The sequence below is a fragment of the Canis aureus genome, chromosome 32 (genome assembly GCF_053574225.1).
Source record: "Canis aureus isolate CA01 chromosome 32, VMU_Caureus_v.1.0, whole genome shotgun sequence".
Classification (NCBI taxonomy): Eukaryota; Metazoa; Chordata; class Mammalia; order Carnivora; family Canidae; genus Canis; species Canis aureus.
This window is the reverse complement of record NC_135642.1, coordinates 32778722-33355437: the sequence shown is the minus strand read 5'-3', so window position 1 is coordinate 33355437 and position 576716 is coordinate 32778722. Positions and strand designations below refer to the sequence as shown.

The 576716-nt window shown below is 41.7% G+C and overlaps 4 protein-coding genes, 4 long non-coding RNA genes and 1 other non-coding gene across 30 annotated transcripts; 5 read left to right on the top strand and 4 right to left on the bottom strand.

Moving 5' to 3' along the window:
* Positions 1 to 12314: 12314 nt before the first annotated feature.
* DAPK2 (death associated protein kinase 2) lies at positions 12315 to 137592 on the top strand. 6 transcript variants are annotated; one of them, XM_077881402.1, is made up of 12 exons: positions 12559 to 12592; positions 19407 to 19504; positions 83818 to 84039; positions 93447 to 93585; positions 110834 to 110963; positions 116573 to 116621; positions 117415 to 117441; positions 120329 to 120481; positions 121525 to 121570; positions 133622 to 133711; positions 133822 to 133905; positions 136968 to 137592. In XM_077881402.1, the coding sequence occupies exons 1-12, from the start codon at positions 12578 to 12580 to the stop codon at positions 137046 to 137048; spliced, it is 1134 nt and encodes a 377-aa protein (XP_077737528.1). In that variant the 5' UTR covers positions 12559 to 12577; the 3' UTR covers positions 137049 to 137592. The 6 variants fall into 6 exon arrangements, with proteins under 6 accessions (XP_077737525.1, XP_077737523.1, XP_077737528.1 ...); XM_077881399.1 differs by lacking the exons at positions 12559 to 12592; positions 133822 to 133905; positions 136968 to 137592 and adding exons at positions 12315 to 12447; positions 123036 to 123657; XM_077881397.1 differs by lacking the exons at positions 133822 to 133905; positions 136968 to 137592 and adding an exon at positions 123036 to 123657 and having other exon boundaries at positions 12541 to 12592.
* LOC144303684 (U6 spliceosomal RNA) lies at positions 63830 to 63934 on the top strand. The gene has a single exon (XR_013370664.1). It is a non-coding gene; the product is annotated as a U6 spliceosomal RNA (small nuclear RNA).
* Positions 137593 to 198356: 60764 nt separating the features above from the next.
* On the top strand, positions 198357 to 382370 carry HERC1 (HECT and RLD domain containing E3 ubiquitin protein ligase family member 1). Of its 9 annotated transcripts, none has more exons than XM_077881396.1 (78): positions 198357 to 198513; positions 241047 to 242002; positions 246622 to 246717; positions 251555 to 251749; positions 252541 to 252852; positions 255186 to 255282; positions 255830 to 255973; positions 257140 to 257267; positions 260318 to 260462; positions 260553 to 260724; positions 262211 to 262345; positions 262678 to 262843; positions 267263 to 267388; positions 268271 to 268492; positions 271813 to 271965; positions 272091 to 272223; positions 274080 to 274271; positions 276641 to 276862; positions 278801 to 278974; positions 282428 to 282542; positions 282631 to 282751; positions 284953 to 285124; positions 287779 to 288091; positions 288557 to 288677; positions 293759 to 293810; positions 300918 to 301186; positions 302875 to 303090; positions 303749 to 303869; positions 304099 to 304336; positions 304489 to 304682; positions 308107 to 308262; positions 309976 to 310082; positions 310809 to 310919; positions 313824 to 314000; positions 318965 to 319204; positions 319580 to 319663; positions 321825 to 322345; positions 324219 to 324994; positions 326528 to 326726; positions 328982 to 329142; positions 335470 to 335586; positions 335788 to 336019; positions 337101 to 337225; positions 338395 to 338615; positions 339555 to 339827; positions 340580 to 340628; positions 341317 to 341517; positions 342362 to 342536; positions 344634 to 344904; positions 345041 to 345254; positions 346046 to 346251; positions 347333 to 347460; positions 348436 to 348563; positions 349601 to 349801; positions 351152 to 351282; positions 352051 to 352250; positions 352642 to 352747; positions 354601 to 354747; positions 355342 to 355443; positions 356482 to 356655; positions 357948 to 358241; positions 359657 to 359722; positions 359874 to 359999; positions 360962 to 361100; positions 362169 to 362350; positions 363254 to 363409; positions 364189 to 364311; positions 365259 to 365361; positions 367540 to 367709; positions 369079 to 369217; positions 371152 to 371321; positions 372772 to 372941; positions 373246 to 373411; positions 374219 to 374295; positions 375075 to 375327; positions 376220 to 376372; positions 378846 to 379151; positions 381738 to 382370. In XM_077881396.1, exons 2-78 carry the CDS (start codon positions 241073 to 241075, stop codon positions 381921 to 381923), a joined length of 14586 nt encoding a protein of 4861 aa, XP_077737522.1. In that variant the 5' UTR covers positions 198357 to 198513; positions 241047 to 241072; the 3' UTR covers positions 381924 to 382370. The 9 variants fall into 9 exon arrangements, with proteins under 9 accessions (XP_077737522.1, XP_077737520.1, XP_077737515.1 ...); XM_077881394.1 differs by having other exon boundaries at positions 345995 to 346251; XM_077881389.1 differs by having other exon boundaries at positions 287752 to 288091; positions 313827 to 314000; positions 345995 to 346251.
* LOC144303354 (uncharacterized) lies at positions 284582 to 324270 on the bottom strand. 3 transcript variants are annotated; one of them, XR_013370431.1, is made up of 5 exons: positions 324161 to 324266; positions 322146 to 322305; positions 321871 to 321967; positions 310769 to 310878; positions 284582 to 285183 (listed from the first exon to the last, which is right to left on the bottom strand). It is a non-coding gene; the product is annotated as an uncharacterized LOC144303354 (long non-coding RNA). The 3 variants fall into 3 exon arrangements; XR_013370430.1 differs by having other exon boundaries at positions 284583 to 285183; positions 322146 to 322308; positions 324161 to 324269; XR_013370432.1 differs by lacking the exon at positions 284582 to 285183 and adding an exon at positions 301605 to 301724 and having other exon boundaries at positions 322146 to 322308; positions 324161 to 324270.
* Positions 382371 to 383373: 1003 nt separating the features above from the next.
* On the bottom strand, positions 383374 to 386310 carry LOC144303355 (uncharacterized). The gene is made up of 2 exons (XR_013370433.1): positions 384428 to 386310; positions 383374 to 383716 (listed from the first exon to the last, which is right to left on the bottom strand). It is a non-coding gene; the product is annotated as an uncharacterized LOC144303355 (long non-coding RNA).
* Positions 386311 to 386369: 59 nt separating this feature from the next.
* FBXL22 (F-box and leucine rich repeat protein 22) lies at positions 386370 to 390313 on the bottom strand. Its single transcript, XM_077881386.1, has 2 exons — positions 389836 to 390313; positions 386370 to 387033 (listed from the first exon to the last, which is right to left on the bottom strand). Exons 1-2 carry the CDS (start codon positions 390168 to 390170, stop codon positions 386697 to 386699), a joined length of 672 nt encoding a protein of 223 aa, XP_077737512.1. The 5' UTR covers positions 390171 to 390313; the 3' UTR covers positions 386370 to 386696.
* Positions 386388 to 419564, top strand: LOC144303352 (uncharacterized). Of its 2 annotated transcripts, XR_013370428.1 has the most exons (4): positions 386388 to 386542; positions 411672 to 411708; positions 416347 to 416460; positions 419384 to 419564. It is a non-coding gene; the product is annotated as an uncharacterized LOC144303352 (long non-coding RNA). The 2 variants fall into 2 exon arrangements; XR_013370429.1 differs by lacking the exons at positions 416347 to 416460; positions 419384 to 419564 and adding an exon at positions 411858 to 413740.
* On the bottom strand, positions 392985 to 504956 carry USP3 (ubiquitin specific peptidase 3). Of its 5 annotated transcripts, none has more exons than XM_077881380.1 (16): positions 504662 to 504956; positions 473612 to 473672; positions 469493 to 469624; positions 449380 to 449463; positions 445874 to 445955; positions 444362 to 444444; positions 442726 to 442839; positions 439567 to 439680; positions 431677 to 431823; positions 430988 to 431032; positions 428241 to 428347; positions 428002 to 428082; positions 400020 to 400138; positions 398894 to 399007; positions 398687 to 398754; positions 392985 to 396486 (listed from the first exon to the last, which is right to left on the bottom strand). In XM_077881380.1, the coding sequence occupies exons 1-16, from the start codon at positions 504750 to 504752 to the stop codon at positions 396321 to 396323; spliced, it is 1608 nt and encodes a 535-aa protein (XP_077737506.1). In that variant the 5' UTR covers positions 504753 to 504956; the 3' UTR covers positions 392985 to 396320. The 5 variants fall into 5 exon arrangements, with proteins under 5 accessions (XP_077737506.1, XP_077737508.1, XP_077737509.1 ...); XM_077881382.1 differs by lacking the exon at positions 504662 to 504956 and adding an exon at positions 504524 to 504601; XM_077881383.1 differs by lacking the exon at positions 504662 to 504956 and adding an exon at positions 502741 to 502874.
* A 131-nt stretch (positions 504957 to 505087) lies between these two features.
* Positions 505088 to 509149, top strand: LOC144303351 (uncharacterized). Of its 2 annotated transcripts, XR_013370427.1 has the most exons (3): positions 505112 to 507857; positions 508011 to 508230; positions 508683 to 509149. It is a non-coding gene; the product is annotated as an uncharacterized LOC144303351 (long non-coding RNA). The 2 variants fall into 2 exon arrangements; XR_013370426.1 differs by having other exon boundaries at positions 505088 to 508230.
* Positions 509150 to 576716: the final 67567 nt, after the last annotated feature.

Genomic DNA, 576716 nt, shown 5'->3' with positions numbered 1-576716 from the left:
TCCTCCCCAGCTGTGTGCAATTACCTGAGGAACACTAGGTGGCAGCAAAGCATGATTCCTTAGTGCCAGCTTTCAGGTTTTCAGCTGGTCAGCCCGATGACTGCTGAGGGTCTCCTGCCCCAGGTGTTCTCAGCACCTGCGAGAGCACCTGCTGAGGGACTCCCCAGAGCACCCTCACCACCACTCTAACCCAGCTACACTAAATGCCACCCCACACTGTGTGCTTTGCCTTTGTTCTGACTGGGGTCATTATCCTGACTTTCTTAGATGTGGAATTACTTTGATAAAGGTTATGAATAATTTTAAGGTTTTTGATATATTTTGCTGAATTGCTCTCTGAAGAAATTGTACTGATTGACATCCTACCAAGAATGGGAGTTTGTGTCTCTGACCCATACTAATACTGGGTATTGTTACTTCATTTATTTTGGGCAGGATATTATTATTTAAAAAAAAAAAAATCTTTGCCCTAGGCGGAAGATTTTAAAATGCTACCTTAAAAAAATAAAAAATAAAAAATAAAAAATAAAAATAAAATGCTACCTTTTTTTTTCCATTCACATTATTTGCTAAGATTAAACATTGGAAAATATTTCTATTGGGATTTTAAAAAATCACCTGTTTATATGCCTTCACTTAAAAAAAAAAGATTTTATTTATTCATGAGAGACACAGAGAGAGAGAGAGAGAGGCAGAGACACAGGCAGAGGGAGAAGCAGGCTCCACGCAGGGAGCCCAATGTGGGGCTCGATCCCGGGTCCCCAGGATCACACCCTGGGCTGAAGGCGGTGCTAAACTGCTGAGCCTCCCAGGATGCCCACCTTCACTTTCTATTTATTTTTATTCTTAAAGATTTTATTTATTTGAGAGAGAGAGAGATAGGGCAGGAGCAGGGAGAGAAACTGACTCCCCACAGAGCAGGGAGCCCATTGTGGGGCTTGATTCCAGGACCCTGAGATCATGACCTGAGCCAAAGGCAGATGCTTAACCAAATGAGCCACCCAGGTGCCCCGAGATGCTCACTTTATATGTATACAGTATGGGTTTTAGCATTTTCTGCATATATACTTCAAATATATTTTCCAATTTTTTGGTTGCAGAGGCATGTTTAATTAATGTCTACTAACTAATGTAAACTAAGTTAACATGTTAATAAATAACATGAATTATTCAATTTTTGAATGAGTAATACCTTCAGGTGGTTTAAACATCAGAAAAGCATAGTATAAAGTATACAATGAAGAGATTCCTTCCCAACCCTGTCTACCCGGTTTTCACCCTTCCCCAACAGGTTTCATGATTAATAATTTTGTATAGCTCCAGAGAGTTTTTATGCCTGTAACAGCCAATATACAAATATCTATGCCATTTTTGGCACAATTTTTAGCATATGTTGTGCCAGGCCATGCTGTTCTATGCCTTGCTTTATTTTTTTCCTATTTAACAGTGTATCTTTGATATATTCCCATAACAATCTTTGAAGAACTTCCTCATTTTTTCCATGTTACAGTGTTCCATTGTATGTATCCTATTTTATTTAACAAGCCTCCTATTGATAAACATTTGGATTATTTCTGTTATTTTTCTATTACAGACCAGGCTATAATAAGCAACCTCATCTCAAAACAAACATTTACAAGTGGATCTTCAGAATAAATTTTTGAAAATGGGATTGTTGGATAAAGGATCCATTTACACTATATAGATACTGACAAATTGCCCTCGGTAGCGATTATGCCAATTTGCACTCCTATCATCAATGGATGGATGTGCCCATTGCATTGCAGCCAAATAGGGCATAATCAAACTTTTAGATTTTTGTTAAGCTGCTAGGTGAAAAACTTTATTTCAGTGGAAGATTAATTAGTATTTTCCTCAGCACAAGTGAGGTTAAACATCATTTTTTTTAAACATCATTTTTACATGAGTTAGAGATGTATATTTTCTTTAATTTGAACCATTTATATAATTTGTCCATTTTTCTGGCTAGTCTTTTTCTTTTTTTCTTTTTTTGGTTAGTCTTTTTCTTAATGATTTGTAGGATATCTTTATATATAAGAGAGTCATAGTGATATGTGTTGCAAGTTTTTTTCCAGTTTGTCACTTAGTTTTTTATTTTTCTCATTTTTTATTGCCATAAATATTTTTCTTTTTTTTAATGTTTTCTTTGTGTGTGTGTGTGTGTGTTTTTTGTTTTGTTGTTATGTGATTGAATTTATCAATCTTTAATTTTATGTATCCTGGATTTTTTGTCATAATTAGAAATATTGTCTCCTCTCCAAGGTTATAAAACATTTATCATATGTTCGTTTTTAACACTTTAATGATTTTATTTTTAATATTTCAATCTTTGAGCCATTTGGAATTTTTTTAATATATATTTTTTTAAATTTTTATTTATTTATGATAGTCACAGAGAGAGAGAGAGAGAGAGGCAGAGACACAGGCAGAGGGAGAAGCAGGCTCCATGCACCGGGAGCCCGATGTGGGATTCGATCCCGGGTCTCCAGGATCGCGCCCTGGGCCAAAGGCAGGCACCAAACCGCTGCGCCACCCAGGGATCACCCCCATTTGGAATTTATACTGCTATACACGAGGAATAGACCCAACTCTGTTTTTACCCATATGGCTAATTATTGTCTTGATACCCTTTGTTGAATGGTCCATCTTATCCATGGCCATTATTTTCAGATCTTACTTTATGAATCAAATGGACACATTATTTTTTTTTAAGATTTTATCTATTTATTTGATAGAAAGAGATTCAGATCATGAACCGGGATGGGGCAGAGGGAGAGGGTGCAGGGAGCCTGATGTGGAGCTTGATGTGGGGCTTGATCCCAGCACCCTGGAATCATGACCTGAGCAGAAGGCAAATGCTTAACCGATTGAATCACTCAGGCACCCTGGTCACATTATTTTTTATAATGAAAAATGTAAAACCTAAAGTCTAACAAAAGATAAAGTGTTAAATAATTAATACTACATTCATTTAATGGACTCAATGTTTTCAAAGACTCATTAATTCCATGGGAGAATTCTCAAGAGATAAAAGCAAAATATAAAATAATTTATGCCAAACTATCCCAATTAAAAACGAAAGTGCATTACATATAAAAGTGGCTAGCAGCAAATATATTAAAAATTTAAGAGTAGTTATCTCTGCTTTATTTATTTATTTTTAAAATATTTATTTATTTATTCTTGAGAATAAATAGGGGGCAGAGACACAGGCAGAGGGAGAGGCAGAGAGAGAAGCAGAGAGAGAAGCAGGCTCCATTCAGGGAGCCTGACATGGGACTTGATCCCTGGTCTCTAGGATCACACCCTGGGCTGCAGGCGGCGCTAAACTACTGCGCCACTGGGGCTGCCCCTTATCTCTGCTTTAGAAAAAGTTTATTTGCAATGAATATGTTTTCTATGATAACCCCTAACAAATGTTACTAAACACGCAGGCAGACATCTTATGGCACATGTCTCCTTCATAAAGCCATCGTATAAAGTAGATATTTCAGGTGGGAGATAACTAAAGTAAAATGTTATTTCCCCCCTTGTGGAAGTTTCCTTTGATTCTATCCAAACTCCTGGGGCTAGTATTGTATCACACTGCTCAGATTCTTGGTTATCTTGAGTTGGTTTTTTATTTCCCATCTTCTTAGGTGCTCCCTAATTCGCCCCACAGCTCATGGTACAGTGTTTTCTTGGTGAATTACTTCAAGCTCGCCTTGGTTAAAATGAAGCGATTCAGCTTTACACAGGGCTTCAGCCTTTGGCATTTCATATAAGGAATGTCCACTAGATGATGGGTCAGACCTGACCTTTAATCCTGGCTCTGCCCAAACAAGTACGAACTTGAGTAAAAGTCAATTCCCTTGCTTTGGGTTTCCTTCTTCCTTCTATAAAATGAAGGTGTTAGATAATCTCTAAGGTTCCTTCCAATTTCAAATTTCTGCCTATTAGAAGCTACAATGGATTCTGGCTTTCCTGGGCTTCCAAGGATCCATTAACATCATTAATGCCACAAGAGTGATAATATTGAGCCTGGGCCACGGTTTGTTAATCTGTTGATTTATGCAGAATTTAGAAGAATTTATTACCCAGTGGCAAAGCTTATTAGTTGTTGCTGTTTTTTAAGTAATGTATGCTTCATAGATGGTGATGGTGGTTGATGATGTTATTGCTGTTTGAAGTAAGTTAATTAAGCTAAACTGGGTCACATCAGCTGAGTTTCTTGGTTACTGGATTCCTGGGGGCTGTCCTATCAGTGTTCTGTGGCTACATTAAGGTGAGGTCCATTCAGATGAGTCAGAATATAAAATGAATACATATGCCAAGCCCAAGGTTGGCTTGCAGGGTGAAACTTAGCAAGTCACAGAGTATTGTTGGATCTTCATTTCCCCAAGTGAAACACAAGGCTACCATCGGGGACCATGGTGGCTGATTTTATGTTAATCTAATCCTACATGATTTTATAGGTAATAAAATGGTGGACAGATGTTGAGTGACCTGTCTACATTCACCCAGCATGGAAAAATCAGAACCAAGACTATCGGGTTACGTTATATGGAAAGAGGTCTGGATTCCAATGGAGCATTTGCTAATAATCAGCATGATTCAGGCAAATCATTTCTCTGAGCTGATTAAAGTGAATTAAAAGAGTAAAATATGAAACTTTCCAGATTATTTAATTATTTTGTAGACCGACAAAAAACAGTAAATTGACAAAGAACCCCATGGTGGGAAAAAACAAAACAAAACAAACAGGACATAATAGGACATAAAAATCAAGACATGATTCTACTCAGTCTGTCCTTTTCATCAATTTCTGGAGATATTTACATTTAAAAAATATTTTATTTACTTATTTGAGAGAGCACAAATGGGGAGATGGGCAGGGGGAAAGGGAGAAGCAGGCTTCCTGCTGAGCAGGAAGCCCAATCCCAGGACCCCAGGATCATGACCTAAGCTGCAGGCAGATGCTTAACCACAGGGCCTGAGCCACCCAGGATATTTATATCTTGATGGGTCTTCACATTTGTGATATTCAATGTTCTTAGCAGTACTTTTTCCTCTTAGCAAGGTTTAGTAAAGAATGCAAACCCTTTAACGAGTTGTTGTTGAGCAGAAACGAGGCTGAGGAAGCCAGACTGAGTTCTAAGAACATTAATGAGTGCACATTAATAAGTCTATAAGCTTGATGAGCATTAATGGGCACTAAACATGATATTTATTAATTCTTTTCTGGAATGAAGAGGCCTCCATGGATATAAGCTTACATCTTCAGAGCAACCTCTATTGTATATATTTTATTAATTAATTACTAGTTTTCTTTAATCACAAGAGTAATATAGAAGCACAATCTATTGCTTTCCTACTGTGAAAGATGAGGGTTTATTTTTTAAAATATTTAAATTCAATTTGCCAACATATAGTATAAAAAGAAAGATGAGAGTTAAATGCTCATACTTTTTCCCCATTCTCCAACCTCCTCTCTAATGAGAGAAGATAAATATTTACCATTCACATTGTTATGACATGTAAATATTATTCACAGCTCAAAGCTGAGCTGTAGTGTATTGTGAACACTTCCTCCCTTATACACCTTTTTGTTATTTTTTGGAATTAATTATCACTTTGTAATTTTTTAAAAAAGATTTTATTTATTTATTCATGAGAGACACAGAGAGAGAGAGAGGGAGCAGAGACACAGGCAGAGGGAGAAGCAGGCTCCATGTGGGGAGCCCGATGCAGGACTCGATTCCAGGACTCTGGGATCACTCCCTGAATCAAAGGCAGGTGCTCCACTGCTGAGCCACCCAGGCATCCCACTTCATCATTTCTATTCATGTAATTTTTTGTGTACCTATAATAAATGCAAGCCCAAACTTTCCTCTCAAAGGGCACCCCTTCAACAGGTTAAAACACATTGCCTGATGTATCACTTTCACTTCTTTCTTGGGACCATCACTTCTGGAACCCTCGCTCCCTGCAGATTCCTCCATTCCAGTCTCAAATGGTTGTCCCCTAGGCCTGCTGCACGCTGTCAACGCTCCCCTTCAAGGTCATCCTGGGAACTCCAGCCACTTCTCTCTTGTGCTGGAAGTTCTGGGCTGGAGTAGAAGAAGGTGTCTTCATTTGGTTCCTGGCCCTTCACATTCCTGTCTCTCCCAGTACTAGTCAGTTTGTTGCCAACTCAGCACAAAGGGATTTGCTGGAAGGCTAGAGAGTCTCAGAATCAATGAGAGGCTGGACTAGAAGGAACCAAAGAGGCTCTAGAGCTAGAACAATCCACCCAGCATGTCCTGCTGCTGCCGCTGCCCACTGTGAACATCTTGGCAGTACTTACTTGAGATTCAAAGTGCTGAGCAGAAGCATGTGATGGGCCAGGCCTGCTCTCACCAGAGAAGGATTGGAGGAGGGAGGATTTTCTCCCTGCTGCCTGGGGCAAGGTGGTGCATCGCCTCTGCCTCTGCTTACACTCTAACCATCATCATTGTCGTTTCCTCTCAAATAAGACGGAGGCATTGGCCGCTGGACAGCCAAAACACATGTGGATGTCCGCTACGTTCTTTGAGTTTCAGTTTCCCCATCTGCATAATAAAAATAGTATTAGTCAATAGAAGTATTCACCTTGGAGTTTACATGAAATAATAGGAAAATGCTTAGTACAGTACCTGGCTCATAATAGATTCTCTATAAATGTTTGTTTGATCTGAGTAGAAGATGAACGTATTCTATGTGGATGCAGTGACAGAAACCAAGACTGAGAGGCTGGAAGACCTACAAGGAAAGAGCTGGGAGAGGGGAGTGGCCTGGGGATCCCTTACTGAGGAGAGCAGTTCTGGCGAGGAAGGAGGCCCAGTTGTGTTTGGGGCAGAGCCACTGTAGATAGCTGGACTTGGCCTTTTGTGCCTTTGTTTTTCCCAGATGCAGCTGCTTATAAATGGATTGGCAACCTGGCCTCAGCTGAGAGGGAGATACAGACCAGGGAGGCCAGGGCAGGAGCCCTGAGTTGGAGGGCTAGCCACAGAGGTCAGGGATCAGCTAGGGGTGTGGAAGGAGTAGCTGCAGACTGACCAATTCTGGCCCTGAAATTTCTTTGGTGGAGGATTAGGAAGAAATGCTGTCATCCCCATCTTTCCTTCACAGATCCACTAAAGGCCTCTGATGGGTCTAACCACACCACCAGCAAAGTGTGGGAAGGATGGCAGGAGTGACTCAAAGGACCCATTGACAAAAAGGGGAAGGTGCAATCTTATCTTCAGCTCAGCACATATGATTGTGACATCGAGGAAGAGCTCTCTCCTCAAAAGAGCCTTCTTGCCACTGCCCACGGCACTCAGGGACCATCCCTCCCACCTCTGGGCTTTTCTGGGTCTCTGCCCAGCTTCTGGCCTGGCCCCAGAGCATGGGGCTCTGGATCTTTGTCCCCAGGATTGCTTCTCCATTTGGCTTGGAGCTCCTGAAGAGCAGAGCCTGTGTCTCATTTCTCTCGGTGTCCAGCCTAGGGTCTGGCCCATGAGGGGCACCAGGCAATGTCTGAAAAGTAAACAAGGCTAGAATTGAGCTGAGTCTTGGATAAAAGAAGGTGAAAGGAAGAAAGTATTTCAGGGACAGTCATAATAACAACATGGTTGGAGAGATACGGCACAAATGACAGACCATCTTGAGAGAGGGACACATCAGTTTTGTGAGGGAAGGTGGCATTCATACCAGTGCTTTCTCAAATATTGTGTCCAGTCCTCACATCAACCCTGAGGGAAAGACGTAATATTCCCATTTTACAGATGAGGCTACTGAGGCTCAGGAAAGGAAAAGTGACTTCCCGAAAAATTGGCTGGACAGGAGTATAAATAGGCCTACCCGACTGCTCAATCTAGAGACGTAGGTAGGGGAAATTGGTAGCTCTAAAGGTAGGCATCGTTTGGGGGCCCTCTCTAAGAACTCCGTGCCTGTGACACCAACCTTTGTCCCAAACCGAAGGTGATGGCAAATGCCTGGGTCATGATCCTACGGTGTGACATGATCCCCATGCTGGCTCAGGTAGGAGTTGGGGCAGTAAATGGCAGGTGGTTTCATCCCCAGTCCATGGTGCACACGGCTGCTCCCACCTAATGTGCTTTTCTCCCTGCCACCTCCCTACTCACCAAATCCTCTTCTTTCAAGTTTGAATCAAGCCTCTCCTTCCCCTCATGCCCCTCATAATGCCTGCTGGAGTAGGCTTGACACTTCTGGACATTGAGTCTATACTTGTCCCTAACAGCACCCAGTCCCGGGAGGTGTCCTTGAATGTTTGCAGACTGAGTGGGTGTGCATACATGCCCAGGAAATACCCATCCTTCAGGCTTCCAGGAAAAGGCAAGGCCTTCCATGTCCCAGCCCCTTTCTTGGTGGGGTCAAAGGCTTGCTGAGTCCAGCAAGGCTTGAGGTTGAAGCAGCCACCTCTGGCTGTAGGATCCAATGGACCTCCTGAGGGAGGAAACAGGAAGGCTTCCAGGACCGCTCCACACCCCCAGGGCCTCCCTGGCTGGGTGTGGGAGAACAGAGGGCACAGGGCAGGGTGGGCAGGGCTGGGAAGGGCTGAGAAGCCAGGTCACCAGGCCACCTTGGGGAGGAGGAGGCTTCCTGCCTGCCTGACAAGCCAGCCAGGGAGGAACCACCTGTGCCCTCTCCTGGCCTGCTCTGATAGCCTGAAAAAGAGTCAGTGCTGGGCCCATTGTCAAGAAGCCTGTGTTCCAGATTTCATTTGACACTTGCTAAGAACCTGCTCTGGGCCAGACTGGCGGTGGGTGGGGTGCAAAAAATGGCTAAGATCCATTTCATCTTCTAGGGAAACTCACACCAGACATTTAAGGAAAAATTAAAAGAGCTAATACTCATTGAGCACTTTGCCATGTGCCAGAGACTGATCTAAGTCCTTCACGTGTATCCACAATGAATTGAACATTCACAACAAACTATGAGACAAACGCTATTCTTAGCTCCACTTGACCATTGGGGATAATGAGGCACAGAGAGATCAAGAAGCTTGCCCTAGATTACACAGTAAGTAAACTGCATGCAGGCATCTGGCATTATTTGTCCTCACACTATGCAGCCTCTATGCGACCCCAGGGCCAGCTGCCCCAGCCAACACATGCAGCTTCTTAATCCCTGCCCTGTCTCCTTGCCAGCAGCTTGTTAGGCTCTGTACACTTGCCAGGCACCAAAGAGTGCTTTACAATATCACCACTTTCATTGCTCTTTGCTGCCTGCCACAGTTACCTCTTTCCCCGTGGGCTTGCTCCCTGTGGAAGCTCCAAGCTCCCGTGACAGCCCCCCCGCATCTCATGGTCTCTTGGAGTGTCTTGCACAAAGCAGGTGTTCAGATGTGTTTGCAGTTTGGTGGGTTGTGGAGGCTACTTTCATTTCCCCAGGTCTCTGTGACATGAACAAAGTGGCTCTCAACTTGCACACTGGAATCACTTGGGGGTGTTTTAACTACTACTGATGCCCAGACACCGCTCCCAGAGGTTGCGATGTCATTGTTGAGGGGTGTAGTCTGAACATGGGGATCATTAAACACTCTCAGGAAGTTCATATGTGCAGCCAGGGCTGAGAACCCCTGTATTGACAACATTTTAGAATACTTGGAAATTTCCATTGAGGGCAGACAGTGTGTGGAAGGGGCAGGGGAGCAGAAAGAGCCTGGACTTCGGAGATGGGTAGGTCAGATTCACAGCGTAGCTCAGCCACTTACAAGTTGGGTGAGTTTGGACAAGTCAACTTTCCCAAACCTCAGCTACCTCATCTGTAAGAAGGGATAATTGCATCCACCTTGAGTAAAGTTCCTGGCACTGAGAAGGCACACGTTGAAAGAACTGCAATACATAGCAGCTATTAAAGTGGGTTTTACATCTCTTCATCCAACATACAATTACTAAGTGCCAGGTACATCGGTATCCTTGGGGGACAATCAAAACAAGACAGTTGCAGTCTTGTGCCATTTATATTCTAGCAACCCAACTTAACAAACTTGATTGGGTTTCGGATATCAGGCATCACCTGGGTGCACAGATGAACAAGACTTAGTCCTTGCCCTAAAGGAAAAGAGAAGTGGGCACTAATGACAACTAAAACAGGGGAAGGAAAAAAAAATAAAACAGCGGAAGGAGAATGTCTTTTATGTATTTTATTTTTTAAAGATTTTATTCATTCATTCATGAGAATACACAGAAGAGAGAAAGAGGCAGAGACACAAACAGGCAGAGGGAGAAGCAGGCTCCATGCAGGAAGCCCGACGTGGGACTCGATTCAGGGTCTCCAGGATCAGGCTCTGGGCTGAAGGTGGCGCTAAACCGCTGAGCCACTGGGCTGCCTTTTTTTTTTTTTTTTTTTTTTTAAAGATTTTATTCAAGAGAATGCCTTTTAGATACAAATCAAGAGCGGCAGGGTTCAGTGGAGAAAGCCATCTGGAGGGAAGATCATATCCATGGAAGATACCTGACAGGGCCCTTGAGAATGGATATGATTTTGTAGGATGGGATTGGGGATGGGGGTGGAGTGGCTTAAAAGCATGGAGGCAGGAACTAGCCAATAATCCAACCTGCCAAAAGAGCTGGCTGTGCATACACAAGAGGGGAGAGGTTGCGTGTGTGGGCCTGGGAAATGCAGGCTGAAGCCTTTGCTGCCAGACTGAGGCATTTGTACTCTTTTGCCAGGTGCGGGAAGCATGCAGGAGCTGGAGCAGAACTGCTTGATTCTTAGCTCTTCATACCTGGCCCTTCCTCTGGTTTCATTCTGAAATAGGTACCCTTGCTGCCACAGGTGAGGGTCTGATCAACTTCCTCAACCTTAAGCATAAAATGCATTTCCAGATGGTACCTCCCTAGGCAATTGCATTTGGCAAGTGCAGTGCAAGGAGCACCAAACAGAATCTGGACAGGCCTGGTTCCAATCCTAGCTCTGCCTCTCATCCCTGTGTGACCTCAGGCAAGTCACTTTTTCTTTTCTGAGCCTCTGTTTCCTCATCTGAAGAATCACAGGCTGGATGGCATGATTGACAACAACTCTTCCAGCTGTGATGTTCTTTGAGTAATTTGCCGAGTATCAAACCTAAGAATGTCTGTTTTGCCTCATGCAAGGGATGCTGTTGTTGCAAGTTAGGTGTTCAGCATGAGGCTCATAGGGGAAGGGATGGAGAGGCAACATATAGGAGTTCTGGCAGTGTCAGCTAAGTCCAGCTTGGATTCATCATAGCCCAGGCTATGACGTGAATGAAGAAGCCTCCAGAATATTCCAACTCCCAGCCTTTCAAATCATTCCAACCACTCGGTTCTTCCCATTTGAAGCCCTGGACATTGTGGAGCAGAGATAAGCCATCCTGTGCACCATCTGAATTCCTGACCCTCAGGATTTGTAAGCCTGACAAGATCGCTGTTTCAAGCCACCAAGGCTGAGGTGGCTTGTTCCAAAGCAATAGATACTGGAATTGGGGAGGTATGTGTTTTGAGGGTCGTCTGAGGATGAAGGGTCTCCCTACACTGGTGAAACCCCAGTGACTGTCCTCCTCTGTCACTGATTTTGGAAGATATCTCTGGTCTTGGGTGTTACTCTAGGTAGCATGGTGCTTTTGGGAAGGAGGCTCAGAGCCTGCACTGTCCTGGGATGTAATAAAGTTTATAAACAAGGAAGCTCTTTGGTCTTTCTCCTGGCTGTCCAGGCAGTGGTCAGCTGGCGGTAGGGGTGGGGTGGAGAGCGGGGCTTATCTGTACTTGTCAGCACCCCAGTCTGTGTGGGGGAAGTTGCTCACACTGGTGGAGGTCGTCCGGGTGCATCTTCCATGTGCTTTCATTTCAGCCCCATAATAGCTCCGTTAGACACATGAAGGAGCAGCTCAGGTGCCATGCCCAAGACTATACATGGGAAATGGCAGAGCAGGGCTTTGAACCAAAGGGCAAAACTCTGCATCTAACACCTTTTCCTCCCTTGAGGCGCCCTGTGGCTGACTTAGGGATGGGCAACTCTGGGAGGGGGCCTCCATTTCCTTGCGCTTAAACAGTCTCTTCTCTTCAAGTAAGTTCTATCTTGGCGGTGATTCTGTTGCTGCTTCCTTCTTCCCATCACCCTCTCCACTCTCATTCCTTTTTTTCTTCCTCCTGGGATTTTTGGCAGAAGGAAAAGAGGAGGAATCCACTGCCAAGTCCTTTATTAAGGAAGGCTTGATGGTGATGTGGGCCTTCACTCACCAACCTTGCAGAGGCTGGGGGGAGGGGGCAAAGAGGGCAAACGAGGTTAAACCACTCCCAAGCTGGGGGTTGGGGACGGCGAGGGGAGTGTCCCTCTGCATCTCAGCCTCCACCCAGCTGTGAGACGTCGGTGGTGAGGTTCCCAGAAGAATCCATCAGGGAGCATCCTGGCTGGGAGGGAGGAAACGGCCTGTTCCCTGGTGGGACTTCCTCTCTCACGGTGTGTGCGCTGGGGGTGGCGTGGGGGTTGTGTGTGTGTGGGGGGGAGGAGGGCAAGGAAATACCCTTTTCCGAGCGATTGTGCCAGGCTCTATCACATTATCGTCGGCTCATTCACATCAGTTTCGCAGATGAGGCTTGGCGAGGTCAGTGGACTTGCCCAGGGCCGCTCGGCCTGTGCGCACAGGAGCCCGTACGGACGCCAGGGGGGTCCGGCCTCGGGCTCTCGCCGCGACTGCAGGAGGCTCTCGGGCCTCCCCTCGGGGCCGCGCACAGGGGGCCCCAGCAGGGGGCGCCGCGAGCCCCGGGCCCGGGCCGCCGGGCGCGCCTCCAGCCGGCGCCTGGGACGGGGCCGGCCGCTCCGCCCCCTCGGCTCCTCGGCGGCTCGGCGGGCGGGCGGGCTGCGGGCGGGGAGGAGAGCAGAGCCGAGCGCCGCGCACCCCGCCGTGGCCGCCGCGCACCCCGCCGCGCCCGCCCAGCGCAGCCTCCCGCCGTGAGTAGCGCCCGCGTGCGGGCCGGACGGGCGGGCCAGGGCGCGCGGGGCCGGGGCCGGGGCCGGCGGGGCAGGTGGCTCCCCCGCGCCCTGTCGCGGCCCCCTGGCCCGCAGCCCCGGTCCCTGACGCCACCTCCCGGGGTTTGGGCCGCCCCGGACCTGCCCACCGCGCCCCGGGGGCGCGCCCCGAAGCCCGGCACTTTGACCCGAAGACCCGGGTGGGGGCGGCGGGCCCAGGCCTGGCACCCCGGGAGGAGATAGGAAACAGACTTTCATCAACTTAGCGCCCCGGGATGGTTAGGGCACTACAGGTTCCTGGGGGGGGGGGGGGCTGCAGCCGCCTCGCGCACCTCCTCTTCTCACCATCAGCCGCCTGGCCTCGCGCACCTCCTCTCCCGCTCGGCGAGGACGCGATTCCAGAAGGCTGCCCCGCTCACAGTCAGCCTGCTTGTGGCCCAATGAAGCGGTGGTCCCCGCCGTCAGGGGCCGGGCCGGGGCCAGAGCTGGGGTGGGAATGTGGGAATGTGGGTGGCCCGGAGGTCTGCAGCAGGCTGGGGTGGGTAGGAAGGGTTGTCAGCAGTTGACCCTGACTCTGGGCCGGGCATTGTGGATGTCTCAGGGCATGTGTGCGTCTGGCTAGTCCTCACTGCAGCTTTGCGAGGTGGAAGGTCGTATCCTCACTCTAGGGAGGAGAAAGTGAGTCCCAGCGAGGTGGGCGTTGAGGCCATGCAGGTAGTGCATGATTAGGGGTGCACCCTGGAAGACAGGGAGTCCTCGTTGGTTGCCTCAGAAGCAGGTGGGTAGGTCCCTGGAGGCTGGTGGAGAGAACACAGCCTCTGACACCTTGTATTCTAGAATCCAGTGGAGGGCAGCTGGGGGCTGCCTCTATGGTTTCTGACTCTGTTGCCCAGCTGCCTCCATGTAAGGTGTTTCTGGGACAGTCCTGGTGACTAAGGGGATCTGGTGCTTGGGTCTCTTCAGAAATACTTTCAGAGTCCTGTTCTTCCTCAAACCACCCATCTCCTAAGATGTGTTTTTAACATGTAAAGTGGCCCTACTGATGATTCAGCTGCTTTGAGAGAGGCTGGGGCGGGGGGTACAGGGGTGTGTTGAATGAAGGTGGGGGTGTGCTGGCCTAGAGCAAGTTTCCGGTTAACGGGAATGAGACCTGAACTGATCCTGACCATCTCCCCAGGGTTTCCCTCCTTATTGGATGTGAGAGCGAACAGGAACAAGCAGGCTGTCCAGTGGAGCTGGACCTTCACTAGAAAAATGGGGTTTTCTTGTGTCAATTTAGGCAAATTGCTGATCTCTGAGCCTGAACTTCCTCATCAGAGGTAGCCTCTCTGAGCCTGGTCAAAGGCTCGAATGCATGGAGGGGCTCTGTGGACAGTCTCCTCAGAGCCTGAGTGTGATGATTCCTAATATGGGGGGAGGTATAAGAGGACAATCATGCCTGCCTCCTTGCAGTGGTCCCATTTTGCTGGCTGACACTGGGTGAGGATCTCTGAATGTCCCACAGAGTGAGCCGGGGCCAGTGAGTGAGAGGACTTCGTAGGGTTGAGGGTTTCCTGTGGGGGTGATCCTGTAGTCCTGGAGGGCTTCTCCCAAGTTATCCCTCAGGAGGCCAGTGATTTCCCCAACCCTGGTGCTACATTGGAGGGTTGAGGATGCTGTTATCAGAAGCCCAGGCCAGAACAGCTGTACTGGGCTAGCTGGGTGACTTTCAAGCCCTGTTTGGACCTCAGTTTCCTTCTTTTGTCAGACAAGTGGGTTAAACCAGACAGCAGTGGGTTTTTAAACTTGGCCGCTCACAATGAATTCTTACACAGAACCCCAACCTATGGTATAGATAAAGTGGAAATGCTCTGGCTCCTCTTCCTCATGCTGGTGGCTCCTGAAGCAGAGTCTGGAAATCCCCTGGGTGATCTTTGAGGTCCTTTTTTGTGAGCTTCCAGGAAATCTGTTAAACCTCAGAAGGGTTGCCTACTATGAGCGTTGAGGGCTGGAGTGTGAGTCCTAATGATTCCATTAAGAGAAATGTAAGCATTAAGGTGGGCTTCGTCCTTGGAATGTCTGGAGCAGATATCTTGTGCCTCTGACCAAAAATTGTAGCTGTATCCTTCCCCTCTGCTGTGTGGTTTCATCTTTTCAAGGCCAGAAAGGTACCTGTGCCCTGTGGCCTTCTCTGGACCCTCACTGGTAACTATAATTCCACCTCAGAATTTTTTCCCTTTAGTTTTATGTCTCTAAATTGATAAAAATTGATAAAATGCAAATTCCTCTTGGGGAGAGATATTAGGAAAAGACTTTTAAGTTATTACTGGTTGTTTTTATCTGATGAGGCAGCTGAGCAGCAACCTTGAGAAGGGAAACAGGGCTACTACATTTAAGTCAGCAGAACATTTAGGGAGTGCCTGTTGTATACCAGCTGCTACAAGGGGACAGATGTGAGATTGTCACAACCACTGTCCTCATGGGGCTCCAAGACAGTAGGTAGGAGAGAAGGAATTCACATTTGTTGGAACCTTCCAAACACTACATAAGTCATTTTACCTATGTTTATCTCATCTGTCAAAAAGCAGATCTTAGTCTCATTTTTATTATGTAAAATTTTGAGTGGATACAAAATAAGTGTACATATCACATATCCATGTAACCATTACCCAGAGCAAGAAGCAGCATTGCCAGCACCCAGAAACTTCCCTTGTGTCCCAGACATAACCCCCTATCCAGGGGTAACCACTATTCTGACTTTTAGTACCATCGATGAGTTTTGCCTAAGTGGAATCACATGGTATGTGATCTTTTGCGTCTGGCTTCTTTCATTCAACATTATGCTTATGAGTTTTATCTCTGGGGTTGCACATAGCAATAGTTTATTTTTATTGTGTATAATTCCATTGTATGGGTGTAACTCAATTTACTTATCTGTTCTTCTACTGATAGCCCTTTGGTTGTTTCTGATTTTTAATTATCACTATAGCTGTTGTGAACATTCTAACATGGGCCACTTTGGAAAACATCTACTCTACTCAGGCCACTTCTCTTAGGTATGTCCGTAGAAACTGCCCAACAGATTTCCAAAGTGGTAGTCCCAGAGTATACTTCTCCTTGAGGGTGTTTGAGAGTTCTGATTGCTCCATGTAGTCACCAACACTAGGCATTGTCCAGACTCATTTTCTTTGTAAGTAATTTGAAGCTCAGAAAAGTTGTACCATGTTCAGTGTGTGCCGAGGTAATAGAGTTGGGGTTCCAGCTCAGTCCTGTGTGACTGTAGAATCTGTGCTTCCTCCTTCTATGTTAGACATAGACAGTTATGAGCCAAAATATGAAAAGCCCTAACCCTAAAAATGTATGAAGAGACTTCTCTGGGAATTTAAGGGGGGAGGGGGATTTTAAGCTGTTTTGAAAAAGAGTCATGGAGCCTCACAGAGTTGGTGGCATTTGAGTCAGGCCTTATGGGAAGGGAGTGGTTTTGTTAGGAGGGCTCTCCAGGTGGGCCTTCCATGGAAAGGGCACAGCTTGAGCTGAGGAATGGCAAGGGTGAAAGTTTGGGGGGAATGGGAAAGGTCTACTTCGGCTATAATATAGGATATGTAGGGGGAGAGGGCTAAGGCCGGAGAGTTTAGTTGGGGCCAGACTGACGGTCCTAGTTTGTCCTTGGGGAGGCTTCCTTGCCCCCTACCCCCTGGCTACTTCTGGAGCTCAAGGTAGGGACTCATCATTTTGCTAGGGAGCTGGGGCTGCTTCAAATCCAGTTCAGCTCCTGATTAGCAAATGAAGCTGGCCTGTTGCCAAATGGAGGATCTTAGCTGTTTTAGGGACTACTCTCAACAGAATTTTTAAAAGTTTTCTGCTTCCCTCTAGGTGTGTGAAGTGAGTAACCTCTCAGGATGCCTCAGGACTTACCTGATCCAAAAGAAGATGGTAGATAGCAGTCCTAACACCCTCTGGGCTAGTCTCAGGAAATTCGCCAGGATAGGGGTTGGGGGATGCTGATGAATGAGGAGTTCTAGCTTCTGATTTTGGTCAAGCCAAACTTTCCAGGAGGATCCCAAAACCTTTTCCCTAGAAGGGAATTCCTGTAGGAAGCAGAAACACAAATAGTGGCCTGCAATAAGCCAGATATTAACAGTAATAATCACCTTTCTTATTTGCCTAAGAGTTTATGCCCTTATCACAAATGGATCCCCACATGGCTGTGTGAAGTAGATGATAGAGATGTCATCCATCAACCTTGTTTACAGAGGAGGGGACTGAAGCCCAGAGGGTGCCAACCTGTGTGGGATACACAGCTAATACACACCCAGGCCAGTCTAGAACTGGGGCTCCTGGGCGCCTGCTCTTTTTCATATTCCATGCTTGCTGGGCTCAGGTCAAGCACAGGGTGAAGACTGGGCAGGGAGAAGGATGCGTGATGGACCATGTGCATCAACAGGCAGGAGTTCAGCAAGTGATCATGAGAGTATGGCTCAGGATCCAGGCTAGCCTTACCTGGGGGACCTCAAGAATGTGTGTCCCATGGAAGGGAGAGAGGCAGGCGGCATCTTGGTAACAGAGCAAGGGACAGCGTTGGAGGAAAGAGGGTGAAATGTGTGTGTGTGTGTGTCTATATATATATATATATATATATATATATATATATATATATATATATTCTTTGAGAGTTGTAACAGCTCCAGCCACTTGGCATTGATGAGACACACCCTTATGTAATGGAGCCTCCACCCAGTCTGGTGAAAACAGTCTTTTGGGGCTCATGGGGCCCCAGGCGTAGTTGATATCTGATCGGCAGTCAGGAGCAAAGTTGTCAATGCTAGCCAAAATGAGCTCTGAGAAGCCTTTGCTAATGACTCTTGAGAGACACATCCCCAGGCAACTGGTTTATCTTTGTCATTTGCAGACTGTGCCCTGGGTCCGGCCCTTGGGGTGCTGTCCAGGGTGGCATGTGGTTGTCCCAGGAATGGGTGAGCTTCTTGGGGCAGGGAGATCCCAGGTAGGATGTAAACAGTCTTCTTCTGGTGGAGTGGTAAACACTCCCCATGGCTCAGAGTTGCCCTCTGGCTCTCACTGAGGTGCTCTGGGCAGGCAGTTAGGTCCATTTTATAGGTGAGGCATCTGAGGCTCCTCTGACAAGAGATGAGGTCACAGAGCTAGTTGTGGCAAAGTTGGCAACAGAACCTCCAGCTCCTAACTCCTGGTGCCTACTGTAATTTGTCACACCACTCCTGTCCCTCTTTCCCTTGAGGTGATGAGTGAAAGGGTTTACAAATCAGTTCAGACTTGCAGTTGGGTGGTATAAGCCCCCAAGGAAGCTGAGGTCATGGTAATCTCTTACCTTTCCTTTTTTTTTTTTTTTAGATTTATTTATTTATTCATGAGAATACACAGAGAGGAGAGAGAGAGAGGCAGAGACACAGGCAGAGGGAGAAGCAGGCTCCATGCAGGGAGCCTGATGTGGGACTCAATCCCGGGTCTCCAGGATCATGCCCTGGGCCGAAGGCAGCGCCAAACCGCTGAGCCACCTGAGCCACCCAATCCCTTACCTTTCCACTGCATTTTATTTTTTTTTAGTTTTTACTTTTTTAAAAACTTATTTTTATTTATTTATGATAGACATAGAGAGAGGCAGAGACACAGGCAGAGGGAGAAGCAGGCTCCATGTACCGGGAGCCCGATGTGGGATTCGATCCCGGGTCTCCAGGATCGCGCCCTGGGCCAAAGGCAGGCGCTAAACCGCTGCACCACCCAGGGATCCCTCCACTGCATTTTATAATTTACAAAATAATTTCATGATTTGCAGTGGTTTTACAGTATTAACCTCTTTAGCAGATGGGGAAGCTAAGTCTGGCAGTTTAAATGACTTGCCCAGGCAAGTGGGACTTGAACCCAGAACTTCCGACTCAAAGATGGATGCTTTTCCCTGCTTCACGGCAGCCTCTTTTTCACAGTAGATCTGAATTTCATGAGAACAAATGGCCAAAGTTGGCCATGGTGCTGTTTCTCTGAACTTGTTCAGAGCAGATCTGAAGAAGTGATGAGGACTCCTTTTCTGTCTCCTTAACAGGTTCAAATTGATATAAATCAAATAAAAACCAGACATCATCAGTCACTAGTGAGAATAGGCTTGAGGAGGGTAGTTCTTGAGGGACTAGGGCTGTGGATTATCGTTAAATTATAAACTCCAAATAGGGACGGCCTGGGTGGCTCAGCGGTTGAGTGTCTGCCTTCAACTCTGGGAATGATCCCGGGGTCCTGGGATTGAGTCTCGCATCAGGCTCCCTGCAAGGAGCCTACTTCCCCTCTGTCTCTGTCTCTGTCTCTCTGTGCCTCTCATGAATAAACAAATGAAATCTTTAAAAAAAAAAAAAAAAACTCCCATGCAGCTGATAACTTTTAAGCCTGGACTCAGGCTTGCACCAGTGTTCCTGGCTGGCCTGACCTTGGGTTTCTTTTGGTTTCAGGGCTGTATGCTCCAGGCCTCAATGAGGAGCTCAAACATGGAGACATTCAAGCAACAGAAGGTGGAGGACTTTTACGACATTGGAGAGGAGCTGGGGAGGTAAGAGCCTGGGAGAGGTGGAGGGGGCGCCTCTCCTGGTGTGCTTATTGCTTGATCATGTAGGCATGAGCTTGTCACGGGACTCGTGGGAAGCCTTAAAAACAATCCTGAGGAATTCATCTTCATGTGTGGCTCCACAAGTAGTCATTTCTGTGGAAATAACGACCTGCCGGGGAAGGGACTAGAGTTCTTGAGCCCTGTCTTTTCAGTATAGCCTGTCTGACAGTTATGGGGAGTCTAAATGATTCTTGTTTCATTTTCTCACAAAGCCCTCCCCAGACTCTGGCCTGAGACCTGGCCTGTTGGTTTTCTTCTCTGAGCCCCACTTGGGATTCTCCATGGCTCCCAGGATTTTGTTTCATAAGCTCAGCGCCTAAATGGGAGGTGAAGTAATCCTCCTGAAAATGGATTTGCATTGGGTAACAGGCCACAGGAGCCCAGTCATGAAGGTTCCTAGGATCTGAGCGATTGGGTGCATTTTCGGGTTTGCTAAATCCAGAATGTAGCCAGGGATGAATTCTGAGATCTGAAAGTAGTTATTGTTTGGAAAGGAATGAAGATTTTTTTCCTGAAGTTCTCTTCTTGCCTTCCATTTCTAGAATCTGCTAATATTTAGATGGTTTTTCAGTGATTACAGAACACCAGCCCAAGGGTTTGATTTTCACCATGATGCCTGAGATGGAAATTCATTTCACTCACATTTTTCATGTGAGGAAACTGGTCCAAATAGATTAGGCAAGTTGCTCGAAGTTGCTTAACCAGAGAGCGATGTAGCCAAGGTCTGGCCAGTCCAGTTTATACCTGCACACCTGTCATTCCTTTTCCAATAAGTACAGCACTTGCACACTTACCTGTGCTTATCAGTACAGCCTCACCCCTTCACACCCCCAAGAGTAAAAACTTGGGGGTTTAAGGCTTTTGCTATATCCAGGATGCAAGACAGGAGGTCTTTCCCCTTTTTATAGAGCTCCTGGGTTCAGGCCTAATTCTCTTACTTCAATTTTATTTTTAATTTTATTATTTTTAAAATATTTATTTATTTGAGAGAGAGAGAGAAAGAGAGAATACGAGTGGGGGAAGGGGCCGAGGGAGAGGGAGAGAGAATCCTTAGGCACACTCCCCCTGAGTGTAGAGCCTGATGCAAGGCTTGATCCCAGGACCCTGAGATCATGACCTGAGCTGAAATCAAAAGTTGGATGCTCAACCAACTGAGCCACCCAGGCACCTCCATCTCCCCCCCCCCTTTTTTTTTTTTTTAAAAAAAAAGACAAAATAGAAAGAGCTTCAAAGCCAGAAGAGCCTTATTTCAAGAAGAAGGTGCAATTATTTCAAGTCCAGGAAGTGCTTGTCCTTCCTGACTGGCTGGCTGGGTGGGGGAGCAAAAGACTGCAGAAACCCAGGGGGAACATGAGTCCTCAGCCTTAAGTCTGAGCTGACTGCCACTGGCAACCCAGGGACTAGGGGAAGGGGTGGGAAGAAGATGGAGGGCCAGAGGCTAGATGGTGGTCAGTTGGAGTCTGCCTCTGAATGGGTAGCCAGGGGATTCTCTTGAGGTGATGATACCAAGAGGAAAGTGGAAAGTTCAGCAGCAGGCCCTGGCAGGCCCTGTCAATGGCATCTGATTCGGTAGCCTCATCTTAGTCACATCTTAGCTGTAGGGGTCTGTGCTAAGTCCTCCAGGCATAGAGATGAGCAAGACATGGACAGTTTCTGCCCTCCTGGATCCAGCTCTTACCTGGCTGTGGAGCAGCCACGCACCTGCCAAGGGCAGAGTTGGAAGGGACCTTGTCGGGGTGGGGGGCTCTGCAGAAGAAAGTAGAGCCAGATTCCTGGGGAATTCATCTATTATTCCTTTTTAGTCCTGTCTCTCTTCAACTTCATGCATCAGGGCTATTAGAGCTGGAAGAAGCCTCTTGTTCTTTGGTCCTCATAGACTGGGAACCTTGGATCACCCACCCCCTTACATTTCTAAAGTGCTAACTGGACATAGGGTGGGTAAGAGGCTGCAGAGTCCTGAGGCCTTTGGAATATCTTGACCTCCTGTGGTTTGTGGTCTAGAGTCCAGATGAGCTCGAAGGCCTTTAGAGATCCTTTCTTCCATACTCTTCATCTGAAAACTGAGGAGACTGAGGCTTGTGGTGGGGTGGTCTTGCCGGGGGCCATAAACAGGCTAGAGCTAGAGCTTCTGCAGACGAGTGTTCAGATTCAGAAGAGGCAGTCTTATTTTTTTCTCCCTTCTCCTCCTTTTCTTCACTGGCTGTTGAGGAGCTATCGTGTACCAGCCACTGCCCAAGGGACACACTCCTGTCCCTTTGCAGCTTCTGATACATTGGTGGAGAAAGGTACTAAGCCCATGAACAGGAGAACCCAAAGGATAATTCCTTATGACATTGTGTTAAGGGCTGTGCAAGGAGAGACCAGGATGTGTTGAGAGAGAATAAGGTGCACAGTTGAGACCAACTGATCAGGGAATGCTGCTCTGAGGAAGTGACTCTTCATTTAAAAACTGAGGGTAAATATGTAGGTGAAGGCAAGAGCAGGGACACAGGCCCAGCACGGGGTAGAGCCTGAGGACTGAGCTGCTGAAATGTGGGTAAGCAGCACTAGAATTGGTTGGAGACATAGGTGGGGGCCAGAGCCAGCCAGTGAGCTCCCTGTCAACACAGAGTAGTGGAGAGATTCGGCCCTAGGAGTCAACACAGATTAGAATTTGTGTCCCCTTCCTAGCTGTGCAACCTTAGGACAACTTATTCAACCTCTCTGGGCCTCTGTTCTCTTACCCATAAGATAGGAATAATAACAATACCTAGCTCATAGTTGCGGGGATTAAGTGAGATGCTGAGTCTATGGTACCCTTCCCAGAGCCAGGCACAAGGTAAATGTTCAGTGAACAAGGGCTTCCAACTTTTGAAGTAAGTTTGGGGTACCAAGGCCCTGTCTCCCACCTCTGGAGCCACCTAGGAGGGACTCTGCAGGAAGAACAGGGTTGGGTCATTCTTTTTTTTATTTTTTTTATTTTTTATTTATTTATTTATTTTTTAATTTTTATTTATTCATGATAGGCACACAGTGAGAGAGAGAGGCAGAGACACAGGCAGAGGGAGAAGCAGGCTCCATGCACCGGGAGCCTGACGTGGGATTCGATCCCGGGTCTCCAGGATCACGCCCTGGGCCAAAGGCAGGCGCCAAACCGCTGCGCCACCCAGGGATCCCGTGGGTCATTCTTATTTTGGGGAGAGCTACATGTAAACCTGGCTTCCTCTGCTGTCAGTGAGCACCCTAGGTTAGACTCAGGGAATGTTTTCCTGATTTTAGCTCCTTGTTAAATCCTTACTATACAAAAATGAAAATGAGTAGTACTGTTTTTCATTTTAAAACATATTTTATTTATTTATTCATGAGAGACAGAGAGAGGCAGAGACATAGGCAGAGGGAGAAGCAGGCTCCCTGCGGGGAACCCAGTGCAGGACTCTTTATCAGGACCCTGAGATCACGCCCCGAGCCAAAGGCAGACGCTCAACCACTGAACCACCCAGGCACCCCAGTTTTTCATTTTTACCTATGCTGCTAGATGAAGCTCACAAACATAACACTGAGCAAAGGAAGCCAGACTCAAATGAGTCCATACTGTATAATTCCATTTGTGTGGCGTTCCAAACAGGCAAAATGAATCAGTGGTGCTAAAAGCCAGAATAGTGGTTATTCTTGAAGAACTAGGGACTGGAAGGGGCACGAGGGAGGTGCCTGGGAGATGGGTATTGTTCTGTTTCTTGATCTAGGTTCTTGTTTCACGGATGCATTCTTTTCATGAAAATATATCAAGCCATACATGTTTATGTACATCTTCGGTAGGCATGTTATACCTTAACTAAAACTGTACATTGACAAACAGGGACTCTCTCACTCTCGTCCTGGTCTGGCCCCCAAAACACATGTTTTTGATTCCTTTGGAGGCCTTCTATGTCTTTATCCTATAAGTGAGAGGACATCTGTGAGAAAAGCTGCAGGATCCACCTTTGCATCAGGACAGCATGCCCTGGCTAGGGGGTCCTCGGCTGTGACCCTGTGCATCTTGCCTGATTTCTGGCTCCCAGCATCGAGTACAGGCGCTTGGCTGTGCTCCCATTTTGGCACCAGCCTGCTGGGGATGCTGGAGATTGTCTTTTTCTGGGAATGGAGAAATGCTGGCCTGTCGATTCTGGCTTCTCTCAGCCTTGGTAGCTGGGGCTGGGTAGAGCAGGGGACTATCAGAGCAGGACTTATAAAGAAAAACCTGGGATCCCTGGGTGGCGCAGCGGTTTGGCGCCTGCCTTTGGCCCAGGGCACGATCCTGGAGACCCAGGATCGAATCCCACGTCGGGCTCCTGGTGCATGGAGCCTGCTTCTCCCTCTGCCTGTGTCTCTGCCTCTCTCTCTCTCTCTGTGTGACTATCATAAAAAAAAAAAAAAAGGAAAAACCTATCTAGGGCAGCCCAGGTGGCTCAGCGGTTTAGTGCTGCCTTCAGCCCAGGGCCTGATCTTGGAGACCCGGGATCGAGTCCCACGTCAGGCTTCCTGCATGGAGCCTGCTTCTCCCTCTGCTTGTGTCTCTGCCTCTTTCTCTCTCTGTCTCTCATGAATAAATAAAATCTTAATAAAAATAAAAACCTATCCAACTCCTCCTTTTTAGACAAGACCAGAATCAGAAAGAGGAAGTAACTTGTCTGAGGTCACTCAGGGGTAGGGACTGGTGGTCTGACTCTTAGTCTAGAGCTCTGGCTATCACACCATCAGAACTCATGAAGCACAAATTCATTTTTGCTCTCATTCGAATGTTTCTGAGGAGTTGGGGAAAATATGTGGCAGGGTGGTTTTTTCCCTTTGACCTTGAGATTAGGGTAGCAACTCTGAGAGTCAGAATCAGGAGTGTGAGCATTTGGGAAGGAGTGATGTTCCCCAGAGGGATGTACGCCCAAAAATATGAGGTAATTTAATGTATATGATCTATATCATATAATGATCAGCGCTTTCTCCTTTTCCTTTACTTAGATTATTGCATTAACAGGAAGTGATAAAATGTTATGCCAAACCAATCTCAACAAGAAGCTAAAGTCTTGATTTTTTTAAAGGTTTTTTTTAAATTTTTATTTATTTATGATAGTCACAAACAGAGAGAGAGAGAGAGAGAGAGAGAGAGACAGGCAGAGACACAGGCAGAGGGAGAGAGAAGCAGGCTCCATGCATCAGGAGCCCGACGTGGGATTCGATCCCGGGTCTCGGATCGCGCCCTGGGCCAAAGGCAGGCGCTAAACTGCTGCACCACCCGGGGATCCCAAGTCTTGATTTTATAGACAAGGAAAGGGAGGCTGAGGGAGGGCAAGTGATTTGTCCAAGGTTGCAGAATAAGCAATACAGAAAGTGAAACTCAAAGAAGCTTTTGAACCACACTGTGTTGGTTTAAACCGACAGATAAATGTTTATCTGTATGTTCATTCACCTTTTATCTACAGCTCTGGCTCTGCCGAGGAGCCTACCTCATCATGACCCCACACATGCCCTCTCTCCCTCCCCTCTCCCCTGGTGGAGACACCAGCCGAATGCCCTGCCACTTAAAGGAGGCGCTGTGTACAAGGCACCCTGCTAAGCATGACACCTGCAAAATCCCCTTCTGTAAGGGCAGGAGCCTTGGGCCAGGGAAGGAGCCACTGTTCTTGAACCTCACCCTTCCTAAACAGAACTGAGGAATTCCCTGCGACATCCATATTGATAGGGCTGCCTGCCAGACCTGAGTCACCCTATGGGGTCCTCTGTGGTTAAGATTACACACTCAGCTTAGTCAGGGCAACCTCTTTTGGGGATAGAAACAAAACCTTCAGGAATGTGTAGAGCTCAGATTTACCTAGGCTGGGTTCTACAGCCCAGTCTAGCCACAAAGCACTATAGAGAAAACTGCAACAGCAGGTGTTTGGATTGCCCCATCTCAGTCCTTGGGAAAAGAGTTTCCAAGGTGAACTCTAAAGCAAAGGGGCTTTTATTCTTTTTAAATTCTTTTTTTAAAAATTTTATTTATTTATTCATGACAGACATACACACAGAGAGAGAGAGAGAGGCAGAGACACAGGCAGAGGGAGAAGCAGGCCCACTGCAGGGAACCCGATGTGGGACTCGATCCCGGGCCTCCAGGATCACATCCCGGGCCAAAGGCAGTGCCAAACCGCTGGGCCATCGGGGCTGCCTGCTTTTATTCTTTTTAAATTAGAAACTTTTTTGGGAGGGAATCACCTTGGTGGCTCAGGATGTGATCCCGGGGTCCTGAGATGGAGTCCCACATTGGGTTCCCCACAGAGAGCCTGCTTCTCCCTCTGCCTAAGTCTCTGCCTCTCTCTGTGTGTCTCTCATGAATAAATACATAAAATCTTTAAAAAGAAAACACTTTTTAAAAAAAGTTGTAGAAGTAATGCATGGCAAATGTCATAAAGCTCTGAAGAGTTCAAGTAAAAAGTCAACTCCCTCCACCTTGTCTCATGCCCACAGCTGGACTTTGGTGATACTTTTCTTGTGTCACCTTTCAGAAGTTTTAAGTAAAGCAGGTGTGTGTATGGGGATCACATAACCATAAAAACCTACAACTTTTTTCACTTAATGAAATACATTGAATATCTTTTTACAGCAATATATAAAGATCTGTGAGTCTTATTTTGGATGAAATTTTTTTTTTCTTAAATAAAAAACTTAAGAAGGGAAGTTAAGCCAATGAGAGATTAACAGCCTTAACTCAGCAACTATTTTTATTTCTCAGTCCTACCTTCTCATTTTTCCAGGGCTATTTCTCACACCCACACATGCCCTCCTCTTTTGTGTTTGCTTGAGGCACATATGCTCAGAGTTAACATTCCTCCCAAGTCCTGTGCTACTGGAGCAGTGCTTATGGCTCTGGGATCACCCAGTGATGAAATGAGGCCTATCTCAAGTTCGTTTGTACCAGGCTGTCAGCCCTTCGAAGGCAGGTTCTCTTATTTTGTTTGTTTGTTTAAGTTTTTATTTAAATTCCAGTTAGTTAACAGTGTAATATTAGTTTCAGGTGTACAGTACAGTGACTCAGCACTTCCATGCAGCACCAGTGCTCATCACAACAAATGTACTCCTCAATCCCCATCATCTATCTCCCTCTCTCCCCACTCCTCCCCTCCCACTTTTCTACCCCCTCCCCTAGGTCCTTTTTTTTTTTTTTTTAAGATTTTATCTATTTATTTGAGAGAGAGAGAGAGAGAGCACGAGCAGGGGGGAAGGGCAGAAGGAGAAGCAGACTCCCCGCTGAGCAGAGAGCCCTGTGTAGGCACTTGATCCCAGGACTCCGGGATCATGACCTGAGCCACCCGAGCACCCATCCCCCTAGGTTCTTATTTTGAGCATCACTATAGAACTGAGACAAAAGCCAGAAGTCCTAACAACCTCTTTGATTTCTCCTTGCTCTTGCTGTTTTCCCTTACTCTTGGAAAAATGAAACTTTTCCTTCAAGGTCCAGGTCAAATGCTGTCTCCCTGGCAAAGCCTGACCTACCTTACCTATTCCACCCCATTCCGTGTGTTTAAATACCTCTTATTCTAGACGCATATCCATATTAAGTGCTCAGGTCATCATACTTCATGTTACCTGAAAGGGTTCACCTGGTCATCTCTGCACGAAGATTCCTCCAAGCTGGGCTCCCTTCTGTAGGGTCCAGAGCAGGCCTTTTACACTTGATAAGTGCTCAGCCCCCACAGATACCCATCAGTAAACCGCAGCGCTGTCTGGAACCCACCTTGGCTTAAATCTGAGGCAGAAAACCTCAGCCAAGCCCCCAGCACGCCTCAAAGTCCATGATCGGCCAGGACTTTACAAACACAAAGTGGGAAACAAAATGCAGTAATTACCTTCATTTTCTGGGCACACATTATTATATTTAATCCTTGTAATATCCCAGGAAGCATTTATCACTCCCACTTCACAGATGAAGAAATTCAGTCTTCAAAATGGTAGGCAGCTGGCTCAAGAAATTCAGATTTCCTTTATCAAGGAGAAGCCAACTGGGAATTTCCACCTCTGTGCCACACAGCCAATCCCAGAGAAAGTCAGAAATAAAAGCCAGAAACTTTACTGGACAAAGCACTGCCTGCTGCCCTGGCCTGGGATTTTTGTGCCTCTTTGATCACATACATGCTTATATTTCCTGTTGCTGGGAAGGTGAATGTGGCTGACATGTGTTAAGAATCTTCTGTGCTGGGATGCTGGGTGGTTCAGTGGTTGAGCATCTGCCTTTGGCTCAGGGCATGATCCTGGGGTCCTGGGATCAAGTCCCGTATTAGGCTCCCCACAGGGAGACTGCATCTCCTTATGCCTATGTCTCTGGCTCTCTCTCTGTGTCTCTTATGAATGAATGGATAAAATATTTATTAAAAACAAAAAAAAAAGAATCTTGTGCATTCACATCAGTGTCTGTACCAAGTACTTCCCATCCTTCCAGAATAATATGAGCTGGGTCATATTCCTACTTCACAGATGAGGAAACTGAGACTCAGAGAAGTTTTACAGTGTACTCTTGTCCCTCGTACCAAAAGGCTTCCTTGCCATTAACACTAAGCTTGTCTTCTTCAGGCCCAGGAAGCTCTCAGCTTGGTGTTAGTGGCAAGGTAGCTTTTGGGCCATACTGTGCCCTGGGCAAGCCAGTGGTTTCTGAAAGATGAGTGGTATGTATGCGGATGCCTATGTTCACGTCTATACTCTAGGTCATTATCACATGTCAAATGATCCTTCCTAGGCACCCACTGTACAATGGGCACTATGATGGATGTAAGACATTTAGGGCTTGGGCCTGGCCCCAGAAGCACTTAAGATCGTTTAGGGCACAGGAGTGCTCTCCTCAAATGAAATGAGATGGAACAGATCACAATCTAATAGGGGGACACCAAAAACATGTGCCAGCTGTTCAGAGGAGGAACTCCTCACCCTGGGTAGGACAGCACCTCACAGTCTAATGCAGGAGATGGCAGGTAACCACCCCAAGGTTAGGGCTCTGCCAGGAATTGAGGAACAGCAGGCCTAGGCTTGGGCAAGAGAACACATGGTGGGGGTTGAAGGGATGGGGCTGGCAGGAGGACAGGCGACCGCCAAGGGCCCTGGATGATAGAGGCAATGGAAGAAGGAGGGAGGCGCTTTCATCACTCATTGTTAGGAAAACAAAGCACAAAGCCACTCAAACAAAGTGGCTGCATTGCCCACGCTTCCGTCAGAAGCTGGCACACGGGGCAAATCGTTTGCCCTGAGGGGTATGTCTTACTGAGCTCTGTTTGCATTATGAAAACTCTAAGAGTAGGAGGGAGGCACTTAGGTGTGGTGGTGGGTCACTGAAATAATTAGATACCTATATCTATAGTGTACACTCTCTTTTCTACTTCATCACCAGTATCTATGTCTGTGTTGTGTTGTTTTCGACTTGACATTGTTTTATTTATACCGTTCCATGTATCCTGAATCCATATGACTTAAACATTTTTTGTTTCAATATAATTTCAAATTTAATTTAAAAAGTTTTCAGAATAACAGAACTCCCATATAGCCTTTATTTTTTAAAAATTTTATTTATTTATTAAGAGAGAGAGAGAGAGAGAGAGCAGATACCAAGCAGGCAGAGCGGCAGGCCGAGGGAGAGGGAGAAGCAGGCTCCTTGCTCAGCAGGGAGCTTGACGTGAGACTCAATTCCAGGACCCTGGGATCATGACCTGAGCTGAAGGCAGACACTCAACCAGCTGAGCCACCCAGGTGCCCCTCATAGATCCTTTATTCAAATACACCAATTTTGAATATTTTTTTTAACCTTCTCTCTCTTTCCCTCCCCTCTTTCCTCCTCCTCCCCCTGCCCCTCTCCCTTCTTTCTCCTTCCTTTCTGTCTGTCTGTCTGACTGTCTCTTATTGCTTCTGAACCATTTGAAAATAGGTTGCAGACATTATGCTTCTTTATCCCTTAATACTTGATTATGCATCTCTGAAGAGCTTGACTATTCTCTTTCACATCTAGAGAACAGTTTTCAACTTCAGGACATCTAACTCTGATAAAATATTTTTATCAATGCTATCACCCTCATTGCAATTTCGTCAATAGTTTTTTTTTTTTTTAAAGATTATATTTATTTATTCATGAGAGACAGAGAGAGAGAGAGAGAGAGAGAGAGGCAGAGACATAGAGGGGAGAAACAAGCTCCCTGTGGGGAGCCTGATGCGAGACTTGATCCCAGGACCCCAGGATCACGACCTGAGCCAAAGGCAGACACTCAACCACTGAGCCACCCAAGTGCCCCTCCATGAGTCTTCTTTTTTTTTTTTTTTTTAAGATTGTATTTATTTATTCATGAGAGACACACAGAGGCAGAGACACAGGCAGAGGGAGAAGCAGGTTCCATGCAGGGAGCCCCATGTGGGACTCCATCCCAGGACCCCAGGATCAGAGTCTGCCATACAGACATTGCCGGTTTACTTAAGCTCCCCCTGTTGTTTCTCACTACTAAAAATAAATGTTTCTGTGGACATATTTGTTTAATTTCCTCTCTGCGTTATTTCTGCTGGGCGTATTCACCGAGGTGGAATACTGGGTCGAAGGTCATGACTGATTTGTGTCATAGTTGAAACTGGAGACCGAATGGGTTTACTGGGTCACCAGTAGATGCTCATTTCCATGTGGCTTTGCCGAAACGCTTTCATCGATCTTGTGTGTTTTGGGGACTTTGAGAGTTTTGTAAAGATGCCTTCCAGTTTTCACGGCGGGAACGTTTAAAGCGGTCGAGTTCTTCTGTGCTTCTCCCTTTGTTCCAACCTTTTTTCCTTTCTCTGACTTTGCCCTCTTTCGTGGTGTTTACATGTCATGACATTTTCAATCATTGGATAATTTGAAGTTTTGAAAGCAAGACAAGGTGGGTAAGGCAAATGTAATCACTCCCATTTTATAAATGATGCAGATGAGGTTCGGGATATGTCTGTGACCCAGCCGTGCCAGGACCAGAGGCAGAGATGGGGTGGCCTCCCTCCCCTCAGAGGCGGAGGGGATCCAAGGTCTGTAGGAGACCACAGAACTCCAGCAGAAGCTTCTGCTTCTTTGTCCGTACTTTTAGAAGCTGGCTGGAAGGGGTCTCCAGGTTTTTGAGAGCTCTGGGGGAAGGGCTGCCTGGGGAAGGGCCTGCTTCTGAGGGCAAAGGAGAGAACATGGTTACCCTGTACTTCTTGCTGAGGAAATCCACATGAGGGGTAAGAGCTGAGGCTAGTGGTAGGAGTTTGGGCCTTAGGTACCCATCACTTTAGTGGCAGTCAAGCAGCTCAGGCTCTGGCCATGCAGGTAGGAGGTTGGAGGAGACCTTGATGCTTCCAGTCTTCCCACAGAGGTGATGGCTGTGGCTTTCAGTGTCCCTCTGGGATATTGGCCCAGACTCAAAGCAGCCTTCACCAGGCTTTAGAGCCCAAGAACTTTAATCTGCAAGGAGTCCTACCCTACCCTGTCTAGTCTTGGGGGTAGAAACCTATAACCCCCCACATCTGTTCTGCCACTTGTCTGAGTGGCCCTGGGGCTATGAACAGATTTTAGAGATGAACAGTTCCAACGGATTTGATGATAGGGAACACTGACTTTGGACCCCGGTTAAGCAAAATGTTATCCCTCTCCCACCAAAAATGTTCTATTCTTCTCATTGGAAGATCTGTATTACAAAAACAAAAACAAACAAAAATAAAATAAAACTCCGTATTATATTTTGAATTTCATCAACTAAATATTTATGGAGATTTTGTTTTCTTCTTCCTTATATAGATTACCTTGATTTTGCTTCTTGGTCCACAATGCAGAAATTATTTACTATCTGGCTCTTTGTGGAAAAAGGTGACTACTCCTGATTTCCTTCAGTAGAGTTTGTTACTTAAGCAATAAAACTTTCAAAAGGGGATTATTATGGGCTGGGGGACAGGATATAAAGCGATCAAAGTGAAGGTGCCATTATAGAAAAGGCAAAAGAAGGGATGAGCAGAGGTCTACCTGGCTCTCTTCCTTGCCCTCCCTCTCGTAGTCTGCAAGGAACCTCCAAGAAGGCGGTTTCAGAGCCACTGTCTACCTAGGTTGATCCTGTCCTCTCAGGATGCCTGGGTGGCTCAGTGGTTGAGCATCTGCCTTTGGCTCAGGACGTGATCTCGGGGTTCCAGGATTAAATTCCCACATCAGGCTTTACAAAGGGAGCCTGCTTCTCCCTCTGCCTATGTTTCTGCCTCTCTCTCTGTATCTCTCATGAATAAATAAATAAAATCTAAAAAAAAAAAAAAAAAATCCTGTCCTCTTCAGAGAGTGCTGGGCTAAGAAGAAGGGAAAGGAGCGCTGGGTGTTAGGGATTGGGTGTCTTCTCTAAATCTGGTCCTGCACTAGCCACAGGAGTTCATTACCTGGTTTAATCCTCGTGCAGCCTATGTGATGATAGGTCTTTCTCCCATTTTGCAGATGAAGCTGGAGTTTAGTTAGCTTGGCTGACTTGCCATAGTAGGTGTCAGTGAGGATTTAAGCCCATGACTCTGACTCCTAGTCCAGCACTTCCTTGGAGATACCCAGATGTCCTGAATTTTCTTTTTGCCTCAGACCTTCAGGTTTCCTCCAGAGAACAAAGAAGGAGGTTGATACAATTGTTTCCTGCTCTTGGTGGGCTTTTTTTTTTTTAATATTTTATTTATTTATTCATGAGAAACACAGGGAGAGAAGGCAGAGACACAGGCAGAGAGAGAAGCAGGCTCCATGCAGGGAGCCTGATGTAGGACTTGATTCCAGGACTCCAAGATCACACCCTGGGCCAAAGGCAGGCGCTAAACTGCTGAGCCACCCAGGGATCCCCCTGGTAGGCTATTGAAGGAGGTCTGGTGAGAGCCTAGTTGTCCTGAATCTGGTGTACCTCCAAGGCTGGCTCCCTGCTCACCCTTTGCCCTTGGTGGCCAGCATCTAATCCTGAGGCCTCAGGACCCTAATCTTGAATTCTGAGCTGCTGGCCCCCTGGCGTCCTGGCCACCAGGCCTGGGGGAGGATGAAATAAGCTTCCCTCCTTGGGGTGAGGTTAATTTGGCACCCTGGGGAAGGACCTCTAAGCTAACGGGGGTAAGTTAGCTGAAGGGTGGTTCTGGGAGGGAAAAAAAGCATTCCTACCAGGCTTAGGGAGGAGAGCCTTGCTTCTCTCTCCTCTGTCCTCCCTTCCCAGCTGAGAAGACAGGGCAGAGGGGAAAAGAGCAGCTGAGGGACTCAGGGCAGGAGACTGACGAGCCCTAGCCTGGCAGTGACTATTCTGGGTGCAGGAGCCACAAGGCCCGGTTTTGATTTTGACTCTGCTCCTGGGAGCTTTTAGACCTCCGGCAGCTTCACTCTCACAGGCTCTGTTTCTTCATCCTAAGATGGTCCCCATCTCACAGGATTGTTGAAATACCACATGTGGAATCTGAGTCTCTTCATGTTTTCCAGCCTTCTGGGGTCCCATTCTTTAATGTCCAAATAAGAATAACGAGCATTCCATTCCAGGGCAACAGGAAGTCCTCTTCCTAATCCAGCCTTTCTGGCTCTCCCTGGGGAGTACTCATATCCTTCTCTGAGTCTCAAGGCCTTGGGCTTGGGGGCTTCTTCCTCCTGTGAGACAAAGCTGGGCTCCCTCTGTGACCTTGGCTCAGGCATGGACTCAGGCCCATTTCTGAGTGCCTTCTCTCACCACCAAGACTGGTTGCAGGGTATGCTGAGTTTCTCCTAAAGCTTGAGGGTAATGAAAGGAATTTCTGCACAGAGATGGCTTAAAGTATGGTAGCAGAACCCTCTGCTCCTTTGACTCCTGACCTGTGTCATGATGCTGGGGCTTCCAGGACCCCACCCAAGGCCCCAAATCTGCTACCATTCTTTATACTTACTACCCAGGGGAGACCCCCTATCCTTCAGATAGCACCAGGTTAGCTCCTTGTTGCAACCTGTCCCTGAATGGACCCTGAATCAAAGGCCCTTTAATATTTTTCCCAAAGAGGGCAGCCTGGGTGGCTCGGCAGTTTAGCGCTGCCTTCAGCCCAGGGTGTGATCCTGGAGACCAGGGATTGAGTCCCACATTGGGCTCCCTGCATGGAGCCTGCTTCTCCCTCTGCCTGTGTCTCTGCCTCTCTGTCTCTGTCTCTCTCTGTGTCTCTCATGAATAAATAAACTCTTAAAAATTTTTTTTTCCCAAACAAAAGCCATCTTTGACCTATACCCACTTTGCCCCCATGATGGAGTCTTCTGTCTCCCTTAGTACATGGTAACAGCTCTCAGCAACTTTCAAAATGCCACTTTTGGGATCCCTGGGTGGCGCAGCGGTTTGGCGCCTGCATTTGGCCCAGGGCGCGATCCTGGAGACCCAGGATCGGATCCCACGTCGGGCTCCCAGTGCATGGAGCCTGCTTCTTTCTCTGCCTGTGTCTCTGTCTCTCTCTATCTCTCTGTGTGACTATCATAAATAATTAAAAAAAAAATGCCACTTTTCCCATTCCTGCCATAGATGTGAGGGGCATAGCCAGGCATCCACCTACCAAATGGTTACAGATATGGACATCATTGTGCTGAAAGCCTGGCTGTCAGTTGTTCTGGAGAGCTTATGGAGAGGAGCTGGGTTGGGCAGCTTCTCTGTTACCTCATTTGATGGGGAGACTCCTGATTAGCGTAAGCAAACAGGTGGGAAGTCACTGTCCCCATTTTACAGATTAGAAAACAGAGGCACAAGATCCAGTCCCTACCCTGGAGAGCAGAAGGGCCAGACTGAGTGGAGTTAAGGCTGTGTGTCCACAGAGGTTTATAAACACAGGTCCATGTAGCAATCTTGAAAATATTTCTTAGAGAAAGAGATTTTATAAAGCACTCTCAGAGCTAGCTAACTCTGTAGCATTTTTAGAGATTGGGGTCTTGAAATTCTTTCTGATGTCTCATCAGAGCAATTCTGATGTAGGATCATTCCTGGAGGCCACACACGTCTGAGAAGATGTTAGATCCCTGCTGGTCAGGGAGCGCTGCCAGGTGCTGGCTAGGCTGGCTGGTTCCACTCCCACCTCTCCACATCCTGTGGTTCCCAGTGCTGCTATCTTTCAGGAAGGTCTGTGGCTGGGCTGCTCTAATGGGACAGCTGAACCACTCCTCTTCAGGACACAGCCAAGAATGTGTCCCTCAGAGTTGGGGGTCAAACTTATAAAAAACCGACTACTACTGACTGCCTGTATGACTGTGACCTTGAGCAAGTTACTTCACCTCTCTGAGCCTTGGTTTTCTCATCTGTGAAATGGGAGACATACCATGTGCCTTATCAAGCCAGGATGTGAATCGATAGCTCTCTTGATTCTAGAGAATTGAAAGAGATTAAGACAGAAACATGTAGGAGTGCCTGGGTGGCTCAGTTGGTTAGCGTCTGGCTCTTGGCTTCAGCTCAGGTCTTGATCTCAGGGTTATGAGTTCAAGCCCCATGTTGGGCTACTTAAAAAAAGAGTGAAACATGCACCACCATGGTTGTGATCCTAGGCAGTACATCTGAATCACACAGGAGGTTTAAAACCTAGAAAGAAACCTGGGGCACCTGCTGACTCAGTTGATAGAGCATGTGACTCTTAAATCTTGAAGGTGTAGCTTCAAGCCCCACATTGGGTAGAGAGATTATTTAAAAATAAAATCTTATAAACAAACATGCCTACATGCCAGGGAATTGAGCTCTAGAAGGCCTGGTGTGGGGCTCTGTATTTTTGTAAGTTGTCCCAATTTGTGTAGAATATACAACTGGATCTGAGATCACTTCTTCAAAATAGCTCTTGAGACACACCACCTAGCAGGCTCTCAGAGATATCGGTTTCTTCCTTTCTTCCCCTGATGGAGCAAGTCTCTGTATTATCCTCTGTTAATTTTACCTCTTTGTCTTTGCTCACAGCCACCCCTGCTGAGATGCCACCCTCCCTGCCTCCTCTGCCCTCCCCGGCAATCCCCTGCTTTTGCATGGTGTCTACTATCCTCAACATTCCTTTCTTGCTAGAACTATTCTCTTCCCACTCGCCTACCCTAGTAGAGTGGGGCTGGGCTGGTTCTTGTGCAGGGGGAGCCCCTGATTGACCTCAAAGTGACCCATTCATTGGCTAGCTGATATCCTATGAGATGGCTGAGCTAAAACAGCTCTGCCCACTAGGAGCTATGATACTTAGCTAAAAGCCAATTAACCGGCTTCTCTCTGAGACTTGACTCAGAGTGTGAGGAGGGCATGGAGCAGCCACTGATTCTACAATCTGATTCCTTTATGGCCTCTAGGTTCACTTCCCATTCCTGCATGTTTCTCCCAGTGACTACCGTTCCCTTAAAGAGCTCGAATAGCAGGCTTCTCCAGTGTTCTCTACTCTCACCCATGCATGGAGCCATGCATGGCTGCTTCCTCCTGGAAGCCTGCCAAACTAATGCAGGCATGTTGACTGCAGGCTGGGTTGGGAGTGTCTACAGTCCTACAATATATGTGGATACCCCTGTCATTATTTGCTCATGAGTCTGCTTTCACTGTGTTTTACACTGCCTCTTGACAAACAGCTGCCCTAAATCAGCTCACAGTCCAGCAAGTTTTCTGATCACAGGATCTGGAGGCCATTCTGTTTTATTTCCTAGTGCCTTACGTAGTGATCGGCATATGGTGGGTACATAATAAATGTTCAGATGAGTTCTGGTTTCAGTTGGCTCCATTCTGTAGTCTCTATTCTGGCTTTGCACCATGACCTCAGTCATGTTTCTCCTCTTCTCTGGTCCTCAGTCCTTCTTTTCCAGTTTAGAATATGGCCACCTCCATGGCGTGGCACAGCTGGAGAAGGCTTTGGGAGATAGGAGCTAAGTGGGGCACTGAGGAGTGGTTGGAATTGAGACCTGAGGCTGCGTTGGGGAGGGTGGGCATTCCAGATATACCTGAGCCTCCCAAATGAGCAGGAACATGCAAGGTATGTTTGCAGGGGGTGGGTCCCTTGGAAACTAGGTGACCAACTCTGGTCAGAGAGCAGTGGGCAAGCCCAGAGTAGCAAACAGGAGATGGACAAAAATCTTAGCTAGCCGTTAAAGATTTAATGGTATTGGTTACAGGGGTGGGTGGGGCAGAGATGGAGGGGAAGGTAGGACTAGGGATGATTTAACAGTTGTTTTTTTTTTTTTTAAGATTTTATTTATTTATTCATGAGAGACACACAGAGAGAGGCAGAGACACAGGCAGAGGGAGAAGCAGGCTTTCTGCGGGGAGCCCGTTGTGGGACTTGATCCCAGGACTCTGGGATCATGACCTGAGCCAAAGGCAGATGCTCAACTACTGAGCCACACAGGCACCCAACGGTTTTTTATTTATACTTCTCTGTATCTTCTAAAAAACATTTAATATATATTTATGTTATAGAGAACATACTACTTTTTAAGTATCTCATGCTTGAAGTTTTGGACTTTTTGTTGGTTTTAAGCTGGAGGAAAGGTTAATGGGACCGCATGCAGAAAGGGACATGGGAGTCAGGCTAAAGAGGAGTGAACTGCTTTAGAGAATATGAGGTGATGAGGATCTGGAAGGTCCTCAGGGGAGGGATATGGCTTTACTGCCTTATGTCCTTGACAAGGAAAAGATTCGGTAAACACTTGCTGAAGGATTAGTGAGTCAGTACGGCAGCAGCTACCAGGGAAGGTAACGAAGTGGTGACAGATCCATCCTGGTACCTACTATGAGTCTCCTGGCTCTCTCATCAGAAAAATTCTGGCAGATACATCAGGGGGTTTGGAAAGAGTCATTTGTCATCACACCATCAGAATTTAGCCCAGAAGGGCCCCAGATACCATATGTCTAACCCCTTCAATGTACCATAAGCTCTTTAGAGTAATTTTTATTTAATATATTTTTTAAAAAAGATTTATTTATTCTTGAGAGACACAGAGAGAGAAGCAGGGACACAGGCAGAAGGAGAAGCAGGCTCCCTGTGGGGAGCCTGATGTGGGACTTGATCCCAGGACCCCAGGATCACCACCTGAGCTGAAGGCAAGACATTGAACTACTGAGACACCCAGGCACCCCTAGAGTAATTTAAAAATTTTAAGTAGTCTGCTCTTCATAGAAGTGTTCACCATGCACAAGACTTTCTTCTGTGAGTATTAAAAAAAAAAAAGTGACTTCACTCTCAAAAAGTTCACTCTTTGGGATCTTGTCTGTTAGGTGAAGTGCCACGTATTTTTATATACTCTAGCTCAAGTCCTAATTCCAGTGAAGCTGGCTTTAGGAAGCTGTTCCTAAATGAGAGCTTCCCAAAATAAGCCTGGAAAGCCTTTGCCTAGGACTTTGAACATGACCATTAACTGAGAATAGAACTTAAACTGTTAATAGCAACAGGTGCCCGTTTAGTGATGACAGTATTGTGCATTTCCTGCTGTCTCTGTGAGATTGCCGGATAGCCAGAGATTACCTGGCACTGGCGTGGCTAGTCGTGTACAGCTGCACTCTATGCCCACAGGTATATGGCTCTGACTTATCTGCCTTAGTTTCCTCTTTGCAGGGAGGGTGATTCAGGACCATGTCGAAGCCACATCTTCCCTATATTTTGTCAAACACAGAGTCAGAAAAACAAACAAACAAACAAACAACACAGAGTCAGGAAGAAGTGACTGGCTGATTAAACTGAGGGACGTGGCTGACTTACTTAGCTCTATTGTTTTGCTTACTTTACTTACCTCTCCGTACTTCCCAGACTTTCTCTACCCTAGCTGCTATGCCCCTCTGTCCAAGTCTTATATTTTTAGATTTTTAAAAAGTTTTAATTCCAGTTATTTAACATACAGTGTTATATTGGTTTCAGGTGTACAGTATTGTGGTTCAGCAATTCCATACATCGCCCAGTGCTCATCGCAACAAGTTCCGTCCTTAATCCCCATCACCTATTTCACCCACTTCCCTACCGGCCTCCTCTCTGGTATCCATCAGTGTGTTCTCTATAAATAAGAGCCTATTTCTTTATTTCTCTCTCTCTCTTTTCCCCTTTGCTTGTTTTGTTTTTTATTTTTATTTTTTTATTTTTTTTAAAGATTTTTATTTATTTATTCATGATAGGGAGAGAGAGAGATTGAGAAAGGGGCAGACACACAGGCAGAGGGAGAAGCAGGCTCCATGTAGGAAGCCTGATGTGGGACTCGATCCCGGGACTCCAGCATCACACCCTGGGCCGAAGGCAAGCACTAAGCCACTGAGCCACCCAGGGATCCCATTTTGTTTTTTAATTCCACATGAGTGAAATCATATGGTATTTGTCTTTGTCTGATAGACTTATTTCACTTAGCATTATATTCTTTAGCTCCATCCATGTCCTTGCAAATGGCAAGATTTCATTCTTTTTTTAATGGATGAAAAATGCTCCATTGTGTGTGGAGTATTTTCTCCTTTTCTATTCATCAATCGATGTACATTTGGACTGCTTCCATATCTTGGCTATTGTAGATTATGCTGCTATAAGCATCGGGATGTATGTATCCCTTTGAATTAGTGTTTTTGTATTTTGGGGGGTAAATATCCAGGACTGTGATTGGTGGATCCTAGGGTAATTCTATTTTTAACTTTTTGAGGAACCTCTGTACTGTTTTCCAGGGTGGCTGCACCAGTTTGCACTCCCACCAAGAGTGCATGAAGGTTCCTTTTTCTCCACATCCTTGCCAACACTTGTTGTTTCTTGGGTCCAAGCCTTTTTTTTTTTTAATTTTAAAAAAATTTTAAGAATTGATTTATTTTAGGGAGAGAAAGAAAACAGGGGGAGGGCCAGAGAGAGAATCTCAAGCCAACTCTACTGAGCATGGAACCTGACTCCAGGCTCAATCCTATGACCCTGAGATCACAAGCTAAGCCGAAACCAAGAGTTGGATGCTTAACCGACTGAGCCACTGAGGTACCCCTCTCGTGTCCAAGCCTTTTAATGAGATGTTCTTTTTTGCCTTTGGAGGCCCTTCTCTTTTTTTTTTAAATCTTTTTATTTATTTTTTTTATTTTACGATAGTCACACAGAGAGAGAGAGAGAGAGAGGCAGAGACACAGGCAGAGGGAGAAGCAGGCTCCATGCACCGGGAGCCCGACGTGGGATTCGATCCCGGGTCTCCAGGATCTCGCCCTGGGCCAAAGGCAGGCGCCAAACCGCTGCGCCACCCAGGGATCCCTGGAGGCCCTTCTCTCTCATCTCTCTTCCTCTCCTCCTCTAGTGTTCCTCAGTCCTCGAGTTCATTGAAAATACCTCCTATTCCTCTGCAGCCTTCCCTGGGACTTGCCCTGGCTTCATCCATCTCTCCAGCTTCGAGGAGCCATAGAGCCCTTAGAGTCTGTGTCTCAGACGTAATTGCTCTGAGGTAGAAGGCTTCGTGGAGGTTCATTCTGCTTCCTGTGCCAGACTGGGAACCCCTGGAGCACAGGGGCCGGGATTTATCTTCCTTAGTGTTGCCGCCACCTCTGGCATGGGGCTGGCCCACAGCAGGCAGTCAGCAGATGCCAGGGCTGGTGCGACCATAACCCGTGCTCAGCTAGCGCTGAGCCCCAAGGGCTTGAGTTTGTGTTGACCAGCCCAGAAGAAGGTAGAAATGCAGCATCATTTTCCTCACAGCCCTGCTCACACGACCTTCTTTGTTTTCTTGCCTGAAGGGGGGTGGAGCCGGGAACAGGCCAAGTGTGCAGAGCCCTTTGACATCTCAGCAGCTGGACAGAATGCCCGCTTGTTCTCCCTCTCGTGTGCCACAACTGCCCCACCTCACAGCTTCTTCCTCCCTTGGGGTTAGCCTGGTAGCCTCCTGGTGGCCTTCCTGCTCCTGCATCTCCGGAAGTGGCTGAGCCTGGTTCTGTGAACCCAAGCGGAGTGACTAAGTCCAGGGAGCTCTTCACCCTGTGCACAGGTACCAATCTCAGATGAGAAGATGAAGAGGAGTCCTATTGCCCTAGAAGGTCCAGATCAGGGTTGTGGCATTCTTGGGGTTGCCTGAGGATAAGAGACATAGAAAACCTTGTTTGGGGCATCCAGGCCAATAGTCCACACGTGGACTTTGGAGTAAAGAACCTGATTCAGTGGGATCTCTGGGTGGCTCAGCAGTTTAATGCCTACCTTCAGCCCAGGGCGTGATCCTGGAGTCCCGGGATCGAGTCCCACATCGGGCTCCCTGCATGGAGCCTGCTTCTCCCTCTGCCTATGTCTCTGACCGCCCCCCTCCCTGTGTCTTTCATGAATAAATAAAATAAAAATCTTAAAAAAAAAAAAAGGAACCTGATTCAAGTTCCACTTTGGCCACTAATATGTTGTGCCTTGGGCAAGGCACTATTCCCCGCTGGGCCATGTAGCATTTTGGTGGTGTGACAGGAACCTGAATGCAGGTCTCTTCACTCCAGGTCCTTGGCTCTTTATACTGTTGCACAGAAACACATATTCCTTTCAGTACCTGAGGTGATTTTAGGAATAGGGGCTTTCTTCCACAGGTGTGCTGTCAAGGGTCTACCCCCAAACCACAATTCTCCCACATTTCCTTCCTATAGGTATTTATTTTTTTAATTTATTTATTCATGAGAGACACAGAGAGAGAGAGGCAGAGACATAGGCAGAGGGAGAAGCAGGCTCCCCACAGGGGAGCCTGATGTGGAACTTGATCCCAGGACTCCAGGATCATGCCCTGAGGCAAAGGCAGCCGCTCAACCACTGAGCCACCCAGACGCCCCTCTATAGGCATTTCTCTTTAAGCCTCAGACTCCCTTGGGGGCTACCAGACAGTCTGTCTCCTTCGACAGCTGCAGGGAGATCCTCCCCAGAGGAGGAGGGTAAAGTGGAAATGCTTGAGTGCAGCAAGCGATGCCCTCCCACAGCTGGGCTCAATAACTGTTTGTCATATGAACGGATGAACGAATGCAGCAATGAATGAATAACAACAAGAAACAGGAGAATTGATGATGCCACGATATTACCTTAATCATCACTGTAAGAGATCAGGCCACTCTTGGGAAGACCACCCTGTGAAATGGACCATCTCAGAGCAGCACCTGCCCACTTGGCAATGAAAGGCCTGATAAAATGTGACCTGTGCCCACCTGCCATCTCTCCTCTTTCTCTGTGTCCAGGCATTCAATGAGAGGGCAGTGAGAGAGAGTGCTGATGTGGGGTGGGCAGTGGCAGGGTGTGTGTGTGTGTGTGTGTGTGTGTGTGTGTGTGTGTGTGTCCAGGCTTTGGTTCTGGAGCTGCATGTGCTTAGGCAAGTCCTTTCCCCCATAAGGCCTCAATTTTCCCATCTCTAATATATATTTTTAAAGATTTGTTTATTTATTTGAGAGAGAGTGAGAGTGCACAAGGTGAGAGGCAGAGAGATAGGGAAGGAGCATAGAGTGTAGAGCCCAATGAGGGGCTCAATCCCATGACCCTGAGATCATGACCTGAGCCAAAACCAAGAGTCAGACACTCAATCCACTATGCTACCCAGGCCACCCTCCCACACACTATCTCTAATATTTAAGTGTCTCCTGTACTTGATGATTATATGAAGCATCCTTGCCAGGCTGGAGGCCACCTGCTTAGTTAGGGCAGGAGTCACTCACCTGATGCTGTGGCCTGTGGCACAGGAAAGCACCCAGTGCCACTGGGACTGCTGCTGCTGAGATTAGACAGGGACATTTGGCACTGAGTCCATGCCCAGAGCCTGTTTTAGCAACACAGCTAGTAAATATTGACCCTGTGACATGAAAGTGGAAAGCAGAGATGACTATGTTAACTCACTCAGAGGTAAGAGTTCACCAAGTGCTGATAAGCTGAGATGTAGTTTTGCAATGTGGGAGTATGTCACTAACAAGTTGTTTAGGGTTGGGGAGAATGGAAAACAGGACAAGGAAGCCTTCGTGGACAATCAATTGCTGCTTTCTTGTAGACACTGGCTGGCCTGTGTATTCATCTGTTCACTTTTAAATGAGTGGATACTTGCATCCTTGAGGCATATAGAGAAAAGAATGCAAGGAAATACACCAAAACATCCTCCACAATATTCTCTAAAGATGGTGAAATTGTCACTCATTTGGATTTTTCATATACTTTTCCTACTTTCCATAGTGTCTGCAATGATCACATATTACTTTTATAATTACAAAAGGGTGATGTGTTAGAAATGACATATTTTTCTTTGAAGAGTCTGAAGGAAATTTCCGAATCTCCCAAGTACCTCAGACCTTTGTGTTTTGCCTACTGAATAATATCCTGTGACAGATTTTTGGTCAAGTTGTTTCTATTAAAAAGTACTGATTTTAAAAACTAATAACTTAGAACTGACACACACCCACACACACACACACACACACACACACAAAGAAACAAATGGTCCACAAAACATTCTCCTTTCCTTCTGAAGGTTTTACGATGCATTGTTATCATTAACCAGTCTTTTACTATTAAACTTAAATGGCCAATTGAAACAAACAGTTCTGAGATGGTTCTTCCACCACTGATTAAGAGTGGGGAGGGGTGGCAGGTATTGCGGATAATATTCATTTAGCCTTCTGAGCCTTCTTCTGGGCAGACTTGGAGACCTGGCCAGCTCCAGCTGCCTTCTTGTCCACTGCTTTGATGACACCCACAGCAACCATCTGTCTCATGCCACGAACAGCAAAATGGCCCAGAGGTGGATAGTCAGAGAAGCTCTCAACACACATAGCTTTGCCAGGAACCATATCAACAATGGCAGCGTCCTCAGATTTCAAGAACTTGGGACCATCTTCCAGCTTTTTTCCAGAACGACGATCTATCTTCTCCTTCAGCTCAGCAAATTTGCAAGCAATGTGAGCTGTGTGATGATCCAGCACAGGTGCATATCCAGCACTGATTTGGCCTTGATGGCTCAGGATAATCACCTGAGCTGTGAAGCTAGCTGCTTCCATTGGTGGGTCATTTTTGCTGTCACCAGCCACATTGCCATGACGAACATCTTTGACAGATACATTATTGACATTGAAGCCCACATTGTCCCCAGGAAGAGCCTCACTCAGAGCTTCATGGTGCATTTCAACAGACTTGACTTCAGTTGTAACATTGACCGGAGCAGAGGTGACCACCATGCCAGGCTTAGGAATATCAGTCTCCACTTGGCCCCCTGGGATAGAACCAATATGACCAATTTTGTAGATGTCCTGGAGAGGCAGATGCAAGGGCTTTATCAGTTGGATGAGTTGGTGGCAATCCAGAGCTTCAAGCAGTGTGGTTCCACTGGCATTTCCATCTTTACCAGTGACCTTCCATCCCTTGAACCAAGGCATGTTAAGCACTTGGCTCCAGCATGTTGTCACCATTCCAACCAGAAATAGGCACAAATGCTACTGTGTCGGGGTTGTAGCCAATTTTCTTAATGTAGATGTTGACTTGTTAACAATTTCCTCATATCTCTTTCTGGCTGTAGGGTGGCTCAGTGGAATCCATTTTATTAATACCAACAATTAGTTGTTTTACACCCAGTGTGTAAGCCAGAAGGGCATGCTCACGGGTCTGCCCATTCCTGGAGATACCTGCTTTAAATTCACCAACACCAGCAGCAACAATGAGGACAGCACAGTCAGCCTGAGATGTGCCTGTAATCATGTTTTTGATAAAGACTGTGTCCTGGGGCATCAATGATGGTCACATAATACTTGCTGGCCTCGAATTTCCACAGGGAGATATCAGTGGTGATACCATGTTCACATTCAGCTTTCAGTTTATCCAAGACCCGGCATATTTGAAGGAGCCTTTTCCCATTTCATCAGCCTCCTTCGCAAATTTTTCGATAGTTCTTTTGTCGATTCCACCACTTTTGTAGATCAGATGGCCAGTAGTGGTAGACTTGCCCAAATCTTAAATAAGTGGATACTTGCATCCTTGAGGCATATATCCAATGACGATGATGTGAGTCTTTTCCTTTCCCATTTTGGTTTAGGTTTAGTGGTGGTTTTCATGACACCTGTGTTCTGGTGGCAAACCTGTTGTGAAATAACAGGATATTTTTTTCCTAAGTAAACAAACACTGCTTTGAATGCTTTCTGTTTGCCAGCTCTATACACCCCAGTGGTGAGGCCTGGGTTGGCCCAGAACTGGCAGGTCTAAGAACAGGACACTCTGATGAGTGGTTATATGGGAGCTGAAGGTGACAGGAGCCAGGTATGGAGGGACTAGGCCTTAGAGTTTGGAGCATTGGGGTGGCAGTGCCATTATTATAATAACTATTGCTAATTAAGCACCAACCATATAATAGGAGCCTTCCATGTATTATTACTAATTCTTACAAAACTGTGTGATAGGAATTAGTTACTTCTTAGGGATGAGGAAACCAGGGCCAGGACAGTCACCTTTCCAAAGCTCCAGAGCCAGTCAGCAGCAGGCCTGGAGTCAAACCCACGTCTGCCTGACTGCATAACATGTGTTCTTCCCACAATGCCAGGCTGCCTATCAAGTGATTTAGGGTCTAGCACTAGAGAACAGAAACTTCCAAAGAGAGCATGAGCTAAGAAACAAGGTGCATGCAGCCTTCACCCAGGACTGAGGGTCTTTGGAGAAAGAGGCAGCCCCAAGTGTAAAACATGGGTGAATAGCTACAGGGAGGATCCTTGTGAGTCAGCCCTGATCCCAGGACTGGGTGTGTCTGCCTCCTTGGCCCCGGGGTGACCCAAAGGAGCTGGTAGAGCCAAGAGAACCATGAGATAGGTAGACCTCCTTTGAGGATAGTTCTGGCCAGTCCAGAGGGCCTTTTATCTGCTAACTGCTTATGAGATTGGTGGGGAGGGGAGGGGGGATGCATTTGCTGAGGAGAAAGGAATTGGAGCTTGAGGTATTGGCATCAAGGCCTATGAGTGAGGAGAAAGTGGTCTCTGGACCTTCTTTATGCCTGGTGAATGAAAACAACCACTAAAGGAATCTTATGGTTGTTTAGCTCTTTAACTGGATTAGTAGCTTTAATTTCTGAATCTGAGGCAGCGATTGCCTCTTTGGGCTCCTAGATCCAGTCCTCACAGCCCTTGGGACTGGTGCCCCACTTCCTCGCCCACTTCCCCTGGAAATCTCTCTGCCTGAGCACTGTAACTGGAGAATGCTCTGTATGCCCCCTCATCCAGGAAGGCCTGCCTTCCAAGAATGAATATCTCAGAGTTGGACTTAATCTGTTAAAGTTGGTTTCCTTTTTTTTTTTTTTTTTTTTAGTTTTCTTAGGAGAAAAGATATGTGTTCTAGAGGAGTGGCTGAATTGTGGTATGTGGTGTTTTTTTAAAAAACTATTTCTTTTTGTCCCAAGCAGCCGAGTTGTTTGAAGCCCAGCAGCACCCATTATAGAAATGGCTTATCTTGTGGTTCTCCAGAGTTGTGGGTAGAATATTTTTGGTTTCCTGGCAAAGCCATAGAGAACTTTGAAATTTGATGGAGAAGGGTTCAAAGCTGCCCAGATTGAAAGGAGCAGGGGTATTTGTGCTTTCCTCTCTCTGGCCTAGGAGTCTTTGTTCCTCTGAGGTTCACACCAGTGTTGAGTACCTGTTTTTGACATGATAATCATGGTAATTTCCTATGTTTGTATAGAGCTTTACAGTTTGCAAAGCATACTCACATATACCGCGTTTAGTTCTCATAGCTATATTTCTAGATCAGCAAAAGCAATGAGCTCTCTCTTTTACAGAAAACTGAGGCTCAGGCTGGGTTAAGTGACCTGGTCACATAGCTAGGAAGAGGCAGTGTCAGAAGTCGAGTCAAGGTTTCCTGACTCCAGACCAGGGGAGGCAGGGAGGTTTGTACCCAGTTAAGATGTGGACCTGCCATTGTCCTGAAATAGGCCCAGCACAGCCAATCTCCTTAGGCCTTGAGGTACAGTTTGGGGCTTTGCCTCTATGGCTTCTGTGGCTACTGTCTCTGTTGGGTCTTCACATTCACCCTGTGAGGCAGCAGAATAGGTAGATGCTATTAGTCCCATTTTGCAGATGCGAAAAACAATGTTTTAAGAGGTGGGTGACTCAGTCGGTGTCACTTTTTTTTTTTTTTTTTTTTTTTAGTTATTCATAAAACGAGTGTGTGTTGGGTGTCTCTTGGAGCTACATTGGGGGCTGTGGTCACAGCCAGTGCCTGGGGAAGGAGGGACTAAACAGAAGGAACACAGTAGATGCTCAGCAACTCTCTGCTCAGTGAGAGCCCTTGAGGGCAGCCCCCGGGTTGAGGCTGTCTTTGTATTCACCACAGCAATGAGAACAAGGTGGGCTCAGGCCAGTGTTCCACTTCATTATTCATGTGAATAATGGTGATAATTGTTACCACCTATTGCACTCCTGTTATCAAGCAGACCATGGGCTGGGCGGTTTACCGGTGCTATTTCTAATGGCCAGAGTAGCTCTGTGAGGTAGCAGATGCTTGCCCCACTTTACAGATGAGAAAACTGAGGCTCAGAGAGGTCAGTCACTCTAATCCCAACTCATCCTGGGATTAAACCCAGGTCTGTTTGGGGCACCTGGCTGGCTCACTCGGAAAAGCACACAACTCTTGATCTTGGGGTTGTGAGTTTGAGCCCACATTGGGTGTAGAGATTACTAAAAATAATTATAATAAAAAAACACAAAACCCAAGTGTGTTTGACTCCAAAGCCAGAATACTTTCCACTGAACCACACTGCCGATGATAATGGACTCTGAAAAAATCACTGGATGCTGCCACTTACTTTTGGGGGACTCACTGATAAAGAGAATCCATTGTGGAGGGCCTGGGCTGGATGGACAAGACCACAGCACTGGACAGAGAACCAAGAGGCAGGGAGCCCCACTGTCATAGCCATACCTGATGGGAACACGCAAGCTCCTGTTCATGGCCCCTGTATCCAGCTGGCCTGAAGTCCTCAGGAGCCAGAGGCTGCCTTGTCTTGTGACCTCTGTTACACAAACACGAGTGACATTATCTCCTAGAACTCCCGAGACTCCCCAGCCTGTTTCCCCACCCCCTGCCCTGCTGTATTAGTTTTCTGGAGCCACCATAACAAATTGCCACAAACTAGGTGGTTTAAAACAACAGGTATTTATTTTCTCACAGTTATGGAGACCAGAAGTCCAAAATCAAAGTGCTGATAGGGTTGCTTCCTTCTGGAGGTTCTCAGGGAGAATGGCTTCCGTGCCCCTCACCTAGCTTCTGGCGGCTGTCAGTAAGCCTTGGCATTCCTTGCCTTGTGGCTGCATCTCCCTGCCTCTGTCTTCACATGGCCTTCTCCCCTGTGTGCCTCCATGTGTCCTCCTCTTTTGTCTGGTCTCCCTCTGCCTCATTCTTATCAGGACAACTGTCATTGGATTTAGGACCCACCCTGGTAACCCAGGGTGATCTCATCTCAAGATCCTTAAATTCATTACATCCTCAAAGACCTTCTTTCCAAATAGGGCCACAATCATATATTTTGGAAGTTAGGACATAGAATATCTTTTTAGGGACTACTATTAAACTCACTATACCTGCTACCCCCTTTTCCTCTTGGAGTTGCCTGAGACCTTTGGGGTCAATGCTCTCATTGCAGGCTGGGCCTTGTGCTCATGCATTGCCTCTTCTCCCCAAGCAGCCCCTTGAAGCAATGGTCGAGTGGGTCTTGGCCCCCAAAGACTGGCAATGGGAGGCTTTTGTATAAAATGCACATAGAGCACTGGCATTAGTTGCTTTTGAATTTCAGAGCAGTAATTCCCACCTGGAACATGCTGTCCTCCTGGTGTATGGCATAGGAAGGAGAGGGGATATTCTTGGCATGGCAGGGCCCCAGGGGTCACCATGCAGTGCCCTCTCCTGCCGCCTCACCCTGACTGACTACCCTGCAAAGATCTGCTCTCCTTCTCTGGCTAGATCTCCTTATACTTTCTGGCTGCCTCTTCTTGGGATTTTTCCTTATTCCATGCCTCTTGCTTGTCTGGTAATTTCTTTTTCCTCCCCTACTGGTGGTGAGTCATGTTTTTATTTAATGGCGTTAACTTTTCTGGGGAATCAGGTCTATTTTTTCCATTAGATGTACGCTCCCATTATACTTTGCATGCAGTGTCTGATAAATAACTGTTGGTGGCCCATTAGCTGCTCATCTGGCATCGGAAGATGTGGACTGTGGGTTTCATCTAGGACCTGAGGTCTCTCCTTCAGAGACCTGAGGGCTGTAGGGAGAAATGAAAGCCCAGGAATTGGATGATTTATTCGTAAATATTGGGTGGCTGTGAACAAGTCACTCACTTCCTCAGTCCTCCTTCTTCCTGTGGAAAACCAGAGTGTTGAGCTGTTAGATATTCTGTAAGGTCCTCTTCAGGTTGAACATTGTATGATATCCCAACAGCCCTCAGGTCTCTGAAGGATCACGTCTGATAATGGCAGGCTCTGGCCAACATGAAAGTTCTCCTTGTGCCTGAGGTAGGTCAGAGACACCCAGTCCTCCACCGCCACCCACAGCAGGGCTTCTCCTCAGGGAACCAAACGGCAGGTGGGGCCATGCATGCTTTTCTCTGTAAGGAGTCTTTGAGAGAACCCCACTTCCCTAGGGTCATGTTCTCTGGGACCCGGGAAGGCTATCATGGAGCCCAGTTAGAGGAAAATGAGGTGAATAAACACACTTGACTTGTGTCACTGCCACGTCACAAGGACTTAGGCCACAGAGCCGCCCAGCCCAGAACCCTACCTGGAAGGTGTTTCTTTCTGGTGAAGCTGCCAGCCACACCCAAAGGAGGTTGGGATTTACTAAGTGAAATGACTAATTAGTCCAGAAGCAGGAGATTTCTATCTGGAACATGCATGCTTGCAATGGCATCATGATTTATTCATGTGAGGCTGGAACTCTTGTAAGGGATTGGGCCCTTGCTTCCTGTGGTTTCCATGTGATGTGCAGCCAACTGTATTTTTCCAGAAGGGATAATTTCTCTAATCTAGCCTGCTTTCCCAGTCGCTGCCAGGAAGCCTCAATTGGTCACTTAATAACACCCTCTTTCCTGGGTCTGCACTTATTTTAGAAGGAATGCATTCTTATCTGGGGCTCAGTCCTTTTCTGGCAATGTAGGGGTTGGGCTAGATAGTATCTCAGGGCCTTCCACCCCTTAGGTTCTTTGCTTTTAAATTCTTGCCCCTTCCTGAAGCGAACACTTCTGTTTTCCTGAGGTATTTGTGTCCATAGGGCTATTGAAGGTAATCAGAGACCTCTCAGCGGCTTGGAAACCTTGTGCCTGCCTTCATTTTTTTTTTTTTTTTCTAATTACTAAATCTCAAAGGCACCTAGTGGAATTTAAGCTGCTAGTTTCTGGTCTTTTAAGATTGCACAGATTCACTTTAGGTCCTCCAGCTTGCAGCTTCCAGCCCAAAATATCTCAGTAACAAAGAACAAAGTCTCAGCCCGTGGGGAGAGTTAAATCAGGCTTACTCCACCTCCATATTCCCTCAGAGTGAGGGAGCTGGACCTGGTCTCACTTTTCAGGACATTTGCAGTGTTACTATGATTGCCTCCTGTGCTCTGGCTGTGGAAATGAGAGGCTCCTTAATGATTTGGTTGCCACCTTGTGGATTGGCTCAGGGTGAGGATGGCAGGGGCCTCAGGTCTTCAGGGACTAGACTGTCAGGGGCTGTGTCAGGGTTTTGCATCTGTACGTTGTTCTTTTTTTGTCTATTTCACGGTATGATCACACCGAAGGTACAATTTATATCCCATTTTCCCCAGTTGCATTACAATGTAAACATTTTTTTTGTCATTCCCTCAGTTATATATATAGGCCCACGTGACATTCCAGATATAATTTCTAACATGATCATGTTTAACTTTTATAGTTGAAAAAAAGAAAACTAGTCAATAAAAAAGAAAATCAAATAATGCATTGGATATTTCCTGCCCCATCCTCCTGAACCTCTCTGGCCTCTCCTTAGAGGTGACCATTGTTAAGTTTCTATGTATCCTTCCAGAAATGATCTATGCATATACAACCATATATATGCATAATCTGTAGTTTTTAGAATGTAGGTGGGATGAGAGGGACATATAGATGGGATCAGAATGTTGTTCTGCAATTTGATTTTTAAATTTTGTGCTTTTCCCCAGATCTGTGTGTATGTGTGAGATAGAAAGGTTCTTTTTCACAGCTACTTGTACCACCTGTTATAGATGGACCATAATGAATTTAATTAGTGCCCTTGTTGGTAGACATTTGAATTGTTACCGCAATGAGCATCCTTGTACATCTGCGTATCTGCATGTAGCATTTACTCACCTTCTAACTACCAAGCATGATTTCAGGCACTGTGGATTCTGCAGTAAATAAGACAAACTCTTGTGCCATGTTTGTACTGGTATAATTGTAAGATAAATTCAAAGCAGAATTTTTGGCAGATTGATTTATTACATTTATTGAATGCATCTAAGCCACATAGAATATAGGCATACCTCATTTTATCCTGCTTTGCTTTATTACGTTTTGTTTTTACAAATTGAAGGTCTGTAGCAACCCTGCACTGAACAAGTCTTTTGGCACCATTTTTCTAACACCATTTGATCATTTTGTGGCTCTGTCACATTTTGGTAACTCTTGCATTATTTCAAACTTTTTCATTATTATATTTGTTATGGTGATCTATGTGGTCAGTGATTATGACTCACTGAAAGGTCAAGTGGTGGTTAGCAGTTTTTAGCAATTAAGCATTTTTCATTGAGGTATATATATATATATATATATATATATATATATATATATACTTTAAAGATTTTATTTATTCATTCATGATAGACATAGAGAGAGCAAGAAAGGCAGAGACACAGGCAGAGGGAGAAGCAGGCTCCATGCAGGGAGCCTGACGTGGGACTCGATCCCAGGACTCCAGGATCATGCCCAAGGCCAAAGGCAGGCGCTAAACCGCTAAGCCACCCAGGGATCCCCTATATATTGTTTTTTAAGGTATAATGGTATTGCATAGTTAATAGACTACAGTATATTATAAACATAACTTAAAAAAAGATTTTATTTATTTATTTATTTGATAGAGTGAGAGTGCATGTGTGAGAACGAGAGAGAGAGAGAGAGAGAGAGAGAGAGAGAGAAAGAGAGAGCAGGCTCCTCAGCAGGGAGCCTGATGCAGGACTTGATCTTAGGACCCTGAGATAATGACCAGAGCCAAAGGCAGAAGCTAAACTGACTGAGCCGCCCAGGCGTCCCTGGTGTGAACATAACTTTTATACGCATTGGGAAATTGAAAAATTCATTTGATTTGCCTTATTGTGATATTTGCTTTACTGCAGTGGTTTTAGAATTGAATCTGCAATATCCCTGAGGTGTGCCTGTATTTTGTTGAATGATAAATCAGTGGCAGCCTGAAACTTTCTCCACCTGCCCTTGCTCCTGGCCACATTATCATCATCCTCTCCCCAGCTCTGAGTGGCTAAAGGGCCATTTAGTGAGGCTTCAGAAAGGTCATTAACAGCATTCATGTGGGGTGTGAGTGGTGACTATAATGTGTTTGTTAGTACTTTTAAGGTTCCTTAGGGTACAGCTTTGCAGTGTGTCCTCACAACTATGTAGGAAAGTCAGAGTGACAGGTGTGCACTTTACAGAAGGAACTGGGGCACAGAGAGATAAGGTGGAGCTAAAGTTGGTGATGGGGCTCTTGGCTCCCCACGAAGCTGGCTGGGAACAAGGCTGGGATGAGGACCCAGGAATAGGGGCTCTGCATCCTGGGCCTCTTAAGGGGTCCTGAGTTTCTGCTCTTTAAAGCATGTTAGGGGTACCTGGCAGGCTTAGTCAGTGGACCCCATGACTCTTGATCTTGGGGTTGTGAGTTCGAATCCCAAGTTGGGTGTAGAAATTACTTGAAAATAAAATACTTTAAAAAAATCAATTAAATCATTTTAAAACTGGAAGATTAAGTTAGTTTTTACTTTTCATTTACTATGTGGAGATAGGGTTTTAAACGACTTGCATTTCATGAATTTACTTAGAGCTGTGCTGTTACAGTGCAGTAGCCAGCAGCCATGTGTGACTATTTAAATTCAAATGTAAAGTAATTAAAATTAAATAAAATTACAAACAAATTCCTCAGGCATAGTGGCCACATTTCAGGTGCTCAGTAGGCCCGTGTGGCTAGGAGCTACCACGTTGGACAGCGCACTTACAGAACATTTCCATCATCCGCAGCCCTGGCATAGAGTGTCAGTAAGGCTGGAGCATCATTTTTCTTTTGAACACTTGGCTGTTTGTGGGAGTTTTTGAGATCATCTTCACTTTCCAGCTGTATAGGGAAAAGGAGACTCACAGATGGGAAGCAATTAGCTACCCACAGTCACACTGCTGGGGGTGCAAAGCTACTGATTGAGCCAGCCCTCCTCCTGTGTTTCCTCCTCTCCAATATGCTCCATTTTTACTGAGGACCCCTTCACTTTATGGCTTCATATTTTCCCTTGCCCTGATTACTTGCTGAGCCTAAGGGCCCAGATCAGGTGCCCTCTGCCAAGTAGCCCTGGGTATCTGTTCTCGCTCTGTTCCCAAGACCAGGAGACCACAGAGCAAGTCAGCCACCTCTACAAGGTGATGCTATGCCTTGTATATTCTTCCCCAAAACTGCAGTCTCCTCTTGAACCCTCTTCTGATGGATGGGGTCAGGACAAGCATCCACAGTTTATGAACAAGATTGCAGGAAGCTGGGATGCTGCTGTGCACACAACCCCATGCCTCCCAGTGATCTGCCCTTGGACAGGTGCTGAAGAATGAGAGCATGTAAAGCTTGTCTTCATGGATGGAATATAACTGGAGATGCCAGGAGACTGACCCAGTGTTTTCAGAGGTGGGGGCGGGTATCCAAAGTAGAGACCACAGCCTTTGGTAGGGGCTTAGAATGATTCAAGTGCAAACTGCAAATCAAGATGATTGAGAAGGCAGCTAGTGTAGCCTTTGTCTCCAGTTGTCCTCTGGAGTTAGGGAATGATGAGAAATCACTGGTCAAAACTGAGAAGCTGGGGTACCTGGGTGGTACAGCCATTTAGGTGTTGGACTCTTAGTTTTGGCTCAGGTCATGATCTCAGGGTCGTGGGATGGAGCCCTGTATTGAGCTCTGCGCTCAGAGTGGAGTCTGCTTCGGATTTTCTCTTCCTCTCCCTCTCACTCTCTCTCAAATAAATAAATAAATAAAATCTTTAAAAAGGAAACAAAACAAAAAAACCCACCTGAGAGACAAATGGGGAACATGGTCACCCTGGAAGGGTCATGAATGCATATACCCAGTGCCTCATAAATTTTATTCTCTACTACTGCTCCTGGAAACTACCGTTTAGTTGGGAAAATTGGCAGAGAGTACTGAGAAGCTGATAATTGTTATTGCTGGTACTAGTAGCAAGTAGTAGTACTGCTGTTACTACTAGGGCTGGGTATTAGTACTAACTATTAATAATAGTTATTATTAATAGCTCAGTACTCTCTGCTAATTTTCCCAACTGCAGTTTTCAATTTTAGTGGCAGTAGAGATAATAGGAAACAGGAAGATAGGAGCTAAAAATCACATCCATACACAGTTTTTAGAGACAGGAGGAAGTGCTCTTTCAGATATACCAGGATATTCCTCTTAAGTGTTTGCACTAGTGGTTCTCAAACGTTGGTGGATGTTGGAATCCCCTGGGGGGCTTGTTAAACCACAGATGCTAGGCCTGACTCCCAGAATTCCTGATTCAGGAGGTCTGGGGTAGGGCTTGAGAATTTGCATTTCTAACAAATTTCTAGGTGGTGCGGAAGCTACTGGGCACCATCAGGAGCTAGAGAGGACTCTGCTGTTTTAATGGTATAGATTTAAGTTTCTAAGCCCCTTTTGAGAAATCCTCCTACTCATGCTCCAGTTGTGCAGCTGCCTAGAACCAGTCTCTGTACCACCCGGAAAACAAAACAAAACAAACAAACAACCAAACAAAAAAACCTATTTTCATTACTAACCACAGCTATATTGCAGATTTTGAGATGTAACCACCAATATGGTTTGCAGATGTATTGCGCTTCTACAATGTGCCTGTCTTAACAGTGGGTGTGGTGGGTCACACTGATGAAGTGTAACCCTGCCCTGCCCTTAAGAAGATTAATCTAGTTTGAGAGTGGGAAAAAGACAAACACGGAAAGAAAGGGGTACAAAAAGATTATTAGGTATACTCAGCTTTGGAGCTGACACATCCAGAGGCGAGGATCCCTGGGGGTGGGCATGGTCAGGAAGGCCTCAGGAGGAGTTGGAACTTGATTTTAAACAAAGGTGGGAGTTGAGTAGGTAGGAGATATCTCAGGATAGGCAAACAGGGCTAGTTGGAGCCTGGAGGTGGGAATGAGTGTGTTGGGCTGTGCCTGCTGGGAAGCTAGAGGATAATTGGGTGGGTCGAATGGGGCCAGGTGATGAAAGGGCCCTGGGGCCTGGCCAAGGCATTCAGGCTTGATGGGAAGGGGTAAACAGGTAGAGCAGAGGAGAATGAAATGATATCAGCATTTCAGGAAGATGGACATGGAGGGTGTGTGGGTGGAGGATTGTGGGCAGGAATGCTGATCAGGAGGTGGCACAAAGTGTATCTGTGTGCAACAGTCTCGCTCAAGATAGTGGCAGGTATGAAGAGAGATTAGTCAATTCCATTCAGAAAACATGTACCTACTGTGTGTCCAGCACTGTATCGGGTGCCTGTGGATACAAGGATGAGTGATTCCTGGCTCTGCCTGAGGACTTCAGTCTCCTGAGGAAGAAGAATATATAAAAAGAGAATTCCAGTAAAATGTGCTGAATGCCATGAGAGGGACACAAGGAACATTTTGAAGGAAAGATCAGTAGTGACTGAATAAATTCTGGCTGACTCTCCTGTGCCCCTTTTGATCTTATGTTTGCAGACTACAAACGGGGTCCTGCCTTTTCCCCTTGTTGCCTGTAAGGCTGTTGGTGACCTTGCGGCTCAGTGGCCTGTGCTGATTCCCCAGGGAATTCACCCCTGACTGGATAATTATAGTGCTCTGCTGTGCTGCTTGGTGGGGGGTGTTCATTCAAGTGTTTAGTTTCTCTCTTTCTCTCCCTCCCTCTCTCTCTCTCTCTCTCTCTTTTTTTTTTACTGTTAAAACAACACAGGAAATTTTTAAAGGAAAGTTTTCATTTGGCTATTCATCATCCCAGCACATTTTTGCACCCATGTTCTCTACTATGTTTTGGTCACACAAGTGTATTTAAAACAAAACAAAAACGGAAATCAAACTGTACATACCATTTGCACATGTTTACTTAACATTTTTATAATACGCGGTGATCCTATTTATCACATTCATGTTGCTGTACTCTACGGCAGTTCCTTAGCTGAAGATGTTTTATTTCCAGCTTTTCCTTGTGTATGGAGTTGTTTCTTCTTTTGAAGTCTCTCCATAGGTCATTCCCAAAGGGCACTGTACTTGGACTCAGATCATCTGATTTTGGGTTCCAGGTCTGTGGCTAGTTAGCTATCTCTTTAAGCTTCAACTTCCTGGTCTATAAAAAGGGAGATAATAGTGACTGTACAGGATTTTGAGATGAGACCCAGGATGGATGTACGTGGAAGGGTTTTATACCTCTTTAGGCACAGTTGACATCACTCAGTAAAAGGATGTGAGTATTTTTATATTTCCTTCTTTTTTTATTTTATTTTATTTTTTTTATTTCCTTCTTTTTTTAAAAAAAAATCTCTTTAAGTAAAATAATTCACCTACCCTTTATAGTTACACAATTTAATGGCTTTTAGTATATTCAGATTTGCACATCATCATTACAATCAATTTTAGAACATTTTATCACCCTGAAATAGAAACCTTATACCCGTTAACAGTCATTCCCCATGTCCCCCAATCCCTCTAGCCCTATACAACCATGAATCTAATTTTATCTCTGTGGATTTGCCTATGCTGGTCATTTTATATAAGTGGAATCATACAATATGTGGTGTTTATGACTGGTTTCTTTCACTTATCATAATGTTTTTTACGACTCATCCATGTTCAGCATGCATCAAAAACTTCATTCCTTTTAATTGCCAAATAATATTCCTTTGTATGGATATAGCAAATTTTCACTTATCCATGTGTCAGTTGATGGTCATTTAGATTGTATCATTCTTGATATGATAGCACTGTAGTGCTAAATGGCATTTATCAAACACTGCTGTGTGTCCCAAGCTGTTTGATGTGCTAGAAAGGAGGTCTCTTGGTCTTACTCTTGGGTACTTTTCCAACATAAGAGTTAAACCACTGGGTGTTATTCTGTTTGTTGACAAATTGAACACCAATAAAAAATAAATTTATTATTAAAAAAAAAACATAAGAGTTAAACCACAGAAATTAGTAGACCCATCAGAGAACTGTCCCAGTGAGTTAGGAAGAATCCCAGGGCAGAGTAAGCACATGCCTTCTAGGAGGATGCCTCTGCCTTCCTTCTTAGCACTAACTGTTCAGGGCTGGGAGATCAGAGGGAGGACTTCAGGAGGCAAAGAAGGCTATCTGGAGGAGGGGCCTTCCAACTAGCTCTTCAAGGATAGAAAGCTCTGGCTGGAGCTAAGAGGAGGTGGACATCTTGGACAGGTGTGAGCAGAAGACAGGTTGCCGTGATAGGAGAGCAGAGGGAAAATTGGGGGGCACTGGGTTGGCTAGATTATGAGCTGAGGGGATCTTATGCCTTCCCATCATTTGGGGGTACATGAGAAAGGGTTGTGTGATGATGAGCGTGATGAAGTGAGGATGGGCCCACCCCTGTCTTTGAGCTTTCCTTGCATTATCAGTGGCTACTTGGAGCTGGGCCACTTGTTGGAGCCAGGCTACCTGTGGGTGGGAAGGAAGAGTAGTCTCCACTTCCTGCTTGGCTCCCTGTGAGACTGATGTAATCTGGACTTGGCCTCCTCCTCCCCTAGCTGCCAGGCCTTCCCCTTAGGCGCCAGGTCTAAGCTGTCTGAAACTTGAGGCACACTGGAGAGGAGAGGAGAGAGAACTGGGCTGCCCGTCAGGAGACCTGTCTGGTCCTGGATTTGTTGCTGCCTGGGAGAACAGGGAACTTGGGCAGGGCCATTCCCTTTGCTGGGTCTCTGTTGTCTCATCTAGGAAGTGAGGGTGATGGTGAGAAGTTCCCTTTATTTCCATGGTTCTATGAGGTTTGCCAAGTTTTATTGTGCACTGGGAGATCTCAGACAACTTTCCTTGTTTGGCTCTGTCCTGCTTTGGCAATTTGTGGGGAGTTTGTTTCTTGAGGGTCCTGACATAAGACCCTTCTGTACATCCTTAGATGGGGAGTGTCAGGAGCCAATATGTATCATATAAACCAGAACATAATATGAGGAGAGAAGTTACTTTAGTGTCTCCTGCTTCTGATCGGTCACCCTGAAGCCTGTGGCCTCTGATGCTAAGAGCTGATTCTCTGACTCTGGCCTTTTTTTGGTAAACTGGCAAAAGCTATATGTGTCTGATTCAGGTTGGTATAGACCTTGGTGGTAGGTGTTGCTATGGTACCAGAGGGGTCAGGGCTGGCATGGGGGAGCCAGGTGGACCGGTATGGTGGGCTGGAACCATTTGGTGTTGGTTGGTGCTGAAGCCCTCTTGTTGGGGTGCCAGGAGATGGCATAGGCAGAGCAATGCTGGGCAGGTTGGTTTTGCCCATGTTGCAGAGATTTATGTGGGATGGGTCTGGTTCTACTCCTGGATCCAGTCCTTGTGTTCACTTTCCCTCCTTTGTGGGCAACATGGTTTCTTGTTTCTTCCCCACTCCCGCCTCCACCTTGGCCATCTGTCTCCCAGTGTTGGCTGTTGGCCTCAAGCATGAGGGACTCTAGGCAGATTGGTACAAGCCCATTCCCATCTTGGGAGGGTACATGGCTGTCCTCCCACCTCCTGGGCTGTTTTGGGCATCCTTTTCTATGTCTTCTCCAGCACCTGCACATCTTTCCTGAGCTGCATGTGGTATTTCTGGACTGGCAGCTGGGATTTAGGTCAAGGGAGGATAATGTTTCTGTTCTGTTTCCAATATGTATGGTGACTGTTTACTAAATCCCTGATCAAAACACATGGCATCACACACAGCCTGAGAGTAGAACAGAATGCTTAAAATTGCTGCTTTTGTGGAAAATCTAGGCAGGATAATTTGCTACAAGCTGACTGGAACCTGTCTTGCTGAGAGCTTCTTAGCTCCTCCAATATCACAGGTAGGAAGATTCCTCAGGGGAAGGTATTGGACTTACAAGACAGTCTTTGTCTTCGTATAGGCAAGATCTGAAGCATAGGCCTTAGGCCAGAGCAGGAGAGCAAGTAGTCCAGCTGAGCTCTTTGGGCTCAGTTTCCCTGCCTGGGGAGTGGAGCTCTCTGCTAGTCACCTTCCCTACTCACTTAAGTGCTGGGAGGATTAGGTAAGAGAGTGTTTTTGAAAGCTCTTGAAACCCTCACCTGAAAGGAGTTATAGAATAGAAGGAATTAATGTTGCAAAGGAAAGAAAGAGAAGTCGTCACTATTTTGGCCCTGAAGCCAAGAATGTTAGGTCAAAAAACAACTTGTGGCTGCTGAAAGGGAGGGTGTGGCTTTTAGAGTTATGTCTTGGGTTGTGTCTTGGCTGATGTAGGAGGCAGTTCTGCCCATGCCCAGTGCATTTGTGAGAGCCCATGAAAAAGAGCCTGTGTGCATCCCAGAGCCTGTGCCAAACCCTGGGGCCTACCATGTGATTGCTTTGATCAAAGCTGAGGGGAAGGCCCCACCAAACCAATCAGTAGAGACCCCCACTTCCACACCATGCCAACGGGGCAGTAACAACTTTGAAAGTCTGCATCCTGCTAAGGAGCTCCAAACCCTCAGGACATTCTACTGGTCTAAAAGAAGCTGTCCCTTCCAAGTAAAGGTATCAGCATGGGGCAAGTCATGGGATGATGATAATGATTTTTTTTGAGGGGGGAGGGGCCGAAGGAGAGGGAGAAAGAATCTTAAGCAGGTTCCATGCCCAGCACAGAGCCCAACATGGGGCTCGATCTCACAACCCTGAGATCTTGACCTGAGCTGAAATCAAGAGTCAGACTCTTAACCAACTGAGCCACCTAGGTGCCCCAGTGATGATGATTTTTACTCCCATCCCCCACATTGAATGAATTACTCTAGATACTGATCATCAAAAGCTGCTAATATTACAGAGACAGCTGTGTATGCTCCTAATGAAGCACCTATGGAGTTCTATCAGAAACTCAAACTTCAATCTGATCAAACTTCTAGACCCAATTTCTAATCCATAGGAAATACAGGGGACAGAGAAACATGTTCAACAACACAATGGGTCAGCCAGAACTGGAAAAGAAAACTGCAGGGCAAAAGACTGAGTATTTTCACCAAATGAATTTTAAGAAAAAGAGAGAGATGGAAAGAGGGAAAGAGAGAAAGAGAAAAGAGAGTGAGGGAAGAGAAAAAAGCAGGGAAAAGAGAAGAGAGGGGAGAAGGAGATCTGTAGATTAAAAGAGACTTAAGAAAAAAAAAAGAGAGACTTAAGAGACATTCTCAATCAGTTACAACAGAGGGACCTTAATAGGATTTTGATTCGATGAAACAAACTGTGAAAAACCTTTATGACACCATAGGGGAAATATTGGCACCAACAGGGTATTGATATTAAGGAATTATTTTTATTTTTAGAAGTATGATAGGTACTGTGGCTATAGTTTTTAAAAAGGAGCTCTTACCTTTGAGACACACATCCTTAAATATTTACAGATGACATACTATTGTGTCTGGGATTTGCTTTAAGATAATCAAGCAGAGTGGGGAGTCAGTAGGCAGACGAAATGAGAAGGCTAGGAACTGATAATTGTGGAAGTTGAAAAAAATTGTTTTTAATGAGATTGGACAAAAACTTTTATGGGACTGCGTGACCTCCAAGTTGATTCAGAAACCTTATTCAGAAGACATGTACCAAGTCTCGGTGTCACAAGCATCACTGAAATATTTGCGGACCATATGAACTCCAGTACAATAGAACATGAAATAGAATAGGATGATTTTCTATTTTCTGGGTTGGCACAAAGTAGTAGTAATAATAAGAGTAATTAATATCTATAGAAAATCTACTGTGCATTGGATGCTGTTCTTTGCTCTTTGTATCCATTTGATCATCACAACTCTGTAAGGTAGATACTATTATTTTGGAATTTTTCAGATGTGCAGGATTATTTGAGATTTACAGAAAAGTTACAAAGATAAGCACACAGAGTTCCTGGATACCCCTTACCCAAGTCCATCTAATTCTAATGACATCTTACATACCCATATTTTTCAGAACTAAGAAACCAGCATTAGTACATTACTGTTAACTATACTCCAGACTCTCTCTGGCTCTCACCAGTCTTGACATTAATGTCCTTTTTTCCATTCCAGGAATGGAATGGAATGTCCTTTTTTCCATCTCATCTAGGATACCACCTTGTATTTAGTTGTCATGTCTCCTTAGGCACGGAATCACCTATAGAGTTTTGTCAGAAATTCAAACCTGAATCTGAGCAAACCTCTAGGTCCAAGTACTAATGTGCAGGAAATACAGGGGACAAAGGAACTCTGGTCTGTGACTATTTCTGTCTTTCTTTGTTTTTCACGATCTTGAGGAGTTTGAGGAGTCCTGATCAGGTATTTGTAGAACGTCCCTCTGTTTCGGTTCGTCTGATGTTTTCCTCATGAGATTCTGAACTTGGGGCAAGAATACCACCAAGGTGAAGTACCCTTCTCATTCCCTGCTAGGAGGGGGTAGCTGACATCAACATGACTCATTACTGGTGATGTTAATGTTGATGACTTGATTAAGGTGTCAACCAGGTTTCTTCACTGGAAGGTTACTGTTTTTCCCTTTCCATGCTCTATTAGTGAGTCACTGAGTCTGGCCCACACTCAAGGGGAGAGGAACTCAGCTCTGCCTCATGGAGAGGGGGGTATAATTTTATATATATATATATATTTGGAGTTCTTCTGTAAGGAAGATTTAATAACCTCATCTTAAATATGGCAAACGAATTCAGTCAAGGGATGAATTCTCCATGGGCAGCTGCAAGCTGTGTCTGCTTAACTTTGTGAATCCCCCCCAACTCCAAGCTTGGCCAATTTCCCGTGTAGCCTGGTTGCTGGACTTGGCTGTAAGAATCACTTTGGCTCCCAGTTCACCTTGACATTCATCACCAGCTCCCAGAATGAACCATGGAGTCCCATCAGCTAGAGATAGACGGGAACATAGAGTCCATCTGACCTCGTGATATTCAAGCTGTGTTCCTTGGAGCCACAGCCCCCGCTCTGGGGGCCAACACAGGAGAAAGGGGAATGGGGATTGAGCATGTGGCTTCTCCATCCCTGCATTTCTCTTTTCATTTGTTTTACATGTTGGGCTTTTCTAGTTAAGAAGTTTGAAGACTGGATTACATCAGTCATCTCATTTAAAATGAGGCAACTAGGGACATCTGGGTGGTTCAGTCAGTTAATCATCTGACTCTTAATTTTGGCTTAGGTCATGATCTCAGGGTCATGGGATCAAGCCCCACCTCGGGCTCTGTGCTCAGCAGGGAGTCTGTTCAAAATTGTCTCTCTCTCCCTCTGCCCCTCCCACCTGTGCTTATTCTTTCTTACTCTCCCTCTCAAATTAATCAATCAATCTTTTTTTTTTTTAAATGATTTTGTTTATTTATTTGAGGAGAGAGTGAGTAGAGCAAGAGAGAGAGCATGAGCAGAGGAATCTGACTCAAGGCTCGATCCCAGGACCCTGAGATGAAAGCAGATCCTTAACTGACTGAGCCACTCAGGCACCCCAACAAGTAAATCTTTTTTTTAAAAAATGAGGCAACTAAGGGATGCCTGAGTGGCTCAGCGGTTGAGCATCTCCCTTTGGCTCAGGGTATGATCTTGGGGCCCCAGGATCGAGTCCCATTTCGGGCTCCCTGCAGAGAGCCTGCCTCTCCCTCTGCCTATGTCTCTGCCTCTCTCTCTCTCTCTCTCTGTCTCTCATGAATAAATAAATAAATAAAAATATTTCCCCCAAAATGAGGCAACTAAGGTCCAGATAGGGTGACTGATTTACTCTCCATCACGTGGCAGATTAAACCTGGGTTGTTGAACTTTATTAGGGATAAGTAAAGAAACAAGAATCCTGGTGATGCTGGAAGCATTAGATACCCCGTAAGGACCTTATCTTGCAGTCTACAGCATGTGTCTAGGTCTCTGCCAGCAATGGGACTGGCTATGATGAAGCACGGTCACTAAATCTTCCCATGAATATAGGTCAGTTTCACACCCTAGGCTGTGTTGGCCTTCTGGGTTCTGACTTTTTCAGTCACTGAAGAGGGATGGGATCTGGATATGTGGCCTGCAGGGAGCAGAGAAGAGCCAAAGCAGGCAGGCCCTGTCCTTGCTCCCAAGGTCAGTTCCTCCCCTCCTCACCTCCCTGCATCCCGCCCCTGCCCTCTTCAGCCTCCCAGCCTAGGGCCCATTCCTACTCATTCCTGCTTTGAATGAGTTGATAAAGGATTTGCCCACAACCCTACCCCCCCACCTCCAGCAACACACACACACACACACACACACACACACACACACACTCTCTCTCTCTCTCTCTCTCTCTCTGTTGCCAGTTTCATTAGCTTGATGATTCTCTGTTAAAAAGCTCCAGTACTATAAGGAATACTACTTTAAAGAAACGTGGTATGGGGTCAGAGGCCCCCCAGATCTTACCAGTAGCTGCCCACTGTGTCTGTGCATGAGACCCATGAAGCTTGTCCATGTGTTTGTGTGACCTTCTGCAGTTTACAAAGTGTGCTCACTTCCATTGTCATGGGTGGGCCTCACAGCAGCCTTCCATAGGCAGGGAGTACCCTCATTTTATAGAAGAGTAGGAAGAGGCTGAGAGACTTTATGACTTACCCAAGTATGAAGCTCTCTCGAGGAAGCTGGTACCAGATCCCAGGCCACCTGAGTCCTGGGATCACCTATCGCATCTGTAGACAAGTGGCTGTAGGTTCTGAGGATGGGTGCTCTGCCTCTGCAGGCCTATCCTAAAAGTCTACAATTACTTGTGACTGAGGTAGAAAGGAACATTCGGGTTCAGGGGTCAGTTGGTGATTTTTGTTTCGGTCAGAACTTGATTGGTGAGATGCGTAGGTGGCTTAGTGGTTGAGTGTCTGCCTTGGGCTCAGGTCATGATCCTGGGGTTCTGGGATTGGGTCCCACATCAGGCTCCTCACAGGGAGCCTGCTTCTCCCTCTGCCAATGTCTCTGCCTGTGTCTCTCATGAATAAATAATCTTAAAAAAAAACAGAACTTGATTGTAGAAACTTGGATTGATTGTAGAAACTTGAATTGAGTGCTCGCTTCAGCAGCACATATACTAAAATTGGAACGATACAGAGAAGATTAGCATGGCCCCTGCGCAAGGATGACACGAAACTTGAATTGATTGCTCTCTCATGGCCAAGTTCCCAACACATTCTGGTGATGTTCAAGGATGGATCAAACTCGGTCCTGCTTGGCTGTCAAAGTGATCTGAATCCTGACCTCCTTTCTCATTGTCTCTCCCCAGGCTGCTGAGTCTGTTTTTTACCAATTTCCCATCAACTCTAGATGAGCCAAGCAAGGTCAGGAGTAAGGCTCTGGAGCCAGTTCTTTTGGGTTTAGATTCCAGCTTTGCCCCTTCCTAGCTGTGTGATTGGGGAAAATTACTCACCCTCTCTGAGCTCCAGGAGCCTCATCTGTAAATGGGGCAATCAGGATACCTCTCTTATCAGATCACTAAGAGGACCAAGTGAGTTAATACATTCTAAAATGGTGCCTAGAATATAACAAGAAATAAATGGTAGCTCTCATTTTTAAAAACGAGTAAAAAGTCTTCGTAAAATAGAGCAAGATATAACTACAAAATAATGAGTGATCAGTTGTTGTTGTTTTTAAATAAACTGGAGAACCTTCCAAGGATGCTGTCAATTCTGAAAATAGTCCTGAAATTCTTTCCTGGGAATTGCCTTCTGTGCCAGATTGCAAACCATATGAGACAATCAGACACATTATGGTCTCATTCTATGAAACTTCAGTTAACTATAATCCTCTGCCAAATGGAATTGTGTGCATGTGTATATGTGTGACCCTTTAAATAGGCAGATCAAAAGAAAACAAGATGGTATCAGGAATCTAGTTTATATTTTAGGGGTAAGGCCCCAGTTTCTCACACCCATAGCTCAGTTTACAGCCCTCTCCAATGACAGATGAAAAGATATGTTCTGACAAATTTGCCACATCCATCTATCAGTTCATTCATTCATTCAAAAATATTTATTGACAGTTACATGCAAATTACCATAATAGATGCTATGGAAGACTTGATAAGAGGAGCACTTGAAGACATTTCAAGATCTGTTAATCTTCAAAGCCATATTTGATCAAAGCACATATATAGAATCTTATTCATTACTAAGGCAGGTAAAGCTGATTCATGTTCCCAACAAGAACACCCAAATAAGGAAGGAATTTCTGATGAACTTTGTTACTAAAACATTTTTTAGAATCAGGTCACCCTTTCCTCCAAACTCTATGAATGGTTAATCCGTGTTGAGCTGCTACATTTCCACCAGCTGTGGCTCCCAGGTGCCACCTTTAAGGCTGTTTATGCCATTCTCTTCAAGACCCCCACGCTTGGCTCCTCCTCTGTAATGGGAATTGGTAAAAATACCTGTCCCCAAGGGCTTCCTAGGGATTTGGTAAATATGAAATAAGAGAGCTCACATAAAACCACTTTGTTTTTTGTTTTGTTTTGTTTTTTTATAAAACCACTTTGTAAATCATAATGCTACCTTGTAAGAGTCAATTATTATTATTATTATTATTATTATTATTCAAGAGAGGAATCGTTCAACAGATATTTATTAATATGTGTTTGCTCATTATTCTGTCCTTTACCAAAGTATGTAAACAGTCTCATAGGTCCAGATTTCCAGCAAGAAGTGCCAGAACCAAAGAGAATGTGGAGTGAATTTTTGGATACTCAGAGTTCTATTAAGTAGTAGATTGGGGGCTTGATATAAGTTTTTTTAACAAAGTGCTTCTCAAACTTTAATATGTACATGACTCACATGGGGGTCACGGTAACATGCAGATTCTGATTCAGTAGTGCTAGCATGGGGTCTGAAATTCTGCTTTACTAACCACTCCCCAGGTGAAGTCAATGCCACTGGTGCAAATATATCACTTTGAGGAATGATCTTCTTGGGGGTGCAATGTTCAGTGGTGAGGAAAGGAGAGGAAGTGCAGCCCAGGGCCCTGGGAGGGAGATTTCCAGGAAGATCGTGGTGGGAGCTGTGATTGGAATTCTTTGCCCCTACTTCCTTCCCATCCTCATCTGAAAGAGGCTGTTATCTTCCTGGACTGTGTCTTTGCTCTGCATTTTAGTTTTTTTTTTTTTTTAGATTTATTTATTCATTTGACAGAGAGAGAGAGAGAGCAAGCACAAGCAGGGAGAGCGGCAGGCAGAGGGAATTGGGAGAAGCAGAGTCCCTGCTGAGCCAGGAGCCTGATGTGGGACTTGTTCCCAGGATTCTGGGGATCATGACTGGAGCCGAAGGCAGATGCTTAAAAGACAGAACCACCCAGGCACCCCTTTGCTCTGCATTTTGGAGGAAGAAAAGCACATTGTGAGAGCTTAGGGGAAGGAGGAGGAAGGAAGGAGATTGCACCATCATGTATGGTAACCGTCCTATCTAGGTGACAAGCTGCATTTCCTCATGGCTGGACAGTGATCTAGAGAGAGCAGAATGAGCCAGTTCCTGCCTTCAGCATCCAGTGGGCAGCACAGCTGAATCCAGTGCAGACCAGAACTCTTTTCTTTGTCAGTACTGGAGGTGGCTGAAGAATGTTGACTTCAAGTGTTTTGCAAAAGGGAACGGCTGAGGAATAAGCAATTGAGGTGCTCCCACCCTTTCTTTTTGCATCCTTCTGACACATTTTATCACCTTCTCGTCCCAGTTTCCAACTCTGGGTGCCCTCATGCTGACCTCTAGCACCCCCAAAGACCTCCGCTGCAGGGCCCATCTTTCTCTGCTTTCTCCTAGGTGCCTCAGTGCTCCCCACTTCCAACTTATCCCTTCTCCTTTTGCATCAAAATTTCCTTTCTCTTCTGCAGCATAGCTGAATTATGCCAATTGGTAGGAAAGTAATCGGATTCAACTAATTTAGGCCTGCATGACGCTAATCTAAGTAGCTGTTAGTTATTTATGTTGTTACGAGCTGTGACACAGGTGGGTTCCTCCCTACTGCTGTCTCATCAGAGCCCGAGCCACAGGAAAGCCTGGTGCTTTGTAGAGGTCTCTTTTGTTACAGATGGTGATACCTCAGGAGTCTGGGTATGGCAGGAGCTGTGGGGATAAAATGCAGGTAGACCTGGTTGCGGGGGTGTCTGTGCAGGGAGCAAGGTTTCCTCTGCCTCCATAGCAGGCACCAAGTAAAAGCAGGAGGCTGTGATGTAAGGGGACATTTGTTATAGTGGTTTCACACTGAGTCTTCTGGTGCAGACTTAGGGGCTTTCCTCTGTGTGTGATTCCACTCTACCGCCTTCTGTGCAATTTCATTTTTATTTAGCCACGGTCATGGGCATTACTTTGCTAAAAATTTAAGAAAGAAAAAGTGAAAAGAGAAAGAGCTCTGCTACCAGAAAAAGTTTGGAAATCCTTGCCATCCTAGAAAGACATGGAATAGGGGCGCCTGGGTGCCTCAGTGGTTGAGTATCTGCCATTGGCTCAGGTTGTGATCCCGGGGTCCTGGGATAGGGAGCCTGCTTCTCCCTCTGCCTGTGTCTATGCCTTTCTCTCTGTGTCTCTCATGAATAAATAAAATCTTAAGAGAAAGAAAAGAAAAAGAGAGAAGGAAAGAAAGAAGAAAGAAAGAAAGAAAGAAAGAAAGAAAGAAAGAAAGAAAGAAGGAAGGAAGGAAGGAAGGAAGGAAGGAAGGAAGGAAGGAAGGAAGAAAGAAAGAAAGAAAGAAAGAAAGAAAGAAAGAAAGAAAGAAAGAAGAAGGAAAGAAAGAAGAAAGACACAGAACAGGTGCTGAGAGACCTGGGATCTCAGGCTGCCCAGCTGTGAATTGCTCTGTGACCTTGGGCAAGCCCTGAGTGTTTCCTCAACTGTCAGAGGGGTCCTTCCTCTCCCCTGTGGTTTTACCCTACAGTTCCGTGACAAGCAGCTGTTGGCAGCTGTGGGAGCAGGACTGTCCCTCCCACTCCCCTGGCTGTGCCCTGGACAGACTTGGCTCTCACACCTGGCCTGTGGACCATTCTCACTCTCAATCCCAGCCTGGTCAGATAATTCCTCAGCTGGAAAGGAAGGGGAACTTTGACCAAATAACTTTGCATCTTCCTCTCCACTGGGATCATGAGAAAGTTCCTTGCAAAACAGAGAGGGACTGGGCGGGTGGCCAGCGGAGTATACATGTGGTGCTTCTGAGCTGAGTTTAGTCTGTGTCAAAGAGGCACCTACTGTGTACCCTGTGTGAGCTTAGGTGTCCTAGAGGTAAAGTGAAGTTCCACAGAACAGTGCTGCCTTCAGAGAGCGTGAGAAAGAAAACACGCAGAATGTTTAGTTCAGAGAAGACATTGGCAAACGTACCTTCTTCAAATCCTTGGTGATTCATATATGAATGAGGAACTTCATTTGTTCATCTTTGTGTCTCCAGTGGCTGCACTCAAGACTCATTTATACAACTCACAGGCCCTGAGCCCTGATAAATGCCAAAAGCACAATAGTGAACAAGACAGCACTGTCCCTGCCTTATAGGAGTTTTTAGCTCTGCAGGATGGGAGGAAGGCATGGCTGTGGGATTCAGGCAAGTAGACAATCAGAATAGCTCAGGGCAGTAAGAATTGTGATGAATGCTGAGTTGTATACACAGGGCATCTGTCGCCCTGGTCCTGACAATCTCAGCCCTCCTACCTGTGCTTTCTGGCAATTTCCCAGGGTCTGGCCCTGGGAGTGGGCCCACCCAAAAGAGACCCAGAGACCCAGGTAAAGAGCTCTGATTATCTGGGGACCCTTTTCTGTGTGTAAATGAAGCTCACCAGCCAGACCCAGTGTCTGGCAGGGGATCCTGCAGAGTCCTTGACCTGCAGGAAATGGTATAGTGGCAGGAGATCCAAGGGAGATAGTCTGTCCCCTGGCTGTCCTGAGCCTTGATCTGTCGAGATGTGGCTCAGCTTCTCATTCAGCTCTGAAGGGAAAGCTGGAACCTGCCAGCTCTCAAGATAAGGCAAGAATGTGCCTGTCCGGCCAGTCTGGGGCCCATGTGGGGCCCATGTGGGAGCCGGTGACTGCTCTCTTGGCCTGTTTGTCTAAGGGTAGAAGTGATTTTCTGAGATATTGAGGAGAAGGAAAGAGCAGCCTGCAACCTTGGGTGAAAACATCTCCTCTGAATCAGGATATTCATTGTCTCATTTATTTATCTTTCACATTTAGAAACCATTCACTGAGCAGGGAGGATATGCCAGGCTCTGTGCTAAGTGTCCTTGTATTTCTCTAATTAAAATTCCCTAACATTCCTGCGAGTTTAAGTGTATTATTTCCATTTTACAGGCATGGAAACTGAACCCCAGAGAGCTAGAACTAAGATCATACTTACAAGTGTTTATCATATGGCACATTCTGTTCTGAGCCCTTAGATCTGTCAATACATTTAAATCCCATCACAGCCTATGAGGTGGTTGTCATCCTCATCTTACTGATGAAGAAACAGAGGCAAAGAAAAGTTAAGAAACTCACTCAAGTTTCCAGAGCCAGCTAGTAATGGAACTGGACTGGGTTATCCTAGGGTCCTTCCCAGATCAGAGCTCCCTATGCCCTCAGAGTGCGGCTGGTTAATTTCTACCCTTCTGTGACTCTTACATGGGTCATGTGTGCAAGGACAGGGGCACACTGAGGCAGCTAGTGAGGAAGGCCCTGTGAGTGGGTTTCTAGAGCAAAGAGGCCATGGGCTGGGTCTATTCTAGATTGCAATTTGGGTAGACAGAGGAAAAAATAAATCACATTGGATGTGACACATACCCTTCCTGCATTCTGACAATTAGGCTCAAAGGCAACATGCCAGGCAGTGGCAAATCCTGTAATGACTTAGAGCAGCAGAGTTAGAGGAATTGGGGAGTGGCAGCCCCAAGAGTGCCTGGTAGCTTCTAATTGGGGGTGGTGATGAGAGAGGAGGTGGCAAAGCTGCAACTCTGAGCCACTTGCCCAACAGAGTTTCTGGCTTCTGGGAGCAGGGGAGGGATGGGAGGAGGCTTTGGACAGGAATCTGATTCCAAGAAGACTTGGACCTGTTCCCTTCCACCCACCCCACCTCCAGGCTTGTGGGAGACTGGGTGTGGATCTGAAGTCAAATCCCTCTGAGGGTGGGGATGAAGGGATGGGCCACCTGTGAGCTGGGGAGGGGGATGGGGTGTCATCATTTTAATTCTATGGGAAATGCCTTCTGCTCTGAGATCAATCACCTTTTGGGATCAAGTGAGTATTTGGGTGGTTCTGTCTTGGATCTTTTATGGTTTGGAGGCTTCTTCAGCCGTCTGTGAAATAGGCCGAGTTCTGTCTTTGCAGGTGTGCTCCGCAGCTGTCTTTCTCTGTGCTACGGTGATGGGAACACAGAACCACTTATAGTTAGTTCTTCCTATTTATGTGTGTTGAGGATTGGAGACAACATAGAATAAGAAGCACATAGAATTGGAAAATAAAAGTAGAAGATCAAAAGCCACGTGCCCTCCAAAGAGTATGATTTATCAAATAGGTGGCAAGGCCTGGAATCTGCATTTTAAAGATCTTATGTATGTATTTTTAGAGAGAGAGAGAGCGAACAGGGGGAGGAGCAGAGACAGAAGGAGAGAGAGAGAATCCCAGGCAGGCTCCATGCTGAGCACAGAGACCCACATGGGGCTCAATTCTCATAACCTAGGAGATCATGACCTGACCCAGAACCAAGAGTTGGGCACTCAACTGACTATGCCATCCAGGCACTCCATTTTTAAAAAGATATTGTTAACTTATTCTGAGACAGAGAGAACATGAGTGGGCATCTATTTTAATGAAGTTCCCCCAGATGATTCCAAAATACCCCAAAGTTTGAGAACCACTGGCATGAAGGAAGGAGGAAGAAAATATACCCAGGATCTAGGCCATCATAGTTGCTACTGACCACCAAGATAACAAAAAAGAAATAAGATAGATTATGTCATTTTCATTTTCTGAAATGAGGAAGAGTATCAGTTTTTCAGGGTAGACAGACTTCTTCGTGGTGCTGATTTCTGAAAGAAAACCATCATGTGTATCCTGTTACAAAGGACACTAAACAATATAATGGATAATCCAGGGGCAAGAGAGATGTTTTTCATCCCTCAAGGGTCTGTTGAGCTGATCACCCCATGCAGCTGCAGCCCCTTCAGGGGTCACCAGGCCCCCTCTGCAGCAGGACTTGCGCACCCTCAGATGCCATCCCTTCCTGCTATCAACCAGGAGGAGGGACATCACCAGGAGGAAAAGTGAGGTTACTTTGAGGAAGGGAGCAGGTGTGGAGGATGAGAAATGGCGGTGGTTCTCCTGGGCCTATGCAGTAAGTTTGAAGGTATATAACCTGATTTGAGTGCCTAGGTGACCAACCAAGTCAAGAGTTTCACCCCAAGCCACAAGTTACCTCCCTCACTGTGCTTCAAGCACAGCATCTGGGTGATTGAAGCGACAGGAAGGAGTAGAGAGAGATAAAGGGGAAAAACTGGTTAACACCATCTGCTACTAAGAGGACCCGAAGCTCCTTTATAGACAATACAATCAGGTGGGTAAAATATTTGCACATATGTGACAAATAGATAATATTACAAATATATAAAGAGCTGTCATAAATACTAACAAAAAGGCAAACACCCCGATAGAAAAATTAGCAAAGCAGATATGAGTATGCAGTTCAAATCACCCATAAACATAGGAAAAGTTGTTCATTCTCACTAATAATCTATGACAAGTCAATTACCTCTTTTTTACAAGTTAATTAATTTAATTCAAGTTAAAACAATAATGAGATATCATCTTTTGAATATCAAAATAGTAAAGCTGAAAAAAGTAATGAGCCAGTATTTGGCAAGATGCATATAGAGTAGGGAATATAGGGGCTGACAATATTTATGGCAGTTAGGAGTACTAATAGGACAGTCTCTCTGGAGGATAATTTGTCAGCATAAAAAACCTTAAGAAATATATATACCCTTTGGCTAAGGATTCCATTTTCTGGACTTTATCTTAAGGAAAGAGAATAAAAAATAAATAAATAAATAAATAAATAAATAAATAAATAAATAAATAAATAAATGGAAAGAGAATCATAGGGCGTGTATACAAAGATATATAAATAAATATATATATAGTTATTTCTAACAGCGTTATTAATTATATTAAAAATTGGGGGTGGGGCAGCCCCAGTGGCTCAGCGGTTTAGCGCCGCCTTTGGGCCAGGGCGTGATCCTGGAGACCCAGGATCGAGTCCCATATCAGGCTCCCTGCATAGAGCCTGCTTCTCCCTCTGCCTGTGTCTTCGCCTCTCTCTCTCTCTCTCTCTGTGTCTCCCATGAATAAATAAATAAAATCTTTAAAAAAAAAATTGGAGGTGATGTCAAAGTAAAATGTCAAAATGTCAAAATTAAGAATTTTCTTTTAAAACCATGGTTTAGGGCAGCCCTGGTGGCCCAGGGGTTTGGCGCTGCCTTTGGCCCAGGGCCTGATCCTGGAGACCCAGGATCGAGTCCCACATTGGGCTCCCTGCATGGAGCCTGCTTCTCCCTCTGCCTGTGTCTCTGCCTCTCTCTCTCTCTGTGTCTGTTGTGAATAAATAAATAAAATCTTTAAAAATAAAATAAAATAAAACCATGGTTTATTTGTACGATGGGATATTATGTAGCCATTTAAAATCAGGCAGTAAAAGAATGTCTAATTATTTAGGAAAATGTGAAGTGGATATATTGTTAAGTGGAGCAAAAAAACAATTTCCAAAACAGTACTTATGGTGTCATTCCAGTTACATTTATTTTTTTATTTTTTATTTTTTATTATTTTTTATTGGGTAGTTACATTTTTAAAAAAATTAAGAAACAAATAGAAAAGACTATATTATGCGCTGAAAAAAATCCAAGAGAGCAGACCAAATGATAACAATGCTTATCTCAGAAAGTGTGATTAAGGACAATTTTTAGCCTCCTCCTTGTGCTTTTCTGTGTTTCCTTTTTCTCTTAGATAATGAACATGCTGCTTTTGTAATTAAAAAAAAACTACAAGGAACCTATTCCTTTTTAAGTGAATCTGCCAGTAAGAGCTCCTGCTGCATTGAGGCTGGCTGTGGGTGATCCTTTTCACCATTCTTTCTGCTGCCTCAGTTTAAATCTTCTTTTCTCCAATCTCTGCATCCTTGCCAGATCTGTTGTTTCCTGAGTGGTTAATTTTAACCATTCTGACCTGTGTGAGGTGGCATATCATTGTGGTTTTGGTTTATATTTCCCTGATGCCAAGTGATGTTGAACTTTTTTTCATGTGTCTGTTAACCATGTGGATGCGGAGAAAAGGGAACCCTCTTACACTGTTGGTAGGAATGCAAGCTGGTGCAGCCACTCTGGAAAACAGTATGGAGCGTCCTCAAAAAGTTAAAGATAGAACTACCCTATGACCCAGTAATTGCACTACTAGGTATTTATCCAAAGGATACAAACACAGTGATTTGAAGGGGCATATGCACCCCAATGTTTATAGCAGCAATGTCCACAATAGCCAAAATAAGGAAGGAGCCTAGATGTCTGTTGACAGATGAACAGAAAAAGAAGATGGGGTATATTTCTACCAGGGAATATTACTCAGCCATCAAAAATAGTGATTTGCAATGATGTGGATGGAACTAGAGGGTATTTCACTTATGCTAAGTGAAATGAGTCAATCAGAGAAAGACAAATACCATATGATTTTACTCCTTTGTGGAATTTAAGAAACAAAACAGATGAGCAAAGGGGAAGGGAAGGAAAAATAAAATCAGATAAAAACAGAGGAGAGGCAAACCTAAGAATCTTAACTATAGGAACAAACCTGGTTGCTAGAGGGGAGGTGGATGGAAGATGGGCTAAATGAGTGATGGGCATTAAAGAGGGCATTTGATATTTTTAGCACTGGGTGTTATATACAACTGATAAATCACCAAGTTCTACCCCAAAAGCTAATAACACCGTTTATATTAACTAAATAGAATTTAAGTAAAAAAAGTTTTTAAAAGAGAAGAAATTTTGCTGTCTGCAAGCACTGGCTGCCTCCCTGCTGTGTGCTCAGTGCTGAGTGGGGTCTGTGAGAGTTCTTACTCTCCAGGCTCTTTGGGGCTGGTTAGTGGTAAAGGGCTAAGGTAAATGCCCAGGTCATTTGTTATAGAAATAACCTTTGGCCTTTGGTGTGTTCAGCATTTTGCTGGATATAAAGATGGTCTACGGGTATCTTGCTGAGAGTGCCTGAGATCTGCTTTCCTGCCAGAAGCCCCTAATCCCCCTCCTTGTTTGGAAATGTAGTTGGTTAACATGTGACTGATAAGTCTAAGTAGCCTCACCCTATAGCTGGGCCTTGTGCAGTGGAAAACCCAGAAGTCACCCTCTGTATCTCAAACTGATAGATAGTGACATACTGGCCTGCATCAGACAATCCTAAGGGGTTGAGCTGGGATGTGAATAAGACATCTGGTCCAACCCTTAATTTTTCAGATGAAGAAACTGAGGCCCCAAGAGAGAAGAGAAGTTGGTAGTTGGTGACAGAGCCAGGATTCCTAACCTTGTGATCTCCCCACATTCACAGCTGAGTGTTTGAGAGATGTCATCTGGGACACCGTCAAGTAATGGCAAGGAAGCAAACTTTGAGATGAAAAATTCACAAAAATTCTGATAAACAGAGGATGGCAAACAACTGAGTGTATCAATGAAGAAGTTGCAACAAGAATTCCTAGGATATTAAGATCTAGGGATACAGAAGAAAATCAAGAAGAAATAATTGGTCATGACTTGTTCATATACTCACATTTACATACAGAGACATACATAGTCTGTTCTCTGCAGAGCCACCTATTTGATGTGAATTTTAGGAAAGTGGAGAGACCATTTTATCTCCAAAGAATTTCTCAGCTTGCCCGGTATGGGCCTCAATTTGCCACCTTGAAGCCCCTCTTGGCCAAGGATGCTATTAAAATGTGAATATGTTGCTTTGGCGTGAGGTCAGGTGAATCCTTTGGAATCCTTTGTCACTTTACGTGAGTTCTAGAAAGGATCCCAGAGCAATGGGGGCCACAAGGAGGTAAAAGTTGACAGGAAATAGCCTGTGCTGGAGGGGAGGGGGTCGGGCAAGTTGGGAGGGAGGGATTATAGAAGATAAACTGCTCATCTCACCATTTCCTGAGGATGGCCCTGTACCCCCAGAGGAATAGCAGAACCTCAACCATCATGGACTGTTCTGTTTTCCTTTGCAGTTCTGTCTTGCTCTGCACCATGAGCTCATGTTTAAGATCTCATCTGGTTTTTTTTAAAAATATTTTTATTTACTCATGAGACACACACACACACACACACACAGAGGGAGAGAGAGAGGCAGAGACATAGGCAGAGAGAAAAGCTGGCTCCATGCAGGGAGCCTGATGCGGGACTCGATTCCGGGACTCTGGGATCACGCCCTGGCCGAAGGCAGGCGCTCAACCACTGAGCCACCCAGGCTGAGGTTTCTAGGCTCGAGCTAGGTAGTTCTGTTGAAGTTCTTCCACTGATCAAATGTACATCTGATTGCTAGGAACTAGATAGTGAGAAGAGGGGCCCACCCCAACAGAACATTACTGTGGGCTAACCACTTGCTCCCCCCATCCCACTGCCCCCACAAAAAGGAGAGGAAGGGGCAAGTGTAGCTTTCTGATGTATTTTCTTGAGAAAGTGGCCACTTGTCAGCAAGGAAGTGAGGTAGAGAGGTGGTAATGGGGGCCTCTGCTGAATAAAGTATTCGTATATAACTCTCTGCTTCTCTTTATTGAGCTGTTTCCCTTTTGCCTGTCTGAATCCAGCTTTTTCTTCCAGGCCTGGTTCAAATTCCACCAGCTCCATGAGGCTTCCACTGACCTCCCCCCCTGCCCCCGTCAGCTTGTACTTGTCTTTCTCTGCTAACTTGCTGCAGCATTGTCTGTTTGCCCATTCACCTGACCCTGAGCCAAATATCTCTTACATGCCCATGTACTCTTTCTTTTCCCATTAGTGTGTGTCTCCTCTCCCCATTTGATGGTGAGCCCTTCAAGTTGTGGGGTGCGTCATGCTCACAGCACTTAGGACACAGATCAATAAACGAGGAATGGAGGAATGAATTAGTGAATGGATGGATTGGTGAACAGGCACGTAGGTGGATGGTGGAGGGAGTGGGTGGGTGGGGAGAGAGGCAGGTTGAGTGGGTGGAAGGCGCCATGCCCAACACTATATTATGTAACCTGTATCATGTCGATGTCTAGGATCCAGACTCTAGACTTAAGGATACACCAGAAGACACTGAGCTGTATTTTCAGCAAAAACCATTCTCTATAGAGCCAAGTCCAGCTTAAATCAGGCCTAACTTATTCAGGTCTTGGACGTGTGGGCTCATGTTCACTTGACAGCAGCATCAAAATGTGCTTATGCTTAAAAATAGAATCCAAAAGTAATCATACCTCAGCCCAACTTAGCTATGCTCAACAATTCCTTCCTTTCTATGCTTTAGGAGTTTTTTCTGACGAAAGAAGAAAAAAAGGTCAGAGGAAGGAAGTTATTTTGCAGGGGCAGAGAATCAAGTGAGCTAACCTGTGAGTGCAACTGCCATAGGCCAGCAGGAGCAGACACCTGTGACTCTGTGGATGGGGCCATTCATAGGTCAGGGTTCAGCTCCCTGGAGACTGGTAGTCCCTGATTCTTGTCCTCCATGTATTCCTTACTGTTGACTCTGAGCTTGGCTTACTGGGGGTGACTTCTTAAAAGGCTAGATAATAATTTTTTTAAGATTTTATTTGAGAGGGAGAGGGGAGAGCACAAGCACAAGCTAGGGGAACAGTAGATGGAGGAGGAGAAGCAGACTCACCCACTGAGCAGGGAGCCTGATGTGGGGCTCAATCCCAGGATCTGGAGATCATGACCTGAGTCAAAGGCAGATGCTTAGCCGACTCAACCACCCAGGCGCCCCATTAATTTGGAGAAGCATAGGTGTTCTCTCTCTGTCTCTCTCTCTCTTTCCATTTACAGTTTGAAACTATTTTGGGGATCAGCAAAGAGCATGTTGCCACATTGTACAGTGTACTTCTCAAATTGTCTTTCCTGGAGCTCTTGGAGTACCATGAAGCCTATTAGCCATCAGGGGGTGGGCTCTGAGTGGGTGGGTTCCCAGGGCCCCTCCGCTAAAAGAAGCACTGCTTTTTATCTTTTGTCAATATTGGGCTTCTGTGCAAGATTTATGGGAGAGAGGGTTCCACACCTCAAATTTAAAAACCGACATGAGAAGACTATGAAGTTATTGGCAACATGGTCAGGGAGGAGAAACGGGTTCATTGGACAGCAGGTCTGGCTCAGTAGCTGGGAGAAAAGGCCATATGAACGGCTGTGGGCACTCTTGTGTTACAGGTCTGGTGCTGATGTTTCTGTCTGCTTCTGAGTCTCTACTCACCTCAGGCTGGCGTGGATGCTGCTCCTGTGTGCCTCGCACTCCTTGCTTGCCCACCTAGCTCCTGATGTGCTGCCTGCCTGGCTTTTGGTAAATTCTTGCTCCTTACCCTTATCTCTGTGGCCTGGAATTCTGACCTGCTTTCTGCTCTGACTTCTGGTAACTTTCTATTTCTTCACCCTATTTTGACTTCCTGGCTATCTGATTTCTTGCCTTGTCCTTGAGAAACTGTGTCCTAGGTGTCCTCTGCCTTCCTGGATCCTGGCATCAAACGGGGACCTGCTTGTCATCTACTGTGGTCCTCCCCAGCACTATCTGGTTTTAAGCTGAGCTCTGGGGATACGGTTCATTGGCAGCTGAATCGAGTTCAATAATATGCTGGGACTGGAAAATGGGGACCAGGATCCGGATGTGGCGACCTACTAGATGGAAAGAAAAAATAATTTACATCCACGGTGAAGTTATACTTCACGTAGTACTTTCATACATGTGTCTCATTTCATTCTCATTACAATCTAGTGAGATTGCGATGTTTTTATGTCTCTCTTACACACAAGGGATATGATTTACTGAAGGTAGAACTGGAAGTAGAACCTGGGTCTTTTGACTCTTAAGTCCTGGACTGGGGTGTAGGAGATAAGAACAGGCTCAGTGCTAAGGCAATGAAGAGAAGGATCTTGTTCATGGGAATTAGGAATGGCCTGACTAGGGCTTGGATGTATTGGTCATGGGAGGGAGATAAGAGGCAGGGTCAGCCACAGAGGCTCCATAGTCAAAGGTGGGCTGGCAGAGGGGTGAGGAGGGGGCTCCATGGCACCATCCCCAGATAGGCTGTTGCCATGGAATCAGGAGTGAGTCCTGTGGGATCAGGCTGGTCTGGTTCCTACAGACTATAGATTTGAAATGTTCCTGGCCCATGTCTTTTAATTTTTATTTTTTAAGATTCTATTTCTTTATTTTGAGAGAGGGAGAAAGAGAGAGAGTGTGTGCACTGGGGGAAGGGCAGTGGGAGAGAGAGAATCTCAAGCAGATTTCACAAGCAGACTGTATGCTGAGCACAGTGCCTGACTCAGGGCTCAGTCTAACAACACTGAGATCATGACCTGAGCCAAACTCAAGAGTTGGAAGCTTAACCAAAGTCCCCATGGCCCATGCATTTGAGACATGTTAGCTGAAGGGCCCATTCCTCGACCTGGTGGGCTGCATTTGAGATGGCCTTGATTGGAAGCATCTAAGTATTTTCCCTGCCCTGTGGCCATGAAAACTTGCAGGGTAATTCCAGAGGACTCGTGGCTCATTGTTCTGCAGTGTAGAAAGAGGAACGACAGTGACCGTGTGGGGCAAACAGGAGGAGGAACCTGGTCTCCACATCCCTGTGCCTTGGAACACTTCCCATTTGCTATCACTTGGTTCACATGGCATCTCATCCCTGGGTTTGCTTGATCTTTACCTTTATTAACGGGTGGCTTTGGGTTGGGTTACTAAAGTCACGGACACTTTAAAGTTGATTGAGAAAGGAAATGAGTTAGGTCTGCTCTATTCCTAAACCTTACAGAACACCTTTAGCAGCCCACCCCTGGTGGTTGTCAGAGCAAGTCTGGTTGGCTGCTGCTTACCATGGAAGATAGGATTTGGTCGCCTCCATGCAGGCCATGATGGGTGCATTTTCTTTTGAAAATTAGCACCAGCAACAAAATCAAGTAAAAATAAGTCTGCCTTTTATTTTCACTGTCCATATGCAATTCTAAATAATATTAATGATAAAATACTCCTCTTTTCTAGGGTGGGCTCCTCTCCCCACTGTTTGGTACTCTACTGAATCTAGAATCAGTAGATGTGGTTTTGTGTCCTAGCCCTGACCTCAGGGCCGGCTAACTGGACCAACTACCAAGTCACCTCCTTAGGCCTCTGTTTTCTTTTCTGTGAAATGGAACTATGAAGGATACCTGCAAATATTAAAAAAGAGAATAAATAGACAATTAGCTTATAAAGAGAAAAGCTGGATATCAGTGTTGTAGTATCCCAGTGCTATACAAAATCTAAATGGTGTGAGATCTGGTTTATGTTCGGGTTATTCTTTTTTGGCAGTGAAAAACCACCTCCTTTTTTGGAGGTGACTGAGCCAGGCTCTTCCATAGAGTTGAGGAGCTGGTGTTGGAGACATAACACCGTTTTTGGCACCAAGAAACCTTTCTAGGTTTACACCTTTTTATTTGATTCCTGGGCAGACAATAGGACACCCTCATGGGGTGCCACCTTGGGCACTACTGAGTTTCTGAATGAGGCCCATCTGCCTCACTCTGTGCAGGCTGCTCCATCTTCCTGGGGTTTGGGGTGAGTGAGGAGCTGAGCCTTGTGCCTGAGAAGAGGGGTGTGCTCTTGACTTCATCTCAGGAGAGTGTGCTGGCGGAAGTAGGGAGGCTTACTTGTGTCTAGGGATTGCCCATCTGTCACTAAACCATGCTACGTGACTTTTGCAAGACACCCTCAGGAGCAGAGTTCCACCCCGCCCCTCCATGCCTCCTTCCCTTCTATAGCGCTAGATGGGAAAACCCTTTCTCAGGCATCATTTATGATTTCCCCTGTCATGGGGCCAGGCCAGGTGTTCTCACCTCTGTTTGACAGGGAAGGAGATTGAAGCCCAAGGATTTGAACAGGCTGCTCCAGGTCAAGGTGGGGCTCTGCCTAGAACCCACATGGAGAATGAAGGGAAAGCCCTTATGTCTGTTCAGTTTGTCACCAGCTTTTTGAAGCTTTCTGACAGAAGCTTTCTGAGGTGAGACCTCAGGTGGCAGGTGGAGAAACACAAACCAGAAAGGCAGGGCCTTGCGCCAGCCCGTGAGGCTCTGATGGCAGGACCAAGAATTGGGCCTCCTGACCGCCAGCCAGTCCTTTGTAGTAGACCATGGGTTGGGTATTGACTGTTTGCAATGTGGGGAGGTAGGGAGGGAGGATTGGAATATGCATGCTTTGCACATGTGCGTCAGTGTTTCAGCATTCCCATAATTTAGATTTAGTATTGGCAATGACTTTCATTAGAGATTGGGTGGGTCCTCTCTGTTCCCTCTCTGGATGGCACTCTGGGTGGCTCTTTCCTAACCTAGAGGGGCCCTCACTGCCTACCCTTTGTCCCCACAGCCTAGCTGGGCAGCTTCTGCACTGTGTGACCTGAACCCCGGGCTTTGGAGCATCCTAATGGGCAGATGAGAGCACATCACCATCACTGCTTTTACCTGCCCATCTATGGATCAACAGTGCATAATAGAGAGTCATCTCAGCTCTGATTTTTTTTCTACTTCAGCTCTCATTTTTGCATTCACTGTGGGCACAGTGACCAGAGCATGCCTGAATGTAAACTTCCCCTCTTGTTACCCCCAAAGCCTAGGGTAATCTTCAGTCTTGATTTGACACACTTCAATGGCAGTTCAGTATATGAATGCTGAAAAGGACAAGGAATAAAGTGAGTAACAGAAGTATAGTTTCTTCATCTCTAAAATGGAGAGAATCAGAGGACAGTTGTAAGTTGGTATTTCTCAGCCCTGGCTGTACATCAGTCACCTGGGAAGTTTTTGAATATTTCAGTTCCCAGACTGCAGCCCACCCAGACTCAGGAGGTTGGAATCTCTGGGGATGAGACCCAGGCAGCCAGATTTTAAATTGCCTGGGTGATTATGATGCACAGCCAGTTGAGAACCACTGCTCCAAGGGCTAAGTTGGCTAAGTGCTTACAACAATGTTATTCCTATATCTGGCTGAGCACTAGAATCATCAGGAGGACTTTTAAAATGACACTGATTCCCCGGCCATATATTGTACACCATTTAAATCAGTGACTTCTGTGGTGCCTCTTGCTTGGCCTTCATATGAGCAATAAACTAGTAACAGAATAGCTATCATTCATTAGAGCTGACCATGGCCCAGCACAGTAGATATTCCAGTCATCACGATTCCCTAGTAGGGAGTCATGATTCCCATTCTATGGATGAGAAAACTGATGCTCAGAGTAGGCAGCCACTTGCCCCAGGTGACAGTGTGAGTTCCCTGAGTCCTGGCCTGCTTTTCCTGGAAGGCTGCTTTTGCTCCTAAAGTCTCATGGCCTGGGCCCTGCCCTCATGGAACATCTTCTCCCCTTTTCTCAGTAATGGCCCAACAAGAGGGGCAAACCCATAAGTAGCTTACACTCTCCTTGGGCTCCCATTAGGCTCCTTGGGGCAGGTTGGGCAGGGATCCTTCCTCTAGGAAGAGAGGGGAGAGGAGTGGTGTGGCTTGATATTTGGCTCCATTATTCACCCACTCTCAAAATACCTCTTTTTGGTAGGAGGAAGTCACCTGCATATTAGGACTGACTCTTAGTGACTTCGCATTGCTAAAGGTGCTTTCAGAGGAGAAAACTCAACCAGGAAAAAGCAAACACTCATTTACTTTTTTGAGACTTTGAGGAATTTTTAAGTCATGTGATAAAAAAATGTCTCCGTTTCCCTCATAAGACAAGGTGGGGAGAGGGGTAGTGTATCTCAAGGTGACTTAAAATACTTCTCTCTGCTTTATAAAAACCCTGCACCTTCACATCTGTGTTCTATAAGCTTAAACAAAAAGCTTAAAATCCTTAAGCTTTGGTTTCCCTATCAGTCAGCTAGAAAGAGTGTGAGCCCTGTGTGCCCCTAGGCCTCCTGATGCCAGGCCCCTAAGATGTCAGAGAAAAGAAAAAACTGGCCATCCTGACATTAAGACTCACAATTGCCTGGGACTGGAAGCTATGTCAGGTGTTTGCTGACACTCACTAAGGGACCCAATGTCTCTGAGGCCCAAAGTAGTTCCAAGGGACCAGCTATGTTAGAGATCTCACTGAATGTATTCACTCTGGCTTTGGGAGGCCTGGCTTCACTCCACCTGTGTCAGCCCCTGGTGTGTAGACAGCCAGGAGCCTATATTCAGGGCATAAATAGCTGAAACTTTAGAGTAGGTAGGCAATGTAGTATAAGTTTGGTTCCACAAAACCATCTCTGTCCATCCTAACCCAGTCCCCAGGACCTTATCATTTCCCAGCGCTCCCTCTGTACCTGTTGGCAGCACTGAGTGAATGGAGGATGAGAGCATGGAGAGATACAGAAATATGTGTCGGGTGACATCTCTAAGGTGGTTGCCATAGAATGCTATTTAAGTATTGGCATATCTATCCATTGCTTCCTCTACTTGACTTTTTTTTTTCCACTTAGGTTTATTTTGAAGGCTGTCTCACTGAGGATTATTCTAGGAATGGAGTGGTTCAGATGTGATGCTATTTTCTGAGGTTGAGGCAAATATCTGGAGAATTTCATTGTGTGTAACTCTTACCCCAGAGCCACTAAGAGAGTACATCCTGTGTGTGGGGTGTGCTGCTCCCTTATTAAGCTGGACCTGAAAATTTTCGGTGATCTGTCTTAAGCAGTGGGTATTGTGGGTGAGAAAACGTGGGGCAGTTGTGGAAAATGATGGAAGAAGAGTGGGAGGACCCCAAAAAGGGGCAGTCTCCAGAGACCTAGAGCTGCTCACCCACCCTGCCCACCTAAACTGAGATCGTGAACAGAAGGCTACTGCCCTTCCCTGTAGATTGGGCTATCCTTGGAGCACTCAGAGCAGCTGGCTCAGGGACACCTGTCACTGGCATGGACGCCATTTCATGGTGGTTGTATTGGTCCCCAGTGAAGCATTTCCAGACCCAGACCTGAAGGGCACTAAGCAGAGTCTTGACTTCTATAACTACTTAGTGGCTTTGTGGACAGGGCTGGGCACCTGGCTTGGCCATTAACTCTGTGATGACTTCACACTTGTCACTTGACCTCCTCTATGCCTCAGTTTTCTAACACTTTACAACTCTGTGGTCCCATCAGCCCTCTCACCATGACGAACTCCCACTTAGGGTTATTAACAGTGTTAGGCTACCTTTACCCACCCTGCCTCTGCCAGTATCCCACCAACCCAGCCAGCATATCCTCTGGCCTTGTCTTTACATTAAATGCATCACCCTCATATTTGCTCTGTTACCCAACTGAGGACCTGCTTTGCTCAGGTCATTAAGATTTTATTTGTTGGGAGGAGGTTAGGAGCAAAGGTACCAACATAAGAATATAGAGATATTATAATTATAAATGGATGAATTCATGCTTGTATCCAGATAAGGCACACCCAAACAAGTAACTGTTAGTATTTTGACCATGCCAATCTGATCTTTGTGTTTTTCCTTTTTAGTCTTTACATTATATAGTATAAGCCTTTGGACATTGTGATTTTATCTAGTGGATACTGAACTTGGGTTCTAATCTAACAGATTTAGGAATGATGAGGCTGTATTATCCTGATCAAATCAATAACCTTTCAGGGCCTCAGTGGTCACATCTGTACACTGGGAATGACAATACTAACATTCGTTCCTAGTAAAGGAAAGGGTTCATATGAACAAAAGGGAAGCTCAGTACCTGCCCCATCTCAGCCACTGGTTAATGGGCAGGTGAGGATGCTGGCTGGTGGCATGACTTGTCCTACCCGCAGAATGACTCTAAATTAGTGTGGCCTGGGGGCTGATAACTGGGTCACTTCCTCCATGGACACAGTAACACCCCGACTGTGCCGGTCTGTGTCCCCACAGCGGCCAGTTTGCCATTGTGAAGAAGTGCCGAGAGAAGAGCACGGGGCTGGAGTACGCGGCCAAGTTCATCAAAAAGCGTCAGAGTCGGGCCAGCCGGCGGGGCGTGTGCCGGGAGGAGATCGAGCGGGAGGTGAGCATCCTGCGGCAGGTGCTTCACCCGAACGTCATCACACTGCACGATGTCTTCGAGAACCGCACCGACGTGGTGCTCATCCTTGAACTGTGAGTGGGTGCCCGGGACCCATGGTGGGCATGAGGACAGGTAGGGTGGTGGGTGCTCCAGCCACGGGCCCCAGAGGGCAGCAGCAAGCAGTCCTAAGTTCTGTCCAGAGGAGGTGAAGTCAGCGGTGGGTGGTTTCCCGTGGTTATCCCCACCCCCTCTTTCTGAACCTGGGTCAAAGGTCAGTGGGTTTGCTGAGCAACAGGGACAAAGGACTAGGTCTACGTCTGGCTTTTATTGGACCCTGGGAATTAAAAGGGAAGCAGTGCTGGCTCTGGGGTCATTTCCTGGCTGGAGAGCACCTGGGAGGATGGTGGGGGGCGGGGTGTAAGAAGGTGGTAGGAGAGAAGGAAAGCCTGTCCAGGAACGGTCTTCTCTATGAGGAGGAGAGGGACAAACATCTTCCAGGCTCTGCAAAGCCCTTCTCCAGCCCTTTCGTGGGAACCCCCAACCCCAACCTCCCCACATTTATGCTGTTTGATGCCTTCATTATCGTAATAATAGCCATTATTTAGAAAGCCCTACTGTAAGCCAATCATTTGTCAGATGCTTCGTGTTTGCTATCTTGTTCAGTCCTCCCAAAGACTATCGAGGGAAGTGTCCTACTAGCATGGAGGGGCTACTCTGTGTTCACTGTACTGAGCACTTCTATTACCTTACTTAATCTTCCTAACATTCTCACAGAGACTCTTATTCTGCTCATTTTGCAGACAAGAACACTGAGAGGCCAGGTCACTTATAGACCCTATAGCCAGGAAGAGGTGGGGCCAGAACTTGAATCTATAGCAATGAGCATGAGCTGGGAGGGCCTTATGCTGGCTTAGCTGGGGAAGATGTCACAGTCTGGTGATACCAAGGCTCCGGGGACTGGCAACCTGGTGTCCCTCCTGGAGGTGTCTCCATGGAATGCGGAGATGGGGCTCTGGCAGGCAACAGAGTTTGAGTTGGACTGTGGCACAAGTCACAATGGCTGTGTTCAGTCAAGCAGCAAGACTGGTGTTGGGGTGTGGTGCCTGGGTGGCTCAGTCAGTTAAGCATCTGCCTTTGGCTCAGGTCATGATCTTGGGGTCCTGGGACGGAGTCCTGCATGGGGCCTCCCTGCTCAGAGGGGAGTCTGCTTCTCCTTCCCCCCTCCTCATGCTCTCTCTCACCTCCCCCTCTCTCAAATAAATGAACAAAATCTTAAAAATATAAAAAAAAGAGACTGGTGTTGGGAATGTTCTGAGCCTCATAGACATGTATGCATCTGCCAGTTAACAGAGGACTGGTGGAATTTGCTTTGGTAATCCCTGACTTTGTGACCTCGGGCAAGTCCCCTCCCTCCTTTGAGCTTCAGCTCTCATCTATAAATGTGGCAGCTATCCTTAACCTGCCTACAGGTTGGGTGGACCACCTGACTTTTGAAAGAATTCTAATTTGAGAGCTAAGCCCTTGTATTACCAGGATATAGATTTATGTAGCAGATGGCCATTTGCATACTCTTGCATTTGATGCTTAAATTATCCATCTCACTGTTTAAATTCATAGGGTTGCCTGTGCTATTCCTTTCTTACTCCAGCATCCTTCATGTCTCTCCCATGAACCTCCCAGCCAGTTGGACTAGTTGGCGTATGCTGCTGCCTGACTCAGCAAGCCTGGGGGCGTCCCACAGGTGTGTTCAGGCACGTGGACAGCCCAAGGTGTGGCATGCGGCAGGGCTCAGGGAACCATGCACTCTGGTTCCCAGCAGAGTGACAAGCCCACCTCCACTGGGAAGGTGAGGCCACTGCTTTAAAAAACTTCCCAGCAACTGAAAAGAAATTACATTCATAATCCTACCACCCAAACATAGCTATTTATGTTTTTCTGTGGTTCCTCTCAGTCTTTATCTATTTGTATACAATCATTGTACTTGTACAATTTCTTGCTCTATTTTTTCCCTCAGCATAATATCACCAAAAATTTTTTTTCTTTTAACTGAGGATGTCATGTTTCATTGAATTGCGTACTCATATATCCCTATTGTTGGGCATTTGGGTTTTTTTCCCAGCTTTTAAACCATTACAAATTTATTGCCATAAAACAAATTTCTTCCCATAATATCCCACTTTCTTTTGAATTGATCCTTTCAGATCAATTCCCAGGAAGGGGATGACTAGGCTGACATTTGTAGGTATCTTCTTGACAGCCTCACTTTCATGGGACGGTGTTAATCAACCAGTATGACCTATAACATAGGAACATTCCTATTTGCCTGTAGTGTTGTCAGCCCTGGGTCATTTTTTTTTTTTTTTAAGATTTGATTTATTTATTCATGAGAGACACAAAGAGAGGGGCAGAGACATAGACAGAGGGAAAAGCGGGCTCCCTGTGGGGAGCCTGATGCAGGACTTAATCCCAGGACCCCAGGATCACAACCTGAGCTGAAGGCAGATGCTCAACCACTGAGCCACCCAGGCGTCCCTCTGGGTCATTTGTTTTAAAGTAAGATTCAGTATTTATTGACCTTTATAGTCATAAAATGATTCTTTGTTGTCATTTTTATTTTGATAAAATTAAAGAATTTTGTTCTTTAATTGCTGGGGAAATTGCCTGCTTCTCCCTGTTTGTAAACCCTAGGGGTCAGGATCTGGGATGGTCTTGAGATGTTCCTGTTCCTCCCGGCAAGGCCCATGGTCAGCAACAGTTACGTGCCCTCTACTAGTGAGCTGTCACCATCCATGCCACCAGTGTGACTTGCATGAGCTGCCATGCTTGTTCGGTTCTATCTATTCATAGTTTCTTTGTCTCCTTTTCTTTAAAGCTGTCTCATTGCTCTCAAGGTGCTTGTCTATGCAATACTAGTGACTGCTAAGGCTGTACTGAAGCCATATGTGCCAGGAGGGTCCTCCCCAAGAGGGAGGACTCCTGAGAGAGAAGGGCTTTTCATGGGTTTCTGTGTTTGAACTTGGTGATCCCTATTAGGCTGATCAGCAGCCTTTGGGCCCCCAGTTTTCATGGTGCCCTAATAGGTTAATGGGTCTGCCCAATGCTTAAGCATGAGTATTGGTGCCTGCCTATTCAGTTGAAATTGCAGGTTTTGTGGATGGGTTCACCCCAATCCCACTGCTCCTCTCAGCAACTGTTGTCTGGTGCAGGGCATGCTCTTGCTTAAGCCCCCTTTAGCTATTGTTACTCCATCCATGACCTTAGTGGCAGCTGCCTCTGGTCAGGGCTGTTGAAGGCAAGGATGGAAAGGATTTGGTTTTTCCATATAAGTTGACTTCTGTATAGCATAAAGAATATTTTCAAAGTCTCAGTACATCAACTCATGTCATATGTGGAGCTTGCTCTGAAAAATGTTAAGTTAGCCCCGGAAGGGTTGGACAGGCCTCCCATCCAGGCTCCTGATGGCCCTGGGGCCTCCTGGACTCCAGGATAATGGGAAGCAATCCCCAGGCAATTGCATATACCACAGAATGGCCTGGCAGGATGCCCCAAGGGATCAGCAGGGCTTCCTAGCACCCCAGATTGAGTGCAGCTCCCTGGGCCCGAGCAGCTCCAGCAGGATCCTTCCCAAATCACTGCCTACGCAGATCGTTTCAGTATGGGTGCACAGTGAGTCTGAAAAGCGTTTCCAGCAGGCAGAGCAACCGGGGAGGAGGAAGATCAGCTTAGCAGGAAGGGGACTGGTCCTGGGGATGCTGAGAGGAGAGCAGAAGAGGCTCCAACTCTTAGAATTTGCTTTTGACCTTTAAGCTGAAGAGGTTTGGGATATGAGAGGAGAGAAATTTGGGAGGAAACAGGGTGCTCCAGGGAAGAGGCTTTGGGGCTGAGAAATCCTGGGGAAAAACTATGGGGGAGAAAAATGAACAAAACCTTGAGGAGAGCTATGTGGGTGTCCCCAGCCTGGATGTCCAGACTTGGACATTTACCCTTGTGGGCCCATCAGCCTCCCCCCTTTCCAGGGCTCTGGGGGAGATTCTGAGGACCACTGTAGCTATTATTCCCTTCTTTATCCAGAGGAGACCATGTCTTACCCACTCTCCTGCCCAGATCACGCCTTCAAACAGAGTGGCTGATTATTGCCTCCCAAAGTCCTCACCCAGCCTGGGCCTTCATGTCAGTGTCTTTGAGTGACAGGACACATCCAGATGTATTAGAATCTCATGAGATTCTTTAATACTTATGTAGCCTTCTATTTAAGGTAGGAAGGGTAGGATGTGCCTGAGGCCACAACCTAACAGGACCCAGCAGGAAGTACAGGAAACAAGGGCCAGGCAGGGTTCTGTGTTGCAGAGGGGGCGGGGTGGGGAGGTGGGGGTGGGGATTTAAACATTTGCACCAGACTCCAGACAGTTCCCTTGCAGATGCCAAGGCGTCATTTCTCTATGATACAGACTATTCTATATTATGCTGATATTTTTAATGCTTTTCTCCCTTTGTTCCTTTATCCGCCTACCTTCTATTGAATGCCTTTGTTACACAAGGTGCTGTGGAAGCAAAGATAACCTAGCTAGGGAGAGAGAAGGACAGGTAACAATAGTGTGGTGTGATGAGGGCTTGAATGTGGCTGAACAGGGATGTCAGAGGACTGCGCAATGCTCGGGGTGGCTTTGAGCTTTTCCTTTTCACACCAACTTGGCCTTTATAATGTGGACACAGCGGGGAGAAATACACATGGTGGATGGGGGCTGAGAAGATCTGGCTCCAAATCCTGGTTCTATGACTTACTGTGTGACCTTGGGCAAGTCACTTGCTCTCTAGGGGGCCTCAGTTTCTCATCTGGAAAATCAGAACAGAAGTTCCATCCACCCACTGGGGTAGATAGGAGTCTTGAGTGAGAGAATGCTTGGGGAAGCACAGTGCACAGGTGACAAATGTAGAATAAACTTGGAATCGAATGCCCTTCTAGCACTGTCACGCCTAACAATGATATGGTGTGTGACATTTACTTCCAGGACTTTATCAAGGGTCTCCTAGCACTTGTCCAAATCTACAGCAAGAACCGCCCCCCCACCTTCCCAGGGGGCAATAGGCTCGGTTTTCTCCTCATTCCTATTTTTTTTAAACTCTTTTTTAAAAAAAGATGTGTTTAGTTATTTGAGAGAAAGAAAGAGCACGCATGAGCAGGGGGAGGGACAGAGGGAGAGAGAGAAGCAGGCTCCCTGCTGAGTTCAGAGCCCAATGCAGGGTTCAATCCTACCACCCCGAGATCCTGACCTGAGGAGAAATCAAGCTGGACACTTAACCAACTGAGCCACTGAGGTTCCCCATCCTCATTCCTGTTTTGCAAGAAGAAAAGCCAGGTCCTGGAACTCTCACGTGCAGCGCCCCAAGGGGAAGTTTGGGTCTGTGTCAGGGAAGGATTGGGACCACCACCGTCTGGCCCTTTGATCAAGGCCCACAGAGCAAACTCAGGGTTACTCCTTCAGCAGCTGAGAGGGGGCTCTAGTTTCTAGCACCTGCTCAGGGGGAAGATGACTTCACCCATGAGACACATGGAAAAGTAGTGCCCCAGCCTCATCTCAAACACCAAGGCAGCCACTGCAGGCTGCACCCAGCTGACTGAGTAGGGGACAGCGAGGCGCTAACGGATGGCATGTTCACAGGCGCCACCTCACTTCGCTCTCTCTTCACCCATTTGCCACGTCCCCCACCTTCTCTAAATAGTTACTCAGCGTCTATTATGTGGTAGACACTAGACATAAAGATGAGGACCTGATTCATGGCTCCTGCCCTTGAGAAACTCACACCCCAGCGGGAACAGAGGCTTCTGACATGCATCTGTCTGCCACAGGTAGACATTTTTAACCTATTTGGCAGATGACTGATGACTGAGGTGGAGAGTGTTGCGCTAGTCAGTGACAGAACCAGCATGCTGGCAGGTGTGCACCTCAGCCCTGAGGCCGGCCACCGCACAGGGACTTACTGCCACAGACACACCTTGTGCTCCTCCTCATCCCTGTGCCTTTGCTGGCGCTGTTTTCCTTGCTGCCTCCATCCAGACCCTCCCCAAGCCTCACTGCATTCCCAGCACCTTCTCCCACTGTGTCAGCCCACACTAACCACATGTGACAAACAATAACATCATGGCAGGAGCCCCTGCTGGTGGAGTGCTGGCCTGTGCTGGGTCACTGGGCTGAGTGCCTTCCTTATTGCACCGACTCATTTGCTCTTCGGAACGAGGTGAGCACGTAGACATTCTCATGACCCCCAGTCCCTGACAGAGTTAGTGCAGCTCATCTCCAGTCTACACATTCACCTGAGAAGACAATGTTGGACTGTGACCAGGGCCTGGACATGTCCTTCACTGCACACCCCCCTACTCGGAGATCTTGCATGGCCACTTCCCCTCCTGTGGGCCTTGGTTTCCTCATCTGTTATGGAAGAACTGCCAGGTGATGATGGTCATTATGAGGGAGGGCGGCTGAGGGAGATTGTGGAGTCTCCCCCTGCCCCCATGGAAATTTACTGGTAATTTCTTATTATGATGGAATATATACAGAAGTAGAAAGAATAACATAAGGAACCCTCATATGCCCATCACCCAGCTTCAAATGATTACCATTTTGCCAGTCTTGTTTTATGTAAAATTCCTATGCCCACACCTGCCCCCACTCCAACTGTTTGTTTGCTGGAATATTTTAGAGCAAATCTCAGATATCCTGTCACTTTACACATAAATACTGTAGTGTGCATCTCTAACTGATGACAGTTTTTAAAAACATGCCCATTGTGTATGTATTACACCTGGCGGAAATATCCAGCCAAGGCCTCGGGACCACCGAGGGTGTGTCCACTCCAGTCCATATGTTTTTCTGATAGACCCAGAGATACCTTCTTATGGTTGTTTTATTTGAATTAGCTTCCAAATGAGGTCTACATACTGCATCTGGTTCTTTGGCCTCTTCTATCTCATTTCCTATAGCAGTTCTCCTTCCCCTTCTTCTTTGGTGCCATTGATTTGTTGGAAAAACTAGGTCATTTGTTCCATTGATTGTCTCACAGCCTGGATTTGGCTTATTCCTTCCTCATGCTTGTTAGTTAACTTGTTCCTCTATGTCTCTTATTTCCTCTAAACTAATAGATCTAAATGAGATACTCTCCATATTGGCTCTGTTCAATAGAAATATAATATGAACCACATATGTGATTTTACATTTTCTAGTAGCCACAGTGAATAAGAAGTAAAAAGAAAGAGGTAAATCAATTTTGTAATATTTTTTATTTAATCCAATATATACAAAATATTATCATTTTAACATGTAATCGATAAAAAATCATTAATGAGACATTTTACATTCTTTTTTCCATATTCCATCTTCAAAGCCCAGTGTGCATTTTTTAAAGATTTTGTTTATTTATTCATGAGAGACACACAGAGAGGCAGAGACATAGGCAGAGGGAGAAGCAGAGGGAGAAACAGGCTCCCTGTGGGGAGCCTGATGTGGGACTTGATCCCAGGACCCCAAGATCATGACCTGAGCCAAAGGCAGACACTCAACCACTGAGCCACCCAGGTGTCCTGCCCAGTGTGTATTTTACACTTACAGCACATTGACTTCATTCTCAATGTAATGGTTAGCATGAAATACAATCCTATCAAAACAATAAAGTTGTGTTTACAGGAAAACTTTTTACACCACTTCAGTTTTTGAACTAAAATGACTTCAAATGAAATAAAAATTTAAATTCAGTTCCTGGGTTGCATTAGCCATATTTCAGATGCTTAGTAGCCATGTGTGACTATTGACTACTATATTGGAGAATGTTCCTAGCGGACATTTCCATCACTACAGAAAATTCTGTTGGATAGCACTGAAGAGGCTTCAGCAGATGTAGGTATGAAATACCTCATAGGTGTTGCTGTATATTTTCCTGTTGTATCCCATCATGTCCAGTTGTTGTGTTTTTCATGGTGCTGGGATTGATTAGTGGGTCCATGGGTGCTTTTGGATATTTTTAAAGAAAGGAGAAAAGGAAATTTCAGTGCTCTTTGTTTAGAATGAACTAGGTGGCAGGGAATGAGTGATTCCCCAAACTGGGACAGAAGCCATTCTGGCCATATAAAGAATCATCTGAGGACACTCAGTCTGATATAGTGGTTGAAAGTCATTCTGCCTGGATTTGAATCCTGACTGCCACTTACTAGCTCCATGACCTTGGGCAAGTCAGTTAACCTCACTGAGCCTCTGGGTTGTCTTTTTTTTTCTTTTTCTCTTCTCTTCTCTTCTCTTCTCTTCTCTTCTCTTCTCTTCTCTTCTCTTCTCTTCCTTCTCTTCTCTTCTCTTTCTTTCTTTCTTTCTTTCTTTCTTTCTCTTTCTTTCTCTTTTTTTCTTTCTTTCTTATTCATTTATTTATTCATGAGAGATAGGCAGAGACATAAGCAGAGGGAAGAGCAGGTCTCCTGCAGGGAACCCAATGTGAGAGTCAGTCCCCAAACCCCAGGATCACGTGAGCCAAAGGCAAACACTCAACCACTGAGCCACCTAGGTGTCCGTGAGCCTCTGTTTTTTCAACTGTGAGATAGGAAAATGCTAGTACTTAGCTTATAAGGTATTGCAATGGTTAAATGAGATAATGTGCCTAAGGCACACATAATGCACAGAGTAAATATTCAATGGTATGAATTACTAGTATTATGTTATTGTTGTAAAATTATAGGTTCCAAGGTTTGGGGGTTAGAGAATCTAATTGGTTAGGGTCTGTGGTAGGACCTGGGATCTGCATTTTAAACAAGTTCTCCAGGTGATCCTAAGTTCTTGGAACCTCCTGGCCCACATCCCTTCCCAATGTCTTTCCCTGGGATGACCCTTGGCTCTATCTCAGCCCCAAAGAAGCACATCCTGGCGGGATACCCTAGTGTCCATCAGAGGACAAACAAGCCCAGTAAGGTTGCCAGATTCAGCAAATAAAAATCCCCTATTTTATCTGGCAATCCCAGATCCCTAATTCAGTTACAAATGTAAACTAGTATTTACAGGGGAGGTGGTTTTTTGCTCTGTGGGCCTCTATTCCTGCCATATCTACCATAAGGTTTAAGTGTGAAGTGTGAGGACAAAAGTAGCATTTTCAGGTTTTTTAGATGGGTCTAGAATCCATGCCTAGATTCTCTTGAGCTTGGAAGGCCATCTTTTGTAAAATGAAAGGGCTTTAGGAGCCATTTTACTCAATCTGTTCATTTTGCAGGTAGGGAAACTAAGATCTGCCTGGGAACGGGGGTGGGGTGAGGGGGGGAGTTGGGGAGTGAGTTGTCCGAGATCAGTGGCAAAGTCGGTTCCTGGTGCTGACTGGACAGGGGCCCCCAGAGATGGGGAAGGATATCCTGCCATATGCCCAGATGGTGGGGGATCAGGTTCAGGAGCTGCCACCCATGACCTGGCCTCCTGGCCTCCTAACACACGGAGCTGACGGTGCCTGGCCCCCACCCCACACTGGTGTCTTGCAGGGTGTCAGGAGGAGAGCTCTTCGACTTCCTGGCCCAGAAGGAGTCTCTGAGTGAGGAGGAGGCCACCAGCTTCATCAAGCAGATCCTGGACGGGGTGAACTACCTTCATGCCAAGAAAATTGCTCACTTTGATCTCAAGGTCAGTGAAGGAATGAGGGAGAAGAATCATTTTAGGAAGACTGGACCAATCCCTTCTGACATCGCTGCCAGGAAGGGCTCGGTGCCCATTTGGCCGTCTTCCCTTGTCTTGCCATGGAAAACTCTGAGCTCCTGGGAAAGAAATGAGGCCACAGAAAGCATCCCTCTCCTCAGTTTCATTTCACACATCAGGCTTTCTTCACACAGGAGCTGACTGCAAGAAGCTTCTCACTCAGACCACAGATACCTTATCTCTTTCAGGCAGCAGGTGGGGTGTAATTTTTAAATAGTAGACCAGTGACAGGAAACTTGAAACCAAACACATTTCACAAGACTGGACTCTTCAGTAACCAAGAACTAACTTGTCAGGGGGCAGAAGTGGAAGTGTTGGGGTGAGGACTGCTGAGGTTGGCTGGCTCTCCAGGCCCCACACAGCCTCTGGCACCCCTGGCCCAGAGGTCATCAGTCTTGGATCGCAGGAACCGCTGGCTGTCCTCTCTGTTCCCATCCCCTACTGTGGCCACAAAACTGCTTCTAAGGGCCACTGATCATTTGTGGTAACTGGTATTCAGTGTCAAGAAAGTTCACTGTGACCACGTAGGACCTCATAAAGCAAGAGTGTGGTCAAAGTGGAAGGATAAGTTCCCATGGTAACTGAGCTCAGTTTAGTAGACTGATGAGCCTTTCCAGATACCCGAAGTATAAAGATCCTCTAACTGGTGATCGGAGGGACCTATTTATTGGGGTGAAGACCCACACATTTTTCTATCTAGAAATTCCTGTTGTGTTTCAAGCATTGTGCCAGGTATCACTACAGATACAAAAATCAACTGAGGCTCTGTCTGGGCTCAGTTCCTCTTTTCTAGGAAACCTAACACAGGGGACAGAAAAGAATGATCAACAACTCTAAGTGCTGCAGTAGAAGGAAGTATAGGGGAGCTGGGGAGCTCAGAGGAGGGGGCATCTAAGTCAGACTGCAGTATCTGAGAGGGCTTCCTGGAAGAGATGATCTTTGAGTTGAGTTTCAAACGACTGGTAGAAGTTATCAAAGGGGAAGGATCTTCTAAGGGACAGAGGCTAGCAGTGTACATGGTCCCAAAATTGCACAATGTATTCAGGGAAGTACAGGCAAAGTGGCAATGTTCTGAATGGCTGGAGAGCAAGCCAGGAGGAGAGCAGAAGGCAGATACAAGGGCGTGAGAGCTAAACCAAAGAGGTTGAACTTTACCCTAAGGGATAAGGGCTGGGTGTGTGTGTTGGGGGGGGGGGCATGTCAAGTGATCAGGGAGGTGAGGCAAGCAGATGTGTGTTTCAGAAGGATCCTTCTGGCTGGAAGGATGGATAGAGCGGGGACACCTGGAGGCTGGGGCCCAGCTGGGAGGCCAGTGCAGTAATGAGGATGAGACATGGAAAGTGCCAAACTAAAGAGGGGACAGATTGAGGATCTACTACAGGGTTGATCTGAGGTTTTGATTAGGTGCCTAATTAGTGGTGAAGGATGAGGAAGAGGGCAGAGTCCAAGATGACAGCCAAGTTATGACTTGGGGGCACCAGCCCAGAGAGGGCATGGCATGCCCGTGGTCTTACAGCAAAGGCATCAGGCAGTGGGCTCAGTTCTTTTTTTAAAAAAATATTTTATTTATTTATTGATGAGAGACAGAGAGAGAGGCAGAGACATAGGCAGAGGGAGAAACAGAGGGAGAAGCAGGCTCCCTGTGGGGAGCCTGATGTGAGATTTGATCCTGGGACTCCAGGATCACGCCCTGAGCCAAAGGCAGACGCACAACCACTGAGCCACCCAGGCATCCCAATGTAGGCTCAGTTCTTGCCATGGACCCCGCCCCAGCTCTTACTCTGCCCCATGGGGTGACTTGCTGTGATTCCCCTCAGAGAGGTCCTTCCTCCTTATGCTGATTGTCACAGTATTTTGAATTCCTCCAACAGAAGACACCTTGTAGCATTTCACACAGGAATCAGGGGTAAAACTTGGGAGTCATTGAGGAGGAGGTGGCCTGAGCTGACCTTTGGACCTCGGAGTGGTAGTGCACCAAGCAGAAAGTGGTCTACCTGGATTGCACTTGTGTCTCCTTCCTGACAGTACAATTGAAAGTTAACTTGTCATTTTCTGTGTCTTTACTGGCTCCAGGAGACTGGCTTCAAAATAGTCTCCTTTGTCTTTTCTCTACGAAGTCTGGTAGAGGTAGGAGGAGTTGTAATCCCATAGATGCTATGATGGCAGCAGGTTCATGCTGTTTAGTTTGCTTGTATGGCCACTGTGGTTGTGGGGAATGCTGGCTTGGAGGTGGCCACGTCGAGGTTTGATCTTCATCCTGCTATATCCCAGGATACAAATGAACCTCAGCCTTTCAACTTTAATGCAAATAATAATAGCTACTTGGTTAAAGAGAAGCAGCATTACATGCCAAATACCAGATAGTGCTCTGTGATAGTACCTGCTATTGTTATTTCCCCTCCCAGAATAGAGGAAAAGCAAACACAACTCTTGTTACAGTATTTTGGGCCCATTAGACTAGGATAACAGTCCTGCTAGTGCAGTTCTCAGTTGCCCAGCAGAGAGCTGAGATTGCTTGCTGCTGGGGCATGTCCGGCTCCTGGGCTCAGTCTGGTTGCTTTCCACGACCTGGAGATAGTCTGGGTTTTCCCCAGATGTGTGTAGGGGGAGGATGCTGCTAACCCCCATCTTGTCCTCCTATCCTTAGAGTTGTGCAGACTCTGAGCCTTCTGACCTCTGCCTGCCCACCCATCTGTGGTCTCTTGGCCCAGGCCCTGCTGAGCAACTTCAGGAAGTGATGAGTAGCTGCATTACCTCATGATTGGGTAGATACTTCCTGGAGCCAGAATGTGGATATGCATGCCCCTGGCTGGAACTTTCCACCAGCTGGAGGGGATGATATAGAAAGTCCAGCTGGTAGCTTGGGGTGGGAGGAGTTCTTGGTTCCATGTTTCCCACCATATAAAAATCATTTTACATGAATATATTTTTTCTTCCCGATTTTCATTCTCTATGAGGTGCCTCTGCTTTCCTCAATTCTTGTATTCTGCTACCCATCACCAAGTGAGTCAGGCTAGCCTTGCTGTCCCAGGGACACAGCCACCCTGTTGTCTCCATGCCCCTACCTGTTCTCCATGCTCATCTTCCAGCTTGAAGGAGCAGGTGATGGAGGAGGGGCAGCGCTCACCTGCCTCTGAATATGAACGACTTCTCCTGGGACACTACCTGTTAAGCTCTTCCTATGTTCAGTCACTCTGCTAGAGAGGTGAGGCCCTGTCCCTGCTTTTTTTTTTTTTTTTTTTTAAGATTTTATTCATTTATTTGACAGAGAGAGAGAGCAAGAGTGAGAGCACACAGCAGGCAGAGGAGAGGGAGAAGCAGGCCCCCAGCTGAGCAGGGAGCCAATGCAGGGCTCCACCCCAGGACCCCAGGATCATGACCCGAGCCAAAGGCAGACACTTCACCAACTGAGCCACCCATGTGCCCCCCCCATCCCTGCCTTTGACATGCTCCTAGCTTGTGGCATAGGGCAGATAAATGGACAAATTAATGTATAATAAGCAATCTTGGTAAAACAGATCGTGGTATGCTGCAGCCCAGATATCTAGGATGGGTCCTTGTCATCTGTAGGATAAACGAACCCATTGTCAGCATGGCGTTCAGGCTTTTCATACACTACCTTAGCCCTGATTCTGACCTCATCCACCTTTCCCCACTCCAAAATGCTAGCTCCAGGCAATCAGATGACAGATACATGTTCTGGCGTCTTTCCTCTTCTGTTCATGCTATTCCCATCCAGGAAACTGCTGTTCTTCCCTTTCTCTGTCCAGGGGTTCCTTCTCGCCCCTCCTTCTAGGCCCAGCAGAAACACCATTTCCTCTGGGAAGCCTTTCCTATCCCTGCTACCTCCCAAAGCATAACTAAGAATGAACCTGCCTTTCTGCTTATGTTGCTCTTTGTACAGTCTTCTGCTGAGAATATCTATCACCATCAATCACTTTTTTTTCTAAGATGTTATGTATTTATTCATGAGAGACACACAGAGAGAGGCAGAGACATAGGCAGAGGGAGAAGCAGGGTCCCTGAGAGGAGTCTGATGTGAGATTTGATCCCAGGACCCCAGGATCAAGACCTGAGCCGAAAGCAGAGGCTCAATTGAATGAATGAGTAAATGAATGAATGAATGCTTTGGTAAGACCAAATGCGTGCATGGATGGCAAAGCCCTTTCATGTCATCTGGTAAATGCAAGAGGTTACAGGCAGGTTTCCATCCTGTGATGTGAACATTTATTGAGGGACTCTTGTATGCCCAGAAGTAGAGTGTCAAATATCAGTGTGATATGGTACTGGCTTCCAAGGGCCCACTGTCTACTAGGAGATGGCCATGGTAAGACGCGGTAGGGAGGCCACCTGAAATGAAACTGAAAATGAAATGAAAGCGAAGCATGACCCTCACCAACAAATGCTCACTTCCAGGGAGTAAGCCTTCTCCCTCAGCAGAGGGAATACCATGCCAGTGTGTTGTAAATACATCACAGAAAGGCCATTGATGTGGGTAGATGATGTTGCTGCATATTACATGGATGGAAGGAACACTGGGGCTGACTGCCTCTCCGTACTAGGTAGCACCCAATGTGGGCTTCAGTACCACCCAGGGACCACACCCTGGTATGCCATCCCAACACACAAATAAAGGCCTTGTAGAGGGCGGTTTTGTGTTTATTTTGCATTTGAGAATTTCCCTTCTGAGTATTATTTCTGAGCTGCAATTTGAGAAATCAAAAATGGAAGGTCATCCTCAGGTCTGACTGGTATTTTCAGCAAAGAGAACAAGCCATGAAGATTGAAATTATATGCAAGCTAGGAACCCAGAACTCTCATGAGGTTTTTTGGTTTATATAAATAGTATTACAAAGTGAATTTCTGAACAAAGTACCTCGAAAATCCAAATTCCTCTATGCCCTGATCATCCTTTCAATTATTTTTATGTTCATGACATGATGGGGTCTGTTTGTCAAGCTTTCATAGGAATAATGCCCTTATACTTTAAATGTTTATGGCACTTTTTGTAATACAGCATGCTTATACAGTTGTTGTCTCATTTGATCCTTATGGTCACCCATTGAGGTATAAGATATTGTCCTTTTTCTTGCACACAAGGCAACTGAGATTCAGAGAGGTTAAATGACTTGTCCAAGATCACACAGGTATTAAATGACAGAGCTGGGCCTTCAACTTAGCCAATGAGGAAACACAAAGTCAAGTTGTGTGCTACCAGCTTTTCTTTCCCCAGGTTCTGACAGTGTAGATTTCTTACTTCCTTGGGCCGTGCCTCTGACACATAGTTAATCCAAAGATCTGTGCTGTGCCATGCACGTCTCCTTCACACAGTTAATTTCTCATCTGGTTACATTGTTTTTTCTTTCTCATAAGTTATTTCTTATTTTTTTTAATGTATATTTAATCGGTTGCTATAAAATGTGCATGTATTTGAAAGTAGAATTTATAAGAATAAGACTGTTTCCAGACTAAAACCTGGCAGCATGAAGCAAAGGTAAGACAGGGGAGAGATTTAACTGCCAGGATAGGATGGGGTGAGATTGTGAAGGTCCAGGGCAGACCAAAGAGTCTGCATAGGTAGTCACAACCATGGAAGACTTTTCCCCTCAAAATTATTTATTATGAAAACATTTCAGAACATTTAAAGAAATTGGAGGAATACAATGGACTCCATTAGACCTTCTGCCTAGATTCAACATGTAAGCTCATTGCTTTACCTCTTTCTCTCTTTAAAAAAGAAAAAAATATATTTATATTTCTATAAAAGTATTTTTATATACATATATACCTATGCATTGAAAGAAAATTGTAGCCTCCTGACACTTCACTCTCAGCACTTCTGTAGGCATCTCCCAAGATTAAGGTCAGTCTCCTACCGACCTACCACCATTATCACACTTAAGGAAATTAACAATAATTGGTGGAAGACCTTTAATAAATGAATACACATGATTCCATTTCTGACTTTGAAAGAAAATTCTGGTAGGCAGAGATGATAGATAGGAGAGAGTAGAATAGTTGGAGGAAATGATAAGAACATGGGAAAGAGATGACCCAATGGCTCCCCTTAGCATTTTTTAAAAAGATTTTTATTTATTTATTCATGAGAGACACAGAAAGAGGGAGAGAAGCAGAAACACAGGCAGAAGGAGAAGCAGGCTTCATGCAAGGAGTCCGATATGGGACTCGATCCTGGGACTCCAGGATCACCCCCTGGGCCGAAGGCAGGCACTAAACTGCTGAGCCACCCACGGATCCCTCCCCTTAGCATTTTTTAAGTGAGGATAGTCTTTTATGCTATTATAAAAAGTAATAACCTGCTTGCCTGAGGTTCTGTGCAGTAGTATTCTGGTAACAGCCAGATCGCCAGGAAACAAGTGTATGTACACACACACACACACACACACACACACACACACAAATTTACCATGAATTTTATGATATAAAGATTTGTAACACAACTTATAAACAATAAAAAAACAAAAAAAACTGTTATCCTTTTTATTGTAAATTCCAGAGAGCCAATTGTTTCTCATACAACATTTTCTTTGGTTTTTGCCAAACCCTTGTATCAATAGCCAACCTATGGATGTGGTTGACACCTGACTGTAGTTCTGACAAAAATATTGGTTGATATTTTTGTCTACATTAACAAGTAAGGTGAAAATGATACAATGAAGACGTGTGTTAGAACTTTGCTCATTTGTCAATGACAGAATGACTTCTTTGCTGAGTTGGATAATAGTTTCTGTATACTGAAAAAATATGTCCTTCATTTCTGTGCTAATCACACAACAATGGCTACATATACAGCACCCTTTTACATTTAATCTGCATTATTAAGTGATCTTCTCCAGCACTTTTCAAGTCTAGAATCAAGAAGATAATAAATCAGGTCCCGATCTGTAGCATCTGCCAGTTTCCATGGTGTCAATACAGCCACCATGGCCAATTTCAAGGTACCAACATGCCACTGACCAGAGTTTAGAAGAGGAGTGCAGGGATCCCTGGGTGGCGCAGTGGTTTGGCGCCTGCCTTTGGCCCAGGGCGTGATCCTGGAGACCCGGGAGGCTCCCTGCATGGAGCCTGCTTCTCCCTCTGCCTGTGTCTCTGCCTCTCTCTCTCTGTGACTATCATAAATAAATAAAAAATAAAAATAAAAAAAAAGAAGAGGAGTGCAGTAGCACACCATTATTTAATATTTCTCCAATACAGAGATAAGGGGCAGAAATCACCTCAAGAGTATAAAATATGATTTAATAAATGAGGAAGCAATGAGTTTTATTTTATTTATTTGTTTTTTTTTAAGATTTTATTTATTTATTCATGAGAGACACAGAAAGAGAGAGAGGGAGAGACACACAGGCAGAGGGAGAAGTAGGCTCCATGCAGGGAGCCCAATGTGGGACTCGATCCCAGAACTCCAGGATCAGGCCCTGTGCTGAAGGCAGGCGCTAAACTGCTGAGCCACCCAGGCGTCCCAGCAATGAGTTTTAAGGATTGTTTTTAATATAACTTATTTCAATATCAGTTTATATAATTTAATATTAATATTAATATTAAAATAATATAATTATGTAGCTCCCTTAAAAACCAGCTCACAAAATTCCTGGTCTGTCATGAACCAGTAGGCACCAAGCTCCAGTACCTCCCTGGCTCTCAGAGACTTTGCACACAAAACAAGAGCGTTTTGTAACCAGGATAGTGTTATATGCAGGCTGCTGTCAACAGTGTAGTAATAAGGGATCCCTGGGTGGCGCAGCGGTTTAGCGCCTGCCTTTGGCCCAGGGCGCGATCCTGGAGACCCGGGATCGAGTCCCGCGTCAGGCTCTCGGTGCATGGAGCCTGCTTCTCCCCTCTGCCTATGTCTCTGCCTCTCTCTCTCTCTCTCTCTCTCTCTCTGTGACTATCATAAATAAATAAAAAATTAAAAAAAAAAGTGTAGTTATAAAATGGCAGCCAACGGTTATTGAGCACCTCTTAAGCGAGCAGGCTCTTGTCTCAATGCTGTATGTATGTTTACCCATTTAATACATGCAACCACCCTGTGAGGGAAGTTCTGCGGTCATACCCATTTTATAGAAAGAGGAGGTTACTTGAGGGCTCCTAGGGCTTCATTGTGTCTCCTCAGAACCCCTTACCGTACTAATATTGCCATTTTGTGGATGAGGGGCCAAGGCTCAGAGAGGTGAGTCACTTGCCAAGAGCCACACAGCTAGTGCAGGGCAGAGTGGATTCAAACCTGTGTCTGTCAGATGCCTGAGAGGATCCTCTTCAGCACTGGTTTCCCAAATATGGCCCAGTGTGCTTCTGACTTCCTTGGAGAGTTTGCTTTACAAAAGCAATACTGGAGCCTCACTCCTGGTGAGTTGATTCTGTCAGTTTGGTATTTTTTTTAAAGATTATTTATTTATTTATGTATTTGAGAGAGAGAGAGAGAACATACAAGCGAGGATAGGAGCAGAGGGAGAAGCAGACTCCCTGCTGAACATGAAGCCCAATGCGGGGCTCAATCCCAGGACTCTTAGACCATGACCTGAGCCAAAGGCAGACTCTTAACTGACTGAGCCACCTAGGTGCCCCCAGTTTGGCATTTTTAACAGTCCCCAGGGGATTCCAGTGGGCAACTAGCTCAGAAACGAACCCCTAAAGCATAGCTTGGGGACTCAGAATGTCTTGACTCAGGCCCAGGTTCCTCACTGGTTAGGTGGGGGCACCAACCCATCCACAGCTTAGTGGCTCTGAGGATCTAATGAGATGATAAGTGGGGAAAGCCCACCACAAGTGCTAGTTTAACACAGACCATAGAGCCAATGTTGCTGATTGGCCCAAGGCTGAAAGCCAGTGGTCCTGGATGTCCTTAAAAGTGAATTTTTATTTCTCTCCATGCCACAGGAGCCTAGAGACAGAGTAGGTAGGTAGAGTAGGTTTTCCCTTCTGCTTTACCATACAGGACAATGGGAGGTCAGAACCATGGAGCAGCCTTCCCCGGTGGAGGAGGCCATGAGTGAGTGGCCAGTAGCTGTAGTTTAACAAATCCAAATGCACCGAGTTAGGGCCCTCCCCTAAGCCACAGCTGTGGGTTTTCTGGGAAAAACATGGAGCTGGGGCAGGAAGCTGCAGAGGCATCAGAGTCGAGATGGACACCCCCACTTTGCCAGCAGGCAAGGGCAACCCCAGCAGGCACCCTTGCATCAACTAGAGGAGACAGGGGAGAGAGGAGAGCACACAGGATTTGGAGTCAGCCAGAGCTTGAACCTTATCTGCCCTACTTATTACTGAGACACCCTGGGCAAGTGCTTAACTTCTCTGAGCCTCAGTTTCTTCATCTGTAAAATGGGGGTGATGATGGTGCCTGCCTCAGAGAATGAGAATTACATGAATATGGATGCTTTGTAAACTCAATGCTATAGATTGTGCTATACTGAATCCCCAGGGTGAGTGATTTTAGAAACACAGAAAGAGCATGAGAAGTAGCCTGCTCTTTGCAAGTGTGCAATCTGTTTAGGGAGGCAGGACTAACACTCAGGGCTCTCGGTGGTGGTTGAGGCTGCGGGGTGAGGCTGCTCACAAGTGTGGAGCTGGGAGAAGGAAGGAGAGCTGGACTGGGTGTTTAGATGATACTTCCTGGGGGAGAAAGAGTTTTGGCTGGGCCTGGAAGGATGGGTAGGAGTTCAGTAGGCAGATGATAAAGACTCTCATTCTGGGAAGGAGACACATGATCAAGGAAATAATCTCAGAGGTGATGCTGACAGCTACAGGTCACTTTATAAGCCCCGTTTGATCTTCTTGATAACCCTCGTGAGACAGGTTTGATCATCATTACTAATTTCTAGGTGAGAAACCTGCAGCTGACAGGCCAAGTGACTTGCTCAGTGTTGGACTGGTAAATGGCAAAACTGGGGATTGGAACCCAGGCTCTAAGGCGCTTAGCCATTATCTGTCTTGATTCCCTGAGAGCAGAATATGCAAGAGATGCGTATGTGACTGCACTGGTGGTTCATTTGTCCAGGAAACAATTCCTGAGCACCTGGGAATTGCAATGCCATCCACCCGTGGGTGCTAGGGGTGGAAATGAGCAGCAGGGCCCCTGTCCTCCTCCCAGAGCTTCAGGAGAATGGGGAGAGGACACATATGGAATGAGAGTGCAGTTAATGCTCTGGCAGAAGCATGTCGAGGTACCATGCGGGCCCTGGGGGAAACACCTAGCTGCATATGTTGGAGGGGAAGGGGTTACAGAACATGTTCCGGCATGAATGTGTTGGAGCTGTGGGGGATGGTGGAGAAGAAGCTTATGAGGAAGGCCATTCCAGCGGAGTTAACTGCAGGTTGGGGTAAGGGTGATAAGGAGGTCGGTTGGGATGTAGCAGAGGGGTGTGTGTCCAGAGGTAGCAGGGCCCTGAATGCCACATAGACAAGGACCTTGGGCATGACCACACTGGTGGTGGGGAAGTGACTGCCTATGGTCTCATCTATGGTGTGCTGGGGGGAGTGTTTGCTGCAGCACTGTGGAAAGCTGCCCATAGGGGCCTGGCAGCAGGCAGTGTTGCTTTCTCAGGTTGCCAGCACTTCCTGAATAATCTGGGGCTGTGGTCGATATTTGCAGTGAAGGTTCGTAAGAGCTTCCTTGTCACCATAGCACAGACTGGCTGGGCCCCTGCTCTGCTGAGTGAAGCAGCCTTGCCCAGTGATAGGCTACACGGGCCCCTGGAGAGGACACTGGGCAGAGGGTTAGCAGACGTGGGCTCCACTCCTTGCTCAGTGACCTTGGCAGTTTCTTGACCTCTTGGAGCTGCTCTTCAAAATGAAGGGACTAAATGATCTCTGAGGTCCCCTGCAGCCTCAACTCTGTGAGCACTGTAGGAGTGACATGGGGGTGAGGATGAGTGGGAAAGGAGGCAGGCAGGTCAGGGAAAGGGCATGCTCTGTAGTTGTGCACAGGTGATTCAGCAGGGATTCAGTAAGGTTCCCAGGGATGACTATAGTCATTGCTACTCTCAGAGAGGAACGGACAGACATAGCCACCACTATTTGAAACCTTGCTGGGCATTGATCCTTCCATGGACCATCTCCATCTCTCTGGATCTTCAGAACAACCCTATGCCATGGTAGGTGTTGTCCCATTTTACAGATGGGAAACCAAGGCTGCAAGAGGTCCAATGACTTTGGCCAGGTTTTGCTGTGAGTGACAGCACTGGGATTTGACCTGCCTGCCTCTAAGCTCAAGCCTTTTGTACCTTACTATATAGCCCCCCACCCCCACCCTCACCGCAAGGCTGCCTTCATCCTGCAGACGCTCTTGGACATGCTGTACTGAACTGATGGGGATCACCCACTGACATGGGTCCTGCCCAGAGGACCAGCTTCTGGTTTAGCACCAAAGCAGGTATCTCTGACCAAATCCCCTGGGACACGGTGGGGCATGTTGGCCTCTCCCGCAGGGGCCTGCCTCATGGGCTGAAATGGATAGATTTGTTTAGACAGGTGAGGACAGTTTCACCTCCTGGTAGCAACTCCACAAGCCCTCTGCTGGGCAGTGGTGGCATCTATGGGAATGTGATCCCTCCTTTTAGCCGTGCTTTGGAGGTGAGGTCAAGTATGTGGATAGAATTTGTCGAAGTAAATAAAGCTAGAGGAGGACAGATGGATAGGCTCATGCTACCCCAGAGGGCAGCCTGGCTTGGGCCCAGCACTCTGTGGTCACAGTGGCCTATTCTTCTTTCCTGATGGGAGCCAGGAGACCTGAGCCTTTTGTATGTCTCGCCTTGGGCCCCAGAAGGGGAGAATTTGCCCAACCAGCTTGGAAGGTTGTTATGCCATCTTGCAGTTGCAGTTGCAGAGGCTAGAGCTCGAAGGGGCTCTGGGTCTAATCCAGTATCTATTTTAGAGTTGGGGGTGCTCATGCCCAGGGAGAGGAAATGGCAGGCTTCAGTTCCCATGGCCTTGTATGGTGGAGGTGAAACTGCAATTTCCCTGTACTTGGCCTGGAACTTTTCTAGTGCCCTATGCTAGTGCCTGGGATGGGGGAAGCAAAGAAGTTGAGAAAGAGCCCTTGGGGGAACTGCTGCTTTGCTGGCCCTCAGGCTGCCCTTGGGGATCCTCCCTCAGATTTCTCCTCCTGACCTAGCCCTACAGCAGCCCTGTGGGGAGGAGTGCACAAGGCGCCCCCCTCGGGCTGGTGGAGGACCTCCACAGGGCAGAAGGGGAAGGACCACCAACTCCCAGTTCTTTCAGTTCATGTCAGCATATTTCAATGGCATGTGCAGGATGCAAGACATCATCAGGGAGGCCAGGAAACTTAGCACTGATCTGAGTTTCCCAGGGAGGCCACCACCCAGGAGAGCAGTGTCACAATATGGGAGACAGCCTGTAGCTTAGGACCACTTGCTCATAAGCATCATCAGCCCTGAGGGGGTTATACACGAGGTCAGGGACCACTTCATTGAAAAGTGAGATGGGAGAAGGAGGCAGGCATGCGGCATGGTCTCTGAAAGATGAAGTAGGGAAGGCATTCTAAGTAAGGGGGACAGCTGGAGCTTGGGAGCGGTGTCGTTCTGGGTGTGGGAAATAGCCACCTTGAAGGGATATGGGCAGGTACAAGCAAGTGATGGGCAGTGAGGCTAGGAAGGTAGCATGGGGCCTGTTGGAGCAGAGCCTCCACGCCTCAAGTATCATGCAGGGCATTTGAGCTTTCTCTCATGGTCAGTGGGACCACTGAAGATATTTAACCAAACTGGGTGATGTGGTGAGTAGGAGCCAGACTACCCGGAAAACCCCCCTGACTCTGCCATTATGAGCTGTTGGACCTTGGGCCAATGACCTTTGCTCTCTGAGCCTCTGTTTTCTCAGCTGTGAAGTGGGGGTAATAACAGCACCTACTCCTCAGAGTGATTGCAAGGATGACCTAGAGCACGAGTGAGCTGCTTGCCTTGCTAAATGTTCAGAAAATCTCAGCCCCCACCTTGCTTCCTGGGTAACATCAGACTGGGTTAGTGGAGGCTGGGCTAGCCAGAAGGAAGCCCTTCTGAAAGCAAGAGGAACTGTAGATATAGGGACTGTTTTCCTGTTTTATTATATTCTGGTTCACTCCCAGTTAGGGCAGGTCTGAGCCTGAAGGTCCATTTGGTCCAAAGGCCCAGTGTGTGAGTGGTGAGGGCAGGACAAGAATCTGAGGCCTGCCCACCCAGCAGAACATTCCTGCTGTGCCAGGGTGCAAGCCTGCCCTAGGTTGCCAGGCCCAAGCAGCATCTCCACTTCTCCCTGGAGTAGATTCCCAGGATGCTTGAGCCACAGGGAAGGGAGATCATTTACTCTAGTTGTTAGGAGCATAAGCTCTGGAGTCCAACAGATAAAAGTTGAAAGCCCTGTGTCCACAAACCAGTATTTCAATCTTGATTTCTCTTTCTGAAACAGAGGAATGATAACATCCACTGCATAAGATAGGAGGGTTCAGTGAGGTATAAGGTTTGTCACATGCTTGGTTAGCACAGTGCAGCTAAATGGCAGCATGTGTGTGTGTGTGCGCTCACGCGCATGCACGTGTAGGCCTTCTGGAGGAGATACTATTTTTACTGAAATGTGAATAGGAAATTAGCCAGCTTTGTGATAGGGGCCGTGCAGGAAGAATGTTCCAAGTGGGGGAGAAGTCACCTGCTGTGTGTGTTAGGTTCTTGGGGTGGACAAGATCTTGTGCAGACAGGCAGTACTGGGTAAGAAAACGTGGCCTGGCCCTGAGGTTTTCCTAAGCCAGTGGAGAGGCTACTGCTCCTGGACGGTGGGACACAGAGGTGAGGGGGTGTGCGGCCAGGATGCTTCTCACCTCTCAGAGCAGTGCTGCCAGATCCAGCCTCCCATCATTCTTCCTTCTTTTCTGATGTTCCCTACCCAGCTCCTACTGCCCCATAACCCTGGGAGTCACCAGGTCCGATGTGACTGCTTTTGTCCATGGAGGCTCCCATCCCCCTTCAGCATGTGCTGTGCTCTGAGCACACTGGTCATCGGGAAGCCCTGGGCCCTGACCCTGAGCTCCAGAGACAAGCTTCAGGACCAGTCCCCAGAGGAGAGGGGAAGGTCCCAATAAGGTGACTCAATTCCAATGTGGTGGAATAGAGGAGAAGCCCCACCCTCACCCCACCCCACTGGGGAGATGGTGCACAGCTTCCTGCATGGGGTGCCAGGATACTTGGGGTCTGTGGGCAGCCACTGGAGGGCTGGACTGGGGGTACTGCAGCGGGGCCATCTGTCTGGGTCCCATTTCCTGACCTCCCCTGTCCCTACTCTCCTTTCTGCAGGGCCTAAGACTCTGCTTTGCCTTGGGAGAGGACTTTGACACATTTTAAAAATAAAGTTGAGAGAAATCTCCAGAGGGGAAGAAGGATAAACAAGCATAAAAAATTGCAAAAGGAAATGTCTTATTTATTTATTTTTGAAGCCGGGGGAAGGCCTCAGCTGGCCGGCTCACTCAAGTGAAAGTTTCCAGCCACTCTGACATGAGGTCACAGAGACTTCAGGGAGCCAGGAAGTTTGGGATACGGCACCTGGAGTGTCCTCAGGCCAGATTCAGGAGCGGTTCAGCTAACTGATCCTTAGGGCCCCCCTCAGCCTACCAGCCTCTGTGCTCTGCACTATGGGGGTGGACATGCAAAGACCTCAATCCTCCCTCCAGCTGAGGGTCCGGTAGAGGAGTGAGGACAGAGCCAGCAAGGACTGTTGGGCAAGGGAGAGTGTGACAAATGTCATAACATAATGGTTCAAATAATCACCACGGGGACTGAGGGGTAGGATTCATTTGTGGTGTGTGGGGGGTACTCAGGGAGGAAAGCTTTCAAGGACTAGCTGAGTTGAGGTAGACTTTGAAGCCCAGCTAGGATTTTATTTTTTTTTATTTTTATTTTTTTAAGATTTTATTTATTTATTCATGAGAGACAGAGAGAGAGAGGCAGAGACACAGGCAAAGGGAGAAGCAGGCTCCACGCAGGGAGCCAGATGTGGGACTCGATCCAGGGTCTCCAGGATCATGCCCTGAGCTGAAGGCAGCGCTAAACCACTGAGCCACCGGGGCTGCCCCCAGCTAGGATTTTAATGGGCAGATAAAGCAGAAGGTTTTCTAGGTAGAACAAATAATTCGAGCAAAGGTACAAGGTGGGAAATTCTTCAGGACTTTGAAAATAGGGATGTTTGATTTTCTTAAACACGTATTTATCTTTATTTAAAACTGCTTTCTTGAGATAATAAGTCACCTACTATACAGGTCACCCATTTCAAGTGTACAGTTTGCAAAGTTGTGCAACTGACCCCACAATCAATTGTAAAAAATCTTTGTCACTCCAAACAATAAAGCCCGGTACCCATTAACAGTCACTCCCCATTCCCCCAGTCCTGGGCAACTACTAATCTACTTTCTGTTTCTCTGGATTCACTTCTTCGGATAGTTCGTATAAATGGAATCCTATAATGCGTGGTCTTTTGGGACTGATTCTGTCACTTGGCATAATATTTTCTTTCTCTTTTTTTATAAAGATTTTATTGGGGCACCTGAGTGGATCAGTCGGTTAAGCATCTGCCTTTGGCTCAGGTCATGATCCTGGAGTTCCAGGATCAAGCCCCACATCGGGCTTCCTGCCCAGCGAGGAGTCTGCTTCTCGCTCTGCCTCTACCCCTGCTTATGCTGTCTCTCTCCCCCTCCCTCTCTCTCTCTCTCAAATAAATAAATAAAATCCTTTTTAAAATATTTATTTATTTGAGAGGGAGAGAGCATAAGCAGGGGGAGGGGCAGAAGGAGGAGAAGCAGGCTCCCTGCTGGATTGCACAATCCTGGGATCATGATCTAAGCCAAAGGCAGATGCTTAACCAACTGAGCCACCCAGGTATGTTTTCAAGGTTCATCCATGCTGAAATATCAGTATTTCATTCCTTTTTATTTTTCTTTGCCTTCTTTCCTCTTAATGGCTGAATAGTATTCTACTACATGGTTATACCATATTCACCACTTGATAGAAATTTGTCTTGTTTTCACTTTGAGACTATTATGAATATGCAGCTGTGACATTTGATGTTTTTATGTGGATGATATTTTCAGGACATTCCACTTTGAATGGAGTCTGGGTTTGTCATGGTAGAGAGTGGGAAGGGACAGGGTGAAGCAGAGCAACATGCTCACCCACTGTGAACTATGAGCGGTTGGGTGGGAGTGAGAAGGGTAGGCTCCTGTTCTGGCCTCACTAACAGCCTGTGGATTATGAGGCCAGGGCAGGGCCGTCCTGCCACCCACACACACCTGCACAGTTGTGTCAGATCTGGCAGCTATTTGCAGCACTGGAGGATAGCCTGGGCAGCTGGTATTTTCCCTGGAAATCAGGTGCATTTTTTCCTGGTCCTGCTGAGGCCAAAATTAGTGTAAACTACACAGTTAGTCCAGGAGAGGGGAGTTTGTCAACAGGAAGCTGGCCAGCTAGGGGAAGGAGGTGGTCAGGAAGACGATTGTTTTTTTTTTGTTTGTTTTTGTTTTTTTTTTTAGATTTTATTTATTTTTTCATGAGAGACAGAGAGAGAGAGAGAAAGGCAGAGACACAGGCAGAGGGAGAAGCAGGCTCTATGCAGAGAGCCCGATGCGGGACTCAATCCCAGGACTCCCGGATCACACCCTGGGCCGAAGGCAGGCGCTAAACTGCTGAGCCACCCAGGGGTCCCCAGGAAGAAGATTGTTAATAAACCATGTGTAAACCGAAGCTAGGCTGCTAGGCTCCCACCCCTCCCATGCTCACTCAGAGGGCAGGGGTTTTGTTTACAGGAAATGCTGCCAGTTTCTCAATGGCCCCATTTAACAGATCTGGAAATAGAGGCAGTGCATTAAAGGGATCTGCCATTCAGAGACAGAAAGGGAGCTAAAGCTAAGGTCTCCCCAGTTCTGCTGTGAGCAGCAGGTTTGGAAAACATGGACCTTGCCCTCAGCGCTGTGCCTGTTTTTGAGTTCACAGGAGAAGACAGGACACAAAAACCAGAAAGAATTTTAGTCTCTTAAAAAAGAATACCAAACTCCACCCTAACCCCAAAGTGAAAATACAAAACAGGGCTTTAATTACCATCTTTTCTTCTTTTCCTTCTTTACTTACTTTCTCTTTCTGTTTTTTATAGTTGTTGTTTTTTTGTTGTTGTTGTTTTGTTTTTTGTTCTCCAGCCAGAAAACATTATGTTGTTAGACAAGAATATTCCCATTCCACACATCAAGCTGATTGACTTTGGCCTGGCTCATGAAATAGAAGATGGAGTTGAATTTAAGAACATTTTTGGGACTCCAGAATTTGTTGGTAAGTTTTAGGCCTGTTTCTTTCCCACCTAAGCATCTGGGATCAAAAGATAGAGAAGTTCTGGAAACAAACCCTGTGTCTGGGGCTGTGGCCTCTGGGCCAAGATGGTACCTTGGAGACACCCCCCCCCACCTTAGAAATCTAATGAGTGGGTAGAAAATGTCCTGCTGGTCTTCTGGGTAAGGGTCCAGGTGCTGGCTGAGCACCCAGTAGGACAAAAGTAAATTCCCCAGGTGAGGCTTACAGACTTTTGCAGAGTCAAACCCTCCCAGAGCTGGCCCCACCCCTTGCTGAATTTATTGTGAAGATGTAAAATTACCCCACCCTCTGGCATTCCCATAAACTCACGTTTCTCTGGAGCAGCTTCTGATTTCCTGAAAAGGAAAAGGGAAATCATCTGCTAGATGCCAGATCCACCCACTCACCTCGCCTGTGTGCCTGGCCTTTATTCATGCACAGGGGGCCCTGCTGGTGCGGGGCCCTGGCAGTTCTCTCTTCCCTCTGCTTCCCTCAGCCTTGGCTCAGGCCCCAGAAGCCCCCACATGGTACTGGGGCTACAGGTTTGGGGGTCTTAGAGTTAGAGCTTTGCAGAGGGGAGAGGAATGAGAATTGAGTGAGGACTACCGTCTCTCAGCTTTGGGGGTTGGAGTAGTCTTAGAAATGGAGGGAGGGCGAGATCTACCCAAAACCTGGAGGCAGAAACTTCTGACCACAGTCAAAAGGAAAATAGAATGTGTAAGATCATCCGTTCTGATGGATTTTTCAGGTCGCACATACCAGCTCCACAGCTGTTACGGAATGGTGATGTCAAGGCCCCACAGACCCCAGGTGGGGCACCTTGCTGTATGCCAGGCACTATGAGGGTACTCCACAGGCATGTCAGTTAATCTTCAAACAACCTCATAAAGGAGATTTAATTATATTTCTCTGTCAAGTGCTTTATTCAAGGCAAAACAACCAGTAGGTGGTAGAGCTAAGATTCAAATGTAGATACATCCAGCATCAAAGCCTGTGTTCTTGTGGTTACACTGGATTGTCTCTTAAAAAAGACCTTGGCCCCAGGGGACTTACAATTTAGTTGTGGAAATGAGACATCAAACACCAAGGAAGAGTGCTAGAAGGATCTTTTTAGGTCTCCGGGTCTAGTTTAACAAATGTGGAATTGGAAGGCTAGGGGATTTTAGTTAAGGTCAACCAATGGTTATTCTTCATCTACTGTATGACAGATATTAGAGAGGTACTGGGGACACAGTGATGGGAAGAAGCCACACTCAGAATGACATATTCAAGGTCACATAATTAATTGGTGACAGAACCACCTTGAACCTAGGACACAAGACATCTATTCTTGAACTTTGTCCAAGATAGCAGTTGCTGTCCACTATTCATATACATGGTAAAATGCATATATTTATTTAGTCAGTTAAGTTCATACCAAGTGTTAATCAACAGCAAATGGTTCAGCCGGAAATTCAGGGCAATAGTGGAAGAAGTGTCACAACACAGCATATGATTAATTATACATGCATGATAAAGATATCTCTGAAAGACTGTGCATTTTTTAAAAAAAATTATTTAAATTCAGTTTGCCAACATATAACATCTAGTGCTCATCCTTAATGCCCACCACCCAGTTACCCTATGCCCCTACCAACCTCCCCTTCTGCAGTCCTTAGTTTGTTTCCCAGAGTTTAGAGTCTCTCATGATTTGTCTTCCTCTCTAATTTTTCCCCACTCAGTTCCCCCCTTCCCTTATGGTCCCTTTCACTATCTGAAAGACTGTTCAAACAAAATGTCCACTCTGGCAAAGTCAATGGGACCAGTCATGCCCTTGAGTCAATCAGAGACAAAGGGCTGGTGTCGTGGGTGGGAGAAGTGTCTGAAGAGGGATGGGGACAGAGCCAGGGTAGAGGAGTAGCACATCCAGGTTCAATCATTTATAGCAGGGGGTAAGGACAGAATTAGTGAATTTACTGGGACTGGACTGAGCAGAGAGTTCCCATCAGACAGGCCATGTGAGTGAGATATTGATGAGTAGACCAGACTGTAGAAGTTTTTTTTCTGGTGGTATGGTATTAAATGTCTAACAACTGGGGCTAAAAACAAAACAAAACACAACCCTAATTTATAGCATTTGTCAATTTTAAGCTACCAACTTGCCACTGAATTCAGAGTTGGGAAGAGATGCACATAGTTGACTCTTGTGAGCCAGTTTGACCTAACTCCAGCCCAGAACTGGTTTTGTTTGCACCTTACATGTATATAAGGTGACTTCTCTAGGCCTCTGCCCAAATTATGATGACTTTCTTTACCTAGGACTCCTGAGAAACAGTGTTATAATCACTTGTCCTACTCCCACCATTCCTTTGAAATTTGAACCTGAGGCACAGTGTTGAAAACTTACTACTGTCAGCTTCTAGGAGTGTGGTAGACCCGGTCTTCCAAAAGCCCTCCTGCTACAAAACTGGATTCTTGAGAAAAATACTGTTTTTAAAAATAATTTTATTTATTCATGAGAGGCACACACACACACACAGAGAGGCAGAGACGTAGGCAGAGGGAGAAGCAGGCTCCCCCTGGGAAGCCCGATGTGGGACTCGATCCTAGGATCCTGGGATCATGCCCTGAGCTGAAGGCAGACACTCAATCTCTGAGCTGCCCTGGTGTTCTGAGAAAAATATGCTTTTTAATGAAATGAAATGAAATTTTTAATGGAAATTCTGGACTCATAGGAAAAAAGAGAAATCTTTAAGGGTAGTAACTCCTTCAGCATCACCGGCTCCACCACCAAAGCCAGTGAAATGAACTTAGAGCTTCGGCTACGAGCAGCAAAAGAATTCAGTAGGAGGATCTCTCCCAAAGACAAGGGTATGTATCAGCATTTCAGTGAGAGACCAGTAAAACTTAGACATCCGAGGACATAAGATAATGAAATTTTCAGATGTTAACTATAAAATAAATGGAGTGTATATAGAAAAAAAGGTAGAAACACAAGAATTAGCAAGCAACTAGACGCTGTCAAAAATGACCAGGCAAAAGAAAAAAAAAAAGAAAAAAAAAAAGACCAAGCTTGGGCAGCCCTGGTGGCCCAGTGGTTTAGTGCCGCCTTCAGTCCCGGGCTGTGATCCTGGAGACCTGGGATCGAGTCCCACGTCGGGCTCCCTGCCTACTTCTCCCTCTGCCTGTGTCTCTCTCTCTCTGTCATGAATAAATAAATAAATATTTTTTTAAGAAATGACCAGGCAATTCTAGAAAGAACCAGATAGAATTTTGAGAGATTAAATATATACTCCTAGAAATTTAAAATTCAGTGAATGAGTTAAACAGCAGGTTTTACACACTGAAGAGAAAATTGAAGAATTAAAAGGCAGAGCTGAAAAAAAAAATAGAATACCACAGAAGGACAAAGACACAGGAATATGAAATAGAGGACGAGTGGAAGAGGGTAAAAATTGAAAACTTACCCTAGGTCTGTTTGGAATCCCAGAGGAAGGATTGGAGATAATAGAGGAACAACGTTTGAGGAAAATGGCTGGGAATTTTCAGAACTGTTGTAAAAATGTGCATCCCCAGGGGCACCTGGGTAGCTCAGTGCTGCACACTGAGGAATATTTATATTTTAAGAATGAGGGTAAACAATTCAGACAAAACAAAGCAAAAAAAAAAGTCAGAAATGAACAACAAAAAAGATAAACACCAACAAACATTTGTTAATAGGACTTCCAAAGATTTGCTTCTGGATTAAATGACTTTTGAGGGGAGGTCTCAATGCAAGAAGTAACAGGAGCAAAGAAATCAGTAAACATTAGGCAAATGTAAACGTTTTCTGTTTAAAATAACGATGATGATGTTTTAATTGCAGGGTTAAAAAATGAACTAAAAATTGAAGAAAATAATGTTAGGTAGAACAAAGTGCTTGAAATGAGTGTTCTAAGGTGCCTGTATTGTTAGACGAGAGTCAAAACATTGCTTTATATTAGAATAACCATCCTAAAGTCTCAAGGGTGGCCATTACAAAAATGTAAGTGGGGGGGGGGCAGATAATAAGAACAAGAATTTTTTTAAAAAACTATCCAAACAACAACAAAACAAAACAAGAGATAAGAAGAAAAGCACAGAAGAAAATGGACAAGCAAAAGCACACAGAGGACAGAAGTGATTGTTTATGTGTATTAAGCAGATAAGCCTGGAAAATGAGTTGTGCTTTTCAAACTCTCTGTGGTGAAAGACTTTAAAATTTTTTTTCTTCAATCTGCCCTGGACTGCTTCTTTAGGAAGATACGAGAAAAATAAATCCCTAGAAAAATTATCACAACTTGAATGTCATGGCAATGTCAAGTTGTCTGGACCAGTGATTATTTGTCTTCAAGACCACACTTTGCATCACTGTCCTAGGGAAAGTCATGTTTGTGTGTTTGTGAGGAGACGTGTGCAAAAAAGTTCATAGCAGTGTCATTCCAGTAAGAAAAGAAGTGGAAACCATCCAAATGATAACTGAGAGGACCATAACTAAAATATGCTATCTGTTAGTGCAGTGGACTATTAAATAGCAGTGAGAAGGAAAGACCATGCATGAACACTGAATGAACCCCAGAAGTATAATGTTAAGGTGGGGGAGGGAGGATCAAGTGACCACATCATACCACTGTGACATCATTTTTATGAAGCTAAAAAATAATCAAAACCAGAAAAGTGGTTCCTTGTGTCGAAGCAGGTGGGATGGTGGCCATACCAGTGGTTTTGATATTGTTCTTGATGAACAAGCATAGTCTTCCCCGTTCTCTCCCTTTTCCTGTTGTGATCACACGGGCTCAGCCCTTCTCTCTTCTCTGGCTACTCACCTCTCTTTCTCCATTTCATGGTCAAGCTTTTTTATGGCATCATCTACACTCATATCTCTACTTCTCTACTTCCCACAGGCAGGGCACTCTCTGGACATTACTTACTTTCTAAGAGCTTGCCTGCTTGATCTTTGGGCAGCGTTTGGTCCTCTTCTGTCCTGGGTAGAATCTTCTTTCCTAGACTCTGCACTCACTCCTGTTCACCACATCATCCACACAGCTTCTGTTGCTACCTGTACGATGACTCCAGATTTGACGGCTCTGACTCAACTCGCCCATTCCCAGGACATCTTTGCCTGGATGCACCTCAGGCACCTCAGGCTCATCATCTGCCCCAGAATGGGGCCCCTCTTCCAGACAGACTCAGGAGTGTGCATTCCCTCTCTGCCTTCCTTTCTTCGTTATTACCTTCCAGTGCTGACTTGACTGGTTTCCACCAGAAAGTTCTCAAGTAGGCTTGTTGTGTTAGGCCCCATTTCTCCTTCTTACATCTTCCCTGTTGCACTCTCTTCTTCCTCTTCCAAGTGTTCCTCTGTACTTTCCCTCTTCCTCACTCTCAAGGCCTCTCTGTAAAAGGTTTCTACCAAAATAACAGGCAACTTCATTTCTCAAAATTCTTAGGCCCAGATTATCTCCATCTGTTGCTCTGATTTTTCCTTAGTGAGGAATCAGGAGGGGGACATTTGTCACCAAATGCTCTAAAATTCCCTATAGCCATGTCTTCTCATTTTCATTCTCCTGCTGATTCTTCAATACGGCTTCTTTCAGCTCCAGAAATTGTGAACTACGAGCCCCTGGGACTGGAGGCTGACATGTGGTAAGTTGTATAGGCCACCAAGGTGACCTAGGGAATCCTTTCAAGGGCAGAAGGCCTCAGACTCTGGCTCCAGCTGACATTCCCCTGACCATGAAAACCCCTCTTCAGAGCCTCTGGCTGCTCCAGGTGTGCTGGACCCAAGGCCCGGGCAGCTGGAGGCAGCCAGGCCTGGACTTGAGGCCAGTTAGAACATGGCCAAGGCAGAGACAAGAGAGGCAAGGCTGCAGGTGCAGGCTCAACCCTCAGGCCTGCCACAGCCGTGATGAAGAAACAGTAACAACAGCTTGTTCAGTTAATCAACCAAGTGATCACTGAGAGCCTCTTAGGCTCTAAGTGCTGTGTGGGGCCCCAGGGATACTTTAGTGATTGATTTTCTACACAGACAGGACTCATTTCATTTGAACAATGCTTTAGAGTTGGCTGAGTACCTTGATTGCCTGGTTTTCTAAAATGCTCCCAGCAGCTTTGTTAGGTAGTTATCATTAACTTCATTTTATGCGGAGAACGGGGCTCAGAGATCATAAGGGACTGGGCCCCAGTCCCGGCCTGCAAGTGTGGGAGTCTGATCTTGAACTCGGCTCTTCCGATTGACTATCCAGAGCTCAATGACTCAGACACATCCCCGACTGCTGCTGAAGGGTGTAGGACAGAGAGGGCCGTGGACTTGAGATGGCATCTTTAGGCTGCTGTGGGGGGCCAAGTGACCACATCCCTGGAGGACCGTGCAGGGAGTCCCTTGCAGGGCTGGGATCGGAGCCAGGTGGCTCTGACTGGCCTGTTTTTTGTTTTGCAGGAGCATAGGCGTCATCACCTACATTCTGTGAGTATCCCTGATGCCGGGGCGCCCCCCTAGCTTGAACGGAGGGGACCTGGGAGAAATGAAAGAGGGCCAGGCAAACGGGCAGACTGAATTTACTGATTTTACTCATTTACTCATTCACCACGAGCCAGATGTGTTTGACCAACATAGCACACCTGAGGGTCTGTTCTCTGAGCTCCGTTTCGGATGTTTGGCCCCAGGGGGGAGGTTGAGGCTTGTCCGCATCCCTGTGACCAGGCATCCACCGCTCAGCTTCACCCAGGCTGCATGTCCTGGGAGAAAGTCAGCTTTCACCCAGAAGCCTGGGGACAGCCCTCAGGCCACCACAACTTCCCTGATCCACATCTTTCTGTCCCCTTGCCCCCTTCCTCAGCTCTCACAGGCTCTGTTGTCTTTCCCCAGAGTCTCTTTCCCATTCTTGTAGTATTAGGTCGCTTAAGCAGATGTTTCCTGTGTAGCTCCATGTGCAGTGGATCTGTCACTTTCGATCTCTGTGGCCTTGGGCAGATACTTAACCTCTGGGCCTGTTTTCCTCATCAGGAGAATAAGAATCACTAACTTCCAGCCGCGGGTATGTTTTGTGGGTCACATAAGCTACCGTGTACAGACTTCCCAGCGCTGCTCTGGTGCATAATAGGTGGTTGATTAGTGCATGTTAATTCCAACAGTGCTTCCCAACTGTTGTCTCCTCTCTGTACACCTGGTGCGTGCTATTTCTAGGGTACACTGGGTAAGAATCAGAGCCAGAGGCGACATGGAGGCTCTGGTGTGTCATACCCGGTCTCTGACTCTTCCAACAGCCCATCGACCCGAGCTCTGTACGGTGTGGTGGACCCCCCTGAGCTGCAGCGGAGGGTCTCCATCCTGGCTGTGCGTTAGACCTTTTAATACCTACCACTGCCCAGGCCCACTGCAGATATATTACATCGGAATTGCTAGGGATGGAATCTGGGCATCAGTATTTTTTAATCAGTTTTTTAAAAAAGATTTATGTATTTATTTTTATAAAGAGAGCAGGAGTGGAGGGAGGAGCAGAGAGAGAAGGGAGAGAGAGTCCTCAAGCAGACTCTGTGCTGAGCACGGAGTCCAATGTAGGCCTTGATCCCAGGACCCTGATCATGACCTGAGCCGAAATCAAGAGTCAGACATTTAACTGACTGAGCCATCCAGGTACACCTGGGCATCAGCATTTTTTAAAAGCCCCAGAGGAATTGGATGCACAGAAAGAATTTGATGCATTGCTTGATGGTTCCAAATTCTGTGTTGGCTCTTGAAACCTTGATTTTTTTTCAGAACTCTAATTTCCATACTGAAATATTAAGGGATTTCAGTGTGTACAAGGCACATAGTCTTCTTGAAGCTCATTTGAGTGCCACACAGTTTACTAAGTGCCTGCTCCATGGTGGGCACCGGGCCAGGCACTCAGGATGCTGACATGAAGGATGTCTGCCCTGCTTGCCTGGAGTTCCCTGTGTCGGGGGGAGACCCCACACAGCTAAGTCTCACACAGTGGGACCAAGGTTATGCTGGATATATGAACACACCTTCCTGGGAGAGGCACTGGTTTGCTGGGCTGAGGAAGATTTGACGAGAGAGAGATTGATGTTAATCTGAATTGGGCTGTACAGAATGAGATTAATTCTCCAGGTAAAAAGGGAGGGAAGGACTGTCTGATGAGGAGGGAAACGGTGAGCCGATTAAGTGTGGTGAAATGTGCTGTGGAAGTGGTAGGGACTAACTTGTGATGTCTTGCTCAGGAGTTTAGAGGTGACCCTATAGAAAATGGAAGCCATAGAAGGTTCTTTGTGTTCAAAGACAAAAATAATGGCCACCCATTCCAGAGCTCTTAGCCTGGGCAAGATTTCATAGAGCATTGAAAATGTATTTATTCTTTGTGACAATCTTGTGAGGTGGAGACTTTTATTTTCTTCATTTTATAGAGAAGGAAACAACAGCTCAGAGGTTGAGTAACTTACCTAGGTTTGCACAGCTTTTGAGTAGCAGAGCTGGTATTCAAATACAGGACTAAACTATAAAAATTTCCCAGTGTGCCATACTGCCACTATGCTAAGAAAGTGGCAGTGGGGTTGGAGATGAATGTCAAGAGATTTAGTAAATAAAACCAACAAGAGTTTTGGGCCGGTTAGATGTGATGAGGGAATGGATGGAAGAGTCAGAGGCAGCCCCTTTGTTCTAGCTTGGGTGCATTTGTGAAGTGACATCATTAATCAAGGCAAGGAGCTTATAGAGGGAGGTTAGGGCACAGTGTCAATGGCACATATAGGGACACATGTCCCATCAGCTGGAATATGAGTCAGAAAACAGTAGATTTGGGAGTCATTATTTGAATACATATTCTTGACAAACCCTGCGGGGGAACCTCACATCCCCTTCCAGGCCCTAATGGCCCATCTATTTCCACACCTCTCAGGCTCAAACTGCTCCCTTAATCTAGAAGACCTTTCATCTCCTCTGACTGCTGACAACTTTTTCATTCTTCAAGACGCAACTGATACAAATGTCAGCTCTCCCATGGAGAGCACTGGGTCTCCCCACCGTCATGTGTTCCCCCAGTCCTTTGTCTGGTCATCCATTATATTCTGCTTGGGATTATGAAGAACCATGTCTCTGTGTTTCCACCTGTCCTCTGTCAAGTCCCTTGAAGACAGTTTCTCCCTATCAGGTACTTAGTAGGAGTTCCACAAAGTAGATTGAATTGGACTCAGTTAGTCGAAAAGGCTGCTGACTGGCTGCCCAGAGGGGGCAGAGGGTGTTGCTGGGAGCCTCCCATCCCCCATGCAACAGTATGAATCAGGGTTCCCTGACTCCATCACCCCCAACTCCATCTACTTTCCTATAGTCACATGTTCCCTCTCTGTGTGCTCAGCCTAAGTGGAGCATCCCCTTTCCTGGGAGACACGAAGCAGGAAACGCTAGCAAATATCACAGCAGTGAGTTACGACTTTGATGAAGAATTCTTCAGCCAGACCAGTGAGCTGGCCAAGGACTTTATTCGGAAGCTTCTGGTTAAAGAGACTCGGTAAGATGACAGAGAAAGGCATGGGCCTCTGAGGTACTGACCTTCTCCTGTTCCCTCTACCAACAGACGTATCAGTCTGTCCCTACTTTGCCATGCACTGCCATCTGCACCATTGTGGTCTAATCTGGGCAGGTGCTGAGATGTGTGGATTAGCTGAGACTTGGCATTTGTCTTGTTTGCTCAAGTCTTTCTGCTTTCTTTCCTGCCAACATATAAATAACTGTGTGTATGTGTGTGTGTGCACTTGTGCGCATGCTTGGAAGTCAGCCTGGGTTTCTCTAGGGCACATTATCTTTTCCAGCCTGTCCCAAAGGCATCCAGAACTAGGATTTGAAGAGGAAAGTGGCAGAGTTTATCAAACCAATTCAGGTGGGGGGGTTGGGGAGAGGTGGACTCAGAGGTGTCAAGCAAGTGGAAGAATAGGACACATGCTAATCCTACCCCTTCCTCAGGCCCACGGTGAGCCCCATAGCTATAAAGTCAAAGCAGGAGATTTTAAGCAGGGAATTGTAAGGTGCTGGGTGCCCAGAGCATGGACTAGATGGAACAGGAATGAGATCCACAGATTCTAGAAGGCCATATCCTCTTGATCCCACAGACTTCAGAGAAAGCCAAAGTAGGGTCCTCTAAAGTATAGGGACCTGGCTTCCCCATCTAAGGGCAGTGCTAAGTCAGATCTGTACTGGAGCAGGGACAGGCAGAGAAGTGATCTGGGAAGCAAAAGAAAAACACAGACCAAAGGTTTAGTTGTGGAGAGCTAAAGCTCACAAGAGCACTTAGGACTCTCGTAGAGTATAGCACAAGGCCCTTCAACGTTGGTACCAAAGATGAGGGTTTATGTGATGTCACTCTGCCTGGACCACTTTCCCTGGAGTGCAGGCAGTTCAGTCAGTTCCCATCCATCTCTGCATCCCCCATTGTTCTGGTGTGATGGCAGTGGTCAAAGAATGCCAAAATGCAGGTCTGACAAGAGTAAGAATGGGGACTGTTGTTCTCAGCTTCTGTCCTCATGGATCATCACTGTTTTCTGATCCTCGTTGCAGGAAACGGCTCACAATCCAAGAGGCTCTCAGACACCCCTGGATCACGGTAAGGGCATGGTGTTGAGTGCCAGTGAGTAAGCACATCCCTGATCTGTCGCCAGGGCTGTGTGCAGCGGGCAGATGCAGAGGGCCCATGGAGAGGCCTTTGCTAGAAATACCCACTCTTGGGCACAGATGAAAGCCAGGCAGGGATGCTAAGTGCCAAGTGGTCTGGGTTTGTTCAAAGAGGTTTATAGGTTTAAGATTATATTTCATGGGCTCAGGTGAATTATGAAATGAAACCCTCACAAACCTCCATTGAAGTCCTTTATCTTTGGGGCCATCTTACAAAGTATACTTTGTCAGAGGACATGTCACTCTCATTCTCAAAGCAGAAATCAACTCCTGAGTTGTAGAGAGAAAGCAATGACAATTAAAAACCTCAACTCTGTAACCAAGGCTCCTTCTTTCTGACTTTTGGGGCTCTGAGAAAGGATGACACTGTCCAGTCAGCTAGCTTCCTCAGGCACCTTGAGACCTCAGGGAACAGGGTTTGGAGATGGAAGCCTCTTTCCTCAGGGCAATGCTGTTCCCTCTGGGGAGGTAGAGGCACAAAGCTGAACTCTCTGCCTAACTTGCTTTGTAATTGGGCTTCCAGCTGCTGCTTTGGGAAGGGTCTTGCTGTCTAGTCACAACTTAGAAGCACTTTGGCCAGGGATGTCTTACTGACTCTTTGGGGCTGGGAGTTCAAGCTTTCAAGCCCCACATAGGGCACAGGGATTACTTGAAGAAAACAAAACAGAACAAAACACTTTGGTGGGATAGAAACCAGGAGATGGGGATTCTGGCCCTACTTCTGCTGACTAATGAGATGTGTACTCCCCAGGCATCACCAGATTTCCCATGCACCTGGATCATTAAAGAAGAGGCTAGGGTGATCTGAGTATGCAGATGAGCAAGGGTAGGGCTTATGAAGGATGGAGAGCCAGGAGGGCTGGAATGCTTTGGAAAAGGTCAGGTTCATCTGCTCGTTAAAGGATGGGGAAGGCCAAGGGCCCCCTAGGTTTGGAGCAGGCCCAGATCACAGAGCTAGGGAGCTAGGGAGGCTCTTGGGCTTACTGTGCTGAGTTGCCAAGACCCAGGATGCCAACTAGCCCTAAAGGAGAGAAGCCCCTCAGCCTCCTTCTGTCAGCCATGGCCTTGCCTGCTCCTGCCTTTGAGTGGATGCCTGCAGAGTCCTGGCTATGGCCTGCTTGCCTGTGTGAGCCCCCTAAATGCTATGCATGTGGAGACCTCTAATGGCCATGGACCCTGCCCCCCTACCCTTAAGTGAGCATGCAGGCAACACCCCTGTACTCTTTGATCTTTTTCATCATCTGTGGAAATGTTCATCCCATCATGGTCCTCCCCATGGCCTGATGCATGCAGTGAATGCCTAAGAGGCTGCTTATGTGCCTTCTGACTGCACTTCGAACTGCCCTTTGGATCAGAACTCAGCTTAATCCTGGCTGTTCTATCTAAATACCCACCAGTCCAAAGGAGAAGTCAGAGCCCCAGAACAGCAGAAGACAGAGCCTGCCCAGCTGAAGACCAAGCGCCTGAGAGAATACACCCTCAAATGCCACTCAAGCATGCCCCCCAATAACACCTACGTCAACTTTGAACGTTTTGCCCGTGTAGTAGAGGATGTAGCTCGGGTAGACCAGGGATGCCGTGCCCTGGCAGGGACCCATGACACCATCCAGGATGACGTGGAGACCCTGATCTCCATATACAATGAGAAAGAAGCGTGGTACCGAGAAGAGAATGAGAGCGCCCGGCATGACCTATCTCAGCTCAAGTATGAATTCCGCAAAGTGGAGTCCTTGAAGAAGGTCCTGCGAGAAGATATCCAGGCCACAGGGTCCAGCCTCGGAAGCATGGGCAGGAAATTGGAGCATCTGCAGGCACAGTTTGAAGCTTTAAGGCAGGAGCTCTCAGCAGACCTACAGTGGATCCAGGAACTGGTGGGCAGCTTCCAGCAGGAGAGTAGGAACACAGATGGCCTAGGCTCTGTGTTCCACAGGGATGCCAGGGAGTCCCTGGTGGAGCTGCTCGACACATCATCCAGCAAGGAAGTCTTGGCCGGCTTGAAGCTCTGAGTACCAGAATCCAGTCAGTACTGCATCCTGGATGATTTGCAGAAGCATGATTCTAAGTGCCCTGCCTGGGCATCAGCTAGAATTATCCTGCAGGGTCTATATCTGTAGCAGAATCCAGAATCAGGAAGGTGCTAGCTACTTATTCATTCTGCACCTCCTCTCACCAACCTGGTTTTCTGGGAGGCTGACTGGCAGGGTAGCCAGGCTGTTAAAACAATTGCAAATGAATACCCTTCCTCTTACCCTTCTCCAGAGGGAGGATGGCTGGCCCGGGGGAGATGCTCAATAATTGATTCATGATAATGGGTTTGTTCACATCTCACTTCCCACCTCTATGCCTTATGGGATGCAGATCTTGGGTAATCTTTGAGTTAACTAGGGATGACAATAAGCCAGTGTGGTGCTTTCCTGCTACAGAAGGAGGATTTAAAAATGCATGGAGAAAATATTATCTTTCATTTGCACTCATGTCTTCCGTCTTTAAAAGAACTCTGTGAGCTGGAAGGTGGGTGGTATTATTATTGTTACTATTATTTCCATGTAACTGTTGAGGAAATTGACGCAGAGCTGAAAAATGACTTACTCAAGTCTTTGGTCGCTGGCTGAAACAGAAAGGCAAGAAGCCCGAGCCTCAGCTGAGGTCTATGGGAAGAAATATTGAGACTTTGCTCTAAATATCCACCTTCACATTAAAGTTCAGCTCCAGAGGTAAAGTTAGCAACTTCACGTAGTTCTGTGTTCTGCCAAGTATTGGTAGAATGCCTCATACCTTTAGACGATTGTCCTGAGAAGTGGGTCCTGAGGGGGTGCCGTTCACTGTTCTCTCCAGCCCTGTCTCCATGTGAAGATCAGCCTACAGGCAGGAGGCAAGGGGCAGCATCTTCCCCTTCCCCCCTTTCTGGCTAAAGGCCCCAACCTTGTGTTAGAAATGAAGACCAAAAGGAACTCGATAAGAAGGTCCCTTTTCTTATGAACCTAGGGCATTGGGCCCTGAAAGTTGAGAAACTACATGAGAGCTTAAAATTGGGAAGCACAGGCTCAGTGGTCCCCTCTTGACACCTCCCTAAGGACTGCATGAGGTCATGTCCCTGGAGGGGCCAGTCAGCCAGCTCATATGGGCAAAGCGTGGTGGAGTGTGGGCCTGGCACTGTGCTAGAAGCTTGGAGGTGGGGAACCAGATTGTATCATTTCAAAGTGACTTCACAGACTCACATAACACCCTTGTCAGATAGGCAGGGTGTGTGTTATTCCCAATCTGGAGATGAGGAAATGGAGAGGATGTGATTTGCCCAAAGCCACAGTAGTGGGAAAAGTGAAAGTCTTCTGATGATACGTCTGTTGCTCTTTCTGCTTCCTCTAACTGCCCCCCGGCTCTCTGCTTAGAGGGCAGTGATACTCAGAGTCAGCCATCCATCTATTGACAAATAATTTTTGAGCGCCTGCCAACTGCCAGGTGCTCAGGTTGACACTGGGGATACAGTGTTGAGTGAAAACAGGCACATTTCCTGCCTTCATGGAGTTCATAGTCAGGTAAAGAATTCCAACATTAGTCAAGAACATTCTATAAGTATAGAACTGCAGGTGGATCACATGCTAAGAAAGAGAAGTGTGTAGTACTGCACTAGCAGCCATGCGCATTTGATCTAATCAGGGAAGGCCTCCCTGAGGTGGTGATGCTGGAGGTGAGGTCAGCTGAGCAAATCAAGGAGAAAGAAGTGTTCCTGACAGAGTTGTCATGCCAGGGCTCTGTGGTAGATGGGGCATGGAAGCTGAAACTACATGGACGGAAAGAATGCTAGAAGGGAGAGGATAAGGTGTGTGTATGGTGTAGATGTGGCTGGAGAGGAAGCATGCCTAGTGGTACTTTGCCATATTAAAGAGCTTTTATCCCAAGAGTCATGGGGAGCCATGATGAGTGCCAAACTGGTTAACGGCCTGAGGTCCTGGGTGGTGTGGGGTGGGGGAATGGCCAGGGAGCAGCACAGATGGCAAATGGTTTAAGACAAGACATGAGATTTTGCCCCCATGCAACCATTTCTTCAGAGTCCTGTCTGCCTCTTTTTCCATGATCATGCTAGATCATTCCAAATATTATATATAATATTTGTGACAGAAACTTTTTCCATCAGATGTAAGAAACCATATTTTCATCAGACATAAGATGCATTGTTATTTTATGTACCAAAAATAAGAAAGAAAAAGCCAAGTGCCATAGGAGACTGCCTCCCCTCCCCCCAAAGCTGGGACACTCTCACTGAGATGGCAAATGAGAAATCAAGCCGTCATGCAAAAGGAGAAAGCAAGGAAACATGAGTGTTTCATCCTTAATGCTAGACGGAGGGGTGAAAACTCATGCAGGGTTGCTTTCTGAATTTGCACAATCAGTGGGATCCAAGAGAACCTGAGGCAGAGAATCTAACATCACACAGTCTGAGGTTGAGTGCCTCCCAATGTCTAATAGAAGCAGTGTGGCCATCTCCTGGGACACCCACCTTCTCTTCAAACCGACAATAATGATATGATGCCATTAATTAGGTAAGTCCTGATTTCAGAGATCCAAAAATGTGCATTTGGAGTCAGTGGAAGATAGCAAAGCCCTGTCTCCTGTGCCCTGCCTGGGAGACTGGGTACAAGACTCTCCAAGAACTTACTTGTCCTGTCGTGAGATGTGATGTACTCATCTGGCTTAAGACACTGCAAGTATCAAAGGTCCCTCTCGCCATGTCAGTAGATCTTTACCTCATTTAGCCAGATTTCCTAAGGAAAGGAAGCCCCCAGTTGAGTGACTCCGGTTAGACTTTCTTGTGAAGGTTGAAATAAAATGCATTAAAGGAGTAAGAGGTTGATGATGATTTGAATTAAGGAGACTGGGAACAGGGAGGGAAAAGCAGTTAGTTTAGAATTGTGGCATCAGCCACTCATTGTTCGTGTGGGGAGCTACTGAGAGGGGAGCCACCAGACACCCTTGTTTTACAGCATTTGACAGGACAAGACCTGTCTGAAGTCACCCCACTGGTCATCCCCAGAGTTGGGGTTAGAACCGTAAGTGGTTTTCCTCACAGTCATGGAATCATCCTCTCTGTGTTCATGTCTGATCATGGATAACTATTGATTACTGAGATGTTTTATGAGCAGACCCTTTTCTGTACCTAAGAACTTCTGAGCACAAATTGAAATGAACTGACAAATGCCCCCCCCCCCAGTCTTTCAAGGAAATTAGAGGAGACTGTGACCTTCCTTTGTTACCTGGCTGGTCCAACTCCTATCACCCTTTGGCATGAGAACCTGATGCCAAAGGGGAGAGCCCCAGGAGGCCCATGGAATGCCCCGCCGGAGGATTTGTCGGATTCCCCGCCATGTGCCCATAGCTGGCATTTTATTTTTTAAAGATTTTGTTTATTCATGACAGACGCAGAGAGAGAGAGAGGCAGAGACACAGGCAGAGGGAGAAGCAGGCTCCATGCAGGGAGCCCGACGTGGGACTCGATCCCGGGTCCCCAGGATCACACCCTGGGCTGAAGGCAGAGCCAAACCACTAGGCTGCCCATAGCTGGAATTTTAACAGTGGAGTCGAGGGCGGGGCAGGGCTGACAGTGGCCGGATGGGGTGTTGGGAGGGGACTGTTTCACTAGTACCTAGAAGGGGGAAGGTCTGGTGGGGCCGGGGTGGGGGCTGCTCGGCCATATTAGCCATAAAAGAAGAGTTTTCATTCACCAGGCAGTGAGAGGTTGGCCTCTGTGCTCTGTGCAAATGCCACCCTGGGCTGTTGGGGAGAGGAGGCTCAGTGTTGTCACATCTTCCCAGTTACAGATTCCCCAGGAAGCTGGAGAGTGGGCACCTGGGGAAGGCAGCAGCCTGTCCCCGCTCTGATGCAGATGCACATGGTACATGATAGCTCAGCTTTGCGTTGGGAAAGGTGATTCTCCGGCAGGCAGGAGGCTGCCAGTGAGGGCGCGGGGCAGTGATAATGACAGGAGAAGCCGGTCTCCCCCTCCAGCCCTCTCCCCGCGCCGCCCACCCTCCCCCTCAGGTGATTATGGAGATGGCCGCTTCCCACCTCACTGTGACACGCAGCACAGTGGGCCCGTGTGGGAGGTGGCTGCATGCCCCCGGCTACCAGCCCTCACTGTCAGCCTCTGTAAATGTCTGTGGAACTGAATGGCCTCTTCTCCTTTGTCTGTGAAACTCTTGGCCTGTGGAGAAGATTCTTTGCCCTGTAGAGGAGACCCAGCAGCGGGCATATTTTGAGGAGCCGAAGGGACCAGTTCATTTGGACAAACACTGATTGTGCTCTGGCTCTGGAGGGAGGTGACAGAGAAGGACAAGACAATCCTTGAATAAAAGACTCAGTGTCTGGGACAGATGGGGAGCCCCCCCCCCCAACTGGGAGTTGGGAAAGGCCATGCTGAGTGAAAAAGTAGAGGTACCCAATATTCCAGAAAACAGGAGAGAGATGAATTTGGACTGAGAAAGGGTAAGAGGGGCGGCAGGGGGCGAAACATTTTCAGGGTGAGTCCCGCTTCCAACACCTCCTTCCCAACCTGTAGCCTATGGAGAAGGTGCGGTGTGGAACTTGGAGGAGTGGGGATGAGCCCAGATTGGGGTCAGGACCCTGAACCTGTTGAATGGAGATTAAAGAGGAGATTTAGAGATTTAACAGGAGGGGAGTTTTTGTTTTGAACTTTGTGATATGGGAAATCTTCACACAAGTATCCAAAATGGTAGAGTGAATTCCACATACTATTTCCCAGCTTCAAGAGTGAGCAAGTCACGGCCAGTGCTCTTCCATTCAAATGCACCACTGCTTTTTCTGGAGTATTTTAAAGCAAACTTTAACCTATTTATTTTTATTTATTTATTTATTTATTTATTTATTTATTTATTTTACTTTAACCTATTTAACTCATACATTCTTCGGCATTAATTACTAAGCACCTTCTCTTTCCTGTGACTACTGTCATTATCACACCTGACAAAACCAAGAATAATTCCTTAATATCATGTGGATACATAGTCCATACTCCCCCATCCCCACTTTTCCCAAGGATGTCCTGTGGTTGGTGTGTTCAAATCAGGATCTAAACATTTGGTGGTTTGGCAACCTGGCATTTGGTTGTTAACATCTCTCAGGTCCCCCATCTCCTGTAACCATACCGGAGGGAGAGCTCTTGAGGCATTTCCTGGGGACCGAAAAATTGCTCAGAAGACTGAAGGTCCTGGGAAGAGGATTAAAAGTGCTGAGAGACCTAGCTCAAAAAAGTGAGACCACAAAAAAAAAAAAAAAAGAAAGAAAGAAAAAGAAAAATAAAAAAAGAAAAAAAAATGAGACCAGGTCAGGCAAGGAAAGGGGCATTCCCACTTCTTTCCATTAGCTTCTAGAAGAATCTATGTACAGGACAACCTGTATGCAGTCTTGCCACAGTTCTCCCCACCCTTCTTTTTTTCTTTTTATGATAGTCACACAGAGAGAGAGAGAGAGGCAGAGACACAGGCAGACGGAGAAACAGGCTCCATGCACCGGGAGCCTGACGTGGGATTCGATCCTGGGTCTCCAGGATCGCGCCCTGGGCCAAAGGCAGGCGCCAAACCACTGCGCCACCCAGGGATCCCTCCCCACCCTTTTATAAGGAGGGAGACACTCAGGGCCCCATAAGTCTCCTGTGCTCCTTCCCTGGGAAGACTGGGAGATGAGGCCCCAGGGCCCAGGCTCCAGCCAGCAAAACGGAGGATTGGAGATGCCACCTACAGAGAGACTCAATTAATGGAGATTAGTGGAGTTGGAGACATTCGGACCTAGGCTGGAGAGGGCAGTGGGTACTCAGGTGTCCCTGACTCTCAGTGGAGGATGGGGCTGGAGAAGTGGCACAGATGGAAGTTTGGAAAGTTGCAATCTGTTTGCAGTTTCTGGGGGAGGCCGGGTAGTGAGAGAAAATCAGAGTGCCTCTTCTGGAAAGCCAGAGTTCTCTTTTTGTGCCCAGGGGGCTAGACACTTGCTGTTCTGTCTCCCTGCTCTGTGGACGACGGTGCTGACCTAGCACACCCTGCTGGACTTTTTCAAAGCCATTTGCATCTCCATAAACAAAACTAGACTTCAGCCACAGCCTTCTGTCTTCTTGCCTTCCCTCCTGACATTTTTCCAAGATGCTAAACGTGCTCCTAGGAGCCTTGTTTGTAATTGCGCTTACTCTCTGGCCAAGGGACCATAAGCCAGAAGGTGGGTACTATCTGTTCACAGAGAGGGGAGGGCCAGGAGAAGGCAGGGCACAGCCCCATCCCCCGGACACCCCTATTTAATCAAAAGTCTTGGTGCCACATTCCTTCTGGGAACAGATTTCACTGCAGAATTTATAGGTCTCTGACTTTCAAGAATTGCATGGTAGTGTCGGCATGTGGTGAACCTCTTAGCAACCAAGGAGACCCATTGATTAGGAAAGGCCAGCCTGACAGATTTATGCCTGGGTGGCCTCCTTCTCAGTTTATGCTGAGAGTTCATGCTCTTCTGTGTAGCACATAGACAGAGCCCTAGAAGCAATTGCATCACCTCCCATTAATGGCCCCTGGGAATGGCTCTCCCTCGTATTTTAGCTGGGCTCTCTGCTCCGTGGCTGGTAGTGCTGGACCAGTTGGAAGGTAGGATTCTTACTAATGGGATGCCCCTAATTTCATGTTGACCTTCCAGCCATGGGGTTCAACATCTCTTTTCTGGCAAGAGCGCCAATCAGTAAGTGAATAAAAAGAGGCCCCTTCCCTCCCAAGTCTACTGATCCCACTTCATCAGACTTTTCCAAGTACAGTGCAAACATCCCCTACAAGGGTTAGGCTCAAAAGTGAATGCAGACATTAGTGAAGTTAGAGGTAGAAATATTCTGTGGGCTGGGGAGGGAGGAAATCACCCTGGGAGGTGCAGGGGAGGGTGCAGAGTACCAAAAAAACAAATAAATACAGAATAAAATGTCAAGTAGTAACACATGCTAGGAGGAAGTAGGGTGCAGGCCCAGTGAATTGTATGGGGCAATTGGGGTGCTATTTTATATAGAGTCATCAGGGAAGGCCTCCCTGAGGAGGTTACATTTGAGCAAAGACTGAACAAAGTGACGAAGTGAATATATGAAGGAGCAAGGACAAAGACCCTGAGATTTTGGGTTCCTGGGCCAGAAAGCAGACTATGTGATGGGAACCACAGTGACAGGAGAGACGGAGGAAATTGGGTTAGAGAAGGATCCAGATAGTACAGGCCTTGGGGGTCTTGGTGAGCTTGTTGGGTTCCATCAATAGTGCCAGGAAGCTGTTGGAAGGCTGATACCAAGAAAAGTCAAGCTATGTGCTCTTTGTGTCTCCCCTCGAGTGAGACCTAGACCTGGGGCTGAGCTTGCAGGTGCAGCAGAGAAGGTAAGAGGCAGTTAAGGAAAGAGCTGGGGGAGCTTAGCCTGATGGTCCCCTCAGCAACCTCACCCTCTTCTCTTCCCTTTCTGTCTTACTTCTCCCCTCACGCCCCCTCATTCTTTGGCCCAAAGAGTGTTTTAGTTTGAGAGGGTGAACAGCCCCTGGCTCTCTCATCCCCCCTCCATGTCAAGGGTGTGCGTACTTTCCAACCTGCTCCCTGCCCCCCCCCCCCCCCCCCCAGAGCTCTGTTGACTCCCAGGCAGAGCTGCAGGGAGTCACAGTGTCATGGCTGCTGATCCGGGTGCCTGGGCCTCTCACTGGCAAGAGTGAGCAGGTCCTGGGTCCTAGGAATTCATGCCAGGGTGTCTCTTCAGCAACTCGAGGAAACTAACTATGCAACTATTACGCACCCACTGGTGTATGCTCTGGGTAGGGAGGAGGTAGGGCAGAGAACATTGACAAAACCATGAAGAAAATTCCTTCTGTTCCCTCAAGTAGTTTTTCACTAGTGCTAAGGTTGGTGAGAAAAACTGAGAGAGCTCACCTGTGTTTCAGTCATGGCAGGGAGGGAGACATTGCTTTTCAGAAGCTGCCTTGGAGGTCACGCTTGAACCGGGCTTTGAAACACGCAGAGGCCTTCCCAGAGCACGGGGCGTTGGGTGGACATGGAAAGTGTGCCTCCCGCCAGAAGATTTTAAGTCTTGAGCAGTGTGGGCCAGCCCCATGCACTGGTTTCCCTGGTGCCCAGTGCCATGATGAAAAATAGACAAGACAGGAGGAGTGTGCACCAAGCGTGGATGGGAGACAAGACAAGCACTCAGGAACCCACGAGCTCTGTCACTCAGCATTCACTGAGGAGCCACGTGAGGCATTGCTGTGAGGAGGCTGTCAGAGCAGAGAGAAAAATCGAGCTGGATAAGACCATATGGATTCTCCTGGGCGGCTCATTTCCTTGAGATCACAGAGGTCTCTGAGAATGGATGAAATCTATCAACTCTCCTTGGAAGAAATGTGTATCTATACACACCCATTGAATTAAATTTTTTTATTGAGATGTTATTCACATGCCATAAAAGTGACCATTTAAAAGAATATAATTCAGTAGTCTTTAGTATTCTCCCAAGGTTGTACAACAATCACCACCCTCTAACTCCAGGACACTTTTGTCACTCTAAAAAGAAACCTCCTACCCTCTCAAAGTCATCTTCCACCCTCCCGTCTCTCCAGCCCTGGCAAATACCAGTCTAATTTCTGTCCCTATCAATTTGCCTGTTCTGGGCATTTTATGTAAATAGAATCATACAACATGTGGCCTTTTGTGTCTGGCTTCCTTGACTCAATATAATATTTTCAAGGTTCATCCACATCGTAGCACACGTTGGTACGGTGGACCCGTGAACAACCTAGGTTTGAACTGCATATGTGGATGTATGTGGATTTTTTTTATATGTAGAATATTTTTTTACAAATACAGAACAGCACTGTAAATGTATTTTCTCATCCTTACAATTTTTGTAACACTTCCTTTTCTCTAGCTTACTTTATTGTAAGAATACAGTATGTAAAACAGTTAACATGCAAAATATGTGTCAATCAACTGTGAATATTATCAGTAAGTCTTCTGATCGACAATAGGCTATTAGTAGTTAAGTTTTTGGGAAGTCAAAAGTTTTGGCTGTGTAGGGGTTCAGTGCCCTAACCCCTGCATCGTTCAAGGGTCAATTGTATTATGAATAATATTTCTGAATTATATTCCATTGTATGGAATTCTATTTATTCACTTATCAGGCAATATACTTTTCAGCTGTTTCTATTTCTTGGCTATGAGAATAATGCTGCTCGAGCATTCATAGACAAGTTCATACACCAAAATTTGCCAACCATTTCCGGAGGTTCATTGAACCTCTGAAACCCATCTCTTGATCTAGTAAAACCTTGTTTTACAGAAAGGGAGGAATTCAAGAAGCAATGAACCCATCAAATTATTTACATTAAATATGTCCAGTTTTTTATACATCAACTATATCTTAATAAAGCTATTATCCCCATAATACAGATGAGAAAACTGAGGCTTAGAGAAGCCAGGCCAGGCTTGGTGGAGAAGTCAGGCTTTATGCTGAGCTTTGGCTGCCAGGCTGTGAAAAGCAACTTTACATCTAAATTCCTCTTCACTTCATCTGAATCCCCGATTTCCTTCAATTTCCTCTTGAACAGAGTCCTAATGTTCTATTTGCCATCTGTTTTGCTAAGCCCCAGAACCAGCCCAGCACACAGTGGGCGTCCTAGACTGCTGTCCCTGACCCTTCCCCAAAGTGAGCCAGGACTGAAGGCCCCACCTCCATTCTTCCCACGATTCTCCAGCCCAGCCAGAGTGTGTCTGGCTGTAGGCACAGGAGCTCAGGGGAACCAGGGGCATCTTCTCAACAGCTGAGCCATCGGTAACCACTGCCCTCAATGCGATGTCCCTCTGCGTATGCCCTGCCCTCTGAGGAGGTGCCAGATTCGGGCTAAGGACGGCATGCGGTGGGGGGCTTGGGGGGGTGGCTGCCGACCCAAGCCCACTGTCAGCCACCACGCTCTGCTTTGTCTCCCAGCCGGTGGACAACCAGCAAGCCCTGGTCCGCAGGGAGTCTGTGGTCAACCTGGAGAATTTCAAGAAGCAGTATGTCCGCAGGCGATGGAAGGTGTGTCGGGGTGGAGGGACGGGGAAGCAGGGGGCCCTGGCGGGTTCCTAGTTCCCTCCAGGGTTGCTGTGCACCTTCTCACCTGGCAGCCCATTTGCTCTCTCCCCCAGCTCTCCTTCAGCATCGTCTCCTTGTGTAACCACCTCACCCGCTCCCTGATGAAGAAGGTGCACCTGAGGCCAGATGGGGACCTGGTAGGTACATGCAGTGCTCGCTTCTTGGGCAGCATTCTGGGGTGGCCTGGAGCCCGGGGATGGAGGGGAGCAGGTGGGTCCTAACTATTTCCCGCTGTTCTGCTCGTCCTGTTCTCCTCTGTGCCATGCGATCAGCAGAGGCTGCTTGTTCAGGGGGACACCTGGGGTGGTGCCAGGAGGGGAGCAGTCCAATGGGGCAGCATGGGCTTCTGGAGGATCCTGAATCCATTCCTGGAGGGCCTTCAGAGGGACCGCTGCTGCCGCTTCACTGCCCCAGTCCCTGAGGACTTGTAGCCTGCCTTGAAGACTCTGAGTAACGAGACCACCACAATCCATCCAAAATGTATTCCTGACAATCCAAAGATCTACTGTAGAATCAGAGCGTAATATTCGTTTTTCAGTTTTTCCATTTGCTTTGCTTTCGATTGCCATCAATAACAACAACAATAATAATACTTAGATGATATTTGACTAGCTTGTTAATGTTTATGTACATTTATTTTTTTAAAGATTTTACTTATTTATTCATGAGAAACACCGAGAGAGGCAGAGATATGGACAGAGGGAGAAGCAGGCTCCCTGTGGAAAGCCTGATGTGGGACTCAATCCTAGGACCCTCGGATCACAAGCTGAGCCAAAGGCAGATGCTCAACAACTGAGCCACCCAGGTGTTCCAAAAGTTTTTTTTTTTTAAAGATTTTATTTATTTATTCATGAGAGACCCAGAGAGAGGCAGAGACATAGAGGAAGAAGCAGGCTCTATGCAAGGAGCCCAGTGAAAGACTTGATCCCAGGACCACAGGATCACCCCCTGAGCCAAAGGCAGACACTCAACCACTGAGCCACCCAGGTGCCCCATATATACATTTAAAATGAGGAACTCACACTGGTCAAGAGAGTGGACTCTGGAACCAGATTTTCAGAATTCATATCAGCCACTTGCTAGTTATGTGACCTTGAGGAAATTACTTCACTTCTCTGTGCCAAAATGCTATCATGTATAAAATGGGGTTAACAACAGGTCCTATCTCATAGGGTAGATATGAGGATTAAATGACATATTCTTAGAGCCTGACATTTTAAGTGCTCACTGTGTAATATCAGTTATTATTGTGTAAAATCTCCTTGTAGACTTTAAAATGCAGTGCCAGTGCTTCAGAATGCAGCGTTAGTATTTCGGCTCATAGAGGTGCCCCGGATAGATGCTCCCCGCCACTCATCAAATGTGGTGAGGCCCCAGAAGTGTATGGGATGGCAGAGGTAGGGACAGAAGTGACTCCTGTTCAAGAAGGGCAGCTACCTGAGACGGATGGGATAGTCAACCCAGAACAATCTCAGGACACCCAGCGCTCGGGCTGCATTCCAGGACCTGGCACAGCTCCTCTCTCGCCCCCACATCCTGGGATCCTCTTTCTTCAGCAGAAGTTCTTGTTGATTCTTGCTCTTGTTTTGAGGATTTATGGCTCCAGAGGCCCAAACCAACTGTGTGGCTTTGGCAAAGCCATGTCCCTTCTTTGACTGCTCTCATCTGCTATTCAAGGGGACTGGACTTTCCCTCTGAAAATCCCTGTTAATGACAGGCAGACTTTCCCCCAGCTTACTTTTTCATTGTTTGGCTCTGACTCATGCTAAAAAGTTGCTATTCAGCAGAGCCTGAGTTATTTTTATTGTGATAGCCGGGCTTGGTCCAGGATGTATTTGGCTAAAGTTAATCTTGACCTTGGATTTCCAACAGGCTCAGAACAGGGGAAGGAGAGAGAGAGAGAGAAGGCTCTGGGAGGGTACATGGCACATAAGTTGCTCTGATAGAATGGAGGCCGTGGGGAGACAGGACCAGAGAATAATTAGAAAGAATATAAATTTCTTTCTTAATTTTTGTCCTTGTGCAAACATTTAAAATTAGTCCTCTTTTTACTTAAACACTCAGTGCCATCAGCTCAGTGGCTCATTCTACAAGTGGAAAAGGAAAGCTTGGGTCCCAGACATCTATTATATAGTTTTCCTAAAGGGAATTTCCTTTCAATAATAATGATGATATTGTTATTGTTGTTAATAGTAATAATAGGTCCTTTTGTTCAGGCAGCCTTAAAACTGAACATCCAAAAACAGATTTTTTATGACACACAGGAGTCTTTCTGAATTAGTACCTTTTTAAATAAATTTTAATAGTGTGATTAGACTGATGTGGTTTGAATAAAAAAGGGCCTATGAAAAAAAAATAATTAAAAAAAAAAAAAAAGGGCCTATGACCTCCCTGACAGCTGCCTTGACCCTGGTTTAGCCATGGAATGCACTTTACTCTTCCTTTTTCATAAAGATGGAGCACAGGAGCCATGTCCCTGGAAAACTGACAAGGCTTGCCAGAGATACAGCCTAAGCCAGTCAGAGCAGAGGGGGTGTGGCACAGTGGCCGTCAGAGCCTGGGGAGGACCCTGTGGCTCACCCCTGTCTCCCATTCTCTCTCTAGGCTGAGTTCAGGAGACCTGTCAACCCAGAGAGCACTTATCTAAGTGGTCTTGGTTATGTGACAGCTACAAAGAACACCACCTGTCATCTTCACTATTATTACAATTTGGTTTCTCCCGGGGTCTGGTTTCTCCTAGATGCACTGCCTACTTTCCTTCCTCCTGGGAAAGAGGCCTCAAGGCAGTTGGTCTGGCCCCATTTTGGGTCCCTTCCCACCCCCACCCAATCCACTCCCAGATTCTGGACAGAACAACACGCTTTGCCTCAACATCCACCTCCCTGGCTTTTTTTCTGTTGTTTTAAAGATTTTATTTATTTATTCATGAGTGACACAGAGAGAGAGGCAGAGACACAGGCAGAAGGAGAAGCAGGCTCCCTGAGGGGAGCCTGATGCAGGACTCCATCCCAGGACTCCAGGATCATGCCCTGAGCTGAAGGCAGACTCTCAACCACTGAGCCACCCAGGCATCTCTCCACCCCCCTGGCTTGCAGGCCCCTGACCCAGGCGTATCAGCCAGGCTGCCCAGCACAACCCCATCCCTGGCTACTCATGACCCTCTTGCCCTGGGCCTCTTTTTCCTTTTTTTTTTTTCCAGAGGAATTGTGAGAGTGACACAGAGGAGGACATTGCCAAGAGGAAAGCTCTCCACTCCCGGAGGAGGAGCAGTACCTCCTAGTGGGCCTGGATCTCTCTGTGAAGACTCCAGGTCCCCACTCATCACCAGCACCCAGGCATTTCTGCATCCCTGAACACTTTGCAAGACAGATGGGCCTGTAGGATTCAGAAGAATTTACAGAGGAGCAAAGAGCCCCCGGGAGCTCTGGTCATCTCCTATGGAGGAGGCCTCTACCTTCCCAAAGCTCTTATTCTCCATAAAACGGGCTTTCACCTGTCTGCCAACCTCAGAACCTGCAGTGGAGGTGCGGACTTGAGAAAACAATGTAAATGAACATTATCATCATGGGGGAAGGCCAGACTTGGGCAGGTTACCTCACAGGATGAGGGAGTTCGGACCTAGCGTGGTCAAAGACAGAAGCCTCCCATGTGGGAACAAGAAGAATGAATGAAGTGAATCTTAGAATGTGAGGGATCAATTCTGTGACCTCCCAGAACTCACATGCAGTCTGCATGTTGGGCTGACCAACACAGTAGACCTTCTAAAAGCAGCTCACTGTATTGTAATTTTTTTTCATTTTTTATTAAACTTCTGATTTACCTGATGTGTGGCTTCTTTTAGGGTTATCCCCATCTGGTTTTCTTTAGCTCGGGTGCCTTTGACTCAGGAGGAGCACCCAGGGTTGGGGTGCTGAGTGGACAGGGCCTCAGAAGGTCACAGTGAACCATCCCCTCTGGACTTTAGGGTACCTGCATTCTAGGTCCTTCCCTAAGGGTTTTCAGCCCCTTCACATCAGCACAGATGTGGTATTAAATGCCTGTGCCCCCTCCACTACTACTACCCTCACCATTGGTAGCAGGGGCTCAGTTGTGTCTCTCAACCCCCAGTACCACAGAATATGACTATATTTGGAGATAGGGTCTTTAAAGAGGTAATTAAATTAAAATGAGGTCATTGGGGGTGGGCCCCAACCCAATGTGCTGGTGTCCTTTCAAGAAGGGGAGATAGGACACTGAAGAAAGACCGTGTGAAGACACAGGGAGAAGGAAGCCATCTACAGAGTAAAGAGAGAGGCCTCAGAGAAATAAACCCTGACAATATCTAGACTGATGGCTTCTAGAGCTGTGAGAAAATTAAATTCTTGTTGTTTAAGCCACTCATCTGTGCAGCTTTGTTAGAGTGGCCCTAGAAAATGAATACACCTGCCAACTGTGACCAAGATAGGGGCAAAGGACTTCTTTTTTTTTTTTAAGATTTTATTTATTTATTTGAGAGAAGAGAGAGCACAAGGGGTTCTTGTGACCGGGCTGAGGGAGGGAGGAGAAGCAGACTCCCAGCTGAGCAGGGAGCCTGACATGAGGCTCAATCCCAGGACCCTGGGATCATGACCTGGGCCAAAGGCAGATGCTTAACTGACTAAATCACCCAGGTGCTCAGGGCAGGGGACTTTTGAAAGATGTGGATGGAGAAGGGCAAAGAAGGACCCACAGGGAGGGGCATCTGGGTGGCTGAGTGTCTGCCTTTGGCTTAGGTTGTGATCCCAAGGTTCTGGGATCAAGTCCTACATCAGGCTCCCCACAGGGAGCTTGCTTCTCCCTCTGCCTGTGTCTCTGCCTCTCTGTGTGTGTCTCTCATGAATAAATAAAATATTTAAAGAAAGAGAGACCCACAAGGAGAAAAGAGAGGAAAAAGAGATGGGTTTCATGGACCCTGGAAGGAATATGGTAAGGAAACCTTAATGATGTAGAAATCTGGGCCCTGCTTTCCAGGCCAAAAGAATGATGACACTGACCAGAAACCCAAGAGCAGATCTTTAGAAGCCAGAGATCAGGGTGAGTCATTGAGACTGAGAAAGTACGTGGGAAGAGGTGGGAAGAAAGGGAAAACTTTGGAAGGTGAGTGAGGGAAACGTGAGCCAGAAAGAAGAGAGAGCAAGGAGAATGGGCAGAAAAGAAAGGGCCTGGGGAGGAAGGGAGGTACTTTTGTCAGCAGCAGGTTTGAAGCACATGGTGCAAAGGAGTGGGCCACACTGCCCTCAGCCAGTGCGTGGCTCCAGAGCAAAATGGCCCCACAGGAACAAAAAGGCAACCCAGTTCCAGAGAAGCTCCCAGGAAGAATGGGAGTGGGCCTATCAGGGTGTTGGGGATGCTCTGTAGCTGACCTGTAGGTCCTGCGTGACCCCAGCTCTTAGGCAGAACCAGCTCCATGCCTCACTGCAGCCTCTGGAGGACAACTGAGGCTGGGAACCAGGTCCAGGGCCTGTGAGGGGCTCTCAGTGGTGGCTGGGCACATCAGTCAGCAGAGAATGTTCTGGAACGGGCTAAGCGGGAGCTCCTTGGAAGTACAGTATGGTAGAGCGTGGGGGGTCTGCCTTCCTGCTGGGAAGCAGAGCAGTGACTGGTGTTGACAAGCCCAGCCGTGAGTTTCCAATCATGACCATAGAGTTAGCCCTTCGGAATCTGTGCAGCCCAGCCACTGCCCTTCATTGAAGAGGAAACTGAAGCCTGGACAGGACGTGACCAGTCCTATATCACACAACAGATTTGTGAAAATGTCTGATGAAAGCCCAGACTTCCTGACTCCTGGCACCGTGCTTGTTCCTTCAGTTTGGTGAACTGTGTCAACCTTTAGTGAAACGTATGGATGGACATTTTACTTTGCCTCATTTTAAACAAGTTCTCATCAGGCCTTTCCTGTGCCCTGCCTTGTACTTCACTCCTGGAAATGGATGACGTCGTGACACTTGTTCCTGTCCATCTTTTCACAGTAAAGGATACTGCTGCCCAGCGGGGACATCAGTCAACCTCCATGGGCTGTGAGTCAGTCAATGAACTAGTATGTACCTGGCAGTGTTCTAGATTCTGGGGTTTGGAGAGTGAACAGGACAGACATGGTACCTGCCCTGAAAGGGTCCACATTCTTCTGTAAGTCCTGGGAATCCAGGACTCCCACCTGCCCAGACTGCTCCTCCTCCAGACTGCTCTTCTCATCCAGGCTCCTATCAATCAAGCCCTGCTGACTGAGTCCCCTCAGCCCAGCTCTCTGGGGTTCTAATGGCACCCATTTGGTTTCCCAGATCCCTTGGGAACACAGGGCCAGGCAGAGAACAGAGGGGGGCCTTTGAGGGCCAGCAGCCAGAAGAAGCCAGGTGCCCATGCCACTCCCATACAGAGGCTCAGTCCCTGCGGCCTCTGTTCCGGCAGATGGCTGGTGCCCTCCAGGTGTGAAGATGAAGGGAGCAGCTGGCAATGGGAACCAAGTATTTAGGCTTGGCTCTGAAAAAGGATGTGCTGGCCAGCTGACACTTCAAGACTGAAAGACACCACAGTGTACTCTGAGGTGAATGGAATATTCCAGTGATAAAAGCTGTGCTCAGTTAAAAGGCAACTAACTCTTCAAAGAGATCTAAGGGAGCCCTGCCCCGGAGTGTCTGCCTGTGTGTTTGCAGGATGCCGCATTAATATTTCACAAATGCACACATAAATATTTTAGAATACTGTGTTTTAATGTCAATCTCACCAGCCTTCCTGACTCCAGATCTTAGATTGCATTTGCCTTTTCCACTCACATATTTATTTGGTGAAAACCTTATTTTGGAGGTGAGCCACAAAATCTCTGTGAAAGAAAAGTCAAGCCCTATGCTCTACAGACACCAAAGTAGGTAAATGTGAAAACTAAACTGAGGACTGAGGTATAGCAAGGAATTTTATCTGGCGCCGGCTTGTAGAACTTTCTTTCCACCTGGTTCCCAGCAACATGTCATCCCAACATTGTTCTGTTCGCTGTAGCTGGACCCCAAAGAATAATGCCTTCTTGGGTAGTCTGCTAAGAGGATCCCACTCTAAGCAAACGTTGATGGGCTTAAGGATGGGAGCAATTGCAGGGTAGTGAACATTGACATTTCAAAAAGCAGAAACACAGTCAGTGACCTTACACTCATAGTTTCTCTCTTCCTGTTTTTCCATTTCTCCCACTAGTTCTCTTTTTCTCTACCACTCCATCCATTCACAAGTCATAATATATAGCTGAAGTACCTGTTTTAGTAGTGTCTTCACTTACTGAATAAAATTCATGTTCTCAGTTCTTAATCTAGGAAACAGTTGATTGTATTATCTAGGGGGGAAATAATTTTGTAAGGATTTTCCCCCACGGTGGATCAGTGATCTCCACCCGTGAGCTAGAAGAAAGCCAAGGGGAAAAGAAAACAACAGAAGGTCACAGTAATTTTTAAAAACCTGTTCTGCAAGAGGAACACTTCATAGATAGGCTTTATACCCTCTTCATAACCTTATAAGGGGAATAAGAGCCTCATTGATACAGATGAGGAAGCTGAGACTTGACAAGAGTTAAGAAATTTGCATGCAATCACACAGCTTGAGCACTTGAGATTTAGATTCTGCCCGGTTTTGCCTACCGGCCAATCCACATTCTTCTCTACCATTCCTGGAGACAACAGTGTGGAGTGAAAAAAAAAGTATCCCAGAGAAGCACGTATCAGTATACTATGTTTATAAAGCTCAAAAACTATACCGTGCATCGTTTAGGAATACAGGCAAATATGATAAAACTACATGTTAAAAGCAAGGCAATGACCTCGCTCAAAATTCAAGGCCAAGCTTACCTCTGGATGGCTGAGGTGAGGAGGCACACAAAGCTGAGCGCTAGGCTGTTGGAGCCTTCTAGCCAACACTGAGTTCATGGTGGGCTCACGGGAGTTCATCATTGTGCTTTCTTACTTATATATATTAGTTATCGACTCTTTTGCATCTATCAGATATTACATTACAATAATAAAGAAAGAGGAAATGGGGTGAAAAAAGTAGATCCTAATGGTCATCAGGTCATCAGATGCCAGAGTGGACAGGACATGCGGCCGCATGGTGACTATCCCTGAATGTGCCTTGCCCGTTGAAACTCACTGACAGGCTTTTCTCTGTTCTTTTACTGGCACCTTGATCAGAGCTCGTCCTGCTACCCTGTGAGAGTACCTGGGCTGGATTAATATTCCTATTTTAGTTTTTAGAGAGAGCAGGAGAACACAAGTGAGGCAGGGAGGGACCGAGGGAGAAGGAGAGAGACTTCTAAGCAGGCTTCACTCCCAGCACAGAGCCTGACGTGGGGCTTGATCTCACGACCCTGAGACCATGACTTGAGCCAAAATTAAAAGTCAGATGCATAACCAACTGAGCCACTCAGGTGCCCCATTAATACTTCCATTTTAAAGAAAAGGGGCAGAAAATACCTCCTGCCCCTCCCAGCACCACCTCCCCAGTCATCACCTCCCCCTTGAAGTTTACCTAAGGACTCTCGTCTGAGGACGTCTTCTGAGCCCAAGTAGATTGAGCTTGCCAGCTCTTGCTCTGGGTGTCTTCATATCCCTTTGAGTTTAAATGCAGAAGCCAGACGGGATTTGAAAAGCCATCTGGGCCATTCCCCTGTTCTTGGGCAGGGCTGCACTTGGGTTTCTTCATCTCATTTTGAATTGAGAGAAGGTGATCCTATGCCTTTCATCAATTCCCTTTTCTGGTTCTTTTTTTTTTTTTTAAGATTTTATTTATTTATTCATGAGAGACACAGAGAGAGAGAGAGAGAGAGAGAGAGAGAGAGAGAGAGGCAGAGACACAGGCAGAGGGAGAAGCAGGATCCATGCAGGGAGCCCGATGTGGGACTCGATCCCGGTACTCCAGTATCACACCTGGGCCGAAGGCAGGCACTAAACCGCTGAGCCACCCAGGGATCCCCCCTTTTCTGGTTCTTATCAGTCCTAATTATATCTTACCACACTCAGAGCCAGAAAGCCTGGGCAAAGTCCTGCCATTTTTCAGCTGTTGCATCTTAATCTTGCCATTCAGCTTTTGTGAACCTTGATTTTTTTTTTTTTTTATTTAAGTAATCTCATCACCCAATGTGGGGCTCGAACTCATGACCCCAGGATCAAGAGTCACATGCTCTACTGACTGAGCCAGCCAGGTGTCCCAAAACCTCAATTTTTTTTATCTGTGAAATGGTGATAATAATTTCATTGTTACTTGTCATGTGTGCCTGATTGAGACCTCAGCTTAAATGACACTTCCTGTGACCCTCCCCTACTTCCAGAAGAGTTTAGGTCCCCCTTCTGTAACTTCTCATTCCACCTTCATGATACTGATTAATTTTAATTAAATATTGTATGCATTTATTACAGTTGCCATAATAAAGTACCACAGACTGGTGGGCTTTAAACAACTGTCTTTATTTTCTCACAATTCTAGAGGCTAGAAGTCTAAGGTCAAGGTGTCAGCGGGGTTGGTTTCCTCTGAGACCTCTCTCATTGGCCTTCTCCCTGCAGCTCTGTGTCCTAACCTCCTAACACCAGTCATATTGGATTAGGAACCCCCATATGACCTCATTTTACCTTAATTACCTCTTTAAAGGGGTGTTATACCTCCAAATAAGGCACAGTCAAAAATATTGGAGGTTAGGACTTTAACATAGGAATTTCAGGGGAAGGGAGGGAGGCACAATTCAGCATATAACAAATACTTCAAGAATTACTTGAGGTTTTGATGTCTGTCTCCTGTGGTAGGACATACACTTCACAGGAGCAGGGCTGAATCTCTCCATTTCCTGTTTTCTGTATAGTGGAGGCTCAGTAAGTATTTATTGAAGGAATTAACAAAAGAGTTATCTTTCCTTGGTTGACCCAATGGCAAGTGTAGCTGCAGGACCTTGGCAAGAAGCCAAAACAGAGCCCTCAGCACCAGGCAATGGGCAGCCACCCTTTCCCGGTAGGGCCATCCCTCATGGACTCATCAGGTTCAGTGCACATTGGTCCTGCAGGCCTACCATGCATCAGACTTTCATCTGGCCTTAAGGGATGGATAACCTTCTGGTAAGAGAGGAGGAAAAGAAGGTATGGGTTGGTGTTCTGATTTCTTGCCCTTATGCTTTTTCATGATTGGACTTTGGAAACTTATCAAATAAATGAAAGAGCAAAACTTCTTTTCCAGGTGCTGAATTAGTAGTGTGATGAATTACCCCTCTCTAGTCACTATGACCCTGTTTCTAGGTCAGAGACCCAGGGGCCCCAGCCAAAAAGCTGGTAGCCACCTGTTAGGGTTGGAAGAAGTGTTCAAGGTTAAGCATGGAGGACAGATCTGACTCTGACCGAGTTGTTTAGAAGAGTGTGTGTGTGTGTATGTGTGTGTGTGTGTTTCTGGGTGTTCCCAGGTATCTGTATGTGTGCATGTCTCTGTGTGGGTATATTTGGATGTGTGTGTGTACATATATCACTGGATGTATCTGAATTTTCTACGTGTGTCTGTCTTTGCTTCTGTGTGTATGTATCTGACTGTGTGACTAGGTGTGTCTGGGTGTATGTGGATGTCTGGGTGTTGTCCAAAAGGACTCATGGGGAAAGTGCCTCTAAGCCCAGGCTTTACAGCATCTGTTCTAATACTGTCAGACCTCTGAGGCTGGTCTAGTTGACATTCCAGGCGACAGGGTTGAGGACAGCCACATCTGCTGAGTCATAAGGATGTGGGCTGCATGTGTTCACAGTTGGGCATATCTCCTTTCACACACACGGGGAGGGGAGATTTCAGATGGGCTGGCTGACCCCGTATTCTTTCAGAAGGTCATGACCTCAACCAGCTCCAGAAAGGAGCGGAAATGAGAATGTTCATGAGACCTAGAGGTTGGCAGAAGGCAAGCTGAGACCTGGGTGTTCTCCACCTGGATCCCCTGGGTCATGGATTTCTCAGGCCATTCCAATAACCAAGCTGCCAGCTTTGAAACTGACTGATGGGCACTTCCTGGCAAGGGAGGAAGCCAGGGCAGGTCGTCTTGAATGTTATAAACAGCAGACCTCACCGAACTCTTAGAATCAGAGCTGCTCCTGGAACACCCCACCAAGCCATGAGTCTAGACTCCAGAAAATCCTTTTCTTCCTTCTTTAAACCAACTGATAAACAAACAAAGAAACAAAAAGCACTGCAATGGTACACTTAGCCAAAATGCAATCAAGTGAGTCTTTCAAGCTTGTCTGATTCCAACAGTAAAATTCACCCCCCCACCAACCAGGGATGGCAGGGGTAGGAAGCCTCGGTCACAGGCTCCTTGATTGGAATGGATTTGATAGGATCTTTCCCAAGAGCAGATGGGAAGGGGCAAGAGGACATGTGGCCACTGGTATATACCTGGTAGGGCATCACAGGTGGGGAAAGTGTTTGAGCAGAGCATGGGAGATACACCTACATGTACTGAGCATTCTCATGTGCCTGGTGTGGTCCTAGGTGCTATTCCCAAGGATCCCAGGTGGGGACAAACCTAGAGATATTCAGCTTACTCTGAGATAAGCTGCTTCCCCTAGCCTGTGAAGCTGGAGGCACAGGTGTGGGTGAGGTGAGGGAAGTGGGTACAGGTGCATCAGGAAGGGTTAATCCTTCTGAGGAGGCCTAATCAGAGGAGGGAGCCCTCACCACCAGTCATATCTTATATTCCAGTAAGGCCATGGACAAAAACTCATGCTTGCCTACCATCACTCTCCTCGGATAAGGTCCAGCCAGCCTAGGAGCCTTGGGGGGGGGGGGGGGGCGGTAGGTTCTAGAACGTAGGGCCAGCTTTCCTGGGGAGAGCAGGGCCTGAGAAGGAGGTTGGAGTTGTCAATACCTGCCTAACTGGGGACTTCGGCAACTTTGTAGGTGCTCATCCAACCTCACTGAGGGTGCCCAGAGGTAACAGGGGGCTCACACTCTCCTGGTAGGACCCTCAAGAGCTGGTGTCCAACTGTTCACTTTATTCCAAGTCCTTTCTCAGGTTGAGACCAAACTGGTTTTCCTGAAGATCCATTCATCGTTCTGGTTCTGTCTTCTGGGGTCACATGCATTTAACAAATATATGTAGACAAAAGTCCACATCCTTAGGAAGTCCACAGACCAGTGACAAGGACGGCTGTTGCAGAGGGCAGGATGAAATAGGAGCTAAGCTGTGCGCAGAGGGGGGAGTCTTTTGTCCTGAAGGATGGAAGCCCTGGGGGCATCTGGAGGGGGAAGCAGTATAGACAGGCATTTTTTTTTTAAGATTTATTTATTTATTTGAGAGAGAGAGAGACAGAGAGCAGGGGGAGGGGCAGAGGGAGAGGGGAAGGCGACTCCCCATTGAATGCAAAGTCCTACATGGGGCTCCATCTCCTGACCAAGAGATCATGACCTGAACTGAAATCAAGAGTCAGAGGCTCAACAGACTAAGTCACACAGGCGCCCCACAGACAGGCTTCTTTAAGGAGATTTGTGTTTGTGGAGGGGCTGTGGGGGCCAGGCCAGGAACAGCTGGAGCAAAGACAGAGCCTCAAGGGCAGAGCAGCTGCTGAGCCCATGGAGGAGCCTGGCACGGTGAGGGCCTGGTGTGGAGGGGAGCTGTGTAGGCCATGGAGACTGGGGCATAGAGGCCTTGAACCCGGACCTGGACCTTTATTCAGTGAGCGATGGGGAGGTCCAGAGGTTTTGTGAGACTTTCTCAAAGCTGTGATTTACATCAGATCTTCTCTAAGTGTGGTCCCTGATCTGTAGCTTCAGCATCCCGGTGCGGGGAGGGGGTTCCTGTTAAAAACGCAGGTTCTCAGGCCCCACCCCAGACCTTCTGAATCACAAACTCTGGGAGGGTGGGACCAAATGATCTGCTTTAAGGGGCCCTCCAGGTGATTCTGATGCAGACTTTGGAAAAACAAAAAACAGAGGGCTGAGGGAGGGCTGCGGGGGAGGGGTCTGGAGAAGGGAGAGCGGTCAGGGCTCCTGGACTGACCAGCACTGGCAGGAAGCAGGCCTGGCCTGGCCATGGGGCAGGAAGCATTTGGGTTCCAGTGGCAGCTCCTCACCTTCTAGCTGCGTGAACCTGGGCAAGACTTGCATTTTCCTGGGCCTCATTTTCTGCATCTTTAAAAAGGAGTCCCAGCTGCAGGACGGTAGGAGATCTCACCCCAATCCTCTCGGGTTGCCCAGGACCTGAGGGGTTTCATGGGACATGGGACTTTGAGCGTTGAACTCAGGAGTGTCCAGGGCAAACCAGGGCAGTGAGTCACCCACCCCCTGTGCAGAGCCCAGAGAGAAACACTTCTCACAATGTGTATGGAGAGGATGGGTGGAGAGTGGGGTTCCTCAAGTGCCCAAGCCCACTCTCAAGTTGGCAGTCCCTATTGCCACCTGTTTCCGGTGCCCAGTGGGGCTGGCCGGAGCCCCTCCCACAGGCCTCTGCCCTGCTCTGGCTCTGGAAACCAGCAGAAAGGGAGATGGGGCCTGGGCCTAAGGCAAGGACGAAAGGTTGGCTCCCCATGGCCATGTCACTGGCCCAGTGCCTGGGTCACATGAAATACAATATGGCTGACGTCTCTCATACTCTGCTGATGCTGCTGGAGGCTGAAAATACCCAGTGCCCTGGCCTGGGCGCCTGGCTGACTCTTCTGGGCCAGGAGTGGGGGTGAGTGGCTGTGGTGTCTGTTTACCCTACTGCTCTGGTCTCAGCTGGGTTCTTGCCACTTTAGCCAGGGCCTGGGGGCTGGTGTGGTGGTTTTACAGGCCTTCCACCTCTCTCCTACATGGTGAGTTTTTTCTTTCCACAGGAAACTGAGGTGTAAATACCAGATAGAAAAGTTACCTATGGGTATTTCAGTGAAGTGGGGCGGCTTCTTTCTGAAGACCCCATGGAACCTCTCCAGGTGTTTTTGCTGGGGACTGGGGATGGATTGGGGTGATTTGTTTAGGCCTGAGACCCAGAGCCATAGAGCCTGTTTCCTCCAAACCTAATAGAGGGAACTGAAGTCACTACGAAGAGAAAGGAGACAGATGTCAGGAGGGACCTAATATCTCCCTCATTCTCTTCCCCTTTCCTGCTGGGTGGTACTATTTACCTCATTCTGCTGCTGGGATGCCTTCCACTCCTTCAGGGTTGTCTCATGAGAAAACTCTCTGGGGTTCAAATGAGGCTCCTGACTCCCAGCCTGTACCCTCTCCTGCAGGGGAGTCAGGCCTCCAAAACCTGCAGGCCCTGCCCATATCTACCCCTCTTCCCTGGAAGGAACCATCAAACCCAGGCAGGAAGTGCGAGTCTCAGGTGTGCAAACGCTGGATTTGAGGTCAGGCCAGGCCTCCAGGTTTGAATCTCAGTTCTGGCACCTTCTGGGCCAGGTGACTTTCAGCAAGAAATCGAACCTCAGGTCTTCCCTCTCGTAAATGGGGATGACAATATGTTCCTTGTGGGGCTGAAGTGAGGTTTATAAGAAATGAACTAATGTGTGTAAGATAATATCATAAGTGCCTAAGTCCATTGCACTCAAGACGTGGTTCTTGCTGCTACAACAGTCTTTCTTGCTGATGTCATACAGAAAAAGAATAAGTACATAAATGAGGAAAGTGGACAGAAGGGAGAGGAGGACACTCCTTGTAGTATTTCTGCCCCTGGCAACTGCTCTGGTGACTGCAAAGCATACAGTTGGCAGGTGTCTTAATGTGAATAAGCGGCCATACCTCTCACTCTTATTAAGAGGCCATGCCTCCTCCTCGGCTTCCCCACACTGTGGGCTGGGTGCATGGTCCCCATCGTCTACATGCAAGGCAGGGTTAGTTAGGTCTCACGGGCCAGCCGTGAGGCACATTCTGCTTTCCACACATCTGTGCCCCCTCCCCACCAACCAGAGCCCCACACTCCCATTGTGACCACCACCACGTGCAAAGCTGACTTACTGCCCAGCTGGCCCTCTTCCTACCTACCTGTGCCAGGAGCAGTTTGGATAGAAAAAGCAATGACAACAATGACTACGTGCCAGGTGACTTGCATATATTATCTTGAGTCTTTACAACCATCCCAAGGAAGAGCAATTGTCTATCTTACAGGGGAGGAATACCAAGGCTCAGATAGGTGGATGACCTTTTTAAGACTGTATAGCCAGGGAAGAATGAACAGGAGAGTCCAGGTTCAAATTCGGTTCTATGTGGCTCCAGAGCTCAAGTGCTTTGCAGCACACGATGGGGAGAAGACTCAAGGTGCAAGTCAAGATCATCTACCTGGGACTGGGGCAAGCACCTCCTCTTGCTGGTCCTCAGTGTCCTCACCTGTGAATGAGGTGATGCCTAAGGTTAAGATTTTTTTTTTAAGATTTTATTTATTCATGAGAGACACACAGAGAGAGAGGCAGAGATGCAGGCAGAGGGAAAAGCAGGCCCCTGGCCAGAAGCCTGATGTGGGACTCAATCCCAGGACCCTGGGATCATGACCTGAGCCAAAGGCAGATGCTCAACCACTGAGCTACTCAGGTGCCCGTACTTAGGATTCTTTTCTAGTGGTATCCAACCTCTTGAAGGTCCTCTGCCACCACAGGTACAGGGAGCAACCAGGTCAGAATCGTGACACAGGTGACCTTGGGATTTCCCACTTTCCTCTGCTGAGGCTCTTCCCCTGGCTATTCCCCACTGTCAGGTGGCCTGGAACCAGTGTTCCCCCCATCTGCCCTGTTCTCTGCACATTTCTGCCCACAGCCTCAAAAAACATTTTTTCAGTCTAGTGTCTCATCTCCCTGAGTTCTGGCATCTTTGAGAAGTCCTGGGAGGGAAGCTAAAATACTAATCTGAATTAAGGGTTAAGGGGCTAGTGGGCTTTTGAGTTGGATGCTGTCAGAAGCCTCTAGAAGCAGTGTCTTAACCCAAAAGAGCAAGTGACCAACTGAATAATTTCATCAAGGCCCTCTGGGTTTCTTCACCCTCCTGCACATTCACTGTGATTTTTGCTCTATTTGGCACTCTCCTTGGGCTACGTGCTCCCTGAGGGCAGGGTCTGGGTCTTGCCCCCTGGCCAGAGGAAGTGCTTAATGCAGCACCCAGGCCTCCTGGGAGAATGACTGGAACTGGATGAGACCTGCCTATGAGATCTGCAGCCACCTCCTGAGTTCAATCCCCTTATCAGCCAGGCCAGAATTTACTCCCTGGTAGATAAAGGTGGAAGGAGGGAGGGAGGGTGTTTAGCAAGACCAGAAGCATACAGATTTCTTTTTCTGCAGTCTTTCTGATCCTGAATCTTCCTGGCAATGTGGCCACAGTAGCTTCCAGGAGCCAGGCTACCCTCTTTTGGGCAAGGGAGTGAATTTATGAAGAAGTAACAAAAGGGAAGAGAATGAACATTTATCAAATTCCTGCTATGTGCGGGCATTTTTCTAGGTTTGTGTGCAGACTTTATCTGAGGTATACCTGTATCCATTTGGCAGAAGAGAAAACTGAGGGCCTAGAGAGTTAAGCCATATGAGATAGCAAGGCTAGTAGATGGTGGCATCAGGGTTTGAACTCAGGTCTAACTTTAAAGTGCATGTGCTGCGTGCTCTTGCAGGCTACCTCTGGGTGGCTCCTTGGGACACAGGGGTTGTAGGACGCTGGGAAGCTGTGTCTCATTCCAATTAAGACCTAGACACAAAGCCCTAGGGTCTGTGTGCCCGCTGGAGCCACTTACCCAGCCTGTGGGCACAATGCCATGTTGCCCTCCCTCTTCTGTATCTGCTGAGCGTTCTCATAGGTTTTTCAGAGAGATGCTTGGAATCTTGTCCAAGGCCACCAGGTGGCGTAGCATAAACCATGAGACCTTGACTCCTAGATCTAAAGGCTCTGTGGATCCTTAGGGATCTTCTCCAACAGGCCAGGATTCCTCTAAGTGGGTCCTGATTAACCCAAAACTACAAATCCAATCCCTGTGAGTCTGGTTTGGTATTCTGAATTGGGTTCCAAGTATCTGCCACTATTTATACATTGCATTTTTAAATTGGCAAAGTAACATTCATATGGTTCAAAAATTTTAAAGTATGGAGAGATATTATAGAGAAAAATCTCCATTCACTCTCCAGCATGTTTTCACTATTATTAGTTACTTGTGAATCTTTTTAGAGATTATACATATGTATACAATATTATATATGGTCATCTATATAAAAAGTCTTATATAGGAGCACATATATAATAACATATAAGGCTATTCTTCCCCTCCCCGCCTTTTTAAGATCTTATTTATTTATTCATGAGAGACACACACAGAGAGGTAGAGACATAGGCAGAGGGAGAAGCAGGTTCCATGCAGGGAGCCTAATGTGGGACTCGATCCTGAGTCTCCGGGATCACCCCCTGAGCCGAAGGCAGACATACAACCACTGAGCCACCCTGGTGTCCCTCTTTCCCCTTTTTTTATACAAATGGTTGCACATCTTTTTACTGCATGCTTATTGTTTTATTCAATTTCTTTTTTTTTATTTTTTTTAATTTTTATTTATTTATGATAGTCACAGAGAGAGAGAGAGGCGCAGAGACACAGGCAGAGGGAGAAGCAGGCTCCATGCACCGGGAGCCCGACGTGGGATTCGATCCCGGGTCTCCAGGATCGCGCCCTGGGCCAAAGGCAGGCGCCAAACCGCTGCGCCACCCAGGGATCCCTGTTTTATTCAATTTCAAAATAGATATTTAACCACAAGTTTTATAAGAAGGAGAAGGTATATTACAGTTCTCCATTAAATAAGACTAAGTTGCCATTTAAAGCAATAAAGTGACTGATCTGAGCCATATTTTATGTGGTTACGTACAAATATGAAATATATACATCCAACAAAAGAATAGATTTTAATTATAGTAACAAAATAGTATATTCTTTTGCTATCTAGCAAAACATAGGTTATCATAAGTAAAAATATTAACAAGCAGGAGCTCTTGATTAGGTAGAAATAAGAATATCTCAGCCATGATTCCTATTATAAAAATTCATTTGATTTCTTTTTTTATTGGCTAATCTCAAATTGTGGTTTTAGGACTGGTCTGGGTCACTAGGTTTGTAATCTTTTTTTTTTTTTAAAGATTTTATTTATTTATTCATGAGAGACACAGAGAGGCAGAGACAGAGGCAGAGGGAGAAGCAAGCTCCATGCAGGGAGCCCGATGTGGGACTCAATCCCTGGTCTCCAGGATCACGCCCTGAGCCAAAGGCAGACGCTCAACCACTGAGCCACCCAGGTGTCCCTGTAATCCTTACTTATTTTGTCTCTCTTGAGGGATACTTGATTCCCACTCTCACAAACTGTCAAAAACCTTTGGTCATTATGCTTCTTCTACTTAACTCTCAAGTGATCCCACTCATTTGACGTGATGGAAGCCAAAATAGTTTCCAAAATGCATCAAAGCTTCTGATCGATGTGTCTGACTCTTTCCAGATGTCACTCAGTTTTGGGAAGGTTTGGTTCTCATGATCACCACTTTGGGAGCAGGGTCCTTAACCTCTTGCTATACGATGATGCCAAACAAATGGCTGTATATTTTTCGAGTACCCTCAGGATAGGGTGGTACACTCCCGGTCCCCAACCACAGTGATCTGTGGGATCTGCTTCCATGATGTGGTGGTCTGTTTCCCTCTTGGGGCAAGAGTGTTGTATATTAACATGCACACCTTGCATTGTTTTTCACTTAACAATATAAATATTCTTTTTTCATAAGAGTTCATTAAAAAAAAGTCTTCCTTATTCTTTGTTACAGTTGTATGGTAGCCCACTGAATGAATGAAACATATTTTTACCAGCTCCCTAATGATGGATATTGAGGTGGTTTCTTTTGCTGTTACAAATAAGGCTATCATGAAAACCCTTGTATGTCTTTTTATATATGTGTGATATCTGAGGGTGAATTCCTACAAGTAGAATTGTTAGATCAAATGGTATTGCATTTTTAATTTTTACAAATATGCAAAATTACCCTTGATAAAGGTTATACCAATTTATACCTCTACTGGGAAAGTATGAGAGTGCTTGTGTCCATCAACTTCATCATTGTGATGTGTTATCAATATAAGGATTTTTGCTAATCTGATAATGTTAAAAAATGATATCTCAGCATTTATTTTCTTATGAGACAACTTGTGGGATGTTTTCATATTTTAAACATCCATTTCTGTTCTCTTTTCCATGTTTTGTCTGAGGAATCTGTCATTTATAAAATGCTCCTCACTTACAACATTAGGCAGGATACAAAAAAACACAGGCAGGATACAAAAAAAGGTTATATTTAACTACATTCAAATCATAAACTTCTATATAATAAACAATATACTGAAAAAAATTTTTTAAGATTTTATTCATGAGAGACACAGAGAGAAGGCAGAAACACAGGCAAAGGGAGAAGCAGGCTCCTCCCATGGAGCCCGATGTAGGACTCGATCCCAGAACTCCTGGGTCATGCCCTGAGCTGAAGGCAGATGCTCAGCCACCGCTGAGCCACCCAGGCATCCCTGAAAAAGTTTTTATTTTTATTTTGTTTCTGAAAAATGTTTTAAAAACCAACAGGAAAAAAATATTTGCAATATATATTCCCAATATAACTTGCAGAACTTTCAAAAGAAGGGAAAAGGCCAGAATTCGGACTACCAACCCTCATCATCTTAATAGCTTGTGAGGAAAGTGTTCATACCACATGACTCCTCAAAAAAACCTACTGAGGTGGGTGCTGTCATTTCATAGTTGAAGACTGTAAGCTCAGAGATTAAGTGACCTGCCCAAAGTCACACAGCTGGGGGAAGGAAATGAGATGTTGTATCTACTACACACAGCTCCCTGAACCATGTGGAGACCTGGGCTCCTGCTCCGGCTAGGCCACGACTTCTAAGCAACTTTTGGGAGGTCTCTCCTCCTTCCACCTGTCTTCTTGTTTATAAAATAACTGAATTTAAAAAAATAACTGAATTTTTAAGATCCTTGTTAGCTCTAGACTCTGTGTATGGTGGGGAGGGTAGGAGTAAAGTGTGGGGTGGGATGTATGAGGCTGAGGAAGTATGCCCATGACAGGGTGGTGGTAAGTATAAGTGTGTTCATGGTGTGTGTATAGTAAGGGCATTTCTGCAGGCAGAGAGCCCCTTCCAGGGAGTTCATGGGCTCTTACCAGAAGGCGCTTATATCCAGAGCTGCCTCTGACCCATTCCCATCAGCAAACTAGGCCACCACCCACTTTTGTCTTCAGGGCCCTCTTGCTATGCCTCTTCCCATTTTCCAGCAAGTTCTTCCTCAGGCTCTACCTTCCTGAGTTTGAAAGAAAGGAAAAGCATTAAGCTCACTCCTTGAGAAGTGCAATCTAAGAGGCCCTATAAGGAGAGAACAATGTTCAACCCTAAAGACAGACAACAAAAGGCAATAGCTGCAGATGAGGCCGATATTCTTATGGATACCCAAGTAGGGACTCTCATCCCATAGATACTAATCCAGGAGGCCTGCCCTGTAGACAGTCACCTTTCTACCCCGTCAGCCCTGGGGACAATCCAGATAATTAACCTTAGGACAGACTTGAGGGCAGTGAACTATGGTGGGAGCTGTGAGATCTAGCCACACAGCCTGCTGCACAGATGACCCAGGGCCAGCTGGGGCAGGGGTGGGACTGGAGGGAATGTCAACCCTACCTCCACCCTCCCCATGTGGCTCTGTAACAGGGGCCTAGTTTGCCCCTTGTGGGTATATACTTTTCATACTTTATGAAAATTCTCTTCAAGAAAGGGAGGAAGAAAGGAAGGAAGGGGGAAAAGCAGTAGATAAATTTTGGAAGTTAAAATCTAAAACAAAATATGATAAAATAAAGATGATATCTATAAATACAACATTCCAGAGTTTCAAGCAGGCTTAAAAGCAGGTTGTTGGCATTTGTCGTGGGTTCTGTGCCTGTATGTGTTTGCCTGGGGCTCCCTGGAGGGTCTGCATCTCCTGGGGCATCATGCAGACAAGGACTAGGTCCAAGGAAGGCTTGTGGGGAACTTTCCCAGGCCCTGTGGCTTTCTGGGTGATAAGAGCTGACCCTGGAACAGGACCTGGCCCTAGGTCTGCCTGGAGATCTTATTTCCCCCACCCCCACGCCCTCCCATGCTCACACCAACCTCAAAGCAGAATGCCCCAGGCTTGCTTGGCCCAAGTCTCACAGAAGAGCAGCTGAGGGCAGCTTTCCCAGGCTTCCTGCCCAGGGCCTGGCCCTCGGAGGAGGTGCTGACAGAAGGTCAGTGAGGCCTGGCCCAGAGGGGAGGAAATCCTCCAAAGGAAGGAAGTGGAGCAGGGGTCAGAAAGAGAGAGGGAAACAGGAATGCATCCTTTGGGAAACCAAGCAGCCGGGGTGGGTGAGCTGGCCTTACCACTGAATAAAGACTTGTTTTTCTCAGCATGGGGTCGGGGCCCAGAAAATTCACCAGCAATCCTGGACCTCTGCCTTCTCGGGACACTTGAATCCTGTGAGGGTAAGAAGAAAAATAAGGCTCTGTCTGATTTTGCCTCCTGGAGGCCCCGGGACAGCCTGTGTCAAGGAGAGGTTCAGAAAAGTGAGGCAGAGCAGGGAGAGATGGGGGAGGCACCTTAAAAATGAGGGTAACATAGTGCAAGATCCCATTTACATAAAGTAGAGAACAGTCAGCCCTCATCCGTGGGGTCGGATCAGGAGTCCTGCTTGGTCGGAGAGGTGCTGGTGGTGACTAGCAGGGACACCAGGGGACTACGGGGAGCTCGACTGGGTACACAGGTGTGTTCTGAAAGTTAATTGAGCCCTACTGAAGGATTGCCCAATGAGCCTCCCCAGAACGTGCACTTTGGCACGTGGATTATTTTGAGCTGAAGACAATCAAGGCCCAAAAGACTCAGGAAGAGCTTTTTGCTTGCACCTTCTCTGCCTGTAAGAATTCAGAGGGGCGGCCTGGGCTGGGAAGAGAGCTCCCACCTGGAGAGCAGAGGCTTGGTGAGGTGTGGCAAGGCGGTGCTCACAGGGCCTGTGAGCTCAAATTCCCGTCTGTGTTCCATCATCTCCAGTGGCATGACACACATTTCTTTACCACTTGATACGTGTGTCTCTAACTCATTGATTTTAATTGCTATATAGTACTCCATTACCTGAACCTACCCACAGCCAGTCTTTTTTCCGTTGAGGGAGATTTTTTGTTTTTTTTTTTTAAGATTTTATTTATTTATGAGAGACACAGAGAGAAAGGCAGAGACACAGGCAGAGGGAGAAGCAGGCTCCAATGCAGGGAGCCCAATGTGGGACTCGATCCTGGGACTCCAGGATCACACCCGGGCTGAAGGTGGTGCTAAACCGCTGAGCCACCCAGGGATCCCCTGTTTTTCGATTTTTACAAATGTTATCACACTGAACATTTGGTTTCAAGTCTCCCTGTGCCCATCGGAGAAAGTTTCTCCTGTGTATACCTCAGAAGTGCGATCCACAGGCCCGAGGGTGTGAACACCTTCAACTTACTAGATATTTCTCAATTGCTCTCCCAGACAATTCAATCAATTTAAGCTCCCATCAGGCAGTGTTGAACATGATACGAACACCCTCGGGAAAAGCTGTGCAATCAGGAAACGTAAATCACGTTCCTTGGGTCCTGCCAGTTGGGAGCTGAGCAATTTTATTTGACCCTGAACTACTTGACTGCAGTTGCATCTCACAGGACCGCGTTGTGAGCAACACACAGGGACCCTGCCACTGGTGCCCATCCTACCGTCTCCCTATCACACCCTGAGCCAAATAGCAGCTTAGTAGTTTTTTTGTACTCATTTCCGTTTGAGTTCAACAAACATTGTTGAGCACCTGCTGTGTGCTGGCTCACTCAATGCCAAACAAGACCCAGGTCTGGGCCTCAAGGGGATTACAGGCTAGTGGGTGAGAGGGACCCAAGGATGCAAACCGGTATTCAAACCACATGAAATTGTCCATGACTTACAAACAAGGCTCTGTGGTGCATCACAGCAGAAGTAAGCTTTTGTTTTATTTATTTTCTTAGGATTTTACTTATTTGAGAGAGAGAGAGAAAGAGAGAAAGAGAAAGAGCATGGGTGCCAGAGAGAGCAAGCATTAGTGGGGAGGAGCAGAGGGAGAGGGAGAAGCAGGCTCCCTGCTAAGCAGGGAGCCCAATGCCAGGCTCCATCCCAGTATCCTGAGCCAAACGTAGTCACTTAACTGACCGAGCCACCCAGGCACCCCATAAGTCTTTACTTTAAATGATGATTTTTGTTTTGATTCTATCATTGAAGAGTCTTTTTGAAAAGAGAATATTGGCCATCTTCACACCCAGAGACAAGAGTTTTATTCTCTGTTCATGCTTGGGTGACTTGTTCTGAATGGGGAATGTGGTCAGGAGGTGACTCATGAAGTAAGTGTGAGGAAGAGTAAGTGTGAGGAAGAGGAAGAGTGTACAGCAGGAGCCATTCAGGGTCCTCATTGCCTAAAGTCTGCCACCCTTAAGACGACAGCCCCACCCTTCCTGGAGTGGAAATTACAACATACGGGGAGTGGAGACACCTATGTTGAAGTCCTGGTTCATGAAGTCAAGCCAGTCCTGCCACCTCTGGGGGCCTCAGTTTCTCCATCTTTAGAATGATGAGTTCAAGGTTTTTTCTGGGTTTTCCACTTGGACAGTCTGGCCAGCAGCTGGCACACTGGATTTATTTGTTCAAAGACTATCTTGTGTTGTTTTCTTTAATAACAAATGAAGGCAAGCAAAGCCAAATCCCTGTCCCTCTCGGACAACAGCTCCTATGCTCCCCACCTTCCTGTCCCTACCAGCTCTGGGGCAGCCCTCCACCATGGGAAGTGCCATGCTGGAGCTGTGTTCCACAGTCCTGGTCCTGAAACTGGAGGTCTGTCTGCTTCCAAGGACCCACAGAAAATGCCAGGCAAGTGCTGAATGAGCCTGGCATGCAATCTATGCCCAGTAATGGTTATTATGATCGCCCTGCCAATGCTCCCGGCCCCAGTAGGAAATTCCCCACATGCCAGGCTGCCTTCTGAGGCCTAGGGACTGTGACCACTACTGCCCTCTGCCTTTTCCTCACTCCCAGGGACCTCATTGGCCCCCCCCAAAAGGGTCTGTAGTAGCCTCAGAGGGGACTAAGTTACCCAAGGGGTAAAGCTGGGCAAAACCCCTGGGATTCTAGATCCCTGGCTGTCCCCGGGGGGTAAGCAAGGCCTATCCCCTCGGCCCTGCCCTGCACTGGCCTCTCCTCACCTGACTTTGTGAAGATAATTCTGCTGATGTCAACGTTCATGTCAGATCCAGGTATTCAGAGCACTTCCACCCACAGGCCACAGTCCAGGCCAGTCCCAGATAACCCACTTAGAGCCCTACTCCAGGCTCCAGCTTCGTTCTCAGCCAGGTCGGTCACTCAGAGCCTCTCCATGCACTGGGGCTACTCTGACTTCGTCCTGGAACAGCTATGAGGTGGGCGGCCCTCCTCCACCTGAGGCCCTGTGAAGAAGGCAGCCACATAGGCAGACACAATGCTTAAGCACATCTTCACTCAGGTGTCTCCATGCTTGGTCTCGACAACCTGGGACTTGTTACTTCCCCACTTTTGGGATGGAGAAAGGGGGTGGGGGTGGTTATTAGCCCCAATTCACTCAGCAAGTAGAAGAACCCAGGTTTGCATCTGCATTCTGAGTCTCCCAGATTGGGACCTACTTACCATAAGACCTTGGGGCTTAAACTCTTTCTTCAGCTTTTGGGAAAATGCATTGAACCCATTTGCACTACAATGAAAATGGCTGAAATAGGTCACTAGTATCCTCTCTCCAGCCTGGTGTGCGGGCTCCAAGATATGGGCCCAAGTGTGACCCCCTCAATCATGTGGCGGGGAATGGCCCTGGGTCACAGAAAGTTGATTGAACTATTTCTCTTGGGAATTTCCCCTCAAGCTAAGGCATTTCCCTCTAGGTGTCACTGGAAAGTTCCCAAGAACCTTCCTCCCTACCCTCTCTGCCTGGTTGGCCCCAAGCCAGACAAGAGGTCAAGACAAGGATGTGGTGGCTCTGGGGCTTGTCCTGCCCTTCCTATTCCCAGTTGGCCTGGAGGCTCTGCACAGATTCCAGATCCTTCCACATAGGGGAGGGGCAGCTGATGAGGGTGGGGATAGGGGATGGGGAGGCCTTTTGCCCACCTCATGGTGAAGAGCAGGACTTAAGGGTATCTGATTCCGTATGCCTGGGTGGCTCAGCAGTTGACTGTCTGCCTTTGGCTCATGTCGTGATCCCGGGGTCCTGAGATTGAGTCCTGCATCAGGCTACCTGCAGGAAGCCTGCTTCTCCCTCTGCCTCTCTCTCTTCTCTCATGAGTGGATAGATAAAATCTTTAAAAATAATAATAATAAAGGTATCTGATTCTCAGGGTTGGCCTGTTATCAGTTGAGTGTCCTGGGAATGGCAGCCAAGAGTCCCGCAAAAGCACTGTGGAGCTCCCAGGGGCCGCTGCAATGTCCTTCTTGAGGTCTCTGGGCTTGAGGAGAGAGAGGGTGTTCAGGCTATGAATTCCAATTGACTGGATTTGAATCCTGGCTCTGGCACTTCACACTGAGTGCTTTGGGGGATGTGACTTAAACATTCTGAGCCTTGACTTACTCATCATAAAATGGGGACCTACCTTAGCAATGGGCTGCTGTGATGACTGAAGAGGCAATGAATTGAAAGAGTCTAGCAACTTAGGTGGCAACTGGCAGTGGCTGCCCAGGGTGCTGTGTGGACAGGCAGTAAGAGTGCTGGGGTCCACCAGCAATGTCTGCACCAGAGTGACCTGCTAGCCATCTCCAGCCTGGTGTGCGGGGAACATGTTAAATAACTAGGAACTCCCTTTCCCCCTCTGGGAAGTCACCTTCCCTCACTTGTCACTCCATGTGCCTGGATGTCACCTGTCCTTTTCTGCCCCCCTTTCCCCCTTCACCCACAGCCACAAACCCACTGAGCCTCTCAGGGTCTGAGGTTAGCATCCCAAAGGAGCCTGGATTCCTAATTGCAGAAATCTCCCTTCCTCCTGTTTTTGCCTTGGGAGGCAATCAGTAAGAGCCTCGGGTGGCTGACAGAATTCACTTCAGACTGGGGAATGTGTCTAGATGTCCAATTTTGAACAAAGTTTATATTTAGCAAATGACTCCCAGTCTACATGTTGAAATATGAACAGTGGCATTATATACATATGCATACGGAACTACATTTCCTTTTTATACATTAATGTGTTCCCAGGGAACATGCATTATAGTTCTAATGAGAACAAAGTCATGGTGAACAATACATTTTCCCATGTATAATTGTTATCTATGTTGCTTTTTCTTTAAAGTACTGAAATCTATATTGGCAGGTGAACCAAGGTAGAGATTGAGGCACTCGAAAGTCTTACAACTTCTCCTTAACTCATTTTGGTCCTGAGAATTCTGAAGTACCTTTGAAGACCCCCCTGAGATTCCAATTCTGTTTCTCACCCCTCAACTCAACACCATGTATCCGGCTTGCTGAACACCCTGTATCCGGCTCTGTGCCAGGAGCTGAGGGATTCTGCTAAAGATGGAGTGATCTCCATCCCCAGGTGGCTGGGCAAACAAAGGAATGTCTTTTGGTGGCTGGCATTTAGAGATGAAAGAATTATATGCAGGAGGGAAAGAGGTAGAAGGTGGCTTCTCACCTGGGCAGTGGGTCACAACAGCTGCAACTTGAGTGTCCCAGTGCCCTCTCAAGCTTTGCTAAGGCATGGGGGCCCCAGGTATGCTGTGGAGCTCTCTGATGAGGACCCCTCTTCCCTGCTTATCAATCAGAGCAGAGCTGTCAAGATCTGGGTTCCTGGGGCAGGTGTTCTGGGGAGCAGCCACTAGGCCAGTTTCCTGTTGGCATTTCCTGGGGCCTGGTGAGAGTGCTGACTCCAGAGAACCCACTCCTGCCGGTGGAGGGCTGCCTTCTAGCCTAGACGAAGAGTGAATCTGTTGTCCTCAGGCCTCAGAGAGAGATGGCCTTGATGACCTGAATCCTTAAGGGAGGGAGGTTGTACCTGGCAGGTCCCCAGGAGGCTCACTCTGTAGCTGTCCTCACTGCCTGGGTTAGAGCCCCAGCTGCTCCCTGCTATCAACGAGTTGAGAGAAGCAGAGCCAGGGTGTGGAATTCAAAGACCTGGGCTCTAGTCCTGGCCCTGCCATTAATTCTCTGGGGACATTTGGTGATACTTGTTGCCTAGGAGGTGCCAGACACTATGTGAGATACCTTACATTTTTAGAAATGTGTTTTCTCTCTTTTACAGGTGAGGGCACCAAGTCTTGGAGAGGCTCTGTAAACTGCACAAGGTCACACAAGTAGAATTGCAATTCCATTGTCTCTGGCTCCAGGGCTAGTGCTATCTTTCCCCTGCAGGACAGGTCTCTGCTCTCCCACCTCTTCTTTCTCCTTTAAAGAGGTTGGACTTAACTTGATGAAAGGAGGCAGGAAGGAAGCCCTTAGCTAAACAAGCCACTTAAGGGCTTACTGTTAGTCCCTTCAGAGCCACTGGGCCTGGAGGGGAGAGGCTGTCCCCACCGTTGTTTGAGTTTGCACCAAGGTTTCTGGTTTCTCAGGAGTTGGGCCCAGAGTGGTCCCACCCACCTACATTGGCCCCAGTCTACCCAGTGGGCTGATTTCATTCCTCCTTTTCTTTCCTTCCTTCTCTTTCACCAGCTAGGGTCAGAAAATTAACTTAAGAAGGAAAATACAAATAAAGGGCTTTGTCCAATTAGAGCCCTGATCACAGGAAAAGCTGTGACTGGAACTTTCTGCAAACTTTCGAGGATTCTGTAGATTCTACTGTTCTCTACCTGAAGCTCCCCAAATCCAGGCTCTTTCTTTTTCTGTCACCCTTGGGAGAGTGAAGGCCAGCATGCCTCATCTTCTCTGCCCCTCAGGGTTCTGGGAATCGACTTCCATGGTTCCAGAGCCCTATCCCACTCCTCACTGTACCACCCTCACAGCAGCCCTGCTTTGTTGGAGCAGAAGAAAGGGGTCAATGGGCACATGGTTCCATGACCATTTGAGAGATGAGAAAACTGAGGCCATACAACTAGGAGGCAGGTCTCCCATCTCTGAGTGCTGGTCCTTTGCTTAGGTGAGTGACTGTGGTTCCTGACCTGGTCGCTCTGGGCCCCTCCTTCTATCCTTCATGGAGTTTTCTAGCTGACACTGTCCATAATCTGGAATGCAGCCTGTCTCCCTGGGTTTCCCAGGTTTGTGCCAGCAGCTCCTAGGCTGGCTCTTCTACAGGAATTGGAGCTACCCTCCGCTCCATTCCTGCTGACTAGAACACCCAAGAACTTTGTTTCTCCCCCACACGAAATTGGAAACCTATTGGCCTGCCAAAGGCTCCATCGAAAAATACTTCCCAGCCATTTGCCCTTGTCTCCTTCCACCCCAGGGAGGAAACAACAATCCCCCAGGACATGTGCGTTGTCACAGCCCTTGGGATTGTGTGAGTCGGGGAACCAAACACTCGTGTTCTCCTTCCAGATAAGATAAAGTTTCATTTTGTTCTTGTTGGGGAAAGAACTGACCTTGCCAGCTGCCAGGAATGTTAATTAGGCCCCAAGAGGCAACCTGCCTGGTGGAAAGACACTGAATTGAAAGTCACATAGGGCTCTGATGATTCCCAGAGGTGTGACTTAGGGCAACTCAGGTTGCCTGTCTGAGCCTGCCTTGCAGGGGGTTGTGAAGACAATGGGACAACACTACAATGTTTATGGATTTTGGAAAGATGCTTGGTATGAGAAAACAGGTTACAAAAAGTTGTGTACAATAGATCCTCATTAATGTGGAATATAGACAAATAGCTGATAGCCATATACCATAATGTTAATAGTGTTTATTCTGGATGATAGACTCATAGATGTCTTATATTTCTTCCTTTTTACTTATCTATGTTTTCTCGTTTTTTTCTATGGTGAGCATGTATTGTATATTTCTCAGCTATTTCCACAGTAATGCTGCAGGACAAGCCAGCCCCCAAACCAGTGGCTTATATCACAAGGATTTATTCTTATGCTCATGGTCTGCAGATCAACTCCAATTTGACTGATGTGGTATGGCCTTGACAGAGCGCTGCTCTGTATCAGGTGGTGGGTCGACTGGGCCCAGCTCCTTACAGCAGGTTTGGGTTCAGGTCTATTCCATGGGTCTTCATTTTGGGACTCTGGCTGAAGAGACAGCAGCTATCGAGGACTTGCTTCTCTTTCCAGGTCTAAAGAGCCCAAGACACAAGCCAAAGTGTATAAGTACATAGAAAGCCTCTGTTTACGTCATTTCAATAATGTGTCATTGACTAAAGCAAGTCACATGTTAGCCAAGCCCAACATGAATGGAGCAGGGAAGTAAATGCCACCACAATAAGAATAGGAAGGAAGTGAATATATGCTGAGTAATAATCTAAATTTATTAGTTATGATTTGCATAACAAAATGAGCATGATGTACTTCCTGAGATGCATTCATGTTGTCCACTAGGGAGAATCCTATAAGGCTTTCCAAGAATAAGATAGAGAGTCATTATATAATCTTGTTAGAGGATAGAACAAATGTTCAGGGGATAGGCTGACCCCCTCTTCCTTGATCCTTCCTTCATGTCCCTTTAAGTCAACCAGACACTACCATTCATGGCACCTGCAGTCCCGCAAAAGGAGGTGGAAAACATAGGCTTATGGGCAATTATGGCTAAAGGCCAGACAGTTGCTAGTTTCTATTCACATCTGTCTGAATCTACTTCCTGGTGATTTCCTCTCTTTTGGCTTCTCTCAGTTCATTTAGTCATTCACTCAAGATCAGTTTATTGAGCACCTACTATGTGATGGCACTATTGTAGCCATGAGTGGGATTATGTTGGTGAACAAGGTAAGTGTCAATGAACACGAAAATCTCTCTAGGGTATACATTCTAGTGGGGAGATGAAGTGGGTGCTGGGTGTGGTGGGAAATGGTAATGATGCCAATAATGCCAAGTAATGTGGATGCTAAGAATTAAATAAAATAGGGCAGTTAGTGTACCTGAGAATGATAGGGCATGGCAGGGCTACTTTCGTAGACCCCTGAGCAAGTGTTGTTGAGAGTTATTGGAGATGCCTCTTGGAACCTGGTATTTGTATCTGGGCTCTCCAGACTTGACTCTGAGTCCCACTCAGGAACTTGGCTTGGATTTTTCCTACCAGCTCACTCCCTACTTTGGCCTGTTTTAGGGAGCTCTCCTTTCCTAGTGTCTTTCAGAACCCAATCCAGCTTCCCCGTGGCTGGCTAGCACCAATCAGCTTAGATCTCATCAAAGAAGAGACCCAGGGCACCTTGCTGAGTATTGATCTCAGGGTCAGTGGGTTCAAGCCTCACTGGGCATAGAGCTTATTTAAAAAAAAAAAAAGAAGAAAGAAAGAAAAGAAAAAGAAAGAAAGAAAAAAAGAAAGAAAGAAAAAAAAGAAAGAGAAGAAAGAGAAGAGGAAGGGAAAGAAAAGAAAAAAAAGAAAAAAGAAAAGAAAAGAAAAAGAAAGAAGGGCACCTGTGTGGCTCAGTCAGTTAACCATCTGCCGTCGGCTCAGGTCTTGATCCCAGGGTCCTGGGATTGAGCCCTGCATTGGGCTCCCTGCTCAGCAGGGAGTCATCTTCTTCCTCTCCCTTTGTTCTCCCCACCCCATTCGGCTTTCTCACTTTCTCTCAAATAAATAAATAAAATCTTTTTAAAGAGAGAGAGAGAGAGAGAGAGATCCTAAAAAATCTATTAAGTCAAGCCAACCATTTATCAAACTCCTATTGTGTACCAAACTAGCAGGCATTTTTTGGAGCACCTTCTATAAACTAAACCAATAGATGTTTATTAAGCATCTATTGGATACCAAATCAACATTTATTTATTGAGTGCTTACTGTGTATGCAAGCCAATGAGTATTTATATTTGGCCCCCAACTTACAATTTTCAACTTAGGATTTTTCTATTTTATGATGGTACAAAAGTGTAATACACATTCAATAGAAACTACAAATGATAAATTTTGATCTTTTCCTCGGCTAGCTCTCTGCATACAATTCTCTATCATGATGCTGGGTGGTGGAGGTGAACTGCAGCTCTCAAGTAGCCACGTGATCACGATGGTAAACAACTGATATGGGGATCCCTGGGTGGCGCAGCGGTTTGGCGCCTGCCTTTGGCCCAGGGCGCGATCCTGGAGACCCAGGATTGAATCCCACTTCGGGCTCCTGGTGCATGGAGCCTGCTTCTCCCTCTGCCTGTGTCTCTGCCTCTCTCTCTCTCTCTGTGTGACTATCATAAATAAATAAAAATTATTAAAAAAAAAACAACTGATACAATCATTCTGTTTTTTACTTTCAGCACAGTATTCAGTAAGTTATATGACATATCCAACATTTTATTTTAAAATAGGCTGTATGTTAGTTGATTTTGAGTGTTCTGAGCACATTTAGGGTAGTCTAGGTTAGGATCATGTTCGGTAAGTTAGGTGTATTAAATACACTTTTGACTTAACAATATTTTCAACTTAAAAAATGGGCTAATTGGGTGTAACTCTACCATAAGTCAAAGAAGATCTATATTTACTGTGTGTCTGGAATTGAGGAGAACATAAAAGTCCTGGCTTTTTCTAAGAACTCACAACTGAGTCTTGGAGCCAAATGTTAAATGACCATGGCTATAAAAGGAAGAGCTTAGACAAGAAAGGCTGTGTTGGACAGAATAGCCTCTAAGCCCTTTGAGGCTCTAGAGATGAATGTGGAAAGAGGTGGCCACAGGAGGCTTCAGGAAGGAGGTGAAACCTGGGCTGGGCTTTAAAAGATAGATAGGACTTAGATAGAAGAGTAGGGACTGAGGGAGCGTGGCTGGCCTGGGGCGAAGGTGTTTTAGAACCCTAGGATATAATTCTGAGCATTCATTATTTGAGTCTGGTGTCCTCTCCTCTCTGGTTTTCCGGCATTCTTGTGACAGCTAGTTCTTCCATGACCCTGAGTGTCCTAGGCCACAGCTGATTCCTTGGCAGTCTATAATGATTTGCCTGGGTGATCAAGGCCTGATGTCATCTGGCTAATGTCACAATAGGCAGCCCTGGGAAAAGATGTTTCTGATACTTTCAGTAGATAAGGGCAGAGAACCTATAAATATTGCCTTGAGCATATCCAAGTACAGCGTATTTCTAGTCTAGGTGTCCTCCCACCTCCTACCACAGAAGTCCTTAAAAAATAATGTTGTGGGGATCCCTGGGTGGCTCAGCGGTTTAGCGCCTGCCTTCAGCCCACAGTGTAATCCTGAAGTCCTGGGATCGAGTCCCACATCAGGCTCCCTGCATGCAGCCTGCTTCTCTCTGTGTATCTCTCCTGAATGGATAGGTAAAATCTTTAAAAATATAATAATAATTTTGTGGGGGCACCCGGATGGCTCAGTCATTTAAGCATCTGCCTTCAGCTTAGGTCATGATCCTGGAGTCCTGAGATCAAGCCTGCATCGGGCTTCCTGCTCAGTGGAGAATATGTTTCTCCTTCTCCCTCTGCCCCTCCCTCCACTCATGCTTTCTGTCTGTCTGTCTCTCTCAAATAAATAAAATCCTTAAAAAAAAACAATAAAAATAATTATGTTCATTTCCTCTTCCTGGAGCCTTGAGATAGCAACCAGGCTGTTTAGAATTTATTAGATATGAGGGATGGGCTCAGTGATCTCTTATTATATTTCTGGAAGCAGTAAGAATGGCATATTATCATTTTATTACTCTGGTGGCTAATAATATAGTTTACTTTCCTGGAATCAGTCATGAGAATTGTCTCACCTCGGATGCCTGCTCAGCAGTTGAGTGTCCGCTTTTGGCTCAGGGCGTGATCCTGGAGTCCTTGGATCGAATTCTACATCAGGCTCCCCAAAGGGAGCTTGCTTCTCCCTCTGCCCATGTCTCTGCCTGTGTGTGTGTGTGTGTGTGTGTGTGTGTGTCTCATGAAGAAATAAAAATTTTTAAAAATTCTCTCACCTCTCAGTTTGTTTCCTCAACTGCAAAATGCGGGCTAGAGAATTAAATAAAACACATATTTACAGTGTTGGGAGTGGAGACAAGTGCCCAGTATATGTTCAGGGAACACAGATTCCCTTCATTCCCTTGTTATACCCCACCTAGTGGCAAGTTCAACGCAGCAACATGACCCCCTCTGCTCAGCCCCTCATCAACCATCCTTCCTCCCTCAACACCCCTGCCTCCAGCCATCCACAGGGGAAAGCCAGGCAGGCCCTTGAGCCTCTATCACTATGGGGCTGCAGCCCATGACTCAACCCTGAGATGGGGAAGGAGGAGACCCCAGCAGGATCATTGTCATTCTTATTGAAGGAAAATTACAGCACAGTGAGCCATGCCCTCTCTGGAACACCCTCAGGGAAGATTCTCAGGCTCTGCTACCAAGTACTCTGAGCTGGGGTACAGACCATCTGCTACCTCCACACTACCGGATATCTTCCCTCAGAGGGAGCCTTTGGGGACAGCTGTGTGAGGCAGTCCCCAGCCTCTACTTGCCCAGAACATTGACTTTACCCTCATGATCCCATCATGTTCTTTGTCTATGTCCCCCTTCACAACTCTCCTCCCATCCAGTAAATCCACACCTTGCCTGCTGGTTCCTCTACCTATAGCATCCTTACACTTCCTTCACCCTCCTAGTCAACGTCTTCTTCTCCAGTCCAGCTCAGATGTCTCCTCTTCTGGGCAGCCTTCTCTGACCCACCCCTCTTGCTACATCCAGTCCCCTAGACATGTCTCTGTGCCTTGGTTTCTATATCTGGAAAATGGGGCTGATGATGCCAGTATTACCAAAGCTAATCACATGGTAGTGGTAAAAATTAAATGAGATACTAGTAAAAAGCACCTTGTAAAGGGCTGTATAAGTGAACACCATTGTCAACAATAGGCATGTGTCCAACAGACACTGGCCTAAGAGCGGGTAATACTGTATGGTGGGGGATGAGAGCCCACAGTGTAGCACTGTGGAGGGAGTGCTGGACTCAGAGGTAGAAAACCTGCTGCTGTCTGCTCCTGGGCTAAGTATCCCTGAGCCAACTCTTGTCCTCTAAAAGTCTCAGTTCCCCCCCTCTGCATATGGATGTGGCCTCCATGGGCCCTCCAGCTACATTCCCTTGGCTCAGAGGTTCTGGGTTCTGGGCCATGTGGGTGTTGCCTGAGCTCCAAGACCCTTCGCTGATCTCAGGCTGGACAGCTCCTGTGGTATTTCAGGGGGCGGGGAAGGCTCCCAGCTCTCAGCATCTGGACAGCACCACAGGCTGGTTGGATAGAGAACTCAGCTGATGTTAGACCTGGGCTGCCAGGTAGGGTGTGGGAGAGCCGGGAGTTCCCTCCTAGAGCAAAAGGGTAGGGACCAGCAGTGGTAAGGAGTTCCAAGGCCTCGAAGATCTAGGCCAACGCTAGCCCCTTAGCGGAAGAACTAAGAGACTGCAGCTTTTGGGCCAAGATCACCAAGATCATTTAGACCCTGATATCTTGATTAGCCCTATTCCAGATATAAGATATAGGGTTCTCACTTGATGCTATGAAGAAGAAAAATTTTCCACTTTGATTATTCAGAATCTTATTAAGCAATAAAGGGCACTGTCCCACACACAGCGACTCTGTCATATCTGAGACTATGGGAATTTTTTAAAAGTCCTTTGGTGTGTCTTTGATGCTGGATCCAGTAATTGGCTGTTAGATTTTAAAGGCTTGGCATTTCCACTGTGAGTCATAACTGTTCATTGACACACCTCGTTTATTGCTTAATGCCATTTATAGCTCCAAAAGATAAAATGCATTGCATGAAAAAATTTAAAACTGCACTTCTTTAAATAGACTCTGTATTGTATACTTTTTTCTAGGTCTTTCATCCATTTATTTACCCGTCAAATGTTTATCTTGTGTCTCCTGTGTACTGGCAACTTCTCTCATCTTCACACCCTCACACCCATCATGTTACTTAATTATGACGACCACCCCAGGAGCCCGAGTTGTTATTCTCTTTTCACAAGTGAGGAAAATGCAACTCAGAGAGGTTAAGTTACTTACCCAAGGCCACAGAGTAAATGACTGGACCAGGATTTCAACTTAGGACCTTGAAACTCTAATTGTATCATATTTGCCTCTTCTCACCTCCATAGTCCTCATGCCCTGCCCCCTACTATTTTGAAGCAGAGAACACTGAGGAGAGTTATAGCTGGGTAGATGGAACACATCTACCCAATGGTGGGTAGGTGGAACACAAAAAGGTATTAATTCGGGATCCCTGGGTGGCGCAGCGGTTTGGCGCCTGCCTTCGGCCCAGGGCGTGATCCTGGAGACCCGGGATCGAATCCCACGTCGGGCTCCCGGTGCATGGAGCCTGCTTCTCCCTCTGCCTATGTCTCTGCCCCTCTCTCTCTCTCTCTCATAAATAAATAAAAATTTTTAAAAAAGGTATTAATTCTTTCAACACAGATCAGTGAGAACTGGCTAAACAGGAACACTTGGTCTTAGACCAGAAACCTAAAGATCATGGTCATCTATTACATGCCAGGACCCACGGGGGCTAAATGGCACCTTACTATTACAAATACCTGGATAATGAGAAGAAATCTAAAAGGGGCACAGATAGGGATGCCTGGGTGGCTCAGTGGTTGATCATCTGCCTTCAGCTCAGGGCATGATTCTGGAGTCCTGGGATCGAGTCCCACATCAGGCTTCCCTCAGGGTGCCTGCTTCTCCCTTTGCCTATGTCTCTGCCTCTCTCTGTCTCTAATGAATAAATAAATAAAATCTTAAAAAAATAAAAGAGGCACAGATAACTAGGACTCAAGGTAGCTAGTCCTGCAGAAGAGGATCTAAAGGAGGAATAAATTCTACCAATTAGAAATCAAGTCTGAACTTGAGATAAGAAAAGAGGAAAAAAGTCATCCTTTCAAAAAACCCTCTGATATGAGATCTAATCTCACAACATTAGATTAAGATGCTTTACATAGTGGCAAGATAGGGTATGAGACTACCTCCTTGGGAAGGAGGTGTTGTGAGGTGGGGCAATAGTGGCACTGCTTTGGCACCATCAGATCCTGGGCATTTGCTCGGGCAAGCAACTTGATCGCTTCTGGCCTTGTTTCTTTATCTGAAAAAGGGAGATTTTTCCCATCTCTTGGAATATTACCAGTAGATTAAATGAGATAAGATGTGCAAAGCCCTCAGTGCAGTTCCTGGAGTGTGGCAGCTGCTTGAAAATGGTTATTTCAATTCCATGAGTTATATTGAAGTAGTTGGTCCAGATTAGAGGGGACCCAAAGTTGGGGCCAAAAGAGGGGCCAAAGTTGGGGCCAAAAGAGGTCCCCTGTGATCTACAGGTTAACACAGCATAGGCATGAATCTTTGCAAAGAGACTCTTTTTTCCAATGTGCTGATGAGACCCCTACATCCATAACAGAGTTGGTCTAAATGGAAGTGAAGTGAGTTCTAATTTGAGAACTGTAATGGAATGTTCATGCACCAATGGCAAATACTAATGATGATTGCAAACAAAGACCTATATAAATGAAAGGTCTTCTTCATTCTCTGGAGGAAAAGAAATATTTGAGACTGCTGGTTAGGTGCTTTAGACTGAAGAAGGCCAATACAACATGGGAGACAACATGGTGGAGAGAAGTCTGGACTTCCAGCAAGAGGACCAAATCCCAGCTCTACCCTCCAACAAGCTTTGACACTGTAGGCAAGTCACCAAGTGTCTTGCCTTATTGGTGGGAATAGTTGTCTTATCTCTGTCATAAAATTATTGTTACAGCAAAAAACCGTTGTGACAATTCCTTTAAAAATTAAGTATGGAATTACCATATGATCCAGCAATTTCACTTCTAGGTATATACCCAAAAGATTGAAAGTAGAGACTCAAACAGATATTTGTACACCCATGTTCACAGCATTATTATTCACAATAGCCCAAAGGTGGAAATAACTCAAATATCCATCAACAGATGAATGAATTTTTTAAAATGTCTCTACAGACAACAGAATATTACTTATCCTAAACAAGAAGTGAAATTCTAATACATGCTATAACATTGATGAACCTTGAATACATTATACTAAATAAAATAAGCTAGACACAAAGGGGCAAATATTGTATAATTCCATTTATATGAGGTACCTACAATAGTCAAATTCATAGAGAAAAACATTAGAATAGTGGTTACCAGGAACTAGGGGATAGGAGAATGGGAGTTATTGTTTAAGGGGTACAGAGTTTCAGCATGGGATGATAAAAAAAGATTTGAAGATGGATGGCGGTGATAGCTGCAGAACAATACGGATGAACTTAATGCCACTGAACTGTACACTCAAAAATGCTTAAAATGGTATATTTTACATTATGTATATTTTACCACAATTTTAAAAATGATAATTTTTTTAAAGAAATGGTGTAACTTAGAAGGAAATGCTTTGCGATCTGTGGAGCAATACAAACCAATTAGCTGTGGTAAAGAGGTTAGGATATAGTGTTTACATTTATGTTAGAGCAACCATCAAAATTGGGGCCCCCACCTAGAACTTCCTACAGCTGTTTTCTCATCTGTACAGTATCAGGAAGATGTAGGTACAAAAAAGAAATAGCACAACATCAGGAAGATGTAGATATGAAAAAGAAATAGAAAAGAGTTGAACATGAGGCTTCCTCTGGGAAGTATAAAACAGGAGTGGGAGGACTGCTGTTTTTCCTAACGCACTTTGAGCAATTGGGCCCGTTATTTTTTATAATTTTTTAGAATTTTTAATTTTTTATTTATTAGAGCGAGAGAGAGAACAAGAGAGAAAGCACATAGGGAGAAGAAGAGACAGGCTCCCCACTGACCAGGGAGCCCAACACAGGGCTTGATCCCAGGACCCTGGGGATGATGACCTGAACTGAAGGCAGACACTCAACCAACTGAGTCACCTATAGGCACCTGCATTTGGACTCTTTAAGCTATGCAGATAATGGGGGTGCCTGGCTGGTTCAGTTGGTGGAGTGTGTGACTCTGGATCTGGGGGTTATGAGTTCAAGCCTCATGTTGGGTGTAGAGATTACTTAAAAAAATAAAATAAAATCTTAATAAAAACCAATAAACTTAAAAAAAAAAAAAACCTGTGCAGATGCAGGCAACTCACAAAAACAAACATATCTTTGGCTTTATTGGAGGCCAAATTAGAGAAAAGAAAAAATATCAAATATTTCTAATTCATTAGTTTTTTTTTTAATGCTTCTCTTTTCCTATCTGTTCTATGTCACTGACTTCCATCCCACAATAAAATGAACCAGGTCAATGACAACTGGGTGTGATTGTCAGAAGGAGGTACTGATGAACACGGAGCTCCCTGTCTTGTTCCCTCTCTGCTTGCTAGGCCCCCCACGAGGGGATGGCCCTGCCCCAGGACTCTCCGTGTGAGCCCATTGCTAAATGAATCAACTGGCTCTCCTATTTATTAATCAGTCTCTCAGGAATCTGGAGCCCAGGCCTAGATGCTCCAGAGCTTGGTTTCCTTATGTGAACTTTGCAGATGGAGTCTGACAACCTTCAAAACCAGGACCAAACTCAGGTTCCGAGGGACCTGTCAAGGTGTTCTTTGAAGTTCTTCCTCCCAGGCCTGAGTCCTTTTAATTACAACACTTAGAGTAAAAATCCAACAATAAACTCTGTGCATAAAGGGTAGTATATACCAATAAATAAAAATGAACTTTGGCAGTAGGTTGGCACAATTTCTAAATAGCACTTTGCAGGTACTAACTCAATTTTGCCCGTTAATGTTTTTTTTTTACTATCTTTTTTGAGATGTAATTCACATATACAACCCACTCATTTAAAGTGCACACTTTAACGCTTTTTTTTTAAAGATTTAGTTATTTATTCATGAGAGATACAGAAAGAGAGGCAGAAACATAGGCAGAGGGAGAAGCAGGTTCCTCGAGGGGAGCCCCATGTGGGACTCGATCTGGGGACTCCAGGATCATGACCTGACCTGAAGGTAGACGCTCAACTACTGAGCCACCTAGGCATCCCTAATGGTTTTTGGTATATTACATTATAAATCTTTTTAAATTGTAGCAAAATATATATACAGATAACATAAAATTGATCATTTTAACCATTTTTAAGTGGACAATTCAGAGGCATTCATTACATTCCCAATGTTTCATTCAATATCTGTGAGGACTACCATTTTATAGATGGGAAACTGAGTCTGAGTATGGCTAACAAATTCACCCACTGTTACTCAGTGAGGAAGTGGCCAGGTAGAGTCGTGCAAATCTAGATCTGCCAACCCTGAAAGCTGAGCTCTTCCCAGCATGTTGTGTTGCCTTCTCCTGAGGCAGAGAGGTCCCTCAGAGGGAAGCAATCCAGAGTGGCTGGAAGGCGGGCTGGTTGGTGCCCACAGTGGTCAGGGAGGGGAAACTACAGAGTACCTTCTGGTCCCTGGTGGCTCCTCACCCGCCCTTCCTACTCAACTTTGAACCAGTCTCTCCTTTGTGCCTATTACAGGTTCTCCTTTGAGGACATGAATAAGCCACCCTTCTGGCCAAACTTCGGGAAAGAAGGATCCACCACTGTCTCTGCTTCCTCATTCCTTGTTATTCCTCAACCTACTGAGATCCCATTGCTCCTCTGATGCGACCCCAATTGCAGGTGGTGTCACTGAGTGACCAAATGCAATGGCTGCCTCTCTTGGCAACTGTGCTGGCTTTTCCTAGGCTCCCATGGCATCCTACTCTCACAATCCTCCCAGCTCTGACCTTTCCTCTACCTCCTTCACTCTGCCCTGCCTTTAGAGGCTGGTGTACCTCAGAGTTTGGTCCCAAGCCCTCTGCCACTGTTCCTGCTTGCCCTGGACAGCCTCGTGTGCCAGTGCCAAAACTACACCTCCTGCTGGACCTCTCATCTGAGCTCCAACCTCAACTCCCACGTGGCTACCCTTGCTGGTCATCCCACAGGGGTCTCAAGTCAACCGTGTCTAATATGGAACTCATCATCCTCTCCAGCTCCAAACCAGCTCCCCTCCCCTTGTCCTCAAGCCCCAGGCACCAGAGGCAGAAACCTGGAGTCATTCCCTCAAATGTGAACTCTACCAGGACAGAGACCTTGTTCCCTTACTTATTTTTAACCCTATATTTTAAGCACCTGGGACCATTTCTGGCTATAGGTATGCCTAATAAGTATTTGCTGAATAAATGCCTGCCCTGCCCTACATACACAAACCATCTCCAAGACCTGTCTATTCTGCATCCTAACACATCCTCCCATATACCTCTGCTCCTCCAGTGGCTCTACTGCTACCCTAGTCTAACCTTTCCTCATCTCTTGCCTGGACAAATACAACAACCTCTTCACTGTTACTTGTGCTCTCTACTCCTGATCTCCCCATTTCCAGACCACTCCCCAGGTCCCCAGCCAGTGGATTCTTAGAAAAACCCAAATGTACAAACAAAAACAAAAACCAGTTTTTGCCCTTACCTGCTAAAAATCCTGCAGAGTCCCTGTCGTGATCAGGATAATTTTCTTGGCATTAAGGGAGGTCTGGAATGGTTTTGAATAAGCATTTCTCTGCTCTCTGTAGCAGACTAAGGGCCAGAGCCCTTGGCCCACCCAGCTCAAAACTTTCTTCCTGGGGGTGGTGGCAGAGCTCTCTAACCTCAGAGACCTCTGGCAGCTCCCCGCCAACATGCTGGTCTGTGTTAGGGCCATCTGGGGCTCCCATTCCACATTCTCTCCCCTGTTTCTCCCACCCACTCTGGAGTCCATTCAGGAAACGTGACTTGGAAGTTGTGCCCAGCAATTCTGCAGAACTGGGGAAAAGAAGAGAGAGGGACAGAGGCAGAACTGCCAGGGTGATTCATCCCTCTCCTTTCCTAGGATCCCTCTTTCCTGCCTTCCTGAGCCTGCATCCTGATCTGCCTGTGGCCACCCCTGAGGATCCCCAAGTAGGGACCCTAGACTGCCAGTGAGAGGACAGAGGCCATTGTCAAGGTATCAGCATGAAGAGAGACTCAGCTTCCCCCCTTTATTCAAGAAAAAGACTCCTGGCTTCAGCTGCTGTCATGGGCTTGGGTTTTGGTAACTTAGAGCCTGAGGGGTGAGCCTGGAGTAATAGAGATTGGGGGTACAATGAACCCTGGAAATCAGGCCACAGAGTTAGGAGTTCTAGGCATAGGACATAGAGGGATTCTGGCTGTCAGGATTTTTTTCTGGAATGCTTTGGAATCAGGCCACAGGAACCCTTGAGAAATCTTAGAATCCAGGCTCTGAGGACATCCTAGTGGTAGCATTGAGTTGAGTCTGTGGGATCTTTTTGGGAAATGTACTCCATTCAGGCTACAAAGCTCTGCAGGGACTCACAGATTCAGGAAGGGGGCTTCTGGGCAGATGTGTTGAGTGCTGACTCTGACTGTCAGGATGTCCAAGGGAGGGTACTGAGCTCAGGGCCAACAGGACGTTCTTGGGGACTATATTGAACTCAAGTCATGGAGGCTTATTGGAGGGATCAATGAACTGAGTTTAAGTACGCTTCTTAGGAATCTCACTGAACTCATGCTGCAAGCCTAGAGCTTTGCCTACAGATTCAAAGTCCATGTGGCTTCCCTTTGCATCACAAACCTGGAGTTACTTGACCTAGAGACAGGCAGGACACAGACTGCAGTCACCCACAGGGTCATTCAGTCTCTCAATCTCTCTCTGTCTCTCTCTGTCTCTATCTCTGTCTCTCTCTCTCTCTCTCTCTCTCACACACACACACACACACACACACACACCCTTCCCAGCCCCTTCTCTTACTTCTTTCACATTTTCCTGACCTCTAAACAGGGGTTCTCAGCACTCAGTCCTCAGACCTCCCATCTTGTTGGCACTCACTCCCCCAGGTAATCCCACCCAGTCTGATGACATTAAGCACCACGAGCTCTCTGATGACTCCCCTTTTCCAACCTAGACCCTTCCCATCAATTCCAGACTCACTTATATCCAATTGTCTGTTTGACACACACACCTGGATGGCTGACGGGCACCTCAAACTCAACATGTCCAAAAACAGAGAGACTTTTTTTTTTTTTTAAGATTTTAAAAATCGATTCATTTGAGAGAAAGAGAGAGAATGAGTGGGAGGAGGAGAGGAACAGAAAAAGAGGGAGAAGTAGACTCCTCGCTGAGCAGGGAGCCCAATGGGGGCTTGATCCCAAGAACCCAAGATCATGATCTGAACCAAAAGCAGATGTTTAACTGACTGAGCCACCCAGGAGCCCCTGAGCAGTCAGACTTACTTCTGACCTTCCTTCCCACACTCCTTCCTCCCGCAGTCTTCCTTATCTTAATAAATGGCAACTGCATTCTCTCAGGTTCCCACGTCTAAAAACAGAGTAGCCTATGATCCCATCTTTCATATTCTATATCAGCAAATCCTGTTGATTCTACCTGTAAAATATGTTCAGAGTCCAACCTCATATGACCATCTCTACCACGTCCACCCTGGTTGACACCATCATTAGCTCTCCCTGGGTCATTTTTCTAGCCTCCCGGTTTTCTGCATAGGTCTCCTTGCCTCCATCCTTGCCCTCATCTCATCTATTTGCAATGTTGCAGTCCTTTCAAAAATGCAAGCCAGAGCACATCACTCAGTTGTTCACAACCCACCAATGGTCCCCATCTCAGAGCAAAAGCCAGCATTCTTACATTGATCTTCTTTGCTTCACCTGATTCTTCCTCCCCACTCCTCTCTCTCTTCTCTCATCCCCGTCACCCTTTCTCCTGTTCACTCCACTCCAATCCTCCTAGGAACTCCCCACCCCTTTGCTCAGTTTTGTATTTTCTCTGTAACTCTTATCACCATCTGATATACTATAGATTTATTTGCTTCTTTGTTCATGGTCTCCCTTCACTAGAATCTAGACTCCACGAAGGCAAAGATTTTGTCCCGGGGCCTTCCTAGGGATATAGCAGTGCCTGGAAAATAATGAGTATTCAATAAATATTTGTTGAATGAATGAATGAATGCTGAGAACCAAGGAGATTTTTGTTGGAATGAATGAAACTGGATCCCACTCTTGCCCTTTGCAGGGCTCGCAGGCTTATATCTTCCTTTTCAGAGATTTGAGGAAACAAAAAGGAATTTTCTAAATCAGCTACCAAGGCTGTTACATGAAAATCAATACTTAGACTAAAAGGAGAGAAGGACGCCTGGGTGGCTCAGTAGTTGAGCATCTGCCTTTGGCTTAGGTCATGATCCCGGGGTCCTGGGATGGAGTCCCACATCAGGCTCCCTGTAGGGAGCCTCCTTCTCCCTCTATCTATTATGTCTCTACCTCTCTCTGTGTGTCTCTCATGAATAAATAAATAAAATCTTTTAAAAAATAATAAAGGGAGGGAGTTTAGGACTTGTACACCAGTATGGTTTGCTTGAAACATGACAGCTTAAAGGGTAACAAAACAGATATGGGATAATGTCTCACCTGGAAACAAAAACCACTGAGTATTTTTTTAAAGATTTAAAAAAAAATTTACTCATGAGAGACACGCAGAGAGAGACAGAGACATAATAGGTAGAGGGAGAAGCAGGATCCCTGTGGGGAGCCCGATGTGGGACTCAATCCCAGGACCCCAGGATCACGCCCTGAGCCAAAGGCAGATGCTCAATCATTGAGCCACCCAGGTCCCTCTTGAGTATTTACTTTAAAACATAGATGTTCATAAAGAGAACTGGCTACAAAAGTGATGGAAGAACAAGAGTGGGGGGAACATAATACAGCTCAGAGGTGAGAAGCAGCTAGAAGCCACTTGTAACCCTAGGTTGGGAGGTTCCCGGGAAGAGCTTCTAGGGCACAGGAGCCAGGGACACCAACAGAAGCTGGAACCACAGAACAAATGTAGAGATGCAGTCAGAGGCACCGGTTGGGAAGAAATAGCCTGGCCCTTCCCCAGTACCTCCCTCCAGGGCCTCCCATTGGCCAAAGCTGATCCAGGAGCCTGGAAAATGCAGCCTGTAATACAGACCAGAGCAGGGAAAGAAGAGGACTGGCAAGGAGGGCAAATGGCACAGGCCCAGGAGAGGCACAGTGGTTCTTCCACAGGTAGAAGAGGTGAGAGAGACAAGGGGGAGAGGCAGAGGCAGCAGCAGAGCCCATGAGTGTGAGCAGGAAGGAAAAATCAGGCCTGAAGTGTACTTTCAGTTTGGGCTAAAGCCGTAGGAGGTGCTGTCCCGCATCACCCTATATAATTTTTATCACTTGCTTCTAGTCTCTCATTTCTGGCAGCTGCTTTAAAGAGAGGAATCTGGGGCTCCCGGATCTGGGGCTTCCAAACCTGCTTCAGCCCTTCTCTCTCAAGGTTGAACCAGCTCTGCTATTTGAGAGCAGTCCAGAGCACAGCCTCTGTGAGCCCTTTACTGTGTGGGAGGCACCAGCCTGGGGTTGTCCATGGCCACATGGGTCTCTGATAGCCCCCAGAGTATCCACTATCTCCTGCTGCAGCACTGGAGGATGACAGAAAGCACCCCAGGTGCAACTGGTGCCTTCAATGGAGCAGAAGCACCCTTCAGATTCTTCACTGCTCTTGAAGGCCTCACCTCCAGAAGAAGGAGAGTGTTTGTTCGGCCTCAGTTAGAGCCAAGACCACTGGGCACTATTCTGAAGAGGAAGGCTTAAGTTAAGGAATAAGTTTTAACAACTGGAGTGGCCAGCAATGGAACTGGCCATCTTGTAAAGGAATGAGGTTCCCATTCCAGGAGGTGTTCTAGCAAAGGTCTATCCAAAACATGTAGTAGAAGCCTGCTGTGGTCAAATGCATGGAATATATTCTCCATTGCCTTTTACTCCATCCAGCTCTGGATTCTGTGGGTAACCACATCTCTCCTTTCATTCTGACCCTGTTCCTGACACATCCCTCTGCAGACCAACACCAAGTTCAAATTCCATGACCCTGGCGAGGAAGCCTCTGAGGGGAGGGGCAGGTGTGTGCCACTCGCTCAATGGGACTTTCTCTTCCTGCCTGCCTTTGGGTTGTGGAAACTGGCCTTTGGTGGGTGTGGTAGACCGAATAATGGTGCCCTAAAGATGTTCACATCTTAATCTCTGAACCTGTGAATAGGTTACCTCATAGCAAAAGGTACCTTGCAAATGTGATTAAGTTAAAGATCTTGAAACGGGAAAATATGCCTGGATCGTTTAGGTGGGCCCAAAGTAATCAAGGGTCAGAGAAAAAGATGTGACAACAAAGGCAGAGTTTGGAGTGATTGTTCTTTGAAGATGGAAGAAGGGGCCATGAGCCAAAGGATACAGGTGCCTCCAGAAGCTAGAAATGGATTCTCCCCAAAGCCTTGAGGAATACTCTTGATTTCAGCTCTGTGAGACCCATTCTAGGCTTTGACCTCCAACACTGTAAGACAATAAATTCTTGTTTTAGGCCACTGAACTTGTGGCAATTTATCAAAACAGAAAACTAACACAGAAGGGCTGTGACCAAATCCCAAGACAACTAGCACATGGCCTGGTGACCAGTAGAAAACTCATCTCTCATCAAAAGGAAATAACAAAGCAATTAAGAGCCTGTGCCTTAGAGGCAGATAGACCTGGATTTGAATCCCAGCTCTGCTACATTACACAGTATCTCAGAGCCCCAACTCCTCATCCATAAAGTGGAAGCATCAATACCTCCCTCACTCAGGGAGGTCATGAAGATGAAATAAAATAATGCAGGTAGGGGCACCTGGTGGCTCAGTGGTTGAGCATCTGCCTTTAGCTCCAGTAATGATCCTGGGATCCTGGGATCGAGTCCTACATCAGGTTCCCAGCAGGGTGCCTGCTTCTCCCTCTGCCTGTATCTCTGTCTCTCTGTGTGTGTCTCTCATGAGTAAATACATACATACATACATACATACATACATACATAAAATCTTTAAAAAATAATAATGCAGGTGAAGTACTCAGCATAGTGCCACGATACATAATAATAGAAAGTATTCTCATTCCTACCATGGTCACCACCACCACCACTGCCACGGTTTCTACTACCACTACTGTGACTGCCTCTGCTCCTGCTACTCCTACCACTACCAGCAAGAGCTGAAGAGCAGAGCAGGAGCCACAAGAGAGACAGTGGTAAGGAAGAGGGAGGTTGGGGATTAGGAAGGGTTGGAGGGTGGAAGTCACAACTGCAAACTGCTCATTGAGATTGACTTTGGCCTGAGGGCTCTTGAGGCCGAGGAGGTCAACATCTGCCTGCCCCCAGATAGGTGCTAGATGTCTGTTTCTGGGTGTGCAGCCTCCTAGCTCAGAGACCTTGACTCAGAATCACCAGCCAAGGCCTTCTGTCTGAGTTTCTGTCTGGCCCAGTACCCTCTGGAACACCAGAGAAATGCAGAAACATGAAAGAGGCCAGAATTCAAGTCTGATCTTCTCCCCTGGAAGACAAACCAGGATCCTGAACCCAAGTACACATTCATTTCTTCATGAGTATTTTCCAATTGAGAAAACAGGTCAGATAGCAGAATGTGCAGCAAGGTACAAACGCCTCCTCATTATCTCTGTAATTCTTTCCCAACACCCTGTTTAGGGGCCTTCCATGCTTCTTTTCTTTGAATGTACAGAAAGGCACCAGGTGGCTTTTCCCTGAGACACTGGTTGGATGAGCAACCCACTAAGACAATATGTTGTACCTAATTTTAGCAAGCCACACTACCACCTAATGTGGTGGTTAAGAATCTTCCTCTGGAGTGAGATAAAATCTACCCTCACACTCCAGCTTTGTCACTTTTTAACTGTGTGGCCTTGGACAAGTTCCATAACTTCTCCAAGCCTCAAGTTCCTTAACTTTAAAAACCATTGTAATAGCAGATACCTAGAGCTCTTGTATGGAGAAAGGAGATGATCTATATATGGTACTCAGCCCACTGCCTGGCCTTCAGCAATTACTGAGGAGATAGTGATGATTATTGTTGTTAGTATCATTGTTGTGTTATTATCATTTTCAGAAAAAGCTTTAACTCTGGACCAGAGGCAGCCACAAGGCTAGGTACCAACTTAGCTTTACTTCTCCATGTTGTCACAGCAGCCTGAGACCACATACTTGGCAAGCACTGCGAGGTCAGGCAGCCTGAGGATCTCCCTGGTGGGTTCAGCTAGGCACAGCTGTAAGAGACAAGGAAGAGATGTGGACAGGTTCCAGATATGCTCCACAGCTGTCGTAGTGGGGATTGATGCTGTCTCTCCCATGAAACCATAAAAAACAACAGCAGATGTGTCTAACTTCATGTGTCTTTGGACAAAAGGGTTGAGATAGTGAACAGACTAACTCAGTCATAACTGATGAAAACACACCTGAGAAAGCATGATGCCTCAGGTTTATCTCAAATGTGGTGACTGGGAGCAAATTTTCCCAGGTTACAAACAGGAAATAGGGAATGAGTCAAATGACATTTGGCAACAGCTCTGAACTCATGGCCCTGGAGCAACAAAAAAGTGATGGGAAGCAGTGAGGCAAGCAATCTCCTTCATCACTGGTGCCAGTGATCACTATAACCGTTGAGAATGTCATTTGGCTATTGATGTCAAAGGTTTGTTGTTTTTTTTTTTTTTCCTTAGACTTGGTAAATCTATCTCTGAGAATCTATTCTAAACAAATAATCCACAAATTTAGAGCTATGTGCCTGTGGTTTTCATTGTGTCTTTGCATTTAAGAGTTAAAAGATGGAAAATAAAAAGAGTTAAAAGATGGAACCATCCTGGATGCCTGGGTGGCTCAGTGGTTGAGTGTCTGCCTTTGGCTCAGGTCGAGTCCCAGGACTGAGTCCTGCATCAGGCTCCCTGTGGGGAGCCTGCCTTTGCCTATGTATCTGCCTCTCTCTGTGTGTCTCTCATGAATAAATAAATAAAATCTTAAAAAAAAAAAAAAGATGGAACCATCCTAAACATCAACGTAAGGGCCTAACAGTAGAGGGCTGGTTAAATAAACCACAGCATATTTATTTGGCAGAATATTATAGAGCTGTTGCTACTGAGTATCACAAAGACCACCCAGGAGCACAGGAAAAGGCTTATAATATATATCAAGTGAAAAAGTCAGACACAAGGGACACCTGGATGGCTCAGTGGTTGAGCTTCTGCCTTTGGCCCAGGGCATGATCCTGGAGTCCTGGGAGGGAGCCTGCTTCTCCCTCTGCCTCTGTCTCTGCCTCTCTCTGTGCCTCTTATGACTAAATAAAATCTTTATTAAAAAAAAAAAAAAAGACACGATGGTAAAGCATAACTGTGTGAAAGACTGAATAGGAAAATAGATTGGAAAGAGTTACAGAAATATTATTGGCAATAATATTAGGATGATGGAGGAATAGTGGGTAACTTTTTGGTACATACTCCAAGTTTTAAATTTTATAGTTATATAACTTGTTATGGTAGGCAGAATGACCACCCCTCGAAGGCTCCCCCAGAGCCTCCAGAAGGAATACGACCCTGCCAACACCTTACTTTTAGCCCAGTGAGACCTATTTTGCACTTCTGACCCCCAAAATTATGAGATAGGAAGTGTGTTTTTTTAGACCACTACATTTGTGGTGATAGGAAATGAGTGTAATATATCTGATAAAATTGGGGCCACCTGGTTGCGTGTCTGCCTTTGGCTCAGGTCATGATCCCAGGCTCCTGAGATCAAGTCGCATATCTGGCTCCCCACAGCCTGCTTCTCCCTCTGCCTGTGTCTCTGCCTTTCTCTGTATGTCATGAATAAATAAAATCTTTTAAAAAGTTATATAATAAAATTGAAATGACTAATGTATATAACAAAAACTGATATCCTAAACTGCCAGTTATTACAACAGTATGTCATCAAATACAGTGGAATCATTATATATTTTCTTTTCACTGATGACATTCCTTTAAATGAGAAAGAAGATTGATTTGTAGCATTGGCTTTGGAGAATGCAGACTGGAATTTACATCTCAGCCCCTCAGCTGTGTGACCTTGGGTCATAATTTCCTAGAAGCCTTTTCTGATCTCCTAACCTAGCTAGGTGTGTGGACCCTAAAATATGATCATTTTTAACTGCAGTGGGCCCTGAGAGGGTAGACTGCTTTTCTTTCTTAAATCATTTTTCCTAATTTCTTCACTTTAACACCATAATTCGTCTGTGCATTTTCTTCCGATCTTCTTTTCTTCTTCTTCTTCTTTTTTTTTTTTAAGATTTTATTTATTCATGAGAGACACAGAGAGAGAGACAGAGACACAGGCAGAGAGAGGAGAAGCAGGCTCCATGCAAGGAGCCTGATGTGGGACTCGATCTGGGGAATCCAGGACCACACCCTGAGCCAAAGGCAAATGCTCAACCGCTGAGCCACCCAGGGGTCCCTCCAATCTTCTTTTCAAATGTGCATTCTGTTAGTCAAGACTCAGTTTCAAGTAACCAATACCCAACTCAAAGTAGCTCAAGTTAAAAACAGGAAATTTGTTGGTTCAATAACTGGGAAGCACACTGGCTTTTGGAATAGCCAGATCCATGTGCTCAAACGATGTTAGGGTTCTCTGTCTCTCCAGGCATTGGCTCTGCTTTCATCTGTGTGGCTTCAATATTGGGGGGGGGGGAGGGGGCTCTCTTTTCATAGGGGGTGAAGGATGGTTAATCGCATAAGGAGGCTTCTGTGGGCCTTATAGCTCTTCATCCCAAAGGAAAATAAAGTAGCCACATACCGAATATCATGCTGAGACTCTGGTTGGCCTGCCATTAGTCTTATGCCCTTGGACACTTGGACAAACCAGTGTAGGTAGGGGCCCATTGTCTGGGCCTGCATCACATACCCACTCCTGCAGGCAGGGATTAGAAGGAACGGGGTGATTTCCATACAGCCAGGGAGAAGGGCATTTCTTTTAACGGATAGGACACGTTCAGGCATGCAAAAAACAGGAGCTGTTCTCTATCCATAGTTTATAACATGAATAATTTGTATTTCATTCCAAAGTCTTTTTTTTTTTAAAGATATTTATTTATTTATTTATTTATTTATTTATTTATTTATTTATTTTTAAAGATTTTATTTATTCATGAGAGACACACAGAGAGAGAGAGAGGCAGAGACACAGGCAGAGGGAGAAGCAGGCTCTATGCAGGGAGCCTGATGTAGGACTCGATCCCAGGTCTCCAGGATCACACCCTGGGCTGCAGGCAGTGCTAAACCACTGAGCCACCAGGGCTGCCTTAAGATTTTATTTTTAAGTAATCTTTACACCCAATGTGGGACTCAAACTCACAACACTGAGATCAAGAGCCGTATACTCTCCCGATTGAGCCAACCACGTGCCCCTATTCTAAGTCTCTATACCTATCATTTTAATGGATTTTGGTTTGCAACATACCATATTTTGCCTAACCTTTTCTTAAATATTGTTGGATATTTGGACTGTTATAAAAATTCTCCCATTGTAAATAATGCTGTGATAAACATTTTTGTGCAAATGTTTAACTCTGAAGTCTAGATTATTTCTGTAAGACAGATTCCCAAAAGAGGGTTTCCAGGGTTAAAGGTGGCAAAATTGGTTTCCAGGTGGGCTACACAAATGTACAGGAAATGGTGCAGCTGCTTTGACTGAGAGGTAGAGCAGGGCTCCCTTCCAGGCCTTGCAAACAGAAGTGAGTTAAAAGGATACCACAGACTACTGTGCCCCAAGGCCATGACCAAAGCAATAAACAGGAAGTACACTTACCCTGCTTAAAACCAAGAAAAAAAATGCGAACTCACTGGTAATTAGGGAACTGCATAGTAGAGCTGTCTTTCATCCATCAGTCTGGTAAAACTTAGAAACACGGATAACCTGCAGTGTTTGTAAGACTGGGGGAAGAGGCACCCTCACCAATTGCTGATAGAGATGGCAATTAGGACCGCTTTTTGGGAAGTAATCAGGCCACACGGATTAAAACTGATCTGAGAACACCTCCACTGCATCACATAACTACCATTTCTTTGGCAGTGAGAACATTTAAGATCTGTTGTCTTCATAACTTTCAAGAATAGAGTACAGTATTATCAGGGGTACCTGATTGGTTGGCTCAGCTGGTTAAGCATGGGACTCTTAATTTCAGCTCAGGTCATGATCTCATGGGTCATGAGATGGAGCCCCATATGGGGCTCCGTACTGAGGGAGGAGTCTACTTGAGATTATCCCTCTCCCTTTGCCTCCCTCACTTGCTCTCTCTCTCTCTCAAAATAAATAAATAAATAAATCTTTAAAAAAAGAATATACTACAGTATTATTAACTACAGTTACTGTGCTGTCCATTAGATTTCTGGAATTTACTCATCTTCTAACTAGAAGTTTGTACCCTTTGACCAACATCTCTCATATTCCCCACCCCCAACCCCCACCCCCTGGTAACCACTTTCTCTTTCTGTTTCCAGGAGGCTTTTTTAGATTCCACATATAAGTGATATACCATATCTGTCTTCCTTCCTTCCTTTCATTTTCTTTTTTAAAGTAAGCTCTGCCCCTAACTCACAACCCCCCAAGATTAGGAGTCACATGCTCTACGACTGACCCAGCCAGGCGTCCCCAACCCCCCTTATTTGTCTTTCTATGTCCAGTTTATTTCACTTGGCATAATGCCTTCAAGGTCCAACTATATCGTTGCAAATGGCAGCATCTACTTCTTTCTCACGAGTGAATAATATTGTAATATTTAAGTATATCAAATCAACGTAAACTTATACAACATTATATGTCAATTATATTTCAATAAAGCTGGAAAAAATTGACCTGAGAGCCTCATGTTTGTGAATCTATTCAATAAAAGCAAGGTACTGGGTCTGTTTCCTGATGGTGTCAGTTTCTCTTTCTTCACAAGTCATAGCTCCCTGCATGAGCTAGATCTAGCATGTGTCTTTGGCCTTAGAGACTGCCATACCCATCGTGGTCTTAAACAGCTAAGCATTTGATGTGGACTGTGGCAGAGGCACCTAATTATCTCCAGTGGCTATTTTCCTTTCTTGCTTTTAGTAATAGATCCCACGGAGCTTGTGACCATCCAGTGAGAGAACACACAGCCCTGCCTCCCTCACTGCTTGGTGTGGCCCTTTGAATAAATGCTGGCCAAGACATGAGTGGAAGAGAAGTCTGCAAACACCAAAGATGGGACAATCAGATTTGTTAATCTGGAAACTTAGGCCTCTAAGAAATACCAGTGAATATTTGCTGGTCTCTCGAACTGAGAAGAAAGAGAATTGGGAGCCACAGGATGGCTGCTTTCTGCTATGACAACAGAGAACCAAGGAGGGGGGTTTTGCAAAGAAAAGAGAATGGAGTAAATGTACAACAAGAGGCAGGATGAGGACATTGTGAGGTCTGAGGGGATTCAGAGCAGCTGTCCCAGTCCTGCTGCTCACTCCTCATGAGTGAGGCCACGCCACTCCTGTGCTTGGATCCTTTTAATGGATTCCCCCATTTTCCTTCAGCTAATTTGAATAATTTTTCCATTATTTGCGAAAAGGGAGGGCTTCATAAAGTTAGAGCCCTCCAGAATAACCCTTTCTTTGGCATATGATAGCCAAGAAGGTGTGGCAGGAAAGTGTACTTAGATGATGCTTTTGCAGTTATAGAAGAATTAGAAAGAAACAGCCATTTGTTTATTTATTCTTGGGATTTCCCTGTTCTGAGAAGGTAGACAGGCTTTGGGTTTCCTGTCTCAGAGGAACTTTGAGCTACAGGGGTGTGAGAAGTTACCTAAGGCAGCCTGCTGTCATAGGTTTGGTTCCCCTAAGTTTGAGTTCTCTGGGAAGACTATTCAGGAAGAATGGAGAGAGGTTCTAGGTGGGGAGAGTGAAGGGAGAGTTGTTGAGATAGGAGAGGAATACGAGTCTGTAAATTCTGCGACTTTTGGGAATTTGTAACCTAAAATGGCTAGTCTCAGGGAGATTCCAGAACCCGAGAGGGGACCAGAAGCCTGGTGCATCCAGAGAGATTGGATCCTGGTTTTCTATGTCTGACTGTCACTTCCTGGCCATAACATTTTATTTATAAAAACTGGGGAAGTTTGGACAGATTTAGCCCACATAACAAGGGTTTGCTAACCCTTGAATCAGAATATCTTCATTTAACAGCCCTTGGTGAGTTAATAGATATGGGCTTTCTCATCAGTGGATTTTAACATCATAAAAAGTGAGACAACCAGACATTGTGTGCCTTTCATAGTCTTGCCAAACACTCCTTATAGTCTTGCCAAAGGACCAAACCTGAGTCTAATTCTGTCTTTGGATGCAGCTACATATTTGCAGGAAATATAGGGCACAGAGAAACATGTTGAAATGTACCAAGAGTATGCAATCAGCAAAATCTGGACTGTGGGAAGCTGTGTAAGTCAAAAGGATTCTTCAACAGATTGGGTAAAGCAAAAGGATAGAGGTTGGAGATACCAGTTGAAAGAGATTTAGAGTTGTATTGTTTTTGAGAAGAATGGGCAGGACCCAACTCCAGTTTAGGGATATATGTATCACAGGATGAGTATTATAAAAATCAGGGTCTGGAGAGGGTTGTAATTGGGAAGGGGCTCCAAGCATAGGGTTTCTGGAGTAGAGCTGCTGGTGGTGAAAAGAATGTTCAGCTTAAATTGAACTATGCTTTTGATTTGTGTTTTGTTTGTTTGGTATACCTATGTTTTATTTTGCAGTTAAAAAAAAATAAAGAGTTCTAAGGACAACATAAGCCTGGAGCTGTTCGTCTTCTGTATGCAGAGAGGGAATGAAGTCATGCCCAGAGGAACACAGGACCTAGAGACAGAATGTGAGACATTAAGTTGTTAAAAAACAAAATCCAACTGAATAAATTTGAAGATCTAGTTGGCTTTATTAAGGTATTCATGAACTGGGCAGCATCCATGTAGTAGGTATAGAGATACTTCGCGGAGTTGTATAAAACGGAAGGTTTTCATAGGCAGGAGGCGGGGACAAGAAGTTATTAGCAAAAGAAAGGATTGTTTCAGGCCCGAACGTTTGGGTTGGGGTGTTGGGTTGGGTGGTTTGTTTTGTTTTGTTTTTTTGTTCTTTTATCATGCAGGTCACCTTATAGTGTTGATTTGGAAATTTCAGGCTGACTTTTAAAAGATCCCAATCTTGATGCCTGGGTGGCTCAGCAGTTGAGCATTTGCCTTGCACTCAGGGGCATGATCCCGAGGTCGAGGTCTAGGATCAAGTCCCACATCGGGCTCCCTGCGAGGAGCCTTGTTCTCCCTCTGTCTATATCTGTGCCTCTCTCTCAGTGTCTCTCATGAATAAATAAAATCTTCTTCTTTTTCTTTTCTCCTCCTCCTCCTCCTCCTCCTCCTCCTCCTCCTCCTTCTTCTTCAAGATCCCAGTCCTGGGACTGTAATTAAATCTTGGTTTGCTGTCATGGTGGGGGTAAACAACTCCATTTGGGGCGTTTTTTTTTTTTTTTTGGACAAAGTCCATGATGATCTTGTTTGATTACTTGCATCCAGGCATTTCTGAAGCTTGATATATCCATGGAATTTTCATTTATATGAACCAAGAAAGTCCCTTTATTTATACTGCTTTGGTTTGTAACCGCGTATCTATAGACTCTCAAAGAGCTGGTAAATGTTTCTCAAGAAACTGTTGGTTTTGTTGGATTTTTGGTGATTGCTTCAAGTATCTGCGGTAACTCACGTTCACTGCCACACATAGGCAAATCTGTCCTTCATTCTCCCCAATGGTCTTAAAAGCTTTATTCCATGTTTTATAATGGTGGATGGACTCCATTGTCATTCACTAAGGCATGGTTCATTCTGACCTTGTTTGAAAGTTGGCAGAGCTCACAGAAGGAGGGAATGGAAGGGATGTTCTATCAAAAGGGAATAAAAAATCCCATCACCTGCAACGGTTGGCACATTTGTTGGGGTAATCTGAAGCCTGGGGGAAGTAGTGGGCAGTCCTGTGTTTCAGGTATCATTCATTCATCTATTCATCGTTTTATTTTTATTTTTTATTTTTTATTTTTTTTTAAGATTTTATTTATTTGAGAAACAGAGAGAGAGGCAGAGACACAGGCAGAGGGAGAAGCAGGCTCCATGCAGGGAGCCCAATGTGGGACTCGATCCCGGGTCCCCAGGATCACACCCTGGGCTGAAGGCGGCGCTAAACGGCTGAGCCACCTGGGCTGCCCTATTCATCGTTTAAAAAAAAAAAAAAAAAAGCCCCAATGGAGTCATTTACCCCCACCATGACATTCATCCATTCATTGTATATATATCAATTTTCAGGGATTGAATATGACAGCCCCAGGCTCAGCGCTCAGGAAACTCACACTCCGGAAACAAACTTCACACCAGGCAGAGTGAAGAACTATGTGGTGCAACCAGGGGAGCTCTTGGTTAATCTCTGGTTTGATTCATCCCAGATTCTAGCTTTTGAAATTTCCATCATATGAATTTTTCTTAATATTGTTGTAGTACTCCCAGGAAGTCCCATTTAGAATGCAAAAATGTATTTAAAATGTGTTAACTAAGGCAGCCCTGGTGGCTCAGCGGTTTAGCACCGCCTTTAGCCCAGGGCCTGATACTGGAGACCCGGAATCGAGTCCCACGTCGGGCTCCCTGCATGAAGCCTGCTTCTCCCTCTGCCTGTGTCTCTGCCTCCCTCTCTCTCTCTCACTCTCTGTATCTCTCATTAATAAATAATTTTTAAAAAAATCTTAAAAAAAATGTGTTAACTTGAGGGATGAGCCACTTTAGAACCTGTTATTTCTATGGTGAAGAGTAGGAGAGGATACTTTTCTTCTTTTTAAAGTAAGCTCTACACCCATGGTGGGGCTTGAACTCACCATGCCAAGATCAAGAGTCAGATGCTGTACAGACTAAGCCAGCCAGGTGCCCCAGGACAGATACATTTTGATAAGAGGACAGTCTTTGGAAAGAATCTGTAGCCCTGGGCAGTCAGGAGGTGTTGTCTAAGGTAAGGGAGGGGGATGACCACAGGAGAGAGGGTAGGTAAAAGAGGAGTTGGGAAACTCCTACTATTTCACCAATTTTCTCAGGTTCTGGTAGTACTCATGCCTTGAATATCTCTCCCTGGTAAGGAAGTGGGACTATTTTATATTCAAATCTTTGAAGTCAGACAGGTCTGTGTTTGAATCCCAGCCTTGCTACTTAACTAAAAAGTACCAAATTACTTCTAAACTCAGCCTCAGTTTCTTTATCCGTATAACAGAGAAAATATTGACAGATGGGGAGGGGGAATAAAAGATACTAATGTATTTAAAGAGCTCAGTCCAGAGCCCAAACACATTGTTTTTTTCTCAGTGAATGTTAGTTCCTGTCCTTGGCTGAATAATCCCAGTTATTTGACAGCATTTAGGTCAAAAGACAAGAAATTTCAAATGGCTCTTTAATCAGTTTTACGGGAGGACTTTGGGGGCAAATGGGCTCTGTTTCTTACATGGTTTCTTTTTCTTTCTTTCTTTCTTTCTTTCTTTCTTTCTTTCTTTCTTTCTCTCTCTCTCTCTTTCTTTCTTTCTTTTTTAAAAATATTTTATTTATTTACTCATGAGACACACACACACACACACACACACACACACACACACACACAGATAGACAGGCAGAGGGAGAAGCAGGCTCCATGCAAGGAGCCCAACATGGGATTCGATTCCCGGTCTCCAAGATCTCACCCTGGACTGAAGGCGGCGCTAAACCACTGAGCCACCTGGCTGCCCTCTTACATGGTTTCTTTAATGTTTATAACAACTGAGTGAACAGGAATTATTATCTCAGATTTATAGAGCTCTATCAGGTTGTTTTAAAGTTTAAATGAAATAATGTTTGAAAAGTCCTTAGAATATCTAGATTCAACAGACACTAGCTGTCATGATTACTATTACTTTTCAGTGGGGGAAACTGAGGCTCCATTAGTTAAGATATCCACCTAAAGTCAGCCAGCTAGAAGGCTGAAGAAGGATCCCAGGTGTCATTGTCCTTAAAGTCAATGTGAGAGATCCACTCTGTTTCACATCTTGACTGAAATGACAAAATATTCATCAGTTTGAACAGTAACAAAATTTTCAACCCAATTTTAACCTCATAGTCCAGCGAATATTCATCATAATTTTGGGCCAACACATCCCCACCACTCTCCCACACCCCCTGGTTAAAAAGCTCCCTTTACAGATGCCAAATTCAATTCTTACCAACTCTAAGAGTACAGCCTTACAATTCTGCCTTTCCAGACCCATCTCTCACTTTTTCTCAGATGGTTAGTGGGTACTGTAGTGTACATCTACCATGTGCCCTTCCCTTTCTCTTGAGCCCTGGGATTGTTCTAGGAATGAGCACTTTTTACCTTCTGGGATTTCTCAAATTCAAATTAAGAACGTTAGTCCCTTTCTAGTGGTAGAAATAGTCAGACGCAAAATTTGGGAGTGCCATATTTCCAGATATATGAAGAAAGTCAGTTTGGGGGCACATGGCTGGCTTAGTTTGAAGAGCATGTGCCTCTTGCTCTCAGGGTTGTGAGTTCAAGTCCCATATTGTGTGTAAAGGTTATTAAAATACATAAATAAATAAAATAAACTTAAAAAAAAACCAGTTTAGAGAGAAACTGAAGTCAATACATCAAGGGAAGCAAGGAAAGAGCAAGAGAGTTCTGGTGATGCTGAAGTTTTTGGTTCTGAAATTTCCTGCAGCCTTGGTTCATTGCTCTCCCAACCTCCCACCTTTGGTTTCACTGTTCACTCTTTTTCGGATTCCTTGAGCTAATTCTTTTTCATTTTCGCCCAAGCAAGATCATGTTGGGTTTCTGTCCCTTGCAACCAACAACTCTGGATAGCACATGTTTCATATCACTACAACAAGACTGGACTGCCTACTGATCCTGAGCACACTTTTGCTCGTGCTGTTCTTTGTGCCTAGAATGTTCCATTGTCTCACATGTCCAAAACTAACCACCGGTCTTTAAGGCCTCATTTCTCATGCACTATCTCCGATTCAACCTGCAGGAATTAACCTATCTCTCCTGGAAGCCCCTCAATCCTTTAAAAGAAGAGAAAAGTTACCTTATTGTACTCAGAACTTCCTAACTTGCATTATAATTATTTATATATACACCCTCTCTACTATTTTCTTTCCAGAACAAAGATTTGCCTTGTTCATCTTATTCCCACCATACTACCACAATGTCTGGCATGGATAGCATGGTATAAATGCTAGTTCCCTTCTCCTCTCCCTTCTCCTCATTGTAGGCACTCTTCCTGTAGCTTCACTTTCCCCAGCACCAAAATTCCATTTCCTGCTGCTGAGTGAGAAAATGTACATCTGTGTCTGCCCCAGGCAGTTGTGTTTTGATTAGGTAACACTAACAAACTGTTGTAAAAAGAATTTATCTAAAAATGGTTGGTTATTGCTTTGTAAGCTTAATGAACTGGTGGGGGAAGTTGTGACTGATGCTTAGATGGTGGGTTGTCCTGGTCTATGTGATATTTCATTTAGTATATGAATTTCAAGTGGGAACCCTATAAGGCTTGCATTCAGCAAGAAGGGACTCCATTTCCCAAAGGATCACCTGCCAATCTCATGGTTCTGTTTTTAGTATCTCAGCTTCCCTTCAAACCTCTTTGGCAAATCAATTATTTGTTAGCATTAGGGAGAAAAGAGGTAATGAGTGTGTTTTCATATAAAGATACATTTAAAAATTCTAGGCAACTTTTGTAGCTTGGAGGTTGGTGTTTTGAAAATACAGGGACACCTGGGTAGCTCAGTGGTTAAGCGTCTGCCTTCCTAAGGGCACAATCCTGGAGTTCCAGAATCAAGTCCCACATTGGGCTTCCTGCATGGAGCCTGCTTCTCCCTCTACCTGTGTCTCTGCCTCTGTGTGTGTGTGTGTGTGTGTGTGTGTGTGTGTGTGTGTGTCATGAATAAATAAATAAAATCTATTTAAAAAAGAAAATACATTATTATCAGGATACGTGACTTTTTTATATTTAGCTGTCAACTCCCCTCTCAAATTCTATCACCTGGGTGAAGTTCTCTCTGTCCCCAAATCTATATTCTCTTTTCTGAGTTCTGAGAATATTTTTTTTGTACTTTCTTTTAGTTTGCATCATACTGCTTTTTACTGATGTCTGTTATTTTGTGCAGGTTTTTGTCTTCTAGAATAAATTTAATTGGTTTTGGGGTTTGGCTGATTTTGAATCTTACCTGTACTCAGAGAAAATTATAATGGTTACACTCTGTTTAAAGGATGATGTATTCCAGACGACCTATTAAAATACCTATCACACATCTATAAATATCAAGTTACAATAAACATCTTGCCCTTCCTATGTAACCTGCTTCTTTGGAGGAACAATAGAGTAAACAAGTTTCAGAATTGGGCACTCAACTTTACAATTTTGCTCATTCAAACAATAAAAAATATACAGGAATAGAATCCACGTTATGGTAGTTATTTAGCTATCTTTTTATGGATATTTATTTCCACCTTTCATTTTCAGAACCCTAGAAGGCATGGACCTACTTTGTCCAGCCTACAGTTCTAACATGTCTTATATAAAGTAGGCACTAATAAATGTGAGAAATGATTGAATGACATATATACTCTTTCAGAGTTTTTTTGCAGGGTAACATGATTGAGAATAAAGTGCTAATAATCATCTCAAAGTCTTTTTGTAAAGAAGTGGAGAATAATAAAGACATTATTACCACAGTTTGGAAATGCCTCTTGGCCTCCCATCTGCAATATTACCCAGATCAGAAAGACTGGCTGAAAGGAACAATTGGGGACTAAGTATGTGAAGTAGAATGCATTCTTTTTTAATAGTATTTAAACACAAGAACAAAATGTTTCTAATTCAGATACCACTGATTTTTTCCTCCATTAATTCCATTTTTCTTTCAAGTTAATGGGTGTATATAATGAATTCACATCAAAGACTGTTTTCTAATGGTTTAAGAGATGTGAGTTTTATTAGAACAAAGCAGAATTCGCAAGCCACAACACAGACCTTGTCGAAGTTACTTTGGAGTTGATTTATAAATCATTCTTCATGAACTGTGCTGGCTCTTCATTATGTGTGCTGTCCTTCCAAACCTTCTCCAAGAATGTTTCAGCTCTTTGCCTTTCTCTTGCTCAATCCTCCCCCTGCCCATACTCTTGTCACTGGCATTCTTCTAACATCGTATTATAATGATCTATTTTCTTCCTACTACCTCCTATTAGACTAGGAGCTCTTTGAGGGAAGGTATTAAAGCTCCTTCAACTTAATATAAACAATATATTTGTTATATATATATTTATATATAAATTTATATATATTTATATATATAAAACAAAAATATATATTATATATAAAATATATATATAAAACAAATATATTGTTTTAAACAATAATATATTTGATGCCTTGCAAAAGTGCCTGAACTGTTAAAAGAATGAATGATAACAAAGCCTCACATTTTTATGGAAATTTAGACTTATAAAGCACTTTCTTATGTTATTTGACTCTATGATATTCTGAGACAGGCAGGAATCTCATTATCAACCCTATTTACAGATCTGAGAAGAGGTTCAGAAAGGCTGTATGATCTAAGGGCAAATAGGCTGCACTTTCAGGAGACACCAGGACTCATGACTGGATCTTTAGAGTGCTTTTCTCAACACTGGAACTGTTGTTTTCTGAGCCATGTGGCAAAAGCAAAACAAACTTATTTGTTGAGTCCTCTTAGTTTTCTGCCTCCACACTGTACTCCTCTCTTGGGTCTTTTCACTTCTGACTTAGCCCTACTGAGATAGGAAGCCTGAAGTATTCCATAAAAATTTGCGTTTTGCTCCTTTTCCTGCTTCCACTCTTTTACACGTATATTTAAACTTTCTTTATTTTTAAGTTGGCTCCATACCAGACTTGCTGCTTGAACTCAGAACCCCAAGATCAAGAGTCACATGCTTCACCGATTGAGCCAGCTGGGTGTCCCTCCTGCTTCTATTCTTACTAGGACCTGCACCCCGACTTTACACTTCATAATGCAAGCAATGTGTGTCCTCCTTGTAAGGGACAAGAAGTTAATGATTTCTTTAGAATAGATTATATCTAAGGAAGGGCCAGGTGAGAATGACCATAAGAGGGACACCTGGGTGGCTCAGTGGTTGAACGTCTGCTTTTGGCTCAGGGCATGATCCCGGGGTCTGGGATCGAGTTCCGCATTGGGCTCCTTGTGGGGAGCCTGCTTCTCCCTCTGCCTGTGTCTCTGCCTCTCTCTCTCTCTCTCGCTTTGTGTCTCTCACGAATAAATAAATAAATAAAATCTTAGAAAAAAAAAGAGAGAGAGAGAATGACCAGAAGAAGCATTCATCTGCACACTCTAGACCAGTGGTGCTAGACATCTTAATGCCGAGACCCCCTGGCTCCAAGGAATAACACCTGGGCCCTTGCCTTTGTTCTAATGGGTTCTTGGACACATGTACACCAGACTACAATCTTCAATAAAAACCCCAGATCCTGAACAAAGATAATATTCTTTCCCTCTTAAGTCTCCCAGACACTATCTGTACCTGCCCTCTATACCTTCAATAAACTCTGCTTTTACCTCCTGCTGATTCACATTTGATTTCTATCCTGCACACAGGCAGGGACTCTCTCAGCTGGTTCTGTGGGACCCTCTATGGGCCCTTAGTCCATCACTACTTTTTATTTTGGAGCCACATATTTCCTATATGCAGTTGAAAGATGAGAAATATACATTCCTTTTATTTTTTAAAAGAATTTATTTATTTATTCATGAGAGACACACAGAGAGAGAAAGGCATAAACACAGGCAGAGGGAGAAGCAGGCTCCATGCAGGGAGCCTGATGTGCGACTCCATCCTGGGACTCCAGGATCATGCCCTGAGCCAAACGCAGATGCTTAACTGCTGAGCCACCCAGGCATCCCTGAAAAATATATATTCTTCTGTTGATTCTCCAGTTCCTCTGCCTGGGATTGTGGAATATGTGGCATGAGAAGGGGGTGATGTGTATGTGTGGGGAAAGTTGTAGCTAATTGGTGTGGCCACACTGTGGCCACAGTGCTCAGAGGACTTTCAGGGCAAGGGCCAGCCATGCTGAGGCCTTGATTTGGAGTTCCTTCTATCACCTCCTCCAACTTCAACATTTTTCTCTAGGGAAAATCTAGATAAAATGAACTGGTAGAGTTGGGAGAATGATACTGACAATAAGACTTCAGTAGATGTTGATTTAAATACTAAAGAGTGTTGGGGCACCTGGGTGGCTCAGTCATTAAGCCTCCCACTCTGGGTTTTGGCTCAGGTCACTATCTCAGTCACTATCTCAGGGTTGTGAGATCTAACCCCTTGTCTGGCTCCACACTCAGCATGGAGTCTACTTGAGATTCTTTCCCTCTGTCTCCATCTCCTCACTCATGCACATGTGCTCTCTTTCCCTCTCTCTCTAAAATAAATACAATCTTAAAAAAATATTAAAGAGTGTTTAGAAAAAGACTGTTTAGAATAGTGTTAGAAAAGAATGGTCAAGGCGAGGGTGCAAAGTCAGGGCTTATTTGCTGACATAACTGTATTTAGTAATTGTGTGCAATTGAACTCCATCGTCCAACTGTTCAATTCTCCTTTGCACATGGCTCTGAGGGTGGAAGCTAAAGAAAGGGAAAGAAAGGATTCTCTTAAATGGCCTTTAAAATAAGCAGAGTCTTTTTGTTGAAAAAAAAAAGTGGGTAGAAGCAGTAGTTTTAGAAATCCAAGATAAATGGAATGTCATGGGATGCTTGAGTGGCACAGATGCCTACATCAGCAGCAAGTTAAAATAAGAATGACAAGGGAACTTGTTGGCCTTGTCTCAGCTTCACAGGCACTATCCAGACCATAAAGCACTAGCACCAATGACATAACTCCACCTGTACCCACTTCCTCACAACTAGCTTACTAGAAACAGATAATGCAGCTTATGTGTAGAAACTTAAAAGCTAGATAGTGAGGCTTACCATTTAATGAATAATTAGTGCGTGCCAGGAGCTTTACATATATTTTACTCCTCACAGGAACCCTGTGATAATAAGAACATTATAGGTTGACAGATAAAGACAGAGGTTTAGGAAGGTCAAGTATCTTGCCCCAGGTCATACACCAGGTAAGTGGAACATCAGAATTCCCACCTATGTCTGATAGTGGGCTTGGGCTGAATTGCGTCATATATATCCAATTTAACCCCTGGGAAGCACTCCCTCTTGTTACATCCATGGCCCTTCTTTTTTCCATTTATGTTTTGATTCCAAATTTTCAGATATTTAAGTGTGTTAAAATTTTCAGTCCTCAAGGGCATCCAAACATGCACACATTTCAGGAATGCTCTACAAACTGCTATGCAGTCAGTGTGGAGTTCCTCGCGGCTCTTGTAAAAACCCATAAATTCTCTGTCTTCGGGGCTCTTGAGCCACATGTTGTTGACTTTTATGGCTTAAATGGCTGAATGCACCTCACCTTTGTATTTTTATCTTTGATCTTTCTCCAATTATGTATTTCTCATGATGTACAAGAGTATCATTAAATGAATAACAAGTAAAAAAAAAAATCCTTTTTTTTTTTTTTTTTTTTTTTTTTTTTTACATGAGTGACACACACACGGCTTGTGTGTTGGGTACTCCTCTTATGTCCCTAATTAGACTGTGAGCTTGTGGAGGGCAGAGATTGGCTCCAGAACCTCACTCAGCCACACAGTAACTCAGTAGCATACATTTAACGATGGACACCCAGGAAGATGGCTAGAAATGTAGGAGTCCAGAAGTAAGAAGAGATGGAGGAGGGAGGAGACAGGTGTATTCTTTCAATAATTGAATGAGCTCCTGGACTGGTGTTAGGTGCTGGGTGGACAGCGGTGACCAAGCCTGTCCGGGGCTCGGTGGAGGTAGGATGTAAGTCACCCAGAGGACAATTTACCTTGGTGTTCCCGAGGGATGGGGGGGGGGGGGCAGGCCCCAGATCTGCAGGGTTCTAGCAATCCTACAGCGCAAGGGCATGAATGAGATAGAGGTGTGTCTCCAGTGAAACGCTTTCATATGCTTGAGCTGCACCTGCCAGGGGCTGGGGCCGGGTGCGCAGCGAGATAGGAGCGCAGAGCCCCGCCGCGCGGCCGAGATAAAGGGGTGTGGCCGCCCCGCCCCGCCCCGCTGCCTGCTTCTCCACGCGTCGCTCGGTTCCGCATCATGAGGACTGCGGGCGGTGGGGTCTCCTCGCCCCCTACGAGGAACACCGGGAGCCCCGGTCGGCCCGGCCCGTAACCCCTCACCCCCCTTTGTGAAACGTCTCCAATTGTGCCCCATAAGCGGAGTCCTGCCCCAGCGGGCGGACTGCGCTGTTGTACTCCGCAGGGGCTGCAAGGCGAGGACAGCGTGGCCCAGAACCTAAGTCAACACCTCCCCCGCCCCCCGCCCCCCCCATCAAATCTCCTTCGCTCTTGCCCTCCTCCCGCTACTCCGCTCCACGCTCCTCCCCCAGCTCCTGCCTCCCGCGCAGGACCTGGGGAGGAGGAGGGGGCGGGGGGAGGGGGCGGAGGGGGCGGGGCGAGCGGGCAAGACTGCGCGAGAGTTCCTCCCAAATCCTGCGAGATCTGCCTGCCGCCGCCGCCGCCGCCTCTTACGTCTTTCCCTTTGACAAGTCGCCGCTGCTGCAGCAAAAATAAAGGACGCGGCCGCCGCAGCCGCTGCCGAGCCGGGCTCGGGTCGCCGGAGCCGCGCCCCACCCCTGCCAGCTCCGGAGCCGCGTACGGTAACGCTTCTTCTTCCCCCTCCTGGCCACACCTGTGCGTGTGCCCCGCGGGTCGCGCAAGGCCGGCCGGGGCCGTTCCCGGGCCGCGGCCGAGCGGGGGGCGCCGGGGTCCCGGGTGGGCGGCGGGCGGAGGCCTCAGGGACCCCTCCCGGCGTCGTGCGGGGCCCCCGGCCTCAGGGGCCTGCCGCCCGGGCGCTTGCAGAGCCGCCTTAGGAGCAGAGCCGCTCTCCCCAAGGGGCAGGGGGACCCGCCCCTCCGGCGGCTCTCGCTGTACTTGCCCCTCGACCCGCGGGGGTCGGGCCTCCGACCTTCTCCCCCACCCCTTTATCCGCCGAGGGCCCCTCCGCAGGCCGGGGCTAGGGCGGGGGGGGGGCAGCGGCCTGACTCTCTTTAGGGAGAGCCGCGACGCCGGGGTCCCCCTCCCCCCCACCCCCCACCCCAGCCTTTTGAGGGGTGGAGGTTGGGACGACGTGTCTTCCTCCTTTCCTCTGCTTTGGGCGGAGGGGAGGGGGGCAGCTCATCCCCTAGTAAATCTTTCTCCTAATCTCCCACCTCTGTAACATAACAGTTTATAAAAGCCTGTGCTTCCAGGAGGATAGACGAGCCGCATTGTTCAGTCTGTGGGTAAGATGAGGATGATGATGACAAGAGCTGTCCCGGGGAACCTGGTGAAGCCTTTTCTGTGATGGGGGTAGGTGCTTGGGAGACAGGAGCGCCGGAACTGGTTGGTACCACCTTGCCCAGGAGGTTATATAAAAAGCCATGCTGTCCAACCCAGAGAGCTGTGAGCAGAGACAGAGCTTGCTTGATTTTGGAATAATGTCTACAGTACTGGAGGAGATACGGGTAGTCAGAATTGCAGTTACACCAGATTGGGACTAACTTGCCCTTGTAATTCCATTTCCAGAGATAGCATTTCATGGTTACCATTTTGGTGTTGCTTCCTACCAGACACCTACCTACCAGACACCTGACTTTTTTTTTTTTTTTTTTTTTTTTTTCCAGCTAGTACTTGGCTCATCATTACTTGGGACTTCCCCATCCTCTGTGTTTCAAGATGATTTGTCCCTTTGCCCCGCTTGATTAAAACTGGTTGCTTGTTCATGATCACTGGCTCTACTCTGTCATTACAGTCTCTTTCATTGGCTCTGCCGAGATGATTGTTTAAATGGTTTTAAAAATCAAGAGTTAAAAGAGTATCATCTCCTTGGATCTAGTACATACGTGCTTTTTCCACCCCGTGGTGGGCGCTGAAAAGGAGCGGTATTTGTGGAAATCAAACTATGATTATTCACAGTGGGAAGAAACCTCAAGATTTTATAACATTGATTTCAGTTGGTTATTTTTAGGCCAAAATCGTTATGTGATTCTGTTTGTTATAATGCCTTTGTGATTGAGGTGGGATGGATATGTACCTTTGATTATATAGGTTTCTGTGGTGTGAGTTTTTATAAGCAAAACTGAGTGTTCTAGGTCTGGATGTATGTACACACACATGTAATGCACCTGTAGTTGAGTATATCTTGGAAGTGAGTTAAAATGTATTATTTGAGAAAAGAAAGCATTAGATTGGACAAAGCATAGTCTTATAATATTTCTCCCAAATTATATGACAGGATTATATGGCAGGATGAAACAACCAGGGAGGTTGGAAATCTGGCAACTTTAAAAAATAGGATAGTGTCATTTGTCATCTTTTAAAAATCTTTTTGTCATTTGTCTGAGGTTGTCATTGGAATGGATTAAATGGCCTATTAAGGCATTTTGTAATTCTGAACTTTTATGAATTTTGCTTTCCCTACGGTTTTCTAATCACTTTACTTCTTAAATTCCTAGTCATGCTGTTTACATGTGACACTTACCATTCATTTGCTGGTCATGTATCCCACTCCCAATGCAGGCATCCTGGTGGTGCATGGAGGGGACAGCAAATGTAAACGTTTGGGTTACTTAGTCTATTAATGTAAACATCTTCTGCAAATCCTGTTTGATTAAAGGAGTTTCAAAGACTGTGTTGTTGATTGGGCTGGATTGGTTAGTAGAGGATGTAAATAATAAATAGCAATTGAATTCTAATTTCCCAAGCATTTTTTTTCCCAAAAAAGATGAAATTACTCCTTCTTAAAAAAAAAAAAAGATACATTGAACAGTTGATCTTTTAAAATTCAGATTTTCAGTACAATAACAATAATAAAGACTTTGTGGTTTGGGATATGGAGAGAATTTTGTTAGGCTAAAAGCAAATTGATTTGTGAAACAGTCTAAATTTTATAGTTGGACAACTGTGTAATAAAGTAAAAAAATTACTATAACCTGCAAAAGATAATTTTTTATATACATAAAATTTTGGCTTTACAGACAAATGAAATGCATTGTAATGGCCATATACAGCAGATTATCATGATCTTGAAAACAACAAATTGGTCACATCACTTAAAAGGAAATTTGCAAAGCCAGTAAAGTCACAACAGCTAGCAAATTTTTTTGACTAAAAAAAAAAGTATAAGGGAACATAAAGTAGCTCATTTACTTTTTAGATGCCAGATATGATTTCTATGATTTTAGTTTTTTCTGCTGTCATTTAATGGGCCCTCTAAATTAATCGGAATATTAAATTATAGGTGAGATCCTTGAGCAAAGAAATATGACAGTTGGGTAAGTTGATCAATTGATGGATTTTATTTACTTTTAACTGTTTATTTTGAAGTAATGTTAGACTTACATAGATGTTGCAAATATAGTAAAGAAAATCCCTATAAAATATTCTTCATATACCATCTCCTGATGTTGACAATTTACTTAACTATAGCACAGTGACAAAAACTAGGAGATTAGCTTTGGTATAATACTATTAATTAACTACAGACTTTCTTGCAATTTCACTGGTTTTACCCCTAATGGTTTTTTTTTGTTCCACAACCTAATTCATTGCGTTTAGTTATCTTCCTCTTCTCCAATCTGTAACAGTTCCTCAGTTTTTCCTTGTCTTTCATGATCTTGACACTTTTGATGAGTACTGTCAATTTGTAGAATTTTTCTCACTTTGGATTTGTCTGATGTTTTTCTCATGATTAGATTGAAGTTATGTATGTTTGCAAGGAAACCACAGAAGTGATGTGTCTTCAGTGCATCATTTTAGAGGGGTGGTGGTGTTGAGATGTCTTATTGCTAGTGATATTTTAACATTGATTACTTTGTTAAGGTGGCCTCTGTTTTCTACTGTAAAGTTACTATTCTACCTTTTGATACATATCTTGGAGGAGATACTTTGAGACTATGCAGATATACTGTTTCTCTTCAAAACTTATTCATACTGATTTTAGCATGTGTTGGTAGATACTGTCTGCAGCAGTTACTGTGGTGTTTACCTAATGGTGATTTTTTTTTTATAATACATATTACTGTAATTCTTCTGTTAGGAAGAGGTATTTCTTTCTCATTTGTTTATTCAGTTATTTATTTATGTAATTATAATCTCATGGGTATTTGTTTTATTCTACATGTTATAACCCAATAGTATTTTCTTATTGCTCAGATTGTTTCAGCTTTGGCCATTCATTAAGAGCCTTTTCAGGTTGGCTTTCACTTTTTTTCAAGCACTTCCTTTTATTCTGGCATCATAGGCTATTTCTTTTTCTTTTTTTTTTTTCCATAGGCTATTTCTCACTCACGTTGTGTATTTCTCTGAACCAGTCCTGGAATCAATAACTTGTCTAAGGAACTCTGATTCTTTTTATTGGAGAATACAATTTAAATCAAGATCTGGATGCTAGGTGTGCTCACTGGGGTGTCAATGCCCCTAGGCCCTCAGAGGGCCTCAGAGGACAGAGCTAGGAAATATAGGTGTATATACTAATCCTCCCACACATAACAAGTGAGTGCACACATATGCATTTATTTCTATATTTATATTCTATATATATTAAAAACCATGAGCTCATATTGATAGCTTCTGATCTAGTCCAACACCACAAGGTTCATTCTAACCTCTACTCCTTTCTTATTTGTAACTTTTTTTCTGATAAGAAAAACCTGGCTCTCCTTATCTGTAGACAATAGGTCATATAGATACTAGATCATATCCCACTTGTTCACTTTTATAATGCTCATCAAGTAGTTACTGATTGCTAACCCATTACATTTATGAGAAACGTATTTGCTAATTAGAGTACAGGTTTTTTGTTTTTTGTCTTTATTCTCACAGTATCTAGTCAAAGTATTATTTTCTGAAGTTTTATTTAGGTTCTCCACTCTTTTAGTGTAGTTATGTTATTCATCTGTAATGCAGTTTGGTTCTTTTCTTACTCTTTGTATTCCATTTTGGGTTACCCCCTCAGTCCTGGTTGATTTTGATTATTTATCTAGGTCTCTGAAACATGACTGTTACTAAACATTACTATATAAAAAGATATAATCAGAGAAATGTCACTCATTCCTATTACCTGATTCCCACCTCCACCCCCTTTCCCCAGTCTGTTTTCCTAGCCCCTAGTCTCTTCAGTTTTTTTTGTTTATCCTATTATGCCTTTTACACAAATGAATAGATTGTATATGTTTTGTTATGGTCCTTTCTTTTTTTCTCATACAATTTTATTTATTTATTTTTAAATATTTTATTTATTTGAAAGAGAAAAAGCATGAGCTGGGGGAGGGGCAGAGGCAGAAGCAGATTCTGCAGAGTGGGGAGTCTGATGTGCAGCTTGATCCTAGGACCCTGGGATTATGACCTGAGCTGAAAGCAGATGCTTAACTGACTGACCCACCAGGCATCCCTCTCATACAATTTTGAGATACAATTCACATATCACAAAAATTACCGTTTTAAAGTGTACAACTCAATGGTTTTTCATATATTCACAAAGTTGTGCAGCCCTCACCATGATCTAATTCAAGAATGTATTCGCCACTCCAAAAGGAAACTCTGTATCCATTAGCAGTCATTTCCCATTCCACCTTCCTTAGCCACTTTTAACCACTATTTTGCTTCCTGTTTATATGAGTTTGTCTCTTCTGGACATTCATGTAAATGGAATCATATAATATGTTGACTTTTGTGCCTGGCTTCTTTCACTTAGCATGATTTTTTCAAGGTTCATCCGTGTAGCATATATCAGTACTCCATTCCTTTTCATGGCTGAGTGATAATTATATGAGCATATCATATTTTATTCATCTATGCCTCATTTGATGGACATTTGGTTTTCCATTTTTTGGTCATTGTGAATATTGCTGTGAACATTCATGTACAAGTTTTTGTGTGAATGTATATTTTCAGTTCCTTTGGATATATACCTAGGCATGGAATTGCTGGGTTGTGTGAGAACTCGGTGTTTAGCTTTTTGAGGAACTGCCCAACTGTTTCCTTTTCCTTTCTTATGTGAAGAGTAGCGTGTTATAGATACTCTTTTGCACTTTACTTTTTTTACTTATTGGAAATCACTGGATATCCTGGAAATCACTCCAAATCCATTCATTCTTTTTATTTTTAATTTTTATTTTTTTAAAAAAGATTTTATTTATTTATTCGTGAGAGATCCACAGGAGAGAGACAGAGGCAGAGGGAGAAGCAGGCCCCGTGCAAGGAGCCTGATGTGGGACTCGATCCTGGATCGTGGGATCATGCCCTGAGCCAAAGGCAGACGCTTAACCACTGAGCCACCCAGACGTCCCTCTATTCATTCTTTTTAATAGATATTGTTCATTCTTTTTTACAGCTGTACAGCACTCCACTCTGTGGGTATATTCTAATATACTCATTCTATGGGTATACATTTAGGTAGTTTCCTATATTTTGTAATTACAAACATTTATTACAGTAATTGACCTGTGCATGGATATTTTTGTATTATTAGAGGTGTATCTTCAAGGTAGATTTCTGTAAGTGGAATTGCTGGGTTAAAAGTTTAGTGCATCTAGTAGTCCCTCTTATGTCTACAGTTTCTCTTTCCATGGTTCCACTTATTGGTGGTGAACAGTGGTCTAGAAGCAGATGATCCACCAGAAAGGTCAGTAGTAGCCTAATGCTACCTCACAGTGCCTAAGTGATTCATCTTACTTCATCTCATCATGTAGGCATTTTATCATCTCACATCATAAGATTGAGTACAATACAATAAAATATTTTGAGAGACCATATTTATATACCTTTTTTTTTTTTAAAGTAGGCTCTACATCCAAAGTGGGGCTTGAACTCATGACCATGAGATCAAGAGTTGTGTGCTCTACTGACTGAGCCAGCCAGGCACCCCTCACATAACTTTTATTACAGTATGCAGTTGACCTTTGAACAACATAGGTTTGAACTGCCTAGGTCCACACTACTGTAAACCTATTTTCTCTCCATTATGATTCTCTTAATATTTTCTTTACTTGAGCTTACTTTATTATAAGAATATAGTATATAATGCATATAGTATCCATAATATGTATTAATTGACTTCATATTATTGGTAAAGCTTCTGGTCAACAGTAGGCTTTTAGTAGTTGAATTTTTGGAGAGTCAAAAGTTATATGTAGATTTACAACTGCATGAGGTATTGATGCCCCTAACCTCTGCATTGTTCAGGGGTCAGTTGTATTGTTATAATTATCCTATTTTATTATTATTGTTGTTAATCTCTTACTCTGCTTAATTTACAAGTTAAACCTTATTGTGGGTACGTATGTAGAGGAAAAAACACTGTATAATAGATGATACTATCTGCGGTTTCGGGCATCTCCTGGATAAGGGGGGGGAGCCTACTGTATGTAGTTGTGTTAGATATTACAGAAGTGTTGTACTTATTTGCATTCCCACTGATATTGTATGAGAACACTTGTTTTCCCCATAACTTCACAGGGAACGTGTCATGGTATTTATATTTATTTTTATTTTTGCAAGAGATGACTGACTTTTATTTATTTATTTTTGAGATGACTGACTTTTAAAAATGCTCTATAGTCATTTCCATGACCCTAACCTATTGTGTAGGGGCACTAACCTGTCATTGGTAGGTTCTGATAGCTTGAATATGAAATACATTGTCCACTAATATTGCACTGATACATGCAGGTTATTATGTGCAGGTGAAATCAGTTGGAATGCATTTTCTGGTCTAGTCAGGATTGTTCATTGAAACCTTTTGCATTTAATAGGAGTTATTGCATTGATTCATAATACCCATGCTCTGAAATACTTCTGGAGTTTAACAAAGGATAACTGAAATTGTAAAGAGAATGTTCTTTTCTCCAGAGTATATATGTTATAGTAGTTTTGGTTCACATTGTATGCTAGTTATTTTGAATAGTAGACACAGTACATGTTGAAGTCATGGTATGGTAGTTATTTGACCAATAATGGCTGTATCTGGAAACTTTTCTTTTATATTTCCATAAGAAAGAAGGTTACTCTTAAGGAAGACGAAATGAGAGTGTACAGTTCTGGATTAGGATAATCTTACCAGATTTTAGTGGAACCAAGATACTAAGGCAAAATGAAAAACATCCCCATCTTACAAGGAAACAAATGTTGCCCAGCTGGAAACTTAGGTTCTTTCCCAGAAAGAATACTCTTCCAAGTGCTGGGGACACATTAGTGAAAAGATAAAGATTGTTTTTTTAAAAACATTTTATTAAGTATGGTTGACACACAGTGTTACATTAGTTTCAGGTGTACAACAGAGTGATTTGATTTGACAAGTCTATACAAAAAACAAAAGTTTTTCACCAGAGGAGCTTACATTCTAGTAGTTTTCTGATGAACTGGTGTTCTCAAGAAAAGATGCTGAATGCTGATTGTGAATGGAACCAGCAGAGGTTTGTGTAAATCTTAAAATGATTTTTTGTTGCTATAAAAACTTCAAATGACACTTGATTTTACTGGTTACAAAGAGAAGCCCATGAAAAGTCATAGGAAGGTAACTTATATTGTTCACCAATCTCTCATTTTAAAGGATTCCTAAGAGTAGAATAATAATAATAATAATAATAATAATAATAATAGGATAATAGTATAGTAGAGTTTTTTTCTCAGCTAGGGTTCTGTGAGAGAACTAAATGCTCTAGGACATTTGGACAGTCACTGTATGTAAAGAATTAAGTTCTTTCCAGTGCATCTAGAATGGCACTAGATATGTACTATTCTTTGGAGGATTGAGAAGATATTTACTCCAGTGTTCGCTTCACGGTCTCTGGTTTAGATGATGAACTTCAGTTGAGAAAGGTCATGGACATTGTAGTCAGATCTGTTTTACTGTTTTTTGGTTTTTGGTTTTTTTCCCCTAACTCTGTCACTTGCTAGCAGAGTGATGTTGGACAAATCTTAACTCTTAAATTCAGTTTCCTGATCTGTAAAAATGAGAATAATAATAGTTTCTTCTTTCCAGTCTGCATTTATCCATTTCTGTGGCTTTAAAAACTTTCTATGCTGATTGACTTCCAAACTTTTATCTTCAGCCCAGACCCCTTCCCTGAGATGCAGTGTTATAGTTTATCTTATTCCACATTTCATTGACTGTCTAATGAGCATCTCAAACTAAATTTGTGCAATAAAGAAGGTGTGATTCCTGTCCTCATCATTTCCTCCGAATCAGCTTTTAGTAAATGGGGACCATTCATCTAGTTACTGGGGCAAAAAGCCTAGGTGTCAGTTGTAATTTTTCTCTTTTCTTCATACCATATAATAAGCCCATCAGGCAAAACCTCTTGACTCTGTCTTTTGAATATATTTCCAATCTGATCATTTATCTTTATCTCTACCTTAAATTACTTTGGTCTAAGCTACCATCTTTTCCTGCTTGGGTAATTACAGTCTCTTAACTGTTTTCTCTGTTTTCTCACTAGATCTCTGAAAGTCTATTCTCCACTTGTAGCTAGAATGATTTTTTTAACTGTCAGCCAGATAGGTGACTCCTCTATTTAATACTTTACAGTAACTTCCTTTTACAATTAAAGTAACAGCCAGGGCAGCCCCGGTGGCGCAGCGGTTTAGCGCCGCCTGCAGCCTGGGGTGTGATCCTGGAGACCAGGGATTGAGTCCCATGTCGGGCTCCCTGCATGGAGCCTGCTTCTCTCTCTGCCTGTGTCTCTGCCTCTCTTTCGCTCTCTCTGAATAAATAAAAAAAAATAATAATAATAAAGTAACAGCCAAATTCCTGGTGTTGGCTTATAAGGCACTACATGCTGTGTTTAATCCCTGTCTACCTCTCTCTGTTCACTGTGCTACACTGTGCTCCCTATATTCTTTGTTCATGACAGGTACGTTCCCAGGGCTCAGTATTTGTTCTTGCTCAGCTCAGAGTGCTCTTTCCTCAGGTCTTTGAACTGCGTCCTCCTTCCCATCATTGAAAAGTTTGCTTAAAGAAGAGTTCTCAGAGTTTACTTCTTTAGAGAGATTATCAGTCATCATACTATAGAAAATAGTGATCATTTCCCCTCCACTCTTGTCTTTTTTTTTTTTTTAAAGATTTTATTTATTTATTCATGAGATACACAGAAAGAGAGAGAGAGAGAGAAGCAGGCTCCATGCAGGGAGCCTGATGTGGGATTCAATCCCGGGACTCCAGGATCACGACCTGGGCCAAAGGCAGGCACTAAATCGCTGAGCCACCCAGGGATCCCCTCCTTGTCTCTTTTGCTTCATTTTTTTGCAGTTGTGCTTCCTGAAATTTAATGAGTCACTTGTCTACTTGTTTATTTGCCTTCCTCTCTAGAATGTAAACTCCATGAGAGCATGAATCTCTATGTCTTATGCATTCCAGCACTTCTAAAAGTCCCTGGTACATAGTGAGCCAGGAATGCAGCTCTAGGAACTTGACCATGGAGTAAAGTTGTCTCTAAATTAAATAATTCTACCTTTTAAATGTTTTATGCCAATGGAGAACTATTTTTTTAAAGGTATTAAACTATTTTATTTATTTATTTTAGAAAGAATGAACACAAGTGGGAAGGGTAGAGGGAGAGGTAAGAGAGAATCCTAAATAAGTTCCATGCCCAGTACAGAGTCTCTGACTCGGGGCTCCATTTCTTAACCCTGAGATCATGACCTGAGCGGAAATAAAAAAGTGTGATGCTCAGTGGACTGAGCCACCTAGGTGTCCCAGTGAGATAGGATTTTAGATCAGCCAAAATCATCGCAGTGAGGCTTGCCATTTCCATACCCTTCCCCACCTGCCAACTCCTCCCTTTGTTACAGAATTCTGATCCGCACTCGCAGCACCTACTAAACTATGTGATCTTGGGCAAGTTACTTAAACTCTCTGTGCTTCAATTTCCTTATCTGTGAAATAAGTGAGTTAAATGTAGTTCAAATAATTAACAACTCAATCAGATTTAACCATGGTTTAAATAATAGGTAAAAGTACTTAGAATAATGCCTAGTGCACAGTAAATGTTCAAGTGTTACCTAGTAGTATTCCTTTATATGTGTATCTGTCTATACCATACCCTTCACTAAATTACATAAGTATCATTCTCCTTCGTTCCTTCTTTTTAAAAGAATAAACAATGGTGAGAAAACAGGAACTATGACCATATTATTGACAAAATTTCATTATATATGATTGGATACTTGGTTGTATAAGAAAATTTAGTGATACTTTCTATAAAAGATACTTTTGTTTTTCAATTGTATTAACACATAGATAATATAATCTTTCTAGTTTTCTAGATAGTATTAGAAATAGAGGATAACCTAATGATATTAAGGAGCAAGTTTATTCTGTAAATTGTCTAGAGTGCAATCAAGTAGTAAAATAATAATGACTTACATTTGTGTTTGTACATATGTATACACACATATTTGTACTGTGTATTGGCTTCTAGTTGCAAAGTACTTTGGTAACAATTTTCTCATTTGATCTTCATAACAACTCTGTGGATATGGCAGATATTCTGGTATTTGACAAGCTTCCACAGAGGAGAGAGGTGGCTTTGAGGAATGAGCCCTTGAGTAACCTCTAGTTGCTAGACCTTTTATTAGGTTCTTTATTCATAAAGGAAGTGTTGCCATTTCTTCGGAAGATTGCCAGACTGTGAGAGTTAACTTCTGCATTGTATGGTGTTATGGACTTGATCTCTTAAATAGGTGATTAGAAATTACTTAATCTGGAAAAAGGAGATAACTTGGCATGATGAATGGGCAAAGATGGCCTGTTGAAATTGGCATGTTCTTAATTTTATATTGAAAGCCTAGCTATTTTTAAGAAATACAATTTAGATTAAAACTAATTCTAAAAAAAACCTGTAATTCTAATTGCAACACTGTTATAATGTTTTTTAAACTAGTATTTTAATTAAAACCTAGCTGTTAGGCTGCAGTAATATTGATGCTTTTTTTGATTGTATTATAGATTAGGATAGAGGTAGAGTGTTTTACTTTTAGGAAGTAAAAAAAAAAAAACTTTGGTAGCTTCTGAAAAGGCTGATGTGAATGTATAGAAGTAGTGAAATGCTGATAAAAGTTTAGTAAGGTCCCCTCTTTCCCTTATTTATTTTGGAAATAGTTTAAATTGTTTTGGTTAACTTAAATTGGTCTGAGATATTAAGAGGGGCTTACAAAACTCTTAAATGTACACTGTATAAAGGAATATAGTCAGATGCAAACTCAGAGAATCACTTTACTTTTTGTTTTTTAAGATTTTATTTATTCATAAGAGACACAGAGAGAGACAGAGACACAGGCAGAGGGAGAAGCAGGCGCCATGCAGGGAGCCTGATGTGGGACTCGATCCCGGGACCCCAGGATCACGCCCCGGGCTGAAGGCGGCGCTAAACTGCTGAGCCACCAGGGCTGCCCAGAATCACTTTACTTTAATTTTTTTTTTAAATTTATGATAGAGAGAGAGAGAGAGAGAGAGAGAGAGGGGCAGAGACACAGGCAGAGGGAGAAGCAGGCTCCATGCACTGGGAGCCCGACGTGGGATTCGATCCCGGGTCTCCAAGATTGCACCCTGGGCCAAAGGCAGGCGCTAAACCACTGCACCACCCAGGATCCCTGAATCACTTTAAAGTAGTTCCTGATTGACAAAATGTGACTTTGTTTTGCAAAGATCTAAGGAATTGCTGAATATTTTGTATTCTTAAATTCTCTTTCAGTTCTCAGTGTTATTTTCTTATTCCCTGGTGCTCTCATAACTGCCTCCTTATCACCACCCCCTCCCTCTTGGTCTGCCATCTGTTGGTTTGGCTCTTTATTTCAGAGTAGGAAGGCAGGAAAGGGTGTTCATACACGAGATAAAACTAGTTCTTCTGGAGCTCAGTGAGCTGGAGCACTTATGCAATAAGTCTGCTAATGATAAATTCCAGAAGTACCATAGCCTCATAGGACTAGAAACATAGTGATGACTCTGCAATATTGTCTGCAAGTTTTTGTGATTGTTGCTTTATTTAATACATAAAAACTAAAAAAGTATACTGAAACACTATATTTTTTTCATAGAAAGCCATAAATTGGTTAGATACAAACAGGCTTGCAAATAACAGTAATTATATAAGAGAGTTTAGCATGTTGAGTGTTAGTGAAATTCATGTCAAATGATTTCTAATATTACCTTATAAATATAATTTGATCATGGTAAATTGACATTCAATTATGCCTGACTGTGGCTTAATCTATTGTGGGAATAAGTAGAGACTGCTTGCGGTCCTAGGCAGGTAATTTAATTCCCAGACAGCATTTAAAAAAAAAACACAACAACTTTTTATTACAAAGTATTTTAAAGATGTTAATATAAAACAGAATAGTATAAAGAGCTCCCTCCCATGTACTCATAATTGAGCTTCAAGAATTATAGGCAGTCTTGTTTCCTCTCTATTTCTACCCCCACCCCCAATCCCTGGACTCTTTTGAACCAAATCCTAGACATAGACATATTTAATTTGTAATTTCAGATATTTCAGTTTTGATTTCTAAAAGAGTCTCTCTCTTTTCATAAAATAAAATACCATATCATACCAAAATAAATTTATAGCAAGTTCTTAATATCACACCAAATACGTAATCAGGTTTCATATTTCTCTGATTGTTTTATACATATATATATATATATACACATATATAGTTTTTTTTTTTTTTGCTTGAAGTGGGACCACAATAAAGTCACATGTTACAATTGTCACGCTTTTTAAATCACTTAATCTTTTAGACTCTTCCTCCATGTTTTTTTTCCTTTCTTAAAGCTTTTTGTTAAAAGAGACTCAGTTGTTTGCTCTGAGAAGCTTCCCATATTTTCGTTTTTCTGATTGCATTTCTGTAATGTCATTTAACATGTCATTCTGTTTGCTGAATTTCCTGTAAATTGATAAATTTGTCATATTTTCTTATTGTAGGAGTACTTGATAGGAGTGGTTTGTATTTCAGGAAGTGCATAAGGTCTTGTTATCTCTGGATGTTAGCAGCTATTGATGATCATTGTTTAGATTTATTAATTCATCAGGGATTGCAAAATAATGAAATTGTATTGTTTCTTCTTCATATATTAAGCGATGTTCTTTTGGCTAGTTCTTCCACAATGTAGATTGTATATTTAGGGCATTGTATTTATGCCTGAACTGGTTCTGGGATGATTGACAAGGTTCAATGTTGGGATTCCTTTAAGAGAAGAGTGCAAGTCCTTATTATTGAAAATTCAGAGGCTACTTAGGAATATTGAATAATTAGACTTTGTTTAAAGGATGTTTGGCCAATAAATAAGTTAACATGCCATCATGAGATAGTATCTTGTGACTTAGCATGTGTAGCTAGCTGGCCATTGGTGTTTGTTTTTTTTAGAGGTCAATGTTCATATTCAGAAATTTCAAAAGTGATTTGTGCAGGACAGCAATTACTGTTTCTTGAGCCAGATTTCTCAGCAGGAATTTGGGAACAGGCCTTATGTTTGAATTAGATTTTAAATATGTTGAGTTTACATAATAGAATATTTTATATTAAAGGTTATAAAGAACTAGAGCAGCAGCATTTCCTAATGCGGCTCCTTGATAAAAGTGTTTTGGGACCAAATAAACTTGGTGAACATTGTGCACTTTATTATGCGGTTTTGGAATGTAATAGTTCATATTAATATGTAAAAGAAACCTGTTTAATATTAACACAGCCTTTTGCAAATTTATCTCATCACTGAACCTTTTTTTCTGCCTCATAACATCTTGAAGACCCAGTGAAACAAATTTTCTTAAAGGAAACATTTTGGGAAATGTTGGCCTAGAGGATTTGAACAAAGAATAAAGAAAAATGGCTGATGATGATGAGTATGTATGACTTCGCTACAGTTGGTGGAGACATTTTGATAGGTAAATAAGACGTTTTTCAGTGAGAAAAAAGCAAGAGACATATGTTGGTTGCTTGTTTCATCTTAGCTTATAAGAATTATACTGTTAGAGAAGTAGTATTAGAAAAGGACTTAAGTCATATATAATATTTACTATAAGTCAGGCACTGTTTTTTATAGTTGTTTACAACTTTATGTACAGGTGTACATAAAGAGGCACAGGGAGATTAAATAAGTCGTTCAAGGTTACATTACAGAGTTGGTGACACAGCAGAGCCTCGTTCTGAACCTAGGCAGTCTGGCTTCAGAGTCCATGTGCCTAGCTACTACTCTACATTGCATCATACGGCAGATCATAAAATATAAGTAAGATTAAAAGGAGATTTTAACATCTGTTTGGAGGGATCAGACATATTTTCTTTCACTTTCAGGCAATCAGGGCCATAAGAAAAGAATGTGGAATGTGGAGAGCTGGCTCTGTCCTAGTGAAGATAAAACATGGAAACCTGGGAATGATTATCCATAAAAAGATATACCTCCTGAAGAGGTAGAGTAGTTGCAGGTTAGAAAGTTGAGTTAAGAGGATACTGTTAATACTAGAAGGGAATTGGAACTCCCCCCCCCCTTTTTTAAAGATTTTATTTATTTATTTATTCATGAGAGACACACAGAGAGAGGCAGAAACACAGGCAGAGGGAGAAGCAGGCTCCATGAAGGGAGCCCAGTGTGGGACTTGATCCCCGATCCCCGGACTCCAGGATCACATTCTGGGCCGAAAGCAGGCGCTAAACCACTGAGCCACCCAGGGATCCCCCTGGAACTTCCTTAATAAGACCATCTTTATATATGAAATCTGAGTTTAGGGGCACATGGGTAGCTCAGTGGTTGAGTGTCTGACTTTGACTCAGGTCATGGTCCTGGGGTTCTGGGATCGAGTCCTGCATCAGACTCCTCGCAGGGAGCCTACTTCTCCCTCTGCCTTTGTGTCTGCCTTTCTCTCTGTGTGTCTCATGAATAAATAAAATCTTAAAAAAAAAAAGAAATGTGAGTTTGCATAGTTTTTTCATGTGCTTATAGGAATAATCATATATTAGTATATTGTATTAAAATACTTTCACACGGATTCTCATTTGATTCTCTGAACAAATCTGAAAGCTGGGTAGGTACTATATTTTCCACAGCAAGACTGGTTCTCGAATTTAGATTTTCTGCATCATAAAAGCCAAAATGTTCTACACTGTGTATGTAAAACATATATAATATATATTTATATAAACATATAATACATATATTTATATATGTGTGTGCATGTGTGCTTACATACGTACATATATATATCACATTGCCTCAGTTCTTGATAAATAAAATATATTGATGAATAGAGTGTGCTTTTGAATTTTTTTTTTTATTATTATTTATGATAGTCACACAGAGAGAGAGAGAGAGAGAGAGAGAGGCAGAGACACAGGCAGAGGGAGAAGCAGGCTCCATGCACTGGGAGCCTGACGTGGGATTCGATCCCGGGTCTCCAGGATTGTGCCCTGGGCCAAAGGCAGGTGCCAAACCGCTGCGCCACCCAGGGATCCCTAGAGTGTGCTTTTGAAATGAGATGAGGATTTGGATCAGAAAGAAAGATACATTTTAGCAAGTGAAAATTATTCCCTTCTTGAGGTCCCTGGGTGGCTCAGTGGTTTAGTGCCTGCCTTCATCCCAGGGCGTGATCCTGGAGTCCCGGGATTGAGTCCCACATTGGACTCCCTGCATGGAGCCTGCTTCTCCCTCTGCCTGTGTCTCTGCCTCTCTCTCCTATGAATAAATAAAATCTTTAAAAAAAAATGATTCCCTTCTGAGTGTGAAAGGTAATACATAGATGCTATTGTAAAAAATAGTGATATTTTTTAGATAGTATAAGGAAATATAAAGTGAAAGGTAAAACCTGTTCAACTATGCAGATTAACCACTGTTAAAAACTAATGTGTAATTCTCCAGATGTTTTTCTAGATCTATTTGTATGTATAGGGAGTTTTTTTTCAAAATTCTATACATATTGTTTTATAATCTGAAATACTATATTCTTAAAAGAGACTATCCATAGGTACTTGGTCTTTTGCCTCTACCATAGTAAAAGGGTACATGCAGGATGACTGGCATAAAATGGGAATATCTTTGGCAAACTGGGATGTACAGTTACACCACACATATACTTTAATAGCTGACCTGTTAGTAAAGGCAAGGTGAATCCCTGTGTGGGAGTAGGTTAATTTATGGAGGCAATAAATAGTATAAAGCTTCATTTTATTGTAGACTTTTGGAAAAAAACTTATTTTCACATTACTAGATCAAAAGATAAGTAACTCAGACCTTAATGTTTAGATAGACATTAAGAATAAAGTATGGGGGGATCCCCCGGTGGCTCAGTGTTTTAGCGCGCCTGCCTTCAGCCCAGGGTGTGATTCTGAAGTCCCGGGATGGAGTCCCACATCAGGCTCCTTGCATGGAGCCTGCTTCTCTCTCTGCCTGTGTCTCTGTCTCTGTCTCTCTCTCTCTCTCTCTGGGTGTCTCTCATGAATTAAAAAAAAAAAAAAGAATAAAGTATGGCTAGGGACACCTGGGTGCTTCAGTGGTTGAGCATCTGCCTTCGGCTCAAGGTGTGATCCCTCTGCCTGTGTTTCTGCCTCTTTCTCTCTCTGTGTCTCTCATAAATAAATTAGTAAAATCATAAAAAAGAATAAAGTATGGCTCTTTTGGAACATTGTATTATATGAACTCTTTAAGTGTGTATGAGTGGAAATGTCTATAAACCATCTCTGATTATCTGTACTTTTGGAATGGTAGGGAGAGGAAAGGAACTTGGTTGTGGTATAGATTTTTGTACCTTTTTTATTTTTTAAAGATTTTATTTATTTATTCATGAGAGATAGATGGAGAGAGAGAGGCAAAGACACAGGCAGAGGGAGAAGCAGGCTCCATGCCGGAAGCCCGACGTGGGACTCGATCCTGAGTCTCTAGGATCACGCCCTGGGCCGAAGGTGGTGCTAAACCGCTGAGCCACCCGGGCTGCCCAGATTTTTGTACTTGAAGTCAATTCTTCAGCATTCTTGCTTTCTGTTTTATTGACTGTATCTAGTAATTTGCTTTGTCCAAGCAGACAAGGCAAATTTTGCCCAAGCAGATTTTGAGAGTGGTCTTATTTTAAAGATATTTTTCTTTCTGAGGATTGGGTTGGTTATATTTTGTTTACATGTCTCAGAATTTTCTTGTTGGTTCTAAGTTGATGGTAAGGCTTACAATTTTAGCCATGCTAGAACTTTTTCCTTTCTATATAAATTTTAAAATCAACTTGTCTAGAGGTGGCTGGCTGACTCAGTCGGTAGAGCATGAGACTCTTGATCTTGGGTTGTGAGTTCATGCCCACATTGAGGGTAGAGATTACATAAAAAAATTAAAAAGTAAAATCTAAAAAAAAAACTAAGTTTATCTACAGTATTGCATTAAATCTGCAGATCAATTTGGAGAACGATTTTTTTTTTAATATAGCCTACCAATCTAGAAACATAGCATGTCTCTCCATTTATTTAGATCTTGTTTGATTTTTTTCATGTGTCTTATAATTTTCAGCATGTAGGTCATTTACATGTTTCATTACTTGAGCCTAGGTATTTCATTAAAATTTTTTCCCCTTTAGAAATGTTTTAAAAACTTTTAATCAGGGCAGACCGGGTGGCTCAGTGGTTTAGCGCCACCTTCAGCCCGAGGTGTGATCCTGGACACCAGGGATCGAGTCCCACGTCGGGCTCCCTACATGGAGCCTGCTTCTCCCTCTGTCTGTGTCTCTGCCCCCGCCCCCCAATCTCTCATGAATAAATAAATAAAATCTTTAAAAAACTTTTAATCAAAATATAATATAAATTCAAAGTGTACATATAATAAGCATACAGCTAGATTAGTTCCACAGTGATGGATTTATTTTCAAATTCTATTTTCTGTCAACCTGAGAGATTTTTAGGAAGGAGGGAGGATTTAAGATGAGCAAACAAGACAAAGCTTCCCATTTCCCTCTGAGTCAGGTCTTCATAGTGTGACTTCATTGTTCATAAGTGAATTCTCAAGACAGAGCACATATTCAGATAGCTAAATTAATTTCCTTTTTTTTAAGATTTTATTTATTTATTCGTGAGACACACAGACACACACACAGACACACACACACACACACACAGAGGTAGAGACACAGGCATAGGGAGAAGCAGGCCCACTGCAGGGAGCCTGATATAGGACTCCATCCCAGGACCCCCCAGGATCACACCCTGGGCCAAAGGCAGGCGCTAAACCACTGAGCCACCCAGGGATCCCTCGCTAAATTAATTTCTAAATCAGTTTTGTTACGTGGATTTTCCTTGCTGTAATTTACATCCAATCGCGTTGTAATAGAGATTTGCCTAGATGTTTTCTGATACAGGAATTAATACTGTTTTAAAACCATGAAGATGTGGTTTGAAGATTTAAGAGATGGAAAGTTCTGCCTTCTTTTTTTTTTGAACCCAAGCTATTCCCTGCCTTTTAGCTTCCTTTTGTGTGGTTTGTATAAAGCACACACTGAAGTAAACTTGTCATCTTCTGTCTGGCTTTTATTTTCCTTGCAGGAAAAATAGGCAACTTAGTGTTGATATTTATGGGATTTTTTTTTCTGCTTTTTGAGTAAGATTTACAAATCTAACTCTTGAATTTATAGAGATGATATCACTGTAATTACTTAAAGGAAAATGATTTATGTAGCAAGGTGATTAAAAATGAGATTTGTTTACTACAGATATTCTTGGAAATAAATGAGTTTATTACGTATACTCCATTAGGAAGGACATGGTTAATTATGGAGAAATATCATTTAACTCTTACATATATTTTTATTGTAAAAGATAATCTTTTTTTTCTTCTTTACATTGCTGGGGCTCAGCTGTTCCTGATTCATTCCTCCCCAAACTTTTATTTTGAAAATTTCTTAAATCTATTGAAAAGTTAAAGAATAGTATAATAAACACCTTATGCTTTTCACCTCATTTCAAAAATTGTACCAATTTGCTGCAGTTGCTTTTTTTCTTTTCTTTAAACACAGGTGTACATATACTTTGCTTTATTTATTTTTTTTAAAGATTTGTTTATTTATGATAGACATAGAGAGAGAGAAAGGCAGAGACACAGGAGGAGGGAGAAGCAGGCTCCATGCCGGGAGCCTGATGTGGGACTCGATCCCGGGACTCCAGGATCGCGCCCTGGGCCAAAGGCAGGTGCTAAACCGCTGAGCCACCCAGGGATCCCCTATACTTTGCTTTAAGAGAGAATAAATTGTAATCACCAGATACTTCCCCTTTATATACTTCAAGTGTATGTCTCCTAAAAATAAGGACATTTTTCAACACAGCTTCATACCTTTGTCACTCCTAAGGAAAATAACATGAATTCATTATCATCTGATATGCAGTGTCTATATTTAAAGTTTTCTAGTTGTTTCCATCATATCTTTTATAACTTTTTTTTTTTCTGATTTCAGATCCAATCACATTGATATATTGCTTTCGGGTTTTATTTCTCTTTAGTCTCTTTTAATCTAGAACAATCCTATGCCCCCCCACCTTTTAAGTGACATTAACTTTATTGAAGAATCTAGGCCATTTGTCTATATGTGTCCTGCAATCTGAATTTGCTGATTTTTTTCTTTAAGATTGTATATTCAGGTTAAACATTTATTGTACAAACACTGTATAGGTACTGTGTACTTTTTATATCACCTTAGGAGGCACTTACTGCCATTTTAGGTGATACTAAATTTGATTACTTATCTTAAGGTGGTAACTATTACTAGATCACTTCATTGTAAATGCACATTTTTTCTTTCCCCTTTGTAACTAGTAAGTAATCTAGGGGTGGTATTTTGAGATTGCGTGAAAATCTTTTCTCCCATAACCTTTTCCAGTGGTCTTGGCATCTATGGGAAGATTATCCTTCCATAGATAATTCTTTTATTTTTTTAAGTAAATTCTTATATATACACATAGTAAGAAACTCACATGGTACAAAGGAGGTCACAGCAGAATGCTTATCTCCCATTTCCACTTTCCAATTTTTTTCTGGAACTGTTGCCAGTTTCTTTGTGTATCTTTTCAGAAGTTCTAAACAGCTCCAGTCATGCATTCATTTATATTCCCTGATTTTTATTTCTTTTTACACAAATGGTAGATACTACATAGTGTTCTACATCTTTTTTTATTATAGTAAAATAATATCTTTATCATTTAAACCATTTGTGAAGTGTACAGTTCACTGGCATTAAATGTGTTTACAATGTTTGTAACCATCACTACTATCTATATCCAAAACTTTTTATCATCCCCAATAAAAACTCTGTACCATTAAATAATAATTCCTTCTTCCTCTCCCCCACAGCCTCTGTACCCTCTTTGGTACTTTCTCTATTAATTTCCCTATCTTTGGTGCCTCCTTTTTTTTTTTTTTTTTAAGATTTTTTTATTCATTCATGAGACACACACACACACACACACACACACACAGCAAGAGAGAGAGAGAGAGGGGCAGAGACACAGGCAGAGGGAGAAGCAGGCTCCCTGCAGGGAGCCTGATGTGGGACTCGATCCCAGGTCTCCAGGATCACGCCCTGGGCTGAAGGCGGCATTAAACCGCTAAGCCACTTGGGCTGCCCTCCTTGGTACCTCCTAAAAGGGAATCATAGATTTGTTCTTCTGTGTCTGGCTTATTTCACTAAATATAGTACTTTCAGGGTCCACTCATGTTGTAACATACATCAAAATTTCATTTTTTTTTATGACTGGGTAATATTCCGTTGTGTGTGTGTGTGTGTGTGTGTACACACACGCACACACACAAACATGTTTTGTTTATCTGTTCATGTATTGATGGACATTTGGGTTGTTTCTGCCTTTGGGCTACTGTGAATAATGCTGCTATGAATATGAGTATACAAATTACCTATTTGAGCCCCTGCTTTCAGTTTCTTTGAAGACATACCTAGGAGTGGATTTGCTTGGTCTACATATTAATGTATTTTTTAACAATGTATCATAGTTATTCCAATTTAACACATTCCAGATAATTATAGATCTTCCTCATTCATTTTAATGATTACCTTGGATCCTAGTATTTGTATATAATTCATTTAACCAGTTTCTTATTGGTGGACTTCAGGTTGTTTCCCTTTTTCGTTTTTTTACTTTTTTTTTTCTTTTTGCTCTTCTGAACAAGGCTGCAATGAATAGGATATCCTTAATTTAGGCAATGCCTTATTTTTTAATTAAAACTGCAATGTGAAAATGTTGACTGAGCCTAGTCTCAGTATCCTAAAATTAATCTTTTCATAAGCCTGATACCTAATTGCTCTTTTATTTTAGGCTCTCATGTCTCAACTCAACTTTTAGGGTGTCTGTTGTGTCCTGGCTACTCCTTCCTTCTCTTCATTCCCTTAGTATTATCCATAGCTCCTGCTGGGTAATTTTGTCATGCAGTGTTGTCATGTTGTACTGTAATTCTTTACGTATCCTTCTTTATTCTCTTTTGGGTTCTGAGTCCTTTAGGAGCCCTGTGCTTTGTATGTAATGGACCTTCCAACTATGGAGAAATTTGCACATTTTGTCAAGTTCCTAGTAGTAATAAATTGAAACACCTTTGTTAAAATTAGCATATAGTTACAGAGGTTTTTTTATTTTTTAATGTGCTGATAGAATTGACCTTAGTCCAATGGTAAAGGTACTAGGAGTACATCTCTTTCTTTGTTTTCTTTTTGGATGAAGAGATAGAAAAATTACTTTGAAGCCTTCTAGCATTTGGTACTACTAAGTCTCCCCCCCCCAATATCTTTTGATACCATTAGAGCTTTCATATAGTCTTTTAAGTTTTTTTCTCCTCAAAATCATATTCACATATTCTGAGATTATATGAGGAGCTAGCCATAGTACCTTTTTCTTGCATTTTAGCTATGTCTCCATTTTTTATTTTAGGGAGCCTCATAACGAGTTTTGTTTTTTTTTAAGATTTTATTTATTTATTCATGAGAGACAGAGAGAGAGAGAGAGAGAGGCAGAGATACAGGTAGAGGGAGAAGCAGGCTACCCCAGGGAGCCCGATGTGGGACTCGATCCCGGGACCCCAGGATCAGGGCCTGAGCCTGAGCCGAAGGCAGATGCTCAACCACTGAGCCATCCAGGCATTCCAAGAATGAGTTCTTTAAGTTTAAATTGGATATGTCATTGGGAATTCAGTGAGGATGAATTTACCAAAAGATGGTATGATTGACATGACTTAGTCTTTAGATGCCAGCAAATTGATGGCTCTAAAGAAGGGGGAAACTTTTTTCTACAAACAATATATGATGAAGACCATTGGCCTTCATGCCTCTCAAAAATCTATTATCGTTGAAGTGTATTGTCTGGTTCATGGCCACTAATAAGCAACAAATTAAGGTATCCTGCGTGTGCTGATTTGTCTTTGTATTTCTGGACTAATTTTATCTATTTGTACAACAGCTTGTTGAACTTGGCCAATGGCATAACTTGCTTTTGATCCTTTTTCTTATTTATTTATTTATTTAAAAATTTTTATTTATTTATTCATGAGAGACAGAGAGAGAGAGGCAGAGACACAGGCAGAGGGAGAAGCAGGCTCCATTTGGGGAGCCCGATGTGAGACTCGATTCTGGGACTGGGATCACACCATGAGGCACAGGCAGACGTTAAACCTCTGAGCCACCCAGGCTTTTTCATATAAAAGTGCATTGATCTTCTAAAAACTACCCAAGGTCGCTAGCAGCCATAGTTTAAAATCATTACATTGAAAGCAGAATCATTAAATACATAGTTAATTTGCTTATAGCTAGTTATCCAAACTTTTTGTACTAGAGCATTGTAGTGATGTATTTTTATTTTGTTTTTTTTTAAATTTTTTTTAAAGATTTATTTATTTATTGATGAGAGACACAGAGAGATAGAGGCAGAGACGTAGAGGGAGAAGCAGGCTCCTCACAGGGACTCGATCTCAGATCCTGGGATCATGCCCTGAGCCGAAGGCAGACCCTCAACTGCTGAGCCACCCAGGCGTCCCTGTATTTTTGTTTATTGCATTTTGTCAATGAGAATTACTATATTTCTAATGTTATACTGCCATGATGGAATACAAAAGAAGGAACTTAAAATAGTTCAAATTATTTACCTTTGGTGAAAATGTGGTGGACAACTAGAGACTATGCGATGCAATACTTACCATTTATTTTTACAGTTTTCAAAGTACTTTTATGTAAAAGACATGGAAATTCCAACATGGAAAAGAGAGTGTTAGATTAAGGTTGTTAGAACAGGTTTAATTGTGTGTGGAGGGGTGTGGTGGTGTTAGGATCTGAATTAGTACCTGAGGGAAGTATAGGATTCGTTAGGTAGAGAGAAAGGGTGGGGATTCTACAGGGCAGCAACATGAGTAAGGGAGCAGAGGTAGAGATGAATACATTCCAACTTAGTGATGGTAAGGATTGGGAGGGTTGCCTGCCTGAGTAGAACAGAGGGCTTCTGTGGAGCACAGGATGGTTAAGATTTGATAGCTCGGAGGGAACAGTAGATTTTAAGTCTTGGGAAGCAGAGTCAGGAATTTTAAGCCAGGGACCTGTATCACTCAGGACTCTGGCAGGAAATAGACTAGTTATAGATGTTTGGGCAAGGGATTGTGAAGCTCCCAAGAACCAACATTATCTGGAAGCCAATACTTTTAAGCCAATGGGGCCAAGAAGAGGAAGACTGAAGCCTGATAAGAGTTGAAACAATGAAAGCCAAGTCAGTGGATAGCACCTGTGGCCATAGAGGAAAGGGTTCTGAGGTGGGAAAGGAGCCAGGGAAATACGGACTACTCTTTATTTTTCTTCTCATTCTCTGATTTCCTTGTAGTGCCTCTAATTGGCCTAACCCACCTAGAAATCAGGGGAGCTTAGACAGTGTAATCTTAGAGGTCAGCCTCGAAAGGCATAAAGCAGATCGTAGAGGGATAGAGATTAAGGAGACTGGAATCAAACAGAATGCCTAGCCCAGAACCCATTTTAAATTACTGTACATGTATAAGCAGAGAATGTTATGCTGAAAATGCTCTTGTAGGAAGATTTTGTTTAGTGGATTTTTAGGGTCTTCTTAAAAAAAAATCTCTCTCGAGGCAAAGTTTCAATTTAAAAAAAGACAGAATGCAATCTCTTACATGGTTTATTTGTATAGTCCCCAATGAACTGTGTACTTTATTTTTTTATTTTTTATTTTTTTGTGAACTGTGTACTTAAAAATAATTTTTGGTAGACTTATTTATTTATTTTAAATTTTTTATTATTATTATTTTTTAGACTTATTAGATCAGAATTCATCTATTACAGAGAGTTCCCGAGTCTCTGCAACAAGAAAGGTAGGATGCCAGTGGCTTAAACGGACAAAAGAGGGACAATACAGAATACCAGTTTTGAAGAGCTTAAATCTGGTTCTAGAATGAATGTGTCAGTGGTAATGAAGACAAGTGCACAAAAAATAAATCAGGTAGAGGGTGACAGGTGTTGTAATAAGTGTAAGCAAAGTGTTATGAGAGTTTAGAGGAGGAAGTGATGAATTCTTTGTGAATAAAGTAATTAAAACATGAAAGTCTTCATAGAGCAAGTGACCTTTGAGATAGACCTTTGAAGGAGAAGTATGGATCGTGATGGGTAAAGATTAGATAGGTAAGGAGTAGCAGTTACAGTTACAAGGAGTAGCATAAACAAAAGCACAGAAGTTGGAAGCGTTTAGCTTTTTCAGGATTGGAATGTATTTAGGGAAGTTGTGGAAGATGAAATTGCAAGGCAAACTTGGCTCCCTCTGGATGGACTGAAGCACATAATAATGGTTTGTATCCAATTTCATAGGAAATGGTAGAGCCATTGACTTCTTCTTCTTCTTCTTCTTCTTCTTCTTCTTCTTCTTCTTTTTTTTAAGATTTATTTATGTATTTATGATAGACATAGAGAGAGAGAGAGGCAGAGACACAGGAGGAGGGAGAAGCAGGCTCCATGCCGGGAGCCCAAAGTGGGACTCGATCCTGGGACTCCAGGATCGTGCCCTGGGCCAACGGCAGGTGCCAAACTGCTGAGCCACCCAGGGATCTCAGAGCCATTGACTTCTTTATGGACAATGATGAATTGGTTAGAACTGAGCTTTAAGATTAATCTAGCAAAAGTAGATAGATGCAATAGAATAGGGAGACTCCTTGGGAGTCCATTGCATTTCCTAGGGCAGATTATAAAGGCAGGATGGGGCCAGTGGGAATGTTAGAAGAGACTGGAGAGTAAGGGAAAACCCTGAGTCAAAGATTACATGACAGTTTTGACTCTGGGTACTTGAGTGAAGTATCAAAAGGAGCTAGTTTTGTAAGATTTTATAGGGGAGGAAGAGGGAAGCATGAGGAGTTAGGGAAGCTGGACGAGATGGTGAAGTTAATTTTGGATATAGTGAATTGAGGGTGGGAAGCATGGACATTGTAATATGCACCAGACATGTGGAAACAGACTGGAGTTCCACAGAGGTGCTGGCCAGAGGCATGGATTTGGGAGGTATCTGTATAGTGATGATGAATTAAGTTTTAGCCATGAAAGAAATGATTGATGTTAAAAAAAAAAAAAAAGAAGAAATATTGCAAAGAAAAAGAGGTTTTAGAACTTTGGAGTAGTAAGTGGACAAGAGAAGGCAAAAGTATGTAAATTACTATTATTTCTCTGTCTTTTCATCAGTTGATGGACATTTGAAGTTCTCATTTTTGGCTACTACGAATAAAGCTGCTTTGGATTTTGAGGTATAAGTTTTTATGTGATCCTGAGTTTTCATTTTTCTGGGCAAACTCCTAAGGAGTTGAATTGCTGCATATATAGTAAGTAAATTATGTTTAATTTAATTTTTCTTTTAAGATTATTTATTTATTCAGAGAGAGAGAGAGAGAGAGAGGCAGAGACACAGGCAGGGGAGAAGCAGGCTCCATGCAGGGAGCCCGATGTGGGATGTGATCCCGGATCTCCAGGATCACACCCCAGGCTGCAGGCGGCACTAAACCACTGAGCCACTGGCTACCTGTTTAATTTAATTTAATTTAATTTAATTTAATTTAATTTAATTTTTAAAAAGACTTTATTTATTTATTCATGAGAGACACAGGCAGAGACACAGGCAGAGGGAGAAGCAGGCCCCCCGCAGGAAGCCCGATGTGGGACTCAATCCTGGGACCCCCGGGATCATGCCCTGAGCTGAAGGCAAGATGCTCAACCGCTGAGCCACGCAAGTGTCCCAATTATGTTTAATTTTATAATAAACTACCAAACAGTTTTCCGTTTTACATTACCACCAGCAATTTATGAGAGTTTTAGTTGTACATCCTCATCCATACATGATTGATATTGTCTGTTGCTTTAAATTTAGCCACTTTAGTGCATTGGTCATAGTATCACTATAGTTTTAATTTGTATTTTTCTAATGAAAAATGTTGGACATCCTTTTTTGTGCTTATTTAGCCACTTACTTATCTTTGGTGAAATATCTGTTCAGATATTTTGTCTATTTAAAAATATGTTTTTGTATTAATGTGTTTTAAGAGTTCTTTTTAGGTATTCTGTATATAAATATGTTTTGCAAATAATTTCTTTCAGAATGGAGTTTGCCTTTTCATTTTCGTAACAGTGCTTTTTGAAGAGCAAAACTTTTTAATTTTGACGGAGTCTAATGTATTGATTTTTTTTGAGTCCTATTTAAGAAGTATTTGCCTAATCCAGGGTTGCTAAGATTTTTTTCCTGTGTTTTCTTCTTGAGATCCCCGCCCCCTGCCTGTGCTTGCTCAGAGATAGACTGCACACTTGTGTGTGAGAGCAGGGGGGAGGGAGAGAGAGAACTTTAAGCAGGTTCCATGCCCAGCACAGAGCCTGACACGAGGCTCAGTCTCAGGACCACGAGATCATGACCTGAGCTGAAATCAAGAGTCAGTCACTTAACTGACTAAGCCACCCAGGTGCTCTTCTTTTAGAGATTTTTATGGTTTTAGCTCTTACATTTAGGTCTATGAATCAGTTTGAGTTGATTTTTGTATATGGTGTGAAATTAGGGGTGAGGTTCATTTTTTTTCCCCACATGTATATCCAGTTGTTCTGGGACCCTTTGTGGAAAGTTACCCTTTCCCCATAAACTGCCTTGGCACTTTAGTTAGAATTTAATTGGCTACATATGTGTGGGGCTGTTTCTGGACTTTCATTTCTGTTCTGTTGATCTCTCTTTTGCCAATACACATGGCTTGATTACTGGAGCTTTATAATAATCCTTACAGTCACATAATGGAAATTCCTCAGTTTTGTTCTCTTTCAAAATTGTTTTGCTATTCTCAGTCCTTTGCATTTCTATTATGCAAATTTCTGATGAGGACTTTGAAAATTATTTTGTTGTTATTACCCAATTGGGATTTAATGACTTAGTGATCTTGAGAGATAGCTAGGAGGAATGGTTTTTATCATAGCAACAGGACAGAAAATGAACTGAATTGGCAACTGATAGATTCAAACCTTCTGAGGTTGTTAATTTTTTTTTTTAAAGAGAGACAGAGAATGAGAGAGGCAGAGACACAGGCAGAGGGAGAAGCAGGCTCCACCCAGGGAGCCTGACATGGGACTCGATCCTGGATCTCCAGGATCACACCCCGGACTGAAGGCGGTGCTAAACCACTGAGCCACCAGGGCTGCCCCTGAGGTTGTTAATTTTTTAAAGCTGAGAGTGACTGGGATCCTGGGTGGCTCAGCGGTTGAGCATCTGCCTTTGGCTCAGGTTGTGATCCCGGAGTTCTGGGATCAAGTTCCACATTGGGTTCCTGCAAGGAGCCTGCTTCTCCCTCTGCCTATGTCTCTGCCTCTCTCTCTGTGTCTTTCATGAAGAAATAAATAAGTAAATCTTAAAAAAAAAATTTTTTAGAGTGATCTAGAATAAGTGATAATGATAAGAAGCAGCATGATTTGGTGGTTAAATGGTTGGGGATCAGACTGCTCTGGCTTGAATCCTTACTCTGTCAGTTATTGTCAGGGTGACCTTGGGCAAACTATATTTCGCTTTTCTGTGTTTCCTTTTCCTTTCCTGGCAAATAAGAATAATAAGAGTACTTATTTCATAGAATTGTTCTGAGATTGAAGAAGGTAATACATGTAAAGGGTTTAGCACAGTGCTGTGTGCTCAGTGAATGTTAGCTCCTGTTACTGCTCTGTTCCCTGGAGAGTGTTCTAAAGCTTCACAATTTGACAAATTCACTTGTAGGTACTATTTAGTCTATCCCTGTGTTCAAATCCTTCAGCTTGCTTCATTTATTTCAGTTTAGAAAGATTGTGATAGTGTTATTTGGTTTCTTTTCCAGTCCTTTGGTCACTTTTCCAGCCCCACTTTTCAGTGGTGAATTTGGTAATTTATGTGTATAATTAAATTTGGATTTGTGCATTTTCCACCATGAGTGGAAAAAAGAACAATTGGCTTTTAGTGGTATAAATCATTACTGTAAATTAAACAAAACAAAACAAGACAACAGCAGTTTTTCTTTGCCAGTGTTTAGCTAGTTCATCAGGATTGTGAATTGGTGGTTCTTGAATACAAGCTAAAATCCATTAGTTTGATTTGATTTTGTCTATAGTGCTTTACTTGCTGAATAAGCCGGTCTGCTTCCTGGTTTATTTGACTAGTTCTCATTATTGATGTAGCAAAACAATTTGCCAGCAAACTCAGCAAGTCTCTTCCTTTTCTAAGTGTACTCACTTTCTAAACAGGGATAATAACAAAAAAAAAAAAAAAGCTTTTTCCTTTTTATCAGCTGTTTAATTTTGTGCAACCGAACATTGAAAATTTGTATGGTTTAATGAGAGCCCAAATCAGTCAGCCTCATGAAGCCCTCTAGAACAGAATCACTTGGGGCAGAGTGGGGAAAGCTGGATCACAGTATGCACTTAATTTTCAGTTGCAGAACTTTCCAGTTGAGCTATCCTTCTTGCACTTCCTTGATTAATGCTCTTGATAAGTATTGATGTCTGTCTTTTATGAATCTCTAAATTCATCAGTTTAGAGCCTTATAAATTTATTTATGGGTGTGGATGTGGCAGAGGGGTGGTGGTGGTGAAAAACAAGTTCAGTTTTTAGCATGTTGAATTTAAGATTCCTTTGGAACATCTTGGTGTATCATGTTAGCAGTGGATATTCAGGTTTGGAGCTCAGGAGAAAGAATTTGGACTAGACTTATTAGCATATGAAGGGTAGATGAAAGCCTTGGAAGTAGCTGGAATTATGTACAGTGAGAAGAGGAGACAGAAATGGACTGAAGATGGAATTCATGTGGTCTGTCTGTGGTACTGTACTTCCACACTTGGAATCAGTTCTTTGAAGTGCTTCCATTATCTGTCAGCTCAGAATAAGATAATATCTGGGTTTAAATTAGATTCCATGTAAATAATGAACTACATAGATGCAAATTGCTCAGTACAGTTCAGCAAGTACTTATTGAGATCCCTCTATGTGCTTTACCTTTGCTGAGTGCTGGGGCTATCTTTGCCCACATGACTTTATCAACTAGTATGAGAAGACACTAAACATATAAGCACACAAATAGTACATAATTGCAAACTGAAAAATGCTGAGATGGTTAGTTTTGGGTACTGTGTGAACATTTTAGAAGAGGGACCTGATCTCATATGGGTTCAGTCAGGGGTGGCTTCCCTGAGTAAGTCACACTTAATTCAACTAGCAGTTACTGAGTACCCAGTATATCTCTGTATTGCTGTTAAAACTGAGATCTTATCTTGTGACTAGATAATAGCTTGGTGAAAGAAGATGGAATGGAGAAGGCAGGCTCTAAGTAGAGGGAACTTCATGTGCAAAGGTCCTGCAATGGAAAGGAAGGAGCATTATTCCTTCCAGGAGTTAAACATCTCAGTTATAGTTTATAGAAGGGAGAGAGGGGGAGACAGGTCAGTTCTTGACCTTTGCAACCTTGGAGAGATTTTGTTCTTTAGAATAAAACTATTGAAAAGCTTCTGAAAAAAATTTAACATTTTAACCCTTTTATTTTTTATTTTCTTTTTTAAAGATTTATTTATTTATTCATGAAAGACACACAGAGAGAGGCAGAGACATAGGCAGAGGGAGAAGCAGGCTCCCCTCAGGGAGCCTAATGTTGGACTTGATCCGGGATTCCAGGATCATGCCCTGAGCCAAAGGCAGACACTCAAGTGCTGAGCCACCCAGGCGTCCCGTTTTTACCCTTTTAAACAGACTTTATGAACTTTTTATTTAAAAAATATTAAACAGGGATCCCTGGGTGGCGCAGCGGTTTGGCGCCTGCCTTTGGCCCAGGGCGCGATCCTGGAGACCCGGGATCGAATCCCACATCAGGCTCCCGGTGCATGGAGCCTGCTTCTCCCTCTGCCTGTGTCTCTGCCTCTCTCTCTCTCTCTCTGTGACTATCATGAATAAATAAAAAAAAAAAAATATTAAACCTATACATTAGTGTAAAGAATATTTCCTAACATTCATTTTTTTTCAGGAGTGTTATGTAGTTTTCATTGTGCAAATTTTTCATCTCCTTGGTTGTTAATTTCTCAGTATTTTATTCTTTTTGATACTATTATAATTGAAATTGTTTTCATAATTTTGTTTTCAGATTGTTCATTGTTAGTTATAGAAATGCAACTGATTTGTGTGTGTATGCTGACTTTGTGTCCTGATACTTTGCTGAATTTATGAATTCTAATAGTTTTTTTGGTGGACTTCTTAGGGTTTTCTGCATGTAAGGTATTTGTGAACAGAGATGACTTTACTTCTACTTTGGATGCCTTTTATTTTTCATGCCTAATTACTGTGATTAGAACTTCTAGTACTGTGTTGAATTAAAGTGGCAAAAGTAGACATCTTTGCCTTGTTACTGATCTTAGAGGAGAAGATTTCACCATTGAGTATGATGTTTGCTGTGGGTTTTCATATATGGCTTTTATTACGTTGAAGTAGTTTCCTTCTGTTCCTAGTTTCTTGTTTTTCCCATGAAAAGGTATTTAATTTCATCAAATGCTTTTTCTGGATCAATTGAGATGAACTTGGGGTTTGTTTTCCTTTCATTTGGTTTCAATGAATCTTGAGCCAGGCTTAGGAATAGCTCCTGGTACTTGCTCTCAGAAATTCTCTGACCTCTTCTTGCTTCTCTGCATTTTTAGTCTTGTTTGCAGCTATCTTTGTTAATGTAAGTACTTACTTTCATTTTGTAGTATTTTATTACATCTCCTGTTTTCTCTCAAATTCTCTATTTTTTGTTTTCAAAGTCCTTAGTTTCTCATAACTCTGATCTCCACTGCTACCTCATGGAGATTGTAATAACTTCTAAGGATTTTCTGGATCATTGCCTCCTTTGGATACTTATGGCAAGGAACAATATTATAATTCGGACCCACTTGAGTTCTACATTATTAGTAGTTCTGCACTTCTAGACTTTAGTTCTATACTTTTACACTTGAGGTTAGAGGTTGGGTATAGATATTATATGAATGATAACTCTATCTGTGGTTGTGGATAATAATAATAATGGTAATGATAATAGCTACCATAACACTGATGTATCAGAACTGAACTGAGGAAAAAGGTTTGTAGAAGAGGTTGTCTCTGTTGAATTACAGTTTATAATTTAGTTGGACAACTCCTAAATTGAGTTTTAGTCAATCATTGACTGACTTGAAGTTAACTTGTCTGAAAGTTACTCTTTCAGTAGCTAATATTATTTAAATGTAGACATTATTTGTAATTAATTAATTAATTTAACAAACACTGTCGTGTTTTAGGCTGCATGCTAAGGGAATTAAAGTTGAATAAGATGGAGTCTCCATCCAAGGAAGTGCATTATCTATTAGGGTTAGAGTGAAAAAACTATAATTACAGTTCAGAGTGAGAAGTGTTCTCTTAGTTCAGAGTGAGAGTTAGAAACCCTAGTTTGCAAGTTCTAAAAGGTCTTGCTTGCATGGAAGAGGGTGGAAGAAGATCAACTGGAAAGTACCTAAATTCCTGATTGTAAGGAGGAGGTTGCTGGTGTAAAGCAATTGGCCTTTACATGGTATGCCATAGCCTTTTGAGGCTTGAAACAAGAGCATAACAGATAGAAAGACAGAGGATGGACAGGAGTTGGGGAGAACCTGGTGTCAGGGAGTTGAGTAAGGAAGCTACTGTAATGGGTCAGCATAGAGAGAATTTTCGATTAGATACATTTCTGACTCCAGTTCCACTTTTGCTGTGTGGGTTTTATACAAAATCAGGCAATTCTTGGTTGGTAAGACAACCATCTGGTTGTCTTGCAATTCAACTCACTATGACACTGTTTACTTAGAGATAGTGTCAGGTCCCACAGGTTAAGGGTTCAGTCCTTGAAGACTGCCACCACTCCCCCCTAATGCCAATCACAAGTACAAGTTGTCATCTGTACTCCTGACCAGCTGGCTGTAGATCGGAGGTTCCAGTGACTTTTCTTTGGGTTTGATTAATTTGCTAGAATGGCTCTCAGAACTCAGAGAAACATTTTACTTCCTAGATTACCAATTTATTATGAAAGGATATAACTCAGGAACAGCCAGATGGGAAGAGATGCATAGGGCAAGGTATAGAGGAAAGAGAGTATGGAGCTTCCACACCCATTTGGAGCATGATGCTCTCCCTGAGTCTCCATGTATGCACCAACCTGGAAGCTTTCCATACCCCTTTTTAAAAAGATTTTATTTTAAAGTAATTTGTTTGCCCATCCTGGGACCTGAAATCACAACCCAAAGATCAGGAGTTGCATACCCCACTGACTGAGCCAGCTAGGCCCCGCCCCCCTTTTATGAAGGTTCATTACAAAGGCACAATTGATTAAATCATTGACCATTGGTGGTTGAAGTCAGTCTTCAGTTCCTCACCCCTCCTCAGAGGTCAGGGGACGGGACTCATAGTTCCTACCCTCCAGTCACAATAGTTGGCTCCACTGGCAACTAGCCCTGTTCTCAGATACTTTCCAAAAGTCAATTAATGTAACAAAAGATACCTTTATTACTCTCATCACATGAAATTCCAAGGGTTTTAGAAGCTTTCTGCTAGGAATGGGGACATAGACCAAGCATATATGTATATCTTATCATAAATCAGTGTCACAGCTATCATCCTTAGGTACTGATTACAAAGGTGAAGATGAGGGGTGACAATATTACACTTCTCCAAAAGAAATTCTTCGGTGGAGTAGGTTGGGGTTGGGGAACTGGGCATGTGTATTTGACATGTTCTCACCTTTAATTCTTAACATCCACCCTGCATTTAGAATTAATTTTTCCAGGGAGTGATGCTGTGGGGCTGTGGAAATAGTGCTGGACTTTAGACTCATCATACACTAACACTAACTTTTTATGTGTACTTGAATCTGCTTCTGGATGCTCGTTTCTTCTCTATTGATATTTTCTAATGTAATATGTTCATATGTCAGAACTCTATTTGATTATTCTAGCATTATAATTTTTAATATCTGGTGGACTGAGAGACCTTTCCCAGTTTCTAATTTTTTCCAGAGGGCTATCTTTTTCTTTCTCTCTCTCTTTCTTCTCTCTCTCTCTCTCTTTTTTCCAATTCCTATGTATTTACTTTTACAGATAATTTTAAACATTTCATCAAGTTTTAGAAAATCCAGGGTGATTTTGGTTGATACAGAATTATTTTTATACGTTAACTGAAGAATTGACCACCTAAAATGCTGATTCTTCCTAATTAGAGCATTGTTTAAGCTCTCCATTATTAAAAGAATTTCTTTTGCTCTCCAGTAGAACTTTATGTATTTATTAATAAAAATTTTGGACATTTCTTGTTCAATTTATTACTAGGTATATTATTTTTTATTTTTTACAACTCTACAACTTTTTCCCTCATATATTTTATAATATACAATTCCTGGTTATTGTTATTAAAGATACCTTTGACTTTTCTTGCCTTGTAACTGCTTTTAATACAATTTAGTCACACGTATAGTGGTGTGTGTGTGTGTGTGTGTGTGTGCATGATGTTTAAGACTAGTTAGTAATTTAGGCTTATCTTGAGTTTTCTTTTAAAATTTAGAATAGGGAACTAGTCATGAGTTAACAAAGAATATTTTCTGGATGAGGGCACCTGAGTGGTTCAGTTGGTTAAACGTGGACTCTTGATTTTGGCTCAGGTCATGATTTTGGGATTGTGAGATTGAGCCCCACTTTAAGATTCTTTGTTTCAATTTGTCCCTCCACACCCCATTTGTGCGTGCTCCCTCCCTCTCACTCTCTCTCAAAATTTTTTTTTTCTGGGATCCCTGGGTGGCGCAGCGGTTTGGCGCCTGCCTTTGGCCCAGGGCGCGATCCTGGAGACCCGGGATCGAATCCCACATTGGGCTCCCGGTGCATGGAGCCTGCTTCTCCCTCTGCCTATGTCTCTGCCCCCCTCTCTCTCTCTCTGTGACTATCATAAATAAATAAAAATTAAAAAAAATTTTTTTTCTGAATGATATATTGGCTGTAAAATCAGAAGGTACACTGATATCAATTCTGTAAGTAGCAAATATGATTATAACTTATTTAAGCCTGTTGGTTTATATTTTTAAAGAATACCCTTGTTTCCTTAAAATTAAGTACTATGAATAGTTTTTTAATGCCTGTTGTGGAAATAATATACCTAGTCCAACCTCTTCGGGGCTAGGGAATGAGTTTATGTAACCATCCATTAGAGTCTGATTTAGAGTAAAAATCAAATTGAGTTACAAAAAGTTACAGTTACAGGCAGCATGAATAGTTCCTCAGATAATACAACTTCCAAACCTCTCATTATCCAAGTTACCCTCAGTTTTGCTTTCACTTACATATACCATTATTTTAAGGACCACAAAATTTAAAAGTTTGCCCAAATTCTGAGTCACAGTTTGTATAATGCTATATGATAGTAGCTTTGGGATTTGATATGATAAAGTCCCTTTCGTTACAAATATGTTCTTCATTTGGGTCAAGGTGAGGTAAAAGGCCAAGAATAAGATTCTCACATAGAGTCTTGAGTTTTGAAGTCTCTAGATGAATGTGTATATGCATGCTGCAATACGCTGCTGCTCAGCACATTCCCAGAAATCCTTATTGAGGATCCTGAGAGCACAGTGCTAGCTCCAAGATGATTTGTTAAACATTGATTCTGCTTTAGTAATTTTTTTCTCTTTGTCCAGTTCTGCCAAGATTGCAACTTCTATTTTTGTTTTGAAAACTTTGTTGTGAGGAGTTTGCAGCCATCTCCCTATTTTCTGTTTCAACTATGTTCAGGGGCAGTTGGTGAGCAGGGTCATGAGAGTGTGGGACCACCGTATAGTTGGATCATGACTCTCAAAAGGGGATGTGACCACTTAGAGCTAGATACTTCTGAGTTTGATTTTTATTTATTCTGTAATCAACTACCTCACTGTGATAGCAATTTCTAGAACACTGACTTTTTTTTTCAATTACATTATTGATAATGATGAAAGTGGGCAGTTGTCTTGAATTTGACTCTAGGAATTAGTTTTGCTACTGTTTTTCTTCTATTTTTTTAAAAAAGATTTTATTTATTCATGAGAGACACAGAGAGAGCAGAGATACAGGCAGAGGGAGAAGCAGGCTCCCTTAGGGAAGCCCGATGTGGGACTCGATCCCTGGACCCCCGGAATCACAACCTGAGCCAGAGGCAGAGACTCAACCACTGAGCCACCCAGGAATCTCTCTTCTATTCTGTGATACGAAATTTTTAATAATTCAAAGAAGGAAACCTTGATCCTTGCCCTATTAGATTTTTTTTAGGAGTAGGTATCGCATTTTGTCAGATGCTTTTTTAACATCTCGCAATGTAACATGGTTTTTGTAATGTTAATAGATTTTCTTTTTTCTTTTTTTTTTTTGTTAATAGATTTTCTATGTTGCTCTATCATTATATTCCTTTTTAAAAAAAAAAGATTGATGTGAGAGAGAGTAAGAGCCAAGAGCGATAGATCATGAGCATGGCAGGACGGGGTAGAGGGAGATCCCCAGTGAACAGGGAGCCCATTGTGGGGCTTGATCTCAGGACCCTGGGATCATGACCTGAGCGGAAGGCAGATGTCACCCAGATACCCACCATCATTATATTCCTCAAATAAACCCCACACACATCTCATGTGTTAACCTTTTAATATACTATTCCACTTTGCTTGCTAATATTTTAGTTGTGGATTTTTACAGCTACCTTTATAGGGCAGGATTATAATTGTATTTTTGTGCTTTGTTGAGTTTTTTTTTTAAGATTTATTTATTTATTCATTCAGAGAGAGCAAGAGAGAGGCAGAGACACAGGCAGAGGGAGAAGCAGGCTCCATGCAGGAAGCCCAATGTGGGACTTGATCCCAGGTCTCCAGGATCACACCCCGGGCTGCAGGCGGCGCTAAACCGCTGCGCCACCGGGGCTGCCCTGCTTTGTTGAGTTTTGATATTACTTTATTGCCTACTTAAGAAGAGTGAAGACTCTTTCCTCAATTCCCTGAGACATTTAAAGTAGTGTGTTTCCTGAAGGCATAAAGTGATTTCTTTTTTAAAACACTCAGAGCTTGATTTTTGTTGTTAGTTTCTTTGAATCTCATTACTGATTTTTTCAGTAGTATCCTAACTATTCCAGCTCTCTGATTCATTGTGAATTACTAGCTGGTTGGTTTTCTTCAAATGCATCCTTCATTGAGGACATATGAAATACCAGACTGTGCTAAGTGCATTGTATAATTTTTATCTCCCAAATTATCAGTTTTGACTCATTATAGATTATAGAACTAAAAGGAAAGTCATTGACTCATTACATTTTTTTCCTCACATTCTAAACTCAGGTTTGTTTTCTTAGGATCTTGTATGAACATGTTTATGCTTTCTGGCTATTCCAGTCCATTTCTATTCTTCAAATACTCTTGACTTTCTTTCCTTTGAATTCACAATTCGATGAACCTGAAATGGCATCTTGTAATTTTTTTTTGACCCATCAAAGTCATTCTTGTTGTATATTTGTTTGTATATTTCTTGTGTATCTGAGCACTGTTGATTCTGTCTTCTTTTGGTAACATATCCAAGTTCATTTTGGGGAAGCACTTCCTACCATACTCATTTTCTTTTTTTAAGTAATTTATTGAGTTGAAATTCACATAACACATAATTAACCACTTTACCACTTTAAAGTGAATAATTCATTTGTACCTAGTGCATTCACAATATTGTGCAACCACCATCTCTGTCTAGTTCTAAAACATTTTCATTACTCTAAAGTAAAACCCCTTCTACGTTAAGTATTAAGCAATTTCTCCCTGATGTGGGACTTGATCGCTAGCCTCTGACAACTACTAACTTTTTTTTTTTTTTTTTTTAATCTCTGTGCATTTGCCAGTTCTGGATGTTTGAAGTAAATAAAATCATACGACATGTGGCCTTTTATGCCTGGTTTCTTCACATAGGGTGCATCAAATCATTATGTTTGTAGCCTTTGGGTAAATACCCAGTAGTGTAATTGCTCTATTTTGTCAAAGTCTTCAATCAGTGTGGTTCTATTTCATTGCATCCCCTGTTTGTGTTTTTGCTTTTGTTTTACAAAAGCTGTTACTGTACTATTTGTGTTTTAATGATGCGGTGCTAGTCTAATTCTTTTGTCTTTTATTTTTATTTTTTTTAAAGATTGTATTTATTCATTCATGAGAGACACAGAGAGAGACATAGGCAGAGGGAGAAGCAGGCTCTATCCAGGGAGCCCAATGCCAGGACTTAATCCCAGAATCCTGGGATCACCCCCTGAGCCAAAGGCAGACCCTCAACCACTGAGCCACCCAGGTGCCCCTCTTTTGCCTTTAAAATTATTGGATCTTTTTGCCTGGAGGTCTTTTTTTAAAAAAATATTTTATTTATTTATTCATGAGAGACACAGAGAGAGGGAGGCAGAGACACAGGCAGAGAGAGAAGCAGGCTCCACGCAGGGAGCCCAACACCGGACTTGATCCCGGGATCCCAGGACCACTCCCTGGGCCGAAGGCAGGCACTAAACCGCTGAGCCATCCAGGGATTCCCTTGCCTGGAAGTCTTAAGGATTTTATCTTTATCTTTGAAATCTAGTAGTTTTACTAGGTTAATATTTTGGAGCTGATTGTTCTGGGTTAATTTTCCCAGGCTCCTTGTGAGCCGTTACTGTGTTGATTTAGATTTTTTTCTATTTTTGGCAAAATTTCTTAGCTTGTAACTTTAAAACCAGAGCGCTCATGCTCTCGCTCGCTCGCTCTCTCTCCCTCTCAAAAACTTCTTCAGGTAATCAGTAGTATATAAAGCCCTTTACCTGTCTTCTGTTTCTGCTAATTTCTCTCCAATTCTTGATTTTCATAATGTCATTTTAATTTTCATAGTTGTTTCTGTGCTTTTTTCTTTTTTACTTGCCATTACTTTTTATTCGAGTCTACTCTTCCTTAGCACTTTGCAATTCATTCTTCATTTCTGGGAATTTTGTCTTTTTCTGCCATTTCTTTTTTGAATAGAGTCAACTTTTCTCCTTTCTTTCCCTCCTTTCTCTTCTTTTCTCTTTTTTGGTCTTTTTTTTTTTTTTTTTTTTTTTTGATGGTTTGTTTCTGCTTACTTTTTAATTTCCATCTCAAAGTTTTTTGTATCTTCAAATGATTCAGTGTGTTTAGTTTTGTCTAGATTATTAACTTTCATTTTCTTCTGTTTTGTTGTTATATGGAAGATTTCTTTCAGCTATATGTGAAATTTTCTCTCCTGATTTTCTACAGTAGCTCTGTATGGACTTTTCTCTTGTTCATTTTCATGGCATTGGGTGTTTTATAATATTCTTAATTTAATGGCACTCTTCTGTCAACATAGCAAAGTCAAAGTACTTTAGAGGGGTTTTAGTTTAATTTTTTCATGAAGTGTTGCTAATGTTTCCAATTTTATGGTTCTCTTTTGCCTCTCAGAATCCTAAACATTTCCTCTTTTTTCTTTCACTACCCCGTTGCCAAAAGATGCTTCTCTCTTCCTGTTTGTTTTTTTTTTCCCCTCCTGTCTGCATTTCCAGTAGTGCTTACTTAATTACCCCGTCTTTGTATTTTATTATTATTTTTTGCTTTTTAAAAGATTTTATTTATTAGAGAGCGCGCATGAGAGAGAGCATGAGCAGTGGCGAAGGGGAGGGGGAGGGGGAGAAGCAGATTCTCTCTTGAGCAGGGAGCTGGATGCAGGACCTGATCTCAGGATGCTTGGATCACAATCTGAGACGAAGACAGACACTTAACCGACTGAGTCACCCAGGCACCCGTATTTTTTTTTTAAGTAGGCTCCATATCCAGTATGGGGTTTGAACTCACAACCCTGAGATCAAGACCTGAGCTAATATCAAGAGTTGGACTCTTAACTAACTGAGCTACTCAGGCACCCCTCCCTCCTCTACACAGTGTTTAATAAATAATTACTAAATGAAGAGGGAAGAGGCTTATGTGTTCTTTTCTCCTTCCCAAGTATATACTTTCTGAGTATCTAATGAAGATAATTAAGCATAGTAATCAAAATCTTAGAAGGGAAGTGTAATCAGATTTTATATTTAGCATTAAAATTTTTTTTTTATGATAGTCACACACACACACACAGAGAGAGAGAGAGAGAGGCAGAGACACAGGCAGAGGGAGAAGCAGGCTCCATGCACCGGGAGCCCGACGTGGGATTTGATCCCGGGTCTCCAGGATCGCGCCCTGGGCCAAAGGCAGGTGCCAAACCGCTGCGCCACCCAGGGATCCCTATATTTAGAATTTAATAGGGCATACTGAGAAATAGGAAACTCCTTTTAATTAGTTTAGGATTACTATCACTTGAATTCTTTCTTAAAGATTGCCTATATCATGAGAATAAAGTGTCCTTCAGTATTTGAGGATATTTTTCTAGTAGCATTTGTTAAGACTTCTTTCTTCAAACTAAGTCCCCACCTCCCCTGCAATAATTTATGTTGAAAATTTTAAACATATGGCAAAGTTGAAAGATCCTCAAATAACAGACATACTTACCACTGAGATTCTACCATTAATCTTTTAATATTTTTGTTTTATCACATACCTATTGATATATATATGGGTATATATAAAGATATATTACATATCAATGCAACTTATTTTTTGTTGTATTTCAAAATAAACTACAGACATCAGTATACTTACCTCTCCCCCAAATTTATTTCAATATGCATATCAACTAGAGTTCAGTATTTATTGAGGTAAAATTCACATTCAGTGAGATGTAAAAATCTTAAATGTATGTTTACTGAATATGATTAATGCATGTACCTGGGTAATTCAATAATAAACACCTCAGGAAGTTCCTTCATGCTCCTTCCTAGTTTAATCATGCTCTCACCTCTGGGGCAACCGTATTTTTATTTAAGCCTTTTAATGGACAAATGTTTTCTTTTGGGTAATAAACCCCTAGGAAAAAGATTGTTGGGTCATTGAGTAGAGATTAGTTTTAGTTTCATAAGAAAACTATTAGTTTAGTTTTATAAGAAACATTCAGTCATTGTTCCTTTTAGAGAGTTTTGGCTCCTTTACATACTTGCTAACATTTGGTACTGTTAGCCTTAAACAAATTTTACCCATGCTTCTGGAATTGTAATCGTATCTCTTTGTGTTTTTAATGTGTGTTTTCTGATTAATAGTGATTTTGAGCACTTGTGCTTATTGGCCATTCATATATCTTTGGTGAAGTTTTGTTCAGTCTTTTGACTATTTTAAAAATTAAATTGTCTTTTTATTATTGAGTTGTAGGAGTTCTTTATGTATCTTGGATGCCAGTCTTTTGTGGGTTATATGTTTTGTGAATATTTTATCCCATAGAACTTAATTTTTAAATAATTAAAAAAACACAAATACTTATGGATTATTTGCTATAAGTACTTATGGATTATTTGCTATATGTTGGAAGACAGCAGTAAACAAAATAGACAAAAATATTTCTCCCCTTTTGGAGTCACTTTGGTTCCTCCATACAGCTAGGGAGACTGGTAAGAAGGCTTCTTCAGTGATCCAAGAGATGATGATGATGGCTTGAGGCAGGGTTTTAGCAATGAAGGGAGTGAGAACTGTTTAGATTCTGGATGTATTTGAAAATAGTACTGACTGATTTGGAGTGTAAGAGAGGGAGGAGTCAATGGTGACTCCCAAGGTTTTTGGCCAGAGGAGCTAGAAGAATAGAGTTGCCATTTAATTTTTTTTTTTTTTTTTTTTGGTCAACACCTTTTATTTATTTATGGTTGTTCAAGTATAGTTGACAATGTTTCATTAATTTCAGTGATTCAATAACTCTATACATTATGCAGTGCTCACCACAAATGGAGCTACCACCTGTCACCATACAATGCCATTATAGTACCATTCACTATATTCCCTATGCTGTGCCATTTATTGAGATGAGGAAATCTACAGGAGGAACAGGTTTGAGTGGGCGTGGTAGTAGTGATGGATTAGGAATTCAGTTTTGAATATGTTGAGATGCCTGTTGGGTATCTGTATGGATATCTATATGGGTAGGTCAGGTGGGCAATTGTATATATGAGTTTGGAGTTCAGAGAAAAGATTGGAGTTGGAACTATGAATTTGGGGTCATCAGCATGTACTGAAGATAAAAGGTACACAAATCAGGATGCCTGGGTGGCTCAGCAGTTGAGCATCTGCCTTTGGCCCAGGGCATGATCCTGGGATTCAGAATCAGTCGCACCTCAGGCTCCTTGCTGGGAGCCAGCTTCTCCCTCAGCCTGTGTCTCTGCCTGCCTCTCTCTCAATCTTTCTCTCTCTCTCTCACTGTGTCTCTCATGAATAAATAAATAAAAATCTTTTTTAAAAAAGTACACATCACAAATTTTTAAAATAAACTTTATTTGGGGGGTACTTTTATATTTACGCAAAAGTTACAAAGATTGTTCATAGTTCCCATATGCGTCCTTCACCCATTTTTCCTTAATATTAGCATTATATAACTATAGGACATTTATCAAAGTTAAACTACTAATGTTGGTTACATTTCTGTTAATTGCAGTTCAGACTTTGTTTCACCAGTTTGAAATCGCTAATTGTAAATGTAAGATAGAAGTTCAGAAACATTTTGCAAATCATCTGCATAAGTTTTTGACTGCTTTTTCATCTTCCTTTATAGAACTAATGGCTGAAGAGTAAACCGACATGGCAACTATGGTTCCACCAGTGAAACTGAAATGGCTTGAACACCTCAACAGCTCCTGGATTACAGAGGACAGTGAATCTATTGCTACAAGAGAGGGAGTTGCTGTTTTGTATTCTAAACTGGTCAGCAATAAAGAAGTAGTACCTTTGCCCCAACAAGTTTTGTGCCTCAAAGGACCACAGTTGCCAGACTTTGAACGTGAGTCTCTTTCAAGTGATGAGCAGGACCACTATTTGGATGCCCTTCTTAGCAGCCAGCTAGCACTAGCGAAGATGGTATGTTCAGATTCCCCATTTGCTGGGGCGCTTCGGAAAAGACTGCTTGTGCTCCAGCGTGTCTTTTATGCACTTTCTAATAAATACCATGACAAAGGCAAAGTGAAACAGCAGCAGCATTCTCCAGAGAGCAGCTCTGGTTCAGCAGATGTCCATTCTGTTAGTGAACGTCCCCGGTCAAGCACTGATGCACTTATAGAAATGGGTGTTCGAACTGGTCTAAGTTTATTATTTGCACTTCTAAGACAAAGTTGGATGATGCCTGTGTCAGGACCTGGTCTTAGTCTTTGCAACGACGTTATTCATACTGCAATTGAAGTTGTCAGCTCTTTGCCGCCATTATCTTTAGCAAATGAAAGCAAGATTCCTCCGATGGGTTTGGACTGCTTATCACAAGTGACAACCTTTCTTAAAGGAGTAACTATTCCTAATTCTGGGGCAGACACTTTAGGTCGTAGATTAGCTTCTGAGTTGCTACTTGGTTTAGCAGCTCAGCGAGGCTCTTTGCGGTATCTTCTTGAATGGATAGAAATGGCTTTGGGGGCTTCAGCGGTTGTAAATTCCATGGAGAAAAGCAAACTACTATCAAGCCAGGAAGGAATGATCAGCTTTGACTGCTTTATGACTATATTAATGCAGATGAGGCGTTCTTTGGTATGTACTATAAATTTGTATTTTAATCTGTAATAAACCATCTCATTCTTCTTTCAACTTCTTTTATTTACTGCTCCCTAATACCAGGAATTAGGGAAGAAGAGAGTTTTAACTTTTGTTGAGTACTTACTACTGACCAGATGCTTTTTATGCACTGTCTGGTTCAATTACCATGTTACTGTGTGAGGTAGATATTATTTATCCTTATCTTAAGGATGAAGAAACTGTAGTAGTTATCCTAAATTTACATATCTATTTGGCAAACGAATTGGAAGTTAAATACATACCAAGTAAGCACTTATGAGGCAGATGCTATGTTAACTAATTCTGACAACCCCAAGTCTGTCTGCAAAGCCTATGTTTTTTCTGACTACCGTGTGGCTTTAGTTATCATTTATGTTAAATTGATTCATTTTTGGGATGCCTGGGTGGCCCAGTGGTTGAGTATCTGCCTTTGGCTCAAGGTGTGATCCTGCTGTTCCGGAATCAAGTCCCACATCGGGCTCCCTGCATGGAGCCTGGTTCTCCCTCTGCCTCTGTCTCTGCCTCTCTCTCTGTTTCTCATGAATAAATAAATAAAATCTTTTAAAAAAAATAGTAAGTAGATTCATTTTTTCCCCATGAAGGCCTACCTTAAATAAATATATTTATAAATAAATAGGTAAACTATAATAAAGTGGTAAAATATAATAAGTTTATATTATCGTTGTATTTCTAGTTTCCTCTCCACATTGCCTCTTTCATTCCAGGACAAATACACCTTGTCAAAAGGGCTCTCCCTCCAGAGCCTCCATAGTGTACATGGTTAGACCCTATAATATAGTTCCTTATTGTGATAAGGGCACCCTGGAAAACTAGATTGCTTTCCACAGAATTCTGGATCTACTCTGGGGAAGAATCTTGTATATTTAATTTAGTTTGGGTCTCCTAAAGTCACCACAGGCCTATATTAGATTGAATTTACTTAAATCTCAGATTGACTTTAGGGGAAAGAGATGGTTATTAATTTAATTTTATGTTTATTGTTCCTAATTGCAGTAAGTGATAGAGTCTGATGCTCTTGGTCTCCAGAACCCACATTTCTTTTATTTCACAGTGTTATCTGAGAATTCAGAAAATAGGTATATCCTCTCCTGGTACGCTGAACTCTAACTTGACCTGATCTTCCCCGCCTTAAGTTTCTCTACCATTGAACAACTGGGATAAAACTTACCCCCAAGCTAGAAGTTAAAGAGGGGAGACACATAACCATCAACATAATACATAAGGCCTAGCGAAAATGAGTTCAATCCTTAATTTTTGTTTACTTGTATGATTCCTAGCCTTCACTAATGATACACAATACACAGTAATTGTGTTTGAATGGGAGTTTACAAGATTCTCATTGACTGATATTTAAATAAAAAGGTAGGAAATAATGTCAATGTGTATCTCTGAATTCTAAAAGAATAAACAACAGTAAAAACACCTTTGGTCGTTGATACCAGTAGGTGTTTGTTTACCACCGTGTGCCAAGTACAGTTAGGCACTGAGTTTAAAAGGTAAATGAACTTCATAGCATCCATGCTCTCAGCCAGCTCACAGTTTAAGGAAAGAGAGATGCACAAGCATTTCAAATTAATGATAATGTGCTATAGTAGAGGTGTCCACAGGGAGGAGGTGATGGAACACAGGAGAACTGGAGGGAAAGGGCAGAAAATGCCTGTGGAGGAAGGATCCCTGAGCTTAGTTGAAAAGTAGGAAGAGTTTGCCTGCAAACATGATGTGTTTGCACACAACATGTGAGTGTGGGGAGCTGGAGAGGTTTTCAGAGGAGAGGACCAGAGTTTACAAAGTAGCCAAGGTGTAGGAAACCAAGCCCCTGGATGTATGGAGTGGAATGGGATGAGGGGAAGCTGCCAAGTAGGCAAGGTCTTATATCTTGTGCTATGGGGTGTTGAGACTGGTTCCTGTGGGCAGTGGGGAGTCATTGAACCAATTTTAAGTAGAAAAACCATATAGCAAGAATATATGGAAATGTACTCTATTCAGTCTTATGTCTTTGTCAGAATATCTTAAAAAGACAAATACGAAAAAAATAAAAAGTGTAACATTATTTTTGATGGTAATTGCTTAAGAGGGAGGTAATTAGATGAAGACCTATAAAACCATGAATTTATGTTATTTGAATTTCCACTTATCTTTAGACTATCAAAATTCCTATGGTAACAGTGTATAAAGTTATACATTTAATGTACTATATTTTCCAAAATTTAGTTTCTTTAAAAATGCCTAGGTATATTTATTGTTATCTTATTTTCATTAAGAATTCTGTACAGAATGGGTTTTAGAGATATCTTTAATCCTTACTGACTGGGTATAGAGTAGTCTCACCCTTAATTACATTATCCCCCCTTACTCTTGGGGATTATATTCCAAGACCCCCCAATAGAAGCCTGAAACAGCAGATAGTACCAAACCTTCTATGTACTATGGTTTTTCTTATACATACGTACCCTATGATAAAGTTTAAGTTAGGCACAATAAGAGATTAACAACAACAGTAATAGAATAGAACAATATAACAATATACTGTAATACAAGTTATTTAAATGTGGTTTCTCTTTCAAAATATCTTATTGTACTGCACTACCGTCTTGTGATGATGTGAGATGATAAAATACTGATGAGATAAAGATGAAATGAGGTGAATGAATAGATATTGTGACTTAATGTTAAGTCAATTGACCTTCTGACTATATGTCAGAAAGAGGAACATCTGCTTCTGGACTGCTATTGACCTTGGGTAGCTGCAACCACACAAAGTGGAACTGTGGATGGGGGGATGGGGGAGTACAATATTGCCTATATTGGGAAGAATAGAAATCAGTGACAGTATTTGAAGGATGTGTTATTCATTTGGTATTTTAAAATTTAGCAAGAATTTATAGATTTCTTGTTTTTTCTTCCTCAGGGTACATGATGCAAATTAATAATTGCTGCTACTAGTTTTGAGTTCTTACTGTATATTAGAAACTGCGCTAAGCATGTTTTATCCATAACTCTAATTTTCCCAACAGCCCTAAGTAATATCAGCATTATTCCTGCCTAAGGATAAGGAGACTTATCCTTCACTCACATATCCAGTAAGTGATGGAGCCTGGATTTAAACTCAGATCAGTCTGTCACTGAAAACTTCATGTACTTTTCAACACTTTCCTCCATACTGTAGAAAGGCATAAAGAAGGGGATTATGATGGCTCTGGTACCAGCTCCTAGGAAAATACTACAGGCTGTTGTTCCTCATCTATTTTTGATTTGGTGATTACTAGAGATGGCCTTTACAATTGGGTTTTTCTCAGAAGTACTGTGCAGCTAATTATGGAATTGATAAGAGTTTGTACCCCTGAGTATTTGCTGGTATGTGGCAACACCTTGTATGTCTAGGTACTAGTTAATTTTGAACACTCACCTTCTGGTATGACCTGCAAGTAGCCTTACTACTCAAAAAGTGAGCCTCAGCAGCATTGGTATATCCTGGGTGTTTGTTAGAATTGCAGAACCTTAGGCCATGTCTTTATTTACTGAATTGGAATCTGTATTTTAAGTCTCTAAATAATTTATGTCCATATTAAAATTTGAGAAGCACCACGTTAAATAAAAAGAAAAATTGATATGGCAGCAGAGATTAGTACCTGATAAACTGGCCATACATTAAATAGCTACCATTTTCATTTGTTTTATTTCTTAGGAATCATGTTAATTAAAATAGTTTGAGTTGATGAAATCATATAATCTTAGATGGGATCTTATGGGGCATCTAGGCCAACTTCCCTTCCATAGTAGATATGCTTTTCTGTGGTATATCTGCCAGTTTATCATCTAGAATATAAGTATTTTTACAGTATAGTATCCATTGAAATTAAGCCATGGATGAAAATATCACAATTAGAAGGTTGCTAAATCAAAGGAGGAACTTGACATTTGTAATCTAAAGATTTAAGGATTTAGGAATTTGAAGGATCAGTGAGATCAAATTCACTTTCTGGTTTGTCATTTTTTGGTGACAGAATGATTTCTGATCACAGCCTTGGGCTCTACTCTGGAGAGTCCCAGAGAGGTGCTCTGATTCCTTAGCTGTAACAAGTAAAAGATGTATTATTTCTAGCATAGTCAGGTGGCTACATGAACTGATTTGTGGACTTTAGTTTTGCTGAAACTAAGAATGGAGGAACAGACTTTCTGCTGCTCTGGCAAAGGTCATCACTCAAGCTGGCTATGTTCTACTTCCTTGTATCCTCATGGACAGGTGGGCAAGGAAGCCCGGAGAGTAGAATATTTCCTGGGGCCTCACTTACTGGATATTGGCCACCCAAAGAATATGTAATTGACAAAATTCTGCCTCTGTGTTTGTTTCTGGGTCAAGCCCACTATTGAATAAACAATCATTAAAGAATTAACACTTAATGTACTGTATCATTCAATGGCTCCATCTTTGTAATGTTTCTGTGTAAAAGTTGGTTTCATGACCTAATGTTAGGATTTGATCTTAGCATAATCATATAAACAATTCCTCAGATATTTTTATGGAATATTTAAGTGATTTTAATACATGTGTTTCTCTCCTTCTGAAACCGTAGGGTTCATCTGCTGATCGGACTCAGTGGAGGGAACCAACCAGAACATCTGATGGCTTGTGCTCACTCTATGAGGCAGCTTTGTGTCTCTTTGAAGAGGTATGTAAATAATCATGGCTTTTACATGAAAAGCTACTTTGTCTTAAAGTGCTATAGCTTGTATTTATCCCTTAAAAATAATTATTCAGTGTTTGGAAAGGTTGCAGAAAAAAGCATCAGTGGTTTTCTCTAAAAATGGAGCTAGGGTGTCTGTTACAAGGAATGGGAAGGAGACGTACTTTTTAATGTATACCCTTTTATTCATTTTGAACTTTGTATCATGTGCAGGTAACTTTAAAAATTTATTAAATAAAAACAGATACAGAGAGACATACAAACAAACATCAGGCTTAACGAGTTATTACAAAATAAATATTCTCTTAATCTGTATCCAGGGAAAGAAGAGATAAAACTACCACCCACTCTAAATGGTCTTTTCATGTCCTAGTTTAACCTGTGTCTTCCTCCCCTAAGCAGCCATTCTCCTGACTTTTAGAGTAATCCCTTCCTTGCATTTATTGTTCTGTCACCCAAGTGTGTATCCCTAGACACTATAGTGCAGTCTTGCCTATTTAAAAAAACAAAAAACAAAACCCAGATGTCTTTCAAATCTCTCAATCCAGAGATACCCCTCCATTTTTTTCTTTATCTTCAGTGTTTTCGGGAACCTGGGCTTTTTGCTGATTGATTACTCATAATGCAGTTCACTATGTCCTATTTATTTCCTGCAAATTGACAGGTGGATTCAGAGGCTTGACCTGAGGATTGATGGGTCCTAGGTTTGATCACTTTGGCAAGACCATACATGATGTTGTGGTATTAGCAACTCTTGATGCTTAATGACTACATTTATTAATTCATTGGTGGTTGGTTGTAAATTGTGATAGTTTAATTGTATCATTTCTCTTTCATTTATTCATTAGAATTTTTTTTAAAAGATATTATTCATTCATGAGAGAGACAGAGTGAGGCAGAGACATAGGCAGAGGGAGAAGCAGGCTCCCTGCGGGGAGTTTGATGGTGGAACTCGATCCCAGGACCCTGGGATCATGACCTGAGCCAAAGGCAGATGCTCAACCACTGAGGCACCTTAGTGCCCTTCATTGGATTGTTTTTATAAAGATGATTCCCGTACCAACTATTTGGTTACTCTGTTTCAGTTCATATAAGAAAGGCTGAATAAATGGTTGACTGTGTCTGTATCCAGGTTTTAAAAGTTTTAACACTGATTTTATATATTAATGTTCAGTTTAATAAATTGATCTGTTGTCTTCCAAAGTAGACCAGTTAATTTCAGTTGAAAAATATCATTATGAACCCATAGACTTAAATGTGTTTGAGTTTTAACCCATTAAATAACTATCTGTAGTGGAGCTCATACTGTTTCATTTTTGGCCAATAGTCTTTTAAGATAGTAGTCTCTTCAGGGTAGTTCCTAAGTTTTTTTTGTTGTTGTTGTTTTGTTTTGTTTTTTAATATGTATTATTTGAGAAAAGGTGTGTGCAAGCAGGGGCAGAAGGAGGGGAGAGAGAGAATCTTAAGCAAACTCCCTGCTGAGTGCGGAGTCCTACCCAGGTCTCAATCCCACAACCCTGAGATCATTACCTGAGCTGAAACCATGAGTTGGATACTTAATTGGCTGAGCCATCCAGGCACCCTCTTAAGTTCTTTTGATATAGGCCTAATAATCTTTCATAGCTTTCTTGCTTTTTGACATGTCACATTATTCCAGATTCATCTTGTACATTTCTTGCTTTAGATCTAGAACCAGCTAGCTGTGTCTTCAAAAAGCTTTGGTTACTTTTATTTATTTTTTTATTTTTTTAAATTTTTATTTATTTATGATAGTCACAGAGAGAGAGAGAGAGAGAGAGAGGCAGAGACACAGGCAGAGGGAAAAGCAGACTCCATGCACCGGGAGCCCAACGTGGGATTTGATCCCGGGTCTCCAGGATCGCGCCCTGGGCCAAAGGCAGGCGCCAAACCGCTGCGCCACCCAGGGATCCCTCTGGTTACTTTTAGCAGGAAATAGTATTTCAGAATCATAATCAGGGTGCTAAATAGGTTCATCGCTACTATTTTGTTTGTAGGCTTTTGTCATGGGCAGAGCTAGGGTATATGTGTGTGTGTGTTTAAAGCTAAAATACCTCATGATTTGATACTAGTACTTTCAGATTCAGGGCCATAGAATTTTTACTTAATGTTTTCTGTATTACGTTTCTCTCTCTCTCTCTCTTTCTTCTTCTTCGTCTTCGTCTTCGTCTTCTTCTTCGTCTTCTTCTAAGATTTTATTTGTTTTGAGGAGAGAGAGAGGGCTCACAAGCAGTGAGGAGAGGAAGAAGGAGAGCAGGCTTCCCCACTGAGCAGGGGGCCTGATTCGGGGCTCTATACCAGAACCCCAGGATCATGACCTGAGCTGAAGACAGATGTTTAAAAAAAAAAAAAAAAAAGACAGATGTTTAACCGACCGAGCCACCCAGGTGCCCACTTTTCTCTCTTCTTTCTTCTAAACTAAGGATACTTATTCTCAAGGATACAAGCATGGTAGAATTAGAATACCCCATAATTACTTACTTGTTTTAATCACTTACTACATATACACACAAACAGCAGTCCTAAAATAAAGCAAATACTATCACTGTATGATTACTGAAACATTACATTTTTAATATGTTCTCCTTGTTTTTTATATTTATATTAAACGTACATAGAGCATCATATTCACTTCCTTTTAACCCTCATTTAGTTTTATAAGTAACTACATATTAATGCTCATAGTCCATCTCTCTATTGATGTCTTTTTCTTCTTTTTGATTGTTTGAAGCTCTCATTTTCTAGTACTTTCCTCTGTAAAGGCCATTGCAACAAGACTCTCTTAATTCTCATGTGTTAATAATTGCTTTCTCTTTATACTTGGCTCACATGTTCTTTTCTTCTGCTGTTAATCCATTTTTGTTAATCCATGTCCTCTGACATGAACTTTTGCTGTCAAAGTCTGAAGATAATCTGATTTTATTTCCCATAGGAATTATGTGCTTGTGTCTTTTTGCTGATCTTTCTTTAAACATCAGTAGTTTGCTTGAATATATCTAGACATAATTCGTTCTGGTTTGATATTATCAGAGATGTGAGAATTTCAGTGTATTGTTTCAAATCTTTTTTATCTCAGGAAAATTTCCATAAATTATAGTTTTTAGTATTTAAAAAATTTTAAAAATTAAATTGGTTTTAATTTAAACCAATTAAAAATGCATTAAGCCCTAGTAAATAAATGAGCAGAAGTTAGTGGTAAAAAAATGGAAAACCTTTAGTTTGTTGATAATGAAATGTGAAGATAATGCATCCGCTTTTATCCCATTTAAGTTTATAAAAAATTAGAAGCGTAATACTTATTATTGGTATGGCTATAGTGAGACTGGTACTCTACTATAAATGTATTCCTTGATTAGGGTAACTGGGATGGCCACCCTGGGTCCTATCCTTTGTCAGGGTTGTGGGGGCAGCAGGTCAAGAAGTGTGAGTTTTTAAAAAGCGTTATGAATGGCAGTAGGCTTTACCATTATATTTAGTACAGATGGCAAATGAGCGATGATTTTTACTTTATTTATACATAAAATATACTGCTGGTGATATGTAGTAGAACCATTTTGGAAAGCAGTTTTTTTTTTTAAAGATTTACTTATTTATTTATGAGAGACACAGAGAGAGGCAAAGACCACAGGCAAAGCCTGATGTGGGACTTGGTCCCAGGACCCCGGGATCATGTCCTGAGCTAAAGGAAGGCCTATGCTTAACCACTGATCCACCCAGGCATCCCTGGAAAGCAGTTTTTTATAGTTTAAGAATCGTAAGATTATTGTCTTTTGGGGGTATAGTAGCCCATTTCTGAGCCTCTCTATACTTAAGTAACAGAATGTAGTGACAACTATGTTCTTAAAAATGGCTTATATAACAAAAAGAGTTTAAATGTCCTACTTAAAAGAAAAGGGTTAAGTAAATTGGGGTTTTTATATTAGGTGGAAAATTATCGTTCATTCATGAAGATTAGGTAGCCATGGAAAATTTATTTATTTATTTATTTATTTATTTATTTATTTATTTATTTATTTATTTATTTTTGCCATGGAAAATTTTGCATGACTTTTGTTTCATCACTTTTATATATCCACGGTGATAACTATGTTAAAGAACATATATATGCAAAATTCTGAAAGAATGTACATAAAAAATAACATTCATTGTACTAAGGTGATAGGATTATCAGTGGGTTTTTTTTTTCCCCTCTACTTCTTCTTTTTTTTAAAAAAAAATTTTTTTTTAATTTTTATTTATTTATGATAGTCACAGAGAGAGAGAGAGAGAGAGGCAGAGACACAGGCAGAGGGAGAAGCAGGCTCCATGCACCGGGAGCCTGACGTGGGATTCGATCCCGGGTCTCCAGGATCGCGCCCTGGGCCAAAGGCAGGTGCTAAACCACTGCGCCACCCAGGGATCCCTACTTCTTCTTTTTTTAAGTAAGCTCTACCCAAATGTGGGACTTGAACTCACAACTCTAAGATCAAGAACTACATGCTTTTCCAACTGAGCCAGCCAGGCACCCCTTCTAAATTGTTTTTTAAGCTTTTTCTTTCTGTAATGCTGTTTGTGCGATAATTATTAGTTTAAAAAGTCTTGATCGTGTGTCTCCTCCTCCCCATTTTACCACCTTAATTAGTATCTTTTGCAGAAGTAGTAGTCTAGTCATCTGTTAAAATTGGGTGTATTGTTCTTAGGTTATTTGACCAGTTGAGAGTTTTAGAAGGAAAATAAACAATAATTTCAGCAATATTTATAAAAATATCTCCATTAAGAACAACTTGCCTACTTACTGCATGTTTTTAAATTTAAAACCTATTAGGTTTGCAGAATGGCGTCTGATTACTCAAGAACGTGTGCTAGCCCAGATAGCATTCAGACTGGTGATGCTCCCATTGTCTCAGAAACCTGTGAGGTTTATGTTTGGGGGAGCAACAGCAGCCATCAGTTGGTGGAAGGCACACAGGAGAAAATATTACAGCCCAAACTGGCTCTCAGTTTCTCTGATGCTCAGACGGTGAGTTCTCTGCATATTTTACAAACTGGTAGATGACAGGGTTTGTTATAAGTAGTGTTAAGAGTCTTTTTTAAGTGAGTGAAGATCTTTGTTTCTTGTCTAGATTGTTTCTATATACCATGCTGTATTGTTTTTTTCATTTTAATAGGAAAAAAACCATTTTTAGTCCATTTCCCTAACATAGTTCCAAGTTTCAAAAAATTAAATTAGGAGCTGGATTTTTAAAAAGGATCATGAATGACAGCAGACTTACCATTATATTCAATACAAATGGTAAATAGGACTTAAGTAAAAGCTAGAATTTTCCCTTTGCCAGATTGGCATTTTATTATCTTATTATCACTTTTTTACATTTGTAGCTATTCAGCCAAGCTAGAACTTTCTATTTTATTATTATTTTTATTAAAACTTAGGTCTTTTTCAAATGAGTGGAAAATATATTTTATATGGTCCTTGCCATAATGGAGTCTAAGGAATTTATAGGATAATTTTATTTCTTGCCCTTCACCCACCAATTATAAGAAGAGGCTAAAACATTTTACTTTGTTTTATTGAATCATGACTGGGTAGATACCCTGAAGAGATAAAATATACATTAATTTGACAATAAAGTCAACATGAAAAGCCCATTAATAATAGTTTTCTTAATTTTCTGTTTAGTCTCTCTGGAGAATCGTGCCGTATTCTGCTTTTAAAGACTTCCTTTTGAACCTCTTTGATAAAACTAGTATTAAATATCATATTTTGATTCTCACAGAAGCATTTTATTTTACTGTTCTGTTTGCTTATAGATTGAAGCTGGACAATACTGCACTTTTGTTATTTCTACGGATGGCTCTGTCAGAGCTTGTGGTAAAGGCAGCTATGGGAGACTGGGCCTTGGAGATTCTAATAATCAGTCCACTTTAAAAAAGCTAACATTTGAACCTCACAGGTCCATTAAAAAGGTTTCATCTTCTAAAGGATCTGATGGTCACACTTTAGCTTTCACCACAGAAGGAGAAGTCTTCAGTTGGGGAGATGGTGATTATGGGAAACTGGGACATGGAAATAGTTCAACACAGAAATATCCCAAGCTTATTCAGGGGCCTCTGCAGGGAAAGGTATGTGCTTTTTTTATTTTTTTTTTATTTTTTTATTTTTTGGATTTAAAAATAATTAGATGCACTCTGCTATAAATTATGATATATTTCAGATTTTGATGTATCCTTTCTGAAGTTCCCCCACCCCCAAATCCTTTTTATCTTTTGCATATTTCCTTTATCGCTTACAGAACACTTTCACATACATTACTTAATTTTAATTCTTATGACAACTTTTTTTTTTTTTAAGATTTATTTATTTATTTATGATAGACATAGAGAGAGAGAGAGAGGCAGAGACACAGGCAGAGGGAGAAGCAGGCTCCATGCCAGGAGCCCGATGCGGGACTCGATCCCGGGACTCCAGGATATTGCACCCTGGGCCAAAGGCAGGCACCAAACTGCTGAGCCACCCAGGGATCCCCGACAACTTTGTTAAAGTAGTTATTATTCTCATTTCACATAAGGAAACAGAATCATCCACTTCACAAATACTTGTTCAGTATCTTCCAAGTGCCACACAATGTTTTAGGCATTAGACATGCAGCAGTGAACAAAACAGACATGGTCCTTGCTCTCATGCAGCTTCTAATCTGTGGATAGAGATAAGTAAGCACACAAAATGATTTCAAATAATAGTAAGAGAAAAAATTGAGTAATGTAGTAGATACTAATTTGGGTGAGGTGTGGTATTATATAATGAGGTCATAAAATTGGAGGAGGTGGCATTTTAATAGAAATGAGGCATTTAAAGTGGTTAAATGTCACACACAATTAATTAGCACCATTACAAACTGAGCCTAGATCTTTTCTTATTTCTATTTTACCCTTCTTTAAAAGAAATGAAGGTATTTTCTTGAACTTTATGCAGTTATACAGGTTCTTCCATTTTAAGATTACAGTCTTTCCACAAAAGTTTTTTTGTGTAAGACCCCTTCAAAGTTTAAATTTTTATATTATGCCACAATTGCAAGTGGGACACTTTTCCTTCATGAGAGGTTGTCTTAAGATTGGCTATCAAATGAGTTTTACTTTATTATAACTTACAGTATTTTAACTTAGACATCAATCCCAAAGCAGTGAGCCTTAGAATGTTCCACTTGACAGGATCATGGGGTACTTGATGAGTTGCTGAATGTGGGGCTCTAAAGATATTTTCAGATAAATACTATTTGAAGTTGTATTTTCCTAGTCTTTCTAGCACCTTCTTTCTTCCTTAATTCCAATTCTTTAAAAATTCTTTTATATTCCTTTTAATGTCCTATTTTTAATGGAAACATTGCCAATTAAGTATAACTTAGTATGAATGTCATAAAGGAAAAATGTTCCAGAAAGTAAATTAATACTTTACAGATAAAAATTTCTGAAGTTGTTAGCATATTATCTAGAATGTATTAGGTGCTCAGTGTTTTTCTTAAAGATTTTATTTATTATTCATTTGAGAGAGAGAGATATTGTACATGAGTAGGGGGAAGGGCAGAGGGAGAAGCAGACTCCCCACTGAGCAGGGAGCCTGATATGGGGGTGACTCATGGCTCAATCCCAGGACCCTGAGATCATGACCTGAGCCAAAGGCAGATGTTTAACTATATGGTGCTCAGTATTTTTAATTGAATCTAAATTTTGAATTTTTTTTTAATTTTGAATTTTTTAAAGTGAGTTTTAATTTTGGGGGATTGTAAAGATGCAGAGTAATTAGTATAGACTTTTTTTTTTTTTAACTGTTATGATCTCCCGGTTATATATTGTAAACTCTTACTCCCCTGATTCTACTCATCAACTATATAGCTAAATGAGGGTAAAGAGATACTGCTAAGAGTTTAATTAATGTAAGCTTACATACTGCTTAGATCTTTCCACATTGGTAATAGTCACTATGTTTTTGAGAATTACCCTTATTATGTAATGAATTTTTCTTGATTAGCCAGGATTATAGATTTTATATTAACATTGTATTTAAAATTTTTTCGTTGTTCCATGAGTGTTTAGCCCCTGCCACCTCTTGGAGTAAAAAGGCTTGATTGGTATTATAATATTCTTGCAAAGTGATTATTAGATTGATGTGTTCCTACTAACCTTTGCGGTGCCTTTGCATGAATTAAAGAAAGCTATTATCTTCTCTGGGTGGAAGCCAGGCTTCATAGCTTGGCAAACAGAGCAGAGATTGTATTTCAGCACTTTCATAACCCCAGGCACCCTTGTCCTGGGCGTAGACTCTACAACTGTACATGGCAACTTCTGGATAAATTGTAAATATCAGTATCTCTGAAGTCTCTGTGCAAAAGATCAAATATGAACCATATGTTTTAACGTATTCATGTTTTTCATCTTGGTGTGCTTTGTGTTCAATGCAGGTAGTTGTTTGTGTGTCTGCTGGGTACAGACATAGTGCTGCTGTGACAGAGGATGGTGAATTGTATACATGGGGTGAAGGAGACTTTGGAAGATTAGGTAAGCTTTTTAAAAATTGAAGTTACAATCACAGAACAATAGAAATGATGGTTACTAGATTTAATAGGCCAAAAATATTGCTTATTTTGTTAGTTTTAGCTCAGAGAAGACAGTTTTATACAACAAATACCTGGATTCTAGTGCTGAAATTTAAGCTCCAATTAAATCTAGCAAGTATTTACTGAGTACCTATTATGAGCAGATACTGAAGGATTTCATGGACAAGAAAGATACCGTCATGATCTGAAGTGTGTGAAAACAAATTTACATGAGCATGATACTAGATAGTATTAGATAAGTACTATGAGAGAAGCATATATAGATTATTCTAATGATTCACTGAAGGGACAGAGTGTCTCAGTTTGAGAGTAGCCTAAAAGATAGGATGAGAAGATAAATACTAGAAATGATTCTGTCTTTCATATTTAATTGCACTTTAAAAATACCTCATTTCTGTCCTTAACTCAGAATGTTTATTACAACTGTGAAGTAATGGCCTAAAGAAAAAGAGTTAACATTATTCTTTCTTGTGTGTGTTTTATCCAAGGTCACGGAGACAGTAATAGCCGTAACATTCCAACATTAGTAAAAGACATTAGCAATGTAGGAGAGGTTTCTTGTGGCAGTTCACATACTATTGCTTTGTCTAAAGATGGGAGAACTGTGTGGTCTTTTGGAGGAGGAGATAATGGTATGTAAAAAATTATTTGATAGCTTTGGGCTTGTTTTGTTGAGATTTCAAAAAAAATTTACTTTCTGTTCTACATAGTTATTGTAGGAAAACTCTATAAAGATGAGTAGAAATTTAAAAAATTTAAATGAACTGTTTCAGCAAATGTTGCTATAGCCATTGTTAAAACTTTCATAGACCTCTAAATATATATTTATATAAATATGTACATATATTTCCATATATATCTTTTTTGAAAACCAAAGCAGACCTATATATATATATATAAAAGATATCTTAGATATCTTAGATATTTTTGAAACCAAAGCAGACATATATATATATATATGTATATATATGTCTAAGATATTAGATATCTTAGATATCTTAGATATTTTATAACCTACTGGTTTTTATCTATTGGCATTTTAAAATATCTTTCTATGTCAACAAATAGGGCTCTATGTTTTTCTTTTAAGTAGTTCAATGTTTTCCTTTATGTGATTATAATACAACTTAAAAAAAAATCAGTTTATTATTGAGTACCTAGATGGTTTCCAAATATTTTTCTGTACCAAAAAGAACCCGATGAATGACTAAATGATAGTTGTGACTGTTTACTTATTCACAAGTACCAGCAGTATGAGATTGCTTATTTCCCCATATCTTCCATTAACAACACTGGGTATTAAGATTATTTAAAAATAATTTCAGTAGTGAAAATGGTATCATTTAATTAATATTTCCTTGATTCTTAGTGAGGTTGAATTTATATGTTGTTGGCCATTTGTTTTTCTTCTTTAGTGATTTGCCAGGTTTTCTATTTTAATAATGATTGTGTTTGTTCAAAGATTAAAAATAATTAGATATATACGCACTCCTTGTGTATAATCTATTTATTACATCAGCAAATTTGAAATTAGAAAATGACCATTAAATGTAGATAAAGAAAAACAATTTTCCATATCTCCTTTAAAGTGACTTTATTTGCTTGAAATTAAGATTCAGAAGCCTGTTGGTTGTTTATTTCTTGTAACAAAAACATTTGTTTGTTAACCTCCTCTGCTGTCAGAGTTTTGCACATCTGTCAGGTTAGTGATAAAAAGATACATAAATACTTAGGTAAAGAATAGAGGTTCTTTAAAACAAGTAAATTACTTAAATTGAATGTGCTTTTTTTTTGGTAGGCAAACTTGGCCATGGAGATACTAACAGAGTTTATAAACCTAAAGTTGTTGAAGCTTTACAAGGAATGTTCATTCGTAAAGTTTGTGCCGGGAGTCAGTCTTCACTTGCTTTAACATCAACAGGACAGGTAGGAATAATGGATGAGGTTAAAGGATTAAATTATTTCAGAGGAGTAGGTGACTAAAAAGTAGTAATCATAATTAAACTTTAAAAGTTAAAAAAATACATTTTACTTTTTAAGATTTATTTATTTGAGGGAGGTGGGGAGAGAGAGAGAGAGTCTTAAGCAGACTCCATGCTGAGTGTGGAGGCCCATGTGGAGTTTAGGCCCCTCCTTAAATAATAACTTTTTTTTTTTTTTTAAATAATAACATTTTAAAGGCAGTCTACTGAAATGAAGTATTTTCTTCTGAAGAGGTAGAGTATTTGCAAAAGAACCAGATTTTCTCACCTGGCCTGTGTGACCCAGATAAACTCGCCCTCAGCCCCATTCTTTGTATTAAGAGGTTTTGTAAAACCTTTTTAGCACCCAGCACCTCTTAATTTTTTTCCTAAAAATTATGGATAGTGGGAGAAAGTAGAAATAGATCTTGTTGGAATTAGTGATAGGAAATAAGAAGGCAAAAAGGTGATCAAAAAAGAGGGTAAGTAGAAACCCATAGTGAAAATTCACAAGGCAGATGAACAGTAAAGCTGAAATTAGCAAATAGTTTAATTATTTTAGAGCAACTAGAATGTCTTGTGTCTTAAAAAATCCAACTCAAACTATTCATTACCCTATGTTTTGTTACATTAGCCTTTTGTTACAATGCTGAATGCTGCCTTAAAACCTGGAACTTCTCTTTTACATCTTTTCCCTATAGGTTTTCTGGTAAGAATCTGAATTAAAGCCGGAGGATGCTAATTTTTTTTAGTGTATAGATCTCCCTTGATCATCATGTGGTTCTTTTGTATGAGAGGGGGTAATGATTTCTGCTTTGCTTAAAAATGATCATATATTAGTGCATGATCATAATGAAATACATGAATTGAAAGTTTCTATAAATTACCAAGTATTATTCAACTTAGTTGCTAATAATGATAGTACATTTATTACATTGAATTCCAAAGGAACTTGTGAGTTAGTTGCTATATAGGGCAGTTGTATTATTAGTACGCTAAGTTATGTGAAATCAAATATATATACTTAGAAAAAATAAAATGAGAGAGAGATACTTCTAAATGGCAAGAATAGTTCTGTTTACCATTATCTTTGCTGAGCATGAGATGATCAACATCTGTTTTTCCCTCAATCCTCTCAGGCCACTTCACTGCTGACTTCCCATCATATTAAGTGTGATTCTTTTTTTTTTTTTTTTTAAGATTTTATTTATGTATTCATGAAAGACACACAGAGAGAAAGGCAGAGACATAGGCAGAGGGAGAAAGAAGCAGGCTCCAGGCAGGGAGCCTGATGTGGGACTCGATCCTGAAACTGCGGATCACGCCCTGAGCCAGGGGCACGTGCTCAACTGCTAAGCCACCCAGGCATCCCTTGTGTGATTCTTAATGTTGAAAAATACAGTATATGTATTTTACACAATAGGATCCCTAAATACAAGCCAAATATTTCTTCATGTGGTGTTCAACCAGAGGAACACTGCAAGAGCAGACTCTAGCTATATGGCTCTTATTGAGTGACAATACTGTATTGTACCTGATGAATGATTTAGGAGATTTCAAATGACTTTGACTATATATTTTTTCACCTTACTTGTCTTTAGTTCTTAACCCCTTCTAACATACACCTTTACTGTACTGGAATTTTGTCCTATTTTTTGTCTTAGGTGTTTCTCTAGCAACTGGTACAAGTATTTATTTGCTGCTCTTTTTTGTTTGTTTGTTTAAAAGGTTTAACCTCTCAGTAGTCTTTATTGAAAGAATTGTAAGACAAAAAAAAAAAATTCCCAAATCCAGTGGCATAAGGGTAATAGTCTATATGGTATTTTGAGAACCCATCAAAGGAAAAAGTCACTCAGTTTGCTAATTGTTTTGATTTTGGGCTGCCAAATTGACGGTCATTCACCCTTTTATATTCCTTTTCAACTCACCTTTCCCCTAAGCTTCTTAAATCAGTCAGTGGTTGTTATAGCATTAATTAGCCAAAAATGAAAAAAAAATTAGCCAAAAATGAAGATGTTCTGAGAGAGCTGTGTGACTGCTGCTTCACATGGCTATCTTTGTAAGTGATCATTAAAACTGTTACAACAACGAGGTGATGTGGTTTTTAACTGAATCATAAACATCAGTTTTTCGATTTATATAATTCATTTTATATATTCACACTTTGGTCTAATTAATCAGGAAATATTTGTTGAGACCTACAGAGTGGGAAACATATAAAGGAGAAATTGTAAGATAGCATGCAACAGTATTCCTAAGCTTGTAAGATTCCTCTAAGATCCTTCCATTTTTTTCTATGATCAGTTATTTTTGTTTTTGTTTTGTTTTGTTTTTTTTGCTTTTTGATCAGTTATTTTTCTTTAAAGATCAGCTGCTTGTCTGCCTGTATGGTGAACATTTAAAAACAGCAAAATAAATAACTATGAAAATTTTTAACAATCAAAACAGTAGATATTATTTTTAGAAACAGAAAGTTATCATTATTATTTTTTAAGATTTTATTTATTTGAGACAGAGTGAGAGAGAGCACAAGGAGGGGGAGAGGAAGAGGGAGAAGCAGACTCCATGCTGGGCAGGGATTCTGACACAAGGTTCAATCCCAGGACTCTGGGGTGGTGATCTGAGCAGATGCTTAATCAACTAAGCCACCCAAGCGCACCGAAAAGTTATTATTTAGTATCAAACCACACTCTTATTTAATAGATATTTTTTATTATTTAAAATATTTTATGTATTTATTATTGAGAGGGAGGGAGAGGGTGTGCACATGAGTTTGGCAGAAAGGCAGAGAACAAGGGAAAGAGGGAATCCCAGGCAGGCCCCAGACTCAGTGCAGAGCCTGATGCAGGGCTTCATCTCATGACCCTGAGATCATGACTGGAGCCAAAACCAGGAGTTGGATGCTTAACCAACTATGCCACCCAGGGACCCTAGATGATATTTATTTTTAAACAACATAAGTCTTCAACCTAATACCTCAGGATATAACATGTAGTGCTTTTCCATTTGTTTTAGGTCTATGCTTGGGGCTGTGGAGCTTGTCTAGGTTGTGGTTCTTCAGAAGCTACTGCTTTGAGACCCAAGCTAATTGAAGAACTGGCTGCCACAAGAATAGTTGATATTTCTATTGGAGATAGTCATTGTTTGGCTCTTTCTCATGGTAACGACATTTGTTTTTAAAAGAAATAGTATTAACTATTACCTTCTATAAATGTATTGCATTTGAATTTGGATTTTATTTTATTTTTAGATAATGAAGTTTATGCCTGGGGCAATAACTCAATGGGGCAGTGTGGCCAAGGAAATTCCACAGGTCCTATTACTAAACCAAAGAAAGTGAGTGGCTTAGATGGCATAGCTATTCAGCAGATCTCTGCTGGAACATCACATAGTCTGGCATGGACTGCTCTTCCTAGGGATAGGTAAGAATGCCACGTTTAAAAATTCTTGTGTTCTAATAACAACAGAAACATCAATTAAAACAAAAATAATTGTACTTTGTTCACAAAATGCCCTTCTGAACATTTCTAGTATTGATTTTTTTTACTGTTGCAGAAATGACATCTAGAGTTCTTTGGATTTGAATATTGAGGTTAGATATTTAAGCAAGCAGTCATACCCTGTATTTAAGATATTTTCTTCATTTAAGTGTTTTTTAAACATTTTGGATTCCTTCTCTCTGCCTTGGTCTGAGTTTAAAATTAAATGTCTTCATATTAAGAGGAAGTTACATTAAAATAAAGCCAGAACTAGGTTTTTATTAAACAATTGATTAAAAAAAAAAAAAAAAAACAATTGATTAGTCTCAGTGGCTTTTATCTGATTAATTTTTTTGAAAAGAAGCAGTGGCTATACTTTTAAATAAAGGAATTTTACTTTTGCAGAAATTTAGCTTTTTCCTAAAGGGATAACCATTTCTTTTTAGAAGATCAGGTAGATGATTTTTAGCCAATATTAGGAGTGTGAATTTTAAGGAATTTTAGGGTTGTCTCAGATATTTAGATGCATGTAAGCTAATTTAAACTTGGCATGTATTATATTTGCATTCCAGACTTCTGGTTCAGATTGATTTATTATGACATTCTAACCAATAAAAAACATTTATAGGTAATTGCCCTCCATCATAACAAAAGCAAAAATTATAATAAATTGATCATAAATAATTGGCTATTCATATAAATTTGCAGCTTTTCACTTCATATGCAGATAGTTGGTTCCTAAGATCTTGACAGTCTTAATAAAAGTCTTTAGGAGTTGTTCTTTTTCTTTTTTTTTTTTTTTAACGATTTATTTATTTGAGAGAGAGCATGCACATACCTAGGGGCGGGGTTGCGGCAGAGGGAGAGACTCTCTGGCAAACACAAGCAAACTTCCATTGAGTGTGGAGTCTGATGTGGGGCTCGATCTCATGACCCATGAGATTATGACTTGAGCCGAAATCAAGAGGCAGATACTTAACTGACTGAGCCACCCAGGTGCCCCAGGAGTTGTTCTTTTAATAGATTTCAGTTTACCATTCTATAGAGTCAGGCTGTTTTTTTTTTTAAATATATAAAATTCTATATACATTTTATAGACCCTTAGAATGAGAAGATTATAGTAGATCCTGTGGCTCAGCTCTCTGCCTTTAAGTGAATGAATATCCAACCTTCCAAAGCAGGTTGTGGCTATATGTTTTCTTCTTAAAGAACTCTAGGAAAAAAAAAAAAAAAAAAAGAACTCTAGGATGGCAAATTCTTGGTTTTCCTTGGTTGCTAAAATGAAAGGTTTTAACTTTTATAATCAAGATGGTCTTCTGTATATGTTGTTAAAATCTTGTGGCTTTAGTAATGATTTAAGTTTTGTTTTTGATCCTGTGTGAAAATTCCTGTTAAGGCTATTACATGATTTTCTTATGCTTTCTTCTAGACAAGTTGTAGCATGGCACCGACCTTATTGTGTAGATCTTGAAGAAAGTACCTTCTCACACCTGCGTTCTTTTCTTGAGAGATACTGTGATAAAATAAACAGTGAGATTCCCCCACTCCCTTTCCCTTCCTCAAGGTATGTTATATATATGTATATTGGTGTGTGTACGTGTATGTCTATTACTCACTTTGAATTTGACTTACTATTCTTTTTTATTTTGTTTTCCCCTCAATTATATTAAACTTCTTTAGAATCTAAAAAAAAAAAAAAAAAAAAAAACCCTAAACTTAGATACTTATTAATAAAAACCTTTAGGAGAAGTTACCCATAATTTCATGAATCACGTTTTAAAAACCACTATTGGTCATAATCTGACAACATTTTTAAAGAGAAAAAAATGTTATCCAAGCTGGATAGCACATGCTCTTTTATGTTCCAGAAGTTCATAGCCATTTGTTTGGTTTCAGGGAACACCACAATTTCCTCAAGCTGTGCCTGAAGCTGCTTTCAAATCACCTTGCTCTTGCACTTGCGGGAGGGGTAGCTACCAGCATTCTTGGGAGACAGGCAGGTCCACTTCGAAATTTGCTTTTCAGACTGATGGATTCAACTGTCCCAGATGAAATTCAAGAGGTAAGCAAATAGGACTTGGAATCTGTATCTCAAGCTACATCTTTCCCTAAAGTTGTAGCTCATAAATTCAACTTCAATTGGAAAACTTCAACTGGATATTCTTTCTTTTACTCCTGTTTTCTTGGTGGAAGTAAATGTTTTTGGTTAACTCATCCTTTAAGACAAAGGTCAAATGTCATCTTTGGGACACCTTTCATTCTCTGCTCTCCTGCCAGATTAGGCTTCTCTTGTATGTGTTCTCATTGCATCACGTTGTATTGTAGTTGTGGGTTCACAAACATGTCTGTCTTTTCCACCAGAGAATAAATTTATTTTTTATTATAGTGAAATACATATAACATAAAATTTATTGTTTTAACCACCGTTTTTTTGAGAGAGGGAGAGAGAGAAAGTGGGGAGGGACTGTAACTATTTTTAAATATAGTTTAGTGGTATTAAATACATCCATAATGTACAACCATCACCACTACTAGCCATCTTCATAATTCTTTTCATCTTTTAAAATTGAAATTCTGTACCCATCAAGCAAAACTCTCCATTCTCCCCCTCTCTAGCTTCTGGAAACCACCATTCTACTTTCTGTCTCTTTGATTTTGACACTCTAAATATGTCATAGATGTGGAATTATTAACTGTTTATCTTTTTGTGACTGGCTGATTTCACTTAGCATAATGTCCTCAAGGTTCATCCATGTTCATCATTTGTCAGAATTTCCTTCCTTTTTAAGGCTTAATGATCTTCTGTTATACATATATAGCACATTTTGCTTATCCACTTGTCCATCATCTTTATGACCTTGGATTAGGCAGTAGTTTCTTAGATATGACACTGAAAGCACAAGCAACCAAAAAAAGAGAGAGAAATTGGACTTCATCAAAATGGAAAACATTTATTCCTCAAAGGACATTATCAAGAAAATGAACATACAACTCATAGAATGGGAGTAATATTTATAAATCATATGTCTGATAATAATCTAGTTTCCATGAGCACCCAGGTGGCTCATTTGGTTAAGTGTCTGCCTTTGGCTCAGGTCATGATCCTAGGGTCCCGGGATCAAGTTGGGCTCCTGGCTCAGCGGGCAGTCTGCTTCTCCTTCTGCCTCTTGTCCTGTCCCCTGTTCATGCTCTCTATCTCACTTACTCATTCTTAAATAAATAAATAAAACCTTAAAAAAAATTCTAGTTTCCTGAATATATAAAAGATCCTTACAACTCAACAACAAAAATATTAATAACCCAATTTTAAAAATGAGCAGAGAATTTTGAGTGGACATATTTCCAGAGAAAATAGGCATATGGCCACTAAGAACATGAAAAAATGCTCAACAGCATTAGTCATTAGGAAAATGCAAACCAAAATTGCAATGAAATACTGCTTCACACCCACTGAGTGGCTAAAATTAAAAAAAACCCGAGGATTGTGTTGGTGAGGATGTAGAGAAATTGGAACTCTCGATATATTGCTAGAGGTAATGTAAAATGATATAGCTGCTTTTGAAAGTAGGTAGTTCCTTAAATAGTTAAACATTAAGTTACCATATAATGTAGTATTTCCACATCTAGGTCTGTACCGAAGAGAATTTTCACTCAAAAACTTGTACAGGAGTGTTCATAGCAATATTATTCATAATAACCAAAAAGTGAGAATAAACAAATGTCAGTTGATGAATGGATGAGCTAAATGTGGTATCTTATTTAGGAATGATAATCTTATTTAGGAATAAAAAGAAAGGAGATTCTGATAACATGCTACAATATGACTGAACCTTGTAAGCATTTTGCTAAGTGAAAGAAGCCAGTCACAAAAGACCACATATTATATGATTACATGTATATGAAATGTACAGAGTAGGCAAATCCATAAAGAAAGTAAATCAGAAAAAAAAAAAAAGTAAATCGGTTGTTAGAAGTTAGGGGAGAAGGAGGGGATTGACTACTAATAAACACAATTTCCTTTTGGTGATGAAAATGTTCTAAAATTAGAATGGGGTGATGCTTGCACCATTCTGCAAATGTACTAAACCACTGAATTTTATATTTACAAGAGATAAATTTTATGACATGTGAATTACATGTCAGTAAAAAAACCAAAAAAAAAACAAAAAAGAGAACTGATTTTTCAAATAGACATATCCCTGGCATGTGAGTAAAAAAAAATAATTAACCTGGTGGTGACTGGGAACTTTGACATTTCAATATTTATCAGGAATGAGGTAGTGTAGTATTTTTAAAAGGTCAGAAAGTACTGGAATGAACTAAGGAAAATAAACTTTAAAAAATTATCTTTAGAAATTGTTTATTCTTTGAATGTTGTTGATAGCTACTCCATTAGGAGAGTCTTTTGGAGATGAATTCTCAGGATGTGTATAGAGCTGTTTCTGTTCCTTATCTCTGAAACTTCTAGTAATTTAATCTGTTTGTAGCAGTCACCATTGCTCTTCTTTTTTGTTTCTTTTTAAATGCTTTATTTTGAGTTGCTTGTAGACTTAAGGAAAAATTGCATAAAAAATAGTTTTCTCACTCAGCTTCCCCAATGCTAATGTTATACATAATCACAATACAATGATCAAAACCAAGAAATTAACATTAGCTTAATACTGTTCATTACACTAAACAGTGTATTAGAAATTTGATCAGTTTTCCAGTAATGTGCTTATTCTTTTGAGGAATCCTATTCAGTATTCCATATTACAGTTAATTGTTGTTTCTGCTTAGTCTCCTACAGTCTGTCACAATTCCTAATTTTTTCTTGTCTTTCATAACCTAGATGATTTGTGAGTACTGTTCAGTTATTTTATTGAATATCTCGTTTTCTCATGATTAGACTGAGGTTATACATTTTTGGCAAGAATGCCACAGAAATTATGCTGTGTCCTCAGCACACCACATGATGGGGTTCATGGGACTGATGTGTCTCATTACTGGAGATATTGACTATGATCACTTGGTTAAGGTGGAGTCTGCTGGGTTTCTACATCCATCAGTATCTTCTGAGAGAGGGTAGATAGGAAAAATATTCTTTGAAAATATACTCGCAATGAAGTAGTTTGTGAATTGAATATCTTCATGAAGAGTTGAGGGCATAGAATTCTAATCTAAATTACTTTCTTGTAAGAATTCATTCTACTCTCAAAAGTCATTGTCTTCTAGCTTTCAGGAGAAAATTTTTTCTTTTTTTTACTCGGAAAATCAGTGCTCTTCAATTTTTATCCTTTGTATGGAAATCTGCTTTTCTCTCTGGGTTCTATAGCAAGTTCTATTTGTCCTTTGTGTTCTCAATTTCAAAATAATGTGAACTGATGTGGGTCTGTTGTTGACCATTGTGGTTTATACTTGAGTGGATCCTTTTAATTTTGAAACTCACAGCCTTCAGTTTTAAGAAGTTAGCTTGAAGTATATTGTATATTGATTTCTTCTACATTGTTTCCTGTGTTCTCTCTCTCTGGAACTCCTTATTATTGGGATACTAGTCCTCCTGATGAGTCCTCATAATTGTTCTTTCCTGTTTTCCATTCCCCCCCTCTACTTTGTGAGAAATTTAATTTTATATTCTAACCTTCCATTGAGGTTTTTACAATTTCTTCTGTTGTGTTTTGAATTTATAAGAGCGCTTCATCATCTAGTGTTTCTTTTTTCTAGTCTAACACTCATTTTACTAATAAAGAAGCTGTGACCCTGAGAAAGTATGAGGCCTAAGATAATGCAGCTGTTTTTTTTTTTTAAGATTTTATTTATTTATTCATGAGAGAGAGAGGCAGAGACATAGGCAGAAGGAGAAGCAGGCTCCATGCTGGGAGCCAAATGCGGAACTCGATCCTGGCTCCCCAGGATCACACCTGGGGCACTAAACCGCTGAGCCCCCTGGGGTGCCCGCAGCTGTTCTTTATAGCTACCTGGATGTTTGTTGGTCTAAGTCCTTGTTTTAAAATTCTAAATCTAAATGCCCAGTCCTCAGGGAGACCTTCTATAAGCCCATAGGCCATGTTAGTTACCTGTGTGTTTGTTCAAGTTTGTACTTCCTTTTACTTTCCCTATATGTGACTCCTTTCACACTTATAATTAGTAGCTTAGGGTCCCTTTCCCACTAGACTAGATGCTTATGAAAGCAGGACATTTGTCTTATTCATTTCTGCATCTGCAGTACTTTGCAGAGTCTTAACCAGCCTAATATTAGAGTCCATACTAAATGTTTGTTGGGTGATGAATAGCTATTAGTGGCAAATTCAAAATATGTATTCAGGTCTACTTAAAGACGTCTAAAGGACTTGCATGCTTTCTTTTTTCATGTCACTTGCTTAAGATTTCTGTAATCTACTTTCTTCAGACTTCCATGATCCTATTAGTGCATTCATTTTTCATGTGTTTCTATTGAAAAGATGAATAGGCCAGTAAATACCCTTTTCTCTTTTGATGTTAGGTGGTAATTGAAACTCTGTCAGTGGGAGCAACCATGCTGTTACCTCCATTACGAGAACGAATGGAATTGCTTCATTCTCTTTTACCCCAAGGACCTGATAGATGGGAAAGCTTATCTAAAGGACAGGTGAGCCTTTGCATGGTATCTAAGTAAACCAGTAATATCACACACACTAAGATAGACTGAGAGGGAAATAAAACTAATCAGTTACCATGTGTTTGTGCAATAATACTTTATGGGTTTAGTAAATCCTACTATTTAATGTTTTCTTCTGGAAGAGTTCTCAGAATTCTAATGAAGGTGAAGCGGATGATAATCCATTAAATGATTTGGGACTAATTATTAAAATTTAATAATTTGTTGCTTATACTCTCAAACCAGAGACAATTTATAGTGTGCTGAGTTGAAATCAAGGTCATGTGCTACTGTTGGTTCTATGCCCACAACATTGTTTGATACTGCTTTTATAAAAAATAAAAGATGACTGTTAGGAAAATGTATTGGAGGATATGAATGTGCTTATTCTTTCCATTTTTAATCTCATGTACATTAACAGTACATTTTGCTCAACCAAGTAGAACTATCAATTGTAGAGTTACAGATTCAGGGAAAAAGTAGTACCCACTGGCAATATAATATCCGCAGATGCCTCCAGTGAGTAGTTTTCATAGTTTAGATTTCAGGTGACTTATTTTAAATATTAGAATAAATAGTTACATTGTAATTCTGTAGAAGAATAGTATAATTTATCTGTTGACATTTCCTACTCTTATAGGGCTAAAATCATTATGCAGAGAATACCATTTTGCATAGAGTTTTGGTTATTATAGTAAAAGAAGGAATAAAACACTATAAGTTACATTTTTCCAAATGGTATTAATGGAATAGTTTTTCTTTTAATTATATACTTCAAAAATATCAGTATTAAGTGAGATCCTTTTTTTAAAGTGCATTTTAAGCTAATTATTTATTTGTACCTATTTCATTAATGAAAATATTTTTCTTTAGAGAATGCAACTGGATATCATTCTGACCAGTTTGCAAGATCATACCCACGTAGCTTCCTTACTTGGCTATAGCTCACCCTCTGATGCTGCTGACCTCTCTTCTGTGTGTACTGGCTATGGAAACCTGGCAGATCAACCTTATGGCACTCAGAGCTGCCATCCAGACACCCATCTGGCTGAAATTTTGATGAAGACTCTCTTAAGAAATTTAGGATTTTATACAGTAAGTTGCTCTTTTTCTTTGTAGTAAAAAAAAGAATAAAGCTTGGATTTTTGTGTGTGTGTGTGTGTTTTTTTTTTTTTTTTAGGGGATAGGGATGGTTTCAGATTAAGGTAGTTTGACATTTAAATACGTATGGGGACACCTGGGTGGCTTAGTGGTTGAATGTCTGCTTTTGGCTCAGGTCATGATCCCAGGATTCTGGGATTGAGTCCCACATCAGGCTCCCTGCAGGGAGTCTACTTCTCCCTCTGCTTATGGCTCTGCCCCTTTCTCTGTGTCTCTCATGAATAAATAAATAAAATCTTTACAAATACATAGATACATACATATGAAATAAAACTCTAGACTCCACTCCTCTAGTGACCAAAAATGTGTCAGATCTTCTGAAATGTAAGAGCCAAATGACTTGTAATTGAGAATTCCAAAAAGATTTATTTTAGAATTTTACCAAGCTTTTCTTATGTTAATGTATAAGAATATAAAAATAGTCATCAACATTTTGCAAGAGAAGAATAGGGAAGAAGGTATTAACCCTACCAGATACAGTCCTGTAATTACAGTGTGGTTGGAACTTACTAAGAATAGGTGGGTCAGTAGGAGAGAAGACAGTGGACACTATCGCTTTCCCTGTGTTAAAATGCTCTTGATTCTTAAGTGTTTCTTAGATCCATCTCTCTCTTTTTTTCCCCCCTCTTTCAATGGGTTCTAATCCACAACATCATGACCTAATGCTAATAACAGTATTGGAGTTATTGTCACTATTGCTAGTCTCTTCACTGCATCTTACTGTTGGAATAAGCTCATTGTATTAAAACCCCTTCAGACTCTTCATCATTTGGCATATGCACCACTCATCTGAGCTCTTGGACCTGGCATACCTGTTTCCAACTTACTCTACTAATCTATGACTTCTTCAGAGAAGCCTTACCAAATAACCCTATTTAACCATGTAATTATAACTTGCTATAACTTTAGAAATTTTTAGAGTCAGAGTGTACTTTGTGACTTTGAATGGTTTGTGTATCCTTTCATATTGCCTCCTACACCTCTTCAGGGTCAGGTTTGTATCTTCTGTGCAAGTCTTAGTTTTCTATTCTGTCCACATTAAAAGGTTGCTAAGTCCGAATGACAGTTGGGCCTATATCATTATTTTCTTTTAGATTTAAGAATGTAAAGTTTGATCTGATGTTTGACTGCACATGGAATGGGAACATGTCATAGTATATTCATTTGTTATTGACAGAATATTTTTTTTCCAAAGTTGTAAGGAATATTTATGTGGCATGAAAGTAGTGCCTTTCTCTTAAAAGTAGCCTGGCTATCACTGTCAAGTGTGAAGCCCATGGGATTCTTAACACCACAAATATAGTTTGATGCACTTGTCTTTTTGAAGAAAACACTCTCTAATTACTATGATTTGATAGTTTTGCCTTCAGTTCTAGAAGCTGCTGCCAGGTAATTAGTGATACATCCTTAGCATCCTTAAGGCACCTCTTCCATGGCTGCAACATGTACTTTAAGCAAATTTCTAGCCTTCTTGAGTCAGGGCTTTCTTAACACTTTTATTTGTCCCTCTTACAAGGGAAGATACAATCTTGTATTTATATAGTTAAAAGTGGCATGTGCACAATGATGTGAACTTACTTGGTACTGTTGAACTGCTCATTCAAAAATTGCTAAGATGATAAATTTGATATTATATGTGTTTTACTACAATTAAAAATTAAGTGAAAAAAAATAGTGCCTTTCTAATGTCATTGGGGCTGGTGAGGACGTGTATGTTATATGGAAATAAAATATTAACTCTTTGGGGGCTAAAACCATAAATTATTTTTCCTTTCTGAAGTGATTTAAACCAAATTTGTCATGTTCTTTTACTTTTTTTTTTTTTTTAAAGAGAGAGCGAGTGTGACGGAGAAGTGGGGGAGGTAGGGGAGAGAAAGGGGGAAGGTGAGAATCTCAGGCAGACTCCATGCCCAATGCAGAAGCTGATATAGGTAGGGCTTTATCTCATGATCCTAAGATTGTGACCTGAGCTGAAATCAAGAGTCAGGTGCTTAACTGACTAAGCCACCCAGGGGCCCCTGTCATGTTCTAAGATTTTACAGTGATGGTGCTTGTCTTAGTCTCTGTGAGCTGCTATAAACAGAATAGCATAGACTGAGGGGCTTTTATTTTTTTTAAAGATTTTATCTATTTATTTGAGAGAGAGAGCAGAAGTGGGGTGAGGGACAGAGGCAGAAGCAGACTTCCTGCTGTGCAGGGAGCTCTATTTGGGGCTTGATCCTGGGACCCTGAGATCATGACCTTAGCTGAAGGCAGATGCTTAACTGAGCCACCCAGGTACCCAGGTGGCTTTTTTTTTTTTAAGATTTTATTTATTTATTCATGATAGACACACAGAGAAAGAGGCAGAGCACAAGCAGGCTCCATGCTGGGAGCCCGACGCGGGACTTGATCCCAGGACTCCAGGATCACACCCTGGGCCAAAGGCAGGCCTAAACCACTGAGCCACCCAGGGATCCCAACTTGAAATAATTTAAAACTTACTTAGAGTTTAGAGAATCCAAGAACTCTCTTCTTCCCTTCAACCAAATTAGCTTTACCTATCTCTGTCTGGCTATTATTTTAAATAATTTGAGAGTAGTTACAGATGCCACACTGTCTATTCCTAAGTGCTTAAGCATGTATTTTTTTTAAGCATGTATTTCTTAAGAAAGGCATTCTCTTACATAACAATAGAATAATTATTCAAAAAATTTAACATTGATACAATTTAATATATAAACCATATTCAGATTTCTATAATTGTCTTAATAATATGCTCTATAGCTATCCCCTCACCAAATTCAGGATCACACACTGTATTTAGTTGTCGTGTCTTTAGTCCATTTCTTTTTTCCCCTGTCTTTTAATTTAAGTATAGTTGACATCACTTATTTCTTTTATAATCAGAAAGTACTTTAATTTCTAAGAATTGAGTTCAGATGTTCAATTGTGTCCTTTCACAACGATGTGAAAACAAAACCTTTACGCAAGAAGTATGGGAAGCAATTGTGTTAAAATGTTGAAGTATATTGTCTGCATGTATTGTACTGTTTTCTCTATATTCAAAGTTCTGTAGTGAAACGTATTTTTTTAAATGGTAAAACAAAATCAAACTGCTTGACATATTTTGTTAATAGCTAGTAACAGTAATACAAAGATTTAAAGACTGATCATGAGAAAAAGGAGACACTGGCTTCTTAAAGCCAAAAATCATTTATGGTAGGACTTGACTTTTCAAGTATTTCAAATATCTTATTTATATATCCTTTTAGGATCAAGCCTTTGGAGAGCTAGAAAAGAATAGTGATAAATTTCTACTTGGAACATCATCTTCAGAAAACAGCCAGCCTGCTCATCTTCATGAGCTCCTGTGTTCACTCCAGAAACAGCTGCTGGCATTTTGCCATATCAATAACATTAGTGAGGTATGTGGTCCTTTGCCTTTTATGATGATCTCCCAGGGACCTTGAAACTCAGATATTTGGGTAAGCATGATATTTCTGTACCTTGAATCTTTCACAGTAGTAATGTAGGAACTTTTTCCCCCCAGAACTCAAGCAGTGTGGCATTGCTTCATAAACATCTTCAGCTCTTGTTGCCTCATGCCACAGATATTTATTCACGTTCTGCAAATTTGCTCAAAGAAAGTCCTTGGAATGGCAGCGTTGGAGAAAAATTAAGAGGTGTGTTTGGTACTGGATTTGACATTTAATCAGTGGTTAAAGCAAGAATTCTTAGCCTTCCCAGTCTTAAGAGACCTGAAACTTCTGAGTGGAATAGGAATGATCTTGAATCTCTTTCCTATTGAAGATCATTTTGATTTTGGTTTGGTGGTGATGGTAACAGGGATTAATATGACTAATCTGAAAAGATGCCAACTGACATGAAAGAGCCCTAATTTTTTAAAAAAAGATTTATTAATTTTATTCAGAGAGAGAGAGAGACTGAGAGACAGAGACACAGGCAGAAGTAGGCTCCATGCAGGGAGCCCGTATATGGGACTCGATCCCAGGTCCCCAGTATCACACCCCAGGCTGCAGGCAGTGCCAAACCACTGCGCCACTGGGGCTGCCCAAGAGCCCTAATTTTTTAAAGGTGTTGGATGATACTCAAAAAAGATTAATTTTAAATGACATAAAGTCAATTTTTGTCTGCCGTTTCTTTACCTTTCTTCAACATTTCCCAGTGTTCTATTTTCCCTCTTGAAATGCCTTCTTCTCTCTGGGATTCTGTAGTCACAATCCTGTTTTGGCTCATATCGCTCTGATAACTTTTTTTCAGCTGATTCCTATAAGCTGTTTTTCCTTGTACATGCCCTTTAATGTTTAAGATCCTCTGAATTTTGCCTTCAACTCTTTTTTTTTCCCTGAATGATCTGATCTGGTTCCATTTCCTTTGACCACCGCGTGTCTGTTGATTTCTATATATGCATCTGGCTGAGAATTCCTTTTTCACAGCAGAGTCTTTTCTAGTTTACCTAGTGGGTGTCTTTTAATGGTTGTCTCAAAGACAACAAAAATTCAGTATGTTTCTCTAAAACCACCTCATCTCTGAAGTTCCCCAACTGAATAAAGAAAGAAAGAAACTGAGAAACTGAAACCATTGCTTACTAGACTCCTCCATTTTATTGTTCCACAGGTATTTAAAATTTAATCTCTTCAAATGGAGCTCATCTCTGATGGTCCTCCCTGCCCCCAAATACAATGAAATATTGAAATAAAATTAATTTAAAACCAGTAGAGATTAAAAAAACCAGATGCTTTGAGTATCTTAATTTTTTTAAAAAAGTAAATTTGGTTTAAAAAACATAGTATGTAGGGGGTGCCTGGGTGGCTCAGTCTGTTAAGCATCTGCCTTTGGCTCACGTCATGATCCTGCATCTCCCTCTCCCCCCTGCTTGTGCTCTCTCGCTATCTCTGTCTCTCAAATAAATAAATAAAAATATTAAAAAAAAAAAACATAGTATGTAAAGATTATGAGGGTAGAAGTTTTTTAGCTCTTTGTTCATGGCTGTTTCCCTTTCACTTAGACCAGTGTCTGGTTTGTTGTACTCAATAACTATTTCTTAGTAAAACTGAAATGAGGCTAAATTTGTGAATGAGAATTTCATAATGAATTTTAAGGGAGGCAGCTGTAATCCTATGAATTTATTGACTTGGGGATTTATATGCTTTCCCACAAAGTGTCTGTTGGTGATACTTTCTGAAAGTGTTTAAATACTAACACCCAAGACCCCTGAGTGGCTCAGCAGTTGGACACCTGCTTTTGGCCCAGGGCATGATCCTGGAGTCCCGAGATCGAGTCCTACATCGGGCTCCCTGCATGGAGCTGTCTGTCTCTGCCTCTCTGTGTCTCTCATGAATAAATAAATAAAATCTTAAAAAAAATACTAATACCCTGTCAGCTCTAGGTACATGTTCAACAAAGAGTTATCAAATTAGTAGACTCTAATTCCAGGCTGAAATAGTATTTTTTAGGTTTTTTTCTTTTTTGTTTGTTTGAAACAATTGATCCATGTTGAATTTCTTACCTTTCATAGATGTGATATACGTCTCAGCTGCAGGCAGTATGCTTTGCCAGATTGTTAACTCTCTGCTGTTACTGCCTGTGTCAGTGGCACGGCCTCTGTTGAGTTACCTCCTCGACTTGTTGCCGCCTCTTGATTGCCTTAATAGACTCCTGCCAGCTGCCGCTCTTTTAGAAGACCAAGAGTTACAGTGGCCTCTTCATGGTAAGTAAAGATAGTAAAACAACAAATAAGGCTTTTGGGAAAAGTTGTTCCTCTTGCATGCATCAGGTAGGTCATATCTGACACTTGGATGTTTTACGTAATCAAAATGTAAGATTGTTATGGTCTAAGTTTAAAGGGCAGCTGAGAGATGGGAAGACGTAAGAAAGTTGCTCATCTCTAACAGTGTTATAAACAGGGTCTTCAGATGGTCACCAGGTTTGAGTAGTATATTTCATTGATTCTGAGGCACAGTTTTTTCAAATTTTGACATTGTTGCAATTAGGAAACATTTAACATTGGATAATAGGAAAGCATTCTTTCATAGTTCAGTCAGCAGCATAGTGACACATTTTACAATCAATGGATTGTTTGATTAAAAAGTTTTATTTCGTAAATTAGAAAATCTTTAGTTTTAAATCTCTATTTGACAGTAAAATATTTAGTATTTTGGTTGGGATATATAGGTAACTGTAGAGGATGGAAATTGAGAATCTCTTTGCAAGTTTTTTTTTTTTTTTTTTTTTTTTAAGGACTTTACCGGAAATAGTATTCTGATTTTAGGCATGACACTTGAATTCACTCCTAGTTTATAAAATGTTGATGATTTTTGTATTCAGTTGGATATAGCTTAAACAATATGTCTAGAAAACATTAGTGTGTTTTTCCATTGAAGTCTATCATAAGGCTATCAAAGGAGTTTGATTACTAAGTTTTAAAAACCTTTTGGGATGCCTGGGTGGCTCAGCGGTTGAGCGTCTGCCTTTGGGTCAGGACGTGATCCCGGAGTACCGGGATCAAGTCCCACATCAGGCTCCCTGGATGGAGCCTGCTTCTCCCTCTGCCTGTCTTTGCCTCTCTCTGTCTCTCATAAATAAATAAATAAAATCTTTAAAAAAAAATAAGAACGTTTCAAGTGAGGCCACATGTTTTATTAGTAATCCTGGACTAAGGCGTAAAGCTAGTGACTTACCTCTATGATCTTGTGCAAATGCTAATAATTTCTTAAGCCTTGGTTTCTTCTGGAAGGATTGGAATTGGACAAGATGACGGTGAGGCCCTGGCTTATTTTATATGGTTCTGTGACAACTGGATTTAGGTGAAGTCAAGTGTCAAGGTTATGACTGTAGCAGGATATCAATTAAGCTTTATATGGAGCCATTCCAGGTTTACTCTTGTTTTTCTGAAGTATCTCAGGACTTGTTAAGATTCTTTTTGTATTAGGTAAGGTAGGTATCGTCTTATTTTGGATTTTTGCATCTATTTTCTCATAACTGATATTTTCCTGTAATTTCCCATTTTTGTGTTATCCTTGGGTCATGTTTACTACTACAGTTAAACTAACCTCATGGCATCAGTTTGGAGCCTTCCCATTTTCCCCTTTTCTTTGAAATAATTTGTGTATGATAGAGGTTATCTCTTTTTAAAGGTTTAGAAGATTTTATCTATAAAACCACCTGGCCCTGTCATTTAGATAGACTTTGGTTATTAATTTTCTTACCTTAGAGGTTATTCTCTTGTAGCTTTTTGTTTCTTGTCAAATCCATTTTGGAAGTTGATATTTTTCCAGAAAATGTCATTTTGTTGTTTTTCAAATTTATTGGCATGAAATTGTTCATAGTACTCATTAATGGTCTTTAAAAAGTCTCTAGTGTAACTATGGTTGCATCCTCTTTTTTTATTCCTAATTTTTGAAGTTATGCCATCTTTTTTTTCCTGGATTACTTTTATTAGAGATTTGTCCATTTTATCAGTCTTTTTAAACAGTTTTTGGAAAAAAAAAACAGTTTTTGGATTTGTTGATCTTTGTTTTTCTTTGTTGATTTCATTGACATCCATTCCTGTATTTATGGCTAAGTATAGTTTTTCTTATTTAAGTGAAGAACCTTTAAAAGCAGATGTACAGAAAACATGGGTCTGGATTTCAGTACAAGATAGTTCTAAATTTGAGCCTTAAAAACATTAAAAAATAATAAATCGTTTTGCTAGATTGTTGTTTTGATTTTGGAAGGATGAGCTATCTCAAGTACTCACTGTTTTGATGAAATTTGATCTGCATAATGAAAAGCAGGAGTAGAATTTCATGGGATATTTCTGTCATATACTGTTTTAATGTTTATCTTAAAATTAGGAACTCCAAAAGGGAAATTTTTATTTGATAGCAAACTTATTTGAATGTATTTTAAGTTAGCCTAGTAAAGAGAGTATATACAGAAAGTGTTCTAAGTTTTCTTTTTTTTTTTTTTTTGTGTTCTAAGTTTTCAATGTAAACTTAGTTTGCTTCATTATCATATTGCAGTGCAATAGAAATGAGAAAGATTCAAACCCTTGAATACGAAGATAGACACAATTACTAATGATTTTATCTTTAGGAGGGCCAGAACTGATTGATCCTGCTGGCATGCCATTACCTCAGCCAGCCCAGTCCTGGGTGTGGCTTGTGGATCTGGAAAGAACGATTGCTCTCCTTATTGGGCGGTGTCTTGGTGGTATGCTTCTGGGCTCCCCTGTGTCTCCAGAGGAACAGGACACTGCATATTGGATGAAAACACCACTTTTTAGTGATGGTGTAGAAATGGACATCCCTCAGTTAGGTAATGTGCTTCTTTACAATATTTAAAATACATGCTTGTGTTTGTACCTCCATTGAAGATTTCTCTTATTCTGGGTTTGCTGAATAGAGAACTGATAGCAAACAAGTGAAACATTAGCTGGATGGGGGAATCTGAAACATGACTTGTAGCCCTTTGAAGAAGTGAATCCTACAGCATTGTATAGTTAAAAGAGCCTCCAAACCCCAAAAGGGTAATGTAGATCTGGTCCCACCTTGTCATTATTTATCACTCATTTTAGGCAAGTCATTTGACTCATAAAAATGGGCATATGTTTGGTTACTTGTTTTCTGGGGCTTGAAAGTTATAAAACCACTTCAAAGAATGTAAAGCTCTGTAAGGTTACCATGACTTGCCAGTGTTCAGTTTTTAAGCACCTCCCAGATGTGAGTGACAGACCGTACCTCTCCTCCCAGCCTATCTTACTTTCATGCAGATGTTACCTGGTATATTATCACATTTTTTCTTCCCCATTTATGGTGACTTTGGGGTTTCTCTTTCCTGCCTCATATCCCATTTGTCTTCTCTGCTGGTAGCCCAGCTTCTCAGACTGTCTGAACATGAAGATTTTTCCAGTTCCTGAAGAGATGATCTAGTTGTTTTATTTAGGATTGGTTCTTTAATCTCTCTGGGCCTCTATTGATTCATAAAATAAGGAACTAATTAGATAGCCTATGTGGTCTTATTGACCTAAAATTCATTGTTCCTCTGATGAAAGAAAGAGAGACTCAGAGAGTGCCCAAGAAGGAACGTCTAAGAGAAATCCTAATTTTAGATTTTGTTTCCCTCAATAGAGAGGAAAAACAAAAAATAGAAGCCAAGACAAAAATCACATGCTCTGCTTTGTGTTTGGAAGGTTGGGGAGTGGGAGTGAGAAGAGCTGCTGAAGATTTTCTTCCTTTTCTACATAGAGAGTATATATTCATCATTTTGTTTATGAACCAGACAGTGATTCTGGCTATGATTGATGAATGCTAGACTGATACTTAAGATACTGTTCTATCAAGAAAAGTAAAATCATGGTTTAACATTGTAAACATGGCTCCAGTGCTATCAGTGTTTAGTTCTGTATAGTCACAAATGTCTTTCTGAGGAAAAGTAACTTTATCTCTACCTTCCTCATATTTTTATTATATTTATATTAGTCAATTAACTGGCCTTTATATGAATAAAATCAATTTCAGTTTTAATGTATCTTTCAGTTTTTAAAATTATAAGATCATGAAGCTATTTATTTTATGTTTAAATACCTCTGTAAAATTGTAGATATAGGATGATTCAATTATATTATGGGATAAGTTGACTTTTGGTATTAGCCTCCAAACCTGTTATTTAGATTTTTTTTTTGTAATGGAAAATGAGTAAATGGAATGGAATGGAATGAATGGAAAGGAATGAATGGAAAATGAATTCTGAATGCCAAAATATTGAAAAGTTAGGAACCACTTGAACAAATGTAAATATCAATAGAGAAACTGTTCATGGGATCTTTGCTCTCTCTTGAGTCATACTTACCTGATTATTTTCCCTTAAGTCTAGAAAAAAGAAAAAATTCTTGTCTAGTTTCTTTCTTAGTGGTCCCATGTTTCTCAGTGAGGACATCATTCCATTTTGAACAAAAGAGTTCTCCAGAACCGTGCTCACACATAGGACATGTAGCTTCTTTGGCTCCTGCCTGCCAAAATGCCAGAGCTCCTCCCTGGGTGTTAGGTTTTGTCACACATCTGTCTGGAGGGAATTAAAGGGGTGGTATTACTGCTGATTGAGAAATGTTAAAGAACTTTACCTTTGTAGCATCTACTTAAAATAGTTGGAAATGTGTTATTTCATATGGATTAAATAATAGTGGTAAGATTTTTTTTTTTATTTGTAGCACCAAAATTACTCAGGTTTAAAATTGGTAAACTTGAATATTTTTAGATAAATGTATGAGTTGCCTGTTAGAAGTAGCTCTTTCGGGCAATGAAGAACAGAAGCCTTTTGATTACAAGCTGCGGCCTGAAATTGCTGTCTATGTAGACTTGGCATTGGGTTGTACAAAAGAGCCTGCACGAAGCCTTTGGATCAGTATGCAGGATTATGCTGTGAGTAAAGGTAAGATGAAGAAGATAAAGTCGATAAATATGGAAATAGCTTATAATTCTAATATATATGTAATATATATATAAATAGAAAATCAGGGCAGCCCGGGTGGCTCAGTGGTTTAGCGCCACCTTCAGCCCAGGATGTGATCCTGGAGACCAGGGATTGAGTCCCATGTTGGGCTTCCTGCGTGGAGCCTGCTTTTCCCTCTGCCTGTGTCTCTGTGCCTCTCTCTCTCTCTGTGTCTCACATGAATAAATAAATAAAATCTTAAAAAAAAAAAAAAAAGGAAAAGAAAATCACAGGGATCACCTTATTTTTTATAGAAAAAAGTATTTTACAAAAAATATTAAACATAAGTTTCTTTTTCTTCATTGTAGAAAATATGCTAAGTATGTATTCTACTTTAAGTAAACCTGCTGTGGGAAAACTGAGATTTATATAAAAGATAAATCCAGAGGCAAACATTTTAATAAAGGATTCTCTGCAGTATAAATGGGTCTAGTTTAAGAGTCTGTTTAATGAAGCTCTTCCCTTCATAAGCTCTGGGATAAGAACTAAAGGGATGCATTTGTACAAGTCTAAGCTCTAGGCCTGCTCATTCTCTTTTGCTGTAAAGCACTTGTGTACCACAGAGTTCTGGTAAAAACACCAATTTGAAATAAGATGAAGTACAGTACTAAAGTGCTATGTAAGTATGTAGTGTTATTTCAATTTCTGATATTATTTGATTAATAAAGTTAATTTTATGTACAAATTTTCAGAAGATAAACCTGGTTTCCTTTTAGTTCCCATGTTTTTATTTTTAATGGTGACCTTGATTGTTCAGACTCTCATATCCCGAGTTGTCTTTCTCCATTGTATTTTTTTCTTGTCATAATTTTAGTTTCACCCTATTTGAATTGTCTTTCTCCTGTGATAAAAATGGTAAAAGTAAATACATTTTTACCTTTTATTGTCTTTTATTTTGTGTAACAAAAATGAAATGAGGTTACATATTGCTCAGATCTTTAAAATAACATTGTGATATGATATCTTTGAAAGTTTAATTTCATCCAGTTTATCATTCATTTATCATTCATGCATTCTATATTGTGTTGACTTCAAGCAGAAGTAGAAAGGTATGGTAATGGAAGAGAAAAAAATATACTTTTTAAGTTGTATTCTTTGATATTCTCTCATATTTGCATAATTTGTACAGAACATGCAGTTAGGTTTTCTTTTATATCATCACTTGTTAATTGCAGTTAGAACTTTAAAAAAATAGATATAAACATAAGATGAATAAAAACTCATTGTAGGGCTCCATTTGCTAAGTTGCTTATATACTGTAGCTTTAGACTATACTTGAATAATGGAAACATTCCGTAGTGCTTAATATGAAATGACCTTAACTTTAATGAAGAAAAGAACCCATTACTTTAAAAATTGTATAGAAATATAGTCTCTATCAAAGTGGAAACACAGCAGGGGGGATCTGTAGTTTGCATTTTAAATTGAGTATTAGCTTCCTTGAAATGGGTCATGTTTGATTTTAAATCATAGCAGCTGTCAGAACAACAAGCATTCCCTTGAACAGATGATTTCTCATGAACCTAATATGGAAAAATTTTTTATGTAATAGTCTATCATTTTAAGGTTTTCTGTGGCCTGTAAGATTTTCTTAAAATCGGGCATGTTTTTTTTTTTTTATTTTTATTTATTTATGATAGTCACAGAGAGAGAGGGAGAGGCGCAGAGACACAAGCAGAGGGAGAAGCAGGCTCCATGCACCGGGAGCCCGATGTGGGATTCGATCCTGGGTCTCCAGGATCGTGCCCTGGGCCAAAGGCAGGCGCCAAACCGCTGCGCCACCCAGGGATCCCAAAATCGGGCATGTTTAAAAAAAATCAGGCATGTTTGTATCGTCAGGTTTGTTTTTTTTTAACCTGTGTAATAGGTAGGTCTAAATTTAGTTTTTTCCCTAAGCATACAGAAATGACTAGAAAACTGAGATGGAAGATTTTTATCTCTTGAGATAGGAGTTTTAAGAAGGGATTAAGAACTAATAAACTTGGGGCTTGATATTTTCCATGGATGTTTTTTGTTTGTTTGGTTTTATTTTTAAGTAGCATGGTAAATCTGTCAAATTAACAGAGTTTAGCAGACAATAAACCTCCCACTCTCATTTGGAATCTAATGAGTGTACTACATTTTGAAAGTACAGTACTAGTATGCTAGCATGGAATTAAAGAATTAAAGTTCTTATCATCTAATGTTGTGTTTTGGTTTTCTATTCCATATACTCATCTGTGTCCAAATGTTGTTTTCTTAACCACCTCATTTCATTTTATTATGGTATTCACAATATCTACTTCATGGCTTCAAATACCAGATATATTCTCTCATTAGTCTACTCTCTTGATTAGTATCTCCACAAGGATATATAACAGACAGTACTCAAAATGATACTCCTGATTGTAGCTCCTTGTTTTCCAGAAGTGTTCTTCCTGTGTCAGTAAATGCCAGCCACATTCTAAGTACATCTCTAGTCAACTTTGACTTCTCTCATATTGGCACATCTGATCAATCAACAAATCCTGTCAATTCTACTTTTAAAACACATTGGGAATCTGAACACTTCTCACTACCTCTACTGCTACTGCTTTAGTGTGAGCCACTGTCATTTCTCATCTGAATTATTGCAGTACAGCTGTTGCTGTCCCTATCTAGTTCACCGCTCAGCAGTCACAGTCAGCCTTTTATTTATTTTTTATTTTTATTTATTTATTTTTTTACAGTCAGCCTTTTGAAACACAAGTCAGATCATATTGTATCTCTGTTCAAAGCCTTCTTATGGTGCTATTTCCCCTCAGAGTAAAATCTGAAGGACTTGCAGTGGCCTGAAAGGCCCTATACGATCTGGTCTCCAGCCAACTTTCTAATGTCTCCTACCACTTGTGCATGCACAGTTTGCTCCACTCATAGTGGCCTTCTTGAACCCTCAGGGCTTCTACACTAGTTTTTTTCCTGAGGGGACACTATTTCTGTATGGCACCTTCCCTGACTTTGTCTACATCTCTGCTCACCTGTACCTTGTCCGAGACCTTTGCAAACCAGCCTATGTAAAATAGTAATCTCACACAGTATGGTACTCCCTGTTTTCTTTACCCTGCTTTATTTTTCTGTATAGCACTTTTCTATCATATTAATGTTTATATTTATTGGTGCTCCCCACACCAGCTAGAAAATAAATTCTCTGAGATCAGGGACTTAGTTTTGTTAACGGCTATATCCCTAGCACACAGAACAGTGTCTGGTTTCTAGTAGGTACATTTGTTAAACAATGTTTAGGAAAATGGTAACATTCAGATGTTGGATTACTAAAGCTATTAACATTCAGATGTTGGATTACTAAAGCTATTAAATTACTCTGAACTGTTTTCTGAGCCCTTTTAAATGTCAGCGCATCATTTTTGTTTTCAGATTGGGACAGTGCAACTTTAAGTAATGAGTCACTTTTGGACACCGTGTCTAGATTTGTTCTTGCAGCTCTTCTGAAACACACAAATTTACTTAGCCAAGCATGTGGAGAAAGCCGGCAAGTAACTTAAAACTATCCTCAGACAAATATTTGCTCTCATGATGTTAGAAATTAGGTAACTTTTCTATTTTGGTTCTTTATTTAGATATCAACCTGGTAAAAGCTTATCAGAAGTGTACCGTTGTGTGTACAAAGTTCGAAGTCGTTTACTTGCTTGCAAGAACCTTGAACTTATTCAGACCAGGTCATCATCACGAGACAGATGGGTAAAGTTGGAAATCAGTTAATTTCTGTTTTTTCTGCAAGCTGTGAGAGATAGCTCCATATTGATTTATGTGAGGGGGAAAATGTGCCTTGATTATTGCAGATGTTCAATAAATATTGAGTACATACTTCTTTATATGGTGAAAAAATTGGGTGAGTAAAAGATTTCAGGTTTATTTAACCCTATATTTATCAAACGATATGGCTGCTATGAGAGTTTGTATATTCATAGGCTGTGTAAATACTAACAAATTGGGCTGTGCACATCATATGAAGTATTCCTTTATTTTATGCTGATCAGACTATATTTGAATTATCCTGTTTAATTTGGGGTGTTATAATTTATGAGGGACATTAACAAGAGCTACCTTGGATTTTTGAAAGGTCTGAAAGTCATCTTATATAAGAACTGGAAGTGTCAAAAATGTTTAGCCTAGGGAAATGAAAAAGGGAGTCACATGATAGCTGCCTTAAAAATAAAGCTTCCCTGTAGGAGAGGAAATAAGTGTTTCTTGTTCCAGAGGGCATAAGTAACACCAAAGGAGAAAAATTGAATGGAGAGGGATCCCTGGGTGGCTCAGTGCTTTAGCATCTGCCTTCCGCCCAGGGCATGATCCTGGAGACCCAGGATCAAGTCCTATATCAGGCTACCTGCATGGAGCCTGCTTCTCCCTCTGCCTGTGTCTCTGCCTCTCTCTCTCTCTATATATATATATAGATATATATAGATATATATACACACACACACATATATATGTCTCTCATGAATAAATAAATCTTTTTTAAAAATTGAATGAAGAATCATTGTTAGCTGAATATAAGGAGAAGAGCCTTCTTAGAGTTGTCCACCACTGGTGTTTAAGATTGAAACCTCTTATTAAGAATGCTCCAAAAGTGAGATGCCTGGTGGGTCAGTCAGTTAAGTGTCTAACTCTTGATATCAGTATAGGTCCTGATCTCAGTCAGGGTTATGATATCAGGGTTGTGAGACTGAACCCCTTGTGTAGGACTCCATACTGGCTTGGAGCCTGCTTGAGATTCTGTCTCTCTCTCTGTCCCTCACCCTGCTTGCACTCTCATGCACGATCTATCTCTCTTAAAAAAAAAAAAAATGCTCCAAAGCTACTCTTCCAACAAAAATAGGTGATTTCTAAAGTGCTTGGTAATTCTGATAACATGATCCTGTAATTATAAAATTGGATAATACGTTGCCTTCAGAAATGCTTACTTTAAAGCTTTATACATTAGATGCTTTGTATTCTTGTTATTAAGATTTAGATTTTAAAAACCAGACTCTATCTCTGCATTTGAATTATAGTATTCTTTTGGCCTGCACTGATTTAATATTTGTGGATCTATTTGTTAGTGACCTTGAAAGTCCCTGAAATGTATTAATTTGCCATTTTGTTGAGTTTTAGAGTTGAAACTTCACATTATAGGGATAAGTGACTTACACAATCACAAAATAACTTATATTATGCATTAAATAAAATATTTCACTTGTACTTTATACTAAAATTTGTGAGGGAGATGATATATACTATTACAGTATTTGTGACACTCTTAACATCTGTTACAAGGACTCTATCCTCCAGGAGACTGCTAGGTAGCTTAACTACTATAGGAAAGAAAAGTAATATCATCCTTATCAGATTTCTAATTTTTGGTTTCTTCAGGGGAAAACAAAATAAAGAAAAAAACCGGTACTATTTGTATATTTGAAATTGCTAAGAGAGTAGAGCTTAAATATTCTCACCAAAAAAAGTAAAAAAATACTGTTTTAAATTAGAATTGTTAAACATTTATACAGAGTGATAATAACATATACAGCTTGAGGGAGACTGAATGGTATAAAAATTCGTGTTCTTAAATTACCTTTTATGCTTGGTTTTACACTCATCTTTACGTTGCAGCTCTAGGAATTTATAGCTGAATAGCAATATAAATTTGAGTCAATTTATAACATGACATTCTAATCTAGATACTGAAGATAGGAGGGCGTAGGGGTAGTCTCTATACATATCTTGTGTATGTATATTCTTTCTAATCTTTTCAGATTTATCCAGTGTATCTTTAGGGTAGTTGGAGTAAAAATTCATGTGTTACTAATATTAGCAGTATTTTCCATGATAAAAATCAAGGTCTTTAATAAAGTTTTCCAAGTTTTTGAAAAATATATTCAGTATAGTATTATTTCTTTAAGATCTCAGAAAACCAGGACTCTGCAGATGTTGACCCTCAGGAGCATTCATTTACTCGGACCATTGATGAAGAAGCTGAAATGGAAGAACAGGCTGAGCGAGACAGGGAAGAGGGGCATCCTGAGCCGGAGGATGAAGAAGAAGAACGGGAACATGAAGTGATGACAGCTGGCAGTGAGTACACCCTTCTTCCTTCACAGATACACATTGTGGCATTCTTTCTGTTAGGGAAACTGGAGAAGAGAAAGGCAAAAATTTCTCTCCGTTTTTTCAAAAAGGATTTAATATTGTACTGGTGATCAGAATTTACATCACCTAATGAATGTTTCAGCTCTTAAAACTGTGCTAGTTCCATTTTGAACTATTGGATTGCCTATTTTGTGCTGAAAAGTTCTGAAAGCAGGCTTTTAGAAACAGTAATTGTTCCACTGAGTCTTATGCATGAAATGATGCCCGTGAGTGACTGGATAAGGTCATTCACAGTTTGTTTTGGAGGGTGCCAATTTGTCCATTGGCCTGACCGGCCTCTGTGTGGTGAGGAAGAGAGATCCTTTCTGCGCTTACTAGGAGAACCTTGTTATTTTTTGTATGTTTACACTTTTAAGATTATAAATTTCATCCACTGACTGTACTGCCATTGTCAATAGAGAACAAGAATATACATGAGAATACTGTTGGCTGGGTGAATAATACTTCTCATACTTGTATATTCCAAGTCAACAGATAATTTTTAAAGATAATAATTTAGATGTTTAAAAGGAAATAGCAATACTGTTAATCACTTGTTAGTATCTTTTGAGTGATTTGGCTATTTCAGGTTAAAATGTGTATTCACTCTGTAGACTAGAACATTATGACTAGCTTGGTATTGGGATTGTCAGTATCTATCAATCAATTTGATTGACACTTTACTATCAATTTCTTTGTGTTCTTTTAGGGAGATGGTCCTAAACCAAAACCCATTAAAAAAACAAGAGGGAAAAGGGAATTGGAGATGGGGAAGGAGAATAATTATATTTTAAAAACCTAGGCTGAGGGAACCTTTGCAGTTAAACTTAAGATTTTTTTTTTTTTTAATTTTTATTTATTTATGATAGTCACACAGAGAGAGAGAGAGGCAGAGACACAGGCAGAGAGAGAAGCAGGCTCCATGCACCGGGAGCCTGACGTGGGATTCGATCCCTGTTCTCCAGGATCGCGCCCTGGGCCAAAGGCAGGCGCCAAACCGCTGCGCCACCCAGGGATCCCTAAACTTAAAACTTAGTTTAGAAATTCTGGAAAGCAAAGTCCAAAGGGGAAAACACAGTAACAAAATATAACCCTCAATTATAGTAAAAGAAAGTGTAATAGTCATCCAGGGAGCAGTAATTCTTAAAGCAGCTATGGTTTTTGAGCACTTATATTACCTGCTGGACACTGGGTCAAATGCTTCTCCTAGATAAGCTGATAATCCTCACAATAGTCTAATGAGATGCACTCTAGTACTTAACCTATGTTAAAGATGGGCAAACTGAGGTTTAAGGAGGCAAAATTATGTGCTAGGGCCACTCTAATAGTAGCTGGAATTAGAGTGAAATCTGCCCAAAACTCTAGTGACCATTCTCTTAATTACTTTAACTGATTTTCAGCTTTGTACTCTGTTTGTTGCTGTGATTTTTACAGAAGTAAGAGACTTTAAGCAGCATATGAAAATATTGTCATAATAATTCTATAAAATACACATATAAAATCCATTTTTAAAGTTTGTACTTCATTATCAACAGATGAATCTAGTAATTTACCAATGTTTCTGCTTGAATTCCCAATAAGAATAGTGTCTTCATTTCAAATTTGAGCAAAAAATTATTTTCCTATTGTGAAGTATTTACCACTGCATCAGAACCTTATTAAAACCTAGTGACTTTTTATACTTGTGAATTGGGAAAGGTTGGTATCAGATAAGACATTCTTGATGATGCCACTTGACTCTGGAGGCAATCTTGGCTGTATAGTATAACCATATTATGTTTCAGCAAAGAACATTAGTGGCTGTGCTTTTTAGATGTGTTTGAGATATAGCAAAGTGTAGCTGTCAGGAATTATATATATAGACTTTAATACAACTTAGATTTTATGTTTCTTTTGTAATCTGATATTTTCATACTGAGGTCATGAACATTTCAGAAATATGCAATTATTTTTTTTAAAGATTATTTATTTAGGAGCGAGAGAGAGAGGCAGAGACACAGGCAGAGGGAGAAGCAGGCCCCATGTAGGGAGCCTGATGTGGGACTCGATCCCGGGACTTCAGGATCACGCCCTGGGCCAAAGGCAGGCGCTAAACCACTGAGCCACCCAGGGATCCCAATATGCAATTATTTTTATCTAACCCAGTAGTTTTGAAACTTTAGTGGAGCTCAAAATCAGCTGGAGGGCCTGCTAAAACAGAGATTGCCGGCCCCATGCCTTCAGTTTCTGATCAGAAGGTCTGAGATGGGCCCAGTAATTTGCATTTCTAACAAGTACCCAGATAATGATGCTTCTGGTCTGGGGCCACACTTTGGAAAGCAGTGATCTAACTCATTAATAAGAGTAGAAATAGAATAAATCAAATCTAAATTCTGTAAAGGCATAGGTACTTCCTGTTGTAATTTTTGTGAAAAGTTAATTATTTTACATGTGTTTAATATAGTTTTAACTTAGTTACTATCTGCATTTAATGTCTAAAAATAATTTTTCCCTCTTTCAGTAAGTTTTTGATCCAAACTTTATGACTATTTTTATTGTTATTTTTCTTTGCTCTTCTCTCCCCATGTGTTAAGACCTTGTTTTTGTGTTGCATGTTACAGAAATCTTTCAGTGTTTCCTCTCAGCCCGTGAAGTAGCTCGTAGTCGAGATCGAGATAGAATGAACAGTGGGGCAGGGTCTGGGACTCGAGCTGATGATCCACCTCCTCAGTCTCAGCAAGAGCGAAGGGTCAGCACAGACCTTCCTGAGGGTCAGGATGTATACACTGCTGCCTGCAACTCTGTGATCCATCGGTGTGCCCTGTTAATATTAGGAGTAAGTCCTGTGATTGATGAGCTTCAGAAGCGAAAGGAAGAAGGACAGTTGCAGCAGCCTTCAACAAGTGCTTCTGAAGGGGGTGGACTTATGACCAGGTGGGACTGACTAGAAACTTAAAATATTACTTGACTTTGTTACTTTATGCACTGAAATACTTGATTCTCAAAGTTGTAGTGGTCTTCTGAAATTAATACAGACATGGGGGAGGAAATACAAATTGACTAGGGTGAAATAACATATTAATGTAATGAAGTAATATAAAGAGCGATATTGACTCAGCCTGGAATATAAATTTCTGATGAAACGAGGCATAATTTTTCATACATATAAACAATAGCAGTTGACAAACAGGAAGTTATTTGCATCTCTGTAATTTAGGGCATGCAAGTTAATTTAATATAACTATAAAGGGTTTTGTGCATATATGAGTCAGGATTTCCCACTGACAGATATGATTACTTATCATTGTGTGTGTATTATCTCTGTGCTGCTAGTTCCATTCAATTTTATGTTCACTAACCATCCAAATTGAAAAACTTTTCTTTGTGCGTGTGAGACAGGAGTGAAAGTCTTACTGCAGAGAGCCGGCTAGTCCACACAAGTCCAAATTATAGACTGATCAAATCGAGGAGTGAATCTGATTTGTCTCAGCCTGAATCAGATGAAGAGGGTTATGCACTGGTAGGTATACCCAGATTCAGTAAAGAGGGATTTTTATTTTCAGGATATAGATACGTAAGACTTTGGTTACAGTAATATATGTTTGGATTAGAAATATAAGAGCTTTTTAAAAAAGAACTTTTAAGAGAAATGATAGCTGTACTGCACAGATATTTACCATCTATATGTTAATTATTCTCAGATTTCTGTCTTTAACTCTGACTTCTTCTTAAACTTCAAATTCATATATCTGACTTCTTGATGGACATTCCACCTGAAAATGAGGTTATCCCAGTCTTAACCTATCCAAAAATAAATTCATCTTTCTCTCAAATCTTGTCTTATATTTCCTATATTAGTAGGTGATATTCTTAACTACCCAGGATTCATCTTTTGATGAAAATGATTTCATCATTTTCCTCATCTTTGTAAATTCCCATACTCCCTGCAGTTCAGTTAGTCAAGTCTTGAAAATTTTACCCTTAATTTGTTTCTAATATGTCCTTTCCCTTTTGCCACTGTTCTGTTTCAAACTCTCCTTCTCTTTTGCTTAGACTAATCCAGAAGGCTCAAACCTCATATTTTGTGCCCATCTTCTACATTTCACAAGTCTGTTTATAGCTCTATTTGAAATCGTTCAATAGCTCTTAGTTACCTACCCAAAAAACCCAGGACTTGGACTGCAGGTGAGATGATGATTTACCTAAGAAGCAGGAAGTAAAATATGCTATAGTGGGACAGGTAAATTATAGTGTGAAACCTGTCTAAGATATTGCTTCTATTTGAGTAGCTTTGAACTTAGAGTTCATAGCTATTCATTTTGGCTGTTTCTCTGTCTTGTACATGAATAATCTATATTTATTAGTTGACTTCTTTGGACCCTTAGTGTCCCAGAGAATTGTGTGATGGGAGGACATTAGTGCCTGTTGTGTTTATGGCAATATGTGAGACTTGGCATCTGGCTTTGATTCTACTTCTGAACAGCTGTGAGACTGGTCATGTCACATGACAGTTCAAATAGAAACTGGTTTTTTGGACTGAGTCGTCTCTAAGCTCCATTTTTAGCTATGAAATTTCTCTGTTTTATGAATTGAGATGATGGATGTGAAAATATTTTTGAAAGGTATAAAGTGGTACATGAACAGAAAGCTGTTATGTAAAAACATAAAAGATTCCTCCTCTAAAGAAGGCTTAACTGTGTCTTTAAGCAGGTTTCATTTTATCATGATGTTTTGTTTTTCTTCCTTTTATTCTTCATTACCATTTGTATCTTGTGCTCCCAGTTCACTTCCCAGTCTTACAGTTTCTGAGATTTCTCTGTTTATATTTCCATTCTGATCAGTCTCATTATCTAGTTTCCCCACCCTGTTGTAATCTTAAAACACAAATCATGTCACTTCTTTACTCAAAACCTCCAGTGACTTCACTTTTTCTCAGTGTAGAAAACTTAGAAGGGCCTATAAGACTCTATGTTTGCTGGCCCCACTATCACTCTGATCTCTTCTACTACTGTCCTTAATTGATGACTCTCCTTCTATAACACTGGCATCTTGGCCTTTTTGTGACCATACCACACAACTTCTCCTTATCATCTTTACCTGACCCTTTCTTCCCCCTAGAATACTGTTGTCTGCCTGGCTAATTCCCTCACTTCAACTTTTCATTCTGATGCTACTTTTTCAATGAGGCCTGCCTTGACTCCTCTATTTAAAATTGCAGTTTGCCCTCCTTTCCTCATATTCACTCCTTGTCCACTTTGCTTTACTGGTCCCCCCACCACCACCACCCTGCACCTAACATAATCTACTTATTATTTTTGTTTATCAATAAGTTTCTGTTGTCCAACATTAGAATATAAGCTCCTTGAGGGCAGGAATTTTTGCTGCTTCATTTATTGCTATATTGCAAGCACCTATAGGCAGTCACTAAATTGTTTATTTTTTTTAAAGATTTTATTTATTTATTTATTCATGAGAGACACAGAGAGAGAGAGAAGCAGGCAGAGACACAGGCAGAGGGAGAAGCAGGCTCCATGCAGGGAGCTGGACGTGGGACTCAATCCCGGGTCTCCAGGATCACGCCCTGGGCTAATGGTGGCGACAAACTGCTGAGCCACCCGGGCTGCCCCTAAATTATTTTTTAAATGACTGAATTGCTGTTTAATCTATTTTGGTCAAATTTTGGTGCCCATTCTGTGCTTTCTACACTTTAATTCAGGTCTTTGGGGCAGCCCCAGTGGCTCAGCAGTTTAGCACCACCTTTAATAATATGTAAAGCATACTGTAAAAGATTGATAACTCATTTTTATTGAAAAGATAAAAGATGAGGATAGATGTAGTTAAAGCAACATACTTTTATTTTTATTACTATTTTTTTTAAGGATTTTATTTATTCATGAGAGACACAGAGAGAGGCAGAGATATAGGCAGAGGGAGAAGCAGGCTCCCTGTGGGGAGCTGATAGGGACTCAATCCCAGAACCCCGGAATCATGACCACTGAACCACCCAGGCATCCCAAAAGCGACATACTTTTAGAAAACAAACAATGAAATCTGACTTAATCACAGTAAGTTTAAGATTTACAGTTGATTTTGACCTGGGGCAAGAAGCTTAACTTTTCTGAGCCCTTGCCTCATTATCTTTGAAATGGGGAATAAAACTACTTGTTGTACTGGCTTCAACTGGGTTCTTGTGCAGAACAAGTTTGGTAATATAATTTAAAACGTTTAGAAATTATGTTTTCAAAAAAAAATATGTTTTCAAAACATAACGGAAAGATCAGTAGAGGTGTGTTGCCCCTGAGATTTAATTGCCAAAATTGTTCATTTAGATTCTATACAATTTTTAAAAGATGAGGAAGCTCATTTTTGAAAAAGATTTGCTCTTGATCATCTTTCCTCATGGAATGTTTAGAAAGATAGTGTTGTGAAAGGTAGGAAAGTCTAGAATCAGAGCAGATTTTTTTGCAGATGAAAGGAGACCTGGGTTAAGCCTTCAGTTTAGAGACCTTGGTATAAGTGAAGGGGAACAAGCAGTGGGGGCAGTTTGGGTTAATCCAACTAAAATATATTATTCTTCTGTTTGAGGTTATTCAGGATTACCATTCATATCCTTGATATCTAGTAGTAGTTCATTTATCCTGAATTATGAGTGGATGAAATGCTTTCTTAAAATAACTAAATTTAACCAGTTAATACTAAGTCTTTATCTTTTTTTTTCCTTATTTTTTTTAAAGATTATTTTATTTAAGAGAGAGAGAGCACAAACATGAGTGGGTGGGGCAGAATAGGAGGGGCAGATTTCTCCTCTTCTCCAGAAGAGGAGGGAATATCAAGAGGACTCTGCATTCATTGTGGAGGTGGATGCAGGGTTCGACCTCATGACCCTGAGATTATGACCTCAGCCAAAACCACGAAATGCTTAACCAACTGAACCACCCAAGTGTTCCATCTTTATCTTTCTTTTATAAAGAGTGTTACATGAGGGGCACCTGGATGGCTCAGTCGGTTAAGCATCTGCCTTCAGCTCGAGTCATGAGGCCCTATAATCAAGCCCCTGTGTCAGGCTCCCTGCTCAGCGGGGAACCTGCTTCTCCCTCTGTCTCCTCCTAACCCTGCTCATGCTCACTCACACACACACTCTCTCTTTCTCTCAAATAAATAAAATCTTTTTTTAAAAAGAGTGTTACATAATATACTATATGCTTCTTTTAATAAACAGAAAAACCTCAACAAAGTTAATTAAACCTAAGTTTAACTATTTGTTAGTTGTCATACCAACATTTTGTACTATAATATCTATTCCTTCTCCCCCTTATTTCTCAGAGGATTTGATTTAGTATTTAAAAATAAATAATTTATAAAAGCCTAAATTAGATGAGTGATTTAGGGCTGAAAGAAGATGAGAATTAAAGCTCTCAGAAGTATACACCTCAGCACATATCATGTGATGTCCTGCTAAAAGTGGATCACCAAATAGGAAGAGCAAATAATGACTTACATGATTCAGTGTCTAAAAGATAGAAGCAAACCAGTTGTTCAAGGGAAACACAGAAAGTTCTGGTTCTGAGGCCTGAGATAAAATTCTTCCATGAACCCTCATGATGAAGGTACTGTGTGATAGAAATGTTCTATTGCATGATGTCTTCAGGAGCTGTTGTGACATTTGGTATTTTGTCCAGCACCAAATGATCTGACACTATACTTATTTTTGGTGTGTGTGTGTGTGTGTGTGTGTGTAAGACAAAATGTGTTTATCCACAGTGTAGGTACATGTGTCTGTGTGTGACCAAGTTACAATTTTCTATAATGGCATTTCCTAAATCAATCTATTTTGTCATTTCTTCAGCCTTTCTTTTTGCCACAATTTTTTTTTATTGTGTGATAGAATACAAATGAAATTCCTAAGACGATAATGTCAAGTCCGTGCAAAAATAAGCTGTCTATGGGTTGTCTTTGGTTGGCTGCATAAGCAAAGTAGATAGTTGTCTATACCCCCGCCCCAATGGAAATATACTTCTTCTTGAAAGCCTTCATTGTTTTATAACAGTCTGCAGTTTCACCAATTTGAGATTTCTATATTTAACAGGCTTTTAAAAACATTTTAAAATCTTTTAAAATACTGCTAGAAGGTTTAGGACTGTTATTTTTCTGTTAGTATGGATTCATCAGATTCTCTTCCTCTAAACACCTAGCGAAGACTAGTGAGGCTTTTGAAAAGAATGTAAGTTGAGAATAGGGCAAGTAATAATTTTTGAGAATGGGACTTTACTAGTGGGAGCTTTAGACATCTAGAGGGTATTAATAAGATCATAGTGTATTTGGAAAATAAAAGACAAAGGTTCCAAAGAAGAAAACATGACAACAAAGAAAAACTTCTGCTACTTTTAATGTTTGTTAGTGTATACCTTGACTTTGTATTTTAGTATCTGAGAGTTACATACTTGGACTTTCTTAGAGCTGTTTTCAGTGGGTTTTTAAGGACTTTGTATGTTAGTCTGATTTGAGTAGTAAGTAGCACATTGCTATAATTATATATATTTTTATTCTAATATTAAAACATATAAAACAACTAAATTTTATTGTTTATTTTTAACTTAATAGAGTGGAAGACGAAATGTTGATTTGGACTTGGCATCATCTCATAAAAAGAGAGGTAGGTATTAAGAAATTGAAAATCTGGTTAAATAAAGTAGCTGTTTTTATATCTGATGATTTAGATATGATTGTCATTGAAGCATTATTGCAGAAACAAATTTAGAAACATCTTGAAAGACTTAAAAGGAAGATCATTCTCTTTAAAATATATACTCTTTTAAAATATAGAAGTGTCTAGGATTAATAATCAGTTCTGTTTCTCATTTGTCATGTGTTTTGACTTTGTAAAAAGTCCTATGGAACTCCAGAAGCAGTGCTTTACGTTACGGGGGTTATGTACATGATTTGCCATGTTTTAGTTCACTGGTATAATTGCCATAGTTGAAAAGGTGTTTCAGGGAGAACTCTCCTCCATTCACCCTCCTACATATGCATGCACACTTTAGAAAGTTTCCACTTTTTTCCTCTGTTCTGCTTAATATAAAGCATGTAAAGCATGAACTTAGGATTTCTAGGCAGAAATTTTCCCATGAGGAACAGTTTTAGAGTGCTATCAGGCATTAATTAAGCTTGTTTGTTAGAAGCTCTATCTTAGTGAATAATATACTTAAACTCTTGGTTCTATATACAAATATATGGAAAGGACAGCAGTTTCAGAGAATCTAAATTAAGGATAACTGAAAACTGTCCCAAATATTATTCTCTATTAATTGATACTTTTATTAAACCCATTTATACTGCAGTTGTGAAAATGAGATGTCTAAAATTGGCACTAGTGGCAATTTTTTAAAAGCCTGTGGCAAAATATCTTTCCTATGATATTAAATCTTCTGTACTTCAAAAGGAAACCCTTAAAAAAAAAAAAAAAAAAGGGAAACCCTTCTCTTCATAGCTTCCTTGGCAGGATGTTAGGTTCCCGCCATAGGAGAAAAACTGAGAAATGAGGGAAAACTAAGGAATAAGGGGAAGAAATGCACACAGTTTTTTCGTTTTTGTGTTTATAACTTAGAAGAAGAAATGTTGGTACTTCTATAGAATAAAATATGACAATATTTTGTCTTTTAATTAGAATTAAAATACAGAGAATAATTTTTCAGAAATATTAGGAATAATCACTAGAAATTTCTTTCTTGGAAAGTCTTTGGAGAGTATGACATAGCTGTTGGGTTTCTAAAAAATTTTAAGGTATTTGTGATATGAAGAAAATTAAATAATGTTTAATGTGTAATATGTACTTTATTATTTTCTAATTCTTTGAAAATTGGCAGTTCATGTGCCATGATTAGCGAGAGAATCCTTTTCCTTAACCCACCTGACTTAAGAATTAAATTTTTGGTTAATTCAGGTGAACCTTGTTGTTAAAATTTCTATTAATGAATGCATATCATTTGGTGCTAGAGAGAAGATGATTCCAGACTTAAGTAGCATAAGGGATCCAGTCTGTAGTTAAAGAGCCGCCTACTATACTAATTATATTTAAATATGATAGTCCATTAGCTAAAATTGTTCTTTTCTCTCAGATCCTTATCTTGTTTATGGAAATACAAATGTGAGATTTAGTCTATATTAGCAGTGACAGCATGTGGCAAAGTAATGTGTAGAATAAAATAGAAAATGGTATATTTATCTTTGAATTAAGCATAGCCTGGAATTCGAGTGTAAATTCCTTAGGAGAAATTATGATTAACACTTAAGAATTATTTTCTTAGAGTTGCTACCTGTTCAAGTTTTCAAATAATTATCTTATATGTAGATGTGGAGTTTCTGTAGTTTTAGATCTAAGTAAATACAAATGAATTAAACTGTTAATCTAAGTTTTGTTTGTGGATAAACCACCTTTTCCAAAAAGCTCAAGGTAGTACTGAAATCTATTTACCTGTTAGAATTTATTTTGTTTAAAACATAGGACCTCATGGGAAAAGTTTTTTTTTTTTTAATTACCCACTTAGGAAATTATGATAAGGAGGCAAACTAGTTATATAAATTTTTATGATATCACTTAATATGGTGCCAGTTTAGTAATCATTACATTTTAATGTTCTCAGAGAAGAATCTGCTGATGGCTTTGTTCCTAGGAATAGGTGACTAGAAAGTAGAAATACTATTTTAGGAAGGACAGTGAAAATAAGTAGTTTTCAATCTAATGAATCCTAGAGCTTGTGAATTAAACAATGAAAATGTACACTTGCTAGTTTTATTATGGATTTCTTTCTTTAAAGAAATAGACATTGAAAATACATTTAGGAGAATGTATTTTGAAAGGAATTTTTTTTAAAGATCATGTATGTTTAATGACTACCTTCTAACCACAGTGGTTTTTAAATTTTGTTTTGCTCTTAAATAATGGTAAAACAAGCTACCCTATTTTTTCATTATTTATTGCCAATATGGACCAGATGCTATAAGCCTTTAGTATGCCTATCTTCAGTAGGGCAAATGAACCTACCATGTCTGAGAATTGTTTAGGGCCATTTAGGTGTTGTGATTCTAACTTGAGCAATGGAGGAAAAGTAATGTCCAGCCAAGTGAGAATTCTTCTACACACTTGTTAATCCCTTTCTAATATTTTAAGGAGGAAATGTAAACTTTCCCCCTTATATAGCTTTTATAATAATTATTCTTGGTGGTCCTGAGTTATTAAAACCTAATAAAAAATTAGCTATAACAGCAGTTAATTATGTCCCATTTACTGAAGTTAAATAGTTATATCAGTAAAAATTACTGGTTGTATACAGTTTTTAGTTGCTCTTATTGTACTTCCAGAAACTGCTCCTTGGGAGTGACTTGTGCCTATCATTTCAGTATTTGGCATTGGAAATAACTAGGATTTGGACAGCCCGGGTGGCTCAGCGGTTTAGCGCCGCCTTCACCCCAGTGTGATCCTGGAGACCCGGGATTGAGTCCCATGTCAGGCTCCCTGCATGGAGCCTGTTTCTTCCTCTGCCTGTGTTTTTGCCTCTCTCTCTTTGTCTCTCATGAAAAAAATAAATCTTTAAAAAAAAAAAAAAAAAAGGAAATACTAGGATTCATGCTGTTGAACCAGGATTGCTTCTTCTGCCCTCACTCCCGTTAATGTTTCATAGTTGGTTCAAGCAAGCACATATAGTAGGAAGGGGTAGAGCAAAGTGAGCAAATAAATTTAGTTCAGTCAACTTGTTCAGCTCTATGGAGGCATAGAAGCTAAATTCTAAAGCCAAAAGGTCATAAATTACTTTAAAAAAGAGATAGGTGGGCAGCCCCAGTGGCACGGCGGTTTAGCGCTGCCTTCAGCCCAGGGCATGACCCTGGTGACCTGGGATCAAGTCCCACGTCGCCTCCCTGCATGGATCCTGCTTCTCCCTCTGCCTGTGTCTCTCTGCCTCTCTCTCTCTGTGTCTCTCATGAATAAATAAATAAAAATCTTTAAATATTAAAAAAAAAGAGATAGGTGAAATATATTTCTGTTTAGTATATTAGAGATAGTATGACATTTGCGTTCTTTAAACACCTATAAACTGCTTATCTATGCCAGTCATCATCATTCTGATCGCTTAAAACATACTAACAAATTTAATTCTTATGGCAGCTTGTCAGATTTTTTTGGCAAAGCCTGTTAAATGTGTTGGTATTTTGGTACTTTGAAAAATACTTAAAGACTTGTTGTAGTTGTGTTAAACTGAGCTCATCCTTCACTGAAAGATACCTTTTTGCAGTTACTTAACTGTAGTTTTCATACTTAAGCTGAAGCTGATTGCAGTGAAAAATGGTGGGAGGGATACCAAAGCAACATCAGCAGTCTTCTTAGTTAAAATATTACATGGTTTGATTTTTTTACTCCCTAAGTCTTTAAAGTGTTAGGGTTTTACAGCTATAGTAATACTGGAAACATTTATCAGCATGTGTGTTTTGTGGTTTAACATGTATGGGTGAAATGCTATTGTAACTATGCATTTCAAATTAGATTATATGAAGAAGAGCAAATGTAAATGTTGTCTCCTGTATCAAATTTCTCCTTTTGTCTTCTGATTCTTGTGTGGTAGTGTATTTACTCCTTTTTGGCCAGTTGAGCCCCAGAAAAAAGAAGAGCTTCAAGCAAGTACATGATGGCATGTTTAATTTTTTTCCCCTTTTAGCTTGCCTACATATTTTATGGTTTATAAAGTATGTATTGCAGCTCTGCCATGTTCATTTTGAAAATTCCATTTAAGAACCAAAGTTGTAAGGACAAGTAAACAACCTCAAAAATTTCTTGTTAGACTATATTTTCTTTTTATAGTTAGATGAGTGAATTAATACTAAGTAAGAACTGGACTTAGTCACCATTACTCTACAGAAGCTTTTGTTGTACTTTTCAGACACAGTATTTCCTATATTCAAATGAAACAATTTGAATAAACCAAAGATACCAGGTTGTTAAAAAATTTTTTTAAGACTAAGAGTTTTTTCATTTCTCATTTCCATAATGTAAGTTTTTGTTTTAAAGTATTTTTTAAGTCAGCCTAAATATTTATTCTATTTATTTATCCTAATGCTTTCATATAATGTTTTTCTTGTTTTTTCTTTTAGTCATACAAAGTTATGTTTGAGTCATATATCTAATAAGTTGCATTTCTTACATTGGGGTCAGCAAACTATGCCTAGTGAGCCAAGTCTGGCCTGTTACCTTTTTTTGTAAATAAGGTTTTTTTTTGGAACATAGCCAACACTCATTTGTTTATATATTGTCTATGACTGCTTTCCTACTACAGCAACAGAGTTGAGTGGTTGTAGTACATACCTTTATGACCCACAAAAACCTAAAATGTTTACTTTCTGACACTATACAAAAAGTTTAACCCCGGCTTTAATTTATAAAGAGGATTTTAATTGGTTGTCCACTCATTCCTAGAACATTTTGAGGTATGTTAAGGCAATTACTTCTTTATATATTCTTCACAGTTGAACCTTTGTGCAAGCAGGCAATTGACATTTCCATGGACTAGTGACTCATGACTTTGATTAATAACAGGAGTATGTAAGATCACTTCCCTCCCATAAAATTAAGGAATTCACATTATTAATTTAACAGATCGATTTTTTGAGTCTCTTTTTCCTCAGTTGGAAATTGAGTTCTACATAATTTTCAAGGTCTCTCCTACTTCTGTGGTTCTAACACTAGCTTGTTGCACATATCTTTTTGATTTTGAAAAGTAATTTGTAAGTATTGGAAAACAGAACTTTTTATTCTGAAATGTTATTATCGAACAAAGAAGTTCAGTGCAAAGAGCCAAAAACTATCATTTGTAACTTAAGGCTATTTCCAGATTCTGAATTTGGGGTGCCTAAAGAATGGAAAATGATTATTTCTTTTTTTAAAATTACCTTCTGCTTTATTCTTTAAATGTCATTTTTAATTTAATACATTATCCATCCTTGACATTATTCTTTGGATTTCTTTATTCTTTTCTAACTTACATGAAAAAATACTTAGCTATACAGTTTGGGAAGTTTTTCAGATTATTTTTCATGCTTAGTAAGACTGAAAATTCAGCATTTTTTAATCTTAAGAATTCTTGCTGAAACATGGAAGGCAGATAAACCATATATTTGTTGCCATTCTAAATTATTCTAGTAGAATGCTTATAAATTATTTTAGTTACTTTATAATAGCTGAATTTCTACATCTGATTTTGAAGTCCTGGGTTTTACTCACACCAGAATACTAAGTCAGAAATAAGTCAATATTGTCTTAATTTGTTTTCTCTGTGGGCATTAGTGTTTTAAGTAGTTCTCTTCCCAAGTCTTTTTCATCTAGTAATGCAACAAATATAATCTTTGGAATGCATATTTTATTGGGTACAGTAAGATGCATTCCTAATAGAAACATTTGGTATAGTTACATGATAGGACATTATACAGCACTCGTACAAATGAACTGTGGCTACATGCAATAACGTGAGTGCATATTAACAGTATTATATTGATGGAAGAGAGTATGCCCGAAAAGATGACACAAAATGATATTTTTTTTATAAAGTCAAAACTCACTAAAACTAAACATATTTGTCTTAGGACTACATATAAGATAAAACAATATTTAGCATTAATAAAAGCAGAAGAATGATAAACCCAGATTAGGGATAATGACAGCCTTAAATAGGAGGAGATAGGGAGAGATAGGTTGGATAGGTAGATATAAGTTAATACCAATTTTCTAGTTCTTGTGTTCACAGTTATTATAAATAAACACAGAAGCAGGCAACGTGTGGACCAATGATGAGAGTATATCATGAGCCGAGGATTATGATTAATCTAATTCATGTACCTGAGATGAATTAAATTTAAAAAGACAAAGCTTGTAAGAATTGAACCATTTATATTGGCATGTGACTTGGACAATTGTTGAGTTCAAACATATTAACATATTTGTTGTCTTACGTTTTACTCTATTAGTCTACAAAATGCCCACTGGCAAAACTAATGGTATTCTATCTAGCAACTGTTGTGGCATCAGTTGGTAATTTTAAATAGATACCATTTTACAGTAAATCTCATATATTCTTGTCTGTGAAACTTTGCTTCTTCTATATAGGAGTTTCACAACCTGCAATAAATATGCATATGACACAGTGAAAGTATTCCTTATATTAATGAAACCCAAAGGGTGATGTTTGTGTCTCCTTTTTTGTGTAAGTTTACTTGCCCTTCTATATTCATTTTTTGGTAATGTTTCATTGTAGATATGTAGACACTTTGCTCAGTTTTAACGTCCTCTTTGCAAAAATAATGTTAAATCAGATGAAGCCCTATTACTGTTAGGTCTTACTAGCAGTGTTCCAAGTGTCTAGTACTTTTTTGTTCATAAATGATGGCCTGGTTTAATACTGCAGAGCATTTTAAGCTAAGCATTTTGAGAGCAGCTTCTGCCTTTCTTTTTCTTGTGGCAGCGTGTTGCTAAAGCGCTTACAGAGACACTGATACATCAAACAGGGCTTTCCCTTTATTTTCTTACATTGCTCTAGTTTTTGTTTGTTTGTTGTTTTTTACCAAAGCATTTTGCTCAGATTCACGTAATGCATGCATGTTTTCAAACATGAGTGTCCATTTCTCACCAGTTGGTATGGTAGCAGCACTCAGCCCTCGTCTAGTTTCAGAATGTATGCTCTACCTGTTGTCACTGATACACGTTTGTTCTGTTTGTATGTAGGTCCTCTGCATAGTCAGTTGGAATCCCTGAGTGACTCTTGGGCTCGCCTGAAACATAGCAGAGACTGGTTATGCAACTCTTCTTACTCCTTTGAGTCTGATTTTGATCTGACCAAGTCTTTGGGAGTTCATACTTTGATTGAAAATGTTGTAAGTTTTGTGAGTGGAGATGTGGGGAATGCCCCAGGTTTTAAGGAACCGGAAGAAAGTATGTCTACAAGTCCCCAGGCCTCCATCATTGCAATGGAACAGCAGCAATTAAGGGCAGAAGTAAGTGTTGATACTTACTCCTCATGAGGCACTGTGGAAACTTAAATCACTGAATGTACAATAGTAGGAAAAACTTCCTTTTCTTCTACTTCCTTTTCCCTTTCCTCCTTCTGAACTTTTTGATGTCACTATCATAACTAAAACAGTATAGTATTTTGTTTGAAGTGGACAAAAATACATTTTTAATTGCCATCTCTTAGCAAGAGCCAGATACTTTAATCATGTCTTTCCTTGTCTCCTAGAAACTAGAGTGAGACTGGCTGGTGAGCATAAATATTGGCTTTTTAAAGCCCCCAGTTTTGACCCATTTGTCTCTACTTAAAAGGGGCTAGATTAGAACACCACAGTAATAATGATGAATACTAAAATTAGTGAGCAAAACTGTAAGGAGGCATAAGATGTCTGTATAGCTTATCTTCCTCAAGATATTTATTAATTATTCTGGTTTTAACCTGTACACAAATTCTTTAATACTCTTCCTTTCAGGAGCTTCATTCCACCTTTCTTTTCCAAGGAGGCTGGATTTAGTAGCTCAGGGCTTACAGAGTATTAAAAAAGGGAAAAAATTAGTAATCTTACATTGCAGAAACCCAGCAGACGTTACCTTAACCAAGTGATCAAGATTAACATCATCATTTATAAGTTATGATAATATCATGCATATCTGAAAATAATGTAATGAAAAGAAGACTTTATGATATTTTCCCCCAAATCCATAACTCTAGTCCAGTCATGAGAAAATATCAGGTAAACCCAAACTGAGGGACATTCTATAAAATACATAAATGGCTCTTCCAAAGGAAAGATGGAAACTGTCACAGATTAAAGGAACCTAAGGAAACATGACAGTTAAATATAACAGGCCATCTGGGATTGGATTTTGGAACAAAAAAGGGACATTATGGGTAAACTGGTAAAATCCAAATAAAGCCTGTGGCTTAGTTACAGTGTTGTAGCAGTGTTCATTTCTCAGTTTTGATACATAGTTACCTGAGGTGATGACCTTAGTGGAAAGTAGGGGGAGGCATACAGGAAACATCTGTACCATCTTTCAACTTTTCTGTACAGTTATTAGATGTATAATTATTTCAAAATAAAAGGCTTTTTTTTTTTTTAAAGGGTAGACTGATTGGCCACAGAGGTTGGTGGGTATTCCTAGGGAAGGTAGAGCCAGATGTTCAAGAGAACCACAGAGAAATCTTTCAGAAAAACCTTTTCTAATTCTTGATTAAATAGTAGTCATTCTATATAACTCTATATAACTCTATTATAAGTGAAGGAAGCAATAATCATAGTACCTTATGGTTTTGAAACCTTCACCTATGTATCCTCATGAGCATCACAATAACTATGAGTAGGTTAAAGTATTACAGTAATAGCCTCATTTGACACATGACAAAACTGAGATTCAGGAAGTCAAATGAGTTTCCCAAGGCCACATAGGTCTCTTACACCCAAATCTATTTTACTCGTTGTCCTGTGTAGCCTCTTTTATACTGACATATGCTTATAGAGGTCTTAGAAATATTTTTATTTTAAAAGTCATAATAATAAAATGTTTAAGAGAATAGATTTCTAAGAAATGTCAGAGTTTTCTGTGTGCTAAGTAATACATGATCTATGTTGGAATTCCTTTGGGTCTCAATTCAGGAAGGACTCTAAAATATATTTATTTTACTTTTCTCAAGCTTCGTCTAGAAGCACTTCACCAGATCCTCGTTCTGTTGTCTGGGATGGAAGAAAAAGGTAGCATCTCTCTGGCAGGAAGCAGGTCAAGTGCAGGCTTCCAGTCATCCACACTGCTCACATCTGTGAGGCTGCAGTTTCTAGCAGGTTGTTTTGGTTTAGGCACTGTGGGACATGCAGGAGCCAAAGGAGAGAGTGGCCGATTGCATCACTATCAGGTGGGTGGTGGATCTGTTGTCGTGAGGATGACACCTTGCAGTACATTCAGATTATAATTTTATTTTATTTTATTTTATTTTTTTACAAAATCAGTTTAATAATGCTGAATGTTCTGGTGTTTAAGATTGAGGTTTAAAGGTAAAAAGACTTTTAAATGACTCAAAGATATCTCATTGGTTTAGTTTCCTGAGTAATAGTATAGTTGGGATCAGGTGAGCATCTTTACTGTTGTTCTTATAGATTCTTTGCTGGCTCAGTTTTCTTAACCCTTAGCCAAATTGGAGAGAGATAGATCTAATTTGGGATAGAGATTAGTGTTTGGGAGGATGGATTTCAAGAATTTGCATTTGCATTTAATCACTTTACCTAGTTTCTCTGGTGGCTTGAAAAAAAATTCTTTAAGTGTTCTCTTTATGTCTTCCCTATTTAGAGAAGAAAAATTGCTTTGTGGGAAAGGAGAAAGATTATATAGAATGAAGAACTGTCAAGCATTTAAATATAAATTTATTATAAAGCTTTTACATACTAAAATATACTGAATAATTAAAAACTACCATAGGACTTTATCACAGAATGATATAAAATGCCATTACTTTTATTTGGGTAGGAGGTATTATTGTTACTAATACAAAAAGTAAATCTTTATGTATAATTCAGGATGGGATCAGAGCAGCTAAAAGAAATATTCAGATTGAAATCCAGGTGGCCGTGCATAAAATTTATCAACAATTGTCTGCTACCCTAGAGAGAGCTCTGCAAGCAAACAAGCATCACATTGGTGAGTAACTGCCTTCACAAATATAAGTTACATTTTATGCTAGATACTTAAGGTGTTCTACATTTTGTTTTAACATTAGTAGGTCAATTTACGGTAGAGAATAAATATTTGAAAATGTAATAGTGTTCTACATTACTATTTATATTTTGGAATATGATTTATTTTAGTAAATGCTTTGTTTACTTCAAAAAAGATTCTCAGTTCTCTTTCTTTTTTCTTTCTTTTGTAGAAGCCCAGCAACGTCTCCTTTTGGTTACAGTTTTTGCTCTGAGTGTTCACTATCAACCAGTGGATGTTTCTTTAGCAATTTCCACTGGGCTACTAAATGTATTGTCACAGTTGTGTGGCACAGACACCATGCTAGGACAGCCTCTGCAGTTGTTGCCAAAGACTGGTGTTTCCCAACTTAGCACAGCTTTAAAAGTGGCTAGTACAAGATTGCTCCAGATCCTAGCCATCACTACAGGGTGAGCATTATAGATGTCTCGGTGGAACTATGGTGGGACTTGGTCTTTTCACATTTTAGTAATTTCCATTTCCCCCTAGTCTCCTTAATATATTTAAGCACAATTGCCCGGCTGTGTTATTACCACTGATTTTTTCCTGTTACTTCATGTAGGACATATGCTGATAAATTGAGCCCCAAAGTAGTTCAGTCCTTGTTGGATCTACTCTGTAGTCAGTTGAAGAATTTGTTGTCCCAAGCTGGTGTACTACTTATGGCCTCTTTTGGAGAAGGGGAAGGAGAAGAGGGTGAAGAAGAAGAGAAAAAAGTTGACTCCAGTGGAGAAACTGAGAAGAAAGATTTCAGAGGTAGCATAAACCCTTTTCTGTGTCATTGTTCACAAGTGTTTAAAGAGTCCTTGTGTGAATATCATTAGAATGTAGACTTCTTTTTGTTGTGAGGCATGAAGGAATTTTTTTGAAAGAAATTTTATGTGTTCATTTATAAACCCCTTTTCTCTCTAAATATGTATGATTTAGCTGAGCTTCTGAGTGAAACTTCTATTCCTAGAGTATGTTAGCCCTGAGGCAGTGACCATACTGCTCCCTCTCTAGGTTCAGCTTCTCCTTGGGTGTCCTGGCTCTAGAGAATCTACAGGTTCTAGGTGACTGATTCTCCCAGGTTATGTTTCCTAAGCATTTGATCTTGACTGCCCATCTTTAACTATAGTCTTTGCTTAAGTGCCCCTCTAGGACCAAGGGTTTTCATATTTGGGAACAAGGTTAGAATTGTAATAGCCAAACTTCTTGCTAGGCTGTTATGTTTCCTATCACCTTGTTGTATACTTCATTGCTATAATATGACCATCTGCTTATAGCTTTAAAAAACTATAGTGAATATTGTGTTTTGGTAGACTTTAAACCCTTAACAGCAAAAATACTACCTTTGTCTGCTATATGATTAAGGAATAAAGATTTAAAAATAGTCATTTATTTAAAAGATTTTTGCAAAACTACAATGTCTTATTACCATAATAAACTCTGGGAGCCACTAAAATCCTCTCTGGACCAGATAGCTAGCTAGCTAGCCAGATAAATGAATGATAGAGAGAGGGCAAGTTACTTAACTATTCTGTGCCCCCAATTCCCTCATCTATAAAATAAGTATAATAGAGCCAACCTCCCAAGAGTGTTTGACGATTAATTAAATACACGTAAAGCACTTAGAGCAGTGTCTGGCACATAGTAAGAGCTATGAGTGTGGATGTCAGTATTGGAATATTACAATAATATTAAAATTAGATAAAGTAATATTTAAATAATATTGTATAGATATGCAAGTGAATAGAGGAAATACCCTGTGGATACAAAAATGATAAAATATTGTCTCTACTCTCAGGAACCTTCTAGGGTAATGAGAGAGGCAGACATGCCAACAAATAATAACAGTGTAATACAAGAAGCTCAGAAGAAATAGCTGAATCTTTTAAGTTAGCATCTAGGAGGATGTATAAGTCTGATTAAGTACCAGCTTTTGATTTCAGAAGCTGAACCTGTGGCAAATTTCTTCTCCCTGTTCATATAGAGAGTGTGGTACTTACACAAAGAGCGTGGGCAGACTCACAAGGCATGGTAAAATAAACACAAGCGTTTAATGCCACCTCCTATTTTCCCGAGTTCCAGTGAGGAATATAAGGTGGTTAAGGTAATAGTTTCTCACCATTTTGTACTTAATACAGCACATGGTAGACAGTAGAGAAGACACAATAGAGTTACTTCTCAATCTATAGGTCCCCAGGAAAACTGGGCCTTTCCATATCCAGTAAAGAAAGGAACAGTTTGAGGGGCCTGGGTGGCTCAGTCAGTTAAGTGTCTGCCTTTGGCTCAGGTCATGATCCCAGGGTACTGGGATTGACTCCCATGTCTGTCTCCCTGCTCAAGGAGGAGTATGCTCCTCTCTTTCCCTCTTCCTCTCCCTTGGCTTGTCCTCTCTCTCACTCATACTCTCTTTCTCAAGTAAATAAAATCTTAAAGAAAAGGAAGGAGGGAGGGAGAGAAGGAGGGAGGAGGAAGGAAGGAAAGAAGGAAAAAGAAAAGGAAGAAAAAGAAAGAGGCAGTTCTTCCATGAATGAATCTTGGCAGGTATAACAGCAGACTGAATCCATATCCTATTCCTCTCAGGTCATCTTAGAGAGAATGCCATTGTAATCTTTGTTCATGAGGATGGCTGGGAGTGAGGCTGATTCTCGTCAGCAGTGGCCAGTTATTAATAACCCCACAAACCCTCTAAAATACTTAACTGAAAGTAAAGTGTACCTTTCACTTCAAACATGCTATTGCTACTGAAACCATCTGAATTACCAAGATATATCAACCAGCTTTATATATTTAAGGTCTCCAAATTTCAGTTAGTTTAATAATTTAGTATCTTGTTAGAGATACTTGTTGGGAATAAGGATAGAGAGTAGAATGGAGGCCTCATACAAGAGATTTTCCCAAGGAACTCCACCCAGAGAGAAGGCCTCATAGAAGAGAGGTAGCTTTTGAACTGGATTTTGAAGGATTGTATACAAACAAGGTTGGAATGATATGCGGGTATCCAGGGCAGAATAATAATTCTATATTCTTTAAACTGATATAAAAATATTTGCTCATTAGCATTTAAGTAAAGAAGAGTTAGAGTACCATGTAGAGGAAACATAGCAAAGGAGTACAATTGTCCCTAATTATTGCCAGTGTTCTAATTCTGTCATAGACATGCACACTCATCTCAGCAGAACAGAAGTCCTCCAGTTAAGATGAGATGTCTTTGAAGATAGATTCCTGGCCATCTAAGTGTGGCCCGTGGTGCTGAGGTCTCCTCTTAGTGACTTGTCTTTGTATTCCTTAATTTGACATGCCAGGATCTCCCTGAAAGGAGTGCTACATATTCCTGCTTCCAAATTGTTATGATTTTATATGTTTTAGTGCCCCTAGAGACTGACATTCTGGGCAACTGCCTCATTGGCATCCTTCTTCCCCTTGACTCTGAGTAGGACTTTGCCAAGCTGACATGGTATGAAAGGTGTTAGATGTTGGTAGAACATGGTGTATTATAGGAAGAGCAGATAGTTCTCTGGCCTCAAAATGCGCAGGGTGGAGAGGAGACTATGAGGGGTGACAAGAGAGAGTCTGGTATTGATGCTGGTGAAAGAACTGGAAAGATTGGTCAGGGCAGGTTTGTATGAAAGATCTTTACACATCGAGCTGGTGCTCAGGCAGATCAGACTCAGGCCTAGAAATTTGTTTCTTTGTAGAACCTGAAAACACAAAGTTTTTTAAAGGTGTGATTCTTAATCTGATTGGGCTGGGGGAGACCATGGGCTTTTTGAAAATGTGATCCAGGTTGTGAACTCTTACTAATCAAATACACAATTTTCATAGAATTTTAGGGTGTTTGCAGACAATTTCCTTCAATTCTACTGTAGAACTTGAGACTTGGATAGAGAACTGTTGCTTTTCATAATAGCAGTAAAAAAAAAAATGCACAAAACCAAATATACGTACTTTATTCTAGCAACCTTACTATTACTGTATACAAATGTTAAAAATGTTTTTTTTTTTTTCAAGTTTGGCATTATTTTCTGACCTTTCCCCATTCTGTTCTTTAAATTTAAAAAATTCAACAGCTAATTGACAACTTAAATTTTGAATTAAGTTTGAGTTTTCTGCAATCTAAATGCAAGTTATTTAATATAAGACATTTTCCTGTTGATTTTTGGTTGTAATTTAAACTTGTCTCTTCACTCTTTAGCTGCTCTTAGGAAACAACATGCAGCCGAACTGCATCTGGGGGATTTTTTAGTTTTTCTTCGCAGAGTTGTATCTTCAAAAGCAATTCAATCAAAGATGGCTTCCCCCAAATGGACAGAAGTGCTTCTAAATATAGCATCTCAGAAGTGTTCTTCAGGTATATGACTTTTGCCTTGTTTTAGAGTATTTTTATACATCACATGTATTTTATTCATATAATGTTGGACTTGAATAACATTGGATATTGGACCTTGATTTCAAGACTTTTATTTTCTGAATGCTTGATAAAAAAAAATCTAATTTCAGAGGTAAAAATTAGTAAGCATTAGTAGGAAATAGCATGGGACTAGATTATGGTTTTAATCTAAAGAATTTGACGCTATTTGTTTGGATTACTATAATAAAAATAAGCAGAGAACATTCTGTTTAATATGATAATTTGGTGCAAGTTTTGACATCACTTCTTGGATTATCAAAATGCAGATCTGATTTGTCCATTCTCTGTCATCATAATATGATTTCTGTTGTCTTGATTGTAACTTCTGATTGTGTGCTAGCTGTGAGCGTTCTGTGTAGTAAGCTTAACTCCCAGATCTAGCCTAAAAGTCTGGTCTTTTTGCATAGAGTCTGTCAATCCTTTCCTAGTCTTTGTTTAAATTATGGTAAAATGTACATAAAATTTACAGTTACATAAAATATAAGAAAATTTACAGTTTTAATTATTTAAGTGTAAATAGTGACAGTACATTCATAGTGTTGTTCAGCCATCCCTACTCTCCATTTCCGGAACTTTTTATCATCCCTAGTCTTTTTAAAATATGCTAAAACATCATTTAACTTTCCATGATACATGTTATTTTATGTGTATATATTCTCAATACACTTTGCTAGTTTTTCTTAACTAGTAACTTGTAACAGCTTTTTTTCTCATTTAATAAGATGAAGCCTATATTAAAGTCTTAGCATAAAAAAATCAGATATTCATTTACTTTTAACTGATTTTGTAGTGGTAGGTAGTAAGGTATTAAAAAAAAAGAGCATCATTATTCTGCCTCTACCTTTGCTTACTTTAGAAAAGTACAAACTGTTAACTTCCCGTTAATCCTAACAATCCCTGGGAGGCAGTCAGTGCATGGATGGAGAAAAAGCCATGAAAAAGTATAATAAGCCTGAGCTTTAGAGATTAGCAGACCTATTTAAAATTCTACCTTTGCTGAGCTATGGTCACCTTACTTCACTTCTCTTAGCCTTGATTATCTCATCAGTAAAATAGGGATATGATGTAGGGTTTGTGAAGATCAAAAAGTTAATGTGTATGAAGTACATAGCATAGTCTTTGGCACAGTAGTTATTATAGTGCTAGTCTCTTTATACATACATAAAAATTGGCCTCCTCTATGCGTGCTCTCTCTCTCTCTCACTCTATTTCTTGAAAATAAATAGATAGATATTAAAAAAAAAATAAAGGGGCACTTGGGTGGTGCTGTTGCTGGTTAAGTGTCCAGCTCTTGGTTTTGGTTCAGGTTGTGATCTCAGGATCATGAGATTGAGCCCCTCTTTGGGCTCTGCACTCAGCAGAGGATCTACTTAAGATTGTCTCTTTCCTTCTCTCTCTCTGCCTCTCCCCCTGCTCTCTTTCTTTCTCTCTCTAATAAATAAATCTTATGTATATACATAAAAACTGAGAAATCAACATGAATATTTATGTACATTAGTGGGTATAGAATGAGTCCAGAATTCTTGTGATAATTGTGTAGTCCATTCCACCCATAAATGCTTAGGAGCCTCAGATATTTTTATTCGAGGAGTTCATTTACGCTTTGAATGTAAGTTACACTGATAATAAGAAAATGTCTTTTCTCCCCTCCAGGTATTCCTCTAGTTGGTAACCTAAGAACAAGGCTCCTTGCACTTCATGTCCTTGAAGCTGTGCTACCAGCTTGTGAATCTGGAGTAGAAGATGATCAAATGGCTCAGGTTTCTATTTTTTAAAGTTATTAGAAGATATTTTTTAAGGCTGCCTGGGTGGCTCAGTGGTTGAGCATCTGCCTTTGGCTCAGGTCGTGATCCTGGGATCCTGGGTTCAAGTCCTGAATCAGGTTCCCTGCAGGAGAGCCTGTTTCTCCCTCTGCCTATGTCTCTGCCTCTCTCTCTCTCTCTCTGTGTGTGTCTCTCATGAATAAATAAATAAAATCTTTAAAAAAAAAAAAGAAATTTTCACATCTGTAACATAATTTACCCAAAATCTAAATTATAGTCTCTTCAGTTGTAAATGTGTTATTTATCAGTAGCAAAACTTCTGCTTCTGATATTGTTTTATTATTTCATTTCCAAGCAAGGAGAAGGAGAAATTAAGTTATGGGTGTGTGGAGTTAGGGGGATAATGAATACTTGGAAGGTCAGAAGGAAAGGAAAATCTGTGGAATTTCTTACCCTAGTTGGGCCTCTAGAAGAGCAGTGTATGAGGTTGCACGGCCTCTTTAGAGGTCTGTTTAGTGAGGAAACATGAGAGCAATGGAACCCATTAGAAAGTGGGTTAATGATCCTTCTAAAACAGGACATTTAACTTACAACCACCCAGAGTAGCTGTTGGACATTCATATAATCAAATTTTACATTTGACTTAATAGTACAATTACGTGACTTACTTTTTCTAAAATTACCTTTTACAAATTTTATCATTCTTTTTCCTTCAATAAATAGGTTGTTGAACGCCTCTTTTCCCTTCTGTCGGACTGTATGTGGGAAACACCTATTGCTCAGGCCAAACATGCTATTCAGATAAAGGAAAAAGAACAAGAAATAAAGTCACAGGTAAGCAATTCTTCTACAAAACAGTATTTTTAGATAGCACAGGTGACTATCCAGTCTCCTGTCTCTGGACTACTTCTCCTATGAGGGACTTTGTTCTATCAGTTATTGTATATTCTCTTTGCACTTTCTCCTCCACTGGTTCCTTCTTCTCAGCTTATAAACATTTCTCATCCCCACCTTCCCCAAACCGCCTTTTTTATTCCAGAAGCCTCCCATGTCTTTTCACTTGTCCTTCATTGCTAAGCTTCTCAGAAGAGTAATTTTATGCATGTTGTAGCCACTCCTTAGTTCTCATTATCTCTTTACCTCAATTATTGATCTTCCATCAAAGCACCAAAATTAAATGACAAAAGTGCTAAGTGCTAAATACAGGATGCCCTTTTTTTGTCTACATCTTACTTGATCTCAGGAAACTCTAGCCTTCTGTTTTCAAAACACTACCTTCTCCTACGCCTCCATTCCTCTGCCAATCCTTGGTTCCCTCCAGAGGTATCTCTTCTTTGGTGACATGATTTCCTTCCCTGCATCCCAAACACTGCAGTCCCTCAGAGTTCCAGTCTTAGCTTTTCCAGCAGTCTTGGATAAACTTGGGACCATTTTCATTCATCTAAATGCAGTGCCTTCCAAACTTAAATGCCAGCCCAGGTATCTCTCCATCAAGGTTTTTTACTTTTCTCTCTGTCCCATTTTTTTAATTGGTAATACTACCATTCACATAACGTTCCAAACCTGTATTGGGAATTTTGACTCCCCTAATGCCTCCCCATCCGTGTAGCCTCTACGCCTCATTGATTTTACTTCTTAAACAGCTCTTAAATCCATTCATGTTGCTCCCTTGATCTTTCTCTTGGTTTTCATGAGTCCACAATTTTTCTTTTTTCTTTTTTCTGATTTTCCTTCTATTTCAGTACAATGGCCTTTACTCATTCTCTTTTATTAGTTCTTCCTCATCTGTTTAAGTATTGGAGTATCCCAAATCTTGGTCCCAGGACCCCTTCTTTTTCAGCCATCACTGCATTCCCTTTCCTGCACCCAACAAAGCCTTATTCAGACTCATATGCCATTGCTTCCCAAATTTTTAGTTCCATTTCTAACATTTTCCCTGAATTCTGGGCTTAATACCTACCTTCTGCTTGCCTTATCACATGTCTAGTGGGCATCTCATATTTAATAGCATTTTTAGTTCTGTCAGATCCTGTTCCTTCCCCAGCTTTCCCATCTTTCTGGTTAGAGACTTAGCTGAAAAGCCTGGGAATCACCCTTGATTCTCCTCTTTCTGTCACTACTCCCCCTCCCCCATTTTCTCTATCTGTATAATCTCCAAGTCCTGTTGTTTCCTCTATAAAATAGAACTTGAATTTGCCCATTTCCTCATTTCCTCTACCATCACTCTGTTCCAAGCCACTTTATCTCTGGCTTGAACTAGTCAGTAGTCTCCTAAATGGTCTTTCTGAACTTGAATTTGCTCATCTCCTCATTTCCTCTACCATCACCCTGTTCCAAGCCACTATTATCTCTGGCTTGAACTAGTCAGTAGTCTTCCTAAATGGTCTTTCTGTTTTCATTGTTAATTCCCTCTAGTCTGTTCTCTGCATGGGATTCAGAGTGATCTTTTAAATTATAAATCATACCATGTTGTCCCGTGCTTAAAACCCTCCAATGGTTTCTTATCATTTTTGTGATAAATTCTAGAACTACTTGTTCTTTCCCCTTTGCTCACTACGCTTAGAACAACTTGTCTTCTTCCTGTTTCTTGAATTACACTGAGCTTGTTCCTTCTTTCATGCTTTGCATTGGCTATTCTTTCTACCTAGAAGACTTCCTTCAGATAGGTTTTTTCAGACATCAACTTCTTAACTGTTCAGATCTCAACTTAATTATCACTTCTTCAGAATGCCCTTTCCTGATCCTCAATCTACAGTTAGTTGTCACAAACTCTGTTACATCATTTGCTTTAATTTCAACATAGCACATACCTGATATTTTTTTTATGTATCTTCTGTCTCTACCTTCTAAAATATTAAGTTCTAAGTTCTACATGTATGTGTGTGTGTGTGTGTGTGTGTATAGATATATATATAGAACAATTCTATGAGAGCAGAGACCTTATCTAATACACTGCTGAATATATATAGCTGCCTGGCACATAGTAGATGCTTAATACTCATTGAATGAATTGATAAATTTAAGTCCTCACTGGTTTTTACCCAAAATCTTGTAGTAATCTTCCGATTGATCTCTCTGCCTTCATCCTACATACCCCTAGTAAAACAATGTTTATAAAACACAGATCTGGTTAGAGAAAACCTTTATATAAATTTGTATAGGCACTTCCTGTTGTCTATGGAGTAAAGTTCAGACTTTAAATGGCATTCAGAGCTTTCCATGATTTTGTTCCTTTTTCTCTTTCTAGCCTCCTTTTCTGTCAGTCACATCATCCAAACATTCCACACTACTTGCAGTTTTTATAAATCACCGAACTATGCTGTACCTCCATGCTTTGGCACAATGTTTTACATACTGCCCTAAGTGCCTTTTTCTTCTTTGACCAGCTGCTGGATGCTTTCTCATTATTTAGGACTCAGCTCAGAAGTCATCTTCTTTTGAATACTTTCCTTATCTTTCCCAAGCATGTTTAGACACCTTTTTGTTTCTGATATATTAGTTATGTAACTTCTGTTATTCTTTCACAGTACTTGTGTTATGTCTCTGCCCCTAATTGGACTGTACACTTTATGCAGAGACCATGCTGTATTTATCATTGTGTTCCCATTGCCTGCACAGTACCTGGTACATAGTAGATATTTAATAAATATTTGTGGACTCAAACCAAGGAGTCTTAAGATATATGTTAACTGAGATCTGGATTATCCCAAAGTACTGACCCAGTTTCCTTTTTGGTAGAAGCAGGGAGAGTTGGAGGAAGAAGATGAGAATCTTCCTATACAAGAAGTATCATTTGACCCAGAGAAAGCTCAGTGTTGCCTAGTGGAGAATGGACAGATTTTAACTCATGGCAGTGGAGGAAAAGGATATGGATTGGCATCAACTGGAGTAACTTCTGGATGCTATCAGTGGAAGGTATGTAGAATTCCAAGTAGTTTTTTTAGCATTTTGTCTTTTAGTCCTTTTCCCCCCAGGTTCTTATAAAAAAATATATCAAAGACTTTTTGAAAATCATAGGTAGGGGCCCTTGGTTATCTCAGTCAGTAGAGCATATGACTTTTTTTTTTAAGATTTTATTTATTTATTCATGAGAGACACACAGAGAGAGAGAGGCAGAGACACAGGCAGAGGGAGAAGCAGGCTCCATGCAGGAAGCCCAATGTGGGACTTGATCCTGGTACTCTGCGATCACTCCCTGAGCCAAAGGCAGATGCTCAACTGCTGAGCCACCCAGGCGTCCCAGAGCATAGGACTCTTGATCTCAGGGTCATGAGTTCAGTCCCCATATTGGGCATGGAGATTACTTTAAAAAAAAAAAATTGTATGTAAATATTTTATCACTATGTAAGATGTTAATATAAATGGAAACTGAACGAAGGTATACAAGAACTCTATTATTTTGTAACTCCTATAAATTCTTCTCAGGTTATCTCAGAGTTTTTTTTTAAATGAACAGTAAAAAAATTATGATGATGTCTCTTATGAGGAGTCACACAGATCTTACCCAGCCATGAAAATACAGTAATTTCTGTGATGTTTCTGTTTGGGAAAGCCCATTGGAGACTCAGTGCCCAAGATTTTTATTGGGTGCTGGTCACATACCCTCTGCCATATACTAAAATTTTAGATTCCCAGAGGCAAAGCAGGTGTTTATGCTAAATGATATTGCTATACAAAAGAGTCTAGACACAATGAGCCAGCCTATAATTATCCTTTATCAGTTAGGATAAAGTTTTTATCAGTGGAGGGAACTATTTACCAGTCTAGTTCCAAATCTTAGCCAGGGGTCAGCAATGGAAGCAGGACTTTCTAAGGATGGCAGTCTCTGTTATTTTAACTCCTCTTTTTTTGGCAGAGTCTACCCTGCTGCTCTTGGCCACAGTATTTTTACAGTAATAATATTATCAGTAGGACCATAAGCAGCGGGGTGAGAACAGCCTGTATTATTGACTTCACTTATGCTTCCTAGGGGATCCTAGACTTAGCTAGTTAAAACAAATCCCATTAATGTAAAGGTCTGTCATAAAAAGCCATGTGGATTTGTCCTTAAGTTTTTTTTTTTTTTAATTTTTTTTAAAATTTTTTTTATTTATTTATGATAGTCACACACAGAGAGAGAGAGGCAGAGACATAGGCAGAGGGAGAAGCAGGCTCCATGCACCGGGAGCCCGATGTGGGATTCAATCCCGGGTCTCCAGGATCGCGCCCCGGGCCAAAGGCAGGCGCCAAACCGCTGCACCACCCAGGGATCCCTGTCCTTAAGTTTTTATATTAACTGGCTTAGACATCAGTTCAGCACAACACAACTCTGGCCAGTCCAGGGCTCAGGTAGTGTTCATGATAGGGTGCACACACAGAAAAATACAATTCTAGAAGGCGTATGTGCTATACCTGGAAACAAAGAGTTTGTAATTCTTAGGATACCCCTAATCAGGATGTATAGTAGTTAAACAGGACAAGTTAACAGGGCTCCAAAGTGACCTTCCACCAAGGGTACCTCCTATCCTCTGTTCCCAGTATAGTTGGAATAATTTAGAATCAGTGGGACTGCATAAAAGCAGTTAAATGGTTTTACTTGTCTATGATACTAGTTTATCTGCCTCAAGAGCATAATGACATCTAGAGGTGTGCTATGGAATGTGCAGGTGCTAGGGCCACTCCCTATTTCTGATAATCTATCAATTGTGAGAGGAGGCTCAGCATTCAGGTTGAATTTGAAGTACTCACAGCAGCCTTCAAGGCAAAGTGAAATTTTTTCCCCTGAGAGAAAGAGTTCTGAAAAACAAAGATCATTAATGCTCTCCCCACTCCTCACACTTCCCAAGGGTCTGGGATCTTTGGATTTTTTTCTCCCTTATTCTAAAATCATTATGTCCCCTTTGGTAATTAAAACTTCAGATTTTTTCTGGTCATTTTTTAACCTTCATTTAGACCTTTTGTCCAGAGGGGTTGGGTACAAGGACAAAAGAATTTTCACAGGAAAACATTTTCATACAACTTAACTAGAACAGTTAGTCAGGTAATTGGTTAGGATAAAATCCCAGTTAAAAATTTTTTTTTTAAAAATAGGTTTTAAAACCTCTTAACTGTTTTATCCTAATCATTTATCCAGTGGGCATCCTAGAAAAGATCAATCTCTTTCTAGAAGAACTTCTTTTAATAAAAAGCCTTACTAAGATGTATGTATCAGAAGAAAGATGAATAGAATCAGTCTGTTGCAAACTGCAAGTAATCCAAAAAGCTGAACATATTAAGTCAACAGCAGTGGGATGTCCCCAAGAAGAGGTTGAAAGTCCAGTTGATTAAGAATGGATGGCGAGGTCCTACTCCCTGTGATACACCTTCCTCCTACTACAGCTTTTAGCAGGAATCGCAAGTTAGGAGTTTAATCCATTTCTGTGTCAGAAATGTGGAGCCAATTAGCTCAAATTCAGATGGTTCCATCAAAGAATAAGCCCAGGGGCATCTGCAAGACCTGGATACTCCAGCCAGAATCTATGATGTTTTCATAGTTTGTGGCTCCATAGAGGAGTCCTAAATCGGTAACAGTCCCAGAATTTTAGTTTTGTTCTTTGGGCCGGTTCCTGCTTTTAAGGAACATGTTACATGAACACAGCTCATGTTTGTCGAAACAGTCCATGGCAGACAGTATCATGTTTTAGCTTAGAGTCAGGTCCAGACAATTAGAATCTATAAACTCAGGGGCACCTGGGTGGCTCAGTTAAGTGTCTGCCTCTGCTCAGGTCATGATCCCAGGGTCCTGGGAGGGAGCCCCACATCGGGCTTTCTGCTCAGCATGGAGCCTGCTTCTCCCCCACTTCTCTACCCACTTGTGCGCGCACTCTCTTCCCCCCCCAAATAAATTAATAAAATATTTTTTTAAAAATCTGTAAATTCAGGATTCTAAAAAGCTAATAACTTTTTTGGCAGCAGTTGAAGCCTAGAGGCTGTCAGACCAAAATGATGTGTTTCAGGTCCAAGTGACAAGCAAGGCTTTTCTAGGCTCTTTATGCCTTGTGTCAGTCCTTGAGTCCAAATTTAGCCAGTCAGAACTATGCACTTTAGGCTAGAAAATCATTAGCCTCTAGGATCAGACATCAGATTTTACTGATGAACTCAATTGCAAGTGAAGACTGCTTTCTAAAACTTTGAAAACATACCTGGGTATCTCTATCGGGAAATTATTACCCTTCATATGTTGTCTCCCTTTTTCCAGAGGCTCCAATAAGCAAAAATCATAGCAAAAAATCATCAGTTATAGAAACTACACTTCCAATATTTTTGGTCTAACTCAGAACTCACCTTTAGGGAAATTTGAACTCTTTGCTCTCCTACCCAGAGGAGAAACAATTGCAAATTGATTTTTATTCTTTGGCCCAAACAAAGCCCATTTATAGGGATGTTCGGGGTCCTTTGTCTTTCCACCCACAAGAGAAAAATTTGTGAAAATTTTACCGTTTTTTTTTTTTTTTTCTCTCACTTCGATTAACAAAGCCAAAAGCAGTCATGGGACGAGTGAGCTAACTCTTCTGTGGTTGAATCTATTATTTTGAGTTCCATAGGTAACTTTCATCTCTCCCAACAGATAGCAGTTCACTTGCCATTTCATAATACATGTAACTCCATAGCTACCAGACACCAAAGTTTTGTCTTTTCCCACTTCTCTCTCTCCCTTTTCTTTAAATAACACTGTAACTATATTTTAATGAGTCAGTACTAATGAATATTCTTGTTGCCATCACCGTGTTGAGGGTTCCCAAGATTACTCCTATATTGAAAGATTTAGTAGAACAACTCATAGGATGTAGTATATAGTTGTACTTATGACTAAGATTTTATTGTGACCATCCAGGAAGGACTTAAAGCTGCATAAGAGGGGAAAAGACCAGGTGGAATCTGAAGGAATCCATATACATGCTTCTTTATGTTTTCTCCCTCTCATGAAGGCTCACATGGAACATATACTTTTCCCAGCAACAAAGTGAAGCAGCATGTGTGCAATGTGTTAGGGAAGCCCATTAGAGACTTAGCACCTAAGATTTTTACTGAAGGTTTGTCATGAGGGTATGCTCTGCCTCACATGTACCAGAATTCCAGACTCCCAAGAGGAAAGCAGGTACTCAGCATAAATCATATTGTTCAAACACTGTATACCTGGTAGCTATCCTTATCACTTAGGAAAAGTTTTGTATCCATGTAGGAAACTGTTTACATACTAGCCAAGGGCCAGTGTGTATTACAAGCAGGGCTTTTTAAAGATAGCAGTCTTAGGGCACCTGGGTGGCTCAGTCAGTTAAGAGTCCAACTCTTGATTTCAGCTCAGGTCATGATCTCGGGGTTGTGAGATCAAGCCCCATGTTGGGCTCCATGCTGGGTGTGGAGCCTGCTTAAGATTCTTTCTCATTTTTTCTCTACCTTTCCCTCTGCCCTCCCCATGCCCCTCTCCCTCTCAAAGAAAAAAACATGGATAGCAGTTTCAGGCCTGCTATATTAACTCTTTTCTGCACATAAATATACATAAAGGAGTAGTTAGAAAATTTGTGTGTAAAGAACTGAAGCTTTCCATTCATGATTATCTGGACTGGACATAATTTCTTCAGCTTTATAATTGAAATATAAGCTAAAATTGTTGAAGTAAGTACACAAAGGTTACTCTAAATATTCTACAGGTAAAGATTAAATTTGTTTTAAAATTGTTATAAAATGATGAAATTGTTTCTTTTGTATGTTATTTTCACTTAGGCTGAAAGTAAACTTAACCATATTCTCATAAATGCATCAGTGTTATTTATGAGCATAGTCCCAAGTGTTGCTTTATGCAGTTAATAGTGTATAAACTGGTTTTTGGATATTAGTGAACATTACCACTTTCATTTTAGTTTTACATTGTGAAGGAAAACAGAGGTAATGAAGGCACGTGTGTTGGAGTTTCTCGCTGGCCAGTACATGACTTTAACCACCGTACTACCTCGGACATGTGGCTCTACCGGGCCTACAGTGGTAACCTCTATCACAATGGAGAACAGACTCTGACGTTGTCCAGCTTTACTCAAGGAGATTTCATTACCTGTGTTCTAGACATGGAAGCCAGGACCATTTCCTTTGGGAAAAATGGAGAGGTACTGAAACTCATTCACAAGCATTGCATGTTTTCTTTTTGTTTATACTCAACTCAGTAATTTAAATGCCAGTTACTCAGTTTATAGATTATCCACTCTTCTCTCCTCTTCTCTCCTTTTTACTCTAATATCTTTTAGTTCTTTTAATATTTGCCAGCACCAATCAAATGACAGAAAGATGGTAAAATCCCAGTAACAGATGAACAAATCAGGATCATTTGTTATATGTGGAATTTTCTGGTTAGCAGTGTTATTTAAGGTTTGTTCTTGTAAATTGTGTTCTGTCTCATAAGAGCTTTGAATCTTAATGTGATTAGATATTATACATTTTAAAAACCTGTTTTGCTTTTTTTTATCATCTCCACCACTCTATAGGAACCCAAATTAGCTTTTGAAGATGTGGATGCAGCAGAGTTGTACCCATGCGTGATGTTCTATAGTAGCAACCCAGGGGAAAAGGTAATGAAACCTCAAACCTTTATACTTAAGTGTAAAGAATATTTGCCCTTTTTAAATTAATATTTGCTAGGATCTGATAGAGTTTATAAGTAGAATAAGCTATTTCTACCATTAAAGTATCTGCTTAGGTAATTTACTCTCCTAGAAAGTTAAATTACTTTTAGAAATTGCCTTTACTCTTCATTAAGGCACTATTTGATATTCTGGCAACTTGAATGTAATAATTCCTTTCAATTACAGGAATTATAGGAACTAGTTTAGGAGTAATCTGGTTCATTGGCAGTTGTGCATACATATAAGAGATCTAGAAATAATTTTAAACGTAATCAGATACTATTAGTTGAATAATGGAAGTTCCAGTTGTGATGGGGAACCCAAGGGTAATTCAGCTGAGGGAGTTTCTTACACATTATAAATAGGGTAAATTTGAACCCTAAACTTTCAGGAGGACAAAATTATAGAGATACCTCTCACTAAAAACTGTTTTTTTTTAAAGAGTTTATTTATTTATTCATGAGAGACACAGAGAGAGAGGCAGAGACACAGGCCCAGAGAGAAGGAGGCTCCTCGCAGGGAACCTGATGTGGGACTTGATCCTGGGAATTTGGGATCACCCCCTGAGCCGAAGGCAGATGCTCAAGCGCTGAGCCACCCAGGTGTCCCTTTTTTGGTCCTCATCTAACACTCAGGCAGGGACAGGTTTCTTTGTGGTCTCCCTGTGCTGATGAGTGGAAATGTTTTCTACCATATCCTTTAATTTGAGGATCTAGTACAGCCTAGCTCAGGTCTCCAGAATTTCTAGTTATTTTGTAGTAGAAAGTTTTCATGCTGTCGTATTTCTATAATGGAAGTGCTGGACTTGATCAGTCCTAACCATGAAAGTTACCTTTTATTCTGTGCTTTTAAATATGTTTTTTAAAATTGCCAAGGTGGTATAATTTTAAGCTAGCAATTCATGAGAGAGGGAAACTGCCTCTTGAACAAGAGTCAGCAAAACTGGAGATGCAGTAGAGGCAATCCAGTCCTGTAGTCATCCCTTCCCCCAGTGATATTGTTGCAGCCCAAACTAGGCAGTATGTTCTACTTGGAATGGTGGCCTGTTGCTCCCCAAAATCTAAATCTTGAAGGAATTAATTCAACCGTAGATTATTTATCAACCAATTTGTTCTGCCCAGAAGCCTTTTCTGATAAGTTTCAATCACTGTTAAAAACCATATTAATGGTAATTAACATCTTTTTGAACATTTACTGATATCTTGCATTGTAGTAATAAGCACTTAATGTGCAAAGTCTCATTTAATTTTTAAAATAACTATAAGAGACAGATATTATTAGTGCAGCTTTTTTCAGATAAAAAAATCTGGGATCCCTGGGTGGCGCAGCGGTTTGGCGCCTGCCTTTGGCCCAGGGCACGATCCTGGAGACCCGGGATCAAATCCCACGTCGGGCTCCCGGTGCATGGAGCCTGCTTTTCCCTCTGCCTGTGTCTCTGCCTCTCTCTCTCTCTCCTCTCTCTCTGTGACTATCATAAATAAATAAAAATTTAAAAAAAAATCTGAAGCTATTTAGTGAAATTAAGTAATTTCCTAAGATTATGCAGAGTTAAAATTTGAACCCAAGTCTTGCTCTTCTTTTAACCTCAGTGTCTTATTTGAAATGTATGTAGATTGGAAATATCCCAATTCTCTATACTTACAATGTTATCTTTGTGCCCACTGAACAGTAAAGATAGTTTCAGGTCTTAAGGATGAGCATGAATAGATTCTCAACACATTTTTGGAGTAAATGAAGTCAATCACATATATCTTGGTCTATACCCATCTTTTGGGTAGCCATAAGAGCTCTGATACAGGCTGTGAGAAGGAAATTTAAATGACAGGGCCACTTGTTTCAGAGGATTATATTGCTACTAACCAAATAAATTTGTAATATTTGCTTACTCCTTAGCAGCAGCCAAGGTATAATATATATTGTATATATACGTATACATATACTATATATATATATATATATATACATATATAGTATATATATGGTATCATATATATTAGGAGACCAAACACTAGTTCAACATGGGATTACATGTGCTAGAATTTTTAGTGACTAATAGTTTAGGAGCACCATTAATATCACACATGTGCTGGCTTCTTTTTTCTTCTAGGTGAAAATTTGTGATATGCAAATGCGTGGCACACCACGAGACTTACTTCCAGGAGACCCTATTTGCAGTCCAGTAGCAGCAGTGCTGGCGGAGGCCACTATTCAGCTTATCCGTATCCTTCACCGAACAGACCGTTGGACTTACTGCATTAATAAAAAAATGATGGAAAGGCTGCATAAAATTAAGATATGTATTAAAGAGTCAGGTCAGAAGCTAAAGAAAAGCCGCTCGGTTCAAAGCCGAGAGGAAAATGAAATGAGAGAGGAGAAGGAGAGCAAAGAGGAAGAGAAAGGTAAACATAATAGACATGGCCTTGCTGACCTCTCAGAGCCGCAGCTGAGGACCCTTTGCATAGAGGTGTGGCCTGTGCTGGCAGTGATAGGAGGAGTTGATGCTGGTCTTAGAGTTGGAGGTCGGTGTGTTCACAAGCAAACTGGGCGCCATGCCACGCTGCTGGGAGTGGTCAAAGAGGGCAGCACGTCTGCTAAGGTCCAATGGGATGAAGCAGAAATTACCATCAGGTATGATCTGTTGAGTTACACTTTTAGCAAACGACTATTTAATGGTGAAATGGGCCATTGCCTATGGACAGTGAGTAACTATGTATTTTAGGTGAGCTGCCAGTTTTTAAAACAATTTTTTTTCATACAGCTGGATATGAGTACTGTCATTTCATAAGCTGGGTATGAGTACTGTCATTTCATAAAGGATTCTATCTTAAGCTCATGTTCCCTGGAATACTGATGGTTTATAAAATGTATGGGTTTTTGTTTTATTTTGTGAAGAAATGGTAAGCTCATTAATTTAGATTTAACTGGGATCTGTCTATTTTTCATTTGGCTGCTCGCTTTTTGATCATTTCCATTACATACTGGGATAGAGAAAAGCCAGCCAGCAGATTTGTCAATTACGTTTTGTGTAGGTGGGCTTTGAATGTAGGCAGGAACATTTGAGTGACTAAAATTAAGTTTTGGATTAACTGTGATGTTAAATACTCTTGCCCTTTTTTTAAGCACATATTTCAGTCCCTTCAGTGTGCAGTATTTTGAGTAGATAGGAAAATTATATTTATTTGACACAAACGGTACACTTGAAAGCATTTAGAAGTGTTTGCAATCACATAGGATTTGTGTGAGATAGAAACTTCATGTTTTAAAGGAAATACATCAAATGTCTTCACTGATAAGGAGATTCACTTACCTAATGATTCTACATAATTGCATCACTTGAAAATGTAGATTTATAAATGATAATATAAATCTTAGGCATTATACTGTCTAAAGTGATTGCTCTATAGTGTTAATATGACATGGGACAATATCTAAAACAGTGGTTTTAAGTATTCTTTGGAGACAGTACTGTTTTAGAATCTAATAATAGCTGTGTAGCTTCTCTCAACTGAAGAATAACACTTGCATGTTTTTACACAATTTCAGGGATTAAAGCACTCTACATTCCCCCCACTCTACCAAGCTAAGAAACCAGTGAAAATTTTACAATGTTACATGAAAAGTATCTACCTTTTCTTTTATTCTTTGCCTTGTTTCAGAAAGGGTTTATGATGCCTTATTAAAATGTAACTATAATATAGTAAAATAAATAAAAATAAAGCAAATAAGAAAATGAAGAAAAGGGAAAATAGGATTAAGAAGGTTAAGCTAGAAGCAAGATTTAGTTTAATATGACAGATTTATGCTGCTAAATTTTATGTACTTGCTAAAGCTGTTAAAATTTTGTGTACTTAAAACATTTTTAAACTTCAGTAAATTCTTGCCAAATATTGGGAAATATGTGGTCATATTTTTAAGCTACAAATTGGAAGCATTAATTAAAGACTACAAGGTATTTTTTAAAAACGAAAACAGTCTTAGAACCTCTAGAATAGGTTATAGTCATTACCCACCTAATAAATGAGATTTGTTATACAGACTTTCCAAATCTTACATCAGGAATAGGCAAACTACATCTGGCCCACCTCTTGTTTTTGTAAATAATGTTACATGGCCACACTCATTCACTTAGGTTTTCAGTGGCTGCTTTCACACTATGATGGTAGGGTTGAAAGGTTGCCGTAGAGACTATGTGGCCTGCAAGGTCTAAAATATTTACTATTTGTCTCTTTTTAGAAATTTTGCTAATTCCTACATTATAATATAGTGAATATTTTGTTTTGAAAATACATGCACATTTCATTGCTTTGCATTTAACATCACATCTCCCCATTTTCTCATAAAAGATTCATTTTTTCTCTCTGTAATGATTTCTCTAGTTTGTGTAAATTATTCTTTGTACTATGTACATGATGCATCTTATTTTGTTTACATTATTTTCTGTACCTTCCTCTTGTCTATCCCTCACTTGCTTCTTCCTGTGTCATTCTGATCTTTATTAAAGCTTCCCAACTTTTTGGTCGCCTAGTGATACTCCATTGTATAATCTGGAACCCTGTGAACCACTGCCTTTTGATGTGGCGCGATTCCGAGGCCTGACGGCTTCTGTGTTGCTGGACCTCACATATCTGACTGGTATTCATGAAGACATGGGCAAACAGAGCACCAAGCGACATGAAAAGAAACACCGACATGAGTCTGAGGAGAAAGGGGATGTTGAGCAAAAAACCGAGAGTGAGTCTGCATTAGATATGCGAGCAGGCTTAACATCTGATGATGTCAAAAGTCAGGGTACCACAGCCTCCAAATCAGAAAACGAAATAGCTTCATTTTCTTTAGATCCAGCACTGCCAAGTGTGGAATCCCAACATCAGATAACAGAAGGAAAAAGAAAAAATCATGAACACGTATCCAAAAACCATGACATAGCCCAGTCGGAAATCCGAGCAGTCCAGCTGTCCTATCTCTACCTTGGTGCTATGAAATCACTTAGTGCTCTTCTTGGCTGTAGTAAATATGCTGAGCTGTTGCTGATACCAAAAGTTCTGGCTGAAAATGGCCATAACTCAGACTGTGCAAGCTCTCCAGTTGTTCATGAAGATGTGGAGATGCGTGCAGCCTTGCAGTTCTTGATGCGACACATGGTGAAGCGAGCAGTCATGCGGTCACCTATAAAGAGAGCATTGGGATTAGCTGATCTGGAACGAGCTCAAGCCATGATCTATAAATTAGTGGTCCATGGGCTTTTGGAAGACCAGTTTGGAGGCAAAATTAAGCAAGGTATGTTATCTTTTTTTTTCTTTTATGTTGTATTTATTTATAATGTTAGATGTGATATATTCTGTAAGTGATGTATAAAAAACTTTTTTGGCCAAAGCAGTTTTCACATTGTTTTCCCTTTGTGAGGCAAACAGTTCTTTTTTGAATTTTTTATATTAATAATTATCTGTCTACTTATCTGTCTGTATCTTAAACCTATACAAGCATAGAACTTAATAATTATTAATACATTTTGTAAAACTTAACTCATGCCACAAAAGGTACTCAAATGTTTATTGATCTGATTCAAAATATATATTATTCTGATAACTTCTCAAAGACATTTTAAAGTATTACTTTCATAGATTCTGTATTGTAGGAAAAAAAAACCCTTATTTTATCCTTTATCTTCACCTTTGGGGATAATATGAATTATGAGATAAAAATGAGATATATTTAGTAAGTGTTTATTAAGTGTCTGTTATGTACCAGGTACTCTTCTTATTTCTGGGGAGCTAGGACTGAACAAAACAAAATCCTTTGCCTTTGTGGAACTTCGGTTCTTTTTTTTCTTTCTTCCCTTCCTCTGCCTCCTTCCTTCCCTTTTCCCCTGCTCCCTTTCTTCCATTTATAGCTTAGACAGTAAATATGCAGAGAGAAGTGTATGTTGTATATAAATAGGAGTATTAAGATCATGATTAGGAAGGTATGTGGCCATTTAGCAACTCTAATAGATTTAGTTATCTTTGTGGCAACTGCTATCTTTTTTTTTTTAAGATTTTATTATGGAGAAAGGAGAGTAAGTGGGGGTGGAAGGGTAGTGGGGAGGCAGAGGGAGAGGGGAAGCCAACTCCCTGCTGAGCAAGGAGCATGATGGGGGGCAGGGGGGCTTGATCTCACTAAGATCATGACCCTGAGCCAAAGTCAAGAGTTGAACACTGAACTGACTGAGCCACCCAGGCGCCCCACTGCTGTCTTGATATTATGTTTATTTGTAAGCTTCCTTACCAGATAAGAAAAATTTATAAATACTTTGTTAGCTCTTAGACATTTTAATTACTTTTTTTAAACTCTTGGAAGTAGTTTGTTTTGTGAGGCATTGCCCTGTTTAGAGCATGGGGTTTCTGTCTAGATTTTTTTGTATTTACTTGTATTATTTGTATTTACATGTCTTTATCTTTGCATGTTTAAAGACTAAAGATAGGTATCAAAATCAAAGTGCTAAGGAAACACAGTTTTAATGATTAAATATCTTTAGAGAAGCTCTAGTCAAAATCTTACAAGCAAAAGAGAATTTTTTTAAGAGAACCTTCTCTAAAAAATGAATAATTATGAAAGTTTGTTACCTTATTATCTTTAGAGTCGATAATAATGGCTACAGTAGTGAATACAAGAATGTATGTATGTATGAATATTAAAATATTTCATAGAAATTGGTGCTTATGAAATATATTTAGAAACTTTCCAACTTAAAAGTTAAGAGTTTTCCATTCACATGTCACTTGTGAAGCAACAAATCCTTACTGCTTTTTAAATATTTATTGTGGTTTATAGAGATTGATCAACAAGCTGAAGAAAATGACCAAGCCCAGCAGGCACAGACGCCAGTTACCACTAGCCCATCAGCCTCAAGCACAACTTCCTTTATGAGCAGCTCATTGGAGGACACCACAACTGCGACCACTCCAGTCACTGACACAGAAACAGTACCTGCATCTGAATCCCCAGGAGTGATGCCACTTAGTCTTCTCAGGTAGGGAAGTTGACCTTTAACACCTGCCATATTGATGCCTGTGGTTCTGAACACATGATCACTCTCTTATGAATAGTGTGCCCGTCTAAAAGCATTCTAGAGCTAGAGCTAGAAGGAACTTAAGAGATCATAGAGTCAAACCCATTTTGCTGAAGTTGGGAATGTCCCTCAGAAATTTAATAACTTGCCCAAAGTCTCACGACCAGTTTAGTGGTGGTCCCAGATCTATTGCCCATGCTGCTGACAATCAGAGACTCTAGCAGTCTATCTCCTTATAATAATCTTTTTTTTTCTCCTGGCTAGGCTTTTGATTATTTTTTTCCTCAAAAAGTAAATGCTTGTATTTAATATTAGAGCCTTGAGATAGAGCTCACTTCCATGAAAATCATTTTCTCAGGTTAATTCCCTTTTAAGAATAATTTCTTAATTATATTTTTATTCTTATTGTAAGATAAGTCTACTCAAATGAAAGAACATGTCTTTGATACTCCTTCAACCAACTTTATTTTAGTAGGTTTGTATATTCCAAATGATGTTTAAGTTTCTTTTTGCTTCAGTTTGCCAGGTATATACACAAAATGAACATTTTTGAGAGAAAAATCATTAGGAAGAGACTGTTTTGTGAGCTCCCTTAACTAGGGCTTAAGTGAAATAAAGGGCAGTAGAATAGTTAGTCTCCCTTTTTCTTCTTTATTTCCCCCATTCCCTTAATTTTTTTCCCCCCATTCCCTTAATTGACAGATATTATTATTCCCAGTGTGTATACTGACAGTAGAAGAGAGAGGGGGGCTATTAGCATAATGCTTCTCATGTTTTGGTGTTCACAGGAGCCACCTGGGAGGCTTTTTAAAGCTCTGGCTGTATCACCCTGTAGTCTCATTCAGTAGGTCTGGTGGGGCACACGGTTTGCATTTGAATTAAGGGTCCCCAGTGATTCTGATGCAGTTGTCCTTAGCCCACACACTGAGAGTTACTGCTCTGGTCTTGGGCAGGAGTACTCATCCTGACAACTACCATTGCCTAGTCCTCATACATTGTAGCTCTCTCACTTGAGTAACAGTCCAGGAGGCTTCTGTTCAAGAAAGGAGGAAAAGAGGAATAATAGGATATTCTAATATGGTTTTTAATCCTTGTTACCTTCTAAGCTGTGCAGTGTAAGGGTGGGATTCACCAGTAAAATAACATTCCCTTGTTCTCACAGGCCTTCACAGACCTTGTGACTCCTCGTTTCCTCTTAGTCTTTATTTACCTGCTGTTGGCTGGGACCATATTAGAGCTGCAGTTGTCTCTTCTTGGCTAAACATCATTTAACATTAGAAAAATCAAGGAACAATTGCCCCCTCTGTGAATATCGTTGTATCAGTTATTCAACTGGGTAGACAGTACTTTTTTTTTTTAAGATTTTATTTATTTATTCATTATATACAGAGAGAGAGAGAGAGAGAGAGAGAGAGAGATACAAGCAGAGGGAGAAGCAGGCTCCATGCAGGGAGCCCGACATGGGACTCGATCCCTGGTGTTCAGGATCAGGCCCTCGGCTGAAGGTGGCGCTAAACCACTGAGCCACTGGAGCTGCCCTAGACAGTGCTTTTTTGATGCTTAAAAACTTATTAGTTTTATTGGACAAATCTCAAGAGTAAATAGTGAAGATCTTCTTGGACCTTATTTTTTAGTCATGTCTGCCTTCTCAACATGAGAGGGCTGCCTCTCTTTTGCCTTTCCCCTCTCGACAGCTGGCATTACCATTCATATGCTGTTTTTCAGTTGTGTTGGGTGCCTGGGCAGTTATCTTTCCATAATTTACCTATAGACTATTGCTTTATTCATGGGAATAATTTCATGGCTAGCTAGTAAATTTATATTTGAAGTAAGTGTAAGTTAGCTATTTTAAAGTGTTTATTCTCTAACTACTGTATACCTACCAAAATACTATTGTCATCTTGGTATTATAGTAGAAGGAAAGCTCCATGAAGGCAGGGATTTGTTAAAATCATTTTGCTAATTGCTGTATTCCCCCCACCTGCTATGTTGCTGGTATTTTGCTGAACAAATAATACGGTATTACTACTTTTATAGTAAAAAGTATCCTATTAGATAATGATTATTAAAATTGTTGGGAGTCTTTCTTCCCTCTCCATTAAACTATAGCTAACTTAGATAGTTTTCCAGGTTGAATATTCTTCTGTAAGAGGACTCTGATGTATATATTATTTTCTAATTGGATTTTAATGTTAACCATTGTTGTTTTCTTAAAGGCAAATGTTTTCCAGTTACCCAACAACCACTGTACTTCCCACACGTCGTGCACAGACTCCTCCAATATCATCGTTGCCAACTTCTCCTTCTGATGAAGTAGGAAGGAGGCAAAGCTTAACTTCTCCTGATTCCCAGTCCGCAAGGCCAGCAAACCGCACAGGTGTGTGTGCTGTCATGCACTATGACACCTAAACCTCTTAGCATTCCTGATATGTGGAACTTGGTAACTTGGACATTGTATTTTGTCTTATTGAAGGAAAAAGCAGTGATTTTAATTAAGGAGGGATTTGTCTTATCAAACTAAACCGTCTTCTCTGTTTTGAAGCTGTAGATTGAATTTTGGCTACTTGGGAGAGAAATAGTGTACTCTATCTACATCAGTCATATCAGAACCTTCTTATTTTCTAACATAGGCATTTTTAGTACTGTGAATTTCCCTTAAGCATTGCTTTTTTTTTTTTTTAAAGATTTTATTTATTTATTCATGAAAGACAGAGAGAGAGAGAAGCAGAGACATAGGCAGAGGGAGAAGCAGGCTTGCCAAGGGGAGCCTGATGTAGGACTTGATCCCAGAACCCTGGGATCATGCCCTGAGCCGAAGGCAGATGCTCAACCACTGAGCCATCCAGGCGTCCCTTAAACATTGCTTTTGATGCAACCCACACATTTTGAGATACTATGTTTTCATTTTCATTCAGTTTAAAGTACTTTCTCATTTACCATGGATATCTTCTTTGACAATTTGGATCATTTGGAAGTGTTATCTTGTTTCTAAATATTTAGGAATTTTCCAGATGTCTCTCTTACTGATTTCTATTTTAATTTCATTGTTTATCAGAGAACATACCTTGTATAATTTGAATTCTTTTAAATTTGTTGAGACTTATTTTATGGCCCAGAATATGGTCTGTTTTGATAAATATTCCATGTGTACTTGGAAAAAATGTATATTATGCTGTTGTTGAGTGGAGTGTTCTGTAAATTTTTGATTAGGTCAAGGTAGTTGATTACTTTGTCCAGGTCTTCTTTGTCTTTACTGATATTTGATCTACTTACTCTAACAATTATTAATAGAGTAGTATTGAAATCTCTGACTGTAATTGTGGATTTGTTTCTTTCCCCTTTCATTTATTAGTTTTTGTTTCATGAATTTTAAAACTCTCTTTAGGTACATAAATATTTAAGATTCTTATTTCTTCTTAATGAATTGATATCTTTATCATTATGAAATGACTCTCTTTATCCCTAGTAATATTCTTTGCCCTTAAATATGCTTTATCTGATATAAATATAGCCACTTCTTATTTTTTCAAATTATTGTTCGGATGATATGTCTTCTCCCATCATTTTACCTTTAACCATTTTGTGTCTTTATATTTAAAATAGGTTTCTTAAAAGTAGCCTATTGTTGGGTCTTGCTTTTTGGGGAAGGTAGGGATCATGCTTTTTAATCCACCCTGATATCCTATGCCTTTTAATTGGTATGTTTAGACCACATTTAATGTGATAATTGGTGGTTGTGTTTAAATTTGTCATCTGTCTCTTTGTGACATCCACTTTTTTGTTCTTTTTTTCCTCTGATTCTACCTTCTTTGATTAAATTAATATTTTTATTATTTCATTTTATCTCCTTTGTTGGCTTGTTAGCTATACTTTATATGGCATTTTTAGAGTTTACTTTCAAATGTATATTATATATGTTTAATTATCATAGGCTACCTTCAAGTAATGTTATACCACTTCATGTGTATTTTTAAAAAAACCACAAAACTGACAGTGGTATGCTTTTATTTCCTTTCCTTTCTCAGTCTTTGAACTTTAATACATTGTTGTTATTTTTTTAAAGATTTATTTATTTATTTTTAGAGGCTGGGTCAGGGAAGAGGGAGAGGGACAGAGGGAATCTCAAGCAGATTCCCCACTGAGCTTGGAGTCTGATGCAGGGCTTGATCTCACAACCCTGAGATCATGACCTGAGTTAAAATCAAGAATCAGACACCTAACTGACTGAGCCACCCAGCACCACTACATTGTTATTATTTTTACTGTAAATAGCCAGTCATCTCTTCAAGAGGTTTGAAAACTAAAGTATTTTATATTTACCCACATAATTACAAGTTCTGAGAGACTTTATTACTTTATGTAGATCCAGATTTTCATGTGGTATCACTTCTTTCTGCTTTCCCTTTAATATTTCTTGTAATGGTCTGCTAGTGATGGATTCTTTTGGCTCTTAAATATCTGAAAGAGTTTATTTTACCTTCATTTTTAAAAAATATTTTCACTGGGTACAGAATTCTAGATTGACAGTGTTTTCCTTTCAGTACTTTAAGATCCTCTACCATCTTGCATTGTTTCCAATGATAAGTTTTCTATCATTCAAATCTTGACATAATGTGCCTTTTTCTCTGGGTGCCTTAAATTTTTGTTTTGTTTTGTTTTGTTTTGTTTTATCACTGGGCTTAAGCAATTTGATTGTGACCTGCCCTGATGTAGCTTTCTTCAGTTTTCTTATGCTTGGAGTTTGTCCCACAAACTGGAGATTGTCCCACAGATCACTGATGCTTTTATTTTGTAATGTCTTTTTTCTGTATGTTTCCATTTTTTGTAGTTTTTGTTGTGTCTTCTGGTCATTAATCTTTTCTTTCTTTTTTTTTTTTCATTAATCTTTTCTTTTGCAGTGTCTAATTTGCTCATAATCCCATCCAGTGTATTTTTCCATTCAGACATTGTTGTTTTCATAACAAGCAGTTCAGTGTAGGTTTTTTTTTTTTAAATCTTTGTTTTTTTAACCTGCTTCATCTTTTCTCTGCCGTATCAAATACATGGAATAACAGTTCTCATTGTTTGAATAGATGGTCTATAAAGTATATGAACACTGAACTAGTGAAAACTGAACCATTGCTCCTAAGGAAAATACAGGGCTAGGTTTCTGTGAACTTCTGGTCACAATTTGTCAAGTGATATATAACCTTGTTTTATTTGTGTTTCTACTTAAAGACATTATATTTAATATATATTGTTGATTCATTAACATTGAACTCATGACCAAGAGCACCATAACTCATGCCTGAATGAAATTTATATGACACATATATTTTCTATGTAAGGCATATTCCATACAGCCTTCTTGGACATAGAAATAAATACTAGACAGTATTTCAGCACTATGCTTGGAGGCCATTTTAAACAGTGAAATCACCAACAAAAGGCGCAAGTATATAACATGGAACACTAGGGATCCCTGGGTGGCGCAGCGGTTTGGCGCCTGCCTTTGGCCCAGGGCGCGATCCTGGAGACCCGGGATCGAATCCCACATCGGGCTCCCGGTGCATGGAGCCTGCTTCTCCCTCTGCCTGTGTCTCTGCCTCTCTCTCTCTGTAACTATCATAAATAAATAAAAATTAAAAAAAAAAATAACATGGAACACTAAATAGACTATGAAAAAGAGACTTGTTTACAGTCTCTGTAAAACAAAAATGTAGAGCATCACCTGTTCTGTCTCAGCTGGGAACAAATGTATTAGGAAACGGAAATGTTTTTGTCACTGTGTGCATGTAAATGACACTGGAAGTATCATGAGTATTGATTTTGGATTTAAAAATGAACTTTAATGAGTAGATGAACTTTCAAATATGGAGCCCAGAAATAATGACCAGCAACATTACACCTGTTTTCGTATCCTTTTCTACTTATCATTTATCTAATTTCTAGGTCTGTTTCTATTGACTAGTTTTTCTACTCATTTTGAATTGTATTTTCTTGTTTTTTTTTTATGTTTGGTGATTTTTTATTAGACACTAGACATTGTGAATTTTACCTTATTGGGGGCTGGATAGCTTGTAATTATTTAAATATATTTTAGCTTTGTTAGGATAGGATACAGTTAAATTACTTGGAAATAATTTGAATCTCTCAAGGCTTCTTTTTTAAGCTTTGTTAGGAAAGACCGGACAGCCTTTAGCTTGGCTGAATTTTTCCCCACCACTGAATCAATACCTTACTTAGTATTTTATCCAGTGACACATGTATTACTGAAGTTTTTCTTTCCAGCTTGTGGTAACAAATTCTTCCAACCTTGTGTGAGCTCCAGGGATTGTTCTGCCTGCTATTTCTGGGTGATTCTTTCCCTAGCTCTGGATAGCTGCTGCATTAGCATCAGCTGAAGACTTGAAGGAAAGAAAAAGTAAGACCCTCTGCACATTTCTGGAGTTTGCTTTCAGTGCAGCTTTCTTCTTTCCATACAGCTCTCTGCTTTCTGGTATTCTACCCTGTGAATACTAGCAACCTTGAATTCTCTACTTTTGTCTCCTCAATTCAAAGAGACTACTGAATTTAGCTTGAACTTGCCCTTCCTGAACTGCAGCTTGGAAATTCTCTCCAGGAAACAGGCTGAGTCAGTCTTACACATTGCCTAATTTGATTTCCATCTCTCAGGATCACTGTCCTATACAGCCTGTTGTCCAGTGTCTACAGACCATCATTTGATATATTTCATCTCTTCTTTTAGTTGTTAAGGTGAAGATAAATCCAGTCTGTCTTAATCCATCATGGCTAGAAGTAGAAGTCCATCAGATGTATCAGGACTAAAACCACTGTAGCAGTAGTGACTTTTTTTTTAAGATTTTATTTATTTATTCATGAGAGAGACACACACACACACAGAGAGGCAGAGACATGGGCAGAGGAGGATCAGGCTCCCTGTGCTGGGAACCTAATGTGAGACTCAATGTCAGGACCCCGGGATCACAACCTGAGCCAAAGGCAGATGCTCAACCACTGAGCCACCCAGGTGCCCCAGTAGTAACATGTTTTAAGCAAAACTGATAATTGTCACTCTCCCTGCTTCCTTCTTCTTTCCTTCCTAATTCAATTCAAAAACATTAAGGGAGCCAAGGTAGGTAGGCTTTCATGCCAACAGGATAGTGGTCCAGATTGGGAGTATCAGTCAGACTGGAGTGAAGGAAACTTTTGTCTGTGGGAGTGGCCTGGCTTAGGGTATTGGAGTCCACATAGCTCAGCACCAAGGATCAGGGCCATCCAGGGTACAGAGGGCTTCTATCAGCACTGTCCACTGAGGGGGCCCAGGAACAGTGATGCTTTAGTAGCAGTAAGCACACCAAGTGCCAAGATCCTGTATTCTTTTTACCATTCTCTACTAAAAGGGAACTCTGGTCTCCTGGCAGAAATGGTTGATTTAAGGGTTAAGTATGAGATGAACTTGGAATAGCTCGTGCCAGAAAATGATAAAGTACTCAGAATGATGGGCACATGCCTCAAGGATATAGAAACCAGATTGAAGGGACTTCCAGAAGCCAAATCTGGAATGTTTGGAGCATCAAAATTGTCATAATTATAGAAACATATAATAACCCATGAATACAATGAGAATCTGTAACCCTATACTAATGGAGAAAGGAGACTGATATACCTGAAAGCAATGATAGAATTAGAAAAAAATCCTCATTTGTCAGCCATCATCATAACAATAATTAATTCAGCCAGTAAACAGTAATGGATGCTACTGAGTCTAACTTTGGTGAGGAATGGGATATTTATATATTCTCATAGTTCCTCCCAACAAATATTTATTACAAGGGGTAAGAATACTTTTATACTGCAGAAACCTGGCAGATACCACATTAACTCAAGTGATCAAAGTTAGCATCACCAGTAATGTAACAAATTAAAATCATGTACCATCTAATAAAATGCAGTGAGTAGAAGGCAACATTGCTTTTGTGGTACCTCTGCCAAAAAGCACAACCTGGATCTAATCATGAAGAGACATCAGACAAATCCAAATTGAGAGACTTCCTATCATACAACTGGTCTGTAATCTTCAAAGTATCAAAATGATTGAAGGAGACTGAAGAGATATGAAAACTAAGTGCAAGGATGATCCTGGATTGGATCCTTTGCTGTAAATAACATTATCAAGACTTCCGATAAAACTAGAATGGGATGATCTGGTTTAGATGTTGACATTGTTAATTTCCTGACTTTGATGGTGTGTTATGCAGAACAGTGTCCTTATTTGTAGGAGTTAATATGTTGGAGTATAAGGGAAGTTGGAGCATCATGTCTCCTACTTACTTACTTTTTAGTGGTTCAGTGGTAAAAGAATTCTTTTGTACTATGCTTGCAAATTTCTGTTGTTTGAAATTTTTTAAGTAAGAAAGTATTTCAAAATAAATATTTAACATTTTTAGCAGTTTTATTTTGTTAGCTTTATGAAAAACCTTAAAAAGTTGTAACATAATCATATTAGCTCTAACTTAATCACAGGTTAATCATGGCCTGAACAGAAATCAACAGTTGGACACTTAACTGACTAAGCCACCCAAATACCCAACAAATTTTTAATAGGAAAAAAATTTCATTAAATTTGGACAGTATTAAGAAATTGGGGACTTACATAAGTATAAGGACACTTTTTACTCATGATATGTAGTGATACAGGCTTTTATTCTCTCTTTTGTCTCAGCCTTGTCAGACCCCAGCAGTAGACTTTCAACTTCTCCACCTCCTCCAGCAATTGCAGTACCCTTGCTGGAAATGGGGTTCTCCCTCCGGCAGATTGCCAAAGCCATGGAAGCTACAGGTAGGATAAGTTTTTACATATCAGTATATGTGGATGTGAGAAGCCTGATATTATTGAGGGTGATAATATTTTTTAAGAGATCATAAAACTTTTTAGCAGCAGATTCAGTTACAGGGACATCATAGCAGACACTGTTAAAGTGATACCATGAATAACTAATTATGTTGCTTCAAATCATACTTTGGTCTTTCTCCTGTTCAGGTGCTCGAGGAGAGGCTGATGCCCAGAACATCACTGTCCTTGCCATGTGGATGATAGAGCACCCTGGGCATGAGGATGAGGAGGAGCCCCAGTCAGGTAGCACAGCAGACTCAAGGCACGGAGCAGCAGTCCTAGGCAGTGGTGGGAAGTCAAATGAGCCCTGTTATTTGCAGTCACCAGGAGACATACCATCAGCTGATGCTGCTGAAATGGAAGAAGGCTTTAGTGAAAGGTGAGATTCCAATTTCTGTATTTCTGTTTTATGTGGTATAAATGGTGCTTCCAAAGGTCCCATTTTTTCCCCTTCATAGATGCTTCTAATGGTGTGTAAAGTTGATAACTAGACATAAATGTAAAGATGGATGTTTGAAGGGTGCCCAAGTGGCTCATTTGGTTAAACATCTGCCTTCAGTTCAGGTCATGATCCCAGGGTACTGGGATCAGGCTCCTTGATTAACGTGTTAAGGGACCTGCTTCTCCCTCTCCCTCTGTCTGCCACTCCCCCAATTGGACATTGGTTTAATGCAGTCTGTAGAAATAGACTTTTAAATCTTTTCTTAATTTAGATTTATATTTTCATCTCTTATTTATTAGTCTTTAATATCCAGTACAATACACTATTTTTTAAATTGTAAATAGAATTCTGTGATAATGCATAGCCTAAGATGAGATGTACTAAAATACAGTTTTTAACTAAAATCTTTCCCCTTTAGTACTTCTTACAACTTTGTCTTCATTCTTCATTGTAGCCCATAAAGTCATTGGTTAACAAGCCTTGTATCTTCTGTAATAGGCAGTCTTTTTCTGACAGACTCAGGGGATATTTGCATAAGTTATTTTGAAATATGTTTCTCGGAGGCAGGAATTCTCAATCATTTCAAATTTTAAATATTTGATCATTTAGAATTTAGTTAAGACTATTGATTTTTATTTGGATTTGAACATACAGTAGGCATCATTTCCTTGTCGGCATAATTTAAAATCAAATAGGGGCGCCTGGCTGGCTCAATCAGTGGAGCATATAACTCTTGATCTTGGGGTCATGAGTTCAAGTTTTATATTGGGCATACAGCCTATTTAAAAAAATTTTAAAAAGTTTAAAAAATAGATAAAATTACTGCTTAGGGCAATATGACATTTATATTTTAGGAGCTTTACCAAGGACAAATATGTTTCAGTTTTTTTGTAAATATATTCTATTCTTGGTAATATTTGGAGGACAAAGCAATACCATAAGCCAGCTTGTGCCTGTGCTTTCCATTTATATTTATAGTACTTACAAATTTGTGTTGCTTTCTAATTTGCACTTGTAGCCCTGATAATCTGGACCATACAGAGAATGCAGCTTCTGGAAGTGGACCGCCAGCTAGGGGTCGCTCAGCTGTAACAAGAAGGCACAAGTTTGATTTAGCTGCTCGCACATTGCTAGCAAGAGCAGGTAATTAATGTTTCACATCCTTCTGTTGCTAGAAGTCATATAGTTTGTCTTTTAAGGTCAGTGTGAAAGCAACATTAAAGAAGTTATAAACTAATCCTACTAAGCACTCAATTCCTCCACAATAACAGAGCAACTTTTTGCATTTTTCTACCTATTTACATAATTTTGCAAAGAAATCACAGCATATGTTTATAGATTTATTTTTAAGCTTCCTCTGGGTACAAAAGTCTATACTGGTTACTTGTAAATACTGAGATTTTTTGTAAATACTCTCTTTGCCGTCAAGCAATTTATACTTTAAAAAGTGAAGATGCATGTTTAAAATTTAACATTAATAGTGAGAAGGAACTGAAAAGGACACTGTGCCAAAGTAGGCACGGGATTTTCTGATGTGCTCAGGGCCTTAGGGCTAGTCTACTAGGTAAGGCCCTCAATAAGCAAAAAGAAATTCCATTGTTACTTTAGTAAAATACTTCCAGGATTATGCTCTAGATGTATGAAGTGTAATTTATAGGGAACATATTTTCCAAAATAATTTTTCAATTATTTATGGCAACAGAGGAGTTGAGACTGAGCTAGAAAATATAGAATCTACAGTTAATATATAATGAAAGGGACTAATTTAAAAAAAAAAAAAAAAAAACCTAAAAGAATAATAAACAGGGATCCCTGGGTGGCGCAGCGGTTTAGCGCCTGCCTTTGGCCCAGGGCGCGATCCTGGAGACCAGGATCGAATCCCACGTCGGGCTCCTGGTGCATGGAGCCTGCTTCTCCCTCTGCCTGTGTCTCTGCCTCTCTCTCTCTCTCTCTCTGTGACTATCATAAATAAATAAAAATTAAAAAAAAGAATAATAAACAGCCCATATTTATGAGTGTTTTTCTGTATTACATTATAAAGAATTTTACATGGATTATTTTATTTAAACCTATTAACAGCCCTTTGAGGTATGAGTGCTCTTACCCATTTTACAGAAGAGGAAACACATGTGATAGGTAAAATTTTATGTTTATGGTTGGAGTCCAGTAAATCAGCTGAGCTAGGCTCTTACCTGCGTGTATGGCAGTTAAGAACTGGCAAAATAAAAAAAAAAAAAAAAAAAAAGAACTGGCGGAATATTCAGAATTACTTTATACATGCAAATAAAATGCCTTTTTTGTTTTGTTCTGAGCGGGGTTATACCGCTCTGTGCAGGCCCACAGGAATCAAAGTCGGAGAGAAGGAATATCTTTGCAGCAAGACCCAGGGGCGTTGTATGACTTTAATTTAGATGAGGAATTGGAAATTGATCTTGATGATGAAGCGATGGAAGCTATGTTTGGACAAGACCTGACCAGTGACAATGATATTCTGGGAATGTGGATCCCAGAGGTACTGGATTGGCCTACCTGGGTGTGTGTGATTGCAGCGGGGGCTGCTCTGACTTATTTTCCTGCCCTCCTGTTCATACAGCTTATTAACAATAGCCTTGCCTAGAGTTGTTACACTCTGAAAAGTCTTACATCTCATCTAAAGTTTGGGGCTCTAACACTTGAAGTTACTTTGATATCTACAAACTACTAAGAAAAAAATCTCTCTTGCTTTCTCTGTGCGATTTTATTGCTTCTCTCCCCAGACTAGATGGATAGAGCCATATTATGGTAATATTTGATTTTAATATCAGAAGTACATTACACCAGGTCCTAGTCAGCTCTGCTGGGTATAGAACATGGCTGCTGTGCTCGACTTGCTATGTGAATGCATGCTCTTCTCCTTCATAGGTTCCATTTAATCACTATAATGCCTCATTCTAAGAACCAGTACCACCTAGGTTTTATAACTTACCTCCCTCCAGGGGCAGGGTACATGGTGGGTTTGTATGTTTTCATTGTTTAGCATTATGCTTTGGTAGCAGGGAGACTGAAAACGTCATGAATCTAGGTCTTACAGAAAGGAGCACCTACTATATTAAGTTAATAAGATAAATGAATCCAAATCCCTTCTTAGAAATTCAGGTAATAGATATGCATGTTATGACCAGATGAAAGGTAGTTTTACTAGAAGGATTTTTTTAAAAGTCATTTGAGATAGGGCTAAATGTCATTTTTATTAACTCTTCTTCGTAGGATAGTGAGTTACCTTTATTATAACTTATTAGATTGAGAAAGGGCAAAGAATACCTTCAGATCATGAGATCTAAATTCTGATTTGCAAGGAATTTGTTGTGTAACATTAATGAACATCCTGCAAAAATTCCAGCATATGTAAACAAAAGTCATTGCTATATATATATTTTCCTCTTCTTAATTTTATGTTAAATTGACTAATAATTTGATATGAAATTTTGTGCAGCATGTTTGTGAGTCTGAAGACAGGGAAGAAGTGGTGGTGTGTGAACTATGTGAATGCAGCGTCGTCAGCTTCAATCAGCACATGAAGAGAAACCACCCTGGCTGTGGGCGCAGTGCAAACCGCCAGGGCTATCGCAGCAATGGCTCCTACGTGGATGGCTGGTTTGGTGGTGAATGTGGGAGTGGAAATCCATACTACCTGCTCTGTGGCAGCTGCAGGGAAAAGTACTTAGCCCTGAAGACCAAATCTAAGACAACAAGTTCTGAAAGGTACCTTGAAATTGTATAGCTATTGAAGCCCTCTATATGAAGAGTATAAACTATCTCTCATTAAGACATGGAAATCACAGCTTTTTTAATGTGAGGAGTTACGCTTAACCTTTCCTAAATCCCATGATTACTGAACCCAGGATGGGAAGGGTAGAAGAGGTTTAGGAATTCATGTTTTGTCAGAATTGGGAGTCTGTAGCCTAGCAGCAGTTGCTGGGAACAGATTCTTCACTGGAGTTTGCTTCTGTTAATCTTTGACTTGTTGGGAAGCTCTGGGCAGAGTCTTTGCCTTAACCTTCAGGAGCTTCTTGTCAGCTTTTCTCATTGGTGTTTTTTACCCTGTTTTTGACCTCTTAATTAAAATCTTTTTATTGATGAAAAAATAGTTTAGATTAAATGAGCTTCCATGAAAATATTACTTCTTTATATCCTTGAATAGCAAGTAATATATAGTGAGTAGGGTTTTTGCCCTTATTGTCAACTCTTAAAATCTTTAAGGCGTTCTGGAATAGGTTTTGATTAAGAGTTGTTGTAGGTGACCCAGAAACCTCCTCAGAAATTTGGTAAAATAGTCCTTGGTTTTTGTAAGCATGTGTGTACCTACCAGTAGTTTTCATTAGCTCCTAACATGAAACACTTTTATTTTGTGTTGCTTTATTAATGACCTTTTAAAATGTTCTAATGCTTTAATTTGCATTTTTGGGTACTAACTGTTTTGTATAAAAATACAATGTTCTTCATGTTTGGTGCAGGTACAAGGGACAAGCTCCAGATCTAATTGGCAAGCAGGACAGTGTGTATGAAGGTAGTTGTTTTGAGAGCGTCTTTATTTTACATGTATTTTTATATATACCTTCTGCTTTAACATCTGTTACTAAAATTTACCTTTATGTGTGTTTATATTTAGGTACATGTTAACTTAAAGTTTTCTCTAAAAAGCTCAAGGGTAGTTTGAAAGCAATAGCCCTAGTTCTAAAAACTAAAGGAAAATACTAGGTTCAAACACTAGCTTGACCACAGAATGTTAATTTCCGCATGGCATTTTATTTTTCGAAGTTGGAGAAGTATGTAGTACATTTTGAATTTCCATCATAATTAAAGAAAGTAAAAGATAAAAAGTTGAAAGCAGCATGAATTTATCTGGAGCATTCATTTACTTGAAATAACTAATTCTCTAATGATTATAGACAGGATTAAGAACTCTTTGTTGGCCCCATAACGACAGCTTTTATTAGTTGAAATCTCCATTACCAGCTATAACATTTGCTGTTGCTTTAAGTGGGTTTGATTGCTCTGACTCCCTTTCCCTTAGACTCTCACTATGCCTCAGGAGTGCAGTTTAGTTGGGTCATGAGGAGACAGTGCCATAGTTTATTTTGTGGGCACTGGGCTTTCCATCCATCTGCATTTTAGACATATGTCAGTAACCATTGCCAGCAGAGTTATGTCATGTTTATATTCACACACCATACATTTATTTATTTAAATTCCAGAAGACTGGGACATGTTGGATGTTGATGAGGATGAAAAGCTAACAGGTGAAGAAGAATTTGAATTACTTGCTGGACCACTTGGTTTAAATGATCGGCGCATTGTACCAGAACCAGTTCAGTTCCCTGACAGTGATCCTTTGGGAGCATCAGTAGCGATGGTAACAGCTACCAACAGTATGGAAGAGACTCTCATGCAGATAGGTAAACTGAAATGCTAATTGGCATGGATTTTATACAGTCTGTATTAATTTGTTTCTTAGACTAGGTAAATAACCACATTGTTCCACCCCAACAAGTATCTTGGCCAGTTGTTTTAACATTTTGAAGGTATAATGTATTTTTTTATTTTTTTGTTTTTATGAAATACTGAAGTGATAGAAAACTTATAAAGTATATGAATATAATTCTTTTTTTGACTTTGTGATGAGGGAATCCTAGAGCTGACAAAAAACAATTTTTCAGTCTTTTGTGTGTGTGTGTGTGAGAGAGAGAAAGAGAGAGAGTGTATGGGAAACTTTTGCTATTGGGAATATAAAATAATTAGTTTTGGTGACTCAGCCCTTTCTGTTATACTCAAAGCATATTTTATTTTTATTTATCTTTTTTAAACAAATTTTATTTTATTTTTATTTTTTTTAAAGATTTTATTTATTTATTCATGAGACACAGAGAGACAGAGACACAGGCAGAGGGAGAAGCAGGCTCCGTGCAGGGAACCCGATGTGGGACTTGATCCCGGGACTCCAGGATCACACCCTGGGCTGAAGGCGGCGCTAAACCGCTGAGCCACCTGGGCTGCCCTAAAAGCATATTTTAAAAACTACGTATTTCGGTATTTGTTAGTATCAGTAGAAATGAAACAGCAAAAAATAAATAAAACCAAAAAGATCCCCCACGTATGTAATAGATTGTTGTCTTAGAAATATCTATTTCTCCCAAGGACTTTTCTATGTAACAAAGTCCAGATGAGCAAAATGCATTGGTTTGCAGCCTGGAACTTCGATAGAATGGAAAATTTTTTCAGTAGTCGGGATATGTTTTTCAGGTTGCCATGGCTCTGTAGAAAAGAGTTCCTCTGGAAGAATAACACTGGGTGAGCAGGCAGCTGCCTTAGCAAACCCTCATGACCGGGTGGTGGCTTTAAGGAGAGTGACTGCTGCTGCTCAGGTTCTTCTGGCAAGAACCATGGTAATGAGAGCACTGTCTCTTCTCTCCGTCAGGTGAGTATTATTTAGTGTCAAATGATGCTGTTAGTTTCTAGAGTCTGGAATTATTTAGGAGGATGAGATAGAATTTTTAGAACCTTGAATATCTACTGTTGAATGAAAGAAGCTAGACATAGTTATCATTGTTATTCATCCAGTCCATCAATAAATAACTTAGCTCTTTTTGGTAGAAAATAACAGTACTATAATAGCTGAGTAAACTGCAAACATTTTTTATTATCTGAAATGGGAAACTAAGCCTGTCAGTGCATTTGGTGCAAGATAAAATAAAAGGTTGAGTACATTTTTCTGCAAAATTGACCAACTAGGTAGCTACTTCAACCTGCAGATTCCATCATGGAGATTCCTTCCATGTTCATGCCATGGTATGTTGTATTTAAAAAGGAAGGAAGTCAAGAATACCTAAAAGGCATCTATTTAAGAAGTGGTTAAGCACTTCTTATAGGTATAAAACAGTAAATCAGTGAAGAGAGAAGAACCCTAAAGAAAGACTCAAAATAAAATTTGGATGGGTCTCTGGTATTGGCTCAAGAATAGGTAGTTTAGACAGTGGAAGAGAACAGAATTTAGAAACTGACCCACATATATAGATAAGCACATGATTTACAATTGGATTTATGACAGTGTTTTTTTTGCAGAACAATGAGGAAAAGATGTCTACAATGACTTGGACTAGGTCAGATGGTTTATTCACATAGTAAAAAGTGAGCCTTGGCCTCAACCTCACACTAGATAAAACAAATGTTTCCAAGTGGCTCTTAGACCTAAATGTGAAAGAGAACTCGTAATGTTTCTATAAGGTAGAAAGAATTTATTCTTGGTCTTGGGATAGGCAGCGTTTTCTTAAGCAAGTCACAAAAAGCATGCATCATAAAGAAAAAGAGTGATAAATTGGACTACATTGAAAAAGAACTTCTGTTCGGCAAAAGTCATTAAGAAAATAAAAAGTCAGAAAGTAAACAAACCACTGAATGGGAGAAAAATTAACATTGTGTAACCAATAGAATATGTAAGGAATTCCTATTAATCCATAAGAAAAAGAGACAACCCAAAAGAAAAATGGAGAAAATGCAAAATAATATGAAATGATCTCCAAATGGCCAGTGAACATGAAAAATTGGGTGTTCAACCTCATTAGTCTTCAGAGAAATGAAAATGAAAACCCAGTGAGATATTAACACACACCCATCAGAATGGCTAAAATTTAAGGGGGGAGGGGATGTGAGCAGGAGGATGTGGAACACCTAGAACCACCATACACTGCCAGTGAGAAAATCATACAGCTACTTTGGAAAACTCTTTAATAGTATCAACTAAAGGGGTATATTAACATACTCTGTGACCTAGAAAGCTACTCCTAGGTATATATATATTCAACAGAAATCCTTATATATGTGCACCCAAAGACATAGGCAAGAACATTCTCATGGCAGTGCTGTTCAGAATAACTAGTCCCATGCTGGAAACCACCTAATTGTCATCTGTATGGAAAAATGAATGGTGGTAGATTTTATTAATATGTCAGTGAAAATGAGTATCTGCTACTATAATGCAACAACGCGGATGAGTCTTACAAGCATAGTGCTGAACAAAAGAAGCCAGACACAAAAGAATACAGACTTTATTGTTATATAAAGTTCAAAACAGGCAAAACTGATTTATGACTTTATAAGTCAGTGATACTGGTTACTTTTAAGGGGCTAGTGACTGAGAAAGGCCCAAGCAGTCAGGCTTCTGAGGTGTTGGTAATGTTCTGTTTCTTGATCTGGGTGGGAAATGATTACATGAGATTGCCCAGTTTGTGAAATTCATCATTTGTGAACTTTCCTGTACATTATACTTTGGTAATTCAGTTATACTTCAATATATTAAATCAAAATAAAATATTAAAATTTAAAAAGTTTCAGTAATAGTTTCCAGCTTAAAATTTTTCAACTTCATATATATATGAAGTTCATATATATAACTAGTGAAATTGCAACTTACCTTTTATTTTGGTTGCTTGTACTTTGGATGATATGTGGGGCTCCACATGGTCCCGTCAGAAATCTGTTTTCTTTATCCATCTGAAGTGTGTTTCTTTCCTGGCAGTGGTTCCAGTTGTAGCCTGGCTGCTGGTCTTGAGTCTCTGGGGCTTACAGATATCCGAACACTGGTTCGGTTAATGTGCTTGGCCGCCGCAGGGAGAGCTGGCCTCTCTACCAGCCCTTCTGCCATGGCAAGCACCTCAGAACGCTCACGAGGTGGGCATAGCAAGGCCAGTAAGCCCATCTCTTGCCTGGCTTATCTGAGCACAGCAGTGGGATGTCTGGCATCAAACACTCCTAGTGCTGCAAAACTCCTGGTGCAGTTGTGTACACAGGTAAGCTAGTTTTTGGTGCTTTTCTTGTTGAGTGGTTTATTTCCAACCAATTCTTAAACAGCCTTTTGGAGTGAAATCATTCTGTTCCAAAATTATATGTAAAAATTAAATATGTTTGTTCTAATTGCCTCTTCAGAACTTGATTTCTGCTGCAACAGGTGTAAATCTAACCACGGTCGATGATCCAATTCAGCGAAAGTTTCTACCCAGCTTTCTCCGAGGAATTGCTGAAGAGAATAAGCTTGTGACCTCCCCAAACTTTGTAGTAACTCAGGCCCTTGTGGCATTACTAGCAGACAAGGGGGCCAAACTGAGACCTAACTATGATAAGTCAGAAGTTGAAAAAAAAGGTAAGCTTCATACCATTTACCATTTAAATTTATAGTCTTGTAACCAATTTGATTCATACATTTTAAAACTGTCTTAGAGTTGTTGTAAGTGATGAATTACATAGCATTGTGTATACTTCTTAAGTTCAGATCATAAAAGAAGTGCATGATCCTTTTTCATTGTGTATGGAAACAAATATTAGAAAATGTACCAAATTTGTCTGGTTTGATTAGATTATTCTATTAGACTATGGTTTGAGTCACTAATAGATAATAATCCTGTTTAGTTTCCTTAGTAAAACCTAGATAAAGTTAGTGCTATATTTCTATTTGTCATAAAATGGTTATGGTTTGAAGGGACTCTTTAATCACTATTGTCTACCCTTCTCTTCATCAGGACCATTTGGCCAAGATAGATGGGCTTTTGGATCTATTAGCTCAGGCCCTTGACTGGTTGTTATGATCACTTTTGAGCAGCAAAAGCCAAACTTTTACTTTTTAGGGTATGCTGCCTCTGCCCTGGCCTTAAGATTATTTCTGCTGCATTCTCAGTCTGTGTGTCCTTAGAGATATGTATTTTCAGTGAATCAGATTTACTATAGAATGTTATATAAGATAAATGCTTATACTTTGTTATGTATATTTTAGTAAATGATTGCTTGCAAAAGTGCTAATTCTTAAAAGATATGGGTTAACCCATTTTTTTTGTTTACCACTACCAGCTCTTACCTGGGCATCATTTCATTGTTTTGTTTAAGCAGGTTTAACTGCCCAATTGTATGCCCATCCTTCCTATGATCCTTCTGCTGTAGGCCCTCTGGAGCTGGCTAATGCCCTGGCAGCCTGCTGCCTCTCCTCCAGGCTGTCCTCACAGCATAGGCAATGGGCTGCTCAACAGCTTGTGCGCACTCTTGCTGCGCATGACCGCGACAATCAAACTACTCCCCAAACACTCGCCGATATGGGAGGAGATCTCAGAAAATGCTCCTTTATCAAGTTGGAGGCTCATCAGAACAGAGTATGTATTTTGAGCCCTTGAAATCTGTTAATCACTTTATGTAAGATAAAATAGTTTCTGCTCTTCTTAAAGAGCTCACAATTCAGATCTTAGCCTTTCTCTCTGTGTCTGTCTCTCACAGACACACACACACTCTTATCAATACTTGTCTAGTAGCTACCAGCTCTCCTTTCTCTATGTTGGGTTGACATAATAGTATACAAATAGAAAAACCAGATAAGGGATGAGAAAAAACCAAGGGAATTGCCTCACAAAAGATGAAGGCTTATACATGCAAAGTGGAAAAGAAATTGTCCGCACTATTTTAATCTAACTCACTAGACTCCTGAGCATTGACAAGGGCAATTTAGGAAATGAAGACTGACCTCCATTATTTACCAATTAAAAGTCACCTCTTAGTCTGTTATGTTTATTTGGTAGAACACTTAAATACATTGAAGTATTTATACTTTATTGATTTAAATAAATATGTTTAGTAAAGATTCTAACAGTATCTTCAGTAACTCAAATGAGTTTGGGCGTAGTACTTTAAAGCCATACAAATAGATGTATGTTTACATGCCAATTAGAGAAGAGTGAGATCATGTATATTAGGTTATAACATGAATGTTCTTCTTTTACAATTTCCTCAGATTTTTAAAAAATTTGATAGAGGATGACAATCATTTAAATAAAAACTTAAAATTGTTGGACTTTTTCAGAACGAAATCTTGCCATTTGCAACAACATGGATGGAGCTAGAGAGTATAATGCTAAGCGAAATAAATAGTGAAAGACAAATACCATGATTTCACTCATTTGTGGAATTTTAGAAACAAATGAACAAAGGGATAAGGAAGAGACAGGCCAAAAAAACAGGCTCCTAGCTACAGAAAACAAACAGAGGGTTCCAGAAGAGAGGTGAATAGAGTATAAGTGAAATAGGTAATAGGGATTAACTTATGATGTTGGGCACTGAGTAATGTGCATAATTGTTACATCACTATATTGTACATCTCAAACTAATATAACACTATATAGTAACTATCCTGGAATTAAAAACTTAATTAAAAAAATTGTTGGACTTTTTAAACTTTTACAGGTAATGACTTGTGTTTGGTGTAATAAAAAAGGACTCTTGGCAACAAGTGGGAATGATGGTACCATCCGAGTGTGGAATGTTACTAAGAAGCAATATTCACTGCAACAAACCTGTGTGTTCAATAGATTGTGAGTACTAACATCTGCTCTTCTGGTATAATGTTTAAAATAAGAGAATCCTGGGATCCCTGGGTGGCGCAGCGGTTTAGCGCCTGCCTTTGGCCCAGGGTGCGATCCTGGAGACCGAGGATCGAATCCACGTCAGGCTCCTAGTGCATGAAGCCTTCTTCTCCCTCTGCCTATGTCTCTGCCTCTCTCTCTCTCTCTGTGTGACTATCATAAATAAATAAATAAATAAATAAATAAATAAATAAATAAATAAATAAAATTAAAAAAAAAAGAATTTGCTTTAAAATAAGAGAATCCTGACGTGCTTCATTTTGGTCATGTTAACATAATCAAATTGTTACTAAAAATTTTTTACCATTTTTCTTATACAATAGTCTTACTATATATCTTCAATGTATGTTTTTAAATTTCCAGGATAGTAATTAAGAAAATAAAAAATTTAACTATCAATATCTGGACTTAGAATTAAATCAAGGTCTACTGTGCTAGCATAATAAATGTTAAGCTCTACAAACAATAGCCTAATTTTCCATTATTCTTTAAGGATTATTTAGGAATTAAATTAATATTTCCTCTGTAGCAGAGTATAACAGTTTTTATAGTTTTATAGCTAGCTGTAGGTATTTCTTTTCTGAGAACTTTCCTAGGGATTAGGCAAACAAGAGTCAGTGTGTTCTGAATAATACCCAGATACACAACCCATGCAAAATCAGAATGTCTTTGTTGACAAAATAGGTACTACATTAAATGTGAAGCCTAAGCATCACTCCTTTTATAAATCTACATTTTTCACATCATGACAAATATGAACGAATATGTGATTGTCAAATTGCTGCTCGCCAAGCCTTCAAAATGAAAGAATCTGTATCATATACTCTAGTCCATCAGAAACCTTTATTTTATTTTAAGATTTGGGGTTTAGTATATTTTTGGATGATGAGGATTAGAATTCCATACATGTCTCTTATATTTTAGAGAAGGAGATGCTGAGGAAAGCCTGGGGTCACCCAGTGATCCAAGTTTCTCACCTGTTTCCTGGAGTATCAGTGGCAAATACCTAGCTGGGGCCTTGGAAAAGATGGTGAATATTTGGCAAGTTAATGGTAAGTGCCCTGCCAATACTAGCAAACTACTGAAGGTACTTTTTAAGCCTTTTTCTTAGCTTTCTGAGTCCAAACACTGGCTTCCTTTCATCCTGAAACTTACAATCTATTCATCAGCTTTGTAGATCTACACATATTATGGTTTAAATTAAAGAGGATGTTGGGGATGCCTACGTAGCTCAGTCGGTTAAGTATCTGCCTTTGGCTCAGGTCATGATTCCAAGGTCCTAGGATTGAGCCTCATGAGTGAGCTCTCTGCTCAGTGAAGAGTCTGCTTCTCCTTCTCCCTCTCCTTTCTCTGCTCCCCCCCACCCCCCGCTCATGCTCTCTCTCTCTCTCTCTCTCTCAAATAAAATCTTTAAATTAATTAATTAGTTAATTAAAGAGGATGTGCTCGTTTCCTGACTCCTTTCTTGGAGTTTTGACTAATCTGGTATCTGTAAACTAAAAGTTCTCTTCACGTACTACTGTACGTGAGGATTTGAGTATTTAGTGTTCATAATAGGATTTGAGCTATGAGTTTTCAGTGATAGAAATCACTTGAAATACTTCTATTAAAATTGTCCATTTCACCAGTACAAACTCATGTCAATTTTTTATACTGTGTCTCTAAAAAGTAAAGATTATTGTAATCTCAGGCCTATCCATATTTTTTAATTTTTGCATATTTAGAGAATAGCTGTTCTGTTTCATATATTTGAAGGAACAGCTGGCCTTAACTATAGGGAAATTTCTTATGTTTAATTTTCAGTAATTATTAGGAAAAGAGCATGTGACATTTCTACACTGAGTATTTTCCTTTACTCCCTCTGTAATAAGGCTATCATTTTTATCCCATTAGTAATCACAGAAAAGCCTATGAATTTGATAATCATGTATAGTATATAAATGAAGGATCCTGCCTTGTAGTTGTAGTCATTATTAGGCTATTTTGAAATTGGGGACTGCCTTGAGTGTACTATTAAAATTGAGTAGTATTTATTTTTTATTATTGTTTATGAAAATTAAGTAACAACAACAACTTTTTCCCTCTTTAGGAGGAAAAGGATTAGTAGATATTCAGCCTCATTGGGTATCTGCCCTGGCTTGGCCAGAGGAGGGTCCAGCTACAGCGTGGTCAGGAGAGTCTCCAGAATTATTGTTGGTGGGACGGATGGATGGATCTCTAGGACTGATTGAAGTTGTTGATGTGTCCACCATGCACCGTCGAGAATTGGAACATTGCTATCGAAAGGATGGTAAATGACTGGACTTGTGTCTAATTGAGAAATTATTCTCCCAATCAAAAAACTTAATTTTTTGGCACTTTTAAAAGTGTTGAGTGAATATTACTTTTGGCTTTGTTCTCTAAATTGTCCGGTTGATATTTCATTTTAATTAGTTACTAAGTTGAAGGATATTTCTCTTCCAACATCTACAATACATCTCTGCCAAAATGAAATCTAATAGTATTTTATTAGTCATTCATTCTTTGTATAAGTGTCTGAACTCTTGGAGTAGGGCTCCAAGTCTCCCTTGAAAGTTAGAAATGTCCAAGAGAAAAAAATTACAATTATTGGTAGAAATGAAATTGTTAACAAATGAATAAAATTGAGGAAATAGGAAGAGGAGGAGAGAAGTTTCTGGTGTGACAAGAGTTAGTAGGAAGTATATTTTCATTTATTTTCTTACTGTGTTCCCTTTGGATGCATAGGCATTTTACTACATAGTTGTTTTGGGGGGGTGGAGCATTTCACAGATTACAGTCTCAGCTTACATGGTATTCTATTAACAATAGAACAAGGATTTTTATTATTATTATTATTTAGTTTTTTTAAATAGATAATGCCTTCATGGGGTTGAAAAATTTTAAAGTTTAAAAAGATAAACAGTGAAAAGTCTTTTTCCCATCTACTCAGTTCCTGTGTCTCCATTATACTCTCATAGATAAACTCTGTTTTTTACCTCTCTTATAGCTTTCCAAGGTTATTTGTACTTAAAGAAGCAAATATGAATGTAGATTGTTAGAAATAGGACGTATTTGGTAGAATATGGCAACACACTGAGTAGGGAATTTTAAGCAAAAAAAGAGACAGGTAATTTTCTTTCTATGACTTGGGTTATTTTATTTCTCAGTTTCATGGTAGATTCTGGGCCAAAAGGAAAGAAACCAGTACATTGAATTGGAATCAGCAAGGGAATTTAATTTTTCAATAATTACCTGAAAAGAAATTAAAGATTAAAAATGATTGGGCACGGGATGTAATGAGCGCTTGGTGTTATGGAAGACTGATGAATCACTGACCTCTACCTCTGAAACCAATAATATATTATATGTTAATTAATTGGATTTAAATAAAACAAATCTAAAAAAAAAAACAAAAAAATGAAGGTAATCCTTGTCACTTATAAATAACACTTCTAAAGTGGGTTACACAGAATCTCTGCTTTTAGCCTACATTTGGTATAATAAATCTATCAGTTTTGGAAAATTACCTGCAGTGGTTGCAGTACCATATATTTGTTGTAAAGTCTGTCTTTAAGTTAGACAATGACAAAGGAATCGCTTATATTTTCTTTCTTTTTGAAATTTGTTTTTATCATGTTAGTGTCTGTAACTTGCATTGCTTGGTTCAGTGAAGACAGACCATTTGCAGTGGGATATTTTGATGGAAAGTTGTTACTGGGAACAAAAGAACCACTTGAGAAAGGAGGCATTGTTCTAATTGATGCACATAAGGTAAAGCATCTTTACCAGATGGTTATTTTTCTTATTACATAGTATTGCCTGATACCAGTTTTTTAAAACTTTTTACATCAGTCATTTACAATTGAGTATTTTATTGTTAACAAAGTCTTTGGGCCATGTATATACATGGGAAAATCTGTGTAAGAAAGCCATCAAGCCAAGAAAGAAGTAAAACCAAAACAGTGAAATGGAACACCCTTGGAACACCCCCTGTCAAATGCTAGAAATTCCACCTATGAAGAATGATTCCTTTACCTCAAAAAGAGGTTGCTAATTTTGATGTTTACAGGGCTCTCTAGGCAAGTGGTATAAGTGCATGAAGCCAGGAGTTGGAAGGTGTTGAAGAAGTGTCAGAAGAATACAATGATGACAGCCATATAAACACAAATATATCTTAGATTCTCATAATATTCACTATTTTGTTATGAGGAGTGCTGCTTTTTTTAAAGTTTCTTCTTTTTTATATTTTAATGGTTATAAGTAAAAAAAAAACTTAAAATGCTAGTGAAAGATGAATATTCCTTCTAAATCAGAATTTCATTATTCAACTAGCATTTACTGAACTTTGACTACAGCAAATAAATACATATAATGCAGTCTAGGTCTAGTTATTGGGAATGATATGACAGTATCTTATTTTCATAAAACGTTGATTTCAAAATAATTGAGTAATAGAAGTACAGGTCATAAATTACTAAGTTTAAAGTATTTGTGAAGGAAGCATTACCATGATTTTTTTTCTCTCCCTACCATTTTAAGGATACTCTTGTTAGTATGAAGTGGGACCCAACAGGTCATATTCTTATGACATGTGCCAAAGAAGAAAATGTGAAACTCTGGGGGCCTATATCAGGATGCTGGCGTTGTCTACATTCACTCTGCCATCCATCTATTGTAAATGGCATTGCTTGGTGCAGCCTCCCAGGGAAAGGATCCAAATTGCATTTGCTGATGGCTACGTATGTTATAAATTTGTGTGTGTGTGTGTGTGTGTATCTTAATTTTTATATTAGTATAGACTGTTACTTGCATTAAACATGGCTTCTCAGTAGTCTTAAACAGTTTATTGCATATTGCAATTCTCATAATGTGTAATACTGTGAGATCATCTTAGACAAAAAAAGAATAATTTTCCAATGTGGACCTTGGTGTGCAATCTCCTTAACTGGGTGTGATGTTGTTAGAATATTAATTCTATTTGTATTTCTTGTAAAAGATTATAGCATACCCATTATAAATGTAAAAAATAATACTGTTTTAGTTTTATCAGGTCTTAATTGCTTTTCAAAAATATATTTACTTCTGCATATTGACATGTCTTGGTTTTATGTGATCAATTTTTTTTTTAAGTGGCTGTCAGAGTGGCTTAGTATGTGTTTGGCGTATTTCACAAGATATCACGCAGACCAGTGCAGCTGGTTCAGAAGGATGGTGGGACCAGGAGTCCAGTTGCCAGGTAAATGTTCTGGTGCTTTTGAAGACCTTATCTGAAACCATAGATGGTATATGTTATCAAAGTAATCCTCCCTTGATTACTGAGATACTCAATACTTAGTATCCAAAAGGGCAAGATCCATTAGGGAAGCCTGAATAATTTTCATGCTTTGTGTGTTTTCTGAATTAGCTTTATTTTTATAAGTCAGGACAACATGTTTGCTTGTTAAAGTGAGTTATTCAAGAAATATTGAGGTGTGATCATTTATGGGACTGGATATATTCAACACTACAGATAGAGAAGTCCTAAGTTTTAAGTCTTCGGTGTGGTGAAATAGGAGCACCCTTGTCCAAAGTACCTCCTTTTGATACCAAAATTCTCCCTATGAAGAATAATTCCTTTACCTTAAACAGGGGTTACAAATTCAGATAAATGCTTACAGGGCATCTAGGAAGCTAGGAGTTGGAGGCATGGAGAGGGTAAAAACAAGCAAAAAACTTAGAAGCATATATCTTTCCTATAAAGGACACAGCTGCCATAGAGTTGTCACCCTCCAGAAATGAGGCTATTGTTACTAGATTATCTCAGTTTTTTCTGATAGAAGCAAAAAATCCAGTGTTTTGGGATGCCTGGGTGGCTCAGCGGTTAAGCATCTGCCTTCGGTGCAGGGCATGATCCTGGGGTCCTGGGATTGAGTCCCACATTGGGCTCCCTGCATGGAGCCTACCTCTCCCTCTGCCTATGTCTCTGCCTCTCTCTGTCTCTCATGAATAAATAAATAAAATCTTTTAAAAAAAAATCCAGTGTTTTAAGTAAAATCTCCCAGTGTTAAACATTGGCACCTGAATTAAAATTCTTTAAAACACTGGGTGGTCAAATGACATCCCTGAGCTAACAGTTTGTACCTTCTGTTGCTCTCTCTTTTGCTCGAGATATAAATACCCCTGGAAGAAATATGCCTTAGGTCATCTTTGGGTAAATAAGTACATCTAGTATTATACTCTGTCATAATTAGAAGGAAGAGAGAGCTTAATGGCAGGGAGAGAGGGGTGAAGAGGGAGAGGTAAATAACTCACTAATGGGAGGAAAATATCACAGAAGTGGAAGTGGAAGCACTAAAGATAAATTTTATTTGCTGTTTGTGCTAGAGAGTGGCCCTTTGGACAGGTCTTATCTGTCTCGCTTTTAAAACCTGCACAGTAAACATGAAAATAGACACCAAGTAGCAGACAAAAAACCACTGGCCAGCAAAAAGAAGTACTTGCTTAATATAAAACCAACATGTACAATGCATGAATTTTAGGGGCTAAAAATGAAAATTCCATAAAGCTAAATTTAAAAATACTCATTAAAAAGCAGAAGTTAGAATTTTTCTGTGTCTAAGAGATAATTGGAACTTTAGAAATGTTATTTCTGCCAGTTTGAAGAATAGGAAATTCACTTTGAAGTGTGTCAAAAAAAGATGAAACTCAGCCTCAAAGCAAAGGAGGGGCAGCCCTGGTGGCTTAGTGGTTTAGCACCGCCTTCAGCCCGGGGTGTGATCTTGGAGACCCAGGATGGAGTCCCACATCAGGCTCCCTTGCATGGAGCCTGCTTCTCCCTCTTCCTGTGTCTCTGCCTCTCTCTCTCTTTGTGTCTCTCATGAATAAATAAATAAAATCTTAAAAAAAAACACACACACACTCACAAAGGAACAAAGGAGAACAAGATTGATACTTTATTATTCTCTCAAGCTAAACCTTTTGAGAGAGGTGTCCTTCTCTCCTCCCCAATTTTATGCCACATTATAAAATACAAAATTTTCAAGAGTGAATTCTAAATATTGAATCTATAAATTTGTTTTAATTTCAATATGTATTAAAAATGAATTGCAGGATGGATATAGGAAATCAGCCGGAGCCAAGTGTGTTTATCAGCTACGAGGACACATCACCCCTGTCCGGACTGTTGCCTTTAGTTCTGATGGGTTGGCCCTCGTGTCTGGTGGACTGGGTGGGCTCATGAACATTTGGTCTTTAAGGGTAAGAATATAGATTTTTTTTTTTAAGGGTAAGAATATAGATGTTATTTTTATCTTAAGTGCTTATTATTAATTTATATATGATAAAATTTAACCCAACCAATCTTAGGAATATTTTGTGTTCTAAGATCTTAGATAACTGAAGAAACTCCTTTCAAAATTATTTCTTAGTTTTTCTTTTTGATATAGTTTTAAAGTCATCTAGAAAAGGCCCCAGAAAATTGGATGGTAGCTATGTAATTGGACATTGCTAAATTTAGCCGGTGTAGATTTTAGACTATGTTTTTGTGAATGTGAAGCATAAATTTAAAAATGTAAATAAAGAGTGGGGCAGTCAGCTAAGCATCTGACTTGGTTTTGGCCCGGATCATGATCTCGGAGTCATAGGATTGAGCCCCAGATCGGGCTCTCTGCTCAGTGGGGAGTCTGTTTGGGATTCTCTCCCGCTGCTTGTGCCTCTCCCATGCCCCCACTCTTGTGCATGCATGTTCGTTCTTTCTCTGTCTCTCTCTCTCAAAATAAGTAAATAAATCTTAAAAAAAAATAAAGACTAAGGTTAAGTGATGTGCACTGATATAAATACATCTCATTTTAGGATGGCTCTGTCTTGCAAACTGTTGTAATAGGCTCTGGAGCTATTCAGACTACAGTATGGATTCCAGATGTTGGGGTAGCTGCTTGCTCAAATAGATCAAAGGTAATTTTGCTATTATGTTAAATTCTAGAGTAGAAGTCGATAAGGTACCTTAGAATCATAGTCTAAGCAGCTCTATTTATGTAAAAGAGGAGAACTTTCACATAAAATTCTAATAATACAACTATCTAGTGACAGAAGGAAAACCAGAACCCAGGCCTCCTGATTTATAATCTAGTATTCTTTCTACTATACCCTAGACTTTGATGAAAATGTTTAATTATTGAACAACTTAATTTCCACTGTTATAAAGTAGATTTTCACTTTCTGCCATGATTTTTTGAGATAGCAGTAAACTCTTAAAAGAATTTTCTCTTAAAAAAAAAAAAAAAGAATTTTCTCTAAAAAGGAGGACCAAAGACCTTTAACTCAAATATACAAAATGTATCTTGGCTTTCAAATGTAATATTCTAGTTAAAAAAAAAAAATTAGCCCCTGTTCTAAAGTAATTCTGATACGACATTATCTCCTGCAGTCTTGCTCTTTATACCCTTCATAAATAGAACCAATGTACTACTTTAATTTACATTTTATTAGTTAAAAGATTTTTAAAATGGGCTGTAAACCTTCATGAACAGTCCATAATATAGAATCAGAGCCAAGGCAATGGTGGCCTATGTAGAATAAATCCTAGAGCCAGTTAGAGCAGTGCTGCTTCTCTTGCAGATGTGTCCCTCAGCAGACAAAGTACTCTTGCCTCTAGTACTCGCGTGGTCATGTCTGGCTTTTGAAATATACTGGCTACCTTGTCCTACAAGTCCTATGAAATAGTAAAGAATTAACGTTGTCTCCTTAAGGAGAATCAGCAAATCCAAGATAGCTCACAAATTTTATGGTTATTTCTTATTAATCTGTTTTTACTTAAAATTCAGGATGTTTTGAAGTTATAGGCATTAAAGGTACGGTGTAAATTGTCCAAAAAGCAAAAGTGTTTAATGCAATAACTGGAAGGAATTTCAGATATGAATGGTAATAGAATTTTCTCTCTTTTATCTTTTATTTAAACAAATCTATCACGTGGCATGATTTATTTTCTGTCAGGATGTTTTGGTCGTGAATTGTACAGCAGAATGGGCTGCTGCCAATCATGTTTTAGCAACCTGTAGGACAGCGCTGAAACAGCAGGGTGTTCTGGGATTAAACATGGCTCCCTGCATGAGAGCGTTTCTGGAGCGACTACCCGTGATGCTTCAGGAGCAGTATGCCTATGAAAAGGTAACTTGACACTCACTGATAGAGTTACAGATCAGAGCAGTTCCTGCTCTGGAATTTGAATTGCAGCTTTGAATTTATTCCATGAGAGCATAAGATCTGAGGAAAAAATGAGTGGGGGCTCTTTGGCAGAATCAAATAAAGTTAAATCATGCCTAAAACAGTTGTTCAGTAATCCTCAGCCTGCTTTTACTTTATTTTAGTGGCAGTAAAATTTTAAAGTAACCCCCAAATTTGTATATGTTTGTATAATTTTTTTTCAGATTACATATCCGCTTCAAAACTTCTTACAGTAGTTATGCTGTAGAACATAACTTTCCCTTTCTGGACCCATAAATCTATTTTTATGTGGTTTTGCCGTCCTCCACTTGGGAGGTGTGGGGGTGCATATGGATATCAGAATGAACATTCTCTCTGTTTATCAGGGGAATCCCTGTGGAAAGTTTAGTGGAAGAGCTAAGGCTGAACTGAGTAGGGTCCTTAAATCTAGAATGAGAAATAAGGGAATTTGGACCTGTAGCCCAGGCTGTGATCCTGTGTAGTTGGCTTTCCAGCCCTTGGTAGTCACAGTGTACTGCCTCTAGGCAGTGCTCTTTGGTTTTTTTTTTTTTTTTTTCCTTCTTTTTTGACCAACCTACATTAATACAATCAGCTGTTACTGTATCTGGTTAACTTCACTGATGCATTTGCCCAGGTTTTCTTTTGCGAGTGGCTTAGCGTCTCACAGAGTTGCTCTGCCACAGTTAGGGAGGGCCATGGAGGAGGGATCTCCCTTGATGGCTCCCAGGATTTTCTTATAAAGGAGAAAATGTGAAACAGGAGCAGGTTGCCATGGTTTGGTTACCTGCTTTTTATTAATGAAAAACTATAGTGGAACTGTACAGCTAAATGCAGTGTGACGTCCTGGATTGGATCCTGGAGCAAAAAAAGGGGCATCAGTGGGAAAGCCAAATAAAATTCTGTGGTTTAGTTAGTATTGTGGCCAATATTAATTTCTTGGTTTATAAGATATTAACATTAGAGGAAGTTAAGGATTTACAGGAATTCTCTGTGCTATCTCTAACTCTGTGTATCTAAAATTATTTCAAAGTAAAAATCTTAAACAGCTTTTTATTTATTTTTATTTTTTTAAGTTTTTGTTTAAATTCCACTTTGTTAACATTTTAGTTTCAGATGTAAAAAAAAAAAATCCAGTAAACTTAAAAAATACAATTACAGGTTTTCAGAATACAATAGGTTAATTTATAATATTTGGTATAAGCTCTTCAATTTAACATTCTTGTATTTCCTCTTAGCCTCATGTGGTTTGTGGTGATCAGCTTGTTCATAGCCCCTACATGCAATGTCTGGCTTCCCTCGCTGTGGGACTGCATCTGGATCAGCTGTTATGTAACCCTCCAGTGCCACCACACCACCAGAACTGCCTCCCTGACCCAGCATCCTGGAATCCAAATGAGTGGGCCTGGTTAGAATGTTTCTCAACCACCATAAAAGCTGCTGAAGCCCTGACCAATGGAGCACAGTTTCCAGAATCTTTTACTGTTCCTGATCTAGAGCCTGTTCCAGAGGATGAACTTATATTCCTAATGGTAAGCATAATATGAACTGCTACTATATATAGCTCAGATTGTTTCACGAGTGTTTAGCAAGTAAAAGACCTTCAGTAAGTATTTCCTAGCTGGGATAGCCGGAAGGATGCCCTTAGATAAACTTAAAATATTTTGCTCTCAGATAGTCACTTTCAGTCTTATGGCAACCCTCTATGGTGACAAAGATGGTTTACATGAGAATCGGAGGCTCCTGTAAGCTTGTTAACTTTCAGTGACATAGTCCCCTATTTTCTCATTTTTTGTCCATTCATAGGTTCCTTGTTTTGTACCTTATTTATACATATTTTAGCATCTTTGCTTGGATCACCTTGTGGATTTATTCCACATATAGATTCTCAATTATTTGATACCTTAAACATGTTTTAATCACCATAAAATGAGAATATAGAAGAGCATTCCAGTTGTCCTTTCTTTGATTGTATTTGGGAATGTCTGGATGTAGAAACTATGCTGTAAATGAAATGCCTGCATAGATAGAGCAGACCAGTGCTTGACCTAACAACCTATTTAGTTATGATTTATATATATACAAATGTTTGAATACAAAATATATAGATATAATATAAAATAAATGTGAATTGAGGGAAATTATCTAGATATAAAATATAATTTAATTAAGACGTATCTTTCTGCAGCACCTGGGTGGCTCAGTCAGTTGTTAAGTGTCTGCCTTTGGCTAAGGCCACGATCCCAGGGTCCTGGGATTGAGCCCCACATAAGGCTCCCTGCTCAGCGGGGACTCTGCTTCTCCCTCTCCCTCTGCCCCCTCACTGTTTATATGCTCTCATGCACTCTTTCTCATATAAATAAATAAAACTTAAAAAAACAAAAAGCATCCTTCTAAGCCTTTTTGCCCCAAATCTGTCATTTTGTAGATGAGGAAATTGAAGCCTAGAAAGATGAAGTGACCTGCCTGCTGCTGTACAGCAAGTTCATGGGGGTGGTGACTCCTGCACATGACCTTGTGCCCATTGGTGCTCAGAAAACATAAATGGTTAATTTTGAATCACCAGTGTGGTAGTGATGGTGACAGTTGATCATAAAGTGTTTATGATAAAGGGAAATATTAACCATGCATAGTCAAGTTTGACATGATTATAAAACTGTTCTTAATTTCTTATACCATTAGAAAATTTTTCTTATAGTATTACTAAACTTTTTTATGGAAAGAAGACTTAGTTGTTAATAACAGATAAATCTTGAAGTACATAGGTAGTTTGGTCAATTAAGCATATAGCTCTTGATCTCAGCTCAGGTCTTAATCTAAGGGTCCTGAGTTCAGGCCTCATGTTGGGGGTGAGGGAAGCTTTTTTTTTTTTCCAAAAAAAAAAAAAAAAAAAAAAGATAAGTCTTGTTTAAGCAAGATTGATCCTGATGTTTTCTGTGTCCTGTAGGATAACAGTAAATGGATTAATGGCATGGATGAACAAATTATGTCTTGGGCAACTTCCAGACCTGAGGTCAGTGAAGATAACTATGTGGGCGATTCTCAGTAAATCTTCTGGTTCTAAATGCTTGTTTGTTTGTAACCTGGTATCTCTTATAGAGGCTGGCACATGTTTGTTTGAATGTATGGTTGAACCTAATTTTGAGATGATTGTGGTTTTTTAGGACTGGCACCTGGGAGGTAAATGTGATGTCTACCTGTGGGGTGCTGGCAGGCATGGACAGTTGGCAGAAGCTGGAAGGAATGTAATGGTACCTGCAGCAGCTCCCTCATTCTCACAGGCCCAACAGGTGACTAATAGGGCAAAGAAGTGGAGAAGAAACTTGGGAACTCTTAACATTTCTGATTCCCTTACTATGAGATAAAGTTTACCCATTGTGTAATCTGTTGTGAGGAATAACTAAATAACTTTCTAAATTTTTCTTGCTTTCAAATGTGATGAATTAACATGCATTAGGCCTGTGTAGTATGTATTTATAGATGTTAACAAACTCCTAATTATTGATTCTGTATTGTGGTCATTAACTTACAGAGATCTTTAGCTAGATTTTATTGACACCCCTCTAATAATCATGGTAGTCTATTTCCAAGCCCTTTCTCAAGCTGCTACTTTCTCTTCCATTCTTCTCCATGTTACTAAGTCCCAGGATGCACTCCTCTTTCTTGTGTATATCCCCTCAGCTTTCCACTTCTTGATAATCTCCAGCCAGTGTTTAATATTTCCCCACCACCCTTTCCTCTTTCTGTTTTGTTATTAATATTATTTAAACTGCACAATTGGGGCACCTGAGTGGCTCAGTCAGTTAAGTGTCGGCTTGGGTCATGGTCTCAGGGTCATGACATTGAACCCTGTGTCGGGCTCTGTGCTCAGTGCAGAGTCTGCTCCAGATTATCTCCTTCTCTGTCTCTGCAACCCTTCCCCCTGCTTGCACATGTACACACACACTCTCTCTCTCAAATAAATAAAATCTTTAAAATAAATAAACTGTGCACAATTGGCTGAAATCCCTGTAGATCACATAGTTCTAAATGATTTTAAATAGTCCAATGAACCTCATACAAGGCTCATTGGACTCAAGCAAGCAGTTTTTTTAATAATCAAGAGCTTATAGGAACCCCATAGTTATATCAACCCGTCCTCTTTAGTGAAAGGATAAAAGAATTAATAAAGATATCCTAGGTATACATAGAATCATTTTAAGTGTTAAAGCTATATAATAAAGGATAATATATGTGTGTGTTTTTATACTAGGTCATATGTGGTCAGAATTGTACCTTCGTCATCCAGGCCAATGGCACAGTGTTGGCTTGTGGGGAAGGAAGTTATGGAAGATTGGGACAAGGAAATTCAGATGACCTTCATGTGCTGACAGTTATTTCAGCCCTACAAGGTAAAACTATGCTCAGTTAAAAGGTGGTCAGAAACTATGGCCTAACTGTAGGAATGTTAGCTTATGTTGGAACTCATCTCAAACCTTTGCTAGATAAAGTCATAGAGGGTCACTGATTTAGATTCTCATTTAGGATGTACAGCCTAATTTTCATTTTTTAAGCTATGTTATTTTGCAAGCTATTTATCATGGCAGTGCTAGAATTCAATGATATAAAAACTATTTTAAGACTCACTGAAGATTGTAAACAAATTCTTTAAAATTGCAAAACTGTAATTAGGCAACTATTAATAGTTATTAATTAATAACTATTAATGTGTTTCCTAAAAAGTAAAAATCAGTTGATATGGAAATGTGCAGATGTTCTAAAGACTTTAAAGGGTACCTCTGTCAGAGTTCTCTGACTTGGGAAAAAAAAAATACTTCTGGAAAAACCACTGCAGGAGCTCCTGGCTTGTTTCTTAAGTCAACTTTTACGGACTCCAGAGCCTACAAAGAGAGCAAAGAGGATTTTTTAAGTAAAAGCATACAAGTAACAATGAGTTCAGAACCAATTCTGAAATAGTGCTAAGTTGTCTTCCTTGAGGTCTCTTCCTCCCAGAGCACAGCAGTGGAGATGGGAGGGTGGGGTTTGTATCCAGTACTATTGCATCCTGTCTCTAGGACTTTGCACAAGCCAGACTAGACCTTTTTGTGACTCAGTTAACCCATTTGTAAAAGTGGTGATGATAATATCTGCCTCATACGTTCTTTGTGAAAATAGAAAAGGAGGTAACCCAGGTAAAGCATTTCTAGGAGTGGCTAGAACATAGGCCTTGATGACTATAACTATTCCCATCACCTTCCTTTTCTTCTTTGTCATCATCATTTATTTAAATCATTTATTTAAATTTAAATTGCTCCCAATTTACTTGGTTATGGCTTCAAATTTGATTTAAAATGAAAGACATTGTTTATATTTGTGCAGTACAGTTATGTTGATTTTCCATGCTGAGAGTATTCTGTAGTAGCTGCAAATAAAGAGTTTTAACGTCCAGTGATTCTTACTGGCTTTCTGCTCTGTTTCAGGATTTGTGGTGACCCAGCTGGTGACTTCTTGTGGTTCTGATGGGCACTCAATGGCCCTGACTGAGAGTGGTGAGGTCTTTAGCTGGGGAGATGGTGATTATGGCAAACTCGGCCATGGGAACAGTGACAGGCAGCGGCGCCCCAGGCAGATCGAGGCCTTACAAGGAGAAGAAGTGGTGCAGGTCAGGCAGGATGTGGATAAGTTTGCCTTTGAATGTGAACATACTAGTTGTTGAATAGTGCTCTCAAATTTAGGTAGCAGGAAATGATAGTATAAATATATTTTAAGATTTTTTTTAAAAAAATTATTCATGATAGAGAGAGAGAGAGAGGCAGAGACACAGGCAGAGGGAGAAGCAGGCTCCATGCAGGGAGCCCGATGCGGGACTCGATCCTGGGACCCCAGGATCACACCCTGGGCCAAAGGCAGGCGCCAAACTGCTAAGCCACTCAGGGATCCCCAGTATAAATATATTTTAAGTCCTTACAAGAGTTACACTATTTTTGGTTGTTCGTTCTTGAGCTTATTAGAAGTTTGAATGGACTTTGGTGTTAGAATGGGACTCCTTTCTCCTGAGACAGCTGGTTGGCCCAGGCTGGGATATTTCAGGTGCTTGGAAGAAACACAGTGGGGTTTAGTGCCTGCCCCATAATTTTTGGTACAGTAATAAGTTGAATGTAGAGTTTTCCTTTTATCATTATTGTTACAAATGTTGAATTCATATACATACTCTAGAAAATCAACTAGTGATCTAATACTGTAAAATTGCATGGCACCATAGAGTTTACAAATAATTTCCCCACATACTATCACATGTGGTCTAGGTCATCTGTACATAGCATAAAGCATAGCAACAATTCTTCCAAGGTGTAGGCTGTTTAGCTTGGTCTTCCTGAGGATGCTGAGATCATTCAGCCTGGGGGGAGCAGGAGGGCCCACTTGGGCAGGTAGGACATACTGGTCTTTAAAGATCCTAAGTTAGTTGTCAGTGAAAGTTTATTACTATATTAATAACCAAAAATGATTTTGTTCTTTCTTAGTTTACCCTCTTAAAGTTTTTTTTTATCTTTGGTTTTGTCTGTAGATGTCTTGTGGCTTCAAGCACTCAGCAGTGGTAACTTCAGATGGCAAACTGTTCACTTTCGGTAATGGTGACTACGGTCGTCTGGGTCTTGGAAACACCTCTAACAAAAAACTTCCAGAGAGAGTGACTGCACTGGAGGGATATCAGATTGGACAGGCACGAAATAAGTCAATAATATGTTCTATCTGGTCATATTTCCATATAATTTGTTCTATCTGGTTATTTCTTCTGTGTGCACTGAGACACTGTCCTTTAAAGAAGACTAGAGTCATCAGTTTTACTTAACATCACGTACGTTTAGTTTGGCTGACTTGATAATTTTTCATGATTTTTTTTCCCTGATTTGAAAATTCACATTTTAAGCTATATTTGACAAACAAATGACAGCATTAATTCAGGATGTATATGTTTTAAAACCCAAAATCCATAATACAACTTGATATAAAACCTTTAAACCATACACATTTTTGTGACTGCCCTCTGGTAGTTTGGAAGTAGATAGTTGAATTGCAGCACCATTGGGACTACTGCTTTCCTTGTCCTGTACACATTGAGATTACCTCTTAAGTAGGAGATATTTTTATCTTTTTTTGTATGCTTCCTTAGACTGTCTCTGGTGTGTTTTTGACTCATATGTACCTTTCCTCTTTTATGCTCTCTGATTCTGAGTTAGCCACAGATATTTGAAGGCTTTCTTTCACCTTGAAGAAAAACCTATTTTTTCATTTGTGGACATTAGGAATTTTTTCTTATTGATACATTTTGTTAACATATGTAGAAGGCCCTGAATTTAAATAAAAATATATGTAGCCAAAATATATATATATATATGTAGCCAAGTTTTTCACTGAAGTGGAGAAAAAGAATCCCAGAAACAGGTATATATGGTTTAGTGCTATGATTTTGCCTTACTGAATACCCTTTTATTTCTTTAGGTGGCTTGTGGCTTAAACCACACTTTGGCAGTATCAGCAGATGGCTCCATGGTGTGGGCTTTTGGAGATGGGGACTATGGAAAACTAGGCTTAGGAAATTCCACTGCAAAATCTTCCCCTCAGGTCAGTATTGTCTTTACTCCAGAATTTCAGTGCAGTTTTAGTGTATGTCAAGTGCCTCTTTATAGTTGGAAATAATTTACCTTTAACATTTTAGTAATTCATAATGAAGTTTAGAAGCTTTTATTGCTTACTGTTAAATGTCCAGCATTCTAGATCTTGATTTTAAATAAGCCATTAATCACTAAACTGAATGTAAAAATGTGCAAGGATAAGCCTCTGTCTCCATAGGGTGAGCAATGTAGGACTATCTCCCATGTAGAGAAGACATAATTATAGATATATATTATCCAGAGTGTCTTAGGAAGGGAACCTTGAAGAATCTTTTGTATCCTTCTGCTTGCAGCTACCATTTTAGCTGATTATTACCCCTGATTTATACAGGTATGCACCTCCTTTTAAAAAATAATAAAAAGGAAACCTAGGGAATAATAAATACATTAGAAGCTAATATTCACATTACAGAAGGTTTCTTGGCTCTGTAGAAGAACTGTGCAGTTTCTTTTAGGAGTTTTCTTAACACTTTTAACAAGCAGCATGATTTACAAATACTTAATGTATATTCAACTGTAGATGTCCTATCATATGTAATTTGTAATAAAAAGCCTAACTGGAGCAGCCCATGGTTTTACATGGTCTCCCAACATTATTTAAAAAGCTACAGGATTCTCTTTGGTCTCTGGTGCCCAGAGGAATGATTCTGCTTCACGTGGGGTCCTTGGAATTTTAGTCAAATGCCCCTGCCTCCATACTCCCTCCCACAAATTCAGCTAATTTGTAGAGCAGTATGAGAAAATAACATTTAAGAATGTGGATTTGGGTGGAAACAGGTAGATGACAATTAGTATTTTTATAAGAAGTTAGTCCTTGAGTTTATACATGCTAATAGGCAAATTCAAAAGTGTTTTTATTTTCTTTTAAAGTATGTGCCTTACACTTATATTTTGCAGAAAGTTGATGTTCTTTGTGGAATTGGCATTAAAAAAGTTGCTTGTGGAACTCAGTTTTCTGTTGCACTGACTAAAGATGGTCATGTGTATACCTTTGGTCAAGGTAAGGCATTTTCCAGGCATTAAAATGGCTTATTTTGCATGTACATTATAGAAACATTCGCCTTCCAGTTTTATAGAAAGTGCTCTAAATTGTGTAATTTTTTGTTTTGGATGTTGAATGGCCACTATGACCTTCATTCACGAGCTACTTTTCTGCTCCTTTTTCCTAAACTTTGTCATAAGAGTAAACTCTCTTCCCCATTGATGGCTTCTTATGCCAGAGCCTTTGCTCTTGCTAGAAAAGTCCCTGCCAAAAGTCCCTTCCCATCCTCCTTTCTGCTGCCTACACTGTGCCACCATAAATACTTCTTGACCACCAGAGTTCCTCTGGATCCTCTCTAATTTCCTAGCCCTTCCAGGAAGCCCTTCCAGGAAGCCCTTCCAGGTTCAGGTCTTAGGAACCTGAGAACCTGAGGTTCAGTCATTCAGGGTTCAGTCATTCAGCATTCAGATCTTGATTGGATTCTTAATCCAAGCATCCATAGTGGGATTCTCTGGCAATATATTCATCATCTTAAGCAGAACTTTTTGGTAAGTTGTAGTGACTGAGAAGTGTGTAAGGCAGATGTGAGGAAGAGGAGGAAATGTCATGAATGAAGTTTCTAGTCTTAGAGGAATGATGTCCCTAACTGAGGATAGGGAGCTGGTTTCAGGGAACTAGATAAGGAACTTAGTCTTGGTCATATTGAACTGGGGCCATATACTCTAGGTATATGTATGGAGATGTCTAACAAGTCATTGGTGATTTGTTTGGATCTAGAACTCCAAAGAGATTGGTTATAGAGATGTAGATTTGCATAATGATGGTATTTAAAACCATGTTAATAGGCTCTAAGAAACCCAAGAAGGGACACCTAAGTGGCTCAGTGGTTGAACGTCTGCCTTTGGCTCAGGTCATGATCCCAGGGTCCTGGGATCGAATCCTGAATCAGGCTCCCTGCAGGGAACCTGCTTCTTCTCCCTCTGCCTATGTCTGTGCCTCTCTCTGTGTCTCTCATGAATAAATAAATAAAATCTTAAAAAAAAATAAAAGACACTCGAGGAGAAAGTATAGAGTAAAAGAAGAAGTACATAGAACTCTTGAGGAATATGAAGAAAGGGCAGCTGAACACAGAAAGAGGACTCAGGAGAGTTGGCTTTGAAAGAAGTGAAGAGAGAGGTAGCGTTTGAGCCAAGATAGTACAGAATCTCTGTGGGATAGAAGTTGCTGAGGCCAGGTCAGCAGAAGGTTATGTGGGGCTCTGAGGGTGGAGCCTGAGAAGAGGCTGCTGCCATAGGCAGTTAGGAATTACTTGTGGCTTTTAAGTGTATAGCTTCAGTGCAGTAGTGAGAGTGAAAGGTAGGCTGCAGAAGGTGGCCATACCAAATGGTTCTAGAGGACATGAGACAACAGGGGCTGGCACTTTCTAGAAGTTAAGGTAAAGGGAGAGGTTGGCTGGAAGTTTGAGGACAAGGCAAGTTGAGTGATGTCTTTTCTTAGAATGCAAGAACTGTCGGGCCTTTTTTTTTTTAAGATTTTATTTATTTATTCATGAGAGACAGAGAGAGAGAGGGGGGCAAAGACAGGCAGAGGGAGAAGCAGGCTCCATGCAGGGAGCCTGACGTGGGACTCGATCCTGGGGCCCCAGAATCAGGCCCTGGACTGAAGGCGGCGCTAAACCGCTGAGCCACCCGGACTGCCCCAGGCCTTTCTTAACTATGTGCTAGTCCTCTCAAATAGGAAGATACTGGAAGTACCTCTTGGGTTGAAATAAGCTGCTAGAGATGCCTGGGTGGCTCAGTGGTTGGGTGTCTGCCTTCAGCTCAAGGAGTGATCCCAGGGTCCTGGGATCAAGTCCCACATTGGGCTTCCTGTGAGGAGCCTGCTTCTCCCTCTACTTGTGTCTCTGCCTCTCTCTCTGTGTTTCATGAATAAATAAATAAAATATTTTTTAAAAGAAATAAGCTACTAATTTTAGACTTATTTATTTTATGAATAAGGAGTCTGTGACATTTTGCAAAGGAATTGTTTCAAACTTCATTTACTCAGAATCCAGTATAACTTAACCAGCATGGCAGCTTTTGCCATAATAAGTTAAATTTATCATTGCTATTCCACCAGAAAAGTTAAATGACTCATTAGAAAACATAAAAGGACTGTTGTATCCCATCCATAAATTTCCTCTTACTATTTTTCTAGATCGCTTGATAGGCTTGCCAGAGGGGCGTGCTCGCAATCACAATCGACCACAGCAGATCCCTGTCCTGGCTGGCGTGGTCATCGAAGATGTGGCAGTTGGAGCTGAGCACACACTTGCCTTGGCATCAACTGGAGATGTATATGCCTGGGGGAGCAATTCAGAAGGGCAGGTAAATATTTATCTTGCTTGTCCTCTCATATTCTAGAATTCGACAATGTTCCTCATTTGGGAAAGGGATAAGCTAGGAAACATTTGAGATCTACAGTGCCTCACACACATCCCTTTGCCACGGGACAGATTGTGAGCCAATGGGCATGTCTCTCTCTTGAATGTGGTCAAATAAATATTTATACCATGGTTTTAAAAAAATCTGATGGTATAGCAAAGCGATTAAAGGGATTAACTGAGTATATGTGTGTCTGCACTCATTAAGGGCCTGGCACATAATAAGCAGTACTTTATAGGTTTTTGCTACTATCATCCTCATCATTTTTACTGTGGTAATATGTGAGATTAGGTCCTGGGAGCATCATTTGATCTAGAAAATGGAAGAATGAAATAACAGTACTTTTATATTTTGTAATAGGACATAGTACTATACCTAGTGTGGTATACATAGTATATTTGTGTTTGTGCAGGAAGTCTTGTCATCCCCATTCTACAGAGTATAAAGTAAATGAGCCTTTGAGAGGTTGAGAGAAGATTCAAGAAATTGATGTGTTTTCAGCCTACCCTGTATATGAAGGAGGGAAAGATTTGGATGGGAGATGTCTGGAATGCCTGCTGCTACAGTGGCTTTCAGCCCTGCATGCAGAGTCATATCCCCTTCCTCCATAAATCCTCTCTGGGTCTGTCTGCCCTCAGAGCCAGGGGCCCTCAACATCAAGGTCTCTATTGTTATCCACAGTAGCTTCATTTGATTCTGGTCACCTCATCACTATGTTAACAGATGAGGAGGCTGCTCATCATTATCACTGCACATTGTTTGAATGAAAAGAGAGTTGATGTTGAAGACACCTTACGGAGGTCACTGGCAGGGGGTTGACATGATCCTCCTTAATAATGTTGAGGTGCTTAGCCGCTGAAAACACTGGGTGTCCCACTCACACACTAAGAATAGAGATATGGAAATGAGGATCTACTTCTGTTTATGTTTTTATAATTGTTTATTGTTAACCAGATAGTCCATGTTAAAAGGAAATTAAATAAATAATTTAAATAAAAGCTCCATAGATCATTTTGTTATTTTTTTAACTTCCCAAGAATTTATTTCCTCTATAGAAGTGAAATCCACAGATATGTTCAGTCATTAAGACCCACCTGCTAGATTTGGAATGGCCTTGTTGTAGCTAAGTTGTTAGGAGACAGTCTGAGCTGTGAGGACTATTCTGATACAGAAAATCAGAATTTCATTATTTTGATGCTGTTGCTTGGTATAGATGTTTATTTTATCTGCTACCATCTAAGGCAGATTTCATCATCTTGTCTTCCTCTTTTCCTCTTTCTAATTGACTCTGTGTTTTGTAATTTATTCCCAGCTTGGCTTAGGCCACACCAACCACGTTCGAGAACCAACTCTGGTAACAGTTTTGCAAGGGAAAAATATTCGGCAGATCTCAGCTGGCCGCTGTCACAGTGCTGCCTGGACAGCACCACCTGTTCCACCAAGAGCACCGGGTAAGGGATGAAATATCCATGCTCCTACAGCTTCTCTTTCAGTGGTCCCCAGCTACTCTGTCTGCTTGCCGGCTATGGACTGCTTTCAGGCATCGTGCTGAAACCACAAGGACCAAAGCACTCTTTATGCTCCCAGCACTATACGTACTTTCATAGCAGATGATTCTCCTGTGGACTTCATCACACAGCATTTCCTCTATGCACCCCCAAAAGAAGAAAAATTGTCACTTAGGCGAGCAAAAATGTATAATTTTAGAGCAGCAACTAAGTATTTTTTCATATATAAAAGAAATGATGAACCATAGCTTTCTAAGGCCTGCTATTAGGAATAAAGATTAAAGGGTCTGAGACCATTTGTCATATTCTTTACCTCACTCAGTTAACCATTTGAAATGTAATATTGTCTGTGCATTGGCACAGCAAAAAAAAAAAAAAAAATCGCCATTTTACTCCCATCATGTAACAGGACTAATAGGCAGTTTTTACCTTTTTGTTTATTATACAATCCTTGTAGAGCTACAAAAAGATACGAAGAAAACAAAATGTACTTCACATTCTATTGAGTACTCTCCGGATTTGATCCATCTTCTGTTCCTCACAGGTGTGGGGCATTTATCATTCTTATGTGTTTCTTTACATTTGGGCTATTTCTCTCCCAGGCCCTTAAGCCCTTTCTTTATACTATTCTGTGGTGTGTCAGGGACTAGAGTTTCCTTGAAGCAACTTGCGCCTGGGAACTCAGCATTCTCTTCTCTTTTTTGCTGACCTGTACTTCTGAGTCCTTGGGGAAGACTTGCTATAAAGATTTTTTTTTCTTTTAGATACCCTAAGAGAACAAATTAGGACTGCCAAGTAGGTTCCAAACAAATAAGAGATGGTTTCTGATTAGCAGAGTCCACAATTTCAGGTATTCAGGTTATCTTCATCTTACAGAGAGATCTCACTCCCACTTCAAGAGAGAGACTCTGCAGTGTGATGGTTAAAGGTCCAGACTCTGGAGCCACATTGCCTGGGTCCAACCTTAGCTCCTCCACTTAAAAGCTGAGTGATCAAAAAAAAAAAAAACAAAAAACAAAAAACAAACAAACAAAAAAAGCTGAGTGATCTTAAGACTCCGTCTCCTTGTCTGTAAAATGAGGATGATAATAGCCCCTGTTGTAAAGAGTTATAGGACTAAATGAAATAATTTGTGTGGAGTTCTTAGAATAATGCCCAGCATGTAGAAGATGAATGTTAGCTTTTATTATAGTATTAATGAAATAAATTGGGAATAAGAATAAACTGGGAATTGAGCTGTGCAAATCTTTATTTACGTGAAACTCAAATAAATAGAGTGTTGTAGGTTTACTCTAAGTTTTTAATAAGAGGGCAACCATGAATACAGTCTTTGCTTCTGGTCTTTGCTTCCACAGAGCTCTTACTCTTGCATACAAAGCTTTTATGAACCGTGCATGCATAGCTTTCTTTCGGTCATACCCCTAGTGAGGGTGAGAGGGCACTGCTGAGTTGCCCATTTCCATTTTCCAGAATTGCCTACCTAGTCCTGGCTTACATCTTATGTTTTGTGAAGATAGCTATCAAATATGAAAGGAGGAATTTGGGCTTTTTTTGTTCTTTTGTGAAGGAACTGTTTAAGTCCCATAGTTAAATGGGAAACTAGATTAAAGGAGAGAAAAAGTTTCTGTAATGATAAATAAAAAAGGTGTCTTAAAAACCAATACATGTGCATCAAAACATTAAGATAAATTAACAAAAAGAGGAATTGATAAATATGCGATGAAGCAAATATAGGCCAATATTAATTCTAGAATTTAGGTGGTAGGAGTGGGTGTTCATTGTATACTCAACTTTTCTGTGTGTTTGAAAATTTTCTAAGTACTGAAAATGAAAGCCGTGCATTTTCCGTCATAAGTGTCCATTTGCTCTCTGGGCAGGTGTGTCTGTACCTTTGCAGCTGGGCCTGCCTGATGCAGTGCCTCCGCAGTATGGGGCCCTAAGGGAGGTGAGCATTCACACCGCGAGGGCCAGGCTCCGGCTGCTTTACCACTTCTCTGACCTCATGTACTCGTCCTGGAGGCTACTAAACCTCAGCCCTAACAACCAGGTAAGATGTTGGCTTGGGAAGCACTGCCCATGACATGCTCACCAGGTCCCAGGAACATTCTTCCATGGCTAATACTTTTTACTCTCGGCTCCCAAGAGATGTAGAAAAGGCAACAGTTCTGTTTCCATTTTATTGCTGGTTTAGGGATAGTCCAGATACTGGTAACTGTACTGCTGGACACAGAGTGGTCCTCCTTTATGTTTTGGTTTATCCAGAGCTCAAGGATGGCTATGCATGTATATGAATGGCTAAGCATATATTTCTATAAGGTCTAATATATGATTTTAAAACTTGAGCACACACAGGTGTGTTATTACCACTGTCACAGTGGTTCTGTAAATGAGTCTGAGACCCTGGGAAGACTTCCTGATCTCCTCACAAGTGAGCATTCCGGGTCCTGTGGGCAAGAGAAAGGAAATTGGGCTGATTTGGCTGTCTTTACAGAACAGTCTAGTACTTTAGGAATAAAGCAAGCTGGCTGTGTTTGTTTGTTTGTGTAACATGTCAGTATGCCTGCCAAAATGTGCATCAGTTTGTAAAAACTGTTAGTCAGAAATCCTTGGGTAACCTGTCATGGGGCATATGAGAGAGTTGACCGATCATTGGTAGAAATAGGTAGTCAGCCAGGCAGCAGAATACTGTGCAGCACTGAACAGAATGTTAGAAAACTGTGTGTAATTAGCAGGAGAAATGCTTATGATAAAAAGTTAAGCAAGGAAAGCAGCAGAAAATCATAGTGTGTTCTTAACAATGTGAGAAATGTTTGCACACTTGGAAGGAAACCGGAGGGAGACAGATGAGAGTGATCATAGAGGTAGTTATGGAGGATTCAGTGTGTGCACGTATACGTGTCCTTTCCTATATTTTCCATGTTTTTAAAAAATAATCATATATTTTATCAGAAGAAAATATTTTTAAGAAGTTATTAATAGTTACTGCTATCTAGGTTTATGCTTTTTTAAAAAATATTTTATTTATTTATTCATGAAAGACACACAGAGGGAGAGAGGCAGAGACACAGGCAGAGGGAGAAGCAAGCTCCATGCAGGGAGCCCGATGTGGGACTCGATCCCAGGGCTCCAGGACCACGCCCTGGGCTGAAGGCAGGCACCAAACCACTGAGCCACCCAGGTGTCCCTGAGTTTATGTTTTTAAATCAAAAAGAATTGAGTTCCTGGGTTCCCTGGGTGGCTCAGCGGTTTAGCACCTGCCTTTGGCCCAGGGCGTGATCCTGGGGTCCTGGGATTGAGTCCCATGTCAGACTCCTTGCATGGAGCCTGCTCCTCCCTCTGCCTCTGCCTCTGCCTCTCTCTCTCTCTCTCTGTGTGTCTCATGAATAAATAAATAAAAAATCTTAAAAAAAAAAAGAATTACGTTCTAAAAGTGAGAAGTGTTATTTCTTGTAAGCCTTAGATTGTACCATCTCTGATAAGCTCCCTTTCTGTTACAGAGCAGTACATCTCATTATAATGCTGGCACGTGGGGCATCGTGCAAGGGCAGCTTCGGCCTTTGTTAGCACCAAGAGTCTACACCCTCCCAATGGTGCGCTCCATAGGAAAAACCATGGTTCAAGGCAAAAACTATGGACCTCAAATCACTGTAAAGAGGATATCCACCAGGTTAGCATGTGTGTGTGTGTGTGTGTGTGTGTGTGTGTGTGTGTGTGTGCACTAGCTAGCATTTTTTAGATGATTGGGACTACTAACTAATCTCTGTGAGCTTTAGCTTCCTCGGTGGTAAACCAGGAGAGTAAAAGTGTTTACCTTAGTACCCGGTGTGGTGATTACAGTGGGCCTCACACATTGTTTGGCTGTTAAGCTGACTTGTTTGCTCACTGATGGAAAGATCTTCAAGTGACCTTCGTGGTGGTTTGGGGAAGTTAGTAATGAAACAATTTCATTCTGTTTTCTCTTTCTTTTGAAGAGGACGGAAGTGTAAGCCTATCTTTGTCCAAATAGCGAGACAAGTAGTTAAACTGAATGCATCAGACCTCCGCCTGCCCTCACGAGCATGGAAAGTTAAGCTGGTTGGAGAAGGGGCTGATGACGCTGGGGGCGTGTTTGATGACACCATCACAGAAATGTGCCAGGTATATTCATGCAGTGTCCCCTGCTGAGTCATCTATTCAGGCGGTGGCTGTTTTACCATTTCCAGTAACTGCTCCATCTGACACATTTTTATAAATGGACCAAGGATGCATTTGGGAGCCTTACATAAAAATCATGCTGTTAATGATGTAAAGTGAATTATAGCAAGGGTTTGTGACATTATGTGTGAAGATATCTTACTGAATAAATATCAGTGCCTGACTCTCTACCAGTGACTCTCTATCACACTCTAATATTGGCAGAGGAAACAATGACATGTATTTACATTTATGTAATGGACAAATCTAGGACCTCCCATATGCTCTGATTAATTTTGGTGCTTTTAGAATAAAGAACTGCCAGGTTCTAGTTGAATTAGAAAAACAAATACTAAGAGTTTGGACCAGTTCTTATTTTGAGATCTAAAGTAGCAGCTTTGCTTGCAGATCAACTCTAACCCTTTCAGCTTTGCCCAGTAGCAGGATTTTTCTAATAAGTCTCGTAACTAAATTAACTTTTGGTTATCATTTGTTGGGTCTCTTTGAATACCACTGTACCCTGCTCACAGATACCCCAATTTCTGCTCTGGATTGACTTTCTTATCTTAGTTCTGCATACTACAGGATATTTTCTACATGGGAGATGTTTCTAATTTCATTTTAAATTAAGGCCACAAAAATTATAGATAGCTGGTTGTCACAAAACATCATAAATTCCTCAGAATATTCTCTTTTCAGTATGATCTTTAACTTGTTCTCTTGATGCATTTGATTGTCATTTTTTCAAAAAACTGTTCTTTTCTTTTACAGGAACTTGAAACTGGTATTGTTGACCTTCTCATACCCTCCCCCAATGCTACTGCAGAAGTAGGCTACAATAGGGATAGGTAAGGCAGTCCTCAAGTGTTTTTGACTATCTACAGTAATAATGATAGCTCATTTACTGAGTGCTTATTGAGTGCCAAGCACTTTACATAAATTATCCCATTGAATCCTCATTAGAACCCAAAGGAACGGGAGCTATTATTACTCTTTTCACAGGTAAGGAAACTGAGACATTTCCATCCTGACTTTATTATGAGACCAACTCAACAAACATATTGAAGGGTAGAGAAAACCCAGACTTGATAATGAAACCTGACTTACTTTGTGTTTCTGAAGGCCCGCATGGCCTCCCCTTAAAGAATTTTCCGTATCAGAATTCATCAGGAAGATCTGATATGCTGCCAAGTTACAGCACTTAGTATTAGTAATTACATATTATACTTGTATTTGTCAAACCTTGAATTTTTGATCCTGCTTCAAGGACTTGTAAATAATAAATGAAATGATTTTAGGAGATAGGGCACCCTGAAGCAGGTAGCCCAGGGACTAATTGACCATTCAGTTTCTCTTTTATGGTTCTTCTAAAAATAATTCAAAATATGGTCCCTGTGCTGTTTAGAAGAGTAGCCACATGTCCACATGCTGTTGGACACTCGAAATGTGGTTAGAACTGCATTAAATGTATGAAGAACTGCATTAAATTTTACTTAATTGAATAGCCACATATGGCAAATGAGTACAGTATTGATCAGCAGAGGTCTGGACTAATGTCATAGCTGTTTGATAACTTCTAATAGAAATGAGGATGGTTTTATTTTAAATAATTCCTTTAATTTTGCAGGTTCCTTTTTAATCCCTCTGCCTGCCTTGATGAACACTTAATGCAGTTTAAGTTCTTGGGAATTTTAATGGGGGTTGCCATTCGCACAAAGAAGCCTCTGGACCTCCACTTGGCCCCTCTGGTGTGGAAGCAGCTATGCTGTGTCCCACTCACCTTGGAAGACCTGGAGGAGGTGGATCTGCTGTACGTGCAGACCCTCAACAGCATTCTTCACATTGAAGACAGTGGGATTACTGAGGAAAGTTTCCATGAGGTAAATCATGGCCAGTCCATGTTCTGTTATTGACTAGAATTTTCTGTCTAAAACTCAGATACGGTCTTCCACTTACTGTCTCATTGACTTATAGCATGTCACATTGCTGCCTAGCAGCTCAGCCCTAGAGATTTAAATAGCTGCTCATGGGTAGAGTTGGCACCAGCACCCAGCTTCTGCTCCTTCCTCTTCGATCTGCTCTCTGCTAGAATGTACAAACAAGGGAACCCAGTTGGAGAGGGAGGTGTGAGGTAACCAGGGATCATCAAGCCTGGTTTGAAGACAAAGAAATTTTTTTTTTAAAGATTTAATTTATTTATGAGAGAGAGAGAGAGAGAGAGGCACAGATACAGGCAGAGGGAGAAGCAGGCTCCATTCAAGGAGCCCGATGTGGACTCGATCCCGGGTCTCCAGGATCACGCCCTGGGCTGAAGACAGTGCTAAACTGCTGAGCCACCCGGGCTGCCCCGACAAAGAAATTTTTAATTGCAGCCAGAGGAGTCATATGTTCCCTTCTGATCAAGTAGCGTGATTAGCTATCTTGATTCCTTGTTTTTATCCTTAAAATTCTTTTTTTTTTTAAGATTTATTTATTTATAAGGGAGAGACAGAGGGAGAGAGCGTGCACAAGCATGAGTAAGAGGGGCAGAGGGAGAGAGATAATAATCCCAAGCAGAGTCTGCCCTGAGTGTGGAGCCCAATCCAGGGCCTGATCCTAGGGCTCTGAGATCAGGACCTGAGCCAAAACCAAGAGTCTGATGCTTAATTCACAGCACCACCCAGGCGCCTCATCATCCCTAAAATTCTTAATGTTGTCACTGTTTTGCTATATTTGTGTGTAATATACTTTTTTTTTTTTTTAGTAAAAAAAAATATTGTTTTCTCTTCTTAGATGATTCCTCTTGATTCTTTTATTGGCCAGAGTGCTGATGGCAAAATGGTTCCCATTATCCCTGGTGGAAATAGTATCCCACTGACATTTTCCAACAGGAAGGAGTATGTGGAGAGGGCCATTGAATACCGACTTCATGAGATGGACCGACAGGTGAGCTGAAACGGGACGCTCATGTAAATATTTGCAGTTGTCCTCAAGCTAGAGCTAACTGGTTACTACTGAGTTTTGGTGTGTGAAACATATGTGTCAGTTAATTTGTATCTGTATTTCAGCCCCTGCTCAGAGACTTTCAGGCCTTACCTCTGGGTTTCCTGGGCTCAAAGTCTTAGACACCTGTAAATTGGTCACTGGTTGGGTTGAGGCCAAGCTCTCACCCAGGCCTGTAGACCCTGCCTTCTCACTCATCTCAGTCTTGTTTGTCTTTATCTCTTAATGTCCCCAATCCAGTGTCCCCACTCCAGTTGGGTTGGTCAGCACCCATGGAAACAAACCCCTAAACATTGGTCTTATAATCCCACATGAGTGCCTTCTTCCCCTCCTGCTGCGGCCCTTCAAGCCCCAGCTGCACATGCATCTCCTTCACAGACCAGCTTACCTCCAGGTCCATAGCCTGTAGAAATCTGTTTCGTTACTTAAAAATTTCTCAGGATACTGCAGTACTTCTGTGTTGTGGTCTGAGGAGTAGGCCACAGAGTTTGGATCTAATTTCTTCAATTAGTTTGTAAGACTTTGAGTGAGGAATGCATTATATATAGTGTGTGTGTGAGTCTATGTATCTCCTAAATATCCTTGTTCTGTGCTGACGTGTGGTAAGTATTTAATAATAAATGATGAGAGTGTGAAGCGTGACCATAGAAATGAACATTTTGTCCCAAAATGGGTTTTTGGTTATATAGTCCTACATAGCCACTTTAGTAATACTTTTATTTGCAGAATGTGTTGGGGTCTTCTTGAGAGCTAGACTGAGGCTCGAAGGCTGTGTAATAACTTGAAGTGTCTATGTTCTACACCCTTCCCTCCTGGTTCCTTCTTTTACTCTTGCTTTGGACCAAGTCCAGTCAGAAAACTTATCCCTTAGTGAGGCCAGGTCCTGTGAGCAATGCTGTTTACACAGCCATGGCTTAGAGTTTATCTCCAGTTCTTCAGAATTTTAATCCTCAGGGTGAATAACTAAAAATATATTGATCACCTCCTGCATGCTAGGAGTGGGGCCAGGCAGCCTCATGTGCAGTTTTCCTATGGGGACTCTGTGAGATAGATTACTATCACCATTTTGCAGATGAAAACACTGAGTCCAGAGGAATGAAGTGATATGCCCAAGGCAAATCAGAGGTTCCCAAACCAGGCTTAGTTGTGGGGGCCTTCTGTTGGCCTTTGATCTGAGGGTCAGATTGACTGCTCTCTGCCAGCTGCGCTCCACCACGGCTTTGCTCCTTTCCCAGCAATCAGGCCATCTTCCTCGTCTCATATAGCCCAGCGTTCTTCCCATCACTGTCCACATTTGTTCTCTGCCAAGCAGCCAGCCCCATACCTCTGCCTCTCTTTTTTCCAGAGAGTTTTTGGTTTGTTTCCTATCTGACATGACAGCTTATATTTGAGCAAATTTTGGTGGGGCTCTTCCCTTTAATACCAGTACAGACTGCCCTCCCTGTCAGTCCTGTTCCTTAGCCCCGGTCACGACACCCTTGTACCAGTCCAACCCAGGGCTTTCCCCATGGTGTGGCTCCTGCTTGCATCCTCAGGTATTTGCCTTTTGCTTTTTATCATTGACAATTCTGAGTTGGCCAAGGGGGAAGGAGAAGTATTTATGAACAGATCTTGAACAGCGATGAGTCTATGTGTAGGGTACGCACTGCTGTGCAACCTTGGGGTGTTTTTTAAATAGACTGTTGACAGCCTCTGGCACCTTCCCCTCAGCATTCCCCAGCTGACCTGTTCTCAACACCATGCTAGGAGAAAAGAAGCAATAGGTCACACAGACTTGCGTTGGAAATTCTCATCATAGTCACATGAGCAGCAATTATTTGCCTCATTTCTCAGATGAGAAGATTGAAAGAAGAGGTGAAGCTGAGATTCAGACCCCAAGTCTCCTGATTCAATTCTCTGTCCTTCCTACTGCCTTCCTAGGAGGTCTTGCTAGTATCTTCTTTGTACTTTTTTTTTTTTTTTTTTTTTTTTACTATGAGCACAAATAAGTTTTACAAAAAGGAGTATAACTATTTTCAAAAGAAAAATATGAATGACAAAAACAGTAGAAGCTAAACACCCCCTCTCGGGGCTTCTTACCCTGATAGAAGAGATCAAACAGCCCACGTAGCCCAGTGTAATGGTGCTCAGCCACGTGTGGTTAGGAAAATGAGTGAGTGGGGTTGGCACTGACGGGGGCCCTGGCAGGCTGAGTTTTGTGAGGGCAGAAGGCAGGTTCCTAAATTGACTTGACCTGAGACCAGAAGGAGTGTACAGGTCCCACAGGCAGGGAGAAGCATGAACAAAGGGTCAGCGGCAGGGGTAGTGGGCCATGTACGCCTAGAGTTCTGGGGGACAAGTAGAGGGTCTGGGGAACAGATGAGCAGCTGGGAGCAGTCCACACACACAGTTAATGAACAACCTCTCCTGGGAGCAGGTGGCTGCAGTCCGAGAGGGGATGTCCTGGATCGTGCCTGTGCCGCTACTGTCCCTCCTCACAGCAAAGCAGCTGGAGCAGATGGTGTGCGGGATGCCCGAGATCTCTGTGGAAGTCTTAAAGAAAGTGGTGCGGTACCGGGAGGTGGATGAGCAGCACCAGCTGGTGCAGTGGTTCTGGCACACGCTGGAGGAGTTCTCCAATGAGGAGCGTGTGCTTTTCATGAGGTTTGTGTCTGGAAGATCTCGACTGCCAGCCAACACTGCTGACATTTCTCAGAGATTTCAGATCATGAAGGTTGATAGGGTAAGTAAACTATTCTTCCTTCCGTGTAACGTCTGCCCCACTGCTGCTTTGGCTGCTTGCATGTTGGGAAAACCAAACTGTGACCTCCGAATAGGCCTACCAGTTCAGGCTTAATGTTTGGAATTTCCAGATTTTAAAAAAATCAGGCAGAAAAGACTGTTCATTTTTTGAGTGAAAAAAAAAGCCCTAAATGGACGTAGAAAGCACACTACAACCAGCAACCTTCAATAAACTGTCCAGTGCCTTCCTGAGTGAAAGCCAAGCTTGGCAGACGGCTCCTCATGCTGCCCTGCCTCTTACTTCCTGCACCTTTTCATTGTGAGACTTGTGCGCTCAGATGTGGTCTTGTTTATTTGTGGTCTTGTTTATTTGCTTTCACAGAGATATGAACATGCTCCAGAAGGGACGTGAAGGCCCAGGGAGCAGTATCGTGCAGTGTGTCTCGGAGCAGGCAGTGCAGCTTTTCTGCGGCCTGATGAAAAGCCTGGCTGTAGAGACCCAGCCCAGCTGCCATTTTGACAGATGGCTTTGGGATAAAAGGCCTTAGAACCTGAGATGCACGCTGCTGCCCCGGTTCCCTTTCTCCCGCACCCATCTGACCATGTTGCTCTTCGCCCTCAGACCGCTAGGGGGCCCCCTACCTTGACTCCAGGATAAATGCCAACTGCCTTAGTGGCCTTAAATACCTCCACAGTCAGGCCTCTGCCCCAGCTTTCCGATAGCACCTCTTAACACCTCTGTGTTCTGGCAAGAATAGACCGCTTGCCTTTTTTTCCTGACACACCACGCTGTTACCGAACTTCTGTGCTTTAGTGTAGGCTGTTCCCTCTGCTTTAGTAAGTTCTCCCTCACACCCCTTCCTTCCTAGCCTGGCAAGCACTTATTCATCCTTTAGTCCCAACACCAATGTCATCTCCAGGAAACCCTGTTGGATGCGTTCCTGCTGCCCTTGACCATTCCTGAGGGCCGACTTAGATCTCCTTCTGTCCACCTCCTGGACACTCGGTGCATCCCTTGAGCCCAGGATTAAGTTAGAAGTCTGTGTTCTCTCTCTTTCCCTCTCCAGCCCCTCAAGAGCCAGGCAGTCCTTGGGGCAGGGTCCATCATGTTTATTCCGGAAACAGTAAGGAAAATAGGGCCTCTTCACACAAGGGCCCTTCCTGCCAGTTTCAGTGTCTGCCTTTCTGGTGTTTTTCCAGTAACTATTCCTGGAGGTTGCTGTAGCAGAGCCATCCCTCCCCCACCACCCCCTGAAGCTGCCCGCCTGGGCTCCACTCCTGGGTTAGGCTGCCGGAGAGGCCACGCACAGGAAGGGCAATGAAAAGAGCCTTTCCATAAATTTTCTACATGACTTGCCAGAAACTATAAGTTGTAAATCTGTTTTGTTGCTTCAGAGAGAGATGGGTGGAGGAAACGGTTTGCTTCTATTCAGCTCTGGAAAAAAAACCTTGCCTTCTCTCTGTCCCAGGCTACCCCTGCCATCCCGGGAGTTAATCCACCACTAATCCCCTGCCTGAAGCTTTTCAGCCTCAGAGAACTGACCCCTTGGGTCCCTCCTCTGTGACTTTTAGTCCTTTGCTCCACCTCCCAAATCAGACGCACCTGTTGACATTACCCTTTGGTGTCTTGGCCGATTGTGGTTTTTCTGCATTTGAGCTTTGTGTCCTCACTGGCTCTGGCCCAGTTAGGCTACCAGACCCTCTGTCTCCCGCCTCTCTGCAATGCACTCACCAGGTGTAGGGCTCCAAGGAGGAGGTGGAGTGCCAGTGTCAAGGAGTTGAGCAAGAAAGAAAGGACAATCCCTTTCCAGAAACTGTTTTAAAATCTCATAAAAATGTCCTATCGTTACCATCATTACAGAGTTTGGAAGATCACTATTTGCAGGGAGGTTCCAGGGAGCATGTGTCCCCCGCCGGGCCCGCTCCAGTAGCAGCCCCTTCCACCTCTGTGCATGCCCGATTGGCCTCGAGCTCTCGCGCTCTCGTGCACTGGGTTCAGCTCAGTCTGTCCCTAGCACTTTTCGGTTTTTCTGCTATCATCACAATCATCATTTTTCATGACTGCATCGCTGTCAGTTTAATGGATGGACTAGGATTTAATTCACTGCTCCTTCCTCGTGTGAGCAGTGTGTCAGACATAGTGCCTGCTAGGAGGGACGGGGAGGGGCAGTGGGGAGAGCAGGTGTTCTTCTGTTTCACCAGCTTCCGGGGCATCCATTCAGCGGCTCCGGGTCTGCACCCTCCTGGTGAAAGGGAGCGAGCTGTGTTGCACAGCCCCTCGTGGTGGGCACGTTGCAAAGCGGGTTCTCTCACAGAGTCCTGCCAGTCAGGGCTGGCTCCCACTTCACACACGGGACCACGGGGGCAGTGAGGAGAGGAAGGGAGCATGTTTGCCAGAAGCCTCATGGCCATGGGACACCAGAGCCCATGTTCCTTCTACCACGGCCCAGTGTGTCCTTTTCTGGAGTCAGCTCTGCACTCATGTCTTGAAGGCGGGGAGAAGTGCTTTCCTGATTTTGGGGTGGGGGTGGTGTCACGGGTGCCACCCCAGTGCTGCAGTCACCACTCTGGGTCTCTCTCTCCACAGCCTTACGACAGTCTGCCTACCTCACAGACCTGCTTCTTCCAGCTTCGGCTGCCCCCCTACTCTAGCCAGCTGGTCATGGCTGAGCGCCTGCGCTACGCCATCAACAACTGCCGCTCGATCGACATGGACAACTACATGCTCTCGAGGAATGTGGACAACGCCGAGGGCTCGGACACTGACTACTGACCGCGGGGGCCACCGCCCCCACTTTCTCAGTAATGCTCACTTCCAATTTCATGTGGACACACTTTTATGGTAACTACATAGATGTTTAGGAACATAAACCAACATTATAAACAGTGGCCACATTTAGTTACTCTAAATGTAACAAAGAAATTAGATGTTTTTATTTTTCTGTGATTGTACAAAAAAAAAGACAAAGTGCTCTCAGTCAGGTTTTTCCCTCCACATTTTTGGTCACTTTTGATAAGTTTGCATGGAACCATTTTGGTGCATTTTTAGTTGGGAATGGTACATTTTTGTAAACCCACCCAGTGAACATGAAATTGTACATTGTGTATAATTGTTCATTAGAAAGGACAGTTTTACATGAATATTCATATATTTATTTTGTTTTAATTTGAATTGCCTGTGCAGGGTTCCTTATGCAGAGAAATAAAGCTGATTCAGGAACCAGAGTGTGGGCTTTTGTTGCCTCCAGCGGAGCTTTCAGGCTAGTGTCACTCTGACGGCACCTTGACCCCTCGGAAACTCCTTCACGCGACAGTGAGCTTTGCTCAGAGACGACAGAGCAGCTTCTGGGGGTGGGAAGCCCCTACTTTCATCTCTTTTGCCATCCTGGTGTCCTGTTTGTTCCCTCACCCCAAGGCCCCAAATCACCCTTGGCCCATCCTCTCAGCAACCCCTTCCTCCTCCTCTAAAGCTGGTTTGAGTGTCTCATGCTAATAAGAGCCTTTCCTGAGTAGCCCCAGGGTACCTAGTATGGGGTGCAGCTCTACCAGGCAAGGAGGAAGCTAAGCAGAGTAGCAGGAACCTAGCACTGCCTGGGAGGAGGCCACGGCGGGCTTGAAGAGCAGGGCGCTGTATGGCAGCATGTCTCTGCTGGGAGGGTGCCAGCGTACAGACCCGACCTCCAGCCATTTAGTAGGCGCTCAGCAAGTACGAACGAATGACCACGACAGTGAGTAGGTGAATGTGCAAATTAATATGAGAGCCAGTGAGCAGCTTTCTTATCCTCCAATGGTGGATGGGGAGGAGTTGTTCAAGGGGCTGGGGAAGGGGCTACGCTCTTAGTGCCTGAACCTAGCCCTTGAGGGCCCTGGGCAATGTGCACATTGGTTCAGGTGTGACAGTGTGTGTGTGGTTCTGGGAGGAAAGGCCGTCTTGAGAGCAGCTGTGATGGCTCTGGCTGCTGGGGGTGGGAAGATGAGGGCAAGGCCTTTGGGTGGTTTGTCTTCATCTACAGCGAGTTCATGCCACAGGCTGCTCCCAGTGTACCTCACGGGTGGCTCAGGCTGACAGCCTGCTCAAGTGAGGTGCCAGGTGGAGAGCTTTGCAGACAGTTGTTTTTCACAAGGAAGATAGAAAACAACTTTTCAAAGAGAAGTGGGAAGAAGGATACCGTTTTGTGGTACATAGATCTTTCCCAGTAAGAATGCAATAAGTATTACTATACTTTGATGGAAAAAGGCTTTGTTTTATTGAAAAGAGGTTTATGTAGGGATTGGGTCTTGGAGGAACTACAGCTTCTGGGGGGCCACGGGGGCTCTGGACAAAGATGAACTTTTCATACTTGACATAACAGCTCAGTCAGGAGGAGTGGTGAGGGGCCGTGGCCTCTGGGTGGGAGGGCACACTGCCCAGGCCTCTGGGCCAGGAGGGAACTGGGAGGAGAGAGGCCTCGGTGTGCTGCTGAGACCCTGGACAGTGCCGAGAGGGCTCCTCTAGAGCCTCTGGACTGGTTCCCGGTAACAAGTTGGCTCTTCCCTCTTCCTGGGCTGGGCTGAGGGTGTGTTGAGCTGAAGAATACAACCCGCAGTCTCAGAAATTATTTTAAATAAGAGTAACACAAGAGTAACACCTCAACCTTTGAGAGGCTCTGGCCTCTGCTGCCACATTTGGCTTTGGACTGAGGGACAGAGGTGCCCCAGCAGGTTGGTGCTTATGGCTCCAGGCCCCACCTGTCAGGCCTCACAGACGGCTTCTTGGGAGGTCTGACATGCAATGAAAATCAACACAGGCACCTTGATTTTAAAACAGATGCCATTCCTTACTGGAAAGCTGTCCTTTTTTTTTTTTTTCATTCTCTTTTAGGAGCCCTGGGAGACCGAGGGCGGTGTGAGTCTCTGGTCTGAGGGGCTGAAAGGGCCTGGCACAGGTAGTTCATCTTCCCTGGTTCGTTGTCAGCCCCTCTGTGGAGACTTGGGCAGGTTTTTTGTTTGCTGGATCATTCAGTTAAATATTTGTAGTTTTTATGATCCATAAATAGCCCCCAGAGAACTTGGACCCCTGGACCCCGGCCTTTACAACGTAAGATCTCCCCGGGGCCCTGCCGAGCACAGCTGTGTTCTGGGCCTCCCAGCTTTGGGGCCTTTGCCCAGCACTGCCTGTCAGATGAAATCTGTATCTCGTGAACTTAAGTTTTTAGCAAAAAGCAAGTCCCAGGCACGGAATCTTAGAGTGGAGGAATCCTAGAGCTAAGAGGTCAGGTGATCTTGCCCTCTACAGACCCTGAACCTGAAGTCAGGAGAGGGAACAGTCTGGATCACAGATGTGTCCAGCCAGAGCCCTGGCTTCCGGTCCGCATGCCCGCCGACCAGTGGACCCGAGAGAGCTGCGTCCCCCTCTGACGTCCAGCCTGTGCGGAAGGGCCAGTGTGTCCCTGTAAGGCTCGCCTCCACCGGTAGACACTCCCTGAGGACCGCTGGCACCAGCCTTCCAGGGGGAGCCCCGTCCTGCCCGGCGGAGGCTCTGCACCCTCCCTGGCTGTCCCTCTAGGTGGCCATTGGCTGCCTCGGCCACAACAGAGGGACAGGAGCATCCGGGCGCCAGGGCAGGTTTGTAGTCTGTTCTGACAGAGGCTGTGAGGACGCAGGTGACCTCCGGCCGTTTCCACGCGGCTTGGAACACCGGCTCCATCTCCCCGCACCGCCCGCGACAGCACCCTCCCCGCTGGCCCTGTGGGAGCTGGGCCCGGTCCTCAGGCTCGGCTCCGAGTCCTCCACCGGGCGCTCCTGGATCACCCCCGGACGCACCCAGCTTGCTCCGTCCCGGGACCTCGGCCCACGGATGTGAGGACGCCCGCCTTTCCCTACCGCGGCCTTCCAGGCCCTGCGCACTCAGACATCACCTCACCGAGTGTCCCGGGGAGGGCACCGGTCCCGTCTCAGAAACGAAGGGTCGAGAGGGCATGACCTGCCGGGTCCGGAGGGCCCGCTCCGCCCGCGAAGGCAACGGCACGCGCTAGGCGGTGGCGAGGAGGCCGCGGCCGCATCAGCCCGCCCTCGGCTCCGGGCTTCGAAAGGGCTCTCGCGGGGCAGGGCCGGGCGCCTGGGCTTACCCTGCGGGCTGAGCTCGCGGCGGCCGCGGGGAACAGTCCCACCGGCGGGGCCCCCGCAGGCCCGGAGCCCGGGGCCCCGAGGCACACCTCACCTGGGGCCGGCGCGCCGCGGGGAACTCGGGCCGGTCCGAACCAAGGAAAGCAAAGCCCCGGGGTTACAGCAAACATGCGACCCCCGGAAGCGGGGCTTTCTCCCAACGACGCCGCAGGCGGCCGGGGCTGGCCCTCCGCACACGGGGCCGAGCGCCGCGCCCCACCTCCGCCCTTGCTCCCCCGGCCTTCACCCGGACGCCCCCGCGCGGGCGCTGAGCAGCCGGACAGGCGCCCGCGTCCCCGGTTCCCAGCCTTCCCGCCGCTCCGCCGCACGGCTCGCCCCTCCGTCACCAGCCACGCGGGGGCGCTCCCTCACCCGAGGTTCCTCCCGCCCCTCCTCCCCCAGCAGCCGCCGCCTCGCCGCCGCCTCGCCCCCGCCCGGTGCGCCCGGCCCCGCCGCAGCCCCTCTTCCTGCCGGGCATCCGCCGGCCCCTTGCCGGAGGGGAAGCTCCGGGACACCGGGCTCCTCCTTTTCCCTGCTCATCCGGGGAGTACAGGGTCGCGACGCCCTTTCCCGGGGAAAGACCACCTGGCCCGAGGCGAGCGAGGGCCCGGGGCTCCCCGCCGTCCTCGCTCGGGTGCTCGCCGTGTCCCTGGGACCAGCGGCCGCCGGGCCCGAGCCCTGCGCTCCGGCGGCGCGTCAGCGACCAGGCCTGAAAGGGACGTCCGGGCGCGCGCCCACGGAAGGCCGCTCCGGCGGGCAGGACCGATCGCGCCTCGCGGTCTCCCCACCAAGGGGCTTGACGGGGCTGCTGCTTTGGTCTTCAAATCTTCACTCGGGCTTTTTCAAAGGATCTCTTCTGCCTCCGCGACGGGAGAACGGTCGAAGAGCGTAACCGTGAGGTTTACGTAAGAATCCCTGGGCCGGCGAACACTCCGGAGGCCGCGGGAGCGAGCGGTCACCGCGGGGCACCGGGCGGCGGCTCGCCCCGCCCCCGGGCAGCCCCGCCCCCGGGCAGCCCCGCCCCCGGGCAGCCCCGCCCCCGGGCAGCCCCGCCCCCGGGCAGCCCCGCCCCCGGGCCCTCCCGACGGCCCCGCCCCCCGGTGGGGCGCTCGGCCCCCGCGGCGGGTGCCGTCCCCGGGGCAGAAGGGCGTCGGGACAGGTGCTGGTGCTTAGCGAGAGCTGGTCGAGTGCTCTCCCGGCACCCGGCTACCTCATCCCGCAGTCCCGTGCGCAAAACCAAAACGTGAGGTAGGCATTAGTGTCGCCATTTCGCAGACAGGAAAACGGAGGTTCAGAGGCGTGGCGACAGTCTGGGAGGTGGAGGGGCCGGGGCCGGGGCCGGCACCCAGGTCGCCCCTTCCCCGCGGCCCTCGGCTGGCTCTCGCGCCCCGGCGCGGCGGGCCTAGCGCGGCAGCAGCTTGCGGAGCGCCGTGGCGGGCACGCCCGGGAGCTGGTCGGGGATCATGGCCGCGCTGTGCTCGGCCCGCAGCGCCAGGCGCGGGCACGCGGCACGCAGGCGGCGCAGGCCGGCCGCGCTCACGTTGCGGCAGAAGTCCACGTGCAGCGTCTGCAGCGCGCGCCCGTGCGCCGCCACGGCCGCCAGCGTGCGGTTAGTGACGCGCGCGCAGTTCTCCAGGCGCAGCGCGCGCAGGCGCGGGCAGCAGCGCAGCAGGCGCGCCAGGCAGTCGTCGGTGACGTGGCCGCAGCCCGAAAGCGTGACGGAAGCCAAGTTGGGGCACCTGCGGAGAGACGGTGGTGACGCCGGGTCGGGGCCGCCGGCGGGCCGCTGGCGTCCGCCCCGCCCCGCCCCCCCCCCCCGCGGCCCCGCCGGCGGCCGCCTGACAGCCCGTGCGCGCGGCGCGACTGCGCCCACTGGGCGAGGGGCCGGGGACACGGGCTCAGCGGCTTTGCGGACCGAGCGTGCGGTGGCGCGGCCCGGAGCTGCCGGGGTCCCCGTGCCCTGTCGCCTGCTCCCCGCCTCTCCTTCCCCCCGCCCCGAGTCTGCGCGCTCCGCCTCCTGGGCCGCCCTGGGCCCGCCGTGGGCCGCGAGGACGCCGCCGCGTTCTTTGCTTTTCTCGGGCTTGTGGCGTGGGGGTGGGGGTAGGTGGGGGAAGAGACGCGTGGCGACCACTGCGGGCAGCGGGGCTCGGGGTTCCCGTGGGGGTTCGTGTGGGGGTTCCCGTGGGGCGGCCTAAGGACAGGCAGGGTCCAGCCCGTGAGCTGGGGGCCGGGCCGCGCGCTAGAGCCCTTTCTGCCCCGCCGACCGGCACAGTTAGGCGCGCCCCTGGGATGCGAGCCCGGAGGTCGGGAAGCCGCGTGGCCAGGACCGGGTCTGAGGTGGGCGCAGGCAGGGCCGCCCGCGCGGGAAGCCGGAGGCCGCTTTGCCCCACCTTCCTAGCACCCGCTGCGGAAGAAGCTCTCAAGCAAAGGTAGATCTGGCTGCTTTGCGCGGGTGTGACCTCGCGAATCCCCCCTGGGCGTGTGGGCAGGGAGGGGATAGGGCCCAGCAGGGGCTTGTGGTGGGGAGAGCGCCTGCACGGGGCCTCCTGTAGGCACCTGTAACCCGCTTCTCCAGGGGCACCCAGACCGAGGGCTTGCGGTCGAGGGCCTGTGGCCAGAGGGAGCTGGGTCTAGACTGGGCTGCCCCTTTGCACATCAGCTGCCCCACCACCTCGACCTCACGAGCCTGGGCAAAGGGGTGAGGAACTAACACCGTTAGTTGCACACGGTGAGCCCGTCCCATCTCCCCAAGTTCACGTGGCTTCTTCCATCTTCACCTCAAACCCTCCGCACCCTGTTTTGCGAATCAGGAAACTGGCCTCGGGGGCTCCGGTAACTTGCCTGTGACCCTGCTCTCTGACGCAGGACAAATGCCTGAACTGGGCTAGTCCTCTTTTGTCAAGTGGGGGAGATTGTTAGCTCTAGGGTGGTTATGACCATACGGTGTTTAAGCCCCAAAGGTGTTGAGTGGTCCCTTTTGCTCTAAGAACCTTTAGAATAATCCTGATGTAAAGACACACCAGAGAGGGCAGCAGCTCCTTCCCTGCCATCCTTTGCTGTCTCCCGTCTGTCCCTGCCCAGAGCTGATTGCTGGAAGAACCCAATTCAAGGGATATTGTCAGTATGTATTGTGGGTCAGTGCCACCGGGTCATTTAATCTGTTATTAGCCTGTGACATAGGTGATTTATCCCATTTTACAGGTGAAGAAATGAGGTTAAGAGTTTAACTATCAGATCCAGGGTCCCATGGTTGGAGAGGAGAACTGGGGGACTCAGCATAGAACCTCACCACCAAGCCCTTTGCTGCACCCAGAGGGTGACATGAGAGGACCGCTCCACACCTTGCTGGTTTGGGAAATTAAGTTCTCTAGCAGCAAGGATGCGACAACTTCGGAGCAGGCTTGCCCCTCCCATACAAATCACTCCACTTGATTTCTGGGCCTTGCTAAGCCCATCGAAGTGGCCTCGTCCCAGCATGGCCCAACCCAGTCCATCTTGTTTTCTTCTGACTGCCTTAAAAAAAAAAAAAGGCAAGGCGGGGCCACCGCTCTGTTTCCTTCCACTCCTGTCACACTGCCAGCAAACGGCAGCTATTAAACCTGGGCGGCAGCAAACTGGCTGAGCCTAGTTTGAAAGCACTGAGAGGTGCTTTTCCTCAAAGGCAGGACAGGACTGGTCAACCTGGGCTCAGCGAGAGGCTGGCAGCGGAAGTCTGTGCTGAGCGTGGGCTGCCTTAGGCAGGAGGCTGGGACCGTGGAGGGTCGCCTGTGGCTTAGTCTCTGCCCGTGGTAGAGTTGACCAGTCACGTACAGGAGGCATTTGGGACATACTTAGACCAAAAAAATTATTTCATCTATTCAAAATTCAAATTTGAGTGTCTTGAATTTTTATTTTTTAAAATCCGGCAATCCTAGACTGTGGGCAAATCACATGACCTCCTTGAGCTTTGATTTGCTCATTTCAAAAATTAGGCTAAAACCCTCCCTTAAGGGTACGGTGAGGTTAGTAATATTCTAATGAGGAAGCCATTCTTCAGTATCACCACCCCTCCTCCTGGAGTCTGGCTTGGTTCAGCTAACCCAGAGCACCCTAACTCCTTCCTGAGCTGGGTTCCCCGCGCCTATGGAGTTTGTTTGCTAGGGGAAGAGTAGAGGGGAAGCTGATTGCTGAATCCAGGACCTTTCCCCAGGGCCTGACCTTGAAAATCCAGGCCCAGCCGGACCCCCTGAGCTCTTAATGGCTGCCAGGAAGGACAGCGACAGCCGGAGGCCAGTCTTCCTGTTTGCCCCAGAAGCAGCTCCAGGGCCTGTGAGGCTGAGGGGCAGCCCCCACGCGCACCCCCAGCACCACTGTGGACTTCTCTGGGTCTGTGCCGGGGGTGGGCCTAGACCGACTGTCTTGGGCCTAGTCTGAGGCTCCCAACATGGAGCCGTCTTGGTCTGTAATTAGCTCTTCCCTGCCCCCACCCCACCCCCCAGAAGCCTCCTAGAGCTCTAGGAGCCGGACCGTGCAGAGCCCGTGCTGCTCAGGAGGTGGCCTACCTGTCGCACACCTGGGAGAGGAAATCATTGACTAGGCTCTCATGGCGGCTGCAGATGCTCCTCTGGAAGGCGCTCTTGAGCCAGTCCTCAATGCTGCACACCTGCACGCGGCTGGAGTACCAGCAGATGGAGAGGTTCTTGAGGGCCGGGCTCAGGAGGAAGTTGTCCTTCTTGAGTTCTATGAGGGAACGAAAGTGCAGCAGGGGCCAGAGTGTGGGGTCCTCGAACACGTCCTGGAGCTGGGGGCAGGTCCGGGCCAGGTTCTTCCTGCTGTCCTTGTCCAGGAAGGAGAAGAGGTGCAGCAGGCACTCCCGGTTGAGCTGGGTGATGTGCATGGTGTGTAGCAGCCACGCTGCCTGTGGCTGGAGCCTGGGGACCTGACCTGCCGCCGCCTCCTCCCCAGCTCTGGGCTGGTGGACATATATGGTTGAGGAATGGTGTTTATTTTTGGCTAACAACTGGTGCTGAAGCTCGGAGAACGGGGCCGGGGGGGCGGGGGGTGGTTAGCCAGGATCCAGACATACGTGCAGCAGTCTGTGGCTCGGCTTATGTTCAGAGGAATTGAAAATCCTGGCAGAAAAGCAGCCTATTGAAGTTAAATAGCTTCCTTAAAAGGGATTTCTTTCCTTTTAGCTGACAGTGGTGCTTAGCAGAGAGCGCTTTTGCCTTTTCCCGAGGCATTTCCATTGAAGGTGGCTGGCCAGAGCACCTGTCTGGGCCTGCAGTCTCCGCTCCCTGGGAGGGACCCGGATTATAAATTGGATCTGTCTTCACTCTCTGGTGTATCACCGGAGCCTCTGCTCCACTCCTGTGGGAGTCGTTGTCTGTGAAGAGCTAAGGGTGACAGCTGCACGTGCAGAGCTGGGCTGAAGCCATGGGTGATGCCCCTTTCCCTGTGCTCTGCGCGGTGCTGATGGTTTGAGGGCTGGGCTGACCTACCTTCGGACCCTGCTGCCCTCTGCCAGGCAAAGGGATTTCCTCGGCCTCCCCGCTGGCTCTGTTTCTACCCTGAGTTGTTTCACAAAGATCTGTCGTAAGTAGCTTACGTCTCCGAGGCCCTTCTGGGTGTCCGCGCATAACATTTTAAGCTTAAGTTTCCTTGGCTTTACATCTTAACATTTTCCCAGTTACGTGCCATGCTGGAGCTTGTGTTTCCCAAATGTCAGGATGGGTGAGGGAGCTCTTAGTACAAGACTGCTCGAAACGATTTTTTTTAGGTTTTTTTTCTTTTTAAAGATTTATTTATTCATGAGAGACACAGAGAGGCAGAGACACAGGCAGAGGGAGAAGCAGGCTAGGCTCCTTGCGGGGAGCCCGATGCGGGACTCGATCTCTAGACCCGGGATCATGCCCTGAGCCAAAGGCAGGCGCTCAACCACTAAGCCACCCGGGCGTCCCTGCTCGAAACAATTTTAGGCTGAAGTGTTTTAGGATCAGCGGGCCCTATAAGCCCGCCACACACCACTGTTTTGTGCGGGCCTGCAGTGCCGGCCGGAGCTGGGCAGGCTGCCTGGAGGGCTCATCCCGAGTCCTGTCTCCTGCAGTCACGGCTTCCTCAGCGTCGGTTCTGTGATACTGCTCCACTCCAGGCCCACCCCAGAGCCTCCTGTAACTCTGCGGCTGTGAACTACGAGCTCTGCGTGCCGCCCGTCCTGTCGTTGGGGGTGCGGAGGGGAAAGGCTGTGTGGTCTCTGGCACTGAGGGAACACCCCCAAGTGGTTACGTTTGTTCGTTCTCCCGTCTGATTGGAGTTGGAAGGAAGGGAACACTGTCCAGTTGTGTGAAGTAAGGCAGAGCAAGCGGCTGTGTTGGACCCTCTTCTAGAACTAAGGCCTGGTCGTTCCTGGCGCAGCTTGGCCTCTAAAAGCACAACGCAGCTAAGGAAACAGGAGCCATTCTCACCAGCTCCATCTGAGACACCCCTCTCTGCGGCCCCGTGAGCTTGGTCACCCCAACTGCCAAGGGGAAGAAGGGGCGGCTTTTCTTAAAAACCGCCTAAACAGGGGGATCCCCGGGTGGCTCAGCGGTTTAGCGCCGCCTTCGGCCCAGGGCGTGGTCCTGGAGAACCTGGATCCAGTCCCACGTCGGGCTCCCTGCGTGGAGCCTGCTTCTCCCTCTGCCTGTGTCCTGCCTCTCTGTGTCTTTCATGAATAAATAAAATCTTTAAAAAACAAAAACAAAAACCGCCTAAGCCAAGAAACAGCTGCAGGAAGCACTTAAGGGCAGGGTAACTGGCTACTGCTAATACCGCAGACCCCTCGCTAATGGTCCCACCACGGCTGACAGCCAGCGCCCTCCGGCTCCTACCTACGCCGTCGGGAGGTCCGCGCGGCACCTCGGGCTTTCACAGGAAGCCCGATTCTCCCCACTTCTCCTCCCTAATCCTTTCCAAACCAGGACTTTCTAGTGTGCTGACCTCTGGAAATAGGCCGTTCTCTCAGCTTCTTGTAAGGCCGGCCCCTGGGAAGTCCCGGTGGAAGCCCCTGATGGAAGCCGCCAGACTGGCAGGGCTGCCCCCCGAGCCTGGCCTGCGCACTGCCGCCCGGGGCCGGGGGGGGCACCCGGAATGCAGGGAGTGTCTGCGCCGCCAGGGTGGCGTCGTCGAGCCGTGCTGCATGGGACTTGGAGGCCAAACGAGTAGCCTGTGTCCGAAGACTGGTAGGAGCAGGCAAGGAAGAGAGACCAGTGAAGGGTGTGGACAGAGCGTGGTTGTTTGTTTGTAGGTCCCGCCGGGGCCAGAAAGGTCATATGTGGGAACTACTGAAAAGCAGTAATGTTAATTTTTAACAGTGGCACTTACTTGTCTGTCTTTAGAGGGTGACCAGTAGCCTTTGCTCAGAGCCCAAAAGTGGGTTCCTCCGGGTGGGGGCTAGCGGTGAAGGAGGCAGTGGATCTCATTTTATACAGCGAGCTGTCCTCGGTTCTGCTCACGGGTCACTCCCCCAGCGGCCCCCTACAGCATTAGGGCACCCCTTCCTGCCCCCACCCGCCCCTACAGGCTTCCTCAGCCCAGGCTCTGTACACCCGCAGCCCTGGAGGGTGAGGGTTCTGGAAGAACTCAGTACTGCGAACTGACCGGGCCTGTCGCCTGAGCAAAACCATCACCTACTTGACTTCCCTGAAAGGAGTTCAGAAATAATAGTCAAGAGGAAAGAGACCAGAACTTTAATGATACTTTCATCCATAGAAGAGTTCAGGTTGGTGAAGCAGAAAAGGGATGTGATTACAACGTAAATGACATCAGTCACTTGCAGTTAAGCCTCTCGCATCATACAGACTAGGCTTCCATGGGAATGATGTCAGCCACAGCCAGCAGTGGGGGGCAGGGGGGCTGGAGCCCGTCGGGTCCGCACCCGAGAGACCCGTCACAGCACTGAAGGGCTGCGGGGACATCACTCTACCGCACAACCCCCCCGCGTGCACAGTCCCAAGGCTGCACCCTGGCCACCCGGACCCGGGCCCTGGCGGCAGGAACAGACTGCTCCTGAGCCTTTTCCGGGCCCGACTGAAGAGGCCACTTCAGCAACAGAGTATGTGAGGGAGTTCAGGGACAGTGGGGATGAAGGTGGATGAAGTATGTCTAAATAAACGTATGTACATGAAACCAATGAAAGAGCAGTTTGGCTTTTAAGAAATAAATATGTCCCCAACCCCAGAAACCAAGCTGCTGAGCAGGTTCCCCAGGTGAGATACACATTTAACACTTAACCAGGGCCTGTACACTTTACTTGTTTAATTCTATTACATATGTCATCACTAGACACTGAGTAGAATACAGTGGATAAGCAAAGGTTTCTCCACCATGGAGAGAGATTTGTGTTGCCACAAACTGTTTCTATCACCCACGTGTGTGGGAGGACTTCTGAGGAAGTTTCCTTGTTCCAGGGAGCCATGTGGCAGAGTGAGGCACTGCCTCCGCGTAAGGTCTCCATGCGAGAAGCCACACACACAGAGACGACATGGCATGAGGGGAAAGCCCTGAAGAGCACACAAAGATCAGCTTTTTAAAATAGGTGTGATAAGGCTACACAGTTAAATTTTTTAAATACAAATAGGCACATTTACATCACTGGTGTTCAAATGCACAATTCAAATGGATCCAATCACTTTTCCCAAGAGCCTTCATAATGTCTTTCAAACATTTCAGCTTAAGTAAAATCGAGCAATAAAAACGCTCCAGAAACTCAAAGGGGAGATGCGTCCATCTCTTAAGCCAGCAGTGCTGCCTGTCTGAGGACCACTCTCCCCAACAAAGTAGTCTGGCTGTTGCCGAGTTCCTTTTGGTATCAAAAGACCATTTTTCTCCACCAACATCAGCACTGTCCAAGGCTATATTATATTGCCGAAGTCCTCCAGGCTGCCCATTCAGAGAGATGGAGTAAGTGCAAATGTTAGAAGTCACAGCTGTTTACCTTCTAAGTCAGAGAGGCTGGATTCCCGGAGATACTGAGCAGATCAAAGAAGTGCACATTCCAAGTTCAACTGCATGTGGTGTTAATGTATTAATAGATTAGGTCAAACTAATCTTTCACTTTTGTAGATCAAAAGGTTAAACACAATTTCATATGGTTCAACCTAATGTATTTAGCATTAACTATTGTAAATATGTTTCCCTCTTAATTTCCTTCTAGACTCTAAGTTGTAAAGCCCAAACACCAAAGCTTTTCTCTCTGTCCCAAGAGAACTCTACATGCTGATGGAGCTGCCCTACCCCTAAGCGGTCCTATGCCACGGGTGGCTGCTGAGCACTTGAAATGTAGCTAGTGTGACTGAAGAACTGAGTTTTAAACTTAATTTTAATTAGAATGTTAATAACCACATGTGACTAGCGACTGCCATACTGGATGGTACAAGTTTAGATGCAACTGCAGTTTGGTCCTGGTCATGTTAAAGTGTTCAGCAGCTGATTTCTGCTCTAAGAAAACACGAAATTTATCTAATGAATATTAGAATGGAAATGGAGCCATCTCTGCTCCTGCAGCTTCAAATATCTGACCCACAAGGACAGCCAGACTATTAATATACTTTTAAATTTTTTTTTCTTTTAATAGAAAAGACAGGATTACCAAAAAGTCTGGTTGGCCAGCTTAATCTGAATGACATTCTGCCTCTCACACAACTTGTAGAGAAGTGAGAAGAAAATACCTGACTAGAACAAGAGATGCGCTGAAAATGGTGCACGGTACTACGCCACGGCCCTACTTGGAAGTGCGTTCTCCCTATAAATAAGTACTGCCACCACCCACTGCCTGCCCACCAAATCAATAGACTGGCCTGAAATTTTGCAAATTCACAGTTACCTTCCTTACATGGAATTCTGGTTCCAAATTTCAATTTAAGTTAAATCTTAATAGTGTTTGTACCTATTTTTCTTGAAAACAATTATAAAACAAAGACTCTTAAAAGCTCAAGAATACAAACTCTTCAAAATGAGAATGAGAGTTTGCTCTGCTCTCAGGATAGGCCGGTGAGTGTTGTAAAGGTAGCAAAGACTCCAATTTCCTTCTGTAGAAGCAGACCCCATAGTGTTACCTGAAGTGTAGGTGAAAGTCAGAATCCACTCTGGAGGTCAGCATCTCCATCTCGGATGACCAAGCAAGAAATAAGACAAAAGTGGGCATGTAGTTATTCCCCGCACTAGCCAGTGGGGGAACTAGATGCTGGTTTGAAAGGTAAATAAGCTATGGTTTTCTCTCACTGGGCACCATCTAGACCATGGGGAGGAGTCAGAGATTTTTAAACCATAAATGTGTTTGGTCTTATTTGGACTTTTCTATACTCCTATCTCCACGAACACGCACACAAGCAAAAAATATCCCCCAAACAAACAAACTCAAAAAGAGTAATTCTTGAGTTTGCAGGACTGGTCCAACTGAACCAACCAATTTATTTAGTTTGTGCTGATAAACAGCAGCCTTGAGATACCAAGAGCAGCGATTACCTGGTCTACTTAAGGATGCCCTCCCAGTTCTCTTTTACAATCAAAAAGAACGATTACTGAGTAGTCACTGAAATCTTGTGGGCCACAAGTTACGTGCACACATGATCCTGGATTTAAGTCAACCTGATCTGTTACAGCTGTGAAAGGCAGCAGGCAGTTATGTTGCTCTTCACTATCAGGAACACATCTTGCTTTCAGCATGTGAGAGTAACAAAGCATTGATGTAAATGTGCCTCAAAGTGAGAACTGAAAACATTAATATAAAAAAGTCAAACAGAACTAAGTTCTTGAAACTACATATAAAAACTGAATTATTACAACTAAAGCAGCAAATCAAAGTATCTGCTGAGGTTTTCTGGTAGAACTAAAAAAACAAATTAGTTGGTGCCCATGTTCAATATGTCACTACCATTGACAAAATAAAACTAAACCCAAAATAGGAAATTGAAAAGTGCATAATGAAATTAAATCTTGGATCAAGTATTTACGGAAAATTGGAAATGTTTGTCCGGTATAGTTGACAAATAATGATTTGAAGGAGGTATTAAAGTTTATCTGATCCAGCTTTGGCCTGGCGTTCCACATAGAAAAGGATGTAGGCCTTTGCTTTCACGACGGTGTCCTCATCAGTCAGTGTCACAGTACTGTCATTGAAATGGAACCAGCGACCTTCGTGAGTTGCATATGCTGTGTAATGTCCAGAACCAACCCTGTAAGGGAAAGTAAAAAAATGAAAAGGGCTACAGAAATAACAGGATCTGTGCAATCATGTAATTTGTTAGGTATACGGTAAGTTCTAAGTGCCATAATAAAGAATACACCCTAGAGGCTTGTTTAAGATGGCTGATCGAGCTCATGTATTCATGTTCCTCAAAATCCATGGAAATGACAAGAAATATACTGACCTTGGAAATATAGGAAAGAGTGTCATCGGATGACCAGAAATTGAAAGATTTTCTACAACACATAAAGCAGTGTTCACAGGGCACTGAGTTAATGAAGAAACCAATGGGCTAACTAAGCACTCTCACCTGAACAAGTAGAGGTCAAGGCCTATGGAAACCTGGAACATGTTTCCATCACAGCCTTGGAAAAAAACCTGAGCTTGAGAAAGTAACCTGCCTCCAGGGAAGTACCTTCCTTGTTCTATGGCCCACAAGAACTTCTCTGTCAGCACGACTCACCCACAGAGCCCACCAGGAAAGAGTCCTCAGAACAAACACCCCGTAACTGCTAGAAGAACCCTTACCATTTACCAATAATGATCAATCTCATCATTTACTATGACTGAGTAAACAGCCCCAAATCATCAACCCTTGGCAGGTGTGGATAGTATGAAAGAGAAGCGCTGGGAAGAACAAGTAAAGCAATTAACCACCAACAAATTTAATGTAAAAAACCAAAGAGCTTTAAAAATCCTGGGATCCCTGGGTGGCGCAGCGGTTTGGCGCCTGCCTTTGGCCCAGGGCACGATCCTGGAGACCCGGGATCGAGTCCTGCATCGGGCTCCCGGTGCATGGAGCCTGCTTCTCCCTCTGCCTGTGTCTCTGCCTCTCTCTCATCTCTCTCTGTGTGACTATCATAAATAAATAAATTAAAAAAAAATTCTAATACCAGTGGTTTCAAAAAGATACTGCAACCATAAAACAAGAACATTCCTCTTATGAAAGAGAGTTATCAGAAAAATGGGATTGCCACAGTATTAAAAATTTCACAGAGGAGCTTATCTTCAGTTTGGATACAAATGAAATCCAAATTGGTGATTTGGAAAAATAGGTCATGGCAGTCTTAAGAAACAGAGATGGAAACCACTGAACAATAGTTTAAATGTGTGAACCAGAAAATTCACCATTTCCCCACCCCACCCCCACCTTTATCCACGGCTTCGTTTTCCAGTTTAGTTACCCACAGTCAGCTGCAGTCCAGAAGATGATCCTCCTCATCAAAAGGTCAACAGAAGCTAACACTATCACAATTATAATGAATTAATATTAAATTATAATTGTTCATGTATAAGAAAAAACAGAACATATATATAGGGTTTGGTCCTATCTGCGGTTTTAGCCATCCACTGGGGGTCTTAGAACGTATCTGCACAGATGGGATGGGGGCTGCTGTGTATGTTATTAAATATAAGGGTTCCAGAAGAAAGAGTAGAGAAGGCAGTAGAACAAATACTATTTCCATGAGCTGAAGAGTATCTCTATCAACTGCCAAGCCAGGAATACATTTACTGTAATTTCTGAAATCCAAAGAGCGGATCCTACAACGTTCCAATGAAGAAAAAAGTTGCCTACCAAGGAATGAGAGTCAGACTTGTAGTGGACTTGGCCCTTATAACTATGAATGATAAAGTCAAAGGAGCAATGTCATAAAGTTCTGAGGGAAAAGGGTTTTCAACATGGTCAGGGGTTCTCCACATCTGAAGGTAAAATAGCCATTCTCAAGAAATCAGAAGGTATAAACTAATACAACTGTTCAGAAAAAAATAAAAAATAAAAAGATTCAACAAAAAAAATGAATCTTTAAAAGAGAGGACATGAAGTAAGGTCCAAATAATTTCCCATTTTCCCCCCACTTTAAATGTCAACTGGCAAAGGAAATAAACAACTTTGGAGTAAAGACTACTCAGGGTTTTGTGAACAAATAGCTTAGGTTCTGAATGCTGAGCTCAAATGAAGCTTTCTCCATTTTACCTTGATGTGCCTTCTTCCTTCACAACATCCTTTCAAGAATATTCTTTCACACCAAGATGGAAGGAAACTTCTATCTACTTCGCCCACTTTAATGTATCTGAATCCATTTTTGAGGGAGTTAAGGGAGAATTATCAAGAGTGGTGCATGACTGCTGGTCTTCACTGTGCTCTTCCCAACCACGAGAAGCCACTGACACATGTATGACACACTTACCCGGAACCATGGTGCACCACCACAGCAGCAAGGTCGTACAGGCAGTGCTCTGGGCCACTGTTCTCAGGCTACGGAACAAGGGAGAAGACATCCCAGGACTCAGTTAGGAGCAGTGGTCAATGACACCCTATCTCCTACCTCAAAGTGAAGATTTGATTTTACTGAAGAGCCATTTTTCCACCATCTAACAAAGGTATCTGATCTTACCTCTAGCAAGTAGCATTTCATGTCCAGGCCTCTCAGGGGAAATTCTACATAGGTATCAACTTTGTTTCTTAAATATGCAGTCCAATGAAACCGTTTCAAATGTAAGCATAGCACCTGGATGAGAGGCACATCAGACAAAAATTATAAACAATTTACATTTCAATAAAATTTACTTGGTACTAATGTCTCAATAACGTATTTATAATAATGTCTCAATACAGTTTTTCTTCTTTCACATACTTTATTGTGATGTTGAGATTTATAATACACATGTGAAATTAATATTACACGGTATGTTCAGGAACTGAAATTAAACTATATATAATATTTACAAATAAGTAGGTCTTTATCCCCTTTCCTTACAGAGCTACTAAACCCTTAGAAATTCCTAAGTGATAGCCATAAAGGTATCTTTGTTATGTTAATGAGGTGACTTTCTGACTGCACCTAAGGATGGGGCTGGTTGCCAGGGGACCCAACCATGTGATCAGAGGGTTAGACCTTTGTTTCCCCCCACACAACTCCAGAGAAGGGAAAGGGGCTAGAAGTTGAACAACCGCCAAGAGCCAGTGAGTTAATCAGCCGTGCCTATGTAATGAAGCCTCCATAAAATCCAAAAGGAGGGGTTTGGAGAGCTTCCAGATGGGAAACCAGAACAGTTCAAAGTGCCTGTGCCAGGCCCCAAACCCCACAGGGACAGAAGCTTCTCTGTTCACCGCTCGGCCCTGTGTATCTCCTCATACATCTCTGTAGTTTGTTGGTCAGAAGCACAAAGTAGCAAGCTGGACTCGTGTCCGACTTCTGAAGCTGAGGCAGCCTGTGGGACTGAGACCCGAACCCAGAATCAGACTGCCAACTCCGGGGAGGTTGTGTCAGAGTTGCCCTGGGTTGTAGGACACCCAGGTGGTTGCTTAAGTGGTGGTGTGCTGGGAAACCACCCCTCTGCACACTGGAAACTGTGATCAGGATACATTAGTTCTGCATTCTCAAAGGGTTTATTTACCTTCACTGACAATTCTAGAGACCACTACAGAACAGATCTTATAGGCTAAAGTCATAAAAACGATTTCTTTTCATAAACATTTTTCCCTCAAAATTGCATTATTACTTGAAACTCAATGCTTACCTTGGGTAGTTTCTGAATCCAAAACTTTTTAGTGGACTTTTGTTTCTTTTTGCATTTGTGGCACATATATAACTCTGTCTCATCAAGTTCTTCTAAGTCGGTAAAACTGCGAAGACAATCTAAAACCAAATTGATTTTGGCAGCATTAAAACAGGATGCCTTCTATAGAGGCAGTATGCTGTAGAAAACAGACTGTCCACTTTGAGCTGGACAACTGTGGCTCAAATCTCAGCGTTATTTAACTCTGTGACCTTGGAAAAGTCAGCCTTTCTCGGTTGCAAAATGGAGACCAAAAAACCTACTTTGAAGCACTGCTGTGAGGAAAATAATGTGTGTCAAGTGCCTAGCATCATGTCTAACATCTGGTAATGATCAGTTAATGACAGGAGGTTATCATTGGGTTTGGTGCTATTAATGAAGAATCAGTCTGGATACTTTGGCTAAGGATGGGTTCTTTAATGAAATCAAGGTTTGAGCAGCAATTTCTCTCAATATCTTACATTCTAGAGGACAAGGCCCCCAAGATGGTAAAAAAAAAAAAAAGATTTAGATCAAACATTTTCACGGTCATAACTTACTAAAAAATAAACACAGAGATTATAGGAGGCAACCTTACCAACCTTCTAGTGAATCCTCTAGTGAATCCTTTGTTCTAGGCTCTACTCAATCCCTTGAATAAACCAGAGATAAAATTTTTAAAAGGTTTTATTGTGTAATCTTGGATTTGGTAAACTGTACCCCAAGCCAAATCCAGCCACCTGGTTTTGTGAATAAAGTTTTCTTGGGACACAGACATGCTCACTCATTTATATATCATCTGTGGCTCCTTTTACACAACAGCAGAGTCGAGTAGTTGGGACGTAGGCCTTACGTGTAATAGTAATGGCTTAAGTATTTACTATCTGGCCCTTTACAGAAAACATTTGCCAACTCCTGTTGCAATCAGTATGTATTGTTCTGTAGCGAAATAATAATATATTATTCCCTTTAGAGAAGAATATGAATGCCTATGTACCCAGCACTCAATAAAGAAATAGATTGTCTCCAGTCCTTGAGGAGCCGTACTTTATGCGAATGGTATCCCCTAGAGTTGTACAGTGAGCAACCTAAGCGGTCAGGTGTGAGAGCCCTGTTAAGAGTTGCCTGTATCTTCCCAGAAACAGACCCTATCTTTCCTCCTAGAAATAAACATTATCCTGAATTTTGAACTCCCTTTTTGCTTGCCTTTATAGACCATATATATCCATGTATGCACCTTTAAACAATAAAATGTTTAGTTTGAAAAGTTGGGTAGCAAGGACTAAACTTAGCTATATAAGGAAAAGCAACACTGTCTCTGTAATTGAGTTTTCAGGTTGTAAGTCCCCCTTGGCTTCCGTGAGAGTTTAAGAACGAGCCTGGTGGCACAGGCCAATGTGGGGCAAAACAGACCATGCAGGGTTGGTGGGTTTTTTTTTTTTTTTTAGGTAAAATTAGCATATATTAATTTCAGCCATACAACATAATGATTCAATATTTGTATCATGACATGATCACCACAATAAGTCTGGTAAATATCCATCACCATACCTAGGTAAAAAAATTTGTTTCCTGCAATGAGAAGTTTTGATTTATTCTCTTAGCAACTTTTCAGTATACAATACAGTATAAACTACAATCACCATGCTATATTACTATATCCCCATGACTTATTTATAACTCTAAGTTTCTACTTTTTGACTCTTTTACACATTTTGCCCACCTCCCATCCCTCACCTCTGTTAACTACCTATTTGTTTTCTATGTCTATGAGCCTGGTTTGGGGGCTTTTTAGATTCCACATATAAATGAGATCATATGGTATTTGTCTTTCTCTCACTTTAACTTAAGCAATAATGCCCTCAAGTTCCATCCATGTTGTTATAGATGACAAGATTTCATTCTTTATGACTGAGTAATGTTCCATTGTATAAATATATTGTCTTTAGGGATCCCTAGGTGGCTCAGCGGTTTAGTGCCTGCCTTTGGCCCAGGACATGATCCTGGAGTCCGGGGATCAAGTCCCATGTCAGGCTCCCTGCATGGAGCCTGCTTCTCCCTCTGCCTGTGTCTCTGCCTCTCTCTCTCTCTCTCTCTCTGTGTGTGTCTCAATGAATAAATAAAATCTTTAAAAAAAATAAGTATATTGTCTTTATCCATTCAATAGATGCTTCTTTATCTTGATTATTGTAAATAATACTGCAGTGAACATAGGGATCATATATCTTTTCAAGTTAGCATTTTCATTTTCTTTGGAAAAATACCCAGAAGTGGAATTGCTGCATCATATGGTAGTTCCACTTGAATTTTTGAAGAACTTCCATACTGTTTTCTATAGTGGCTGCACCAATTTACATTCTGACCAACTGTGCATGAGGGTTCCATTTTCTCTACATCCTCGTTAACACTATTTCTTATATTTTTGGTAGTAGACATTGTAACAGTTGTGAAATGATAGCTCACTGTGGTTTTGATTTGCATTTCCCTGATAAGCGATGTACAGAATCTTTTCATGTACCTGTTGGCTGTCTGTATGTCATCTTTGGGAAAATGTCTATTAGAATCTCCCCTTTTTTTCCCCCCTTGATTTTAAATTGAACCAGTCGTTGTTTTGTTTTGGCTACTGAGTTGTATGAGTTCTTTATATATTCTGGATATTAATCCCGTAACAAATAATATTTGCAAATATCTTCTCCCATTCAGAAGGTTGCCTTCTCACTTTATTTCCTTTGCTGACAGAAGCTTTTTGAAGTAATCTCTCATATTTAATTTTGCTATTGTTGACTTTGCTTTTGGACACAGATTCAAAAAGTCATTGCTAAGATCTATGTCAAGGAGTTGACTATGTTTTCTTCTAGGACTTTCTTGGTTTCAGGTCCTAGGTTCCAGTCTTCAATCCATTTTGAGTTAATTTTTGTGTAGGGTGAAAGAAAGAAGTAGTCCACTTTCACTCCCTTGCATGAGGCTGTCCAGTTTTCCCAACATTATTGAAGCGACTATACTCTCCTCCTGCATATTCTTGGCTCCCTTGTTATACATAGACCATGTATGTATGGGCTTATTTCTGGGATCTCTGTTCTGTTCCACTGATGTCTGTTTCTAAGCCAAATATATTTTGACTATTAGGCTTTGTAATTTAGTTTAAAATCAAGATGTGTGAAGCCTCTGGCTTTGTTCTTTTTCTCAAGATTTCTTTGCCTATTGGGATCTTCTGTGTTTCCATACAAATTTTATGATTAATTGTTCTACTTCTATGAAAAATATCAATGGAATTTTGATATAGATTGCACTGCATCTGTAGATTGCTTAGGATAGTGTGAATAACAACATTAATTCTTCCAATCCATGGGCACAGTATATCTTTGCATTTATTTGTGTCATCTCTAATTTCTTGCTTCATTTTCATTGTCTTCTAGTTTTCATCGTGTAGGTACTTTACCTCAGTTAAATTTATTCCTAGGGATGCAATTTTTGATGCAAGTGTAAAAGGGATTATTTTTATTTGATAGTTCATTATTAGTGTATAAAAATGCAATAGATTCTTGTATATTGATTTTTATCCTGCAACTTGACTGAACGTATTTTTTGGTTGAATATTAAGGGTTTCTATATATAATATAATGTCATCTGTAAACAGTGACAGTTTTATTCTTCCTTTCCAATTTGGATGCCTTTTTTTTTTCCTTTGCCTAATTGCTCTAGTGGAAATTTTCAATAGCTTATTGAATAAAAGTGATGAAAGTGGGCATCCCTGTTTTATTCCTTCTCTCTGAGGAAAAAGCTTTTAGCTTTTCACCACTGAGTATAATGTTAACTGTGGGCTTGCCATGTATGGCCTTTACTATGTCAAGGAAAGGACTCTCTATACCCGCTTTAAGAGTTTTTATCAGGGCAGCCCGGGTGGTTCAGTGGTTTAGCACCGCCTTCAGCCTAGGGCCTGATCCTGGAGACCCGGATTCGAGTCCCATGTAGGGCTCCCTGCATGGGGCCTGCTTCTCCCTCCGCCTGTGTCTCTGCCTCTCTCTGTCTCTCATGAATAAATAAATAAAATCTTAAAAAAAAGAAAAAGGTTTTTATCATAAATGGGTGTTGGGGCACCTGGGTGGCTTAGTGAGTTAAGCCTCTAACTCTTGATTGTGACTGAGGTCATGATCTCAGGGGCATGAGATTGAGCCCCATGTCATGTTGTGTACTGGGTGCGGAGCCTGCTTTAGATTCTCTCTTTCCCTTTGCTCCTCCCCCCACCTACTCATGCTGTCTCAAAATGTGTATTGAATTTTGTCACAAGTTTTTTATGCATCTACTGAGATAATCGTAATTTTTATTGTTGATTTTGTTAATGTGGTGTATAACATTGATTTGTAGATGCTGAACCATCCTTGCATCCCTGGAGTAAGTCATATTTGATTACGGCGCATGATCCTTTAATGTACACTTGATCCTTGAACAACATGGGGGTTTCAGGGCACCATCCCCCTGTGCTGTTGAAAATACCTGTGTACCTTTTGACTCCCTCAAAATTTAACTACTGTTAGCCTACTATTGACCAGAACCCTCCTGATAAATCAGTTAACACACATTTTGTATATTGTATGCATTATATACTGTACTCCAATAGTAAAGTAAGACAGAGAAAAGAAAAATGTTATTAAAAAATCACAAGGAAGGGGCACCCAGGTGGCTCAGTATAAGGATAAGTGTCTGACCCTTGGTTTCAGTTCAGGTCATGACCTCAGGGTTATGGGACTGAGCCCTGCATTGGGCTCTGTGCTCAGTTTGGAGGCTACTTGAGATTGTTTCTCTTTCCCTCCCCTTACTTGCACACTCACTCTAAAATAAAATCTTGAAAAAAGAATCACAAGGGAGAGATAATATAATACTGTACTGTATTAATCAAAAGATTTCACATAAAAGTGGACCTGTGTAGTTCAAACCCATCTTGTTGAACGATCAATAATGTTGAATTCAGTTTGCTAATATTTTGTTGAGGATTTTTGCATCTATGTTAATCAGGAATATGAAGCTGTAATTTCCTTTTGTTATGGTCCCCTTGCCTAGTCTGGTATCGGGGCAATTGTAAAATGAGTTTAGAAGTGTTCTGGGACGCCTGGGTGGCTCAGTAGTTAAGCGGCTGCTTTTGGCTCAGCGTGTGATCCTGGAGTCCCGGGATTAAGTCCCACATCGGGCTCCCTGCATGGAGCCTGCTTCTCCCTCTGCCTCTCTCATGAATAAATAAAATCTTTAAAAAAAAAAAAAGTGTTCTTTCCTCTTCTGTTTTTTGGAAGAATCTGAGAAGGACTGGTATGAATTCTTTGCATGTTCAGTAGAATTCATTACTGAAGTTATACAGTCTCAGACTTGTGTTTTTGGGAGATTCTCAATTACTGATTAAATCTCCTTGCAATCATCTGTTCATATTTTCTGTTTCTTCATAATTCAGTCTTAGTAGGTTGTATGTTTCTAGGAATTTATCCATTTCTTCTAGGTCGCCCAGTTTCTTGGTGTGTAATAAATTGTTCATAGTAGTCTCTTATGATCTTTTTATTTCTGTGTTATCAGCTGTAATGTCTTTGCTTTCCTTTTTTTTTTTTTAATTTTTATTTGTTTATGATAGTCACAGAGAGAGAGAGAGAGAGAGAGAGGCAGAGACACAGGCAGAGGGAGAAGCAGGCTCCATGCACCGGGAGCCCGACGTGGGATTCGATCCCAGGTCTCCAGGATCGCGCCCTGGGCCAAAGGCAGGCGCCAAACCGCTGCGCCACCCAGGGATCCCTTTGCTTTCCTTTCTGATTTGAGTCCTGTGTGTTTCAATAAGTCTAGCTCAAGGTTATCAATTTTATCTTTTCAAAGAACCAGCTATTTCATTGATCTTTTCTATGGTCTTTTTAGTCTCACTTATTTACACCCAAATCTTTATTTCCTTCCTTCTACTAACTTTAGGCTTTGTTCTTTTTCTTATTCCTTAAGGTGTAAAGTTAAGTTGTTTATTCGAGACTTTGTTTCTCAAAGTACTTACTTATTGCTATGAACATCCCTCCTAGAACTGCTTTTGCTGTATACCTTAAGTTTTGGTACATTGTGTTTCCAGTTGCATTTTCACAAGGCATTTTTAAAATTTCTCTTTTGATTTCTTCTTTGACCCACTGGTTGTTCAGGAGCACATCACTTAATCTCCACATTATTTGTGGATGTTCTACTTTTATTCTTAGTTGATGTCTACTTTTCTTCTTAGTTGATGTTCATACCACTGTGGTCAGAAAAAATGCTTGATATTTCAGTCTTCTTAAATGTATTTAGACTTCTTTTGTGGCTCTGAAGAATGTTCCGTGTGCACTTGAGAAGAATGTACATTCTTTTGCTTTTGGATGAAACATGCTGTGTATATCTGTTAAGTCCATCTTGTCTAATGTGTCATTTAAGGTCATGTTTCCTTACTGATTTTCTGTCTGGATGATCTATTCACTGATATACGCAGTTATTAAAATCCACCTGTAACTGTAATATAATGTTATTACAGTGTTATTGACTATATTCCCTATGCCTTATTTCCCATCTCCATGATTTACCTTGTAACAGGAAGTTTTTGTCTCTTAATCTCTTTTATCTGTTTCACCCATCTTCCCATGCCCCTCCCCTATGGTAATCACCTGTTTAATCTCCATATTTAAGTGTCTTCCATATCCTGGCTATTATAAATAATGCTGCAATAAACATAGGGGTGCATATATCTTTCGAATCAGTGTTTTCCATTTCTTTGGGTAAATACCCAGTAGTGGAATTACTACTGGATATTAATTAATACTGGATCATATGGTATTTCTTCTTTTAATTTTTTTTGAGGAATCTCCATACTCTTTACCAAAGTGGTTGCACCAATTTACATTCCCACCTACAGTGCACTAGGATTCCCTTTGCTCCACATCCTTGCCAACACTTGATGTTTCTTGTCTGATACTAAGCCATTCTGACAGGTGTAAAGCGGTATTTCATTTGGTTTTGATTTGCATTTCCCTGATGTGATGTTGAGCATCTTTTCATGTCTAGCCATCTGTATGTCATCTGTGAAAAAATGTCTATTCAACTCTTCTGCCTTTTAATCAGATTTTTTTGGTATCAAGTTGTATGAGTTTTTTATATATTTTGGATATTAACCCCTTATGGGATGTATCATTCGCAAATACCTCCTCTCATTCATTAGGCTGCCTTGTTTTGTTGATGGTTTCCTTTGCTGTACAAAAATAGCGTTTTTTATTGGTGCAGTCCTAAAAGTATGTTTTTGCCTTTGCTTTCCTTGCCCGAGGAACCTATCCATAAATATGTTGCTAAGGGCAATGTCCAAGAGATTACTGCCTAGATTTTCTTTCAGGAGTTTTATGGTTTCAGGTCTCACATTTAGATCTTTAAAATATTTTTTTTTAATATTTTGAGTTTGTTTTTGTGTATGGTGTAAGAAAGTGGTCCAGTTTCATTCTTTTGCAAGTCCAATTTTCCCAACACCATTTATTAAAAAGACTTTTTTTCTCAGTGTGTATTCTTGCCTCCTTTGTTGTTGATTAGGTGTGGATTTATTTCTGGGCTCTCTATCCTGTTCCATTGACCTGTATGTCTATTTTTGTGCCAATACTACACCATACTAGCTTTGTACTGTATCTTAAAATCTGGGATTGTGATACCTCTGCTTTGTTCTTTTCTCATGATTGCTTTGGCAGTCTTTTGTGCTTTCATACACATTTTAGGATTGTTCTACTTCTGTGGAAAATATCATTGTTATTTTGATAGGGATTAAATCTGTAAATTGCTTTGGGTAGCATGGACATTTTGACAATATTCTTCCAACCTATGAGCATGGTATATCTTTCCATTTCTTTGGTCAATGTCTTAAAATTTTTATATATAGATCTTTTACAAAACCCTTTGGTTAAATTTATTCCTCAGCATTTTATTCTTTTTGCTGCATCAATAAATGGAATTTTCTTTCTGCCACTTCATTATTAGTTTTTGGGCAAAGTCTTTAGGGTTTTCTTAGATGCTGTTGTATCATCTATAAATAGTGACAGTTTTATTTCTTCCTTACCAATTTAGATGCTTTTCTTTTTTTTCTTGTCTGATTGCTGCAGTTAGGACTTCCAGTGCTATGGTTGAATAAAAACCGTGAGTGAATGTCTTTGTCTTGTTCTGATATTAGAGGAAAGGTGCTCAGTTTTTCACAATTGAGTTTGATGTTAGCTGTGGGTTTGTATCATAAATAGATGCTGTATTTTGTTAACTCTTTTTCTTCATCTATTGAGATGATTATATGGTTTTTATCCTTTCTCTTGTTAATGTGATAGATATATCACATTGATTTGTGAACAGCAAACTACCTTTGCATCTCTGGAATAAATCCTACTTAATTGTGATTTTTTTATGTGAGTGATTTAAAATATATTGTTGAATTTGGTTTGCTACTACTTTGTTGAGTATTTCTGCATCTATGTTCATCAGAGGTACGGGCCTATAGTTAGTTTTTGGTTTGTTTTTTGTAGTGTCTTTGGTTTTGTTATCAGGGTAATGCTGGCCTTATAGAATGAATTTGGAAAATTTCCTCTCTATTCTGTTTTTTGGGATAGTTTGAGAAAAACAGGTATTAACTTTTCTTTACATGTTTGATAGAATTCACCTGTGAACTCATCCAGTCATGGACTTTCGTTGTTAGTTTTATTACTAACAATTCAATTCAATTGAATTCAATTTCAATTAATTCAATTTCATTAATAGTAATTGATCTGTTCAAATTTTCTATTTCTTCCTGCTTCAGTTTTGGAAGATTGTATGTTTCCAAAAATTTATCCCTTTTTCTTAGGTTCTTCAATTTGTCGCATATAATTTTTCTTAATAGTTTCTTATAATCCTCTGTATTTCTGTGGTGTCCGTTATTTCTCCTTCATTTCTGATTTTTACTGGAGTCCTCTTTTTCTTGATGCATCTGGCTAAAGGTTTATCAGTTTTATCTTTTCAAAGAACTGGCTCTTAGCTTCATTAATCTTTTTTAAAATTTTCTATTTTTAAAAAATTTCCTTCTACTAGTTTAGTTTTGAGCTTCATTTGTTCTTTAGGTATAAAGTTAGGTTGAGATTTGTTTCTTGAAGTATGCCTGTATCATTACTAACTTCTTAGAGCTGCTTTTGCTGCATTCCAAAGATTTTGGATCTTTGTGTTTTTATCTTCACGTGTCTCCATGTATTTTTTTAAATTTCTTCTTTGATTTCTTCATTGACCAAATGGTTGGTTGGTGGCATGTTGTTTCCGCCTTCATCTGTTTGTGTTTTTTCCAGACTTTTTCTTGTAAAGAATTTGTAGTTTCATATCATTGTGTGCAGGAAAAATACTTGATATGATTTTTTTAAAAGATTTTATTTATTTACTTATGAGAGACACAGGGAGAGAAGCAGAGACACAGGCAGAGGGAGAAGCAGGCTCCATGCAGGGAGCCCAACATGGGACCTGATCCTGGGTCTCCAGGATCAGGCCCTGGCCTGAAAGGGGTGCTAAACCACTGAGCCACCCAGGCTGCACTTGATATGATTTTAATAGACTTGTTTTGTGACCTAACATGACCTATCCTGGAGAATGTTTCATGTGTACTTGAAAAGAATATGTATTCTGCTGTTTTCTTGGGTGGGCTGTTCTGTATATATGTTAGGTCCACCTGGTCCAATGTGTCCTTGGAAGCCACTGTTTCTTTACTGATTTTGTCGGACTTACCCACTGATTTAAGTGGGCTGTCAAAGTCCCTTACTATTATTGTATTACTGTCAATTTCTCCTTTTATGTCTTTTAATATTTGCTTTATGTATTTAGATGCTATTTGGATGCACAGATATTTACAACTATTCTATCCTCTTGTAGCACTGGATCCCTTTATGTAGTGCCCTTCTTCATCTCCTGCTACATTCATTCATTCATTCATTCATTCATTCGAGACAGAGAGAGACACAGACACAGGCAGAAGCACTCAACCACTAAGCCACCCAGCGTCCCTACAGTCTGTCTTTTAAAGTCTGGTTTGTCTGATAGAAGTATTGCTACCTTGGTTTTGTTTGTTTTGGGGGCTTCCACTTGTGTGTTTTTGCAAACCTTCACTTTCAGTCTATATGTGCCTTTAGGTCTGAAGTGAGTCTCCTGTAGGCAGCATATATATATTTTTTAAAAAATCCATTCCATCACCCTATATCTTTTGATTGGAACATTTAGTCCATTTACATTTAAAGTAAGCATATATTTACTGCCATTTTGTTAACTGTTTTCTGGTTGTTTTTGAAGTTCTGTGTTCCTTTCTTATTGTCTTGCTCTCTTCCCTTATAGCTTGATGGCTTTCTTTAGTGTTATACTTGGATTCCTGTTTTTATTTTTTGATTTGTGGCTGCCACTGGGTTCATATACAACATCTTGTGTTTATTAGCAGTTTATATTAAGTTGATGGTCTCTTAAGTTCAAAGACATTCTAAAAGCACTACTTTCTACTCATTTTATATCATATTTTACATCTTTTTATTTTATCCCAACAAATTTTTGTAGATAAAATTTTGCTATTTTTGCATTTTAACCTCCATTAGTGATTAATCTACTACCCTTATATTTGCTTTTACCTTTGAAACTTTTTTCATAATTTTCTTCTAGTTATGGCCTTTTCTTTCCATTTAAAGAATTCCCTTTAACATTTCTTATAAGGCTGGTTTCATAGCAATGAACTCCTTTAGTTTTTGTCTGGGAAGCTCTTTTTCTCTTCTATTTTGAATGATTACCTTGCTGGGTTGAGTATTCTTGGTTTGTATGGTTTTTTTCCTTTCAGCACTTTGAATATATCTTGCCATTTCCTTCTGCCCTACTGTTTCTGCTGAAAGATCACTTGATAGCCTTATAGGGTTTCTCTTTTATATAACCGTATATTGTTTTCCATTTCTACTTTTAAAATTCTCTATCATTATTTTGCCATTTTAATTATTATGTGTCTTGGTGTGGACAAACTTGATTCATCTTGTTAGGAGCTCTCTGCTTCCTGGCCCTGTATGTCTGATCTCTTCCCATATTAGGGAAGTTTTTAGCTTTCTTTCAAATAAGTTTCCTGCTTCCTTCTCTCACTCTTCTCCGAGATCCCTATAATGTGAATGTTGGTATGCTTGAGGTCACTGAGGTCCCTTAACCTAACCTCATTATTTTTTTTCTTCTTCCCTATTTAGGTTGGTTGCTTTCCACTACCCTGTCTTCCAGATAACTGATCTGTTCTTCCAGATAACTGATCTGTTCTTCAGCAGATAACTCTAATCTGCTGCTGATTTCCTCTAGTGGTTTTCTTGTTTTTTTTTTTTCTTAAAGATTTTATTTAATTAATTAATTAATTAATTAATTTATTTATTTATTTATTTATTTTGAGAGCGAGCAAGTATGAGCAAGGGGAAGGGGGAGAGGGAGGAGGGAGAAACAAACTCTTTGCTGAACAGAGAGCCCAATATGGGCTCGATCCCAGGACCCTGAGATCATGACCTGAGCCGAAGGCAGACGCTTAACTGACTGAGCCACCCAGGCACCCTCTAGTATTTATTTCAGTTATTGAATTCTTCAGCTCTGACTGGTTTTTATATTTTCTATTTTTAGGTTCTCACTGAGTTCATCTACTCTTTTCTCAAGTCCAGTGAGTATCTTTATGACCATTACTTTCAATTCCTTATTAGGTACACTACTTATTATCATTCTGTTTAGCTCTTTTACTGTGATTTTTGTCTTATTCTCCCATTTGGGACATAATGCTCTCTCTACTCATGTTCTGTAACTCTATGTTAGGTCCTAGTAGGCTACATCTCCTGCTCTTCAAAGTGGTGGACTTGTATAGAAGAGGTCTCTGGTGCTCTGCAGCACAGCATACATCTCAGGTCACCAGAACCAGGCACTCCTAGTGAGCCCTCTATATGGGCCACATGTGACTTACTGTTGTGGGTAAGCTGCGACTGTCTTCAGCCTAGGGAGCCACAATGATCCACTTTGCTTGCTGTGGGTGCACTGCTCAGAGTTTGATCCCCATGCCATTAACATGCCTGTCTGAGGCTGCCCTGGGCTCATTGTAGGGTAAAATCCACATTCAGCCTGCCTGCTTTCAATTAGTCTCTCTGCTACAGCTGTGGGGGCACAGAAGGGCATGTTTTGCTCCATGCCTTTTTGAGAGGCTTAATCTCAAAGTGTGACCAAGTAGTCCCAAACAGACTTACGGATAAGATAATGCAGTTCTCTCTTTTTCATGTGAGGCCATGTGATAAACCAAAATACAACAGAAGATATATGAAAAGCTCATTAGACAATTCATAACCAAGCCATACAAGCTGAACCTGTTTTTTTCACACATTCTATTTAAAAATGGTGGCCCCAATTGCTTCTTAGAGCCATCCTGTACTCTCACACCTCTCTCTTTGTTGCTGCAACAGGCTTGGAGCCCATTTCTGCCGCTGTACCCTCAGACAATGAGGCAGCCTGTCACAGCTGCATCAGAAGGTCAGAAGACTATTGTGTCCATGGGCAGCCTCTAGAGAGTTTTAATAAAGAAGCAATATTACAAACCCTGGTCGGATTAGTAGAGAACTACCCAATTAGTAGAGAACTACCCATCTCATATGGATTTTAAAAGCTGCTTTTTAGTGCTCTGTAAAACTAATGCCTACTTGTAATGACTTCTATGGGTTAAAATAACAATCCACAATAATTCTAATTTTCTAACTGCTGCCTTTTTTAAGAAAAGCTTTTAAATTAGTTTTTAAATAAAAATGTCCTTGGGGCACCTGGATGGCTCAGTCAGTTAAGCATCTGACTCTTGATCTCAGGGTTGTGAGTTTAAGCCCCTGGGCATGAAGCCTACTTAAAAAAAAAAAAAAAAAAAAAAAAAACCCACACACACGCACAACAACAACAACAAAAAAAACCCTTAACCATAGTATTGCTGGATAGTAATTTATTTTCCTCTTTGTACTCTTGAATTTTCCCTAAATTCTGCTATGAATATACAGGCTTTTCTTGATGTCCTTCAATTTTTTACTACTGAAACATACATGCACACAGTTGTTATTTCTTAAAGAGGGAAGACTGCCTAGATACAGCCTATCCTTGACATTCACAGATTTGACACCTACCATTTTAACTGTTTGAAGTCTGAATAACCTTGAAATGTACTACAGTTTAATCTTTTGCATCAGCAAGAATACAAACTGAACTTTTCAAAGCTCATATGTGGAAGTGAATCACATGGCCAGTGAACAGTCTACTAGCTACCCGGCATTCATATCTCAGCAAAGCTTTGTTGTTCTCCACTTACCTTCACACCTCCCATCTGAGGAAGCTGCTTAAACTTTTTTCATTTGTACTTTATTGCATTTCATGAGGAAAAAAAAAAAAGCCATGATGGTTTTTGAAACTCCTAAGATTCTCAAAGGTTTCAGGGCATATATTTCACAAGTGTCAGTCTGCCACATTATATAAACTGTTAAATACATCCCTATGGAGAGGAGGGAATAAAACTGGTTTGTTGATGTTATTAGATCCCCTTTATGCACTATGTAAGTTCAAATTTAGCAAAGCAGCAATTGGGAAGTATGTATAAGTAATCCACATTTTGTTTTACTCCCCCAAAGCAAATATATAATTATAAAGCTGATACAATAGGTTAAAAAATTCAGAGCAGGGGGATCCCTGGGTGGCGCAGCGGTTTAGCGCCTGCCTTTGGCCCAGGGCGCGATCCTGGAGACCCGGGATCGAATCCCACATCGGGCTCCTGGTGCATGGAGCCTGCTTCTCCCTCTATGTCTCTGCCTCTCTCTCTCTCTCTCTCTCTCTCTCTCTCTCTGTGACTATCATAAATAAATAAAAATTAAAAAAAAATAATAAAATAAAATAAAATAAAATAAAAAATTCAGAGCAGGAAAAAGGAGGTCACAGTTCACTTTCTTCTGGAATCCCTACCCCTAAAAAATCACTGTGAACAGACATAATATGCTTGCTACCCAAGACTTTTAATGCACATATGAATGTTCATTTTATACAAATGGTCATTCTACAGACATATTTCCATATATAGTGTTTTACTCCACAGTATTTTAGTGGCTATCTTTCTGTGGCCTGCCTATTGATCAACTTAATATTTCTTAATTATTACACAGTATTTATTAAACCAGCATCCTACTAGTGGCCATATAAATTGTTTTTGATTTCTGCAATAACAAAAAATGCTTTAATGAACATCTTTTACAGGTGTTAATGTCTACATTCAAAAGTAAAATTACTGTCTTAGGAAATGCTCTTTAAAAGTGGTAATCAGGGATCCCTGGGTGGCGCAGCGGTTTAGCGCCTGCCTTTGGCCCAGGGCGCGCGATCCTGGAGACCCGGGATCGAATCCCACATCGGGCTCCCGGTGCATGGAGCCTGCTTCTCCCTCTGCCTGTGTCTCTGCCTCAATCTCTCTCTCTCTCTGTGACTATCATAAATAAATAAATAAATAAATTTAAAAAGATTAAAAAAAAATAAAAGTGGTAATCATCCAAAAAAAAATAAAAAGTGGTAATTACGGTCTTCCCAAACTACCAATTTATACTAATACCCATATGTGAGAGTATCCATTCTCCAAAACCTTTACCAAGAATGGATATTACCTATCTTTGTCATTTTGACCAATTCTACTTTACCAAGTACTCTTTTTCATATGTTCTCTCCTTTTCTACTTTAAGGTATCTTTCACCATCATGCAGTTAAATTTATGAATGTTTTCCTTTCCAAGTTCTGGTCTTGGTGAAAGATTGTCCTTACAAGATCAAAAATATGTTTGCCTATGGTGTCTGATGATTTTCATATTAAATCTTAAAATTCAAATACTATTTTCCCAAGTTTTCATTTTTACTATATTTTTCTTTGCTCTATAATAACTTCCCAGTTACACGTTTCTGCACTGGTACCTGCTAAGTCAGTATATATATATAGGTCACACATCCTACCTCATCTCTATCCTGCCTTCTCATCTTCATTTTAAAAACTTTTTAAGCTTCTCTTAAGAGGTACCTAGGTGTCTCAGTCTGTTAAATGTGTGCCTTCTGCTCAGGTCATGGATCCCAGGGTCCTGGGATGGAGACCCACGGTGGTCTGCCTTGGGAAGTCTGTGCTTTTCCCTCTTCTTCTGCCCCTCCCTCTGCTTATGCTCTCTCTTGCTCTCTCAAATAAAATCTTTTAAAAAATAATAATTTCCTTCTGCTTACATAAAAGGAACTTTTGAGCAAATCAGAATAAATTTAGGGAGTAGTTTGGCAGAAAATGTACATCTCTACCACATTGGTCTTCCCACCTAAGTATATGACATGGCTGTTTATTCAGGCTTTTTATCTATTCTTATATAAAGTTTTATAATTTTCTTCATATAGGTTTATATGTTAATAAATTTATTCTTAAGATTTTATTGCTATTGTGAATAGGACTTTTGCTATGTGTATTAAAGCAACTGGTTTTTTTTATTTGTTTTGTTTTTGCCTATTTTTTATTTGGCTGCCTTATTAAACTTTTTAGTTCCAGGTTTAGAACTTATCAAAATAATACCTGTATTTAATTTTTTTTTTTTAATCAAGAGCTTTTAGAAAAGCAGGTCTCCTGCCCAAGGCTGTTCTCTCTCTCTCAGCAGCAGGTCTCCTGCCTGCTTCCACACTGTAATGGAAAATCATTAGTGCTTCACTGTTTATTATGATCACTGATAGCTTTTGTGAGATAATCTTCATCAAGTTAACATTTCTATTCTTAGCTTAATAAGAGTTAATAAAGAGGTTTTTTTCCTTCTTCTTTTAATCCATAATGGGTTTGAAATTTTATCAAAAGTTATTTGTTTTGGCATTTTTATCTTCTTCCATTATATTTCCTATAACATCTTCAGGGGCCTGGGGCAGGCTGCCCCAATATGGGCCAATCTGACACGAACATTATTTTGAGTTAAATCAAATAAAACCCAGCAGATTCAGGAAAAGTTCTTTACTTCCTCCTCAACTGCCTGCTTATACCCGGAAGAGATTTCTCTCTACCTAAGAAACTACTCTGCCTAAATAACAGGACAATGTTTTCCAAGCATCTCCTCTCACCTTCCTGCTAATGGTCCTTTCTCCCCTTTGTACCCTCAGGCCCTACCCTTCTCCTTAGCTCAGAGAAGCCTTGGGTTGCTGGTCTCCGGTATTTCATGTCTGTGTGAATTCCTTGTATATACAAAACTAAATCTGATTTTTTCCTGTTAATCTATCTTGAATCAATTTGGTTCTTCATCCAGCAAGAAGGACCTTGAAGGGCAGAGGAAATGTTCCTCTTCAACAGCTGACATAGTCAGCAGGATACTTTAACTTGCTGGACATGACTGCAACTGAGGCCCTACAGCCAGCAGAAGGTAAGATTTCTTATCCTGTCAACCTCCCAGAATCCGCAGAGTCCAACAGAGTAAAAGTGGTGAGAAGTCCTTTTCTCTCTGCTACATTTAGATTAGAAGGAGAAAATATTTGTGGAACCTAGTTCCTAGTTATTAAATTGCTTACTTAAATGGTCTCTGGTTAAATTTGGTAGAGTACTCCTTTGGTTACTGATTCATTTCCTCTCAGAGATAGTCTTTGGGTTTTTTGTTTTTGCCTGTTTTAAGTCATTTCTCATATGAACTAATTGCACATAAGGTAAAGACTGTTGCTAAGGAATATCTTGGGAGCTAAAGCCCCCAAATTGGTAGACACAGATCAAACACTTAAAAGCTATTATAGTTCTCACCCTGTCAAGCAGACCCTCATGATAGAATAAGTTGGTCACGAAACAGGTTAGATTGACCCCTAGGTCACCTACTAACCTCTAGCAAACTTCTTTGCAACAAGGTACATTGTAAAACAACACAGTCCCCAATCCTGCAGCATATCCCTGCTAGGTATTAATGTGGCTCTAAGAAACGCACAGCTTAGCCAAGGCTGTTAGGAGAAGAAAGGAAAAAATCTCTTACATGCACGCTGTGTCCTAAGAGTTTGGCTTTGTGACCAATGAGAATATTCTCTGGTTTTCACCATCCAGAGGGTGCACTTACCAAGGTGCAGCTTCATTGCCAGGTGAATAGACCATGGATCTACCTCTCCCTCTGGCCATGCCAGCTCTCAGGGGTGTGCCTCTTGAGAGGCCCCAGCCCTTTCAAATTTTTGTCATCTCAACCTCTATCACCTGTTATTGCTGGGAATCCCAATTCAGTAGCAACTGCCCTGTGTCACAGGTTAACTGGTCTGTGACTGGAGGAATCTTGTGTTTTCATGGGAGACCAGAGGCCCCATTTCACCATCCTTACTGCCTATGCAATGAAGGCCTTTGCTTTCTTAGACTAATTTTGGGAGCAAACTTTTAGATCACGGGGGCCATTATCTGTGCCCCCTTTGGGGATCAGGCTCCTTGCTCAGTAGGGAGCCTGCTTCTCCCTCTGCCTGCCATTCCCCCTACTTGTGTGTGCTCATGCTGTCAAATAGATAAAAGCTTTTTTTCAAAAATTGCTTACATTGAAAAGAAAAACATCCTGTATAGAGCACTCTCCATTGTCTTATAACGGCAAGCCTTAGAGACTCCCTTGCCAAGATGAACAGAAATTAGGCCTAACACTTAAGCAAAATTCCCTTAAAATCTAGCCTCATCTGCTTGTTTTAACTTCCCTTTCCCTTTTTTTTTTAAGATTTATTTAATTTATTTATTTATGATAGTCACACAGAATGAGAGAGAGAGAGAGAGAGAGAGAGGCAGAGACATATGCAGAGGGAGAAGCAGGCCCCACGCACCAGGAGCCCGACGTGGGATTCGATCCCGGGTCTCCAGGATCGCGCCCTGGGCCAAAGGCAGGCGCTAAACCGCTGCGCCACCCAGGGATCCCTTAACTTCCCTTTCCTTACAAGATTTATAGGGAGCCAAATCTCCATGTTCAGACTATATAAGTTGTTCACATAAAAGCTGAAAGCCAGAAAATGAATTTAACAAAAGCACCTGAAATTGGCAATAAGGCTCCTTTTGCTCCTACCTTTCTAGGGCTCTGTAGGAGGCTCTGCCAGCTTCAGACATTCCTATGCAATGTATATTGCAGACATATCCTAGCCACCCCCTCCTCCACTGAAAGAGACGATCTTTTAAATTATGAAGTCCTTTTAACCCCTATTTTGAAAAGATGCTACCAAATTTAGAAATGAGAAGGATTAATGATTATTCACTACCTCCTCTTCACAGAGAAACACCACAGAGAAAACAGACCAAAACATTTCCTAGGCACTCCCACAAATGATCTGTGAAAGGCCAACATTCAGGGGCTAATAGAAGCCAAAGTCGAATTATGTATGCTGCAAGAAAGCTTTTGTTAAAATGCTTTATGCAGGCTTTACAAAGATATAAGTCTTTTTGATTCCCATTTTAGTTAAATATCCCTGATATATATTTTTTGAAAGTTTAAAAAGGCAGGTCAGTCCCTTGATATTCTGGCTTTATCCAGTTCTTTGGAAAATAGAAACAACTGCCTTACAAATCTGTACAGAACCAGAAATGCAACTCTAGAAACAAGTCAAAGCCCATCTATCTTTACCAATCCCTAAACCTCACCTATTCCCCTCAAAATGTGCATAGCTATTATAAAGGATCAAGATACTGGAACAAAATTGTAATTGCCCTAAAACTCTAAAAAAAAATTTTTTTTGGCATCCTTTCTCAGTTCCTTGAAATTATAAATCTTACCATGTCTTTAAAATGTAAATACAGCCCACAATCACCTGAGACTAAAGAAAAAATGGGGGAAAGAAGCCTTTCTAAAATAGCTCTTGTGGCCAGACTCCTGCACCTCTGGTAATAGGCAGATAGGCTCCAGATTCCACCTTGCAGAAAACTTGGGATTCTTTCTCTATTCCTTTGTGATGTTAGTTTCTATTCCCATCTACTCTAGGACCTAAGAGCCATTCTTTGAAATACAAACTTTAGAAAAGAGGTATTTGGAAATTGGGCCTTTAATGGAAATTGGGCCTTTAATTTCCTCTCCACAAATATTAGTAAAAACAAAAATAATAATTTTGTTAGCATCTTGTCTGTACATCCATATATGTTGTAAATGTAAGATATTTTCTTTACCTCCAATTGATCAGTAAAAATAATTTGTAAAAGAGCTCTTTTTAGTTGAAGTCAAGTGCGTTTAAGTTTTGGGAATTCCAAAATTCAGAAAGATAGAAACTAACACAAATGTTTTCCAAATTTACATGATCTGGGAAAATATTCAGTATTAAAGCTAATTTTAGGTTGTTGGTTTAATTTAAAAAACGTATCTTTAGGGCAGCCTGGGTGGCTCAGCGGTTTAAGCGCCTGCCTTCTACCCAGGGTGTGAACCTGGAGTTCCAGGATTGAGTCCCATGTCAAACTCCCTGCATGGTGCCTGCTCCTCCCTCTGCCTGTGTCTCTGCCTGTGTGTGTGTGTGTCTATCATGAATAAATAAATAAAATCTTTAAAAAAAACTGTCTTTAGAGTTATGAGCACTAAATATATGACTGTCATTCTACCTGTGTTTACTGCAAGTCAAACAAGTTCATCTCTGGAAATTTATGATAAAAAAATTTAGAATGATGATTGATTTTTTTCTCTAATGCTTCATGAAGTTTTGTGGGTAATCTAAACATAAGAAGAAGTAAATTAAACAGATGTAAATAAGATAAAAAGGTCTGTAGGCTGGAATGTTTGGGTGGCTCAGTCGTTTAAGTGTCAAGTCTTGATTTTAACTCAAGTCATTGTCTCAGGTTGGACTCTGCTGGATGTGGAGCCTACCTAAGATTCTTTCTCTCCCTCCCCCCACCCAAGAAAAAGATCTATAGCTAAACTTATAAATAGCTTTTTTAAAAAGTTTTTACTAAGTTAAATGATGAGCTAAATTTATTGAATATCTAAGTCATTTCTAGATAATTTACTTGTGTCTTACTACAGAGAAACTAAAGATAAATATAGGTCTGTTAGTAAACCTAGTTTGTGCTTTATTGAAAAACTATACTATGAAAAAGCACATTTTTAGGAATTATGAAATGTGAGTGCCTGGGTGCTCAGTGGTTGAGCGTCTACCTTTGGCTCAGGGTGTGATCCTGGGGTCCTGGGATCAAGTCCCACATCAGGCTCCCCTTAGGGAGCCTGCTTCTCCCTCTACTATGTCTCTGCCTCTATGTCTCTAATGAATACATAAAATCTTTAAAAAATTATAAAATGTATTCACAAATATGCTATTCTAAAGAATACTGGTATAACAGTTAACAATTGCTTACTAGTTTTTACTAGAAATTAAGGTTTCTAAGAGTGAAGAATTCTAATAGATGTAATTAAGACTACTAGAAATAATAAGGGAAACAATTCCAGGGCAGCCCCGGTGGCGCAGCAGTTTGGCGCCGCCTGCAGCCTGGAGTGTGATCCTGGAGACCGGGGATCGAGTCCCACATCGGGCTCCCTGCGTGGAGCCTGCTTCTCCCTCTGTCTGTGTCTCTGCCCCTCTCTCTCTATGTCTATGAATAAATAAATAAAATCTTTAAAAAAAATTCCATATGCAAGGAAAGAAAGATGTGTTTTCGGTAAAAAAAAAAAAGGTATGTGGAATGGGAATACATTTTTTGTTAAGGGAAAAGAAATTTTGTCCTAAAGTGAAACTGGTTTTTTAAAGAGGAGACAACTTAAAACAAGAGCTGAACGTGAAAAAGAAAGTTCCACAAGTTTTCTGGGAAAGGAATCTTTGGAAAGGGATTTCATGTGTGATCAATATTGGCTAAGATTAGGATACATTTAGTAAGTTTTAATATTGACAATACACTGCAAAATTAAACTTTTTGTTGTTGAATGGACAAACTGCAGATCTACTCTTAATATAAAACTGTAAACAAATGTTTACATTTGTTATCTGCCCACCCAAAAAATGTTATCTGCCTAGAAATCAAGGATTCTGTGGGGTTTTTTTTTTGTTTGTTTGTTTGTTTTTTAATTTTTATTTATTTATGATAGTCACAGAGAGAGAGGGAGAGAGGCAGAGAGAGAAGCAGGCTCCATGCACCGGGAGCCCGACGTGGGATTCGATCCCGGGTCTCCAGGATCGCGCCCTGGGCCAAAGGCAGGCGCCAAACCGCTGCGCCACCCAGGGATCCCGGATTCTGTGTTTTACCAAAATAATTTCCTGTTTATCAAGTCTTTGATTCTTTAAGAAACTGAGTCTTGGGCGGCTCAGTGGTTTAGCGCCTGCCTTTGGCCCAGGGCACAATCCTGGAGTCCCGGGATCAAGTCCCGCGTCGGGCTCCTGGGATGGAGCCTGCTTCTCCCTCCTCCTGTGTCTCTGCCTCTCTCTAGGTCTATCATAAATAATAAATAAATAAATATTTTTTTAAAAAAAGAAAAAAGGATCCCTGGGTGGCGCCGCGGTTTGGCTCCTGCCTTTGGCCCAGGGCGCGATCCTGGAGACCCCGGATCGAATCCCATGTCGGGCTCTCGGTGCATGGAGCCTGCTTCTCCCTCTGCCTGTGTCTCTGCCTCTCTCTCTCCCTCTGTTACTATCATAAATAAATAAAAATTTAAAAAAAAAAAAACTATTATAAAAAAAGAAAAAAAACTGAGTCTTAATATTAAAAAAGCTAAATTTTGCTTATAACTATGTAAGGTTTTATATTTTTGTCTTTTTTCCCTTTGAAATCTTTTATTGTCACTTTAGTTAGATAATAAAAGATCACTTCATAATGATCTGTGATCCTATTAATCAAACATTCAAACCTTTTAAATCCTAATATGAAATCTTTTGACCACAATCTGAAGTGTTCCAGATAGTAGGTCCTAGAATATTTCAAAGTTTTTGTGAGAAATTAAATTAGGCTCATTTGCTATGTTAAATTCTGTGGGAAGCATTGTCAAGTAAGTGATACTAAACCCTTTTAGATTATATTTATGTAGATAAGTGTTCTAAAATTATATAAAACTCCTAGAAACCTGATGTCCCAGTAGTTACATGTTGGGCATCACAGATACAACCAAATTTCCTTGTCAACTACATCGTAATGAACTCTAATATAGTTGCCATTTCACTCTGATGGTATTGCAAATGTGCTTTATCTTCAGCGAGACTCATAAAAAGAACTCTCAGTTCAGGTTTCTGATAACCTTAAGATCATGAAACTGAACTGAATTCTTACCATAAAACTGGTAAGAATTTCTGAATTAGCAGAAAAACTAGATTCAAGCAAAACAAGAACATGGAACTGAAACAACGAAAAAGGATAATTGTAATTTTTACGACTTTTTAGAACATTCCTGACTTTCTAAAATACTTTGTTTTTCCAAATTTGAAATTTTTTCTCTTAAGCTAATTGACTTAGAGCAATTTAACAGAATATATTTTTGTGAACAAATTGAAAAATTTATCTTTTCCCTACCCACACTCTCCAGAATTCAGAAACTCTCAGTAAGTATTCTTTATATCTTTATGGCAATATATTTGCATAGGTTCAGCACAATTCTATTCTCCTTGTAACAGGACACAATTGAAAACACTGGTTATATAACCAAGGCTTTGACTGGAATGTCATATTTGAAAGAGACCTGCATAAACTCAGATATGACCAGACAGCTTTAAGAAACAAGGTTGACTTTAAGAAGCCAGTAAAGCCCCTGAGAAATAGGAGTTTGATACCCTGCTTACAGAGTTCCCAGCTGCCTTACCAAGTGAGTACAGGTTGTTAATTTCTGGCAAGTACAGGAACCTCAGGATACTTTGGCGAACTCAAGAAGAAAGGAATTCACCCAAACCTACAGGTATTGCAGCAGAAGTTCTAATGGGAAGTGTTTGGCTTGGTTTCTGGCCTGTAAAACATCAATCTAGAAAAAGTTCCAGCAGGTTTTGAAGAATCACCTCATTTTGCAAACAAATTAGTAACATTTTTAATTTTTCTTCCAACCTTTGAGAACTAAAACTGCCCTTTTCCTGAAGCCCTACATACTAAATTTATGTAAACTTCAGAGAAATCACAACAGCTCATCTTCATGCCTGCTGCTCTGTGAGCCACTCAAAAAGATCACCAGAGACAGCTGAACTACAAACCAGGAAAATCTATCCGATTACCACTGCACTGAAGATGGTGCAAGCTTGACAGTTAGAAATCTACTACCTCAGGCAGCCCCGGTGGCCCAGCTATTTAGTGCCCCCTTCAGTCCAGGGTGTGATCCTGGAGACCTGGGATGGAGTCCCATATTGGGCTCCCTGCATGGAGCCTGCTCCTCCCTCTGCCTGTGTCTCTGCCTCTCTTTCTGTGTCTCTCATGAATAAATAAAATCTTAAAAAATTAAAATTTAAATTTTAAAAAAAGAAATCTACTACCTCAAAATTCAGAAACCAGTTTATAATTTGATCCAATCATTAACCACTGTTTTTTGTTTCCAGAGAAATGCCCATTATTTCAATACCTGATTGCTTCGACCTTAGGCCTAACTCTTGAGAACACCCCTACATTACTGCCTCCTGAAATGAGTTTAACTGAACTGACTTATTGTCAGTACTGGTTCAGTAAGACTGAACAATCGGTCAGCTCAATGCTAATGTGTGAAATTTCAGGAAAGTTTCACCGGGGAAAACTGCAAGGGCCCAGGGCAGGCCACCTGAAGACAGGCCAGTGGCATGAACATTATTTCTTGTTAAAAGCAAACAAAGGGGCAGCCCGGGTGGCTCAGCGGTTTAGCGCCACCTTCAGCCCAGGGCCTAATCCTGGAGACCCAGGGATCGAGTCCCATGTCGGGCTCCCTGCATGGAGCCTGCTTCTCCCTCTGCCTGTGTCTCTGCCTCTCTCTTACTCTCTCTGTGTCTCTCATGAATAAATAAACAAAATCTTTAAAAAACTGGTCAAAATTAAAATATATATATATATAAAATAATATATAAAAATATATAAAATATATTTTAAATTATATAAATATTAAATAATTAAATATTAAATATAAATAATATTTTAAATATAAATATATATAAAATAATATATATTATATATATATAAATAAAATTTTAAAAAATGAAAGCAAACAAAACCCAGCAGATTCAGAAAAGCTCTTTACCTTCTCCTCAAATGCCTAAATTTACATTGGAAGGGCGAGCCTGTACCAAGAAGAGATTTCTCTTTATCAAAGAAACGTACTTGCCTAAGAGGACAATTTTTATTTTCCAGACATTTCCTTTCACCTTCCTGCTAACACAGTCCTCCTCCCCTTCATATCCTCAGACCCCTACCTCCTAGCCTTAGCTCAGAGAAGCCTCATGTTGCTGGTCTTCAGAATTTCAAGTCTGTGTGGATTCCCAATACATGCGAAATTAAATCTGATACTCTCCTGCTAATCTCTCTCATGTCAACTTGGTCCTTAGTCCAGCTAGAAGGACTTCAATGGCCGGAGAAAATTCTTCCTTCCCTATATATCAGTCCTATGTTGCTGGAAAAAATCCTACTTGATCTCTGTAGGTTGTTTTTACTATAGTATTAGATTCTACTATTAGCTAATATTTTATATATGATTCTTTGGTCTATAATAATCTTTCCTTTTTATGGTATCTTTGCCAGATTTTAGAATTAGGATTATTTTAGCCTCTCCTAATATGCATGTTTTTAGTTAAATAATTTCAAATTCCAGGGATCTTTCTCACTATCATCTTTCCTTCCTAAATGAAAATTAAGCTTATCAATTAACATTCCAGGGACACCTGAGTGGCTCAGTGGTTGAGCATCTGCCTTTTTCCCAGGGCACAATCCCAGGATCGAGTCCCACATCGGGCTCCTTGCATGGAGCCTGCTTCTCCCTCGGCCTCTGTCTCTGCCTCTCTCTCTGTGTCTCTCATGAATAAATAAATAAAACCTTTAAAAAAAATTAACATTCCAAAAAGCATGCAAGTAATCTTTGCATTAAAGCATCTAAAAGCATATAAAATGTAAAAATCATGACTCCATCTCTGTTTAATAAAGAAATGCATATCAACTAAACTTCATCACACTTTGGATGTCCAAGAAAAGGAGTACCCTTAATTGATAATAGTGGTAAACAAAGAATGAGGAGTTACCCAACTCTACCATCTAGTTTTTTAAGCCAATAGTAAGCTATTTAACAAAATAAAGTCTGAAAATTCCAAGGAAAACCAGCTGAGAATATAGGAAACCTGTTTCCAGCCAAACCAGAAACCCCTCAAGATGGTCCGGGCCCCCTGAAGCTAAATCCCAATTACATCAGATTTCAGTGAGTCTATGCCAAGAAAAATACTACTTAGGAAGCAAGGCAAATGCCATTTGCCACTTGTTTGTAGTACCAGTCAACCACTGAAGCTATGTCATACACTCTCCTCCTGAATAGTCTTAAGAAAGTAAGGTTTCAAAACAAACAAAAGTAAGGTCTCTCAGTATGAGAGCATTCTGGGATAGGTAATAAGCGACAGGGACAATAAAAACCACGTTATGTGACCAACACAGGATGAGGAGGTAAGTGCAAAAGGAAGAAAGAAGCCTGAAAAAACTAATGTTTCTGGGTCTTCCAAATATCATCTGGACTTGGCAGGTTTTGTTTAAGAAATATGGTTCAAATACATATCCACATATTTATGCTAAGGAACGTTAATGGGTTTTTGTTTTTTGTTTTTGTTTTTGTTTTTTTAATTAATGTCAGGATGCCTGGGTGGCTCAGCAGTTGAGTGTCTGCCTACAGCTCAGGTTGTGATCCCGGGGTCTAGGGAATGGAGTCCTGCATCAGGCTCCCTGAGAAGAGCCTGCCTCTCCCTCTGCCTCTCTCTCTGTGTCTCTCATGAACAAATAAATATTTTAAAAAAAATAAACTAATGTCAATATTACTACTGTTCTCATTGAAAAAATTATAAAATGATGTCATAATCCACTTTACATTATAGTGTTTAAGGCTAATTCCTTTAATAATCTCTCCCTGCTTTCCTCTCTAAATGATCAAATGTTTTATGATTAAGTTAGCTTATACTTTTATACTTACATGCCATCAGTATAAAGAGAAAATAATCTGACATTTGATACCAAGTACATTGTGATATTTTTAAAACCTATAAACTGTAGATTTCAGAGGAAAGAAGAGGGGACGGGGCTTCCTTAAATTTCTTCGTGTACTCTTATTCAAAAGAGATCAACACTGTTGCAAAGATGGGGAACTGAGAGCATCTATAAAATATTTTCATATATAGAGTTACTATCCTGTGTGACAGTAGTCCTGTGTATTTTACAGCCACCCCTTGAGGGATTTTAAGGACTACCTGAGGAATGGGGCTATAAGCAAGACTGCTGCTGCTCCTCTTTTAATAAGCCCAATGCTGCCCAATGTACCTGTGACACAGAGAAGCCTGTCCCTCCCCCAACAGTTATGTTTTTACTAGAATTTTTTTTTTAGAGTGACCGGCAGTAGGATAATTGGATTCTAGAGCAGCACTGCCCGATACAACTTTCTGCAATAATGGAAATGATCTCCATCTGTACTGTCCAATACAATAACCACTAGTCCCATGTCGTTACTGATCACATAAAATATGGTTGGTGCAGGGCAGCCCGGGTGGCTCAGCAGTTTAGCACCGCCTTCAGTCCAGGGCGTGATGCCCGTAGACCTGGGATCGAATCCCGCATTGGGCTCCCTGCGTGGAGCCTGCTTCTCCCTCTGCCTGTGTCTCTGCCTTTCTCTCTCTCTGTGTCTCTCATGAATAAATAAATAAAATCTTTTAAAAAAAATATGGTTGGTGCAGCTAAGCAACTATGTTTTTAATTTTAATTTACATTTTACCAACCATACGTGATTTCACCATAGTGGATAGTGCAGTGTTAGACCAGTCAGAATCATTTGAAAAGACTGCGTGTGTATGTATATGTGTATATATATATGTGTATATATATATATATATATATATATATATATATATATATATATGCAAGACTTAAAAAGACTATAAGCAAGACTGCTGCTGCTCCTCTTTTAACAAGCCCTATATATATGTGTGTGTGTGTGTATATATGTATATGTAAAATCCTTTTGACAGTATTCTCTAGAACAACTGAAGAAGAAACAATTACTTTTAGTCGACAACTCAGGGTTGCAATTACGTTATTTGCCCTCAGTGTAAAATTACTTAATGATAGAATACACACTAGGCCCTCTGTCTTTTTCCTATCCTAGTTTCTTTTTATGACCAATAAGAACGATTAGGCACTTTAATGAGTGGTCAAAGATCAGTCTTTTGAGGCAGCCCTCGTGGCTCAATGGTTTAGCGCCGCCTTCAGCCCCGGGCGTGATCCTGGAGACCCGGAATCGAGTCCCACCGTCGGGCTCCCTGCTTCTCCCTCTGCCTGTGTCTCTGCCTCTCTCTCTCTCTGTGTGTGTGTGTGTCTCTCATGAATAAAGAAATAAAATCTTTTTTAAAAAATCAGTCTTTTGCCTCAACAAAAGTAGTTAACACTAATCAAGGAAAAAAATTGTTCCAAATCTCACAGTCTTGCAATTAAAAGCAGGACCTCAGGCTTAACCAACAGATGTATCATCACTAGATTTCTGAAACTATTAGTCATAGGAAAGGATAACACCATAACTTACAAAATTTAGCTGAATGTTCTTTCCTCCCATGACTACTAGTGAGACACACATCCACAGAATAAATTCTATTTCTCTAAGTCAGAAACTGTTACAGACTCTCAATTTTAAAGTTAGTAGTAAAGAAAAAGGTGAGAAATGTCTTAATATCTCTGGCAACCATTCTTTTTTCTTTCTGATAGGAAGAGACCTTCAGGTCTGACTTTGAAAAATTATAACACAAATTCATTCAAGCAATTAACAACATAGCACAGACAGATGGAGTTTATAAGTCTATTCAGGGATTTCAGAGGGGAGAGGAATTCTACAACATTAAAGTATCTTTACCTCGTAATGAACAAACTGGTCCATTTTCTTGATTCTTAGAGCGCTTATTTCTGAACTGACTTGGAATATCTAATGAAAGATCTTAAAAGGAAATAGGAAAATAGCTGTTAAAGGCATACACCACACTTAGCAAAGACTCAACAATGTATTTTTACGTTTATCTCATACGGTCTTACATTTTCAAAGGAAACATTAAAATTTTAATACAATATCATCACTATATGCCAAATAGGTCTTACCTAGGAATGGATCAAACTTTCTAGATTCCGTCCCACATATGAGGCAGTTAACTTCATTTTGGAGAATACCTCCGAATATAGCCGTGACAACTGTAGATGCTCCATTTCTAAAGAAAATCACCACACAGGAAAACATCTCAGTAAAAAACTAAAATATGTATAAAAGTAAAAAAAAATAAAATAAAATAAAATAAAATAAAATATGTATAAAAGCTACTACAGATAACTGTTTTGGAGAAATGTGTATATCATTTATTTAAATTATGAAATAATACAAGAACTTTTAAAAAGCTATATAGATATATAACCAAATAAAAGGCTGAAGCCACTGGCCTCCCCACAGCCCCACTTCCAGTCCTACTGATTTCTCCAAAAGCCACTAACACTGGACATTTGCCATAACTAACAAACAGATCACATACATGCCTATACTCAGAGCAAAAGGACCCTCTTCCCACAAAAATATCCCTCAAAAAAAGAGAGAAACCAAAAAAAAAAAAAAAAAAAAAAAGAGAGAGAAACCACCTTAAACTTTTGTAAGGCCTCTCATAGGGAGCTCTCTCAATTACTGTGGGTAACCTCACTCAGAGATAGTTTTAGATTTTTTTTAGATGGTCAACTGTCAGATTGGGGAAAAAGATAAAGAAATCTAATACATATTTAGTAATTACTGGTGGAGGTATGATTTCACAGTTGAGATCAGAAATATACCACTTTAAGAACAATAAAAAAACCCAGCTGCCCTAATATTACTTAACTTCTCTGTATTTCAGCTTCATCAGATTTTCAACAGGAGTAACATCTACCTACCTCAGAGGCCTGGTGTGAAGATGAAATGGGATATATATGTGAAGAGCTTTCAGATAGGTGCTTACCAAAACAAAGTCCTTAGGTTGTTTCAAGGCTTTTATGATCATATCTGCCTTTGCTTTTATTTTTTCTTCCAAAGAATGTATCTTGAACATGTACCTCACTCTTTTTGACAGCAACATGGCATGCCACAGTACAAACAGAATATATGGAAGAGCCACCAAGAAAGAGCACCATGAAAGCATGATTAGCAAATGCTTATTCAGCACTTACTCTTTGCCGAACTCCATTCAAAGTACTTTCTGTGTATTAAATCAATTAATCCTCAAAACAATGCTATGAAGCAGATACCATCATCCCCATTTCACAGACCAGGAAGCTGAGGTCCAACTTGGTCCAGGGTCACACATTTTTAACACTATGCTCCTTTTCTTAATCAATATAACATTAATGGTTTTTCAGGTTGTTTCGGTTGTTTGTTATCATTAATAGTTCTACAGCAAACCCATGTTAACCTTTGTGTACTTATGTATGCAGTTAAGTCAGTAAATGCTCTTTTTTTTTTTTTTTTTGCTAATAGTCGTTTGAGGTGGTTTCTCTCTCTTGTAAACAATAATACTCTTAGTACGCTGAACCATACTTTCTGAGTTACTCCAGATTAAATCTACTGCAATGATGAGACAGACAAAAGCTTCTCCAGCATTATATTATTTTAAAAGTTTGCTTCCTTTTCTATAAAAGAGCTTCCTTTCTGTACTGGCAGAAGAAATATACTGCAGCTTTAACTTAAAAAAAAAAAACTGTTCAGAAGATACAACTTTAGTAAATTAAACAAAAAGGGAAGATACACTGGAACTCTCTGATATAACAGCCATTTCAGGTTTCAGATCTATGTCAGGAACAAAGGACATACCAAATAAACTACTGGAATCAAGGGACTATGATCCTTTCATATTGATGTTCACATACAATACTGCCCTTAATAAAATGGAAACTACTTTATTAAAAAGCAATACATTTAAAATCAATGTAGTTCCTTAGAATTTCTTCCTCTGAGAAAAAGATACTCATTAAGTCTTGGCTATGTGATGAGTATGGCATTAAGTTAGGTATACAATGACTGGAAACAAGATTCATAAATGATTTCAAAATCGCTTTCCCACTTATTTTAACTGTATACCAAGGGTGTTTAAATACTACTCAGACTGACTCTGATGCTAGTAGAGCCTTTTATATTGTAATGATTTTCTACACACTAAACAGAACACATCTGTCATTTATTTCTATCATCCCTACCTTCAGCAGGGTTGAATGTGTTTACACAAGTAAACACAAATATTGCACTGGAGACCTTTTTCATAGTTTTAGTAAATATGATCCTCAGATCCTGAAATGATTATTTTGTCTTTCTGTTCCTAACTCACTAATGGAACCTAAAATTACTTCTCTTTAAAACATCATGAAAAGATACAAGTTAATAGTGAAAACTCATTGGTTACTAGAAGATCATCCTGAGACTATTACACAATGTGACTCATGAGGGTGTCTTGGGCATCAAATAAAAAAGACATCTACCCTCTCACTTCCCAAAGATTTTCCTTGATAGAGCCCAATTCAATATTCTTGGTGTATGAAATGCCATCATAAAATACAAAGCAGAATTTTTTACTTAATACTATTTGGTGCTAGCAGCAAGAATAATTCTCCCAGGTCACACATCCTTCCCCTTCTGTACTGGATTCTAGCTGGAACCATAGTTATCAGGACCTAGAGAGCCAAAAATTTTGAAAAAGTATGGCGATTTGAATGGTTGCTCTGCTCTGATACAGCCAGATTAGCTGTGAGGCTGCTCTGTCATTAAAAGGACCCTAACTCAACACTAAATCAGATTTGTGAACTGTGAGGCGGTACTACAGTGATCCCTATATATTACTTACGCTTTTCTTTCTGTCTTTGGGGAGTTTGTCTTGTAAATCCCTTTCCTGTACAGGTCAAAAAAAAACTTTTCAAAAAATTTGAACAAAAGAAGACTATAATTAAATAAAATCAGACTGAAATAACAGTAAATCATCCCTACCTCAGGCAAAATAAGCTTTCTAATCTCAATGCATTTGTTGGGATATTAGTACCTGGGAAAGCAATCTAAAAGGTTTGATTTGTTCACACTGAGAGGCAAGAAAAATTCTGAGAACTGACAAATGCCTCAATTTCATTAAAGAACAGATGTATTTTAGGAAAATTCACATTCAAAAGATTTTTAAGCCTTTGTCTCTAGTGAATAAACATAATTATTTTAGTATAGAAAATTAAGTCTCCCAAACATTATTTAAAACATTTGGCAGGGAATTTTTAAATGCTAAATTGTACAAAATCCTTTCTGTTGTTTTTTCAAGTTTTAAAGTGATCTATACCGAAAACAATCAGTACTATACTAAGAGGCAAGAATAAGATGCCTCTGCTAGAGAAGCAGGAGGCATGTTCTAGTCCACTTGTTTATAAAATTCAAGTCCACAGAAGTCCAAGGAAACTCTCCACCTTCCATTATAAATGTAATAAACAATAACACCATCAGAAACGTCTGATCCTCCTAAAAAAAAAAGAGAGAGAGAAGGAAACCACATCTTACATGCAACATTTGTTACTTGCAGATAGAGTAGAATTCTCCTGCAGAATTGCTGAGCGGGAAACACCATTGAAGCCACCCTGGAGTTCCAAGTGCAGGTGGTCCAAAAGGTAGCGCATGAATTCGTGGGCATCCTGTTGCTGATAGCCCCTTAAAGCAAAAAGAAACAGGCCATCACTGGGGAGGCTCCACCTGCCCAGCCAAACACGCAGGAAGGCAAAGTGCTGAGAGGCGCTGCAGCCTGCACTCAAGAGCTCAGGGAGGCGCCCTGACAGTTCATCCCCACTTGTGCCAAGTTTTACTTCTCTTCAAGGAAAATGTCTAAAATTTCTCTACAAGGAAAAATTCTGCTATAACAAATCTGAAAACACAGAATATCAGAGCTAATTGGACGTGTAGTGATCTCAACTGACCTCATTTTAGAGATGAAGAAAACTGAGGACGGTGCATGACTTGTCTGAGTCCTCCAACAAGAGAACAGAGATGGGATGGGCTCTGACCCACGACTCTGAGATGGATTCTGGTTTGCCTACTATCCCACATGGCCCCTCTAAAAGATTCTCAAATGTTAAAATGTTACATCTTTCCCTCATCAGAAAACTTGGTCTTATAAACCACCATTTTAAGAGAGAAGGAATTTAAAACTCACTTTTTAGACTGAAAGATACTAATTTTTTAACACTGGCTGAAAGGAAGAAAACCTTTCTAACACAGTCTATACTTGGATCCTAATCTCTGATTCAAAAGACATTTTTCATAAAAATACTTTTAAAAATGCTTGATTCATATACAATTATGCTCTAGCCTAGGGCTTGAATATAAGCAGCAACAAATTCTTAAGCTATTTCTTATATTACATTCAGACAGAAAATTATACAGATTTTTTTTTTTTTTTTTTTAAAGAGAGAAAGCCAGGGAAGGAGGGGAAAAGGAGTGGAGGGAGAAGGAGAGAGATTCTTAACCAGACTCCACGCCCAGTACAGAGCCTGACTCAGGGCTTGATCTCACAATCCTGAGATCACGACCTGAGCCAAAATCAAGAGTCAGACGCATAACTGACTAAGCCACCCCAGCATCCCTGTATGAAATTTGTATACTAACAGAGACCATGACACGTGAACAGTAATGAAGGCTGACTGAAAATGAAGTTGGTACAGTTGAGAGTTATAGAGGTTTATGTAGATAAAATAAATCAAGCAATGATATACACATAAAGTACTTAATAGAATATGGAAAGAAAAGATTTCTGTCTACATTCTGCCAACAGGGAAGGCTCCTTTATCTTTTTTTTTTTTAAGTATTTTTTTAAATTTTTATTTATTTATGATAGTCACAGAGAGAGAGAGAGAGGCAGAGACACAGGCAGAGGGAGAAGCAGGCTCCATGCACCGGGAGCCCGATGTAGGATTCGATCCCAGGTCTCCAGGATCGCGCCCTGGGCCAAAGGCAGGCGCCAAACCGCTGCGCCACCCAGGGATCCTTCCTTTATCTTTCAAATGACAAGTTTTTCTGGGTTGGTCTTGAGTCAAAACTTCCACCACTCTTCCAGGCAGTGGTTCCACAAACAGATTTCTTTTCAGAGTTTCTTTCCCTCAATATACATTTCTCCCCTTTCCCTAAAATTTCTCCTGGAAGTCATAAATTATGAAAACCATATACCTAATCAATGGAACTTAAGTCAGAAGATACTTTAGCATTTCACTAACTTTTTTCTGAACTATTTAACAACTGATTATCAATACATGTTCGAGTAGTTCTTCTAAGACTCCTCTTAATAAAAATGTTAAAATTCAGCCAAAAGTTTTCAAAGTTGATGGTTCCTTTACATATCTACAGAGGTGCTTTAAACTTTTTCATTACAACATCCATTTTTTATGACTCAAGGGGAAGATTAGTATCTTAGGTCATATTTGAAATTCTATCACATATAGTTTTATTCTCATCAAAATAAACTAGCATCTAATCATTTTTCTAAAATGGATCATGAAACCAATACCTTGTAGTTATGCTGATTTGTACTTTCAGCAAACACATATCCATCCCTTTTTTAAAAACAATCTTCCTTGTGTACATTCATGAATGCTTCCAACCACACTGTGATACTTTTGATTCTTTCTTATATCAAAACACATTGTTTTCTAATGTTTCCTTTACAATTAGAAATACTTTTTAAAAAAATCTACATGAGGGGATCCCTGGGTGGCGCGGTGGTTTGGCACCTGCCTTTGGCCCAGGGCGCGATCCTGGAGACCCGGGATCGAATCCCACGTTGGGCTCCCGGTGCATGGAGCCTGCTCCTCCCTCTGCCTATGTCTCTGCCTCTCTCTCTCTCTCTCTCTCTCTGTGACTATCATAAATAAAAATTTAAAAAAATAAAAAAATAAAAAATAAAAATAAAAAAATCTACATGAGATCATGCAACACTCAGCTGTTTTATAAAGGTATAAGTTATGCTTCTGGGGGATCCCTGGGTAGCTCAGTGGTTTGGCGCCTCAGTGGTTTGGTCTGGGGCGCGATCCTGGAGTCCCAGGATCAAGTCCCGGGGATCGAGTCCCGTGTCGGGCTCCTGGCATGGAGCCTGCTTATCCCTCTGTCTGTGTCTCTGCCTCTCTCTCTCTATCATAAATTAAAAAAATAAAAAAATAAAAAAAATTAAAAAGTTATGCTTCAGTTTCAATTTGTAATCTTTACCAAAAAGTACAAAGTCTCTGCTTCTTCTAAGACTAGGAAATTGGGACGCCTAGGCGGCTTAGCAGTTGAGCTTCTGTCTTTGGCTCAGGGCATGATCCCACGGTCCTGGGATCGAGTCCCACATTGGGCTCCTGGCATGGAGTCTGCTTCTCCCTCTGCCTATGTCTCTGCCTCTCGTTCTCTCTGTGTGTTTCTCATGAATAAATAAATAAAGTCTTTAAAAAAAAAAGACTAGAAAATTTTTGATTCTGACTAAACAGACATTTACAACTCCATTTTTAAGCACTTACATAACAGCTTTACTGACTTATCTGAAAGTTTTTCAAAATACTATTTAGTAAGTTAAATTCAACAAACAAGGTTTTTTTTTCAACTATTTCCCAGTTATATAATCTGGAGCTTCATCATTTCATCCGCTGTCAATGTAGGTCTCTCTTGCTTGGTAATCGTGTAAAATCAAACACTCCTCACATTCAGGTTCAGTGTTTACATTTTGTATACAAATTATCTCAGTGATGTCACTCACACAAGTGCTGGTGAAGTAGTGAGGAAACGGATTTATAAAGAACCAACTGTATCTCTCTGTCAGAACAGAATTAAGAGAGAAAAGAAGACAGAGGGAAGTAACAATGGCTCCAATTTTAATACTGTTCCTTATCTTCACTTTGTAACCTTAGGTAAAGATTACCTCCTTAATGCTTACAGAAACTCTGTGTCATAAAGATGCTGTGAGAAATAATGGTTGGAGAGCACAATGCAAAATATAAAAGCCCAAAAGATCATGAAGCACCCCTTCTGAATGAAGGGGCCAAGAAAGAGGGTCATTACTAAAGCACAATGCGCAGGAATACAGGGCAACTGCTTCTCCACAATTTTTGGCACAAGGAGACAAGCTATATTTACCCAAATCTTACAAAGAAATGTTCCAATAAAGAATGATGAAAGAAAATGTTACTTTGTACCTGTGCTTAAGTATGAAAAGCAGACATTCCAAATACCGAAACAAATGTCACAGAATGCAGGCACACACAAATACTCCTATGAGGCCAACACACATAACTGTGACATACAGCTGTGTATCACTACCCTCTGCATTTTGGCAGTGCCAGTACATAATAGGTAAGATGCAAAGACCAAACAGGAACAGGGTATGACTAAACAGAGTCAAATTTTATCACTCTAGAATAAACTTCTAGAATACCTAGAACACACTACAATTTTAGGTTCTGTTATTTTTTAAATATCTTTAAGAAAAAAACAAAATATCTTTAACACTCATAAAAGAGTTCTTTTCTTTTTTTAAGGATTATTTATTTATTTATTCATGAGAGACACACAGAGAGGCAGAGACACAGGCAGAGGGAGAAGCAGACTTCCTACAGGGAGCCTGATGCAGCACTCGAACTCAGGACCCCAGGATCACAGCCTGAGCTGAAGGCGGATGCTCAAGCACTGAACCACTCAGGTGCCCTTCACAAAAGAATTCTAAGTTGTTGTTTGACCCAAATTGTCTATAATACCCAAAACAATTAAATTTGGCTATTTATTCCTATCCATTTTGTGGCACCAACCATGGCTGAATTTCTCGAAGACAAAAACACCAGAAAATGAAAATGACAAAAATAACTGTTTTTGTTTACAAACACACAAAAAAACATACAACTGCAAAATTCCTAAGCAAAAGAATACTGCTTAGTTATAAAATATCAGTATACCTAGAAAGAATATTAAAATATCACATCCAGATACCTGTTTTCCAGAAAGATCTTTTATATTTACTATTTAGCCAAACAGAATAGCTAGTAGAAATAATGTTTTAATAATTTATTTATCCATCATTTTTAAATATTAATTACAACAATAACTGATAAAAATAAAACTAAGACAAGTCCTTGGGAAGTTAAGGCTACTATATTATTAAATCAAGTTTATGTGACAGTAGAAGTAGCACATATATGATGTGAAAAGAAAGGGAGTAAATACCATGACCCAATTTGAATTATTCAGAGACTTTCTTGGAGAGTTAGCATTAAGCTAGACCTTAAAGGAGTTAGAGGTCATAAGGCAAATCCCATAGGCCAACATGGCAAAGATATAGAGGCAATAAGACAAAATCATATTAAGGAAGGCAAAGAGTAAAAAAGAAAAAAAAAAAAAGGCTAGCAGAAAGACTATCAAAACTAAAAACAAATCTCTCTTTTTTTAAAGTAATCTTTATGACCAATGTGCAGCTCAAACTCATGACCCTGAGACCAAGAGACTCATGCTCTATCAGCTGATCGATTAGGCACTCCAAAGCAAGTATGTTTTGACCCAAAGACTGCTCTCAGAGAGCCTTGCATATGCATGTATGAGACTATCTACTGTGGCACTGTCTGGAACAGCAAAAGGTAAAAAACAACCTATATAACCATTGGTAGGGGACTACACATAAATTATGATACAATCATAAAGTGGAACATGATGCAGCCATAAAATGCAAGGAGAAAGTTATTTAGATATTAGTATGAACTGCCTCAAAGCAGGGAAAAAAACTATGTTACCATTTATGTTAAAACATAACATATACAATATATATAGAATATCAACGAAAGGATACTCAAAAATCTAATAACTATGGCTGCTTCTGGAAAGCAAAATGAATGGCTGAAAAATAAAAGAAAAAACTTTCATTCTATACCCTTTCTTTACCTTTTGAAATTCTCAGCCATTTCTATTTTATCTATTTAAAAAACATAAACTTAGTGGCACCTGGTTGGCTCAGTCTATTGAGTGCCTGACTCTTGGTTTCAGCTCAGGTCATGATCTCAACCTTGGGGAATCAGGCCCACATTGGGCTCCGAGCACGATGAGGAGTATGCTTGAGATTTTCTTCCTCTCTCTCTGCCCCTCCCTATCTGCCCCTCCACCTGTGAGCACATCTCTCTCAAATAACTAAATACATACATACATTTAAAAAAAAAAAAAAACAGGCTTTAAGGTACTTTTATGAAGAGGAAAATGGCAGGGAAGCAGGGCATACCAGGAATCCATAAGAAGTGTGGTATATGCACATCAGAAAGGTCAACTTTGGCAACAGTTTACCTGCTGGGTAACTGGCTTTTGGTTTGAGTGGGGGGAGAGGGGGGAATAGTTTTGGTGATTTCTATACCCAAAGCAGCTGATTATATTTACAGTGCTTTTTTTTTTTTTTTTTTTGCATTTACTTAATGAATGAAAGTTGTCCCTACTTCCACATGCATGTGTGTATTTGAGAGTCCTCATACTTCATTCCAAGGGATCAAACCTAGACCTTGTCATAGGTTAATCGAGGAATATGGGCTTCCTAACCGGTTTTTAAAATTTATTGTGATTATAAAAGATATAAAAGGCCTCAAGTACTAGGCACATAGCATTTAATAAATAAAAACTATTTTTGGGGTGGGGGGGGATCCCTGGGTGGCTCAGCGGCTTAGCGCCTGCCTCCGGCCCAGGGTGTGATTCTGGAGTTCCGGGATCAAGTCCCACATCAGGCTCCCTGCATAGAGCCTGCTTCTTCCCTCTGCCTGTGTCTCTGCCTCTCGTTCTCTCTGTGTGTCTCATGAATAAATAAATAAATAAATCTTTAAAAATATATATATTTGGGGCCAGCCCGGGTGGTTCAGCAGTTTAGTGCCACCTTCAGCCCAGGGCCTGATCCTGGAGACCCGGGATCAAGTCCCATGTCAGGCTCCCTGAATGGAGCCTGCTTCTCCCTCTGCCTGTGTCTCTGCCTTTTTCTGTCTCTCTGTCTCTCTGTATCTCTCATAAATAAATAAATAAAATCTTTTAAAAAAACTATTTTTATATAATAATAAAACCCAAAGACTAAGTCCCTATCCAGAGTCTAACTAGGAGACTATATTACAAATGTTATAGTAAGTCCAAACCTGGTTAGTGGTAACTTAGCAGTCATTTCCACCTTTCCTACTTAGAGTCAAGAAACTTTAAAATCCTTACAAAATTAGTCTCTTCTGAGAGGAGATTAAATGTCATAATACAGAAAAGAAGTTTCTTTCAAAACAAAGACCAAGGGTAACAACAGTCAATCATATCAGATCCTTAAGGCTAGACTTTTTGCTTAAGGCAACAAACAACAGTTCTTTGAGTTATTACATTTTAAACATTTCTCTATACTACTAATATATCTAAACCACTATTAGGCAATAAAGCAAAATAAAGTGCTAAGTTTTACTACAGCATGCTGTTCTTTTATGTTTTGTTTTGTTTTTTTCTAAACAAGAGGGATATACATTAATTGCCAAAAACCTGACTAGCAAGAGAACAGACCTACTTCAGAAGGACAGAATCAGCAGAAGGTGGCAAAGGCTGTTGTCAAATACCTGCAGTGCCTCAAATCTGCTGTTACCTGAATCCCTACAGAGATGACTAACCTAGGAGAAGAGGCAGATTCCTCTGACAGCAAGGCTGTTTCCCTCCTCAAGTGATGCTAGAGAGAGAGCAAGGAAAACACAGTGACTCCACAGCCACATTAGGATGTGGCCCAGCTACCTTCTGAAAACTGAATCCCAATGGTCCTGACTTCAGAACCCAGCCCAGAACAATTGTCTGAATTTCAGACTGGATGGATTTCTATGGATTACATTTGGATTTTTTTTTTTTTTAGTTGAAATAACAAGATCGTATACGATGATACGTAAGATTTTGAAAGAATCAATGAAATTTTGTTCAGCTTGTTTTCCTAAATTATTTATAAGGGCACATAAGTTATTTATAAGGGCTTTGTTTTTAGAACAACAAAATATCCTACCATTTGTTAAAGACATTTTTAATGTCTATATATTATTTAAACATACACATTTGTCTAGTCAAATAATCCAACTGCTGTTCTTCTCCTTTTAAAAACAAAACAAAAGGGGCGCCTGGGTGGCTCAGTTGGTTAAGTGTCTGACTCTTCATTTCTGCGGAGGTCATGATCTCAGGGTCATGGGATTGAACCCTGTGTCGAGCCCCACATTAGGCTCTGCGATGGGTATGAAGCCTGCTTAAGATTCTCTGTCCCCACCAGCCCTCCCCTGTGCCTACTCTAAAAAAAAATTAAAATAAAATAAAACCAGTCTTTCTTATTTAGAATATCATCACTTCATAGGAAATCATTCCAGGAACAGTATAAAGATTAATATATATTAATGTTTTAAATATCCTTCATTAAGTAATACTTACCTAAAATTTGGCATAATCTTCCAAACGACATAAAATAAGGACTCTGGGCTAAATGCAGTCTGGCTACCTTGCCATAAAGCACAGAGTGTCTTTCTAAACTCTTCCACCAAAGACCTGGAAAAGAAGAAGGGACAATACCCCTGGCATTAGTGAGAGGCTACTATTTCAACACCTGTTCAATTGTCTAGATAATAAAAATAATAATAAAAAGTGAATATAAAAAGGGTTTCGTTTCTTCTAAACCAATTCTGAGAGTTAAGCAAGAGCATCTCCAAAACCCACATAAACTGTAGTAATGACAGACAAAACTAGTTTTTTAACCACATAGTGAACTTTGTGCCAAAGTAATGACAAACTTGCAAAATAAAGCAATAGATAAGTTATAAAGCAAATTACTTCACAATGTACATTTTTTAAAAACTTAAAACAAGGAACAGAATCTCTTTCTCCATTTCCTGCAGTTCTCCTCCTTGCCCCTCACAAGAAACACTTCTCAGACCTCAATGTGTGACCATCTGTTCATCTCTGCCAAAGACAATTCATCTGGCCACAAAGCTTCAACACTCAAGTCTATACCAGGACTCCCAAATCCAAATCAGAAAGACAGATTTTCTCATGAACTGTCAGGTTTCCCCAGTTTCCAAAAGGAATTTTCTCCTGCATGTATGTCCTCCTGTCATTTCAAACTCAATGTGCACTAAAGCTGCTCTCCATACTCTCCCTACTATCCTCAATACCCATTTTCCTCAGGCAGCCCTGGTGGCTCAGTGGTTTAGCCCCACCTTTGGTGGAGGGTGTGATCCTGGAGGCCCGGGATTGAGTCCCATGTCAGGCTCCCTGCATGGAGTCTGCTTCTCCCTCTTCCTATGTCTCTGCCTCTCTCTCTCTTTCTGTGTCTCTCATGAATAAATAAATAAATAAAATCTTTTTTAAAAAGTACCCATTTTCCTCTTCTCTCATTTTTGCCTAGCATAAGGACTCCTGGGATAAAAACCTTTGAGTGTGTTCAACTTCTGAGAAATTTCTTTAAAGAGTAGTCCTTCTCATTAACCCTTCCTTCTTCCTCCTGAGCAACATTTCAAGGATGAAATGGCATTCCAGCACCACTTTGAACTATATGGATGACAGCCCTACACTAGCACTGGTGGAACAGAAAGCTAGAAGGAGCCTGATGATTGTGGCAAACAGCCCTAGATGGATCATCTCCATCCTTTCCATGAGAAAATAAACAATGGATGTTTAAGTCACTATTAATTTTGTTTTTCTATGCATGTAGCTAGAATGAAACACCTCCAATAACCAGCTAAACTGAAACATCTCCAAACAAATTTAATATCTGTATCTGCCAATACAACCAACATACTAATGGATACCTAGATTTTATCTCAGAGAATCTCAATAACTTCTTGCTCACCTCCTATCATCCAATAGGTCCTGAGATACAAATCATACTTTTTACTTCCTAGTACCTGAAACCCTCTCCCTGCATTTGAGGAATTCCCCACCTTAAGAGTCTTGGTAAGAGTCAGAAGCTGCCTTCCACTATGGAAGTTGAAAAGGCCAGACACTTGCTTTCTCAAACCCTTTTGCAGCCAGGGCTCAGGTACATGGCCTGGGTTCTGCCTATTTGAAGCAGAAGTTAGTGATACAAAGAAGCTGGAGCAGTGCCAAATCCTTTCCGGTGACAAAGAGCATGACCTGGAGTGCAGGGGCAGCAATACCAGCAGCATTCACCCAGCACCCAACCCCAGTGTCACACTGGGCAGTGTAATGTTATGGGACAGTGATGTTATGGAAGCAGTAATATCCTTATGGGATAGTTCCATGGGGGTGATTGTGGCTATGGTGCTGGATGTCTAGATTCTAGACCTGATTTTCCATCCAACCAGTAATAGCTCTTCATTAAGTTCTTTTTCCGCCTAAAATGGCCAGAGCCAATTTCTGCAGTTTGTAAGTAAACCCTAAATGACACTAATGCATCAAGTACTAATTCTCCCTTTAACTGTAATGAAAATGTATTTCTTCTTCCTTATTTCACTGCTATCTCTTCCAACCCAACTACTATAAACTGTGAAATCTCCTTGAATGCACGCATTTTTCAGTTCATCCTATATGCTGCTACTAAAGCAAACTCTTAAGACATCAATTTTAGTGGTATAATTCCACCCCTACTCCAATGCCTGACTTTAAAGTTCCCTGGTATTTTGGCTCTATCCATACACTACATACTATTCTAACATGTTCTATCCTAATCTCCCTCAGCCACTTACGCAAACAATGTCAGATTGTAAAATGGCTTTTCAAAACGTGTGTGGATGTGGTGTGTGGGAGCAAGGATGGGCAGGCAGAAAGAATATTACATTAAAATATATGCAAATTAGGGGTGCCTGGGTGGCTGAGTCCGTTAAGCATCTGACTCTTGGTTTCAGCTCAGCTCATGATCTCAGGGTTGAGCCCTGAGATGGAGCCCCGTGTTGGGCTCTGCGCTGGGCATGGAGCCTACCTGGGATTCTTTCTCTCCCTCTGCCCCTCCCTGCCCCAGCTTGCATACATGCATGCTCTCTCTAAAAAAAGAAAATACACACACACATACATATAGATCAGAGCCTGATTTCAGTAATGTTGATATAAAAAAAAGTGCCCATTACAATCATAATATAGATCTTCTGAACCCCAAATAGAGCATACCTGCACTGAATTTGCATACATATTGGTTCTCAATAATCATTTGTCAATTTTTCCTTCTCCATATCAACTAAAAATTGACTGTATTGCCCCTAATTAATTTGATGACTACAAAGTAATTTTATTAACCAAAACAGATTTATCTAACCTATAAGACAAATCAATTCACAAAAACTAATGATATTCATGCTGGTCTACACCTAGAACTGTGACATCTACAGATGTCCATTTTAGAGCTCAAATCCACAAACACTTAATACATAGAGAACTAAATTTATCCTATTAGGCAAACAGAAATAAAAGAATTCCAACAATTATTAAGATTACCAGCTAGACAGTTAACTCCAAGTTTTAGAAGAGTGTTTTAAAATGCATGTGCCTATTAACTCACATAATGAATGCAATGGAAATCCCCAGTTAAGAGTCACTTGTTTTGTAGCTCAAAGCCAAAAAGGATATATTCTTAGAACTCACACATTGTTATCCCCTTGGCTCCTGGTGTGGTATGTTCGCCTTCCTGCTGTTTTCCCATTCCTTAACTCCACAGCGGGCAGTTCTTTGAAATAACAGCAAAACTGCTCAATGTTACTATTTAAAAAGGAAGGGAAGAAAATTATTTTTAAAAAAAAAAAAAGAAGTTATTAGGACTGTAAATTAAGTTACATATATATATATAAAACCTATATATGAATTTTTAAAATGTGATCTTTCAATTTCTCAAGAAATTGCTTTGAGTCTCCTTGTTAAGTTTTCCCCATTTACTCTAAGAAAACAGTATTAACAGACGACTTTGTAGAAATGAACAAAGAGCTTAAAGCAAAATCTGTTCAAAAAATCCTGAATTCTGGAGCACCTAGCTGGCTCAGTTGGAAGAGCACGCAACTCTTAATCTTGGGGTTGTGAATTCAAACCCCACACTGGGTGTAGAAATTACTTAAAATAAATAAAAATTTTAAATTGCTCTGGGGGGGGTGGTGCCGGTGGCTCAGTCAATTAAGCATCTACCTTCAGTTCAAGGTAATGATTCCAGGATGCTGGGATGGAGCCCCACACATTGGGATCCCTGCTCAGCATGGAGCTTGCTTTTCCCTCCCTCTCTGCCCCTCCCCCTACTTGTGCTCTCTTGCTCTCTCTCAAAAAAATAAATAAATCTTAAAAAAAAAGTTTTTTAAAACCTCAATTCCCCTTCCCCCAAAGGTTGTCAGCATTTCTTTCATTTTACGGTGGCTGTTTCCAGGTATCCAATAATTTCCTCAAATAATAAACTATGAAACCAACCATATTGTTTAGATACACAGTGCAGAGTAATAATGAGAATTCAGTAGTGACTTGAATTTCTTATTTGAACAAGACTAGATAAACCAAGAAATAGTACCTTTAAGGAAGGTTCAAGTATAGCTTCTGCTCCTTATTTGCAAGGTAGCCTTGGGAATTTATTCTGGCCTTTGATGCCACATTAAAATCTACAAGTACATTACTTTCAAAATAATTTCTTCTACATAACTGAGGTAGCATTGTTGGGTATTTTAGTTTTACTACTTATCTTACATTTTAAAGATCCTCTAAACATCCAATCTTACAACCGTATTTAAGACTCAACTAATGACTGGATTAAATTCTCTGAACAAGGTTCCCTGTAGTCCAGGGTTCTGCATACTACAACCCACAGGCCAAATCTGGTCCTGTACCATGAGCCTTTACATTTTTAGAGTTGTTTAGAAAGGGCGGGTGGGGGGGGAGTAGGAGAAGACAGGAGAAAGACTGTGTATGGCATGCAGAGATTAAGTATTTACTATCTGGCCATTTACTGAAAAAGTTTGCTGACCTCTGCTCTAGCTTATTCAAGAAGCAAGAGGAAATAAATAATAACAACTAACAGTTATTTACTGCTAGGCACTATTCTAAGCCCTTTATATAAATTATATTATTTAATCTTCCCAACCATCTTATGAGGCAGATCTATTATCCTCAGCTTTACTGATGAGGAAACTAAGGCACAAGGAACTGATTGGAGTTAGTGGCAGAGAGAGAACGTGAAGCCAGAGCCTTTCCTCTAACCATTTCACCAGAAACTAACATCACCATCTTAAAGCTCTGACTTTCATGGTACCTGAGTGACTGGAGGATGGCATTCATGAAACAGGTGTTTCCCAGATTCCGGAGGCCTGTGGCACAGATGGCAGCAGTGCTTCCCTGCAAAATGGGACAAGAAAAGGCCATCAGTAATTCCAAGAGAAGGCTATTTCAGACATCAAAGCAAAGGCCTGTATGTGAAACCCTGGCATCAAGCCAATTTGGAACTGGTACTTTTCTGTCCAATGAATATTTCAAACTCTCCTTCTACTCTCTGTATAAGAATCCAGATATTTTTAGATGCCTGTTTCTGATCCAGGGATTGTCCTACTTGGGAGTACCTCATGGAAACTTATGAGGAAAGCAGCATTAATTAAAACCATGGAGTAGGGCAGCCCTGTTGGCTCAGCGGTTTAGCGCTGCTTTCAGCCCTGGGTGTGATCCTGGTGACCCGGGATCGAGTCCCACGTCAGGCTCCCTGCATGGAGTCTGCTTCTCCCTCTGCCTGGTCTCTGCCTCTCTCTTTCTCTCTCTCTCTCTCTCTCATGAATAAATAAATAAAATTTAAAAAATTAAAAATAAAAAAAAAACATGGGAGTACACAATATGAAAACTAGGAAGATCCTTAAAAGAAATAAAGTTTAAGACCTCATGCTTTAATAAGATTTTATTAAAACTACTACAAATTGAAAAAATATAAATATATATACCTGAAATATTTGTCCCCAAACCTTTAACTCTAAGCCATACACAAAGGATTAATACATGTATTCCTAGCAATGGGATCGCAGTCTTTAAAAACTACCCGAATTTCCCTTAAAGACCAAGGCTTGATATTCTGAATAGCTCTACGAACACACCATGACATCTGAATATTACATGGGGGAAGCGAATCTAGCAATCCAACCCAAAGCATCTCTGCCCATAACTCAGATGGCCAGAGAGCACTTTAGCTCTTTCTTGCACAAAATCCTAACACTTTAATTAAGTGCATGTCTAAACATGACTAGCATGACAGCAGAGAGGCAGATGTGGAGGAAAATTACTGCTGTACTTAAAAATAGTGATCTTTAAATTTTATCAATTTATTAATGGCTCATACATCTGGTAACTGATGTCCAACAGAATGAGGAAGCATATTCTTTCATGGTGAAATTGTATTAATAAAGTCCTAAGAAAGAAAACTTACCAAAACTTCAGACCCACAGAATTTGCACTTAGGACCTTTAACAGAAGGAAGCAAAGATCTTTGGGATCCTTAGAAACAGAGTAGTAAGATACATGAATAGACTTTAAGAAGGAACACTTACTAAGGCAGAGGAGCACAGCAGTAATCTTGATGGAAGAAAAGGCACTGAGAGATGGACTCACTGGGGTATTTAGTCACATCAAGAATCATTAGTAAGTGGCAAACATTTTGTAAGATATCCCAAATCCAAGGCATACATTTATGAAAGTTTGTAAGGAGCTACATTAATGTTAGAGTTGTAATAAAATAGTGACTAGGTCTCAACCAATTCTTATATTTATATGTATTTTAATTACTTACATTTACTTTTAATAACTTGCTGTTTAGTGATGAGTTTTCCAAGAGTTTTCTTTTCCTATGCCTGTCAGCTGTGAAAGCTGAGCTATTAAAACACAAACAGACAAAAAGACATTAACACAAACATACTAGACAGCAGGTTAAAATATAAACATGGCTGTTCTAAGCGTTTGGAGTATAAAGCCTTGCCTGACTGCTTAGGAAGGCCAGAAAGTGACCTGTTGGGCCCATTATGGCCCACAAGTGTTTGAGGTAAGTGAGGAGTTCCACTTTCCCTGGCAATCCCCACTACTCCTCTAGCAAGGTGGGCTGCAGGCATCTACAAGGTGCTTCCCAGAAAGGCTGGCCAGGGAGACATAGTCTGTGAGACAATCCTCATCCACCCCCACTCTGTGTGCCTGATCAATTAACTGTGAAGCTTCAACAATGAGAAGACCCATTCCTCATAACAAAAGGAAAATCCTTGTTTAATATGATTATTCTGAAATTTAACATTAAGTCTCCAATGCTATGCTACTTCTTTATTAATTTTGATAAAGAGATACTGTTTTGCTCATTTGTCATAACAGATTATGATATAATCTGAATTTCTGGAATGATAAATAAATTACAGGCACACAGATACATATAAATTAATTTGATTCAGCTATGCTACAAAGAATAGTCTGAAAAAAATTCTAATTGGCACAGGTATTCTGAATTAAAATTTTTCAGAATTTTTCTTAAAGAGATATTTTGCTTAAATTTTATCAGAAAATAATTCTTTCAAAGGATCACTTTAAATTTATGTATCAGGGGACCTAATCTAAAAGAAGTAAAAATTATCATTAAACAACATAGACTTCTAAGGTCTGTCAATTCTTTCCATCTTCTAAAAAGTACCAGGCTAGTCCAAAGTAAATGTATAATTATTTCATTTCCACATGAACTATAGTATCTTCAGGGCATCAGATCTAGTGACAGTTACTTCAAAACTAAAAATATTCTTAGGCAACGTGCCCTCAGAACTGTATGTATATCCCTCTCAGAGTATCAGTGACTATAAGGTAAGAAGAGACCAATTTCATATATTACAGTGTCAAGTTATTTCTTCACAATCTGTAAGTAAAAAGGTTGAATCACAAGCAATATATATATATATATATATATATATATATATATATATATATGCTACTTAGTGACAATACCAGTTAACTTCCAGTTTTCACCTATATAAATAAAGCATTTAGCTTTTTAAAATACAAATTATTAAATTTTACCCTCAGCAATTCTCAAAATGGAACAATTCATTAGATCCACACTAACATGGTAGCCACTCACTACATGTAGATATATAAACTTAAACTTAAATAAATTTAAAATTCAGTTCCTGGGTTATGCTAGTCACTTGGCTACCATATAGGACAGTGCAGATTATACACTTTCTTCACTTCAGAAGTTCTTTTGCACAGTGTACTTCTAGAGGATGTGCAGAATGATCTAAAGTTAAATAAAACACACACACACACACAAAAAACACAAATATAACCACAGTTTTAAAGCTGTAGTTTCCACTACAGACTGAAGTCCACATCTGAAGCACAGAAAACTGAACCCAAGTAATGGTTTTCAACATAGGAGAAGGACTCCCAGGTAGATTTTTCAGTGGGACCAAGCAGAAGTATAGACAAGGAACTCAGACTTTACCTGATAAAGTGGTCAATGGAAATAAAAGATCTGATAACTGCATAAATGCATGCAAGTTCTTAAATGTCCTCTTTTCCCTTTGATTTAGTTCTAATACATTTATATTTGGGATTGAGATGATAGTCTTTTCATAGAGAGAACTATTAGTGGCAGAAAAAATATTCTGGTAGCTACCCACTTCTGTGACAAAAAGTCAAATCAATTAAGATCCTCACAATGACATCACCACATGAAAGAGTGACATCACATAAATTATTGTCAGAATCTCTTGTTAATTATGAAAATTTCAAACAAAAATATTTTGGGTCTGTGTAGCTGTACCTCTGTCTCTAAACCTAGATATGGCTTCTGCTATTTTATTCAGATTACAAGACGGGAGGAAGCACTTTGAGAAAAAAAAAAAAGAGAGGAGCCAAAAGATAACAAGCCAAAAAAGTACTTTAACTCTGTGTTTTAACTAGTTTAGATTTTATAGAAGTTGATCCAGGCAGCCCCGGTGGCACAGCGGTTAGGCGCCACCTGCAGCCTGGGGTGTGATCATGAGGACCCGGGATGGAGTCCCACATCGGACTCTCTGCATGGAGCCTGCTTCTTCCTCTGCCTGTGCTCTGCCTATCTCTCTCTGTGTTTATGAATAAATAAATAAAATCAAAAAGAAGAAAGAAAAAAAGAAAAGAAAAGAGAAAAGAAGGAAGGAAGGAAGGAAGGAAGGAAGGAAGGAAGGAAGGAAGGAAGGAAGGAAGGAAAGAAAAAAGGAAAGAAAGAAAGAAAGAAAGAAAGAAAGAAAGAAAGAAAGAAAGAAAGAAAGAGAGAAATTGATCCTTCTTCCCTTATCAGCTTTATAATCTATTTGGTCAACAAGACATGCATAAGAACTTTGGTTAACAAAAACTGTACAGTGTTTTACTCAAAGAACTTAGGCTATTTCCTCTCAATACGTGATTTAAAAATATTCTATTGCCTTTAAGTTTGCTAAGGGACTCTTCCTTTTGGTATGTTCTCACAATAGTTTTTTAACATCAACTGTCAAAATAAATTAGGTGGCACCTGACAATCAGAGGTGATTTAAATAAATTTCACTAGAGTCAGCAGGCATTCCAGGGCCATGCTTCTATGCACTGCAGCTTTAAAGCCATCACTATTTGGAGTTCTGTTTCAACTTTGGGTTCAGTGAGTTTTATCTGAATAACCCTATCTGGTTATAACAAAAAAATTCTATCCACGTAAGTACTTTAATCTCTTTTTTTTTTTTACTTTAATTTCTTTATGATGACATAGCATTTTATAACCAATTGTAATTTCAAGTGACACATACAGTCCCTAACAAAAGAGGAAAGGAGAAACTAGGATCTTGTGCTATCCTATAGATACAAAATGGACAATATAATAAAACCTAATTTCCCTTAAAAATAATGCATTATTTTAGTGATTCTGAGAAGACTTCATGAAACATTTGACAAGGATTTTCTAGTATCAAAGAGTCTCTATAATGATTTTCTATAATTTTATGCCCTTTTCTTATACCTCCAAAATTTCCCTTGCTAATCAACTGAGTAGCTTATAAATTGCTGGGTAGTAACTAAAAAAAGGCTCTCAGACTCTTGGCTATGATTTATGATAAATATTAAATGAAATGAATGCTAAGCTATGACCATTAACTATGGGCACAGTTTCAGATATCCAAAGTTTACTTTATTAACATTTCAATCACACTAAAATCATGATGAAGTTATGGAACTCATTAACAAAACTCCCACTCAAAAATCTGCGAAGACCCCTCAACCCCATTCTATACCCTTCCTTTCCCAAGGCCTACTACTTACTTTTCCAAGTTCTGTAAGTGTTCTCTGACTTTCTGTACCAGTCCCAGCTTGGTGTCATTAACCACAAAATCATCACAGCGATAACTGCAAGAAAAATATTAATCAATGTGTGCAAAGAGCTTGAGGAAACCACAGTAATGAAATCACTAAAAGGCCTGGCTGCTGCCAAGTTGATCACATGGCTCTGCAGGCAGTTACTGTCGGTGGTTAAGTTTAAAGAGGACTTGGAATCCACAATGGAATGTTTTTTAAGAGCCTTTTTAAAAAGCCACGTAGGCAATGAACACTAGCTTCTTTTCACATTTTTACTCAAAAGCTCTTCAATTTCTCCTTCAAAAAAACAAAATAAGCTGCTACATGTGTTACATTCTTTTTAGTGCTGCACAATACAATGGAAAATAAAAAGCACCAAATCGATTTATGTAGCATTAAGCCTAAAGCTTTCAGGTGATACTTCCCAGCTCAAAATAATGGGGAATTTGGGGGGAGGAGAGATTTAGCTAAGATTAGGGAAAAGGTAATTAACCTATAGGAACAGTTAAATTTAAGGAGAAAAAAAAACCTAACTAAAAATAAAACTATACATTTAGAGTAATTTAATTAGAATAAACTGGATTCAAATGGGTAAGAATAATAATCTTCATTCTGAGGTGCTAGAAAACAAAAATATAAAACAGTGGCTACATCTTTTAGGAAACTGGTAACTCTTTAAAGAAAGATACTGAAGGTGTTCTTTAAAACTGGTATTTTGTGTGCAAGTGCATTTTAGCAAGTCAATAAGCAAATATAAGGACTCACACATAATAAACTTCACCTTGTACATTAGCATTCAATTTTTTCCTGGAATAAGGCCAATTTTAACAAAAACAACTTACAAGCTAGTATCAATATATTCTTTTGAATAGCAGCTTTGTATAAAAGTACTTATTATAACTACCAAAGAATAATGACAGTAATGCTGCCATTCTGAGCAAGTGAAACTTTGAATGCGTAGCAATTAGTAATAATTAGGTCATCTCTAGCAGAATCCAAAAAACATTTCTTATGTATCTGAAATCAGTCTATTAAAACATGAGAATAAAATAGGGGGAAGTAATGAAAAAAAAAAAGATTACACAGAAAAGCATGTCTCCCAAGGTCTTTTATTCACAGAAGGTAAAATTTCAAGTGAATGCTTTCGGAAACTTTAACTAAAGCAGTAATATAGATGTAATTATTTAACACCCTTCCCCCATTAACTGAGTGCCTATGCTGTTTAACAAGAGTCCCTAAGGTATTCTCCAAGTTTCCTGACATTTACACAAATAGCAAAAGCTACCTTTTTAATGTCCTGAACTTTTTTTTTTTTTTTAAGATCAAAGTACCAAAGTACCAGCAATGGCAGTTTTATGATAAATACATAAAAAATTAAATTAGTGAAAAGGTTTAATTCCTTGCTTTTCAGTATGTTGAGAGAGTTAGGTCTATTCTGTAAATTTAGACTTAAGGCACCTGGTTCCTCCATGAAGCTTAAACATTCACTGAAGAGCAAAATTGCGCTGCTACTCTAATTCCTCAACATTTTCATCTTATGTTTACATAAATTTATGCATGTATTACAGATAAAACAATACTCAGTATTCAAAGCAAAAACAGTATTAAGTGCTAGTGTTCATCTGGGGAATGAAGTCTAAGAGTAAATTTGTTTTGGGGATCCCTGGGTGGCGTAGCGGTTTGGCGCCTGCCTTTGGCCCAGGGCGCGATCCTGGAGACCCGGGATCGAATCCCACATTGGGCTCCTGGTGCATGGAGCCTGCTTCTCCCTCTGCCTGTGTCTCTGCCTCTCTCTCTTTCTCTCTCTGTGACTATCATAAATAAATAAAAATTAAAAAAAAAAGAGTAAATTTGTTTTATCATTTATTTTTTTAAGAGCAAATTTAGATCACCTTTCAGGTATTTACAATGTGCCATAATATCTAATTGAAAAGCAAACCCCTGAACCTCCATAAGAAATCTGAAGCTTTGTTTAAACAAATTGTTTCCAATTAAATTAAGCAAATATTTTTTTTTCTTATGAAAATAATTCTTTTTGGGGGCACCTGGGTGGCTCATTCAGTTAAATATCTGACTCTTGATTTCAGCTCAGGGTTGTAAGATCAAGTTGCTCCTCAGGCTCAGCACTGGGTATGGAGCCTGCTTAAGATTCTTCCCCTCTTCCTTTGCCCCGCCTCCCTGCTCTCTCTAAAAAAATTTAAAAATAAATTAACTAACTCTTTTTGGTGTGCTATGGATTTAGTTAGCCTAGGATATAAAATAACATTTGTTAAAGTAATATTTTTCCTATATTGAAAAATAGATTTATTTATGGTTTTGCTCTGTTCTCTAATCTGGCTTAACTGGATCTAGTTGCTTCATCTCCCTGAACTTGCACCATTAAAATAAATAAGTTGCTGGGAGTAGCTCAGTGATTGGGCATTTACCTTTGGCTCAGGGTGTGATCCCTTTCCCTCATCGGGCTCCTCGCAGGGAGCTTCTCCCTCTGCCTGTGTCTCTGCCTCTCTCTCTCTGTGTCTCTCATGAATAAATAAATAAAATCTTAAAAAATAATAATAAAAAACAAAAAAATAAGTTGCTGGGCACCTTGATTAAGGGTCTGCCTTCAGTTCAGGTCATGATCCCAGGGTCCTGAGATCGAGCCCCAATCAGGCTTCCTGCTCAGCAGGAGTCAGCTTCTCCCTCTACTCCTCCCCCCTGCTTATGATCTCTCAAATAATTTAAAAAAAAAAAAAAGGTAAGTTAGTTGTTCTAGACTCTAGAGCTGTGCTAATGTGGCTGATTCAATTTAAGAACTGAATTTTAATTTTAAAAAAATTTTAATCAATACAAAATTTCACTTAACAACTAAAGCAGTAAAAAAATACTCTTCCATTAAACACAATTTTATGGTTTGCGCAAAACTATATTTCACTTTCATTATTACATCACCTAAGATGTACTGCAGTGCGCATGCTGGGTACATGTGTCATTTCTAGTATTTACATGTAGGTATATCACCAATCTAGTTTATGTCAACAGAATGGGTTATTTTTCTTTTTTTCTTTTTTAAAGATTTTATTTATTTATTCATGAGAGACACAGAGAGAGAGGCAGAGAAACAGGCAGAGGGAGAAGCAGGCTCCATGCAGGGAGCCCGACGTGGGACTCAATCCAGGGTCTCCAGGATCAGGCCCTGGGCTGAAGGCAGCGCTAAACTGCTGAGCCACCCGGGCTGCCCGGTTGTTATTTTTCTATGCAACAGTGTAGCACTGCAACCTGCTTATTTGAATATTTTATGCAGACAGCAGAGTAATAGTGATATCTATGTAAATAGTAATTGGTAGTTAAGCTGCAACGCTTATTTTAATTATAATGCAAATTATTTTTCTAGCTTAAAAATTAAGAATGAAAAAAATTTAACTTTCAAATGAAGGCACACTAATGAGGCATTATCAAGCAGAGAAGGTACATCACAAATTTTACACAGGATGGCAATTACAATTTGCCATGGCAGAGAAAAATGAGTAAGTTGTATAAAAGAAGTTTAAAAATTTTAAAGTAGACAATATTAATAGTCATTTAACTTAAATTCAATTTCCCAACATATAGTATAACACCCAGTGCTCATCCCATCAAGTGCCCTCCTTAGTGCCCATCACCCAGTCACTCCATCCCCCCACCCTTCTCTTCTTCTGGGATCCTTTGTTTCCCAGAGTTAGGAGTCTCTTACACAGTTTGTCTTCCTCTCTAATTTTTCCCCACTCAGTAAGAGTCATCTTCAACAAATGCATATTCATTTCATAAGAAGTTGCCTCTCAACAGTCAAAAAATAAAGCAGCTTATAAAATTACAATTAAACATATAACAAAAAAGGGGGGGAGGCTTGGTGATTATTAAAGGATCTGAGCTTATCATTTTGGCCAACTATGAAATGGCCTGGATTCTTGCTCAAGAAAGAAAACCATTTTTAGATGAAGAGATTAAAAAATCTAATTATCATTTCAGTTACGGGAATTAGGTTTTAAAATTTGAGGAAAAGATTCAAAAGGATATTCAAAAGGATATTTTACAAAACATGAAAGATCACACCAAGTGAGTGTCAGTGAATAAAAGACTTTTGTAACAATATTAAAGATCAATCAATTCAACATTTGAAAAACTGCAAGTACTTTATTTTTAGCTTTAAATGAGTTTCACAAGAGATACTGACCAATTAACATTCTGGGTATGTTTTGTCTCAAACAACTTCTAAATTTACAAAGAAATGTCTTCATCTTATCAATCTCAAGTTGTAGATACTATATTCTTTAATCTTTTACATCTGTCACTTTCAGTTAGACAGGAAAAAGTTTCACTCAAGACAGACAGTGGGCCAGCCAGGGGCACCTGGGCGGCTCAGTGGCTGAGCATCTATCTGCCTTTGGCTTCATGATGATCCCAGGATCCTGGGATAGAGTCCCACATCGGGCTCCCTCTGGGGAGCCTGCTTCTCCCTCTGCGCCTCATGAATAAATAAAATCATTTTAAAAAAATGTTAAAAAGACAATGTACCAGCTTTATGAGGTCTAAAATCTGGATTTACTAGATTTCCCTTACTAAATATTTCTTCCTATATTGTATAGTTAGTATTCATTTTCTTAACTCTAAAAATTCAGAAATCAATTTTTTTGAAAAAAATTGTTTGAAAGTAACTGTTAGAAACTAAGTTAATAATTTAATCCTGACAACTGTTTAACTTCACATTTAACTCTAGAGTCTTCTAATTGTTGCCTAGGTCTTTGCTTCCTCTTGTGTATATATCTCTCTATTGAATATTTTACTCTAAAGATATACTTAAGTAAAAAAAAAATTGTATTTATTCCACTGTGCGATGTATATTGAAAATATCTGTGTTCTGAAATAGACTGTATCATGGATTTAGTTATTAAAATTATTCAGTATAGGGGATTCCTGGGTGGCTCAGCAGTTTAGCACCTGTCTTTGGCCCAGGGCATGATCCTGGAGACCCGGGATATCCCGGCATGAAGCCTGCTTCTCCCTCTGCCTGTGTCTCTGCCTCCCTCTGTGTGTCTTCATGAATAAATAAATAAAATCTTTTTAAAAAAATAAAGTAAGGGCAGCCCTGGTGACTCAGCGGTTTAGCGCCACCTTCGGCCCAGGGCAGGATCCTGGAGACCCGAAATCTAGTCCCACTTCAGGCTCCCAGCATGGAGCCTGCTTCTCCCTCTGCCTGTGTCTCTGCCTCTCTCTGTGTCTTTCATGAATAAATAAATAAAATATTCATAAATAAATTAATAAATAAATTTAAAATAAAATAAAATTGTTCAGTATACATGTACAAATGCTATGAATTAAATGATCTTTAACATTGTTAGAACACTGCTTCAGTGTGAATCATGGAAGAGTTTTATAAAGATGTACCATTAACTCTAACTTAAGATCTTTCTTTCTTTCTAAAGATTTATTTATTTATTTTAGAGAGAAAGTGCGCGTGCGCGCGCGCGCGCGCGCGCGCACACACACACACACACACACACACACACACACACACACACGGGGGTCAGGAGAGAGGGAGAAAGAATCCTTAAGCAGACTCCCTTCTGAGCACAAAGCCTGACACAGGACTGGATCCCAGGACCCTAAAATCATGACCTAAGCTGAAATCATGAGCCAAAATCAAGAGTTGGCTGTTCAAAAAACTGAGCCACCCAGGCACACCTCTTTTTTTCTTTTTTTTTTTTTTTTTTTAATTGTATTTTTAAGTAATCTCTACATCCAATATGGGGCTTGAACTCACAACGCCAAGACCAAGAATTGCACACTATGAGTCACCTGGGTGGCTCAGTTGTTTAACTGTCTGCCTTCAGCTCAGGTAAATATCCCAGGGTCCTCGAGTCCCCAGCAAGGAGCCTGCTTTCTCCCTTTCCCTCTGCCTGTCACTCCCCCTGCTTGTGCATGCTTGCTCTCTCTGTCAAATAAATAAATGAAATCTTTTAAATAAATAAAGTTGCACATTCCACCAAATGAGCCAGCCAGGCACCCCTCTAATTTAAGATTTTCTTGAAATGAAAGAACACTTGCCAGTATTCAACAAATAGAAAACATCACAGTATGATTTACATTTTTCTCCTATATCACAGGGCACATGAATGAGCTGAATTTAAACATCCAAGGAGAAAAAAGGCTTGTGACCTGGCTAGACAGGTACAAGAACACATTAAAATTTTAAATTTTTATAATACAATCAATAATGATTTTACACATTTTTCAACATGAATAAATATGCAGACAATTCTAATTATAAAAGCATTTTATAAATTGGCTATAAAATCTATGAGAAAACTTGAAGAGCATATTGTTGATAAAGATACATTCAGAGTCGACTTTCAGTTTATATAGTGCCTCTTTGAATTCAATATTGATAACACTGAATTGTTAGAAGAGTTAGATTTACTTAGATGTAGTTTTGAAACCCATATGTTTCTGCTTCAGAGTCAAATCAGTTGTTCTAAAAAGATGAGTCTGTTTTGCCAATACATATACAAACTTTTAAAATAGGATTTTTTTGTATTTCATTCATTGGAAAATACACACTGGATTTGGAAGGTTTTATGTAAAAAAACACAATCTCTAATAATTTTATGTTGATTACATGTTGACATGATAATATACAACTAATTCACCTTTTTCTTTTTGCTTTTTTAATGTGACTATTAGAAAGTGTTAAATTACATGTCTGACGTATATTATTTGTTGGATAGTACTGGCAATCTCAAGGGTATCTAGGACATTACCTGCTCTAATATTTTATAATACTACCCAATATCACAAAAGGGTAACAAATTTAACTTTATTGAACTATAAGAAATCAATTTTGTTTTGCTTGGGTTAATTTTCATTGGTTTAAAAACACTTTTTAATGTTTCCACAACTGTCCTATTTCTCAAGAGCCAATTTTAGGTTCTCTTACAGTCACTAAGAAGGACACTTTTTTAAAAAATTTAAATCAATGTGCCAACATATAACATCCAGTGCTCATTATATCACGTGTCCTCCTTAATGCCCATCACCCAGTTACCCGTACCCCCACCTACCTCCCTTTCTGCAACCCTTTGTTTCCCAGAGTCAGGAGGACTCTGGTTTGTCTTCCTCTCAGGACGCTTATTTCTATTATTATAACTTACATGCCTTCTGAATTTACCACACTATGCAAGTGTTATTTGATGATGATAATGATGATGATGATGTTAAAAGGAAAGTACCTACTTCTACAGGCCAAACTTCTATGACTGCCTGGCATGTGGTAGAGATCTATAAATGTTAGTTTCCTTCCTTTGTGTAACCAAGAGCTGCCTCACAGCAAGGGCTTCTCTCCCTGCCCACAATTCCTTTTATTTCTTCTTCCTCCCTGACCAAGAGGTCAAAAGAAAGTAAGTACTAAAAGTAGGATATAAATGAGAATTTAAATGTCTGGTTGCCTTAGTCTTAGCTGAGACATTGCTTTCAAAGTGGAAACTATCCCACTAATACTGGTATTAAAAAGTCCCACGGTAAACAGGACTTAAAGTGAACAAATTCTAAAAATCTCTCCCTGGTTTACAACTGTGTTGAAGCCAATTAGTAAGAATTATACTTACCCTCAAATACTTGAAGAAAAAAATATAGTCACTCTTTCCCTTCAAAAAGATTACTACAAAAAAGTACTTAACTTGTAGGTTGGGTTTCAAAAGCTTGTAGATCTCTGAAACTTGGAATGCATTTCTCATTTTGAAACAAATGTTATAAAATATGGTTAAATGTTATAAGGTGAAAATATACCTGGTTCCCAAAATGTAGTTGAAGTAATATTATAAAAAGTTGTATTCCTCTTTTACTTCTTTCTATACTGCTGTCACTAAGATACTGTGATAGGAGGAAGCTGTTCAGAGTTCAGATAACCTGATTAATACTTCACTAGGAGAGAAGTCCAGGGGTTAGCATCTCATACACATAGAACTTGATGCATCTAACAAACAAAAGTCAAGAACTACCTATATTATATGACCAATTTTTAGCTATTAAATTTACACTTAAGGAAGTTTTTATTTAGTGATTTTAGATGATTCTCCAAAGTAAAGATGACCTCTACTTCTAATACACTACTTACCAGATAAGGAAAAGGTTCACTTTTGTATTTGGATAAAACAAACAACTGTTCAAGAAAACGTAAGTAATTTGAACATTAAAGACAAAAAAAAAAAAAAAAACCCACTTAGAAATCATACCACACAACATATTAGTGATGTTAGACAAAGAAACAGGTTATAAAAAAAAAGCAAGGTAGGAGGGAGATTGGTATCTTTCTTTACTTCTAACACCTTGAGACAAATTATGCTGTCATTTGGCCATGTGAAGATTGGTCTTAAATCCAAATTCCTGGAGCCAAAAATGATCATAATTTTAAATTACTTTAAGGCCAATAGTTAATAAAGAAATTAAGCATACAGTATGGAATTACATGCACAATGATGTTAAGAGAAAAACTGATTTTACTACCTTGTACTGAAAGAACATACCTAAAGGAGCAGGTACATTTTCATAAGAAATACAAGTTATTTATACTACTTATATAATTAGGGAGGTAAAAAAAAATGGGTAAAATCTCAGCTTTACTTCACATTTTGCTTACTCTAAAAAACAACAAAATTATCCAATTTCTTGATTACATTGATTCCTTATCTGCATACCTTTAAGTTCTCATTTATTTCTAATTTCTAACATTTAATCATGTCTAATCCTTTCTACCTTACTGTCTTTAATTTCTCTCAGGGATCCCTGGGTGGCTCAGCAGTTTGGCACCTGCCTTCGACCCAGGGCGTGATTCTGGAGTCCCGGGATCGAGTCCCGTGTCAGGCTCCTTGCGTGGAGCCTGCTTCTCCCTCTGACTGTGTGTGTCTCTGCCTCTCGCTGTGTCTCTCATGAATGAATGAATAAAATCTTTAAAATAATAATAATAATAATTTCCCTCAAATCCACCTTTTATCTCCTCCATTTCAACTAACATTCTATTCTATACCTTGGTTATCTCCTTTTGAATGAATAAAATCTTTAAAATAATAATAATAATAATAATAATAATAATAATATCCCTCAAATCCATCTTTTATCTCCTCCATTTCAACCAACATTCTATTCTATACCTTGGTTATCTCCTTTGGTGTGATCTCCCTCACCCTATCTCCTTATACGGTGACTTTGAAATCCACAGATGTCTATAGCCAAATTAAGGTATAATATTTGATGGTTCCACAAAATTAGCCTTACCTATATTTTCTTCTCTCTCACCTTTCCCTCCCATTCTTCCCCTTCACTTCAGTATTACCTGCTTTACATTTAGCTTTAAGCTTTCATCCCATATACACCAAACTCCTTTATCCCTCCCCTCAATATTTTCCATGTAGCACATTCACTTGTTTAATGGCAAAAATATCCCTCACTTGGGAGCACCTGTGTGGCTCAGCTGATTAAGCAACTGACTCTTGGTTTCCGTTGGGATAGTGATCTCAGGATGGTGAGATCAAGGTGAGATGAAGCCCTGTGTAGGGCTCCACCCTCAGGATGGAATTGACTTGGGATCCTCTCCCTCTCCTGCTGCTCTTCCCCCTGCTGGAGCTTGTATGCCTGCACACTCTCTCTCTCAAATAAATAAAATCTTTAAAAAAAAAAAAAAAAAAATTCCTCACTTGGTCATCCCCATCTGTGCTTGCTTTCCCATTCTCCAAAAGTGAAAACAGACAGCATGACTTAATCACTTTCTTATCCTAAAATTTAATATGTTTTTTTTTTTAATTCTAACTTTAGGGGACATCTGGGTGGCTCAGTGGTTGAGCGTCTACCTTGGGCTCAGGGTGTGATCCTGGGGGGGGGGTCCCAGAATGGAGTCCCTGTTTCTCCCTCTGCTATGTCTCTGCCTCTCTCTCTCTCATGAATAAATAAAATCTTTTAAAAAATTATAACTTTAGGGGATCCCTGGGTGGCACAGCGGTTTGGCGCCTGCCTTTGGCCCAGGGCGCGATCCTGGAGACCCAGGATCGAATCCCACATCAGGCTCCCGGTGCATGGAGCCTGCTTCTCCCTCTGCCTATGTCTCTGCCGCTCTCTCTCTCTCTCTCTGTGACTATCATAAATAAATAAAAATTAAAAAAAAAATAAAAAAAAATAAAAAATGATAACTTTAGAAACACTTGTTGCTTTCCTATTTTTTCCCCTGTACTACATGCTCCCTCTAATTCTAAAATGCAAAACACTATTCTATTAAGAAGAAATCTTCAGGGCACCTGGGTAGCTCAGTCAGTTTAGCGTCTGCCTTTGTCTATTCAGGTCAGGATGGAGCCCTAGCTCAGGTTCCCTGCTCAGGAGGGAGCCTACTTCTCCCTCTCCCTCTGCTGCTCCCCCTGCTTGTGCTGTCAAACAAATAAATAAAATTTTTTTTTTAATTTTTTTTAATTTTTATTTATTTATGATAGTCACAGAGAGAGAGAGAGAGAGGCAGAGACACAGGCAGAGGGAGAAGCAGGCTCCATGCACCAGGAGCCCGATGTGGGATTCGATCCCGGATCTCCAGGATCGCGCCCTGGGCCAAAGGCAGGCGCCAAACCGCTGCGCCACCCAGGGATCCCAAATAAATAAAATCTTAAAAAAAAGAAGAAGAAGAAATCATCTTCAAATTAGTTTCATGAGGTACCTAATCAGGTTAAAAAGTAAACCACAGAACTGAGCATCCACTACTTCCAATATATTCATACATGTTTCTATATAAGATTTCATATTTAAGGAAATCTAAATTAATGTGTATATAGTATTTAAAAAGGGACATCGGGCAGCCCTGATGGCGCAGTGGTTGAGCACCGCCTGCAGCCAAGGGCGTGATCCTGGAGACCCTGGATCGAGTCCTGCGTCAGGCTCTCTGCGTGGAGCCTGTTTCTCCCTCTGCCTGTGTCTCTGCCCCTCTCTCTCTCTGCATCTCTATGAATAAATAAATAAAATCTTTAAAAAAATAAAAAGGGACATCTTAAAAAATAAATTAGAAAAAATAAATAAATAAATTAGAGGTGAAGTAACTATTTGAAAATGTCCTCCTATTCGTGATATCTTCACACTATGATTAAACAAATATCTCAAAGTACAATATATACATAGGGTGAGATTTGACATTAATGATAATAGATATCAATTCATACTTCCTGTAGCTTAAGCCTTTTGTCCAACTTATTAAATCTGATTAGTCTGTTTTTATTAGATACCCAATATTTTCTTGAAATTTTAAAAGTATTTATAAGTGTCTGCTTAACTTTTCCCTTTACATGTTTTCCCCTTTTACATGTTTATTTAAATTCAACTTACCAACATATAACACCCAGTGTTCATCCCATCAAGTGCCCTCCTTAATGTCCTATCCTCCCACCCACCTCCCCCTTTCTGCAACCCTTTGTTTTGCAGAGTCAGGAGGGTCTTGTGGTTTGTCTTCCTCTCTAATTTTTTCCTCAGTTTCCTCCCTTCCCTTATGGTCCCTTTCACTATTTCTTATTTTCCACATATAAGCGAAACCATATAATTGTCTTTCTCTGATTGACTCAATTCACTCAGCATAGATAGTATTTTTACCTTGTCATGTGTTTTAGGAAAGCCTTTTCCTAAAGAAAAGCTGCTCTTTTCTTGTTCACCAGTATTTGTGATCTTATTATCTTACAGGGCTTGTTTGGTAAAAATCTCTTATTTAAAAAAAAAAAAATTTTTAAGTAAGGTTCACCCTCAGTGTGGAGTCCAACACGGAGCTCAAACTCATGATCCTGAAATCAAGACCTCACAGTTGAGATCAAGAGTCAGATGCTTAACTGAGGCACCCAGGCGTCCCTTTTTAATTTTTTTAAGTAGGCTTCACACTCAACATGGGATTCAAATTCACAACCCAAGACCAAGAATCGCATGCTCCACCAACTGAGCTAGCCAGGCCCCACATTTGGTAAAAATCTTTTTTTTTTTTTAAGATTTTATTTATTTATTCATGAGACACACAGAGAGAAAGGCAGAGACACAGGCAGAGGGAGAAGCAGGCTCCATGCAGGGAGCCCAATGCAGGACTCTATCCTGGGACTCCAGGATCATGCCCAGAGCCAAAGGCTCAACCACTGAGCTACCCAGGCATCCCTGGTAAAAGTCTTTTAAATAGTTTATCCATTTGATGAGGGCTGACTTGGACAAACTAAGTAAATCCATGTAACTAGGCCGACTGCAATACAGTATAAAATGAACAAAGGTGAGGACTCAATAAGTGAAGCTCTGTTTGCAGACATTCTGTTCACAGAATGACACATGACCAATTTATTGAAAGACCACTGGCAGCAGGTATATTATTGGCCAAAGCCTTTTTTTTTTTTTTTTAAATAAAAACTTTTAGGGGTGCCTGGGTGGTTCAGTTGGTTAAGCAACTGATTCTTGATTTTGGCTCAAGTCATGATCTAAGGGGTCCTGGGATAGAGAACCCCATCGGGCTCCCCACTCAGCAGGGAGTCTGCTGGTCTCTCTCCCTCTGACCCTCCCCTGCTTGTGCTCTCACCATCTCACTCTCAAATAAAAGTAAAAATACATTTTTTAAAAAGACCTTTAGGAAAAAAAATAAATAAATAAATAAAAATAAAAAAATAAAAAAACCTTTAGGGACGCCTTGGTGGCTCGGCAGTTGGGCGTCTGCCTTTGGCTCAGGGCATGATCCCAGGATCCGGGATCGAGTTCCACATCAGGCTCCCTGCATGGAACCTGATTCTCCCTCTGCCTGTGTCTCTGCTTCTCTGTGTGTGTGTCTCTCATGAGTAAATAAATAAAATCTTAAAAAAATTTTTTTTAATTAAAAAGAACTTTAAATAGAAGTTCTGTATTTTCTTTCCATCCCCTCAAGTGCATTATTTTGGAGACTGATGGCACTAAAAACTAGGTTCCCAGCACAGAGTAGGTTCTCAATGAATATTTATTTACTGAATAAGAGCAATACATCTGCTATTCTGAGTTTTTCAGATGCTGTTCCCATTTTGTTTGAGGGCTTGCACATAAATTAGACTCAAGTAAAAATTGCGAAGGTAAGGGGCGCCTAGGGAGTCAGTTAAGTGTCCTGACTCTTGATTTCAGCTTAGGTCATGATCTCAGAGTGGTGAGATCAAGCCCCCCATCAGGTGCCGAAATCAGCAAGGAGTCTGCTTAAAATTCTCTCTCCCCCATCTCTCTGCCCCTCCTCCTGCACGTGTGTGCTTTCTATCATCCTCTCTCTCAAATTAAATCTTTAAAAAAAATTTTGAAGATAAAAAAGGGGGAAGGAAGGAGTGTTTTTAATACCAAATTTTCTTCACAAAGCATCTACAGCTTTGCTTTGTGTCTTCTTTAATACATTTATTCCTACACATAGTTTATAGTTTTTATCATTTTAAATGTTTTTTTGTTTGTTTGTTTCGTCATTTCCATTTTTGGCTGATGACTGCTAATAAAGAGAAAGCTGTTAGTATTTGTATTTATCACATATCACCATTTCAAAATTTATTAATTCCAGTTGTTTTCTACTAAAGTTTCCTTGAACTTTCTGGGCATTCTATTAGATAATCTGAAAACAAATTTTTTTTCTTCTTTTCCAATATTTACACCAATTATCTCATTTACTTACTATCTTATTTGAACTGCCAAAACAATATTCAATAATAGTCAATCATGTAAATGATTATAAAAGGTATTTCTGTCTTGTTTCTGAATTAATGGAAATGGCTTTAGTACATAATGCTTACTTTCCTTTTTCTTTAGTTTTTGGAAAACTATGATATCTTAATAGTTTCCTTTTATTTCAGTGTTATTAGTGGGTTTTTTTTTAATGGCTACTTATATATATTTTCTTATAATGACATAATAATCTTGGGGTTCTTTATGATATGTTGATATCAATCATGAATATGTCAACAGATTTCAGGTGAAATTAACTCAGTAATTATGTAAGTTTTCTTTTTGATACATCTCATTGGGTTATATTTGCTTTAAGTTTTAATTATTTGCAAAAACTAGTGAAACTGACTTTTCTTTTTGGAGTTTCTATCAGATCTTTGTCTAAAGATTTTGAAAAGTTTCATAACATTACAACACTTAATGTTAAATTTTAATAGTTTAGGGCTGCATCATCCAATATAATAGCTATCAGCCATATGTAGTGACTTAAACTTACATTAATTAAATTAAAACATTAAATCCCTGAGTCCCACTAGCCAATTTTTAATTGCTCAACTACTACCATATTTTATATAGCACACAAACCCAAAACAGCAAACTCTCTTCCTTAACTGTAAAGTTATAAAGGTCCATATAACATTCTTTAGGAAATAAAAAAACCCAAACCATTTGCCATCTATCTGAAACAAGAAGCAATCATCATAAAAATCAATCTGATTATTTTTTATGCAACAGTAAAGAAACAAGTCCTTTAATCTATTGGCCACAAAGTGATCTTTAAACAGTAAGTTGTACATAATACTAATGTCAAAAATCCCCTCAAAACAAAATGAAAACTTCTAGGCAAAAAGTACCCCTCAAAAAGGGCAACATCGGATCTGTCAATAAGTTTTAAATTCCTTTTCATTCCCTTGCATAATACTGTCACATCTGGAGGAAAATTTGAGCCCTGGTTTTATTATAAAAGATATGATTGGGGATCCCTGGGTGGCTCAGTGGTTGAGCATCTGCCTTTGGCCCAGGGCGTGACCCTGGAGTCCCGGGATCGAATCCCACATCGGGCTCCCTGCACGGAGCCTGCTTCTCCCTCTGCCTGTGTCTCTGCCTCTCTCTCTCTCTTTCATGAGATTTATTTATTATTTATCATGTATTTATTACATGAATTATTTATTATTTATCATGTATTTATTACATGAATAAATAAATAAAATCCTTTAAAAAAATAAAATAAAAGATATGATGATAGGGGGTAAAAAAGCTTGTATTCTAATGACTTCATCTTTTCAAACTAAGAAATTAAAATCCAAAAGAACTCTTACATAGCAAGCTTAATCTTAAATTCTTTTACTAAACTCTGATGTATTGCCATCAAATAAGCCAATTTTGGAAAATTAGAAGAACACCTGCAGAGAAAACCTATATCCTTTTTTAAAAGCAAATAGTAGCTTATTACGGAAGAGTCTTTTATGTTTTCAGACCACCTCTATTGAAAAAGTTCTTTTTAAACTTCAAAAATACTGTTTTTAAATAAACAAACTCTTCCTGTTCTCTAATCTTTACAACACCCAAAATTTGTACTCAAATTGTTTATAAAGACAGTCAAAAGATTTTCCCTTTTTTTTTCTTTTTGAGAGGGAGAGAGAGAAAGCATATGTGCACATGTACAAGCAAGGGGGGGTTGTGGTACACAGAGAATCTTAGGCAGGCTCCACCCCCAGCACAGAGCCTAACATAGGGCTCAAACTCACAACCCTGAGATCATAACCTGAGCTGAAAGCAAGAGTTCCATTCTTAACCCAATAAGCCACCCAGACACACCTTTTTTTTTTTTTAACTTTTTCCCTCTTTTTAATATTTAATCATAACTTCCTTTGAAAATGATTTGGTTTTAAGTCCAAAAATAAGAGCTTTATTTTTATTATTTTTATTTTATTTTAACTTTTATTAGTTTAAACTGTTATTTGTTACAGGTGTCTAAAATCTGAAATACAGGGGTGCTTTGTGGTGTAGTTAGTTAAGCATCCAACTCTCAGTTTCAGCTCAGGTTGTCATCTCAGGGTTGAGGGACCAAGCAAGCCCCATGTGGGGTTCGTCTGCTTGAGCTTCTCCTCCTCCGTTTCCCTCCCCTACCCCCCAAAATAAATATATCATTTTTTTAAAATCTGAAATACAAGTCTTTTTCTAGACCAACTGATTCACATTTCATATTTCTTTGAAAGACTGCCTTAAAACATTACCCTGCTTAGTAGTTTAGTTTTATATTTTTATTTTAGCTTTAATATTCCTTTCATATTTTTGTATTCTTAGAAATTCGGTTACTGGGACCCTGGGTGGCTCACAGCGGTTGAGTGCCTTTGGCTCAGGGCATGATCCTGTAATCCAGGATGGAGTCCCACATCAGGCTCCTTGCAGAGAGCCTGCTTCTCCCTCTGCCTGTATCTCTGCCTCTCTATGTGTCTCTGATGAATAAATAAACAAAATATTAAAAAAAAAAGAAATTCAGTTACTATTGATAAGGATCAGAGTTGACAAGACTATGTCAGATGTCAAAAGTTACCTGTTCAGCATTTTAAAACTATTAATTCCAAATGTCTATCTATATAAGACATCAAATAGAAGTTCCTAATTTTAATCACAGTTTCTTTCTGATACAATAATGTATACCACATACAATTCCATTTTTACTGACTGGAGAGAGAAGCTGGGGTGGAAAGAAAGGAAATATTATTTAATAAATAATAAAAGTGAACACTAGCCTTTATGTGAACACCTTGGGGAGATTTTCACTTTTACAGAAATCTTCACTTATCTCTAAGCTCAGTTTAGCTGATTTATCTCCTAAAGGAGTAGGTTTGTGTCAAATTAAAATAACAACTTTTGGAGTTGCTTTCCCTCCCATTTTATGTTGTTCTGTTTGGTCAATATGTGCTTTCTTCTGGATGTCCGGTTTTTTTAAGAAATAAACGGAACTGCTCTGCACCACAGTGTCCCTCTTGGGAGGTAAATGAAATAGTTCACACGTGCCACAATTTAAGTCTTTTTTGAGAAAGATGTTCTGTGGCTCTTTAGTCCTCCAAGATGATCAGTATTTTGGATTTGTGTAACCTTCCCCATTTTGGGAAGATATAAAACAAAATACAATCTTTCCAACAATACAATATATTGCCTACATCTGCACCAGATGCTGAGTACTATGGAAGGTATTATCTGACATATGGTTCCTGCAGTCAGTCCCCACTGACATTTACAAATAACCTAACCTACAGCAGGAAATTACAAGTATCCCAAAAACTATGAGTTCAGGAGAGATTACATTCAGCTACAATTGAAGACGGGAGGCGGGGAGAGTGGGGAGAGTTCAATGGTAACTTTACAAAGGATGTGCTTAGATAGGACAGGGCAGGGACTCTTGGGAAGGGGAAACAAGGATAAAAAACTATAAACCTCAGAGCATGTTTCAACTTCTTTAGAGCAGAGAGCAGGTGGAAAAGGAGCTTTAACATTAGCTAAAGTCAAAAGATTTCAATTACAAGCATAATAATTAACAATCAAATAGATTTAAACTAATGCACCAATTTTACCTCTGAAGCAAACTGAGTATAACCACAAGAAACTTATATGCAAGGAAACTTGATAAACTGAAGTGAAATTACTGAAGTGTACGAGAAAAAAACACACACAGATTCACACAGAAAAAAAGAAATCCTTTCCCATTTTTTCCTTAATTATGCTAAGATGTGAGGAAAATGTTAATTTAGACTACAGCTTTATCCGTTTGTTACTGTCACAGATTTCTTTTAAGGCATCAGGATAATGCTATAGGATGATTCCGTGGCATTTTGTTCTTAAACATACAAATGATACAGTAATGTGACCAGCTGCAGTTCCCTTCCTGCATTTCAGAAGCTCTAAGGATCCACATACTTGAAGTGCTCTGTAACTTCACACAAAAGACTGGCAGTTGGCCAAAAAGCCTCTGCCATTGTGTATATTCCCCAAGGTGCAAGATCTGCCATTTAATTCCAATTCAGCCATGAAACCACATGTACTTTAGCATATTATACCAACATAAAACAAATCAAATTCCAATTCTAGTTAATAAAAATATTCCTCCAAAACGCATAAAGTATATTTTTATAAATAAGGACATTGAAGTATGTGCCCTATATTTTTAAAGAGACCTATTCTACTCCATTAAGATAATTGTTTAAATTTCCTCAAAGAGCCACCTGGGTGGCTCAGTGGTTGAGTGTCTGCCTTTGGCTCAGGGTGTGACCCCAAGGTCCTGGGATCGAGTACCGCATCAGGCTCTCTGAGGGAAGCTTGCTTCTCCCTTTGCCTATATCTCTGCCTCTCTCTGTGTCTCTCATGAATAAATAAATGAAATCGTTTTTAAAATTTTTTTCAAAGAGTTACTGTTTCCTCATAATCTTATCAATTGCAAGAAAACCCACTGCAAACTTGTTACAACACACAGAGATTTAACTGTATTTCCAAACTTCCCTATTTATCATTTCACATACAGCGCTAACTGAAAATCAAGAATGAATGTTTTCAACATCTGGTATGTACAGGTTGACGTGACTTAGAACAATGATTGTGAAATTATACCTAAAAAAATGAACTTAATTTCTGTTCTCAAAAGTCAGTCTTAGGGGTGCCTGGGTGGCTCTGTCTGTTAAGTATCTGTCTTCAGCTCAGGTCATGATCTTAGAGTCCTGGGATGGAGCCCCACTTTGGGCTCCCTGCTCAGCAGGGAGTCTGCTACTCCCTCTGCCCCTCCCCTCTGCTCATGCTCTCCCGCTCTCTCAATAAATAAAATCTTTATAAAATAGAAATAAAATAAATAAATAAATAAATAAATAAAATAATAAAATAGAAATAAAAAAGAAAACTAGGTTTTAAAGAAACATGGTCAATCTATTAGGTAGCTATGTTGTTCTACTATATACGTTTCTTGAGGGAAAGGAGGTAAACCTAATGAGAACACTTTAATAGTCTGGCTAATGCTTACCTTTCATAGGAAGGAGCATTTTACAAGAGCAGATGACAATAAACTGAGCACTAGCCTACGTGTGAAAATCTTGGGAAGACTTTCATTTTTACTAAAATTTTTATCTACCTTTAGCTTCTCTCTCTTCCAGGTCTGGACATCTTCCACCGAAATAATAATGCTGTGAATGAGTAAACCTTAAGATATTTCATTCAACAGTCGCAATTTAGTAATGTTAAACCTATAAAAATTTTAAAGATGGGAACACACTCTTTCTTCCTTTTGATGGACGTTTTTCTACAATACAATAATCAACTAAGAACGATGTAGAAAAGATTAGCACAAAACTCAGTAGAGTGTAAATCAAAGGTGATAGACTTTAAATCCCCATCCTTGCCCCTTACTGCTTTCAAGTGACATTTAAGGGTTGGACAACCAAAAAAGATCTCCAAAGGGATCTTTCAAATGGCCTTTTTTCCCTTCAATGCCAAAAACCTTTTGAATTGAGAGTAAACTAATTAAAGCAAGTAAAGAATTATTCATCATTTACTAGTCAAGGGAAAAAATTTGCTTCACACTAAAGGCAAAACTGCAAAAAAAACAAAACAAAACAGAACAAAACCCTAATCTAAGCATACCAAATGGATATGAATTGTTTAACATTACTGTAACCTAAATAACCTAGTTCTAAGTAGTCATAAAAAATCCATACTTATTTCATCGTCATTTATATGAAATAGACACGCATACTATATTACAGAGAGAACAGGGCCTCTGATCTCTTTTTAAAAGATGTGATGCTTAAAAAAAAAAAAGCCTGAAAGGCTACACACGAAATTCTTAACATTTATCTACAGAGTAGAAGAGAATGGCTCTGTACTTAGAGGGGAGATTGTCAAAACAAGTTTTTAAACCAAAAAGTTGTATTTTCAAGATTACATAACAAAATGTTAGCTGGACAGTAAAAACACGGGCTTAGGTTTTTGTTTTGAACATGAGTTTGTATCTTATTATTTATTCTTCAATTAAAAACAAAACAAGAAAAAGAAAACAAATTATAAAAAAACAACCACAAAGAAATACTTTTCATTGCCCTGAAGCTTATCAGGATGGACACGGAAGAGAAGGGTGGGAAAGAAACGGAGGCCCAGAAGTTGAAGGGAACAATGCGGAGTAAAATCTGAATGAATAAGAACAGGCATTCCTGATGGCTCCAATCCCCTATGCATCTTAACAAAACTAAAAGGAGGTAATGGCAGTAGCAACTGGTTTAGAGATTGATGGGGGAGGGGAAAGAGTGAGGAAAATGAGAAAACACTCGCACACACTGAGTAAGGAATATCATTTCCAGAACATATTAATACTTACCAGTATGTACTGTAGCTACTGCAATCCATACACACTGTGTGCTGAGGTTTATCTTGCTTTTCTGATTTCTTGTGATTAGTTAAGGGTACTTGTGCATCTTCATAATGTTTTTTTGCATGGCCATTCACATACCTTATGAAAATCAAATAAAAATTTATTTTAATCTAAATACTGCTTTGGAAGTTAAAATAGTAGCAGATGATAATAAAATTAGATGATAAATTAGAATGAGAAAGAATTCCTCCTTATAAGAGCATTCAGTCCTATAAGGGCATTCAATTGGTTAGTGATTAAGCTGAGTGCTTAAAATATGCTTTTTTGCAATCAAACATGACAGTCAACTTTTAATTGTACACAAGATTAGGGCCAGGCAAGGAAAGGCTCTTCTATGCAAATCAGTTTCAGTATCATTGATATTTCATTTATCAACTCATTTGCTGATGCTTTTGCTATAGCTTTTTCTTTTCTTTTTTTTTTTTAAGTTTTTCTCAGACTGCTAACCAACTTGTTATTCTCAAAGGCAAACTTTGTGAACTAAATCACTCAACCACTTCCTATAGGGCCACCGACCATATAAAAGGTGAAAGTTAGATATAGAAACAGGATAATTAATCTCTTTCTCACCAGTATGGCTTCAGATCTTTTTTTCAAATGCCTAAATAATTAGCTCCACTCATATGGAAACATATTTGTTTAGAAACAACACAAAATACAAATAATCTTAAGCTTATATAAACTATTATTTATTTACATGGACAAAGATAATAAAGGTTGACTATATTCATAACAATTTTCTAACATTTTTCAACTCAGATTTAATAAATCAGTGAATTACAAAAAGAATGAAACTGAAATAATGCATACGGTGTACAAATTCCTCTAAACTTCTACCTAAACACTGTACCATGTTGTAACTGACCAGTACTGTCAAGACCCTTATAAAACAAAACTTCCTGGTTCCCAAAAAGTAGTTAATTTATAGAAGGCATGGTCTAATTGAAAACTCAGTCAAAACAAATGTTGATCAAATGGTACCAAAATAAACATACTCAGAAAGTTAAGGTAAATTTTGTCATGAGGCTCCATAATGATACCAGGAGCAACACTCACCTTGGGGAAAGTAGGACAGTAGGGATGGATAAATAGGAAGGATGAACTTCAGGCCCAGCCTCTACCCTAGGAAAGCTGGAAGCATAAGAGGCACTACTAACCTCACTTAGATTTTGATCATAGTTTTTTCCCACTTTTTCATTAGAGTAAACATAACTCAAAATTGTGCGTTTAGGGGTCCTGTGTGCACAAAAGTAAACTAAAATTAATTTTAAAATAAAATAATGATTAAGAGTATAAGCTCAAAAACTAGACTACCTGGGTTCAAAAGTAGCTTTGTCACAAGCTGGCCAGGTGAGCTTAGAGGAGTTTCAAAAATAGCTTTGTCACATGCTGGCCACGAGAGCTTAGAGGAGTTAACCTCTTTGCACTTATGTTTTCTCATCTATAAAATGGAGATAATAGTACTTATATTTCATGAGTTGTTAGGTGATTAAATTAAGAAATTCATGGCCCAATGAACGCATAAAGAAATGAATGGATGTTGGTAATTACCTTTTTTCATGTTTTCCTTTAAATGCATAAGTACTATTTATTCAGAATTCAAACAGTGTAATTAGAAAGTGGTCATATTAAGCACATACATTGCATAGGTCAAGAAATACCTAATATTTATTTAAAAAGGTAAACTCCAAGACATTGTATAGGTTACATATCTAATCACAGCTCAATTTCCTATGCTTATATAATTTATACTGTGCCATGAGAAACAAAAGTACTATTTATAATGAGCACCTTCAAAATCAAAGTAAAAGCAATACTGAATGATGATAAAAATAAGAGATCACTACTTTTAGGTCTTTGAAAACTGATCATCTATACATAGTACTTATAGTTTATTTAGCTACCACACTGGAGTCTTTATATGTATGTACTAAATGTTTAAATGGTTACTATAAGGGTTGCTGAAAAGTAAGAAGCGTATTACTGCTGATGTTAAGATTGGCAATGTTTTGGCTAATACTCAAATAACACTCAGAAGTTAACAGTTATATATAAACTGGATAACATAAAAATAAATATTTCCCTTATCTAATTTTAGATTTTAACTGGACAATTTGGTCTAAAAAGGAAAAGCATCAATATAGTTATCAAAGATTTCTAACCACAATCACAAAAATTTGAAAAATAAATGGGATGATGTTATGAAGGTCAACAGAATATATAACTCAAATATGCTAGTGACTGAAGGAATATTCAATTTAAGACTTTCTGCAGACAACTGGCTTAGATTTAATGAAAAATCAGAATCCTTGGCAATCAACACGCAGGATTATATGATAAAAGAAAATTAACCAATCAGCTATATAAAAAGAAGATCCAAATGCAAGCTACTCTCATTATTTGTCTAATCTATTTAATCATATTTCTCTGAAACGTTAAATTCGGGCACCTGGATGGATCCGAGGGTCCTGGGACTGGGTCCCCACATCAGGCTCCTTGCAGGGAGCCTGCTTCTCCCTCTGCCTATGTCTCTGCCTCTGGGTCTGTGCCTCTCATGAGTAAATAAATAAAATCTTTAAAAAAAAATGAAACTATGTTAAATTTCTAAGTTTAAGACTGGAAACAGACTACCTGCAGAGTCTAGAAATTTTTCATGGTATTTTTCCAAAACCTACTTAGAGAACTATTTGTTGCTTGCTATTAGTAACATTAACCTCTCCAATTTTTGAGAGTTTGTCAGGTCTTTTGGCTGGCATATGACCTTCAAGATTTAGGCCAGAGAGCACTATGAGACAACTGGAGAACAGAACTATATAAATTTTATTGCATTATAATTCTCACCTCTCAAAATCTAGGAGAGGAATCTGTCTCTTCAAGTGCAGAATTTAAGTGCTTCTACTTTTCTTCTTTTTTTAAAAAAAAGTTATCTGTACAAAGTATTTTCAGGTTCCCCAAATCCTAGAGATTTCAAAACCACAACAGCCACAATTAAGATATGCAGTTAACATTTTCCAAAGGTACTTTTAAGTGTACATGGAAAAAATATTTAATTCCACGACTCAAAATGTGAAAAATCACGTTAAATGAACATAGATGCTCTCTTCATGCAATGAGGGTTTAAAAATAACAATGGGGAAATAGTCCTAATAAATAAAATGTAGATTTCAGCCTGTGTGACAGTATGATTTCTCATCCTCTCGCTGCTAAACTATTAACTTCTAAGTAAATTCAAAGTATATAGTCTAAGTTAAAAGAGCAATTGAAATAAATATGCTACTACCAAGCTAAAAGAACACAAGGCTGATATTTAATTGTTTGAGTTAGAAGAAAAAAGTTACTAAAGTATTAAGTAACATCATTTTGAAGCCAAGAAAGGGGAAGAAATGCTCAGGTTTGAACAATATTTGGGGGGCAGGGAGTGTTAAATCCCTGGAGAGCAAAACTGTTTTATTGAAACAATGAAACATTTGGTACATCTTAGGCAGCAATTAATAATGACCTCCACAACGAGACCATTTTCAAGGGAATTCCTCTGTAAACATTTTGTTGTTTTGTTTTCAGAAGAATGATGTGATATCTGGAATTTGATTCAAAAGTTAGTAAAGCTGGGGATGGTGTAGGTAACAGGTGAAATAAGACTGGCAATGTATTGATAACTGTTGAAGCTGGATGATGAAAATAAAGGGCTTCAATTATATTATCTCTATACTTTTGTATATGCTCAAATTTACCCTAACTAAAAGGTTGAAGAAACAACCATAAGGTAAGCTTTTATTTAAAGAATTCAAAGTTCCTTTATTTCATCTTTTCAATCAAATATTACTAGATTATCTGATCATCAAATTAATTCTTCTGGGTACCAACATAAAGGCTTTTCCCCCTAGATTTTCCTTAGTTGTATCACTGAGCAAACAGACTCTATTGGGAAAAGGAAGCCTTATAGACAATTACATACAATGATTAAGCAATAGTGCTAATAAATCCAAATCGCAAAAACTTTGACATAAGCTTAAAGGCAAATTGAAAAAAGCAAGTAGGGTAGTGAAGTATAAGTATGTCACCTACCTTCCACAGTGGACACTTGAACAAGTCAAACAGACCCAGGGGCTTTTGTTGGATCGGCACACTAATAAAAAGAAAAATACACAATATACCAATTGTATCATGTTACTTCTCAGTTTCTCCCCTAATCTGTAATATCATACCCTGTGATTAAGTTAAAAATTCCATGGCTGCTTAGGTGTACCAAAATCACAAATCCCTGCTTTGTGAGTGCATTTACACAGAAAGGCTGCCTAATTAAAGTTATACTGAAAAGCACTGAAATGCATATCCACAATGGCTGCTCATTTTAATTGTTGACTCAAACAGTTCAACCACAAGTTAAACACATATACTTTCTTCCTTTATTATTTATTTCTTTTTGCCACAGTCTCCAACAAGTTAATGACAGTCTATTTTCTCTTAAAAACATTTTTTTAAGTCTAATTTTTTAATCACATGTCTTTGCCAGGCAGATTATATACTACTATAAATGACAACTCTTTCAGTTTACTTAATGAGAGGCATAACCTAAAGATACAATTAGGAAGACTAAATCCAGTTCTTCCCAAATTAATGTCTTGGTTGCATAAAATGTAATTCTAAATATGACAACTGCATTTAATTCTTCCTGAGGGTATAATCAAGACATTAATTATTTTAGTTTAAGTATTATGGGGGGGTGGGCAAGAAAAGCATGAAAATTTTTAAAATACTGATTGCAATTTTGCTTTCCGTTTACTCATTCAATCTTAAAAATAAAAAGCCCAATAAATATATAACAATGATTTTCAAAAGGTAAGGGACATAAAAATCACCTGAAAAGCTATTCAGGATGTGGATGTTCTACTTAGGCAGAGGTATCTACATTGGGGTGGGACAGAGGACAAAGAACATGTGTATTTTGAGAAAAGTAGCTTTCCAGGTGACTCCCTAATACAACCACAAGTCCACAGGGGTATGGGAGGGGTACCCAAGGTACAACCACACACTCAGAAGTATCGCAAGTTCAATGCCTAGCGCATAGTATGTGCTCAATAAGCATTTGTTGAAAGTTCAAATTTCCTAATTTAAGACACCAACCTCTTCCAAGTTCTGGTCCCCACTGTAGTGCTCTTGCATTCACAAATTTACATTAACTGCCAGGGCCATTTTGAAGGCATTTGAGTTTTTTACTCAATTGGGTCCAAGTTTATTTTATGTGCATGTAAGCTACACAACTGAAAGGTCAAAAAGTATACCTGCCAAATTGCTAACAATAATTATTATAGGCAGGTACACGAAAAGACTATATTTGAGAGGAGACTGTTGACTATTTCTATACCTCCCACGGTATTTGTTTTATATCAATAAGAATATGTTTTTATAGTTTGAAAAGAAAGTTCTATAAAGAGGGACACCTGGGTGTCTCAGTCCATTGAGTCCCTGCCTTTGGCTCAGGTCATAATCTTTGGGTCCTGGGATAAGCCCTGTGGGCTGTGAGTGCCCCTGCTCAGCAGAGAGCTTGTTCCTCTCCCTCTGCATGCCCCTCTTCCTGCTTGGGCCACAGGCATGTCTCTCTGTGTCAAATAAATAAATAAAATCTTTTTTAAAAAGTTCTATAAAGTATACTTTTTAAAGAAAAATAAATTAGAACACAGCTTATTTGAAACAGGTATTCATAGTTTGAGATATAATTTGGAGGACTGAAAAACTAAGAATACTGTTGTTTTGTTCCTTTAGTAAATCTCTTTTTCTCTTAGTATATACTAACACTATAACTCAATCTGGAAAAAAAAAGTTGTTAAAGTTTAATATTAACTGAAATAATTATGTTACAATAATAAGTTTAGTTCCACATTTTTAACTATCTAGAGTTTGTTTTCATTTTAATTATGGAAGATTTTGGGGCAACCCGGGTGGCTCAGCGGTTTAGCACCGCCTTCAGCCCAGGGCGTGAAGCAGGCTCCCGGCATGGAGCCTGCTTCTCTCTCTGCCTGTGTCTCTGCCTCTCTCAATCTCTGTCTCTCGTGAATAAATAAATACAATATTTAAAAAAATTATGGAAGATTTTTTTCCTTCTTTAAATGAGAAAAAGAAAATCTAGAGCAAAATCACTGTTACTTTGGTGTGTTTTCTACCAACTGTTCCTTTTTTCTCCCTTATAAATATACACACAGCACACAGAATTTTGTGATCTAATTTCTCCACTGTCAGTATATAATTTTTTTAAAGATCTTATTTATTTGAGAGAGAGCATAAGCAGGAGGAGTGGCAGGGGAAGAAGCAGACTCCCTGCTGAGTACAACATGGAGCTCAATCCTAGGACCCTGAGATCATGACCTGATTCGAAGGCAGATGCTTAACCAATCGACACCCCTCCACTATCAGTATATTAAATGTGTTTCTGCATGTTACTGAATTTAGAACAATGTATTCTATATCTAGTCTTATAATATCTCAATTATCTGAATTTTTAAATTAATTTTTAAATTTCTCAATTTCAAATTTTAAAATGGCACCCTAAGGCTGAGAGGAGAAAGAAATGGGGAATAACTACTTGAAAGGTACAGGGTTTACTTTGGGATGATGAAAAGGTCTTACAACTAGATAGAGGTCGTGGTTGCAGATGTACTAAATGCCACTGATTTGTCCACTTTAATATGGTTAATTTTATGTTATGTGAATTGTACTTCAATAAAATAAGTAGTTAAATAAACAGGTACTTCAGATAGGGATGAGGAGAGAGGGTAAAAGGAAATGAAGTACTGACTTTCAAAAACATTGCAAACAAGTGACGGTCCATTTTAGTAAATCTCAAAAAAAGAGTTTCATTCCTGAGTTAAGAAATCAGACTTCTTCTATCATGAATATTTATAGTAACAATGTTAAAAATATGGTGATATAGGACAGTTGGTCTTAGCTATTTAAATGATAATACTCTCTGAGGGCTTAATACTTTAACACCATAAAAACATTTGAAAGCTAAAAAGCTACACAGAGAATTGGGTATGATGAGGCATTCTGAAGCCATTTATTGCACTGCATTGGGGAATATTCACTGTCTATACACACCTTATACAAATTAAGAAACTTTCATGTACCCGAAACAATTATAAAATAGGATGAAAAAATATTGGCTTTAAATTAAACTAACTAGGATATAACATGAATAAAAGAATACTATAAATAGGGGATCCCTGGGTGGCACAGCGGTTTAGCGCCTGCCTTTGGCCCAGGGCGCGATCCTGGAGACCCGGGATCGAATCCCACGTCAGGCTCCCGGAATGGAGCCTGCTTCTCCCTCTGCCTGTGTCTCTGCTTCTCTCTCTCTCTCTGTCTATCATAAATAAATAAATAAATCTTTAAAAAAAAAAAAAAAGAATACTATAAATAATCTCAGAATTATTTATCACCTTAAGGGTCACTCTCTTATTATAAAAAGTAGTCTCAATTTATAGGCAGATGAGTTTCAAAAGTTATCTGTAGGATGAACATATTTCCCATGGAAACAGTATAAGAGATTTCCATAAAATTATAAACTGTAATATGATTGAAATAATGTACAGCTGACCCCTGAGCAATGCCAGGGGTTAGGAGTCCCGATCCCCACACAGTTCAAAATCTACATAAAACTTCTGACTTCCCCAAAACTTAACTACTAATAGCCTTTTGTTGACCAGAAGCCTTACTGATGGCATAAATAGTCCATTAACATATTTTGTATGTTATATTTACTATATACCATATTCTTACAATAAGCTAGAGAAAAGAATATGTTATTAAGAAAAGCCTAAGGAAGAAATAATATATTTATGATATTGCACTATATTAACTGAAAAAAAGTCCACATATAAGTAGACCCACATAGTTCAAACCTGTTTTAAGGGTCAACTGTGCATATTTATTTAAAACAAAACCACACATAGTCAATAAAAATGATTTTAAGCTATGAGTATGCTATTCAGTAAAACATAAAACATATTAAGCTGAACGGTTTATTTTTTAAATTTTAAATGCTAGAATTTGACAGAAAGAGAAGGATGGAAGTTTGTGGAAGCTCAAAAAGATAAGTCCAAGAACTTATTCGGGCTCTTTTTATTACACCTAATTACACTTCAAGGTTACATCACAGTGAGAAAGCTAGGTATTTCTCACACTGTTACACTTCACCAAAACAAGATCATTGGATCTCATAAACGGAGTTTTGCCTTTTACCCAGGTTATGTTGTCAAAGTTACTCTTTCTTCCGGCAATCTCTCCCCATTTGCTTGGATTCTTCCAACCACAAGCTCAGTATTCCTTTTCTAAGCTCAGGCATCACAGCCGGGAGGTTGCTCCTTCTAATCTCCTCCTTTAGCTATGGCCTCAGAACTGTCCTCTGGCCCTAGTCTCACCTCAGCCAAAGCCTCTGCAATTTGGCAACAGGGTCTTTTTAGAGGAAGAGGACAGTCATGATCCTCTCCTAAACTAGAGCCATTTTCCAGAAGATAGAAGCTGTAACACAGCTTTTGGGGACTGTGACGCTGGACCAGTTCTGGCTGGGCCGAGGACATCTGATCTTCCTGCCCTCCTCCCCCTTCCACCTTTACCCCAAAGCCCCGCAATTAAGTGGTTTGATTCCCCCTCCCCCAAAAAAGAAGCTGTAACACACATACTAGGCAGGGGAGAAGGTGGAGGAGCATCTGCCTCTAAATCATGCCCATGCCATGTCTTCTTCCTAGAGCCACCAAAGCTTTAACTCTCTTGGAAACCAGAAAGTAAGAACTGATAGAGCACAGAGGTAGAGAGAGGTAAGGCATCCAAGTGATCTATACAGCGAAGTGGTTTTATTCCTTACTATTTTTGTAAAAGGAATGGTAGTATGCTCCTTTATCAAGAGATGAAGAAAGGTCACAAACTAGGGAATTTTGTGTTTAAAGGGACCTGTTGACACAGATGTTTTCAGGTTGTGTTCAGAAGACAAGGAGTTCATAAGACAAAACTATCTACACTTTCCACATCTACACTTTCTACATGACCACTCGTCTTCAATATCCTTAGTATTCATTACATAGAACCTAACGAGACAGTACATTTGATATTTAAAGCCTCTCAACAACTCTCTTGGAATTCTTTTTTTTTTAATTTATTTATTTTTGAGAGAGAGAAAGAGAATGCATGTGAGCAGAGGGAGGGGCAGAGGGAGACTATCTCAAGCAGACTCTATGCTGAGCATGGAGCCCCATGTGGGGCTCTATCTCACAACCCTGAGAACATGACCAAAGACAACCAAGAGTCGGATGCTCAACCAATGGAGCCACCCAAGCACCCCTCTCTGAATTCTAATTTTTTTCGTTTATAAAAACATCATGCACCAGTGCTTATGATACAGCTTAATGTCTCTACACACAAAACAGTTCAAGCACACAGCACTGACAGGCAAGTCACTTATAGTGCATCCATTATTTAGTAGTTGCTTCAACTGGTAGTGAGGCTCTTTATCTTCTTAAGAATTCAGAAAGGTAAGGATCTGATAACCAAGATTCTAGTCCTGCCTCTACCATTACTAAGCTATAGAACTGAGAACATCACTACTATTCTTAAATGAAGACAACGCAATAAGCATATCCGTCTAATTATAAAAGTAGTCAAAGAATATAAGGAAAAAGATTAGTGAAACAATAATGTTATCCTCCCCTATAGACAAAAGTCTTCCAACTCCACTTTCCACCTAATTTAAAGGCTTAACAACACAAGGATTAATTGCTAATGTAGTATAATTTTCTAAACCAATGATTTTCAGCTTTTTTTCTCTGTCTCTAACCACTTGAGAGGCAAAAACATTCCCACCACATTGCCCATCAGTAGTAACAGCAACTCACTGCAATTGTGGGGGTGGGAAGTATATGGAATCACTGTACAAAAGTATTACAAACATGCCACTATGACTGTAAAACTCAGAACACCACTACCCCAGCACACACAGAGTTTTTAAAATGCAGCACTCTAAAAATATTACCAAGCCATAAGAAAACATCCATAATATAGATTTTTTTTAAAAGTTCACTTTTATCTAGTTAATATTCATCTAGGACATAGTATGTGCCAAGCACTATGGCAACCACTTTATGAATATTACTTCATTTAATCCTTTATAATTCAATAAGGAATTGGCCTGTTTTACATTACTTGTAAACAAACCTATTCTTTAGCCTGTTTTACAGATAAGAAAACTGAGACAGAGACAAGTTATGTAACTTGCTCAGTTAGTATGTGACAGAACTAGAAATCAAACTCTGTTTGAAGGCATGGACTGCTGTAAAGCAATAAGTCCAGAAGGCTGTCATTTTTGTTTTAAAAAGATTTTATACTGCATGTTTCTGTGTGTATATTATATACCTCTATATAAAATTTTTAAAGCCTAGAAGGATATATAGTAACTGTTAATAGTTACATAAAAGGAATGAGAGGAGAGATTAGAGCCACATGGACCTATTTCCCACTACAATGTTTGATTTTTTTCAGAAAATATTACTTCTTTTATAATAAAAAAGTTTAATGGCTTAAATTTAAAAATACTGGTATTATAAAATTGTCCTAAGGAAACAGATTTATTCTAAATTATTAAGCATGAGTGGTTAAGCCAAAATCCAAGATTATAACTCTATGGGTTTATAAAACTATAATCAGTGAAAACAAAATTTCTGCAGCTATTATTCAACACACACACACACACTCCACAAGAGTATCAATACCAAAAGTGTTATTTCTCTTAAAACTAAAGAATAGGGCAGTATTATCACAAAATTCTAAGAGTATTCCAGTAAACATAAGTAGAACTATATTCTAGGACTAACCCAGGTAACCCTCCAACTGATATATTTTTAGATATTTAAGAGCAAGGCAAAAAAAAAAAAAAAAAGAGCAAGGCATATAATCTTCTTTATACCATAAATATTATTTGAACTACATGCTCACAAGCCTATTCTATGCTAAAAGTTCTGAAGTCTCTCCTATCTTCAACTTAAATCCTCTGAAACTACCAGGGGAAGGAATTGGTAAAGTCACATAAAGGAAACAGGAACTGGGCCATAATATAGTCCAGAAAAGAAGAAATCCAGCTATCCTAAGCAACTGCCACAGATGCCAGAGCAGCCTGAATGCAGCCAAACTCATTGTCGCCCACCATCCTCCAGTGCTGCTCATTCTGGAATGGGCATTGAGTTCCCAAGGAACAGGGAAATAGGAGAGTTCTCTTAAAAAGCAATAGGAGGGGCCCAGGGTCAAAGGACTGAGCCAATGCACAGTTTGGGAGACTAAGCAGAGGTCCAAATACTTGAGGAAAAGAGACCAAGCATGAGCACCAAATCCAAAGTGGATGGGAGTGGCAGGTTGGGACTGAAGGCCAAGATCACAGAACCAAGAGTTCAGGGCCAAGGCAGGAAAGACAATTATGAAGCAAAGCTTATCTTGATCATCTTTCCACTTTGCCCTTGAGAATTTTTTCCACCTTCCTCCTTCTGGCAGCTCTCTCCTGTCTCATTCCCATTCTTATTCAAGGCTTAGCAATACATTAATCTCTCCTGAATCATTAAATAAGTAAATTATTTTCTGGTAAAGTCACAGTTCAGTATTTCTCATTATCATTCTCTCCTTTCTGTTTAATAGCTCTATGATAGATTAAAGATAGTCACAAAGTCTTTGATACTCCTCCCATTGAGAAGTAGATCTGTGTCCTCATTCTTTGAATTTGGTAGGCTCTGTAGCTGCCCTGACAAGCTGCAAAAGACAGAGTGACTCCGTATCCATTTGCAGGCCTAGCCCTTAAGAAATTGACAGCTTTCTCTGGCTATTGCTTGGAATGCTTACTCTTGGAAAAGCCAGCCACCATCCAAGAAGTCTGATCACCAAACATACTGTGAGAAACCCAAACCACATGGGGAGACTTTGGAGAGTATGATGCCACGGTATGGGGAGTTTGGAAAGGGAGAGAGACTGTGGAGCACAGAAGCACCAGATATGTGAGTTAAGAAACCATTTTGAAAGATGATGCTCCAGCAACACCTGGATGGCTCAGTGGTTGAGCGTCTGCCTTCAGCCCAGGGCGTGATCCTGGAGTTCTGGGATCAAGTCCCACATCAGGCTCCTCACAAGGAGCCCACTTCTCTTTCTGCCTATGTCTCTCTCTGCCTCTCTCTGTCTCTTGTGAATACATTTTAAAAATCTTAAAAAAAAAAAAAAAAAAAAAAAGATGATGCTTCAGCCCCAGGTACTCCAGCAGATGCAACACCAGCCAAGTTCCTCCTTTTGATCCATAAAACCATAAGCAAAATAAAATGGTTGTTTTAAGCTACTAAGATATAAGGTAGTTTGTTATGCAGCAGTAGATAATCAGAAGATTACCTATAGAAAGGGGAGTTTATCAGTGATAAAGCATCCATCATTTACACCTGCCAAACTCACTGAAATGACTGACACTATTCTTTAACAGAAGTGAGGATGAGAACCTCCAGAGGTTCTAGCTATAGGAATCAAAATTATACACAGGCTATACTATCATCTCTGCAACAGAGGTAGTAAGAGAATAAAGACATGGTGGTCTATCATTAACTTAGCTACCATCATCTTTGGGACTGCCTCTTTCTCTATCCTCTCATTATTGTAATAACTCAAATCCAGATGTGCTATCACTACCATAAACAACCATTCTTGAGCACTTCTAATGTCCTATATTGTAAAAGCAACCTTCAAAATCTCAAAAAACACTATTCCCATAGCAACCCCAAATTCTGAATAAAGATCCTTAAGAAGGTGTCATTGGCACCTGCAAGAACTCCTTTTCTCTCCTTTAAAGCTACAAGCCTATCCTTCATTCCCTTTGCTTCTCTGGATTATGTTCTTTAATAAACATTCTGGGAAACCTCAGATTTTACTAAAGTTTCAATTTAAAATACTGAGTAGTTATGAATTGAGAACATCCTACTTCATTTCTGTTTCCAATTCAGTCTTTGCTTTAAGAGTTCTGACATATTCCAGGGCAGCACGGGTGGCTCAGCGGTATAGCGCCGCCTTCAGCCCAGGGCGTAATCTGGAGACCCGCGATCAAGTCCCACCTCAGATGACCTGCATGGAGCCTGCTTCTCCCTCTGCCTGGGTCTCTGCCTCTCTCTGTGTGTCTCTCATGAATAAATAAATAAAATCTTAAAAAAAAAAAAAGAGTTCTGACATATTCCTTACCCAGCCTGACTTGATTCGGATCTCTCAGCAATGTCTGATTTTAGGACTTTGTAGCTAGAATTAAGAGCCTACATGCTAATCAGAATCCCAAGATTTCTGAGGAAGTACTCACACTTTTCTCTTAAAGTTTTCATAAAATTGTTGCACAGCCAGCCCAGAAAGAGGAGGAAAGGGAAAGGCACAATGATCAGAAAACTCCATTCCACATCATTTGGGCTGAATTAGGCAAAGGCCAGAACACCTCGGTGGCTCAGTGGCTGGCTGAGCATCTGCCTTCAGCTTAGGGCGTGGTCCTGGGGTTCTGGGATGAAGTTCTGCATCCTTCTGCCTATGTCTCTGCCTCTCTCTCTGTGTCTCTTATGAATAGATAAATAAAATCTTAAAAAAAAAAAGAATTAGGCAAAGATCTTAATCACCTTCCCTTGACTCTTAACCCTGACAAAAGAAATCTTTATTCTTTAATAAAAAAATGTACCAGGCAGCCCTGGGTGGCTCAGCGGTTTAGCGCCATCTTCAGCCCAGGGTGTGATACTAGAGACCTGGGATCGAGTCCCACATCGGGCTCCCTGCATGGAGCCTGCTTCTCCCTCTGCCTATGTCTCTGCCTCTCTCTCTCTCTCTGTGTGTGTGTGTGTGTGTGTGTCTCTCATGAATAAATAAGTAAAATCTTTTTTTAAAAAATGTACCAAATGACTAGGTTACCCTCATAGAATGTAAATGTTATTTTACAGACTCAAAATAAACCATGTTAGAGGTCATGTGATATAATGAAGCAAGCATGGGCTTCAGGACCAAGAATTTTACATTTACCTTCTAACTTTACCTTTCTTTTATTCAACGACCTAAAGGAGCTGACTCCAGAGCAAGCTTTATCATGTGTAACATAAGATAGATACCACCTCTATCTCACACGGTTGTGGTAAAGATTCCATGAGACAAAAGATATAAAATGCACAACAAAGGCCCTAACAAACAGAAAGCACCAGTGACTGTCAGTTCCTTTCCATTAAAAATACATTAAAAAGAATAAAATGACTGTCAGAGGTTAATTCTGGTGACTGTGATTATGCACAACATATACCATGACCAGTAATTCTCAGAATTCTGTTTATACTCACTAAAAAAAAACTGCAGCTGACAATTCATTTTCATAGAAAAATTTCATATACATAAGTCACATTAAAGTCAGTAAAAATCTCAGAGACTCCCTCTACCTGAACTATAATTATATTCAAAACATCAAATAATGAGATGATACTCAATTTTAATAACTTATTGCAAAATTGAACTACAACCACAGTAATATCAGAATCATTAAACTTTATACATCTAAATAAAATAAATATACTTAGAAATTAAATGCATCTCAGATCCACATTTTAAGAGACGTGCAGAGAGGTTTAGACAACTTAATAAGATGATACCCAGATAAAATATTTAAGTAGAGAGGCAGCTTAAGTGTCAAAACCATACTGAAATACACTGAACTCAGAGATATTTGTAACAGATTAAATCATGGTTCACCAATCTAATCAAGCAAAATATACCTTGGGTATTCTTGGAATACCCGATATAATGTGCCAGGCCAAGTCATTTAAAATATTTTTAAAATTACTGATTTTTATTAAACTATAGTTGACACACAATATTACATTAGTTGAATGTATATGACAGTGATTCAACAACTCTATACCTTATGCTATGCTTACCACAAATGTAGCTGCCTTCCAGTCATAATAGAACACTATTACAATCCTATTGTGTGTTCCCTATGCTATACCTTTCATCCCCATAACTTAAACATGCCATAACTAGAACCTGTACCTCCCAATCCATTTCACTCACTTTGCCTGTCTCTCCACCCATTCCCTCTGGCAACCCTTAGTCTGTTCTCTGTTTATAGTCTGTTTCTGCTTTGTTTGTTTAGTTTTTTAGATTCCATACAAATCAGACCATATAGTGTTTGCCCTTCTCTGACTTGTTTCACTTAGCATTATACCTTCTAGGTCTATCATGTTGTTGCAAATGCCAATACCTCATTCTTCTTTACATCTGAGTAATATTCCATTTTACAGATATAATGGAATATTATATATGGAGATATATATATATATATATTACATCTTTTTTTTAAGATTTTATTTATTTGAGAGGGAGAGAATGAGCAGTGAGGAGAGACAGAAGGAGATAGAGAGGGAGAGAGAAAGAAGCAGGCTCCCCGCTAAAGAGGAAGCCTGATGCAGGGCTCGACACCAGGACCCAGAGATCATGACCTGAGCCAAAGACAGATGCTTAACTGAATGAGCCACGTAGGTGCCCCTCTCCTACATATTCTTTTTCCATTCATCTATCAATCAACACTTGAGTTCCTTCCTTATCTTGGCTATTGTAAATAACACTGCAATAAACATAGGAATTTATATATCTTTTTTGAATTAGAGTTTTCATTTTCTTTAGGTAAACAAAAATATTTTAAAATTTCTAACTTCAGTAGCAAAGAAGAAAACAGGAATGGTTTCAAAACACACCAGATTAAATATATGGTGGCCAGCTTATTTTTATGAACCAGTCGGCCGAAATTCAATTCCTTTTTATCCACCTTACTATCAGATTCTTTAAGAACCAATGTCCCTGGTTCTTAGAGGCTAATTTTCTGACTGTGCTCTACCTATTTTTCCAACCTTTTCCATGTCAAGACATGCACAGAAAATGATAACATCTGTATGGGCACATGCACATAAATATAAAAGGCTTCTCGGGACCAGAAGTGATCCCCTTGGAGGCTAGAGCCACCCTTAGGCTAAGAGAATCATTTACTTCAACACATGTATAATTCGTTCATGGTCCCTCTAATGGGAAGCTGTGCTAGCCAATCTTTTACACAGTTATCCACCACTGTAGGAGGTGGTCTCCTTTCTGTTGCAATGCCTGCTTACTGGAAAAAGAGACTGGAAGTTCTCAACCACCTAGGAGAGGCAGCAGCATTATCTGGGAATTCAAGACGCCACTCCTCTGAAGATCTGCAGTTTATAATACTGACTAATGCTCTGAGACCTGTTAGAGAAAACAGATGCCCATATCCCCATTTCTACCCTATATATAACTATCTTGTCCCACTGCAATTCCAAGACCCTAGGGAGCATGGGGTGCTTAAGGTGGCTCAGTCCATTAAGCATCTGCCATCAGCTCAGGTCACGATCCCAGGGGCCTGGTATGGAGCCTCAAATCAGGTTCCCTGCTCGGTAGGGAATCTGCTTCTCCCTCTGCCCTTCCCCCTGCTCATGCTCCCTCTGTCTTCCTCTCTCAAATAAATGAAATCTTTAAAAAAAAAAAAAAATGAGCAGCCAGTCAGCAGCACAACATGAAGGAACCTAACACAAATTAAACTAAAAGTAAGAGAGAAGTCCCAGAAAACAGTACAGTCTGAGTACTCATGTGGTAAAACAGCTTTGATTAGTACATACAAGCAGCAGTCAACTGTTTAAAATGAAACCGGACCCAGAACATATATGATTAAGTTGCTACCATGTGTTGACTAAAAATGCTTTCAAGGTCACTTCTAGCTCTCTGATTTCAAGGTTTCCCAGACAGAAAAATAATTACAATAAAATATTTCCTGTCAACAGCCTTAAATATATTCGTGAGGCCACAGCAGATGGGAAGACAGGAGCAGGCAGGCAAAAAGGTTGAAGTATTATTATAAAATCACTTACACATTACTGTTCACACAACTAAAAAGTTAAAACTTTCCATCTTCCCTGTTGATACTCTTAGTATAAAAATGTATTTATACAAGCTTAGTTGCAGCATTATTTCTAACTGTAAAATACTGCAAATAACCTATAACAGGAGCCAAAACATAGGCGAATGAATTCACTGTGACATATCCACAAATGGAGTACTATGAACTTGTTAAAAAATAATAAGGAAAATTTCTACAAACATTAAGTGATATACAGGGTATACTGTTAAATGAAAGAAGCAAAGTCCAAAACTGTATACTTAGTTTGCTACCTTTTGTGAGACAGAGATAAGAAAATATTCATGTATCTGCTTCTTTTACAAAAAGAAACACAGAAGGATAAATCAGAATAATTGTCTACAAGATGGGTGGCAATGAGTGAAAGGATTGAGTAGTACTCTTCTCAGTATAGTTTTAACTTTTGGAACTATGCTAATATTTTATATACTCGAAAAGGAAAATAAAAATCAGCAAGGAAGAAGCGAAAAATATCCAAAATGGAAATCAAACACAAATGAACCCAACTATATGTCAAATAAATAAGTGTATTAAAATACAGGAGGAAAAGTAATTCAAATGACTTTTGAACATAATACTTGATACACTGTCAGTATACAACAAAAAGAACTATAAACAAATACTGAACTCTAGTTAAAAGGAGTTTCCTTTACAATGGTATGGGTCAGCAGTTCTGGAATTACTTTCTCCGATTATGGCAAAAAGCAAACAAGTACAGATGTTGCGGATAATGGGAACCAGATTTTCAATGTTGAGGAAGAGCATTACGAATTCGAAAAGGGGCAAGACCAGGCTTGTGGTGCTGAATTGGAATTACAAGTATTAGTATGAACTCACACACACACACAAATAAGATACAGACATATGTATTCATAGTTCTTAGCTCTTATCTGCTGAGATATCTTAGTTTACAAACATTATTCCCCCACTAAACAGAATAAGGGATACATGGAAAAATGGCTGATTCCAAGGCTGGGGAAGGCTGAGTACAAGATGAGCCTGGAGTTTCTTGCTGTGTCCAAAAGGAAGAGCTCAAAGAACAATAGGGACCTGTCAGAATCATGGCTTAGGTTGCTCCCATTAGCCAAATCTATGATAATTTGGGCCTCTAAATATTAACAGTATCACAGAATAAAATAAAAACCTATGAGTCCGTACTAATACAATAAATTAATAAATAAGTGGGAGAGAAAGGAAAACTCTTTCTTACAGAATACTAATATATTTAGAACACAAGTTACAAATTCAACATCTTAAAAAACAAAAATCAGCATCTTGCAACCATCCCAGTAATAAGGGATTCAGTCAAGAATCATCAATGGATGCTTAATTATTGAGTGAAAGCCTGGTGAAGAATAGGATATATACACAAAATCTCAAAGCACCTCCCACAATATACTTACTAATAGCAAAGGGAAAAATGGTAACTTCACAGTGGAATAACCTTGCAAATATTACCTTAATGATTGAAGTTAATATCACAAAAATGAGACAAACATCATATACTTCTTGATATGATGCCCTGAGAAGACAGAGTATTACTTTTGTAGTATTTCCACCAAAAAAATGCATGATTTGAACTAAATCATGAGAAAAAATCAGAAAAACTCAAAATGAAGTACATTTTCTGAAATAATTGGCCTGTATTCTTTAAAAATATCACAATCTCAGGGGCACATGGGTGGCTCAGTCAGTTAAATGTGGGACTCCTAAAAAAACTTTTTTTAAATAAATAAATAAATAAATAAATAAATAAATAAATAAATAAATAAATTTAAAAAATGTGGGACTCCTGATTTTGGCTCAGGTCAGGATCCTGGGACTGAGCCATGGGCAGGACTCAACAGGGAGTCTGCTTCTCTCCTTCTCCTTTTGCCCCTCCTCCAGCTCATGTGCATGCCCAATTCTCTCTCTCATAAATAAATTTTTTTAAATTAAAAAATACCACAATCTGAAAGATAAAAGCCAAGGAACTGTTCCAGATTAAAGAAGACTAAAGCATTATGACAACAAAATGAAATGCATGATCCTGGATTAGATCTGGGAGAAGCAGGCAGGTATGACACAAAGGGGAAACCGTTTTTCTGTTGTTTTTGTTTTTTGATTTTTGTTTTTTAAAGATTTTATTTATTTATTCATGAGAGAGACAGAGAGAAAGAGAGGCAGAGACATAAGCAGAGGGAGAAGCAGGCTCCCTGTGAGGAGCCCGATGTAGGACTTGATCCTGGGACTGCGGGATCATACCCTGAGCCAAAGGCAGGTGCTCAACGGCTGAACCACCCAGGCGTTCCAAAGGGGAAACTGTTGAAAGGACATATATAAAGGACATTATTGGAACAACTGGAGAAACCTGAACATGGAACGCGCATTAGATAATACTACTCTATCAGTATTAAATATCTGTTTTTGACCAATATCCTATGTTACTGAAAAGAAACTCCTTGTTCCTCAAAAAAAAAAAAAAAACAAAAAAAACAAAAAAAACAAACAAAAAAAAACACTAAAGTATTTATGGACAAAGTATTTTATCCGCAAATTACTCAGGAGGAAAATATATACACTGAGGGTGCATACATAAATGATAACACAAATGGGGCAAAATGTTAGCAATTGGTTAATCTAGATAAAGACTCTTAAAAGTATACAGAACAAACTGATAGGGATCCCTGGGTGGCGCAGTGGTTTAGCGCCTGTCTTTGGCCCAGGGCACGATCCTGGAGACCCGGGATCGAATCCCACATCGGGCTCCCGGTGCATGGAGCCTGCTTCTCCTTCTGCCTGTGTCTCTGCCTCTCTCTCTCTCTCTCTCTCTCTGTGACTATCATAAATAAATAAAAATTTTTAAAAATTATTTAAAAAAAAACTGATAGTAATCAGAAAGGGAGGCTGGTGCAGGGATGGGTTAAATAAGTGATGGGGATTAAGAAGTACACTTGTGATGAGCACCGGGTGTTGTTGTATGAAAGTGCAGAATCACTAAATTCTACACCTGAAACTAATATTACACTGTATGTTAACTGGAATTTAAACAAAAACTGGAGGAAAAAAAGTAGATGGGAGTTCTTTGTACTTTTCTTAGCAATGCTTCTTTAAATGTGGAATTATATCAAAGTAAGGTTTTTTTTTTTGCAATTAAACAAATTTTATTCTTTATTTCCAATTAAAAACATTATTATTATTTTTTTACCAAAACACAAGGGAAAAGGTTATCAACGGGTAGTGCCAAAAGAGTTTTATAAACCCAGCATTAACTCCATTAAGTTGATGGATAATGAATTAATCCAGTAAAATATTACAACATGTTAATTGTAGTAGTCCAAATGACCTTACAACTGTGTTTCTTTTACATATCCAAAGTCTGGCTTGTGATTTGGCTTTCTAAACAGAGTCAAATCCTCTGGTTTACCTACTCTTTCTGCTGACTCTGACAACAGCAACAATATTTTGCTCTGTCCATAGAGAAAGTAAATCTGAATTTGATCTTTTACTCAAATGGAGTAATGCAAATTTCAGTTTTAGTGATTTAAATACCTGAATAACTAATAAGATCTATTTTTGACAGGATAAAGTATCTTGCCCTAAAAACTGGTTTAAAATATTTCATTTACGGCAGCCCGGATGGCTCAATGGTTTAGCACCGCCTTCAGCCCAGGGTGTGATCCTGGGGACCTGGGATCAAGTCCCATGTCCAGCTCTCTGCACGGAGCCTGCTTTTCCCTCTGCCTGTGTCTCTGCCTCTCTCTCTGTCTCTCATGAATAAATAAAATATTTAATAAAATAAAATAAAATATTTCATTTAAAAAAAGACACTAAGGAGCACCTGGGTGGCTCAGTCAGTTGGGCACCAACTCTTGACTTTGGCTCCAAGTAGTGATCCTGGAGTAGTGGGACTGAACCCTGCGTCAGGCTCAGGGCTGCACTGGAGCCTGCTTGGTTTTCTCATTCTCTCTCTCCTTCTGCCCCTCCCCCACTCTCACACCCTACCCCCCTCAGTGCATGCTGGCACATACCACTCATGCATGCTTTCTCTCTCTCTCTCTCTCTCTAAAAAAAAAAAAAAAGAAAAGAAAAGAAAAGAAAAGAAAAGAAAAGAAAAGAAAAGAAAAGAAAAGAAAAGAAAAGAAAAGAAAAGAAAAAAGACACCAAATAAATCATGGCAGACGAACTTCTCTCTTATCTCCCCTCCCTAACATCCACTAAAATGACAATAAAGGAATTAAATAGATACTAACACACAAAGATAAAGAGAACATGTGAGGCAATCAAAGCACACAAAAGATTTCAACATGTTTTTGGAAGTCAGCAAGAAGTTAGTCTTGGTAGTGCAAACGAAGCTACAACCTAACTGCCAGCAAAGAATGCAGACAGGAGGTGGCCCTGGGCTCAGGGACACTAGGCACAGCAGACAGCAAGGGTAGGACAGGATTGAAAACAACTGAATCATGGAACTTCCTATATCCTGATGCCAAAACACCGGTGGCCAGGTGTACAGCCCCTAGAGGGAAGAGTGAAAAACTGAATGGAGCTAAAAGTTCTCATATAGACGTCTTCATGTTACCTCCAATGAAGATGGCTTGTTCCCCCATGTCACAGTGAAGCCCAGTGACAGAGCTTTTTAGTGCCTCACTCATATAAAGACAGACAGGGATGCCTGGATGGCTCAGTGGTTGAGCATCTGCCTTTGGCTCAGGGCATGATCCTGGAGTCCCAGGATAGAGTCCCACATTGGGCTCCTTATGGGGAGCCTGCTTCTCCCTCTGCCTATGTCTCTGCCTCTCTCTCTGTGTCTCTCATGCATAAAAAGCCCTTGAAAATTAAAAATATAATTAAATACCAAAATTCAATGCAAGGCAGGGGAGGGGAGAAAAAAATCATTCTAGTATCTCAGGAACTAGAACCAAAGAGCAAAGAAATAAAAAGATAAGAAAATTGCACCCAACATTCAATTAATAAGAATGCTAGAAATAAAAAAGAACAAAAAGATATACGAGAGAAAAAAGAGATATAAGTATGGGAAGATAAGTGTGCTATCAAGCGACTGAAAGGCCCCTTGAGTACCCGTCACAATAGAAGAAAAACTACCCATGCCAACATACATCACTCTGAGATTTCAGAACACTAAGCATAAGAAGAATATTCTAAAAGCTTCCAAGAAAAAGAATAAAAGGATATATACTATATGAAGGCAGAGTAATCAGAATGGCATCAGGTTTCTCAATAGCAACATTGGAAGCCTAAAAACAAAGGAACAACACTTTCATATTTCTAAGAGAAAAATCTTACCTAATATTCTATAGTCAGTCCAGTAATCAAGTATGAAATTAGAATAAAAGTATCAGCCATGCATGTGGTCAAAAATCTGCCTCCAATGAAAAGAGAGCTGGATGATGTACTCCAGCAAAATAGTCTAATAAGCCAAGAAAGAAAAAAAAAAAAAAAAAACCAAGAAAGACATGGGATCCAGGAAATGGGAGATCTAATACAAAAGAACAGCAAGGGAATCTTTGGATAAAAACTGTCCAGTGTAGGTCTAGAGAACAATTAGCTCAAATGGGAGCAAGATTACTCCAGAAAAGAGGTCTTCCGGAGGGAAAAATAGTACTAAGAGATTATCTATCTGCTTAAATGCCTGTAACATAATATTCATAGACATATGACAGATTTATATTTGGGAGCAAATACGTAGAAGGTAAATTTTTTAAAAAAAGACAATTATTGAGGCACCTGACTGGCTCAATCAGTAGAGCATGTGATTCTGGATTTTGGAGTTATGAGTTTTACCCCCACGTTGAGTGTAGAGACTACTCAAAAAATAAAATCTTAAAAAAAAATAAAAAGGCAATTATTAACTCAAGGAAAAATAAAATTCAAGTAACCTCCATGTTAACCAAAATTTGTAATCTAATCATACTGAGAAATGGAAAAGGTGGCAGAAGGGAGAATGGTACAAACACATTAATGTCCTCACTTACGACAGTAAGATATCAAGAGATAAAGCCTAAAGGCAAGAAATTAAGAAATAACAGTGTAGGGCAGCCCTCATTGCTCGGTGATTTAGCATCTGCCTTCAGCCCAGGGTGTGAGCCTGGAGACCCGGGATAGAGTCCCACCTCGGGCTCCCTGCATGGAGCCTGCTTCTCTCTTCTGCCTGTATCTCTGCCTCTCTCCCTCTCTCTCTCTCTCTCTTGTCTCTCATGAATAAATAAATTTTTAAAAATCTTTAAAAAAAAAAGGAAAGAAAGAACAGTGTATTATTTAGAAGAATACAGGTATTAGGGCTCCTGGGTGACTCAGTTAAGCAGGTGCCTTTGGCTCAGGTCATGACCTTGGGATCCTGGGATTGAGTCCCACCTTGGGCTCCCTACTCAGTGGATAGTCTGCTCTTCCTTCTGCCTCTGCTCCTCCCCCCTGCTCATGCTGTCTCGCTCACTCTGGCTCTCTTTCAAAAAAAAAAAAAAAGTACACCAGTATTTACTGCATAAAAACTAAATAGACCTTAAAGTGATTGTTTGTGGACAGTAAGACTGAGGATAGAAGGGTAGGAAATTGCTGCTGTGTTTTAAACCTTTTGATACTATCATTTAATTGGGCAGCCCTGGTGGCCCAACAGTTTAGCGCCGCTTTCAGCCCAGGGCGTGATCCTGGAGACCCTGGATCAGGTCCCACGTTGGGCTCCCTGCATGGAGCCTGCGTCTCCCTCTGCCTATGTTTCTGCCTCTCTCTCTCTCTCTCTCTCTCTGTGTGTCTTTCATGGATAAATAAATAAAATATTTTTAAAAAATAAAATAAAAAATAAACCTTTTGATACTATCATTTAACTGTCTATATATATTTTTTTGAAACATGAATTAATATTTTTTTTAAGACATTTATTTATTTGAGAGAAAGAGAGAGGGGGGATGATGTGCGCATGCGTGTGGACAAGGAGGGCGACAGAGAAGAGGGAGAAGCAGGCTTCCCACTGAGCAGGGAGCCTGATGCAGGTTCGTTTCCAGACTCTGGGATTATGACCTGAGCCGAAGGCAGACACTTAACTGACTGAGCCACCCAGGCACACCATGAATTAATCTTTGAAAAGTAAGTTGATAAAGTCTTATTAACTCATGCAAGTACCCAAACCATGTTTTTTCATCTTAAAAAAAAATGTCTAAAATCTATTATATGTCAATGGGTGATATATGGAAGTGTGGAATCACAAAACTATACATCTGAAACTAGTATAAAACTGTATGTTGGGATGTCTGGGTGGCTCAGCAGTTGACCGTCTGCCTTTGGCTCCAGGCATGATCCCGGTCCCAGGATTGAGTCCCACACTGGGCTCCTTACAGGGAGCCTGCGTCTCCCTCTGCCTATGTCTCTGCCTCTCTCAGTGTCTCTCATGAATAAATAAAAATTAAAAAAAAATCTTTAAAAAAAACTGTATGTTAACTACACTGGAATTAAAATTTTTTAAAATCTTTTTAATGGCATAAAAATTATAATAGCAATTTATCATTTGAGGTATGCTAGACACAAACTGAATTCCCTATATACTACAAGCAGAATTTACAGAGCTAATGTATCTGTTCTTTACTACAGCATGTAATTTCAAAACTGTCCAAAATGTGTCATCTATAAGTTAACAGATCCAGTTACCTACAGAGCTAGAAAAGAGAGGGCATCTGGCCCTGCTGACTTCCCACATTGAGGCAGATTCTGATCCATAAGGCTGGTCCCCTCACTGGCTCACATATTTTTCCTATTTTGAAATTTCTGAAATCACTTTTCAACAGGAAATAAAAACACATATGGAAACAATGTATGTGAAACTATATAATTACAAAAACAGTATCACACTAAATAAATTTGTTATTATTCATTCTATCACAAATCTGACTTCCTCAGACCTACTTTGGTGAAACACCTAATGAAGCTATTATGTTGTATCTACTCTACCAACCTTCAGCTAAATACTAGAACTGTACCCCCAACTCCAAAAGAGAGGAAAGGGTAGTGAGGAGGAGCCTTAAAACTACTAAAGCCAAAGTAGATTACCAAATTAGAGTCCAAATGGGCCACTTTTGCCTTTGGAAGACCAGACACCAATAACTACAGAAAAATTACCAACAGTTTATATTATTTCAAAAATAACTTACCCTATGAAGCAGATTATGCAGAATGGAAAAAAGCCACGAATCACCTAAGAATAATTCTAACATACAATATTTCCATTTATTTAATATAGCAAGATCTGATGCTATTCCATGCTTTTGCCAACCTGAGTAAACAAATCCATGGTTAAACAGGGGGATCTTCAAATCAATAAATCAATAAATCATAAATGTAAACATACAACTATTACTTCATAACAGCAAGTATATGCAATGTAGGATTCATATATACATACACACATGTATATATAAGTATGCGTGTGTATGTATATATGAATCTTACATTGCATATACTTGCTGTTGTTAACATATGTATATATATGTGTGTGTGTATGAAGCACTCTCTCCTATAATCTATAAATCAATAAAATCAATAAAATAATTAAGAGGTTTAGGAAATGCTCATTATCCAACACTTTTACTCAGAGAAGTAGGTTTAATATCTGCATTGTATAATTCTCTTCCTAGTTTTCTGTGGTTTTGTAATATAGGAGAGCAATAAAGCACGAAGAGGTGGGGGTGGAGAGTACCATAGTTGTATTTACTGATGTGCTGGGAAACTATTCTCCTAAGGTTAATGTGACTATTTATGAAGAAATGGAAAGAAAAAACATAAATTGCGCACATACTTATCTCTGCTTAACAGGCTAGATGCTGAATATTACAGAAAAGAGGAACCTGCAAACTCCCGTAGCTGTTCTAATTATTTAACAAAAACTAAGAGCTGGAATTTTTTACAACCATAGACACAAGTTTAAAATCATATTTCCCCCAAAATATCTATTAATTGTTCAAAGAAAAAAGCCCACAAAAGCCTAAAAAATATGTTTTTAAATGCAGCTCTAAAAGACTACACAAAAACAAGGCACTTAAAGTAACTGAAATGAAACCGATGTAGTATATAATGCTCTCAGAATCTCATGTCATGAATGTTGAGGTCTGGTAGCTATCGCACACACATAAGGTGAAACTTGAGTCCTTAGTTGGTACAGAGCAATTTCTCCAATGTTAATGCATCTCACTATTAACATTCAAAATAATTCAGGTGGAAGCTAGAGTTAATCTTGATTAAACCAAAGGACATTTTACTGTGTCGTACTAAAATTAAAAATCCTCAATCAATAACTGAAGTACTAGTCCCAAAGACTCTAAGTTTTAAATAGAAGTTCTTTTTTAAAAAAATATCATATGAGAGCATTTCTCTAACATGTTATCTATGATTTTTCCCAGGGAAATATTCTACAGCAAAAATTGTTTCCTTGAGGGGTGCCTGGATGGCTCAGTTGGTTAAACAGCTGCCTTCAGCTTAGGTCATGATCCCAGGGTCCTGGCTCCCTGCTCAGTGGAGAGTCTGCTTCTCCCTCTCCTTCTGCCCGTCTGCTGGTGCACTCTCTCTCAAAAAAAGAAATAAAATTCTTTAAAAAATTGTTTCCTTGGCACATCAGTATGATCCTCAAAAATCTTTGATCAAAATATTACCATCCCAATATTGTATAACAAATGTTCAAAACAAAGGAATGGACAATAATCTATTATTTGAAAAAGAAAACCTGAGCATGGTCAGCAAGGACAAAGATTTAAAGAAGCTAAAATAGTAAGTGTAGTATCTTATAATCAGTTAAGTTAAACCTGCATGAATATGACAGTTAATCACCAGCCTGCTCTTCCCAGTGATGAGATAGTACAAGAACAGTCTATAAAATTAAGAGTCTTCAGGGTGAGTCAAGGATAAACGGGCAAGCAGATTTCTACAAGGCTGTCTTAAACCTAACTACAACAAAGAAAAAATATCAGGACTGAATGTCTGCTCAAAATGGAAAATAGCCCACTGATAGAGCTATTTAATCCTAAAGCAGAGTACAAAGTCTTCAGATAAAATCCAGTTGGTTATATCTTTTTAAAAACACGAGCTGGTTCATCTTAAAAATAAACTCACACAGGCAGCCTGGGTGGCTCAGCGGTTTAGCGCAGCCTTCCGCCCAGGGCGTAATCCTGGAGACCCCGGATCAAGTCCCACGTCAGGCTCCCTACATGGAGCCTGCTTCCCTCTGCCAGTGTCTCTGCCTCTCTCTCTCTGTTTCTCATGAATAAATAAAATCTTAACAAAAATAAATAAATAAACTCTCAGGGAGCCTGGGTAGCTCAGTTGAGCACCCATTCTTGGGTTTTCTGCTCAGATCCTGATCTCAGGGTGGTAAGATCAAGCCCTGCATGGGGCTCCCTGCTCAGCTCAGCACAGAGTCTAAGACTCTCCTTCTGCCCCTCCCCCTCCATGCTTGCTTGCACTCTCTCAAAATAAATACATCTTTAAAAATAAACTCTCAATTCCTACCTAGCATTTATTAATCGTGAAGCTTAGCTCAAACACTAAGACAACTATAAACTTAATTTTTCAATGTCCAAGTTTAATTTCAACAATAGTTTCCAAAATCTAAAATTGCCTTTCTAAGCTCATCTGCATTTTATACATCTGTAAACAGCATACATAGATACTATTCAGTATTTTAGAGAGGGAAATCTGTTTTACACTTTGTAGTCTAAAGACTTGATTAACTTTTACAAGAAATACAATTGGAAAATCTTAGAATATAACTAAATGGACTCAACAAAGTACACTGGCCTAAAAGCAAAGATTCAAACAACCTCTGAGCTACCAGAAGCAAAAGCAAAATTCTTAAGAATTCTCTCCCTCCCCCACCCCGAAAAAAAACTACCTCCAAAAAGAATCTCCTCTCCTAGAAACAAAATAAAAAAATAAGAAGGGGTACTTCAAGAACAGAAGCACATTTAAAAAATAACCAAAAGCTAAGTGCATTTTATCCATGGCTAAGTTGAGAAAGCTGCTTTATTATATCTGAACTAAAGTAATATGAATTTCAGCCAACAAAAAATTAGATCTGAACTGTAATGAAGTTAAGAAATTCAAAAACAGCAGTTTTCTTCCAACTGTATTACCAATCTTGTTCCAACTTGCCTGCACTTTAATCAATAAACAGAGAGGAATGGCTAATCAAATACAGAATTTTAAAATAAGTTATTTTCAAAACGTGGAATTTAAAACGTATTTCATGTCAAAAATCTTCAAAGGAATTATTTTAAGTATGCTTCCAAAGACTTTAAATCCTTTAAATTATTAAGCACTAAGTTACTGGATGACAAAATAAAGACCCCGCTTTTTAAAAGGCAAACTAAAAGTATGGTTTGAATGGCATTTGAATCTAAGCTTTGGGCTATCTCTAATACCCCCAAGCATCTTAAGCAACTCTCTTAATCTTTGTCTCAGTTTCACAATCCATAAAACAGGAAAAACTACAAGGATGGGCAGTTAATTAAATTAGTCAGGATTAAACGCTAGCAAACTTCTTTGAAGTTATTTTATGTTGTTCTCCATTCTCCTCCTACTCAGTAAAACTAATAGATGAGAAAACATCTGGAATTACTATAGATACTAACATCTGCAGACTGACGGCAGTTAAGAGATCTCTATATACAAGTTTCTAAGCCAAAGATCATTTGAAACCCTGAAAGATTCCAGGATACGATTGCAATAAACAAGTTTTAGGTAAATTTCCTTTCAATCTAAAAGATACCTCCTCTTACCTATATTCTCAAGTCAGACTTATGATGAATCGCAGAGCATCTTGAGAGGTTTTGGCACAAAAAAATTCTAGGTAAGACGAACAAGCTGTTACTGATATTAACGCTATTCTCACCATTCTACACTGTCAATCAAGGTAAGCTCCATGACAAATATACCCTCCAAAAAGTACTAGCCCCTGCTGAGAATCTAAGTACTTCCTTCTAAGCCATCTGTCCAGGAAAGCTCTATTAAAACACCCAGAATGCAGTTGCTCTCATGTCTAAAGGAGCTATGAATAAACATGAAACACTAAAATACATTAAACCGTATGCATTTTTCACTTCAAGCACTGATAAACTACCTACCCAATTCTATTCTGAGGCCTAGATTGAATATAAAACCCATAGGTAGGTTGGTGGAGAACTGCAGCTTAATCAAAGGAAAATATTTTTTTTTTCAAAGAAGGAAAAAATATACAAAATAGCTCAAGAAAGAGAGAAAAGCTCCAAAAGAAAGAAAAAACAAAGTTAGGAGGAAACGTACATGTAAATTACTCCCTGATGGAAGAGGGACTCAATTAAATTTTAAAACAGGAATTTAAATTGCTCACTGAGCTTCGAACTAAATTACTCACTATTCTGCTTACTGAATTACAAATACTATAAAATGTAAGTATTTCTAAATCTAGTTTTAACAATCTAAAAATGAATGTATTAAATTCCAGTAAAGAAGGGAATTGCATAAATTAAGGAAAAAGTAGGATGTTATAAAAGCCTAAGGCTAATCCTGTAAAAGCAAATAATGATGAGAAGGAATTATTTTGAGAATAAATGAATAATGGGAAACCAAAACAGAGTGCACATTCTCCCCTCAACCCCTTCCTTTCTTCTGCTATGGACATGAAGGATAATCTTTGTATACTACTAAGAATACTATTTAGAAAATGACTTCTGATCAATGTGTCAAAACTTCACAACAGCAAAACGTTAGGCTCAATGCCTATACTACAGCCTCTTCAAACAAACACAGAGAGCACATTCTAGATTCCAGGTCTTTCACATCTACTACCAATTATTTAGAGACTTTGCTGAAGCTGATTTAAGGTTGGGGCGGGGGGGGGGGGGGCAGCACTGCCAGACAAACTAGAAAAACAATTACATTTGACCTAAGCTTACAAATAATACCAATAAAGTTTAAGTTCTTCAGAGAAGTATATAAAATTCAAATGTTAACTTCCAGAATTAAGATGAAAAAGTATCCTCTGTCCTCTGATTTTTAACTGCCCCATCCACATTTACCCAAAAGTCCACCTGGCCATCTATAAACACAGAACTCAAAAGAATTCAGTTTCATTGTGGTAACACTGCAGAAAGCCATCTGCTCATAACTGAGTCAAAATTTACCTTACAGAAGAAAATATTGGGAGTAGGGACTGGTGACAGTGTTTTAGGGGGAAGTTCACTTTGTGTTTATTTTCAACACGAAGTCTAAGGTCATTCCAGCCAAGAACTAAATGGAAGAAAGTTCCTTCATTCATTAAGCAAATATTTACTGAGTGTCTTGTTACATGCTAAGCACCTAATAAATACTTCAAACCGTGCTACCAAAAAGCAGTAAATGCGTTTAACTTAAGGATGAACAAATAACTGATCCTATCTAGAAAATGTAATCTACTGGGCATACAAGAGTCTTCTTTAGATGGAAGGTTGTGAGAGAAATATGTCACAAAATAACCCATCATTGGATCAAGGTAATTTCTCACCTTTATCACAAACTTTACTACAAATTACAAATTTATTATCACTGGCAAGGATCAATAATCAGCACCTTAACTCACTAAATGGATCTCAAAAATTAAAAAAAAAGTTTAAAAAAAAGGCGGGGTTATCTCTAATATCCATCCCAGACTGCAGTTCACTTACTTCATCTATACTTACTTTTCCTGGGTAGAATAATGTGAGGGCAACTGTTTGCTAGAAAATTAAAGAGGCATCCTCAGCTCTTTGAAGAATTAATCAGGGAAAATTCTCCTGCCTATGCTATTAAAATATCTCCAATATAGCTATTTTATTTTACCCAAACCTCTGAGGTCCAAATGCTTATTCTTTGGCTTTCTTTAATTATTAAAATAGTTGTGTTTAGGGCATCATTTTTTAAATTTTGTGTGTTTTTTTCCTCCTGTATTTTACCACTGGTTCAGTCTTTTTACCCACAAAAATAAGAAATCCCCAAGCCTCCAGCTTCTGAAAATAACATCTGGTACGTGCACATAATAAAGATCTTGAGAGAATGTCCTAGTTTTTATTTAAAACTTTTTCACTTAAAATGAGAATGCCTTTAGCAAAGATTAGACATAAATCAGTTTTTACCTTATTAGGAAATTGCTATTTTCAACATTTACCTTAAACCACAACATGGATTTACCTTCTAACCTGTTAGCTTCCTGTCTCTCACCAGCTAGATTAGATTGTAACTTTTGAAAAGATGGGATGACTGGACCCCAACAGAACTGGATCTGTTCCCAGCTAATGTATTTCAAAAAAATCTGCAAGTCTCCCCAAAGATATAAATGTTGCTAGCCTTCAGGAGTTCTCTAATACTTTAAAGTTTTTTTTATTAGAGCAGTTGTCCTTCACTGTTACTACAGTTGTACACAGTGGCTTCTCAAAGTGTCGTCCTGCACCCCTTAGAGTTTCCAAAACCTTATCAGGGGGTATGTGTAGTCAAACTATTTTCATAAATAATATTAAGATGTTACTTTCATTGTTTACCCTCATTCTCTCACCAGCATGCAGTGGTTTTCCAGAGACTACATGATGTGTGATATCTCAAGAGACTGAATGCAGAAGCAGATATGAAAATGCAGCCGCCTTCTATTAAGCCAGACAACAAAAACAGTTGTAGAAATGTAAAATAATGCCGCTCTCCTCATTAAATTTTTGTCTTGAAAAGTATATTTTACATACCATTATCTGTCTTAACAGGTAATGGATTAATTACTGTTATTTGTAAATGATTTAATAAAATATATTTTAATTTTTTGTTTTAATTTCTAGTACAGTGAATATCAATAGATTCAAGCCATACAAAGGTGGAGCTCTCAATAATTTTCAAGTATAAAGGGGTCCTGAGAACAAAAAGTTTGAGAACCACTGCAATACCTAATTACATAACCTAACACACAGTGCCTTCCATAGATAAGAAGCTCAAGTTAATGCTGAAGTATAATTACTTCTTACACCCCCTAATCTTGTTGAGTAATATACCTCCTTGCAAAGCATAATTCGGCATAAAGCCAGTCTGTCCTAGGCCCTATTTAAGGGGCTTTAGATATTTAAGTATGCGGAGTCCTATTTATAAAGATGTGCTGGCCTGTAATACCACCTATTACTTGCATAGTGTACAGGAGTTTCCCAAAATTTTCATACAAAAAATATTACCTTGTTCATCCTAGCAGCAACCTTGTGAAGTAAATGTGAAGTACTACCCTTTTTTACAGATGACATAATGAAACTGATGCTCAAAAGAAAAAGAACTACTTGTCCAAGGATGTATTGCTAGCTAGGAGAACCTAGGATGTTGGCCTTTTGCAATTTGCTTGGCTGCCTTAAGGCTGTTTCACTGTGGTGTAATTGCAAGCTCCCAAAGAAAACAAGGCAAGGGCATTACTTTTATTGTCCCGGTGCCAAAACAGGGACTTTTTTTTTTTCCTCCTTAGTAAGAACGTAATCAGACTCAGTACCCGGTCACAGCATTATTCAACACACTGACTACCCTTGTGGTCCACTACTTAAAAAAAAAAAAAAAAAAAAAAAAAAAGGAAAGAGAAAAACTCAAGAGTGTTAAAAGAATAAATATCAGAATAAATAACACTTCAAGATGATGAACTAGTTAAGGACTCACTGATTTACTAATCATTTAATCACTGAAACAGGCAGGCAAGAACAAGATCAAGCTCAATACAATAAGAGATTATATCAATGAATGGGTGCCAACAGGTTATAATGGGAGGCCCACATGAAATGGGTTCAATTCTGGGCAGCCCGGGTGGCTCAGCAGTTTAGCGCCGCCTTCGGCCTAGGGTGTGATCATGGAGATCCAGGATCAAGTCCCATGTCGGGTTCCCTGCATGGAGCCTGCTTTCTCCCTCTGCCTGTGTCTGTGCCTCTCTCTCTCTGTGTCTCTCGAGAATAAATAAAGTCTTAAAAAAGAATGGGTTCAATTCACAAAATATAGACAGAAGGAAAAATAAAACACATAAAGTTGTAAAACTAGCTCTATTGGTTCCATAAATCCAAGCACATGATCAGCGACCCTTGTAAAGTATTGTCAGAGACTAACTTTGTTTTAAGATGCAAAGATGCCATCCTTCTCCTGGAAGAGAAATCATCCCATCCTTAACAGCTAGACATACGAAGTTTGTTCTTGTTATCAGCCCAAGTCTCTTAGTTATGCTCCAGTTTACCTTAAGTTCCTCAAGAGATACTCCATTTTCTGCACTCTTTCCCACAGTCAAGTGGACTCCTTGACTGACAAAGGCAAGACTGACTCACAACAGGATATCTGCCACTTGCATAAGCTCTTTTCCTTTTTTAGATGCATGTGCCCAGCGAGGCCATCTTTAAATTTGATGTGAGTTTAACCTAGAAAAAGCCAGAAGTGTGCTGTCCACATAGTATCCATGAGGTTTACTACAGATGAGCAAGAGAGCATCATTCCTCATGAGATAACACCTCTTCCTGGTGTTTACTCCGGTCATTTGTTTTTCAATTCTCTTGGGGGAAAAACATTAAAAGTTACAGTTATGGCACAATAGCTATAGCTACAATTATAGCTAATGTGCCCCCCAACCAGTTTGTAAAGCAATTTGATACACCTTATTTGTTTATCCATACTCAACATTCACCGTGGAAGACAAATTAGTGAGAGCTAATTTGTACAAGTTTCTGCACCCTCATTTAAAAAAAAAAAAAGTGCAATACCGCACTGCAAAACACATTAACCAGTTAATCTTTAAAAGCTTCGCGCAGAAAATGATAATCTGACTTCACAAAGTCAAACAAAGCACCAAACCTCTGAGAGCTCCGAGAAACTGCAGTTATTTCTATTCCTTGCCCTGAAATACACATTTTTTTTGTAGCGCTGCCTGTTTTTCTCCGAGAACCTAAGCATCATTTACAAAAGTAACCTGTCAAAAGTGTTAAGTGAGGCATTCTCTAAACTATCTTCCCAGCTCCAAACCACAATGAAAAAATGTCACACACCTAAGCTGCACCGTTGCCCTCTTCCTTTTAGTTCTTCAAATGAACTTAAAGGTTTTTGAAATGCACAATTCAAATTTTACACTGCACCCCCAAGCTACCATTGATCATCTCAAAGCTAATAAACAAAAGACTCTAGCGGCGGCACCAGGGCCCTACCAGGAAGTAATCAAAGCAGTGTGTGGCTGGTGCGATCCTAAGTCGCTAGAGCAGACAATAAGAGGGCACCGGGGCTTCCAAAGAGCCCAACGGAAGGAGCTGAGATGTTGAAGTAACGCGAAAGCATTACATAAACCCAGTAACTGTTTTACAGCACCTGAACTTGGGAATCCCAACCCAGTTCCAGCCAGCCCGCAAGATGTGAAAAGGCAACTCGAGCCGCCCCTCCACACCAGCTGCCGGCTCAGCCTCCCGAGCTTTTCCGCCTGCAGCCTGTTTTCAAACTTCACCCTCCCCGGCTGATGAAAGACTCCGACCTCCGCCGCCCGAGTTCCGAGCGCCTCTCCCGGCCGAGGGCTCCCACCTGGCGTGGATCGAGTTGCCCGAGCCTGCCGGGAAGCGAAGGGAAACGAAAGGAAGCGGGGCCGAGGGAGCGGCGGAGGGCCCCGGCGCGCCCCGCAGCCCAGACAAAGCTGCGCGGGGAGAGCGGCGCTTTCTCGCGCGGCCGAAGGGGGACGCGCCCCGGGCCCCGCCGCACGTGCGGCCGCGCCGCGGGGGCCCGACAGCCGCCCCCGCAGCCCCGGACCCCGCAAGGCGGGAGCGCGCAGCCCCCCGGCGGGGCGGGGCGGGGCGGGGGGCGAGGCGCGGGGCCCGGGTCCCCGCCTGCCGCCGCCCCCACGCGCTCGCGGCCCCCGCGGCTCCCGCCCCTCTCGGGCCTCTCCTCGGCCGCCGGGCCGTCGGGCCGCGGGAAACAAAGGAGCCGCCGCCGCCGCCGCCGCCGCCGCCGCTCCACCCGCCGCTCCCGCCCGAGCCCGCCTCAGCGCGTACCCCTCCCCGGCCGCCGGGCCCGGCTCGCCCTCGTCCCTTCCCGGGTCCGCGCGCCGGCCGCCCGCGGCCCCTAGACGGCAGGCCTGGCGAGGCCGGGGCCTCGGGTGCGCGGCAGGACCGCCCCGGGGCCGCACTCACCGCTGCAACACCAGGACGACGGGGAGCCGTTGGGGAACTTGGCTGAGTCCGGAGCGATGCAGACGCTGGAGCTGAGGTGCGGACACTCCATGGCCACGAGGAGGACGGCGAGGAAGGCCGAGGCTCGGGGGCCGGGAGCCGTGGGGGCGGAGGGGCTCCGAAGCCTCCGTCTGGGGTCGCTCCTCGCCGGGCGCTCGGCCGACGGCGGCTGCGTCCCGAGCCCTTGCGTCAAAGAAAGCAAAGGCTTCCGGGCGCCGGGTTTTCCCACCCGCCGTCTCCGGGAGCCCCGCTCCGAAGAACGTGGAATTCCGGGATCCGGGTTCTACCGCCAGCCCTAGGCTGAGGGCTTCCGACTTCCCAGGCCGGCCCCGCCCCGCCCCCGGACAGGCCCCGCCCCCAGGCCCGGCCCCGCCCCCGCCCCCGCCCCCGCCCCCTCCGGCCGGGTGGGGTCCCAGCGCGCGCGGGCGGGTGGCCCCGAGAACCAGGCTGCGTTCGCAAGGGAGTTCCCAACTCTGCAGCGCCGGGCGGTCGCGGCTAACCCCCTCCCCCGCCCCGGCACGGGTCAGGGTGGGGCGCCAAGCCCCCGCGCGCCAGGCAGGTCCGCTGCGTTTACCGCGGCGGAGGGAGTGCTCTCAGGGGAGGCTGATCCTGCGTGTGGTGTGGTGGTAGAGAATCTAGCCACTCAAGAAAGTGTGAAGAAGAAAATAAAAACCACTGGTGCAGACAGGCACGATAGGTCCCATTGTACACACGCAGACACAAGCTCAGAGAGGTTAGGGCACTGGCTCCTGGCGGCCCAGCGGGCTTGCACGGATCCCAGAGCGGTCTGGATTTAGTGTGACGCTCCCTGCGACAGGTGCAACACTCCTCTAGCTCTAGGTTCTGAACACGTGTTCTTTAAGCCAGCCACCTGGGGGCCGTGTGGCTGGGCCCGCGGCGGCGCCCACGAAGCTGGGTTCAGGTCTCGACTCTGTGACTCACCATCTGCGTTACCTGGAGCACGTGGTTGGACTTTCAGACCTCACTCACCAGTGGAGGTCCAAGTGAAACAGTTGTAACTTGGGTTTGCTGAGCGCGAGGTCCCAACTACCGGGTGACAAAAAAGGGGAAGGGATCTAACATTTGTTAAACACCCATCACTGTCTTCTAGCCAGGCACGCGACGCATAATATCTCATTTAAACCTCGCACCGCTCCGCCAGCGGCTGTTACCAGTACCCTTTTTGGCCTCAGGGAAACCGAGTTCGTGATTGGTCGATCCGTGCGGGGAATGGATCCCCGGCTCTTTGACCTCTTCACCGAAAAGAGGAAAGGGCAAGCCTCAAGGGGCCGCTGGGGCAGGCATTACACCCGAGCTAGCCTGAGATCTCTCTGGGGAATGGCCTTGAGGACGTCCGGGGCTCTAACAAATATTGCCTCAAAGTTGGGGCTTCTTGTAAAACCCGGCGAAGGAGCTGGAGGGCCGGAGGCGAGCAGGAGGAGGAGGGGAGGCTGATGTGGCAATCCAGCGGGCAGGGAGAAAGGGGGAAGGAAGGTCAGGAAATGATTAACCGGGCCGGGCCGGGTAGTGGTTAGAGCAGGGCACCTCCCCGCAGTGCAGTCCCGGAGGAGCCCCAGGGACGCCCTCCTGGTCACTTGTCACGCCTTCGCATTGTCCCCCTCCCCCGCTTACACACCCTCCGCCGAGACTCGGCTTCGGGCTGCTTCTGCACGCTCCTCTGCCCGGGGATGTTCAGTCACCTGGGACATCTCCGCAGAGATGTCCCAGGTGACACCCCCCGCCCCGCCCCGCCGTCATATTTTGGAATTAAAGCTCTTCTGTCGCTTCCCAAGGCCCGGTCTGGGGATTTTATGACAGTGAGGAGTTGTGCAAGGTGCTCAAATCCTAGCTCTGTCGCCTACTTGATGGCCAATTTTATCAAATGTCTCTGGTCCTCCCAAGCCTTTTTCTTCTCCTTTTTTCAAAATCTGGAAAAATAATTCTTTTCTCACAAGATGTGAGCATTCATGAGAATTGCCAACACTTAGTAGGTAGCCAATAATGTATAGCTTTTTTTCCTTTTTAATAGCCCATGAGGGCATAATACCCTAGAAAGGGAATGAATAAACAATAAATCGGACCTTTGCTCGATCTGACCTTCCAGCCCTCTCCGTTTCTTCTAACAAGGCCTGGCTCCACCAACCTCTGATTCATTCTAGACTACTACCCCCCATTTAGCATCCATACCCTCTCATTTAGCCATGGAGCATGCGGTGACCCATGTCATCTTCCACAAACAGTATGCGATGCTTCTTTTTCCACCTTCTGAGAGACTCAGTTTCCTTATCCTCTAGACCTCAGTTTAAGCATCACTTCTCAAGGAGGCCTTTCCAGACTCCACTCCACCCCCAGGTTACCTCCAGACCTGTGATGCCCTCCTCTGCCCTCACACTCTGCCTTTTTAAGACATCTTCATGCATATAATTATTTATTGAATGTCTGTCTCCCCCTTGGAGGTCCATAAGGGTAGCAAGAAGGTCTGTGTGGTTTCCCCGCTGTATTCCTGACGGAACATGTGGAATCTGGAGGATGTCCAACAAATAAGTCTAAAATAATGAATGAGTGAGAGATTGATTAGCAATGTCTACTAGGGGCAGGAGTATAGGAAGTGGCCGAGTATATGTCAGGTGTTTTCTCCCCCTCTTAATCCCCAAGTAATCTCTAAATTTCCATTTGGCTCTGAGTTTATCATGTTCACGGTATTAGGAATGTGAAAGTACCTAAGGTGTAAACTGCATTAAAAAAAAAAAAAAGGAGGAGGAGGAGGGAGAAGAAGAAGAAGAAGAAGAAGGAGAAGAAGAAGAAGAAGAAGAAGAAGAAGAAGAAGAAGAAGAAGAAGAAGAAGAAGAAGAAGAAAGAGAAAGAGGAGGAGGAGAAGAAGAAAAGAAGAAGAAATGATTTTCATTAGCGTCTTCTCCTTCCAACTAGAAAACTCCTCTGAGCAGAGCCCCTAATTTAGTCATCATTCACTGCTAAAGTCCCCAGAGGGCGAACTATGACTTTCGAACAGTCCAGAGAAGCTGGGCAAAATCAGAAAGGCCCTCCCAGGACTTTCAATACATTTCCCTAAAACAGAGAACTTTCCTGTGTCTCTGAAAGTTTTCATAATTAAAAAAAAAATTTTTTTTTTGGACAACAACAAAAAAACCCCTTCGCGGTGAGTAAATATGTCAAACGGGTTGGGAGGTGGGGGTGGAGACCATGGGGCACACTGGGAAATCCGCTTTCTCAGTCCCTAATCTCTTCGGCTGCATATAACAACAACGTTCGCTTTTTTGTTCTTGGCCCGCATCCCTCTGGCGCTGAGGAGCTCTGGTGCACGGGGAGCCGTGGGGGTGACCAGCCAGCCTCCAGCTCGGGGCCCCAGGGAATGCGGCCGCGGGGAACCAGTCCCCGCCCCGCCCCGAGACCCAGCGCGGGGATGGCGGCGCTCCTGCCAGAAGCCGAGGGTGTGTTTTAAAAGTTTGCACCTTTCCGAGGAGAGGAATACAGGATTTCAACCAAGCTAGCAAATGTTTCTCTTCTAAAAGGTATACACATATATATAAAGGGGGGGGGGGTTGCGGAGAGGGGACGTCATACGTTGCCATGGGAACGATGATCAGGAAAGGTCTCAAGGTTGCTGTGACCTTCCCCTGGCCTTACACTTGAGACTGGTAGCAGAACATGGGGTGCGGAGAGGGGGGGTCCCGAAGCAAGGATTACAAACTGACCAGGCCCCGGGGAAGACTTAGCTCTGACTATCCCCACGCAGACAAAGCTTATTGGAAGCACCCAGAGAGCTGAGTTAATTATTTACCCTAGAGATTTTTCTAGGAGCAAAGCCTCCAGGGGAAACCAAAGTTAGACCCAGAAAAGGCTTGGTGAATAAGGAGGTGGGGGGAGGAACAGTGCCCCAGGGACTCTTTTATCACTGGTTTAATTTTCCAAGAGGCACTTATCTGATACTTTCTTGCTTGTTTACTTGTTTATCTATTATCAGGCTCTTCCATGAGAACAGAGACCTTTCCAGTCCTGCTCATTGCCTGATTTTCAGTTCCTGGAACTCGGCCTGGTACAGGGCAGGTCCTCCGTAACTACTCGGATAACTGAATGGAGGGTGGAGGGCGTGGCCTTTAGCCGGGCTGCGCTCTCCCCGGCTCTCAGGAATCCCCGCAGTGTCATTCTCCCACTTCTCTCCAGCGACCCCTTTCGCATTATCTCCCTGCCTAAAATTATTCAGTGGCTCCCCATCTCTGGAAAGCTAAAGTCAATCGAAAACCCTCTGCGGGGGCACCTGGGTGGCTCAGTGGTTGAACATCTGCCTTTGGCTCAGGCCCTGATCCCGGGATGAGTCCTGCATCAGGCCTATGTCCAAAGGGAGCCTGCTTCTCCCTCCGCCTATGTCTCTGCCTCTCTCTGGGTGTCTCTCAAGAAGAAATAAAATAAAATCTTAAAAAAAAAAAAAAAGGAAAACCCATAGTCAACCTATCCTTTCTCATTTGCTAAAGCTATTATTTATTTGTTTGTTTGTTTGTTTTATTGTTCAGCGGTATCAAAAATAGCTTCCTCATTATAGAAAACGTGCTTCCTCGCACCTGTGTGCCCTCCCCCACCTGTTTCTCTTCTACCTGGCCAGCTCCTACTCCTTCCCTATTGAAGCATGTAACCTCAAGGAAGCCCTCCACCGCTCACCTAAGCGGACTTCTAAGTCCCCACCCCCAAACCCACCACCCATTCTGTCCCATTAGCCTGTCACACAGTACTGTTACTTTCTGTTTACCGCTCAGTCTCCCTTGAGAACAGATGCTTTTCTTTTTCTCTATGGATACTAGGCACCTAGTTCAGCAATAGTAGATGTTAAGAAAAGATCATATTTGTCGACTAAATGTTGAAAAGTGCCCCCTTGGAGAGTGACTATATCAATCATTGTGAGTAACGGTCCCCTAGGTATTCACAGAAAGACTTGCAATTATGTAATAACAGAAACTTAACGTTTATTGGGTCCCAAATAGGTACCAAATACTGTATCAAGTGGTTTTCATTTCTTCTTTAATCCCCACAACAAAACTGCGAGGTAGATATTATCATTTTCATTTTACTGGTGAAAGAACTAAAGCTCAAAGAAGGTGAAATAAGTGCACAAATGTACACAATTAGTACTTGGTCTTTTATCAAAAGTGTTAGAATTTCACCTCTCATGTACATGGTCAGCTAAAGGGTTTTGCAATATTATGTGGGGGTAGCTGATGTTCCTAATCATGAGGTCTCTTAAGCACAACATGACACAAAAGAGCCTTCTGAGTAACTAAAGAATCATTTTGTACCATTGTAATAATCATTATGTCATCAATATTTTAATTTGTATTGCTTTTAATGCTTTCTTCTTTATCGAAATATGAATTTCACAGCACTTTGAGGAAGGTGATGAGAAGATTTCTTGGCTTGGGATCCCTGGATGCCTCAGTGGTTTAGTGCCTGCCTTCGGCCCAGGGCGTAATCCTGGAGTCCTGGGATCGAGTCCCATGTCGGGCTCCCTGCATGGAGCCTGCTTCTCCCTCTGCCTGTGCCTCTGCCTCTCTCTGTGTGTGTCTCTCATGAATAAATAAATAAAGTCTTAAAAAAAGAAAAAAAAACCAGTGTGGCCCTAACACCAAACAACTCTGACAGTGAAGGAATTGCTTCTATCTCTAGGCCCTAGTCTCCCATCTGTAAACTCAAGGAGTTGAATTAGATGACCCCCAAGGGCCTTTCCAGAGTGAGCATCCAGTGATCCTGTGATAGCTCATAGCCACCCGGTGACAGTGGCAGAGGCAGGATGATTCTTGAATCCTGTAGCAGAGACTGCTAGCTGTTCGCCCCAAATCTATTTCTTTTCCTCCTGGGTTCACAACTAGAAATTTCTCCACTTCCCTTGTGACTAGGTGTAGCCATTTTTAGTCAACGGAGTCTGAGCAGAAATTGCGAGGATCAGCCTTGGCCGGCAGTGTGGACAGCTGCCCCAAGACAAAAATACTTCAGTGTCCAGTTTTGTTTATTAACACTGAAGGAAGTGGGGGAAATATATCAGGCCAGATCTGGAAAGAAATGTGGGTCGCCTCAGCTTCCAGTCTGTTCTTCCTATGTTCTCTCTTCAACCATTCATTCATTTGTTCAACAAATCTTGTCTATGCTCCTGCCACATACCAGGCTCTGAAGATGCAGGGACTCAGAGCCAGATGCTATGTGGGGTTCTCCTTTCCAACAAGATGGAAAATGTTATGGTATCACTCCTTTTCCCATGCTTGTTCATTGCCTAACCAGACATCAGAGCCTTTGAGTTTTAAAGTGCTATCTAAACATGGGGCTTTAAGCCTTCTAATTGTAAAAATGGCTTTACACATAAAGGACCTGTCTTGGTGTTTGGCATACAGTAGATCTTCAATAAATGTTCATTTTCATGATACCTTGTCAAATAGGAATGATGTGGGAGATGGAGAATGGTGACATGAAATCATTGATTCTAGTATAGTTGGCATAGAAGGTTAGATCTTTGTCCTTTAAAAGGGATATGGGCCAGACCATTCAATAAATATCACCAATGCTCAAGGCTCATGGGATACAAAAGTGATGCTCAAGGCTCATGGGATACAGAAAGTCTCATTCTTAAAGGCATGAGGAAGGGGCTGAGAAACAGACCAGCAAGCAGGCAATTGCAGCACAGTGTGATAAGTGTGAGGAGGGGAAGTACAGGATGTTGCTTAGCCACAAACAAGGGGCAACTAACCCAAACTGGTGGGTGGGGGGTGGGAGGAAGCATCAGTCAGGGCTTCCTGGAAGAAGTGACATATGACCAGAGACTTGATTGATAGCAGGTAAAGTGTGGTGGGGGGAGTGGGGTATAGTGTCCAACGCAGTGGGAACTGTGACTGCAAATACCCAGAAGCTTAGAGAGGATCTGAACCTGTCAGTCTGGCTGGGGAGTCATGTAGAAGGAGACGGAAAGCTGAACGATGAGGCTGGGAAGCAGGCAGAAGACAGTGTAGGGCTGCTGACTCCCCAAAACAGAGAACTACTAACACAGAGAAATCCGGGGCCCCAGGACTCTGGCATCTTTCAGGGTTGGACTTTGCTAGGTCCTTGGAAAGGGGATAGGGTGCAAAGATGCAGAAAGATAAGTGATAAGACAGAGTAAGGAAGAGCACTAACAGTTATTAAACACCTGTAAGATGTTGAATTGCATTAGTCACATGGAAAATGCAAACTAAAAACACAGCACATACCTACCTAGAAGCAAAGAGGTAGGGATTAGAATTCAGATGGGACCCCCTACCCTAACCACGACCCGGAGGCTGTGTGTGGAGGAGCTTACAACCCACTGAAAAGGAGAAGGCTCATACACGTTAAGAAGTAGAGTTTTGATGGAGGAAAGAATCCTAGGCTTGGAGAACCTCCATCTCTGCTTTCTCCTCTTCTTTCCTAACCTTAACCGGACCTGACAATTACAGAATTGGAACACCCAGCTTACCAGAACATGAGTTTCTCAAAATTCAGAACATAGCCCTTGGCCTTTTTCTGGGGTGCCTGTTGCATTGGAAAGAAGCCAAGCTTTGGGGCCTTACTAGGATCCTGCTTCCACCACTGGCCTGCTGTACGCCCTTAGGCCAGCAGCCTGACTTCTCCGGAGCCTCTGTCTATGAAGCAGGAATAATAATAGTTGCTTCCAAAATGGTGACATCCCTGCTCAACGCTCTGTCTCCCTTGGCCAGATATTTAATGTTTGGAAAGAGAGAACAGGGATTCATGTGTTACACTCAGAACCATTTTTTTCTTAAGTCGCCAACACCCATAACTTCTGCATTTATGTAATTACACATCAAAGGTCATAAGCATATTTTACAATTACGTCGTCTAGAAGGCTCTGCTGTGGCCGACCTGGTTATAAATTGGCAGAAGCATGGGAAAAAATGTATTTAACATTATTATCATCTGAAGAACAATGATGGGAAAGTAGGGGGAAAGGCGTTAGAGCCCTCTTGGCCATTCTCAGTTGTCTGTGGAGTGGCTGGTGCTTTCAGGCTGGAAATAGAGACCAGAAGCAGCAAGGCTTCACAAAAAAATTACCCTTCTTAAGAACCCTTTTGGACAAAATGATTAGAGAGCTGGAAAGGTCATTAGTTTCACAGAGGAGGAAACGGCTCCCTGAGAGGTGTCGCGTTTGTCCGGCACCCTGCAGAGTCCACTGGACCCTGATGCCACAGAGCTCCTCACTTGCTGGAGTCTGTGTAAAGCCACATTGGAGAGGAGGTTTTTTTGTGCACTTTGTTTGGCCTTTCCTGTGCTCAGGATGTTGGTTCTACTGGGGAAAAAATGCTAGAGACAGCAGTCGGTATAGCAGGTTCTTCTACCAATAGCTTCTAGACTCAAGCCAGTGAGCCCTCTGAAGGCAGCAGTAGCCCTGAATAAAGTCCTTGGCATCTATGAGGCACTCAGGGAATTACATCACTCTGGTAAATGAGTGTGTGTTAAGCAGTGAGAAGCTCAGTCTAAAGCTTACTCTGGAAGGACATTCAAGAAATTGGTAACAGCTGTTGGCTCTGGAGAGGGAGGTTGGGTGGGAGAAGAGGGAGGAGGGAGGGCAATTCATTTTTCACTGTACACCCTTTTTTTTTTCGAGTTTTATACTACTAGTTATCAAAAAGGTGAATATGTTTAAAGAAAAAAAAATGTAAGGCTAATATGATTTCCCCACCCATGCAATAGAAGGGACTATTGCACTGCAATAAAAGGGAGAGCTGGCTGGGCCTTTTGTTTTGTTTTGTTTTTTAATTCATGATACACACACAGAGAGAAACAGAGAGAGGCAGAGACACGGGCAGGGGAAGAAGCAGGCTTCCTGAAAGGAGCCAGATGCAGGACTCAATCCTGACACCCTGGGATCAAGACCTGAGCCAAAGGCAGTTGCTCAACCACTGAGCCACCCAGGAGTCCCAGGGTCTTTAGAGTCAAATCTACTTGGCTTTGACTCCCAAGCTAATCCTACTACTTCCCTGCTGTGTATCCTAGGACAGGTTACCTACCTTCTCTGAGCCTCACTCTGAGCTTCATCTAACTACATGGAAACAGTGATCCTCTGTTGGGCTATTGTGAAGGTGAATGTGATAATGTATCAACACTTTCGGAGTCTCACTACAAGCCAGATACCCTTCTGAATGCTTTCTGTGTGTGTGTGTGTGTGTGTGTGTGTGTGTGTGTGTGTATTCATTTCACAATCAGGACAACCCTGAGGGATACTACTATTCTTCTCTTCTTCCCCAGTATACAGATGAGGAAACAGGCCCAGAGAGACTCAGAAAATTGCTTAGAGTCTCACAGCCAGGCTCTTCCCACTTTCACACTGCTGCCTTGATATGTTACATCTTCTCCTTTTCAATAGGGAACTCTTAAAAATGTAAACATTTTAGGGCAGCCCGGGTGGCTCAGTGGTTTAGCGCCGCCTTCAGCCCAAGGCATGATCCTGGAGGCTCGGGATTGAGTCTGAGTCAGGCTTCCTGCATGGAGCCTGTTTCTCCCTCTGCCTGTGTCTCTGCCTCTCTCTGTGTCTCTTGTGAATAAATAAATAAAATATTTTTTAAAAAAAATAAACATTTTCAAGGACCTCCCCCCTCAAATGTCTTCATAATAGTAGGCTGTTGGATATGGTGACAGGCTAGTGAGGACAGCGCTGGTTAAGGAATCAGCAAAGCAGGTGGAAAGAAGGTATACACACACGCACACACACACACACACAATAAGTTCTAACGAAGTTAAGAATTTTGCAATCAGAGAACGGTAAATTGTAGCACATGTGTAATTTGTCCCTTTTATACTTTATGGAGGAGGACACCAGATATTCTTCAGAATGTAAGGCCTCTAGAAACATTAATAGGGCGGAGCAAACTTTTAGGTGGGGTTGCTTCCCCCACACCCTTCAAATGGGTCCCAGGCTGAGTCATCCGCTTGCATTGCTGATTCTGCTTGTGGTATCCATAGTAGGTGTTTTTATGATTGACATCCTGATATTAACTTGTCTGTAGTCATTTACCTCGTTTTCTTATAATTCAATCAGATAATTGAACACCCAGGCAATTGGGTTCTTAATTTCATGGAGTTTTTTTTATTGTACTCAGGAGGAAAATTCATCTGTTCTTCCGTTAAAAAAATGTTCAAAGTTAGGTATGAGCTTGAATTTGTAAGGGATGAGGGTTATTATTTTGCTTTGGCTGAGTTGAAAAGATTTCCTCACCATGTCCCAAAATACGTTTCCTTTCCCATTCCCTCTGCCCCTGTCCATCATCTCCTACTACCTCAGGACTCTTCGAGTTTCATACAGTCACCTCCTCCTGTGAGTCTCTCCAACAGGCCTTGAGGGCCTTATGTTCAGCCTGTGCTAAGATAGGGCGCTCCCACTGCTGGAAGCAATCCTCCTCTTTATGTCCTCCCAGCTGAGTGCCCAACCTAGCAGCAGGTGGTAGCCAAAGAAGGGAGGAACCATAGAGACCTCACCTCTGCCTCCCACCGCCAGTTCTCACTGCAAACTCTGGTCATGTCTTCCTGCCAATGCTCTATCAGAAGCTCCTCACTGCTCCCAGAAGCAAGCTAGACCCTTCCCTGACATCAAGCTCCCCTAAACTTGCCACTGACCCTCCTGCTAGCCTTGTTTCTCTCCACACCCTGCATGGGCAGGCCTGATTGCTGCTGAGATCCTGAGGGCTCTCACCCTGGCTTCTCGCTCAAACTGTGTCTCCTCTGCTCATTTCACTCCAGCCTGTGAGAGGTCTACTAAGGCACAACACAAACCCTGTCTTCTAGAAAAATTCTTGCCTGTACCCATTTTATTCATATTTTTTCTCTCTTTCCTCCCTTTCTCTTCTCCTCCACCCCTCACTCTTTTCACCTTTCCCATCCCCTGCCCCACCCTCTTGCACACATACAGTGAATTGATCTTTCTCCTTCATCCAGTTCCCATGGACACTGAGATAGCACTTATTTCAGTCTGCTTTGGAATAGAATTCTTCATGTTCACACCATCTCACAGTTAGAAATTGCATCCCTGGAATGCAAGAGCAACCCATTCCTCATTCATTTGCACATGTATCATGGCCCCAGGGTTTTACATACAATAGGCTCTCATTAAATGTTTGGCCCTTGAGTACAGCAACTTGGTGGATAGAGCTCTGGATATGGCAACAGACAGAACTGAGTTTGAATGCTCCTCTACCTCTTCACAACCATGTGACCTTGGACCTACTTTCTTTGAGCCTCATAGGCATAGGACTAAAGCTATCAAATAGGGGTTATAATAATGACTACTCCTTTGGATGATGAGGAATGATGAAGATAATGCATGTGGAACATGTAACTCTTGCCATTCATAAAGTAGGTTCCTAATAAACACGAGTCATCAACTTCGTCCTCTGCATACTTCTGCAGCCCTACTTTTGCCGTGGACTCCCTGGAGTGGATGTCTGAGGAGAAGGCTACTAGAATATTTGCATTGGTAACTTCCTTGCAACCTAAGTTTGGGTACAGAGGGGATGGCAAAGACTGAAGGATTCAGAGGAAAGGGAAGTGGCCCAAAACTGGCAGCTACACCTTTGCAAATTAAAGAGATCAGACACTGTCCAGGAAATCAGCCCCTCCAGTTTCATTTATGATACAAGAGACTCTTCTCAAAGTTGTCCTCATACCTTCATGTGAGCCTGGGTAACTGGAGAGAATAGGAATGACAACTTGCAGCATGGAGAAAGAGCATTTTCAAAGGAACTTAGTAAGTGCGTCTCTGGCACTGGGGGTGGGGAACAAAGGCCCAGAAGGGCAAGACTCTGGGGTCCAGGGAGCCCCGCCTATCATGGAGACACACTTACCAAACAGCCTTTTGATCTCACCCTGGTTTCCAGGAACAGTATCCTGGAAAGGGTGATAGGGAACAGGGTATAGTGTAGGGTGGGAAGGGTGGGGTGGGGACACAGCAATATCCTCTGTCTGGCAGTTGTGGTTCTCAGTACACATTAGGTGGGCTTTCTGATGCATGTCAGTCTCCTGAGAATTTGGGCAGGGCCATCAGCTTTTCCCAGCACTGAGCTCCCTCAAATAAGCTGATCTACTTCCTTCTGTGCACCATCTCCACCAGCCTGTCTGAAATCTAGGTCCCTGTGATGGGATGGGGGGTGGGTGTGACACTGGTTTGCAAAATACTCATTGCAGGAGGATTTGAATGCCACACAGCAGCCTTTTCTTTGGAGTTAGGATCTTGGACTGGGATCTTGGCACTTGAATGGCTTTTGGAGATCATCTAATCCAACCCACCCTTTTACAGATGAGTGAGGAAACCAAGACCTAAAGAGTCAAGCCTGTTCACAATGTGTAGGTTATCAAATCACCAGAAGGAGAACCCAGATCTCTTCACCCTTAGTCCAGGGTCTTTATCCCTTTTCTCTATCGTAGCCCCATAAAGGCATTTGGTGTGGTATGATGAAGGTGTCACCACATGGTTGAAAATCCGGATTTGACTAGAAAGTGTGAATCTTGTTCTAATCTCAAATTGGAACCCCTATTTACTTCTTGCTTGACTTGTAGCTTCTCATTCCTATAGGGTGATGTGCTGATGGTACCTAGATTTACAATCAGATGGAATCTTGGGCTGAAGTTGGGGAAGGTCCAAGGCCTGAGAGTTTTGGCCTGATCAGTCTGCTCTTTTGAGTGCTGGGTAGACAGGCAGGCAGGTAGGCAGGCAGGCAGGCAGGCAGGCATTCTTTCCCTCCTTGCTTAAAACATCTCCAGTCTCTTAAAGTCCAAAGAAGGCTGGTGTGTAATGAGACACCCCTGGGAGGTAGCACCTGGCACCTCTCCCAGGGAAAGGAACGGAGTGAATGAAAAACTGACAGGAACTAATGTGGGCTCAAAAACAAAACAAAAAGCAACCCACAATTAAATGAAACTGGCATGGGTAAGACATATGGAAAGGCTAAAGGAAGGAGGGGGGGATGTCTGAAGGATTGATAGAACTCACAAGGGGAAATTCACTCGCTCATTCAAGAGATCTTTAATCGGGGATCCCTGGGTGGCTCAGCGGTTTAGCACCTGCCTTCAGCCCAGGGCGTGATCCTGGAGATCCAGTCCCGGGATCGAGTCCCGGGATCGAGTCCTACATCAGGCTCCCTGCATGGAGCCTACTTCTCCCTCTGCCTCTCTCTCTCTCTCTCTCTCTCTCTCTCTCTCTGTCTTTCATGAATAAATAAATAAAAATCTTTTTTTTTTTAAAAAAAGAGATCTTTAATTGAACACTTAATTAAACCAAGGTACAGTTCTAGACACTGGGGAGATCAGACCAAGAAGAGACACATGTAAGTGGCCCAGAAGAGGAAAACACCAAATCATGGACAAATTCTCAGTTAAGTGGAAAGCATGGATAGAAGACTTTGGGAGGAATGAGATCCTTAAAAACTGGTTTTGAATCGAAGAGGATAACATCTGCACAGATAACATTTTTTAAAACCTGGGCTAAAGGAGGCAGAAGGAGATGCAATTTGAGAGCCACTTTGAACTATAAGGACTAAACTAAAGTGTATGCAGTGCATTCTGGGATGTCATTCACTCTGCAAGTACTGACTGGAGCACCTATTTCTCTGGCTACACCAGGCTCTTTGCTGTTCCTTGCTGTCACCAGACACATTCCCCTACCCTGCCTTTAATCCATCAGTGACCTCTCCTTTGGAGAGTCCCCCACCACCCCCATGAATAGAACCATTTAGCAGATATATAAACAAGCTAAAAATACCCTGACAGGAGAAGGAACAATATCCTAGCAAGGACCCTATCTAATTCATTTTTGTACTCCAGTGCCAGGCACAGAGTAGGCATTTGGAAATGCTTGATGAGTGAATGAATATCTTTGGGAGGCACTGAGAAGGCCAAGTTTTTAAAATCAGAAATGTTACCATGACTATAACTTTGTAAAAAGTACATTTTAAAAATGTTTTTTAAACCCACTGAAAAACATTAACAGCCACAGACTGATGTAGATATGGGAGATTTTCTTTCTTTTTTCTGTTTTCTGCATTTTGTGTACCACATCAATATTTTTTAATAGTGAAAAAAAAGTATATTTTAATCCCATCCCTGCCCTGCTTCCTCTCCTCCACCCTCAAAAAAGAATTGTGAGAATTACAACTTACTACCTAATTTCTAAAAACATTTTGTGGTATATAAATTATGAAGACTTGAGACAACATGACGTCAATTTCTTAATGCAACCAAAATGAAATTTATCACCACATTATTCTGGTGTGTTTGATGATATGCGTGATCGTTGTGTAGCTGGGCATAAACAGCACTTCTCATAAAATGCTTTGATTAGTATTACTTGATACAGCCAGACTGGTCCTTTTGTCAAATTACTGGAGGAGGGGAGGCAGAAACTGGGCCAAGAAGGATGTGACTCCATCTGCCTCACTAGGGATCCCACTTTTCTGGCAGAGAATGTCAGGACCTGAGAGCTCTAAGGACCTCTGACTGACATAAATGCAGACTCCCAGGTGTTGGCACCAGAGCAAGATAGTAACCCGGGCTGCTCCGGCTGCATTAAGTAGCTTTTCAGCCCTAACTGGTCTGGTGCCACCACCTCAAACTCTCCTTTCTTCCCCTCCCAGGGTCTGCTTTCTAAATATGAGAAAGCCCATAAGATACTACCTAAAATATCAGCAGTAAAGATTTATTCCAGCAATGCAACCATTGCTTTTTTGAGGGCTAGAGGAGGGACATAATCATTCACAGGGCAGATACTTATTGAGAACCAACAATGCACAAAGCATAAGGAAGGTACCAAAGGTACATGATATCATTTCTTCCTTTCCTCAACATTACCTAGATGTTATTATTCCTACCATACAGATAGTGAAAAGGGCTCAAGAAGGTTAAGTAACTGGCCCTAGGTCACACATTTAAGTAAGTGGTGAAAAGTGGATGAAGAGGGACTAGAGCTGGACTAGAGGGGACTAGGAGGAGGGATTTGAACCAGTTCTAACCGACTTGAAAAGCCACTCTCCTCACACTTGGCAATGCTGCACAGCAGGGCTTTCCAGACTTGGTGTTTAAAGTCTGCGTGACCATTAGCAACCATTCTGGGTCTCAGTCTCCCTGTTTATAAAAATAAAGGGCCGGAGAAATATCTTTTCAAAGTGTCCTTCCCGCACTTTGTCACAGTGTTACCTCTTCTTGCCTTTGCAAAAGCTCTGCTGGATGAATTCTGCGGGCGGCCTGTGCCGCCGAGCACCACCAGGGACCTGGGCCTCTCCTGGGATCTCCCCCTAGAGGACATCGGTGATGTGGAGGGAGCCAGGGCTTCCCCTGAGAGTTCACGCAACTAACAGACGAACCAACGTAATCACACGGTCCCAGTCAACTTTAATTACCGCTTTAACTTAAAAAAAAAAAAAAAAAAAAAAAAGGATTTAGAAAACATTCTCACATGCCTTCCCACGCTCACCAGGGCAATGCTACTGGAACATTTAATGACAGGGAGCATTTGTAGCCTGAAGACCTACTGGTTCTATGAGTCATGTTTTAAAATTGGATTATATTTTACTTCCTACACTTCGGTTTCTTTTAGGCTTTGTGAGGCCACTTATTGATCCAGTGCCGATTTTGCAGGGCTGCCGAACTGTGATTAGAAAACAAAATATTTGTCTCTACTTATTTTTATTGCAATATTCTGCTTTTGGGTGAGTAACATATGCATAGGGGATAACATTCAAAAGTCACGGTATTTTTCAGTAATGACCATATGTCCCAGCAATTCCATTCCTCAGTATATATTCCCCTAAACTGAAAACAGGTGTCCAAACAAAAACTTTTATGCAAATATTTAAAGCAGCACTATTTACAATAGCCAAAAAGTGTAAACAACCCAAATGTCATCCACTGACTAAAGATAAATAAAATGTGGTTTATCCATACAATGGAATATTATTCAACCATAAAAGGAAATGAAGTACAGATACATGCTACTACTTGGATTACCTTGAAAATATTATGCTAACTGAAAGAAGTCAGATACAAAAGGCCACATATTATATCATTCTATTTATATGAAAAATCTGGAAGAGGCACATCCATAGAGGTTTCCTATTTGCAAGTTAGTGGTTGCCAGGGTCTGGGGGAAGGTGGAATGGCAAGTGACTAATGAGTATGGGATCTCTTTTTGGGGGATAAATATGCTCTGGAACTAGATAGTGGTGATAGTTGTACAGCATTGTGAATGTACTAAATGCCACTGACTTGTACAATTTAAAATAGGTAGAACAATAAATTTAATGTGTATTTTGCCATAATACAAACACATAAGGTTTATTTAGGTTCCCTTCCTGAAGACAAAAACAACTATTAGCACTTTTCTCTATCTTTCCAGAAATTATTATTGTATATATATATATGTGTGTGTGTATGTGTGTGTGTGTGTATATATATATGGATATATATATGGATATATATATGGATATCCATATCCATATATATGGATTTGTTTATTTTGAGGGGGCATGAGCAGGGGGAGAGGAAAAAGGGGAGGGAGAGAATGTCAAGCAGACTCCATGCTTAGCTCAGAGCCCAAGGTAGGGCTTGATCTCACAATCCTGAGATCATAACCTGAGCCAAAACCAAGAGTCAAATGCGTAACTGACTGAGCTACCCAGCAACCCCCCTGCCTTTCTTTTTTATAAGTGGGCTCTATACCCAGTATGGAGCACAATGCAGGGCTTGAATTCACAACCTTAAGATCAAGACCTGAACTGAAGGACACCTGGGTGGCTCAGTCCCTTAGTTGTCTGCCTCTGGCTCAGGTCATGATCCCTGAGGTCCTGGGATGGAGCCCAATGTCAGGGCTCCTTCTCCCTCTGCCCCACCCCCTCATCATGCTCTCTCTCTCTCTCTCTCTCTCTCAAATAAATAAAATATTAAAAAAACAAACAGGGATGCCTGGGTGGCTCAGTGGTTGAGCATCTGCCTTCAGCACAGGGTGTGATCCCATGGTCCCAGGATCGAGTCCCACATCGAGCTCCCTGCATGGAGACTACTTCTCCCTCTCTCTGTGTCTCTCATGAATAAATAAAAATCTTTGGAAAAAAACACAAACAACCTGGGCTGAGATCAAGAGTCAGCCACCCAGGTGTCCCATCTGCATTATTTATTTATATAATGTTTATATTATATTTTGTATATATAATATAAATATATATTCTTTCTCTCTTTTTGTGCATCAAATGGTTACACCATTCTGCAACATGTTTTTCTGCTTAAATTATTTTGGATGGCTCTAAGTCAGTACTTTTTTTTAATGGCTTTTGATCTTTCCAAAGTGATAAATGAAAAATATATTATTTATAATTTTTATTTATTTTCTTATGAATGAGATTGAGTGCCTTTTCATGTATTTAAGACCCATTTGTATTTTCTTATCTGTGAATTTTCTTTTCATCGACTTTGCCTAATGTGGAGTTTTTGGTCTTTCTTTTTGGTTTCAGGCGCTCTTTATAAATTAACACTATTAGCTTCCTGTGTATGATATGAATTCCAAGTGTATTACTCAATTGTCTTTTAACCCTCCAGCATCTGTGTAACCAGATGCATTAATTTTCCCTGTTTGAGTTACTTAGCATGGTTTCTGTTTTCCTGACTGGATCTTGACTGATACACTTGGGTGATTTTTTCTTTATTCATTTGTAAGAACTCTTTGTATAAGGAAACTAGCCAATTATCTATCACATATGTTGTAATGATTTTATTAGGTTTTATTTGTTTTTACCTGTTTATATGTTTATTCTTGTTCAGAAATTTAAAAATTTTATATATTCAAACTTCTCAATGTTTGCCTTTCCAGTTTCTGTATTTCATGGCATGCCTTAATTCCAAGATTATAAACATATTCACTTATGTTTTCTTCTTATACATTTATGGCTTCATGGTTTACACTGAGTTTTTATTCATCTGGAATTTATTTTGGAGTAAGGACTGAAGTAGTAATATAATTCAAATAGTTTTCCCAAATAGAAAATGGAGTGTAGTCAATTGTCTGGATACCCACACACTTGAATAGCCCTTCCTTTCTCCTTTAAAATGCCAGTTTTAGGGGACCCCTGGGTGGCTCAGCAGTTTAGCACCTGCCTTCGACCCAGGGTGTAATCCTGGAGACCGGGGATCGAGTCCCGCATTGGGCTCCTTGCATGGAGCCTGCTTCTCCCTCTGCCTGTGTCTCTGCCTCTCTCTCTCTCTCTCTCTCTCTCTGTGTGTGTGTGTGTGTGTATGTGTGTCTCTCATGAATAAATAAATAAAATCTTTAAAAAAAAAGCCAATTTTATTAAGTGTTACATTCATATATGTACTTGGGTCTATTTCTGGCCGTTTTTTTCTACTTGCTTATCTGTCTATTTCTCAATCAGTAACACTTTATTTATTAACCCTAAATCAGCATTTGATTTTGTGGAATCATCCAGACAAAAGCCTCTGCATTTGAAGTAACTCTTAGAAGTCAAAACACAAGATAAGGAGGGTGGAGTCCTTTTATGTCTAAGAAGCTAGACATTGATTCAACAGGAAATATTGAAAACTTGATTTCCTAAACCAAGGCTTCCTGAATAATTTTTAGTTGATAAAGCAAATACATCTTACATGTCTGATTTAAACCAAAAGTCATGAGAGTTCTTTTGTTTACTTTCTTGAAGATTTTTAAAATTCTATTTTGCGACTGACTCTTTTACCAAGATGTCACTTCTGCTATCATCTTTTTAAGTCCAAGCATGCTTTATGCTTTCCAAATGTTCCTTTTTTTGTCTCAGAGATACATTATTTTCTCTTCTATTCTTGAAGATAAATGAATGAGTGGATATAGAATAGAATGAATATTTTTTTCCTCCTCTTTTCTGTCTGTTCCTATTTTCTGAGTACATTGCTTTGTTTTAGCTGCTTTAGGAGACTTCTTAATTATATGATTTTTGCTTATTTATACTTATTTAGGAGTGGATCATCAAAAAGCAGATTGGAAAATGTATGTGTGTGTGTGTGAGAGAGAGAAAGAGAGAGATTAAGAGAGAGGGAGAATAGGGTTGTTGATAAAAAGGCTTCAGGCAGGATAGCTAGGCAGAGATCCCACTGTTTATTTAGGTGACCTTCAACTGTCAATCTCTTAAGTCTTTTTCCCCTGGGGCCCCCAGTCTCCTGCCTGGTGGGTAGATATCTGGCTGCCTGTTCTTCAGAAGTTAAGCTAGGGAGGTGTGCGTGGAAGGGAGGTGACACTGGTAACAAAGAGACAATACAAAATGGGAAAATCTTTTGGGAAAAAATTTGATATTTGAGATCTCAAAACAATATTAAAGTACTACTATGTGGAAAATCTACATTCAAGGCCAGTAAGTTTGCTGGGTAAGAGCCTTTGGACAGGAGGTATCACTGTACTCATAACTATAACATAAGTGTGTTTAAAGGACACATACAACAGGTACATATCCCTTACTTCTCCTTTAATCTCTGGCCACTGGAATGCTACCACCTGCACCTATAATCTGAAAGAGTACATTGTACAGAACGCATGTGTTGGGGGTGGGGTGGAGGATGTGGATGGTGGCACTGGGAGCCCTTTGGAAAACAATTCCATTCATAGGAATCTTGAGTCTACTTCCCTACAACCTTTAGGATTTTGTGCTGATGAAGATTATTTCAGTGGCCTGTTTGGACTCTATAAAGCTCTCGATTGTTCCTTCTTCCCTTTTAACTGGGGATCGGATGTGTGGGAAGATTTTGCTTTGAAATATTTTTATTCTAGCAAGAAGGATCAGTTCTAAACACAAAACATACTTGTTTTAGCTCTGGGCTCACAAACTTCCAGAGGGAGGACCTTTTATAAATGTGCTGGATTCTCTGTAAGCTTGTGTTTATTAAGTCCTGCTGTTTACAAAGTATGTTGCAGTGACATAAACATCATTTTAAAACAGGAAGTTAGCTTTTAATCATCAGTCTGAAATCAAGTGCTTCAGAAAATAAAAAGTCTTCAGCCTGAGAACTTAACATGACAAAAGTCACAACAGGAAGTTAGGTGACTCTGGCTTTGCCTCTTCATTCACAGTCTTTGGTCTGTTCATTCATTTGTCCTTCTCTTTAATACCTACTTTGTGCAAGACCTCATTTGACCATCTAGTCTACACCAATCAAATGAGCTACTCAGTCAAAATGCAAGAACTCTATTAATACATAGACGTCCCATGTACAAAGATGAGGGAAAAGGCTTTATTTTTACTGCTCTAAAATATTCCATTATGTGAATGAACCACAATTCATTTATTCATTCTCCTGCTGCTGGGTGATATTTGGGTGGTTTCCAGTTTTTTCTATTACAAACAATACTGCAATGAACAATCTATCACATTCCTCCTTGGTACACCAGTTTAAGTGTCTAGGGCCACAGTTCTCAAAGTGGGATCCAAGGATCCAGAGGTCCCTCTGCCCTTTTTGGGGGACCATAAGGTCAAAGCTATTTTCACAATAATTTTCCCTGTTATTATCCGGAGGTTGCATGATATATCCACCATTATCAGAAAAAACTATTTAAAATATTTCTACCTTGGACACCTGGGTGGTTCAGTGTTTGCCTTTGGCTTGGGTCATGGTCCTGGGACCCTGGGATTGAACCCTGTGTGGGGCTCCCTGCTCAGCGGGGAGTCTGCTTCTTCCTCTGCCTCTGTGTGCTCTCTCTCATTCTCTCAAATAAATAAATAAATAAATAAATAAATAAATATATATATATTTTAAATAAAATACTTCTACCTTATTCACCCTAAAGATACAAATATAGTGATTCAAAGGGGCACGCGCACTCCAACGTTTATAACAGCAATGTCCACAATAGCCAAACTATGAACAGAGCCCAGATGATCATCATCAGATGAATGGACAAAGATGTGGTATATATATACAATGGAATACTATTCAGCCACCAAAAAATGAAATCTTGCCATTTGCAATGACATAGATGAAACTAGAGGGTATTATGCTAAGCAAAATAAGTCAATCAGAGAAAGACAACTATATGATCTCACTCATATGTGGAATTTAAGAAACAAAACAGAGGAGCATAGAGGAAGGGAGGAGAAAATAAAAAACAAGGCAAAATCAGAGAGGGAGACAAACCATAAGAGACTCTTAATCACAGGAAACAAACTGAGGGTTGCTGGAGGGGAGGGGGATGGAGGGATGGGGTAATTGGGTGATAGACATTAAAGAGGGCACATGATGTAATGAGCACTGGGTATTGCATAAGACTGATGAATCACTGAACTCTATCTCTGAAACTAATAACATACTGTATGTTAATTAATTTAATTTAAATTTTAAAAAATAAATTAATTTTAAAAATACTCCTACCTTTTCTAACTATGTATCTGCGTGAAGTTGTCTTTTATTAAGCCAGACAATATAGAGATTTGCAAAATATAAAACAATGCCACTCATCTCCCTAAATTTTAAAGTATAAATAATTCTTTTTCATAAAATATTTTAACATTTAATGAGCTTATTTTAAAATTAATAAAATTAATTTAAAATTTTTCAGTTTTGGGCAGCCCGGGTGGCTCAGCGGTTTAGTGCCGCCTTCATTCAGCCCAGGGCCTGATCCTGGAGACCCAGGATCCAGTCCCACGTCGGGCTCCCTGCATGGAGCCTGCTTCTCCCTCTGCCTGTCTTTGCCTCTCTCTCTCTGTGTCTATCGTAAATAAAATAAATAAATAAAAATAAATAAATAAATAAATAAATAAATAAATAAAATCTTTTTAAAAAATTTAATTTCTAATTAGCAAAATCAGTAGACACAACCCTACATAATATGTAAGTGATTTTAAATAAAAAATTTTAAAAAATTTAAAAAAAAGATATAACCCCACATAAGCAAAAGTTCTTTGGGATGAGATCTTTCAATAATTGTTAAGAGCATAGAAGAGTCCTGAAACCAAAAAGTTAGAGAAGCACTGCACTAGGATACGTACCTAGGAGTGAAATTGCTGAGTTGCAGGTAGGTGCATATCCATCCTTAAATGTTAAATCTCATGACCACTGGAGATTAAATTCAGTTTGATATTATTTATGTAGAACTTCACCCTCAAAACCCAACACAGTTAAAGTATAATAGCTCAGAAATGCTAAAACTGATAAAAACCAGAAGGCGATTTTAAGCTCAAAATACAGGATAGTAGTTACCTTTTGAGAGGAGGCAGAGGATTGATGGAAGGAGACAGTTTGGATTAATTTTTTTTAATGCAGATTTATTTATTTATTTATTTATTTATTTATTTATTTATTTATTTATTTATTTTATTTATTTATTTGATAGAGCGAGCACAAGCAGGGGGAGTGGCAGGCAGAGGGAAAGGGAGAAGCAGGCTCCTTGCTAAGCAGAGACCCTCCCCAACACACAATGTAGGGGTCTATCCCAGGACCCCAGGATCATGACCTGAGCCGAAGGCAGATGCTTAATTGACTGAACCACGTAGGCGCCCCGGTTTGGATTACTGTTTAAGTAGAGTGTTTATTATTGTGCTTTCTAACTTACAGATGTGCTGCATTTTTCTTTTGTATGTATTATGTAAATTTTTCTTTACCGAAAATAAGAAAGATTTCCTGACCCCATGGGGCTCCCAGTCTGTTGTGGATGCCTGAGCAGAATTTAGGCTCCTCTTTCCTTTGGATTTCAACCAATTGAGAAACTGACCCAGGGCTAAAGGTCTTAATTGTCAGCAAAGCTGGATTAGAGAAAGTGGTTGCCAAATGGTTTCCTCCTCCTTTCTCACCTCATTGGGCTGGTCAGATGCAAACCGGAAGGTCCCCTGCTGACCTCTCCTCAAGTGATAGGGCCTACTGGGGGGAGGAGACAGGAAAGAAACCACTAGAGGGAAAAGGAGAGAGGGGCCTGCCTTCCTGATTAAGTCTCACCTAACTACTGGGATGCAGAGCAGAAATGCTGTAAGAGGGTCAAGAGTAAGTGAGCCAGGCAAGGCAGAGTTATTTGCAGCTAACAATGGGATGGAAGGCTTCCCTGAGGAGGCCACAAACATTTGCCTCCACGTGAAAGATGGGGAGTTCTGAGGGAGGGAAGAGAGAGAAGAAGGGGGAAAATGTATTGACACAGAGGCTGTAGTGGCCAGACTGACCAGGGGGTTGAGGTCTGAGTTGGGGCTACAGTGGGCTCCGTAGGACAGAACTGACTCTTCTCCAGATGATAAGGGTATGTCACCCAAAAGCAAGTGCGTGCAGCGGCAGGCTGGAGAGTGAAGCAGGGTGAAGGAGAGGTGTGTGTGAGGAGGAGCTAGCTGGGAGCACGGAGAACCCAGGCGTGGGGGAGTCCCTCCAGCTGCTGACTCCTGGGTGTGCACAGGGAGACCTGAGGAGGCATGGGGATCCTGCCCAAACGCGAAGTCTCCACCTTATCCCAGGGGGATGGGTGACTTGAGTTTGTGACCTGGGTGCCTGCCAACTGCTTGACTTTGGGCAAGGAGCAAGAAGAGCCACATTCAGTGACAACCTCCCTCCTATGGGTCATTGCCTTGTTTTCTGTGCATCATTTTCTCTACCTGAATTTAATGCTCACAACAACTCTGTGAGGTGGGCATCAGTGTCTCCCATTCACAGATGAAGAGTTGGAGGGTCAGGGAGGATAAGTAGTTACCCAAAGCCTGTGATATGAGAACCCAGTTCCACCCCTAAATAAAGGTGATATCCTATCCCTTATACCACTCAAGTCTTCTGGGCCAGACTCCCCTTCTGCAAAATGGGAATAACATTTATGTCCCAGATTTGTCACAAAAATTAATTGTATCACCTAGCACAGTGGTTGACTTTCTTCCTTCCCTTACAGCTCTGGGGGGCAGGGGCAGGCTGCATCCTGAAGTTGCCCGGATATACCTCTCTGGATTTGGCTCTTCTTGGCCTACCTTCATGTTTGGGACCTATCCAGAGAGGGCAGGACCATTGCATATCACTAATTCTCTCTGGTTTCTGAGTTACATTTTTCCCTCACTGTAGGTGGAGCTTCCCTCCCACCCCTTCTTCCCCTCCCCTGTTTACGCTGCTCATTCACACCCAGGGCTGAGCTCATACCCAGATTCTCTCAGAGGCTCACACTCTTGACTTGATTCAAAGCCAGTCGTTTACCACAGGCAGTGACTGAGAAACCAGAGTGGAACCACAGAGCAATGAGCTAAGTAAGAAGAGAAACCTCCCAAACTACCAGAATGGGCCTCAGTGCTGGGCCTGCCTCCCGCATAGACTGTGGCTTCAGCTGGGCTGCATTTAAGGGGCCAGTGGCCCTTACTTGCAAGGCTAGCTTTTGGTCTACCCGTTTAATTTGGTTTGATTTTATTTAATTAGGTTTGATTCCTTTGAACAATTGAGTGCCTGGTGGTGGGTGAGGCTAGTATTGAAGCTCAGCTCTCCAGCAAACAACTTTGGGACATAATTCCAGAAGTAGACTCTACTTCACAGATATTTTAACTGGGACAAGAGACAGAATGAGAGGGAATTACAGGCCACATGAGTTTCATTACTACTGAGGAGTCTAGTTCTCTGCCCATCATGCTGAGATCTCTGATTTTACCATGGAGAGGGGGAATTCACACATGGCCTGAAAAGGCCATGCCACAGAGAGCTGCTCCTCCAGCGTAGGTTAGAAACATGTGTGTATTTGTGCTACCATGGAGCAGAAAAAGAAAACCAACGGAGGAAAAAAATGCAAAACAAACATAGTTAAAGCTCTTCTCTCCAGCATTCCCTCCACTGGAAATTTCCAAATTTCCAATTCTGACATCCTGGTTAGTTTTTAATATATTGAGAACATATATTCATCTATTTTGAGTGAGATGGGAGGAGGGTACCTGGGTGGCTCAGTGGTTGAGGATCTGCCTTTGGCTCAGATCATGATCCTGGGGTCCTGGGATCGAGTCACACATTGGCTCTCCCAGGGAGCCTGCTTCTTTCTCTGCCTGTGTCTCTGCCTCTTTCTCTGTGTCTCTCATGAATAAATACATAAAATCTTTTTGAAAATGTAAGTAAAAAAGACAGTATGGGAGGTGTGAAAGACATCAAGTGTAGCTGGTAAAAATCAAATGAGTTAAGTTGGTCAGTTGCAGGAGAAACTACATGTCAACCAGCCCTTATATAGAGTGACAAAGCAGGTTGAAGAACTGAAGAATGTTTACATTCTTGCAACCGCAAATGTGAAGGGAGCTCAGAACCCAGTGGGAGTTTAACAAAATAGAGTTAAGGTTAAGGTGGAGGCTGCTCTGTGCATTTTCCCCTCCTGGTTGCCCTGGCAATGAAACATCTGCCTTACAGAAATGAAAGCATGTTGAGAAGAAACCCACAAGCACAAGAGAGTTGCTGTGTCTCCGTGACGTGGAAATGTTGGGGTTCGGACTGAATGGTCAAGGAAGAATTCTTGAGATGTCTTCGGTGCAAAAAGGTGGTTTTATTGAAGCAAGGGGATAGCACCTGTGGGCAGAAAGAGCTGCCCTGGGGTAGTGGCAGGTGGCTGATTAGATACTTTCAGGTAGGTCAGGAGGGGATAAGGGACAGCACAAGCCTTCAAGGTATTTTGGAAGCAAGGTTTCCAGGATGTTGAGGGAGCTAGCTATGATCAAAAAAATGTCATTTAAGGGATCCCTGGGTGGCTCAGTGGTTTAGTACCTGCCTTCGGCCCAGGGAGTGATCCTGGAGGCCTGGGATCGAGTCCCACATCGGACTCCCTGCATGGAGCCTGCTTCTCCCTCTGCCTGTGTCTCTGCCTCTCTCTCTCTCTCTGTGCCTCTCGTGAATAAATAAATAAAATCTTTAACAAAAATAAGAATTTAATTAAAAAAAATAAAATGTCATTTATTACCATCCATTAAAACCTCAATCATGAGACCCTTCAGATGAGTATCAGTGGACCGTATGCTTGGAGGATGACTGCCAGCATATATCTTGGGGAGTATAGACAAAAGAAGTTTCCAAAGGACATAAAATAGACTTAAAATAGACTCACAGGATCCTGGGGGGTCAGGATAATGTGAAGCTAAGATTGCCTTTTGCCTTAGCAAAGTGTTAACACTGAGGCACCTGAGGTCCCAAAGGAAGGTCACTCTGCCCATTTCAAAGACTTGTCAATGAGTTGGTTATCAGTAGTAAGGAAATTTTTTTTTCTTTTGCTTTCGTTTCCCACATCATACAGACTTGCTGTTTCTCCCTCCGATGTTGGTCTAGTGAATGTAGGACACAGATGAGGTAGTCGTGTATGACGCCTATGGCTGCCCCTTTGCCCCTTTTGCTCATTGGCACCACTGCCTCACAGAAAACTTCAGGTACCTGGGACTGGGAAGTGTCAGGAGCTTTTACCTCCTAGAGGCCCGCCCGAGGGGCTTTGATCAGAGACTTATACTAGGCTGATCTCTTGGGCTAGATTAGAGAGAAGAGAGCCCGAGTCCACTCATTATCTAGCTAATTAATTCTTGAGCATGTCATGGAGTTGTCATTGAGAAGACAGAATGAATGGGATCTATGTTCCGAAGGTGAGGGGAAAGCAGATGAATTTATGAATTAGTTGTGATATGAGCCACATTGAGGTGGGCGACTGAATGGAGTATTAAAGGAATGCTTTCCCCCTTCAGTATTCTTTTCCTTATGCAGGCCATGTTTTTATAAGAAAAAACTTAGTTAATACGAAAATAAGAAAAAGGGGGATCCCTGGGTGGCGCAGCGGTTTAGCGCCTGCCTTTGGCCCGGGGTGCGATCCTGGAGACCTGGGATCGAGTCCCACATCGGGCTCCCGGTGCATGGAGCCTGCTTCTCCCTCTGCCTATGTCTCTGCCTCTCTCTCTCTCTCTCTCTCTGTGTGACTATCATAAGTAAACAAAAAAAAAAAAAAAAGAAAAAGAAAAAGGAAAAAATTACCATCATTCCATATCACACCATCCAGAGAGAAGCATCATTAACATTTTGGAGTGTATCTTTTTAGGCTTTTTTCTTATGTAAATATATGCATGAGTTCAAGACATATATGTACTCTCTTTCTATAGATATATATTTTCTGAGAATTAAATATAGGATTTTACCTTTTTTAAAGATTTTATTTATTTATTCATGAGAGATACAGAGAGGGGGGGGGGGCAGAGACACAGGCAGAGGGAGAAGCAGGCTCCATGAAAAGAGCCTGATGTTGGACTTGATCCTAGGACTCCAGGATCATGCCCTGGGCTGAAGGCAGGTGCTAAACCACTGAGCCACCCAGGGATCCCCCTACCTCTTTTTTTTTTTTTTTTTTTTTAAATTTCATTTATTTATTCATGAGAGACACACAGAGAGAGGCAGAGACATAGGCAGAGAGAGAAGCAGGCTCCATTCAGGGAGCCTGACATGGGACTTGATCCTGGGACTCCGGGATCACACCCTGAACCAAAGGCAGACACTCAACCACTGAGCCACCCAGGGGTCCCAGGATTTTACCTCTTTGGCATCTCACAATACCCCATAAACATCTTTTCAACTAACACATATATTGTTATCAACATATGTAATGTCTATCTCACATCCATTATCTGACCTTAAAATAATTTAGCCAACCAAGGTGGAGGGATAGGAGGTTCCTGTCCTTCCCCCCAAGTCAAGGGAAAGGGTTCTGATGGCAACACTCAGAGAACTTGATATGTTTTCAGAGTCAGCATTGGTATCTGAAACTAAGAAATCCAAAGGGCAAATGCAGGCTGTCAGGCAGCTGATGGACAAGATAAAAGAAGGGGGCTGTGCTGGGATCAGCCTTCGGTCCCAGGGTTGCTGCCAAGAACATGTGAGCATTTGCAAGTTGCTAGGTGATTCCATCAACATAAAGGTTAAAGCAGTAAAGATGCTCAGACATTATTTTGATGCTAAGGGGACTTTGGGGGAGGCCAATGAGAGGAATGATGCTGTCAGAGCCTTGTTGTCGGAGATCAGTCTACTAATTGTATATAAGAGAACTGGAGGGAGGGGAGACAAGAAGACAGAAAGTCAGTTCAGAGGCTGTTACCAAAGTCTGAAGACAAATGTCCCCTCCTTCCAAGGGAGCAAGAGGATCTGGGTTCAAGTGTGGCCTCTACCATTAATGAACTTGAACCAGTCACTTTTCTTTCCTGAGCCTTACTATCTCATCCATAAAAAGGGCATAAAAACAACCCCAAGGGGCGATGAAAATGCTTTGGAAATTGCTAGAAGTGATGGTTGCACAACACTGCAAATGTACTAAAGCCACTGAATTGTACACAATATGATAGTTAATTCTGTTATGTGAATTTCACCTCAATTAAAACAAAACAAAACAAAACAAAACAAAACAAAACAAAACAAAACATCCCAAGGGTTGTTGTGGGGGGATTGAGTCTAGTGGGTTTGTTTTCATAGTCACCCTTACGTGGGCAAACATGAAACTAGCTTTATTGCCATAATGGCATTAACCCTTTTGGCCTGGATCCCTCCACAGGCTGACAGCAAGCACCATACTGAGGTCCCTCTAAGGTTTTACAGGCTTGTAGTTCCAACTGGTTATTAAAATCTCAGTTGCTACGCAGCTGATGATTTCAAAATCCTTTTTCCTCCTGGTCCTGAGGAAGGGGGTGGTGTTGAGAGGAGACAAATGAGTGCCTGTTGATGGCATTAGGAGGCTGCATAACTGGTTCAGAGTGATCTTCCTGGGGCTTCCCTTGCCTGAGTCATACCATCTGGCTCCTGGCCAAAGCTTCATCCAGGTGCTGCTGGGGAGCAGGAGGGCCAGGTTCTCCACCTTCTCACTCTAGGATCCATTGAAGAGATGGTCTCAGTGTGAGTCCTGCATAAAAGGTTTCCTTGTGCAGCACTGAGCCTGGCCCCATCACAGAGGACCTCAGAGGGGCAGCCATATATATTTGGGGTGAAGGAATGGTCTTTCCTCTTGGAGCTAGCTGGGCTGGGTGATCACTCATGGTGCCTGAAATTTATCTTCCCTCCTCCCTCAACCCAACTAATGTCTATGCTTCCTTTTGAGAGTCCTTTCCTGTGTCCTCCCAGCCCCTGGCTCTCCAGCTGCTAAGGTGAAGCCATTCTGCTAAACTCTAATCCAGGACTTGCTTTCTCACTCGCCACTGGTTCTGAGACACATTTCAATCTCCTCCCATTCTGGCTTCATGCTCAACTTTTCATTGATTCCAGGCTAACATTTTCTTTCACTGACTCAACAAGACAGAGGACACCCATGGTTTCTGTCTCCTCCCTCATTTGTCCCTGGTCTGTCATGATCACCTCGTGATGGACTCTAGGAAAATAGTCATTGAGGAAAAACGGATGACAGAAAGAGAAAACAATAGATCTTCTTAACTTTTATCCCCAAGCTGGCCCTTTTCATCTGAAAGAACACCCACTGGCCCCTGAGATGCCTGTTTGCCAGCACATTAGACATCCTGACTCTTCCAGAGGGAGCTGTCGCAGGAAGATAGATGTAAAAAGAAGTTAGAGCTTTTCAGATGGGAACGAAGAGGCCAAGAGACTGTCCACAGCCTCTCTCCCCCCAGCTAAGGCTTAAATGCCTACAATACTGAAATCACAAATGTAAGAAATGGCAGTGTTCCCTCCACCTGCAGGAATCTCCTCTTTTCTTTTTTCTTTTCTTTTCTTCTTAGGTTTTATTTATTCGGGGATCCCTGGGTGGCTCAACGATTTAGCGCCTGCCTTCCACCCAGAGCATGATCCTGGACCCCCGGGATCGAATCCGACATTGGGCTTCCTGCATGGGGCCTGTTTCTCCCTCTGCCTATGTCTCTGCCTCTCTCTCTCTCTCTGTGTCACTCGTGAATAAATAAATAAAATCTTTTTAAGATTTAAGATTTTAGGGGATCCCTGGGTGGTGTAGCTTTTTGGTGCCTGCCTTTGGCCCAGGACGCGATCCTGGAGACCCGGAATCAAATCCCACGTCGGGCTCCCAGTGCATGGAGCCTGCTTCTCCCTTTGCCTGTGTCTCTGCCTCTCTCTCTCTATGTGACTATCATAAATAAATAAAAAAAAATTAAAAAAAAAGATTTAAGATTTTATTTATTTATTCATGAGTGACACAGAGAGAGGCAGAGACATAGGCAAAGGGAGAAGCAGACTCCTTGCGGAGAGTCTGATGTGGGACTTGATCCCAGGACCTGGGATCACAACCTGAGCCAAAGGCAGATGCTCAACCACTGAGCCATCCAGGGCCCTCCTCCTCTTTTCTGCATAGAGAACTCCTACCTATGCTTCTATGCCCAGCTCAATTGCTATACTTCCAGAAGCCTCACTCACCTCCTCCTCTATGTGCCCCACAAAATGTGCCAATGGTCCATGGGACATCAGATGTGGAAGGACTGGAAGCTTAGCACAGCACCCTTCCTCTCTCCCCTGTGATAGTGTCCCTGTGAGGGTCGCTGAACACTGTGTGTGTATGTGAACAGGCTTTCTAAACCACAAAGTACTCTTTTAAAATTAACATTTATCTGTCTGGGTTAGTTAGTTGCTTACACCTGTTCTAAAGTATGAGCTCTTTGATGATCTGATTTTATTTTATTTTTAATTTTTTAAATATTTTATTTATTTATTCATGAGAGACACACACACAGAGAGAGGCAGAGACACAGGCAGGGGGAGAAGCAGGCCCCATGCAGGGAGCCTGACGTGGAACTCGATCCCGGGATTTCAAGATCACACTCTAGGCTGAAGGCAGGAGCTAAACCACTGAGCCACGCAGGCATCCCAATGATCTGATTTTATTTAAAAAAAAGAAAGAAAAAGAAAGAAAGAAAGAAAGAAAGAAAGAAAGAAAGAAAGAAAGAAAGAAAGAAAGAAAGGAAGGAAGGAAGGAAAAGAAAGAAAGAAAGAAAGAAAGAAAGAAAGAAAGAAAGAAAGAAAGAAAGAAAGAAAGAGAGAAAGAAAGAGTGGCCTCATCACCTTGTACAACACTGGGCACAAAGGCAGACACTTGCCAGATGTGCCGAGCAGGGGACCTGCCTTCACACAGGCCCACAGTCTGGCCAGGAGGCTGGCACCTGCCTCTCTGGAGCAGTACCAGCTACTTTTGCCTGAGTTGAGGCCCCTGGCTGGCCACTACATCTTCCTTTGAGACCCTGCAATCCTGTTGGCCTTTGCCTGCCCCCATGTAGCTCTTGCAACCAATTCTCTTCTAGATTCCTAGGACCTCCCAGTTGCTCACCCAAGCACTTGACCTTGGCCTCTTTCCTGCCACTAGGGCAGCTTCTCAAACTGGGCCTGTTATCACTTCCCCAGCACTGACCACTACATGACTGACCCAGGTTTTGTCTTCTTAAGGCAGGCTTTGGACCTCATGTGTGGTGGCCCAGAGCTCAATAACTTTATATTGAAACTAGAGAGAAGGGCAGCTCCGGTGGCGCAGCGGTTTAGTGCCACCTCCAGCCTGGGGTGTGATCCTGGAGACCCAGGATCGAGTCCCAAGTTGGGCTCCCTGCATGGAGCCTGTTTCTCCCTCTGCCTGTGTCTCTGCCTCTCTGTCTCTCATGAATGAATAAATAAAGATCTTAAAAAAAAGAAACTAGAGAGAACATAAGTGTTGTGAATTGACAGGCCAGCAGTAGTGGGAGGAGCAGGGGCAGACCTGAGGGCAGATCCTGACTGAGCTACTTATTGGCTGTGTGAGAGCTGCTGGTTGCTGAACTTCTTGGAATCTAAATTTTCTCATCTGTATGTGGGGATCAAAAGACACCCGGCCCCCAACTCACAAGGTCACTGTGCAGAGTAAATACTCCAACACGTGTTAAGCGTTTGGCCTTGTGCCTGACACATGGCATATTCTAAGTATGAGTTTCCTTCCTTTCCTCTTCCACTAAGCTCTCTTCCAAGTCTGAAAGTTCGTGAGCTTTAGAAACACATGTTCCCATGTTAACCTGTAACCTGGGAAAGTCAGTTGGCTGCCAGAAATTTATCTTCCCAGGGGAACAAGGATCTCAGGTGACAGATAACCTGTGTCCCACATCATCCTGAAACAGATTTCTCACTCCCAGTCCAAAGTCCCCCAGCTCAGAAGAGGGTATTGTAGGCCACCACAGTGTGCACGTACTCCACAGAGTAGGTGGAAGCAGATTCACGACACAGAGAAGCAGCAAGTGAGTGACAGCCCAGGCGGGCCTGGGTTTGATGCCAGGGCGCAGGGTGAGGGCAGCTACCTGAGAGTAGATGAGCCTGTGTACAATGGGGAGCAAGCAGCTGAGCCGGGAACCTGTGCACAATGTGGGCACAGAGCCCTCAGTGTCTAACCACAGGCTTCCATGGAAACAGACAGGAAGAACCGAGCCAGCGCTTGCCCTCACCCTTCTCTTCGGGCTGGTAAAACAGGTAGACTCTGGAGGAGCCAAGATGAACTGGAAGCAAGAAGCCAATGGAGTCAACTTGTGGCTATCCTTTCTGGGGCAGTGGTTCTGACAGGTCCCAGAAGTAGCAGCGCCAGGAGCACCTGGGTTTGTCAGAAATGCAGATCAGCAGGCCTCACCCCAGTCCTACTGAATCAGCAGCTCTAGGGGTGGGCCCCAGTCACCTGTATTCTAATAAGCCCTCCTGTGACTCTGGTGCATGCTAAAGTCTGAGGACCCCTGACTTAGCAGATACTTTTGTGAATTTACCTGAACTTTCCTTCCCATTTTGAAGTGGTGGGAGATGGCAGGACAGTGGAATGGAAATGATCTTTAGAGACAAGACGATCGGAATTCGGATCCTGGCTCTGCCCCTATGTGGCAGGGTGGCCTTGGACAAATCCATCAACTTCAATGAACCACGACCTCCTCAAGCGTAAAATCCTTGACTTGCAGGATTAGGTGGTAGGTTTAGAGAGAATGCACTGGAAGCATTTAGCAGAGTGCCTGGCACACAACTGGTGCTCATTATCATCATTGTCATCATAACCACCACGACTACGAAGAAGCTCCTGGGTGAGTAAGAATTCTAGATGCATCTAAGATCGTCAGGCCATGTACAGATCACGTTGCTCCATAAGCTTTTGCTATGCTGCTCAGAGTGCTACTTCATGTCTCCTCATTGTGCAAGGAATATCTTAAAGATAACAATTCCTTTCAAATTTGAGGCAAAACAAATCCCTATCTAAACAAATCCCTATCCTATTTGGGTATACCAAGTGAAAACCGGACAGGAAAAACCACTCTTTCCCTAACACAACCCAGCTGTTTTCTCACCCTACCCACTTTCTTTTTTCCTCTTAGTTAAGTCCCTTAAGTACACGGGAGCACTGAGCAAATATTTGCTGAGTGTTAAATGAATGGATTGACTCTACTTGATTTGAAAATGCCCAAATGTTGTGCAATAAAAGTAGTCAAATCTGTGGCCAGGTCTTTAGCCTGTTGGGTGGAAACGTGGCAGGAGTGGCCACAGCACCCACATGCGGAACACTTCGAAATCTTGGGAAATCAGGCGCCGTGGGGTATTTAAGAAATCAGCTTGGCTAGGGCAGGGAACGTAGGCGGTTTTCTGAATTTAGCAAAGGCCTTTTATGATGAGATGGCTGGTGCACCTCCACCCCCGAATGTCCACATGTCCATGTCTGCTTCACCCTCTAAGCTTGGAGGGGAACTTGCCTTGGCCAGCAAAGTGGTTGTCCTGTGGCCTCTGCAATGCAAAGCAAACTGGAATCAGACCCCGAAATGGGATTCCAGTTTGCCCCCTGGAGTCCTAAATGTAAATATCTCCTTCTAGTTCTGGTCCAAAGCCATGACAGGTATTCCCTGGGTTTTGAAAGTTCATGCTACACCACTTTGCTTTTAAGAAAGGTCTACATTAGTATCCATGTTCACTAACCAGAAGACATCCAAAGAGGATTTTCACTTTAATGGGGGGGAAATTGGGCAAAATGAGACTAGCCTTTAGTGTTCCTTTTGCAGTGGGTCATTGCAGAGGCAGCGCGCACCCCAGCAGCGAGAGTGGCGCCGCCAAGCTGCTTCCCGGGGAACTACACTCAGCATCCCAGCAGCAAGCCCCCTCCACCACCCTCCTGAGCTTTGAGCTGAGCCTGAGCATCTGTGCCTTATCTTTGATTTATGCTGCGCTTCTGTTAGCAAGATGTGCCCTAAGAAAGGCCTAAGAGAGCTTATTTTCTGGGTCTGGGAATGCTCAAAAATGTTTTCCATATAAATTAATGGTAACCACTGCTTCACTTTATACCACTTTGGGTCACGACAGCTTTCACGGTAACACTCCACTTTTGGGTGGCTGGGGACACCTGCAACTCAAGTCCTCGACATCTTTTACTTCCAAATGCTGCAGTCATCCCGGGCTTCCTGGCTCCTGTCCTGCTCTTCTCCATTCATCCTACTGCGTGCGACATATATCTCATCATTCGCTCCCTACTCCCTGCTCACAGGATAAAGTCCCAACACCTGTGCAGGGTGTTCATTCCTTTGCAGTTTGGCTCCAGCCTACATGTCCAGCTTTCCTGTCCACAGCCTCGGTGACACCTAACTCCTGCCTGCCAGTTCTTTCTGTTCTTTCATACTTCCTGGCCATGGACTGAAAGACCTTCCTTCTGTTGTCTGCCTAGAGCACCCCGACACCTCTTTCCAGAACATGCTCAAAGCAGCTTTCTGTGAACTGGGCCTACCAGTATCCAGTGGCTTTCTGAATGCTTTCCTATGTCTTCACTTGGCCTGGAATTCTCTTTTTCTCCTTTCCTTTTTTTTCAATTTTTAAAAATATTTTATTTATTTATTCATGAGAGACACAGAGAGAGAGAGAGAGGCAGAGACACAGGCAGAGGGAGAAGCAGGCTCCATGCAGGGAGCTCAACGTGGGACTTGATCCTGGTTCTCCAGGATCACACCTCAGGCTGCAGGTCGCACTAAACTGCTATGCCACCGGGGATGCCCTCTTTTTCTCCCTTTCCAATGTCAGAATTCCTAGTTTCCTTCCAGACTCGGCTCTAATATTGCTTAAAAGTTTTTTTGTAGTGTTATCTGACACAATTTCAGACTTAAAAGAAAAATTGCAGGAATAGTACAAAGAATTCTCATAGTTCACCCAGATTTCCTGTTAATGTTTTGCCATATTTGCCTTTTATCTCTATCTGTATTCATTCATCCATCTGGATACATAAATTTATTTCTTCCAAACTCTTCTTGAGTTACTTGCAGACATTATACCCTTTTACTTCCTCAATGTGTATGCTTTTTAAAACCAAAGAGATTCTCTTACCTAATCACAGAACAATTACCAAAATTAGGAAATTAACTTTGCTGTCAATTATCATCTAATATACAGATCTCACTCAGATTTCATAAATTACCCAAGTGAAGTTCTTTATAGCAAAGGAAAGCCCCAGGTCATGCACTGCATTTAGTTATGTCTCCTTAGTATTTAATCTAGAAGATTCCATCGTTTTAAAAAATCTTTCATGACAACTGACATTTTTGAAGTGCCTAGGCCAGTTATTTTACAGAAAGTACTTCATTTTGGGTTTGCCGGTTGTTTCTTCATGATGGGTTCAGGTTGTATACATTTGGCTGGAGAATCCCAGAGGTGATGCTGTGTTCATCTCAGAGTGTCATATCAAGATGTATATGATGTCACTGTCTCATTTTTGGTGATGTTAATGTTGGTCACTCAGTTGATTTGTTGGTTTGTCTGACTCTTCCTCTGGCCAGTGAGACCCTTCTCAGGGTCAAAGAGGGAATCGGCCTGATTCATCCTGGCATCCCACTACCTGAGAATGTGGACCTATAGGGAAATGAGGAACAAACTTCAGCTTAGCCCCTCCCATGTGCCTGGCTCTGTAGCTGCTTTTCATCTACGCCTCATAGCACCCCTGTAATTTATTTATTTAAAGATTTTATTTATTTATTCATGAGTGACACAGAGAGAGAGGCAGAGACACAGGCAGAGGAAGAAGCAGGCTCCATGCAAGGAACCCAATGCGGGACTCGATCCTGGGACTCCAGGATCACGCCCTGGACTGAAGGCAGGCACTCAACCGCTAAGCCACCCAGGCATCCCACACCCCTGTAATTTAGACATGTGGGCTCATTTTCCATGTGCACTCAGTGAAGATGAGCAATTTGCCTAAGGGTACTCGAGTGGTAAGTAGCAGAGCCAGATTCAAATCCGGCTGTGTCTGCTACTTTCCATAACACTAATACCCCAGAGACAAGACCATCAGCAACATTCATTAAATGGAAAAATCTAACACCAAGACCATAAAAAACTTAACACCCTCCTACGTCAATGAGGATGCTTTTTACTCATTTATCCTTTCAACAAATATTTATGGTGGGTCTACTATGTACTAGGCAGTGTTACAGATAATAGGGACAGAGTGGTGAACAAATAGTTTACATTCCAGTGGGACTCTGCAAATACCAGCAAATCCAACTAAAGTGGCTTGAACAATAACAAGAAGGCTAGCTGTAGGGTTGGTTAATTTAGCAGCTCAAAGATGTCATGGCTAAGACACATGTTCTATAGAGTTTTCTTAGCTTTCCCTTTGGGGATGCAAGACGTTTGCCTTAGTTTTAAGCTAGACATCCTGAAAGGAAACAAGGGGGGACGTTCCTGCCATGGACCAAAGAAAGTCTTGCTAGAATCCTTCCAGCTGACTTCTCTTCTATCTCACTGGCCAGAGTTGCATGTCCAGTCTGTGCCTACATCTACCACTTGGCAAGAGAAATGGGCTGCCACGCCTGACTTAGGCAATTTAGATTTGTACCACCCACCACTCCCCTTCCCAGGGCTCTAGACCCGAACTTCCCCAAAGCACTTGGTTGTTTGAAGCGTAGGAGGAGATTGAGCAAAATTACAATTTTCTTTTAAGAAGGAATGAGGGGAAAAGGCTGTTGAGTAGGCAACTGTTAATATTTGCCAAATCTCCCATTTGCTAATTTACCAAATATTTACAAACCCTGTGGCCTCTTAGAAATTCCTCTTTATAAAGATATAAATTTGCTTCATTGCTGTCCCCTATACTCATGATGTCAAGTTCTATTTCCTTTTACTAAGTCGTATACTCTCTCTCTCTTAACCTATCCTTGTATCTCTTATCTCATTCCAAAACAAGGTTTCTCTTATGTGACTCTACAGAATCTTAGCCAGGGGAGATTTAAAAATATTTAGGAACTGGTTCTAGTATGTTATTGACCATTGATAGGGTCGGGGCCTGTAGGGTCCAGCTGGGCCAGGCATTCACCATTTAGTTGTTGGATGGGGAGATCCAGGAAGGTCCTAGTGAAGGGGCCTGGAGGCTGTTGAATGAGAAGACACTCAGGGCCTACTATTTGCCAACTGGTGTGGAAATGCTTATTTCAGTATTGTAACAACTAGTGAGACGGTACCCATATGACAAGGCGGACATCAGCTCTGATCTTCCCAGGGTCAGTATAATATCCCCAACTCCTGCCAGGATCAGGCTTTCGGGCTGCCTCCAATTTTAACTGTAGTATTTATTTATTTGTTTGTTTATTCATTCATTCATTCATTCATTCATTCATGAGAGAGAGGCAGAGACATAGACAGAGGGAGAAGCAGGCTCCGTGCAGGGAACCTGACGTGGGACTTGATCCTGGATCTCCAAGATCACTCCCTGGGCTGAAGGCAGCACTAAACCACTGAGCCACCCGGGCTGCCCCTTAACTGTAGTATTAAGCTCAATTTTAAGCATTTATGTATGTACTTCTGTTTTATTTTGTTACATTTCAGAAGACATAAAATTTACGTATTTATATTATGTCTCATATATTTATAAATATACATCTCCCAAAGTGGTGTTCCAAGGCCAAAGGGTATGATCAATTTTATAATTTGATGTAAAAAGCATTTAACTAATGGTCTGGAAATATCCTTGCCCACTTTTTCAGACTACTGCTGCGGGGGAGCTGGGAGGCATTTCGTACGGTGGAAAGGGGTAGGTATGGGAGTGAGGAGGGTTGGGTACTAGTCTGGACAATGCTCCTCTACTAGGGTTTGGGGACTTGGCAGTCTCTTGGCCTCTCTGAAATTTGCTGTTCCAGCTATGAAACTAAGGAGATGCCGTCTCTCATAGTACCAGGCACAATAGACATCAACTGCCTCCATCTGCTCCTGACCTTGGCCTGAGGCCCTGACCACGCTTGTCACACCCTCACCATGGCCCACCACTGAAATGATGAACTATGGAAGGTTTTGGGTCTTTCTGTACCATAAGGAAGTGTGTAGACTGCCACCTTCTGGTGTGAAGAGTCAGCATCCAGATGACTTTGGAGATCAAGTAGCTGCCCCTGGTGTCCCTGTGAAGAAGCTTTCCCCTAAGGGTGAAGCTGCAGGAGGAAGGGGTGGTTCTCCGCATGGAGACTGGCCCCAGTGTCAGTGGTGGCTTTAAGGTGATGTCCTCCTTCTGCCAGTGAAACTCTAGGAGAGAGAAGGTGCTGAGTTTTAAAAAGCTACTTGTAAGTGATGGTGTTTTTGGTTTTAGAGACTGTGAAGGTGCTGGCAAGGACATCTATGCAAAAACAGGAGGTTTCTATCAGTGATTTATTAGACCCTGATGAGAGACGGCAGTGGTTTAGTCCACACATATTTACAGAGCACCTCATATATATCAGAGTAGGGTTTCAGTAAACAAATTTGAAAAAAAGTCAGGGTTCCTGGTCTCATTGTCTAGGGGGGAAGTTTGGGGATAAAATGAATCCTCCTTTAATTAATATACTTTCTTTTAACTGAAGACAAAAATGTCACCTGAACAGAAAAATTCAAAACACATTTCACCTCTCAAACACTACAGCTACTTGTATTTCAACACCTTCCAGCCCTTATATACTTGTATGCACATTTTACTTTATTTTTAGAGGTGGGGGAGGTAGAAGGAGAGAGAGAATCCAGCTTGACATGGGGCTTGAGCTCACGACTCTGAGATAAGGACGTGAGCCGAAACCAAGAGTTGGATGCTTAACCGAGCCACCCAGGTGCCTATGTGTGCACATTTTAAAAAGCTATTAGCATATGTGTTATCTTAAAGCTTATTATGGCTCACTCATGATGAACACTTTTCTATGCTGCTATTTAATCTTCATAGTTATCCTTAGAGCTATTATAGGAGGCAAATGTGTGGCTCTACCAAAATCTATGTAGCAATTCCCTTAAGCTTAGACACACTTTTCCCCTTTTCTTTTTCTATAATAGAAATTGCTGATGTCGACTTATTCATGCAGATTTTTACTGCATCACTTCAATAATCATGGATATGGTTCATCCTATGTGTTGCCATATTGCTTCCCCATAGAGCTATTACTAGTTTATAATGCCACCCCTATTATACAAGTGAGCCGATTTTGCTGTAACATCAGGTACATTGAATATTGTTACTTTCACACATTTTAAAGAATATTTTAAAATAAGGTCTGAAATTTGCTTCCATCTGCATTTCTTTGGATACCAGTGGGCAGGTTCTTTTTCATATGCATATTATTTATAATTGCTCCTGTGTGAAATGTCTCTTCATATTGCAGTTAAACATTTGATTCTTTCCTTAGAAGACAGCAAGTCACCTGAGATTGTAATATTACGGCTTAGGGAGTCAGACTGGTACTTAATGCATTATTCATTGGGTTTAATAACTCCTTCTGAAATCTTCCTAAGAAACTCAGCTCTTCCAGAATCTAGAGTGCAAATCTCTTCTGCTGCCCAGAACTTTTTTTTTTTTTTTTTGCCCAGAACTATTAAGTGAGGAAAGTGATTCTGTGACACCCTTGGCTGTGCTTGACTCAATAGTGGAAATGACATAATTGCCCACTGTTTATAAAAGAATTGGATATCAGCCCAGGTCACAATAATGCAAATGAAAATTATGTGATTGGAGAGTTAATTCGTTTCCCGGTGACTCTGAAGGATACAAAGCATCACTGAGCATCTCCACTGGAAAGAAAGGTCTTTCTGCTATGGCCCAGAACCTCTAGCTCCTAGATTCCAACATGGCTGACATCTGTCCTGATTTTGAATATAAATGAACCTGTGATTCTCTCCTCTCAGGCTCCTGCCCCCAGTTGTCTACCTCTTCCCAGCCTGGATGATTTCCAGAACACAGCTCTGGGAATGCTTTCTGCGTTGGGAGTTGGTTTCCTTTTCCTACATAGCCGCCAACAAGAACTCTGGGCCTTTCCTTTCTGGGAACTCAAAGTACTGCACCACACAGGGACCTGAGCAGTAGCTAAAATACTTGGCCAGAGCACAAGTCCCTCTCCTGAAAGAGAACTGGAAATGTGAGAAACTGGGCCTGTGTGAGGATGAGCAATTTGACTCTGTCAGAAAGGCTTTTGGTTTAATACCTCACTACTATTTTGGGGGATGAATCATCAATGAAGAAGAACTAACATTTGATTAACACATACTATGTAGTAGGTGCTGTTTCATTTAATTTCTTAAAAAACCCCATGGAGTAACAGATTGGGAAATGGAGGCTCAGGGAGGTCAGATAACTCCATCAGCTCCCACAGCTAAGATGTTAGCTGATCCTCAAATGGGGATGGTGGGGGCGGGGGGGGGGTGGACGTACCTGGAATGGTCAATCAGAATCACCTGGGAGCTTCTCCAAACCATTCATGCTATTTTCCACTGACAACAACTGCACCCTATAGAGCCATCTGCAGGATTTCTGTGCCAGGGTGACATCCCATGGATGTTCTAGTCTTGACAGGTGTCAACAAACTTATGACGTATAGTAGGGGGTAGATAAAAATCCACGAAGAGGGACTGCAACAAAGATGAGGAAAAGAAGCATCTGGAGAAATTCCTTAGGGAAGAAGAAATAGAAGAATCTTAAGGACTGGGACACAGGGAAATATAACTCAAGACCATAGAGGAAAGGTAGTCCTGGTGCTTGGGAAAGTACAAGGGGCCAGGCTGACCCATTCCCGAGAAGGATGTTGTTGGAGAGAAGGGCATGGCGCAGACTTGGCAGGGGTGGGAGGGTGAGTGGCTGGTGGTAAAATCTCTATTCACCACACTCAAAACAGTGAGGCAGCAGCTATGGCAGGTGGAGCCCTCCACTAGAGGTTCTGAGACCTAGTGCTGGCAGTGTGGCCTCAGGAAAGTCACAGCACCTCTCTGAGACTTGGTTTCTTTCCCTTTACAAGAGGCATGAAAATAACCCTTCTCTGGCTACCTCTCAGGGAGATTATGGTAACTGATCGAGTTAACTCACAAGAAAGGGTTTTGCAAATTGTGAAACCCCATAAAATATCCCACCGGGACTACTGGGTTCAGCAGTAAGTTCTAAGTCATGATCAAAAAACAAAACAAAACAAAACAAAACGAAGTCATGACCATTCAGAATTTCAGCCCCTCAGTTTGTTCTTGGCTTGTTTTACTGACAAGGCAGCATTTGGTGCCCATTGAGAGTGTGCATATTAGACCCCGGCACAGGGTAAGTCCCCGTCAACATTACTGCTCCCCACCCCAGCTCTGATGTTGTATTCTCAGCCCATTGGGATGGATTAGCCACATAGAAAATACCCTCTGAGACTCATCTGGCTGTCACTTCAAAACAAAACAAAACAAAACAAAACCCAGCTCTTGTTCTTTAAAAAGAGGTTTTGGTGAAAAGGTCATTCATATCACAAAACACATAAAAAAAATAACACATACTGACCTATAAAAAAAATATCCCCAGTGTCCCCTGTGAAGTCCTTACTTGTCCTCAGATGCTTCCCCTTCCCTCTACTATCCTAACTCTATCAATTTTCCTCGGGCTTTTGAAAAATAGCTGCATCACATATATAGTATCCTTAAGAAATATATTAGTTTTTCCAGTCTCTGAGCTTTTATAAAGGAGATCGATTGTATTATTTTCTGTAATTTGCTTTTTGCACCCATAATGTCCCTGTGTTGGTAGATACAGCTGCAGTTCATTCATTTTCACTGCTGTATAGTATTCCACGGTGGGGATGTACTGTCAGTTACTTATCTATCCTACGGCAAATGGGCATTGGAAACTGTTGTTGCCAGTTTGGGAATATCATAAACAATACTTGTATAAGTCTTCTGTTACATATGTGTAAAAGCTTGTGTATATCTAGAAGTGCTGGGCCATAGAATATGCATGTCTCTAATTTTACAAGATAAGGCCAAACTGTTCCAACTGGTTATACCTCTTAACACACGCACCAGCGGTGTATAAGAATCTTCAATGTTCTGCATCTCTGTGCCTGCTTGATTGTCTTTTTAAATTTTCGCCAACCTGGCAACTGTGACAAGGCATGTTTTGATTAGTGAGAGAGATAGGAAGTAGGAAGGTGCTGGCAGGTAAGGAGCTCGCCTTGCCACAGAAATCCCACATGACCCTGTGACTAGCTACAGCCAGTTCAGTAGCCACATCCAGTGTTTGTTCATTTTGGTTTTAGTTGCATTTCTTTATTACTAAGGAGGTTGAGCATCTTTTCATATGCATGTGGTCCTTTTGTCTTTGTATCTGAAATGCCTGTTCATGTCTTTTGCCCATTTAAAAAATTAAGTTGTCTATTCATATTTATTTGTAGCAGTCCTTCACAGATTCTGAACATTAGTTCTTTGCCAGTCATATGTGTTGTAGTGATTTTCTTCCAGTCTCTGGCTTCTCTTATCACTCAGCGTATGCTTTATTTTTGATGAATAGAAAATTTTCTTTCATTTAAAAATTTTTATTTAAATTCAATTAATTAGAGCACCTGGGTGGCTCAGTGGTTGAGCGTCTGCCTTTGGCTCAGGTCATAATCCTGGCTTCCTGGGATTGAGTCCTGCATCAGGCTCCCCGCAGGGAGCCTACTTCTCCCTCTACCTGCGTCTCTGCCTCTGCCTGTCTCTCATGAAGAAACAAATAAAATCTTAAAAAGAAAGAAAGAAAGATTCTGTGGGTGGAGAGGGCTGGTGGGCACTGCAGGCCTGGCTCTCAAAGGCCCATGTGTCTTGCGTTCTCCAGCAGCCTCAGGCCCCTAGGAGGCGCCTCCACACCAGATATGGAGCTCCCTGCAGCCTGCCCAGCTTGAAGCCCTCCCTCTCTGTCCCTGCTCAGCTGTGCCCAGTTCCTGCCCCAGATGCTCTTATCTCCCAGCAGCCTGCAGGGGCAGCACCTCCCCATTGGCTGACACCCTCCTGCCCTCACCCAGCCTTACCCTGGGCCTGAGCCCCTGGGGCCGAGGCCTCTCTTCTCATTTCTGGAGGAACCACATGAATGCTTCCTGAGCCTGTCTTTCCAACCTGTCTTCCCACCTCTTGCTCTGTCTCCTCTGCTGGAATTCCCTCCCAATTCTGTATTGTCTTTTGGAGGATCCCGCACAACAGCTTGTTATTGGGTCAGATGCTGCTGTGATTTTAGTCTGCCCCAGACCTCTGCAGCATGGATCTGGTGATGGAACTGCAAGCTCCTCAAAGACCACAACGCTTAGGAGGCCACAGGAGGTAGAAAGTGTAAGGCTGAGAGGCATGGTGTCCTCTGTCTGTTTGAATATTCCGTGTCATCGTTCCCTTTTATCTCCACTAGTCAGTAGCTGCCTTGTTTCTTCTTACCTCAGTTTTCTTATCTATAAGACCCTGTTGACAATCAGCCTCTTACCGCTTTTGTAGGGATGAAAAGAGATAATGTAGGTCAGGTTCCCTGTGCCTGGCATATAATAGGAATCCACAGATATTTGTTCCCCTTTTTCTGAGCTTGAGTTCCCCAGAAAACAGAGCCTGCAGCCAAGCTTCTGGCCTGATGCTTTACTGGCTGGCTTCCCCTGGCAAGAGTGAGGGGAAAGGAGGAGAGGCAGAGAGGCAGGGAGGCAGGGAGGCAGGGAGAGCACATCCTGGCTGGCTGGTGCGCCTGAGCTGGTGCAGCTGGTTGTGGGGGGTCAGCGGGGGTTTCTCTGGAGAGGCTGCCTGGAACCCCGGAAGAGATGACACTGTCTCTGCCAGCACCTTGTTTGCCCTGTTTGCCTTGTTTGCATCAAAGTTTGCCCTGTGGGGTATTGAGCCCCTAGCACTTCTGCTGCCCCCCCCCCCCCACGCCCTGAGGTTTCTGAGCAGCCTCTGGTGGAGCCAAGGTAGGAACTCCGTGAGTCAGGTCAGCTCAGGTCTGGGCACCTGAGTTGCTGTGATTCTTGTAGCAGTGGGCAGGATGGAAGTGTCCAGCACTCTGGCCCTTGTGCCTGGGGGAAGCTGAGGCACCCAGTGGCACTGGGTGTTGGGGGGGGGCACGGGTGGTGGTGGCTGCCAGCATCTTATGAGCTCATGAGCTCACGAACAGTGTGAGCTGTGCCAGGAACATTGAGGCCAAGAAGCAAGGGGAAGAATCAAGGCCTGGAGGGCCAAGTAGGTGTAGGGGGCAGAGATCTGGTGTGCCCTTCACTCTTAGGTATATGTGACCTCTGCTTTCCAGGACAGCTGGCATTGAGCGTAACCGCAGGGATGTAGGTATGTCTGCATTCTCTAATTCATTCAGCACTTATTTGCACAATACCAATAAGGTACATGACCTCATGTACTATGCAAATAGTTTATTTGGGAAGGCTGCGGTATGAGTGGGTTTTGTGTGGCACTGAATGCCGTGGAGGGTTATGTTAGAGGCATGGGTTATTCTAGGGCTCAGCAAAAATTTTCTGCCAAAGGCTAGAGAGCAAATATGTTAGGTTGGCAGGCCACATACAAGGCTTGCATTTTGTTTGTTTGTTTATACTCCTTTAAAAATGTAAACGCCTTTCTTAGCTTGTATGCCAGGTGAAAAACAGGCTGGGGCACTAACAAACTCCCATCCTAAGAGGCTGAACACATTGAAGGTTTAATCTTGCTCACTTTACTGTCCAATGCAGCTCAGGGACCTTCTGAGCCATTGTCCTCTGTGCGGTGCTTCTGGGACCCAAGCCACCCTCCATCTCAACTGCCAGCTCTGCCATCCAGCTCCTGTGAAATGAGAAAAGAGGGTTGATGGTTTGCATGTACATGAGATCTTTGAAGAGGCACACCACTCTTTTGCATACATTTTCTTGGTTAGAACTCAAATGGTCCCAATATCACAGCAGGGGAGACAAGGAAGTCATTTTCTTGGGTGTCTAGGAAGAGGCCACAGCATGGAAAAACACAGTATAGTCTATCCCAGAGAGTAAGGAGGAATTTAAGGCATGCACCTGTCTCAGAGGACCCTAGGATCTGGCTGGGGAGAAAAGTGAGCATGTATGAAAATTTAAATAACAAAGTATAATTGCAAATGCCATGTCAACAGTGTTCTGACAACATCAGTAACTATAAAATAACACTCAGAAGACTGGAAGAGTTGGTAGGACCAAGAGATGGAATTGAGCTGGAGTAGTTGGATAAAGTTTCGTGGGGAAGGTGACCTGAATCAGGTTCTGAAGGACTGGTAGGATGTAGCCAGAGGCAGAGGAATGAGAACTGCTTTCCAGGCAGAGGAAGCAGCTGTGACTGCTGTGACAAGGCAGTCACCCTGGAGAAGGTGGGGAAGGTCCAGAATTCACACTGGTAAAGTGAAGGCACTAGCCAGGCCAGTCTCAGGTGTTGGGTCTGGGGGAGGTTCCTGGGGAAGGACTGGGGTAGGACCCTGAGGTGTGTGTGTGTGGGGGTGCTGCTCAGGGCAGCAGTTAGAGATGGCTTGCATTCAATTTAACCCCCTTGCTGAAGTATTTTATTAGTCTTTGAACACCCAGGACAGCTCTGGCAGTGCATACAGGCTAAACATCTGGCCTACATAGGAGGCTTATAGCAGCTGAGGGTATAAAGACAGGCAGGAGTTAAACGTGACAGACTTTGAATGCCAGGGTTCATGGGATTCCCAAAGATGGACATCATTTATTTTCAGAGACAAAACATAGGGACCCCCCAAATAGATATATAATAATGAATGAATGGTTAAATCAACAATAGTATATCTATACAACGGAATAGTCTGTAATCGTTAAAATCAAGTTTCTGATGACTCGTTAATGACATGGAATAGGTAGAAAAAAATAGAAAACTATAGAGTATAATACCAAGTTAGTCATTAAAAATATAAAGATCTTAAGAAGAACAAACATTAAATCATAAATTGTGGTTATTTTTGGATGGTAGTATTATGCTTGATTCTTGTCTCTTCCCTTTCTTTTCCTTCTTTCCTTCTTTCCTTCTTTCCTTCCTTCCTTCCTTCCTTCCTTCCTTCCTTCCTTCCTTCCTTCCGAGGGGAAAGAGAGAGAATTTCACAAGCAGACTCTGCTGAGTGCAGAGCCTGACACAGGGCTCCATCTTAGGACCCTGAGATCATGGCCTGAGCCAAAATCAAGAGTCAGATGTCTAACCAACTGAGCTGCTCAGGAGCTCCTGATTTTTCTTTTCATCATTGTTTTTCTGTGTTTTAACGTTCTATAATGAGTGTGTGGAAATTTTATAATGAATAACATGTAGTAAATATTATTTTTCAAAAACAAAGCTTAAGCATTTGGTTGCTGTGGTTTCATTCTTTGAGGGCAGGTGGATTCTATCCTCATTTTCACAGTACGCAGGAACTGGGTGCCCACATCATTCAGTTCACAGTGCTGAGTGCCATCTGTCCCTGTGGTCCCTGTGGTCCTTGTGGTATCAGACTTTGCTTGCCACTGAGCACACTGGTGGAAAACCCTACTGACTTGTCATCGTTCCTGAAAGGTCCTCCAGGGCACCAGGAATTCCAGCAATCCCCTGAGGCTTCCGGAGCCCCAGGGTGAATATCTATATCAGAAAAGCACCCAATCATCAGGAGCATGAGCTATAGAGATGTGGGAAGGCCAAAAATGGACACAGAGCTTTGAGGAGTGAGAACACATTCAGACATAACTTCTCAGTGTGTAGATGAGTAAATGGAGGTCAGAAAGAGGAAGGCTCTTTCTGTAAGAGGAAACTTACTCTTCTGTAGTAAGTGGGGACTTCCACCCAGGGTCTCCAGGGTCTTGTGCTCTGTCATCAATAGTCACAGGCCCTTTGACAACTGGCTTACCCTGGTTGGGGTCAAATTCGTGTTTTTGCCTACTTTTCAGATGTAGTTTGGGTTAAAGATCACTGTATCATCTCTATTTCTTGTCTATTCAGTTTTGCAGCTCTCTGAGTCTCTTTAACTCAATTCTGATCTTGTTCAAGTCCAATATAGTATCAAAATAGTGAAAAGATTCTCTGAAAAGTTTGGCAAGTTCTGAAAAAGTTAAGCATAGTCACCATAAGTCCTAGAAAATGCCACTCCTAGGTGTATACCCAAGAGAACTGCAAGCATGTATCCACTAAATCACACACCTATGTTCATAGCAGCATTATCCAAAATAGCCCCAAAGTGGAAACCTCCATGTCCATCAACTAATGAATGGCTAAACAAAATGTTCTATATCCATACAGTGGCATGTTATATGGCAATAAAAAGGAATGAAGTATTCCATTCTAATGTATGGATGAACCTTGAGAACACCTGCTAAGTGAAAGAAGCCAGTCACTAAGACCACGTGTTGTAGGATTCCATTCATAAGAAATTTCCAGAATGGGAATATCCATAGAGAGAATAGATTAGTGGTTTCCAGAGGCTGGGGGAGAGGGGGAAGAAGAATGGGAGTGACCGCTCATAGATGTCATATTTCTTTATCGAGTGATGAAAATGTCCTGGAATTAAAAAAAAAAAAAAAAAAAAAAAAAAAGAAAATGTCCTGGAATTAGATATTGGAGGAAAGTCACAGTGAGAAAACTATTGTAGTATAAAGATCTACATCTAAGCTAGATGCTTGAGCCTAACAGAGCATTTATGAGGAGGTCTTTTACTCTGAAAGGTAGAGTAGAGTAGTGGAATGCATCCTGCCTCATGGAGTAGCTACTCAAGACACTAAGGGAATCCCACTTCCTCCACTGACCCGATGCAAGGCCTTTGTCAGGTTGCTCACTTTTTATCAACGACTATTCTTTCATCTGTGAAATGGGGTAATGAAGTCCGTCTTGCAGGTGGTTGCAATGCACAGAGCCTCACACTCGTCATTTGGTTGCCTTTGGTTTTCCTTTTCTCACCTCTTCGGTCTCTGGAGTCATCACGCCACCCTAGGGGTGCTTGTCCTCCCTGCAGGTATAAGAAGACCTCCCGACACAAGAGTTTGGAAGCTTTTCTTAGTGACTGCTTCTCCAACATCACAGCCAAAGGAATCACTTCTTCCCATAGCTTTTCTCAAACTCTGCAGCTAGTGACTAGAACAAGGATCCTCACACTAAAACGTACATCGAGTCACTTGGGGATCTTGTTGAAATGTAGATCCTGGGGCCTTGCAGGGAGCCTGCTTCTCCCTCTACCTATGTCTCTGCCTCTCTCTCTCTCTGTCTCCCATTAATAAATAAATGAAATCTTAAAAAGAGAAAAGAAATGTAGATTTTAAGAGCCTAAAAGTCTGCATTTCTAAAAACCTCCCAGGTGATGATATTGTTTCTGGTCTTTGAAGACACTTGCATAGTATGGTACTAAGTTCTTGGGAATGTTAAATTAATGATTTATGGAACTTTCCTCAAGTAGCAAACTTTGAATATCTATATAAGGCACAAAGAGGGGATGCCTGGGTGGCTCAATGGTTGAGAGTCTGTCTTTGGCTCAGAGCATGATCCTGGGGTCCTAGGGATTGAGTCCTACATTGAGCACCCCACAGGGAGCCTGCTTCTCCCTCTGCCTATGTCTCTGCCTCTCTCAAGAATGAATAAATAAAATCTTAAAAAAATAATGTACAGAGACAGAAAAATAATATGGGTTCAATAACTAAAAGGCTTTCAGAAATAGAGTCTGAAATACTACCAAACATTCTTTAAAGTCCTTTCAGGTATTCAGAGAGATATTTTTGCCTTCCATGAGGGCCCAGAGTTGACATGAAATTCTAGTTGGAACCATAAAAAAAATCATAGTTGCATGAAGTGTCCACAATTTCCAAGCACGGCTTGCAGTTAGGAACCCCTTTAAATCTGCTTAGACCAGGTCTAAGAAGTAGGCAGAGAAGGACTAACTGTCCTCATTTTGTAGATGACAAAATTGAGGCTCAAGGTTAAGTGACCTGTTAAGACCCCCAGATTGTTCCTGGCTGAGCCAGGGCGTGTGGAAAACCTCTCCTTCCTGCACCTGGGTCCCATACCCTCCCACTTCTCATGATAGGATTCTATGCAACCCCAGATCTTCCTGCTACTCCTGGTTGTACCAGTGAGGCAGCTCCAGGGATGAGGAGGCAAGAGAGAAAATTTCTACCAAAAGAGTATCATCAGAGGTGCAAGAGAACAGAGCTAGGAATATCTCTACCCTTCTCCTTGGCCCTACCCCCAAAATTCAAGACTAAAATATCACAGTCTTGCCTATGCTACAACAAGCGTGTTTGGGATCTAAACACCCATCCTGCTATCTTCTTGCCCGTGTTGTTTATAGGACACAGGAAGGCCAAGGGTCCCCAGCCTTCAGCATGTCCCAGCCTCCCTTTCATGAGGCTTACCATGACCTATCCCACTTGGTCCCTGAAAATTCTCAGGCCTTTGGTGGGGGCCCCAGTGGGAAAGCAGAAACAACCTCTCTTCAGAGCTGGGAGTTCATGTCTGCTAATTCTTTAGCTTGGCGTTTGGGACTCCAAGGGTCTGAGTGATTTTCAACCTTGAAGGTTTCATCCTGAGGAGGCTCATAAATATCCATGCTAGGCCTCCACCCTGAGAGATCTGTGGTAGTGCCAGAATTTCTTTAAGCTTTCCAGGCATGCTAATGGATAGCCAGAGCTGCATAGATCGATTTATGGATCTGCCTCCCCCAACCCTACAGGCGGGTTATTTCTCTCCAGTCTGTCCTCTGGAGAGAGGCTTTGCTCATCCTGGATTAAACATGTCATGTGAATTCCATTCCACACAAATTAAGTCGTATGTGTGAAGTGTAGGCTGGAGGGGAGACTGGCTCACTTCACAGCTCTACTGCTTGCCACTCCGAGAGGCAGTATTTGGAGGGGGTTATGGGCACAGACCTTTTGGGTTTGCCTCCTGACTCCACTGCTGACAAATTTAGCGAACCTGGACACACATCCTGAGCCTCAGCTTTCTTAGCTGTGAAATGGGGCTGTGGTTTGTTGAAGGGACACAGGGCTAGGGAGTAGACACATTTGCATGGCCCTAAGCATGAGAGGCCCTGTATGTTTTGCATCCTAGACACCTCACTTGCTTCACCTTGGTCCTTGCTCTGAGTGGGTGCAAGGAGATAAGCACCCAGTGCTTAGCACAGAGCCCCGTGTAAGCCAAATGCACAATGTCAATTAAGGGCAGGAGGAGATGGGTCTACAACCTGCCCCTTAACTCAGCTGACTCCACTATTTTATTCCAAATGAGATTCCATTCCTTTCTATTTAACTCAAGTCAACAACCCAATTCCACCCCTCGGCTCCCTTCCTCCCCCGCCCCTCATTCCCCTCCCCTGCAGCTTTACAAACTGGCCACAGCAACTTAATTTTACTCAGCTCAATTCTTCTAACATCCCCTTTACTCATAGAATTGCCAGATTTAATAACCACAAAGATCCAGGGTGCCCAGTTAAATGTGAGTTTGAGATAATCACGGAGCAATTATTTGAGCATAAGTATGTCCCTGCAATATTCAAATTTGAAATAGAAATGTTAGAAATATTTTAAAATACGAAATCAAGGGATGCCTGGGTGGCTCAGCAGCTGGGCATCTATCTTTGGCTCAGGTCGTGATCCTGGGGTCCTGGGATCGAGTCCCATAGCGGGCTCCTCTTAGGGAGCCTGCTTCTCCCTCTGCCTGTGTCTCTGCCTCTCTGGGTCTCTCATGAATAAATAAATAAAATCTTTAAAAAAAAGTATGAAATCAGATTAGGTGTACTATTATTTTATTTGGCATTACTACTACCTTCTGGTTACCACTCAGGCAGAGTTGAACTCTTTGCTCTCTTGTGCATTTTCTTTCCCTCCTTATGGCTCCTATGTTTCAGACAAGTTGTAAATGCTCCCTGGCAGACTGGGAGCAACCAGAAGGAGACATTATCTAATTAATATCTCTACCTCAATTACTTAGCATAGTTCCTGGTACTGTTTGAGGAAGATAGAAAGAAGAGGAGAGAGGGAGGGAAGGAGAGAGGAAGAAAAGGAAAGAAGGAAGGAAGGAAAGTTTTGGTCTTCAGCCAATCTGATTTAGCATATGAAAAGGGAGAAGCCAAAATTTCTCCTTCCTTTGTGCTGAATACTCTGTATTTTCAATAATTAATGTGTGCCCTATGTTTAACATCTACAACTGGCTTATACACATTTATCTTATTTAATCTTTGCATCAAGACTTTAGGTTGTATTTTTAACCCCAGGCAGCCGACATAGGTGGTAGGCCACTCACTGGTTATTTCAGGGATCCCCATCTGCCTCCTTTTCCTTGTGAATATTGGACCTCGACTTTGTTCCTATCCTCCTCCCTCCTGGGCCTCGGAGAGGGTGGACCCCGCTCCCCACTCCCGGATCTGGGGGGCGTGGTGGGGGGCATGCCCTTTGCTAATCATGGGTTTAGGCACCTGGCATGGTTCTAACCGATGGACACGCAGGAGCAAGGCCGTTGAGGGGCTTCAAGGAATGACTGTCCTCGCTCTTCAAAGAGCTGTTCTGCTCTTTGTCTGCTGGACTGTGCTGTGTCTGAGTTTGAGGTCTGGAGGTGGGACGGCTATTCTGAGCAGAGCCTGGCAGAGTGGAAAGATGCAAGGAACCCAGATGCTTGAGGACACCCTGGAGCTGGGAAAGCCCACCCTGACCCTCCTCCCTTCCACATCTCATTTTAAGACTCTTTATTGTCTCAGCTGTTTTGAGTTGGGTTTTCTGTTCTTTGCTGTTGAAAACATCCCTCTCTACCTACTCCCTCTTATGGGTAAGAACAAATTGAGGCATAAGAAGGGAAATCCATCATGCTCTCCTCAGGAAGCCTGCTTCTCCCTCTGCCTATGTCTCTGCCTCTCTCATGAGTAAATAAATAAAATCTTAAAAAAAAAAAAAAAAAAAGAAGGGAAATGACTTGCCCTGGGTCGCATAGCTGGTAAACTCCAGAGAAGAGTCCCAGTCCTGGCTGTAGATGAGTTCAGGTTCAAAGTGGTCTTCACTACACTTCATGGTCCCTCCTTGGGATCCGCCACCATAACTCAAATTCCCACCGTTCGGCTGTCTTTTTGGTAAGTAAGCTATTGGGGACCTTTGTGAAAATGCGACTACATTTATATTTTACTTCTGAATGTGTATGTGTATGCAATGTGGTGGATTGTTCTCCTCCTGACCTCCAGAAGTAAAAATCAATCCGTCTTATTATATCAGCAGATTACCATGTGGATACACCCACTCACATAACTGATTTTTCTTATAGCCCAAAGAGGGATTTTTCTCGTTTTATTTTTTTATTTTTTATTTTTTTTTATTTTTCTCGTTTTAAAAAAATACATGTTCCTTAGAAGGATGAAGCATTTTAAAAGCGTGTATTTTTGTAGTAAGTAGAAATTATAAATAATCAAATTTTTAAAAAAGTTGTAAGGCATAGGGCTGGTCAGCAGGAAATCTGAGGGTTTTAAATTTGCTTTCAGGTCTCCCTTCTATTTTTTAAAAAAGATTATTTTTATTTATTTGAGAGAGAGAGAGAGAGCACAAGCAGGGGGAGAGATAAAGGGAGGAGGAAAAGCAGGCTCTCTGCTGAACTAGGAGCCCCACCTGGGACTAGATCCCAAGACCCCGGGATCATGACCTGAGCGGAAGCAGACTCTTAACTGACTGAGCCACCCAGGCACCCCTCCCTTCTAATTTCTTCTTCAGCTTTCACAAATTGTATATGTATCAAAACACAAAGATTTCATCCTCTCTGCAGAGAATTAGAAGACTTGAAAAATCAACTTTTTTTTTCTAGTAAGAAAAATAGTGTGATATCAGGGATTGTAAATATAATTAATGCCACTGAATTATACACTTTAAAAATGGTCACAATGGCACATATATATTTTACAACAATTAAAAATTTAAGAATATACAAATTACATACTTTAAATGGATGAGTTATATGGTATGTGTGTTGTATCTCAATAAAGCTGATATAAATGCAGAATAGACTATCATTTCCATTAAGAAGGATATGCTTTCCATTGGCATTTATATTTCTGAAAACGTGCTCCGATTGTTAAATAATTTCAAATGCATTAATAAAGGAGACCCACGTGTGATCATCCATTTACAAACATCATTGATAGTTATTGCAGCCTTTATAATGACTTTTGGGGCGTAATGTTTGATTTTTATATAATTTCAAACTTACAAAAAAGTTGTTAGCATTTTATATGTTTTCAAAATAACATCACATATACAAGCAGACAAAGGGGGAAATCAGACTATCTAAAGTCAGTATTATGACATCAGGAGAAAATCCAGCATACACAATAAACACAACTCTGAAATAACTAAAGAGATGCCACCACTTTCTTTTTTTTATTTTTTAAAGATTTTATTTATTTATTCATGAGAGACACAGAGATAGAGGAAGAGACATAGGCAGAGGGAGGAGCAGGCTCCCTGCGGGGCCCCAGGACTGCAGGATCATGACCTGAGCCCAATGAAGACGCTCAACCACTGAGCCCCCCAGGTGCCCTGAGCTGCTGCCATTTGAGCACAATTGAGGCTCAGCCTACAGCTGTTTCACTACCCAACCATAATATGCCTGGCACCTTACAGGAGAGGAGTTTCATGTGTTCTGCATTGCCCTAATTGCTGATCTCCACGGTGGCTGGGGAACCTCTGTCCCTGGTGGGCTCCGTCAAGCCCAGGTAGGGCAGGACTCAAGCTCAAGCAATCCCTTTGACATTGGTCCGTGAGGGATCAGACTCCAACTTCCAGCTGCCCACCCCACCCCACCTCTTGTGCATCCCGGACTGGCGGTGCCACTCTGCATCTTGCTATCCTGGATTCTTAGCCTTCTGGCTCCGGAGCCTCCAGCTGTACTTTCCAAGAACTGGGATGAGAGGATGATGGTCTGAAATCCTCTTAGGAACTTCCCCAGTGTAATCTGAACCAGGCTCCTACACAGAGCAAGGAGAGGCTGAAGAAAGAGGTAGGTTGTTCCAAGTTGGCAGGTGGCAATTTGAATAAGCAAAGGGAACTTACATATGAGGCTTATGGTGGGCTGCGGCAAGACTAACGGGTCCCTGCACTTGCCCTCCGAATCTTAAAAGTTTATAAAGAGGGACTTAATTGGGTTAAGTCACACATATAATGTAGGTGCTCTCAACACCACATCACCATCTCACGGTGATGGCCTTGGAGCAGGCTCTGAGAGCAGGAAAGGGAAACAGAACTCACTTTTTGAGAACAGGGGAGGAGTGAGGGGACTCCTGGAGCCTGGGGCCGGTTTGTGGGTCAATCCAAACTCACATCTCTTTGATGATATTTCCCAACAGAGTAGGTGGCTTGGCCCCTTCTCTCTAACTCACCCTAGGGATCAAGCCTCCTCTTCACCTCCCCCAGCTCTTCTCAGGCCAGCAAGCTCTGAGGCTCTATGAAAGGTTGACTTAGGGTCATTATCTTGGTACTCCCACCATTGGCCTTGAGGCATGGGACCTGTCGGGTGACCCTCTCACAATGGCAGGAGATAACAGAAAAGTCATCTCAATTTATAAAAGTGCACACCCCTCAAAGTTAATCATCAACCCCCACCCCAGTGCATCTTGCAGAGATTAGGGTGGAGTCATAGGGTTCAGGTAGGAATTATGGGGTTCGCAGTACAGTGGGTTCTATAGAAATTATGTTTTGCCTTTCAGAAAGTTTGTACAGAGGTAGCTGGTGGAGTTGCTTTAAAAATGTGAAGTTTCAGGGATCCCTGGGTGGCTCAGTGGTTTAGCGCCTGCCTTTGGCCCAGGGCGTGATCCTGGAGTCCTGGGATCGAGTCCCACGTCGGGTTCCCTGCATGGAGCATGCTTCTCCCTCTGCCTGTATCTCTGCCTCTCTCGCCCTCTCTCTGTGTATCTCATGAATAAATAAATAAAATCTTTAAAAGAAAAATGTGAAGTTTCCAGCTCTGGGCTCTCATAGGGCATTCTGGAAAAGAGGAAAGATCCCACTATCATGATACATTGTGCAAATACAGCAATGCAGGTGCTATACCAGCAATGCTTATGGGCAAGAAGCAGGGCATGGGTTGGGGTGGGGCTGAGGTTGGAGTGGGACTTGAAGGAGGCACCTGCTGGCAAGAGGGAAGGAGTCTCCCAGTCAGGGAAGAATGTTGGCAAAGACTTGGGCTTGAAAAGACAGGGCCTGTTCAGGAAAGAGCCTGGGAGTGCCTGGGGCAGGGAAGGGAGATGATTCTGGAAAGTAGGTTGCAGCCAGTTATGAGGGCTTAGGAGGGTCCATGTAAGAAGCATGGATTTCTGTTGGCTTAAATGGACACTCCAAGATTCTTCAAGGAAGAAAGTAACACCATAGGATGTGTTTCAAGTATTTTGTATTGTCTCATGATAAAGACTATTACAATGCACTATATAAAGTCTCCACTTCCAACATGTTTCTAAAGTCATAGGATGGATGTACATCAACATCCCAGAATGAGGATGGGCTCAGCGGTTTATCGCCGCCTTCAGCCCAGGGCCTGATCCTGGAGACCCGGGATCCAGTCCCATGTCAGGCTCCCTGCATGGAGCCTGCTTCTCCCTCTGCCTGTGTTTCTGCCTCTGTGTGTGTGTGCGTGTGTGTGTGTGTGTGTGTGTGTGATGAATAAATAAATACTATGTTAAAAAAAGTCCCAGAATGAAAATTCCCGTGTAATTTTGTTTATATAAACAAAAGTACTTTGTGTAGCCACTTTAATATAGTAACATAGTATGTATTTTCATTTCTCTTGAATTATAAGCCCTGCTCCATAACTGTGACATCTGAGCAAATCTGCGAAGTCTATAGAAAAATAAAATTCTACAGGAAAACATTTTTTAAAGACTTTTATTTATTTATGAGAGACACACAGAGAGAGGCAGAGACATAGGCAGAGGGAGAAGCAGGCTCCCTGCGGGGAGCCTGGTGCCGGACTCGATCCCCAGACCCAGGATCATGACCTGAGCTGAAGGCAGACGTTCAGCAGCTGAGCTACCCAGGCGTCCCTATAGGAAAACATTTCTTAAAAACTTTCATTTTGGGGGACCTGGCGGCTCAGTTGGTTGAGCATCTATCTTTGGCTCAGGTCATGACCCCAGAGTCCTGGGATCAAGCCCCACATCAGGCTCTCTGCTTGGCGGGGAGCCTGCATCTCCCTCTCCTTCTGCTGTTCCCCTGCTTGTAGTCCCTCCCTCTCTCTTTCTAGATAGATAGGGAGATTTTTTTAAAAAGTAAAATTTTCATTTCCTATTAAAAAAAAAAAACCTTTCAAGAGCTTCACCTAGAAACGACTGACACCCAGCTGTGCTTACCAGGCATACAGTCCTTTCCCACCTCCTCAAGGACAGAGTCCAATGATTCAGTAACTTTTTTTGCTATTCGCAGCAGGAGTCAAGTTTCAGAATAGAAGTACTTGCCCTGGCTCTTCGCAGCTCACCTCGAATATTGTTTGGCTATTTCTAAAACTACCTGTACTTCCTTTTCTTCTTTTTATTAAAAAAAAATCAACTCTACAGAAGAGTGGCAAAGAATACAATTGTTTATATTGTTTATTCTTCAATGAGATCGACTAACTTGTAACATTTTAGTGGATTATATATATTGACATTTTGGAAATTTATGGGCACTGGTTTTGTAGCATATCCCTTACTTTGGATTTGTCCGGCGGGTCTGTCATGATGAGGTGCAGCTTAGGAGTTTTTGGTGGAAACAGTGTGGCCTCCTCAGTGCATCATACCAGAAGACACACGATGTCAGTCGCCTCATTGTTGGTGACGTTAGCTTTGATAAGTTGGTGAAGGTTGTGTTTCTAGATCTCTCCATTGTAAAGGGGCTCCTTCCACTTTGTAATTAAAAATATACAAATCAATGGGATGCCTGCCTGGTTCAGTCGATAGGGCGTGTGACTCTTGATCTCAGGGTTGTGAGTTCAAGCCCCGGGTGTAGAGATTACTGAAAACTAATATCCCAGGGCACCTGGGTGGCTCAGTGGGGTGAGATCTGCCTTCCAATCAAGTCATGGTCTCCGGATCCTGGGATCGAGCCCTGAGCTCCCTGGTTAGCGGGGAGTCTGCTTCTCCCTCTGCCACCCCCCTCCTTCGCTCTCTCTCTTTTTCTCTCTTCCTCAAATAATTCGGTAAAATCTTAAAAAAAAACCCGTAAGTTTTTTTAATACACAAATCTTTTACTAATAGTTACAAAATGATAATTTTCTTACCTACCATTTCTTCTACACTTATTATTTGACACAGATAGCTTTCCTTTTCCTTACTGCTTCCTATCCCTTAATTATTATTTATCTATTTGTGTATATGTGTGTATTTGTAAGTATCTGTATAGGCTGATAGATTCTTTGGGTGGAGAATATATTATAATCTCTTACAGTTATTTATTTCAATGTTCAAATTGTCTCTGGGAGAATAGTAGTAACCAGTAGTAACCTTTTCAAGCTGTTTGTTTTCTGTATTTTTTAGTGCTCCTATTAACTTTTTAAAATTAATTGGGGTATTTTCCATAAACTAAAAAAAAAATTTATGGAGAGTTTTACATTCTCTGACCCTACAAGATGTTCCCTTGCCCTAGTCCTGGATCAACTATTTCTCCAAGGAGCACTTGTTCCTTTTAGTGAAGAATGGTTTTTAGAAACCAAGATCTGGTGCTGGGTGTGATAGAGAATGTATTTTAGAAAAATAAGACTCAGAAGGTCATGTTGGGGCAGCTGGACGGAGAGCCAGAAAAAACGGCCTTCTCCCTTCCTTCTGGTCCTTCCTGGGAAGGCAGCCAGGTATTAGTGGCCTTACACTTACCAATAATTGTTCCCTGAGCTAGGCTGACTGAAAAAAACCTATGTGCAGAAATGATGGAGCCAAAAAAAAAAAAAAAAAAAAAAGAAAGAAATGACGGAGCCTTATTTTGGCTTCCTGCCCTCTTTTGCTGCCTCCTGGGTAGTGAAGTCTCTTGGGTTCCTGCCTTTGGTGAACCCCGAGAGCTTGTCCCACTTGAAAACTTTCCAGCCTCCTCTAGATCCCAAAAGTCACCTCCCTACCCTCTTTACCAAGTGCTCCATGCTTTAGAAATAGGAATAAGAAGATTTGGAGCCAAACCGTGGTTCCTCTACCCGAGTAACTATGAGCAAGTTAATGTTTCTGGGCCTCAGTTTTCACATCCTTAAAATGGAGGAATAATATCGACGCTCATAAAATAAATTACGTGAAAGTGCTCTGTGAACCATAACACCTCCATAAAAATGTGAGGGCCTATGATTACTAGAAATTAAATCTTCTGATGTATTAATAGCTTAATGAGTTAATGCTTCCAGGTTATCAACGCAGCCTGATGAACTGGGAATCACTTTGAAGCCAGAGAAACCAAGTCTGCCATTAATTACTTGTGTGTTCTTGGGGAAAAAAAAAATCACTTAACCTCTCTGGGTCTCAGTTTCTTCATCTATAAAATGAGAACACAATACCTACCTGTAGTTTGTTACTGGGTGTCTGCTGAGCCATAGGCTTGCTAGGCTGATGGGGGCTGGAGAGGGAAGGTGAGAGGAGGAGACCATTGAGCATTGGGGCGATATTTAAATTCTCCAGGTAATTCCAATGTTGGGTGAGTTAATAAACCTAATTCCTGCTGTACCTACTCGTCTCTCCCTTTGGGCCCATGACCCAAAGAGCAGCTAATGATGGCAACCCTAGGTCTGGGGACAAGGTGAGTAGGGGAGGCACTTCCTTATGGGCAAACATAAGCAGCCGTGCATCGGGGCTGCTTGTTTCCTGAGGGTATTTAGGTTGAAGTTGTTAAGTGACATAATGCCGATCCTCCATCCCTCCCCACCCCCTCCCCAAGTACAAGTACAAAGGATCTTATTTTTAAAAACTCTCCTTAATGATAGGTATATACTGAAATGTTGAAGCTGCCTGTTCAAAACATCAACAACATACCTAAATGTATAATAAGCACATTATGCATTTAACCTGGGGTTAGACGGAGACTTGTCATCTTGACCATATGTTGTGCTGTCAGGGAGAGGTTTCCAGGAGACCACGTGGGTGCCCTCCAGCCAGACCCTTCTGTGTCGGGCTGGTCCCTGGCCCATGTTTGCATAGTTTTGGCTTGGGAATTACAATGAAGCTTTGTGTTTATATTATGTTTTTGCTTGCACGTTTTCCGAACTGCTATAATTATTGCCTCCACTCCCAAAGATAGAGGACGGTGTCCCCTTGCTTTGTCAAAGGGGTGGCAGGAAGAGCAAGAGCAGGACCCAGGAGTCTTGGTTGCTCAAGTCCATCTTTCCTCTCTTGAGCAGATGTCTTTGATTCCTTTAGAGCTTTCCTTTCCCCAGGTAAATGCCTGCTTCACCTGCAATGAGGTCTCCTGAATAGATCTCACAATAAGTAGTGCAGTTGGTTCTAAAACTGGCTAAGTGGCAGGGTGCCTGGATGTGGTGGTGCTGTTTGGGCTACTGTGTACTGATCATCTATGTGCAGGTGCTTTGTGTGCTTTATTGTGTCTAATCAGCCCTACACCTTGCAAGGTGGACATATCCCTATTTATTTTCCAATGATAAAAACAAAGCTCAGAGAGGTAAAATAAGTTGTCCCAAGTCACACAGCTAGTAGGTGGTGAGATTAGAAACCAGGGCTCACCAGCAGGCTCCACTCTCAATGCTAAGCTATACTAGTCCATAAGGCTCAAGTTACCCAGCTCCATCAGCTCCCCTGATTTAGAGAAAGATGAGGACTCATAAGCAAGCCTTGTCTCTCCACAATACAAACAAGCCAACAGTCAGGACTCGAAGAACTGTCCTTCCGCAATGGTGTCCTCTTACCTCTATGACCATCATAACACAGGTGTGACAATAATTATATAAGAAGCAGCAAAGAAGGGCATTTCTCTCACTCTGGCAACAGGGGATCATTCTTAGACTTGTCTATAAAGTTCATCGTGTGGACACATCCAGAACACACCAAGGGCCACTGAGACTCGTCTCTGGCTTTCACACTCAAGGTATCCACTATGCTTTTGTGCCCATCCTGTTTTAGTCCCCCTGGGCAGCAGAGGCCAGAGTTGTAATGAATTTATTTTAAAATTTAGTCTTGATTTGGTGCACCTGGGTGGCTCAGTGGTTTAGCGTCTGCTTTCGACTAGGTCGTGATCCTAGGGTCCTGCGATCGAGCCCTACACCAGGCTCCCTGTAGGGGAGCCTGCTTCTCCCTCTGCCTGTGTCTCTGCCTCTCTCTGTGTATCTCTCATGAATAAATAAATAAAATCTTTAAGCAAAATAAAATTGAGTCTTGATTTAAAAAATCCAAGTCCTTAGAATCTTCTCCTCACAGGATTTTAAAACTGGGAAGGATCTTAGAGATTCCTGACTTAAATCTCTTCTGTTTTACAGTTAGAGAAATGGACATCTCAGGCAGTGTAGGTACCGCTGAGGTTACACCATGAGATTAGCGGTCAGCACACAGCATTATGAAGAAAGGCCAAGTCATGGGCTCCCTTTCCCCTTGCCGGTGTGTCCCAGTGTTCTGTTCCTCTCTGACACTTTGATTCCTTTTCTAGAGCCTACTTCTGGGAACACTCCATCAAGAGATGAGGCAAGGCAGGCAGGACCTATGGCATCTCTGGGTGGGCACAGAGGAGGGGGCAGGAAGTCACTCACCCCCAACTTGAGGCCACAGCTCGGGATCAAAGGCAGCCTGGTGAGATGCTGGTCATGGAGCATCTTTGCTTCAGAAACCAGGAACGTTTTGAGGCCACAATGCCATGTGGCAGGAGGGGGACAGGGCATTAGGCAAAGCCCCTCCAATGGAAGCCAGTATGAGCAAGCCCCAGTGACACAGGATTCAAGGCCTGGATCCCGGTTCCCACTCGCCCAGAGGACCAGCTCTGATCTCCACAGCTTCGGCCTCAGCACAGCCCCTGGTGTAGCAGGTGCTCAGTGCATTTACTGCCTTTGAAACCACCTGTGGAGCCACTCGTGGAGTCCAGGTGCATTTTTGAGGTTTCTCATCTTATTTGGGACAAAGAACAGTATCTCACTCTTATTCCACAGGTTTCAGTTCTGAATGACTTTAGCTGTTTTTCAAAAATCCAGTCTATCTTTAAATGAAGATGATTAGGGGCACCTGAGTAGCTCAGTCAGAGGGTCTGCCTTTGGCTCAGGTCATGAGTGCAGGGTCCTGGGATCAAGCTCCACGGCAGGCTCCCTGCTCTCGGGGAGTCTGCTCCTGCCCTCTCTCTCTCACTCTCAAATAAATAAATAAAATCTTTAAAGAAATAAAGGGAGGAGATTGGTTACTGTTGACAAGATTCAAAGGAAAGTGCCACAGACTTTGAAGGCATTCCTACAGGAAGAGTTCTCAGCTCAGAGCAATGATTGTCAACACTCTGCATGCTGGAGCCACCTGGGGAGAGGCACAGAGTCCCCGTGCCCTGGCCCTGCCTGCCTAATTCAATCGAATCTCCGGAGGTCGAACCAGCATCAGTATATTAAAGCTCCCCAGTGGCTCCAACGTGCTAGGTTGAGACACAGTAAGTGGAGTCTCCGGGCGGCCAACCTTGAAAAGGTTTGGAAAGCTCAGTGCCCATGTGATTGCTCCAAACTATCCTTAACCACCTTGTCATTCCAGCTAACCCCCAACAGTGGGGTACGCCTGAGTTCATCGCCTCTCATTTGATTCAGGTGCAGCCAGATGTCCTCGATGGCAGCTTAGAGATGGTTCCAGCCTGCTACATGCCTTGAAGTGGAAAAGGAAGAAATGGTCTGTAACAAACGGAAAGGTCTTGCTGTCATTCCCCTGGTTGGTCCAAGCATTACTCTCTTTATCTTTTCATCTTTGTTGCTGAAAAACATCCAGGTGTCTGCTTATCTTGGGAAAGTTACTTAATGTTTTTGAGCTTTGGCTTTCTTTCTTTCTTTCTTTCTTTCTTTCTTTCTTTCTTTCTTTCTTTCTTTCTTTCTCTCTTTTTTCTTTCTTCTTTCTTTTCTTTCTTTCTATTTCTTCCTTTTTCTTTCTCTCTCTCTTTCTTCTTTCTTTTCTTTCTTTCTTCTTAGCCACTTATAACGATACTGTCAGTCTGGTGGACGTTGACCCAATGCTATCATCCCAGGGGCAGCCGCATTTCAGGGCTATAATGGAAAGCAGAAGGTGGGAGAGTATGGCATCCTTCAGGAGCACCTGGGTGGCTCAGTTGGTTAAGCGTCTGCCTTCAGCTCAGTTCATGATCCCAGGCTCCTGGAATCTAGCCCCACATCGGGCTCCCTGCTCAGCAGGGAGCCTGCTTCTCCCTCTGCAATAATAATCTTTAATTAAAAAAAAATACCATCCATCGCAATTGAAAGAACAACTCAAATCTTGGACATACTTTCAGGTTTGCCTGCTTTCAACGTTGAGCACAAGAGATCTGAGAAGAGATCCCCCATCGGCAATGGTTATAGCCCCTTATGCTTATAAGATGCTTTCAGATTTCAAGTATTTTCCACATTCATTGCAACAACCTTGGGAGAAAGGCAGGGGAGCCTTATACCCATTTTACAGGTAAAGGAACAGAAGGGCTAAAGTTTCTCAACAGAACTGGGGCTGAAATGTCTGATATTTCCAAGAAAGCATGCTGACTCCAGTAGCTACATGAGGACAGATCGAGTCCACCCAGCAATATTTATTGGGCACTCCCTTGGGCTGGGCCCTGTTTGTGTGTTGAGAAGGACAGAGAATAGCACAGACATGGTGCTGTCCTCATGGAGTTGATCAGGAGAGTCAGTCGCTGTCTCCGATTTGTCCCCCAGCTCAGGATGGTTTCTCTGTCCAACCTGACCTTAGCAATGAGTCTCTAATGTATATCTCTAGTGGGCATGCGTTCCAGAAAAGGCAGCTGCTTTTGCTCATCAGCCAGACATAGGCCTCCTCCAAGCCTATGGCTCATGACAAACCATTCAGTTTGGTCAGCTGGTGCCCTCACAGGCTGGTAATCAGAGCCCCACACATGTCATTGTTCACATCTCAGACATTTGAGGTCTGTGGGCCAAGCCAGAGCCCAGCGGCCAGAGGCCCATCCTCACTTGTCCATCCAAAGCTAACAGAGGAGCGTCCTTTGTGGTTATCCCCTTCACCACAGTTTGGATTACAGATCTCTGGCCATGGGCCTGGTGACTTCTCTGTCAGGTGTTGGAGGTGGAAAGCGGGCTCCAGGGAGGTTGGGGAGCTATTTTCATCCTGTCCTGGGAGCTTAAAACACCAGCTTCTCTTGTGCCTTATTTAGATGAATAGTCTTGACCTAAAAGAAGCCAAAGCTGTGACTCAATGGAGCTCCCAAGTTGCTCAAAATGCTCTGAGCTCCTGTCTGGGGCTATTCTGAACAACATCTTTAGATGGTGTGAGGTGGACACCATGTCTAGGCAACTGAAAAAACTTTCTGAAATCATTACCCTTGGATTCGGGGGCCAGAATGACAAACACTGGTGTTTGGGATCACAGCTTGCTGTTTGGGCCCACTCTGATTTTATTTTTATTTTTAAAAGATTTTTATTTATTTATTCATGAGAGAGACACACACACAGAGAGGCAGAGACACAGGCAGAGGGAGAAGCAGGCTCCATGCAGGGAGCCCGATGCGGGACTCAATCCTGGGTCTCCAGGATCACGCCCTGGGCTGAAGGTGGTGCTAAACCGCTGAGCCACCGGGGCTGCCCCCCACTCTGATTTTAAATAGCATGGGTGGGAGGTGGACCTGTGCATTCAAGGAAAAGTGTGTTTCCATTCTTCTTAAGCACAGTGTGTGGAACTTGTAGACATACCCAGGTAAGCCCAGAGACCAGATCCTACCTGAGAAACCACGCTGCTGGGTGCACCAGGGACACATGCCCTGGTGGGAAGGGCTACCTGGTGGGGTAAACACACTCATTTCAGACCTCTTCTCAACACCAGGGTGGCCTGAGGGAAAACTGGAATAGGGCAAGTTTGCCTCTGCTGTTCTGTGCTGTCCACTGATCACTGCACGCCCCCCACTGCCCCAGCCCCACTGTTGAGTCCCATCCATGTCTTCCTCTCCAGGACAGTGACCTGTGCTCCAGAATGGTCCATTTGTCTTGCCACATCCATATAATTAAACTATTGCCTTTTTTAAAAAAAAATTATTCATGAAAGATACACAGAGGGAGAAGAAGGCTCCCCACAGGGATCCTGATGTGAGACTCAGTCCCAGGACCCTGGGATCATGACCTGGCCAAAGGCAGATGCTCAACCACTGAGCCACCCAGGTGTCCCAAACTATTGCCTTTTCTTCATGTAGAACTTCCAGTGGCAAGAGAAAAATGCGTCTTTTGCTTTGTCCCGGTGCCCAGCCTGCCTTGTCTCAGGATCTAAGCAGGATGCACACACAAGAAGAGGTGGCCAGGTGTGAGGGCAAATATGTGAGTTCTGGGGAATTGGTTCAGATACTACCCACGCTACTTCCTGGCTGTGTGACCATGGTCTAATAAGGCTCTTCACTTCCCAGCCTCAGTTTCCTTTTCTGTGACAGCGGCATGGGACACTCATCTAAAACATTTCCATTGATGGCCTCAGACAAATACAAACAGTAATAGTGGACCTTGTACAAGTTTTGAAATCAGCCTTTGGTCCAATGTCAAGACTCCTAGCACCCCACCATCTACTCTTAACACCAACAGGCTTGACTCAGTTACAGTGAGAAGATTTATAGGTAGAGGTGAAAGTGAGTGGTATGGCAGTGATTCTCAAGTGTGTACGCATGCTTAGGCTCTACAGTCAGACTATATGGCTCGTATTTGAGGGCTTCCACCTCCTGGATGAGTGGCCTTGAGCTGGCATCTTGGTTCCCTCACCTAGAAATGAGGGTTTTAGCGGGACCCACCTCCCAGTGTTGTTATGAAGCATAAATTGAGTTGATTCATGCAGTTCTTAGAACAGTGCCTCACATCAAGAAGGCACCCAATAAATATTGTATCTAGCAGTTTACATTTGTAGAGCATGCACAGATGCATCATCTAGTTTGTGTCTGATTCCTACAACGTCCTATGAGAGGCAGAGAATCATATCCATTTTACAAATAAGGAAACTTGGATTCCAACGGATAAAATGTCTCACCTGAGAAGAGTGCCCAGGTTTTCTGACTCCAAGACCAGTGCTCTTTCTATTGTTCTCCACCACATAGACAAAAGCCCATTACAGTTAAGTCATAGGTCAGTGTTTTTGGAAATTGTTGCAAAGGCCTCGATAAAATCATGCAAAGATTTAGATGTGGCTTTTGAGTGGAGGGCTCCCCATCCCAATGTTTGCAGCTTTGCAGAGTTGCCAGGTCAGGTCTGACCTGCCAGGTGACAAAATTTCTCTAAAGATAACTTCAGAGGGATGGTGAAATTTCCCCAGAGATGACCCTTGGGAACAGTCTGGGCTCTTTCGGGGCTGCTGGAGGGGAAGAGGGTGAGGAGGTGAGAGGTCGGACAACTTCTTCCAGCCAACTGTACTGAGAGAGTTTCTTCACTGGAGTTCAGCTGCCTTTATTAAGTTCCCACTTCAAGTTAAAAATGAAAATAACTTTGGTTAAAGGCAGCATCCAAACTGAAAAACAGCTCCAGAAATACGGAGGAGCAAATGTAACCAGAACCCTGTGCCTGTGAACACCTTGATGGCAAAGCACCAATACCTTTATTCTGTTCCTCCATCCATCCATCCATCCATCCATCTTTTATCCCACATGTATTTATTAAGCTCTGACTCTTAAGGCCACCTCTTGAGTGACTCGTGGCACATCCAGTGGTCATGGTTAGCTGCAGCTAAGAACAGCAGCCCTGGCGCCTCTCCTCAGGGGGCAAACCTGGCTTGAAGCAGCAGCTTGGCCTCCTTGGTTTGCCCCTACCCTCCCTCCTTCCCTTTTAATCCAGGCCAGTGTCCTCAGACATGGCGAGGATGGTGATTTCCCAAAGCACGGCTATTATTTTGTTTCCATATTTGGCCCACCTGGCTGTCATGCATTTAATTTCAAGGCACCATTAGACTGTTTTTTTCTTGGCTTCTTGGAAACAGGTCCTCCTAGGTCTGCCTCTTGGGTCCTCCCCTACCACGTACAGCTGGCGACACCTACAACCTCTCATCAAAAGAGCCCAGAATGATCCTCCCTGCTGTCATTGTCAGTCATCAGCGCCTGAGTCACCTGGCTGTTGGGAACATGGGTGTCCCAAGCTCTTCTCCCCTGAGTGGGTGGGGGAGGTGGGGGAGGGGAGGGTGAGTGTGAGCAAAATGGTAAGCACACAGCACCCTGAGACAGGACACCTGGGTGCATCCTTGTTCTTGTCCCGAATCACCGGTAAATCACTTACTCTCCAGTTTATCTGTATCTCAAGGATGGGCACCTGGCCTTGGCTATGGGGAGGGCACTAGAAGCAATATGCTAAAAGTCCTCAATCCAATCTAAAAATTAGTTATTATGGGTGACTGGTTGCTAGAATGACAAAAGAGCATTCTATGATTCAAATGCCTGACCCCTGCCTCTTGCTTAATGCTTTTAAAACCAATCACCTCGGTGAATGGGCTGGAGGTTCATGCCCTGACAGTTCTAGAAAGGGTTGAGAAACCAGAAGTCTGTCACACAAGTTCCTACAACTCACATGGCAAGGGCTTAGAGATGATATCGCTGTTGGTGCCTGTGGTTGGAAAAATGCCACATGGTTTCAAAATATTTATTGTCTTAAAAGGCACCGGTGTAAGAATATTCATCTGTGTAGGTAGGTCTTTTATGCTTCTTTTTCTCACCATCTGTGTACATCATCTCTGTGTCTTCCTATAGTTATCTCATTTGGTTTATTTTTTTAAAAATTACTTTGCCTTTTTATTTCCATTTCCCCTGGTATTTCTCCCCTTAAACTGGTCACAACTGCTTAAAAAACAAGGTTAAAAGAATTCAGGCAGGGCTCATTGTCATTACCTGTGCTTATTGAAATATCCTGTTCCAATTTTTGAATTGGATGGATAGAGTATTTTATGAATGGTGGAGCCAGTAAGCGACAAAGCTTATTTTTTGCCAACATACTAGAATTTTTACAATGGAATGTTTTGGAACTATTTGCAGAGGATTCTTTTTTAGATCCTTAATGAGAACAAAATCTTCCTTTAAGGGAAGATTTTTTAGACGCAGCCAAAGACCAGTTTGGGTTTGTCTCTGATGCTTTCACAGCTCTGTCCTTAGCACCCTCTAAACAGATTTTCATTCCCTCTTTCCCATCTCAGGCAGATGCTCCAGGCTCCACTCCCCAGGACCCTCTTTTGTCTGCCAGACCCGCTGTGGGGTCTGGCAAGGAACCAGCCTTAGATCTGGGGTAGGGGCACTTGCCCTGGGCCTCACACGTGATGGGCCCTACTCTTCCCCGGGGTGAGAAGTTCATGGTACCAAGTGGCTGTGCCCCCACTACTAGGGCATCCTCAGGGCAGGTACCAGGAGCTCCCACATTCTGTGGCCAAACGCCACTAAGTCCCAGTTTCGGGGCCTGCATGACCTCTCTCTAAGACTGTACTGCTGCCATGCTTATCCTTGGCTGAGAAGATGTCAAGTGCAGTTGTTTGTGAGCATGAAGTTTGTGTGGGGAGTTGGGGTGTTGAGGTGCATTCACTGAAGTCCCCTCGTGGTTTGAGGTAAGAGCTGGCAATGGAAAGAAAACTGGCTGGAGGACCAACAAGTTAGAAGCTCTCCTCTGCTACCATGTTTGGACTTGAAACCTCAGGGAATGTGAAAATTCTAAATCCGTACCTGGCATCCCATCTTATTAGGAAGGTATTTGGCCAACATAGGAGGATAATGTATTTATTCCATGTTTTGTTAGTGTGATTTATAATTTTTAAAATCCTGAGGCATGTGGTCTGTGACCTCTGTTCATACTCTCAGCCTGTACAGGTTAAGGAGATCCAAGCTGGCAGGCCTGTTGCTCTGATCTAATGTCTGCCTCTTAACTTGGCCCCATTGGAAGACCCCCAACTTCACCCCAGATCCTGACTTACAGCTCCCTGGTGGTGTCATGCCACGTGGCCCAGGGCCAGCCCCACCCGGCCACTCCACCCAGCCCTGGTTCCTGAGAGGCCTGGGAAGGGAATTTCAATAATTGGGAACTAAACCTGGTAAATCAGGCTGGGACTTGAGCTGGATTATCGCTTTTGTTTGTTGCAAGATGTGATGGCCATCAAAGGGGCGGGCGGCTCCTTTCTTCTGTGGCTGATGGGCTGGCTCTTCGGGCGGCTCCACAGATCTGAGGCACAGGCAGTATGATGGCTGGAGGGAGCTGATGGTCACTGGGGCTCTGCCAAGACCTGAAACTCAGAGATCAGGGAGGCTGGGCCAGGAGAGAGAGAAGCCCGGATGCAAGGCAAGACTGGTACACTGGTCGATGAAGGACAGTAGCACCTGCTAGAGTCTGAATGCTTATGTCCTCCTGAAATTTAGATGTTGAAATCCTTACCCTCAGGGTGATGGTATTAAGAGGCAGGCCTTTGGGATTGTGATGAGGTCATGGTGAGGGAAACCTTCATGAATGGGGTTAGCACCTCATAAAAGAGACCAGGAGAGTTTGCTTGTCCTTTCTGCCATGTGAAGATTCGAGGAGAAGGCACTGGCGATGAACCAGGAGGAGGGCCCTCACCAGAACCTGCTGGCACTTTGATCTCGAACTTCCAGCCTCCAGAACTCGGAGACGTAGATTTCTGGTGTTTACCAAACCTGTAGCATTTTGTTAGAGCAGCCGAAGTAGAATAAGACAGTACCCTTCTGGAAATGGGCTTCTCTGCATTGCTCCTGGAGAGCACGATGAGGTGTGGGAAGGGGACCTCAGTGAGGGGTGGGAGCTGAGAGCCCCGGGGTTGTGCTGCTAACAGCAGAGTTTACACGGTGCCCTCTGAGGCAGTGCGCTCAGCTTCCCCCTGGTGTCCTGCTCTCCTCCGGGCTCTCTGCAGGTTCTGAGATGGGGCATGTCTGATGGCAACGTGAGTGACTTGGGGACTGGAGCCTAGAAAGCAAGGCTCTGAAGCAGACAACTACTTCAACTGGCAGGGGTCCTGCTCACATGCCAGTTTCTCCAGAAACTACCCTGACTGACCTCTCCCTGGCCAGAACTCTCATGGCTGATGAGTCTGGACCTTACATTTCTCCATTCGTTTAGCCTAGAGTCATCTCTCTATTATTTTCCCCTGAGGGTGGTGAAGGAGGCCTTACACTCTAGTATAAGAAAGTCACTGGGGGGCATCCCGGGTGTCTCAGTGGTTTGGTGCTGACCTCAACCCAGGGTATGATCCTGGAGACCTGGAATCGAGTCCCATGTCGGGCTCCCTGCATGGAGCCTGCTTCCCCCTCTGCCTGTGTCTCTGCCTCTCTGTGTGTCTCTCATGAATAAACAAATAAATCAATCTTAAAAAAAAAAAAAGTCACTGGGACTGCCATGTATAAACTGAACTGAGAGAGACTGGGATGGAAGCTCTTGCAAAACTCCAGGTATTCTTATCCAGAATTTGGGGAGTTCAGGCACTTAGATGCTGGGGTGGCTATATATATATATATATATATATATATATATATATATATAGAGAGAGAGAGAGAGAGAGAGAGAGAATTTATATATATACAAAATTTTTTATATTATATATTATATTTATTTTTGGCATAAAGCCAAAATATATATTTTTTTGGCTTTATTTTTATTAACCTCTAACTAAATGTTAGCATTCCCTTCAATGATACATGTAGGCAAGCAATCACAGTAAGAGCAGTGCCTGTGACTTTGTCACCAATAGAAATCACAGATGGTTTTACAACACATGACATATAGTTTCTGCAAGTATCTAGAAATACTGCTTATACTCATCACTACCTTTGTAATTAGAAGAGTTATTAGACTTGCCACAGATCTTTTCATTTAATGTGGTACCAATGAATCACATATATTAATATACTGTAAGTCTGTTCTCTTATTTTTTTAAAAAGATTTTATTTATTCATTCATGTGAGACACACAAAGAGAGGAAGAGACAGAGACACAGGCAGAGGGAGAAGCAGGCCCCATGCAGGGAGGCTGATACGGAACTTGATCCCGGGACTCCAGAATCATGCCCTGGGCCAAAGGCAGGCGCCAAACCACTAAGCTACCCAGGGATCCCCTCTCTCTCTCTCTCTTTTTTTTTTTTTTTTAAGATTTATTTGGGGGAGGGAGGGGCAGAGAGAGAATCTCAAGCAGACTCCCCAGTGAGTGTGGAACCTGACTTAGGGCTCAGTATCATGTCCCAGACACCATGACCTGAGGGGAAACCAAGAGCCAGATGCCCAACTGACTGAGCCACCTAGGCACCCCCATAAGTCTGTTTTGTTTTGAAAGATTTTATTTATTTGACAGAGAGAGAGAGAGTGCACAAGTAGGCAGAGTAGCAGGCAGACAGAGAAGGAGAAGCAGACTCCCCACCGAGCAGGAAGCCCGGCATGGGGCTCCATCCCAGGACCCTGGGATCATGACCTGAGCCAAAGGCAAGACGCTTAACCCAAAGAGCCACCCAAGCACCCAAGTCTGTTCTTTAAAATATTTTGTATCTGTGCTGCCAAAGTGAGCGCATGTTCTTTAAATTATTTTGATAGCTATATTTCAATATGATTGGTTTTCTTTGTAATCCCCAGCACTTTATGTATTTAAAAACACTATTCTGATTCTGATACAGGGATCCATTCGGTTCCTGGCAAAAAAATGCTAGGACTAGGTGGAAACAGTGTATGTGGTGAGAAACAATCAGGTTCTGGATGTATTTTGGGGTGAAGCTGGCAGAGCTAGCCGATGGATTAAGTGTGGAGAGGGAGGAAGAGGAGTTAGAGCCCTTGGGTCTTTGGCCTGAGCAGGAGGATGGAATACCGATGGTGTTAGAGAGAAGCAGCACATGAGGGGAGGAACGGGTTTGGAGGGGCAGTTCTGTTGGGATGTGTTGATTATTGGACATTAAGAGCAGAGGTCCAGGGGACAGTCGCACGCATGAGTCCAGAGCTCAGGAGAGAGGCCAAGGATGGAGATTCAAATGTGGGAAGCACCAGGCTCCAGAGGGTATTGCCAGTCATGGACTGGAGGTGGGAAAGATTACTGTGCCCATCTTCTGGATAAGGGAACCGAGGCTAAGAACAGCAAAGTGTGGCACCCACTGTGGGTGGAGTTAGTTCTTTCAGCTGTTTCTTCTATGAAGCAGCCCCTGCTAGCTCCTGTGGAATGCAAGTAACCTAGCAAGGTAGATCCATGCCCTCACCTGAGGACCACTGCAGATGGGGGTTGTTTGACAGAAGTAGGTCCTGTATCGAGCAAGATAAAATAACTGAGGTTTCCTTCCATCTTGAGGGGGGGAACATCTTTCTCCTGATGCAGACCTCTGCATGCCCACAGAGCCGTGGTCATTTCACGCTCAATAGACTGCTTCAGCCGCAGCGTATTTTGGGCAGAGATGACTCGAGAAAGGTGGTAATTTAACTGCACAGCCAGAGACGCTCTCATATATGATCGCTCGTATTGATGTGAAACCTCAAACACTGTTTACCAGAAACACAGGGTGGTTAGTAATTTTGTTTCAGACACAAAAGCGTCGAGCGGTCGTGATCAACGTGACTGACTGGGCCTCAGTTTCCTTATCTGTTAACAAAACACGAGGAATATCTCCAAGGCTTTAAAGTGCAGTTTTGCTTTTCTCTGAGTTTGCTTGCTCTTGTGTGAATGTCCAATTACTCCAGGGAAAGCTGTCATCCAAGAAGAGGTGGGGACAGCTCTACATGAGGCCATCAGGTTTCTGTTCCTGGTGGCTATTATTTATTTTTTTTAAAGATCTATTTATTTATTAGAGAGAGAGGGCACAAGTGAGAGGGGCAGAGGGAGAGAGAGA

What these genes read in the sequence shown, in the direction of transcription:
- DAPK2 (XM_077881397.1), top strand. An exon ending in TTGCTCACTTTGATCTCAAG is followed by an intron (nt 93,586 to 110,833) that starts GTCAGTGAAGGA and finishes TTTGTTCTCCAG; the next exon opens with CCAGAAAACATTATGTTGTT. An exon ending in GGCGTCATCACCTACATTCT is followed by an intron (nt 117,442 to 120,328) that starts GTGAGTATCCCT and finishes CTGTGTGCTCAG; the next exon opens with CCTAAGTGGAGCATCCCCTT.
- HERC1 (XM_077881387.1), top strand. Translation starts at nt 241,073, where the DNA reads ATGGCAACTATGGTTCCACCAGTGAAACTGAAATGGCTTGAACACCTC. An exon ending in AGCAAACAAGCATCACATTG is followed by an intron (nt 303,870 to 304,098) that starts GTGAGTAACTGC and finishes TTTCTTTTGTAG; the next exon opens with AAGCCCAGCAACGTCTCCTT. An exon ending in GAAGCAGAAATTACCATCAG is followed by an intron (nt 322,346 to 324,218) that starts GTATGATCTGTT and finishes TCTTTATTAAAG; the next exon opens with CTTCCCAACTTTTTGGTCGC.
- FBXL22 (XM_077881386.1), bottom strand. Translation starts at nt 390,170, where the DNA reads ATGCACATCACCCAGCTCAACCGGGAGTGCCTGCTGCACCTCTTCTCC. An exon ending in CTCTCCCAGGTGTGCGACAG is followed by an intron (nt 387,034 to 389,835) that starts GTAGGCCACCTC and finishes GTCTCTCCGCAG; the next exon opens with GTGCCCCAACTTGGCTTCCG.
- USP3 (XM_077881380.1), bottom strand. Translation starts at nt 504,752, where the DNA reads ATGGAGTGTCCGCACCTCAGCTCCAGCGTCTGCATCGCTCCGGACTCA. An exon ending in ACCAGTTTGTTCATTACGAG is followed by an intron (nt 400,139 to 428,001) that starts GTAAAGATACTT and finishes ATTTGGTTTTAG; the next exon opens with ATTGTCTTCGCAGTTTTACC. An exon ending in GGATTCAGAAACTACCCAAG is followed by an intron (nt 399,008 to 400,019) that starts GTAAGCATTGAG and finishes CCTCTCATCCAG; the next exon opens with GTGCTATGCTTACATTTGAA.